A 517065-nucleotide genomic window follows, 5' to 3' on the forward strand; every position below is an offset into this window, starting at 1 on the left:
AGTAGTTATGTTAAAAAGTTAAGAGTTTGTATCTGTAAATTAACGTTTGTAGTTGGTAATAAATGTAGAAGGGAATGGGATGAACCTAACCAAATGACGCCCTCGGGCGAGAGCTTTAGACGGCGACGCTTCTGTGTGTGTTGCAGCGACGCCAGCGGCGGCGGCTGCGGCGCAGAGCGGGCACCGGCTGTCGGCGGCGGGGGTGGGCGCGGGCGCGGGGGCGGGCCCGCGACGGCTGTCGGACGCGGACTGGCTGCTGCTGGAGGCGCTGGACACGCGCCGCTCGCGGCCGCTGCACACGGGCCGCTTCCTCACCATGCACAAGCGCCGCCGCAAGCGCCTCACCACGCGCCAGCTGCAGCAGGACCCCGCGCTGCTCGACGACATCCACCACGGGCAGGTGCAGGTCAGTCGCGCGCCACAGCGGCCGGGAGCTCTAGTCGCCATTACCACTACACTGTTGCCAATGTACGGGGGTCACTCCAAAAGCAATGTACACTATTTTTTTTAAAATCCATCTTTTATTCTACATGTTTGAAAATTTTACAGTGTGTAGATACATCCTTTAGGAACAATATTTTCATTTCTCCACATAATTTCCATCCCTCTCAAACGCCTTACGCCATCTTGGAACCAGCGCCTGTCTACCCGCATGGTAAAATTCTGGACCAACCTGTTGGAGCCACTGTTTGTCAGCGTGTACAAGGGAGTCATCATCTTCAAACCTTGTTCCACGAAGAGAGTCTTTCAGTTTCCCAGAGAGATGGTAGTCACATGGAGCCAGGTCAGGACTGTAAGGCGGGTGTTTCAGTGTTGTCCATCCGAGTTTTGTGATCGCTTCCATGATTTTTTTGACTGACATGTGGCCGTGCATTGTCGTGCAACAGCAGAACATCCTGCTTTTGCCGATGTGGTCGAACACGACTCAGTCGAGCTCAGTTTCTTCAGCGTCGTCACATATGTATCAGAATTTATGGTGGTTCCACTTGGCATGATGTCCACAAACAAGAATCCTTCGGAATCGGAAAACACCGTAGCCACAACTTTTCCAGCAGAAGGTGTGGTTTTGGATTTTTTTTTCTTGGGTAAGTTTGCATGATGTCACTCCACTGATTGCCTCTTCGTCTCTGGTGAAAAATGATGGAGCCATGTTTCATCACCTGTCACAATTCTTCCAAGAAATTCATCTCCACCATTCTCATGTTGTTTTGTGGTCTTCAGTCCTGAGACTTGTTTGATGCAGCTCTTCATGCTACTCTATCCTGTGCAAGCTCCTTCATCTCCCAGTACCTACTGCAACCTACATCCTTCTGAATCTGCTTAGTGTATTCATCTCTTGGTCTCCCTCTACGATTTTTACCCTCCACGGTGCCCTCCAATGCTAAATTTGTGATCCCTTGATGCCTCAAAACATGTCCTACCAACCGATCCCTTCTTCTAGTCAAGTTGTGCCACAAACTTCTCTTCTCCCCAATTCTATTCAATACCTCCTCCTCGCATTCGGGAGGACGACGGTTCAATCCCGCGTCCGGCCATCCTGATTTAGGTTTTCCGTGATTTCCCTAAATCACTCCAGGCAAATGCCGGGATGGTTCCATTGAATGGGCACGGCCGACTTCCTTCTCCGTCCTTCCCTAATCTGATGAGACCGATGACCTCGCTGTTTGGTCTCTTCCCCCAAACCAACCAACCAACCAATACCTCCTCATTAGTTACGTGATCTACCCACCTTATCTTCAGCATTCTTCTGTAGCACCACATTTCGAAAGCTTCTATTCTCTTCTTGTCCAAACTAGTTATCGTCCATGTTTCACTTCCATACATGGCTACACTCCATACAAATACTTTCAGAAACGACTTCCTGGCGCTTAAATCTATACTCGATGTTAACAAATTTCTCTTCTTCAGAAACGCTTTCCTTCCCATTGCCAGTCTACATTTTATATCCTCTCTACTTCGACCATCATCAGTTATTTTGCTCCCTAAATAGCAAAACTCTTTTACTACTTTAAGTGTCTCATTTCCTAATCTAATTCCCTCAGCATCACCTGATTTAATTTAACTACATTCCATTATCCTTGTTTTGCTTTTGTTGATGTTCATCTTATACCCTCCTTTCAAGACACTATCCATTCCGTTCAACTGCTCTTCCAAGTCCTTTGCTGTCTCTGACAGAATTACAATGTCATCGGCGAACCTCAAAGTTTTTATTTCTTCTCCATGGATTTTAATACCTGCTCCGAATTTTTCTTTTGTTTCCTTTACTGCTTGCCCAATATACAGATTGAATAACATCGGGGAGAGGCTACAACCCTGTTTCACTCCTTTCCCAACCACTGCTTCCCTTTCATGCCCCTCGACTCTTATAACTGCCATCTGGCTTCTGTACAAATTGTAAATAGCCTTTCGCTCCCTGTATTTTACCCCTGCCACCTTCAGAATTTGTAAGAGAGTATTCCAGTTAACATTGTCAAAAGCTTTCTCTAAGTCTACAAATGCTAGAAACGTAGGTTTGCCTTTTCTTAATCTTTCTTCAAAGATAAGTCTTAAGGTTAGTATTGCCTCACGTGTTCCAACATTTGTACGGAATCCAAACTGATCTTCCCCGAGATCGGCTTCTACCAGTTTTTCCATTCGTCTGTAAAGAATTCGCGTTAGTATTTTGCAGCTGTGACTTATTAAACTGATAGTTCGATAATTTTCGCATCTGTCAACACCTGCTTTCTTTGGTATTGGAATTATTATATTCTTCTTGAAGTCTGAGGGTATTTCGCCTGTCTCATACATCTTCCTCACCAGATGGTAGAGTTTTGTCATGAATGGCTCTCCCAAGGCCATCAGTAGTTCTAATGGAATGTTGTCTACTCCCGGGGCCTTGTTTCGACTCAGGTCTTTCAGTGCTCTGTCAAACTCTTCACGCAGTATCTTATCTCCCATTTCATCTTCATCTACATCCTCTTCCATTTCCATAATATTGTCCTCAAGTACATCGCCCTTGTATAAACCCTCTATATACTCCTTCCACCTTTCTGCCTTCCCTTCTTTGCTTAGAACTGGGTTGCCATCTGAGCTCTTGATATTCATACAAGTGGTTCTCTTCTCTCCAAAGGTCTCTTTAATTTTCCTGTAGGCAGTATCTATCTTACCCCTAGTGAGACAAGCCTCTACATCCTTACATTTGTCCTCTAGCCATCCCTTCTTAGCCGTTTTGCACTTCCTGTCGATATCATTTTTGAGACGTTTGTATTCCTTTTTGCCTGCCTCATTTACTGCATTTTTATATTTTCTTCTTTCATCAATTAAATTCAATATTTCTTCTGTTACCCAAGGATTTCTATTAGCCCTCGTCTTTTTACCTACTTGATCGTCTGCTGCCTTCACTACTTCATCCCTCAGAGCTACCCATTCTTCTTCTACTGTATTTCTTTCCCCCATTCCTGTCAATTGTTTCCTTATGCTCTCCCTGAAACTCTCTACAACCTCTGGTTCTTTCAGTTTATCCAGGTCCCATCTCCTTAAATTCCCACCTTTTTGCAGTTTCTTCAGTTTCAATCTGCAGTTCATAACCAATAGATTGTGGTCAGAATCCACATCTGCCCCTGGAAATGTCTTACAATTTAAAACCTGGTTCCTAAATCTCTGTCTTACCATTATATAATCTATCTGATACCTTTTAGTATCTCCAGGATTCTTCCAGGTATACAACCTTCTTTTATGATTCTTGAACCAAGTGTTAGCTATGATTAAGTTATGCTCTGTGCAAAATTCTACAAGGCGGCTTCCTCTTTCATTTCCCTTTTTAAATTTTCTAACCTACCTGCCTGATTAAGGGATCTGACATTCCACGCTCCGATCCGTAGAACGCCAGTTTTCTTTCTCCTGATAACGACGTCCTCTTGAGTAGTCCCCGCCCGGAGATCCGAATGGGGGACTATTTTACCTCCGGAATATTTTACCCAAGAGGACGCCATCATCATTCAACCATACAGTAAAGCTGCATGCCCTCGGGAAAAATTACGGCTGTAGTTTCCCCTTGCTTTCAGCCGTTCGCAGTACCAGAACAGCAAGGCCGTTTGGGTTATTGTTATAAGGCCAGATCAGTCAATCATCCAGACTGTTGCCCCTTCAACTACTGAAAAGGCTGCTGCCCCTCTTCAGGAACCACATGTTTGTCTGGCCTCTCAACAGATACCCCTCCGTTGTGGTTGCACCTACGGTACGGCCATCTGTATCACTGAGGCACGCAAGCCTCCCCACCAACGGCAAGGTCCATGGTTCATGGGGGGACCATTTTCATACTGTTCCAAAAGTTCGCTGCATACCGTTTTTCTTGTTTTTTTGTGAGCCACTGTCAACATCCTGGGAATCCACCTGGCACAAACCTTTTTAACGCCAACACTTTCAGTATTCTGCAAACACTTCCTTCCCCTGTCCGAACGTAGCGTGACAATTTGTTCACTGTGATGCGTCTAATTTCGAAAACAAGCGGGAGGGATGTATCTAAACACTGTAAAACTTTCACACATGCAGAATGCAAGCTGTATGTTTACAAAAATAGTGTGCATTTCTTTTGGAGTGACTCTCGTATTGTGCGAGGCGACAGATGAGTCGGAAGACCATCAAAAATTTGGAAGGCACAAATGTAGTTTCGGCGGCTGAGGAAGGCCTAACGCGTGACAGATGAAAGTAATCGTCAATTTTTGATCATCACCTCGAAAAATATCAAGTTAGGACCATGAAACTTCGAAAAAATCGCCAACAGGGAATGGTTAGGTGGAGTGATCGGTTGTGGAAGTTTGCATTTTTACTGTTCAAAAATCTACTTTTTTTCCGAAGTAACAATCAGAACTTCGTCACTACTACTCCTAGTTACATACTATGGCCGAAGTGCATTTCATGTGCCCAAGAATTTTTAGCCAACAGCGCATCGGTATCGCACCTCACTGGGATGTCGCGTGTAGGCACTAGACCAATTAGATTAGAATGTAAATCTGAGCTACTGTGACACCACACGTCATGCAACACGTTAGTAATCCTTTGTTCCTCCTAGCTTAATAAGTCCCTATTGCAAGGAATCCACCAGCTCTACAACATTGACGTTTAGGGGTAACCTGGTAGTGTGACGAAGTGCGGTGTCATCTTGGCCGCAATGAGTGCTGTAGCTACAGCTGCATGTCCCCAAAATATCGGACAAAGCTGCCGAGCTTATTTTGTGTTGAGAAGTACACGCGCCGAGCTCCAGAGATTATCGTCGGGAAGCTACGAGGTGCAAGTCGTCTAATTCATAATTTACATTCGCTCTTTAGTGAGATGAAGCCACTTTTCCAGTTACGAGAAAGTTTTATGTTAGCTTCGTATTTCGTGAATCGAGTGCGGAAAATTGCGAGAAACGGTGAAAAAAAAGTGAAAACTTGCCGAACAAGCTAGGAAGAACATTTTTAACCTTTTGACGTCAGCATACGTTGCATTATTCATTCTGACGTCGCACATCACGTCACTCAATGCGCACTTTCGTTTACACATTTTAAAATTACTTCTCAGGTGAAGCGTAACCCAGTGTGATCAAAGGTGAAGTTTATCAGATAGTGTCAGAGATCTGAGTTTTAAAAGACTGAGATATGCAAGGAACATATTTAAAATAAGTCTTTCAAATTGCTAAAATAACTACGACTAGCGAAATCTGTCTGTTTACCATGCACTGAAGCGCCAAAGAAACTGGTATAGGCACGCGTATTCAAATACAAAGATATGTAAACAGGCAGAATACGGCGCTGCGGTCGGCAACGCCTGTATAACACAACTACTGTCTGGCGTAGTTGTTAGATGGGTTACTGCTGCAACAATGGCAGGTTATTAAAATTTAAGTGGGTTTAAACGTGGTGTTATAGTCGGCGCACTAGCGATGGGACTCAGCATCTCCGAGGTAACGATGAAGTGGGGATTTTCCCGTACAGCCATTTCACGAGTGGACCGTCAATATTAGGAATCGCTGCGGTCGGAAAAATGCTGTAAGAACAGGACCAACTACGACAGAATAGAATCGTTCATCGTGACGGAAGTGCAACCCTTCCGCAGACTGCTGCAGATTTCAATGCTGGGCCATCAACAAGTTTCGGCGTGCGAATCATGCAATGAAACATCTTCGATATGGGCCCTCGGAGCCGAAGACCCACTCGTGTATCCTCGACGACTGACTGTACGACACAGCTTTACGCTTCGTCTAGGCCCGTTGATTACGGGAAACATGTTGCCTGGTCTGACGAGTCTCGTTTCAATTTGTATCGAGTGGATGGAAGTGCAGAGGTACGGAGACAACCTCATGAACCCATAGACCCTGCATGTGAGCAGGGGACTGTTCAAGCTGGTGGAGCCTCTGTAATGGTATAGGTCGTGCGCAGCTGAGGGGATATGGGACCCCTGATAGTCTAGGTATGACTGGCAGGTGACACGTACGTAAGCATCCTCTCTGATCACCTGCATCCATTCACGTCCATTGTGCATTCCGACGGACTTGAACAGTTACAGCATGACAGAGGGACAACCCACACGTCCAGAATTGATACTGAGTGGCTCCAGGAAAACTCTTCAGAGTTTAAACAATTCCGCTGACCACCAAACTCCTCAGACGTGAACATTATTGAGCTTACCTGGGATGCGTTGTAACGAGCTGTTCAGATCTCCACCCTCTCGTACGCTTACGGATTTATGGTCAGCCGTGCAAGTGTCAGTTCCCTCCAGCACGTACTGACATTAATCGAGTCCATGCCAAGTCGTGTTGCGGCACTTCTGCGTGTTCGTGGGGGCACTACGCCATGCTAGGCAGGTGTGCCAGTTTCTTTGGCTCTTCAGTGTATATTCAGGCTTCTTGATTTTGTAGAGCTATATTTCCAGTTTTCCAACAGATTTAGGGTCTTACCATTGGCTTCCTCGTGTAGTATTACCAAATTGTTTTCTATTCTGTTGGTAATATGTTCGGTTTCTAGCGTATTCTGTGCAATAACTGATTTTTCAAAGTGGCAGAGTTTGAAAGCAGTGATGTGTTCTTGAAACTGGGTTTTGAAATTTTTGGCTGTTTTTCCTACATAGCAGGCTGGGTAACTGGTGCTTGATACTTTATACACTCCACTGCTATTGAATTTTTGGTTATCTGTTTTTATGCTGTGAACTAGTTGATGTCCAAACTTATTATTAGCGGAGAATGCAATTGTTACATTGTTTCTTTGTCAATAGGTTAGCTATTTTTTGTGATTTGGCGCCTAGGTGTGTCATACTTGCTAATATTTTCTCATCTTTCTTAGTGTGGAAATTTGTTGTCTTATTTTTGTGCATTTGTGTGATCATTACTTCTGTCTGTTTGGCCATTGTTTATGGCAATACTTTCTATTGTGTCCAATTCTGTCCTAAGGCTGTTCTCTTTTAAGTCAAGTGTGTGTGCTCTGTGTAGTAAGGACCTAAAGGCAGCATGTTTGTGTGCAGTTGGATGACATGACGAGTTGTCAGTTGTTAAGTCTCTCTCTCTGCTCTTCTGTGAATTTTATGTTTTTGTGGAAAGAATTGAATGCTGCAAGTTGCTTCCCAACCTGTTCTCCGTCAAAGACGCAATACAACATCCTCTGTGAGGCATGATTATAAGGTGTACCTTTGACTTACTCATGGCGATCAAGATAAAAGATGAGTCCCACGTACTGTACGTCGCAACTGCTGCATGACTGGACGAAAGGAGAGCGTAAGCTTTTACTTTTCGGAATCCCTGGCGAGAACCAGTGGATCACACAAATGACTCCTACTTTGTGCTCTGATGAGCTACCACATCCAGATTTTACACGATTTACTCCATTTGTAGATGCATAGCGACCAAAAACCGGAAACAGCTAAAGAAAATACGTTCGACGCGTATTACTCTAATCCCTCACAGTCCTCAACTTCTCACCAGTTTAATCAGCCTGAGCTGAACGACCTTGTACGTCATTTTGGTCTTTCTAAACTTGCAACTGAAGTTAGCCTCTAGATGACAAGAAAAAATGTGTACTGTGCTATAGTGTACAAATGTCACATTACCGAAAGCGGACAGAAGTCTTACTTTCATATTTTACAGAAGAAAATAAGTTTGTTCATTGCCATGATGTCCCAGGAACCTAGGAATTACGCTGTACAATCGAAATGAGTGGCGTTTATTTGTAGAGAACTCGAAACCCAATCTGAACTGTGTTGTACTACATAATGGAAATATCTGTGTGCACGTTCCAGTTGGTCATTCTGCGTATTTTCGACAGGAGTATGATGACATGAAGACTGTGATGATCCTAATAAATACCAGGAGCTCAAATGGACTATCTGGGTGGACCTCAAAATGGTTAATTTGCTGCTAAGCCAACAGAGAGGCTTTACAGTCTGCTTTCTGTACATGTGGGACAGCCAAGTGCGAGATGGGCACTGGAACCGGAAGGAAAGGCACATTCGTGAGACTGCAAGCCAATATGCCAAATGTTGTCAACAATCTGATTGTTAGTCGAGAAAAAATAATTTTCCGTCCATTCCATATCAATATGGGTGTCACACTGGGTTTGATTAAACAGATTGTTAAAGCGTTAGATAGAGACGGCGAATGCTTCCAATGCACATTCAGTGCTCTTCTTGCTTTGGCCTTTCAGAAGATCAACGCAAGTGTGTTTAATGAACCCCAAAGTCAAGCAGTTGTACGTGTTTAAGAATTTATCACAAGATGACCGTCATGGAAAGGGCTACATGCATGGCAGTTATGAAAAACTTTCGTGATATTAAAAACGACTGCTAGCTATGAAAGAATCATATGTGATATTTGGTCAATATTTATGTCCTAGGATGTAATATGAATGTCAAAATTCATTTCTTGTACAGTCATCTGGATAAATTCTCTGGCATCTTACGATATGTCAGTGATGAACAAGGTGAATGATACCATCGAGACCTCAAGACTAAACTTTGAAGGGAGATGGGACAGACATACGATAGGAGACTGCTGCTGGAGTGTTCAACGATATCGCCCTATGGTAGAAGAGCTTGAAACGAAAATTTTTAGCCTCTGTAGAACGCGTTAGTTGTAAGTTAAATATGAGTTTTTCTTCAAATGTAACCTTCATTATGGTGTGTGTTTCAGTTTGTACCACTGAATAAATTCAGACTGTGTTTCGATTTAATTTATATTACCCATTTAAGTTAAAGAGTGTAAATCAATTGTTTATCCACCTACATTATGATTTAATGATGAAAACATGAAATGGTAACATTTGGCGACTGCATAGAAACTGGAGCTTTCAGAAAAATGCCGGCCTTAGATCTGAAATCAGCTCCTTTAAATTAGGTAAGAACAACTGCTGGTACCCCAGGGCGTTGACGAGTTGACGAGTGATGTCAGTCAAATGGATGTCTATCTGAACACGAATATTGAAAATAGGAGGCTTCAGCAAAAAAAAAAAAAAAAAAAAATTGTACCCTGACGAGCTTAAAAGTATTGATATAGCATCACAGTATGTCACTCGTACTTCATGAAGTGCCGTGTGTGAAAGTGCACTTGATATAGTAGTTACCATTTTCCGTGCTGTTTCTATACACCTACCAACACGTACGCATGGCGCATCATTACTACTTTGACAATTTTATCTTGATACCTTGTAGATGAATTTTGATTCTGATACTGTGGCAAAAGTTTTTGGCATTCTTACCACTAAGCGGTTAAGTCTATCATAACAGCACTGATGGAATATGAAATGCGTTCACAGGTACCTCAGTTACTCCGCATGCGACAGTGCAAATGATGGAACAGTGTCAGTTCTGAATGAGTCAGTGTGTGGGAACGATCATTTTGACGTAAGGCATTTATTTTGGAGGCTGATAAAAGAAGCTGCGTCATAGAAGACAGTATTTAGATGCTTATTATTGGAGGGTGCCCTTCCAGCCCGTCGTTGGTATACTGGTTTCTTGGTTTTGGAACGAGAAGACTGTATCTTGACGACGATATGCGCCTTGCAGCAGCAGTGACGAGAAAACATTGCTCTTCCAGTTGTTTCCGAAGACCGCCGTGGTAAGCCTGTGTTGGACATAGAATCAACGTCTTTGGTGCATCGCCGGCAACGGTATCACAACTTCAAGAACAATGTCACGTCACTACAACACAGAGCGCAAATCTGACCATTCTCTTGAATGGTGAACTAAAAGAAAGATCACCACGTTCTTACACCATGACAAGACACCAACTCACGTAACTGCATGAATCGTACACCGTGCAACGAGAAAGCTACAAATTTTACGCGAACCACACAATTCACCTTACGTGCATCCTGTCAGTGCATCTCGTTACATAACAGCAAAGGAAATATTTGTCGGTGGCGTTTTCCTTTGCATGAAGAGGCTGTATCATTCTACACCAGTATGGTGAACGGCATTGCCCAGCAGGTGCTGACTAACGTACGTTACAGGTTATCGATCGATCTATCCAGTTACAATGTTTATTTTTGACGAGCAAACGAGCTCACGTACTTGTCACCGTAAAATAATTTCAACCGAAATTACTTATCCCAGACAAACCTCCATATATAATGCAGCATTCGTAAATTTAAAGAAAACTTTAGATTTTGTATACTGCAGTACACTCACTGAAATTAGGTACGTAGATGGAATAAAATACTAGGTGCGTAATGTTATTTGCAACCTGTAAAGAAACCAGACTGCAGTTACACGAGTCGAAGGGCATGAAAAGGGAAGCCATAGGTGGGAATGGGGTGAAACAGGGTTGCAACCTATCCCCAGTGTTGTTCAATCCGTACACTTAGCAAGCAGTAAAAGAAAGCAAGTAGAGATTTGGAAAGGGAAGAAGAAATTAAAAATTTAAGATTTGCTGATGACAGAAATGGCAGAGGACGTAATGGATAGTGCTTTAGAAGAAGTTCTGCGATGAACATCAACCAAAGTAAAACAGAAATAGTGAGTTGTAATTGAATAATTCAGGCAATGTTGAAGGAAATGCGACACTAAAAGTCGTAAATGAGTATTCCTGTAAGGGGCGATTAAAAAGTTTGCGCTTGAGGGCGTTGCTGCAGCGTATACGCAACGTAATATGAGTGTGTTGCGTGCATGTAAGCACCGATATGTAGGCAAGGGATTAGTGTGGCATTCTTCTCTTTCCGACGTGCGTGCGGTAAATGCTGAAACGTTAACTGTGGCGACGTTATTAACAAATGCGTCCAAACAGGACCAACGTGTTGTTACTCTCTTCTTGGCTGTTGAAGCACAAACACTGTTAGACATCCATCGGAGAATGAAGAATGTGTAGGGGGCAGCATGTGTGTCGAAAACCACCGTTGTGGAATGGTGCGCCATCTTCCGTGTTGGTCGGGATTCGACACAAGACGATCTTGGAGGTCAGACTCATCCATCACGGACAGCAGCAATCGGGCGGTTGATGAGGCGTTTAGGGCAGACCCATGCGATTATCACGTCTTCTGTTCCTTATAAAGGCCTTGGAGGTTCGACGATTCCTGTCGTACGAGGATGTGCAGAGGTTGTTGCAGACTTCTTCACGCCAGCAGGTCACGGTGTTTTACCAAACGAGTATCTTCAACGTGGTGCGGCGCTGGGATGATTGCTCCAGTGCTCACGGCGATATTGCCTGAAGCTTTGTGGTCGCCGCTTGCATGCGGGTAGCAAAAAACTGAAGATGGGTGAAGTATAGAGGGTAGAAAATCCAGACTGGCCATAGCAAGGACAGAACTTCCGAAAAAGAAGCATTTGTTAACAACCACTACGAATTTAAGTGTTAGGAAGTTTTTTTAGCGTATTTGTGTGAAGTTTAGCCTTGTACGGAACTCCAACGTGTACAATAAGCAGTTCAAAAAAGAAGAAAATTGAAGCTTTTGAGTGTGTTGCTTCTGGAGAATGCTGAAGATTAGATGGGTAGATTGCGTAACCAATGAGATCCCACTGAATCGAATTGGGGAGAAAATAAATTTGTTGAACGAAGTGACTAAAAGAAGGGATCAGTTGTAGGATACATTCTGCGCAATCAAGGCATTGTCAGTTTGGCATTTGAGGGAAGTATTGAGGCGGGGGGATTAAGTTGTTTAGAGAGATCAAGGGATGAATGCAGTAATCAGGTTCAAACGGATGTAAGCTGCAGTAGATATTCGAAGATGAAGTGACTTGCACAGGATAGAGTAACGTTGAGAGTTAGATCAAACCAGTATTCGGACTGAAGATGACGACGGCTACAGCAACAACATCCGGATCATCGTACTGCCATTCATAGGTGTTAGTATGGCACTGAGTCAACTGTTTATGAACTTGATTGTAGTAACCCTTGGCTTTACATATGTGAGAAAAGTACTAATTGCCTTTCTGGAATCCATGTTTGGTGGTGAGTAGTAGTCACCCTATTTGATAGCACTGATTACCTTTAAGCTATCAGTATGTTATAACATTCTACAACAGATAGATGTTGATCATCTCGAAGGGTACTTTTTCGAATCACTTTTGCTACCCTACTTGTAGAGGGTCTGATCTCTTCTTTCTGCCAACTACTGGGCGCACTTGTTGGAGGTACCTACGGTATGTTATGGTTAAAAGGGGGCCGAGCAGATCCGCAAATGCTGTGAATAATCCGATAGGAATTCCATAGGGACCTGAAGCAAATGCCGGGATGTTTTTTTTTTTTTTTTTTTTGGGAAGGGCACCGTCGTTTTCCTTCCCATCCCCTTCGTACTCCGAGATTGTGCTCCATCTCTAATGACCGCGCTGTCGACGGAACATTAAACACTAATCTTCCTATTTTCGTAGGGACCTGGAGCCTTTTTTAATTCGTTAGGTTTCAGCTGTTTTCAACGTCACTGACATTAGTATCTGTATCATTTACCTTTTCAGTGACAAGAGAGAAGCTAAGGCAGTACTCCTGGATTTGGCTTTGTTACGGAAATTTTATAACGGGTTTCACCATTTCTGCTTACATCAGTTTAAGTTTCTGTGTCATTCAAGAGTATCTGTATACCGACTTCCGTGACAATGGCAGCCTTTATGTTAGTGTCAGTCTGCCGTTGGATTTGTGATAGGTTTTGCAACGCTAGATTACAACTTGTTCTCTGAATTAGGTACAGTCCTCTCATCCCAGCGCAATATCCTTCAATCCAAGGTGTTATACTTTATTTAGTTTGATGTTGCCATTTTGCAAAGTTGCGTTAATTACATGGCAATCAGCATAATTTGTTGTAAAGGTGAATGTCTAGTATAGTTATTATGACGTGATACAATTATCAGCCAGAACATTATGACCACCGACCTAGTAGGCGGTAGTATCGTCACCTGGCGAGGAATGACTGCTAGTCGGACACACGCACGGTGCAGGTGGTCCATGCATGTGCCACTGTCAACACCACGACGTCGGCAACTACGACTTACAAGGGGAGGCCGCCAATTGTGAAATTCAGATTCGATTCATACTGCGCATAATAAAAGCTCATGGCCAGAGGTGTAATGTGGCAAAGCACCAAGATGCACTTCTCAGCCGTTGTCGAGAAAATCGACAGTTAAAATAAACCGTTGCGGTGAAATGCCCTCTACGGTTAATAATTTTATACAGCGTCGTGGCGCAGCGGTAAGCGCTCGGGTTTGTAATCGGAAGGTCCCCGGATCGAATCTCACGCCATGCAACATTTTTTTTATTATTAGTTTTTCGTAATTCAAATATATATATATATATATATATATATACTATTATTGAATTGCTTATGCATTTTGGTGAAGGCGGATCGCTCTCCAATTGTACCGCCTCCATTTTTCCGTTTGTTTAACAGGGTGTACGAAAGCTCTCACGTCCGCACTGATTTTCGACGATGTTATAAGTTGCGCTAGGGACCGCATCTACCTTCTTTCGAAGTTAGCAGGCAACTACGCTTTTATGCGGCGGCTCGTTTCGGCCCATTCAACATCTGTCCTTCAAGTTTAACGAGCGAGTAACGGAGCGTATATTTCATACCTGCCACAGCAAATTTGTGTTCGTGGGGTTTCTATTCTAATTCGAACGTTTGACTTACGCTATACGTATTCGTTTCGGAATATCGTTTCTACGTCTTCCGTTAACTATACTTGGTTAACATTATGAAGACAATTAATAACATTTGTGAAATACAACTTTGTTTGCGGAAAACATAATGCTGTTCGAAGTCGCCAGTTTTTCCACGACAAACGACCTTCAACAACTTATTATATGCATAATTGATGCAACTGATTGCCGGGAATTTTATATATATATATAATGTGTGTGTGTGTGTGTGTGTGTGTGTGTGTGTGTGTGTGTGTGTGTGTGTGTGTGTAGACAAATTTGAATAACAAAAAACAAATACTAAAAAAAAAAAAAAAATTGCATGGCGCGAGATTCGATCCGGCGACCTTCCGATTACAAACCCGAGCGCTTACCGCTGCGCCACGACGCTGTCGATAATTATTAACAGTAGAGGGCATTTCACCGCAACGGTTTATTTTAACTGTCGATTTTCTCGACAACGGCTGAGAAGTGCATCTTTGTGCTTTGCCACATTACACCTCTGGCCATGAGCTTTTATCATGCGCAGTATGAATTGAATCTGAATTTCACAATTGGCGGCCTCCCCTTGTTAGTGGGCACGTTACCATCGACACTGGACGCCAGTGCAGTGGCAGAGCGTTGCATGGGCTGATGAATCCCTCCATCATGCCGATGGGAGGACGCAAATCCGTCATCTCCCAGGGAAACGGCTCCTTGATACCCATACTATGGGGCAGAGACAAGCTGGCGGTGGCTCCATTATGCTCTGCAGAACATCCACGTGGGCGTCCATGGGTCCCTTAGAGGCACCACGATGACCAAGGAGTAACGTACACTGGTTGCGGACCACGTGCACTCCTTCAGTGACGATCATGTTTCCCGACGACAGTGGCATTTTTCAACAAAATAATGCACCATATCACAAGGTGAGGAAAGCGATGGAGTGGTTCGCGGAACACAGTGGCGAGTTCCAGTTGGTGTGCTGGCGCCCCAACTCGCCAGATCTGATGCCGATCGAACACATTTGAGAGATGATGGAGCGTGGCATCAAAACTCATCGCAGTCCTCCCCGGAATTTACAGGAATTAGGTGACTTGTGGTTGCAGATGTGGTGCCAACTCCCACCAGCGACCTGCCAACGCCTCACATGCGCGCGCACACACACACACACACACACACACACACACACACACACACACGAGAGAGAGAGAGAGAGAGAGAGAGAGAGAGAGAGAGAGAGAGAGAGGGGGGGGGGGGGGGGGGAGAGAGAGAAGTGTAAAAATTTTCCTTAAGTAGTAATGTACTGTAAATAGGACTCAGTATTTACAAATGTAAGTAAATATTTTCTTTAAAAATACCGCTATAATCAAGTAGTATTAGGCTACCAATAGCAGATAAATAGCAGCTGTCCAGTATAACTGAGGAGGCACCAGCTCTGTTCAAAGTGGTTACTTCCTATCTAGTTTGCTGGACTAAATTTAGGTAGCATAAGTCTTAATAGTATTAATCAGTATAGCAATACTTTCCTGTATATACAGTATAAAGATTGGGTTTCTGTGAATTGCGTGTGTTTTATTGATTTACATGTTGAAGATTCTCCTCCTTGATTGGATTAACAGATGAATGGGCGTATGTTTATTTTATGGGAAAACAAGGCTCACACGTCTATAGCAGTATATTTAAGAAAGAGTTAAATTTTACATCTATACTGTCTGATTTATATTTTTCCCCCGTTTCTTGATATAATGCGATATGATACTTTTCTTCTATGACTGCGTTGAACTATTCAGCATATTTTATTGTTGGCTTTTGACCATCAGAACCAAACAATTGTCTATTAGTTATCTATGGATTCTAATAGTTCCTGGTGTATAAAACTAAGACTAGCACCAAGTTGAAATGTTGTACATAAATTTTTCCCATAAAAATATCGATGTGCAATTTACAGTTAATCCAAGGATAGTGAAACTTCGATGGCAGTAGTATTGTAAATAGTGCAGCTCTTCTTTCTGTTCTGTACCTCTATTTGCAACTTTTGATCGTATTACAGTGTTCAGAATTCTGCCACGGCATTGTCTGGCAGAGGGGTCATCGAACCACCTTTAAGTTACTTCTCTACCGCTCCACTCTCGAACAGCGCGCGGGAAAGACGAAGACTTCATTCTTTCCATGCAAGCTTAGATTTCTCTTCTTTTATTATGACCATTTCTCTCATTGTAGGTTGGTACCAACAAAATATTTTCATACTCTGAGATTAAGTTGGTAATTGAAATTTCATGACAAGGACCTGCTGCAGCGAGAAACGCCTGTGTTTGAATGAATGCCACCCCAGTTAGTGTATCATATCCGTGGAACTCTTTCTCCTGTTTCGTTATAAAAAACAAGCTTCCCTTCTATTAGATTTTTCGATGTTCTCCGTCAATACTCTCCGATGCGGATCCCACACCGTACAGCAATATTCCAGAAGAGGGCGGACAGTCGTAATTTACGCAGTCTCTTTAGTGGCCCTGTTGCAGTTTCTTCTAAATGCTCGGCCGATAAATAACAGTCTTGATTTGCATTCCCCACAACATTATCTATGTGACAGTTCCAATTTAAGTTATTCGTAACTGTAATCTCTCAGTAATTTTCGCTCTGTAGCGGAGTGTGCGCTGATATGAAACTTCCTGGCAGATTAACACGTGTGCCGGACCAGACTGTGTGCCAGGAAGTGTTAACAGAAATTTAACTGATTCTGTTTAGTGCCCCTGTGGATGACTTCACGCTTTTTGTGATCCACAGTCAGTTGCCATTTCTTTCATCATACGTGTATCCTGTCTAAATCATTTTGCAATTCATTTTGATCATCTGATGACAGCATCGTCTGAAAACAATTTAAGAGGACTGTCTCGTAGATCGTTTGTGTCGATCAGGAGCAGCAAAGAGCCTGTAACACTTCCATGGGAAACACCAGTTACTATTTATGTTTTACTCAATGACTTCAGGCACACAATTTAATTTGAAGTCGCTTGTGAGGAACGGTGTCAAAAGCCTTAAGGAAAACTAAAAATATGGATTCTGTTTGACGTCCCTATCGATAGCACTCTCACTGCTTTTTTCCAAATTCGTGTTGACTATTTGTCAATAAATCGTTTTCTTCGAGGTAATTGATAATTTTCGAGCACAGTGTATGTTCCGAAATCCTAATGCAAATCGACGTTAGTGGCACGGTAACCCACTGAATTATTGAGTGGGTTACTCCCATTTCCTTTCGTGGATGTTGGTGTGACTTCTGCAACTTTCCAGTCTCTGGGTACAGGTCTTTCTACGAGCGAACAGTGGTATATGTGACAACTATAGAAGGATATATGATACGAATTACATTGTTTACACCACTCAACCGAAGTATGAGGAAATGAAACATTTATTCTCTGATGGTGTCAAGTCTGACTTGGCTTTGAATAGACCGGAAATAGATGGAGCGCGAGAGAGGATTACTCTTCCTTTCTCTCTAGTGTGATACAGCTCTGTTGAATACTACACAAAATATGAAAATATACGTCCTCAAGACGCAGTGGCATATAGAACTTTATGACTGGTGTCAAGAAAAGTTTCCGAAGCTCTTACTCCTGATAAAATAATATTGTATTCACGTTCAATATACGTGTCAACTGAATCCTGATTGTAGTTATTATTTGTCCTCAAGAGTGTGACGAGGTGATAGAATTTTGTATTTTTGGTGATAGATAATAAATAAGGAATAGAGGAAAAAATCTTTCAGTAGTGTGCAGGTAATGGCCCACTGCAACACAACCTCGTAACATACTGCTAAACGCACACTGCAGTGGACGGAGATACGAGTACTATAGCTGGCGTGGACAGAAAAAGAGCTATCCATAAAAAATTAATTTTATGAAGTACGGAATTGTATTATTTGAATGTGGATATTTTTTAAATAATTTTGTTGTCAGGTGACGTTGTATTTATTTTTCCAGATTGCGAGTTTCGAACATCTAAAACGGCCGTATTCATGCGTTGCCCTCCTGTGCAGCACACTGATATGAGGATGACCATTCCAGACTTCCAATAAGCAATCTAAAACAATGTAAACGTGATCATACCTGAAAGTAAAAGTTGTTAAATAGTGAACCAACTTTTGATGTGTTAGACTCCAAAGATTTTGGTTTAAATCTGTGGGAAGTTCAAATTTTTTTTTCCTCTTTCCGTTCTCTTATTTCCCCCCTAGCATATAAGGGCGTATCTCATAGTGTATATGAATAAATCCATGTTACCACTTGATTCAGGTCCCACTTTCAACATCAGGTCCCCGTATAACTGGATGAGCGAGCGAAAACTCAGGGTGTTTGAAGCCGGGGGGATTGGTTTGATTTTACTTCAGTAATCATTCCTTTAACAGGAATTCCCATTTCGGGAACTTATTCGGAGGGGACTGTTAGAGGCAACTGTGGCATTTGCATTACAGCCAAGTAACCTCCAAAAACCTTGACCAGAACAGCCTCGAGACACTGCGGATTTCCCTATATTTATGTCGTTGGGGTAGCTGCCCCCTCCATTTGGAGCGTTCATGATACAATTCATGTGATTGCTTGCCGTAGAGCCACTAAGGAGGGCCGAGCGGTCTAAGGCGCTGCATTCATGGACTGTGCGGTTGGTCCCGGCGAAGGTTCGAGTCCTCCCTCGGGCATGGGTGTGTGTGTTTGTCCTTAGGATAATTTAGGTTAAGTAGTGTGTAAGCTTAGGGACTGGTGACCATAGCAGTTAAGTCCCATAAGATTTCACACACATTTGAAGTAAGGAGGGATTCCACGCTGAACTTGTTATCATTCATCCCGTTCGACAAGATTGTTGTGAGACTTGTGTATATGGTTTCCTTCGCAATAATTTCCTATTAGCAATTTCCTCGTTACAGCAACTTGGTGTCCTCAAAATCGAATAAGTGTTTTTCATTTAGGCAATGCTCTGCCAATGCGGAGAACTCCGTGTGTCAGTAATGTGTTCCTCGCAGCGTTTCGAGAAGCAGCACTGCTTTCACCCGGTGTATTGGTGGGAACATTCATGGGATGGCATGTATCTCTCGGACATTAAGCTTCCATGGATGCTTCAAGGCCCCAATGATAGCTTTCATTTATGACAGTGGTCAGAAGACTGTTTTCGTGTTGCATTTACAAGTAGTCTTGCCACACAAGGAAGAATATAGTGTCTCTTTTCTGCTTCCTGGTTTCCTGCGTCTTTTATTTCCATGAATGTCCTTCTAATATGGGCTTCATTGTACTCATTTTTGGTCAAATATTCCTTTTCAAGCAAAGTGCAACAGAATGGATTTAGAAAACTCTGTCTGCCTCCACTGTCTTGACATTCGCAGAAAAGCGTCGGCTTACTTTATTGCACGCATTTATCAAAATCCACAAGTGTCATGGGGTAATTAAAACAAAGTAAAAAAGGATCATCTGTCACGTCCACAAATGTTGAGGAAGTATTCGAGTACCAGCCAAGCAATCTTAGAGATGGAGGACGAGGAGGAGATCAGTGTCTGACGTCCCGTCGACAACGAGGTCATTAGAGACGGAGAGCAAGCTCGGACTAGGGAAAGATGGGGAAGGGAATTAGCCGTGCCCTTTCAAAGGAACCATCCCGACATTTGAATGAAGCGATTAAGAGAAATCACGGAAAACCCAAATCTGGATGACCGAACGCGGGTTTGAACCGTCGTCCTCCCGAATGTGAGGCCAGTGTACAAACCACTGCGCCACATTGCTCGTTCTCTTAGAAATGCTGTAGTCGTCGTAATTACATAAGAGATTCTGTTGATTAATATTAAGTGGAAGGGCGACAGTTCAACAAAAATCACGTAGGCTGCTTTTAATTGCCGCAAGTTGCACGATTATCTGTTTGCCAGTTTCAGTCCTGTCAGTTTCGAACAATTGGCTAGCTCTGCGAATGATTCGCATGTTCAGATAGTGTTGTCTTCAAAGTTGTTGTCAGAGCCAGTAAAAAAAATCATCAATGTTTTGTGGAACCATTTGTGAAACAATAAGAAATAAAGTAGAGAAGTATTTGACGCACTTTTGAATGATACCCGAAATCGTACACTTTTTTTTTTCCTTGAGAGAACTGAGTAAGCATGGATAGTGATAATGACGACAGCACTTGTAAGGAAAACATTACTTCTTGTGCAAAAAACATTCCTTCTTGTGCAACAAACATTCCATTTCTTGATGTTTCCAGGATTCTGTATTGAAACGTTTCTGAGACTGAAAAATTGTTGGAACTTTCCTACCCGTTCAGGTACAGAAGAGAGATAGGTGAAAGACATATGTCAAAGTCACACAACAGTAGATTGCACGGTCTACATTGTCCACCAGACAAATATCGTCTTAAACTCTTTCATTATCGTCAGGATTTATTGCCTTATCGGGCTTTAAGGTCTACAGCAAAAAAAAAAGAACACCAAAAGAGACAACCACTACAGAAGGGGAAAACAGCATTTTATAAAAAATAAGAGAAAACATTATAAAAGCACAGTAAAAAGGTCAGCCAGCCGCAACAGAGGAGACACCTACTGCAGATGGTAGTCCACCGTTTGCGATCTGCAGCTTCATCTTCCACAGCTGTCGACTCTACTTCTTTAAAGATTGATAATACTCGATCCTTCCATCGCCTCCTTGGACATCCCCTTGGGCGTTTTCCTACAGGCGGGGAATGGAGGACTCGGTATGGGAGTGATCTATAGCTCGAAGAATGTGGTCAAACTACGGTAGCCTCTTGTGTCCTAATATTCCGTTAATGTGTAGTTTTCCAAACCTCTGGCGCAGATCTGCTTCATTTCTTCGTTCCCTCTTACCGTCTACGGTATGGTAGGCGCGTCTACTGATCTTTCGAAGTACCTTCCTCTTGAAGGCACATATTGTTTCTTCAGTGGTTGCTGATGACATCCAGGTTTCGCAGCAGTATAAAATTATAGAAGTACTGGCCTTAGTAGTGTTTTGCACATCTAATTCTGATTCTTCATTGCTATCATTCGTGAAGGGAATAAATTGTTGTGAGTAAATAACATGCGATTATCATTTATTATTCGTTGGCGCACCTCTTCGTCAGTTCACTTTTATTAGCATGGAAGCCAGGTATTGATTCTTGAACTCGTTCAAAGGTAAGCTCGTCAACAACAACAGAAGTAAGGAGAGCTTGGCGGCGTGATATAACGAGATATTTGGTTTTATCGTTATTCCCTACCAGCCAAATTTTAATCGCATTTTGGAGACATCGGGAAGTATCAGAGCATACTTGCTCCAGGGTATCAACAAAAATCACAAAATCGTCAGCAAATGCCATGACTGCTCCCACCATCTGCATTTCTCTGGTTCCACCAATGCCACGGCTTACTTACCCCACATACAAATTGAACAGTATTGGTGCCAGTGGATCTCCTCGTCCCAGCCCATATCGAATACTGAATGATGGCGATGGTTATTCACCGTATCGTACTCGACATGTTGATTGAGATTAGTCGGATGCACTTCGACGGGATGTGAAATTCCTCTAACGTTTTCCTTAAAATGAGGCGGTCAGAACTGTCGTACACTTACTTCAAATCAGTGAAGATAAGGTGTATTTCCCGATCGAACGCGTAAATTTTTTCTATCCCGATCGAACTCGTAAAACCTTTTTTTCAGCTGCCTGAAGGTGAATATGTGGTCAAGAGTCGACTGTCCACATACGAAGCCACATTGATAGGGGCCTAAAAGTCCTTGAGCCAATGGTTTCATGCGGAGCAGCAGCAGCATTTTAAGACTTTATAATCAATTTCAAGTAATGAAATCCTTCGGTAGTTGCATTCTTGTGTAGCATCACCGTTCTCGAAGAATTATTTCTGCTTTCCAAATGGTAGTCATATCCTTTAAAATTATAAAATGGTGCGTCTACTGTTTCTGTAATATGTTTTATTTCTTACTTTTAGACAAGTGATTTCACATCAAATTTCACACATTTTTTCTTTTTTTCCAAAAAATTTTAATTCAAGTTTTGTTCAGGAATTGTGAAACACAATATATTTAAATGTCGATCGATAATCCGATCGAGGTAGCTCAGGGGTTAGCACACTGGACTCGCATTCACGAGGACGACGGTGCAAACCAGCGTCCGGGCATCCTGATTTAGGTTTTCCGTGATTTCTATAAATCGCTTAAGGCTAATGCCGGGGTGGTTCCTTTGAAAGGCCGCGGTCGCTTTCCTTCTCATCGTTCCCTGACCCTGGTTTGTGCTGTCTTCTCTAATGACGGCGTTCTCGACGGGACGTTAAACACTAATCGTCTCCTCCTCGGTCGGTATTCTATTATTATTATTATTATTATTATTATTTGGAGTATATAGTTCAAGAGAAAGCAGAGAAGATTCAATTTATGCTGGTATTTCATATTTATTTTATTTTTGATACATGAAAGAAAGAAATCAAAAGTTTATAATGTGAGGAGAAGTGGAACGACCAACGGTTGCGACTTCGATTTCATTTGCCATAAGCATATTGTGACATGACTGCTGTCGCTTAATGCTGTAAACGGTACGCATGTTCGATAAAATAATATCGAAATCGCGCTTTCGCTATGATATGATCAGCTTCAAGCCCGATGCGTAAAGAGCAACAGCTGCAGCTGCAGTGCACGTGTTACAATCCTCAGGGTAAAGCGTCAAGTTTGTGTGACACGTGGAAGTTTGAAGATGTGAGTAGCTGTTTGTTTTTCTAGTGCTTCCGCGAAATGCGTTCCCCAATGCAGTGCCAGGTGCCTTTCTTGCTTTTTTTCATTTGTTGTGATGACGGTTTTCAAGGCAACGTTTTTCGAACATGCGTGTCATTCGCAGAGCTAGCCCGGATTGACAGATGATTGTGCTCGTTGAAGTAATTAAAAGCAACTTGGGTGATTGGTGGTCAAATGTCGAACTTTCACTTCAAATTCATCTATGGCAGCTCTTCTGTGCCTGCAACTACTTGGCAGCTACTAGAATATTTCCTCAACGATTTGTGGGAACTGACAGAAGGACCCTTTCCGCTTTGTTTGAATTGCTACATAATCCTTCTGTGTGTTGATAAATGTGTGGCACAACGCAAGAAGACGCTTTTTTGTGAATGAAATGTCAGTAAAAATGGATGCCACTTCTTTCACTTCCATTCTGTTGCAATTTTTTTGAAAAGGAATGAGATGACTGATCAGTGATTGATAGCACATTGCACATAATTGCGATTATCATCAATAGGGGCATTTTTAGGTGCCAGCAGCTTAGGAACCTGCACACGATACCAAACTATGTGGAAATATTTGGCGTCACAAACATGGAAAGACTTCGTCGGGAAAGTGTCAAAGCCTGTAAAGAATTTTCTCACTGCTGTTTCAAGTAATTCTGCTCTCCTGGACGACCACTTCGTTCTTCGTCCTTCTCTCGCGCTTCTCTGCTTCCGAAGTTGCTGGGAAGACCTCCCACCTTTCCAGGCGAATTTGGTTGTTGATCACTGTTGCCGATCTCAAGTGATGTTTGAGGCATCGTACGGTTGAGTCAGTGTAAGAAGATCCCTGGCAGCTAGTAGCTTTGTGGCCAGCATTTCAGCTGTGAAATGCTAACGGATGCGGCAGGAACAACAGTCAATTATAGAGCTGCTACAACAATGAGGCATTACAATAGAGACGTTTACATAATTTCTCGAAATGTCCTCCATTCAGTACCTGGTTGGAGGGGAGTTATTTTATCAGTTAACCATCACACCAATACTTTTCGACACCTGATTTACGTGGGTATCGGCAGCTGTTCGTGAAATATTTCTGTTTTCTCTCAGATCGTTAAGTTTTTCAAAATTGCCCCGATTTTTCCAATCAATTAAATTTGTTTTTGTAAAACTAAACCTCATGCCGGACTATTTAATTTCCATTTGTCCATTTCCTACTCTTCATTTGGCTAAGACTATTTGGAGAAGAATCGATAGCGCAAATTCCCCTCAGACCACGAATTGAGTTTTTATTAATTACCCTATTACTTTCAAGCAAATTAAATCCTTTTTCGCAAAAGTAGACCTCATGATGGTCAATTTGATACCTCATTTAGTCATTTCCCAATCTTCATTTGGCTATGACAACTCGGACAAAAACCTGTTATGTAATTTATAGGGAGTCATGTTCTAGTTACACTCAAACGTTTGGCCCTAAAGCAGAAAAGGTGTCGAGCACTGCACTAGGGACTGCATTTCGCGAGAGTAGGAGCAGAAGAGACAGCTACTCATGTCTTCAAGTTTGTACACATAAAACAAACTTAACCGTTACCCTGATGATGGTAACACGTGCACGGTAGCTGCAATTGCAGCTCTTTGCATGTTGTTGTTGTGGTCTCAAGTCCAGAAACTGATTTGATGCAGCTCTCCATGCTACTTTGTCCTGTGCAAGGTTCTTCATCTCCCAGTACCTACAGCAACCTAAATCCTTCTGTAACTGTTTAGTGCATTCATCTCTTGGTCTCCCTCTACGATTTTTACCCTCCACGCTGCCTTCCAGCTGCCTTGATGCCTCAGAATATGCCCTACCAGCCGATCCCTTCTTCTAGTCAAGTTGTGCCACAAATTTCTCTTCTCTCCAATTCTATTCAATACTTCCTCATTAGTTATGTGATCTACCCATCTAATCTTCAGCATTCTTCTATAGCACCACATTTCGAAAGCTTCTATTCTCTTCTTGTCTAAACTATTTATCGTCCATGTTTCACTTCCATACATGGCTACAGTCCATACAGATACTTTCAGAAACGACTTCCTGACACTTAAATCTATACTCGATGTTATTAAATTTCTCTTCTTCAGAAACGCTTTCCTTGCCGTTGCCAGTCTACATTTTATATCCTCTCAACTTCGACCATCAACAGTTATTTTGCTCCCCAAATAGCAAAACTCCTTTACTACTTTAAGCGTCTCATTTCCTAATCTAATTCTCGCAGCATCACCCTATTTAATTCGACTACATTCCATTATCCTAGTTTTGCTTTTGTTGATGCTCATCTTGTATCCTCCCTTCAAGACACTGTCCATTCCGTTCAGCTGCTCTTCCAAGTCCTTTACTGTCTCTGACAGAATTACAATGTCATCGGTGAACCTCAAAGTTATTATTTCTTCTCCATGGATTTTAATTCGAACTCCGAATTTTTCTTTTGTTTCCATTACTGCTTGCTCAATATACATATTGAATAACATCGGGGATGGGCTACAACTCTGTCTCACACCCTTCCCAACCACTACTTTCCTTTCATGTCCCTCAACTCTTATAACTGCCATCTGGTTTCTGTACAAATTGTAAATAGCCTTTCGCTCCCTGTATTTTACCCCTGCCACCTTAGAATTTGAAAGAGAGTATTCCAGTCAACATTGTCAAAAGCTTTCTCTAAGTCTACAAATGCTGGAACGTAGGTTTGCCTTTCCTTAATCTTTCTTCTAAGATAAGTCGTAGGGTCAGTATTGCCTCACTTGTTCCAACATTTCTACGCAATCCAAACTGATCTTCCCCCAGGTCAGCTTCTACCAGTTTTTCCATTCGTCTGTAAGAATTCGTGTTATTGTTTTGCAGCCGTGGCTTTTTAAACTGATAGTTCAGCAATTTTCACATCTGTCAACACCTGCTTTCTTTGGGAATGGAATTATATTCTTCTTGAAGTCTGAGGGTATTTCGCCTGTCTCATAGATCTTGCTCACCAGATGGTAGAGTTTTGTTAGGCCTGGCTCTCCCAAGGCTGTCAGTAGTTCTAATGGAATGTTGTCTACTCCTGGGGCCTTGTTTCGACTTAGGTCTTCCAGTGCTCTGTCAGACTCTTCACGCAGTATCATATCTCCCATTTCATCTTCATCTACCACCTCTTCCATTTCAATAATATTGTCCTCAAGTACATCGCCCTTGTATAGACCCTCTATATACTCCTCCTACCTTTCTGCTTTCCCTTCTTTGCTTAGAACTGGGTTTCCATCTGAGCTCTTGATATTCATGCAAGTGGTTCTCTTTTCTGCAAGCGTGTCTTTAATTTTCCTGTAGGCAGTATCTATCTTATCCCTAGTGATATGTGCCTCTACATCCTTGCGTTTACCTCTGGTCATCCCTGGTTAGCCATTTTGCACTTCCTGTCGCTCTCATTTTTGATACGTTTGTATTTCTTTTTGCCTGCTTTATTTACTACATTTTTATATTTTCTCCTTTCATCAGTTAAATTCAATATCTCTCTTGTTACCCAAGGATTTGTATTAGCCCTCGTCTTTTTACCTACTTGATCCTCTGCTACCTTCACTATTTCGTCTCTCAAAGCTACCCATTCTTCTTCTACTGTATTTCTTTCCCCCATTCTTGTCAATCGTTCCCTAATGTTCTCCCTGAAGCTCTCTATAACCTCTGGTTCTTTCAGTTTATCCAGTTCCCATCTCCTCAAATTCCCACCTTTTTGCAGTTTCTTCAGTTTTAATCTGCAGTCCATAACAAATAGATTGTGGTCAGAGTCTACATCTGTCCGTGGAAATGTCTTACAATTTAAAACCTGGTTTCTGAATCTCTGTCTTGCCATTATATAATCTATCTGATACCCTCTAGTACCTCCAGGCTTCTTCCATGTATACAACTTTCCTTCATGATCCTTGAACCAAGTGTTAGCTATGATTAAAATATGCTCTGGCTATTTGCTTAGCAGGCTCTAAGTTGATCATCTCATGGCGAAAGCATGATTTCGAAACCATTTTGATGAGCGCACATGCCATTTACAGAAGTTTGCGACAGCAGTCGGGTCAAGATATGCTTATGGCAAATGAGATGATCGGTGAAAATCAACATCGCAACAATTGGTCAAGCTGTTCGCTCATTTTCTAGTCTCGACAGAGAAAAAATATCGATCAACTGTTTCAACGGCAATGAAGTATCAGAGGAGGGTTTGAGATCGATCATCACTGCTTGGTCTGAAAACCTAGATGCGAGTAACGGATTGTAACCTGCCCCTCACTTATCGACCTTAATGACAGTGAAAAATTAAACCGCGTGTACCTAATGGAAATTTGGGAAAAACAATCGTCACCGAAGTTAATCTGTCGGTAAAGAGGGAGGAAAGGGTTACATCTAAATGAAAGGGAAAATGCAAATGAAACTGGTGGAAATTAATTTTGAAAAGGGGTAAAGTTAATAAAGAAAGTAAATGTGCGGCCGTTACGTTAATAATTCACTAGCGGTAATTAGATATTTGAGATTTGGGGGAAATTACGGTCGCCAGTCCTAAGGACAATTACTATAGTAACTGAAAAAGGAAGGTTATTACCCATATAATTAGCACTAGAAGCGTGGCAACTGAAGGTTGACACGTGTAGTGTGAAAACTGAAAGTTTGTCAGAAGTACACTCTGACTTAATTTAGCAAAAGAATTAATAAAACCGGAAAATCGAAAGTTAATTTAGTGACTAAAGTTAATAGTGAGCTTTCTTTCTGAACCACATCGAAATTCAGTAAGATACGGTTAGTCTTGGACTACCTCAACAATCATTTCAAAAGCTACTTGAATCTACGCAATTTAGAAATAAGAGATTTAACTTTGAACTTGAATTAAATGCTTCTGAACAATTAACAATAGTAAAATTTAGTACGTACCAAGCTGAGCTGCAGCCACAGGTAAGCTAAAATATGCAAACAAAACTCGCACTCTTCATTAGTGCTTGTGTAATCTAAATATTGTAGCCAGCTATGAATACCTTAACTGAACTTTGAAATTAAAGCAGTGAAACCGAATGATGCTGGCGTTTGAATTTCAACGACACTCGGGTTCAATCCGGAAAAGGAAGGGACCCTGCTTGGTAATGCAATTGGGACAATGAGCAACAAAGGTTCATGCTGCGTTGCTGTAATTTTGTGATTTGAATAGTTTGAAAAGCTGAGGTCCATACAGTTCTAAAACTTTACGTGCTTCCAGTCTTCCTTGTTGGTTGATTGAAGGTTTGAAGCCGTCGATCGAGGAGGTGGCGAGTCACTCATCGTCGGCCGTCGCTGTTGCAGAAGCTGGATGTTGGCGCGCCTTCTTCTCGACACGGTCACCAGGCGAAACAGGCTCTTGATGTGCGCCAGCTAATGCTTCCCGTCCGCGACACCGTGTCAGAAACTATCATAGCAAGTCGAGCGCAATTACATGCTGCCCAACCCCGAAAGCGCGGCAACTCGCGGGAGCGTCACGCAACACACCTGCTCCACTGCACTACCCCAGCCAGACTCTCGCTGCTCTCTGCTCTGCCCGCGCTCCGCGCGGCAGAGTTAACACTACCAAAGATCCTAAACACTTTTGTTCTCCACACGACCTATCGATGTAATCGTTCGATAGCATAGTTTTCCCTAGGCTAGACCCAGCGTATAAATACAAATAATATTCACAAAACAAATCAACATAAATGCATATATATATATATATATATATATATATATATATATATATATATATAAAAAAACAGTAAAACAATTACAGTATATAAAGACACAGAAATGTCATATCTTCAGGTAACAAAATAAGGAAAAAAAATTATAGTGGAGCAGATGGAAATAGGAGGATATGCATTTCCGGCGTTACAGGATGATATACAAATGTATTTGCGCTGGTGATATGTGTGTCATAATTAAAACCTGTTTAATGCTATGTGGGGACAGAAACTTGTTCACACACACGTTAAATGTTTCCTCTGTTGTAGACTTTCGTACGTGTGTTGAAGAAACCACCAGTGAGCATGAAGGTCGATCGCCTCACGATCTGAAGAAGCTACCAGATTTTGATTTCTCATGACATTTTAAATTGTGTATTTCTTTCTTTCATGTAAAATAAATATCAAATGACAGCATAAATTGAAACTTCTCTGCTCCTAGCGATAATAGAAGACCGGTTAACATTCATATGTATTGTTTTTCAGGCTTTCTGAATAGAACTTGAAAAGAATTTTTAAAAAAGGTCAAATGTTTTGTAAAGTCATTTACCTAAAAGTAAGAAATAAAACAGAGTAGACGTACCTTTGAATGATGCTAAAAATCATGTACAGCAAATGAGGTACCAATTGAGAATTTGAAGTTCAATGTTTAACTTATAATCTTAGAATTTTGAAGGGTATTAGAGGATATTTGTTTGGTGGGTTACGTGGACCATACAGTCTGGTGCTGTGTCGTCTGGGCATGTTTTTATCATGTATACCCGAAGGCGTAAAAAAGTTCCAACCGTTTTTCACTCTCAAAAATGTTTCAATGGAGAATCCTTCAAATATCAGGAAATAGAATGCGTGTGGCGCAACGAGTATCATTCAAAGGCGTGTCAAATGTTTCTGGGTTTTATTTCTTACTTTTAGACAAATTATTTCACAGAACATTTCACTGTGGTCTTTTTTTATGGAATACTTCCTTCAGATGGGGTAATTCGGCTAGGAGGCTTTATTTGTCATAATGTGACATGTGCTGTATGTACCAGTGTGATTAGAATTGTTTGTCCCTGTGCCGAACGATGGCAGCTCGCTGCATGTACACGCCCTGTGTGGGTCTTCCCCCTATAAACTGCGTAGCCCAGAGCACCATCAGCCTTCTTCCAATTTAAGACATCCAAAAAGTAATTGTGCTAGCTCCATTGTAAGTGTAATTGGTCACATACCGCGATGAACACACCGCTGTGAGCAACAGATCTTCTTGTCTGGGACAAATAAAGAAATCAGCAGTGTAAGAGCACTGCCCAAATGAAGAATACACATTTCTCTGTGATAACACCAAGTTGTTGTGCCAAGCAAACAGGGATTGGGAAAGATTTGTAAAGGAATCCACGGAAATAAGGATATCAGACAATCTCGTAAATAAGGCTGAAAGATCTTGACTATGTTTGACGGAAATTATACATTTGTGGTTATAGTCTAAGAGTGTACCCAGTAGAGGCCAACACGCAGGACAGATTAAGAATGCCCAAGTAAAGATACGAGGCATGGCCTTTGGCCTGCTCCGTATTTTCCGCCTGCCACGAAGGCCCCAGGCAGGTCGGGTGGTCAGCCACCCCCACTGGTATAATTATAGTGACATTCCCAATGTCCCAACGCATTTCCAGAGGATGAATAGTATGTATGGCACTCACCAAAACATCGCAGTATCTCAGCATTGTCACACACATGGAAGCAGAGAGTTTTTCACCTGTGGTACGCGCCAGGGAAATTTACATTCACGCGCATAATTACAGTAACTTTCTTCACAAATCCCCATGGTCAGTAGAATAACTTCTTTTTGGTAAGTTTTGCCTTTTCTTCAGTGGTTGCCCCTTGAATGTGGTGTTTGTCAGTAGTGCATCAATTGTCTGCTAAATAAATGTAGTGTGTTTGTTTGCAGTTGTTTGTTTTAGTCCCTGTTCTTTCTAGAATCATTTAAAATAACTAGTTAAATTTCATGTCCAGTGTTTGTTTTATTATATGTCTGTCCCAGTCCCATTCATCAATCGATCTTATTTATCTCTCACTTTTCGTTTCGACCCTGTTTCTTAGTAAACGTGATTGGTATTGATTTAGAATGTAAATAGTGTCTACTGTTGGTTTTTGAAAACACAGTGAAGATTTTAAAATTCCTCATCTTAATGCAATTTCATTTCAAAATTACTGTTAAATCTATGAATTAAATACATTTTCTCTTCTATGTACACGGTACTTCGTTGCTAAAGTAAAACTTAAATAAGGATGTAGGAGTAATACCTACCTACTGTCACTACGAACACCACCACCACCACCACCACCACCAACTTGTGGAGCAATCAAGTAAATATAGATTTTCTCCGTCTAAGTTGGTCCCTTCCTGCACCGCATTTTACTGTAGATTTTATTGACTGCTTCTTGAGTCATCTGACTGTACTGTTTGTTAATTAATTTTACATGTAGTGGTTAATTTATTTTTCCACTAACTTCATTCTCCTTCCATGCTCAAACTGTCTGCAACCTCTTTTCAGTATTTTATCACGCAACATACACATTTTGTTCTTCTTCATTGTAAGTAGGCTGTTTATGTTTTCTTATTGGCAACGTTACGTAGCTCTCTGTATGAAAATCACTGGCTGTGCTGTGTGCAGTCTGTGGCTAGTTTGCATTGTTGTCTGACTTTTGAAGATTTTGTTCCATTGTGTCTACCTTTTGAAGATTTTGTTCCATCGTGTCTGACTGTTGCTGTGTTTGTCTCTGGTGTTGCTCCATTGTGTCTAAGTTTTGAAGCTTTTGTCCCATTTGTTGCATTAATTGTAATAACAATGCACTGGTGTCTGAAACATGTTCCTCAGTGCTTTTCGCCAGTGAATTTGCACCGGCAACATTCACATTTTGACAAGCGGAAAATGTGTCTTGACTTATTTGAGAAAACGGTGAGAACCCAAAACCTGAGTCTACAGTATTTGCAATATTGTGTTCTGTCATTCCCGATTCCTGAGGCGAGCTGTTGCCGACTGATCGATCGATAATGCTTCCCTGTTCACTACCTGTTTCACTGTCTACACCATTATTTGACGCCCGCACCATTTCCCTATGCACAGTTACCAAATTACTACTTTGAATATTAGTTATTTCATTACATGGTGGCGCTAACACACTGCTTTCGTCTTCACTGTCATTTCTCAGTTTACTTTGGAGCCTAGTATTACGTTTTTCACACGCCATTATTGTCACAATATTTCACACGACAACACAGAAAAGCACAATTTGAAGAGCAAAAATAAGAGAACACATTAACATAGCACCGAAAATAATATCTAGTTAATTGCAGCTGCGAAATACTTGGTGCAAATCTACATGCGTGCCACACCTGTTTTACTGTACAACAATGAAAGACTGCAACTACAAAGGAAATTCTCTCTATAATTACGCGCTAGCAATAAACAATAGCTACACTAATTACACAAACTGCAAGAAAAAAATCAGAAGATTCCAGTGAGGTATCCTAGGCTAAGGGTCGACATATGAAACGTCCCCTTTTGAAAAATTATACAAGACTGTGCTTAAACTGACACACAATATTTTTAGCGCAACGCAATCTGACTTTCAATAATCCCTACAAAAGAATGGCCCTGACTAACATTAACCTATACCTTTCACAAATCACTTACCTCACAAAAATCTTCGTTACTCGAACTACTGCAACACAGCGAGCGCCACTACTGCCAGCTAAATAATAGATTGAAACTACTGAAGGCACTAACTACTGATAGGCATAGTTAGCAAATGAAAGATTTTAATAGAGAACAAACAATGTATTTACCTTAATAGTGTTGAAAAATCATAATATACATAGCAGTTCATGACATCCAGTCTTACAAATTTCAAAACTCCGCCATCTCCTTCCCCACATCCACCACTGCTGGCGGCTCACCTACAACTGCGCAACGCTACGCGCTGTTCACATCCATCTGCCCAACACTACAATGGCAGACAACAATGAAAACTAGCCACAGACTGCACACAGCACAGCCAGTGATTTTCATACGGAGCGCTACGTAACGTTGCCAATAAGAAAACATAAACAGCCTACTTACATTATGAACAGGTGCTCGATCGTGTTGAACGATGCAATCGCCATCCCTGAATTGCTCTTCAACAGTGGGAAGCAAGGAGGTGCTTAAAACATAATGTAGGCCTGTGCTTTGATAGTGCCACGCAAAACTACAAGGGGTGCAAACCCGCCCCCCCCCTTTTCATGAAAAACAAGACCACACCATAACACCACCGCCTCCCAATTTTATTGTTGGCAGTACACGCGCTGGCAGATGACGTTCACTGGGCTTTCGTCATACCCACACCCTGCCATCGGATCGCCACATTGTGTAACGTGATTCGTCGCTCCACACAACGTTTCCCCACTGTTCAATTGCCCGATGTTTACGCTCCTTACGCCAAGCGGGGGTCGTCTGGCATTTACCGGCGTGATGTGTGGCTTATAAGCAGCCACTCGACCATGAAATCCAAGTTTTCTCACCTCCCGCCTAACTGTCATAGTACTTGCAGTGGATCCTTATGCAGTTTGGAATTCCTGCATAGTGGTCTGGATAGATGTCTGCCTATTACACATTACGGCCCTCTTCAACTGTCGGCAATCTGTCAGTCAACAGACGGGGTCGGCGTATACGCTTTTGCACTGTATGTGTCCATTCAGGTTTCCACTTCACTATCACATCGGAGACAGAGGACCCATGGATGTTTAGGAGTGTGGAAATCACGCTAACAGACATATGACACAAGTGACACCCAAACATATGATCACGTTCGAAGTCCTCGAGTTCCGCGGAGCGCCGCATTCTGCTCTCTCACGATCTCTAATGACTACTGAGGTCGCTGATATGGAGTAGGTGGCAGCACAATGAACCTAATATGAAAGAGTATGTTTTTGGGGGTGTCTGGATAGTTTTGATCACACAGTGTATATCCTACACTCTGAAATCATCTGCATACCTTTTGCTCATGTTAGTGTTGCATTTTGAATGAAAGAGATAGCGACTACGACATGTTTCTATTCAGTGATAGAACGTAAGTTAACAACTGGAGCAACTGTGTACTTCAGTGCATACTATTCGTTACACAGAAATTTTATGCATATAGCCATACATACATTATAAAAAGGGTGTTTCTTTTTGAGTATATTTTGACGACAGTGCAGGACTGTTTATTTTATTCATAGCATGATTCTTGGCATATGGAAGTAGAACCAAGCAACGTTTGGTCATGTAGTCACATGAATTTAGAAATGATGAATTTTCACTTCTTAACATTTTGTGACTATTTCCAGTTTATCAAGGAAAGACAAGTCAGTAATGGAGTGATTATGATGAAACGTCCCCTTTTGAAAAATTATACAAGACTGTGCTTAAACTGACACACAATATTTTTAGCGCAACGCAATCTGACTTTCAATAATCCCTACAAAAGAATGGCCCTGACTAACATCAACCTATACCTTTCACAAATCACTTACCTCACAAAAATCTTCGTTACTCGAACTACTGCAACACAGCGAGCGCTACTACTGCCAGCTAAATAATAGATTGAAACTACTGAAGGCACTAAGTACTGATAGGCATAGTTAGCAAATGAAAGATTTTAATAGAGAACAAACAATGTATTTACCTTAATAGTGTTGAAAAATCATAATATACATAACAGTTCATGACATCCAGTCTTACAAATTTCACAACTCCGCCATCTCTCTCCCCACATCCACCACTGCTGGCGGCTCACCCACAACTGCGCAACGCTACGCGCTGTTCACATCCATCTGCCCAACACTACAATGGCAGACAACAATGCAAACTAGCCACAGACTGCACACAGCACAGCCAGTGATTTTCATACAGAGCGCTACGTAACGTTGCCAATAAGAAAACATAAACAGCCTACCTACAATAATGCACGGCTTGTGGTGGAGTGGTTACACGACAATAACATCCCTGTAGTGGACTGGCCTGCACATAGTCCTGTTCTAATCCTGTAGAACATCCTTGGGATGTTTTGGAACGCCGACTTCGTGCCAGACCTCACCGACCAACATCGATAACTGTCCTCTGTATAGCACTCCGTAAAGAATGGGCTGCCATTCCCGAAGAAACCTTCCAGCACCTGATTGAACGCATGCTTGCGAGAGTGGAAGCTGAATTTCAGAATTACCGATGGAGGGCGTCACTAACTTGTACGTCATTTTCAGCCAGTTGTCCGGATACCTTTGATCACATAGTGTAGATATAAGTAATATTTAACTGCATTTTACATAACATTCATGGAGGAGAGTACAAAGAGAGAATATCCTCTATCCAGAATTGATGAAAACGTTTATTGAGCTGAGTTGACAAAATAACTAATTTTTAGGAATATTGGGGCATAGTTTAAGTTAGATGGAACTGCATCTATGAATCTGCAACACCGTCAAGACGGCATGCCACAGATGGCAATTTAACAAGAAATGTAGTACAAGCTTGTTGGGTATGTAAAGGATTAGCATTTCAGAGCAGTAGTACCAAGGAAGTTGTTGTAATGCTATTTGAATTCTGTAAGTAAAGAAGGATAACTCAGTGTATTTCTAATTCGCACTGTCGCACCTTCTCTTGACCTAGTGCCAGAGTGAGGTGCACATGCATTAGGGCACCCAGTGACAGCAGTAGACACCTAGCGGTACCACGTCGTCTTTTCAGACGATTTCCAGTTTTGCGTTCAGCATCACAATGGTTGTATCCCTGTATGGAGGCTTTGAGGAGAACGAACATTGCCAGACAACATTCGCCATTGTTACACAGTTCCACCAACTAGCTTGATGGTTTGGGGTGCCACTGGGTACACAACACTATCATCTCTGTTTCGCTCAGCTCGTACTTGGACCAGCAGGTATTAAATTTCTAAAGTGTAAAATCCAGTTGTTGCACCTTATTTGTGAGGTCTCTGTAAGTTATCTTCCAGTAAAATAATGCAAGGCCCCATGTTTCCCTGACTGTGCAGAGCTACTTTGACACATAGGGTGTTCGAGGTTGTCATGCCCAGCACATTCTTCCTGAAAAGATCTAGTCATGAATTGCTGAAAGTCTGGCATGCCCTTAAGCAATTAAGATTAATGAACTATTGCATAGAGCTGAAGTAGCTTGGATCGACGTACTCATATGTCACGAAAGCTTGGTTTGTCTCATTGCTCAGCCAGATTAGAACTGTTGTTGTTACCAGGGTTGGCATCTCTGCGTATTAAATTTTTCACCCTATTACCTACCAATTGAGTCATGTATTCTCGCTCTCACACTATATACACACAATAAATGAAATTTCGTTGTTTGTTAGCCTCCCAAAATTTCACATGTATACTCATCAAGCAGGGGTACTTATGTTACCACTGTTATTTTTCCTCCTCCTCTGTTCCATTTGCGCCAGTCGCTGTGGCCGAGCGGTTCTAGGCGCTTCAGTCTGGAACCGCGCGACTGCTACGGTCTCAGGTTCGAATCCTGCCTCAGGCATGGATGTGTGTGATGTCCTTAGGCTAGTTAAGTTTAAGTAGTTCTAAGTTCTAGGGGACTGATGACCTCAGATGTTAAGTCCCATAGTGCTCAGAGCCATTTGAACCATTTGTTCCATTCGTGAATGGTGTGTAGGAAAAATGACTCTCGATTAAACCTCACCGCTGAATCAGCGCTAATTTCGTTGATTTTATCGTCAAGTTCGTTTCACAAGACATATGTGGGAGAAAGTATTATGTTACCCATCTGCTCCTGGAATTGAAACAGTAATCTGTGACACATGATGAATACCATGTAGCATCTGCCTCTGGAATTAGTTGAGAATCTCCGCAACACTCTCATTCTCACTAACCAACTCTGATATAAATCCCTCTGCAGGTCTGGGAGTTAGAATAGGCCCAAGGTATTCCTGCCTTCCATAAGAGGCGACTAAAAGGACTCTCACACGTTTCGCCCTTTACGTGATGATCCCAAGTCGGGTTTCACCTCCATCTTTCTACATTTTCCCAAAGAGCGAGACAATTGGGGAAGGGCGCCTTACATGGTGCATCGTGTCCATCGTGCATTGAGATCTTTAGCCCACTTTCTCGTCGTCGCATTGCAGTCCCGCTCATTCTCCACTTCTTGGGCGATGACCCCTTCCTGAGTACGTTTTCCACCATGCACTGTGAAGTGTCGCTTTCTGCGCCTACGATGGCCATGGACTTATTAGCACCTCATACCCAGCACAGTAGCCAGCCCATTGTGGTGGGGCCGCCATGTACCCTGTTGCTTGTAGCCCCCTGACAACACAGGGATCGCTCTGCTGATGCCTGCGCCGTGAACTCCCCACATATGCCATGGAGAAGATGCCCATCTCCCTAGGGCATCGGGACTCCCATTCTGCCAGGTGGCCCTTGCTGAGGCTGGGTGGAGCCCATGGGGAAGGCCCCTGGTCGGAGTGGGTGGCATCAGGGCGGTAGATACGCCATGAAGCTTAGTACGTCATCTCTTGCTGGTGGTCCGCCGCCAGCAATCTCTAAGCGGGTAAGTTCTAACTTCAATGCTAAGAAATATGACCCAAAATCGTTCCCCTCTTGGCCACGCCATAGGAGGAACGCGAGGCTAAGGGTGGCAGTGAAGCTTATTCGTTCCAGTACCTCATATGTACGAGAGTTGATGGGGAATACTTTATGTCCAAGAAGCCTCAGTTTTTTTTGTTCAGGATTTGGAGGGCAATTTTGGGGAGGTGGAGAGCTTGTCGAAAATGCGCTCTGGGTCAGTACTGATAAAAACAGCATCCTCTGCCCAGTCACGGGCATTACTCGATTGTGACAAGTTGGGGGATGTTTCTGTTACCATCACCCCCCATAAGAGCTTAAATATGGTCCAGGGTATTATATGCCACAGGGACCTTCTATTGCAATCTGACGATGTTCATTTCATCTGGCGCATCCAACGGGGTCCGAGGGATAAGCAGGTTGCCACCAGTGCCTTCATCTTGGCCTTCGAGGGTGACACATTGCCTGAGAAGGTCAAGGTGATGGTCTACCGCTGTGACGTCAAGCCATATATCCCTTCCCCAGTGCAGTGCTTTAAGTGCTGGGAATTCGGCCATATGTCTTCCCACTGTGCTTCCAGCGTCACATCTTGGGATTGTGGACGTCCATCACATCCCAATACTCCATGTGCCCCGCCTTCCATCTGTGTCACTTGCAGAAAGCATCATTCACCATGCTCGCCAGACTGCAGGATTTTACAGAAAGAGAGGAAAATCATGGAATATAAGACCATGGACCGACTGACCTACACTGAGGCTAAGGGGAAATTAGAGCGCACCACCTACTTTGGGAGCAACACCTCCACAACCATTGGGGATATCAGTCCCCACTTCCGAGCCAGAGAAGCATCAGGTTTCTTCGGCTCCTCTCGCTAGGAAGGGGTCCCTTGGGTCACTCCCTTCCCAGGTTTCTGCTAGTGGGAAAGATGACACCTGCCAGTGGCCGAAGAGACCAAAGGCAGCTGATCATAGGGCTTCATGCTCATCTTCAGTCCTGGAGACTGAATCAATGAAGTCCTCCCAGCCAGGGAAACCCAAGGAGCAGTGAGAGAAATCCAAAAAGAAGGTCCCCAAGACCAAGGGAATTGTATGGCACCCACACCACCACCACCTACAAGCTCTGCATCTGCAGATGAGGTGGAGATCCTGGCGTCCGCTGAGGACCTAGATCTTGCCAGACCCTCATACACAATGGATATAGACTGCTCTGGCAAAAAGTCGGTGGCAGCAGGTGACCCTGAGGCGTAAACTGCCTCATTTAGTATTCCATGCCTTCCCAGTCTCACGATGACGTAATCCTCCAGTGGAATTGTGGAGGTTTTTTCCACCGCCTAACTGAGCTACAGCAACTGTTAAGCTTTACACCTGCTTTCTGCATTGCCCTCCAGGGAACCTGGTTCCTGGCAGTGCGGACCCTTGCCCTTTGCGGCTGTATGGGATACTACAGGAAAAATAGTCCCTATAATCAGGTGTCAGGGGAAGTTTGCGTTTATGTCCTAAACTCAGTCTTTAGGAAACTGTGCCCCTTCAAACACCTCTTGAAGCTGTGCCTGTCAGAATAAGGCCGACGCAGGATATAACTGTCTGCAATGTATATCTTCCTCCAGATGGTGCAGTATCCCTGAATGTATTAACTCCACTTATTGATCAACTCCCTAAACCTTTCTTACTTTTGGGAGATTTTAATGCCTATAACCCCTTTTGGGGTGGCACCATGCTTAGTGGCCGAGGCAGAGATGTCGAAACTTTACTGCCTCAGTTCGACCTCTGCTCCTTAAATACTATAGCTGCCACACATTTAAGGGTGGCTCGGCCATTGATTTATCAGTCTGCAGCTGTCACCGTTGAATCTCCCCCACATGGTAACATCTGTGTGATGGTTGAGCAGGTGACTACAACAATCGTTTCTGTGGCAGAAAACTTAGGGTGCCCCCGGCGAAAGGCAGTCCCTTGGTGGTCGCCGGAAGTCGCTGAAGCAATTAAGGAGCGTTGGCGAGCTCTACAGCGGCATAAGCGGTACCCTTCCCTGGAGCACAACGGTTTCCAGTTTTCGGCCGCAAATTCGTGTGTTATGCACTTTTGTCGACGTCGTACCGTTGATCCAGAAACAGAACTTTACGTTACTGATAATTCACTCGCTGTAGTGGAGACATATTTCTTAGGACTGATTTTCGACTCCCAATTGACGTGGCTTCCTCACCTTCGTCAGCTTAAGCGGAAGTGCTGGCAGCATCTCAATGCCCTCCGCTGCCTGAGCAACATCAACTGGGGTGCAGATTGCTCTAAGCTGCTGCAGCTCTACAGAGCTCTTGTTCAGTCCCGCTTTGACTATGGGAGTCAGCTGTACGGTTCGGCGGCGCCCTCAGCGTTGCACTTACCCGACCCAGTGCAACACTGTAGCGTTCGCCTAGCGATAGGAGCTTTTAGGACGAGTCCAGTGACCAGCGTTCATGTGGAGGCCGGAGTCCCCCCATTGCAGGTTAGACGTGCACAACTGCTGGCGAGTTACGTTGCACACGTTCGTAGTTCTCCTGCGCATCCGAATCACCGTCTCCTTTCCCCACCCACGGCGGTTCATCTCCCGCATCAATGGCCCAGGTCAGGGCTTACAATTGCAGTTAGCGTCCAGTCTCTTCTTTCCGAACTGGAGTCCTTGCCTTTACCACCTATGCTTAAGGTCCATTCACGTACACCTCCATGGCGTGCACCTAGGCCGCGGCTACGCCTGGACCTTCCAAATGGCCCTAAGGACTCAGTTAATCACGCGGCTATCCGCTGCGACTTCCTCTCGATTCTTGACATGTACCGAGGCCATGAAGTGGTTTACACCGACGGCCTCATGGCTGATGCGCACGTCGGCTTCGCGTATGTCCATGGAGGACATACTGAACTGCATTCCTTGCCCCATGGCTGCAGTGTTTTCACTGCTGAGCTGGTGGCTATATATTGTGCTCTTGAGCACATCCGTTCATGCCCTGAGGAGTCGTTTCTTGTGTGTACTGACTCCTTGAGCAGCCTACAAGCTATCGACCAGTGCTACCCTCGTCATCCTTTGGTATGGACCATCCAGGAGTCCATCTATGCCCTGGAACGATCCAGTCGTTCAGTGGTGTTTGTCTGGCCCCAGGTCACGTCGTAATCCCAGACAACGAACTTGCCGACAGGCTGGCCAAACAGGCCGGGAAAACTCTTATGGAGATCGGCTTCTTTGCAACTGACCTGCGTTCAGTACTACGCCGCAAGTTTTTGGGGCTTTGGGAGACGAAATGACATAACCTCAGCACGCACAACAAACTGCGTGTCATTAAGGAGACTACGAATGTGTGGCAGTCCTCCATGCGGGCCTCTCGCAGGGGCTCTCTGCCGGCTCCGCATTGGCCACGCTTGGGTGACACACGGCTACCTCCTGCGCCGTGATGACCCACCTCAGTGTCGGTGCGACGCCCGGCTGACAGTGGCCCTTATCTTGGTGAGCTGTCCTCTGGCTGTCCTGCGACGGACTCTTCAGTTACTTGACTCGTTGCCATTAATTTTAAGTGACAACGCCTCATCGGCTAATTTAGTTTTACGTTTTATACGTGTCGGTGGGTTTGTTCATTCTTTATTAGTTTTAGCGCATGTCCTTTGTCCCTTTGTGTTTTCCACTCTAATTCTTTTAGGGTGGATGTTTTAATATGTCGCAGAGTGGCTGACTATTCCTTTTTATTCTCGTGGTCGGTCAGCCACGGTCATCTGCTCTCTTGTTTTTACCCGTTCTACCTGTTTCTTGCTTCTATGTGTGGTTTTCTTTTCCTGTTTTGTCCATGGTAGTGTTGGTTGTCCTCCTCACGTTCTTCTGGTTCTTCCTTCCTCCTGTTATTGTGTTGTACGTCTCCTTTCTTTTCTTCTTTCCCTTGTGTAATTATTTTACCTTTAAACCAACAAATCTGATATAAAATTCATCACTCTTCATTGGATCTCCTTTATCTCTTTTATTAATCAAGTCTGCCGATGATCCCGAAAATCGGTGCAATATTAATGAAATAGTTGAACAATTGTTTTTTTCTAGCAATTTCTTTGGTGAATGAATTACATTTGCACAAAACTCGTCCAGAGTATCCCATCACTGATTGTTCTTTTCCTACAATTTGTTTTATGTGATATTCCACTTTCCATTGCTCCATGTAGTTACATCTAGGTAGTCGATTCTTGCTAATTCTGTCATTAGACAATTGGACCATTAATTTCTTTTTTAACGTTTTTGGACTGTATACTCTTATTTTGATATCTGATGATTCCCACATTGAACAGTCAAACCTTTGTTGAATCGAACTCTCAGCTATTCAAACTTTTTTAAGGTCCCTTGAACTTTGAATTATTGGGAGTCGACAGAATTCCACAGTTGTTATTGTTTCGAATGATTTAGTGCCAATAGTGTAATCAAATAGTAATGAATATCTTCATCTGTTTATGGATAATGTGTTACATGGGTTTACATTCAGGTCAGGTGCGTGTTCCTATAGATTTTCCTGCATATTACTACAGCCTTCTGGAGTTCCAACTTTTCTCTAGTCAACTGCGGTATCTGCAAACATCCCCTTGGAGCTTCCAACATTATCCACAAGATCATTTACGTATATTATAAATAGTACCAGCCTCGAATACTCCCTTGGAAACTACCGCAATTACTTTTACATCAGTCAGTTGTATATCGTTACGAACAATCTGTTTTCCTGTGAACAGAGTAAAGCATTGACTAGCAAATTTGGGAACAGACGTCGAAATCTAGTGTTCAATAAACTGAAAGAAAAAGCTGTGTAAATAAAAAAGAAAGAAATAAAACTGTAAGTAAATAAATTATTACTTAGCATACATAGAAAACTGACGGAGACAAATTAAAAAACCGATAGATTCGTTATCTTCTTAGGTGAAATAGGAAATTGTTGAAGGAAACAAGACTTAACATGAGTTTTGCGTGGCAGGTAGAATGGGCATGCAAATCCAGGTGGGAGCAGGAATAAATAAATGAATTAATAGTTGGATGGATGGACAGGAATAGATGAACGCATTATGACGTAATCCACAGTGTCTCAATACTGGTCAGAGAGGATACAGTGACGGTGAGTATGTCTGTTTGTTACATTCTGACTGTTTCGATAAATTCATTCAACATGCACCAAATTTCTTTCTATCTCAAAATTCTTTATATGTAATATATTACCTTGTTTGTTTCAGTGTGTCCTGGATCGTGTGTCGCAATGGCCTTTCAACGCGTTCACGTTGGATACTGTCACTGGTGGTCAGTATTAGTCATGATTTCGAATACTTTTCTTACATCTATTGCTTATTATGTCTGTAATTTAGTTCATGTACAGATACTTGAGAAATCGAAATACCAGAATTGGCAGCTGACTAATTTTTTTCTGTTGTCAAATAATGCAAGTATACAAATCGTATAATGTTTTGAGAGAAAATTCTCATCCACTATTATGGAGTGACCTGTAAGTAATCATCAGGGATACTATTTGGAGCCCGCACCTCGTGGTCGTGCGGTAGCGTTCTGGCTTCCCGCGCCCGGGTTCCCGGGTTCGATTCCCGGCGGGGTCAGGGATTTTCTCTGCCTCGTGATGGCTGGGTGTTGTGTGATGTCCGTAGGTTCGTTTGGTTTAAGTAGTTCTAAGTTCTAGGGGAGTGATGACCATAGATGTTAAGTCCCATAGTGCTCAGAGCCATTTGAACCATTTACTATTTGGACTGAGGTCTCTCATGTGAAATGAACCAGATGTTCTTGATGAATTCTTATCAGGTGACTGGGTCAGCATCTTTTTTAGGGGGGGTTGCCAACTTACTCTACCTTCAGCACCATAAACCGTAATTTGATTTCTTCTTACACTCTGCTTGCAATTTCCTTGTTAGTGACTAGTACGCCCCCTCCCCTTCCAGTCTCCCTCCACACATGTGTAATTTTATACGGTTTAACACAGAGGAAAGTGGGTAGAAACGGCGTTGCGTGTGAAGACAAGGTAAATTGGCTGCTGTCCAAAAACAGCTGGAAGCTGCATTGGCCACTTTTGGCGGGCATAATACTGCTGCCCTAATCTGCAGTGACTTGAGGCATCATTGACAAAAATTGTGACAGCCTGGAACCCCGATGTTTCTCATCTTCCGATGCACATCATTTCACCGGTTTGCCCCACTCAAGGATGATTCGCTGGCAGTGGTGGGTTTGTGTATCTATAGCTGACAGTTGACTGTGGTTACTGGTGGTGCAGTTGTCCCTTTACACCTTAGCAACAGGTACGAGGTTCTGCCTAATGTCGATAACACATGTCAGCGAACACTGGATAACTCGTCTGTTGGGCCAGTGCTATGTTTTGCTGCCAAATCGAGACAAACACAGTGGGTGTGTATGTTGATCAGAAAGAACGCCTATGTGCATTTGTTAAGAGGCCTCATCCAGTATCTGGCGGAGGTTCGTGCCAGCAGCTATTGAACTTCGCCCGTGTAACTGGTTGCAGACTATAGCTGAAGTCGGCATGGCTTTTGGGTACGCAGTCGTAGTCCACTGGCTGAGAACCCACAGGCAAGAGTGCCCAGGTGGATAGCGTATGCACAGAATGCGTGTGATAGGGGAACTTTGTGAGTAGCCTACCCAACCTGCGCCTGCCCTGTGTGGGCGTCCAGCAGTGCCCGTACCGTATGGAACAACATACTTTAGATGGTTGGCTCAATTGGTGAAGACAGCTAGCATGGTAGAAGCATGTTGACTGTTTTTGCTGCTTCGTACCCAGAATTGATCACGATCCTCTCGATTGGAACTGATTAAAAGGTCTAAATCAGACATTTAGACAATTCTGTGTCAATCTCGGCTACAAACTTCTCGGTCTGGGTTGTCGAATGAACAATTGTAGGGCACATAAATATATGCTATTAGTAAACAGTCCAGACGACGAGGAGGGGGGGGGGGGGGGGGGGGGAGAAAATCCCCTGCGCCCAAACATCATAGGAGGCCAAAGTGTCTCAAGGGTTCGGATCCAGAGTGCTCAGTCGGCAAATATCGGAATACTATTGTAAAATAAACTTTGTACAATATAATAAATAAAAGAACATTGCCCCAGCACCAGTAAAGCCAGTCTAGGTCCTGCTTCAATTCTTCACTTTTATTATTCTTACAGTTCAATTGCCTACAATTCTATTTCGTGTTTAATCTTGAATGCACTATATTTTCTTTAAACAGCGTATGCTGAAACCACCTGGTGATGGAGTCAAAAATGTGCTTTCTTTAAATGTTGTTGGAAATATTGCCGAAACATGTCACCAAAAAACGTACACGGCAACAGCTGTGAGTCGTCGTTTTAATTTCGTAGGCCTGCCAACAACATTCAAAGATAAGGCACTTCTGATTCCATCACAAAGTGATTTTACATGAAATACACAGAAAATATGTTGCTTTGTAGAGCAAAATAAAATGTATGTATTTGATATACCTATTTGTATTTAGTTGTCCCGGAAGAATCGTAAAAATGAAGAAATGAAATGACGTGAAAGAGGTAAATTGACCATGCCGATACTCGGGAAGTAAAGAAGTAATGTTATTCTTTTGTTCGTCCCTAGAATGGTCAACTTGCATGGCACCTCTCATGTTACATGATGTGACATTATTTCTTGGTCGAAGAGGCTTGACGTTCAGAGATTCATCTCAGAAAATTGGAAATGCAAATAATGGAAATTTCCTCCGAATATTAGAGCTCTTGAATCACTATTATCCAGTTACTGCAAAACATATTAGCAAGGGCAGATACGGACAAGCTAGAAAGCGTTTAAAAGTGCATATCTTTAAGTGACACCCAGAAAGAATTTATTTCTAGCTCTACCTATGTCAGGTGTGCCACCATGATGCAGAGAGAAAATGAGAAATACTACACAGTTATTGTTGATGCAACTACTGATTCGATTATGTCGAAAAGACAATATTCACCGTGGTTTAAATTTTCTTCAATAAGGAAATTAATAAATCTGAAATAAAGGAATGGTCTTCGGAATTTGTTAAAAGCATTCACAAAACTGGAGTTGCTGTTGCACATTTAATTCAACCAATAGTTGCGAAACACTCGATTCCTATCAGTGAACGTTGCGGACAAGGTTGTAATCACGGAAGTAATATTAGAGGATCTTATAAAGGTGCTTACACACGTTTTCTTCAGTGGAATCCTCTTGCAAATTTTTCTCTGTATGCTTGTTGTAGTCTTACGTAAGTACATGCACCTGAGAGTTGTCATCTACGTCTACATTCATAATTTGCCAACCATTGCAAAGGGCACGGCAAAGGGTACGTCCCATTTTACCTGCTTTTGCTTTGCTACCATTAATTTTAGTTCCTGTCACATTCGCTAGGGACTGGGCGCTTAACTTAGGTGCCACTAACAGTCTGTACACACGACCAGAATTTCAGCATCTCTTTATCTGCAGTCCTATGCTTTCTTTTACGTATATTATTCAGTAGTCTCTATTTCTATAGAAGTTTCTTACTGTATACTGTGGAGGGTCCCTCCTGTTATGAACTGTTCTACTGCGTACAAATCTGTCCAGTGCATGGTCAATCATTATTTTAATCTTGAGCCAAAGTTCCTCTGCATGCTCCCGCCTTGCGCTGAAAGTTTCAAGTTCCTTATTGATTTATGACACTACTGATTTTTTAAATACAATTTAGTGAACCTCTGTATCTTTCTTCTTGATTTAGTTGCCCTTTGTGCTTTGATAATCAATGTTGCCACAGCCAAATCAGTATCACGTACACCAGTTTCGATGTGGACATCCTCAAAGAGGTCACGTCTGTTTGTTGCCATAAGATCCAATGTATTTCCATCATCAGTGGGGTTCCGAACTATCTGTTCTTCATAGATTTCAGAGAAGGCGTGAGTAATGTTTCACGGGACGTCCTGTGACCCACCACTAAGAAAACTGTACTTTTTCCAGTTGATCGTTGGATGATTAAAGTCTCCACTGATATTACACTATGGTCGAGGAACTTAGGTATAAACGAAATGCAGTTTCCTCCTAAAGTTTTCGGTTATATCAGGATATGAGCCTGGTGGACGATAGGTGGACCCAATTACCAATTTATGCCTACCCTTGTTACTGAGTCTTGCCCAAACTAAAATTCACCGAGATAGAAATTTGAGCTGCATGTGAGATACATGCAGCTCAAATTTCTGTCTCGGTGAATTTTAGTTTCTCGTCTACTGCAACAGATACACCGCCTCCATTTCCCAGTAGCCTATCCTTTCGCTATACAGTTAAATTTCCCCTAAAAATCTCACTACTATTAATTTCAGGTTCCAACCAGCTTTATATCCCTAGTATTATCTGAGCTTCACTGCTTTGCACGAGCGCTTCCAACTCTGGCATTTTCTTGCGAATGCTTTGGCAGTTAACCACTAGGATCTTAATATTCTCACCTGTAGGAGGCATTTATTTCGATCTAACACTGATACTTCTGGGTTTCCTACAGCTATCGTTGTTTGGATTGGATGGAGAGTCGCCTGATATATTAAAAAACCTTATGCGTACCCCATACACAGTCAGCTACCTGAGTAGCAGCCTCTGATTTGTAGTGTACATCTGACCCATTTGAGGGGATCCTACAGTTTTCAACACTATGCCGCAAGTCCAGGAAGTGGCACCGTAGCTTGTCACAGAACTTTCGAAGTCTCTGGTTCAGTTCTGGGGACAAAGCAGCAAATGGTGAGCTTCGTTGAGACTCTGTGCACAAGGCTGGTCTTCTCAACCTTCTCCTCCGGTCGCTGGAATGACCCAAGTATAACCTCAAAGACTAGACGACAGGCATCATTTATTTCAATGTGCGCCACAGTTTGCATTGCTGGCTGCCGGAATAGGCTCTTCAACACACTGAATGAGGCCCCCAGGCAAACACACTGAGTGTGCCTGGCGTCCATTCCTGTCCCTTGTTGTCATTTCACTAAGGGTTACAATATTCGGCGTACGTTTGAACTGCCGACAATTAATAGACCCCTGTCCTATTGCGTTTGTCTCATCTTGACATCTGACAAAACAAGCTTCCCGAAAACTGGTGAAGTGAGTTCCACTGGCTCGGCTTCACGGAAACACAGCACCTAGAACTTGTTGGTTAGGGGGATCGGTATACCACCCTGGTTCCAGTCCACGTTACAAGACCCATAGATCTACCATTAAAGCACTGCTCGCAGTCAAATGGACGACTATTGACAAATCCCGTACTTTCTGCAGAGGGGACAGAATCAGCAGGAAAGAATAGTACTTGAGGAGCCTTTAGTACTGGCAACACAGTTACATGAGCTCTTCCAACACACTGATTTGCAGTAGCTGCCAATCGTTTGGCAGTAGTTATGAACATGATCCCGTGTACGGGAATAGCACTCGCCGTGGCGCTGCATTGCTGCATTTTGTCTGGTGCAAAGTATTACAGAACAGTGAACAAATAACTATAAACTAAGCCTGCTGATTGTCTTTGATATCTGTCGAGCTAAAAAATTACTTATTCCATGTAAGAATTGCAGCAAATACACAAAATGAGATTTCTATTAGGGCAATAGAAGACCCTGTGGTAAAAATTACGAATTTCCTAAAACTTTTTGAGGTTAGATATAGTTACTAACAAATAACAAAATACGGTTAGTTTACGATAAACGTGGATAATATATGTTCCTCTTTACGGAAAGACTAGATGTAACACAATATGTTAAGAGTATCTGCTGCAGTTACTAAATCACAAACGCCGATTTACAACAGATTAAATTATGAACAGGAAAATAGTAACTTCTGAAAATTTTCGACAGTGCACGCTTATTTGCGTTGATACACAATGAAATTCGGGGTGATCTATTCTTTGGCAGTAACTTTGTATCAAAACGCTTACTTGCTACGAAATACCTTATTCAAAAATACTCGTACCAGTAACTTAGGGAAATATAGTTTTGCAAGTGTCCAACAATTCTCGAAAATGACCAGTTTCTTACGAAATTATACAATGAAATTAGAGAACGATTAGGGCTACTGTTACCAAAAGTTTGAAAAGAGTACAACTAAGTTTGAGCCTACAATTGACGATAACGGTAAGAGTTTATCGCGGCACTCGCGAATATTCTTAATTTCATAATATATCACACTACAAACGAGTATTGATAAAATTAGTGACAGATTACCAGTATGCAGAAGCGGCGTGAACAGTAAAATATGCGAACCTAGAACTTCAAATAGGCACACAAAACTTGCACACGCGGTCGCACATAAAGGAAAATTCCGAAGTTAGCCTTTAGATATAAATAAACGTTCGGATTGTACGGATTTCTTACTTAGCTGTTTCTGTTGACTTGCCGAAGAGGTACACTGCAGCGTGAGCTTATCTCAGTCAAAAACTAGAAAAATGTGCAGACATCAACAAAGCACGTCTTCTGCCTGTTGCAGCAGACATTCATGAAACAGATACTTTTTCGGAGTGATTCAACTGCTTCACAACCTTTTCAGTTGCATCCCATAACTGTAGGAAATTCTTAAACAGTGTATGGGAAGCCCTTCCCGTTGGACTGCTCGGGCTCACGATGCACGGCCAGTTGCAGCTCACATGGGTAACTGTTGATACTGTCAATAAGTTTAATTTGTTAACTGAAACACTTTCTGTGAAACTGGGTTGTTATGGATTATGTGACGTCTTTCAAGTGTTTAATCATGGCATCAATTTGGCTACAGCTGTTGTATCAATTAACTGCATAAGCAAATTATTACAAGCTCCTGATTTTCAGGTAGGACACTTAGAGAGCTTATCGAATGACTTAAAATACCAGCGAGAATGTTGGGACACCACCTCCTTCAAGCTAAAGTTGTTGCCAGTATAAGTAATATCTACCTAAATTTCGGGAGATGTGAACAGAAGAGGAAATTATTTCATAGTGAAACTAGAAATGAAATGACAGATATGAATTCAAGAAATGTGTGTGTGTGTGTGTGTGTGTGTGTGTGTGTGTCGCTATGCGCATCTTTTACACTCTTCCACTGACTGTGGCTGAAGCAGAAAGATCATTGAGCACTCAGGTGTTAAAAAATTGCCTCAGATAAGCTGTACATCAACGACGGCTTTCAGATTTGGGGCCCTGGACAAATGAATAAATTTGGTTAGGCAACTGCACTATGTGATCAAAAGTATCCAGACACCCCTAAAAACATACATTTTTCATATTAGGTGCATTGTGCTGCCATCTACAGCCAGGTACTCCATATCAGCGACCTCAGTAGTCAATAGACATCGTGAGAGAGCAGAATGGGGCGCTCCGCGGAACTCGAGGACTTCGAACGTGGTCAGATGTTTGGGTGTCACTTGTGTCATACGTCTGTAAGCGTGATTTCCACACTCCTAAACATCCCTAGGTTCACTGTTTCCAATGTGATAGTGAAGAGGAAACGTGAAGGGACACGTATGCGCAAAAGCGTACACGCCGACCTCGTCTGTTGACTGATTGCCGACAGTTGAAGAGGGTCGTAATGTGTAATAGTCAGACATCTATCCAAACCATTACACTGGAATCCCAAACTGCATCAGGATCCACTGCAAGTGGAGATAGGAAAACTTGGATTTCATGGTCGAGCAGATGCTCATAAGCCACACATCACGCTGGTAAATGCCAGACGATGCCTCGCATGGTGTAATGAGTATAAATATTGGCCGATTGAACAATGGAATAACGTTGTGTGCGGTGACGAATCACGTTACACAATTTGGCGATCCGATGGCAGGGTGTGGGTATTGCGAATGCCCAGTGAACGACATCTGCCAGCGCGTGTAGTGCCAACAATAAAATTCGGAGGCGGTGGTGTGATGGTGTGGTAGTGTTTTTCATGGATGGGGCTTGCACCCCTTGTTTTGCGCGGCACAATTCACAGCACAGGCCAACATTGATGTTTGAAGCACCTTCTTTCTTTCCACTGTTGAGGAATTCGGGGATGGCGATTGCATCTTTCAACACGATCGAGCACCTGTTCATAATGAACGGCCTATGGCAGAGTGGTTACACGACAGTAACATCCTTATAATGGACAGGACTGCACAGAGTCCTGAAGTGAATCCTATAGAACACCGACATCGATACCTCTCCTCAGTGCAGCACTCCGTGAAGAATGGTCTGCCATCCCCTAAGAAACCTTCCAGCACCTGATTGAACGTATATCTGCGAGAGTGGAAGCTGTCATCAGGGCTAAGGGTAGGCCAACACCATATTGAATTTCAGCATTACCGATGGAAGGCGCCACGAACTTGTAAGTCATTTTCAGCCAGGTGTCCGGATATTTTTGATCACTTAGTGTAGATTTTGATGCTTTGATGCTGTGATTGAAACATTTGCTGAGCGAAAGGTTTGTAAATCCCCACTGGCATTGTTACAGGCAAGCAGGTTACAAGAAGGTACCCGTTGCTCGATTCACTGCAGTTTACATGTAAGCGCGCTGATGTGTGTTTACTGACATGTGCGGGCATGCCAGGAAACGACAGGGGACAGAACATCCCATATCGCTTCGTTATTGGCACCAGACATTTCGTCAGTGTAGAGATCAGTGTACTTAGCCTTTTGTTTGAAAGTGAAGTGAAAGTAAATTTAACCAGTTTAAAAAATAAAATTAGATGGAGCGTACATACATTCACAATAATTCGTTACTGTGTAGCATCTGTAGGTCTCAGTCGATCTAACAACCAGTTCCCTAACTGTGGTGGTTTTAGGTTTCTGGTAACTGTCTTCCTCACTACTTTTGAAACAAATATTTATCATTTTTCTTTCAGTCTCCTACTCCTTGAGACGTCATGGCGTAACTATTCTTTCTCAGTACATTTAACCTTTTCACAGTCATTCATTATTCATCCGATTGTTGTATTAGTTCTTTCAAACCTGCAATAGGAAAATGGAGCAATGGTTTACGACTGTTTCTTGTTCTGCTGAATTCTATATTTGTTTATAAAAGAACATTATTGGATACACTTAGAGAGAAAGCGAGAAAGTTGGATTGTCAAGTTATAAGAAAAAACCAAGATCATAACTGACAGAGGGAGTCACTACCATCTATTGATGTACTGTCATAATATGAAGATGATGATCTTTTTGTCTATGTGGATTCTGTGGTTCAGAGAGAGTGTGGCTTCACACAGAGCCGGCTGTTGTGGCCAAGCGGTTCTAGGCGCTTCAGTCGGGAACCGCACTGCTACTACGGTCGCAGGTTCGAAGCCTGCCTCGGGCATGGATGTGTGTGATGTCCTTAGGTTAGTTAGGTTTAAGTAGTTCTAAGTCTAGAGGACTTACGACCTCAGAGTCCCATAGTGGTCAGAGCCATTTGAACCATTTGAGCTTCACACAGAAAATACGACATGGAATTGTTCTGGGTAGGGATGCATCATCGAAGCTGACAGTGATTTGTAAAGACCAAGCCGTAACCAGACATACTAAATTAAAAGTGCTAAAATCTCTGGTGCTTCCAATCTCTCTTTATGGCGCTAACACTGACGATATACATACGATAGTATGTAGTGGTGAGAGAGAGAGAGAGGGGGGGGGGGGGCGGCGGCGGCTAGATCTGGTGGTATGGTGTGTTTTTAATATTTTGAAAGACGAATGACGTCTTGTAAGAAGCCATAAAACTATTTCAGATCCGGCCTTGTTGAAACCTGTGTAATGCTAAGTTATATATATATATATATAATAAAAGTACCTGAATGTACAATTTTTTCCTTGAGGGGCAGGGCCGCGGCCTCCCTCCCTCCCTCAAGTATCTGTGCCCTTCCTGAAGCATGGACAAAAAGTGAAGGGGTCCGCAAAAGAATTGATGCTTTCGAGATATGAACATATAGGAGGTTGCTCAAAATATCAGGGATGGACGAACGGACCAACAAATCAGTACTTCAAGAACTCAGGGCGGAGAGCAGGTTGTCCAGTATATGATTATCCTAGGCAAGATCAAAGGGAAAAGATTGCAGGGAAGACCACCGAGATGATGGATAGACCAGATAAAGGAGAACACACTCCAAACATGAGGCCAGCTACTTTGCGATGCAGAAGACGGGGAAAAATGGAGACACAGACTGTTAAAGAGGATTGTGTGATGGGTCATCAACTTTCAACTATGAAAGACGGAGTGTTGATGTTGATGGAAATAAAAGTTGTGTCATAATTACTGCATCTAGTTTTCTGAAATAATAGAGGGCATGAAATTAAACATGTTCTTAATAAATCATAGTAACGTTTTGTTTTAAACTTGTACTGGGATGAAGGAAGCTGGATGGACTTCATTGCAAAGTGGCTGTGAAATTTAGAACACGCTCTTAGCAACGGCGCATCACCCAAGTATGCTGCAGACAGTTATAATTAAATCTAACGAAAATTGCAAATATATTTATAAAGATTATTTAAATTTGTAGGTACCGCAGTCTAGCAATCTAGTTTAATTCTGACTCGAAATTTGTGTGGGAATCAGAAATGTGAATGCAGAAAATGTGCTCGAAAAAAAAGTTATGTACTGGGGATAGGGAATTTAACTTTGTGTCAATTCTTTAGTTAGGAAGCCTGTCTTTCTGCACTTTCATATAGCCGGCCGCGGTGGTCTTGCGGTTCTAGGCGCTGCAGTCCGGAACCGCGGGACTGCTACGGTCGCAGGTTCGAATCCTGCCTCGGGCATGGATGTGTGTGATGTCCTTAGGTTAGTCAGGTTTAAGTAGTTCTAAGTTCTAGGGAACTAATGACCTCAGCAGTTGAGTCCCTTAGTGCTCAGAGCCATTTAAACCTACCAAAGAATTTTGGAATCTGCTCTCACCTACATGAACAGTATCCATGAAACAAACAGAAACGCGTTCTCACACCCTTATAAATGATAAAGGCATAAGCATCAACTTTGCTTTTCTGTAAGTGTAACTATGCTATTTTTTGCCGACAGAATAGCAGACACTGGTGAGACAAATACAGTGATATAACTATTGTTTAGATCTAATAAGAACTCACTCAGTAAAAGAGTATTGAATATAAGGATTTGTGTGCCTTTGCTGCGGCCGTTGAATAGTTGCTGCCTCTCTCCACGGTAACTTCCAAGCCGGGTTAAGATGCAATGTCATCCTTGTATGTTAGACTTTACAAAGTTTTAAACTTGTTTCGTACGAAATAAAGTGTTGCATTGTAGGAAAGTTGTTGTAAAAAAGGAAAAATGTTTTTAACGTTCAGTGTAGTATTCCTTGGTATTTTCATGAAGTATGTTTTGTGTGTTTGTTGAAGTTCGTTTTTTTTTCAGTTAAGTGCTAAATCCGTATCCTAAAGAAATATGGCTACAAACGGAGACTATAAAGTGATTATCGATAAACTTGAAGGGCCTGAAGATTGGGCAAAATGGAAATGGCATATCTCTATTGTACTCCGTTCATATGAACTGGAAGACATTATCAGTACGCGCGAGCACGCGGTGCTGCCTCGGGAACCAACAAGTGAACAGAAGGCAGCGTACGCAGAATGGCAAAAGAATGACGCGAAAGCGGCAAGTTTGATAGCGAGTGCGCTAAGCAAACCAGTAGCTGAACTTGTACTGACGTGCAGAAACGCTAAAGAAATACGGGACAAACTACATGCGAGATTTGAACGTAGCACGCAACGCTTGAACATGTTAATTGAAACATTCTTCCGTGTCAAACGTGGCGAAGCAGAAGATATTAGCTTACATGTTGCTAAGCTACAAAAGTTATTTGTAGATTTAAACGATGAATTAACGAAACATGAAGAGAATATGTTGTCTGAACGAATATTAAATGGTCGAATTTTATCTACGCTGGGAAAGGAATATGATAATTTTAAAGATCCCTGAGAGACAATACCGGCTGAAAACCAGAATTTGAACTTACTTATTGAAAAACTTTGTGCTATTGAACTGCGTTAACAAAGTGCAATGGATGTAACGCCACTGGTTGCGTATAACTGAAGAAAAAACAAGATGTCAAAAGAGCGAGTAAAACAAAAATTTCCGTGTAACAAATGTAAACAACTAGGACACTGGGCAACGGAGTGTCCACAGAGCCCTCGTGACTGCAATAACGAGCGGCAAGAAGAGAAGGTGAGTGAAAACGCTGTGTTTACTTCGTGTGCCATGGGTGCGTCTACTGTAAATTATATTGACGTAAATAAATGGTATTGTGATAGTGGTGCTACGAAGCATATCACGCGGAATAAGCAATACTTCGTCTTGTACAGCGAATTTGATGTTCCTGAAGTGGTTTCATTAGGAAGACAAGGTACTAACATGCATGCACGTGGTAAAGGCACAGTTTACATCGAAATAAGACGAAACGAATGGTATAGGGCAAGGTTGGAAAATGTTTTGTATGTGCCCGATGCAAGCGCTCATTTGTTCTCTGGCAGAACAGCTGCAGGTAACGGCTACAGTATAACGTTCTCTTATAAAAGTGCTATGACTAAAAAAAAAATCAGCGGCGACTTCGTCATGACAGGCTACGTGTAAAATGGTCTGTACGTGTTGAATATGCGTGTTGTCAGACCAGAAAACAGTGATCAAGTAAATATAGCTACATCTGAAACACTGCAAATGTACCATGAAAGATTCGGTCATCAAAATAAGCAACACATCAAGAACATTTTGAAGAAACTTAACGTCGGTGTAGAAGGTTATAATGATGAATTTTGGGACGGTTGCGTAGATGCATAGAGTACCATTCAAACAACGAACAAACCGCTCCACGATTACTGGTGAATGAATTCACGCAGATGTCAATGGACCAAGAGTACAGAGTCGTTTAAGGGTGCTCCATATTATGTATGTTAAGCGCAAACATGAAGTGTACGATATGCTTAAGCAGTTTTTAAATGAAGCACAAACCAGAGGACATGTTGTTAAACAATTTCGATGTGATGGAGGCAAGGAATTTAAAAACAACATGATTAAGAAATTACTCATGGATAAAGAAATAGAATTACTGATGTCTCCACCGTATACTCCTGAGCAAAACGGTGTGGCCGAACGTGAAAACAGAACAATTGTTGAAGCCGCACGTTCGACGCTAAACACAAGTAAGCTACCAAGAGGACTGTGAGCAGAAGCATGCAATACAGCAGTCTATATTTTAAATCGTACTGGAAGGTCTTCGGTTCCAGACAAATTTCCATATGAGCTGTGGTACAATCGATCAGTGGGAAAACTTGATCATCTCAGAATTTTTGGCACAGGTTGCTGTGTTCATATAAGCAAACAGTTCCGTTCAAAATTTGATGACAAGGCTGTTTGTGGACAACTCGTTGGGTATGTCAGTGACAAAGATGGCTTTAGGGTCTGGGTTTCTTCCAAAAGGAAAGTTGTCTTGGGTCATGATATAAAATTTAAACCAGAGATAGTGTGTAGATCCCACAGTGATCACATTACCTTAGACATTCCTCGGCAGTCTGCTTCTGGAGGAAGTCAAAGTGAAGAAAACTTTAACGGACTTTAATCTGGAGGAAGTCAGGAATCAGATGGCAATAACAAAAAATCAGCAGAATTCCTGAAAGCTAAAGCATCAGAATCTTCTAACGTGGATGAACTGGAGAACAGAAGACTACGAATAAAACCAGCCTGGATAGAACGTGGTTAGTTCTTGTTGTTTTCAAGACTTACTGCTAGCGAAAAAATAGATCCAAACTGTTTTTCTGGTGTATTACAGTCGAATGAGAAAGAAAATTGGATGCAAGGTATCAGTGAAGAACTAGAATCACTAAAGAGAAAGAATACTTGGGTGTAGTTGAACGTACGATGAACGCCAAAGTATTACAAAATCGTTGGGTTCTACGTCGAAAAGTTTCAGCTGATGGAAGCACCCGCTTCGAAGCCCGATTAATTGCTAAAGAATATATTCAGCAAGCAGGAATAGATTTTGAAGATACGTTTAGTCATGTTGCATGTTATGACACCGTTGGAGTTTTGCTAGCGGTAGCTGCTTCAAAAAAACTGGTGTTTTGATGTGAAGACGGCATTTTTGAGTGGAATACTTCAAGATGAAGTATACATGGAGCAACCAGAAGGCTTGGAAGATAGTAGGCATCGAGTGTGTCTCCTGAAATGGAGTCTCTATGTACTAAAACAAACACCACGCTGCTGGAACAAATGGTTTATGGGAGTTATGGAGAAAGGTTTTCGGGACAGTGCTGCAGATTCTTGTTTGTTTTATCGCAAATGCAATGAAAAAAGACTTTATGTAGCTATTTACGTTGATGACGGCCTAATTGTTGCAGTAATGAAGAAGAAATAACAGCATTTCTGAACATTTTACAATGTGAATTTGATATAACATTGGGGACTCTTAACAGTTTTCTTGGCAAAAAAATAAAACAAAATGAAAATTGAGCAATTATGATACGTCAAGAAAAGTGCACGAAAGAAATACTGGAAAGATTTCGAATGGTAGAATCTAACATGAATACAACTCTCATTGGATATAAAGAAAATGATCAGAAAGAAACAGAAGCAATTTCGCCCTCCGTTCCCTATAGCGAGGCAATTGAATGTCTTATGTATCTCTCAATAGCAACTCGTCCAGAGATGAGTTTTGCAGTCAATAAAGCTGCTCGAGCTATGAGAAAACCAACTGCTTCAGACTGGAACCGAGTTAAACGCATATTTCGGTATCTGAAAGGTACATTAAATTATGGCATTAGCTATGATAAAGAAGAAAATCTGAGAATTTACAGTGATGCTGATTTTGCTGGAGACAAACAGACAAGACGTTCAACAACTGGTATTGTGGCAAAGACCATGGAAGGCAATATCATGGGCAAGTCAGTTGCAGAAGGTAGTGGCTACATCTACAACTGAAGCAGAAATAATTTCAGCAAGTGAAGGAGCCAAAGAATTAATTTGGTTACGGCGTTTACTAAGTGACTTGGTTGAAATGCCGGAACAACCTCCAACACTTTATATTTATTTATTTTATTTATTTATTTATTGATTTATTTAACCTGGCAAGATTAGGGCCATCAGGCCCTCTCTTACATCTAACCAATTGACAATCCAGTGCATTAAAATTGGCAAAAAACTCTGAATATCATCTGTCAAAACATGTCGAAGTCCGACACTTGTATGTTCGTGAAAGATTTCTGAATGGTGAAATTTTAGTACAACATATAGATGGAAAAAACCAGTTAGCTAATCTGCTGGCAAAGCCGCTTGAGCGAGTTCGATTTAATTTGCTGCGTGCAGAGTTTGGTGTGAAGGAAGTCAAACAGTAACTCTTTGTTTTCATATGACTGTTTTATTTATCCTTTTGGAGGAAGGAAAAATGTTTTTAACGTTCAATATAGTATTCCTTGGTATTTTCATGAAGTACGTTTTATGTATGAAGTTCGTTTTTTTCAGTTAAGTGTCAAATCTGTATCCTAAGAAATTAGTTTTAAATGAAACTATTTTGTTCAGACTTCATAATTTGCAACAAAAGTCATTGAGTTAGCAAAAAGACGAGATAACCTACATTTTTAACTCGTATAGTCTTAAACAGACAGTAAGGTATCCATGAGAACATCTGATGTTCGCAAAGGAGTGCTTGTTGGAGGCAATTTTTAGAATTTGTAGGCTGAAATTAATTATTTAAAATGAAAATTTAACTTATGTACTCTGTTTTACGTAATTATGCTGCGTCATTTGCACCACATTAAGAATTGCGCTATAAAATAAAATAATTGAAACTGTGAACAGAAACAATGAAGACATTATTATTTGCTATATATTTCTGCGGTGAATTTTTTAAAAGAGGAAGTTCAAAATAAGAACCATTTGCATCAAGACACTTAACGTACAAGCAGCATATTTGATGAACTCACTGCTATTAACATATTTGTCGGGAGTGATCACTTTACACTCAGCAATAATTTTCTCTCAAGTCCTCGGTAGAAAAGTTGAAACATCAAAGGAGGAGGAAAACGCGTGGTCCATTATCTGTCACACATCGTTCAGAGTGAATTTACTGAAACATTTGAAGACTTGGTTCGTCGAACTATTTCAAAAAACATAAAACGTAATTAATACTTTCCTGTTATGGCTTACAGATTTCAGAATGTCGTCGCAGAGTTATGATAACTGGTTTTGTATTAATGGCATCTATCAGGGAGCTCAAGCACATAATATTCTAAAAGAAAATCCGTTGCAAATTTTTCTTCTTACAGTGGTCATTCATTAAATCTTTGTGGCTGCGGAGAGTTGCGTGGATAATCATTTGTTTCGAATTGTTTCGAAAACATTAATTTGTTTCATTCTAACGCCAAAGAACGAAAATTTTTAAAAGGAAGTATTGGATCGCCCGTTCATGGGCTGTCGGAAATTTGTGGTAAGGTCTTATGGGACCAAACTGCGGATGTCATCGGTCCCTAAGCTTGCGCACTACTTAATCTAATTTGCACTAAGGACAGCACACACACACACACACACACACACACACACACACACACACACACACACACACATGCCCGAGGGAGGACTCGAACTTCCGACGGGGTGAGTCGCACGGACCTTGACAAGGCGCCCCAAGACCGCGCGGCAGCTGTCGGAAACTATGGTATGCGCGAATTGATGGCATGCGACCATTTGTTACGGATTTGCCAGAATTGCAAAGGGCAGTTGAACTTCCTTTGAACATTAATTTTACTGCGTAGGTTTATTCCGAACTATAGGGCACTCAGAAGTATTGAAAATCATTTCGGTGTGGTACAAGGTATTAGCTGCGATAAAAATGTGTAATCAGTGGCCGCACGTGCATAATTTTGTCAATGTACTACAACATTACAAAATAAACAGAAAAAAATCACAAAAATATGTTTAAATAAAAAATGGTACTCACTCAGTGCCGAAAAATGAAGTCCATATGTCGCTATTTTCTGCTAGAAATGTATCTGTAACCTTGGAGTCTGAACACTCAGATCGGTTAGTATGATCTTGTCAATTCTTTTGCCTAACCACACCCTCAGATGTCACGACATACTCGGACAAAACGACCAAATATTTGGACAAAACGACCAAATACTTGTGACAAGGAAGAATACAGATGTTGTTCATCTCGAAATCTGTTACAGATGCGAAGAATGAAATAAAAATATTGGCTTACAACAACATGTAGACCTACTTCCCTTAGTTCTGTAACTCAGAATTCTCTATCACACGGCCACTCTGAAAAAACGCAACACAGCGGTTTTCGGTTACTTGATCTTGACAATCAATTTCCTCAAAGCATTTGTTTAAATCATGAATGGCTATTTCTGCAAAATATCGTCTCATAGCTAAGTTAAGGTTTTAGCAACAGACGAAAGCTATTCGAGATTGCAATATAGTACTCGAATCTCCATGTACCATTTTACGTATTATTCCAGAAATATGTGAACCAGTGTATAAATCATCTAATGAGGAATTTGTAAAGGTTAAGTTAGAGAACAAATAAATTCATTTATTTCACTTCTGTACACATTGAACCCACTTAGCTTTTCACATCATCATCTCCTTCCACATCCTTCCTTTTTATATTTAAGCTTCACATCATCCGCAGTGCAGTAACTTCGATTTCTGCAACTATTTCTTTGTAAGATTCCAACCACTTATTACGGATTTTGTTGTCGGCGTCCTTCGTGTTATGAAGAATTTCGTATTCTTGAAACTTTGCAGTGATAACTGTGGTGGTAGGCGCGCACCAAATAGTCATTTTTTAGCTTGAATGCACCAGAGCAAGCGAATTAAGATGTAAACAAAGGCCATCAGTCTAGCTTTCATCTAAGATCTTTGCTACGAGCTTACCTACTACCATGTCAAAGATTTGACCAAAGGTCTTTGGTAAGTATTTATCACGGGCCACGAACGCTACATTGCTGACGCCACACAGACGTGCTCAGTCCTGTATTTATCGTCCTCCGAGAGCACGTGTAGTCAAAAACAAACAGCTGTGTTTATTCTCTTAGTGGATCCTAGTGCAATTGAAACCATTTCTGCACTCGAAAGCGTTATTTCTAGTTATCGCGAAGAGAGCGCTAGAAAACAGGTTTTCATCCGTTGTTTGGTTACCAGCAAGCTTTGAAAGAGAGATGGCATATTTTTAGTCTTACTGTGTGCTGTAACACATTGACGCTTGATCACCGGCCCCCCCATTGTGCGTAACATTGTGCTTCAAGCACAGAAACCCACAGTAGAGGATGAGAATGCCAGTGTTAGGAGTTTAGTGGAAGAATTAAATAAATAGAGAAATAGTAGGTGTACTACTTATGCACAAAGTCGCAAGGTAGCAGGAAATATTTGAATATCACCTGACTTGAGTGTCACGCTTCGTAGCACAGAGAAACGGAAAGGCAAACGAAAACGCTTTGCAGATGGAACAGCAGAAGATTTAGATCGGAAACTAGAGAACAGTTTTATACTAAAAGCTTTCAATGTTGTTCTATGTTCAGTTCTAGGGAACGTAACTATGAGGTATGCTGTTACAGACAAAATGGTGGCCACATTTGGTTTCTAATGGAACTACATAGCCTAAATGATTCTGTGCTATCGGAGCACGTAGTAGAAAACATGCCATCCTGGTACAGCGTAGACGTTAAAAAGCAAGGTCTGAAAGAATTCACAGTTCAAAAAGATTCATGCAGCTAATTTTGGGTCTGACTCCTCCCTCTGCACCTTCTCAATGCTCTTCGTAAATGCAATTTTAGTAATAATTTTTCAGATATAACGGTAACCGTACTAATTTTCTGCACTTTGCCTGTTACTGTTGCCTAAACAAAGGGTCATTCAGCGTTCTTCTAAAGTTGGGAATTGTTTGGGAACTACAGCGGCTTCTTGGATTAGCTATTATCGCGGTAGAGTTAGTTAGCCTGCTTATTAGATTATAACGAGTTTGCATCTAAAAAAAGGTAGAAAGAAAATATAGTTTTGCAAAATATCAAATGTATGTAAACACTGCGCATTAGAAGAGTTTCATAGATAAAAGTATTGTTTGATTTTTGCATTAAAATTTTCTCACTTCACCCACAAAACTGAAGTTTAAAATAATACATTTGGAGAAGGATCTGAAGAACGCCAACACTTACCTAGTTCAAGAAAATTCAGTGGTTAGCACACTGGACTCGCATTCGGGAGGACGACGGTTCAATCCCGCGTCCGGCCATCCTGATTTAGGTTTTCCGTGATTTCCCTAAATCGCTCTAGGCAAATGCCGGGATGGTTCCTCTGAAAGGGCACGGCCGACTTCCTTCCCTGTCCTTACCTAATCCGATGAGACCGATGACCTCGCTGTTTGGTCTCTTTCCCCAAAAAACCAACCAACCAACCAAGAAAATTCTAGCACCGGTCCTACCCACCGTAATTCACTAGAAATGTTAGAAATTCGCTACACAAGCAAAGAGAGCTACATCACAGGCCTAATTGACAAACAAAAGCTGAATGAAACCAAACCAATGGCGAGGCCTGAGGAATTCGTAACTGTAGTCGCTTTTACAAAATGATTAAAAGTACCACTATTTTTGTAACAATAATAATAATAATAATAATAATAACAATAATAATAATAATAATAATAATAACAATAGTAATAATAAGGCCTCCGGTATGTTCTGCCAGTCGTAAAAGGCGACGAAAAGAACAAACCATTAATAGGGCTAACCCCCCTTTTAGTGTGATTAGTTGGTTCAGGACAGAACTAAAGAAGCCCCGGACAAGCAACGTCATGGTCGGGGACGACGCTTGAACCCTATGCCCGCCCACAATGGTAACGACACTACTAGCCAACTGGAAAATGATTCAAATCCAAATAGAGGTGTTTTGCAGGATATGCTTCCTGCAACCACCCTAGAAGGAAAACAAAGACAGAGGATGAGATGGTCAGATGAAGTTAATCGACACCTCATGTTCTGTTATTACCAAGCAACAAACCTAGGAACCAACACAACTGGATACAGATCACAAGTATACACAACATTTATTACCAGATACCCAGAATTAAAATTTTTAACAGAACAACGACTAGCTGATCAGATCCGTGTAATAATAAAAAATAACAGGATACCCCAGTCAGAATTAGAAAACATCAAACAACAAATACTGGAACAAAATAGTGTGCAATCAGAAGAAGAAGAAAATACAGTAATGGACTCAAACATCCCAGAACAAACAAACAAAGAACAACACGCATCAATTAAACAATCGGAGGAAAACAAAATCTTAAGACAGCCACCAGAACAAGCACAAATAGAACACGAAGTGACACACATGTTAAATACAGAAGAAAAATTTTAGCTGACATATATAGATTACAAAGACACAAATACAGACATTAGACCATTCTTGCATAGACCGCCAAATAACCCACAAGTCGAAACAACAATAAAAACTATCAACACCATCATACACAACAAAATAAATGAAAACACAACTATGGAAGAGTTACAACTACTGGTTTATATAGGAGCACTCACTACACTAAATATACACACTAGGCAGAGATCAGAACCAACCAACCAACACACAGAAGAAACCCACAAAACCAACATGGCAGCACAGGCTACAGATCAGAATAGAAAAACTGAGAAAAGACATCGGACAGCTAACACAATTTATAAGAAATGAAATGTCAGAAAAAAAACGAAAAAGGTTAGGTAAAATCTCACAACAAGTAGTGGTAGAGCAATTAGATGAAAAGAAGCAGAAATTAGAAGCATTGGCCAAACGACTTAGAAGATACAAAAAAAGTGAAAATAGAAGGAAACAAAACCAAACATTCAACACAAACCAAAAGAAATTTTACCAGACAATAGATAACACACACATTAAAATAGACAATCCACCATACATAACAGACATGGAACACTTCTGGAGCAAGATATGGTCAAACCCGGTACAACATAGCAGGCATGCACGGTGGATACAAGCAGAAACAGATACATACAAGATGATACCACAAATGCCTGAAGTGATAATTTTGCAACATGAAGTCACCCAAGCAATTAATTCTACGCACAATTGGAAAGCCCCTGGAAAAGATAAAATAGCAAATTTCTGGCTAAAGAAGTTCACCTCAACACATTCACATCTAACAAAATTATTTAACAGTTACATTGCAGACCCATACACATTCCCTGATACACTTACACATGGAATAACTTATCTGAAACCTAAATTTCAAGCAGACACAGCAAACCCAGCTAAATATCGCCCCATAACATGCCTACCAACAATATACAAAATATTAACTTCAGTCATTACACAGAAATTAATGACACATACAACACAGAACAAAATTGTAAATGAAGAACAAAAAGGCTGTCGCAAAGGAGCACGAGGATGTAAAGAGCAACTGATAATGGATGCAGAGGTGACATATCAAGCTAAAACTAAACAAAGGTCGCTACACTATGCATATATTGATTACCAAAAAGCTTTTGATAGTGTACCCCACTCATGGTTACTACAAATATTGGAAATATACAAAGTAGATCCTAAATTGATACAGTTCCGAAACATAGTAATGGAAAAATTGGAACACCACACTTAATATCCAAACAAATTCAAATAATATCACATCACAGCCAATACAGATTAAGCGTGGAATATACCAAGGAGACTCATTAAGTCCTTTCTGGTTCTGTCTTGCTCTGAACCCACTATCCAACATGCTAAATAATACAAATTATGGATACAATATTACTGGAACATATCCACACAAAATCACACATCTGCTATACATGGATGATCTAAATCTACTGGCAGCAACAAATCAACAACTCAACCAATTACTAAAGATAACAGAAGTATTCAGCAATGATATAAATATGGCTTTTGGAACAGACAAATGTAAGAAAAATAGCATAGTCAAGGGAAAACACACTATACAAGAAGATTACGTATTGGATAACCACAGCGACTGCATAGAAGCGATGGAAAAAACAGATGCCTATAAATATCTAGGATACAGACAAAAAAATAGGAATAGATAATACAAGTTTTAAAGAAGAACTAAAAGAAAGATATAGACAAAGACTAACAAAAATACTGAAAACAGAATTGACAGCAAGAAACAAGACAAAAGCTATAAATACTTATGCTATACCAATATTGACCTACTCATTTGGAGTAGTTAAATGGAGTAACACAGACCTAGAAGCACTCAATACACTTACACGATCACAACGCCACAAATATAGAATATATCACATACATTCAGCAACAGAAAGATTCACATTAAGCAGAAAGGAAGGAGGAAGGGGATTTATCGACATAAAAAACCTACATTATGGACAGGTAGACAATTTAAGAAAATTCTTTCTAGAACGAGCAGAAACTAGCGAAATACACAAAGCAATCACTCATATAAATACATCGGCTACACCACTGCAATTTCATAACCACTTCTACAACCCTTTAGATCACATAACATCAACAGATACAAAGAAAGTAAATTGGAAAAAGAAAACAGTACATGGCAAGCACCCGTATATTCTAACACAGCCACACATCGATCAAGGCGCATCCAACACATGGCTAAGAAAAGGCAATCTATACAGTGAGACGGAAGGATTCATGATTGCAATACAGGATCAAACAATAAACACCAGATATTACAGCAAGCATATTATTAAAGATCCCAATACCACAACAGATAAATGCAGACTTTACAAACAACAAATAGAAACAGTAGATCACATCACAAGCGGATGTACAATACTAGCAAATACAGAATACCCCAGAAGACATGACAATGTAGCAAAAATAATACATCAACAGCTTGCCTTACAACATAAACTTATAAAACAACATGTTCCCACATACAAGTATGCACCACAAAATGTACTGGAGAACGATATTTCAAATTATACTGGAACAGAACCATTATAACAGATAAAACAACACCATATAACAAACCTGACATCATACTCACCAATAAAAACAAGAAATTAACACAACTAATCGAAATATCCATACCCAATACAACAAATATACAAAAGAAAACAGGAGAAAAAATTGAAAAATACATCCAACTGGCTGAGGAAGTCAAGGACATGTGGCATCAGGATAAAGTTGACATTATACCAATTATACTATCAACTACAGGAGTCATACCACACAATATCCAAAAGTACATCAATGCAATACAGCTACATCCAAAATTATATATACAACTACAGAAATCTGTAATTATTGACACTTGTACAATTACCCGAAAGTTCCTAAATGCAATGTAACATATACCGTACAGTTAAAAGGAAGTCACGCTTGATCAAGGTCCGCGTCAACTTCCATTTTTAACCAGATATAACGTCTGAGACAAGAAAGAAATAATAATAATTACGTTATTGTTAATCTATCCGTTATTGCGTCACATTAGCCCAAGTATTACTTTAAATAATGTCGTATGCCGTCCGTTGAAGTACAGGGCCCTACCTCGTGAAGATTAGTCCTAGTGAGCGACACTCTGAAAATACCTGTTGTTGTATCTAAATGAATAAGGATGATATTAAAAGTTCCGATGCTCATAGTTTAATTTATATTTCTGGTCATTTCTGCGATTCTTCTTATCGAAAACTTCAGTCGCGGAGTCGCAGGATGGCACTTCTTGTTTCACGGACGTTAGTAATGGTTTTTCAGTCGACAACAAAGCAACGTGAGAAAGTCGCGTTTACGACTGTGTATTTCGAAGTTAAGTTTTGATTCTCACCAACGCAGAAAATGATCTTTCTGCTGAAGTAATAGTTGCAGGAATAGTTAAAATTAATTTCTTTTGTTCTGATGCGATGCTTCAGGTACTGGTCCACTGAGACCACAGGTGGTGAGATATTGACTTTGTCTAAATACTGGCTGGTTGCGGAATTCGTCTGAAGAATAGTTCACAGATAGTTCAATCCATGGCTAAGCCATGTCTCCGCAGTATCCTTTCTTTCAGGAGTGCTAGTCCTGCAAGGTTCGCAGGAGAGCTTCTGTAAAGTTTGGAAGGTAGGAGACGAGATACTGGCAGAAGTAAAGCTGAGTACCGGGCGTGAGTCGTGCTTCGGTAGCTCAGTTCGTAGAGCACTTGCCCGCGAAAGGCAAAGGTCCCGAGTTCGAGTCTCGGTCGGGCACACAGTTTTAATCTGCCAGGAAGTTTCATATCAGCGCACACTCCGCTGCAGAGTGAAAATTTCATTCTGAATCTAAATTGCCTAAGCGTCAGGTAAAAGCTTTCGGCACACGCTCGTGTTTGCCATCCCACGCACTAGGATCATCTTTCATAGACTTCAAAAGCTCTTCAAGCTCAGTTTTATAGATCGTCAATAGCTCAATTAATCTGCTGTTATATAACCATCACGTGTTGTATACTGAATGGAAACGTCGTTTGACCAATTCATCCAAAGACAGTTTCGAGAAAAATTGAGGCAAAACCAGAAATTGTCAGAAAAAATGTTTTTCACTTCCGTATATGTTCAACGGACTGTTTCAATACTAAATTCTGTTGAGCATAGCAGTGTACGAAGAGAGTTGAGAGGGGATTGGCCTCACAAATTTTTATACCCCTCTGTGGTGCGCAGCCGCGATGGCACAACCATCGTATGCGTAAGCTACAGGTTTTCTACACAATCAGATTCACTTATGTCGTTAAACAGATGCTCCGTTAAGCTAGCAGCACCTCCGTTATCACTGATATCAACAAATCCCAAAAATCTCACACACACCTCACCAGTGAACAACACATACCGCGAAACAACTGAAAGTCGAGACTGGCTTGAAACATCTGCCGTTCCATTTATAATAACTGTAACAAATGGCATTTCTTTCAGTCCTTCGACATTTGTGTACGAATGACTTCAGAAATGTAATCGATGAGGTAATTTTGAATGTCACTTGAGATACTTCGAAAAACAGTTGAAGTATGCAAGTTATTTGACAAACATTCATCTTTTTATGCTGTCATCAGTGTACTCTGTTTCATCGTGCCCCGTGAAAGGATGTTCTTGAGCAGCTATAAAATATGTGACATCAGTTAAACAGCTCACAATGTGTGTATTTTTCTTCACTTGTTCATTTCGTTACTGAACGTTTGATATGAAGGCATAGTTCAAACTAATATCTATCCTTGTGCGACCAAATTTAATCTGTGTCCATACAGATGTACGAATAATATGGTCCTTTTCGTGCCGTTTCCTCAAACACTTGACAGCCGTTGATGTCTTAAATGCTCCCGGGTTAACGGTGCGTTTTGTAAGTATGCCCGCAACAGAAATTGTGGAAAAAATGTGAACCAAGAATGTTTAAATGTAGAACAATGTCTTATATGTAAATGTAATCTGTTATTACACTAGTTACTATAGTTCAATTCTTTTATCTTGGCGGCTCGCGCATGCCCGCCCAGACGCGGGAGATTGCTGCGTTGCCAGTTGCACACGACGCACGCGCCAAAAGAAGCAGCGCCATAGTATAGCATAGTTCGCAAGCTTACGTTTAGGGGGGAGCGCGCAGTTCATGAAGTAAAGCCACCACGGCCGCATTAACCCTTTCGCTGCTACAAAGACGTGCTCCCAGCATTCCGCGCTGTGCGCGATTTTGTCACTGCACTGCTCGCTTGTGCAGACACATCGTGTTCCGACTGCTTTGACACTCTTATCAATCGATTCCACAAAAACTATTTGGCCCAAAAATTAGATTTTTACACATCTTCTTGACTGATACCTTTCCCCCATAAATGACTTAATTTTGTTTCGATGTTCAACGCAGTTATTATGCAGCATTAAATGTCGTAAACCACTGCACGAAATTTTGAAGAGTTTGCAGAGGTAAAAGTCCATAGCGTATACTTTCCGTATGGTCGATTTTAGTTGCCACAATGTTGAGAATGAAATGTGGACAAGATACCTAAATTTCATATAAAATTTACTGTATAACAATAGCTCATTTAAGTACCACATATGTGTCGTATGTAATATTGAGAAATATTCCGTCTTTCGCGACTGTAAGAAAAGTTTTATTTACACTGAGCAGGTTTGGCTTTATTTTAAAGCACTTCAATCAATCAAAAGGAAGTAGACAAAATACATTAAACAAAACTGTGGACTTACAAAAGCATTAGGACTTGAATATACCGTCTATCAGTGAAGTGCTCTGAGCTATGTCAAATATAATTTTTGTTTGTGGCACACACAAACAGCATTTATTTGCTAAAACACTGATCTGCCAACACAAACGTTGAATATTGTGTTACCGCAGCACAAAACTACGAAAGATGACTTGGCAATGGAGGAGACAAAATACTGTCCACTGAAGATGCTTCAAAAGAGAGAAACGCGTCTGGTCTAAATAAGTCCCTTATTACAGTTGCAGAAGAGGAATATATTTCAGTACCATTGGTAGAACTGCGTCTGTGGAACAAAAACAAGAAAGAGAACATGAGTACCATTGTGTATGTGCCATACCTTTCCTTGACTGAAGTGCTTTAAAATAAAGCCAAACGCGTCCGGTGTAAATAATACTTTTATTACAGTCGCGAAAGACGGAATATTTCTCAATATTACATACGACACCTATGTCGTACTTAAATTAAATGAGATATTGTTGTACAGTAAATTTTATATGAAATTTAGGTAGCTTGTCCAAATTTCATTCTCAACATTGTGGCAACTAAAATCGACCATACGGAAAGTATACGCAATGGACTTTTACCTCTGCAAACTCTTCAAAATTTCGTGCAGTGGTTTACGACATTTAATGCTGCATAATAACTGCGTTGAACATCGAAACAAAATTAAGTCATTTATGGGGGGAAGGTATCAGTCAAGAAGACGTGTAAAAATCAAATTTTTGGGCCAAATAGTTTTTGTGAAATCGAATGATAAGTGTGTCAAAGCAGTGGGAACACCATGTGTCTGCACAGGCGAGCAGTGCAGTGATGACAAAATCGCGCACAGCGCGGAATGGGGGAACACGTGTCTGCAGCAACGAAAGGGTTAATGAAGATACAAAGCACTAGAAATTTCAAAAAATTGCATCCAAACCAATATAATTCGTGAATTAAGGCACTTCGATATTGTTTTTAAATAATGGAAATATTAAGCACCGCACAAGATTTGAACTCGTAACCCTTCGCATAGCAGCTCAACACCTTATGCGTTGCACCAACGCTCCTCGTCCGACTAGATATCGCCATGAGGAGTATAACAGGTTACGCAAAATACTGTCAAACACTGTTCATATGACTATGAATTACTCACGCTTCGTCGAAGTACAATAGGAAATAAACAATTACCGCTGTTCCTTGTTGCGAAAAAGCGGTTCGTGAGAGTGATACAAACACCTTTCCTTGCTATCGCCTGAATTAGGAGTCTTATTGCTTGTTTGGTTTAATTAATTAATAGAATATGAAGTAATTGGTATAAAGAATGCTTTTTCCAAACTTTCTATAAAAGAATGTCTGCTATCAAGACATTGCTTTTGTTCTATTACTTTGTTTATGACTGAACGTTTCTAAAACTGAAGACACTCTTCCATGCTCTGCACTGCAGTCAAGATCTGGCAACGTCGTTCTCTGTTCATTGGCTGACTGTGTTTTGTGACGTCAGATGCGCAGAACGAACCTAAACTCGGCCGCCAACATAAATGATGCGCACTTTACCATGCCTCACCCCTGAGCCAGAATGAATGTAAGGAGAGTAGAGTGTGGAATGTTAAATGAATTCGAAAATAAAATTTCGTCAACCGATCTGGAGAACCATAACTTGGGCATCTGCACTGGGTGGCAATTGCAGGGGGGTGCCAAATCCATATTCTTCAAGAATGTTGTTGTTGTTGTTGTAGCTTTCAGTTGGAAGATTGATTGGATTCAGCTCTTCATACTAGTCCGTCCTGTGCAACTCTTCATCTATATGAGTAACTACTGCAACATATGTCCATTTGAACCTGCTTACTTTATTCGTCCCTCGCCTCCCTCTACAGTTTTTACCCTACAGTTTTCACCCTAAAATTTTTCCCTCCCCCCTCCTCCTCCACACACCCGGCACACATACACACACATGGACTTCCCTCCAACATCAAATTGACAATTCATTGATTGCTCAGAATGTCCTGTCAACCAACCCCTTATTTTAGTCAAGTTGTGACATAAATTTGTTTTCTCCCCTGTTCGATTCAGTACAACCTCATTAGGATGTGATTGACACATCTAATCTTCACAGTCTTCAGAACCACATCACTTAAAAAGCTTCTATTCTCTTCTTGTCTGAACTGCTTGTTGTCCACATTTCACTTCCATACAAGATTAAACTCCACATAAATATGTTCAAAAAGACTTTCTAACACTTAAGTTTATATTAGATGTTAACAAATACCTCTTTTTCATAAATGCTTTCCTTGCTATAGTGAGTCTGCATTTTATATCCCCTCTAAATTGTCCATCGTCAGTTATTTTTCTGCCTATATATTAATACTCATCTATGTTGTTGTCTCTTTTCCTACTCTAGTTCACTCAGCATTGCCTGATTTAATCAAATTGCGTTCCATTACTCTTGTTTGACTTCTGTTAATGTTTTGTAATACTTTTTTTCAAGATACTGTCCATTAAGTCCTTTGCTGTATATATCTTGGCATAGTTCATTTTCGTCTCCCTAAACTTTATTCCCTTTCCAAGTGTATTTTTGGTTTCCTTCACAGCTTGCTCAATGTACAGAATGAATAATCCTGGGGATTGGCTACAACTCTTGTTTCACTACTCCTGACTATGGCTTCCTTTTTATGTCCTTTGACTCATAACAGTACAAGTTGTAAAACACATTATGCACCTTGTATTTTATTGCTGATATGTCCAGAGTTTCAAATAGTGTATTTAGATCAGAACTATTAGAAGCTTTCTCTAAATGCTATAAATCTAGATTTGCCTTTCCTTGAGGTACTTTGTAACATAAGTAGTAGAGCCAGTATTGCCTCATATGTTCCTGTCTTTCTCCAGAACCGAAACTGATCTTCCCTGAGGCTAGCTTCTGCCAGTTTTCCCTTTCTTGTGTAAATAATTCATGTTAGTATTTTGCAACTGTGCCTAATTAAGCTGATGGTCTGGTAATAATCACCCCCTGTGAGCAACTTACTTTTTTGGAATTGGAATTATTTTCATGACTGGCTTTCCCAAGGATCTCAATAACTCTGCGGAATGTAGTCTACTCCAGGAGCCTTGTTTAGCCTCTAGTCTTTCAGGGATTTATCAAATTCTTCTCACAGTAATCTCCCATCTCCATCTACTTCTTCTTTCCCTTCTATGATATTGCCTCCATATTCATTTCTCTTTTATAGCTCTTCTATATATTCCTTCCACCTTCAGCTTTCCCTTCATTGTTTAGTATGGGCTTGCTGTCTGAACTCTCCCTCTTCAAAAAGGCATTTCTGCTTTCTCCAAAGGTCTCTTTAATTTTCTTGTATGCTTATGCAGCCATGCACTTCTCATCTGGCCACTGTTGCTGTTTAGTTTCCATCTGTCCTTTTTGTCTGTTTTATTTGCTATGTTTTTATAATTTATGCTTTTGCCAATTAAATTCTACTCATAGGCATTTTCTATTGCTTTTGTTTGCTGTCTTCACTATTTCATGTCTCAAATCTGCTCATTTGTCATCACTGTATTTTTTGCACCATACGTTTTATGCTCACACATTATGAAGTTTCCGGAGAATGAAAGTCTCCACTACAAAAGAATCAACATGGACTCTGTAAACAGAGATTTGCAAAACCCTGCTCAATTGGTTGTTCCATGAAATCCAGACCACTCTAGACAAATTTGCTGAGGTTGATGCAGTATTCTTTGTCTTATGGAATGCATTCAATACAGCTGCGTTTCTGGAGCCAGTTTGCAAATGCTGTGTTTGCCTAGAGGAGGCATGCCGTGCCTGTAGATTGTAGTGAAATGCAAGAAGACCTGTGGAGGATCAATGATGTGTTTGCCTAGAGGAGGCATGCCGTGCCTGTAGATTGTAGTGAAATGCAAGAAGACCTGTGGAGGATCAATGATTGGGGTCAGGGACTGGCAGTTGACCCTGAATGTAAATAAATGTAATATATTGTTTGTAGGCTAGGAGAAGAGAACCACTGCTTTTTGCTAATACTATCAGCATTACATCACTCGAAACTCTAATAACCATAAAATATGTAGAAGTGACTATCCAGAGTGATCTAAAGGGGACTGACTACAAAGAACTAATTGTAGGAAAAGTAGATGCCAGGCTGTAATTCATTGGAAGACTCTTCACTGAATGAAAATGCTTACAATACATTTGTAAGACCGATTCTTGCATAGGCTCATCAGCTAAGGCTTCAAAGATAAGCAAGAGTCAGGACATGGTATTTTGGCATAATTTCACCAGTGTTCAGCCACATGTGACATGCTGGTGGCAGTGGCAGCACTTTGCACGTTAGAAACCCGTTCTGGAATATGTTGCCCTAGTACCTGCAAAGTGTTCTCCTTATCAATATTCGGGCTGGATGGGGAGTCTGAATCACTGCCAGATAATAAATACATAGTTCAGAGAAGGTGGAATAGAGAGGGTGCAAGAGGGGGCAGGTTGCAGATGTTACAGTTGTAATGTTGTCATTGAAGTGTAGCCTAATGTGTTCATCAGATTGGTCTACCTCTGTTTAGTCAGCTCTGCTTGGAGTTACCTCACACTTAAAACTTACTCATTAGTTGGAAGAAAGCACAGGTTACAACCATCTACAAGAAGGATAGCAAATATGCACCTTAAAAACTACTGTCCAATTTAATTGATATCCATCTGTTCTAGAATGTTACAACATTCTCTGAACTCCAATATAATTAGGTGCTTAGAATAGAGTAACCCTTTCTATGACAAGTCCAGATTATGAAAACATTGGTCATTCGAAATGAAAATCATACTTTTCACAAATAATGTTGTGTAAACTATGCATCAGTGCTTTCACATACATGCATTACTTTTTGACATCTGATAAGCACTTAACTCAGTACTACACTAACATTTCTTAACAAAAGTATGATCATATGGATTATCAAACAAAATTTGTGACTAGATTGTGGATTTCCCGATAGAGAGGACGAGCATATTTTCTTGGATGCAGGGTCGTCAGAGATAGAAATAATGTCAGGTTGCCCCTGGGAAATACACTGAGACCCCTCGCAATTGATGTCATCTTTAATTACAAGGAAGACTATAGTAACCTCAACCTTTTTGTAGATGATGCCTTACCTGAGTGGGAGACTTTGAATTGTGATGTGCCACAAGGCCCTGTTTTAGGTTCAATGCCATTTCTTACTTAAATTAATGAGCACTCTCACTGTTCTGGTATAGAGGGTAAATTTACCCTTTTTGCATTTGAAACTGCAATTATCACTGATGAATTGTCAGGCAGTGATCTTGAACAAATTATGAACAAAGTTTTTACTGAAATTTTGAATTGGTTTTCTTCAAATGATCTCTCACTCAGTGCACATAAAACCACAAAGAAATCTTTGAAAAAAATTAACATAAAGTGTAGAGATCAACCAATACAGAACGTGGAGGATAAAAAATGCATATATAGACAGCAAATGCAATTGGTCTACTCACATTATTCATCATAGCTCAACAAAATTTGAACTACAGATTATTGCTTCTGTGGCTAAATTAGATACCAGTAAGGCTTTCAACTTAGATGACATTCATTCATTAATGTCCTAAGCTATTATAATCTAGGGGAACCACTGTTGTGGTGAATGTAGGATATAATTTTGTAGAAAGAACACAACACTTTAAGGAGCGATGATCTTCTTCCTTTAATATTTAAAAAGATGACATGTAGCAACAGAAACTTCATAGAGTAAAAGCATGAAAAAAAGAAACTCCTAGGAGCAAAGAATTTCACTAAGTCAAACTGTGGTATCTAGAACATCTTAAAAAGGTCAAAACACATTAGTTACAAAGTTCTACCTTGGTACACATTGCTTTAAATTTGTTTGATTGTAAAAGCTCTGTAAACATGTCACTAAGTTGATTCTTAGAACAGTCATATTCCACGTCGGTATCCCTATTCTGATAGAGTTCCCGCAGAAACTAATATCGTACTTCGATGTGATTATAATGTTTGTTGACCTTTGGATTTTTCACTAATTTAATGGTGCTTGTATTGTCAGTGAACAATATGGATGTGTTTCTTTTTCCACTGATCTTCAACAGCTGTTGGTTATGCCACACAAATTCCTTGGCTCCTTGAGTTGCAGCAGTGAACTCTGCTTCAGTGATGGATAGTGCAGCAGATTTATGCAATTGAGATGTCCATGATATAGCCATATCGCCAATCATTGAAACAAAACCTAGTGTTGCCACCAACAGGATAGGCATATAGTCCACTACCAGATGAAGTATGGAATAGACCAAAGTCTGAAGTACCACGAACATATCTGAAAATAAATTTTACAGTGTTCCAATCAGAAGAAGTGGGTTTAGTCATAGGCCGAGCAACTTTTGAAACAGTGTAAGTGATGTGTGGAGTAGCAGAAAGTGCCAGGTACATTAATGATCCCACAGCCAAACAGTAAGGAATGTTGCTGTCAACAGTATTGCTGTATTCATTGTCAAATTGTTCATTATCACAGGGAGTTTTTAATGATTTTGAATCAGCCATGTTAAAAGGATGTAGAATCTTCTCTGTTTATGCTTGCTGTGAAATAATCAAGCCAGACTCCCCTTGCACTATTTATGTGTCTAAATTAAGTCTAAAGATTCCACTGTTATTTTTTATTCTGCCTTTAACATATCTAAAAATGAGTTCACTGCATTTTGAGTTGTCCCTTCAATAAGTCCATCATCAACACAAATAGCAATCAGCAGTTTTTCTAGTTTGCTTTGTTGAATGTAAATGCAAGCATGTGCTATAGAATTAGTAAAGCCATTTTTTTTCATGAATGAGTGAAACTTATTATTCCAGCAACAAGGTGATTGCATAAATCCATACAATGATTTCTTGAGGTGACAAACACGACCTGACCCATCATTGAAACCTCCTGGTTGAGTCATGTATATTTTTGTATCCGAGTCACCATAAAAAAATGAAGATCTAATGTTGAATTGACCAAGTTTCAAATTTTAGTCTACTGCAGTTGCTATTACAGCAGAAGTAGCATCATAACAAGCAGCTGGGCTAAAAGCTTCACCATAATCAAGTCCGGCACATTTAAACGTATGACGTGCAACCAGTTGAGCGCAGTATTGATCAATCAGTCCATCAGGTCTATATTTAATACAAAGTATCAATTGATCATAGATAACTCGTTCTCTGTTAGGCAATTCTACCAAGTCCTAGATATCATTTTCTTCAAATGCCTTCATTTCATCTTTCATCGCATTAAATCTTTTATTGGAATTACTACTTTCCATATCTTTGTTGAAGTCTTTGGTGCAAGCTCTTTATGGATTTATTTCTGTCAGGTAAACTAATGCATTTGCTTGAGACTGGTGAGGATCGTATCCTAATTCGTAGTCACTAAACATCACTGGGGGCTTTATTTCACAAACTGGACGTCAATTTGGTAACTCATTCGAATATTCTTTGTAACTAGTGCCAATCTGATCAACAATAGATTCACTTTTGTCTCCTGTTTCTTCAGGTATGGAATTCAATTACAACTCAACCGAATTTCTAGTAGTGCATAGCTTTCCTGCTTGAAAATCAATGTTGTGTGATTCCATCACATGATGGTTTGATGGAATCCGTAGTTTGTAACCAACTATGTCATTCATGCAGCCAATGAAATGCTCAGTTATAGCTTTGTCATCAAACTTGGAATGAAATTCCTTTGGCATATAAACATTGCATTTTGATCCAAAAATGCGTAGATATCAGAAACTGTTAAACACTTTGCCATTTCACACTTTGAAAGTGTTTTACCTTCAACACTTGACTTCCCTGTATGATCGAGAAGAAAAATGGCTGTGTCACATGCATGAGCCCCAAGTGATATAGGTAACTTGCTGGATGTTAACACCCAGCACGCTAATTCAACTACATGTCAGTTTGCTTATTCAGCAACACCATTTTGCTCAGGAATGTCTGGACATGTAAGGTGAAACTTGATACCAGTCTCACAGCACTGCAGCTTCCATGTTACAATTAAACTCTCCTCCACCATCAGACTGAAATACTTTTACCATGGGACCAACAGCATCACACTCCTTCAAAAGTGTTTTCAAATTGTCAGCCACTTCAGATTTATTTCACATGACATATATCGAATGAAATGAGAATAATCATCTTTGAAATTTATGGAGTCAACAGACATTGGTCCATTAACGTCTGCTTCGATCAGCTCGTAGACAGTTTGTGGACGATCTCTGTGGTGGCTAAATCATTTGCAGTTGGATTTGCCAAGAACATATCCATCACAAAACGATGTGATATCAGGGCATTTACCCGATATACTGAAACAACAGAGCACATCTCGTACATGACATTTATCATGGTGACCGAGTCTCTCACGCCAACATTGTAGTTGTTATTCTGATGCTGCTTAGTCAGTCATTACTTGTGAATCCAAAGGACAAATTCACATGTTAATAATATATGTTGGATCAACTAGTCTTCCTATTATGACTATGTCAATATATTGCCATGTGATAACATCTTTGTTATTGTAAGTCACAGTAGATACATATTGTGCAGCTTGACAGACAGAGAAAAATTGATATCTGATACGAGGTACTTACCAGACATTGTCAAGCAAAACAGGTGTCCACCTTTCGTTTATGAAGATTTCACTATGAATACTGCCAGTCCATTGTGCAAAAATAACTTCTTAGTCAGCTGTCTGTATACACTGTGGAATCAGAAACTTTTCAAACATAGTGAAATGCAATTTATTTGACGAAATATGATGTGTTGTGCCGGAGTCTGAAATCCAAGAACCTGAGCTATCAGGATTAACATGATAAAACAAGCTAGTGGCTATAAATGTATTTGGTTTGCTACTAACTTATAAACTGAAACTCGAATTATTATTGTTCGTAGCCCTCGCTTTTATTACTTCTGTGCCCATGCACTTTCAGCAGTTTGTGATAATATGCCAGCTTTCTTGCAATACAGACATGTACAACATTCTTTCTTCTTTGACTTGCTCACCTGTGCTGCAGATTTCTTCTGTTTTTGATGTTGCTCCTCCGATTTTGATTTTACCTGAAAAGCACCAGTGCCTGTGTAGCCAGTGAATTCTCAGTTGAATGAAAATTCTCAATAAAAAGCTTTGTCTGCTAGGATTCAGGAACACTTTATTTATTTATTTCATTCGTGTTCTGTAGACCCATTAGCAATAAGTCATTTGGGTGTAGAATGTGTCATTTACATAGAATTGAGACATTTTTTTGTAATAATAGGTCATACAATGAATAATATATCATCATCATCATCATTTAAGACTGATTATGCCTTTCAGCATTCAGTCTGGAGTCCCCCTTATAAAATTCCTCCATGATCCCCTATTCAGTGCTAACATTGGTGCCTCTTCTGATGTTAAGCCTATTACTTCAAAATCATTCTTAACCGAATCCGGGTATCTTCTCCTTGGTCTACCCCGACTCCTCCTACCCTCTACTGCTGAACCCATTAGTCTCTTGGGTAACCTTGCTTCTCTCATGCGTGTAACATGACCCCATCATCTAAGCCTGTTCGCCCTGACTGCTACACCTATAGAGTTCATTCCCAGTTTTTCTTTGATTTCCTCATTGTGGACACCCTCCTGCCATTGTTCCCATCTACTAGTACTTGCAATCATCCTAGCTACTTTCATATCCGTAACCTCAACCTTATTGATAAGGTAACCAGAATCCACCCAGCTTTCGCTCCCATACAACAAAGTTGGTCGAAAGATTGAACGATGCACAGATAACTTAGTCTTGGTACTGACTTCCTTCTTGCAGAAGAGAGTAGATCGTAGCTGAGCGCTCACTGCATTAGCTTTGCTACACCTCGCTTCCAGTTCTTTCACTATGTTGCCACCCTGTGAGAATATGCATCCTAACAAGGGAACCTCCCCAACGCACCCCCCTCAGATTTAGTTATAAATTGACACAGTGGATAGGCCTTGAAAAACTAAACACAGATCAATCGAGAAAACAGGAAGAAGTTGTGTGGAACTATGAAAAAATAAGCAAAATATACAAACTGAGTAGGCCATGTGCAAGATAGACAACATCAAGGATAAACGGAGCTGAGGAGCGCCGTGGTCATGTGGTTAGAGTGAGCAGCTGCGGAACGAGAGGTCCTTGGTTCGAGTCTTCCCTTGAGTGAAAATTTTACTTTCTTTATTTTCGCAAAGTTACTATCTGTCCGTTCATTCATTGCCGCCTCTGTTCATTGTAATAAGTTTAGTGTCTGTGTTTTCTGGCCGCACCGCAAAACCGTGCGATTAGTAGACGAAAGGACGTGCCTCTCCAATAGGAACCGAAAACATTTGATCGCAAAGTCATAGGTCAACCGATTCCTCCACAGGAAAACGTCTGATATATTCTATACGACACTGGTGACGGCATGTGCATCACATGACAGGATATGTTGTCAACCCACTTAACTTGCACACCTGGCGAATGGGTAAAAAGATTCTTCTACCTTGCCCGATTTAGGTTTTCTTCTGGATGTGATAATCACTCCCAAAAAAGTGATGAAAACATAAGAGTTTGTCACATAAACTGCAACAAATGAATGCAACAGTTTCACAGTCGCACGGTTTTCCCTGTGCTCTGTCAAAATGTATGTTTTTTTACGTTTTCAAATGTTTCCGTGTGTAGACCGTCACATCCTGCATAAGTCGAAGCAAATCTGAACACGTCCTGGAATTTTGGAGAGTGAAGTTGATTATCTGTGAGTGCCTGAACTTTGATAATTCTCTGAAAATAAAAAATTAAACTTTTCACTCGAGGGAAGACTTGAACCAAGGACCTCTCGTTCCGCAGCTGCTCACGCTAACCACGGGACCACAGCGCTCGTAGTCTCACATTCTCCTTTATGTTGCCTAGCTTGCGCATGGACTACTCAGTTTGTATATTTTGCTTATTTTTTTCATAGTTCCACACGACTTCTTCCTGTTTTCTCGATTGATCTGTGTTCAGTTTTTCAAGGCCTATCCCTGTGCCAACTTATAACTAAATCTGAGGTTGGGGTGCGATATGGAGGTTCCCTTGTAAGTACTTGAAACCGTCCACCTGTTCTAACTTTGTTCCTCCTATTTGGCACTCAATCCGTTTATATCTCTTTCCCACTGACATTATTTTTCGTTTTGGAGATGCTAATCTTCGTACCATAGTCCTTACATTTCTGATCTAGCTCTGAAATATTACTTTGCAAACTTTCAATCGAATCTGCCATCACAACTAAGTCATCCACATATGCGAGACTGCTTATTTTGTGTTCACATATCTTAATCTCACCCAGCCAGTGTATTGTTTTCAACATATGATCCATAAATAATATGAACAATAGTGGAGACAGGTTGCAGCCTTTTCGTACCCCTGAAACTACTCTGAACCATGAACTCAATTTACCATCAACTCTAACTGCTGCTGACTATCTATGTAAAGACCTTTAACTGCTTGCAAAAGTTTGCCTCCTATTCCATAATCTCATAGAACAGACAACAACTTCCTCCTAGGAAACCGGTCATATGACTTTTCTAGATCTATAAAGCATAGATACAATTCCCTGTTCCACTCGTAACACTTCTCCATTATTTGCCGTAAGCTAAAGATCTGGTCCTTGACAACCTCTAAGAGGCCTAAACCCACACTGATTTTCATCCAATTTGTCCTCAACTCATACTCGCACTTTCCTTTCAACAATACCTGAAAAGATTTTACCCACAACGCTGATTAAAGAGATACCTCTGTAGTTGTTTCAATCTTTTCTGTTCCCATGTTTAAAAATTGGTGTGATTACTGCTTTCGTCCAGTCTGATGGAACCTGTCCCGACTTCCACGCCATTTCAATTATCCTGTGTAGCCATTTAAGACCTGACATTCCACTGTATTTGATGAGTTCCGACTTAATTTCATCCACCCCAGCTGCTTTATTGCACTGCAATCTATTGACAATTTTCTCCACTTCCTCAAATGTGAACCTATTTCCATCATCATTCCTATCCCATTGTACATCGAAATCTGAAAAATTACTGATCGTATTTTCACCTACACTGAGCAACTCTTCAAAATATTCCCCCCATCTGCCTAGGGCATCAACACGATTCACCAGCAGTTTTTCTGACCTGTCCAAAATACTTGTCATTTCCTTCTTACCTCCCTTTCGAAGACTGCTAATTACACTCCAGAATGGGTTTCCAGCAGCTTGACCCAAAGTCTCCAACCTGTTTCCAAAGTCTTCCCAAGATTTCTTCTTGGATGCTGCAATTATCTGTTTGGCTTTGTTTCTGTCTTCAACATAATTTTCTCCATCTACCTGAGTTCTAGTATGTAGCCATTTTTGATACGCCTTCGTTTTCCTTTTACAGGCTGCCTTGACTGTGTCATTCCACCAAGCTGTTTGCTTCATCCTACCTTTACACACTAATGTTCCAAGACGTTCTTTAGCCACTTCTAGTACTGTGTCCCTGTACCTTGTCCATTCCTTTTCCAATGACTGTAATTGACTACATTCAACTAACTGGTACCTTTCTGAGATTACTGTTATGTACTTGTGCCTGATTTCCTTATCATGAAGTTTCTCCACTCTTATCCTTCTACATATGGACCTGACCTCCTGCGCTTTCGGCCTCACAATACCAATTTCACTGCAGATTAAATAGTGATCAGTGTCGTCAAAGAATCCCCTGAATACACGTGTGTCTCTCACAGCCTTCCTGAATTCCTGATGTGTTATTATGTTGTCAATGACAGATCTGGTTTCCCTGCCTTCCCAGGTATACTGGTGAATGTTCTTATGGTTAAAAAAGGAGTTTGTGATTACTAAGCCCATACTGGCACAAAAATCCAAGAGTTGTTTCCCGTTCCTGTTGGCCTCCATATCCTCTCCAAATTTACCCATAACCTTTTCATACCCTTCTGTTCGATTTCCAATCCTGGAATTAAAATCACCCAAGAGCAGAACACTGTCCTTGTCCTTTACTCTAACAACTACATCACTGAGTGAGTGCATCATAAAAACTATCCATCTTATCTTGATCTGTCCCTTCACAATGCGAATATACTGACACAATCCTAATTTTCTTGCTAGGCACTGTCAAATCTATCCACATCAGTTGTTCGTTTACATACCTTATTGCAACTACGCTGGGTTCCATTTCTTTCCTGATGTAAAGCCCTACACCCCATTGTCCTATTCCTGCTTTGACTCCTGACAGGTAGTCCTTGTATTCTCCCACTTCCTCTTCTTTCTCACCCCTTACCCGAATGTCACTAACAGCTAAAACGTCCAACCCCATCTTACTTGCAGCCTCTGCCAGCTCTACCTTCTTCCCAGAGTAGCCCCCATTGATATTAATAGCTCCCCATCTCATTACCATTCGTTTGCCGAGTCGTATCTTAGGAGTCCCTGGTTTGTCAATTAGAGGTGGGACCCCGTCACCTCCAAAGGGCCGAGGCATTTTGCTCTGATTGTTGCCAGCATCATATTTAAAGTACCAGGGAAGCAGGTTGCTAGCCTTACTTGCCCTGGGTCCCATTGAGTTTTACCCCTAACTGTTGAGGGACTAACCGGTGGATTTGGTAGTCTTTGCTGTCTGAGCACAAAGGTGACCACGACTCAGAATATGTCTGAGATGCCCAGCCTTATTCCAAAGTAACTGGTATCCTGACTGTCAGGACCACTTACTTGGCCACTCATACATTGCCTGTGGTTCATGAACTAGGACAGGAACCCACACCATGAACCACTGAATAATATATTACACAGAATTACATATAATATATTACGTAGAAAAAAATGTTAACAAGAATTGTTTTTTGTAAAAAGTAACAGATTACATTGACCAGACTTACAATAGATCAAAATCAATTCACATATTCTCTTACATAAATTCATCCAGTGAGTAAATGGTTTTACTTAGAAGATACTGTTTAAGTTGATCTTTAAAAGTAGGTGGATCAGTAACTGACATTTTTATTGCCTGAAGGAGAGCATTAAATATTTTTATGCAAGAGTAGTGTACTCCTTTTTGCACCATACTTAGATTCTTTTGTTCAAGATGTACATCATTTTTTACCCTAGTGTCCTAGTTATGACACATGCTGTTCATTTAAAAAAGGGAATGGTTTTTACACAAGAAATACATGAGAGAGAAAATGTATTGAGATACTGTTGTGAGTATTCTCAGCTCTTGGAAGAGTTTCCCGCAGGAATGTCTGTAATTGACACCACACAGAATCCCAATGACCCTTTTGTAGGCAATGAGGATTTTGTTTGCCTTTGGCTGGTTTCCCCAGAATATAATTCCATAGGCCATCAGGACATGAAAATAACCAAAATAGGCAGCTTTCAAAGTATTTAAGTAGCTGAAGGAAGCAATCGGATGAATAGCGTAAATTGCTGAGCTATACCGTGTCAGCCTGTAAAACTGATATTCGAATCCTAATGTTTTGAAAATACAATGGTGGAGTATCGTAAGAGGAAAAGTTGCATTTGGATTCATTTTGTTCAGTTCTCTCCAGAAGTCATGGAAAATGTTCACACATAGTGATGTGTGTTTTGTTATACACATGATGTCATCTTTTGATGTTTCGAAGAAACACTTGAACAACGTATATAGCCACTGCAAATCAAGATTGTTCATATACTGACATAAGAGTGTCCCGAATGTCTTTTGCGTCAGTGTTCTTTCTTACATGAATAGCAGGTTCCTCTGCAGTTGCCGTTCCAATGATGCAAGCTACCTGAGCATTGTCCTGTTGCCAGTGCTGATTTGTGTCTGATGGTTCGTCTCCTTCCGGTAATGACGAACATTGACATGTACCATCTCTAGTCAAATAATGAGAATTTTTTTAACAGATTTGAATCTGTCATTTCTGTATTCCCCACTGATCTTTACGTGAAAACTTGTGAATGTTTGTAGGACTGCTGTCACCACTCAGCTAAAGCATTGCGTCTGCCATTCCACAAGTCTTGCAGTCTCATGAATATCCTAGTAAACAGAAAAATAGTCTAGTGAATGAATACTATAATTCTCACAACCTGAAGTGTTTAAACCCGGGCCCGTAAACTGTTGTGGTGAACTTAGGATATAATTTTATAGCAAGAACACAACACTTTTAGGAAGAATGATCTTTTTCCTTTAATATTTAAAAAGATGACACGTAGCAACAAAAACCTCAAAGAGTAAAAGCATTAAAAAAAAAATAAAAAGAAACTCTTAGGCACAAAGAATTTCACCTAACATTGATTTATTTACTTTAACGTCCTCCCTCTCTGAAAAAAAAAAAAAAAAAAAAAAAAAAATCACTACACACACACACACACACACACACACACACACACACACACACACACACACACACACACACACTTACAGGTACTTGTTTTGAAAGATGGGGATCCTATGAATTGAAGTACCTAAATTTGGTTAAAAAAGGAGTTTATTGCTCCAGTGTCAAGCTGTTTGATGCACTATAACCACATATCAAATGCATTCATAAACAATTTCTAAAAGTCAAACATATTCTGAAAGAGTACTTAATAGAGAAATCTTTTTATATGGTGATAAATTAATGAGAGAAGAGGGATGCCACTACTAAACTTCCAATTGTTTCACTAGTACTTTTAATACCTTTTCTTTTGGGCACTATGATTGAAATCCAAAAATTTGGTTTTTGGTATTTGTGTATTTATTAATTTATTGTGATATTTAACTTAACTTTGCTTCCTGAATATCTTACTGATCCTTCCTCAATGTAATACATTTAATTAGATGTATGTTATTAATTTGATATCTTATTCATTGTATCTTTTATTGTATTTATGTAAGTTACATCTGAACTAGGTACTATTTAATACAGTCCATATCCTTGTGATTGACTTGCTACATGGATCTGCTTACTAAACGTGAAATAAATAAAAATAAAATTAAATATGTGTGTATGTATGTGTTTGTGTGTTTTGTCTTAGTAAAGCATACACATTGTTTATTGCTATATGTTTCATTTTTCGCTGTTGTTTTAGGGAGGTCTCTTCCAGTCCTTTGTGTTCATCTATTCCATTGGTATGGGCTAATGGAACACTTTAACCTGGATGTTGTCAGGATCTGGAAGTTATTTAGTAAGTATTAAATTGTCAGTAGGATGTAAAAGGTAAAATAGCAGTTACCTAACTTCTAATGTCTGGCCTAACTTAAATAAAGTTTCTAGAAATGAGATTTTTTTCTCAAAGACAAGATGAAAACTTTTTCCTTGGTAGTTTTGAGAATGTCCTACACAGTGTCAAAAGAAAATCATTAAAATTGTAAATCATTTATGTCAACAGTGTATTTTGCTGGTAGGCTCAGTTTTATTTTTTAATAGCTCCTCAATTTTGGACAAGCAGTTTAGTAGCTTTACTTAACATGGTATTAAGGTCTCAGGCTTTTTGTCATTTACTTTGATTAATAACACGTTTTTTTGAAGGTGGGGGGGGAATCTTTACACAAGGATCTGCCTTTTCATGAACATCCCAGAAAACAGATATAAAAAATTCAGGTTAAAGCATTATTTTCATCACAAACACTGTCATTATCTTGAATACATGTTTTCTGATAAAACAAGTACATGGCAACTACTCTCGGTGCTTGTCCTTGTGAATTAGAGAAGAGTCTAAATTACAAAATTAGAAATTAGTACAGATAAATGGAAAACCAGCTAACCAGTTTTTCTCACTACTCTTTACCTTCTTTTGCGCGCGCGCACACACACACACACACACACACACACACACACACACACACACACACACACACACACACACACACATATATATATATATGGTTATAATAGAGGGAAACATTCCACGTAGGAAAAATATATCTAAAAACAAAGATGATGTGACTTACCAAATGAAAGTGCTGGCAGGTCGACAGACACACAAACAAACACAAACATACACACAAAATTCAAGCTTTCGCAACAAACTGTTGCCTCATCTGGAAAGAGGGAAGGAGAGGGAAAGACAAAAGGATGTGGGTTTTAAGGGAGAGGGTAAGGAGTCATTCCAATCCCGGGAGCAGAAAGACTTACCTTAGGGGGAAAAAAGGACGGGTATACACTCGCGCGCACACACACACATATCCATCCACACATATACAGACACAAGCAGACATATTTAAAGACAAAGGGTTTGGGCAGAGATGTCAGTCAAGGCAGAAGTGCAGAGGCAAAGATGTTGTTGAATGACAGGTGAGATATGAGTGGCGGCAACTTGAAATTAGCGGAGATTGAGGCCTGGTGGATAACGAGAAGAGAGGATATATTGAAGAGCAAGTTCCCATCTCCGGAGTTCGGATAGGTTGGTGTTAGTGGGAGGTATCCAGATAACCCGGACGGTGTAACACTGTGCCAAGATGTGCTGGCCGTGCACCAAGGCATGTTTAGCCACAGGGTGATCCTCATTACCAACAAACACTGTCTGCCTGTGTCCATTCATGCGAGTGGACAGTTTGTTGCTGGTCATTCCCACATAGAATGTATCACAGTGTAGGCAGGTCAGTTGGTAAATCACGTTGGTGCTTTCACATGTGGCTCTGCCTTTGATTGTGTACACCATCCGGGTTACAGGACTGGAGTAGGTGGTGGTGGGAGGGTGCATAGGACAGGTTTTACACCGGGGGTGATTACAAGGGTAGGAGCCAGAGGGTAGGGAAGGTGGTTTGGGGATTTCATAGGGATGGACTAAGAGGTTACGAAGGTTAGGTGGACGGCGGAAAGACACTCTTGGTGGAGTGGGGAGGATTTCATGAAGGATGGATCTCATTTCAGGGCAGGATTTGAGGAAGTCGTATCCCTGCTGGAGAGCCACATTCAGAGTCTGATCCAGTCCCGGAAAGTATCCTGTCACAAGTGGGGCACTTTTGTGTTTCTTCTGTGGGAGGTTCTGGGTTTGAGAGGATGAGGAAGTGGCTCTGGTTATTTGCTTCTGTGCCAGGTCGGGAGGGTAGTTGTGGGATGTGAAAGCTGTTGTCAGGTTGTTGATGTAATGCTTCAGGGATTCCGGACTGGAGCAGATTCGTTTGCCACGAAGACCTAGGCTGTAGGGAAGGGACCGTTTGATGTAGAATGGGTGGCAGCTGTCATAATGGAGGTACTGTTGCTTGTTGGTGGGTTTGATGTGGACGGACGTGTGAAGCTGGCCATTGGACAGGTGGAGGTCAACATCAAGGAAAGTGGCATGGGATTTGGAGTAGGACCAGGTGAATCTGATGGAACCAAAGGAGTTGAGGTTGGAGAGGAAATTCTGGAGTTCTTCTTCACTGTGAGTCCAGATCATGAAGATTTCATGAATGAATCTGTACCAAACTTTGCGTTGGCAGGCTTGGGTAACCAAGAAGGCTTCCTCTAAGCGACCCATGAATAGGTTGGCGTACGAGGGGGCCATCCTGGTACCCATGGCTGTTCCCTTTATTTGTTGGTATGTCTGGCCTTCAAAAGTGAAGAAGTTGTGAGTCAGGATGAAGCTGGCTAAGGTAATGAGGAAAGAGGTTTTAGGTAGGGTGGCAGGTGATCGGCGTGAAAGGAAGTGCTCCATCGCAGCGAGGCCCTGGACGTGCGGGATATTTGTGTATAAGGATGTGGCATCAATGGTTACGAGAATGGTTTCCGGGGGTAATGGATTGGGTAAGGATTCCAGGCGTTCGAGAAAGTGGTTGGTGTCTTTGATGAAGGATGGGAGACTGCATGTAATAGGTTGAAGGTGTTGATCTACGTAGGTAGAGATACATTCTGTGGGGGCTTGGTAACCAGCTACAATGGGGCGGCCGGGATGATTGGGTTTGTGAATTTTAGGAAGAAGGTAGAAGGTAGGGGTGCGGGGTGTGGGTGGGGTCAGGAGGTTGATGGAGTCAGGTGAAAGGTTTTGTAGAGGGCCTGGTTTTGAGGATTCCTTGAAGCTCCGCCTGGACATCAGGAATGGGATTACCTTGGCAAACTTTGTATGTGGTGTTGTCTGAAAGGTGACGCAGTCCCTCAGCCACGTACTCCCAACAATCAAGTACCACGGTCGTGGAACCCTTGTCCGCCGGAAGAATGACGATGGACCGGTCAGCCTTCAGATCACAGATAGCCTGGGCTATCCCCTACAAAACCTTTCACCTGACTCCATCAACCTCCTGACCCCACCGACACCCCGCACCCCTACCTTCTACCTTCTTCCTAAAATTCGCAAACCCAATCATCCCGGCCACCCCATTGTAGCTGGTTACCAAGCCCCCACAGAACATATCTCTGCCTACGTAGATCAACACCTTCAACGCATTACATGCAGTCTCCCATCCTTCATCAAAGACACCAACCACTTTCTCGAACGCCTGGAATCCTCACCCAATCCGTTACCCCCGGAAACCATTCTTGTAACCATTGATGCCACTTCCTTATACACAAATATCCCGCACGTCCAGGGCCTCACTGCGATGGAGCACTTCCTTTCACGCCGATCACCTGCCACCCTACCTAAAACCTCTTTCCTCATTACCTTAGCCAGCTTCATCCTGACCCACAACTTCTTCACTTTTGAAGGCCAGACATACCAACAAATAAAGGGAACAGCCATGGGTACCAGAATGGCCCCCTCATACGCCAACCTATTCATGGGTTGCTTAGAGGAAGCCTTCTTGGTTACCCAAGCCTGCCAACGCAAAGTTTGGTACAGATTCATTGATGACATTTTCATGATCTGGACTCGCAGTGAAGAAGAACTCCAGAATTTCCTCTCCAACCTCAAATCCTTTGGTTCCATCAGATTCACCTGGTCTTACTCCAAATCCTATGCCACTTTCCTTGATGTTGGCCTCCACCTGTCCAATGGCCAGCTTCACACGTCCGTCCACATCAAACCCACCAACAACCAACAGTACCTCCATTATGACAGCTGCCACCCATTCCACATCAAACGGTCCCTTCCCTACAGCCTAGGTCTTCATGGCAAACGAATCTGCTCCAGTCCGGAATCCCTGAAGCATTACATCAACAACCTGACAACAGCTTTCACATCCCACAACTACCCTCCCGACCTGGTACAGAAGCAAATAACCAGAGCCACTTCCTCATCCTCTCAAACCCAGAACCTCCCACAGAAGAAACACAAAAGTGCCCCACTTGTGACAGGATACTTTCTGGGACTGGATCAGACTCTGAATGTGGCTCTCCAGCAGGGATACGACTTCCTCAAATCCTGCCCTGAAATGAGATCCATCCTTCATGAAATCCTCCCCACTCCACCAAGAGTGTCTTTCCGCCGTCCACCTAACCTTCGTAACCTCTTAGTTCATCCCTATGAAATCCCCAAACCACCTTCCCTACCCTCTGGCTCCTACCTTTGTAACTGCCCCCAGTGTAAAACCTGTCCTATGCACCCTCCCACCACCAACTACTCCAGTCCTGTAACCCGGAAGGTGTACATGATCAAAGGCAGAGCCACGTGTGAAAGCACCCATGTGATTTACCAACTGACCTGCCTACACTGTGACGCATTCTATGTGGGAATGACCAGCAACAAACTGTCCACTCGCATGAATGGACACAGGCAGACAGTGTTCGTTGGTAATGAGGATCACCCTGTGGCTAAACATGCCTTGGTGCACGGCCAGCACATCTTGGCACAGTGTTACACCGTCCGGGTTATCTGGATACTTCCCACTAACACCAACCTATCCGAACTCCGGAGATGGGAACTTGCTCTTCAATATATCCTCTCTTCCCGTTATCCATCAGGCCTCAATCTCCACTAATTTCAAGTTGCCGCCACTCATACCTCACGTGTCATTCAACAACATCTTTGCCTCTGCACTTCCGCCTCGACTGACATCTCTGCCCAAACTCTTTGCCTCTGTATATGTCTGCTGGTGTCTGTATATGTGTGGATGGATATGTGTGTGTGTGCGAGTGTATACCTGTCCTTTTTTCCCCCTAAGGTAAGTCTTTCCACTCCCGGGATTGGAATGACTCCTTACCCTCTCCCTTAAAACCCACATCCTTTCGTCTTTCCCTCTCCTTCCCTCTTTCCTGACGAAGCAACCGTTGGTTGCGAAAGCTAGTATTTTGTGTGTATGTTTGTGTTTGTTTGTGTGTCTATCGACGTGCCAGCGCTTTCATTTGGTAAGTCACATCATCTTTGTTTTATATATATATATAAAATAAATCCTAAACCTATACCAATTTCCTTGCTGAGGAGGAAACGTAATAATTTCTAAAGCTAGATAATAGTTTATTTTCCCTATTTTTCTGTATCTCTATTGGTAACTTAGTTCTTGGTCTTTGGCTGAAGGTAAGTTAAAGCCAGCATAGCTTACACTGCTTTCCAGCAACAGTTGTTCAGGTGGTTTACCTTATATGCAATTTGGCCTTTTTAAATCAGAAACGTGGACAAACAAAATTTTTAAAATAAAGTACGGACTTTCTGCTTCATCTGCAACTTTGTAGCCATAGTTGAAACATTTTTCTGTGTTCTTGATAGTATTTGACTTTCCATTGTTTCTTTTTTTCTACACTCTTGTGTTAGAGTGGTTCAGGCAGATTTAGTTAATGGCGGAACACGAAAAATTAATGTTGAAATTGTCTGCATCTTCCATTTATTAATGTTGCCAGCACATACTCATTTTAACAAATTACATAAAAATTTAGTTCAGGCATCTCATTACTATTTTCAACCTCTACTATTCCATTAAGTCTCACTAAACACTCTATTATATGACCCCTGTCACTGAACATATCACAACAAGTTCCCCTTTAGAAACCCTGTACAAGTATGTGCCTGGCAATAATGGCACCAAAACAAATGAAAAGAATACAAAGGATCAATTGATAATTACTACCAGTTTTAACATTTTTAATAATCAAACTTTAAACATATTTTTAATTATGTTCTTATATGAAATTAGGTTTCCAGGATTTTTCTATTGAACAGTCAAGTACATAATTTAACCATCATGGAAAACATGGTCCCACATGTCCATACGTGTTAGAAAGTTTTGAATGAAAAATGTGAAAACCTATAATCAGAATGGATTGTTACAGAAATCATCCCAATATGATACACACATATTACAAGCACCCAAAATGATTTTTTCCCCACACAAATGGGCCTCATTTATGCATCCACTACTAAATGTTGAACCTTAACAGAACTGAATTAGATTGCAGAACCACGCTAATGTAATAAAAATATGAAAAATCTCACGTATTGAAAACTACAGATGAACTTTTTGTTGTCCCATGTCTCAAAAACTAAAATGAACTGTCAGATACCCTAAGTCATGGCTCTCTATACTAAACTTTCTTTGTTGTTGTTGTGGTCTTCAGTCCTGAGACTGGTTTGATGCAGCTCTCCATGCTACTCTATCCTGTGCAAGCTTCTTCATCTCCCAGTACCTACTGCAACCTACATCCTTCTGAATCTGCTTAGTGTATTCATCTCTTGGTCTCCCTCTACGATTTTTACCCTCCACGCTGCCCTCAAATACTAAATTGGTGATCCCTTGATGCCTCAGAACATTTCCTACCAACCGATCCCTTCTTCTGGTCAAGTTGTGCCACAAACTTCTCTTCTCCCCAATCCTATTCAATACCTCCTCATTAGTTATGTGATCTACCCATCTAATCTTCAGCATTCTTCTGTAGCACTACATTTCGAAAGCTTCTAGTCTCTTCTTGTCGAAACTATTTATCGTCCATGTTTCACTTCCATACGTGGCTACACTCCATACAAATACTTTCAGAAACACTTCCTGACACTTAGATCTATACTCGATGTTAACAAATTTCTCTTCTTCAGAAACGCTTTCCTTGCCATTGCCAGTCTACATTTTATATCCTCTCTACTTTGACCATCATCAGTTATTTTGCTCCCCAAATAGCAAAACTCTTTTACTACTTTAAGTGTCTCATTTCCTAATCTAATTCCCTCAGCATCACCTGACTTAATTCTACCACATTCCATTATCCTTGTTTTGCTTTTGTTGATGTTCATCTTACATACTCCTCTCAAGACACTGTCCATTCCATTCAACTGCTCTTCCAAGTCCTTTGCTGTCTCTGACAGACATACAATGTCATCGGCGAACCTCAAAGTTTTTATTTCTTCTCCATGGATTTTAATACCTACTCCGAATTTTTCTTTTGTTTCCTTTACTGCTTGCTCAATATACAGATTGAATAACATCGGGGAGAGGCTACAACCCTGTCTTACTCCCTTCCCAACCACTGCTTCCCTTTCATGCCCCTCGACTCTTATAATTGCCTTCTGGTTTCTGTGCAAATTGTAAATAGCCTTTCGCTCCCTGTATTTTACCCCTGCCACCTTTAGAATTTGAAAGAGAGTATTCCAGTCAACATTGTCAAAAGCTTTCTCTAAGTCTACAAATGCTGGAACGTAGGTTTGCCTTTCCTTAATCTTTCTTCTAAGATAAGTCGTAAGGTCAGTATTGCCTCACGTGTTCCAGTATTTCTACAAAATCCAAACTGATCTTCCCAGAGGTTGGCTTCTACTAGTTTTTCCATTCGTCTGTAAAGAATTCGTGTTAGTATTTTGCAGCTGTGACTTATTAAACTGATTGTTCGGTAATTTTCACATCTGTCAACACCTGCTTTCTTTGGGATTGGAATTATATTCTTCTTCTTGAAGTCTGAGGGTATTTCGCATGTTTCATACATCTTGCTCACCAGATGGTAGAGTTTTGTCAGGACTGGCTCTCCCAAGGCCATCAGTAGTTCTAATGGAATGTTGTCTACTCCCGGGGCCTTGTTTCGACTCGGGTCCTTCAGTGCTCTGTCAAACTCTTCACGCAGTATCATATCTCCCATTTCATCTTCATCTACATCCTCTTCCATTTCCATAATATTGTCCTCAAGTACATCGCCCTTGTATAGATCCTCTATATACTCCTTCCATCTTTCTGCTTTCCCTTCCTTGCTTAGAACTGGGTTTCCATCTGAGCTCTTGATGTTCATACAAGTGGTTCTCTCGTCTCCAAAGGTCTCTTTAATTTTCCTGTGGGCAGTATCTATCTTACCCCTAGTGAGATAAGCCTCTACATCCTTACATTTGTCCTCTAGCCATCCCTGCTTAGCCATTTTGCACTTCCTGTTGATCTCATTTTTGAGACGTTTGTATTCCTTTTTGCGTGCTTCATTTATTGCTTTTTTATATTTTCTCCTTTCATCAATTAAATTCAATATTTCTTCTGTTACCCAAGGATTTCTATTAGCCCTCGTCTTTTTACCTACTTGATCGTCTGCAGCCTACACTACTTCATCCCTCAGGGCTACCCATTCTTCTTCTACTGTATTCCTTTCCCCCATTCCTGTCAATTGTTTCCTTATGCTCTCCCTGAAACTCTCTACAACCTCTGGTTCTTTCAGTTTATCCAGGTCCCATCTCCTTAAATTCCCACCTTTTTGCAGTTTATTCAGTTTTAATCTACAGGTCATAACCAATAGATTGTGGTCAGAGTCCACATCTGCCCCTGGAAATGTCTTACAATTCAAAACCTGGTTCCTAAATCTCTGTCTTACTATTATGTAATCTATCTGATACCTTTTAGTATCTCCAGGATTCTTCCATGTATACAACCTTCTTTCATGACTCTTAAACCAAGTGTTAGCTATGATTAAGTTGTGCTCTGTGCAAAATTCTACCAGGCAGCTTCCTCTTTCATTTCTTAGCCCCAATCCATATCCACCTACTACGTTTCCTTCTCTCCCTTTTCCTACACTCGAATTCCAGTCACCCATGACTATTAAATTTTCGTCTCCCTTCACTGTCTGAATAATTTCTTTTATTTCATCATACATTTCTTCAATATCTTCTTCATCTGCAGAGCTAGTTGGCATATAAACTTGTACTACTGTAGTAGGTGTGGGCTTTGTATTTATCTTGGCCACAATAATGCGTTCACTATGCTGTTTGTAGTAGCTTACCCACATTCCTATTTTCCTATTCGTTATTAAACCTACTCCTGCATTACCCCTATTTGATTTTGTGTTTGTAACCCTGTAGTCACCTGACCAGAAGTCTTGTTCCTCCTGCCACCGAACTTCACTAATTCCCACTATATCTAACTTTAACCTATCCATTTCCCTTTTTAAATTTTCTAACCTACCTGCCCGATTAAGGGATCTGACATTCCACGCTCCGATCCGTAGAACGCCAGTTTTCTTTCTCCTGATAACGACATCCTCTTGAGTAGTCCCCGCCCGGAGATCCAAATGGGGTACTATTTTACGTCCGGAATATTTTACCCAAGAGGACGCCATCATCATTTAATCATACAGTAAAGCTGCATGCCCTTGGGAAAAATTATGGCCGTAGTTTCCCCTTGCTTTCAGCCGTTCGCAGTACCAGCACAGCAAGCCCGTTTTGGTACTGTTAACATGACACTATACATTCTGTCTACATGTAGTTTTACTGATTTCTCATGCGATCCCTCCTTTTTGTACAAGAGGCCACTTCACATATTCATGGAACTTGCACACACATATAAATGTGTTGTTGATTACAGACAAATAAATAAATTATGTTTTAAATGAAAGAGAAGTGGCTGATAAAAGAAATGATTGAACTGAGTAAATTTTGCAGGACATTCCTAAAAATTAAATAGAAATGTTCTAGATTCTTTACAGAACGGTAAATATATGATGCAGAAATTATTGTGTGAGCAAACCCACACTTCCTTGTTAGAAAAATATTGAATTTTGTGTCATGAGAAAACAAAAATATACATTAGATATGAAATTTTTATAATGAAATGAATGCTAACAAGCACTACCATAGAATTAACACAACTTGCTTGAATTACCAACTTGCAGTAAAAGAAAAGTGAAATACATAAGAAATGGCAGTAGAATTTTTTTTTTTTGATACTTTTATTCATATTGATAATTTAATAAAAATTACGAGTACACTGCTCCAGAACCAAAATCAAATCCTGATTCTTCATTATGTCTATTCATGAGATACAGCTTTTACCTGCAAGCTAATTTGTGACATCTGTCACCAAGTATGATAAAATAATGGACCTTTTACACTGAAGGAGCTGGCAAAATATTCATGTCAGAGGACTGCTTGATTTAAATTCAGAATATCAAGTTGTGATATCTTTTAAAATAACAAGATAGAGATGTCTAGAAAAATACTTTCTGTTTATTGTAAAATGAAAGAAAGAATGACAGCATTCCTTTCTTACTATGATAAGCATTACTTGTGTATTACCATCTTTTGCAGACTCTGTCATAATCTGGTACTATCATTTGTATAGCCTGTTCTGAAAGACAATGATCAGTGATTCAGTAGAAAAGCGTGATTGAGTGGACTATGTGAGCTGACAGTGTTCCTTTCATTCATTTGCATATAATATATTTCTGATTATGTCTGGAACATTCTGTGATAACAGGCCATTAAGAAGTTTGTTTTGTGGATTTCACCTTTTTTATTTGAATGAGATACCTCATCATCTAAACATACTGTCACTTACAAGTTTTAATGTTATATTATGGAAAATTGAATTATTACACATACTCCCCAGTCAGTAGATTTGCTATCAGAGAACTCTTTCTGGTAGCACTCTCAACATAACTGCCTTTTCAGCATTGCTGCTTTGTCATACAGCACATCTACCTGTTGCATGTGTATTACACTCTGGGAACAAGAGGTCAATGTTAGTTTGTTGTTTGAACTTGCCTGTTACCAATTATGTAGTTAGAGAGTGTGGACATATCTTTAAGTAAAATGAGACACTGTGTTCAGTAGGGGTTGGAGTTGAAAAATGAAATTGTGAAGTGCTATGGATTGGAGCATTTTTTCATATAATCTGAATGGTTTGTACTGTACATACTTACTTTTATTTGTTGCAGCACTGGTTGAAGCTGGCTATCATAGTACAAATCCTTACCACAATTCAATTCATGCAACAGATGTCACCCAAGCCATGCATTGTTTTCTGCAGGAGGAGAAGGTACAAAGAACTTCTGTATTATGTTTATATCTTAAGCTAAAATATATATCTCAGAACTGTTGAAAACTGTACTGTCCATTGCATTTAGCCACTTTGAAGATTTGACTTCAGTCTATGGGAAATGAGGTTGCAGTTTAAAGAGCTGTCATGCTACAATTTCTAATTAGTTACTTACAAAATTTCTATATATTCTCTCTCTCTCTCTCTCTCTCTCTCTCTCTCTCTCTCTCTCTCTCATGTGTCTTATAGCATGAAAGTTCTTTAAACCTCTTAAACCTCAACCTCGTTGCATATGTGCGCACTTCTTTGTTTCTTTAGTAAAATAATTAGTTATCATTTTCCTTAAAATGCTATCTGTCTTGATCTTTCAAACAAATGCAACTTTCCACAGAAAATGTCCCCAATGTGTACAAGAATCAAGTATGAATTAGGATACCATATATAGAAGTTTCTAAAATGAATAATTACTGATAAGAAATCATATTTACTATCGGAGACAGTGGCGGATGGAAGACAAGGAAGCTGAGACTGTGTTCAAAATGGTTCAAATGGCTCTGAGCACTATGGGACGTAACAGCTGTGGTCATCAGTCCCCTAGAACTTAGAACTACTTAAACCTAACTAACCGAAGGACATCACACACACCCATGCCCGAGGCAGGATTCGAACCTGCAACCGTAGCAGTCGCGCGGTTCCGGATTGCATGCCTAGAACCGCGAGACCACCGCGGCCGGCGAGACTGTGTTACTACAAATCTTACGTACCTCTCAAAGAAATGTAACCATTGAGATCTTTTTACTTGTTGATTGTGTAATTTCATGTTTCATTATTAATAATGGAGAAAAACCACTAGGTAATTTGAATATGTATCAAACCACTAATTTTATATATTGAGTTGTGGCCATCATTAGTTATTTTGTCTCTGAAACAACTCATTGGCCACATGTGTGGGTAGACAGAAGGGCGTATCACTAAACTCTTCACCACTACTGATGGAAATGGATTAGTTTTAACAGCATTGCAAGGGACATGAAGTAGAAAGAAATTATGTGGGGTAAAAAGAAGTTCTGGAATTTGCATCCTGATTGATACTGCAAATTCCAGAAAAAAATAAGTTTATAAAACTGTAAAAATTATTGGAGAGAGAATGGCTAACTTGCACTTACTTCCAGGAAATGAAACTCCTATTACTGTCAATAGAAACATGTAAAATAGAAAAAAGTACTTCAGGTTTCAGAACTATTTCATTTTTGTTCTTCGGCAAGCAAAGAGGGATTGGCCTGTGAATATTGGGAAGGAAGGGGAAGGGTGGGGAATGGGCAAAGTAGGTGGTGACTGATACTATAGATCGATAGAGTCATCCCTGTGAAGGACGAATTGCTGCAAGAATTGGCCAAGTACAAGTAGGATTCTCACTCTGCAGGCTCTGTGCAAACTTGATTATGTATGTAGATGTAGCATTGACTTATAAGCTTAAATTTTTTACACTACCAAGGTACTGTAGACATTAGTATGTGACAAAAATTTCAATTTAATATGTCTTCCCACTACTGAGAGAAAAAGGTTTCTTAAAAGTCAGACAGATGGACAGACAACAGAATGATCCTATAAGGGTCCCATTTTTGCCAAGTGAGGCATGGAACCTTAGAAATGAAGGAATTTTTGGAAGAAAAATGAATTAATCTTTTATCTAAGAGATGGAATAATTATGTAGATGATTATCACTTCATTACACTAACTTTTGGAAGATTGTTAAATGTGTTGTCTCGTAAGTTACTGAAATGGTGGTTGAGCTAGCTTATTTTATGGACTATAAGACATTGTGGGCTATAAGATACACTGTAATTTTCAATCAGGTTTTTAAAAAATAACATTTTTATCATTTTTATGTCCGCCCCCTATAGCTGAGTGGTCAGCGCGACTGACTGTTTATTTATTTATTTATTTATTTATTCCATTTGATCTGATGGTACACAGTGTGTTACAGATGTTGGAAAATATCAGATAATATTGTTAACACATATTAACATATAGTATCATAATGTATTATATGGCAAAGATTGGTTAAGTTTACTTCACTCCATTGTTCAATGTTTTCAGTTTAATATAACAGTAAGATTACTGTTCTAGGTATTCATTTATAGAGTAAAAACAGCGACACAACAAATATGACTTCATGGCTTTGCTAAATTTTATGTTGTCTTCGATGGACTTAATACTATTGGGAAGATTGTTGAACAGTTTGGAGGCCCATGTGGAAAGCTCCCTTTTTACACAGTTGAGTGTTTGTATGTAAAACATGCAGATTTGAGTTTTCCTGTCCTTCCTAAGGGCCCAGGTTTGATTCAAGGCTGGGTCGGAGATCTTCTCCTCTCAGGGAGTGGGTGTTGTGTTGTCCTAATCATCATCATTTCATCCCCATCAACGCGCAAGTCGCTGAAGTGGCGTCAAATCGAAAGCATTGCACCTGTCGAACAGTCTACCCAATGGGAGGCCCTAGTCACATGACATTTATTTTATTTATCATTTTTATTATTAGATTGTAAAGCCAGATGAAAAAAATTCGTAGTTTATAAAACCTAACTGACATTTAAAATCCGTAAAAATCACCATCTTCTAGTTTTGGCCAGTTTGCATTCAGTCCTCTAATTGCACATTTAGCTTTCCTCAGTTATTTATTTATTTTTTCATCTCTTCCATACCAGCCCACCAATCCCAAATGGTTTCTCCTGTTCATGGAGGGCCGAGATGCCACTCGGCTGCTGTGTCTCTATGTTGTTCTGTATATTCTATTACTCTCAATTTATAGCCCACATCATATGAATCCTTTTTACTTTTTTCCATTACGAAAATAGTTACTAACAAACATTTTCTATTGTTACTGATAGCACACATCATTTTAAAATTCAAGTTCACTGGTGCTGTAGACTGCAGTTATATATCACAGGCTAGAAGTCTAGGTTTGTGATGATGGGGCTGGAGAGCGACAGTGTTAGCAAGTTTGTGAATCCCTGTAACTCATATTCATCACATTGGTGCACTGGTACTGCCAGTGTTGCCAGATAGGGATAGGTTTCCCACAGCATCGAATGTATGCCCATTTTAAGACTGGCAGGAAGTTTAAATCACACATTCGACTTTTTATAATAATTTTTAGTATAAGGTGCACCTGAATTTTGCAGTTTGCTGTACAAGGCAGAAAATTTAAAAATAAAAGTGAATTACTAAATATAATGAGGGATTTAAAGTGATAAGAGTGACATCATTCTATTTGCGGTTTCAAATAAAACCACATTAATTTTTGCTTCATAAAACTAGGTTTCTTATGTTCCCACACATAAAGTGCCTCGCGAAGTGTAAAAGTAGATGGAGTTCTGAGAAACCTACAGGAAAACCCACATACAATGTTTGAGTATCTGAGCATTTGGCTTTGCCAGAGGTCATGCCTAGTAACTAAAAAGTATATGGAGGAAAAAATGAGAACGTAAATATAGTGGAGATATGTGCAAAGAAGAAAAAAATCAACATTCCTGCACATAATTGTGGGAAACAATACAAATATAATAAGACAGTATAACCTGAAAAACTGTGAACAAAGGGTTGTCAGAAGAGGAAAGAAAATAAAATTACTCTCAGAGAGACACTTTCTATTGCAGGTAATGAAAAGAAGGTGGAAAATGGGATATAGGGAAAATGAAGAAGCAACAGTGTAGACTGATGAGAGGTTGTTCCATAGCAGGATTGTTGTGGATGACCATTGGCATTTAAAATGATTGGGAGCATTAGCCCAAGAATACAAGGAGATTAGTCACAAATATTTTTTAAACTGAAGTTGACTGGACCATGGCTCTTCAAATACAATCTGAAAAGTTCTAATGTTTCACTAATGGAATAACAGTTTGTCCATTTTTTAGCAACAAGATCCTCAGGGTCATTACCACTGTTTTAAAATAATGGTTGTTAAGAGACAAATGGAATAGGCAGATGGACTTCAATGAAAGAGTTGTAGAATGTTCTCCAGTAATGGCCAGGCTTTGACACTGAAGATGAAGGCATGCTGTAATTGGCTAGTGCAATTTGTGACAGGATGAAGGTCTATAGTGACCATGCATACGGGTTCAGCTGGCCACATCTTCCATGGTACGGCAGGGCAGAGACAATGGGCACTGCCTTTCTTTGGCAGCTGCTGGGCATTGGTAGCAGTGATGCTCCTATGACATCCAGGAAGTGTCCATGTCCTTACCTCGATGCAAAGTGCACCTCAAATGATCTCTTTACACTCTCCAGAGTTGTCTCCCAGAGCATGGTCACCCATCCAGTTGGTCAGCTCATATACCTCTCCTAGCCAACAAACAGCTGCAAAATACTAACACGAATTCTTTACAGACGAATGGAAAAACTGGTAGAGGCCAACCTCGGGGAAGATCAGTTTGGATTCCGTAGAAACACTGGAACACGTGAGGCAATACTGACCTTACGACTTATCTTAGAAGAAAGATTAAGGAAAGGCAAACCTACGTTTCTAGCATTTGTAGACTTAGAGAAAGCTTTTGACAATGTTGACTGGAATACTCTCTTTCAAATTCTAAAGGTGGCAGGGGTAAAATACAGGGAGCGAAAGGCTATTTACAATTTGTACAGAAACCAGATGGCAGTTATAAGAGTCGAGGGACATGAAAGGGAAGCAGTGGTTGGGAAGGGAGTAAGACAGGGTTGTAGCCTCTCCCCGATGTTATTCAATCTGTATATTGAGCAAGCAGTAAAGGAAACAAAAGAAAAATTCGGAGTAGGTATTAAAATTCATGGAGAAGAAATAAAAACTTTGAGGTTCGCCGATGACATTGTAATTCTGTCAGAGACAGCAAAGGACTTGGAAGAGCAGTTGAATGGAATGGACAGTGTCTTGAAAGGAGGATATAAGATGAACATCAACAAAAGCAAAACAAGGATAATGGAATGTAGTCTAATTAAGTCGGGTGATGCTGAGGGAATTAGATTAGGAAATGAGGCACTTAAAGTAGTAAAGGAGTTTTGCTATTTGGGGAGCAAAATAACTGTTGATGGTCGAAGTAGAGAGGATATAAAATGTAGGCTGGCAATGGCAAGGAAAGCGTTTCTGAAGAAGAGAAATTTGTTAACATCCAGTATTGATTTAAGTGACAGGAAGTCATTTCTGAAAGTATTCGTATGGAGTGTAGCCATGTATGGAAGTGAAACATGGACGATAAATAGTTTGGACAAGAAGAGAATAGAAGCTTTCGAAATGTGGTGCTACAGAAGAATGCTGAAGATTAGATGGGTAGATCACGTAACTAATGAGGAAGTATTGAATAGGATTGGGGAGAAGAGAAGTTTGTGGCACAACTTGACCAGAAGAAGGGATCGGTTGGTAGGACATGTTCTGAGGCATCAAGGGATCACCAATTTAGTATTGGAGGGCAGCGTGGAGGGTAAAAATCGTAGAGGGAGACCAAGAGATGAATATACTAAGCAGATTCAGAAGGATGTAGGTTGCAGTAGGTACTGGGAGATGAAAAAGCTTGCACAGGATAGAGTAGCATGGAGAGCTGCATCAAACCAGTCTCAGGACTGAAGACCACAACAACAACAACAGCCAACAAATTATTGTACAACATCCTTTGTTAAATATTTTGTATTGGCCACAACTCTTACAGTTGGAAGACCACATACAGCTGCTAAAGGAGGTATTTATAATAAGCATCCCTCACATCGCAAACTACATGATGTCCCACATCCTGCAGACTGGTTTCTTTGTCATCTCTACCTTCGTCTGGAAAGGTCTTCTTATCTCCAGTCTGACTATGTGTGTTTGTGTCTGCACCGCTTCCACTCTTCTCAACAGTAAAAAGACGCAGGGTGTCATGATTTTTACACTCCTTCAGTGTTTGCATGTCCATGACTATAACTGAAGACGCAGGAATATGTGGCAATAATTGTTGTGTAAACCACCTTTTGAAAACTCTGTGCGTCATTTCACAGTTCTAATCTTCAGAATTCTTCACCTTTTACGCCTTAAAAGTCAGCTTACCCTGGGGAATAAAGCCAGTATCTGCTGATCTGACATGAAGCACTATAATTCTGCTACCCTTACCAACAGGAACTTTTGATCCACCACACCCATTGCTCATTTTCCAGCACATAGCCCTTGCGTGGTTCTGATTAACAGAAGTTTAATCTAAGTAATAAATTCAAGATGTGCCAGCTTTTCTGATCTCCTGTGTTGTTCTCAAAAATACAGTCCTCTTAGCTACAATATCACTTCATTCCATTAATGATATCCTACTGTCATTCGTTTTCCGATACCTGACCCCATGTCTTTCAGTATCCTCAACATGGTCCATTTGTTTCCGTTAAAATTTTCAGCTTCTTTCATACGTGAAACTAGTTTCTCTGCTGTTGGATACTCGCCTTCAGCATACATGCTGAACACTATGCGACGCAAAACGTTTTTCGCAGAATCATCTAGCTCACCCACTTCTTTTTTGCGGTTGTGTTGTTTCCCTGGTGATTTAGAAACAGCTGAGGTGGAGGCTTGCATAGACATCTTAGCTTCACTGGGTATTCTCTGAACAGTGCTCAAACCAACACAACAGGCTTCAGCTGTCTGCTCCTGGCATTTGGCAATGGCGCGACCCACGCCTTGTGCCGGCGTGGATTCAGCGGAAGATTCTCTCTTAAAGTATTGGTACACATGGAACACTATTCCTCTTGTCTGTTTGTGTAGCACTTGGTGTGATTGCATACCACCACTCATAATGAACACTATGAAGGCAGTCAGCACTCGGCATGGAACACTATGACTGAAATAAAAAGTTAGAACTTCCAAACACAGCACGACCCACACAGAACAAAGACAAGAATGTCACTGGCACGCGATTGCCTTTGAGTCACATGGTACACTGCTGCATGCTTCTGCGCATCCAACCCTCACCCACCTTCGTAGCTGCTCTCGACTCTAGTCTTGTATAAATTCTTCTGTGCTTTGTCCTGGCAGACGTAATAGGCAAACTGTTATGTTTCTTAGGGAATCATGCACAAAATAGAATGATATGTACACAGTAAGTTTCTGAGAAACATTGACAGTATCAAGGCATTTTTAAGAGGTGTACTGTCTCAAGTTATATGAGCCCTGTCTTCATTTTATGACATGTAATAGGCCTGCTCCACAAGACCTCTTTTGAACCAACCAAGAGAAACTCTTTAGGTTTGATGTCAATACGCAGTTAGGCATGAAGCTCAGTGCCATGTCAAGCTGCATTACATTACCTTGTAACTCTCTGTAGACTGAAGGTAATGGGTGATATTATTTTAGGAGACTGGCTGGCAGTTGGGAAAAAAGCCATTGCTGCATTAATGTTAGGGGTAGTCATTGATATAAAAGAAGGTTGTGGACTGTGAATATTCTGAAAATAGCCATGTTATGCAAGGGTTGATTAATGACAGTAATAATAACAATAATAATAATAATAATAATAATAATAATAATAAACTTAACCAGACATAACATCTGAGAAAGGAAAGAAATAATAATAATAAGAATTATGCAGCATAGAAAAGTGGTATTACTGATAATGGAGTTCATCCTTTGACTAACAAGTGTATCAATCTGCGCTTAAAAAGATTTTTGTCAAGGGTACTTCATGTTATTTAACGACCAGTTACGGTTGCTGATTTAATGTTTTCACATAAAATATTCATCAATTACAAAAACTAAAAATTCGTATCTATCAGAGATGTTTCAGCAGTAAACAGTGATTCAGTTTTTATGTCCACTCCAGATTAGTTAAAATTTAACAAGAGCTTCATTACAAAAGTCTTGTCCTTATCCATTGTAAGTATATTCATGATTAGATATTCTGTGATCAGGTCAAAGTTCTCTTTATTATTTTGCAATGCTACGAGGGTTGTTCAATAAGTAACGTGTTTTCTCAGAAGATATTTGTTGCTAAGTGTCAGAATTTGGTGACAATATACATCAACATGTCTTGTATCCTATTTTTCTACGTACTCTCCATCTAATTCTATGGCCGTATGTCAATGTTGTGGAAGAGCATGTATTCCCTGTTGGTAAATGTTCTTGTCCTTTAGGCATAGCCACATTTTCACTTCATGACTGACACTCTTGTCATCTTCAAAGTGTGTTCCACATAGATAATCTTTAAGCGGCCCAAAGAGATGGAAGTCTGAGGGTGCCAGGTCTGGACTGTAGGGTGGATGAGGCAATGGTGTCCAACCCAATTTGGCGATATGTTCCCGGGTTCTCAGACTTGTGTGTGGACATGTGTTATCATGTTGAAGCAAGACTTCTACTGGATTTTTGTACAATTGAACACATTGGAAATGGTTCTTGAGTTTATTCAGAGTCTTCATGTATGCCTCTGAATTGATGGTTGACCCTCTTGGCATTATATCCATGAGAACAACGCCATCACTTTCCCAGAGGACTGTCACCATGGCTTTTCTGGTAGAGGGAGTTGTCTTGAATTTCTTCTTTTGTGGTGAAAGAGGTTGTTGCGACTCCATGGACTGCCGTTTTGTTTCCGGTGTAAAGTGATGCACCCAGGTTTCATCCCCTGTAACAGTCTCTGACAGAAAGGCCTCTCCATCATTCTCAAAATGCTCTGACAGTTCAGATGAAATGGCCTTTCTTTGAATCTTGTGGTCCACTGTGAGCATTTGTGGAACCAATCGTGAGCCCTATTTAGATATCCAAGAGCCTCCATCATTGCAGATGCACTTCCAATTATGACCGACAACTGTAGAGCCAGTTGTCGAGTTGTGATGTGCTGGTCAGCTCAAGTAATGATGTTTGCATGTTTCAGCATGTCTGGAGTGTGGCTGTGACAGGACATCCTGAGCATTGCCGTTCAGGGAGCACTGTTTCTACATTTCCTGAGGCTGTAACTTTCTTTACCCATCTTTACCACTCCAAATTGAGCTGTTTCTGTGATGTCAATGGCAGCCTACATGAAGCATGGTAATTTTATAGTCCAACTGCTGCTATTCTTTGACCTGTGGTGTGGGATGACACAAAATGTTGTAGGGTGTCCATTACCTTTTTTTGGATGACAGGTGCAGATGTGAAGGGGTGCTTGATAAACAATATGGCAATACTCCATTGTGGTGGTTAGATGTTGTCAACTGGAACATTGACAATTAGTGTGGCTGGCCTGACATTCCCATTTCACTGTCTTACCTGAATGCCCCACAAATTCAGATATTGAGTGATTCGACCAGTCACCCAAATGAAGACGCACTGTGAGGCTGTTCTCAAACTCTGTCAGGTGCTGATAGTGCCATCTTAAGTGAGTATGCAGCATTTCCATGTCCTTCACAGTGATAAATCAGTATCTGACACTGTTCATACTCCTTATATACCCTACCAGGCCTGGTAACAACATGAAACATGAACAACTCTAATTCATTCTGGAAACTATTCTACTTGTCTGAGAGAATTGCAACTCTGATCATTGACGTACATGCTAATGCTGTGTTTATGTACAAAGTTACATTGTCACCTGACCATGTCTTCTGGGTGCTTCATTTTTTGTTGCACAGTGTATATAAATACCTACTGTATGGAGCAGTACATTAAATAAGTCAAGGCAACCACTCACCTATAGCAGATCGAAGTGTGTAGCATAGAAACACTTACCAAGAAACAGCTTTCATAGTAGCTTTAGAGCACAAGCACTTTTTCAAGCAACACACACACACACACACACACACACACACACACACACACACACATGCACACGCACACAGAGAGAGAGAGAGAGAGAGAGAGAGAGAGTGTGTGTGTGTGTGTGTGTGTGTGTGTGTGTGTGTGTGTGTGTGTGTGTCAGTCAGTCAGTCTCATGGCCATAGCGAAGCGAGACTGATTGGACTCTCACAATCCCTATAGTCTAAACCTCTCTTACCTGTTCCCACTGTCTCACATTACATTCACACTTCTCTCTTCTGTCCACACCATTACTTCACTTTCAGATTGTGCACTGCCCCCTCTCCCTTCTCACACCCCTCCCTTTCTCCTTCATCTTGACCTTTCTCTTGACCTTTCTCTCTTTACCCCCTTCCTCCTCCCCCCCCCCCCCCCCCACACCTCTCTTCCTCTTCCTACTCCCCCCTCTCTTGCTCTCCTCTTCTCCCTTCATCTCTTTTTGCTCTACCATCTTTACTCTTTTTGCCCTTTTCTATAGCCAGAGCATCATCTGTCTGAAGACCTGCCTCTTTCCTGCTACCCCATCCTTGCACCCTTCTCTGTCTCCTCCCCACCACCATCAGCTCAGGCAACTGCTTTCAGTAATCGGATATCAATAATCAGCGACCACAAGAGTCTGCATTTGTGTGCCTATGTGGTTTTGTGTGTATTGAGCTTTTGCTGGAGAAATAGCTATTGTCCGAAAGCTAGTGTCGATGCTGTTTTCTGTTATGTGTTTCTGTGCTCCACACATTGATCTGCTGCAGGTGAGTGGTTGCATTTCTCTTATTTTATTTAATATTTTGTTCCACATCCTAGAAGCATAAAACTTTCATTTATATTTTTCTCTTTCAGTTTTCTCTATAATGTTAGCACCATCACTCCAATGAACTTTCGGCCTATGAAAAACTGTTGATATTGCATGTACAGCATAAGCCAAATACAGTTTTAAACATTATCAGCCATTTATCAGTGAGCATGTCAGTTCAAAACTGGTAACAGCACCAGTGGCAGCTGGTGCTCACTGTCGTTGGTCAGTCATAGATAAAAAGTTAAACTTTATGACTGAATTGTTTTGAATTGTGTGTTATATAACCTTCATTTATGTTGTTCTGCATGAATAACACTAGAAAAGTAGTATATATGCTAATAATACAGTTACATATACAGACATAATCCATGAAATACTGTAGCTAATAATAAAGTACTCAAGATTTTTTTTTCCTTTTATGAGTACAGTATTGCAGTTAGTTAATGTGCAACTAACCGCTTGTTTGTAGCTTCTCTTCCATGCTTAATGACTTACAGGGTATTTTTAGCAAACAGTGTACTTTATTCATTTTAAAATCACTGGAATAATATTAAGTTTAAATCACTTAGCTCCAGAATATGGAAAATTCAAGCTGTGGTCAGAACTGTACCAAGGCCACGGCGAGATAGGCCCCTGCTGAGGACATAAGCATAGAGGGGACACAAAAACTACCTCATGAAAAAAAAAAAAACAAGAGATAGTGGGATGGTGTAAGAATTAACTGGGAAAGGCACATGAATTCTCTTGCCCCTTGTGTTCCTATCTTCTGCGTGAGAGTAGTAGTCTTTACTTCGGCACAAAACTGAAAATGCACACTGTTGTCACAGTGTCATTCCATCGAAGTGGCACATAATGAAATGACTACTGCAGAACATGACTCACTTGGATTATGTGTTAAGAGTGTGCTTCCTTCATATAGCTGCTGCCTTCTATCTTGTGTTCAACAATGGAGGTTTTGCTGCTGCTTCTCTATAGTATTTTAGGACCTCATAGGTTGGCCACCGGATCATGAAGTAAATAATATGCTGTTTAACCAGAGGCTTCATAATTTTGCCAGTTTCTGGTAATCGAGGACTGAAGTGAAACTGTTTTAGCGAGATTGCTTCAAAATATTTGACAGAATAAGAAGTGAAACGGGAACAAACATTTCTTTTAAAAACCATTTCATCTCACTTTAATTTCCTGTCAGAAAAGTGTTAAATGAGAGCTCTACATCTTATTTTGAGAAATATGTAGCGTATTTTGGTGCCATATATAACAGAAACATCGATACAACATAGCTAATTAACAAAATAGCTGTTGTCTGATTCCAGTAGGAAGAGGTGATCAAGAGCACTGACACAGATTCCAATTTGGATGTTTTTAATTATTATTATTATTATTATTATTATTGTTTTTATTTTTTGAAGTATGGGTTATCAGAAGCTTATCCAAACACTGAAATAGCTTTGAAGATATTCATGGCAATTTCAACACAATTTCAGCAAATGGAGGGTGATAAGTAGAGACCAGATTATATTATAATTAAAACCTTAAAATATGCAGGCAAATATGGGTGAAAAGTATTGAAATATGCAAGATCAAATAATATAAAGAACATGGTAGTTACTGCACCCATTATATCTCAGTCAAACCTGTGCGTATCAATTATGAGGAAGAGCACTGACCACATGAAAAATCAGTACATTTAGAATGCTGAATTCATTTTCTGAATACTTTGTGGTAGAGCTTAGGAAGGGGTCTTTCGGAGATTATTTTCTAAAAATTTGCAAAATGGGGACGCGTACCATGTTTCAAGAATTGCTCGTTCTTTGCTATTGTTGTCGGTAACAAGTGGACGTGATGCAGGTGGTCACAGTGAAACAGTCAATATGTACAGAACCAACTTTGAAAAACTCTGTAATATTTTATTTCAGAAAACAACATACAATCATGAACTTTTTTGAACAGCATTAACTTTAAATTAATACTATTCAACCAAAACATCATTTACAATTTATTTTACATTTCTCTACTATTGTACACATAAACTAACAAGTTCTGTTCCAAATGTTTGGTAGTAAGATTATGTCTTCGATCATTCGAAACATTTTAATAAGCAGAAAAGGACCATTCTACATCAACTGAGGTAACTGGGCAGTGTTTGAATTTGGATGCTACATTGGCACTTATTGTTTCTGGTAAAAGTTTACCTGTCCCATTAACAAAACTATCAATTTGGCACAAGGGTTTGAAGCCTGAGTTATTGTTTAAAATCTTTCCAAACTCTTCTCTAAGTTTTCTTGGGACTACCTCTGGCGATGAGGAGTTCATTAGAACAATTTTATTCATTATCTGCATAGTTTCATTCAATGCCAAATATTGTCTTTCAAGCTTTTTAGTACTTGCAGGTAGATGGGGAAAAATGAGTGCTAATCACAGCAATGTCTTTTTTAATACAGGAATCATTAAAAGTGTCCTTGTACTGCAAACTGCCGAAGCCTCTGCACTATCGAAGTCATTTAACGCCCCTCTAATGGCCTCAAAATGTTTATTGTAAAACAACACAGTTTCGAACCACGTACCCCAACGAGTTGCCATTGGTTTGGGAGGTAAAGGCACATTTGATAGTTTTTCTTTGTAGGTCTTGATGTGAGGAGCCTTTAGAAACACTGTCTTTGTGGGTGAAATCATTTTATTTACATTCATAAACGTGGAACATACTTCTACAGCAAGGCGATACAATCCATGAGCAAAGCATGTCACATGAATCAAATTGGGATAAAATACTCGGAGGGAGCAGCATCTGAAATAAACACAAACACCGTTTCATCTGCAGAAGATTCTGGAAATATTTTTCTAATACCCTCATTCACAAATCTGGTGATCATAGAATGATTTACTTTTTCGAGTTCTTTGCAGGCCGCTAAATAGGAAGAAGGAGGCTCTTCTTTCAAAGCACCAACAATTAAATCTGCAGTGTAACAGCCACGGGTGTCTGTAGCAACTGAAATCCAGATAGTGCTGTCCTTGAGTTCGTTGTGTATTTCTTCCAGAACATTTACATAAATTGTCGGTATGTAATTTTTTTGCAATGTTGATTCATCTGGTACATTTTGATTTAAGCAGTATTTGAGCAGGAAGCATTTGAGGATACGGTTTTTAAGTTTGTGTAGAGGAATATTGCCTGCAGCGAATGCTTCATGTAGATCCATGTTACGCTGCCTTTTTTGGTTACCTTTGGATAAATCCCTGCTACTGCAATTTGATTTTCTCAGAAGTTGTTGTCATGGTGCTTTCTTCTGCCTTCCTGTGATATGAAGGTTTGCCTTGACATGCTGGTTTATTTGAAACTTTTTCTGCATGAAACGTTTTTATTGCAAACTCAACAATATAAAACAATTCCATCATATGTAAATGTTCCAGGATGGTCAGCTATCCACAAAACGATGTTTCTTTTTTTGGGTGGCATCGTGCTCAATGCGTTACACACTACACATCGTAAACGCATTCAACTGTGTACAAGTAAATAGACAGCTAAACTGAAACAATAGACATGCAGCTAAAAACTTGTGTAGTTTAGTTTAATTGTTGCTGACGCCTGTGGCATGACAGTAGGGGATTAACGAGGGGTGCGGACGCAGGAGCATTGACTCTCTCTGCCTGTTCCTGTTCCTCTTCTGTAATGATTTTGCTAGGCAGTGGCCTCTTGGTTGGTGAAAGCACACAGTACTAGGTCGTGGTTAGTCTGTGAGACATCAAAACTAGATCAAGCTAGAGACTGCCCAGCAAAATTTTTAAAATATTGTAAGCACAGAGCGAAAATATGCATCATTACTAGTTTTTAGTTAAACTATGCGAGAACTGGTGAAAAGCAGCCAAAAATGCAAATGCATATGAAACATGCAAATGTACCTAATCTGGTCTCTAGTGATGGAAATGCCATGTGACTAGGGCCTTCCGTCGGTGAGACCGTTCGCCTGGTGCAACTCTTTCAAGTTGATGCCACTTCAGTGACTTGCGTGTCAATGGGGATGAAATGATGATGATAAGGGCAATGGAACACCCAGTCCCTGAGCAGAGAAAATCTCCGATCCAGCTGGGACTCGAACAAAGGCCATTAGGTATGACATTCTGTCGCGCTGACCACTCACCTACCAGGGCAGACATCTCTAGTGATAATTAACTACTTAAGGTCGAGTATAGGTGAAGCAGAAAGTCAAATTCCACTGTCTTGTCGACATAATGACACAACTGCTAAATTTGGCTTCAGTGACATCATTATTGAGTGTGCTGTGCTGCAGGCAAGGAAATGGAAAGTAATATTGTAACAGGAACACGATTCCTGGAAAGGAATGTTTTCTCAGCACTTAATTACAGCCCCAATACTTTCATTTTCTGTTAATGATTCATACACTGTTCAAAATTTAACTGGAACAAATGAAATCTGTCCTTATACATCATGATAAAATGAATACACAGTAACTGGCACAACAGTAAGACTTTCAGGTCTGTAGAAAGTTTGTACAATTCATAATTTATTTACTACACTGATGCATTTAATTTGTGGTGTGCAATATTTTTCATCATTATAGCTTATTTATATTTTTGCAATAATGCTTCATTTTTGTTAAATGCACCTTAAAAAATAGAACATTTCCCTAGGAAAAATTGCAGGGAGGTAATGTTTCATGGGGTAGGGGTTGAGTGAGGCAGCTGAAGCATTTCTGTCAGAGTGTGCAGAATCACATTGATGTGGCTCTACAGCCCCAAGCTGGTTGGCCCCAAATGTTGTGTATATATGGGGACAGGGAGAGGAGAGAGACAGAGTGTTCATGGGAGTGTGGGAAAATGGGGCTGTGTATGAGATGGTCCATCCAGTGGGTCCACCTGAGGTGCCCATAAGTGTCTGTCTGCAGGGAGCAGTGGAAGCTAGGTCTAATTACATATGGTGTCTGTCACTCATATGACACCAAAATTATATGATACTCAAACTGTCTTACACAGTACTGAAAAAATATACAGATTATAATTATATTACAAAATTTCTGGTGGGGCCGGCCCTAAGAACTAGCCGTCCATGAAAAGCGATATCTACATTTAATATAACAATAGCTGGTTGTTGTTTTCACTTTTTTGTACGGATTAACCTGTTATAGAAAAATGTTTAGGAACACCCAACCCCTCCCTGTCTGCTCCATTACACACCCACCAGTTATTCACCCTAATGCCCTTCGTTAATACTTTGACAGAAATATTGTCTAGTTCAGCTATTTTTATAGAACTACGCTGCTCTTATTAAGCAACATATGCCTATTGAAGATTAGTCTTTTCTGCTGAATTCAATTTACTATTGACGTACAACATTTTTACACAGGCTTCAGAAGGTCATACAACATTTTTATAACACAGACTTCAGAAGGTTTCTACAACAAGCACTCACTCATTCACTCACAGCAGTCACTTGTGATGATCTTTCCAGGGAATACATAATGCTTTCACTTTTCATTTACCTTGCAGTTATTTGCAGCATCACTGTAGTAGTATTTGTACTCAAAATGAGTAGCATTCTGCTCAGAAATTCAACTGGGGCTTTAAGGATAATGTGGCATGAAGGGCATGCCACCTACAAATTTGTACGTCATAAGGGTAGCTCATAAGAGAATGTGCTTTATTTTTCTAAAACTCTGAGGAATGTAATCAGGCAGTCATATTCTACATAACTGATATTTTAACAGCATGGTCTCCCACTATCTCAAGACAAACTATGACTGAAGCTGACTGTGAGATCTATATTAACAGCAGCATAACTGTGAATTATTATTCTGAAGATACCAGTGTAGAAGTTAAACTCACAGTTGACTACAATTGTGTTTGTTGTTTTAACTATGGTTGCTGGCTGAGATTATACAAAGTCTACACCCAGCTTTAATTTTAATAAAGTGAACAAAGGGCCTTATACATAATTAAAGAGAAACCTTTGTTTTTTTGTAGAGCACATGTTGCATTGATGTATATTGGGTGCCTCTTTCTAAATATTGTCCCAATATTTCTCAGTAAAGGTAAACACCCAAGTGGTTGAATAAACTGTTGTGTGATGAGTGAAACTGGATTAGCAGACTAAGAGTAGATGGATGAGGATGAGCAGCAACAATCCAGCACTTAATTCCAGCTGCTAAAGAGTGTGGGTGTGTGCACGCACGTTCACAAGCACACGTGTGTGAGTCAGAGAGAGAGAGAGAGAGAGAGAGAGAGAGAGAGAGAGAGAGAGAGAGAGAACATCTCTACATAGTGTTATAATGCTAGCTGAGACATTATCTTTAGGGCAATGACCAAAAGTGCCTGAACATTCTGATGGAATTGCTGATTCTTTGCCAGAGCACTGCCTGAAGTGTCGATTCTAGTATCTCCCATCAGTTGTGTTACTTCCTCCTGATGAGCACAGTGAGGCCACATGCTGCAGAATGCTGTCTGGAACTTAAAAACAGCATTAGCATTGTAATATGACAAGTGATTCTGAAAATTTAGGGGAGAAGAGTATTGTTTAATGTCTGGAGTTCCAGATGGTGGGGACCCTATGGTGACATTCCATTGTGACTGAGGTTCATTGTCCTTTAAATTTGAGAAGAATGGCTGAATGGGGAGTCAGATTTAGATTTTAGAGTGTACAGGATAGCTCCTGTCATATGTAAGGTTTTCTGGTGTCTGCTGTGTATGGAATGAGCTCCACTTACTCACGTAAGTTGAATTGCAGCAGTATTATTTGATTATGATGCTGGATAATCATACCTAATGGTGTCTGGACATCCACTGTATGGGGCTCATGCATCACGATGATGGTTCCTGCAAATGGACTCATGATATTAACTTAAGTATCTGGTACATATTTTAAATTGTATTCATGTATCATCCTACATTTTAAATTAGAGAGTCTGAGTGCTTTGTTTTTAAGTGGTGTTAGCCATGAGGTGAAGTTCTATCTAGCTGCTACCTGGTAGTTGGTGAAAAATTTGCATTCCTGTGCTAGGTGCTCAATGTTGTCATTGATACTGGACCACTAACAATAGTGAGTAGTCAGCTACTCTGTCCCTATTATACCTCATTTGACTCACATAAGTTGACTGAAATAATACCTAACTGTACCAACAGATGGTGTTACTGGTAAAATACAGGGTGACGACTGGATCAGTTGCCTGTCACATTAAAGCCAAAACCTACCCAAAATGCATGAATGCAAGGACTGTCTGCAACACTAAGGCATGGCTGCTTCAGTCATTCTGTGATATCTTGTACCCTGTCAGAGCTGGGTGAGCCTAATGAAACACAATGTACTGAAGACTGTATCAGTATAAAAGTCACTTAATGTATACATGGTGGCAGAACCTCCTCTTCATTCTGGGAGAAAGTTCATTAATTTATGGACAGCATTTCTGAAATGAATAGTCAGATCTTTCTGACTGCCTATGGGAGGGGAGTACTCTGATGCCACCGGCCGGTGTGGCCGAGCGGTTCTAGGCGCTTCAGTCTAGAACGGCGCGACTGCTACGGTCGCATGTTCGAATCCTGGCTCGGGCATGGATGTGTGTGATGTCCTTAGGTTAGTTAGGTTTAAGTAGTTCTAAGTTCTAGAGGACTGATGACCTCAGATGTTAAGTGCCATAGTGCTTAGAGCCATTTGAACTCTGGTGCCATTTTGTGATAGTTCTTTGGTAACCACGATGGCTTCCCTGGTGTGGAAAGAACAAAGCTAGGAGCCGACACGAATCCCACCTATGTACTGTTTTGCATGTGGTACAATAAATGAAATGGGTGTCATTTTGATGGAGTTGGTGGAGGAACAAATACAGCTGCAACAAGCAGAATAAACTTAATGCAATAGATAATCTTAAGTGATTTTTTTAGTCTGGTGATGAGACACAATTGGATGGCTGCTTATGATGTCCCAGATAAGTACTAGCTGAAAAAATAGGTTAAGAAACACCACTTTGACTGGCTTCGTGAGAGATGTATGAAACAGTTGTTCAGTGTCTGCCATTTGGTCTTCTTTTATGACCCTATAGTGGTTATGTTGTCTAAATAGTTCAACAACATCGAATGTGGTACATTATTTGTTACAGGAACCTGTGAAACATTGATAAAGAACTGAAAATTCCTAGGAGATGCCACAGGCATTGATACAGGACTGGATAGCTGTATACTGTTGGGAAGCTTCACCCAATTGCTATTAAGATGGAAGCTACAGAGTGGCTTCTGCCTGATCTGTATTCAAAAGACATTGTCCTCAAGAAAATTTAGTCAGAAGCTTTTAAGATGAGTGAAATCGATACTTTGTGTTGGGCATTAATTAGCTTTAAAGTGCCCATAAGTCTGAGTTATTCCATCCTGCTTTTTAATCAGAACACGGAGGTTCTCCGTTGACTAGAATTTATCTGTGTTGATACATGTAGATTCTAGAGATGATGAAACTGTAAATTTATGGGGTCCCTTGACACAAAACAGAATGAGCATTCCACTGGTGGAATTTGGCTCTACACCTGACTTCAACACAGTTTAAGCCTGAAAACATTTCAGACAGCTCAGGCTATATGTAAAGCTGTTGGAGATGAACTGTGTTGACTATGGCATGATATGTCTATATTTGCCATAGAATACCTAAATTTTTTTATGTATAATCAAGCATGAAAGGGGAATTGCTTGTTCTGTAGTTGTTACTATGTAGCGTTGTGACTTACATTTTATATTGTTTGAGATGTGTTGTTTATGATACAAACACTGTAATTCACATGCTACAATTAAAAATAGCTCTACATTCAAAATTACAGTTATGACAATTGGAAATAACATTAATAGTCAGAGGAGAAAACATCCTTAGAAAATATTATGTGAACCAAACACAAGAAAAGATAATTACGAATATGGTTTGCTAAGACATTGTTCACCATTTGCCAAATGTCAGTCTTTACTTTTGTGTTATGCTTTTATATATACCTTTAATTTAGTAAATTTCAAGAAAGTTTATGCTTAAAATGAAGATGGACAACCAAGCAGGAAAAAGCAGCAACTTCACATATTGTTTTATTTTAGTTCAGTAGATGAACAAATGTGGTTGATATGGCTCAAAATATTTGTAGATTGGTGGTGAGAGTGCCACTGGTAGACAGCAGGACAAGAAAATGGTTCTGCCATTTCTAAGAGGGGTGTTTTTTTTTTTTTTTTTTTTTTTTTTTTTTTTTTTTTTTTTTTTCCCCCGAGTCCATTTCACTTGAGAAAATGCCACTGTGCCGACATTTGAGTATTAAACCATTATATGTTCAGAAATATAATGTATGGTTACCGCAGGGCAGAAATGAAAATCTAAAAACATCAGCAGGAGGATTTGTGTGTATCTTCATGCTCATTATCAGTTAAGCAGAACTGCCATTCATGATAATTGATTGTGCCTTACATGAAAAATAATGAAAAAGGAACGCCAAAACCTTAACAAAAAGAAACTTTTATCCAAAAAAATTAATTTATTCCACATATGACAATGAATTCACTTGATATGATACAGATACACTTTTGAGGAATGTAAGCATGAATTACGGACAACTTAGATGTATTGTGCTATATATATTGTGACCACAATTACAGAAAAAAATATTGGGAGAGGCAACATCAAATGCTGCTTTAAGTAATGCATACCCATGTTAACTCATCGCTAAAATGACCAAAGCAGCTTCCCAAAAGCTACTTTGGTTGATGAGTTGACACCCCTCAAGCATGTACTCTGATTCCCACCTTGTATGTTGTCTCTCCAGGTCACTCATCAAGCTGTGCTATACATTTACCCCTTTCCATTTGGACTCTCACATAACTGTTGAGATAATATACAGAGATGTCAACATTGCAATGCTAATATAAATCAACTCTCTTCTCTGAGTTAGCTTGTTTTTTTCAGGTGATAGATAGTAGGCAAATGTAATGGAATATTTGAGTTCACTTTGCTTTCCTGAGCAGCATTATTATGACAATGTGTGTAAGAGGGATTTTGGGAACTTCAGAATTTTATTTATTTATTTATTTATTTTTATTTATAGTTTTGTTCTGATATTCACAATTTTTTACTTAAAGGAAACATGTTGTTGGAAGACTGTTACATTAGTGTGGTTCTTGTCAATGCAAAGAATTTTTGGCATTCTGTTTCAAATATTACACTAATTTGTTACATATACAGAGAAAAGTCAAACAAAAAATCACCTCCTATTAGGATAAGATCATTGTTGTTTTAATATTATATTTTTAACTGTTGTGTAGATCCGGATGCATCTCACCCCTCTGGAGATCATGTCTTCATTGATAGCAGCAGTGACACATGACCTTGACCACCCAGGCGTCAACCAGCCTTTCCTGATTGCAACTTCCAATCACCTGGCTGCCCTCTATGAGGTCCGTATTACATTGCGAGGGACGTCGTAGCTCTGCATGGTGTGTTGCATTCTGTCCTCATACTGTTACCTAGTTTCACCATTTGTTCCAATAAGGTAGTTCAGTTGGACACATACTTTTATTTCAGAATAAGTTTTAAGTTGCTTAAAGATATTGTTAAATTAATTACCTTAAGCAGATGCTAAATAATTCAGAAAATGTACCTACCACTCCATTGTTATTACAGCACTAGTATTTCATTGCATGGCACATACACTTGCAACATGGATAAGCCTATCATTACTGTGACCTCATTTTTTAAAGAGTGTACCTGAAATTGCTTTCATTACAAATATAAAAAAGATATTTTGAAATCTGAGAAAGAAGGCCTTAGCATTTTTAATAAATGATGATATCTGACAGCAGATGCTTCTTATAACTATGCTCTTCAATGATAATCTGTAACATTAAGCTTTTATGCAGTTGAAGTTTGGCAATATTGTGTTGAAGTTAATATTCATTATATTTTATTTGACAATTGTATCTGTTTCAGCATGCTCAATCTTTCTCACCTCTCTCTGTAATTAAGGTAGAGATCTCTTGTTAACTAACAATAATTTAAAGCCTCTTAGTTACATGATTTTCATTTGTTAGTATACTGTTTATAACTAGCTTTGAAGTTTCATTCCATTTCCTCAAATGCACAGTAGATTAATACTTGATTCATCAAAATACTGAAATCTGTAGTTTTATCTTTCTCTTATTCATTTCACATTTTAATTTGCATGTGTTTATTGAGAATTTTCATTTCAAATTAGACCAATTATTGTTTATCCAAATCTTTTAAGATCTTTTGAGATTGCTGTAATGTAACAATTAAAGACTGAATTAAATCTAATTTTTAAAATATGTTAACAATAGTGTCATATAATAGTGCTGTTAGCTTTAAATCTGACACAGATGACCATCATTTATATTCATTGCATCGTATGTGTAGCAGTCAATCATAAGTGCAAAGGGATAGGCAAGGAAAGCTGTAGAAGTCTTCATATGATCTGTACCCCAACATAAAATAATGTACTTGTGTATATTTATTCATTATAATTCCTATTTTGACAAAGGCTTCAGCATGATACTAAAGAGAGATATAAATTGAGTTACCAGTTTTGCAGATCTCTCTGTTGCTACAATCTTTATTATTTTTTTATTTTCTTTTATATCTGGACTGGCAATAACCTTCCTTTTCATTTCTTTTCCTTTCATTTTTAAGAGCTTATTGCATTTATATTACATTGTTGAACTAAAAGATTAGCTGGCTTGCAAGGAATTATGATGTAAAAGTAGTTCTTAGTTGTTATGAGCTGAAATGTTTACCTCAATGAATATGAATATCCTAAATCCAGGAAGAAATGCTCAACAGATTTCTATTTGCAGACTTATTTAGTGACTAACTGATTTAATTTTGAAGGCTGTTTCTATGGACTATGATTAATAAGAACATCTATAGTCTGCATATATTGGTGCAAAGTTTTGGTTTTTCATTTTCACTCACAGTAGAATTGCATTAAGAAGTAAAAATTGCAGGCACTATGCTGCGTAAATGTGAACAGGGAGCTTCCTGTGTGTTGTCTCTGAAAAAAAAGAAAAATGACAAAGAAGCATATCTATTAGAAGTAGGAAATACTTACTTTGTTGCAGGGTCTGTGGTATTGTGATGTACTTTGCATTGCCCTTCAGACATGTGTGCATGTCGGAAGGAACAGGTGCTGCACCAGTCGACAGCTGTATGACATATGAGAACCATATTTGCTTTGCAAATTTTGCTAATATTTAGCTACACTATCCATTAGTGACAATGTAAATTTGTGCATGAGTATCTGTAGAGTATAGGATGTAGACGAAAATGGTGACATATAGAAGTTTGGGTCCACAAGGGGAGTGGCCGAGATAGACAAGGCAACCATTCACATAAAGTGGAAGATCTGGTTTCAACTACTGACCCATGAAGAAATTTTCATTGTCACCAATGCATAGTGAGGCCAAAGTTCAGCAATGTTTGCAAATGTGAATGTGATTTTCTTATTTCATACAGTTGTTGATCACTGCAGTGCAGGCATGTCTGAAGGACATTGTAAAGTACATTAGAACAACATAGACACTCCACTATAGTATTTCACGCCTAATAACTGGGCTTTGATTTTAATTATATACATCACTTCTTATATGGAACCCACAGTATCTGTGCAAGTATAGGATGTAGTCAAAAGTGGCGACATAAGGAAGTTAGAGTCCATCTGGGGAGCTACTTTTTAGGTTAGTAAACCCTCTCGACTCCAGGAGGTGCAACTCCCATCACAACTGACATAAAGCAGAAAATAATACTCCTTAGCTTTCAGCACTGCACCTTACTTCTTGAGACTGTGTGGGGAAGGTTGAAAAAGGGTTTAGGTAGTAATAGATCACTCGCCCTAGGCTGAGAGGGGCACATCTGTTGTGAGGTGGAAGGAAATCAGAGGTGAAGGAAAAACTGTCAGAGAGGTTAAGGTTTCAGAAATAGTAGAACAATAAGCACTGTGACAGCTTCAGATTAGATACTGTGTAATGTAAGAAGTAAAGAGGAATTAAAAGAGGAAGAGAGAGAGAAATGTGGTGTGTGTGTGTGTGTGTGTGTGTGTGTGTGTGTGTGTGTGTGTGTGTAAATTCCAAAAGCCCCTATAAATTAACCTAATCCAGGAGGGTGGCGGGATGAGAAGATACAAGGTGTTCCACTCAAACCTCCCTGATTTCAGAGACCCAGGAAAAAAAAAAAAAAAAAACACAGTAGATATGACAATGAAAAATGCAGCGCATTGTAGAGCATCTCAAAGAATTTATTTATTTATCGTCAGTACACATCTACATGTGAACCATTTGTGGCACAAAGAATATCGGGTCTATATTCAATTTCTTGCGAAGTTCTTTGTAACATTTCCTCTGTTATTGTTGCAATCGCATTAGTGATATGAAGTCGCAATGTAGGAATATCCTCTACTTTGGTCGCATACACACAGTCGTTCAGGAATCCCCACATGAAGAAATCAAGTGGCATAATGTCAGGTGAACGTGGTGGTCAGGAAATGGGTCCACTACATCTGATCGAACAATTGGGAAATTTCCTATCCAGAAACTTGTGAACAGCTGTTGACCAATCCGGCAGAGCTCCATCTTGTTGAAAAATGATGTTCGGTTGCAAATCTTGTATTTGAGGGTACAGAAACTGCTCCAACATGTCCAGATACACTGACCCATTCACTGTTTGTTTCGCAAAGAAGAATGATCCAACAATCCTGTCACGCATTAGCACACACCAGACGTTTAATTTAGGGCTATCTTGAACATGTTAAATAACAATATGCAGATTTTGTGAACCCCAAATCCAAACATTATGCCTATTAATTCTTCCTGATAGATGAAAGATTGCCTCATCTGAGAATAAACATCTTTCCAGGAAGCTGGCATCCATATCAATTGCTGCCGCATATCTGCAGCAAATTGTTGTTGGCGTGGTTTGTCGTTTGGCATCAGATGTTGCAGAATTTGCACTTTGTAAGCATACACATGAAGACGATGGTGAACTACACAATGCAATGCTGATCGAGGTACATCTAATTGCCTAGATGCTTCACAAATTGACTGAACTGGGCTTCTGAGAAATGTTTGTCTGATGTCCTCCACTGTCTCTTCTGAAATTCCGTAACGTGCACCACCAGAATGTTTCAGAACACTTCCTGTTGCCAGAAACTTCCTATACCATTCCTTAATTGTTTTTACATCAAGTGGATCTCATTCATACACATGACAATAATTTCTTTGATAGCAATTGGCGATTTTGTTTTGACAAACCACACTACTGCTTGCACGCCCTACTGTGGAGTTGCCATTTTCACTTCGTGCGACCATGTTGGACACTGGCAATGATACTTGGCACTTCTGATGTGGGAATATAGATTCTTTGAGATGTTCTACAATGTGGTGCATTTTTCATTGTCGTATCTACCTTTTTTTATTCCCAGCTGTGTGGCTGGATTGAAGAGTTTTTAGCAAACAGAACACAGCCTGTTGTTCTGAATGGAGAGACGTCTACAGACGTTAAAGTAACCTCTGGCATGCCACAGGGGAGTGTTATGGCACCACTGCTTTTCACATTATATATAGATGACCTAGTAGATTGTGTCGGAAGTTCCATGCGGCTTTCCGCGGATGATGCTGTAGTATACAGAGAAGTTGCAGCATTAGAAAATTGTAGCAAAATGCAGGAAGATCTGCAGCGAATAGGAACTTGTTGCAGGGAGTGGCAACTGACCCTTAACATAGACAAATGTAATGTATTGCGTATACATAGGAAGAAGGATCCTTTATTGTATGATCATATGATAGCAGAACAAACACTGGTAGCAGTTACTTCTGTAAAATATCTGGGAGTATGCATGCGGAACGATTTGAAGTGGAATGATCATATAAAATTAATTGTTGGTAAGGCGGGTACCAGGTTGAGATTCATTGGGAGAGTACTTAGAAAATGTAGTCCATCAACAAAGGAGGTGGCTTACAAAACACTCGTTCGACCTATACTTGAGTATTGCTCATCAGTGTGGGATCCGTACCAGATTGCCAGATTGGGTTGACGGAGGAGATAGAGAAGATTCAAAGAAGAGTGGCGTGTTTCGTCACAGGGTTATTTGGTAAGCGTGATAGCATTATGGAGATGTTTTGCAAACTCTGCAAGAGAGGCCTCTGCATCGCGGTGTAGCTTGCTGTCCAGGTTTCGAGAGGGTGCGTTTCTGGAGGAGGTATTGAATATATTGCTTCCCCCTACTTATACCTCCCAAGGAGATCACAAATGTAAAATTAGAGAGATTTGAGCACGCATGGAGGCTTTCCGGCAGTCGTTCTTTCCGCGAACCATACGCGACTGGCACAGGAAAGTGAGGTAATGACAGTGGCACATAAAGTGTCCTCCGCCACACACTGTTGGGTGGTTTGTGGAGTATAAATGTAGATGTAGATGTAGATGTAGGAGATACTGTAGCTTACTGGTTGTTGCTGGATTGAGGTTTCAGTGAGAGCCTTGATGAGAGGTGTACATCAACATCCATAAATACAGCTTTTGATGGAGACTAGGTGAATATGTTTTGGAAAATGGAGTTACATTGTTGCAGGAAATTGAGGAGATGGTCTTCATTGCACGTATAGACCACAAATATATCATTGATGAATCTGTATCAAGCCAGGAACAACAACTTCTGGGTGTTGAGGAATCCCTCTTCCATGGTACCCTTGAGAAGTTTGGCATGGGATGGTGCCATCAGTCTGATTGGACGTTGAGTCATGAGGAATGTAGCAGTAAAGCCATATCCACAGAGAAAATTATACTGGAATGGTCTGCCATCAGATGAGGTATGGTTTGGAGCTCAACACAATTTTTTCAGAAAAGAATTGGGTGCTGATGATAGGTGTCAGGGCTCCCTGGAGTACCTGGAGGAATAATTGTTCAGGGAGAGAGGGGAAGCTGATACTTTCAGATTGAAGTCAGTATCCTACAAACTACAATTTTTATTACTTCACAGTTTGTTGGTCTGGAAGCTGTAGCTGCAGGGTACGACCAGCTTCCAGCCGTACCCCACTATCCGGCCTGCGCTCTAGCAGAAACGTCCCCTGGAAAATTACCAGAAAGGTATGCATCCACCCCCTGCTGCCATGAACCAGTTGAAGAAGGCAGTGATAGCTGTGGTGTGGGTGGGTCCATCTCCATGGGTAGGGCGAGAGGAGGCGAAGGCTCTGGACTCTGTCACCATCCCATCATCCTCCAGTGTCGTACTGACACCTTCTGGTGATTACTGTGGCCGCGCTGTCCTCTGGACCCATGAATCTGCTGGAAGAGAGACTGAAAGATCATCATGTACGTGACAGAGATGAAGTAGATTTTGATGGCAGCACTGCAAACCATGTGGACCTGAAACAAGATACAGGCAAGCGCCTAGTCGACGGATGATCTCACCTCGCACCCACTGTCTGCTGCCACTAAAAACCGTATAAAAGACAATATCATGTGGCATGAAGCGATATTGTGGCCTTCTTGCGGTGCCAGATGTTGAGGGGGGGGGGGGGGGGGTGGAGCAGATGGAGCAGTGTATGATGGCGGCGGAGGGAAGTTTGGCAGTCTGCTGCTTGAATGCTCTGACAAAACATTATGCATCGCTGTTTGGCTGTGGATGGAACAGTGCACTAGTTAGATACTGTATACCGTTGCGTTCACAGAATGTTTGAAATTCATGTGATGTGAACTGAGGTCCATTGTCTGCCACTGTTAATTTAGGTAAACCTTCTAGGCAAAAAATCAAAGGCAACACCTGAATTGTGCTACATGTTGTCAAGTTCATGGGCACAGCAAAAGGAAACTTGCTATATGAGTCAATCACAATTAACCAGCGAGTGTTCCAAAAGGGTCCCGCAAAGGCTATGTGCACATGTTGCTATGGCGATTGCAACTTGGGCCAAGCAGAGAACTTTGGTGGTGGAGCAGACTTATTTTCTGCACATGCATGACACTGTGAAGTCACCTGTTCTATGTGGGCATCCAAGCCCTGCCAAGTACAGTGTCAACATGCTAATTGTTTTGTACAAACCATTCCCCAATGTCCTTGGTGAAGTAACTGCAGCATTTCTTTTTGCAAAACTTTAGGGATGAATACACGTGATTGCCCAGAGTCACTTCGAACGAGAATCACACCTTTCTGTACAGCAAGGCTATGCCAATGTGCAAAGTATCAGCACACCACAGAATTCTTTATGTTATTCAAGGAGTGAGGTCAAGATATGTGAATATAATTGAGCAAAATGTTCAAATTAGGATCAGCTTCCTTGGCCTGTGCAATTTTCTTATAGTCCAGCAGAAAAGACTGAAGCAATTCAGAATCCTGACCATCGATGTGATAGCAAGATGCAGCAGAAGCATCGAAGTCTGTGTGAGGTCCAATCGGAAGATGTGAAAGCGTGTCCGCCTTACCACGTTGAGCTATTGGACGATACACATTCTCGTACTGATATTGAGACAACAACAAAGCCCATCTTTGCAATTTTTGGGTAGTTCATACAGGGACCAGTTTTGTCAGATGAAACAAAGGTTGCAAAGGCTAGTGAATAGTTACCAAGTAGAATTTTCTGCCATACAAATTGTGGTGGAATTTTGTGACACCATACACAATAGCCAATTCCTCTTTTTCAATTTGTGAATAGTCACACTGAGCTTTGGATAAAACTTTTGATGCAAAAGCAATAGGTCTGTCTTTATCACCAATTCTGTACAAAACCAGTGCACTGATTCCATAAGAGGAAGCATCAACTTGCAATAAACTGGTTTTTCAGGATCAAAGTGATCTAAGCATTGATCACTGAGCAGTGCATCTTCAGTTTTTGAAAAGCTAGTTGGCACTCATCTGCCCAAACAAAGGGGACATTCTTGCAATGCAATGGAGCCATGATTTGTGCAGCATTCGGTGTGTACCGAATATAATAGTTCATTTTCCCTAAAACTGACTGCAGTTCTGTAATATTGTGAGGAACTGGCAAGTCTCATATGGCTAACAGATGTGACTGCAGAGGATGTACACCTTGACTGTTTATGACATGACCAAGATACTGCAATTCTGGTTAAAAAAAAAAAAAAAAAATCACACTTGTCCAGTATACGCTTTAGTCCTGCATCAGATAGCAAATGAAACAAAGCACGTAAATTTGCAATATGTTGTTCAGGTGTACGACCTGCTACTACAGTATTGTCCAAATAGTTTGAACAGTTTGGCACCTGTCCAGTCAGCTGTTCCAAATACCGTTGAAAAATGGCAGGTGCAGAAGCACTGCCAAAAGGCAAACACAAATATTTAAACAAGTCCAAGTGAGTATTCACTACACACACTTTTTGAGATTCTTCATTGTGCGGTATACCAAGATAAGCATCACGCAAATCAGGTTTTGAAAAATAGCATCCAGTGCCTAATTTGTCCATGAGATTTCCTGGGTGTGGTAGTGGATAAGTATCAATGACTGTTTATGGGTTGACTGTAGACTTAAAGTCAACACAGAGGCAAATGTGACCTGAAGATTTGGGAAGCAAAACCAGTGGACTTACCCTTCACTAGCTGATACGGGCATAACAACTCCGCTATCTTGCAATTCTTTTTCAGCCATGAGTTTGTCCCGTAATGCAATGGGAACAGTTTTGGCCCAGAAAAATTTCAGCTGAGCATTTTCTTTCAGCATAATATGTGCAACAAAATCGTTAGCTTTGCCTAAATCTTCAGAAAAGAGTTCCAAGAAGTCTTTTAGCAAGCTAGCTACACTGTCTTTTGCATTGAATGCTGACATTGACAGCACATTGTTGTGAATGTTAAAGCCACACAAGTCAAAAGAATGTTCTCACACTCATGTGATTGTAGCACTGTAAATGTCACTGTTCACGTATGCGAGCGATACATAGCAGGCAAAGTACATGTTCCGAGAAAGGGAATGTCTTGTCCATTATAAGCTGTCAGTTGCGTGCTAGTTACAGACAGCATGGGGAGCCTAACAGTTCATATGTGTGACGATTGGGCAATGTCATGGAGGCACCCGTGTCCAACTGAAATTTCCCACATTTCCCACAAATAAGTAAATGAACAAAAAGTTTGTTTGACTGACACATCACAGATGAATCTGCGTACTTGCTAGTTGCAGACTTTGAATATACTGAATGGGCCTTGTGACAAGAGTTTTGTGAGTAGGCTGAATGCCTATGTTTGTTCCATTGCAAACATACACATTGCACATGTCCTTCCCTACCACAAGCTTAACGCTGAGCTTGTCGGGAGGGGCAGTCTTGGCATTTGTGCCGTGTATAACACCGAGGGGCAAGACTTAATTTTGTTCGCCTGGGTAGTCACCTGTCTACATGGTGTGAACGGTTGTTTACCCAGTGCGGCTAGTGCACACCGCTGTTGCGGAATGGGGTGACTCAAACCGACAAATAGCTGAATGCTTAAATGTATGAGCTGACAAGGCACCGGAATCATACTGTTCTAATATTTGCACTACCTGCTGAAATGATGGATCAGACTGTTCCTCAAAATTTGTTCTCTGATTTTGACATCAGGCCCATTATACACGATCATGTCATGCAACATAATATCTGAATATAAAGCACCACAAGCACATTTAAATTTGCATTTTTTTGTCATACCCTGCAAATCTGTTACCCACTCACAATATTTGTTCTGACCGTTTTTTGCAATAAAAGAACTGATACCTAGCTGCTACCACATTCACTTGTTGGCCACAATAGTTTGTTAGGGAGCTGATAATCTGGTTGTAATTAAGTTCACTCAGAGTCACACTCAGAAAAGGTTTGTGTTTTATTATAAACCAAGAAAAATATGTTAATCATTAACTACACATAGGTCTGAAAAACAACATTCTCCATTATGTCCTTCCCTCACAAAGACACCATAATAATAACTGAACTGACACAGCTTTTAACATTCTTACTTTTTAATTTTCCATAAACATATCTTTTATTCAGTAAAGCACTAGATGTTTTGGCATTGCTAATGCTGGCTGACTATAATATTATTTTCTCAGTCTAATTAATTTATGTAAAAAAATTAAATTTCTTTTATCCTCATTGTAAAACCATAATACAGTTTTATCAATTCTCACTTCTCACAAAATATTCTCATCTTACAGTTCATCACTAAACACCATCATTAAAAATAAATTCACCTTACAGAAACATTCATTTTCTCATTAACATGTTACAGATACCAAATGCAGCATTATGACATTCAACTTACTATATACCACAAAGAAAATAATTTTCAGAACTGAATAAATGCTCAGGAGGAATTGATTGAGCCTTTAACTTTAAGGTTACTCTAAACATTGGCCAATAACACTGTAAAAAATTAAACTAATTACTTCTCATGAAAGAACATAATAAAATATAAATCATGACTTATTTATAACCTGTAGAAAAGTAACACAGTACATGCAAAAATAGTAAGTTACCACATGTAAATTGTTTGCACATAAATGTTTGAAAAAACAGTAACCGCATAGTTATTTTATTTACATGTGGTAGAAAATATTTTGTGTGTGTGTGTGTGTGTGTGTGTGTGTGTGTGTTTCCCTGGTGTCCCCCCCCCCCCCCCCCCTTTCCGACTCTGACCAAAATCTACCTAAAAATCCTTCCTCAAACTCACATAGGTTGTGCCATCATTAGTGTATTGATTTGAGCTTAATGCTTCACCTTCCAGAATCTTGTTAACAAACTTGATTTTCATAGTCATATTAGATACAAGATTCTCTCTTCAGTGATGCAGAAAGTCTACAGGATGTGAAGTATCTTAACCTGAGAAGTTTTTCACTGGAATGTTGCAAAACATGGTACCAACATTGTTCAAAAGATTTCAGTTAACTACATCATTTGATGATTTTTCAACTTTTTTGCACAAAACAGAAACACTACTTTCTAGGGTGTCAGTTTTGGTGTTACTTAATTTTACATTTTCTGTGAGTTTCCTGTCTGCTGTTTTCACATGTTCAATAAAACTACTTTCAATAAGGAGTAGTTTGGTGTCAACATTAGTTTCTGAAGTTGAAATTCAACTATTTACAATTTTGTCAACAGTTCGTATTTCCTCATGCGCTTCTTCAAAAGCAATTTTGTTTCTGACTTCAGTAATCTCATGTTTGACATTTTTAACTTCATTATTAAATTTAAGTTCGGTGTCTTTCATTTTGAACTCCACAGATTCTACTCCACTGTGTAACCTCTCAATTTTTTGATTGATATCATTTAACTCAGCAGTGTTTTTACTGATGCAATCAAATAGCACTCCTATTGAATGACCAATTTCTGTGAACTGAATCTTATTATTATTGCTCATTTTCGTAACAATGACAGCATGGTACTTACTCTGTGAGATCAAAAGTATCCGAGTACCTGGCTGAAAATGACTTAAAAGTTCACGGCGCCCTTAACTTAAAAGTTCAATGCTGGAATTCAGTATGATGTTGACCCACACTTAGCCTTGATGACAGCTTCAACTCACTCAGGCATACATTCAATGATTTGCTGAAGGTTTCTTTGGTACGCTGAGGAGAGGTATCGATATCGGTTGACGAGGCCTGGCATGAAGTTTGGGTTCCAGAACATCCCAAAGATGTTCTGTAGGGTTCAGGCCAGGACTCTGTGCAGGCTAGTCAATTACAGTGATGTTATTGTCATGTAATGACTCCACCACAGGCTGTGCATTATGAACAGGTGCTCGATGGTGTTGAAAGATCCAGTTGCCATCCCAGAATTGCTCTTCAACAGTGGAAAGTAAGAAGGTGCTTAAAATATCAATGTAGGCCTGAGCTGTGATAGTGCCACACAAAACAACAAGGGGTGTAAGCCCCCTCCATGAAATACACGACCACACGATAACACCACCGGCTCTGAATTTCACTGTTGGCACTACATACGCTGGAAGATGATGTTCACTGGGCATTCGTCGTACCCACACCTTGCCATCGGATCGCCACATTGTGTACCGTGATTTGTCACTCCACACAACATTTTTCACAGTTCAATTGTCCAATGTTTATGCTCCTTACACCAAGCGAGGCGTCATTTGGCATTTACTGTCATGATGTGTGGCTTGTAAGGAGCCCCTCAACCAGGAAATCAAAGTTTTCTTTCCTCCTGCCTAACTGTCATAGTACTTGCAGTGGATCCTGATGCTGTGTGAAATTGCTGTGTGATGATCTGGGTAGATGTCTGCCTATTATACGAGGGCTGTTTTTTTTTTTTTTTTTTTTTTTTTCAACCTCCGATTGGCTGTAAATAAAAGAAAAATGTACAGAAAATAATTTTATTACCAAAAGTTCAGTAAAGTCTTAGCTTACTTTTCTACATAATCGCCAAAACGATTGAGGCACTTGTCATACTGTGACACAAGCTTTTTGATGCCTTCCTCGAAGAATGTTGCCGCCAGTGAGGACAGGTAAGTCTTGACGGCATCCTGAAGTTCTTCGTTAGTTGCAAAGCGTTGCCCACCTAACCATGACTTCAGTTCTCGGAGCAGGTGATACCCAGTTGGTGCTAGGTCCGGGCTGTACGGTGGATGTTCAAAAACTTCCCATTTAAATATTTTGAGGAGGTCTTTTGTGATATTGGTACTGTGTGGTCGGGCATTGTCATGGATCAAAACAACGCCAGACAAAAGCATTCCTCTGCGTTTGTTTTGAATGGTTGTGCGGAGACGACATAAAGTTTCACAATAAACTTCCTTGGTTATCGTCGTAGCTTGCTCCATAAAGTCCACCAGCAGCACTCCTTTATGGTCCCAAAAAACAGTGGCCATTGTTTTTCTTTTCGTCAGTGAATGTTTAAACTTTTTTGGATTGCTTGGGGAAGCTGTGTGCATCCACTGCTTTGATTGTTCCTTTGTTTCAGGATTGTCATAGAGGACCCACGTTTCATCGCCAGTAACAATCGACTTCAAAAAGCATTTCCCTCATTGGCATAACGTGTGAGAAACGATAATGCTGACTCCATCCTTTATGTTTTGTGGTCGGTACTCAACAATTTTGGGATCCAACATGCACACAATTTCCGATAGCCTAGGTCTTGAGTCACAATTGTGTACAAAGCAGACCTGGAAATGTCTGGAAATTCATCAGACAGTTCGCTAATTGTAAACCTTCGTTTGCATCTCACTGCCTTATCAACACGCTCAATGAAGCCTACAGTGGCGACAGACTTGCGACCTAGTCCACCTTCATCATGGACATGTGTTCGTCCTCCTTTAAATTTTCGACACCTTTCCTGAACACTACCATCACTCATAACGTTGTTACCATACATGTTGCTCATTCTGCAATGGATTTCCGCAGCACTACATCCTTCTGCTTGCAGAAAACGGATTACACTTCGTAACTCACGTTTGGTGGGATCATCAAGCATAACACCCCTCGTACATTATTACCTCCTTCAACTGTCAGCGGTCTCTGTCAGTCAACAGACGAAGTCAGCCTGTACGCTTTTGTGCTGTACATGTCCCTTCACGTTTCCACTTCACTGTCGCATTGGAAACAGTGGACCTATGGATGTTCAGGAGTGTGGAAACCTCATGTACTGACATATGACATAAGTGACACCCAATCACCTGGCCATGTTGGAAGTCCATGAGTTCCGCGAAGTGCCCCGTTGTGCTCTCTCACAATGTCTAGTGAGTACTGAGGTGGCAGTAGGTGGCAGCACAATGCACCTAATATGAAAAATGTATGTTTTTAGGGGTGTCCACAGTGTATGTCATTATAATCATCTCATTTTAATTAGTTTGTCTTGTTTTACCAGTTTGTCACTGCACTACATAAGTCTCCCATGTCTGAGACCTGAGTTTCTCCTGGCATATACAACTTTCAAATAACTTCCGGGAATTCAGCCAGGTAACACTTTCAGCGACCGCCGATATTTCGGCGGGAGAACACCCCGCCATTTTCAAGGCAAACTGCAACGCCGCCTGTCCGTTGCAGTTTGCCTTGAAAATGGCGGGTTGTTCTCCCGCCGAAATATCGGCGGTCGCTGAAAGTGTTACCTGGCTGAATTCCCGGAAGTTATTTGAAAGTTGTATACTCCAGGAGAAACTCAGGTCTCACATTGTTTACCTCTATGGGGAGGAAATGTATCGGTGTTTACGTAAGTTGGATAAACTTCGTAGCTGTCGAGTTAGACTGCAATGTGCTTTGTTGTTTTTATTGAGGTGTCGTGATGAAGATCATGTCCCAACATTTGCTAAGGTTATGCACCATATTAATTCTCCTGCCGCCAATCGTATTAAGCAACGTGCTGGCTTGACTCTTGTTCGCGAAAGGATTCATTTTACTCGTCGACGTTTGGATTCTGTATCCAAAGAATTGTATCGTTTTCATTTAATGGTTGCATCTGAAGTGCGTGATTTCACTTGGGATTGGTTGGATGGTGCCTCATGGACCCAAGCTGACTGGGAGTACAATTCCGTTACTGCCCGGCATTTGGCAAAGTTTGAACGTTTTCATCGCGCGGAGTCGGATGTTATATCTCGACGTTCTGTGATAAATCTCACAGAGAAATCTTTTGACGACGCAACCTTATCCGTGCTAGGGAAGGGTTTAAATTTTGCACCCACTCCGAAGAATTTGCCGGTAGTTGATTTTATTAGTTCAATTGAACAGGCAGTTTGCAAACTACCTCCTGACGCTGCAGAGGAAGTTAGGAGGGAGCCATGCCGTGTTTTGACTAGGGCTCGTCCACCCAAGAGTAATGTAACAGCAGCAGAGAGGGCTGCTTTACGCTCTCTCAAAGTTGATCCCAGTATTGTTATTTTACCTGCTGACAAGGGCAATGCCACCGTTGTTTTAAATAAACATGATTATGTACAAAAGATGCAACGTTTGCTATCTGATTCAATGTATCGCAGAATCGATGCTGACCCCACGAAAAGTGTTGAGAGAAAGACCAACAGCCTCCTGAAGAAAAGTGGTTTGTCGCAGGACACAATCAAGAGGCTTAACACCTATAGTGATGTTCCCCCTAGGTTATATGGCCTTCCAAAGGTTCATAAGGAAGGGGTTCCTTTCCGTCATATAGTGAGTAACATCGGCGCTCTGACATATTGTGTATCCAAGCATCTTGCTTCTCTGTTGAGTCCACAAGTAGGACGGTGTGAACATCATATCAGGAACTCAGCTGATTTTTTACGTCGTTTGGAGGGACTGAGGCTGAATGACTCTGATATTTTAGTGAGTTTCGATGTGGTCTCTCTCTTCACTCGTGTTCCTCTGTCTGATTCGTTGCGGTTAATTGAAGCCAAGTTTGGTGCTGATTTAACTAATCTCTTTAGGCATGTGTTGACATCGACTTACTTTTTATTTAATGACCAGTATTACGAGCAGACAGATGGAGTTGCGATGGGTAGTCCGTTGTCTCCTGTGATCGCAAATTTGTTTATGGAAGACTTCGAGGAACGTGCATTGGAGTCGGCGCCTTTAAAACCCGCCTGTTTGTTCAGATACGTTGACGATACCTTCGTTGTTTGGCGTCACAGTAGGGAGAATTTGAATGTCTTTCTAGAACATCTGAACTCGATCCACCCGAATATTCGTTTTACGATGGAGGTGGAAGAGGATAGTTGCCTTCCCTTTCTCGACATGTTGGTTAGGAGGAAGGATGATGGATCATTGGGACATGCAGTCTACAGGAAACGTACTCACACCGACTTGTACTTGCAAGCTAATAGTTGTCACCATTCGGCTCAGCGTGGAGGGGTACTTCGTACCTTGGTACACAGGGCACATGTTTCTGACGCTGAGAATTTGCCAGCTGAGCTGTCCCATCTTGAAGTTACATTTCGTCAAAATGGTTATAGTGATAGACAGATTGAACGTGCGTTGCGCTGTCGACCAACTGTACATCGGGTGATTGATGATAATTCTGAGTCAACACGTAAGTCTACTGCCTTTTTGCCTTACGTAGGAAACACGTCCAATAAGATCAGTCGTATTTTACGGAAATACAATGTGAAATGTGTTTTCCAACCTCCATCTAAAATTAGAGCACTTTTGAGTTCCGTTAAGGATGATCTTGGACTGCGTAAGGCGGGTGTATATCGTATTCCTTGTAGCTGCGGCATGGCATATATTGGTCAAACTATCAGGACCGTGGAGGACAGATGTACTGAGCATAAACGGCACACACGATTACAGCAGCCAAATAGATCTGCTATTGCCGAACATTGCTTGGATACTGGTCACCCCATGTTATATAATAACACCGAGATATTGGCATGCACGTCCAGCTATTGGGACAGTGTTATTCGGGAGGCAGTTGAGATTAAATTAGCGAGCAACCTCGTTAACAGGGATGGAGGTTTCTGTTTAAACTCTGTTTGGAATCCGGCTCTCTCCCTTGTCAAAAAACAGAGGAACAGAGTCAATGCTGCCTCACCTGCGAATTCATAGTCTCACTATCGATAGCTCTGACTTTGGTCATCTTTGGTGGCACTAGTGTTCAGTGTGTGTGTGTGTGTGTGTTATCTTTCCTGCTTCTCTCCGAGAACCGAGGTATTAAATTTGCATGTACGCCGCCTGTCCGTTGCAGTTTGCCTTGAAAATGGCGGGGTGTTCTCCCGCCAAAATATCAGCGGTCGCTGAAAGTGTTACCTGGCTGAATTCCTGGAAGTTGTTTGAAACTCCCATGTCTGTATTATTCTGTATTGTTCCAGATTCTTCAGTGACTGTCATTCACCAAAAAAGAAAAAAGAAATAAAATATTTCCGGTACTTAACTTTCGTGTCGGATGTCGATGTTGTTGTGGTTCACCTCACTTTTTGTTTTTTCCATCCTTTTCTTCTTCTTGTTCGCAAACTCCTTTTTTGCTGTTATTATTGCTGTTTTGTAGCTGTGGTTTGTGTCTGGCTGATCGTTCACATAAAATTTCCACAGTATCTTTTAATCTTAAAATAAAAAAGAAGTCCAACACAGTATTCACATTTTTTTTTTTTTTTCAGAAAGTCCCAGACAATGTCACCATATTCTGCCGACCCCCATGCTCTTGTTGCCCAAAGTTGTTTTATTAATGCTAGGAGTAAATTAGTAATTTGGGTGGCCGATCACATTTTCACTGCACTTGACGTGCTGAGAAAGTGACACTCTGCAGCGAGTGACAGGGACAGTCGAATTTAAATAATCAGTTCTGTTAATAACAAAATTACTCATCTTTTTCATTGCTCTTCTGTGTTATGTATAGAGGCTCATTGTGTATTTCTTTTCTGTGGTTCATCTTTCTATAATCGTGGAGAGGTTGATTCAGTTGATGTTTCAATAATAATATGAATGCTGGTGGACTTTCTGCAGAAATATACTTGTACTTTGTCATTTCACATTACACTACAAATCAATACAACACCCATAACTTGCTCTCCATCCTCACTCTTCAAACTTGTACAACCAACTGCACGCACACGCGCGCTCTCTCTCTCTCTCTCTCTCTCTCTCTCTCTCTCTCTCTCTCTCTCACACACACACACACACACACACACACACACACACACACACACAAAACTTCCAACAACTTGCAGCAAAGAAATTACAATCATATGTTGATCTGTTTGTGTAAAACAATCTTTGGAGCATACATTTCATAAATAAAATACAATTAATTGTCTTTTTAGAGAGTCCATAATTATCATTGTAGTGACATTAACTATTTATAGATGTTGACATGTAAACATTTTCGCGTGGCTATTTAGTAGTGGATTTTTGGCTTTTATGTCTCAAGTGCAGTATTGTTCCCTTCATATGACCCGAGATCGGTCAGTACATTTATCGCTATAATCAGTTTTATTACAATGGATAGGTATAGAAGTTACTTCAGGAGTGCTCCAGGGAACCTCTTTGGAAGTAATACTGCTGTCCAAACCTTACCTGCTGGACATACAGATCTGGCAACTTACTTTTCACATTATGTATTAATGACCAAACAGATGGTATTAATAGTAATCTCAAACTTTTTGCAGATACGCAGTTACCAATAATGATTATCTGAGAAAAATTACACAAATATGCAGTCACATCTTGAGAAAGTTTGAGTCATGTAAATATTGGCAACTTGCTTTAAACATTCAGTTATGTGAAATTCTGCACTTAACAAAATACAGAAAAAAAATAGTGTGTCAAGATTAATGAGGTGTAGTTGGAAGTCAGTCAACTCATACAAATACGTGAGTGCAACAGTTTGTGGGTAGATGGCAGAATTTAAGTGGAGTCAATCTACAAAGGGCCCCATCTTAGAACAATGTTCAAGTGAGGGGGACCCATACCAAATAGGAGTAACAGGAATATTGAATGTATGCAAAGAAGGCCAACAAGAATTGTCATATCTTTGTTTGACTCATGAGAAAGTGCCATGAAATTACTGAAAAAGTATAAATTTGCTGTAGCTTGTAGCAAGTTGCCAACCACCTCACAAAAGCTTGTTTACAAAATTTCAAGAATCGGTGTTAAGGGAAGTAGCTACAATTGTATTACAACTTCTTATATCTCTCTTCCTTAAAGATAATGGACATAATAGTAAACTAACTACAGTGTGTACAGAGGCATTTAAACAGTCATGCCTCTTGCTTCCACTTGTGAATGGAGTGAAAAGCAGCTCTAATCTGTAGTACAGTAGGAAGTACTCTCTGCCACACAATTCACAATGGTTTTCGAGTATGGATGTATTTATAAATCTTGATTTCTTGAAACTCGTACACACTGCAATAGTTAAATACAAAAAGAAAGGAAGACAGGATTGCCTTCATATCAGATGAGGCAATTACAGAAAGAAATCAAGCTTGCATGGATAAAGGTGGGATATGACATCAACTGTGATGTTTTTACAGGAAACATTTAGCAATTTTCCATAAGCAGCATATGAAACAGTACTTTCCCTTTAGCTTTAGATTCAGTTCCAAACCGACAGAGAAGCTGTCACATTGGTTCAGTGCTGTCCCAGCCATCAGTCCTCAGGGAGAAGCTATTACAATGTTAAATCGACATGTTGATTTTAGATGTTTTGTGGTTGCATCAGTCATGACCCAGAATGACCATCCAGCAGTTGGTAAATGCTTTTCACCCGCATTAAAGTACTTTTTGTGCCATTCATTCCACTTTTATGTTGGTCTTGAAAAACTTTTGATAGTACAACTTGATTCTAATATTTTACTGTTCACATCACTTTTGGATAATCTTTCACTGGTCGTGTCAATACTCGTCAGTACTTGTGTGTGTGTGTGTGTGTGTGTGTGTGTGTGTGTGTGTTTGCCACATTCTTCTTACCTTAGTACAACAGTGGAAAATCGAGCATGGAGTTACAGATGGGTGCAACAAAAAGACTGTCAGGAAATGAACTTCCAACCAACGAGGCCTTCATCAGAGATAGGGCATAGACTTATAATCACATCCTTCAATCAGCCAGCAGGCTCATCTCGAGATGCAACTGAAAACTTATGGAAAATCTAAATTCCCTAGTTCATAAATCCCATCATACTTTTATTCTTGGAGCAGACTTTAATCGTCCAACAAACGATGGAGAAAATAACAGTTTTGCAGATGGTGAGCTGGACAAGATGTCCTCCTAAAAATTATAAAATGGATTCTCTGAGAACTGCCTGACTGATGATGGAAGTTGTTGTGGCCTCCAGTCTGGGTTGATGCAGCTCTCCTTGCCACTTTATCCTGTGATGGAAGTGTATTGGATCTAATAGTGATAAACAGAACACAAAGGCAACAAAAACAAGTAGAAGGATGTCTATTTTCACCAAATGAGATAAAGGTGCAGTAGGGCCATATCCCAGTAAGGAACTTGAAACATTTAGCTGTGGAGAGAAGCATGTGGAACTATGGTTGTCAACCTGGGGATAGTTAGCAACTTGCGGATAATTACTCCGTGAGGGGTAAAATGAAATTCTCTGAGGGGTAAAAAGTAAATGCTTTATTTTTATCCATTGTTTTTCAGTGTTTTGTCCACGACTGTTTTACTTTTGTAAAATGAAGAACAAACTGCCTTCAGTCACAAGTTGCGTTTATTTACTGCACTATGCATTTCAAGCCCTGGAGGCTCATCTTCAGATGCTTTTTAGTGATTTACATCAGGTTTTTCAGTTGTTTGCAGTTAAACATTGTATTGATTTCTGCCTCTGTTGTGCGGTTGGTATACACAATACACATCTTTAATTTTACAGTACATACTGGGATATATACATTGTCACACACTTTTTCGCACATTGTAGTAGCAGAATGTAAACATGCCAAAGATTCTCCAGTAGCTGAACGTAAACATGCCAAAGATTCTCTACTACAAAGTGTGAAAAAGTGTGTGACAATGTATATATCCCAGTATGTACTGCAAAATTAAAGATGTGTATTGTGTATACCAACCACACAACAGAAGCAGACATCATACAATGTTAAACTGCAAACAACTAAAAAACCTGATGTAAATCACTAAAAAGCACCTGAAGATGAGCCTCCAGGGCTCAAAATGCATAGTGAAGTAAATAAACGCAACTTGTGACTGAAGGCGGTTTGTTCTTCATTTTATAAAAAAGTAAATGATTTAATACTGTTTCAGTCACAAAACTAAATGATTTTCAAAAGATCATTACTATTATTACTATTTTGTAAGACTCTGATACTGATTATGTGAGTTATCAATAATTACTTTTTCCAATTAGTAACATTAATGCAGTAGAGGTTATAGGTTCCTCCCATAGTCCACCCACTACATATATATGTTGTGCTTTGTCCCGTACATCACTCAAGATAAAAGTGAGACACGTATATAAAACAACTGCTAACTATCTCAAGAGAACGCCTTCTCAAAGTTGTAGATAGCACCTGCATTAGTTGAGAAATTGCTTCGTTACTCGCTTTGAAACAGATAAATGAATTAATTGACAGTGCAACACAGCAGTAACTACATAAGGGCTACTATAATGCTGTACACAGTTTTATTATTATTATAAGAGTGATTAGAAACAAAGCATTAACAACCTGAAGTCATCAAATTTCCATAAGTTCTTAAGTAAGGAGTGCACCAATGAAGTAATTTACAAACAGTAAATGTAACTTGGTTGATTTTAAGTGGGGTTGTAGTGTTCAGGTCAAGCAAAAACACGCACATTCTAAAACACACACACACACACACACACACACACACACACACACACACACACACACACACACTAAATATCATTCACTTTCCATCATTTAAAAAATAAGTTCATTCTACGGTTTAGTTAGGTGCTAAAGTTGGTGATAATGGGAAGGGGGGGGGGGTCAAGTCCATGGTGGAAGGGGCACTCCATGGAATACAGTCACTGTAAAGATGCTTCTAAATAAACAGAGTCAACAGCATAATAGGGGTAAAACAAAGCATAGGGCTAGAGATAGGGATATGATGAATGGAATATGGTTGGCTGTCATGAGGGCAATGCATGAAGCCTTTGACTATGATGGCAGAGTGTAATTGAATGATCTCTCACAAAACCCAAAGTAATTGTGGTCATATGTAAAGGTTGGCAGTGTACAAAGTTAGTGTGCAGACACTCATGGGTGAGGCAGGAAGTGAAATTGAGGGTGGCAAAGCAAAAGCAGAATTGCTGAAAATGGTTTTCAAATGTTCCTCTACAAATGAAAATCCGGGGGCATTGCCCCAAATTAATTCTCGCATCATTGCAAAGATGAGCACTATATCAGGGCATGCTCGAAAGTAATGCCTGAAAATTGTTTACACGAAAACTCTTACTGATTTTTAACTAAAACAAACATTATTAACATCCTATATCTTCATTCCTCATGTCTACATATATGCAGCCCTCTGCCACTAGAGGGCTCCGAATTATAGCATGTAACATGGCAGTGTCTAACGCGATTGTGTCAGTGCTCGAGAAACAGTATGCTGTATCTCGGTTTTGAATTTGAAGCTCTCATCCCCACATGGTGCACCCTCTCCTTCAGCATGACAATGCCGGACCACAGATGAGTTCTGTGACATCTGCAGCAATCCGACACCTTGGGTTCACTGTCATTAATCATTCTCCATACTGTACTGACTTTTCCTCATCCAATTTTAATCCGTTTCCAAAACTTATAGAACACACTCTGATTGTGATGGTGCAGTGTAAGCAGAGGAGAGGTTGTGGCTCCATGAGAAAAGTCACACCACATACAGTGATGTTATCAGCAAGACTGGTTTCTCACTGGAAGATACGTGTTCATTGCCAGGGTGACTTTGATGAGAAATAAATGTGTAGATGTGAGGAATAAAGATGTAGGATGTTAATAACATTAATTCTATAAAAAAAGTTTTAAGAGTTTTAACATTAAAAATTTGGAGGCATTTCTTTTCAGAACGTACTCGTAGATATCAATGTCAGTATTGACAACACTGATTGTTGAGAAACAGCTGAAATCATTAAAATTGGATGAAGCTCTAGGGTCCAAAGGAAATCCAATCATATTCTTTACTGAATTTTCAGCAGCTGGGTTAGGCCTTCTTTTAACTGTAATCTACCACAGATCCCTTGAATAAAAGAAAACACAGGTCACAACCATCTACAAGAAGGGCAGTAGAAGTGACCCACAAAACTACCATCCAATATTATTAACATTCATTTGTGGTAGAATCCAGATCATATTCTGAGCTCAAAATGTATGAGGTATCTTGGACGGAATGATCTCCTCCATGCTAACCAACATGGTTCCTAGGTACACTGACTATGTGAAACCCAATTTGTACTTTCCTCACATGACATATTGAAAGCCATGAATCAAGGCAGTCAGATACATGCAGTATTTCTCAATTTCAAAAAAGCATTTGACTTAATACCCCATGTCACTAGTACACTTATTGCAAGTACAATCGAATGGGATGCTAAATAAAATTTGTGAGTGGATTGAAGACATTTTTGGTAAGGAGGATGCAGCATGGTGTCTTGGATGGAGAGTCATTGACAGATGTAGAAGAAACTTTGGGTGCACCCTGAGGAAGTTTGTTGGGATTCTTTTTGATCATGTAGTGTGTTAATGTCACTGCAGACAATACTGACAACAGTGTCAGACTTTTCATAGATGAGGCAGTTATCTATAATGAAGTACTCTCTGAAAAAAGCTGCAAAAATATTCCGTCAGATCTTGATAAGAACCAAAGTAATGCAAAGATTGTCCTCTTGCTTTAAATGTTCAGATATATATGATTAATTATGCACTTACCAAAATGAACAAACATAGTATTGTATGACTACAGTAATAATGAGTCTCAGTTGGAATCATATCCCATACAAATACGTGGGTGTAGCACTTTGTACAGATATGAAATGGGAACAATTACGTAGTCTCAGTCGTAGCTAAAACAGGTGACAGACTTCGATATATTAGTACAATACTAAGAAAAAAGCAATTGGTCTACAGAGGAAATCACTTGTGTGACACATCCTAGAATATTGCTTGAGTGTGAAGGATCCATAGCAAATAGTACCAATGGAGGTATTGAACATATACAGAGAAGTTCAAGACAGTCATAGGCTTGTCTGACCCATGGGAGAGCCTCACAGACATGCTGAAGAAACTGAGCTGGCAGACACTTGAAGGTAGATGCAAACTATCCCAAGAAAGTGTAGTTATGAAGTTTCAAGAAGTGGATTAAAATGATCACTCTCAGTATCTGCTGCAACCACCTACATGCAGATCCAGATTGTGAGGACAAGATTAAATTAATTACAGAGCACACAAAGACATTTAAACAGTCAAACTTCCCACACCCCATATGTGAATGGAATGAGAAGAAGCCATAATAACAGATACTACGAGAAGCACTCTATGTTATTCATTTCCCAGTGGTTGGCAGAGTATCAGTGTAGATCTGAATGTTTGACGTCTAGAATAATTCAGACATTAAAAAAAGTGTGTTGAAAGTATTGATAATTAGATAATTTAGAGCCCACAGCACTAATAAGGAATCTTTGTTGATCTGTGTGTGATGTGGAACATTTTAATTTAGTAAAAAAATAAGGACCTGAATCTTATGTACAGAACAGTATTAAAATCATAATTACTACTTCATAGATGTTTCTATCTTGTTTCGCATATGAGTAACTAAATTTGTACGTATTATGGAAGGCAATGAAATTCCTGAGAGCTGTAGTGCATGGAGTGTAGCTTAATGATTAGCTTCGCTGGCTGGCATGCTGGGGGTCATCAGTTCAAACCTGACCACTAACAACTATTTGTTACTTAATATGTATCATTGTTGGAAAGCACTTGAAATAAATTATATTTTTAATATTTGTATAGTTTAGAATATTCGATGTCTGTGTTAATACAAGCATTCTAGAATATGCAATGGGTCATCTCTGTTCTAGCTGTATGCTGGTGTGAGTAATATATGAGCTATCAGTTTTAAGTGTTGTGCTTCACTGATGATTGTGCCTTTGGATTTGAGCTCTGTTCTGTTTTCAACATTAGACTGTTTACTGGACATGCTGGGCACTTGAAAATGTGTCACCATGGCTCCAATTAGGCAATGCAAAAGCCATTGCTTACGTGGACAGGTAATCTATCAGTGTTTTCCAGAGATCCTGATCAGGACCCAGCAAAATAGCTGAAAGGATTTGACAGAGTTGCCAGATATAACTTTTGGGATAGTATGTTGTGTATGGTAAATGTGTACTATTACATGGCTGGCACAGCACACCAATCATTCATGAACAGTGAAGATACACTCCGTAGCTGGGACAGATTCTAGACTGAAATGAATAAAATGTTTTGCAACAATCAGCAGCAAATATGCTGAGAAGAGATACAGCAGTTTATGGCAGCCAGAAACATCAGACAGAATACACAAGACAGTAACCATGCAGGTCAAGGTCATTCTTCAATAGGTAATAGAGTGTGTTGTAGAAGATGTATACTGATCTTCAGTACCAATCTCCACTGCTAGTTGAATGCATTATGAAAACAGACTCTGTCAGCTCGAACTTACACCGCGACCATCAAACAAAAATACAGCATCCAGTCAGTGTAGGTACAATCAATTCCTCTGCCAAGTACAATGATCTTAAGATTTGGAGGACAGAGGATAATATGCTGGTGTGCTTCCACAGTGGACAGCCAACATACGTTGTACACTATGTGGAGACATAATGTGAGTTTCAAATTTTAGAGATTATGGGCAACAGAAGAGATTGTGAATCATATTAAACGAGGGGTTTGTAGTGGCGTAGCAAGACAGCCACGCCACTCGGAAGTAGCCGAAAGGCACGCGCTGAACTCACGCAGGCTGGCGTGAGGTCTGAAACAGGATACGTAATGAATGCTATAAAGAAAAGTACGTAGCTGCTGGAATACTTAACTTTAATCCACAATTGGTGAACATTGGTCTTGTTACTGTACATGCTTCATTAGATACATAGCAAAGGATAAATGGCGCCTTGCTAGGTCGTAGCAATTGACTAAGCTGAAGGCTATGCTAACTATCGTCTCGGCAATTGAGAGCGTAATTCTCAGTGAAACATGGCTAGCAACGTCGACTGTACAACTGGGGCGAGTGCTAGTAAGTCTCGCTAGACCTGCCGTGTGGCGGCGCTTGGTCTGCAATCACTGATAGTGGCGACACGCGGGTCCGACGTATACTAATGGACCGCGGCCGATTTAAAAGCTACCACCTAGCAAGTGTGGTGTCTGACGGTGACACCACATTCCTCCCCCGCAAATCGGCGGACGGTTGTGGTATAAGGCTTCCGCCCGCCGTGGAGAGGACCCCATGTTGGCGTATGCGACGAGGTGGGGAGCATAACAACAGGTGATGCTGTACCACCCCCACCCGGCCATTCGGTCCGAGGGGAGCTAGGAAACGCCTGAAAACCTAGTCCAGGGTGCACGCCAACATGCGGGTTATGCACCCTAAGATAGTCAGGAGGGGCCGAAAGGTCGACCTCCATCGAGTCAGAGCACCCGACGGGCAAAGATGACATCTGGTCCGGAGCGGGCAAGAGTTCCATGTCGGAGGACAGCTCGTCACGGGAAGCGATCGGCGGCGCGTGACCCAGGGAGGCGCTTGGCGGCTGCAGCGACGCGTCCACTGCGGGCGGCGCCGGCGGGAGAACAGGCGGCGGTGGCGCGTTGCCAAGGGGCAAAATGGAAGGCAGCGTGGGTAACACCTGGGGATGAGGCGAGCCAGTAGATGCGTCCCCAGGGCGCTGACCGGACGGCACCGTCGCTGAAAGCAGACGGGGAGCGGCAGAACCCGTGCGACGACAGAGACTGATTGAGATGCCGACGCACCTCACCAGAGGCCCCCAAAACCAGATACATAGCGCGGCCGAGGCAGCGAAGAATGCGCCCTGCGAGCCAATGCCGTGAACCGCGATAGTTGCGATACTATACAACGTCACCTGGAGCAAAAGTAGGTGTCTGCCGCTGCACAGGAACCTGATGCGGCAGATGCAGCAAAGACATCAAGGATCGATGAGGACGACCGTGCAACAACTCAGCCAGCGAGCGACCATCTCGGGGCTGAGAGCGATACGAGGACAAGAAGAGCAATAACGCGTCCTCCCGAGAATGCGACTCTTTCAACTACAAACTTCTGTGACTTGAAAGTCCGGACCAATCATTCAGCGGCACCGTTTGACTGAGGCGAAAACGGCGCGGATGTCAGATGTTGAATACCATTGGCTTTGCAGAATGACTGAAATTCTGCGGACATGAATTGTGGGCCATTGTCGGAAACAATAGTCTGTGGAAGACCTTCAATGCAAAAGATAGCGGATAACGCTGGGATGGTGGCAGATGACGTCGTGGAAGACATCCGGACAACAAAAGAAAAATTACTGAATGAATTGACTAGAACCAACCATCGAGCATTCCAGAATGGACCAGCAAAATCGATGTGCAAGCGTTGCCAAGGGGAAGTGGCTTTCGGCCATGCAAAAAATTTCCGCGGTGGTGCGGATTGTTGTTCGGCACACGCCATGCAAGAAGAGCACATATTCGTAATCGCAACATCGATTCCGAACCAAGTACAGTGCTGACGAGCAAGCTGTTTCGTTCGGACTATACCCCAATGTCCTTGGTGGAGCAGCTTTAAGACAGAGGACTATAACGAACGTGGGACCACGACCCTGGACTGATCATTAACAGAACACAACAACAAAACACCCGTCGTACAAAAAGTCTCTCCTTGTGAGCAAAAAATCGGCGAACCAACGGATCCTCGACCCGTGACTTTGACAAGGGCCATTGCGTAGCAACAAAACGCAAAACGGTAGCAAGGACAGGGTCAGCAGCTGTGGCTGTAGCCAAACGATGAAAATCGATCGGAAACGATTCGACCACGTCATCGGTTTCCGAATCAATGAACATGCAAGCAAGTTTGGAAGAATCGAATGCTCTATCCTCAGCAACAGGCAAACGGGACAACGCATCGGCGTTTCCGTGCTTAGCAGTGGACCGATACAAGATATCGTAGCGGTACTGCGAGAGGAAAATAGACCAGCGAATTAATTTCTGCGCTGTACGTGGAGGTACAGGCTTGTTTGGACAAAAAAGCGATGTCAAAGGTTTGTGGTCTGTGAAGATGGTAAAGTGACGACCATACAAGAAATCGTGAAACTTTGTAACACCAAAGACGAGAGCCAAAGCTTCTTTCTCGATCTGTGAATAATTTCTTTGCACAGACGAGAGCAATTTGGACGCAAAGGCAATAGGGCGATCATGCGAACCATCTTTGTGTGCAAGCACAGCACCGATCCCGAAATCCGATGCATCTACCATCAACAAAAGGGGTTTCCGGGGATCGAATGGCGTAAGGCAAGTATTAGAAAGCAATGCCGATTTCAACTGGCGAAAGGTGCATTCGCATTCCGTCGACCAGACGAACGGAACACCTTTACGGCATAAGCGATGAAGCGGAGCTGAAATGGAAGAGGCATGTGGGATATGGTTATGATAATAGTTAATTTTTCCCAGCACACTCTGTAGCTGCTTCAAATTCTGCGGTGTCTTGTATGGCACGGAGGTGCTCTGGACTCGGATGTATGCCTTGGGCATTGATTACGTCCCAAATATGGTAAGTCACGAGCAAAAAACACACATTTGTCCTTCCGCAAGCGAAGACCATTTTGTCGCAGGACCTGAAATAATGTTCGGAGGTCGGCTAAATGTTCTTCTTCCATCTTTCCGGAGATAAAATATCGTCCAGATAGTTTGCTGCAGTAGGGACCAACCGCACAAACAGTTTGCAGATATTGCTGAAACAATGCAGGGGCGGATGCACACCCGAATGGCAGTCTTTTGAAGCGATACAAACCAAGATGCGTGTTAACCTCCAATACGCGCTGGGAGTCTTCGTCCACTGGTGGTTGCAAGTACGCATCTGCTAGGTCCAACTTAGAAAAATATTTACCCGGGCACAGTTTGTCAAAAAGATCTTCCGGGCGGGGTAAGGGAAAAGTTGCAATCACTAGTTGTGGATTCACTGTTGCCTTGAAGTCCACACAAAGTCTCAATTTTCCGGAAGGTTTTGGCAAAATTAGTAAGGGTGAAGCCCAGAGAGAAGCCTTGCGATTCCAAATCGTGTAATGTTCTTGCGACCTCATCACGCAATGTGTGGGGAACATTGTGCGCTCTGAAAAATTTTGGTTGTGCGTTTACTTTCAGTTCCAAATGTGCTTCATAGTTCTTAGCGCAACCAAGGCCCGGTGCAAAAATGTCTGCAAATTCTTCACATAGACGAGAAACACTGGCTGAAGGCACAGTCTGGTTCACTGATAGGACCTGATTTACGATAGACAAGTTAAACAACTGAAATAAATCTAAACCAAACAAGTTCACTGCAGCAGAAGAACGAAGTACGTAAAATGACACAAGTTTTGTTTGTCCCTTGTATGTTGCAAGAAGGCTGCACTGTCCTAGCACTGGGATAAGCTGTCTGAATATTTAGTTAGCTTAACATTTGCGGCACGCAACGGAGGTTTGCCCAGTTGTTTGTACGTGTCTTTAGTGATTAGTGAAACTGCAGCTCCGGTATCGAGCTGGAACGGGATCACGTTGCCATTAATGTCCAAATCTACAAAAAGTTTATTGTCCTGCTGACAAGAGCGACTGTCTCGTGCAACGTGAACTGACACTGACACAGAATCACTTGCGACCTGACGGGATTTCCGTCGACGTCAATGCACACTTTTTGTGGGACGAACACAGTCACTGTTAGAAGGAGTGGCACTGGGCGAAGAGGAATTAACTACATGAATGTCCATGGGCGAAGGTTCACGAGCCTGAGTATTCGTGGTTCGATTCCGGCGCGAAGCAAAGGGCCTGGAATGGTTTTTAGTGTCCGTTCTGAACTTTTTCTGGCAAACACTCTGAACATGTCCTTTTTTATTACAGAAAAAGCAAATAGCTTGGCATAATGGGCAATTATCACGCGAATGTCTAGTAGCACACCGCAGGCAGGACTTTAGCACTGCATTTGCGTGCTGGCGCGGGACACGTGGCTACGCGGACGTGCGCAAGGGCTGTTTACAGTTCCGTGCAGCTCGCCCGGTGGGCCGGTTAACGTGACACACAGTTGGCGAAGTTTCAAACGATTCCTGAGCAAAGTCAAGTGTGTCTTGCCTATCCAATATGTCTATCACTTGTTGAAGGGAGGGATTGACTAGTTTCAAAATTTGCTCCTGTATCCGAACATCAGAAACATTCTGTGCAATTGCATCACGCACCATAGTATCGGAATAAGGGAGTCCACATTCACACTCAAAAGCACAATCCCTTGTAAGGCGTTGCAAAGTTGCAACCCACTCCCGATTAGTTTGACCGGCCGTACGTTTTGTACGAAAGAACATATACCGTTTTGCAGCTACATTAACTGATTCCTTGAAATAGGCATCTAAAGCAGACAAAATTTCTTCATGGGACAGAGTTGCTACATCGCGTCGGGGAAATAATTTCACTATCACACGGTACGTTTGCACCCCTACACACGCCAATAAATGAGGCTGCCGCTTGTTACCTTGAATTCTGTAGGCGGCGAGATGAAATCCAAATTGGCGTGACCACTCCATCCAGCTTTCCATTGCCGCATCATACGGTGGAAAAGGTGGTGTGGCTGGCGTGTTGGCTGCAGTAGCGGTGGCTGGCGCATCGTTCTGCATTGCACGTTGATCCTGGATGAGCTGTCCAAGGGCATCCAATAACACCTGCGTCTGCTGATTCTGCAAGCGATAAAATTCGGACAGTACATCTGGAGATTGTGGCGAAGCCATGACACAAGTAAATTAGTGCAATACGAACGCAAAATCCTCTTTTAAGCATCGTCGCCAACTGTAGTGGCGTAGCATGACAGCCACGCCATTCGGAAGTAGCTGAAAGGCACGCGTTAAGCTCACGCAGGCTGGCGTGAGGTCTGAAACAGGATACGTAATGAATGCTATAAAGAAAAGTACGTAGCTGCTGGAATACTTAACTTTAATCCACAATTGGTGAACATTGGTCTTGTTACTATACATGCTTCATTAGATACATAGCAAAGGACAAATGGCGCCTTGCTAGGTCGTAGCAATTGACTAAGCTGAAGGCTATGCTAACTATCGTCTCGGCAATTGAGAGCGTAATTCTCAGTGAAACATGGCTAGCAACGTCGACTGTACAACTGGGGCGAGTGCTAGTAAGTCTCTCTAGACCTGCCGTGTGGCGGCGCTCGGTCTGCAATCACTGATAGTGGCGACACGCGGGTCCGACGTATACTAATGGACCGCGGCCGATTTAAAAGCTACCACCTAGCAAGTGTGGTGTCTGGCGGTGACACCACAGGGTTATTAATTGGTTTACTGAAAATTCATTCTCGTTAAATTTTGTGAAAACACACTACATTTATTTTTGTACAGCTAGTACTCTTACCAACATCTGATGCAGCACATGAAAAGGAATTAGTTGGTAGGAAGGAATACTCCAAATTTTTGTGTGAATGTAATTGATGATAACTTAACTGGAAGCAGCATATTACTGAGCTTCTCAGACAATTAAGCTCAACTGCTTTTCCTATTCCTAAAAAATAAATGAATCAACCTCCTGAAATATTTTGTATATTTCCACTCATTAATGTTTTAAGGATAATTTTTTGGGGTGGTGGTCATTCATGGTCATCATGCAGGTGGCTCTTCAAGGAGTTAGGCATTTTAACTGTCCCATTGGAAGAAATACATTTGCCAAAGAAAATTGCCATAAATAATCCATCACAAAAGGAAGACTAAATTCCATTATACAAAGGCAGTTGTGCTGAAAGTTGCAAATGAATACCTCCAGCTGACAAGAACATGTATTGCAACAATAAATATCAACGACAGAACATAGCCTTTCAGACTTGTCTTTTCAACAGAATGTAGTCATGATGTTATTCTCACAAGCAGTCATAGATTGTGGAAGATCAGGACTCTGAACTGAAAAAGCTAGTACAAGTGCACATAACAACGATTGGTCTCAGTGCTTGTTTGTCACTGAAGAATTTGTTATCCTGTCATCGTCTACAAGTTAGGATAAGATGCTCACTTAAATTATGAAACATTTGTTGACTGCAAAAAGCTGCTCAGGGTCACAAAAGAAAGTTACATGCTGACGACAATGGTAAGCATTGTAGGTGGCCAAGGAGAACATAGGATCACTTACTGTCATGAGCAGCCACAATTCATTCCTAAAGTTCTGTGCATAGAGACGGCCAAACGAGTCCAGGAATGGTAGATCAGTGTCACCGACAAAGAATTGTGCTGTACTATCACTACAGACAACGTACAGGAGCAAGCTACTGTCAAACTGCCATTAGGGTCTAGCCTAACTAAGAAACACTATTGGGGAGTAACAGCCATTTATACATTTACATCTACATCTGCATCTGCATCTACATCTACATCTACATCTACGCTCTGCAAACCACTGTGAGCTGCATGACAGAGGGTACATCTCATTGTACCAGTTGTTAGAGTTTCTTCAGGTTCAGTTCACATATGGAGTGAGGGAAGAATGATTGTTTGAACGCCACTGTGCATGCAGTAATTATTCTAATCTTATCCTCATAATTCCTATGTGAGAGACATGTAGTGTATTGTAGTATATTCCTGCAGTAATCATTTCAAGCCAGTTCTTACAACTTTGTTAATAGACTTTCTCATGATAGTTTGCATTTATCTTCAGGAATCTACCAGTTCAGTTCCTTCTGCACTTCTGATACACTCTCCCTTGGATTAAACAAACCTGTGACCATTCATGCTGCCCTTCTCTGTGTACATTCAATATCCCCCATTAGTCCTACCTGGTACCAGTCCCAGACACTTGAGCAATATTCTAGAAATGGTCACACGAGTGATCTGTAACCAATCTCCTTTGTAGAAGCTTGAACGTGGTAGGGGAACTAGAAAATCTGAAAAGGGAAATGCAAAGGCTCAATCTAGATATAGTAGGGGTCAGTGAAGTGAAGTGGAAGGAAGACAAGGATTTCTGGTCAGATGAGTATCGGGTAATATCAACAGCAGCAGAAAATGGTATAACAGGTGTAGGATTCGTTATGAATAGGAAGGTAGGGCAGAGGGTGTGTTACTGTGAACAGTTCAGTGACCGGGTTGTTCTAATCAGAATCGACAGCAGACCAACACCGACAACGATAGTTCAGGTATAAATGCCGATGTCGCAAGCTGAAGATGAACAGATAGAGAAAGTGTATGAGGATATTGAAAGGGTAATGCAGTATGTAAAGTGGGACGAAAATCTAATAGTCATGGGCGGCTGGAATGCAGCTGTAGGGGAAGGAGTAGAGAAAAGGTTACAGGAGAATATGGGCTTGGGACAAGGAATGAAAGAGCAGAAAGACTAACTGAGTTCTGTAACAAGTTTCAACTAGTAATAGCGAATACCTTGTTCAAGAATCACAAGAGGAGGAGGTATACTTGGAAAAGGCCGGGAGATACGGGAAGATTTCAATTAGATTACATCATGGTCAGACAGAGATTCCGAAATCAGGCACTGGATTGTAAGGCGTACCCAGGAGCAGATACAGACTCACATCACAATATAGTAGTGATGAAGAGTAGGCTGAAGTTCAAGACATTAGTCAGGAAGAATCAATACGCAAAAAAGTGGGATACGGAAGTACTAAGGAATGACGAGATACGTTTGGAGTTCTCTAACGCTATAGATACAGCAATAAGGAATAGCACAGTAGGCAGTACAGTTGAAGAGGAATGAACATCTCTAAAAAGGGCCATCACAGAAGTTGGGAAGGAAAACATAGGTACAAAGAAGGTAGCTGCGAAGAAACCATGGGTAACAGACGAAATACTTCAGTTGATTGATGAAAGGAGGAAGTACAAACATGTTCCGGGAAAATCAGGAATACAGAAATACAAGTCGCTGAGGAATGAAATAAATAGGAAGTGCAGGGAAGCTAAGATGAAATGGCTGCAGGAAAAATGTGAAGACATTGAAAAATATATGATTGTCGGAAGGACAGACTCGGCATACAGGAAAGTCAAAACAACCTTTGGTGACATTAAAAGCAACGGTGGTAGCATTAAGAGTGCAACGGGAATTCCACTGTTAAATGCAGAGGAGAGAGCAGATAGGTGGAAAGAATACATTGAAAGCCTCTATGAGGGTGAAGATTTGTCTGATGTGATAGAAGACAAAACAGGAGTAGATTTAGAAGCGATAGGGGATCCAGTATTAGAAATGGAATTTAAAAGAGCTTTGGAGGACTTATGGTCAAATAAGGCAGAAGGGATAGATAACATTCCATAAGAATTTCTAAAATCATTGGGGGAAGTGGCAACAAAATGACTATTCACGTTGGTGTGTAGAATATATGAGTCTGGCGATATACCATCTGACTTTCGGAAAAGCATCATCCACACAATTCCGAAGACGGCAAGAGCTGACAAGTGCGAGAATTATCGCACAATCAGCTTAACAGCTCATGCATTGAAGCTGCTTACAAGAATAATATACAGAAGAATGGAAAAGAAAATTGAGAATGCACTAGGTGACGATCAATTTGGCTTTAGGAAAAGTAAAGGGACGAGTGAGGCAATTCTGACGTTACGGATAATAATGGAAGCAAGGCTAAAGAAAAATCAAGACACTTTCATAGGATTTGTTGTTCTGGAAAAAGCGTTCGTCAATATAAAATGGTGCAAGCTGTTCGAGATTCTGAAAAAAGTAGGGGTAAGCTATAGGGAGAGACGGGTCATATACAATATGTACAACAACCAAGAGGGAATAATAAGAGTGGTCGATCAAGAACGAAGTGCTCGTATTAAGAAGGGTGTAAGACAAGGCTGTAGCCTTTCGCCCCTACTCTTCAATCTGTACATCGAGGAAGCAATGATGGAAATAAAAAAAAGGTTCAGGAGTGGAATTAAAATATAAGGTGAAAGGATGTCAATGATACGATTCGCTGATGACATTGATATCCTGAGTGAAAGTGAAGAAGAATTAAATGATCTGCTGAACGGAATGAACAGTCTAATGAGTACACAGTATGGTTTGAGAGTAAATCGGAGAAAGACGAAGGTAATGAGAAGTAGTAGAAATGAGACCAGTGAGAAACTTAACATCAGGATTGATGGTCACAAAGTTAAGGAATTCTGCTACCTAGGCAGTAAAATAACCAATGACGGACGGAGCAAGGAGGACATCAAAAGCAGACTCGCTATGGCAAAAAAAGGCATTTATGGCCAAGAGAAGTCTACTAATATCAAATACCGGCCTTAATTTGAGGAAGAAATTTCCGAGGATGTACGTCTGGAGTACAGCATTGTATGGTAGTGAAACATGGACTGTAGGAAAACCGGAACAGAAGAGAATCGAAGCATTTGAGATGAGGTGCTATAGACGAATGTTGAAAATTAGGTGGACTGATAAGGTAAGGAATGAGGAGGTTCTACGCAGAATCGGAGAGGAAAGGAATATGTGGAAAACACTGATAAGGAGAAGGGACAGGATGATAGGACATATGCTAAGACATGAGGGAATGACTTCCATGGTACTAGAGGGAGCTGTAGAGGGCAAAAACTGTAGAGGAAGACAGATTGGAATACGTCAAGCAAATAATTGAGGACGTAGGTTGCAAGTGCTACTCTGAGATGAAGAGTTTAGCACAGGAAAGGAATTCGTGGAGGGCTGCATCAAACCAGTCAGTAGACTGAAAGAAGAAGAAGAAAAAAAAAAAAAGACTGATTGCACTTCTGCAGTATTCTACCATAAACCAAAGTCCACAACCTGCTTTACCCATGACTGAATGTATGTTATCATTCCATTTTGGGTGACTCACTGATGATATTACTTTTTTTTGTTTTGTGAAGTGCACAGTTGTACATATCTGAACGTTCAAAGAAAGTTGCCAAACTTTGCACCACTTTGAAATCTTATCAAGATCTGACTGAATATTTATGCAGCTTCTCTCAGACATTTCATCATAGATAACTACATCATCTGCAAAAAGCCTGATGTTTGTTAGTCTGCGAGGTATTAACGTGCAACATGAACAGCAAGGGTCCCAACACACTTCCCTGGGGCATACCCGAAGTTACTTCTACATGTGACAATGAGTCTCCAGCCAAGATAACATATTGTATCATAGCATGTTGCATCCTCTCTATCAAAATGTCCTCAACCCAGTCACAAATTTCTCTTAAAACCCCATATGATTGTGCTTGTGACAATAAGCATAGGTGTGGTACTGAGTCAAATGCTTTTCAGAAATCAAGAAATACTGCATCTACCTGATTGCCTTGATCCAAAGCTGTCAGTATTCTGTGTCAATTTTTGGATGCTTCCAGATAGTGTCAATTTTTGGATGCTTCCAGATACAGAATGGAGAAAAGACCCAGCAAGTGGCAGATGGAAAAACACTGTATCAGCACTGGGGATTATCCACCAATTAGCCCGTATGTAGTGTGTCACTCACTGAATGACAGATTAATCAGGAGGAAATGGAGAAGATGCTTCAAGATGATGTCACTGAACCTTCAGAGAGTGCTTGGTCCTCTTCTGTGGTCTTCGTGAAGAAGAAAAATGGCATATGTGTTTGCACTGACTACTGATGACTGAACAAAATCATGAAGAAAGATGTCTATCCATCACTGCTTATTGATGACACCTTAGACCACTTGAGAGAGCAAAGTATATCTGAACTATGGACAAGCAGTCAGGCTACTAACAAATTAAATTTGATGAGGATGACTGGGAAAATACTGACTTGATGACTTGTATGAGTTATGTAGTTTAGACTGAGAAATACTTGAGCTACCTTGAAAGTCCGATGGGCAGCCAACTTTGACACCTTGAATGAATGGACAACATGCCTCTACCATCTGGATAACTCTGTCCCCCCCCCCCCCCCCCCCCCCCCCAATGACATTTGTAGAACATCTAAGCCTGTGACTGAATCTGAGAAGTGCTAAAAGTGCCTCTTCACCACTCAAGAAATAAAAATCTGGGGACATCTAGTGAACAGTGATGGAGTCTCCCCCAATCTAAAGGAAAATAAGAGTAATTTTAGATTTTCCACCATCTCAGCATATTCGTGATGTGAGAAGTTTTCTTGGGATGTGCTCGATCTGCCAGTGATTCATGAAAGTCTTGTGCACCAAGGCACATCCCTTGCAAGAGCTACCACAGGGAAACTGCACATTTTCATGGAATGTGGGGCAAGACAGATCTTTCCTAGTCGTGGTCGTTGCATTGTATGATGAGAATGCCAAGACAACTCCACACTGATGCTAGCAGTTTTGGAGATAGGGGCAGTGCTAGTACAAATTCAGGAATGTGCTGAAAAGGTGAGAGCTTATGCTTCCACAGTACTCTAAAACTTCGAGGAAAACTATCCTATAACTAAGAAAGAGTGCCTTGCTGTTGTTTGGGCTATCAAGAAGATCAGGCCATATTTATTTGTCAAAATCATACACTATTGTGGTGGAGTACCATTCTGTATGCTGATTGACTCACCTGAAGGATCCAGTGGGTCACCTGGCAAGATGGGTTCTGAGGTTTCAGGAATATGATGCCACAGTGATACATAAAAGTGGGCACAACCAAAAACATGTCAATTGTCTTTCAAGGAATAGAGCATTGTATAAGAAAAACTATGATCCTGTGAGCGGAAATGGTTACTCCATGATCCTAGTTTACCTTTTGCCAGCAACCTAAAGTATTTCCATGGTCTGACATCTGGTTCATGGGATTCATGGAGTCTCCAGACAGAATAAAGACACAGGTATCATTGGCCAGGTCTCTGCCAATTTTTTATTCACTTTGTGAGCCACTGTAAGGAACCCCAGTGACAGAAGTGTATACCACAGTTGCTTCTGTGGTCATCAGAGTGAAGAGGATGTAATAACCAAGCCTGAAACTGAGGACCCGCCAACACAGTCAAGCAGAGGAAATTTTGACGAGAACTGTATCAGGGTGGTGTGGTCTGCCACAGTGAGAACTTCTGAAACATCAGGTCACTGTTTTCTCCAGGAGAGGGAGCAACAGCCCTCAACTGTGCTAAATGCAGTGTGGTGGAATGTTTAGTGATGCTGGTTGCATGGTGAGGGCACCAGTTCAATCCTGACCACTAGCAGTTAATATGTTATTTAGTATTTATCATATCTGGTATTTCCTTGAAATATCTTACATTTGTATATTCTTAAATATCAATGTTTGTATAAATACCAGCAGTTTGGAATATTCAGTGTGTGTATAAATAGCTGCACCCTCCTCCCAGGAGATCAGTCTTGGTCTGGATGTTGGTGTCAGTAGTGAATGTGCTTTCAGTTCTAAATGTTGTGCTTCATTGATGACCTTGCCTTTGGATTTGGATTTGATTGTAATTTTGACATGGCATTGTTTTCTGCTATATTGATATTTCAAATCACAGTAATGTAGGACTTTATTTGAAATGTTTGCTTCCCACTTATGCAGTTTTCTTGACATTATCTTGCTGTGGTTTATTTCTTCAAGTTAACCCATATTAAAATGAAGCAAATGATAGCTTACTGATAACTAGTATATACCCACCCCAATTCTTTGAAAAATGTAGCTTCCAAGCTTCTGAACCATGCATCATACAGTTATATAATATTCTTCTGGTACATTCAGTGGTCTATGTGGATACTATCTGCAAATTGTATTGGGAATAGAATTAGTAGTAAGGAAGTGAGGATTTAAAACGTCACGCCAATGTTGCAGTTTTACTCCATGAACAGTGAAGATGTAATTAAGCGGTAGACTTCTTCTCTTTCACCATTTTGTTGGTGTTATCAGCAGGAAACATTACAAAAAGTTTGAAATTACGTGAAAAATGTGTTGGAAGGTGCCAAGTCCTCTCATTCTTAAATATTGCATAAATATGGTCCAGGTAATGTGTGTTCTGATAAATATGGTCCAGGTAATTTGTGTGGTAGGCTGTCTCAATGTACACAGTTTTTAACTGCAATGCGTTAATTATTGTGTTAAACCTTTAACATAAATTACCATAAGCTCTTGATGAGTAGTCATCTTGGTTATTAATAAACTGCCTCAGCTTTATTTAGTCCTTTACTACTGGATCACTACTGTTTTGGTGGCACTAAAAGCCACATCTTCAGTTTAATGTATAACTAAAACATTAGAGCACAAAAGCTCAGAACTTTGTACCCAACATTCATTGTCTGTCAGAACATAACATGACTAAAAGGCAGCATGTCATAGAATAAAACAACTGGATTCCAGTATAGTGGGATGGGTCCCGCATCTCCGATCTATGTGGAAATCATGAACAGGGGTCGTGGCAGCCATGTTCTGGTATACAACATTATATATTCACCTGAAGATCTGGCATTTAGTGCCACGAGACTGATAGTGCTCCAATAATAAGGGACTAAATACAGCTGAAGCGGTTTATTAGTAAGATGTCTACTCATAGCTGTGGTTGCTCTACCTATAGGATTTTCTTGATGAGTAGGATAGCATTTAAAAATTTTAAATTTGGTCAATAACTGTATGAGATACTGAAAATATATTTTTTTTTTTTTCCTCTGGAAGACTTTAGAGATGAAACCTGCCTCTGGGAACATGCCCTGGCTTAGCCATGTACCAATAAAATGGGTACCTGGATTTTTGTCATTGCAATTAATGCATGACAATTTTAACTCTTTTAACTTAAGCATTCACTTATAGGACTTCCAAAAATAGAACTGAACTGAAATAAAATTGAAGAAGGTGACTTTAAGACAAAAGCTCCTTGAAACTTGTTAATTTACTTTAAATTTTTGAAGATTTGAGATTTTCAATGTAAAGAAATCTTCGGATATGAAGTTTTTTATTGCCTCAAACATATGAATGTACACTAGCTTACTAGTTTTGACAGGACTAAGCTGCCATTTCAAATATACAGAGAACAGGTTACGAAATCATGCTGTGTGGTAAACCACATGTATGTATTAATGCCATTGTATCAGACTCATAATAACAAAGAGAGCAGAACATTAGAAAATATAGCTGTGTCTTCATGGAAAGACAGAGGCATATAAATATGGTGCATCAGGAAGTGCAACCAAACATCTGGGATGGCTGCTAGCTACATATGGTATGGAACTAGTCATCCAGTGTACATACACACAGTCAAGGCAATAAAAAATTTTGTATCAAAAGACTTCTTTATATTGAATCAGTTGTTTGCTCTCCAACCAACAATATCAGGAATTTATAATTTGAGTTTTCTTTTTGTTTTTTGCAATTACGGTGGACTTTGTGATGTATTTTAATTTTGTGATCTTCAGAATTTGGTAATTTTTTTTCGTCTCAGTAAACCTAGCATTGGAGAACATGAGAGACTGCCTGTAAAATATTGAGAACATCCAAATTATGAAAGCACTTACTTACCAAAACAGGAAAACAACTTGGCAATGAGTCCATTAGTACTTTATATGGAATAAACCCCTGTCTCTTTCTTTTGTGATATAATAGCAATACTGTAATGTTTCAGAACACTTCTGTTCTGGAAAACCACCATTGGCGCTCTGCAATTGGGTGTCTATTGGAAAGCAATGTTGCTGAACAACTTGGTGACGCAAGACCTGAGCTTGAGAGGCAGATCAGCTCACTTATTCTTGCCACTGATATCACTAGACAGCAAGAGTTCCTAACACGTTTCAAGGTATGAGACAATCAACCTACTTATAATGTCAGCAGTGCCCATGAAACACTAATGTTAACTCTAGATTTGTTTTCAGCAATCACAATAGTAATTTTGGCTTTTGTTGATACAAGTGTTCGTATGTCTATTGAAGCCAAGGGACTTACAGCAGCAATTGAAATGGAATACTGCTAGGGACAGCAAAATTTTTTAAAATGAAAAATAACTCAAAATCTACAGTGTATCGCTACATAATGCCAACCTGCCCAGTCATGTTTCAGCTGCCCCAGACAACATTTTCCACAGGATTATCACTACATTAGAACTGATCTTCTTGTGTAAGTGAAAAACAAAAGCTAAAGGTAAATAGAGAGAGAGAGAGAGAGAGAGAGAGAGATAGATAGATAGATAGATAGATAGATAGAGTTTTCTGCAGAGATTGTACCAGATTAACAGAAATATGCAGTTATGTTGTTTGCACTGATTTTTCTTCCAATTTGTAATGTTGTCACAAGTAAACAGCACATTTTGTTTTTCCATGAATGCAGAGCAGTACTGGAAATTGAGAGAGAGTGCTTCAGTAATACATTTCCTATACCACTAACCCTAATTTTTTGGGTACTTTTTGCAATTTTTCTCTCTCTTTAATGCTCTAACCTCATTGTTTTGTGGTTGCTACCACTATTTAACTAACATTTCGTAAGTTCCATTGAAAAGGAAGGCAAATGTCTCCAACCTCTCCCTTCTCAAAAAATAGCCTACCTGCCATTTCCAGCCACAATTATCTCCTCTCCAGTCTCGCAAACAGTTGCTTCAATCTGCTCCAATAACTACTTTCAATTAACAGGACATAAAGATAATTAGTGTGTGTGTGTGTGTGTGTGTGTGTGTGTGTGTGTGTGTGTGTGTGTGTGTGCGCGCGTGCGTGCGTGCGTGCACACATCAAATTGTTGAGTGTAACTATGTACCTTCCACCATTCTACACAGTGTAACAGCCCTACAATTTTAGCTTTCTTAACATCTTTTTCTCTGTAATCACCACTTGGACACCATGCTCCTCCCTCTTTGGGTTCTAAATGCAAGGTGCCTATGAGCTACTGGAAGGTTGGATGATGCCTTCTGACAACATTGCCTCAAATTCTGCTTTAGCAATGGTGAGGTATCATGAAGCCAATCTTCTTGGCCAGCAAGACTCAGGCAGTCCATCTGTGGTTTTTATGTGGTGGACAGTATCATGTAAAACTTGCTGTGATGCACATGGAGGTCTCATTAATATTGGGAATTTATGCAGCAATGGGCTGTACTTCTCGTCCACAACCTGTATGATGTTGATGACACATGTTCTGGCATCACATCGATACAAAGTGGCTAGAAGCCCAGTATTATTATTCCCTAGATGGGCATTTGCTACATCGGGCAGTAGCTAGAAGTGAGCTAGGAAATCAGCACCAATAATTGCTTGCTGATCATCGCAATTGCTGAATTATTTGTGGCAGACAAGCTAAACACAGCAGGCAATCAACAACAGCACAGTCACACTTTGTGCAGGATAGTAATGTCAGATCCTGTGTCTGTTACATAATCCTGGCCTGATACCCTGTTAGTACTGAGTAGGCACCAGGACATAGTTGGGGAGTTGGTGGTGCCTACGACCGACGACTGTTTGCATACACGTAGACGCAGGGGCTAGTGCACTTTTTAGCCTGCTCTCTGAATCTTCTGTGGAAGCAAAAAGTTGCTAGACCAGTGTCTAAAACAGACTGAGCCAAGAAACAGCTCCTAGATTGTCAATGTGTCAGTCTGTGTTCTCACTGCCTCAACTTTGGTGGACAGATCATCGTAAGCTGTGCATGAGATGGGAAGGATCTTGGATGCACCACTACCAGCCATTACCACAGCACTAACTTGTTGGTTCAGAGCAATGACTTCTTTGGATGCTGACATCCAGTTCCACAACAGCATCCAGAAACATCTCTGTCTGCAATGTGACATTTGTCCTTACCTGTGGTGGCATATGGTTGCTCCATACATTGTGCAGGAGACTAATTAGTTACTTTCATGTTCCATGGATCATTTTGTATGATAGATCGTAATGATCCGTGTCAGGCACTGTTCCGATTTCCACCTTGCTGTGGAGGCGATGCAGGTACTGGGATGGTTTTCTGTCACCTATGTCTGATAGGGCCTTCCTGTGACACTGCAACTCATCTCGGTTTTTAATGTTTTGGAGGCATTCTCTGCCAGAGGAGCCGTGATTATATCCTTAACTTTGGAAGCATAGCATTGATCGAACTGGTTCGCTTCAATGCAAATTTAGTTATATTTACTGTAATTCCGGCATAGCAAAAGCTGACCTCAACCTGGGAAAACAAGAGTGCCGGATTATGTGAACAAAATGGTGTGAAGCAAGTGGCCAGTCACGATACTGTAGTTGGTTCCATCCTGTAATCAGTATTATTGTGAACCAGTCTTCTCGGCACTGATCACATAGGGCTTATCACTGCTGGAATATTAGATAGTGCAGTACTACCTGTACATATTAAGTGCTCAATCACATAGGCTTGAACAGTTTTGTTAACACAAAATCAGTTGCTAAAACCAACAAGTCAGTATACAGCATGGAACAGAAAACAGCACGTGAAGTGGTGGACACAAACTTGGTGGAAGACACCATTCATTTGTCACTGCACAGTAACTCAGCTTGTGCCACAGCTGCACCTCTGGTTGGCGCGAATGGAGATAATGCCCATGTCCACAGAAGTTGACATGTGTGCCTAACAATACATTCCAAATTTTTTATAGAGCCCAATTTTTCTTGTTTGTATGATCTGTTAGCTGAAACCAAAGTTTAACTGAGCCCACAACTTTCATTGACAATACTGTATCTTAAAATGAGTGATGTAACTGATAAACACTGCTTGTCAATTTATTCTCTTAATTCAGATTCACTTCTTCATGCTAACACAAAAATTATTTCATAATTAAAGGAACCCACACACTGGGAAACATTGTGTTTTTGAGTTTTACTTCACTGATGACAATTTGAGGTCAACAACCATACCACAGTGGTAACACTGGTTCCTGTCAGATCACCAGAGTTAAGCACTGTCAGGCTTGGATGGGTGACCATCCAGATCTGCTGAAAACTGTTGGCAAGTGCACTCAGCCCTTGTGAGGCCAATTGAGGAGCTACTTAAGTTAGAAGCAGTGGTTCTGGTAATGAAAACTGTGGCTGAGAGAGTGGTATGCTGACCTCATGCTCCTCCATATCCTCATCCAGTGATGCCTGTCAGCTGTGGGCGACATGGCGGTCGATCGGTACTGTTGGTCCTTCGGAGGCCTGTTCGGATTGGGGGGGGGGGGGGGGGGGGGAGAGAGAGAGAGAGAGAGAGAGAGAGAGAGAGAGAGAGAGAGAGAGAGAGAGAGATGATTACAGCTATTACATTTATTTCAGTCTTATACAAGTGCTTTCATACAACCAAAGTGAAATAAAGTATTTGCATATTGGGCAATAATGACAATTATTATGTAGCTTTACAGTGCTGCTACTGTATTTCGGTTACGAAGACATTTATGTGTGTTGGCATGAATTTTTAGACAATGTTCACCTACTAATAAACTTAAGTTCATAACATCAGTATCACATTATATTTTTGCTTCTGAAACAAAATTGTCAAGATATTTTCATTTCCAGGTAAATTACCTCCATACAGAAGGAAGTATAGATGATTTAATGCATCTTGTCAGTCAAATATTACAGAAAATTGGATGTGAATAACTAATTGTCAGTATGATAAGTGCCCTTCATATTTAAAATATTTTGTCAGTTCTGTGTATTGCTTTATGTTGCACATTACATTTAAGCAAGTTTCTGCAAGTATTGGGAATATTAAAGTTGCATACAATTTATAGACAATATTACTGAGCGATTTAGGTATTATTTGATGCTGTTTATGTTACAAACTTAAATTATATTTATTTTTCTTTTCATTTTACTCTTCACTTACAGCGTTACCTGGATCAGAACCTGCTGGATATGCGTAGACCGGAAGATCGACACTTCATTCTCCAAATAGCACTTAAATGTGCTGATATATCTAATCCTTGCCGACCTTGGGATGTTAGCCGGAAATGGAGTCAAAAGGTACCAGCTTATGAATATGATTCTTTGACAAAAAAGGACAGAGGAAAATGGAGCCAAGACATGGATTATCAAAGAAAATGATTAGTGTTATTCAAATATCTCTGTAAATTTTCCTTGTTCATAGTCTTTATTACTAACTGACTGCCCTGGAACCCAGTATCAGTTGAAGGTTGCCTATGTATGGGCTTCCAGGGAGAAAAATTTGGTTTTCAATATTTTCTGTGATTAGTGACTAAATCTAACAATTTAAAAGGCTGTCATAGGCTAATCATTACTAGGTATAATCTTAGGTCAAAAGTTTCACACAATAAGAAAAGAATGATGGATTTATACTGTGTTCGTCTTGAGGCAGCTTAACTGATTGTGCACAAATACCAAGACTTTATTCATCCTGCATTTTAGAATGAGAATACTTGGTGAATTCCACAAAACTTTACAGATAATTTCAAACTTTTGCAAAATTTCTTCTCACTGACCCCACCCAAGATGATAAAAGGGAAAAAGTTTATCACTTACTACACATATGCTGTTCATGCAATAAAACTTCGTCAGACCTGCTGACTATTCAGAGAACAGTTTGCAGACAGATCCACATATACAACTGATTGTATCTGTACGGCATGTAGTTCAGGAGCTTCAATTTCGTAAGACATTTAGAAACCTGAAAGACTAGCTTCTGCTGAAAATAACATGCACTGAAACTTCAACATTAATCATGACATTAATTTATTACTACTATACTACTAACTCATGCAAACAGCCTGCTGCAGTGGTAATACCAGTTCCCATCAAATCACTGAAGTTAGGTGCTGTCGGGGTGGGCTAGCACTTGGCTGTGTGACCATCTGGTCTGTCGAGTGCTGTTGACAAGCAGGGTGCACTCGGCCCTTGTGAGGTAAATTGAGTAGCTACTTGATTGAGAAGTAGTGTCTATGGTCTCATAAACTGACATATGGCTAGGAGAGTGGTGTGCTGACCACATGCCCCTCTGTATCCGCATCCAGTGATGACTGTGGCTGAGGATGACATGGTGGCCGGTTGGTACTATTGGGCCTGTGTGGCCTGTTCGGGTGGTGTTCAGTTTCTTAAAAATACTACTTTGTAGACAATGTCTACATTCATCATTGTGTACCTGCAAACTTACATCAATTACATCATTATACGACAAACAGCTCAGGAGAAATAATGTCAAGAAATTGAGGTGCATGAAAAACTTGCTTTTGCTTAAAATGGAGCACAAATTACTCATACTATATTCATCCACAGTTTCATAATGAAAGCACTTACTATTTTCCAACGAATTTCAAATCTTTTCTAAACTTTTTCTTACTTACTGCCTTAACAAGATATATTTAACACATTAAATCCTTTGTAAAGTAATTAGATGTTTGATGTTGTTGTACACATGGGAGGTTTGTTTCTTTAAAGAATTGGGAATTTACTTATATGATGATAACCAACAATTTGTTGTCAAGTTTTTTTTTCACCATCTGTTTTCCTCAACTTTGTATTACCTTTCACTGTTAAAGTTGCCCTCACCATTCTTATTACTGCCCCTGCCATTTAGCATACTTAAATGCTACATTGCCCAGTATTAGTTCTGCCGTTTCTTCTGTTGTTTCCTCCTCCTCCGCCTCTTGGCTCCATCCCCAACTGTATCCATTAATTCGTTACAAAGTAAACATCCTGTTTACAAATCAAAATTGTGCATTGTATTTAAGAAGTAATTTAATTATGTTCATCCCAATAATTCAGGAGTATGAAAAATTTCGATAATTAAAAAAGAGTCATACATTACTTCTTGCATAAGAAAAGGAATGGGAGCCTTATATAACTTTCACTCCTTTTTCCTATATGTTACGCAATTGGTGTAGTTGGCTCTTGCTTTTATCAGAAGTTTGTGGTACATGTGGACAAAAAAAAACTTCATTATTTGTTGTTTATTTGCATACTTTAGAAGGATTAGAAGTACAGTTAAGAAGAAAATGGTTTGTAAACTACAGCAAGGGAGTAAAAAGTCAAAATTCATTGTAGAAAATTATGTATAAAACTGCTGAATCAGAAGATGAAGTCAGGGTTTTATCCATGGTCAAGAATAAATGTGAGCCTACTCACAATCAGCAATCATTCCTCAAGAGAAAAGCCAAACTCCTACAAAATCACTCATTAACGTCAGGAACTTTACACTCTTAGAAGGTCTTGGAACAATTTTGAGTTCATAGTGGGATTCAAAGTAGCAGGAATATTGTTAGTTTCATTGTGGAAGCCGGAAGAAAAAATTAAGAACAGTGAAATATCATATTCGCTTGATTATAAGCTACACATTTTCCAAAAAATTCAACAATGAAAAATTAGGGTGTAGCATATTCACATGACCTACAAATGCTTGTATATTCTTATATTGTGTAAACTTCAACTTCAGTGCTCATTCCGTAGTTCAAACTAGAGCAAGAATGTCATTAGCCTCTAAGGTACATCATTCCCTCAGAATTATTAAAATTCTTGAGAGAACTATCCATGACAAAACTGTTCTGCCTTATATATATATATTAGAAATATGAAAGAGATGAGACAACGTCAAACTGAATAGAAGAATGTAATAATCGCAATATTAAAAAAAAAGCAAGTGCTATGGGCATTATGATTACCAAACTATGAGTTTAATAAGTCAAGATTGCAGAATGTTAACTTGAACTATGAGCAGAATAGTAGAAAATTGATAGAAGATGACCTGGAGACTACTAACTGGAACTCTGGAGAAGTGTATTAAAACGAAAGGCAGTCCTGACCCTATGACTTGCCTTAGAAGAGACATTGAGGAAAGACAAACCTACATGTATAACATTTTAAGATTTAGAGTTTTTTTGGACACACTTTGAAATTGCAGTTACCCAGGATAAAATACTGGAGACAAAAGGTTGTCTACCATTTGCACTGAAAATAACTATTTTTACACAAGTTCAAGGACATGAAAGAGAGGCAGTAGTTGAGAAGGAAGTGAGACAGGGTTGTAGTTTATTCTCAATTTTATACCAAACATGAGAAATTTGGGAAAGTAAATTCAGGGAGGAAAAACAAACTTTGAGGCTTGCAATCATGTTAAATGGTTCTGTTGGAGATAGCAAAGGTCTTGGAAGAATAGTTGATAGGAATGGACAATATCATGAATAAAGGTTTCTGGATAAACAACAACAGAAGTAACAAAGCATACCAAAATGTAACTAAATTAAGTTGTATGATGCCAAGGGAATTAGGCTTGTAAATGAGACACTAAAAGTAGTAGATGAGTTTTGATAGTTGGTGATCAAAATAAAATGCTGGTCACAATAAAGCTCCTATAAAATGCAAACCATTTCTGAAACAGTGAAATTTTGTTAATATTGAGTATAAATTTAAGTGTTAGGATGTATTTTCTGGCAGCATTTTTCTGGAGTATGATGTATGGAAGTGAAATGTGCATGATAAATGGTATAGACAAGAAGGGAATATGAGTTTTTGAAATGTGATGTTACGGAACAACGCTGAAGACAGGATTTGATAAATAATGAAATGAAACTTAATGGGTCACCCTCTGGGGCTTCAAGTCAGTTTGGTAGCAAAGGGAAATGGCAGAGAGATGGGTAAAGAATGTATGGGATTGCATACAGTAATCAGGTTAAATGAATTAAGCTGCAGTAAATATGCACAGGTGAAGATGCTTGCACAAGATAGAGAAGCAGGGAGACTACATCAAACCAGTCTTAGGATTGACAACAATAACATCAATAGCAATGAAAAAGAGGTGATAGATCAAAACAGCAGCTGAGTAACCTTAGAGGAGCCACAGTGGTTGTGTATAATTTTCAAAGTACTTGATTATCAATAGGAGTATATTAGCACTAGTTCAAATGGATTGTTAGTTATGTTACAGAATTAGCCTGCAGTCACTGCTTCTGCCCTTTAATATGCATTCAGACTTGTTCCACAGCCCTGAACTCCTTGTCCTTGTGATAGGATTAATGGAACATGTGTGTATGAGTATATAAATGAGTAGCATTGTGGGACAACACAGTTTAGATCCAATGAATAGTTTTAGTCTGTAGTGTACCAATGAGGCTACATTTGGTGGTAAAATTTATGATGTAATGTATTATATTATTTAATAAGCTCTGAATTCTTACATTCATGGTGCAACATGTCTAATTTTATCAAGGATTTTGTTTTTGCTGTGATAGAATTTTTTCAATGCAAAAATTATATCAGTTCAATGAACAAAAGACAGAAAAAAGATCTGTATGTGGTGAGCATGCAGTTTTTTGATGCAGAGAAGTGTGTATACACTGTTGCATGCTTTTTTTTAATTGGTTTGAACAAGAACTGAAAGGGTTCAGTGATAAACCACATATTTTCAAGCCAAAGTTCAAGGGTCCTTCCAGTTTCTGTATTCATATTTATGACACTTTTAGTTTGCACCATGGTTATTTTAACCCACTAATGAATGGAATGTAGAAAATGTTTTACCCTTAATTTCACTTTTACATTGTTTTCCTAAGTTATTTCATGTCATTGCATGGTGATTAGTACCAATAAATGACAACTGTCACCTTCTCTGTTTCATTTGTGGTTACTAGTAATTTAATATTAATATTTTATACCTTCACTTCATTATCACTAGGAGTGCTTAATATAAAGACATGGTTTATGGTCATGTGAAAGTCTGTTTAGACCAAGCCCATTTTTTCTGGTAAGAGTATACAGCTGGGATGCCTAAAAGTTGTGAACTAACTCATTCCCATACTTGGTAAACTTTGTCAGCCAGGCAATAAAACACAGCCTTCTATACCCCAAAACATGTTCCACCACTGCAGTGTACACCACCAAAGTACACTACAACAAGTGATTGTTGGAAAACCCCAAATTTGCTAAACAAATTCTCAGCCTAGAGAAATATGAAGAGCATCTAAGCACCTTAACAACAATTATGCAATGTGTCCATTACATGGGTCTTTACCTGAACCAAAGAAATAGTCTCTTTATTTTCAAAAGAATGAAAATGTTGTGGCACATAGCTAATGGAGATTGGCATAGGCACCTTCTTACATATAAATTACCATCCTCAAGTCTTTGCAGACCTATAGGTCTTTATTAATTAACTTTAGCAGTCTTCAAGAAAATGTAATGTTGGCTAGGTAGCAAAAAGGTATCATTCCTTTGAGGTATCAGAAAATGTTGAGTATCTTATATTTAATGGTCGTTCGAATCTTACATGGGCCAAATGGTATAAATTTGAATTTCCAGAACCCATTATGTGTTTTGTAGGCAGACTTTTCCTACTGAACATTATCTACCTTGATATGCCAGTAGTTAGTTTGCTTACACACAGAGGAGAAATCTTTTCAAGCAATCCAAGGTTTCCTTATTTATTAGCATTGAGGAGATGCTAGATTTGGAAATTCTGTTCACTCACAAGTGATGCAGAAACTGTGTGCATCTTCACCTTTTTTCATGACGACTGTCACAGTTGAGTGGTGGCACCTCACAGCCTCTTCCTGAATTATTGCTTACTCAGCTGAGGATACTGTATGTGTGTGCTATCTAATGGGTTGATGATCCATTGTGTTGATAGAATGCCTCACATTGGCTTGTTTCATCTGCAGTATCTCTGGTTTGGATTTGAAAGTTTCCAGAAATCAACACAGAATGATCAACACTCAGCAGACATGTAGCCTAGGTGTGTGTGTGTGTGTGTGTGTGTGTGTGTGGGGGGGGGGGGGGGGGGGGGGACACTACCAGTGCCTCCAGTAAGATTTAGATTGTTTGTTGTCTTCAGTCCTGAGACTGGTTTGATGCAGCTCTCCATGCTACTCTATCCTGTGCAAGCTTCATCATCTCCCAGTACCTACTGCAACCTACATCCTTCTGTATCTGTTTAGTGTATTCATCTCTTGGTCTCCCTCCTATTCAATACTTCCTCATTAGTTATGTGATCTACCCACCTGATCTTCAGCATTCTTCTATAGCACCACATTTCGAAAGCTTCTATTCTCTTCTTGTCCAAACTATTTATCGTCCATGTTTCACTTCCATACGTGGCTACACTCCATACAAATACTCTCAGAAACGACTTCCTGACACTTAAATCAATACTTAATATTAACAAATTTCTCTTCTTCAGAAACGCTTTCCTTGCCATTGCCAGTCTACATTTTATATCCTCTCTACTTTGACCATCATCAGTTATTTTGCTCCCCAAATAGCAAAACTCCTTTACTACTTTAAGTGTCTCATTTCCTAATCTAATTCCCTCAGCATCACCCGACTTAATTCGACTACATTCCATTATCCTCGTTTTGCTTTTGTTGATGTTCATCTTATACCCTCCTTTCAAGACACTGTCCATTCCGTTCAACTCCTCTTCCAAGTCCTTTGCTGTCTCTGACAGAATTACAATGTCATCGGCGAACCTCAAAGTTTTTATTTCTTCTCCATGGATTTTAATACCTATTCCAAATTTTTCTTTTGTTTCCTTTACTGCTTGCTCAATATACAGATTGAACAACATTGTGGAGAGGCTACAACCCTGTCTCACTCCCTTCCCAACCACTGCTTCCCTTTGATGTCCCTCGACTCTTATAACTGCCATCTGGTTTCTGTACAAATTGTAAATAGCTTTTTGCTCCCTGTATTTTACCCCTGCCACCTTCAGAATTTGAAAGAGAGTATTCCAGTCAACATTGTCAAAAGCTTTCTCTAAGTCTACAAATGCTAGGAACGTAGGTTTGTCTTTCCTTAATCTAGCTTCTAAGATAAGTCGTAGGGTCAGTATTGCCTCACGTGTTCCAATATTTCTATGGAATCCAAACTGATCTTCCCCGAGGTCGGCTTCTACTAGTTTTTCCATTCGTCTGTAAAGAATTCGTGTTAGTATTTTGCAGCTGTGACTTATTAAACTGATTGTTCGGTAATTTTCACATCTGTCAACACCTGCTTTCTTTGGGATTGGAATTATATTCTTCTTCTTGAAGTCTGAGGGTATTTCGCCTGTCTCGTACATCTTGCTCACCAGATGATAGAGTTTTGTCAGGACTGGCTCTCCCAAGGCTGTCAGTAGTTCCAATGGAATGTTGTCTACTCCCGGAGCTTTTTTGCGACTCGGGTCTTTCAGTGCTCTGTCAAATTCTTCACGCGGTATGATATCTCCCATTCCATCTTCACCTGCATCCTCTTCCATTTCCATAATATTGTCCTCAAGAACATCGCCCTTGTATAGACCCTCTATATACTCCTTCCAGCTTTCTGCTTTCCCTTCTTTGCTTAGAACTGGGTTTCCATCTGAGCTCTTGATGTTCATACAAGTGGTTCTCTTTTCTCCAAAGGTCTCTTTAATTTTCCTGTAGGCAGTACCTATCTTACCGCTAGTGAGATAAGCCTCTACATCCTTACATTTGTCCTCTAGCCATCCCTGCTTAGCCATTTTGCACTTCCTGTCGATCTCATTTTTGAGACGTTTGTATTCCTTTTTGCCTGCTTCATTTACTGCATTTTTATATTTTCTCCTTTCATCAATTAAATTCTATATTTCTTCTGTTACCCAAGGATTTCTACTAGCCCTCGTCTTTTTACCTACTTGCTCCTCTGCTGCCTTCACCACTTCATCCCTCAAAGCTACCCATTGTTCTTCTACTGTATTTCTTTCCCCCATTCCTGTCAATTGTTCTCTTATGCTCTCCTTGAAACTCTGTACACCCTCTGGTTCTTTCAGTTTATCTAGGTCCCATCTCCTTAAATTCCCACCTTTTTGCAGTTTCTTCATTTTTAATCTACAGTTCATAACCAATAGATTGTGGTCAGAGTCCACATCTGCCCCTGGAAATGTCTTACAATTTAAAACCTGGTTCCTAAATCTCTGTCTTACCATTATATAATCTATCTGATACCTTTTAGTATCTCCAGGGTTCTTCAATGTATACAACCTTCTTTCATGATTCTTAAACCAAGTGTTAGCTATGATTATGTTGTGCTCTGTGCAAAATTCTACCAGGCGGCTTCCTCTTTTGTTTCTTACCCCCAATCCATATTCACCTACTACGTTTCCTTCTCTCCCTTTTCCTACTGACGAATTCCAGTCACCCATAACTATTAAATTTTCATCTCCCTTCACTATCTGAATCATTTCTTTTATTTCATCATACATTTCTTCAATTTCTTCATCATCTGCAGACCTCGTTGGCATATAAACTTGTACTACTGGGGTATGCGTGGGCTTCGTATCTATCTTGGCCACAATAATGCGTTCACTATGCTGTTTGTAGTAGCTTACCCACATTCCTATTTTCCTATTCATTATTTAACCTACTCCTCAATTACCCTTATTTGATTTTGTGTTTATAACCCTGTAGTCGCCTGACCAGAAGTTTTGTTCCTCCTGCCACCGATCTTCACTAATTCCCACTATATCCAACTTTAACCTATCCATTTCCCTTTTTAAATTTTCTAACCTACCTGCCTGATTAAGGGATCTGACATTCCACGCTCCGATCCGTAGAATGCCAGTCTTCTTTCTCCTGATAATGACGTCCTCTCGAGTAGTCCCCGCCCGGAGATCGGAATGGGGGACTATTTTACCTCCGGAATGTTTTACCCAAGAGGACGCCATCATCATTTAACCATACAGTAAAGCTGCATGCCCTTGGGAAAAATTACGGCAGTAGTTTCCCCTTGCTTTCAGCCGTTCGCAGTACCAGCACAGCAAGGCCGTTTTGGTTAGTGTTACAAGGCCAGATCAGTCAATCATCCAGACTGTTGCCCCTGCAACCACTGAAAAGGCTGCTGCCCCTCTTCAGGAACCACACGTTTGTCTGGCCTCTCAACAGATGCCCCTCCGTTGTGGTTGCACCTACGGTACGGCTATCTATATCGCTGAGGCACGCAAGCCTCTCCACCAACGGCAAGGTCCATGGTTCATGGGGGTAGGATAAGATTTAGATATACCTAGTATTATAACTTTCACCTCATTGAGGTGCTGCTACTTCTATTCTTCTACTCATTTTCATCCACCATGCTATATCTGCCTCATAAATAGAGGTCTGCATGGATAAGAAAAGTGCAATCCGCACCACATCCGCAAGGTCCTAATCCGCAACCGCATCCACATCCGCAGCAATTAATCCACAAGTTCCTTATCCGCATCCACATATATTTAAGTTTTGAATGAGTAATTAATAGTAATAGACAGTAGTACTTAGAATTATGGTATGTAATGACATAGTTATTGTTAGGGTGCCATTTCTGTGACAACTTAACTACTTTTGACTTCTTAAATCACAAGAAATGCTGCATACGTACTCTAAAGTAGACCATTCCAAACAGGAAAGTATTGGCGCTCCGGAGCGCACACAGTAGCGGCTCGGATGTCGTGAGATTGGAAACGCTATTTAAAAAAATAAAACTCAATGTAATAGAATTAAATGATGAAAATACGTGTATAGAAACAATTATATTTCGCTGCTCTTGTGCCAAGGCAGCTGAAAATGATGATGGTTTAAAACTGTTACTAGCACATTGCATCATTTACCGACAGTTTTTTTGTACTCACTGCTTGGATGTGTCAAATTTTGAAGCCATTCATGTCAGCTGATGATTATATTGTAGCTTACGCGTTCAGTCCTCATCACTTCCAGGTGAAAATATTTACAGTGTTAGGCCTTCACTGCAAAACACTGGCGCACCTGTGAAAAAGTTAAACTGCCAGCAATAATTGACGTTTTGTGGAAGAAATAATTCGTCTTCCGAAGAGTGACAGCAAAATCAGTGGTTATAGAAATTAGGAGTGGTTGGATGAGGTAGCAGTTCCTTAGCAGTCACTGCACCGAACTTTGCCCCCAAATCAATAAGAAACTGTGCCCTCTAGAGAAACCCAGATCCACACGCAACTTCGAATGGTAAAGTGTCTTTGGTGACAAGATTGATAAGTTTTTCTGTCGCAGCTGTCTTCAAAATTGGCGGAACTTCAGGAACTTTCACGTCTCTCTTGGTATTTAAATAAGTAAGTATGCTACTTTGTCGAGCCTCATACGATTGTTTTAGCAAATTTGAAGTTCCACTTTTGTGTCCAGTGTAGGAATATACTTTTTTACATGCAAAATAAGCCACTATATCTTTTATCTTTTCATTGCCATCAAATACGTATGCGAATTTTTTCTAAATTGGCGATTTCAATTTGTTTTCAAAATGGTTCAAATGGCTCTGAGCACTATGGGACTTAACTTCTGAGGTCATCAGTCCCCTAGAACTTGGAACTACTTAAACCTAACTAAACTAAGGACATCACACACATCCATGCCTGAGGCAGGATTCGAACCTGCGACCGTAGTGGTCGCATGGTTCCAGACTGTAGCGCTTAGAACCGCTCGGCCACCCCGGCCGGCCAATTTTTTTTTCTTCACTAATGTAAAATCACATTTTTTCACCTTACACGATATTGTATCCATCAATATGGTGTTCATTTGATGAAAGAACTCTCACTGATATTTGCTATGAATCTCGTTGTCACTCAGTCACTACAAAGCGCTAACTGAAGTCGGCGGAAAATTGCAACAGGCACCTGTCTGGTAGACAGTGGCCAGGTTTGCCACCTAGAGAGCACTTCACAGGCCACACAAAAGACACAGGCCACACAAAAGACACAGTCGTGGAAATGGATTAGGCGCAGGGCTCTTGGGTACAGCTACGTCGGTCGTAGCCAGGGGCTAAGGACAACAGATATCCGCTCTACCCAGGCCCTGCAAGATTCCAAGAATGTCAACAGACTTGAGGTTTTGAACTAACATTGCAACATATGTACTGGGCAGATGTCTTGCTCATTATCCGCAGATGACCCGCGGATATCCGCGCCGGTCACGATTTTATCCGCCAAGTAACAAATACCGCGGATATCTGCAGATATCCGCATCTGCGCAGACCTCTACTCATAAATAATACTGTTCATGTGCTTTCCTCCATTTCCCATTTCCTTTGGCTCATCACTCCACCTTTGAGTCTTACCCCTCTCCTACTCTATCTTTCTCTCTTCCCCCCCCCCCCCCCTTCCCCCCCTCGACCAGAGGGAATAATTATGTATTTGAGCACCCTGAGAGTTAACCTTAAAAATGGCTATGAATCTCTAAGCTAATTTTTTATCTTCTTTTCTAGATTTTGTGTGTCCTTACCAGTGCATTGTAGATAGTTGTTCCCATTTCCACATTACAAAACAGTGATCAATGTATCTTTTGGTCTAAAAATATTACATGTAATTTTTATGTGCATGCGTTAGTATTAGTTATATGAAACGAAGTGTTTATCCTGTGGTACGTTTGTTTAAATATTCTGTAGTTTAAAAAAAAAAAGCAATTCTCATCTATAAAAGTATTTGAAATTTTTCTTTTGCTTCTAGGGAGGGTTACTTAGTATAAACAGATTATATGTATAACAGAAAATATGTATAACAACAAGGTATAAAATTTACAGAGAACTGATAACTGTTGGTATTATACACACAGTGTAACTCTACACTTTATGTGTTGGATTCTGAGAGTAATGGAACAGGCAAAATACCTTACACTCGCTCCCAGTGTCCCCTCGTTGAGTTCACGACTTAGAATGCAAGTGTAATATAGATATTTTATCTTTCTCACTCACTTTCTCTAAATGCATGCTGGCAAATGCTCTGTACTATATTCACAGGTTTGTGAGGAGTTCTTCCGTCAAGGTGATTATGAACGACAGCTGAACTTGCCAGTAACATCATTGTGTGATCGGCAGACGACTTCTGTGCCAAAGATCCAAGCGGGCTTCTTCCGGTTTGTGGTTTCGCCACTAGTAGAAGAGTGGCATCGTTTCCTAGGAACACCTCTTTCTCGTCGAATGATGTCTCATCTGCGCACCAATCAAGCACGTTGGGAAGCATTAGTCCAGCAGGAACTAGCAGAGGAAACTCGCACAGAAATTTCAGATGCTGAGCCTGAACCTGAGCTTGATGAGGAAGATGAAGTCATACAGGCAGAAGAGGTATGTTCATTGTGCAGCAAAAATATTCTGTTTAGAAACCGCATTTCCATTCTGAACACTTCACAGGCACGGTATAAAATTTGTACTTTGTTTCCAGTTTATTTTTGTTAAAACTTTTAAAGTATACCTAGTGAAATTAAGGGTTCGCTCTTCACGGGACATACTGATTGTGTGACCACTAGGTTGTAAAATGGATTTTCAGTGCATAAGATGTACTATACTTGTACCTTGTTTGCATGTGATTTTACTGTTGTCATTTTAGGATTTGAACAGTATATGAGAATAATGTTCTGTTTGTACGTACAGAGGTGTTCTCACTGGTTTGCAAGTACTGCTGCATCCATGTCAGTGCTCCTGTTGCTTGTGTAGTGTAATGTATGTATTCTGTCTCTGAATTTTTTAGTTTCCTTTTTTCAACAAATGCAACATCAAGAATAGAGTTTTATGAGATCATGGAAAATAGAGGGTGGAAAATGATAAGCGATAAGAGACAGCAGCAAGTGGGCACATCTAATGGTTATTGTGAAACATTGTAAAAATGCTGCACTGTATTAAGAAAAGTTATTAAAAAGTCCAGAAGTATGTTCATTGTGTCTGATTTTTATCACATATTGTAATAAAATTAAAACAATTTGGAATATTAAGGGAAAGGGGGCAACTGAGAGTACATAAACACTGTATTTCTGTCAAATTCAATGAAAAGTTTGTTAACAAATAGTCAGAAGTAGAAAGCATTTTTAATAATCATTTTTAATTGTTGTAGAGAAAATAAGATCCAACTAATCATTAGAAAATGCAAGGCAGTGTATGGAAGAGGCAATACCGATACAATTTGATAAAATTGAAATTCAACCCACCTCTCCTACTGAAATTAGGAAAATAATAAATTTGCTCAAAAATAAAAGCTTACATGGAACTGATACTCCCAACAGAGTACTGAAAGCGGATAAATAGGATTCTCAGCCACATACGTAGTAGCTCACTGAGACAGGTTATTTTTCAGATAGACTGAAATATGCTATTGTTAAACCATTGCATAAAAAAGGGGGTAGGTCTGCTGCTAGCAGCTACCACCCAATCTCACTTCTGACAACTTTGTCCAAAATTCTTGGGAAAAAAATGTATTCAAGAGTAGCATCACATATTTGTAAAAATGAAGTACTAACAAAATGTCAGTTTGGTTTTCAGAAAGACTTTTCAACAGAAAATGCTATGTATACTTTCACTGATCAAATATTATATGCTTTGAATAACTGAACATTGTCCGTTGGAATATTTTGTGATCCTCTATGGTTTTTTAATGTGCAAATCATGAAATTCTTCTAGATATGCTGAAGTATTGTGGTATGAGTGGGACAGTGCACAAATTGTTTAATTCATATTTAACTGGGAGAATGCAGGAGGTTGAAATTAACAGTACAGGTAGTCTGCAAGAATCAGCAGTCTTCTACCTGGGGAGGTATCAAGAATGGTATCCCACAGTCTTGGATCTTTTATTGTTCTTAAAATACGCTATGTGATCAAAAGTATCCAGACACCCACAAAAACATACATTTTTGATATTAGGTGCATTCTGCTGCCACCTACTGCCAGGTACTCCATATCAGTGACCTCAGTTATCGTCAGACATCATGAGAGAGTAGAGTAAGATGCTCCGCAGAACTCATGGCCTTTGAACATTGTCAGATGATTGGGTGTCACTTGCGTCATACAAGGTGTGTTCCATAAGTAATCCAACCAAATTCATAAAAAATCATTTATTGAATATATTCGTACAAATAATCAAAAATTTTCAAAATAGCACCCTCTTTCGTCGATACACTTCTGGTCAGTGGGAGCCAGGTCAGGAGTGTAGGGAGGCTGCGGAACCAATGGGGTCTTGGTCTTGGCCAGAAAGTCGTTGACAATGAAGGTGCTGTGACTCGGCACGTTGTCGTGGTGAACTTTCCATGTGTCCTTGATGTCGCTTCGGCAGTGTGAGACCCTCCTTTTCAGTCTTTTGAGCACTTTCCAGTAAAACGCTGAGTTCACCGTAGTCCCGGAAGGTACGAATTTGTGGTGGACAATGCCTCTGATGTCAAAGAAGACAATGAGCATGGTTTTGATCCTGGACTTGCTCATGCGTGTCTTCTTGGGCTTGGGCAACGATGGGGTGTGCCACTCTGAACTCTGCCTTTTTGTCTCAGGGTCACACTCAAAAATCCACGACTCATCACCAATGGTAACTAAGTTAAAAAATGAGGATAATTTTCACACGTTTCCAACAATTCTTGGCACCGAAGCACTCGCATGTGCTTGTGTTCATCAGTCAACACTTTTGGGACTAGTTTGGCACACACCTTTCTCATGTTCAAATCTTCAGTCACAATGCGGAAAATGGTTGTTTTTGACATGTTTAGTGTTTGTGCTATCAATTGAAGGCTCAGCCATCTGTCAGAGTTCAAACAATCGTGCACACGCGTCACATTTTCGTCGACTTGTGCGGTTGATGGCTGTTCACTGTGAGGTTCATCGGTGATCTCCTCTCGGCCCTCCATGAATGACTTGTGCCATTGGAAAACTTGTGATTTTGACAAGCAATCAGTCCCAAAGGCACGTTGAAGTAATAGAAATGTTTCGGTGGTGGACTTCACAAGTTTAACGCAAAATTTTATAGTGTACCATTGCTCTACAGAATGATCCATTGTGCCGTGTTAAATAAACTCAAAACAGGATTGACCGAAACACACATCCTGACTGGCAGCTCACAGCCAAATGAGACAAAGAGCATTTTGAAGCTAACACCCCCCCCCCTCCCCCCCCTCCACTTAGCCCAGCCGGTTACGACACGCTGTGGTGTACTGTTGCATCAGAAAAAAATTGGTCGCATTACTTATGGAACGCACTATTTATGTCTGTATGTGACGTTTCCACACTCCTAAACATCCCTTGGACCACTGTTTCCAACGTGATAGTGAAGTGGAAACGTGAAGGGACACATACAGCACAAAAGCATACAGGCCAACCTTGTCTGTTGACTGACGGAGAACACTGACATTCAAGAGGGTCATAATGTGTAATAGGCAGACACCTATCCAGACCATCACACAGGAATTCCAAACTGCATCAGGATCCACCACAAGTACTATGACAGTTAGGCGGGAAGTGAGAAAACTTGGATAACATGGTCGGGCAGCTGCTCATAAGCCACACACAATGCCGGTAAGTGTCAAATGACGCTTCGCTTGGTGTAAGGAGCATAAACATTGGACGACTGAACAGTGGAAAAATGTTGTGTGAAGTGATGAATCATGGTAAACAATGTGGCAATCCGACGACAGGGTGTAGGTATGGCGAATGCCCGGGGAAGGTCATCTGCCAATGTGTGTAGTGCAAACAGTAAAATTTGGAGGTGGTGCTGTTATGATGTGGTCGTGTTTTTCATGAAGAGGGCTTGCACCCCTTGTTGTGTTGCATCGCACTATCACAGCACAGGGCTACAGTGACATTTTAAGTACCTTGTAGCTTCCCACTGTTGAAGAGAAATTCAGGGATGACGATTGCATCTTTCAACACGATCGAGCAAATGTTCGTAATGCAAGGCCTGTGGCGGAGTGGTTACACAATAATAATATCCCTGAAATGGACTGGCCTGCACAGAGTCCTGACATGAATGTGATAGAGCACCTTTGGGATGTTTTGGAATGCCAACTTCATGCCAGGCTTCACTGACTGACATCGATACCTCTCCTCAGTGCAGCACTCCATGAAGAATGAGCTGTCATTCCCCAAGAAACCTTCCAGCAACTGACTGAACATATGACTGCAAGAGTGCAAGCTGTCATCAAGGCTAAGGGTGGGCAAACATCATATTGAAGTCCAGCATTACCAGTGGAGGGCGCCATGAACTTTTAAGTCATTTTCAGCCAGGTGTCTGGATACTTCTGATCACGTGGTGTATATTAATGACTTGCCACTCTATATTCATGAAGATGCAAAGCTTCTTCTTTTTGATGATGATACAAGCATAGTAGTCACACCCAACAAACAAGAATCAGCTGAAGAAATTGTAAATAATGTCTTTTAGAAAATTATTAAGTGGTGCTATGAAAATTGACTCTTCTAAATTTTGGGAAAACACAGTACATACAGTTCTGTACAGTAAATGGCATAACACCATTGATAAATATGGATTTTGAATAAAAGTCTGTTGCTAAGGCAGAATATTCAAAATTTCTGGATGTGTGCATTGATGACAGATTTAATTGGAAAAAACACATTGATGATGTGCTGAAATGGTTAGGTTTAGCCACTTATGCTATTAGGATTATTGCAAATTTTGATGATAAACAGATAATTAAATTAGCCTACTGTGCCTATTTTCATTCACTGTTTTCATATGGCTTGATATTTTGGGGCAAATCATCATTAAGAGAAAAAGTATTCATTGCACAAAAGCAAGTAATCAGAATAATAGCTGCGGTCCACCCAAGTTCACCTTGCAGACATTTATTTAAGGATCATGGGATATTTACAGTACACTCGCAATACATATATTCACTTATGAAATTTGTTATTAATAATACATCACAATTCAAAAGTAATAGTGAAGTGCATAGCTACACTTCTAGAAGAAAGGATGTCTTCACTATTCTGGGTTAAATCTAACTTTGGCACAGAAAAGATTGAATCATGCTGTCACAAAAGTCTTTGGCCATTTGCCTAACAGTATTAAAAGTCTGAAAGACAGCCAACCAACATTTAAAAATAAATTAAAAGAATTTATGGATGACAACTCCAACTTAATAGATGAAGTTTTAGATGCGAAGTTGTACGTGGGTGGGGGGGGGGGGGGGGGGGTGTAAAAAAAAATATTTAACTGGCACGTTCCATATCATTATGAAATCTTGTATTCGTGATCTGTGTAACAAGTATTGATGTAATGTAATTGTAACTTGTTTGTGAAACTTGTGTCTTTCATTACATGTCCTCCGTCTCCCCTCAGATATATTAAAAATTAAAATTATTTCATTCATTATGAGAAAATGAGATGGTGTGGCATTGGGGGATGATAACCATAGGAATTCTAGTATCATAAATTCTTATGTGAAGTAATATAGGGAACAGCTTGACAGATACCAGGATTAGTGACCACAGGGTTGTTGTAGTGAGACTGAATTCTATAGAATGTACATCCACTGAAAATAAATGCAAAATAAATCTATTTAAAAAAAGGAGATAAAGATTTGCTTGCTGTTTCTAACAGTCTCCATCCCTTCCAATCTGACTATATAAGCGTAGACCAGATGTGGTTTGGATTCAAATAAATAGTATCAATGGCAGTTGAGAGATATATACCAAATAAATTAATAGAAGATGGTACTGATCCTCCATGATACTCAAAACAAGTGAGAACACTGCTGCAGCAGCAACAAAAAAACCATGCCAAATTTAAGAGAACACAAAACACCCTAGATCAGCAAAGTTTTACAGAAGCTCAAAATTTAGCATGAACTTCAATGTTAGATGCTTTTAATAGTTTTCACAATGAAGCGCTGTCTCAAAATCTGGCAGAAAACCCAAAGAGAATCCAATTGTATTTTAAGTAAACCAGCAGCAATATACAATCAGTACTTTCACTGTGTGATAACGATGTGATGTTACTGCTGACAGTGCCCTTAAGGCAAAATTCCTAAACACGGTTTTCCAAAACTCCTTTACTGAAGAAGATGAAGGAAATATTCCAGAATCTGAATCAGGTACAACTGGCAACATGAGTAACCGAGAAGTAGATATCCTTGGTGTAGTGAAGCAGCTTAAATCACTTAATAAAAGCAATGCATTTAGTTCAGATTGTATACCAGTCAAGTTCCTTTCAAAGTATGCAGATACAATAGCTCCATATTTAGCAATCAAACACAACTGCTCAGTTGTCAAAAGATCCATACCTTAGGCCTGGAAAGTTGTCCAAGTCACACCAATACTAAAAAAAGGAAATAGGAGTAATCCGCTGAATTACAGACCCACTAACATCAGTTTGCAGCAAGACTGGAACATACACTGTGTTTGAACATAATGAATTACTTCAAAGAAAACAATTTATTGACAGACAGTCCACACAGATTCAGAAGATGACATTCTTGTGGAACACAACTAGATCTTTATTCTCACGAAGTAATGAGTGTTATCGACAGGGGATGTCAAAAATTGCTTCCATGTTTACTAAATTTCCAGAAGTCTCTTTAGACACCATTCCTCACAAACAACTTTCAATCAAATTGTGTGCCTATGGAGTATCATCTCAGTTGTGAGATTGGATTTGTGAATTCTTGTCAGAAAGGTCACAGTTGATAGTAATTGAAGGAAAGTCATTAAGTAAAACGTAAATAATACATGGCATTGTAGGCCCTCTGCTGTTCTTGATCCACATAAATGATTTAGGAGACAGTCTGAGCAGCCCTCTTAGATTGTTTGCAGGTGGTGCTATCATTTACTGTATTTTAATGTCATAAGATAATCAAACCCAGTTGCAAAATGATTTAGACAAGACGAGATATCTGTACAATGTTAAAAGTGGAAATTGACTCTAAATATTGAAAAATGTGAAGTCATGCACATAATAACTAAATTTGGGATACGCAGTAACTCATTCAAATTTAAAGGTTGTGAATTCAACAAAATACTTAGAGATTACAGTTATTAATAACTTAAATTGGAATGATCATGTTGACAGTGTCATGGAGAAAGCAAACCAAAGATTGTTTTTTATTGGCTGAGCATTTAGAAAATGCAACAGGGCTAGTAAAGAGACTACTTACACTATTCATGTCTGCACTTTTCTGGAGTATTGGTGTGCGGTGTGGGATCTGCATTAGTTAGGAATGTCAAAGAACATGAAGAAAGTCCAAGGAAGGGGAACTTGTTTTGTATTGTCATGAAATAGGGGAGAGAGTGACACAGATATTATATGTGAATTGGGGTGGCAATCATTGAAACAAAGGTGTTTTTCATTGCAACAGCTCATCTTGTGAAATTTCGATCATCTTTTTCTCCTGAGAATGTGAAAAATTTTTTTGGTGCCCATTTATATAGGGAGAAATGATCATCACAATAAAATAAGAGAAAGCGGAGCTCACATGGAAAGATTGAAGTGTTCATTTTTCCTGTATACGTTTGAGAGTGGAATGGTAGAGAGGTGGCTTAAAGGTTGTTGAATGAACCCTCTGCCAGTGGCTTAATTGTGACTTTCAGAGTAATCATCTAGATGTAATTTATACCTCATCAACTGAATGATGATTACTACTTCAGCTGCTTACTACTTCTTGGGCCGTGTTCAGAGCAGCACTGATAAAGGTTATTAGATCCTGTTGCAAAGAGGTCACCAACAGCTTGGTCACAGTGTGTCCATCTCCTTTGTCAGCTTTTAGTGAGGTCAAGGAGGTTCAGTTAGAATCTGTTCTATGTATGGGTGGATTAGATTTTAACTTCCTAGGGTGAAATGGATACCGTGATAACTCAGTGCTTGAAATGAATATAAAAAAATGAAAGTGAATGAGCTACATCTGTCTCAAAAAGAACGTGGTGAGTAGTTTGCAATCTGTCCTAAGTTACTGGAATTACCAGACAAGTTTTACAAGTTTATGAGACGAAAGGAGAAACTTTCTGTTAAATAGTCGAGGTGATACCTGGTGACCCTGGAAAGCAAGATTACGAACACTCTGCCTTGCAGAATTTATTTGAATTTGTGCAGAAATACATCAGTTAACCTTCAATGACTGTCATTCAGCGTACTTGTGGAAGATAAAGTTTAGGATAAGGTATCATGAACACCTAAAGCACTGAAAAGTGGAAACACACAACCACATTTGCAAACCACTTCTGGCATAAAAACAGCAGTAAGTGGTAACAATAATTTGTAGGCAGATAATGCCCACCTACCACAACTCAAAAAAGATCCATTACAGTAACGTTAAGCATAAGATATGCCACCCTATCTTGAGAATATAATTTACGTCTAAAATTTCCGATAAAGAGTTCATCTGGTTGTGGTTTTTAGCAAACCTATTATTTCAATTGATAGATTCTGAACTATATGCCAATTATGATATTTTTCATCCTTAGGATGCACAAATTCCTCCTTTGACTAATGTACCAGTTTCTCACTGTCCACATTTCATGTTGTGTCAGCCGGTATAACTGCAGAAAACAAATTGATTTGAATTTCACCAATTGTTGTCTAAGGTATTTACATTCGGGTGACAAGATCGTTTACTTTATGAATGTCCATGTAGTGTTTTATAGTGGTTTACTGATTTGAAAAGATCAGCCATTTTTGGCTGATGTCAGACATTGTTGGAATTCACTGATTTCAGAGCCACTGTGACTGCAACCTTAGACTTCTTACTTTAGTAGCTTTGATGTCTTACCATAGATACCATACTTTGCATAGTTGCATAACTGCCTGACAGTTGTGTACCCTAACCTACATTTCTGTCTAAGAGACTGCAGTCATAAAACCTTTTGGAACTCCATTCTAGTAGTCAGTATTACACTTTTGGCAGTAGCTGCACTATCTCTGCCTCAAAATGTGCTTGGGTGATCTTCAATATGCGACACAAATATTTAGGATCACTGCCTTACACATTTCATATTTACACTCGGATAAATAATTTTGCCTGTAACTTCTTACTTTTAACAGGTGATATGTAATTTGAAAAGATAGTAACATGGTGCAATATTTAGTGACTGGTTCCAGATGTACTTTTGTTTAAATGTAAAATTATACACCTTAGTAAATGCATGCTCATTGTAGTCCTTCATTACAAAATTCAAAGATCCATAATTGGAGCCACATCTGTCATACCTGGGAACAACAATACACAAGGACGCAACAGAGAACAGTAACAGGTTCATTCCTATGTTACCTAAGTAGTAGACTCTGTTTCATCATTTAGCTACTAGTAAATGGCTGTTTTTCGTAAGCATTCTCATTTTTACTCTCACAGCTTACACAGGAGTTAGGAACTGAATGTGTTTTATAAGTGTTAGGGGGGAGAAGCGTACCCAAAGAACAACAGCTGGAAAAATCTCTACTGGTAGCCGTTCAAAGAAAGGCATCAGTTATCTCACAAGAATCAGTTTAAACCTTTAAATATCTTACTTTTGCTGAGAAACTAGATGTACTGTGGAATCTCACTTAATGAGCACCTCACATAACATGCAGTTTACATAATGAGCGAAACAAATCATACAAAAATGACTCACTTAACAAGCAATGTTTCGCATAACAACTGGTGATGGTTTATTGTGACGTCACCAGCCATTTGCTTGTGGTGGGGGAAACTTTCAACAATATTAACACTTTTCATTGTCGGCAGCGGCATATGACCAATGTTTTTAGTACATACTACAGTCTAGTTTTTTTGCTCATTCTGCTGCAATCTTAGTCTAGCTTGTGATCACATGTTTTTCTAAATTTGTGTTCACATAGTGTTTTTTTGTATGCAAATTTTAATAACCTTCATAGAAATGTCTCCAAAGGTAAAGCACCAAGAAGACGACCATAAGAGAAAAAAAATGACCTTAAAAAGTGAAACGTAAAATCACTGAAAAACGCGAATGTGGTGTGAGCATTGCTGATTTAGCATGCACATACAATCAGTCTACATCAACTGTTTGCACTATCCTCAAGAACAAGGACAACATTAAGGAGACAGATGCTTCAAAGGGAGTGACAAGAATACCTAAACAACGGTTTCGTACTCTGGACGATGTGGCAAGGTTGCTTCTTACATGAATAAATGAAAAGCAGTTGCAAGGGGACACTGTTAACAAGAATATCATTTGTGAAAAGGCAAGAATGATTTTTGCAGACCTTATTTAGAAGATGCCAGGATCAATAGTGACTGAAGAAGTGTTGAAGGGAAGCCGTGGGTGGTTTGAGAAGTTTAGGAGAAGAACCGGCATCCACAGTGGTGTGAGGCATGGTGAAGCAGCCAGCTCCATCACAAAGGTAGCGGAGAACTTAATCAGCAATTTCAAGATGATCATAGATTCTGAGGGTTACCTGCCACAACAAGTTTTTAATTGTGATGAGACAGGCGTATGCTGGAAAAAAATGCCAAAGCATACCTTTATAACAGCAAAGGAGAATGCATTGCCCAGTCGCAAGCTAATGGAAGACCATCTCACCCTGCTATTCTGTGCCAAACTGCTGCTTGTTTACCATTCAGAAATGCCATGCGCCTTCAAGAAGTCTAAAGTCTAGAAAAGCAGGTTAAATGTAATGTGGAGGTGCAGCAAGAAGGCTTGGGTGACAAGTGTGCGGGTTTTTTTTGTGGTTGGCTCAATGAAATGTTTGCTTCTTCAGTGAAAAAATATTTGCTTGAGATGATTCTGTCACACCATGTCATGCACAGTGCTGCTGCCCATTCTCCAGCCCTACAGGACCACCTCCTCGATGAATTTCAGTTCCTCGAGATCCAATTTCTGCCTCCCAAAACCACTCCATTATTCCAACCTGTGGACCAACAGATATTTCTAACTTTATGAAGCTCTACACTAAAGCACACTCTGAGCATTGCTTTGAGTTGACTGAAGCAACCAATCTCACTCTCAGAGGGTTTTGGAAATATCAATTCAATATAATTGCCTGCGTCAAGATGATAGAAAGGCATGGGAATGGGTTACCAAGGGAACTCTCACTTCTGCTTAGAAGAAGTTTTGGCTGGAGTGCTTTGTTGAATGTGACTCTGAGGCATTTGAGTAAGTACCTGTGGAGCCTGTAGCCAACAAGATAGTGTCATTGGCCAAGAGCGTGGGGCTAGAAGTGGATAACAATTATATCACTGAGCTTTTGGAAGATCACAGCCAAGAAATGACCACCAAAGAACTTACAGAGTTGCAGTGTGCTTCGCAGCAGGAAGTTGTGGAGAGAAGTTCTTCAGAGGTGGAGGAGGAGGAGGAGGAGGAGGAAGCAGTAACAGTAACAGCAAAGCAGCAATCTTCTGGCACAATAAGAGAAATGCTGGAAGCATGGGAATCAGTTGCCTCATACATTGAAAATCATCACCCTAATAAATCAGTGACTAAGCATGCTACTAATTTATTTGACAATAACACTGTGTCACGGTTTCGCCAAGTGTTGAAGCATTGGCAGAAACAATAGCTTCCCAGTAAAAAAGAATTACTTACATATAATGAATAATAAAGTCCACAGTACTGTGTGAATAATTTTCTTTGAGTAAATGACGTGAATAAGATAAAACTTTCAATACTTTTTCTGCATGGAACGCATTATCATATTTTACAATAATTTATATGGGATTAATTGTTTCGCTTAATGAGTGTGCTTTGCACTGCGAGTAAGATTCTGGAATGAATAACACGTGCTATGTGAGGTTCCACTGTACAAAAATATGCAACGTGCTTGTTGCAAGAGGTACCAAACCTGCCTCTTGTGGATACATTAGCATATATATCCACTCCTAGCGTAACATGGACTGCTTTGCTTATGTAGGCTGTATTATAGTATGCACAGATTTTTGTTTTTGTTTGTCCTTAGATAAATTTTTATTTTGTTCAGAAATTGCAACATATGCTAAAGGTTTCACATTAATTAGAGCCACAGAATCGCTGTCTTTTCCAAATGTCCTTCTGACAAAAAAGTGATTCTTGCAGCGGAAGTCAAAGGTTTTTGTTACTCTTGCGTTTCATGTTCCTGAGGTGATATTTCCATAGAAACTTTCATTCCCTAACATATATTTCTACAAGTCTAGCAAGAAGTGAAATAGAAATTTTTGTAGATACAGCTTTAAAATTTTTTTAATATAACAAAATATTTTCCTAACAATTTTCATCACCTGTTGCATCCCCTTAGGAGTTGTATTTCCAAAAATAGGAAAACATATTTTTTAATTTCTAACTGAAAAGTCAAATACCAATTTTCATGGGTGGAACTTTGAAAATGCTTTAGTAGTTCCATAATAATGATTTACTTCCAATAAGACTTCCACCCATTATTTCACACCCATAATGGTTAAATTTCCAAAAATGCTGAAACACATATTCCTTTATTTTTGACCGACAAACCAAATTCCAATTTCTGTAGGTCTACCTTAAAAAATGCCTTAATAGTGACATTTTCAAAAATCCTTTTAGCCCATATATAACCCCCTTGGGGTGTAATTTCAAGTTATCCATTCTTAAACGATGCTTATACTATAAGGTCAACACCCTCTCCAAATTTCAAGCTTATAGCCTTGGCAATATGGGCTGGGTGATGACAAGTCAGTCAGTCTGTCGGGCACAGCAGTCAAGGTACTGAATCCATAATGGTGAGGAGTAAAACTGTTAACAGTCTGACAAGGCATTGCTTTTGGTGATGGATGGTGTTGTTTTCGTGTGACCTTGATAATCTGCTCATTCAACCTGTTATGGAGGGAGCTGTGATTTAATGTCCAATTTGAACCAGAATGCAATTTGAGTATTTTTAATGCTTAGAAAATTGTGAGAAGCAAAGTGCATACAATGTCATGCAGAAGAAAACTGATTCTAACAGATATTTTGTACATAAAACAAAACTAACCTCCATACTTTTAAAGTTTCTTAAAGGTGAAACAGACCTTAAAAGCAGTGACGATCATGTGTAAGCAAGCAACAGGTGGCTTATTGTAAATTAGAGAAATAAGAGTTAATACAAGAGACCTACTGACAGCCTTTCTTTCTTCCTTTTATTCATACACCGTGTTTCGTAGATCTGATCTTTAGGGAAAATCCTTGGGGATGTGAAACATGTCAGGTTATACATTAGCAATTGACATACATCTTGTAGAAATAATATGTACCTTTTGTTAACGATAAACTATCTCTTTGCTGCTTAATACTATTTGCACATTTTCCAAAATGTCTATCTGTTGCACTCGTCCCAACATTTTACATATTGTTAGGAACAGTTTTTAACATTTTCTGGGGTTATGCTGTGCATTGTGTCCAGAGGGGACATGGCTTTGGTTTAGTCTGGTGGGCGCCAAATATTATATTCTTTTGTGAAAAAATATCTGACAGTCAAAGCTGTGTGACAAGTAACATTACTACAGAGGAGGAATCAAATGTGTGATCATAATAACTAAAGCAATTTTTCTGTATTCCTTAACACAGACCATGTATCACTTGATGATAACAGTAACATCTAGCCTTGGTACTGTGGAGAATAAATACATGGTGCACTAACTCTCTGATGTAGAAAAATGGGGCTATTGTTTCCGTGTTTCTTCCCATCAATTTTATTTCTTTCAATCATTGTAATGAAGAATCTTCCACTGGCTTGATTGTTGTGCTTAGTTTCCAGATGAGCTTTAAGACTGTGTTAGAAGATTTTTTTGTCATGTCATAAACTACAAAGTCACTAAAAATGTTTAACAGTATTTTTTAAACAAACAATTGTTCAGTAGAAGCACATATTTGGGGAACCTGTAATTATCACCCGTACTACTACAGGAAAGAAATTCTGATTACTGTAGTGTTCCCCATCAGAAGCAGTAGTACTTTCCATTCCAAGTACTATACACAACTCAAAGATAAGAAAATACCAATCCACAGAGCAAATGAAAGAATCCGGCAAGGTACTTGCAAGGGGTAGTCATAATATATCAATTATCATCTAAAAAAAAAGTTAGGTTATTAATTTTTGTTCGTTTGCAGGAACATGTTTGCAACCCCAATATACACTGAAATTCCAAAACCACTGTACCGCAGTACCACAGCACACATCTAGAAGAACCAAAATCAAATGGCAAACCCATCTAGACTTCATCGGCTGACTGTGCCATTTTGTTTTGGCTGCTGTAGATGCATGTAGTGGTACTGTGGCATGGGGATTTTAGTGTTACTAGGTCTGCAGACATGTACCTTCAAACAGTTTTCCTGTAACCAAATACACATTTACTATAAATTCTGCAAATTGTTTAGCTTTGTTCTTTGTACTAAAAATAAACATTTGCAGTTTGTTTGATATACAGAAGAAATGAGCCTGAATGGCCAGTCTAGCAAGAAATGAGCCTGAATGGCCAGTCTAGCAAAGAAAAACATCCACAAAGAAAATTGCTCTAAAATTTATGTATGAGCCCATAAAATACTGTAGCTTCTGTAAATAAACTGCAAATAAACTAAAGGATATCTTCACATATCATTAAAAATGAAAGAAACTGTTATTCACTTAAAACATGGAAGATGTCAGAGCTCTGCCATTGAATGACATGCTCAGATTTAGGGCTACTGGTACTCCAGTAGAGAAGAAATTAATTGATTGCTGCTGCTATGGTTAGAAAACCTAGTTAAAATGCTCTTACAATTTTGTATGAGTTTATAAAGTGACAAACTTTGACAGGTTATAAAGAATGTTAGTTGTGTATGTGGGCTACAGTAATGATCATCGTGTTGTGGGCCTAACCACTGAGCCTGATACTTGTTTCTACTGTTAGAGTGCTTACACTTTCGCATTTTGTTACTTGCACTCATTTGATAATTCTTCACGATTTACTGAATTGTAAGTAATTGACATAATACGAACTGCTTATGTCCATTTGGTTGGTTGCACTGGAAACACTTTCAGAACACTTTCCAAAATAATTCTGGCTTTATTCTTATGAAACACGTTTTTCTTTCCATTGTTGTCCTTTCCTTAGACTCGTGCATTTGCTGGTTTCCAAGGAGTGTCTAACCTCAGAATTTTTGTCTAACTTTTAGTTTGTGCTTTGTAGCGTTCCGTATCCACGCTCTGAAGCCTACCACTATGTTGTTGTGTCCTAGGGCATACTGCCGCCCCACTGATGCAACAATGGTTGCTTTCTGTCTACACATGGTATGAAGAATTCTGATTTCAATGTGTATCAGAACTGAAATATCTCCTGATCTCCATGTAGCTTTCAACAAACACTCTTAGATAAGTGACCTCAACCATACATCTTCTGTTCCAACCTCTTTCCCCTGTTACCTAATTCTTATGCTTACAGAAACAAGTACATCAGCTATGGGCATGGTTAGTAATTGCACACATCACGGCTATACCTTACGCTGATACTGGTTTCAATGTGGACATCCTCTAAGAGGTCAGGTCTGTTCGTTCCCCCCAGGGGGTTCACTACTCTTTTGTGGATACGTGCGTAGCAAGCACGGGACCCCGAGCTAATGTGGCCCTCCTTCCTCTCCGGGCTGCATACCCTCCCTTTCCGCATCCTTCCCCGTCCCCCATCTTCGCCCCCCCCCCCCCCCCCCCCCACCTCTGGCTCTTTCCTTCCCTTTCTCCCCCTCTGGGAGTATGGTTTGTGCCTACGTCCGGAGACGGCCGCTCGAAACTGTTACAAATTCCTTGCTTTCTACACTTGCAAGTCTTCGTCCTTCCTCTGTCCTTCTCTTTTCCTTCCCTCTTCTCTTTGCCCTTTTCTCCGCTGCGGCGTTTGAGACCCCTCTTCTTTCCTTTCCCTTTCTCTTTTTTCCTTCCTGGGCGTGTCTGAAGGCCGACCCACGCACTTCCATCCGTTGCCGGTGACGGGGTAACGCGTAATTCCCCGCCCCGGGTAGACAGGTAGGACACGTACATTCCCCCTGGTAACTGCCAGGCCCAGGGAGGGGTGATTACCCGAGCTGATACCTTCCGAAAGTGCCGATTGGTCCCTCCGTCCGTTTGTCGGGAGGTGTGACCTGAGGTGTGAACAATCACCTAAGGCGGGAGTGCCCTCAGAGAGGGCCCCCACAAGGGAGGAGCGCGCCATCGGAGACGCCGGTAATCATGGGGGATTCTTCCGCAATGGTTTCCTCACCTTCCACTATGTCTGCTCACAAGCGTAAGTTCACTGAGTCTCAGCCACAGACAGTTCTTCCATCGTTGCCACAGTTCCTTGTTGTTTCTCGGTCTGACGAAGGTCACGTCTTCTCCACGGTCAACCCTTTCATTATTCAGAAAGGTGTCGACGCAATTGCAGGTCCTGTAAAGTCTTGTTCCAGATTACGGAATGGCACCCTGTTGTTAGAAACAGTCAGTGCCCTCCAGGCACAAAAATTGCTGCGTACCTCACTACTACACACCTTCCCTGTCCGGGTGGAACCGCACTGTACTTTAAATTCCTCGTGTGGAGTCATTTATACACGCTCCCTCGATGGATTGTCAGACGAAGAAATTCAGCACTACCTGTCTGACCAGGGCGTAACGGCTGTTCATAGGGTTATGAAAAGGGTTGACATGAACATCATTCCAACCCGCACTGTCTTCTTGACATTTGACAAAGTTCAACTCCCATCGAAAATCAAAGCAGGCTATGAGATAATTTCTGTTCTCCCTTATGTCCCAAACCCTACGCGTTGCTATCGGTGTAAGCGGTTCAATCACACCAGCCAGTCCTGTTCCAATCCGGCCAAATGTGTTACGTGTGGCAAGGATGCCCATGAGGGTGCTTGTCCACCTCCATCCCCTCGCTGCATCAACTGTATGGGTGACCACGCTGCTTCCTCTCGAGATTGCTCCATTTTTAAGGACGAAAAGCTCATCCAGGAAATAAGAGTGAAGGAAAAGGTGTCGACCTTTGCTGCTCGAAAATTATTCGCCAGTCGACAGCCCACTGTGCCTCAGACAGGAAAATACAGCACTGTCCTTGCTTCTCCTCGGCCAACCAAGGAGGCGGCCACGCAGACTTGCGACCTCACCTTTAGTGCCACGGTCGTCAGATCGGCCAGCGCAAAGATCGCCCGTTCAACCTCACCACTTTCGCCTGCCCACTCTATGGCTCACCCTTCGTCAGGTTCTGCTAAATCTCGAGCCCAAAAGTCAGACATCAAGACTTCAAAAAAAGAGCATACTCGTGAAGAGTTTTTACGTACCGCAACTTCCCAACCATCGGTTCCTCCTTCATCTAAACATCATACTTCCAAGAAGGCTACAAAGAAACCCAGTCCCTCTCCTTCTCCGCCAAGGCATGTCCCATCTACAGCACCACCTGGCGGAAATCGCCCTCGGCCGTCTTCTGTGTTGCCGAGGCGCACTGCTGGTGGCCGATCAACCGGCCGATTGCTGGTGGCAGGAGCTGCTCCTGACCAACCCATGGATCAGGATCTTCTGCCCTCGGCTGAATGCCATTCCGTGCTGTCGGTCGCAAGCTCTGAGCAGTCGTTGAGTTGACAGCACCCTTGGTCACATTCCTCCATTTTCTGTTCACCCTATGTCCATTATCCACTGGAATATCCGCGGTATTTGAGCCAATCGGGATGAATTGTCGATCCTCTTACGATCCTACTCGCCAGTCATCTTCTGTCTTCAGGAAGCAAAGCTGCGTCCCCATGACCGCTTTGTTCTCCCTCATTTTCAGTCCGTCCAATATGATCTCCCCTCTGTTGAAGGCACTCCAGCACATGGAGGACTCATGATTCTTCTCCATGAAACTCTCCATTATTACCCAATCCATTTAAACACTTCCTTCCAAGCTGTCGCCGTCCGTCTTTCCCTTTCTGGATACACGTTCTCTCTTTGCACTGTATACATTCCATCGTCCACACCAATGGCACGAGTTGATCTCCTTCATCTTCTCGGTCAGCTTCCACCCCCCTATTTGCTGGTTGGGGACTTCAATGCCCACCACCCACTTTGGGGATCTCCACATCCTTGTCCATGTGGCTCACTATTGCTAGACGTCTTCCACCAAGTGGATCTAGTTTGCCTCAACACTGGGGTCCCTACATTTTTGTCTGCCTCCACGACAAATTTCTCTCATTTGGACCTTGCGGTCGGTACCGTTCCGCTAGCTCGGCGCTTCGAATGGTTCGCCCTTTATGATACACACTCGAGTGACCACTTTCCATGTGTCCTTAGACTGCAGCCTCAACTGCCTTACATGCACCCGTGACGCTGGAAGTTTGCCCAAGCTGATTGGACACTTTTTTTGTCTCTAGCGACATTCGATGACCGTCACTTTCCCAGCGTCGACGATGACATCACACATATTACCGATGTTATTCTTACAGCTGCAGAACATTCAATACCACGCACCTCCGAATTGCCCCGGCGCCCCCCAGTTCCTTGGTGGAACGAGGCATGCCGTGACGCAATACGTGAGCGGCGATGTGCTCTCCACGTTTTCCGCCACCATCCTACTTTGGCCAACTGTATCCTCTATAAGCAATTCTGTGTGCGATGCCGTCGTGTCATCCGCGATAGCAAGAAGGCAAGCTGGAATTTCTTTATTAGCTCATTTAACACCTTCACTCCCTCCTCGGAAGTTTGGAGTCGGCTTCGACGGTTCTCAGGCGCGCCTAGTTTCTCCTCGGTCTCTGGGCTCACTGTCGCGCATGATACATTAGTGGACCCCGTCGCAATTTCTAACTCGTTGGGTCAGCACTTTGCTGAGATTTCGAGCTCTTCAAATTACCCGCCAGCGTTTCTCCCGAAGAAACGTGCAGCAGAAGTGCGACCTCTTACTTTCTCCTCTCAAAATCGCGAAAGCTACAATACTGTTTTCTCCATGCAGGAACTCCAACATGCACTCTCTTCTTCTCGCTCCTCTGCCCCAGGACCGGATGGTATCCACGTCCAAATGTTGCTGCATTTATCAACCCATAGTCTGTGTTACCTCCTTTGCCTTTATAATCGAATTTGGACCGACAGTACTTTTCCCAGACGATGGCGGGAAGCTATCGTCGTTCCTGTTCCAAAACCTGGAAAGAACAAACATCTCCCCTCTAGCTATCGCCCCATTTCTCTCACGAGTAGTGTCTGTAAGGTTTTGGAGCGTATGGTGAATTACCGTTTAGCGTGGTGGCTGGATTCACGCAGTCTTTTAACACCTGCCCAATGCGGATTCCGAAAGCATCGTTCTGCAGTTGACCATCTTGTTGCTCTCTCCACTTATATCATGTACAATTTTCTCCGGAAACGCCAAACAGTAGCAATATTTTATGATCTGGAGAGAGCATACGATACCTGTTGGAGGACAGGCATCCTCCGCACACTGTTCTCTTGGGGCTTTCGAGGTCGGCTACCCCTTTTTCTTCGCGAATTTATGGCAGAGCGCACATTTAGGGTGCGGGTGAACACTACTCTCTCCCGTACTTTCTCCCAAGAAAACGGGGTACCCAAGGGCTCCGTGCTGAGTATTGTACTGTTTGCCATTGCCATAAATCCAATTATGGATTGTCTCCTTCCTGATGTCTCGGGCTCCCTCTTTGTGGACGATTTTGCGATCTACTACAGCTCTCAACGGACCAGCCTTCTTGAACGACGTCTTCAAGGATGTCTCGATCGCCTCCACTCTTGGAGCATCGAAACCGGCTTCCGTTTTTCTCCCAGTAAGACCGTTTGTGTTAATTTTTGGCAACGTAAGGCGTTTCTTCCGCCCTCCTTACATCTAGGTCCTGTCAACCTTCCATTTTCAGACGTCGCTAAATTCTTGGGTCTTATGTTTGACAGAAAACTGTGCTGGTCCTCCCATGTTTCCTATCTTTCGGCTCGCTGTCTGCGATCCCTCAACACCCTCCGTGTCCTGCATGGTACCTCCTGGGGAGCGGACCAAGTGGTCCTTCTCCGCCTCTATCGCGCCTTAGTACGCTTGAAATTGGACTATGGAAGCATAGTCTACTCCTCTGCTCGGCCGTCTATTCTTCGGCGTCTCGACTCTATCCACCACCGTGGATTACGTTTAGTGTCTGGAGCTTTTTACACTAGCCCTGTGGAAAGCCTTTATGCTGAGACTGCTGAACCTCCGCTGTCCAATCAGTGAGCAGTCTTTCTGAGTCGTTATGCTAGCCATCTGTCTTCCATGCCTGCTAATCCAGCCCATGACCTTTTTTTCGACGCCTCCTTTGATGTAGGGTATGCAGGCCGCCCCTCCTCCCTACTACCACCGGGAGTCCGCTTCCGTCAACTGCTCCATTCTCTTTCCTTCCGCTTTCCTAAAACCTTCTTGACAACTTGGGGTACAGCACCGCCTTGGCTCCGTCCCCGGATTTGCCTGCTCCGTGACCTTTGTCGATTTCCCAAGGATGGTACCCCTTCACTTGTTTATCGTTGGGCATTTGCTGCTCTATGTGCACAAATGACGGACGCCACATTTATTTACACCGACGGCTCGAAAACATCGTTAGGTGTAGGGAGTGCCTATATTGTTGGCGACACCCCAAATTGATTTCGGATTCCCGACCAGTGTTCGGTTTATACTGCGGAGCTTTACGCTGTTCTCCAGGCTGTCCACTACATCCGCCGCCATCAGCGGATACAGTACGTTATCTGCTCAGATTCTCTCAGCTCTCTCCTCAGTCTCCAAGCTCTTTATCCTGTGCACCCTTTGGTCCACGGGATTCAGGACTGTCTGCACTTGCTCCACCTGGGGGGCGTCTCGGTGGCATTCCTCTGGCTCCCGGGACATGTTGGTATCTGTGGAAATGAGGCGGCCGATATTGCAGCCAAGGCTGCAGTCTCTCTTCTTCGGTCAGCTATTCAATCGATTCCCTTCGCCAATCTACGGAGCGTTTTATGTCGTCGTGTTGTTCATTTATGGCACGCGCATTGGTCGACACTTCCCCATAATAAATTGTGGGATGTGAAAGCTCTTCCTTGTGCTTGGACCTCTTCCTCCCGAACGCGTCGTCGGGAGGAGGTAATTTTAACTCGACTCCGGATAGGGCACTGTCTTTTTAGCCATCGACATCTTTTAAGCAGCGATCCTCCCCCACTATGTCCCCACTGCTCTCAGCTGTGGATGGTAAGACACCTTTTAATTGAGTGCCCCTATTTTAATCCGTTACGTTCCCGTCTACAGCTATCGCCTGATATATCGTCAATTTTAGCAGATGACACGTGCTCAGCCGACCGCGTTCTCCAGTTTATTAGTGCCAGTGAAATGACGTCAGTCATTTGAACCTTTTTTGTGGGGACAACCAACCCCTTTCAGTAGTGGATTTTTAAGCCTTCCTTCTGCTTTTAGTTTCTCCAATTTTATGACTTTCGTTCCCATTGCTGCTGGTTTTCAATTTCGGTTTTTCACTGTTTCCTAAGTCACGGACCGGGCGCTAATGACCATAGCAGTTTTCCACCCTAAAACCAAAACAAAAAAAAAAAAGTCTGTTCGTTGCGGTTAGATTAAATATTTCCATCATGTGTGGGCTTCTGAACAGTCCTTTGAAGGTATTCTCAGAGAACACATGTACTATTGTTTTGCACAGTGGATTGTCAGGCCCACTGCTAACAACACTGTAATTATTCCAATTCATTGTTGGGTGATAGTCTCCTCCAATAATAATGCCAGTATGATGAGGAATTTTTAGTAATAAATTTAGGTTTTTCTCTGAAGTTTTTGGTTACATATGTAGGTGAGTCTCACTGGTCTGTAGAAGGATGTGATTATAGGTTTATGCCCGCTCTTGATACTGAATCATGTCCAGACAATCTCGCATGCAGTTTCAATTTCTTGAGTTTCTTGTCTACTCCATCTGCCATTTACCTATCATTGGATGTCTGTTTAAATTATTCCCAAGTATCTCACTGCTATGAATTTTGGATTTTAACCAGCCTTCTGTACCTAGTATAATCTGAGCTCCACAAAGCACTTCAAAATACAGTAGTACTTTGTCGTAAATACTTTGGCTCTTAATCACTAGAATATTTATACTCTCATCTATAAGAGCCATTTCTTTGCATCTTATACTGATACTTCCACGTCCCCTAGAGCTATCATTATATGCACTGGATGGAGAGTCATCTAATCTAAAAAGACTCTGTGTGAACTCCACACAGTCAGCTACCTGGTTAGCACTCTCTGATGTCTTGTGCACACCTGACCCATTTAGGAGGACCCTACAGTTCTCAACCCTATGGCACAACTCCGGGAGATCACAGCACCTCACTTGTCACAGTACCATCAAGGTCTCTGGTTCAGTCCTTCCACTTGAGTCAAACATAAAAAAAACATCCTACAAAAGCTTTTGAGCATATGTGTCAACCAAGTATGATGGGAAGTATTTCACACAACCAAAGACAATTGTACATTTTTAATGTGATTCGACCGCCTGAACAATTAGCACACCAAAAGTGAAAGGAAGTTGTGTCAGGTAAGACTTCTTGTTTGAAATGCTTATTGATGAAAATGTTTTGTCCCAGCAGTTTTGTCCCTGCATAACTGATGCAGGAAGTAATACTACCATATGCTGTTGCTAGTTTCCAGATTGAAAATGGTAAGGAGAGACTTTCACATAGATGCCTAGCCCAGTTCTTAACACTTTTATCACAGTACCCATACATAACCAGTCGCACACACCCTGGCATCCCTACCCCAGTCAACCAAGTGTCTACAAGCTGCCTGAAGGTAATCTTGTTTGTAACTCAAGCTGTTTCAGCAAATAATGTGAAGGTAGATCATTGGCCTAATGCTAAGGGGCTGCACTATGGTTGTCTCCATCTATTGGTGATAGAGAGAAGTACAAGGGGAGAGCTGTTTGCACTTCATTCACAAGTGTTTACGAGAGTAGAAATAGAGTTACCAATCTGACAGGGAGATTTTGGTTATTTATATGGAGATCCAGGATCAGAAATAGAAGCTACTGAGAGAGAGGATTTGTCCTTCCCAGACAAAAGAACAAGCAGTGAATCACTCACATATGTGTTGCAGTTGTCTGTTAAATGTGTAACTCGTTCTTGCGTTTTGTACTGTGAGCGATGTTAACATCTTTATTTCCACATGTGATTTCTGAGTGCTGATCTAAGCAGGCAGACAGTGATACAGACTGATCACTGTCTTTATTACCTTGTTGTGTGGACATCTCTAAGGAATCTGAGTGAGATTAGTTGAATCTCGACAATTGGTGACAACTAGAAATATTCCAGGAAGAAGTTGACGTAGGCTCCCAGTTTTCAGACATCACTGAAGAGTTCAGTTATTTTACTCTTTCCTTTGGTGGCTACATGAGGTACCACATCACAAGTGAAAGGAATCGATATGCCGGTAACATTACTGCAGCAAAGAAACAAAGAAAATCTAAAAATAAACTCTGTTGTAAATGATCTATAGTAAATTCGTGCAAAATTTACTGATATTTTTCTATATTATTTTATATTATGTGAGTCCTCAAATTGCCAAAAATTAGTCATTACTGGTCAACAGACTTGTTTTTGCAGGCAGGATTTGTGAGCAAATAACTGAATCATGATTGATTTTGTACTGTATTGTACAAGGGTGGTTTGAAAAGTTAGCGGAATCACCAAGAGAGGTCAGCACAAGTGCAACAAGTTGTTCACATGACATTCATTGGACTGTTACCTGTAAACACATGCCACATTAGTGCTCTTGGATGAGAGGTGTGGTGGTAATGTGGCTCTGTTGTTGTTCCCACATAGTGATTTATGAAAATGGTAGAAGTCAATATTCGAGCAGTGATTAAGTACTTCGTAAAGAAAGAATGAAAGCTAAGTACATTCATGCAGATTTCCAGAATACACTGGGGGCTCTGCTCCATTATATTCAACTGTTGCCAAGTGGACAAATGAATTTAAATTTGGTCAGGAGAGCTTAGATGATGATCCTTGCAGTGGTCGGCCAAGATGTGCCAGTACTTCAGAAATCATTGCAAAAGTGCACAAAATGATCATGGAGGATTGCCAATTGAAAGTGTGTGAAATTGCTCACGTTTGCAGATGTCACCTGAAAGGGCATATCACATTTTAACTGAAGAATTAGAAATGAAAAAATTATCTGCAAGATGGGTGCTGCGACTCTTGCTGGATTAACGTGCGCCCACACACGTGCCATCACCATGGTGAAATTACATGAACTAAGGTATGAATTGTTGCCACAGCCACCTTATTCACTTGATATGGCTCCGTCATACTTCCATCTCTTCCCAAAACTGAAAATTTTTCTTGGTGGACAAAGATTCACTTCAAACAAAGAATTGATAGCCGGAGTTGACAACTATTTTGCAGGCCTGGATGGGGTCAAGGGACTGGAACATCATTGGACCAAGTGTATTAATCTACAAGGAGAATACATTGAATAATAAAAAAAAAATTCAGTGATGTAAGTACTTTCTTTTCTATTCCGTTATGAGAACTTTTCAAACCACCCTCGTACATCAGCCTTGCATCCCATGTGCTTCCACGATTACCATATCAAAATTAATTACATTAGAACCACATAAAATACTCTCAGTTACACGTGACTTTTAAGTGATCTTTACTATTTTCATGAAAGCAAACAGAAAGACATTTGTACCATTCACGAGAGAGAGTGTAAAATTTTTGTTTTGCAGTTTTCATAGTTTCTTGTCCTAATTATATCGTGTAGTTGAACTGTGTACTCTAAAATAAACTAATATTACTGTAACATATTTAGTTTTCCCCTTTAAAAAAGGAATTCAGAATTATGCCAGTATACGGGCTAATACTGAGTATAGTTAGAGGCGGTGTTTTGGCATTATGTACACTATGTGATCAAAAGTATCCAGACACCTGGCTGAAAATGGCTTACAAGTTTGTGGCACCCTCCATTGGTAATGCTGGAATTCAATATGGTGTTGGCCCACCCTTAGCCTTGATGAAAGCTTCCACTCTAGCAGGCATACATTCAATCAGCTGCTGGAAGGTCTTGGGGGATGGTGGCACATTCTTCATGGAATGCTGCACTGAGGAGAGTTGGTGAGGCTGGTACAAAGTCGGTTTTCCCAAACATCCCAAGGGTGTTTTTTTAGGATTCAGGTTAGAAACCTGTGCAGGCCAGTCCATTACAGGGATGTTACTGTTGTGTAACCATTCCGCCACAGGCTGTGCATTATGGACAGGTGCTTGATCGTGTTGAAAGATGCAGTCATCATCCTCAAATTGCTCTTCAACAGTGGGAAGCAAGAAGGTGCTTAAAACATCAATTTAGGCCTGTGCTGTGATAGTGCTATGCAAAACAACAAGGGGTGCAAGCCCACTCCGTGAAAAACATGACCACATCATAACAGTACCGCCTCCGAATTTTACTGTTGGCACTACACACACTGGCAGATGATGTTCGCCGGGCATTCACCATACCCACACCCTGCCATCGGATCGCGACATTGTGTACCATGATTCGTCACTCTACACAACGTTTTTCCACTCTCCAGTCGTCCAATGTTTATGCTCCTTACACCAAGTGAGGCATGATTTGGCATTTACCGGCATGATGTGTGGCTTATGAGCAGCCGCCTGACCGTGAAATCCAAGTTTCTTCACCTCCTGCCTAAATGTCATAGTACTTGCTGTGGATCCTGATGCAGTTTGGAATTCTTGCATAGTGGTCTGGATAGATGTCTGTCTATTACACATTACGACCCTCTTCAACTGTCACAATCTCTGTCAATCAACAGATGAGGTCGGCCTGTACACTTTTGTGCTGTACGTGTCCCTTCATATTTCCACTTCACTATCACATTGGAAACAGTGGACCTAGGGATGTTGAGGAGTGTGTAAATCTCGCATACAGATGTATGACACAAGTGATACCCAACCACCTGACCAAGTACTAAGTCCGTGAGTTCCGCAGAGCACCCCATTCTGCTCTCTCACGATGTCTAATTACTACTGAGGTCGCTGATATGGAGTACCTGGTGGTAGGTGGCAGTACAATGTACCTAATATGAAAAACGTATGTTTTTTGGGGGTGTCCGGATACACATATAATGTACATATTAACTTAATACATGGTATCTGTTGTAGGCTTTATACTGTAAATTTCTTTCACATGTGTATACTAAGTTCTATTGATAGACTCTGAATGTGATAATATTGCCATCCAGTTGATAAAGATCCCAACCATTGTATGTATCTTGCATTCATAAGATACAATGTGGTGTGAAGAAGATATACAGGGCGGAGAAAAATTGTGTCATGAAATTTTAACCCTGGATAGCTGATGCCAGTAGGAACCAAAATTACTAGTGTTCTGTTGGTTGACAATACACCTTTTTTAAACTGTGGGAACTTAGTGCCACGTGCTCCGAGTGGATGTGGGATTGCCCTGTTGCTGTTCGTCGGTTGACGGGCAGTGCTATGGTTGTCGGTTCACACATACAAACATCCCTCGCATTGTCACTACCCCAACATGATACACACAAGTGTCGAATAGGTTTTGCTGTTTGTCTCCACGTCACGTCAGAGGCATTCCCAGATAAGCTTTGCTTCAGAGCACACACATGTTGGTCGGTTGGTTGGTTGGTTGGTTTTTGGGGTTCAAGGAACCAGACTGCAAGGGTCATCAGTCTCTCACACACAGATCACCTGTACTTTATTCATACAGTAAGTATGGCGGCACAGTATTTGTTTAAAGAACAATGAGATTTGGTTTTTATTTATGGACTAGCCGACTGTAATGTGCATGAAGCTGATGGTTGTATGAGGAGTGGTACCCAACAAGATGCCACCCCCACCCACAAACATTTAACAACAATTCACCTGCGATGTGGCAAAACAGGATCATTAGCGGGTTATGAAAGTGATGCTGGGAGACCTTGAACATGATGGGATGCTGCATTTGAAGAGACTATTCTCAAGTGCTTTGAGGAAGCACCTACGACAAGTACTTGAGCAGTTGGATGACGTGGGGTCACTCATTGGTTAATCTGGGGGGATTTGAGGGCTGACAGCCAGCATCCATTTAGTTTCCACCCTATCGAAGACGTAAAACCTGTGGTGGACTATGAACACAGGCTAGGGTTTCGCCAGTGGTTTCTGTGACGTGTTGCATGAGAGCCCAACTTCCCCGCCGTCGTGTTGTTTACCGACGAGTGCACCTTCCATCGGGATTGCCTTTACAATACTCGAAACGTTCATTACTGCGCAAGGGGAAATACTCATGTCACTTATGTCCATGGACACCAGGAATGATTTTTGCTCTACATTTTGGCAGGCATTGTGGGTGACAATCTGATTGGGCCAGCCGTCTACCTCCTCCACTTACCAGGCAATTTACCTTGACTTTTTGCAAGAAACTCGACGCGGCATGCTGGGAGATGTTCCCCTGGACATCTGGCTATGCATGTGGTTGCAGCATGATGGGGCACCTGCACATAACAGTCGTGCTGTGCGCATATATTTAAATGAACTTTTTGATGGCCGGGTAATTGGCAGAGGCCCTTCTCGGACACGGCACCTGTGATCACCAGACCTCACACCACTGGACTTTTTCCTGTGGGGATTCTTCAAGGTTCCAGTTCACCCAAGTGGACATGAACCACCTAGAAATGAAGAGGAATTAATGGGTCACATTCAACATGCCACAAATCATGTCAGGGCAATGCCAGGAATCTTTGAAAGAGTTCGACAAAACACCATTTGACATTACCAAGCTTGTGGCATGTCAGAGGGTTGCCAGTTTGAGCACCTGCTATAAGTAAACAATGTCCTAGCTACAAAAAAGGCCCTTTTCAGTACTGACACAATTTGTACGGTTTTGTTCCCGTTATTCCTTATCATGAAACTACAATGGATGTGTCGGGACCCTGGCTGATTCACCCCCAGGGTGGAAGGCTAGCATCCTATCACTGAGCATGTCGGCCGCCTTGGATACATCGCAATCGCCTGCAGGCAAAGCATTCATAGTCATGCGTTGTCCAGAGCATCCAGCAACAGTGCAGTCCCATGGCCAATTGGAGCTCATGGTGTACCAAGTTTCCGTAGTTTAAAAATTGCGTGTTGTCGATCTACACAACATTTGTAAGTTTGGCTCCTAATGGCTTCAGCTATCTAGGGTTAAAATTTCGTGACACACTTTTTCTCTACCCTGTATATACTAGGTCCTTTTACACTGATTGCCATATACCAGTTATAATTATAGCATCATTAGGTGAGTGTTACTTCAAGTCCATAATTTAGCAACCTAAGTTATGGACATACATGTGATGCAAGAAATAGCTTGGAAAAGAGATGGCGAAAGTAAAAAAACTGTATTCTACACTACTGTCATTTTATAATAATACCACACAAGTCCAGGTATTTATGGCACCTGTTTAAAATGTTCTAATTTCATGCCTCTTTTAAAGCAAGAGGCATTCCAATGTACAAACTCTGTGAAGTTTTTAAAGTGTGACATGGTGGTGAGAATATCTTACTTACCTTGCTCAGCTGTCACATTTCTGCTGCAGAGATGATTTGGCAGACATATACATCGCAGTATTTCATTGTCACATAGCAGAACCATTTTGCTTATTGTATTTTTATTGTCTTTCCAGGAGGATGGAGCGGAACTCCTTCCACTGCCTGCAGTCATACCTGCAGCTGCTGACATGCAACTGTATGCAGCACCTGCTCGTCGGCGTCACTCTGTGCCACTCAGTGCTCCTCAGCCACCACCAGTATCACGGACCGTTATCCGGCGGGAAAGCCTCCCTCCCCCTCCTCCACCACGTAGCCCTCGAAGGAGAGGCTCCCCCCTACCACCTCCATCAGTTTCACCTCTTTCACCTGCTGTCAGCCCGCAACTGCTGGATGAGCCATCACTATCACCACCACTTTCATCTAGCAGTAGTAGTGGTGCAGGAGCAAATCAGCCACCCCCAGCAGACCACAGTGCTGAGAACTTGCTACCAGAACCGAGCATTGCTAGTATTACAACCAGCACTGAGGCTAGCCGACTGTCGTCTGTCCTTCGAGGTTCTGTGCCATCTTCCTCAGGAATGAGAGGTGCAACTGCTACGTTAACACGTCAGCAGACCTTTCCCCCTCTGCAACCTTATGTGAGGGCACGCTACTCATCTGCAGCATCAGCATCGGCAGCAGCAGAACTGTCAGAGGCCGCGTCAGACTCCTCTGATCCACCAGCATCACCGCCACGACGTGCATCTCTCGCAGCACCACTTCGAGAACGCTCACATCAGCCACAACAGCACTGCAAACGTGAACAATCTGACTGTCCTAGTGTTGGTTCATTTTCTGGCTATAGTCACACAGATGGCAGTGCTCCAGCAAAGCTGCCAAAACTGAGTCCACCTCCACAGTCTCAGTCACCAACTGAGCCTGCATCTGACTCAAAAGGTGGCCTGTGGGAAAAGGAAAACGTTGATCCTGATGAAATATGTCGGTCTGCAGCTCTGCGAAGGAATGGTGCACAGGTATCTATTGGCCAAATTTTCACTTTTTCCGCTTTCTGATTTCTGACTCGCACCAATTTAAGTGACTCCTACACTCCTATACTTGTAAATATTCTTCAGTAGTATTGTTACTAGATCTGAAATTTCTTCTGTCTTTACAGCATATTCCACTAGCACTGCATTAAGCTATTTCTCCATTATATTCAATTAGCTTCTGCTCCTCACGTGCATGAAACTGTATACAAAAATTAATATACAGGATTTGTAGCTGATTTTTAAATTGTATAGACATGGAGGTTAAGTTCACACAAGATACTTGTTATTTATGGAATGGTACAGATCTTGACTACCAAGTAAACGTGGCTGCATGTTAATGTTGTTCATATGTTTTATTATTAAATTTTTTTTTTTTGCATGGGCTGGATTTCAGGGCATATCATTCACTCATTCACACAGGAATGTTGTGTGTGTGTGTGTGTGTGTGTGTGTGTGTGTGTGTGTGTGTGTGTGTGTTTGCGTGTGTGTGTGTGTGTGTGTGTGTGAGAGAGAGAGAGAGAGAGAGAGAGAGAGAGAGAGAAAGAGAGAGAGACAGCAAAGACCTGTAACACGTCCAGGTGTAAAAGATTCTTCTTATTGACTAGAGAATTTGTAAACCATGGCAATATGGCTCAACATCACTTATAGTAGTGTATATTGAGAATGACAAATTCAAAGTTCATAAAAACTTATGTCCAGCAGAAACAGGACCAGATTAGCAAATTATGACCTTCTTGGCCTATCTAATGCATTGTATTGAGTCATCTTATTTACATAAGCAGCTTATGCATTTAACATTGGATAAGTCAGCATTGTACTACAGAAAGGATGAAATAATTATTGCTAAATATTGTGCCTACCACAACATGTCCAAAATAAGGAAGGTATTTATGAAGAGGAAACATAAAAATATTAGAAGTGACACTATATGCAAAAACAATACTGATAATTCATAAACACCCTATTATTGAGAAGGAAGAATGTAATTGTAATAACAATGTGACAGTAATGAGTGGTCAAAGATAACAGGAGTGTTCATCCTATGCCACTGTGAATCCATTTATTCACCACATGAAATGTTTCATTAAAGACAACTTTCATCAACAGTTATGGTTAGGTGAATGATTACACCATTCCCACAAATGTATGACCAACATTTGTAACATAGCAAAGAAATGCATGGGAAAGCTTATAATTAGTATGCAAGCAGGTTACATTTTATGCATTTTTTGTCCATAACAAAAAGATGCAATGTACTCAAAAAACAGTCATCTTAGCCCATACTGTTATTGCCAGGGGATAGCAAGTGTGTGAAATATTTTAAAAATAGTAAAATTTTGTGCTTAAAAAAACTATATTCATATATTTAAGTTTCCTCCTTCCCCCCTAAGTGCACCTAACTCGGTTTCAACTTTCTTGTCTTTTATTGTAATGTAGATATTCATTCCAACAATTTGGAATATCTGGGTAAGTGCAAAGGAAAGAGTATGAAAAGCAAGAAAAGAGGTCTAAAATTTTTTGGGATAGCAGCTTACAGGATTGAATTATTCAATGGACTGGATTGTTTTTTGCTGAAAATAATTGTTCAAGAGACTTGCCCTATGTGATTGTGCATCTGAAAAGGTATAGACATCTATGGGTCTACCTAACAATATACCATCTCAAACACAAATGGTATCCTATCAGAAGAGAGTCTTTCTATTTATGTTTAATGGATGAGAACTGGTTCCATAACTTACTTTAAGGGTGTTGCCTTTTTGAAAGTGAAGACAGATACATCTATGAAGAGAAAAATGCTCCATTAATTATAAGCCTAGCTTAGATGTTGGTATTCCCTCACAGGTACACAATTCAAATGGTGAAGCACATACACGTAATTGTTTCACAGCTGAATGGAGCATTCTGTGTGAAATACGTAATGATGTCATCTATCAGTGACCTCTGTAAAGGCAAATCATGGCTCAAACAGGCTCATGATCCTATTCTTTTTTAGTGCATAACAATAAATCTTGGCTATTGCCAAGCATTGTAGCCCTTTGAAAAGTTTGTGATTCCAATCTATTGCCAGATCCTTTCAGCAGCACAAGGATGGAACATTTGATCACCTGGTGATGCCTGTCTAAAACTGTGGAAAAACTGAACTGACAAGGGGGTCTTCATGTAGTTTATCTGGTTCTGCAATGTTGTTTGACTAATTGTGGTATGTCAGCTGCCTTATGTCACACTTTTTAAAATCAGGTCAAATTCTACTCTCAAACACACATTTGTCTTCTGTGCTAGTGTAATGCAAATGCATGTTGTTGGTGAACATGTGATGATTTTGTGCAATACTGCTGTGGTAACAACTTATGTGTCTTTCATGTCAGTTGCATGTGCTTGTGGTTTACGATTTTCTCTCATTTATGGAAACCATTATGCAATAGGAATAGAGTAGTATATTTTCCTTTTCCATTATGGTGGAGGGAGAAGTCATTTTCAAGAGAGTGTTTGCTATAGAGATGTCTCTTAAAATTATGTGTCAGGAAATCACGTATTCAGTATATCGCATGTACGTATATACGTATTCTAAAGACTAATGCCTTGTCGATGCAACCACTCTCTTCTCTCACTGACAGTTTGTTTCGGCTCGATGTAATTGTCAAACCAGTCCTTCCATTTCATTCTTGTCATTTTCCACCATATACCCTTCTCAGTAGCCTTTCCAATTTATCTAGAGTCCAACTTTCATTTCCATAGAACAGTGTACTCCATACAAACAGCTTTCTAAAGGATTTTTCTTAGTCATAAATGGCTGTTTTTGTGAATGCAGTCCTTCTCTTCACTTCCATTAAGCATCTGTGACTATACTATGGAGGTAACAAAATTGTTTCACAGGGTCAGTTCTGATGTCCGAAATTTTTATGTTGGTTTTAATGTCCCCCATATTTTTCTGCTCTACCGTTAGTTTTGTTTTGTGTTTGTTGACTTTTAATTTCCATTCTTTGAGAGAGTCTGATAGGACTTGCAGCAATTGATTCATTTATTTTTTGGAGTGTGCAACTATTATAATGTCATCAGCAAATCTAATGAAATGTATCCTTTCACCAGTGGTTTTTATTCTCTTTATCTTCTCCTTCTCTTGTCATTCATCTTAGGCTATTTTGGAATACCTTTTCACTTAGGCTATGGGAACTGATTAAAAAAAGTGTGATTGTTATCATATATGTAACTATTTAAATACAGTAACTATTTAAGTACATTTATTTTCCGATTAATGTATCACCTATCAAGTAAGTTTTTAATGTAACATTGACATCCACTGAAAGGGTACTAGAAGGAACACTTATTTTTACTATAATGTACAGAGCCTAGTGTTTTCTTATGAGGAGTAAAGCACAGAGCTTCAAAAACCTTTGAGAACACATTCGAAGAAAATGAATTCTGAGAGACAGCAGAGGTACCAATAAAATAGAAGCCGGGATCTTAAATTTTCCATTTAGAAGTTTGTTCATACTGGAAGATAGTATATTACCACTGCTTCTCTCCTCCACAAAGTTATAATGGGTAACGTTGTTGACAGGAAGAAACTTAAATCTTCCTTCTTCCATACCCCAAATAACCATGCTTGTGTAGTTTCAATAAAGCTCACAATCTGTAGCATTGCTCCTACATGTGACTTTGGAGCTCTGATTTTGATTTCAGTGGAAGGGCTGCACCAGAGACTTAAGATTGTAGTTGCAACTACTTCAATTTGCACCACAGGACTGTGAACAATGGGATTTTCCTAGACAGACCACCAGACACACCAGAGACAGCATACTAGTGTAGCTGCCTTTGTGTGGAATGCATAAAGGATTTTTTAAAAGAAGTAACTCTATGCCAAGTTCAATCAGGATGCTCTAGGATACTTACAACAGACCTCAAGAAATGCCCCTATAGATCAGACTGTCAAGATACCAGTGATAAATTGTAGAAGCTTTCTCAAAAAGTGCCCAGATTTCAAGCACCATTGAAAATATGTGGAGTCACATAATGCTTAACATAGAAAGTTAGGAAAAATTGGAAAATATTATCAGTGAGATGTTTGGGGGAAACATAAGTATTTACCAAAAATACAGACTCCATGGGATGGGAGGTGACATAGTTGTAGCAGTAAATAAAAATCTTAAATTAATTGAGGTAGAAATAGTATCTGCTTCTGCAACAGTTTTGCCGTATTACTTAACAATCACAAATAGTATAACAGTTGTAGTTGGATGCTTCTGTCAGCCACTAGACTCAGCTCAAAAGGTAATAGACAACTGCAGAGAGAACCTCCATTCCTGGTATGTGTGTTTCCAAGTCCTGCTATAATGAAGGAGATTTTAATCATCAGTGATTGTGAAAATTATAACATCATAAGTTGCTGATTGGAAAGGGGAGAGGGGGGGGGGGGGGGAGAGAGAGAGAGAGAGAGAGAGAGAGAGAGAGAGAGAGAGAGAGAGAGAGAGAGAGAGAGAGAGAGAAACGAACTTTGTGCAAACATGTTTTCTCCAAAAATTACCTGCGACAGGTAAATTGGAACACACTCAGCTACCACATGGGCAGTGCATGAAGCTATCGATAACTACTATAGCAAAATATTACCACAGGACCTATCTCAAAATCACAGGAAATGTTGGTTATGTGTTAAGACTGTCAGTGGCTCAAAAATCAATATCCAAAAATGTGCAGATGAGACAGGAGCTACGACAGGAAACAAAAGCTGAAGTACTGAATTTTGTCTTCAAATGTTCCTTCACAAAGGAAATTAGAGTCAATGTTTGCATCATTTAGTGATCATGCTCCTCCTAAGGTACAGTAATCAGGTAACACTGATTAAAAGCAGTTGAAAGTACTAAAAATCAGTAAGACACCCCACGATATAATACAGGCCCTGAAGGTTCATTGAGTAAGTTTGGACAAAATGGCTGATAATGACTATAATCATGTAATACGTCTATCTCTATCGAAAAGCAAGGGCAGAGTGGGTCTTTAACAGTTTCCTTTTTTTAGTAAGAAATTGTGAAGCAGTTAAAACTTGACAGCGATAATAATAATAAATGCAAAGCACTCTTACTGTAACCATTTGCATCAGTTGCACATAACGTAATATTCATTTGAGACATTACACAGCTCACATGGATGAATAAAAGTGATAATTTTTTCTGCTTTTGACATGTGAATGAGGTGAGGTAGGAAGAAACTTTGATATATATATAAAAAAAACAACAAAGATGATGTGACTTACCATACGAAAGCGCTGGCAGGTCAATATAAACACAAACAGACACATACATACACACAAAATTCAAGCTTTCGCAACAAACTGTTGCCTCATCAGGAAAGAGGGAAGGAGAGGGAAAGACGAAAGGAAGTGGGTTTTAAGAGAGAGGGTAAGGAGTCATTCCAATCCCGGGAGCGGAAAGACTTACCTCAGGGGGAAAAAAGGACGGGTGTACACTCGCACACACACACATATCCATCCACACATATACAGACACAAGCAGACATATTTAAAGACAAAGAGTTTGGGCAGAGATGTCAGACGAGGCGGAAGTGCAGAGGCAAAGATGTTGTTGAATGACAGGTGAGGTATGAGTGGCGGCAACTTGAAATTAGCGGAGATTGAGGCCTGGTGGATAACGGGAAGAGAGGATATATTGAAGAGCAAGTTCCCATCTCCGGAGTTCGGATAGGTTGGTGTTAGTAGGAAGTATCCAGATAACCCGGACGGTGTAACACTGTGCCAAGATGTGCTGGCCGTGCACCAAGGCATGTTTAGCCACAGGGTGATCCTCATTACCAACGAACACTGTCTGCCTGTGTCCATTCATGTGAATGGACAGTTTGTTGCTGGTCATTCCCACATAGAATGCGTCACAGTGTAGGCAGGTCAGTTGGTAAATCACATGGGTGCTTTCACACGTGGCTCTGCCTTTGATCGTGTACACCTTCCGGGTTACAGGACTGGAGTAGGTGGTGGTGGGAGGGTGCATTGGACAGGATTTACACCGGGAGCGGTTACAAGGGTAGGAGCCAGAGGGTAAGGAAGGTGGTTTGGGGATTTCATAGGGATGAACTAAGAGGTTACGAAGGTTAGGTGCATGGCGGAAAGACACTCTTGGTGGAGTGGGGAGGATTTCATGAAGGATGGATCTCATTTCAGGGCAGGATTTGAGGAAGTCGTATCCCTGCTGGAGAGCCACATTCAGAGTCTGGTCCAGTCCCGGAAAGTATCCTGTCACAAGTGGGGCACTTTTGTGGATCTTCTGTGGGAGGTTCTGGGTTTGAGGGGATGAGGAAGTGGCTCTGGTTATTTGCTTCTGTACCAGGTTGGGAGGGTAGTTGCAGGATGTGAAAGATGTTATCAGGTTGTTGGTGTAATAGTTCAGGGATTCTGGACTGGAGCAGATTCGTTTGCCATGAAGACCTAGGCTGTAGGGAAGGGACCGCTTGATGTGGAATGGGTGGCAGCTGTCATAATGGAGGTACTGTTGCTTGTTGGTGGGTTTGATGTGGACGGACGTGTGAAGCTGGCCATTGGACAGATGGAGGTCAATGTCAAGGAAAGTGGCATGGGATTTGGAGTAGGACCAGGTGAATCTGATGGAACCAAAGGAGTTGAGGTTGGAGAGGAAATTCTGGAGTTCTTCTTCACTGTGAGTCCAGATCATGAAGATGTCATCAATAAATCTGTACCAAACTTTGGGTTGGCAGGCCTGGGTAACCAAGAAGGCTTCCTCTAAGCGACCCATGAATAGGTTGGCGTACGAGGGGGTCATCCTGGTACCCATGGCTATTCCCTTTAATTGTTGGTATGTCTGGCCTTCAAAAGTGAAGAAGTTGTGGGTCAGGATGAAGCTGGCTAAGGTAACGAGGAAAGAGGTTTTAGGTAGGGTGGCAGGTGATCGGCGTGAAAGGAAGTGCTCCATCGCAGCGAGGCCCTGGACGTGCGGAATATTTGTGTATAAGGAAGTGGCATCAATGGTTACAAGGATGGTTTCCGGGGGTAATCGATTGGGTAAGGATTCCAATTACAATTACAGAAATTACAGAACTATCAGTTTAATAAGTCACAGCTGCAAAATACTAACGCGAATTCTTTACAGACGAATGGAAAAACTAGCAGAAGCGGACCTCGGGGAGAATCAGTTTGGATTCCGTGGAAATGTTGGAACACGTGAGTCAATACTAACCTTACGACTTATCTTAGAAGAAAGATTAAGAAAAGGCAAACCTACGTTTATAGCATTTGTAGACTTAGAGAAAGCTTTTGACAACATTAACTGGAATACTCTCTTTCAAATTCTGAAGGTGGCAGGGGTAAAATACAGGGAGCGAAATGCTATTTACAATTTGTACAGAAACCAGATGGCAGTTATAAGAGTCGAGGGGCATGAAAGGGAAGCAGTGGTTGGGAAAGGAGTGAGACAGGGTTGTAGCCTCTCCCCGATGTTATTCAATCTGTATATTGAGCAAGCAGTAAAGGAAACAAAAGAAAAATTCGGAGTAGGTATTAAAATTCATGGAGAAGAAGTAAAAACTTTGAGGTTTGCCGATGACATTGTAATTCTGTCAGAGACAGCAAAGGACTTGGAAGAGCAGTTGAACGGAATGGACAGTGTCTTGAAAGGAGGATATAAGATGAACATCAACAAAAGCAAAACGATGATAATGGAATGTAGTCAAATTAAATCGGGTGATGCTGAGGGGATTGGATTAGGAAATGAGACACTTAAAGTAGTAAAGGAGTTTTGCTATTTAGGGAGTAAAATAACTGATGATGGTCGAAGTAGAGAGGATATAAAATGTAGACTGGCAATGGCAAGGAAATCGTTTCTGAGGAAGAGAAATTTGTTAACATCGAGTATAGATTTAAGTGTCAGGAAGTCATTTCTGAAAGTATTTGTATGGAGTGTAGCCATGTATGGAAGTGAAACATGGACGATATCCAGTTTGGACAAGAAGAGAATAGAAGCTTTCGAAATGTGGTGCTGCAGAAGAATGCTGAAGATAAGGTGGGTAGATCACGTAACTAATGAGGAGGTATTGAATAGGATTGGGGAGAAGAGAAGTTGGTAGATCACGTAACTAATGAGGAGGTATTGAATAGGATTGGGGAGAAGAGAAGTTTGTGGCACAACTTGACTAGAAGAAGGGATCGGTTGGTAGGACATGTTTTGAGGCATCAAGGGATCACAAATTTAGCATTGGAGGGCAGCGTGGAGGGTAAAAATCGTAGAGGGAGACCAAGAGATCAATACACTAAGCAGATTCAGAAGGATGTAGGTTGCAGTAGGTACTGGGAGATGAAGAAGCTTGCACAGGATAGAGTAGCATGGAGAGCTGCATCAAACCAGTCTCAGGACTGAAGACCACAACAACAACAACAACAACAACAACAACACAAGGATTCCAGGCGTTAGAGAAAGTGGTTGGTGTCTTTGATGAAGGATGGGAGACTGCATGTAATGGGTTGAAGGTGTTGATCTACGTAGGCAGAGATACGTTCTGTGGGGGCTTGGTAACCAGCTACAATGGGGCGGCCGGGATGATTGGATTTGTGAATTTTAGGAAGAAGGTAGAAGGTAGGGGTGCGGGGTGTCGGTGGGGTCAGGAGGTTGATGGAGTCAGGTGAAAGGTTTTGTAGGGGGCCTAAGGTTCTGAGGATTCCTTGAAGCTCCGCCTGGGCATCAGGAATGTGATTACCTTGGCAAACTTTGTATGTGGTGTTGTCTGAAAGCTGACGCAGTCCCTCAGCCACATACTCCCGATGATCAAGTACCACGGTCGTGGAACCCTTCTCCGCCGGAAGAATGACGATGGATCGGTCAGCCTTCAGATCACGGATAGCTTGGGCTTCAGCAGTGGTGATGTTGGGAGTAGGATTAAGGTTTTTTAAGAAGGATTGAGAAGCAAGGCTGTAAGTCAGAAATTCCTGGAAGGTTTGGAGATGGTGATTTTGAGGAAGAGGAGGTGGGTCCCGCTGTGACGGAGGACGGAACTGTTCCAGGCAGGGTTCAATTTGGATAGTGTCTTGGGGAGTTGGATCATTAGGAGTAGGATTAGGATCATTTTTCTTCGTGGCAAAGTGATATTTCCAGCAGAGAGTACGAGTGTAGGACAGTAAATCTTTGACGAGGGCTGTTTGGTTGAATCTGGGAGTGGGGCTGAAGGTGAGGCCTTTGGATAGGACAGAGGTTTCGGGTTGGGAGAGAGGTTTGGAGGAAAGGTTAACTACTGAATTGGGGTGTTGTGGTTCCAGATTGCGTTGATTGGAACTTTGTGGTTTTGGAAGGATTGGAGCTGGAAGTGGGAGATTGAGTAGATGGGAGAGGCTGGGTTTGTGTGCGATGGGAGGAGGTTGAGGTTTGCTGGAAAGGTTGTGATGGGTGAGTGAGTTGCCTTTCCGGAGGTGGGAAACCAGGAGATTGGATAATTTTTGAGGTGGAGGGTGGCATGCTGTTCTAATTTGCTGTTGGCCTGTAGGAGGATGCTTTGAACAGCCGGTGTGGATGCGAGAGAGGAAAGATTGAGGACTTTTATTAAGGATAGGAGTTGACGGGTGTGTTCATTGGCTGAGTTGATGTGTAGGTGAAGGATTAGATGGGTGAGGGCAATGGATTTTAAGTGCAAGATTGCATTTATTGCTTTCCAAAACTTTTATTTAGCGTCAATTGTTTCCCTAGGTGAATAATTGACGAACAGTCTCAGTGTTAAAAATCCATGCATGATCGTAAAATGGAAACTTTCTATTGTTGCGCTGAGTGGGAAGTTATTGTAACCGTAATTGTCAATGTGCTCAGTAGCTAACAGAATTGAGACAATTTCTGTACAAGTTTGTTGAGTTTCTCGAGCAAGGTTATAAAATAATGATGGTTTTTGTGAAACTGTGTACTGTGTGGGGTGATTTCGGACAATGCCAAGAACGTATAAGAGCAGGAGAGGTGCTAAAGTATGGTGTAATTATGACCTGGAACTTTTAGATAAAGCTGTTTGTGATATTCAGAGTGGTAAATTATTGTACAGAAAAGTGTGTGATTTGTGTGGTATACCTAAATGAACCCTACAAAATAAAGAGCAGGAAGCATATCCGAAAAAAATGGGAGGACAGCCAGTGCTAAATAAAGAAGAAGAAATGTTGAGAGCAAGGCATCTTGAGGGCTGCACGTTGGGGATTTCCCTTCACTAAATTGGATATTACACTACCTTGATAAATCTGGCCGAAATGAGAAGAAATTTCATAATAATTTGCGAGGAGAAGAATGGGTGCATTTATTCCTCAAACAACAGTCAGAAGATCTTTCCGTTTGCTTAAGCGAAAATATTAAACGAGCTCTTGCAGAAGTGAACAAAGAGACTGTTAAGATGTTTTCCCCCAATATCAAGGCAAAGCTGGAAAATCTCCCACGTATCATTCCATATCACTTATTTGTAACAAAGGGCTACCTTAAAATGTGTAAAATGTCACCAAAATCAAATAAAAATCATGTAGAATTTGAAAAAAAAAGGGCAGTAACTGTCCAAATTTGCCCTCGATATACTGTAACTTCGGACAGAGATTTAAAAAAACATATGTGTCCGAAGTCACCCCAATCCATGGGGTGACTTTGGACACTTTATTTAACTGCCTCAGATAAATATATCTTCACGTACACTTTCTGGTTCTGGGATATTTTATTCGTTACACATATACCCCACCACTTCCATAACAATCAATTTAATCTAACAATATATACGAAAGTTACAATCAAAATATGACAAAACAGTCCGAAATCACCCCGTTTGATGGTACCTCAAAAAACAGCTATGATGATTTCAATTCATCATGGATTATTTTAATGACAACTTGCAAATTTCAGATGTAGTTGATTACCCATGTGGCATACAGTTTGATGGAGCAGTGCTGAATAATTATTGTGTCAAGATACAATAATGTCCTATTTAAAGTTGAGTTACAGATTCGCTGTCATGAAATATGTGCTAGTTAACCATATAAAAACAAAAAAAATTCTCTGCAGATATTTGTGATTTAGGAGTAATTTCAGGTTGAAATATTAACAATATTAGGAAAAGACAGATCGCTTCTTACCTTAAAGACGACACATTATGTTGCAGGCAGGTACAATGAAAATACACTTACACATTAGTTTTCAGCTAAAGCATTTGTCAGAAAAGGAAGCACAAATACATTCATCACACAAGCAAGAATACCTCATGCAAACATGACTGCCATCTCTGGCATCGCGGACCAGAATGCAGTTGTCACATAGAATGGAAGCACCGATCTGGAATGGTTGGGGAAGGGGGAGGGATAGCAGGGTACTTTGGGGGGTGGGGGGGGGGGGGGCGGGGGGGGAAGAGAAGAGTCCTGTCTGGTGGAATGTTCGGAGACTATCAACCCCCCCTCTCCCTGCCACAACCTCCCTTCTGCACAGCCTCCTGATGCTGTGCCTGTTAGCTAGTCCCTGCGTGCTCTGCCAGACAGAGCTCCTCTCTCCCCCCACCCATTCTCTGATATCCCTTTCCCTGCCCCCTCCAGATTTCTGCTTCTATTCTGTGTGGTAGCCGCATTCCAGTCCCAAGCTGCCAGAGGTGGCGGTCATATGTGCATGAGTTATGCTTCCTTGTGTGAGTGAATGTGTGTGTGCTTCCTTTTCTGATGAAGGCTTTAGTGTGCATGCACAAGTATGAGGATTTCTTCTGAGAGCTAGCCAGTTGACAACTCAACAATTCTACTTATCTGTGAGTGGTCTCCTTTACTCCAAAATCACTTACATTCTGCCAGAACTTTCTTTTGTTATATTTAAAAAGATATTTATTCAATTCCAAAAGAGAGAGACTGAATTGACAGTATGTACATGCCTTCAGCGTGCACATGTCTTATGTATAGTAGAAAACTAGATCGGACACAGATTAAGAGGAAACCAGCTTTTCCCAGGAGGGAAGGAGGTAAACATGAATGAATGAAAATACATACATAGAGAGAGAGAGAGAGAGAGAGAGAGAGAGAGAGAGAGAGAGAGAGAGAGAGGGGGGGGGGGCAGGGGGGCGGGGTACAGGGGAGGAGTAGAAGTTCAAAGATGTGCCATCAGTACGCATTGTGCTGAAGATAGGTGACTGGAGTTACAGAGTGTGAAGTACAGGTAAAAAATAATAAAACAAGTGGAGAGAGATAAGACAAATAACCTGCAATAAATACAGGTAGTAAAAACAGGGATCTGAAGTGAGGAAGAAATATGTAAATAAATAATAAATAAAATATTTCTAACATGCTCCAGTTGGGGGATGGAGGTGAGTTAGAGGGGGTAATAGTTGAGAGGAAATGTTGTAGAGCAAGCTCCTATATCTTGAGTTAAACCATTGATGGGTGGATCCAAATAGCCCATGTGCTTAAGCAGACACTCAGGTCTCATGTTTTAGAGCATGCTCAGCAAATCGATGCAGAATACTTCTGAGGTAAATATGTGACCTGATTACATTCTGCTAGTTTTATGGTAGTAGAAAGCCAAGCAGTAAATGTCACCTGTTAAATCACTTGGGAGATTTTTCTTGTGTTTCTACATTTAAATTGTAAGTGTTTCCATTTGTAGGTTTAGAAAAGGTATGAGGCTCCACGGGTAGTTTGCAAGAGGAGGAATCTTCCACTAAGGATAGCTGTCTGTGAATGTCGTAGGGTTCAACAAGGATCTTGCAAAGTTTAGGAGGAGAATGGGATGTGTTTGGAGAGAGGAGGAAAATCCCTCAGTAAATTATTTCTCCAAATTTGTAACTTTTACAAGTCAAACATTTAAATGAGATCATACCTCCCTGATGGCCTCCCGACACCACCCACTGCTATCTTCTGTTGTTCTCCCAGTCTTTGCATCCCTGTCAAACTCTGTGGCAGCCCAGGCCACCTTTCCTAGCTGAAGATTACTACATCTGCTCGTGCTGCCACCGACCACAATCTTTCCTAGTACTACCATCAACAAAATCTACAGCATTAGTGGGAGTATAACATGCAAATCTGCTTATGTGATTTACAAGCTGATGTGTGTTGACTGCATATCTTTCTACACATAAATGTCTTCTCACAAAATGGGAAGAATGAATGGACATGAACTGACTGACAGTAAAATCTGTTACTCAGTTGTTGAGCATACTCTTTGATTTCACACAAGACTTGGGCCATTTGAATTCTCCCACTAAATATCTGTTGACCTCAAATCCAGAAGTGACAATTTGCTCTTCTGTATATCCTCTCATTGAAATATCCTTCCCAATTAATAACTTCCTCCCTATTACTTTTACTTCAGTAATTATTTGTTTTTATCCTCTCCATTTGTAATTTTCTTTTCTTCATTTCTCTCTACTACTTTCTCTTTCATATTTTTTTTATTGTGTTGGAGCAGAAGCTATCCCTTCCCTGACCCCTCCAGATTGCTGCTTCCATTCTGTGTGGTAGCCGCTACCAAAGCAGAACTCACAACCCTTTCTCTTAGCTTTACTTCTGCCCCTTTACTTCGTCTCCTACCGTCCCGACTTCACAGAAGCTCTTCTGTGAAACTTTCAAGTCTATTGATTTTAATCTTCTTGTCTCTGGCCTCTTTTACTTTGTCTTTGCCTGCTTTCCTGTTCAGACCAAACGAGTCTCTCATAACCTGGGTTCTGATTGACCTGCCCCACCTATCATATCATCCCCCCCCCCCCCCCCCCCCCCCCCCACCCTCGCCAAAACAATTTTCACTTGGAGAATGAAATTTTCATGGAATGTACACTGATGTGAAACTTACTGGCAGGCTGAAACTGTTGCAGGACTCAAACTCAGGAACTTTGCCTTTCACCAGCAAGTGCCCTGTCAAATGAGCCACCAAAGCACAACTCACAACCCTTTCTCATAGCTTTACTTCTGCCCCTTTACTTCGTCTCCTACCTTCCCGACTTCACAGAAGCTCTTCTGTGAAACTTGCAAGACTAGCATTTCTGGTATTAACCACAACCTAGGGGATGTTTCCAGAAAGAAATTTTCACCCTGCAGTGAAATGTACACTGATGCGAAACTTCCAGAGTTTGAGTGCCAGTCCTGCACACAGTTCTAATCTGCCAGGAAGCTTCAGTTTCCACTTTTAAGATATAAAGGAGCAGCCTAGCTTTTCAAAGCTGTGACTATTCAGCTGTACAGGAAGTTGTGCAGTCTGAAGGTAGTGTTGTTTGTGTCATCTGTTTTCTGGGAATTTAATGCACTTTGGTTATAATGTGTACGTTTCAAAATGTTATTACATGATATGGTTTGAATCAAGCAAATTACATAGTTTAATATGACTTTTTGATAACAACATTCTTAATTAAATAATTTTTATGCACTGGTTACCTGATTTGATGCTACTATGAATTTCATGCAGTTGGGTCAGTTTATGTTTGTTGTCAGTTAAACTGAAATATTCCAAACAACTTCAGATGTACTTCAGGTCAGCTAAAGCACATTTCCAATTCAGTTTTTCACAGTTACGATAATTAACATTCTGTTTGGTACATAGACAAAAGTATGTATACACTATTGGTAAATAATAATCTTGATTACATTTGAAAAACATCTTGGCAAGTGGTTATCCACAGCATTCGCCCCCCCCCCCCCCCCCCCGCCCCCCCCCCTGCCCTTTTCTCTCCTGGGGCTAAGCACTGGTACACAGTACCAGCACCTTTTATCTTAAGTTCTACAAACTGTCCAATTTATTTAAAGTGGAATGTACAGAGTGACAATTATTCAACTATATGAAATAAAATTGCCATAACTTCTGATTGGTTTGCGTTTGGACATTGAAACTGTATGGTTGGCCGTGGAGCATGACGGGAATTTGCAAGTGCATGTGTGGTTTGGCTTAGTGACGAAGCCCACTTTCGATTGGATGGATTCATCAGTAGACAAAATTGGTGCATTTGGGAGATTGCGAATCCGTATTTCGCAATTGAGAAGTCTCCTCCCCCCCCCCCCCCCCCCCCCCCCCCCCCCCCTCCCTCCCGAATGGGAGACTGTTTGGTGTGCAATGTTCAGTCATGGAATAATCAGTGTGACATTCCTTGATGGTATGGTGACTACCGAATGGTATGTGAAGGTTTTGGAAGATGATTTTATCCCCATTATCCAAAGTGACTCCGATTTTGACAAGATGTGGTTCATGCAAGACGTAGCTTGACCCTATTGAAGCAGGAGAGTGTTTGATGTCCTGGAGGAGCACTTTGGGGACTGCATTCTGGCTCTGGGGTACCCACAGGCCGCTACCATGGGCCTTGATTGGCTACCATGTTCTCTGGATCTGAACACATGTGACTCCTGTTTGTGGAGCTGTATTAAAGACAAGGTGTACAACAATAACTCCAAAATCATTGCTGAGCTGAAAACAGCCATCCAGTAGGACAATGACAGCATCGATGTTCTGACACTTCAGCAGGTCATGCAGAATTTCGCTATTCGTCTGCTCCTCATCATTGCCAATGATGGCAGCTACATCTAACATGTTGTAACCTAAATCCGAATATCTGTAGTGACGTTTACATGTTGAATAAAGTTTGTGCACACACACCATGGTTTGTAACTAATTTACATTTTTTCATATAGTTCAGTAATTGTCACCCTGTATTATAAATACCCTGAAAGATGGCACTATCTTTGTAAATTAAATTTCCACTTTTATTTCTTATAAGATAACACCACACATTTTTGTTTCATATGTTGGTATTGGAAACAGAAGTTCTGCTCAGTTCACTTGTGTATCAGTATTTCGTCTACATCTACATCCATACTCTGCAAGCCACCTTACAGTGTGTGGCGGAAGGTACCCTGAGTACCTCTATGGGTTCTCCCTTCTATTCCAGTCCCATATTGTTTGTGGAAAGGAGGATTGTCAGTATGCTTCTGTGTGGGCTCTAATCTCTCTGATTTTATCCTCATGGTCTCTTTGCGAGATATACGTAGGAGGGAGCAATATACTGCTTGACTCATCGGTGAAGGTATGTTCTCGAAACTTTAATAAAAGCCCATACCGAGCTACTGAGCGTCTCTCCTGCAGTGTCTTCCAATGGAGTTTATCTATCATCTCTGTAACGCTTTCGCGATTACTAAATGATCCTGTAATGAAGCGCGCTGCTCTCTGTTGGATCTTCTCTCTCTCTTCTATCAACCCTATCTGGTACGGATCCCACACTGCTGAGCAGTATTCAAGCAGTGGGCGAACAAGCGTACTGTAACCTACTTCCTTTGTTTTCAGAATGCATTTCCTTAGGACTCTTCCAATGAATCTCAGTCTGGCATCTGCTTTACCGACGATCAACTTTATATGATCATTCCATTTTAAATCACTCCTAATGCGTACTCCCAGATAATTTATGGAATTAACTGCTTCCAGTTGCTGACCTGCTATTTTGTAGCTAAATGATAAGGGATCTATCTTTCTATGTATTCGCAGCACACTGCACTTGTCTACATTGAGATTGAATTGACATTCCCTGCACCATGCGTCAATTCGCTGCAGATCCTCCTGCATTTCAGTACAATTTTCCATTGTTACAACCTCTCGATACACCACAGCATCATCTGCAAAAAGCCTCAGTGAACTTCCGATGTCATCCACAAGGTCATTTATGTATATTGTGAATAACAATGGTCCTATGACACTCCCCTGCGGCACACCTGAAATCACTCTTACTTCAGAAGACTTCTCTCCATTGAGAATGACATGCTGTGTTCTGTTATCTAGGAACTCTTCAATCCAATCACACAATTGGTCTGATAGTCCATATGCTCTTACTTTGTTCATCAAACGACTGTGGGGAACTGTATCGAAAGCCTTGCGGAAGTCAAGAAACACGGCATCTACCTGTGAACCCCATGTCTATGGCCCTCTGAGTCTCGTGGATGAATAGCGCGAGCTGGGTTTCACACGACCGTCTTTCTTGAAACCCATGCTGATTCCTACAGAGTAGATTTCTAGTCTCCAGAAAAGTCATTATACTCTAACATAGTACGTATTACAAAATTCTACAACTGGTCGACGTTAGAGATATAGGTCTATAGTTCTGCACATCTGTTCGACATCCCTTCTTGAAAACAGGGATGACCTGTGCCCTTTTCCAATCCTTTGGAACGCTACGCTCTTCTAGAGACCTACGGTACACCGCTGCAAGAATGGGGGCAACTTCCTTCGCGTACTCTGTGTAAAATTGTTCTGGTATCCCATCAGGTCCAGCGGCCTTTTCTCTTTTGAGCGATTTTAATTGTTTCTCTATCCCTCTGTCGTCTGTTTCGATATCTACCATTTTGTCATATGTGCGACAATCTAGAGAAGGAACTACAGTGCAGTCTTCCTCTGTGAAACAGCTTTGGAAAAAGACATTCAGTATTTTGGCCTTTAATCTGTCATCATCTGTTTCAGTACCATTTTGGTCACCGAGTGTCTGGACATTTTGTTTTGATCCACCTACCGCTTTGACATAAGACCAAAATTTCTTAGGATTTTCTGCCAAGTCAGTACATAGAACTTTACTTTCGAATTCATTGAACGCCTCTCGCATAGCCCTCCTCACACTAAATTTCGCTTCGCGTGATTTTTGTTTGTCTGCAAGGCTTTGGCTATGTTTATGTTTGCTGTGAAGTTCCCTTTGCTGCCGCAGCAGTTTTCTAACTCGGTTGTTGTACCACGGTGGCTGCTTTCCATCTCTTACGGTCTTGCTTGGCACATACTCATCTAATGCATGTTGTACTATGGTTTTGAACTTTGTCCACTGATCCTCTACACTATATGTACTTGAGACAAAACTTTTGTGTTGAGCCATCAGGTACTCTGTAATCTGCTTTTTGTCACTTTTGCTAAACAGAAAAATCTTCCTACCTTTTTTAATATTTCTATTTACGGCTGAAATCATCGATGCAGTAACCACTTTATGATTGCTGATTCCCTGTTCTGCGTTAACTGTTTGAAATAGTTCGTGTCTGTTTGTCACCAGAAGGTCTAATATGTTATCGTCACGAGTCGGTTCTCTGTTTAACTGCTCAAGGTAGTTTTCAGATAAAGCACTTAAAAAAATTTCATTGGATTCTTTGTCCCTGCCACCCGTTATAAACGTGTGAGTCTCCCAGTCTATATCTGGCAAATTAAAATCTCCACCCAAAACTATAACATGGTGGGGAAATCTACTCGAAATATTTTCCATATTATCCTTCAGGTGTTCAGCCACAACAGCTGCTGAGCCAGGGGGCCTATAGAGACATCCAATTACCATGTCTGAGCCTGATTTAGCAGCCACTTTAACCCAAATTATTTCACATTTCGGATCTCCGTCAATTTCCTTTGATACTATTGCACTTCTTATCACTATAAACAGGCCTCCTCCTTCACTGTCCAGTCTGTCTCTGCGGTATACATTCCAATCTGAGTTTAGGATTTCATTACTGTTTACGTCTGGTTTCAGCCAACTTTCTGTCCCTGCTACTATATGGGCGTTGTGACCATTTATTAATGAGAGCAGTTCTGGGACCTTTCTATAGACGCTCCTGCAGTTGGCTATTAGCACATTAATATTGTTATTCTCTGTTGCATTTTGCCTACTCCTACCTTGCCACGTCTCATGAGGCTTCTTGTCGTGCCTAGGGAGGGAATTCTCTAACCCCCATGTGCACTCCACACATACTCCGCTGCCCTTGTAGCCGCTTCACGATGTAGTACATGCCTGACCTATTCAGGGGGACCCTACGTTTCTCCACCCAATAGCAGAGGTCGAGAAATTTGCACCCCAGATCTCCGCAGAATCGTCTGAGCCTCTGGTTTAAGCCTTCCACTCGGCTCCAAACCAGAGGACCGTCATCGGTTCTGGGAACGATACTACAAATAGTTAGCTCTGATTCCACCCCGCGAGTGAGGCTTTCCCGCCTTCACCAATTCCGCCAACCGCCTGTACGAACTGAGGATGACCTCTGAACCCAGACGGCAGGAGTCATTGGTGCTGACATGAGCAACAATTTGCAGTCGGGTGCACCCAGTGCTCTCTATCGCCGCCGGCAGGGCCTCCTCCACATCTCGGATGAGACCTCCCGGCAAGCAGACAGTGTGAACACTGGCCTTCTTCCCCGCCCTTTCCGCTATTTCCCTAAGGGGCTCCATCACCCGCCTAACGTTGGAGCTCCCAGTCACTAATAAGCCCCTCCCCCCCGTGTGCCTGCTCGGCCCTTTCTGAAGGAGCGGCCACATGTCCACTCACAGGCAGAGCGGGCGATGCCACACAGCCAGCCTGCACATTTACCCTCTGCCTTGTGCGCCGTGAACGCCGCTGAACCCCGCCACTCCCCTTGGGGAGAGGGTGGCCCAACCGCGCCCGGTATCCGCGAAGATGTCTCGACAGCAGGGACAGTGGGTGAAGCATGTAACACCTGGGGTGTACCATGCGACGCACCAGACTCCCCACTGCCGCTACACTCCGAGGCAGCAGCCTGAAGACGGCTGACCGCGGCCATCATCACTTTCAGCTGTTTGCGAACAGTGGCCAGCTCCTCCTGCGTCTGTACACACCAGTCACACATCCTATCCATCCTAAGAAATCAATTTACTGTAGAGAGTTAATCAACTTTTAACTAGACTGCTAATTCACTAATGGCAGCTGATTGGTGACTAAACTGTGGTTGCTAGCCACTTCTTGTACAAAACAATTAAAATAGCACTACCTGTCTCTGGACTGTATTGAAAACAAACACTAGCACTACTGGAACTATGGTTGACTAAAGGGACTCTCTCTGACTGTATTCAAAACAAACACGAAATCTATGGAACACTATTACTAGCACTCGACAATTAAAGCTTCCTAAAAGCAAAAACACACGGAAGAATAACTGACAAGTAAGAAAAATACGGTTAATACTTAAATTAAGGTATCTCGCTGCACAGCAGACGTGAAGTCGATGGCAGTTACGACGACATTTCTTGTTGTTTTGTGTTTCCATTGTGATAAGCAGATGCTTAGGAGCTGTTCATATCAGCTTCGACTCAGTCTAGCATAAATTAGTGCAATCGTTCTTCAAAATAAGTAGTTTCTTTACACCAATTAGTAAGGCTGAAGAAGTACAGAATGGTGAATCTGCACACAAGCTAAATTCTGATTTTGACTAGCCTGAATGTTGGACACTATTGTAGAAAAATGACTTTTGCAAGAGAAACGAGTGTCTGTATGTCAAGAATAAAATTTGTATTGTAAATTGTACTGTGAAGTCGGAAGTCTAACCCTCAATACACAGATAAGAATGAAAATTTCAGTGGCCTGGCAAATTGAAAAATCATTCATTCTAGAGAGTCCTGGAAACAACAGTTAATGTCAGTGAGAAAAAAGTATGTTCACAAGGAAAGAGTGGGGCACAAAGCATCTGAAGGAAGAAATGAAACATTGTGTTTCTTAAATACTTTGTCTCATAATAAAGAAGTAATAGAAAATTTTTTCAAACCATATTTGAAGTTGTGAAGAAAACATTATTGTTTAACAACTCCTAAGATGAAATAAATTTACAGGAACTTAATGGCATAGACATGGGATACATTCTCCATTCTACAAATGCATCCATTAACTTTGTGAGCCACATTACAAATTAAATCAGAAAACCATTTATACACAAATACAGTGCCAGCCAAGAACGTGACACACAAAGGTTTTAGATTCCAAGTATTGGCCAGAAAATTCTTGGAAGCATGATATTTGGTGAATCCAAAATAAGGAAATGAGCTAAAAAAGAAGAAGAAGGGGTGGGGGTTGGGGGGAGGGTAGGGGGGGGGGAGAGAGAGAGAGAGAGAGAGAGAGAGAGAGAGAGAGAGAGCACTGATTAGCCAATAAATGTATACTTACAAGCCAATTGAGTTGTTAGCCATTACTTGCCTTTAAGAGGCAAAATTCCAGTACTGCCAATACACTTTTAAGAGTGGAAAAAACTAATCCTGGCTTTAACAACTGTCGGTCTGTTCCTCGCTAAGGAAAGAGGGCTACATCAGGATGAATAATTCAGATTGCAGGTCGAGAGGGACATAGCTATTTCTGTCCATGTCTGATGCAAAAGCATAAATTGTGAACATAGCAATAGTTTATTGTAAGCTGCACTCTAAATATATACCAATAGAGAAGCTCAGACTGTTCAGAAATAAAGCAAGGCCATTGTAATCACAGCAATATGATGACAGGCTGAGTACTTCATATAGCCTGTCACAATAGATTGATGACTGCGCAGCTGCCCTAGCTCCATCTGAGGCGCACAGCCTTTATGACACACTGGTTCTGTCCCTTGTTGCCAGAGGTGGCAGTTGTAATAGTGAGGAGTAGCATCTCCGAGTAATTATCGATACTTACTGCAGGTGGAGATACTAAACCATCTCCGTTAACACAATTTTGTAGCAACTTTAAACTTTTTATTTGTAAACATACTTACTTTTATTTTAGAAAGGGTATCATTTTCCAGGTGGAATGTTACTAATATTTTAATAACAGTCCAAGTGGAAAGTATTGTCCTTTCTAAAATATTACAGGACTTTATGTGAGGGAAATTACAAATTATATGTTAATGTTTTCCTGGAGTTTCTAAAATTATGTCCAGCCCACCTCTTAATGACCTATTGTTGATTTATAAATTTGTTCTCTGCTTCAGCTGCATGTATGTCAATCATTACTTGTAATTGTGAATGACCAATTTCACCTGTCATTCATTACCAACATCAAAATAAATATGATAATATTGTTCCACGCATGAGGAATTATCTTTCTTAGCAGTTTGCAAATTGCTTTTGCATTATTTTATCCTCCAGTTTTAATAGTTTCTATTGTAGCAACATTATCTCCCAGAGACTTTCGTTTCTTCATATCTGAAATGCTTTGTCCTTTGGTTTAATTTCCAAAAGTCATAATTACATAATTTCCCTGTCTTTTTGTCTCTTGAACTATACAAACACACAAAAAAAATCTTGACATTCCTGAACAATTTTTGGCTGCTGTTAGTTCCTACACCTTATTAACTAATACAATGTAGGAAAATTTCAGAGTTGCATAAGTTCAGTAGCTTACACTGCCTGTTGGAAAACTGAACAAATGTCTAGCATAAAACATTCCTACATTTACTTTTTTCTCAAATGCAGATCACAGCGTATTACATCTTAAAGTGGGAAGATAATTACATTTGTGAACCATAGAATGTGTCAACTTCTAATAGATCAGTTAACCAATAAACTACTTCCCCCATTTCTCAGTGTTTCTCATCACAGTCCACAGTTGCGTAAAGAGTAGGAAATACTTTCCTCAAATGTGGTATTTTTCAAACTGACTAAATGAGGAAAAGTACTGTTCATGCTCTCAGTTCACTGATGTTTCCCTTCAGATGTTGAAATGAAATGGTGTATGTAATTTGTAGGGATATACAGTGGAGGAGAATCTTCGTAAGTTTATTGTCTAGGAGTTTTATTTTTGAATCAGTAATTCACAGATGCTGCTATTGGAGCACAAAAAGGGTGAATATGCTCCTTTTTAAAAGACTCTGTCTCAAATGTGGGGTACAAGCTGCCTCAACACCTTCAAAATTTTTCCCAAAAATTTTTGTGTGCTAACATATTCATGCTGTTTTTAATATACAACTTATCTCTCACTCCTGTTAAGCTCCCCTCACCGTAACTCACTCACACCCACTACACCATCACTGCAAGTTGCTCTCACCCATCCACTCCCACTTACCCATTTAAAACTCATTCAGCCCATCTCGTCGTCATTATCTCTTTGTGTCTTTCTACCTGTTACTGTCTGCTGTCTCACAGCCACAGTCTCCTTTGTTTTGTCTTATTACTACTGTATCCTCCCACTGTCAATTTCTCCCTCTTAATGTTTTGTCACTGTCAGCTATGTTCCATGTTCCACTGCCACTGTGTCCCTCACATTGACAGAGTGGGGTAGTGCAGTGGTTAGAACACTGCAACTCGCATTCAGGAGGACAATGGTTCAAACCTGCATCCAGCCATCCTGATTAAGATTTTCTGTGATTTCCCTAAATCACTTAAGGCAAATGCCAGGATGGTTCCTTAAAAGTGCACGGCCACTTTCCTTCTCCAGCCTTTCCTAATCTGAGCTTGTGCTATGTCTCTAATGATATCATTGTTGATGGTACGCTGAACACTAATATCTCCCCCCCCCCCCCCCCCTCTCTCTCTCTCTCTCTCTCTCTCTCTCTCTCTCTCTCTCTCTCTCTCTCTCTCTCTCTCTCTCTCTCTCCGCCCCCCTCCCTCCCACCCTCCCTCCCTCCTTCCCTCCCTCCCCTCTCCCTCACACTGATGTTGTACCCTTTGCTCTTTCTAGACCATAACTACTGTCTAATATTGTCCAGTATTTATTACTTTTCCGTCTCTTTCCCAGTCCCACTGTCTGTTTTTCTCTTGGCATAAAAAAATGTGAATGTTTGCTTGTCAAAACTTTTGGGAAATATTTTAAGGGCATTCAGGAAGGTAGAATGAGGCAGCTTATCCCACTTCTCAGACAGAGACAAACAGGAGCATATTCGCTTTTGTCTGCTCTGATAGGAGCATTTTTCCATTGGCTTTCCTTACTACAAAAGGACACGCCACTCGTATGACAAGAACTTTATGGGTCAGTAAAATTTTGATAGTTTGCTTTTGTAAAATTGAAATAACACAAACCAATTTTACACCTCAGACCAGATTTTACTTGCACAAAAATTGTGCATATACCTCAGTACTAAAACATTGTCAGCATTGTAGGCTTTACTAGATGAAGCTTATTGTCTGTCACTTACAACCACTCATCCTCCCACTGGCGCAAGACTATGGAGCTCAACAGTGAGGTTACAGCATGCAGGGCATGGCAAACTGAAACACTTGAGGATCATGACATGCCCCCTTGGCTACAAGAGCTGCCCCTTTGTTCCCCACAATTCCCATGTGCTCTGGTACCCAGCAGAAAAATACTTCCTTTCCCAGTCATTGTAGTTGGAGGAGGGAATCCTGTATAGTCTGGACTACTTCATCTACTGGGTACAAATGTTTCAGAGAGTAAAGGGCACTCAGAGAATAGGAACAGACAAGAAATTTAGCACTGGAGGAAGGTCTTATTTGCTCCAGTGCCCACAAGATCGCATATAATTCTTCGTCACAGACAGTAAAGTCTTCAGGCAAAGGCAATCGGACCTTGAGGAGACAATCTGGCAAAACTACAGAGTAACCAACAGAGTCCTCCCATTTCGACCCGTCCATAAGAACAGCTACATAGTTGTGGTGCTAAGATAAAATTTCAGAACATACCTGTACTAAAAAAAGATCAGGAGTGCAATCTCTCTTGTACTCAATCAAATCTAAAATTACTCTGGGCCTCTCCAGTAACCAGGGCAGCAGATGTTTACCCTGGATTTGGGGTCGTACATACTCAGTACTGAGTGTCACTAACACATGTTGCACGCAAATCCCAAACAGCATTATGGCTCATGGACAATTGGAGCAAAGACATTCCAGAGTCAGACGAGCAACAGTTTGGTGTGCAGGTGAGTTCAGAGCTGCAAGGAACTTAAATGCCTGATGCACCACGAGTAGCTGCTGCTGGTTGATAAGTGGCTGTTCCCTTCCTCAGCACAGAGGCTGGGTATCGGACTGGTCCTATAAGCACCCATGACCAACCAAATACCTTTATGGTGGACAGCATCAATGATCCTCAAATAAGACGACCTCATCAACCCATACATCATGCACCCACAATCCAGCCGTGAATGCAAAAAAGCCCTGTAAAACTGGAAGAGATGTGCCATGTCCACTCCCCAAGACCTGTGGCTAACGTGCTTTATGGTGTTCAATGCCTTGAGAGATCTGGCTTTCAGGTCTCTCAGTGTTGCAACCACAATTTTGAGTCCAAAATGAGGCACAGAAACCTCACTGTGTCTCTAAAATGTAGGCTGGTGTCCCTCATATGCAAGTCAGTTAAATTAAAAATATGATGAGAATGATTAAAACACACACACACACACACACACAGAATTATCTACAGAAAACTGAAAACCTGTCTTTGCAGCTTGCTCTTCTAACCTCCATACTGTAACTTGCAACTTACGAGTTGCTGTTGCAACACTGTGGGAGGAACAGAAAACTGCAAAATCATCCACGGATGTGCATTTTGCTGGACTCCTTACTGTAGAGATGATACTGTTTATGGATGGCAGTAGCAGAGAGGATAACGCTTCAACCACAGTCCCCCCGAGGAACACGTTCTCCCTGCTCAAACGGGTCTGACAACACATCACCAACTTGAGTCTTAAAAAACTGCTGACATAGGAAAGACCATAAGGTGATGGGGAGGTGGCCATGAAAACCCCATTGATGCAATTCCACGAGAATACAGTGTCTACAAGTGGTGTCATATGTCTTACTGATATTAAAGAAGATGCCAATACACTGATGTTTACACAGGAAAGACTGCTGCAGAGCTGCCTCTAGCAGGGTCAGCTTGTCACAGTCTACGAAAACCTCCAGAATCCACACTAAGAGTGGCTAAGGAGTTGTCTAGTTTCTAACAGCCAGATCAGATAACAGTTAACCATTCACTCAAGGGTCTTTTCTACACAGCTCATTAAGGTGATACTTTTTATAACTACTGGAAGATGTGCAACCCTTTCTTGGTTTGAGGAGAGGTATCAAAATTGCCTCCCTCAACAACTGGGGGAAGTTGCCTGTCTGGCATATGAGACTAAAACATTTGAGGTGGGCGTCCGATGATGCTGCTAGCAAATGTCTAAGCAAGCAGTACCGGATTTGGTTGCAACTGGATGCAGTGTCATGAATCTCAGAAAGGGCTGATTTGAGCTCCCACAGGGAGAAAGGGGAGTTGTAGGCTTCAGACCTGTTGGGTCTGAAATCCAACTTCCCTCTCTCTATAGTCACATGGTAGTAACAAAATGCTGGATCCTGGTTTGCAATGGCAGTAGTTTTTGCAATGTGCTCAGCCAGGTGTTGTTTGGAGACACTCCCGTTTCAGTACTGCTGCTACCAGTAAATGAATGGGTTTATGGAAATCCTCCAGATGGCTTCCCATACTTTTTCAGAGGAAGTGGAATGGTTGATGGAGTTCGCATACACTTGCTGTCATCTTTTGTTATGCTCCTTAAGGATGCCTCAAGTCTTGGCCCTTGTGACTCGGAAGGTCCTGAGGTTGTCTGCTGCTGATCAGCTTTTAAAAAGTTAAAAAGTTGAAGAGCTGCACTCTTGCTGTGGATTGCTAAATGAACTCATCAATCCCCCAAGGTACAGGCCACATCCTAAGATGATGTGAAGACTGTGGTATGGATAAGTCAGTGTCATGATCAATAGCATAAGTTATGTGGTGTACCCATTCCTGGTTGCTGTCATAGTGTTCAAAAACAGCCAACTGGCTGGATACAGTAGGTGGATCCATAGTGGGAAGCGGTCTCTGGAATGAAGGTCATTAGTTGCTTCCCACTGTGCTGAGTCTGCAAAAGCTGGAGAGCAGAAAGAGAGGTTGATGGCTGAGGATGACCCAGTGTTGTTGTTGTAGTGGTCTTCAGTCCAAAGACTGATTTGATGCAGCTCTCCATGCCACCCTATCCTGTGCATGCCTCTTCATCTCTGAGTACCTATTGCAACCTACAACCTTCTGAATCTGCTTAGTGTATTCATCTCTTGGTCTCCCTTTATGAATTTTATTCTCCATGCTTCCCTTGAATACTAAATTCAGGATCCCTTGATGCCAGAACATGTCCTACCAGATGATCCCTTCTTCTAGTCAAGTTGTGCCACAAATTCTTCTTCTCCCCAGTTCTATTCAGTACCTTCAGTAATTATGTGACTTACCAATCTAATCTTCAGAATTCTTCTGTAGCACCACATTTTGAAAACTTCAATTTTCTTCTTGTCTACACTGTTTATTGTCCATGCTTCACTTCCATACATGGCTACACTCCATACAAATACTTTTAGAAAAGACTTCCTGACACTTAAATCTATATTTGATGTTAACAAATTTCTCTTCTTCAAAAATGCTTTCCTTGCCATCTCCAGCCTACATTTTATAGCCTCTCTACTTCAACCATAATCAGTTATTTTGCTGCTCAAATAGCAAAACTCACCTACTACTTTAAGTGTCTCATTCCCTAATCTAATTCCCTCAGCTTCACCAGATTTAATTAGACTACATTCCATTATCCTCATTTTGTTTTTGATGATATTAATCTTATATCCTCCTTTCAAGACACTGTCCATTCCATTCATCTGTTCTTCCAAGTCCTTTGCTGTCTCTGACAGAATTACAGTCTCATCGGTAAACCTCAAGGTTTTTATTTCTTCTCCCTGGATTGTAATTCCTACTTCAAATTTTTCTTTTGTTTCCTTTACTGTTTGCTTAATATACAGATTGAATAATATTGGGGATAGGCTACGGCACTGTCTCACTCCCTTCTCAACCACTGCTTCCCTTTCGTGCCCTCGATTCTTATAACTGCCATCCGGTTTCTGTACAAATTGTGAATAGCCTTTTGATCCCTGTATTTTACCCCTGTCACTTTCAGAATTTGAGAGAGTGTTCCAGTCAACATTGTCAAAAGCTTTCTCAAAGTTTACGAATGTTATAAATGTAGATTTTCCTTTCCTTAACCTACGTTCTGAGATAAGTCGTAGGGTCAGTACTGCCCTGCCTGTCCCTACATTTTTCCAGAATCCAAACTGATCTTCCCTGAGGTCATCTTCTGCCACTTTTTCCATCCTTCTGTAAAGAATTTGTGATAGTATTTTGCAACTGTGACTTATTAAACTGCTAGTTCGGTAATTTTCACACCTCTCAGTGCCTGCTTCCTTTGGAATTGGAATAATTATATTCTTCTTGAAGTGTGAGGGTATTTTGCCTGTCTCATTGTACATCTTGCTCACCGGATGGAAGAGTTTTGGTATGGCTGCTGGCTCTCCCAAGGCTATCAGTAGTTATAACGGAATGTTGTCTACTCCTGGGGCCTTGTTTTGACTTAGGTCTTTCAGTGCTATGTTGAATTCTTCATGCAGTATCATGTCTTCCTTCTCATCTTCATTATGTTCTCTTCTGTTTCCATAATACTGCCCTCAAGTACATCGCTCTTGTACAGACACTCTATGTACTCCTTCCACTTTTCTAATTTCCTTATTTGCGTAGGAATGGTTTTCCATCCGAGCTCTTGATATCCACACAGGTGGTTCACTTTTCTCAAAAGTTCTCTTTAATTTTCCAGTAGGAGGCATATAACTTGCCCCTAGTTATAGATGCTCTGTATCCTTACATTTGTCCTCTAGCCATTCCTGCTTAGCCATTTTGCACTTCCTTTCGATCTCATTTTTTATACGTTTGTATTCCTTTTTGCCTGTTTCATTTACTGCATTTTTGTATTTTCTCATTTCATGAATATCTCTTCTGTTACCCAAAGATTTCTGATAGCCTTAGTCTTTTTGCCTACTTTATCCTCCGCTGTCTTCACTATTTCATCTCTCGAAGCTACGCATTCTTCTTCTACTGTATTCCTTTCCCCTGTTCTTGTCAATTGTTCCCTGATGCTCCCTCTGAAGCTGTCAACAATTCCTGGTTCTTTCAGTTTATCCAGGTCCCATATCCTTAAATTCCTACCTTTGCTCAGTTTCTTCAGTTTTAATCTATAGTTCATAACCAATAAATTGTGGTCGGAGCCCACATCAGCTGCTGGAAATGCCTTACAATTTAAAACCTGGTTCCTAAATATCTGTCTTATGATTATATAATCAATCTGAAACCTTCCAGTGTGTGCAGGTCACTTCCCTGTATCCATCCTTCTTTCATGATTCATAAACCAAGTGTTAGCAATGATTAAGTTATGCTGAGTGCAAAATTCTGTCGTGTGCCTTCCTGTTTCATTCCTTACCCCCAGTTCATATTCACCTACTACTTTCCCTTCTCCTGCTATTGAATTCCAGTCCCCCATGACTATTAAATTTTCATCTCCCTTAACTATCTGATTAATTTCTTTTATCTCATCATACATTTCTTCAATCTCTTCATCATCTGCGGAGCTAGTTGCCACAATCTCTTCATCACCTGCAGAGCTAGTTGGCATATAAACTTTTACTATTGTGGTAGGTGTGGACTTTGTGTCTATCTTAGCTACAATAATGTGTTCACTATGCTTATCCGTGTTCCTATTTTTTATTCATTACTAAACCTAATCTTGCGTTACCACTATTTGATTTTGTATTTATAACTCTGTATTCGCCTGACCAGAAGTCCTGTTTATCCTGCCACTGAACTGCACTAATTCTCAATATATCTAACTTTAACATATCCATTTCCGTTTTTAAATTTTCTAACGTACTTGCCCATAAAGGAATCTGACATTCCATGCTGCTCCGGTTCATAGAATGCCAGTTTTGTTTCTCCTGATAACAACATCCTCCTGAGTAGTCCTCGCCCGTAGATCTGAATGGGGGACTATTTTACCTCTGGAATATTTTACCCAAGAGGATGCCATTATCATGTAACCATACAGTAAACCTGCATGCTTCTTGCTTTCAGCTGTTTGCAGTACCAGCAGATCAAGGCCATCATGGTTGATGTTACAAGATCAGTTCAGTCAGTCATCTAGACTGTTGCCCTGCGACTACTGAAAAAGCTGCTGCCCCTCTTCAGGAACCACACGTTTCTCTGGCCTCTCAACAAATACCCATCCATTGGGGTTGCACCTATGGTACAGCTATCTGTATCACTGAGGCATGCAAGTATCTCCACCAATGGCAGAGTCCATGGTTCATGGAAGCGGGGGGGGGGTTATTACCCCATTAGGAGCTGAGAAATGCATGCATGGACTGGCTGTGTTGGGGATGCAGAGCTCCTGAGACATCATGAGGTTCTCAAACACTTGACCCCTTGGGCAAGTATATTTTGAGTCCCATAATACATTATGGGCACTGAAATCACCCAGTAGGAGAAACAGATGGGGATGTTGCTGAATAAGGCCTGCAAGAGCCTCAGAGTCTATGGCATCTTGTGGAGGTAATTACAGGGAGCTGATCTTGATCTTTTGACCCCCATGGCAGCAATGTCTACTGCTGGTAGGTCAGTAACCAAGGAGAAAGCAGAAGAGTGGTTTGTGTTACTGACAAACACAGCAATGCCTCCCTTGGCTCTGTCATCAGTTAGATCATCCTTCTGGTTTATAACATAGCTTGGTAGCTTTGAAATGTGTTTCCTGTAAACACAAGCAAAGGCAACGTGCCTGTGCCAGGAGTTTCAGTTCCTCCACATGGGTCTGGAACCCTTTCACATTCCACTGTAGTATGGGAGCCATCTATCATGTGGGTTGTACTTTCACCCTGTCTTTCCACTGGCTTGGTGAGCCCACAGCATGTGGAATTTCAGGCATGGACCAAGATGGTTGCCCTGGGCAAACTTTGCAGGCCATTGGATCTTAAGCAAAAGCAGCAGAGTCCTCAAGTATAATGACATTGACAGTATTGGATGATTTACCACCTGTTTTCACCTGTGGTGGAAGCTCCCCATTTGCTTTTTTTATGCTGGGAAGGCTTTGGAGGAGCTATTACAGCAGTGTTGGGGACAGTGCCAGATTTTTTAGTTGGAGGTACTGGAAGGTCTGCAGTGGTGGCAACTGCCTCTTTATCTGACTTTTGAGGGAGGGATATGGGCTGCGAAACAACTGCACTGCGACATGTGCACTGACAAATGCAGGTACTAGTGCTGACACTAGGGACCTCCATGCTTCTACAAGTATGTCGAAATACGCTTTTTAAGGGCCAAAGAAAAGATTTAGTGAATGTGGGAGGCTGCATGGCCTTATAGATCTTCTTGGCCTCTCCATATTGGATGCATTTCAGTGTCTTAATCTGCTGCATCTTCCATTCTTTGGCGAAGGGTGATCCCCAGAGCAATTTACACATGTTGGAGAGGGGAGCAGCCAACTTCGTCATGGATGGCCTTGCCATGTTTGCCACAAGTGGCTTCAGCCTTACATCCTAAGGTGGTGTGCCCAAAGTGCTAGCATTTAAAACAGCACATTGGGTTAGGACATTTGGCTGTATGCCTAGACGAAGCAAATTTGCCTTGACATGCTCTGGGAGTTTTGTGCTGTTGAAGGTATGAATGAAGGAGTCAGGTTTTCTGTGACCCCGTCCACCATTTTCAATATATTTTGCACATCAACGATCCCTTCCTGAGTCCAGTTATCCTTCAATTCCTCCTTGGGAATGTCGACAAGATCTCTATAGATCACAGTAGCTTTGTTATAGTTCAAGATGATGTGCAGTTCAGTGTGTATGGCATATTCCCCAAGGCATTTAGCTTTCCAGAAGTTAGTGACTTGTTGGGGACTAACAGTTTCAACTGACAATGTTCCAATATGCAATTGCTTGACAGATTTCATTGTACCTGTATTGTCCTCTAAACCTTTCTGAATTGAAAAAGGTGAAACCTTCTCAAAGCTGCCCTCTTTTCACTTCAGTCAAAACCACATTCTTACGAGCATCAAGTGTCCTGTTACTATTTATGGAAGAACTCTGTATAAGGCCTGAATCAGGACAACTGGCTATTCGAGCCAGCCCTCTTGTTAGACTGGATGTTAGTACCTACCAGTGGCCCGTCCTTTCCTTTGGGAGGAGGAAAAGAAAATTCCAGAGGATAAATTTTGTTCTCATGAGCAGTTAAGGACAGAGCATGCCTGAGAAAGCCTTATACAACTGAGGTGCGACAGGTTCCCCAGAGGTTGCCTGCTAATGACTCTTCCACCTCAAAAGCCATGCATCTCATCAGTGCACAGCACACCTTGAGACTGAGTTTCTTTTTTTTAATAGACGTTTATTCCCTCCACGCAGTCCAGCCAAGATCCCCCTTCCCTTAGACACACAATGTTCCACCACCATGCTGCACAGTGGTTGTTGAAGCAAGCCCAGAGCTTACATTGACAGAGAACTGGTGGCACTTACCAGTCCCCAGTCTAATGCAAAAAGAACCAACCAATTTGCTGGAGGAGTTGTGTAATATTCAAATTTTGACTCTGTATTGTAGGATAGTTACAGTAAGACCATCATTCTGTTGGGTATACACATGGTTCCTAGCTAAAGGGCCATCCAAAACACTTGAACACTTCTTTCAATCACCAACAGAATTTGAAGCATGAGCTCCAGAGAAATCCCATTTTTATGTGCAGCGTTTTGGAACATATAGGTAGTGCATGCTGTTGCACGCATGATGATGAACTTGCTGTCAGAAACTTTGTTATTTATCTGTATATTGTCATGGTTGATACAGTACATGTCTAAACAGTAGTTTATTTTATCCTAAATGCAGAAAAATATATTGAGTTACCAACTTAAGTGTTTGAAATGCGATGTAGCCAGACCATCCAGCTGTAGTATTAAAAGAAATTTGCCATTCCCAACACTATGACATATCACCAGAAAGAGAAACTATTAGATGCTAAATCAGATGGGTAGATCTAATTTGATTTCACATATCCACAGATAGATATCTGTGTGTGTGTGTGTGTGTGTGTGTGTGTGTGTGTGTGGGTGGGCGCGCGCGCGCACGTAATTATCAATATGGTCCTGGTTGACAAAAATGCATGCCTTATTAATGAAAAACACTCGAGTAGCTGTTTTGAACTTTATTGAGCCCATAAAAATAGGCATGTCAAGATTTAAAAAACAATGCAATTCAATACATCGGAATTGTTACCACACATTACCTTTAATAGGATTTATGTCTTGACATATTTGAAAATTCCAAATTGCATGTTTTATTAATGAAAGGCTGCAAATAGTTTTTAAGTTTAGTAAAAGCAATAAAAAGTTTGATTAAATGGGGCATCGATGTTAGTATCCTCTAGCGTGCAAAAGTTGAACCACAGGGTAATTCTCAAGGCATTAATGTAGCTTGGATATGTCATAGACTGCTTGCAGAGCATGTTCACAAACACTAGATACAGCTACGAATTTACAGAGTAACTTGAAAGAAGGTATCAATAATGAGGCAGCAGGTGTCCAACAAACTGGTGCTTCTAAGTGTGCGTTGCCCATTCAGCATCTTTTACTTGAAATTTTCCAGGTGGGCATGGATTTCTAAATCATCATATTTGTCCATAAAATATCGCTTCATGATTATGTGAAGGCTTACTAGATTGTTTTTGATACTTGTGACACTCTTGTATGAGGTGAGCATGCAAAGGTGGATTTACTTCCTGTGTGTTTTTATTTTTAATCTGTGTTTTAAAATTTCTTCCCATTTGCAGTAAATTTTGTCTATGACACTGTTTTGGTGTAAGTGTTGCATTATGCTGAGGTCCTGTAGTAAAAGACATAAAAGTGAAGGCTGAGATTTATATCTGCTATGTTTTTTTTTTTAAAAAAGAAAAAAGATTTCTGAGTTTGTATGAGACCTGATGATAGAAAGGAAATGATAAAAGTTGTTTTTTATGTGGCATCTCAGTTTGTGTCAGATGATTGCTTTTGGACTTCATGAAATTACAGACTTCATCAATGGTCATAGTGTGATAACTGTTATTCCAGGCTCTATTTCACAATCTGCTAAACTCCTTTTCTACTTTATTACCGTTTAGTGGTAGTTTAAAAAGCCTGTGTCAACATAGACATGCATTTGTAATTTATCATAAACCTACATGTATTTACAACATTATTGTTGTTGCATAATGTCATCCTGCTCAATATAAAAATCTGTTCTTTCATTTAGCAATAAAAAGTCTTTTGTCTGTAGCATGATGTAAGCATTAAATTCTATCTCTACTTATATTGTACATAAATAAGTCTTGTTTTTTATCTTCTTTTATACACAGTATTTATATAATATCGTATTTATGGCAGTTTTCAGAACCAGGGACACAGTAAAGTTCTAAACAACAGTTGGAACAATTTTCATTAATTAAATGAACAGTTATGGAAACATCACACCCTCCAAACATGGAGAAACTAATGCTGATGAATTTTAGGCAATGGTTTGAGGTTAGTGTGTGGGGATTGTCATTTCAGGGGTGACTGGAGTGAGACACTAGAAGGGTTTCCCAATGAGGTTCTCCCATGGATATGTAGGTCATCTTCTTCTTTTTCTTGTGCTTTTGTCCCACATTGGCACAGGGTCATTGTGGTTATTAATGAAATAGGCATAGTTACTATAAGGGGACCTGGATGCTCTTTTTGTCACCACTATGTTGCCCCCAGAAATAAGTATATGCACCCCAAATTTCTGCATGTACTTTTATGTGGGTGAAAGTGAGTGAAAGTTTTCTAATGTTTGTAAATTGTGTAACTGATAGGGAACTTTGGTGCCTATCTGGTATTCACCCTGCCAAACAGATTCAGTCTGGGGCTGGTGTATCTTCTCATCCTGGAAGTGGTGCATTAATGTGTACGGCTATCTGGGCTGGTCATGAATATGTGGGTCATATGTACAAGAATGGAAGACGACAGAAGAAAGGCCTTTTGGGATGAGACTAATGCTGTGGAAATTAATTGGAGCAGTTGAGGGAGGAAAAATAAAGTGAAGTATGTGGAAAGGGGCAAAAATGGAGTAATTTGCATAGTTCAATTACCAATAAGCTGAAGGATAGATGTAATCTGTTACATCTTGTGTCAAATTTTAGAGAACTAAAAAGAAAGTTTACAAACTTTCCAAACAATGGAAGCTCCACGTTGAAATATCAACAACTGTGAGAGGATAAATTGCTACTCACCGTAAGGATGACATGTTGAGTTGCAGACAGGCACAACGGAAAGATGGTTACGCATTAAGCTTTCAGCCAAAGCCTTCATCAGAAAAGCAAAACACACATGCATTCATACAAGCAAGCACACAATACACACATAACTACTATCTCTGGTTGCTTAGGCCAGGCTAAGATTGAAATGCATTGAAAGGGGGCAAGAATCTGTAGTGGAGTGGGGAAGGGGCAGGATCAGGGAAAAGGAAACAGTGCTGCCTGTCAGAGCTTGCAGGGACTAGAGGTGGTAGACAAGGCTACATGGTGCAGCATAGGGAGGTGGTGTGACTAGGAGGGAAGGGAGAAAAGGGGAGCAGAAAGGAGAGGAATGGAGAAGGGGAAAAGATTGACAGATGTATTCACAAAGAACAGTCTCAATGAGGGTGGGGATGTGTGTTGGGAGGAGGTGATAGAGCACAGGGGATAGAAACTGTGGGACGGAGGGCGTGGGGATGGTAGCGTACAGTGGGTTGAGGCTGGGATGATTTTGAGTGTGGAGAACATGATGTAAAGATAACTCCAGTCTGTGAAGTTCAGGAAAGTTGGTTGTGAAGGGGAGGATTTAGATGGCATAAGTTGTGAGGCAACTATTGAAATCGGGCATCTTACATTCAGCTGCATGTTGTGCAAAGGGGTCATCCACTTTGCTCTTGCCCACACTTTCGCAGTGGCCATTCATCCTGGCGGGTAGCTGGTTGGTTGTCATACTCATATAAGAAGCTGAACAATGATTAGCGCTGGGCTGGTACACAAATGGCAGCTTTCAGAGGTGGCCAGGCCACTGATGGGATGGGATAATCCTGTGACAGGACTGGAATAGGGAGTGCTGGGTGGGTAGATTGGGCAGGTCTTGCAGCTGGGTTTTCCACAGGGATATGATCCCTTTGGCTTAGGGATGACTAGAATGTTGTTGAGTTTAGTGGGTGATGGAACACTACTTTAGGAAGGGTTGGAAGGATCTTCAGAGTGATGTCTCAAACATGAGGGCTAGGTGGTAGCCAATCAAAGCGCTGACTAAGGATGTGATTCAGTTTTTCCTGTTTGAGGTGGTGTTAGGTGACGAGGGGGCACTTCTTTGTATCTGGTTCTTGGGGATGGTGGAAGAATTTGGGGTGTATGGGGATGTGGCATAGGAAATCTGTTTGTGGGCTAAGTCTGGGGGATAATACCTGTCTGTTAAGACCTTTCTGAAACCTTGAGCATACAGGGAAAGCGAGTTGCTGTCACTGCAGGTATGCCATCCACAGATCGATAGGCTGTGTGAGAGGGGTTTTTTGGATGGAAGGGATGGCGGCTGTTGAAATGCGGGTGCTGTTGGTGTTTGGTGGATTTAATGTGACAGAGATGTAGATGTAGGCCTTAGACAGGAGGAGGTCAACATGCAGGAAGGTGGCACGCTGTGTTGAGAAGGACCAATTGAAGTGGGTGGGAGAGAAGATTTTGAGGTTGTGAAGGAAGGAGGATAGTGTGTCCCGGCCCTGAATCCAGATCATGAAAATACTATCAGTGAACCTGAACCAGGTCAGGGGTTTGAGTTTTTTGGAGGCTAGGAAGGTTTCCTGTAGCTGGTCCATAAACAAGTTGGTGTAGGAAGGTGCCTTGTGAGGGTGCCCGTGGCTGTGCTGGGGATTTGTTTGTATACCTCCCCTTCAAAGAAGTAGTAGTTTTGCATTAGGATAAAATAGTTGTTCATTAGGACAAAGGTGATAAGGTGTATGAGAAATGAAGCGATGGGTTTAGAGGATGTTGGGAGAGGTGGTGTTCGATAGCAACAGGACCATGAGCATAATTGATGTTGGTGCCTAGGAAAGTAACATCAACAGCAACATGTAGGGATCCAACAGGTAAAGGGGTGGCGATGGTGGAGACTCTATGAAGGAAATGGAGACTAGATTTTTGGAAACTGGTTGGAGGTGTGGTCTGTGAGGTCCAGAATTCTTTCAGTGGGGGCACAGTAAACAGCTACAATGTTGCCTCCAGAATTGCTGGGTTTGTGGATTTTGGGAAGCATGTAGGAAGTGGGTTTGTGTGTTGGGGGGATATGGGGTGAGGAGGGAAATGTATTGAGGGAAGAGGTTCTGAGAAGTGTGTAAGACCTGAAGCAAGGATTGGAGGTTATGTCGGACTTCTGGGATGGTGTCATTATGACAGAGTTCATAGGTGAAGGCATCAGACAGTTGGTGGAGGCCTTCTACCAAGTCGTCTCTGCAGTTTGCCATGACAGTGGTGGAACCATTGTGTGCAGGTAGGATGATTAGGTCAGGATCTGATTTGCAGTTGTGTGCTGCAGTCCTCTTTTCTGCTGAAAGGTTCTTAAGAAGGAACCTGGGGAAGGATGGTGAGGCCAAGTAGGGAGTAAGGAATTCCTGGAAGGTGACCAGGTAATGGTTAGGTGAAAAGGGAGGGTGTGAGGATCACAGTTGGATGGTGGTATGGATTGGGAGAGGAGGGGTTCAGTGTTAGAATCAGGTGGGCATTTGCTGGGGGATTGGTGGCAAAGAAGTGATTCAATTGCAGGACTGGGAGACGGAGAGTAGGTCTTTGACAAGTCCAACATGGTTAAATTTGGCTGTAGGGCTGAAGGTGAAGCCATTTGATAAGATGGAAGATTTTGTGGGGGTAAGGATTGGTGGAAAGGGTAACAACAGTGTTTCCAGGTGTTTCATCTCTGGTTGTAATGGAGAGCTGGAGGGGTGTGTTGGATGGTGTAGCAAGTTGAGAAGATCACACAGGCAGTGTCTGGGTAGTATGATGGATTGACCAGAAGGAACACTGTGGGTAGGATAGGGCAGTAGGATTCAGCAGGCTGGATGACTTATGGAGGTGGTGTCTCATGTGCTTTTCCAGATCTGGATTGCAATGGATGCAATTTCAGAGATGCGATGGATATAGCGGGGATTGTACAGTAGCAGTATCTTGTGGAGGGAGCAGAGGTGGTTCTGGGACATATGTGCCATGGAGATGTGGTTTTATAGTGCCAGGGTTTTGAGGGCAGGGACTGATAGAATTTGAAAAGGTGGTCATCATTGTGAAAGGAAGTGTGGGATCCAGAGGAAAGAAATTTTATGGTTAGGCCTTTGGGGGCTGAGGGGATTCCATAATTTCGGCAGCATTTAAGAAACGGGATGTGGGACTGAGCTGTAGCCAGGGAAAGGTACATTTGCAAACTGGTGCAGAAAGATGGAGCAGAGGTGGATTGTGTCAGACAGAGCATTGGGGAATGTATAATGACGTGGGATGTGGGTAAATGAAGGTGTTAGGTGGTTGTGCAGTGGAGAAGGCTAACAGAAAAAGATGTGTAGAATACATAATACACACACACACACACACACACACACACACACACACACACAGAAATAAGCACAAATATGTAACAAATACCTGAAAATATGTAAAAATATGACCAAACAAATGTGTAAAAACATTCAAAAACGTAGCAAAAAGGACAGAGCAAGTGAGGTACGGGAATGTGTGTGTGTTGTGATAAGGGGGGGGGGGGGGGGGGCGCAAGAGAGAGAGAGAGAGAGAGAGAGAGAGAGAGAGGGAGGGGGAGCAGATTTGTTAGGTTGAGGTTCACAATACCGTGTGGCACAGTTAAGTGCAGAAAATAGATGCAAAAATACGCAAGGGTGGGGGAGGAAGTGTGAACACTAGAAATAATGAAAGCTGTCAGTGGGAATAATTTAGAGCACGAGAAACTGCACCAATAATCCACGCAGTTACTTAGTGGCTATGTGACTGCACGGATTGTTGGTGCAGCTTCCCATGCCCTAAATTCTTCCCGTGAATAATTATTTCTAGTGATCACATTTCCTCCATTATCCTCATGTATTTCTGAGTCCATTTTTGACACAATTGTTCCATGCCATATTATGGACCTTGACATAACCAATCCCCCCCTCCCCGTCCCTTATCCCGTCACGACCGCATTCTCTCCATCCTTTCTGCAACACTTTTGATCATCTTTAAATATTCGTTTGTGCATTGGTGCACATTTTTGTGTGCCTGAACATATTTTTATGAGTCTTTTTCTGTTAACCCCACAATCACATAACACCTTGATCTGCCCATTTCCCAGGTCAGTTCCCATTCCCAATTCCATCCCTGCCACAGTGCACCGGTGTTCCACCTTTCAGCAGCAGTTCAAAATGTATCCCTTTACCTGGCCAAAACCCAGTCCCATGTCCTGTTCCTCAAATGCAGCCTAAACTGTGGAATCCTCCCCAGTAGCCTAATCATAAAAATTCATTTATCTGGATCCTACACCTTCTTTCACATTGATGAATTACCTTTTCAGATTGCATCAGACCCTGTCCCTCACAAACGTAGTACTATAAAAACACATCTCCATGGCACATACATTCTAGAACCACTTCTGCTCCCTCTGCAAGATACTGCTATCATGTGGTCCTTACTACATCTATCACATCTCTGAAACTGAATCACTTGCACTCCAGCACCTGGAAGAGTACTCAAGACACCACCTTCTTAAATTAACCAGACTGCTGACATCCTACTGCCATCTTGGAGGGCCCCTATTCTAACCAAAGTGTTACTCCTCATCAAAGCCTTATAGCAGACAGACCCTGCCTAGCTGACCTTTTCAACTTGACACATCCCCCAACACTCGCTGCCAGTGTCCACTAAATCCAGAACAAAATGATCCCAGAACACTGTTGTTCACCTTTTCACTAAAATCCTCAGTCCCACAGAATTTTCAGTCCTTCCAAAGGCCTTACCTTCACCGCTACACCCATATTTAATGATGCTGGACTTGTCAAAAACGCACTCTGCTTGTGCTGATCCCTGCAATGAAAACATTTCTTTGCCACCAATCCCTCCACTCAGAGCTAGCCTGATCCCAACATTGAACCCTGCCTTTTCCAGTTCATACCACCACCCCACCGTGACCCATGCCCCCTTCTTCCACATAACCACAACTTGGTCACCGTACAGTTATTTTTCACTTCCAACTTGGAACAGCCCTGACCTAATCATTCTACCTGTCCAGTCTCTGCTTATAGTTTTCCCAGAACCCCTTCCCTAAATCCATTTTCCTTCTCACTCCTATCACACCTCACACACACTCACCTTTTCCATGCTCCCCAAAATATACAAACCCAACAATCCTGGAGGCCCCGTCATAGCTGCAACTGCTTATTGTGCTACCACTGAAAGAATTTCTGAACCTGTTGACCAGTACCACCAGTTTACTGCCCCATGTCAGCTATGCCAACCGCTTCCTTTGCTGACTTACCACCCTCCCCAACCATTTACCTCCAGGATCCCCACTTGTCACTGTTGATGCCACTTCTATATGCACCAGCATCCATCATGCTCATGGTCTTACCACTATAAAGCACTACCTCATCCAATGTCCTTAAGACAGGTGAGTTTAGAACTCACCACCTCATTGTTCATACATCTTATTAAAATTATGCTAAGACACAACTAGTTCTCCTCTGAAAGGAAGGTATACAAACAAATCCCCAGCACAGCCATGAGCACCTACATGGCACCTTTCTATGCCAACCTGTTCTGAGCCATCTGGAGGAAAACTTCCTAGCCTTCAAAAACCTCAAACCCCTGATCTGATTGAGGTTCACTGATAATACCTTCATGATTTGGACTCAGAGCCAGGACACCTTGTCCTCATTCTTTCACTACCTCAACATGTTTTCTCCCAACCACATCAGTCGGTCTTTCTCATGACAGTGTTCCACATTCATGGGCATTGACATTCTCCTCTCTGAGTCCTGCATCCACACATATGCCCACATTAAAGCCAGAAACCACTATCAGTACCTGCATTTTGACAATTGCCATCCCTTCCGTTCCAAAGCATTTTTACCATACAGCCTACCCACCTGGGGATGGTGTACGTACTGTGGTGTCTGCTCTCTCGCCCTCTATGCTGAATGTCTCACAAATGTCTTCACAGAGAGGCACTATCCTCCAAACCTAGTCCGCAAACAAATTTCTCGAGCCATATCCCCACACACTCCCAATCCTCCCACCAGCCCCAAGAACCAGCTACAATGGAGCACCCCCTGGTCACACACCATCACCCTGGATGGTAAAAACTGAACCACATCCTACAAGCATGCCCTGAAATGAGGGTCAACCTAACTGAGATGCCTCTTTGCCCTCCTAAACAGGTGTTCTGTCACCCACCCAGGCTCTACAACATCCTAGTTCATCCCTATGCTACTCTCCATCCCAACCCCTTGACATCCTACAAGCATGCCCTGAAATGAGGGTCAACCTAACCAAGATGCTTCTTTGCCCTCCTAAACAGGTGTTCAGTCACCGACCCAGGCTCCACAACATCCTAGTTCATCCCTATACCACTCCCGATCCCCACCCCTTGACACAGAGATCATATCAGTCTGGAAGACCCAGGTGCAAGACCTGCCCAATCCATTCACCCAGCAGTTCCTATCCCTATCCTATCACAGGCTTACCCTGTCCCATCAGAAATATGAGAGACTGTATGTTTAGTCGTATTATATATGTAATACAATGCAATATTCAGTGATGGTGTAGTGAAGTATTTTATTGCTGTGTGTTTTTCAAATAAATGTTTGTCACAGTGATATTGACATATGGAACATGTATTTGGGAAATGAAGAAACAAGAAGAACTGCTGAAGAAAATTATCATTTACATTTGGTAGAGACTGTGAAATAATTGCATTCTCTCTCTCTCTCTCTCTCTCTCTCTCTCTGTGTGTGTGTGTGTGTGTGTGTGTGTGTGTGTGTGTGTGTGTGTGTAACTACTTAATACTAATTAATGAATTATTCCATATGTCACAGGCTCTTGCCCGGAGGCGTGGATCTGCTCCTGTAGCATTACTATTGGGACGTGCAGAAGATCCACAGTCTGCAGGATTAGCACTCAGGGGAGGAGGAGAGAGATTCCTCCGGCGGGGCTCTGTGCCCGTTGATGTCAACATCAACAGACAAAGTAGGAGATGCTCACATTTTAGTAAATTCTTTACAAAGAATGTGCACTCTGAGAGAGTTGAGTTTCGTGTGTGAAGTGGCTCTGTGCTCCCTGCCACCTTTTTTTGTTTAAGGAGGGTAAGAAAAGGACATAATTTCTTGATAGTATGTGGAAATTTTGTTCTTTTAAGTTCCTATCAATTCTATATTGTATTAAGTGATGTGTCCAACTTTATATCTTTTTAAAGCATATTTAATCCCCACATTTCTTGAAATATATGTACTACAATATAGAATATCTGAATTCAGTCTTATGAAATCTTATACCATATAAACAGATTAAAAGAAATTACATGTTTTATGACTCTACCAGTGTTTAGAAGTGTGTATTTCATTTTGCCATGGTTAGGTCTCCTCATCTCTTTAATTAAGCAGTCTCTAAGAAAGATGTTACTGTCTTGGTAGCCATTTAATGTACTTGATGCAACAAGTCATGCAGAATAAAATTATTGTAATTTCCAGTTACTAAATAAATAAGGTAGTTGAAACAGGCTGGTGACACACACAAACCAAGTTATTCACCAGTTGTAATGTATAACATCCCTGTAGTAAATCTATTTTACATGGCATATATTTGTGGAAGAACAGGGTGTTAAATATCTTTAGACAAACAAATATTATTTACTTGCTTATGGCTCCAAAATTTTTCACTCTCTGTGTACCATTAAGTATCTGTTCAGGTACACTTTATAGACAATTCATATGATAGTACATTGTAAACTGTAAAAAGGTCAATAGTATATTAAGGTGGCAGGGGGCATTTTTATTATGCTACAGCTCTTAAATGTGAAACTATCAGAAAATTTATATATATGTATGTCTCATCTAGAGCCAAGAATGTGTCATGTTGTCTAGTAAGAAATATGTTCTGTAAATTAATTTTTAATTAATGGTTCCATCAGGAAGGTAGATATAGGAAGCAAACATAACCGTATAAGTAACAGCAACCAATATCATTAGATTTCCTCCCCTTCTTATGTACGGACCATGGCTGCACAGTGAAACACTTCAGCTGGGACCAAAAATATAGTTTGTCATATGAAGAAGAAACAGTTGCTTCACAGCTGAATGTGAGAAATATTATGAACTCTTTTGGTTTTGAATGTATTTGGGAGTTATGTGACTGATGGGGGAAAATGTATGCAGTATTTAGTCATTTCTTTCAGAAGTCTGTTTTATATTTTACAATCATGAAAGAGGCAAAGGAATATTAAAAGAAAGAGCTCAGTTTCTTCTGTTGTAAATCATAAGGAGGCAGTTTGTAACCAACAGAAATAGCTTCTGATGTTTTGCTATAAAAGTTAAGTCTAAAAAGCAACCTAGGAAAGAAAAAAATATAGAAAGAAATTTGCACAGTAGATGCATGATCCTGGTGGAAAGAATAATAATCAGGGAAACATTGGCCATATTAACTTAGATTGAAATGGAAAGAGTTTTATCACAAAGCCTTTCCGCAGTTGTTCTCCGAAGATGGATATTAATTTCAGTATAGCAACAGTAAATATGTAAAATTCCTCTGGATTAAGATTTCTGTTAGTATCTGGGAACAAGGCTGCTGTCTATGTAAACATATATGTTCTGTGCTATTTTTACTAACTTGGTTTGTTTAAGAATGAGTAGCTCTCATGATTTGATCAGACAATATCTTTAAATAACAGTTTTCATCTGCTTTCTTTTCTTAATATATTTACCTGCTGTGCAATAGCATTTTTGTAGTTTGGACTGCTTTGTTCTTACTCTGTGTGTGTGTGTGTGTGTGTGTGTGTGTGTGTGTGTCAGTGTCAGTCAGTGCTTGCGTCCACACACACAATATTTTGCTCAAGGTCATACCAGTATGAAAGTAGTTCATTAGATTTCACTTATAATGCAAAAGTTTATCTTACAATATGTAACATTTACATATCACTATTTAAAAGTTTAAGTATTTCATCCAAATAATCAGATGTCGACAGCATTCAGTTGTAAGGTTATTTGTAAGAGCTTGTAGTTGCTGAAAATGGATGGCCTTAAATGTACAAATTATGGTTAAGTTATTGTCCTTAGTGAAATTCAAAATTTTTTGCTTACTGCATTTTATGAGAATAAAAGTGGAATAATAATGTGCATAAAATGAATTCCATTTTTCTCAGTTTTTTTCAATAAATCACTAGTAAAATTAATAAACAACTCGGTGAATTATGTTATATCAGCAGTGTGCAACTGTATGTAAAGCTATTGTATTAATATAAATTAGAAGACATGTAACATACATGAAAAGGTTCATTAAAATAAACATATTTGAAAATTTGTAATTGCAACAGATCGTTATTTGTATGACTCAAACATCACAGAGTTTTTACAAAGAGAAAGACTATTGTGGGGCACAAATCACAAACTTTAAAATGTTAATTTTTAAAGCATGTTTATCTGTGTGAATTCTGCAAGAGTTTTTAGTAGAAAATTTCATTTCTTACTTAAGGGTACTGCTCATAAGTAGCATATATAGTGCAAATTGAGTATTGTTAATATAATGTATGTTGCCAGGAATTCACTGTAAATACTGTGCAGTACTGCTCCAGAACAGCCTTCACCTTGTATATTATTTTTAAGTTTGCATCCAGTTTATGCATTTTATTTTCCATTTGTAATATGCTCATCATATGGCATTTAGTTAGGGAGGGTCACTAATACCCTTGCTTTTTGCTAACACAGGTGTTTTGAGACCACTGGGCTTTAAAGAGAACTGTGCGCCCCCCCACTGCATGCCGAGGCGATCTTCGCTTCCGTATGACTTAGTTCGTCACACCAACACAACCACCACCACCACTACCATCACCACCACCACCTTGCCTGCCCCCTTAACCATACCCACAGGTAAAGTAACTGGCATCGCTGTTGCTGCAGCTGCTGTTGTTCACTGTGTGCTTGATTTTAGAAGAAATGATCTTATTTGCAGTGGGTCACTGTTACTGTTCATTTATGGCTTGCCAAATCCGTATTCTGGTTTCTGCATGTGCTTGAAATTGTTTTCTGCTTGCAGAAAGTGTGTAAGAAATTACATTGTTATTTGATTGTATAGCATGCTGTGGTTTGTTCCTGCAAAGTGCTCATACTTGAAGCTTGTAAGATAAACACAATATACAGTGAATGAGGAATGATAAATATGTTTTTACTGGTGCCTTTACACTTTTACTGAAAGCTGATTTGGAAACAGACCCCAATTTTATGTTACGTGTTTGAGGATACTTCTTGATATTTGAGCATGTCTTGGGTCTCATATGGTAGATTTAATGTTATTGGAGCTACCTTACTACACAATGAAATTCAAGGGTATATTGTAGGAAGGACAAAATAAAAAAATAAGTGTAACCGGAAGCAGGTACATGAATGGAGACAATGTTAAAACTAGATGTAACAAGTGTGCATATGTATCTCTATTAATTTCAGTTGTGCCATTCCATTCATATAATTTTGTCTGCTTTGTATTGGGCAGATAGAATTCAGTATGTAAATAAAGAAAATGTGGGCTTCTGTATCATAAACTAATAATTGTCATGCATGAAATTTAGTCTGCTACGGAAATTGAATACTGTAGATGAGCCTTCTTCCTATCTCATCTAAATCTTTCTATCTTAAATTTATTAATGTGTAACAATATGCATTGAGATGGAATTCGGGAAAAATGAAATGAGGAATGTGATAGCAAAAGAGAAAGTATATGGGTTCTTAAGGAACTGATGACTTCCATGTTGAATATGCAATCTGAGTAAATTACATTAAAACTGTGAAAAGGTGGGGCTTGATGAATGTGATTATGGATTTTAAATGCATTGTGTTAGGGACCTTATATAGAATCTGCAACATTTATGTTGTTAATTGGTAGAACATTTATTCAGGTAAATAATTAAAAGAGTGGCAGTTTACTCAAAGAAGAAACACATAATTTAATAAGAGAGACATTTTAAAGATGCTGCTCAGGTTACAAATATTAAAAAATAATGGCATTTTGACAGTGTTGCTGATTACTTTTCACTTATCTTTTAGTGATGCACATCATAGGGCAAGAATTCTCCATCCTGTCTTTGGAGACAGAGAAGATAGAACCTTTACTCACAAACATTCCTTATTCTTATATTTTTCCACCTCCTCCTCTCTCCACAGTACCAGTTCTGTCCATTACATATTGTTTCATCATATGCATATTTACAAATACTCCTTCAGCAAATTTTGAACAGTGAGTTGAGTAAGTCACACCCATACTGTGTGAAGGAAGCACTAAGTGGTGGGTAGGTATTTACAAGTTCAACATCATAGCTCAGATTTCATGCTTAGTTTCTTCCTCATGAAAAATAGGCGTGTAGGACCCTCTCACTCGCCCCCCCCCTCCCCCCCACCCCTCCCCATACTGTGTGTGTGTAGGTATATGTGTGTGTGTGGGGGGGGGGTATATTTTCGAGTACTGTGGTCCAATAGAGCTTAGAAATTAATGGAGTGGATACTCGACAACTATTGATATCAGACAACTGCAAACTTTATAATACTCTGCCAGCGAGTTTTATGGAACATTCCAACAATAAATAAAAAATTATGGTTACTGGTTCCTCATCTTTTACCTGTTTTTATATACAAATGTGCATACTGTTTGCAGGGTGATATTCAGTGCCAGTAATCTTCTTCCTGTGATGAGTGACACAGTCTGACACAGTACTGATCGTGTATGTAGGATATGTAGTAGGAGTGGGTCATAATAGCTTTGCCTATATGGTCTCTGCCACAACTGTGCACATACTTCCTGTTAAATGAAATGGAAATCCTTCGCATATTTTCTTTACTACTCAATTGAGTGTATTCAATCAGCTACATACTGGTTTGCTTTGTTACTGTAAACTATTTTACAGACAAGATCGAATCATCATCTCTGTAGCTGGAATCTATTGTGCCCTATTCATTACATCAAACAAATGTTTTTGTGTGCTGTTGTGTAGTTATTAGCAGTTTTCATGTGATATTTTCCTATACAGAATGTCATTTTTACAATTGACTTCTGAGAGTTGTCTCTTTTGTGTAAATATCAGTTATGTAACCCATGCTCAAGAGTGATCAGGATAGTTTGGTTTAGTATATGTTTATTGCTTCAAAGTGATAATTTATGAAAATGTATTGCATTCATCTACCAGTCAAATATGTTTAATTATAGTTTATATCCCATATAAAAGTAAAACTTCCATATTATTAGTTAGCAATGAAAAAATCATGATTAATTTTTGGGAAGTGATTACACAAATATTCTTGCAATATCTTCACTCCGATAATTTCATGCTTGCAGCAAGTGAAGCATAATGACAAGAGTAAAGTCTCTAAAGCCACAAAATTTAAACATGGAAGTTTTTTACTCTCCAGGGAAGTCATTACATTAAAGCTAGTATTATGTTGTAAAATTTGCTTTCATATTGTGGAAGTGTTCACCTGCAGTCTCTCTTCCTAATGTTCCGGACATCCAGAGTTGCAAACTCATGATAAATAGTAGTGAAAGAATGTGTCCATTCTTTGAAATTGGTATAAAACATTGAGGTAATTCTATTGGATCCCAGTGGTTTTACTTTTTAATGAATCTGGCAGATGGTTCTTTGTGGAATGCACATTGAGTCACCATTAGACTTCCTTCTATTGAAGTGCTAAGCTACTGCAAATAATGGCAAGTAAAAATTACCTCTCTACCTCTCCTTCTGTATACAGTGTGAAAGGTATACTAATAAATCTACATCCTTCTTATTGTACAAAAAAAGCTATCTTAACAGACCTACAATAATACATTAGAGCTGCATGTAATAATCTTGAATAATTTGTCACTATTTAGTGATAACCTTCCTCAGCAGTACTACTATGACACAAAGATCTGAGCTAACTGTAAGGAAAACAGCAAAGAAGATTATTAGAATAAAGATGCAAAATTAAGGAAATGACTACAAATTGTTTGATCCCAAAATTTGGAATATTCATACAGTGCTTACTTTGTTCTGCACGTTTATATGTAATTCAATTTCTGTTGAGTTACTGCTCCGAATAGTTACTCTTTATCTGTATTGCTTATTCATACTCCCCATAACTTTAAATTCCTTTCACTTCCGTTTGGTACTGGAACCAGAACGACTTATTTTATTTAGAAGCAGTATTTCATCTAATTTCGGAATAATTTATGCCTTCACAAATTTTTTATATCCATCCCAGTTACAGTTTGTGAGTAATAACAATTATCAGTACCTTTTCTATAGTTTCCATGCTCATGTACATCCTTCACAAGTATATGTATTTAAGTTGCTTGTTATGAGAGACATTTTCAGACTAAGTTGCAACTAGAAGATGTACAGAACATGTCCGTATAAATCTTCTTTCTTTTTACTTCTTCCATTTTTTTAATACTGCAAGTGTTTACTCCAACCACTGTACTGAAAAAGTACTATCACATCTTATCAAATGATTATTAAATATTTCTTGCTTCATTGTTCTTAAAAATGGCTATATGATAAAGAGAATACTTTGTTTTACCTCATATTTGCCATGCTGTATTCCTCTCTAACATCTTTTGTAAATGTAGATGATTCTCCTGTCCATTAAACTGATGTTATATCACTACTCAACAGCAAATGTAGGAAGCACTGCAGTGTAGGAAGTCACATGGAAAAGAACGGCCACCTGTCGCACTTAAGTGTCCTGTTGTTCTTCGTAGAGGCAAGAAAAACACACACACACACACACACACACACACACACACACACACACACACACACACACAGAGAGAGAGAGAGAGAGAGAGAGAGAGAGAGAGAGAGAGAGAGAGAGAGAGAACAGCACTGAGTCTTAGCTGAGAGTCTTAGCTGATATCTGCAGTCAGTGGGTCTTTCTAAAATTGCATTTTTTAGTCTCCCAGTGTTGATTTAAACATAAATAAATAAGAAATATTTGGGTAATACCTACTATTCTCTACTTCAGGATTGGTACATTGACGCCACTGTAAAAATTCTTTAGAACACCCTTATTGTATGTTAATTAGCAGTAGTCATGCTTCTTCACAAAAAGCCTTCATAATCATGCATGTTTATTACTACTTTAAAAATGTTTGTAGCATGCTGGGAAAAGGAATGAATTGACACAGATAAACATGACACCAGCTTTAAATATTGTATGTAATGAAGTCAGTCAAGTATGGGGCTGAAGTTGCTCGTCAGCAACACAAATATTTGCATATTTCATATTTACAATTTTGTAACCACAATATCCTAAGAGGTGAAGGCAGTCCATCACTATTTTTCTTAAGAAAGTTATAGTGAAATATTGTGCAGTCCATCAGTCAGCCAGAATGAGAATTTTTAGTTCAAATTAGACACAAAGACAAGAGGATACTCACAAAGAGGGACAAGGTTGGGAATAGGGAGGAGAAGATGGAGGAGAATATGAGTGAAATATAGGTGTGAAGTGAGTGATAGATGCTGTGAAGCATTTGGTTCCTAGTTAGTGAACACACCTTATAATTAAAAAAAGTACCAATTTCCTAGATTTCAGAATAAATAGTAACTTTGGATCAAAGAGACAAAAAGAATATTGATGACATATTTGTAAATACAGTGTCAATTTGTACAGATATATCATGGCTGAATATTTAATTTCTATGCAAATATTGAAATCACAAGTTGAAATGTATGTGTGGAAGTAAAATATGAGATACAAGCCATATTGTGGCATAAATCAAACATGAAACTTGGATTCTTCTAACCAACTACTCTGTATCCCCAAAAATTATGTGTGGGTGAATTAGATGTACTTATTTCATGAACCAATATTTTGCAGAAAATTATCATTGTGAATTTTGAATAATTTATTTTTGTGTGAAAAAGAGTCAAAGTTTTTATCCATTCTTGTTAGTAATTGTGTTAGTAATTATAGTTTCATCACATACTGAGTTGCTCCAGATTTTTTTTTTTTTTTTTTTCGTTTTACAGATGATTAAAATGTATGACTCTAAACAAAAACTGAGAGTAATTGTGTTATATCATGGTGCATGTCATTAATCTGTATTCATGTTGGCTGTGAAGTAACACTGGTAACACTGTATTGTGAATAAAACAAATTGTCTTTTCTTACTCAGTGTTATCACTTCCATGACTAAATGTGACAATTTAGAGCTGAATCTTGCTATGGTATCATTATAACAATCTGCATGCAAAACTCTGGCTGTCAAGAACAGAGATTAAATAGTGTGTGTGTGTGTGTGTGTGTGTGTGTGTGTGTGTGTGTGTGTGTGGGAGGTGGGGGAGGGGGGGGGGGAGGGGGTTAGTACCACTTATCGAATAGAAGAGGCACTAATCAGCAGCCCTGAATGAAGAAAAGGACATTCTCTCTCTATACTGGCACTGCAGCAGTATTGGGTATGAGTGCTATCTTTTGATGGGGTGAGTTCAAGAGATAATAGAAGATCCATAGTGAGGAGATCACATGAGTGTGTTAGGAAAGATTGTCTTGCTATGGAATGTAGAAGGTATAAACATGCAGTTTTAAAGCAAGAAGGCAGGGGACAAAATAAGGCACCATTACAAGTAAGACTGAGAAATGATGAAGGGGGAGGTGGAGGACCTGGAGATTTTATATGTACACAGGAAGCAAGGAAAAGGTGAGTGACAGTGGAGCACAAAAAAATATGTGGATAGGAGACTAAAGGGAAATAGAGGTAATGTATTTGTCGCAGTACAGATGAAACTCAGATCTACAAAAACAGAAAATGAAGCTGCTTGTGAGATTGTTTGACAGGGCTCAGTATCAAGGGTGGGCACAAACTTTTATTTGGATCTCTCTATTGATCGCCAGACTCACCCCCAATGAAACAGAAAACTTAAAAAGAAAACCACAGTTTTGCTACTGTGTAAATTCCTCAATCAAAAAGTCATCATTGGGAGAGACTTAAATCATTCAACAGTAAATAAGGATAATCACAGTTATGTAAGTCTTCACTGCAAAATAATGCTAAATGCTTTCTCTGAAAATTACCTAGAGCAAATAGTTTGAAAGCTGATTTATGATGGAATCCTAGATTCTAATGGCGACCAAAAGATCTTATTTCTTTGATGATGTCCATATTAAAACTGGCATCAGTGACAATGAGGGTGATGTAGCGACGATGAATACTCAAGTATGAGAGCTGTTTAAAAATATCTGACTTTTATTTATAAAAACAGTCTTTATTAAGACACTAGTCACCTTCAGAGTAGTCCCCTTCAGCTTCTATACACTTTTCCCAGCACTGCTGGAAGCACCACTGGAAAGCCTCTTTTCATATGGTGCACAGCTGCTCTGTTGAATTCTGCATAATGTCTTCCCTGTTCTGTAATCAGGTCCCTTTCATAGTCTTTTTCTGTTTAGGCAAGCAGGCACTAGATCAGAGGAATAGGGAGGCTGACAAACCACAGCTCTTTGTGTCTGGACAAAGAACTCTTTAATTAACTCAGAACAATGAGTGTGTGCATTATTGTGGTGAAGGTTCCAACTGCTCTCTGCAGACAAGTCTGGATGTTTGCATCCCAAGGCTTTATGAAGGTAACGAGAACCTCTTTGTACTGCTCCTTATTGATACTTGCACTTTCTGTTGTGTACTTGTGATGAATCACACCATTGGAATTAATAGAGACTGTCAGCATGACTTTTACATTGCCACAGACCTGCTTTACATTTTTTGAGTCTCCGGTATGATAAAAGTTTTCATTATGATGACTGGAACTTTGTTTTTAAGTTGTACCCATAAACCCAGGAGTCATCATCAGTGATCATAGAAAGTTGGGATTATTGTTAACAGTATCCAGCACATCCTGCGTGATCTCTAAATGAAGTTGCTGCTGCTCACTTGTTAGCAACTCAGCACAGATTTTGCTGGGATCCTCCTGAGACCCAAATATTCTGTTGATGTGGAATGAATGAATTCTGTACTAGTTTCAGCTTCATCTGGAAATTCTCCAATTGTGATTTATCTATCTTGTATCACCAGTGTTCTTACTTGATCAATGCCACTGTTATATGTGAATGTTTAGGCCTACCTAAATGTGCTTCGTTCTTCACTGATGAGTAGTCATCTTTGAGGCAGTTGTACTATCCCTTTATCTTTGTGGTAGCCACTGCTTCATTCCCAAACATTTGTCAAATCTTGATGATTGTTTCAATTTGAGAATGGCCAAGCTTACAAGAAAATTTGATGCAATTAGATTGCTCCACTTTTTCTGTCGTTTCTGCACACAAAACAATCTGACAGCTGCCACTTACATGCGTTCATTTGTCAGTGGCTAGCCAGTGACTGATTGTTTCCACAGTCATGAAAAAATCAGGCATGTGCACTACAAATGTCCACAAACACAGATAGTGCTTGCACCCTGATACCATTGTTGGTTTCAACAATAAAAAAATAAGGTTGGATACTTTTTGAACAGACCTCATGCAAGGGGCAGCCAAAACAAGCATGAAGATTTACATGTTCAATAAGCTAGATAAAGAGGCAGTTGTGTCATACATGAAAGAGGCACTTTAAGTATTTACCACTGGGCAGGAGCATGGGGGAAAACTTGGCTCAGATTTAGAAGAAAAGTTAACCATACACTTGATAGATATGTGCCTAATAAAACAGTGCACTCTGTGAGGGACCCTCCATGGTGTATGTACATTGTAAAAAATCTTCTAACAAAACTGTAACTTCTGCATAATTGATATAAAACTCAGCTTAGAGCTATAGAGAGATGGTGAATGAAATGCATTTGGTTGTCATGTAAGTAATGTGTGTGGAGCTTAAAATGACTTTCCATAGCATAATCTTGTGGAATGATCTCTCATAAAACCCAAAGAAATACTTGTCACATGTAAAACTGTCAGTGGTACCAAAGTAAGTATCCAGACACACGTGGATGACACAGGAACTGAAACTGTGGGTAGTAAAGCAAAGGCAGAAAAAATGTGAACTTCATTTTCAAAGTTCCTTTCCTGAGAAAGTTATTGAAGTGCTGCACTAATTTACTTCTTGCACCCCTGCAAAAGTGAGTGGCTTAACATCAGTGCCAGTTGTGTTGCGAAAAATCTAAAATCACTGGTACTATAACTGGGCTCCAGGCCTCAATAGTGTTGCTGTCATGCTCTTTATGGAATTTGCAGCCAAGCTAGCTTCAATTTTAAGCATAATATACCATTAATCCCTTGAACAAAACACAGGTTGCATCCCTCTACAGATAGTAGAAAAAAACTATCCAAAAAAACTATCCTAAAAAACTATTGTCCAGTTTCATTAATGCTCATCTGTTCTAAAATCCCACAGCATGATCTGAGCTGACACATAATGAAGTATCTTAAATGGAATGACCTCCTGTATTCCCATCATCATTGGTCCACAAACTCTGATCACGCAAAACCCACCTTGGGCTTTTCTCATGTGGCATCCTGAAAGCCATGGTTGAAAGCAACAAAGTGGATACAGTATTTCTTCACTTCTGAAAAACATTTGACTTGGTTCTCCCACCTATCCTTATTATCAAAATTACAACTGTATAGGGTATCAAACAAAATTTGTGACTGGATTGAGGATTTCTTGTTAGGGTGAACACAGGACGTTATCTTGGATCAAGAGTCACTGACAGAAGTAGAAGTTAACTTCAAGCTAGTGACATGGGGCGGTAGTCAATGCTGGATGCCATTGAAGATGCAGAAGTCTGTGAACTCCCACAACATGGATTGCTGATGGGAACCTTGTTGTTAATGTTGTTTATGAATGACATGGCAGACAATATCAACTATTAATTCAGTCTTTTTGCAGAAGGTGCAGCTACCACTGTCTAAAAAAAGAGCTGCACAAACATTCTATTAGACTTTGACAGAGATTAAAAGTGGTGCAAGTATTGTATTTTATCCACACAATGCATTACAAACTGTGAACTGCCACTCTTACCACAAACGTAATTGTATGAGTCAACAGTGGCTTGACAATAAAGCCTGGGAGCTGAACCACAGAAGAGGGAACCAAAATCGATGTGAGTCAATCCACCAGCGAAATGAGAGTCTGAATGCTTCTTAAGAAATAAGCACTGAAGAATGCAATCATTGAGTACGACTGGCACTAGCATTCAGAAACAGACCACAGTGTGAAGTAAAGACCAGGTCCGAGGTAGTTGAAATCAATGTAAGAACTGCTGGGCCAGATCTATTGTTGCTGATTCATGGGCTCTGTCCATGCTACACTTTGCACACACATTCTGTGATGGTGTTCTGTCCTGTTCTGCGATGATGTCGGTGCCAGTTCATCTGTATCCATCTCAATGTCTACTGACAGAGATACTAAATCCTCCTCTTCTGAAAAGACCCCGTATGGCTGAAAATGGTCTGGCTTATGTGTGAGATTCCCTGACAGTGGATCGGCCACAGGAGGAGACAATGCTGATGCAGCTAGCTGTGCTGGAGGGGCACATGATTGTTGAGACTGGGGTGATGGTTGGCCATTGGTGTCAGCAGGCGCAAAGACTCTACCAGTGCTTAATGTGAGGAGGAGGCCGATGGGAGAGATTCTGTTGGTTCCTTGTAAGTGGTCATGGGAGCTATCCCTGCCAGTTCCCGATCTGCAGTCAAAGGCAGGATGGTGGAAGGTGCGGAGGCAGTGGCCTTGATGGCACATGGAGCAGCAATTAGGGGCCCTCACCAGACTGACACTGAGGCCAACCCTGTCGCTCAGCCGGGGTCCTGCAGGTTGTGGGCACAGTTGGTTACAATGGTGTGTCAGCTGCTCCTCACCAATGTCCTACACAAACAGATCTTGACTTTTGTGGCCCACCTCTACATGCGGCATTCACCCTTGCCATTGGCAGAAAGACAGGGCTCAAACAGTGGGCCCGTGAGGAAAACAAGTGGCCCATGACAGTCTGGGGAATGTGAGTCGACATGAAACAAATCTAACAGATCCTATGGCTGTGCAGATGAAAACTGCTGAACTGCACCTGTTAACCAGTGTCACATAGTACATGGCATGGAAACTAGAAAGTGCATCACTGTGGGGTGAAACAGGTACATACTTTTTCATATGAGTTTTAAAAGTTCACACGAATTACTCCACCTCTGAGGTAGAAGCAAGATGGAATGGGTTTGTAGTCAATGCTGAATACCATTGCAGATGCAAAAAACTGTGAACTCCCACAACATGAGTTGCTGTTTACTATCTGAGACAAGGGTCCAAGGAGAGCCCTCGATAGAAAAAATGACCGACAATGAATGAATAGTGGCTGTCAGTGTCGTATGGTACAGATTGACAACATACGGAAAATTCGACAATGCGTAAACAACCACATACTACCCAAAAAGAGGCCTGAAGTCAATGTGTACAGTGAGTAAGGGTGCTCCAGAACTGACCAAAGGAAAAACTGACACAGTTGAGTAGCCTGATTCTGTGCACAGGCCACTCAAGGGTTTCAATATTGCAATCGATTGCCAGCCGGTAGATGTGATGCCACACTAAAGCCTTCATGCAAGACATACCCCAGTTCTACACATGTAGCAACTGGTGTATGAGAGGAAGCAATGCTGGAGGGATGATGCATCCCAAATAGACCACTTGAAACAGTTATCCAGGCATTGACAGCCATTGCCTTCCATGACATCGAAGGAAAATCCAGCAATGTCTGCTACAAAGCATCATTCAAAACACCAACTGGAGCCTTTTGTCAATTGAACTGTAGATTGGGACTGGCTAACAGCTGTGACAGCATGTCTGCATTTGCTTGTTGAGCAGCAGATTGGTAATGACTGTCATAATTTTAATTACTGAGAAAGTGGATCCACCTCTGCAATTTAGCAAAAGTGACAAAAAGCAGATTAGGGTACAATATGCGTTAGATGAGTATGTGCCAAGCAAGATCGTAAGAGATGGAAAAGAGCCACCGTGGTACAACAACCGAGTTAGAAAACTGCTGCAGAAGCAAAGGGAACTTCACAGCAAACATAAACATAGCCAAAGCCTTGCAGACAAACAAAAATTACGCGAAGTGAAATTTAGTGTGAGGAGGGCTATGCGAGAGGCGTTCAATGAATTCGAAAGTAAAGTTCTATGTACTGACTTGGCAGAAAATCCTAAGAAATTTTTGTCTTATGTCAAAGCGGTAGGTGGATCAAAACAAAATGTCCAGACACTCGGTGACCAAAATGGTACTGAAACAGAGGGTGACAGACTAAAGGTCTTTTTCAAAAGCTGTTTCACAGAGGAAGTTCCTTCTCTAGATTGTCGCACATTTGAGAAAATGGTAGATATCGAAAGAGACGACAGAGGGATAGAGAAACAATTAAAATCGCTCAAAAGAGGAAAGGCCGCTGGACCTGATGGGATATCAGTTCGATTTTACACAGAGTACGCGAAGGAATTTGCCCCCCCCCCCCTTCTTGCAGCCGTGTACCGTAGGTCTCTAGAAGAGCGTAGTGTTCCAAAGGATTGGAAAAGGGCACAGGTCATCCCTGTTTTCAAGAAGGGACGTCAAACAGATGTGCAGAACTATAGACCTATATCTCTAACGTCGATCAGTTGCAGAATTTTGGAACACGTACTATGTTAGAGTATAATGACTTTTCTGGAGACTAGAAATCTACTCTGTAGGAATCAGCATGGGTTTCAAAAAAGACGGTCGTGTGAAACCCAGCTCGTGCTACTCGTCCACGAGACTCAGAGGGCCATACACATGTGTTCACAGGTAGATGCCATGTTTCTTGCATTCCGGAAGGTGCTCGATACAGTTCCCCACAGTCGTTTAATGAACAAAGTAAGGGCATATGGACTATCAGACCAATTGTGTGATTGGATTGAAGAGTTCCTAGATAACAGAACACAGCATGTCATTCTCAATGGAGAGAAGTCTTCTGAAGTAAGAGTGATTTCAGGTGTGCTGCAGGGGAGTGTCATAGGACCATTGTTATTCGCAATATACATAAATGACCTTGTGGATGACATCGGAAGTTCACTGAGGCTTTTTGCAGATGATGCTGTGGTGTATCAAGAGGTTGTAACAATGGAAAATTGTACTGAAATGCAGGAGGATCTGCAGCGAATTGACGCATGGTGCAGGGAATGGCAATTCAATCCCAATGTAGACAAGTGTAAAGTGCTGTGAATACATAGAAAGATAGATCCCTTATCATTTAGCTACAAAATAACAGGTCAGCAACTGGAAGCAGTTAATTCCATAAATTATCTGGGAGTACGCATTAGGAGTGATTTAAAATGGAATGATCATATAAAGTTGATCGTCGGTAAAGCAGATGCCAGACTGAGATTCATTGGAAGTATCCTAAGGAAATGCAATCTGATAACAAAGGAAGTAGGTTACAGTATGCTTGTTCGCCCACTGCTTTAATACTGCTCAGCAGTGTGGGATCCGTACCAGATAGGGTTGATAGAAGAGAGAGAGAAGATCGAACAGAGAGCAGCGCGCTTCGTTACAGGATCATTTAGTAATCGCGAAAGCGTTACGGAGATGATGGATAAACTCCAGTGGAAGACTCTGCAGGAGAGACACTCAGTTGCTCGGTATGGGCTTTTGTTAAAGTTTCGAGAACATACCTTCACCAAAGAGTCAAGCAGTAAATTGCTGCCTTCTACGTATATCTCGCGAAGAGACCATGAGGATAAAATCAGAGAGATTAGAGCCCACACACAAGCATACCGACAATCCTTCTTTCCATGAACAATACGAGACTGGAATAGAAGGGAGAACCGATAGAGGTACTCAGGGTACCCTCCGCCACACACCGTCAGGTGGCTTGCGGAGTATGGATGTAGATGTAGATGTAGAATTGGTGGGCAGTCAAATCCAGTAGCTGAGAGTGAGGGCCAAATAAGTAAACCAGGGGCTTGCAGTTGTTGCTGAGTTAGAACTTTGCTCCAAACGAGAAAACCTGTAATTTTTCAGTTCTGAAAATGATAGCCAGCACCTTCTTTTCCACCTGCAGCGAGTTATGTTGTGCCACAGAAAGCTTCTGCTATATGTAATGGGTGGGCTGCTGCATTCTATCTGCATTCCAATGGGACTGAACCACAACAGTACTGTACTGGGACGTATTAGTGGTCAGGGTTAACAGTCTACCCGGGTAAAGGACGCTAAACAGGGAGGAGCACAAACATTGTTTGAGCAACTGAAAGAGATTTTGATAGTCTGCAGACCACACAAACCTCATGACCTGTAGGTGAAATCAGTTAAGAGGAAATGTGCATGGCTTGGGTAATGAACTTAGCATAATAAGAAATCTTGCCCATGAAAGACTAGCTCCTTCAGGTTCTTGGTTCCAGCAGGCTGATGATGGCTTTTATGTGCTTGTCCCAAAAAACTGCATTTTTTCCATTTTATAGTGAGGGCTATTCTCGAGAAGGCATTGGAAGCAGATGTGATAAATGCTCCTCTCCTAATAGCTCAGCATCGAGATGCCACTGAGGTAGTTTACCCAACAGGGAATGTCCTGATTCAGTTGCTCCAAATATTGTTGACAAATTCGTGATGCGGATGAAATTCCAAAAGAGAAGTGGTTAAACCAGTGAAGTCCAAAGGAGTGTGGTGAGCACCAAGAAATTCCAAGAAGCTGCATCCAATATTGGCCCCTGGACAACTTTGATAACTCCTCTGGATGCGGTTTCGTGACCTGTTTCACTTGCATCTGTTTAAAACTGTTGCAAAGGTGCTGGGCACCGCCTGGTTTCTGAATCACTAACAAAGGGTTGGCCCACTAAATCAATGAAATAAGGAGAAATTATGCTGAGGTTCCACCAATGCTGCAACTGTGCCTCGACTTGACCTTGTCATGCATGATGAAGAGAATGGGGCAGGGGTGATAAAATTTACATATAACTGACAGCTTAAGGAATAAGTGTGCCTCAAAATTTTCTGCCCAACCCAAGATATTCCAAACAGCTGGTTGAAGGACTGCAGTATGGACTTCAAATCTTGGAAGAGGACGAACTGAGACATTCATTATATTTTGTCAACTATCTGGAAGCCAAAAACAGACAGATCTGTAAATATTTTGAGCCAATGGTGAGTTGACCACTAACAGTGGAAACTACTGTTCCTCATTTTTATACTGTGTAGAGATGGAGAATTGCCCCCTGAAAGGAATACGCTGCTTATCATAAGACACAACTTCATGTTGTTACCATTACAATGCAGGGTAGTCCATGAGCCTGTACATATCTTAAGTTATTAGGCTGACCGTCACTCCTGTGTCTACTTGAAACTCAAGTGCTCATCCATTTACAACTCAGCAAAATATGCTACGGTGCCACTTGTGGCATATCGGAGAGAATGCCTGTGTTCAGGGAAAACACTGGGACCTCTGACAACCGTCCACTGGCTCGCCAACCATAACAAAGTGTTGCCAAATGGCCTATTTTGTGGCACAACCCACATATGGCCTCCATGTGAGGGCAGACCTGTCAAACATGCACCAAATGACAATTGGGGCAGGACTTCCAGGTTGCTCATTGAGTGGAAACAGATGTGGTAGAAGTGTGACAGAGAGAACTCAAAAAAGTCATAAGTGGTATTACGATGTTTCAATTGATGCTTGCCATCCGAGTCCATTGTGGGTGAAGACAGGCAGCACTGTGATATCACTGCATTCGAATCATCAACCATATCGTACATGATGCCTCAGCAGAAGGCAAGCCCACATGGCACACATGAAGCACCAGATGCTGTTTACCATGGCCATCTAACTTTGCCACCTGCCCATTGTTGAAAAGTGCAACCCTTGACACTGCCTAATTCATGTGGTTGCGTAATCTTAGTTACTTCAGCTAGAGAAGGGGTGGACAAGACCAAGGCTCTATTTGGACCTCTGGGTTGGGTTTTAACTGGATGATGACATCGCTAATTAGTAAGCTGACATATGAGGTAGCACATTGGAGACACACAAACGAACACTTGCATGAGAGATCTTGCAATTGGAGATCCATAGAGCATACAACTACCAGGGGTGCTTATGGTGCTGTTTAAGCTGTTGCTGTGCCACCAACACATGTATTTCATGATGAGAACGCTGCATCGGTAGCTGACAAAGCTTGTCAAGGTTAAATTTCTAAGGGTCGGTAGAAGGCTTCAAATTCTGCTTGTCTTCATTCTGTCCTACACTGCTGGACAATAACAAGGCAGCCTTATCAACTTGATTGACAATCCACCTTACCTGGCAATACAGTAACACCTGGCACAGATAATTTTCCCACCTTTCCGCAGTCTTGTCAAAGCTGTTGGTGGAGAAAGCTTCTCTGCCAGTTTCCATCCTGCTATTAGTGTGGTGTAAGCATGGAGCAACTCTACATCTACAGCTCTACATCTATGTGATTACTCTGCAATTCACAATTAAGTGCCTGGCAGAAGGTTCACTGGACCATCTTCAAGCTATTTTTCTGGTTTTGTGATAAATCCAATTGAAATTATTTGTGACTGTAATCCCTAAGTATTTAGTTGAATTCACAGTCCTTAGATTTGCATAACCTACCGTGTAACTGAAATTTAGAGGATTCCTTTAGGTACTCATGTGCATAACTTCACAGATTTCATAGTTTAGAGTCAATTGCCACTTTTTGCACCACACACACAGTCCACTTTGATCATTTGATGACTTTACGAGACAGTAAATGACAGCATCATCTGCAAACAACCTAAGTGGGCTGCTCAGGTTGCCTCCTAAATTATTTATGTAGTTCAGGAACAGCAGAGGGCCTGTAACACATCCTTGGGGATCGCAAGGTATTGCCTTCATTTTATTTGATGACTCAGTTACTACAAACTATGACCTTTCTGACAGAAAATCACAAATGAAATTACACAACTGAGAAATACTACGTAGGCACATAATTCAATTAGAAGTCTGAGGAACAGTGTCATAAGACTTCTGGAAATCCAAAAACATGGAATTAATTTGGCATCCTGTGTTGACAACACTCATTTCGTGAGAATAAAGAGCTAGTTGTGTTTAACAAGAATGATATTTTCTGAACCCATGTTACCTGTTTATCAATAAATAATTTTCTTCAAGTTAATATGTAATGTTTGAGCACAGTATATGTTCCATAATCCTACTGCAAATAAATGTTAGTGATATGGGTCTATTGTTCAACAGATTACTCCTGTTTTCTTCCTTGGGTATATGTGTGATTTGTGCAACTTACTAGTCTTCAGGTATGGATCTCTTGACAAGCAAGCAGTTGTACATGATTGCTAAGCATGGAGCTTGTGTATCAATATTATCTGAAAGGAACCTAAGTGGAGGTCTTATATTTATTAAGTGGTTTAAGCTGCTTTGCTACACTGGGGCTCCTTATAAGTTACTCACATTGGCATTTGCCTTTGACTGAAATTCTGGATTATTTACTTCACCTTCTTTATAAGTGGTATCTGTATCTGCTCCTGCTGCAGCTTTTGTTGCTGATTCTGGGGGCACAATTGCTCCTGCCTGCAGGGCAAAAATGCCGGTTCCATGATAGCTACAATTTAAAACTATGAAAAACAGAAAAGTGTCACAAGAACATCCTGTATGTTACATTTTTATGCACACAAGGCATCACAACGCCATAATTTGGCACTGATGACACAAGTGTAACTAAACAAACCAACATTGGCTTGACAACAAAGCCTGCAATCTAAATGCTGGAAGAGGGAGCAAAACTCGACTTGCAAATCAATCTGCTAGGGAGGAGAGAGACTGAATGCGACATAGAGAGAAACACAGATAAACACTAATGCAGCTAACATGAATGGTGACAGTAGTGCACAGAAACAGAGAATGACATGAGGCGAAGGCCTGACCCCAAAATAGTTGAAATCGATAGAAGATCTGACAGGCCAGTTGTATTGCTGCTGATAGGTACACACCTGAGTCAGTGGCTCTGCCCATGCCAGGCTGCATGTGCATCTTCTGTTACAGTGAACTGTACCATTCCACTTCAATATACACACCAGTTCATCTGCATTCATGTCAGTGCCTGCTGGCAGGAGTATTAAAGATTGGGAACTTGTGGTATGTGTTTAGAAATGTAAAATTACACACTTTACAAACTGAAAAAAAGTCATGATGATTTTAACACAGTACCAGTTGGAGTCATTTAACTCATACCAGGGTATAACGTATTGTAGGGATGTGGAGTGAAATGACCACATAGGTGCAGCTGTACGTAAAGCAGGTGGCAAACATCCGTTCATTGGCAAAATACTGGGAAAACACAGTTTTCAAAGGAGACTGTTCACAAATCCTGGCTAGGGATACTGCTCCATTGTGCAGGACCCATAAGAAAAATGAGTACAGAGAACATTGTCCATCATAGCCACAATCAAGTCCAAGTCCAAAGCAGGATCATCAGAGAAGTAGAACAAATATTATTGGAAGCATGTTTATTACTGGCAGCAGTGTAGAGACAGAGCAGAAACATACAGACAGAATAGACCCACTTCCTGGACAGAGAACGCTGCTATTTATAAAATCAAATGCTCCCAAATACGCAAACATTACAGACATAAGAAATATTGAAAACTTTCTAGAAACGATAACTACTAAATAACAAATACTTGATGGTAATGGGATTTGAAATGGCAACCGGTAGCAGGCCAGCCACCGACACTAACCACTACTCAGCAGGTGTGCAGCAATGCTAGCAGCAATATTGAACATATATAAAGAAGGTTGGCACTAATGGTCGCACATTTGTTTGATTCGTGGAAGAGCATCTGGAAATGTTGAAAAACTTGAAGTGGTAGACCCTTGAAGATAGATGCCATTTATCCTGTTAATGCCAACTTACAAAGTTTCAGGAGCTAGTCTTGAGAGGACTAAAGATATTCTTGAGTCCACCCTGATACATCACTCCCTTAACGATTGTGAAGACAATATTAGACTAATGACATCACACACAGAAGAATTTAAGTAGTCATTCTCCTCATATTCTATTTTGCCTATGAAAACTTTTCCACTATGAAAGTTTCGTGCTAAGTACCCTCTGCTATGACTTAAGTCATCTGCATAGCATTTATATAGATGTAAAGATATGGGATGCCTGTAGAGCTGGCAAAAGAGTGTGAAGATGAAATGAGGAGCACAAAGATAGAAAGGTGGCTACAGGAGAGCAGCTAGAATGTGGAACACAGACTAGCAGCGTTCAAGTGCGCATGCATGGGCACGTGCACCCGTGCGCCCACACACACACACACACACACACACACACACACACACACACAGTACTATGGCTGTCATCTTGTGCTGGTGAAAACTGAAAATATTGCATAGTTGTTTGGTTTAGTTGATATAGAGGCCATTCACCAACACTGGTGGCTAGGTTTGTGGTCATACCCATGTGTGTGCTGATTTTAGTCATAATGATAGAAAACAGGGCTGCCATTATGAGGAGGGAGGAGAAAATGATTATGTAGGTTGGATGGGTATCAGGATATCAATATGGTAGTAGTGTAAACCATGGTTGGAGACTAATCGTTCTGTTGTGGCACAAGTAGAAATCACTGAAGCCTTTAGAGAGTTTGGGAAAGGTGAGGATAGGAGGATTGTGTCAGTCTGTGAAGACTTTGGCAAGGACTTCAGCTCAGTGGCAGAGGGACTGCTTGACACTGCAGGTGGGGTTCCATCAATGGGCATGCTTCACGTAAGGGGTATTTTCCATTGTGTAATAGAAGGCAGTTCTCCAAATGGAAATATTATTGGTGACTGGTGGGTTCGAAGCCACTGTAGATTCTTGTGGAGCTATAGGAAAAGTGGAGGTTAACACCCAGGAAGATGGCTTGTTAAGCCAAGAGCTAGGCAATATGACTGGGAGAGAAAATGTTGAAATTCTGGATGAATTAGGGGTAATGGGTCCAGATCATAAGGAACTCAGACCGAGGTGAGAAGATTATGTTACTGGATTGTTAGGATTAGTTCCTCTAGGTAGTGTTCTTTGGGTTCCCTTTACAACTCAGTGGATCTGTTTATCAGTGATACTTCAAAAGAGAAACAGCTGCTGGTGAGAATGTAGTGTGTCATGGGTTGCTACGAAGAAGTTCATGGGTTTTGGATCACTTAGATAGTGGGAGATGTTGGTAAGACTGCGGGCCTTGGGGAACTCGTGTTGAGAGAAGTGAAGTCGATAGTCCCAAGCAGAACAGCATGTTCTGAAGGGACTGGGCTGTGGAGAACTGGAGCAGGATTTATGTCTTCACATGTAGGGTGGGGATGGGAGAGTTTGACTGTGAGGATACAAAAATGGAAGCTCACAGCATAATTTTTATGTAATATTGCTTGATAATGCCAAAGGAGAAAAATGAACTGATCACCAATGAAATAAAGTGTTTATTTTAAATGAATAACAACTTCACATAGAAAAACGATTCCATTCGAGAACAAATTTGTTTTTTTTTTAGATGCATGTGAATATGCAGGAGCACACAAGTTATAACTTTCCTGTTATAGAATGTTGAATTAATAATATTTTAACTGGATACTGCATGCAAGACACAAACCTTTCAATAATACGGGGTTATCAGGTAAGAGCTTGTTGTGTCACAGACGGTGTTGTATTGGTATTCATGAGAGACTGCGCAGGGATGTCGAACGAGTCAAGATATATACTACTACAGAGATGCATCTTTGATAAATTGTTCCCATGCACCAATTAAAATATAAATAACAATAGCATATTATTTTATTTGTCATTGCTGCTTCCAAAACTCTGCTTGTAAATGGAGAGGAATGTGATCACTGTGAGGGAAAGATACAGGTTAAGGGGGAATAAGATGATTTATTTCAGTGCTAGTACCAAAATTAAGATTGATAATTCACAAAATGGATGTAGTGGGACATGGGGGTGGGGGGGAGGTTAGAGAGAGACAGACAGAGAGAGAGAGAGAGAGAGAGAGAGAGAGAGAGAGCGGAGAGCGAGCCGGGGGGGGGGGGGGGGGGCTGGAAAAGATTTAGGAAAGGGGTATTTCAAGAACAGGCATATGTGGGGGGGGCAATTCTCCCCTGTGCAGTTCAGAGAATCTGTAGGTGACGCAACATCAAAATGGCATAGGAACTGAAGCAACTGTTGACGTGTGTTGCGGTGTACTGCAGGGTTAGTTACCAGATGGTTTGTCGTTATATGTATTAGCTATTCTGCAGTTGATAGCTGTTTAGTTGCCATATCAATGTAAAACAACAATGCACAGCAATTATGGTGTAACTGATTTATAAAATGGCTCTACCTTTGGCTGAGCAGCAAGAGCTAAGGTAAGTCCAACGAGAGGGATACAAATGCCAAGCAGGATTTCCAGAAGAGTATATTAGCTAAGGTGAAGGTGAGCTATCTGAACTGACATGAGATAGAATGAGCAAAGGCTCATGGTGGTCAAGTTGGAGAAAAAATGTAGTAGAACAGGGAACAAAAATGAGATAATAACAATAATGAAAATGGTTTACAAAGAAATGATAATAGATAGGGAAGAAATTGTAATAGTTAATAGGGCAATACAGATTTCCTGTGTTGGATATTAACTGTAAATTATTTTATTGGTGAATGTACGAACAGCAATGACTTCAACAGTTGCTAAAGTATCTATGTTATTTGACCCCCTTCTACAGTACTGTCTGTCTGTCTCTCTCTCTCTCTCTCTCTCTCTCTCTCTCTCTCTCTCTCTCTCTCTCTCTCTCTCTCTCTCTCTCTCTAGCAAATCCTACATTGTTGCATTACCCATGGCTCACTCTCCCTTTTTTTCTGTCATCCCCCCCCACTTCTGTGTATATGACTGTCATGTTCCATGTTCCACCCTTTTTAGTTTTGTGTTTTTCTTTGTTTTCATTTATGTCTTAATTTCACTAAGACCAATGAGAACAACCTCTTCTGCTGGGAGAAAAAACTGTAAAGCCAGTGAGATTTTCTATACTGTTAAGTGTACTTATGTGCCATTCATCAGTCAGCTGCAGGTGAGTGATTACATCTTATTTTCATTTATTGTCAACTTAAGAGTGGTATAGCTGATGTTACAAAGATTTCAGAGTTTGGATGTTGATTCATTGACAAGTCCTATGTCACTTTGATGATGTACTACAAGGATGCTAATAAATTGAAGTGAATTGATTATGATATCAAGGTTAATGAAACACTTTTTAGCAGTTAGTTCATGGCACATACATTTGTAAGAGAATTTTCATAAATATTACGTAACAGAACCTTGCAGTAGTTCCATTAATCACTTGACAGGTAATAATGGGCAGTGAATCAGGTTGGTGTCAGAGGCTATTGATACAATGTAGATTACCAGTGGGACTGGAGCAGTTCAAGCTCCCTCAAACACACTGGTTCATTACTCCCAGTAATTCTTACAATGTGAAACACTTTATATGTGAAGTCACATGATTCTGATGAATCCATAATAGAAATTCTCTCATGCACTTATTTACATATTCTGTGTGTCTCTTCTTCCTTTTTCTTTGCTTGCCTTTACTTCAGCTTTCCTCTGTTCTGTATGTTCCTTCTTCTTCCTTTTCCTTTATTTCTCTTCTCAATCCTTTCCTCCTGCAGCCAATTTTTTTTCCTTGATCATTTTGTGTTTCTTTGTCCCCCCTCTTTTCCTCCCTATGCGCCATCCACTGCTTGAAGACCTCTTCACATTTTTGACAGTTGTCTCTAACTTCTGCAGTTCTGATAAAACATACATCTGCTTATTTCATTAAGTTTTCTATAAAAAAAATCAACCTTCTCACTTTTGCTCCATGAACTTGTGAAAAGATAGTAAGAAAATTTTGCACGTACCATGACATGACATGGCTTGCTTGTTAACTGTGCTACATGTCAGATATGTTTGGAATACTTTATTTTCATCCATAAACTTCACATTTCTTTTAAAAGATTGTGACATACATCTTGCAGCTCCAATAGCGCATGGATATGCTGCTCTGCCATATGTTTGCTGTCAGAACTGATACGTACAATTACAGTGACACAATGTGCATTTCTTGCTCTGTACAACGGAGTTGTTTCATTAGTATTTTTCTTCTTCATTGTTGCCAACAGAGTCACAATGCACTTGTTTAGCTCACTCTCAGATTAAAAATACAGTTTTCTTCTATTTTTCAATTTTTCCTTAAAATTTTTACACTTTTTTATTTATGTATGTAAATGACACATCTCCTAATGTCTTCTTGAATTTTGTTTTTGATCTTGTAAAAGCTGGTGTTGCTGAAGCTTCCTTCACTGTTTCCTCATAGGTGCTTGTAAATTGCTTGTGACCTAGGTGGATTTCCTTCTGCTCCTACCATGACTCATTTGTTATTCAACTATCAAATAGTAATACCTTTCCCTCTTTCTCATTCTGCTGTCAGCTGCTGAACCTTGTTCTGGATTCAATCTCGAATTATACTTGTACTTCCACTTGCAGTTATGACGTAATTCCTTCTTTCTGTTTATCTGCAGTCATTTTTTAAACCACACAGTGTGCAAGAAATCCATAATGGCATTAATCAAGTGTATTCAGTTTCTTGCCCCCTTCTGAGCGTTTACAACAGCTACATTAAGGTTGTGGTGGGTCAACATATTCCACTAGTTGCTGATTCTACTATGCACTTTCTATGTTAACCATTGTATCATTCATCCACAATGCTCACAGTTAATGAATTTTCACTAATATTCCTTTTCAAGTTAATTATACCCATGTTACTATTTCCACTCAAATAGCTCTTTTATGTAGTCCCCTCTTTCTGAACAACAAAATTCAGTTGTTCCCATAAGACTTTAAATGCATATGTTGTGAGCACTGCTACCACTCGCTATTCCTCACTGGTTCATAACTCTCTGTATCTCAAGATGCCATTTGTGATCACTGGTGATGTTGTCAGGTGTTGGTGTTTCTGCCGTATCGGTAGTTTTCAGGTATGTGGTCCCTGTGATACTTGGAGGTCCTAGAAGAATTTTAGTGTCAATTGTGACTTTCAGGTTAGTGAACATACAGAGTTCCAACATTTTACTGTATTGACAAAAAGGATATTTGCAGCTGTGGCCAACTAGTCTCATAGCAGGATATCATGGACTCATTTGTTAAAATGTTAAAAAGTGTTAACTGCCTCCCTCTGCACATGCATGTTGCAGTGGAAGTCACATGCTGCTCCATTCTGTATCACACCACCTCTTTCCAGTAGGTCCTCAAAGCTTCTACACAATCAAAAACTTACAAACAGATGCAATCAAACCAACAAAATGTTCTGATTAGTGCTATTGGTAAACCCCAGAACAAATCCAGAAACAGAGGCACAAAAAAATTAGTTATTGTTTTTCTAGATTGTACATCTACGTCCAACTGTGTGAAAACTGTTTTGAAGTGCATGGTAGAGGGTGTGTGCCACTGTACCATTTAAGTGGGCTTTCTCCTGTTCCATTCACTTATGGCACATGGGAAGAATGGTTGTTTAAATGCCTCTTTGTGTGCTGTAATCAATCTAATCTTGTCCTCATAATCCCCACGGAAGCGATGCATAGTGGGTTGTTGTATATTCCTAGAGTCATCATTTAAAGCAGACTCTTCAAGCTTCATTAGTAGACTATCTCGGGATAGACACAAATGCATTATCACATGTAGCTGTGACTGTGCACTATTTATGCCAGACTGGATTCGAACAGAGGTCTTCTACTTAGTAGGCAGATGCTCCAACCACTGAGCCATCCAGACACAGTGCTCATTGCAGCTACATGGACTACCTAGTATGCCTCCCATCAGATCAAAATTCTCAACTTATCTGCACACTACTGATGCAGCGCCCCTGTCCGTTATTCCATTATTTGTGACATTTCGCTGATTCATGTAAGAGTTCCAATGTGGTGTGCATCTGCACTGAAAGGATCATTGACCAGTCTTGCCTTAGAGAGAGAGAGAGAGAGAGAGAGAGAGAGAGAGAGAGAGAGAGAGTGTGTGTGTGTGTGTGTGTGTGTGTGTGTGTGAGTGTGAGTGTGAGTGTAGGATGGCTAATGATCTCTTCAGTGTGCATTGTGCATGCAACACTGGGCATGAACTCTTATGGGAATCATCAAAATGCTGCAAGTAATGTGTGCATGACTCTGTCAAACTGTCTGCCTAGTAATCAGGAGACTTGGCTTATGGGAATTGTCAAAATGCTGCAAGTAAAGTGTCTGGATGACTCTGTGGTCAAAGTGTCTGCCCAGTAAGCAGGAGACCTGGGCTTGAATCCCAGTCAGGCACATATTTTCAACTTTCTTCTTTGATGCAAATCAATACCCACTAGCAGCTACATGTTGTAATTCATTTGTTCTTGATTGTTAATGGCTGCAGGATGAAAATGGTGTGTGTTCTTTTGGACATGTCCGAAAGAACAGACACATAAATGTGATGTCTGTTCAAAAAATTCCAGAACTCTGTCCACAAAATTTTTCTATGCTTATCTTTTACTTATTGTACGTGGTATCCTTCAAAATACTTTCCTCCAAAATTGAAAAACCCACTCCAACACCATTTCACTACCAGAAGCAGTCTTGGTATGCCTCTAGATGGATCGCGCGAAGTGCCATCTGTGATTTTTCTTTTATCTTGTCTGTCATTGCAAATCTTCATCCTTTCTGGATTTTCAACTTTGGAAAAAAAAGGGTCAGCAGGGATCAGGTCTAAAGAGTATGGAGGATGAAGCAGCCCACTGATTTCGATTTTGGTGCAACAGTCACACACCAACTGAGTAAATGTGTGGGTGCATTAACAGTGCACGAACCATGAAATGTCTTGCCACATTTCAGGCCATTTCCTTCTCACATTTTCTTGCAGGCATCACAACACATCCTGATAGTAACATAGATTAACAGTTTGTCCCTGTGGCACAAATTCATGCTGAACTAATCCTTCAAAATCAAAGAAAACTGTCGGTATTGCTTTGACATTTGATCTGACCTGACCTGATGTGACAAGATGTTTTTGGCCTTGGAGAACCTTTCCTAAACCGTTGTGAAGATTGTTCCTTGGTCTCAACATCATCAATGGTAGGCTCACGTCTCGTCACCAGTTACTATACCCATAAGGAACAGTTCATTCTCATTTGCGCAATCCAAAAGTTCTTCACAAATTGTGAACCAAAGATCTTTCTGGTCTTGATGTGTGAACTGTGGGACAAATCTGGCAGCAACATGATGCATTCCAAGATGCTGTGTCAGGATTTCATGACATGATAAAACTGAAATGTTACATTCTTCTGCAATCTGTCAGAGTGTCAGTCTTTGATTGGCACATACAGTTTCATTGACATTTCTGACATGAGAATCATTGGTAGATGCCGAAGGGCGTCCTGAAGGGGAGTTATCTTTAACTTCCATCGGCCATTTTTAAATTGTGTGAAACTTTGATAATTCTGCATATGGCCTAAGCACTCAGAACCGTAGGCTTCCTGTATCATTTGGTGTGTCTCTGTAAAGGTTTTCTCAAGTCTCATGCAAAAATTTAATGCAAATGTGTTGTTCCCCTTAACTCTGCCATCTCAAAATTAGCGAACTGTGCAACACAATGTTCTGCTCAATGCAACACTGAACAATAACTAACAGATATACAACAATGAAACTTCTGACAGTTACACATCAATCACATGTGTGTCAGGGATGCCAGCCGCATTTCGCTTCTACACACCATTGGTGCGAAATTACAAATGTTCCAGAATTTTTTGAACAGACCTCATATTTCTTGAAATAGTTTTTGTCTATCTTCAAGGGCCCCAGTTCAGTTCTTTTAACATCTCTCTGACATTCTACTTCAGGTCAAACATACCTGTGAGCATTCATGCTGCCCTTCTCTGTGTACGTGTCACATCCCCTACTAGTCCTATTTGGTATGGGTTCCATACACTTGAACAGTATTCTAGAATGGGTCACATAAGTGATTTGTAAGCTATCTTCTTTATAGATTGACTGCATTTCACTAGTATTCTATCAATAAACTAGAGGCTGCTACCAGCTTAACCCACAATTGAGCCTATGTGAACATTCCTTTTGTGTCCCATAACAAGAAACCCCTTGAGTGCAAGGTCACAACTTCAGTCTTCAGCAAGGCTCATTTGAATCTGCTGTCTTAATAATTATGACATGAAAAATATTAGCTGCTAGTGACTCACCATGTGCATTGGGAGGGCTACAGGAAATAAGAGTCTGGGTTGCAGATATCGACCTTCTGTGGTATGTATGCATTACACTTCACGAAATATACATCACTAACATTCAAGAAATGTTCAAAACAAACCATTAACTTTCACCATGAACACCAAATGAAAAATGGCATGTCACAGCCATCACAAAGGTTCACTACATTAAGATTGCGAACTCTTTGGGTGTTGAAAACCATACGGGACGCTCAGCTACGTATCCACTCTTAAAGAATGCGTACAGAATCATATTGGTGTAACAGGGTGATGAGAATTGATGGAATGTGATGGCATGCAGCTGAATGTGAAGCAGTCTGTCGTGTATCTTATCGTGAAACTGACTGTTCTTCGAGGCGTAGCTGCAGATTGTGTGATGACACGTTTTATAGGCATGGGAAAAACATACATCCAGAAGCTGAATTTGTCCAGTGCTTCCAGGTGGAATGAAGTGTGATGTTATGCACTCAACTATTAGTGCTAAAGGGAGATCCTTGTATAAATCTAGAGAAAATTTATGAATACAAAAGAACTCTCTCTGTTACCAGCATTGCAAACTGCGAGAGAACCTTAGTCAGGAATCGTGGAAATGTATTACAAGCCCAAGAAGTAAATAATAAATGGGATGCCTTCCTAGATACATTATCTTTTCATCTAAATAAGACTGTATCTAAAAGAAAGGTAAATATAAATAAGAATAAGGCAGGCACTATGGTCAAGACCTGTAGAATTTGATTTACTAGAGAACTGGAAAAAAAAATTGGAAGAAATGTTTATGATACAAAGAGAGATAAAAGACAAGGAGCACGGGGGTATATACAAACAATATAAGTTCCAGTTTTGTAAGCAAGTCGAAAGGCTGAAGGCTGAAAAGATTAACTTAAAAATATAAAACTCGGATTGTATCTCAAAACACCTGCTTGTCTTTAGCAAATGAAATGAGAGACAAAACAAAACTAAAAAATAACATCAGCATACAGATATATAACAACAATATAGTCACCAATCCTCACAATATTAGTAACATTTTTAATGAATATTTCATAGGTATTGTAGAAACTGACGTTTGCACTGCAGATAAAGTACATGGTAACATTTTTAATGAATATTTCATAGGTATTGTAGAAACTGACGTTTGCACTGCAGATAAAGTACATGTTGGAAATCATGTCAGATCAAGTCTGAACCTGATCAACTTCTTGAAGTTAAACTCAAGAATATTTTACAGTGCATCAGAGAATGTAAAAACAAGAATCTGCTGCCTGGGATGAAATTTCTCCATTGTTACTTAACCAATACCAACATAATCTAGCATATCCTCTGTTGCACCTAATAAATACTGTTTTAAAAGGAGGAGTGTTCCCTTATATATTAAAATTAGCAAATAAAGCTGACTATCTATTCTATTTATATGTTTGGAACAGTAATACTAGCTGTAGATGATAAGAATTATATACATCGAAATTCAGAAATTCATGAACATAACACTAGACAAGAACAAAATTATCGTATGGTAAACAGGAGACTGAATAAAGCTGCAAACTGTCCATACATTAAAGGAGCTAAATTTTTAATGCACTACCTAGGGAATGGAAACTGTTAACTGGTGAAAAATTAAAAAAACAATGAATTCATGACTACTATAGCCTAAGTTAGAATCTAAAAATCTAATTTATTATTATTTAAAATAATTTAGACTTCATACTTTAGCATCTATTATAAAACAAATTTAGATTGTATACTGTCGTATGTATTGTACTACCAACTGCTGTGCAAGTAATTACATTTTTCACACAAATAAATTACAAAATTTTTCAGGAGGAATAGTTTGCTTTGAATGAGTATGACTTTTTTATGCAGATCAGGAATCAAGCAAAAGCAAGTCATTTTGACCAGCTATTTGCCAAACATGTTGCTCATACTGTTGTTGTAGTTCTCTTATGCCCTTTTTCCTATTCTTGCTCTCTGTGATGTAAATTTTCCCTGCAGCCGTTGCAAGAACCCACCAACAAAAAGAATTGTAGGGGCAGAGCACATCTGACTTTTAACAGAACATTAAGTAATTTCGCCACCAATTTACAATCCAGGTTAACAGTCAGCATAGATTAGATTAGATTAGATTTACTTTCATTCCAATTGATCCGTAGTGAGGAGGTCCTCCAGGATGTGGAACATGTCAGAAAAACAACAATACATGACAAATATTTAAACTAAAACAAATAAGCTAATGTACCATTCCACAGGTCCCAAGTGGAATGATCGTCATTTTTTAATGAACACTAAGAGTCATTTTACAAATACTATTGCACTGAATTTAAAATAAAAAAGTTTTATATTTATTTATAAGGTAAGAAACATGTAATACAACTACTGTAATACTTATTTACAATGAACACATTACTGCACTGAAATGGTGCAGAAGTTAGATTATACTTACACACACACACACACACACACACACACACAAATTTTCAGTGAACACATTACTGCACTGAAATTGTGCAGAAGTTATGTTGTACTTATATACAAATCAGTTGGTTTTCCTCAGAAATTCATCAATGGAGTAGAAGGAGTTGGCCATCAATAAATCCTTTAGGCTACTCTTAAACTGAATTTCATTGGTTGTTAAGCTTTTTATGGCTGCTGGCAAGTTATTGAAAATGTGTGTTCCTGAATAATGCACACCTTTTTGTACAAGACTAAGTGACTTTAAATCCTTGTGAAGATTATTCTTATTTCTAGTATTGATTCCATGAATTGAGCTGTTGGTTTGAAAAAGTGATATATTTTTAATGACAAATTTCATTAAGGAATAAATATATTGGGAAGCTGTAGTTAGTATCCCTTGTTCCCTAAACAGGCTTCTGCAGGATGTTCTTGAGTTCACACCACATATAATTCTTACTGCACGTTTTTGTGCCCGGAAAACTTTAGCTTGGCTTGATGAATTACCCCAGAAAATAATCCCATAATGTATGTGAATGCGTTAAGGCATTGATGCAACTCCTTTGTTACCTCTAATTCCAGGGTTTATTTCACATACATTTCCTCTTCAAATCTCGATTGGTCAGGATTGGAAACAAACTCCTTACTGAACGATGGGATAAGTTTGTTTATCTCATCTACAAATTTTTGGACCTATTCCACAATTTGCTGTGCATCGTCAAATTCACGATTTATCTTAAATTTCATTATCTTTCATTTTCCAGTTTTGTAGCAGTATCTGAAGATGGGCAACCATCCACTGCTTCCCTAGAAATCATGGAAATTTATGTCAGATGCAATTTGATGTGCATAACATAATAGGTCACTGTCGTGCCCATCCTGTAAATTGTATCGAGCATCCTTGAAATGCTGAAACACCAGTTTTCGTAAGAAGCATGCCTTTTCCTCTCTTGAACATCCATAGTTTCTCTTATACACTATGCAGTCAAATTTCTGCAGACTTATTTGAAATTACTATGCTGTGGATGATTTTCCGTGTATGTAATTATGTTTAGTACCCACTCCTTGGATGACGAATGTCCTTTACTATGTTTCACTGGAGATGGGATTTGTGGCTACCAGTCCAACAATGATGATGAACTACATGGCTCAACATCTGTTCCAGTATCACTTTCACTTATTAAGCACATATCATCATCATTGTACTACTCATGTACATTGTCTGCACATTCAAGCATAAATGATACCACACTTTCCACTGACTCATCTTGTGGAAATGCCAATATTTCATCTGCCACTTTTTTCCCACTGTGCAAAATTCTTTGGGTTCCTTTCTGACAAAATGTCAACTTTGGCAACTGTTGTAGATGTAATACAATGTTTGCCTCTGTTTATGATTGCCATTGCTCTGTTTTGTATCAACACCACTAGCAATGTAGCAGTGTTGTGAGTTACCTGTCAACTAAGGAGTTCACATACCCTGTGTAGCCTCGTGCTGTGCTCACCGTTGCACACATCCGATTCTGCCCCTTGTTGCCATTAGCACCCAATTTTGTGGTTGGACGGTAGACAGTACATGGGACGTTCAGCGCCATAAACGTCATTGCCTTTTGTGACCTTGCACTCAAGGGGTTCCTTGTAAGTGCTACAGTCAGGTATTTGTATGAGTTTGCAGATTCCAACTGTGACTCATTGATATTATATTCACAGGATACTATGTTTTTCATTTTGTGACATGCACAGTTTTACATTTCTGAACATATACAGTGATTTATTTGTTCTTCTTGGCTTTTGGATTAATCAAAACATTTTCCCCTTTCCATCATTGTGCTGAATCATTTTCCTAGGTGAGCTGACAAGAAAACAATGAACATGATTTTTAAGAAAATCTGTAACCTCAATTTTGGGGCTGTTTGGGTGATATGGTAAACCCAAAGACATATGATTTCCTGTACTTATAATTATGATTGTGATAAAAAAACTGCAAGAATAAATATGACTGGTGGACGTGTTTCATGGTGATGGTAAGTTCATATCCTACAGCAGTGTCTTGGTGACTGTATACTTGATCATTGATATTTCTGGTAACCACAGAGATCTTAAAACGAGTTCTATTACTGAGTGCAGATATGGCATTTGTAAAGGCTCTGCATCCCTATTTGTAGTTAATAAGACTGTTTTTGTTTCTGATCTGTACTGTTTAGAATACAATAAGCTGTGCAATCAAGACAGTACTCATGAATAAATGAATGTAATATTCATTTATCATTATTGCTTTACATGAAACAAGTTGTTGAAGTAACTTGAAATAAAACAGACTTGCAAGGTGATTAATTATTAACTGAAATGTCATTTGCTGCTATCGAAAACATAATAAGATAATCAATAATTTCTTCCATGTAAAGAGGTACAGTGCTAGCTAGTAATTTAGACTTCTAACATTGCCAGAACTTGGTATGTTGGAAAAAATACTGGCTGGAAAGCATTGGAAGGTGAGGTGATAAATATTTAGTATTTAATGCAGTGTGTGAAATTTGTAGCACTTTCTTCTGTGTCAGTCTTCTCTTTAGTGGTACTATGCCTGTCTTATTACTTCGAAAAATTTCAGTGTTATTTGTCAGAGAATAAGACAAACTACTTTCCTTCTCTTGTTGAATACCATAATGAGAAGTATGAGTAGTGAAGTTCTTTTCATTTCCTTAGTTTTTTTTATAAGTGTATAATACTATTAATAATATTTGGGATATAGTTTGAGTGAGATAGCATTGAGGAAATTTAGTAATTTACAATAAAAATTACTGAAACCGCATTGTATAAACTATGAATGATGGATGATGAGAAACAATTTGACAACAGTTAATTTACATAAGAGTAAGATCTTCTACAAAATGCCATATTAATAATTGTTTCCAAAATACGTCTGATAAAGTACATAATGTGGCAACACTGCAAGATGGGGAGCAAAGTGCAGGGGATAAAAAGAGATAGTACAGTAAATCTCACATTGTAAAATGAGACATCCATGTCTGACATTAATAATGGTAATGAATTGATTAGAAGTAGTGTATCACCAGACCTTAAGGCATATAGGAATGGGAAATGGTAGCATTACAGAAACGGGTAAAGCTCAGGAAAAGTAAATGGAAATGAAATTCACAAAATTGTTGACAGGTTGTCTGCAAATGAAGATACTTCTAAAAGTGAAAAATGCTACAATTGTCATTTCTTAAAGGAAAGGACACAAATATGGCGATACGAAACTAATACGTATAGCCTTACCAATATTTTCTCAGGGAGCAACATTGTGATATACCTTCACAGCTACCAGCTGACCACAAACATCAATGGTTACATTCAGTGATATGATGTTATGTCTTATTTATAGAGTCACTGGAACTGGAGGAATTATCTGTAGCAGCTGCAAGGTGCATACCTGCCTGCACATGTTCAATGGGTAGTTAACTGTGATGCATGACACTATGATTTTTCATTACATAGTGGTTCTGGGAAGTATTGCTGAGATGTGTGCCAGGTTTTACATATTCACCACTGTTGTTCATTTTTTCAACTCAAATTATTTCTAGTGGTACTTTTTTCTTTTCATTCATGCAACAAAAACAGTTTCCCCTAAATTTTCTTAATAACTTAAAAACCACTGATAATATCTTTTTAAAATTTGTGTATCTGTTTCTCTACTTGAAGGTTACTGCTTTGAAATGTGTGTTGTGGTCAAAAGACAGTTGTCCTTAAAAAAAGCTGAAGGTAATCCTTCTGGCCTTCAGTTTGAAGGCACAAATGCAATTACTGTCTCCACAATTGTGTACTGATGCAGCATATTCATATGCAACACATCTCTACTCAACATCCTTACTTTATAAACTGCTGTGAAGTGCATGGTAGAGAGTACTTTGCATTGCACCACTTACTAGGGTTATTTCCCATTCCATTCACACACAGAGCAAAGGAAGAATGACTGCTTAAATGCCTCTGTGTGTGTTATAATTAGTCTGTCTTGTATTCATGGTCCCTAAGGGAGTGATATGTAGGAGACAGTACTGTATTCCTAGATGCTTCACTTAATAAAGGTTCTTCAGATTTTGTAAGTAGGTGGGACAGTTGACATCTATCCTCAAGAGTTTGTCAGTTATGGTATTTCAGCATTTTGGGGACTCTCTCATGGTTCAGATGAACCAGTCACAATTTGTGCTTCCCTCCTTTGTATAAATTAGTTGTATTTGGCATGAACACTTTCCTAGAATGGCTTGCAAGAGTATTTTGTTAGCAGCAATGTTTTGTAGGCTGATTGCTTTTTTCCAATATCATAATAGTGCATTGAAGTGAATCACCTTCTTCATGAATGGGTGAGCCTATGTGTTCATTCTATTTCATGTCCCCATAAATACACTCCTGGAAATGGAAAAAAGAACACATTGACACCGGTGTGTCAGACCCACCATACTTGCTCCGGACACTGCGAGAGGGCTGTACAAGCAATGATCACACGCACGGCACAGCGGACACACCAGGAACTGCGGTGTTGGCCGTCGAATGGCGCTAGCTGCGCAGCATTTGTGCACCGCCGCCGTCAGTGTCAGCCAGTTTGCCGTGGCATACGGAGCTCCATCGCAGTCTTTGACACTGGTAGCATGCCGTGACAGTGTGGACGTGAACCGTATGTCCAGTTGACGGACTTTGAGCGAGGGCATATAGTGGGCATGCGGGAGGCCGGGTGGACGTACCGCCGAATTGCTCAACACGTGGGGCGTGAGGTCTCCACAGTACATCGATGTTGTCGCCAGTGGTCGGCGGAAGGTGCACGTGCCCGTGGACCTGGGACCGGACCGCAGCGACGCACGGATGCACGCCAAGACCGTAGGATCCTGCGCAGTGCCGTAGGGGACCGCACCGCCACTTCCCAGCAAATTAGGGACACTGTTGCTCCTGGGGTATCAGCGAGGACCATTCGCAACCGTCTCCATGAAGCTGGGCTACGGTCCCGCACACCGTTAGGCCGTCTTCCGCTCACGCCCCAACATCGTGCAGCCCGCCTCCAGTAGTGTCGCGACAGGCGTGAATGGAGGGACGAATGGAGACGTGTCGTCTTCAGCGATGAGAGTCGCTTCTGCCTTGGTGCCAATGATGGTCGTATGCGTGTTTGGCGCCGTGCAGGTGAGCGCCACAATCAGGACTGCATACGACCGAGGCACACAGGGCCAACACCCGGCATCATGGTGTGGGGAGCGATCTCCTACACTGGCCGTACACCACTGGTGATCGTCGAGGGGACACTGAATAGTGCACGGTACATCCAAACCGTCATCGAACCCATCGTTCTACCATTCCTAGACCGGCAAGGGAACTTGCTGTTCCAACAGGACAATGCACGTCCGCATGTATCCCGTGCCACCCAACGTGCTCTAGAAGATGTAAGTCAACTACCCTGGCCGGCAAGATCTCCGGATCTGTCCCCCATTGAGCATGTTTGGGACTGGATGAAGCGTCGTCTCACGCGGTCTGCACGTCCAGCACGAACGCTGGTCCAACTGAGGCGCCGGGTGGAAATGGCATGGCAAGCCGTTCCACAGGACTACATCCAGCTTCTCTACGATCGTCTCCATGGGAGAATAGCAGCCTGCATTGCTGCGAAAGGTGGATATACACTGTACTAGTGCCGACATTATGCATGCTCTGTTGCCTGTGTCTATGTGCCTGTGGTTCTGTCAGTGTGATCATGTGATGTATCTGACCCCAGGAATGTGTCAATAAAGTTTCCCCTTCCTGGGACAATGAATTCACGGTGTTCTTATTTCAATCTCCAGGAGTGTAGTTACATCCAGATAGTGAATTATTCAACTGATTCCAATTTTTACTCTCAGGTACTGTCATTGAATACTAAGTTGGTGCATTTTTTGAAGTGAACATTTTTAATTTCACCACATTTAAAACATGTTGGCATCCTTTGCATCACTCTGAAATTATGTTAAAATATGACTGAACACATATGTAGCTTTTTTCAGATAGTAAGAATGCTATGAAAAGGGTAGTTGCTACTCGCCGTATAGTGGAGATGCATGTCGCAGGTAAATACAATGAAAAGATGATCAGAAAGTAAGCTTTTGGCCAACATGGTCTTTGTCAGAAGTGGACAAAACACACACACACACACACACACACACACACACACACACGTGTCTCGCCTCAGCAGCCAGAGGCTTTGTTGTACCTATCTGCAACTCACCATCTCCACTATATGGTGAGTAGCAACTATCCTTTTCATAATGTTGTTACATTCCATCCTGGATTTTCCACTGTTTGATTTTTTCAGATAGTACTTGACTATAAGTATAATATTACTTTACTATAAGCATACTAAACAAAAAATAGTAACTTCCAGGTGAAATCATGCTAATAGTACCTAACGCCAGTTTAGCCTTAATAGTGGCCTTAACTGAGGAACTAAGAGAGTGTACAAGTTTCTTCATATACCCTGCTGAAGCCACTAATTGTTGATTAATCTTATAGAGCTACCAAACTGCAGCATTGTTGATTCCCACACTTTGCTCATCTTTCAAATAGTTCCTGGTATTTTGTATGGGATTGAGACTGGGTGATTAGCAGGCTAGTTGAGCTGCAACAGGATAGTATTCATGAACCCAGGAATATATGCATGTTGTCCTTTGAATTTTGCTGTACTCATCATCTGGGAAGATGGGAGTGTTCGCAGCACACTTGTCATGAAGATGTGCGAGAAAAGGGAATGTCCCAAACACCGAGAATGGTGATATATCATGGTTCTTGTTCCTGGTAATGACTGGGCCCAAGTCACAGTAGGAAAAGCACACCAAATAATCATGGAACCACTTTGGGTCAGAACAATATCCTTTACAAACTATGGGTTAAACACCTCTTTTGGTCATCAGAGCACTTGACACCTTGCATCATTTGAAAAGAGGCAGGGTTGTTTGGCCCTTTGAAGAAGTACAGTTTCATATACTGCAGTAAGCAATGGCCGTTTGGCAGCTACCTTATACCAAACATCCACCGACTGTGGTTACCCTAACAGTTTTTGCTTGATAATAGGACCTGCATGCACAGATTGCTGCAATTCTTTTTGACTTTGAAACCAACTGTCACCGACGAGGTGTAACACTCTTCTCCAGTTCCTGTTGGTTAGGATCTTTTTATGCCCACTTCTCGTCTGTTTGTGTTACATGGTTGCAATTGGTACATCATTCCTAGTAGACATGCAGGAAGTCCATTGATACATCAACAAACCTCACAACTTCATTCACCCTACTATCTGAACTCGTCCAAACACCATAGCTCCATTTTGCCATTTTATCATGTTTCCACCTTTATCCATCTCACTGCAGTGAATCTATACATCTGACTGTCATGTATACACCAGTTCATTGTTGTGTATTATGTCGGTGATAGAGGCTCACCTGGTACTAGTACTGCCTGCCTGATACTAGTTCTACATCACCTACGGCACTTCAAAACAATGAATGTGTTCTTTTAAAGCAATGATTAACACTTTAATATCTGCATCAATGACACCTGAAGTTAATTCTACATCAGTCAGTGGGCGATGCGCTGCTGTGATTTTTGCATTTTAGCCAGCTTTCTGTAGGCCTACATAGTATTAAGGTAAGCGTTTCCTGGAGTGCACTCTGCATGACTAGCATTATTTGAAAGGAGTGCTTTCACTGACTAGGGTCAAAAGCACTGCAAGAAAGCAAGTGCACCACATTGTCTCACTTTATGGTTTGAAGGCATTCTACAGCTACAGTAATGTGAGAGTGAAGAAATGAATAACAGTGATGAAAGTTGTTTGCATGTTACTTTGTAAGATGAAGAGAAGATGACATCAAACATTTTGAGTCCACTATGTCCGCAGCAGAAGATATGTCCATGGAGAGCTTTGTACTCTTTTTTTCCAGATTTTATAGAAGGTGACATTTGTGACTGGTAGTTTTGACCAACATCCAAGTATTACAGAGATGCCTTGGGAATTCAAATGGGTGACCATGGAGGGATGTTCTTTTAGAGGAACACTTTTGAGAAAACTCAGAACTGACATTTGAGGTTGACTGCGGAACAATTATACTGCTGCAGGCACACAGTTTGCATCAGTACCACAAAGATACGAGAAATTAGGGCTCATACACAAGCAGACAGACAGTCATTTTTCCCTTCACTCTGTTTGCAAGTGGAAAAGGAAAGGATATGACTAGAAGTGGTACAGGTTACCCTCCATCATGCACTGTATTGTGGCTTGCTGAGTATGTATGTAGATGCAGATGTAGACACAGGTTGCTTTTTATTTATTTTTTAATGAGAAAATGTCTCTTTGACTTACTGCTGCTTACTCTTACAAGACACAAAAAAAGGGTCATTCAGAAAGGCTGTTGGACCAACTGCCTTAGATGGAAAGACATATTTAAAAGTTCAGTTGAACTTATTTTCAGCATAAATGATTCATTGCAATAATTTTTCACTTAAATGCGTACGGCCCTGTTTTTGATACAGGTAGTGCTATTTTCTTGTCTGAAGTCTTGTTACTGTTTCTTCCAGCTGTCACTTCCACTAAAACAGATTCTGAAGAGTCTTACCAATATTCATTTCTGTTGCAGTTACTATGTTAAGCACCATTCAACATTAAAATGTGTTTTTTTTTATTATTTTTCGCAAGAATGAAAAATGTTCTGTCTTTCATGGTACCTTCAACTAAATGTCTGCACCCCTTGTAAATGCCAACATTTGATGTCATATACTGTCCAGTGCACAAAGTGCAGTGAGCCGCATCACATGCATCAGCCACATGCACCAAATGTGTGACCTCTTGACAGTGCTAACAGTATTTTCAGTGTGTGACAGAACAGAAGGGTAAAAGCTGGAAGGAACACACTGATCAGCCAGAACTGTATGAGCACGTACCTAGTAGCAGGTATGTCCACCTTTAGCCAGATAACACTGACGACACATTGTGGCGTGGAAGCAGTAAGGCCTTGGTAGGTTGCTGGAGGGACTTGACACCACATCTCCACAAAAAGTCACCCAATTCCTTTAAATTCCAGGGAGGTGGTGATGAGCTCTGATGCTGCGTTCAATTACATCCCAGATATGTTTGATCGGGTTTGGATCTGGAAAATAGTGGGGCCAGCACATCAAATGTAACTCACCACTGTGTTCCTTGAAACACTCCATCACACTCCTGGCCTTGTGCCATGGCACATTATCTCTTTGAAATACGCCACTGCTGTTAGGAAACATGATCGCCATGACATCATGAATGGCTGTATGTGGTTTCTAACCAGTGCACAATACTCTTTGACTGTCATGAAGCCTTGCCTGAGCTCCACTGGCCCCCATGGATGCCCACATGATGTTCTCCAGGGCATAATGGAGCTGCCAGCAGCTTCCCTCTGTGCCACCTTACCTGGTGTCGGGGAGCTGTTCCTGTGGAAGACAACAGATTTGCGCCCTCCCATTGGCATGATGAAGAAGCTATTGGGATCCACTCCACCTTGTATGCAAGATATATGAGATAGGCAGAATATCTTTAGGCTTCAAGAAGAATGTAATAATTTGAGTTCCAAGAAAGGCAGGTGCTGACAAGTGTGAATATCACTAACGCATGTGACATTTTCTAAACTCGGGGGAAATAAATAATTAAGTTCTGAGCCCTCATATAATTATGACACAAATCCATATTATAGATATCATCAACAGTTGATGATGAATTAATCAAACTTGCTGTAGTACATTCCAGGTCTGTGGTGCAAGGTTTCATTTGTGCTGCCCCTGTGATCTATGTACCAAGCAATAACTCGAAACACATCTCCATATAATTACATTTATTATGTAAACACAGTTTATGCACAGAGTTATAATGTCAGTAGACACTGGCTATGTTTTTGCATGTTTACCATCTAAATCTTGGCAGGCTTTTACTAAACTACAGGTACTTTTCACCACAATGGCCTACCTCGTCATCAGCTTCTGCTGAACTACCTACGGTGTTTCTTGAGAACCTTTATATAGGTCACAATAATTAAGTATAAATATGTACTTCATAGTAGAATTAACCTGCCTGATGGCTGGCACTATTTTATGTTAGTTTTCACATAAAAAATTGTTCTGTGTACATTAATCATGATGTGTATTAATGCAATAGCAGCAATTTTTAGTCAGCTATTCCTCTCACAAATCCTTCTGCCATTTTAACAAAATAAAATGAAGGTATTCTCTATGAAAACTAAAACACTTGTAAAATGATAGGTAAAATGTTTAATCAAAAGCTAATTTTTGCTCTGATTCCAAAACCAGTCTTAGATTTTGTCAGTTTATAATATTTCCAAAGTTGCAGAGAATTTAATAATCCAAAAGAGGATGGACAAGCATAGTATAGGCAGTCTCTTTAGTAGATTTGTTATATTTTCTAAGTGTTCTGCCAATAAAATGCAGTCTTTGGTCTGCCTTCCCCACAACATTTTCTGTGTGCTCTTTCCAATTTAAATTGTTTGTAATTGAGATTTGTAGATATTTGGGTGAATTTACAGCTGTTTGATTAGTGATTTACGGTGTAACCAAAGTTTAACAGCTTCCTTTTAGCACTCATGTGGATGACCTCACACTTTTCATTATTTAGTGTCAATTGCCAATTTGTACACCATTTAGATACCTTTTATAAACCATTTTGCAATTTGTTTTGATCTTGTAGTGAGTATACTAGACAACAAATGACAGCATCATCTGGAAACAACTTAAAACAGCTGCTCAGATTGTCTACTAAATCGTGTGTGTGTGTATGGCCTACCTTGGAGAATGCCAGAAATCACCTCTGTTTTACTCAATGACTTTCCATCAATTACTATGAACCGTGACCTCTCTGACAGGAAATCATTCATTCATTCATTTATTTATTTATTTATTTAATTTGCTCATTTCACGTAATTTTTACATGCATGTGCCTTTTTTAACAAAGAATATAAAGGATAAAAGTGTAATTTTAACAATTAGAGTTATCATGTTACATTATTTCTTAGTACATTATAAATATATATAAAACAATAAAAATTAATTTCTTATTACATCATAAATGTATACAAAGTATATAAAAAATAAAAATTAATTTTTTCAGGTAGAATTTTCTTTTTACATTATTTCTTATTACATCTGCTTTCTTATTACATGATAATTCAGATTAAAGGGGCATTTTTTAATAAGCCACTGCTTGACACACTTTTTAATAGTATGGCCTGTCACTGTTTTGATTTCATCTGGTAATGAATTGTGGAAGACAGCTCCGTGGAAATAAGGACTTTTTGCTGTTAGCAGCAGTCGAACGTTTTCTGTATCCAGAAAGGCCCATACAGGACCTGCAACATGCAGTCGTGCATTATCCTGCTGGAATGTAGGGTTTCGCAGGGATCGAATGAAGGGTAGAGCCACGGGTCGTAACACATCTGAAATGTAATGTCCACTGTTCAAAGTGCCGTCAATGCGAACAAGAGGTGACCGAGACTTGTAACCAATGGCACCCAATACCATCACACCGCGTGATACACCAGTATGGCGATGACGAATACATGCTTCCAATGTGCGTTCACCCGATGTCGCCAAACACGGATGCGACCATCGTGATGCTGTAAACAGAACCTGGATTCATCCGAAAAAATAATGTTTTGCCATTCGTGCACCCAGGTTCGTCGTTGTGTAATAGGCACACATCTATCAACACTATTACACAGGAATTCCAAAGTGCATCAGGATTCACTGCAAGTACTATGACAGTTAGGTGGGAGGTGAGAAAACTTGGATTTCGTGGTCGAGTAGCTGCTCATAAGCCACACATCATGTCAGTAAATGCCAAATGATGCCTTGCTTGGTGTAAGGAGCATAAACATTGGATGACTGAACAGTGGAAAAACATTGTGTGGAGTGACAAATCATGGTACACAATCTGGTGGTCCAATTGCAGGGTGTAGGTATGGTGAATGCCCGGTGAACGTCATCTGCCAGCGTGTGTAGTGCCAACAGTAAAATTCAGAGGAGGTGGTGTTACGGTGTAGTCATTTTTTTCTTGAGGGTGCTTGCACCCCTTGTCGTTTTGCATGGCACTATCACAGCACAGACCTACATTGATGTTTCAAGCACCTCCTTGCTTCTCACTGTTGAAGAGCAATTCAGGGATGGCAATTGCATCTTTCAAGAAGATCGAGTACCTGTTCATAATGCGTGGCCTGTGGTGGAGTGGTTACATGACAATAACATCCCTGTAATAGACTGGCCTGCACAGAGTCCTGAACTGAATCCTACAGAACACCTTTGCAATGTTTTGGAATGCTGACTTCGGCCAGGCCTCACCGCCTGACATCAATACCTCTCCTCAGCACAGGGCTCTGTGAAGAATGGCCTGCCATTCACCAAGAAACCTTCCAGTAACAACTGAATGTTTGCCTGTGAGAGTGGAAGCTGTCATCAAGGCTAAGGGTGGCCCAACGCCATATTGAATTCCAGCATTACCGATGGAGGGTGCCACAAACTTGTAAGTCATTTTCAGCCAGGTGTTCAGATACTTTTGATCACATAGTATATCTTGTATTTATGAAGGTGTGCTGAAAAGTAATGCGTCCAAATTTTTATTCTGTTCTCAATATCAGCTGAGGTATTACATGTCATGTGTGTTACTTGGTGCGTTTATTGACAATATGCAACCCTATGCCATGAGAGGGTTGCGAGTTGTGACATGTAACATGATGGTGTATAAGGTAACTATGTTTGTGCTTGAGAGACAGCTTGAAGTAATAAGAGTTTCTAACCACAGAAGACATACCTCCAATTGAAATCAACACTAGAGTGAAAGCTGTGGATGGTGATAATTTTATCAGCATCAGCAATGGTTGTTCATCCTTGTAACGACTGAAACATGGTGCTAATCTCATCGTGTGTGACAGGGTTCAGAGTGGATAACTGCATGCCTCAACTGACAACACACATTGGAATCAGGCTGATAAACTCTTTCGAGAAATTGGTGATTAGTACAGACGCAGCTCTCAGCCAAGTGTGGCATATCCCAAGAATGTGTGCAGGCCATCATTGCAGAACAGCAGTACAGAAAACTGCACAGTGGGTGCTCTGAATGCTCGCCCCTGACTTGAAACAGAGAACACTGGATGTCTGTCAACAATTTCTTTTGCATTTTGAGTATGTGGGTGATGAGTTCCTTAACAACATTGTGATAGGTGATGAAAACTGGATTCATCATTTCAATCCTGAAAGATCAGTGTGTCAGTGAGGGTCCACCACAAAGGAACACCAATGTCAAAAATGTTAAAGACAATGTGATAAGCAAGCAAGGTCATGCTCAGAGTGTTGTGGGATGTTCAAACTTGCATATGGAATTTATGCCTAAAGACATCACCATAAACTCTGCAAAGTACTACAAGACCCTCAGAAACCACTCTCTCCTTGAGCATGACAGTGCCAGACCACACAAAAGTGCTGCAATATCTTCAACCGTCCTATGCATTGGGTTCGCTCTCATTGATCTTCCTCCATACAGTCCAGACTTGGCCCTATCCAAATTCCAAAGAATGCATTCGAGGACTTCACTTCGACAGTGATGAACCAGTGTAAGCAGAGGTGATGTTGTGACTCCCTCAACAAAGTCACATTCTACAGTGATGGTATAAACAAACTCGTGTCTGGTTGGGAGAAATGTGTTTGTCACCAGAGTGACTATGTTCAGACACAAATATGTAGACATGAAGAAAGAATGTTAATTATGTTTGTTTAATTTTAAAAACTGTAGGAGTTTCCACATAAAGAGTGTGGAGGTGTTACTTTCCAGCATACCTACTACTTAATAAATTTCTCAATTAAATCTGGTCTGTATAATTCTTTATCTCTTTTGTTTATCAAATTTTTAAAAATACTGCTTCCAGATGAGGTATACCTGTGAGCTCATAACAATCTTTATATTTATGAAAAAATTTGCTAGCCTCCTCCTTCAAATTAAAACTAGAATGATAAGCTTTTGCTGATGCCAACTCTCCCACCTCATTCCTTTTATGACTTTATTGCCTTTGTACTGTGCTCTGTTGCTGTATGGGCTGCATTTTTAATTAGTTGTTTCTGTGCACATGTCTGAACATTATTACTATTCCAGAGTACACCATCGGGACATTCAAGTAATTTTAATATCATTATAACTGCTCTCTGATAACTCTCTTGTTCACTACTTCCATTGGGAAATATCGGTATATAAATGTGGTAATTCATTTAATATGAGTTGAAATTCTAGTACCATTTGGGCCCAGGTGGCACATGTGTCTAAGAAATATGTATGACAAAGTTTTCAGATGTCCTTCATTACTTTCCTTAAGGGTTAGATTGAGGGTAGTATTTAGAAATAATTACATGTCATATTTCTTCCTAAAAAGGTTAGACTGAGGTTGGTATTTAGAAATGGTAATATGCTATTCTTCTTCCCATGCTAAAAATTACTTAAAATTATTATTTATACATTTTGTGCCATTATCAGTAAGTAACCATCTCTGTTTTCCAACATTTACAAAAGATCTCTTAAACAATTAACTTCTGTGGCCATATATCCTATATTAATAGGATATAATTTGTCATGTTTTGACCAATATTCAATGGCCACAAACATGTAAGTTACACCACCTTTTGGTGGAGGAGGAGGAGATGGAGATTAGTGTTTCGTCGACAATGAAGTCATCAGAAATGGAGCACAAGCTTGGATTAGTGAAGGATAAAGAAGGAAAGAGGTCATGCCCTTTCAAAGGAATCATCAATTAATTTGCCTTAAGTGATTTAAAGAAATCGTGGAAAACCTAAATCAGGATGGTTCGACATGCATTTGAACTGTTGTCCTTCCAAATGCAAGTCAAGTGTGCTAACCACTGTGTTATCCTACTCGTCTTTTGGTAAAGGTGTGAATAAATCAGTGGTTGTTAAGTCATTGAAAACACTTGGTATTACTGGATACATTTGCAGTACTAAAATCTTCATTTACCATTTGACAGAAATCACATGTTATTAAAGTCACACTTACGTTCATGTTTACATTCTTAAGAAGTAAAATTTCACTGTTTGTTTACTCCGCTTGGTATGTTCCAAAATGCCCATAACCGTTATGTAAAAGCCAAATCAGATCTTCTTCCATTGTTCAAGGAATGCCCTACTTCCAGTGATTTGAAGTCCTATTCACCCTCCAAAGCAAAGTATCATAACTTGTTCTTATCCTTCTTTGACAAGGTTCCTTGGGCCCAGGATTTGACCTTATCACTGAATTGTTTGTAACACTTTAATTCTTCTTTAGTCTATGTAGCTAGTAATTGTACCTCATTATTAGTAAAACTAACAGACATAAAGTTAACTCTAAAAATTATTCCAGAACCTTCCATTCTGCTCTAATTATTTATTCCTAAAGGCAATCAAGAAAGTGGATCAGGCACTATATTCAATGAACCTTTAATATAATTTATTTCCAATTTAAATTCTTGTAACAATATAACCCACTGCATCGATAAATCATGTAATATTCTACTTATAAATCATGTAATATTCTACTTTCCATTTAGAAAGTTACAAAGTGATGGTGTGTGTGTGTGTGTGTGTGTGTGTGTGTGTGTATGTGAACCCACTAGTAGATCTGGAACTTCTGTAAACTCTAAACAATAGATTATAGCATATTTTCTGTGGCAGAAAAATTTAGCTCATGCTTGCTGTGTAAGGCTGAGACTCTTCATGTTGTGGTATTTGCAAGTATCTGTCTGTCAGATCCACAGAGCCAAAGAATTCGTGCCTCACATTCAAATTTCGATAACAATTCTTCTGTCCTGGTGGACTGGTTCCATTCAGTGTCATTATGTTTATTTGTAGTTCGAGCATCTAAAAATAACCAAACAGCTCCTGCAGGTTTTTTCACTACCAATAATGGATTATTACACATACTTTAGCTGTGTCCTGTAAAACCATTACTGATCAACTTCTGTATCTGTACCTTTACTGCAAATAAAAGATGTATGATATGGATTACAAAACAAAGATTTTTTTTCTCTTTTCTAATAAACTTACGAACACATGTGCGCGCACACACACGCACACACTTCTGAATAATACTGAGTTTATCACAGACAACTTCTTTATGTATTAGTAAAATATCTTGTAATTGAGTCTTTTGTTATTTCATTAATATTTTTGATTCCTGTGATCTTTATTTTATATTTTCTAATAGTTCTTCTTCTGCTGTTTGGTTCTGTTCTTGCACTACAATGATATCAGCTGTAGCACTAAATGAACACAAACACCAGTTGTTGTCCTCTCTTAAAAGTTATGGAATTATTTTCAGAAGCTACTCTGTAGGTATTATCCGTTCGTTTAATAATCTGTTCTTTTTAAAATCTACGAGCGACACTTTATTATCAAGTAGCCACTCAAAAAATAGAAGTACTATCGAATTTAAGATTAGGTGCTACTGACAAATTTTGATAGTAAGTAAAGTTATTGGTTCTGATTGGTAACATCATTTCTTCCTTTGCCTTATTTTAATCCTTTGTTCTTCATTCAACACGTCGAGTCCTCTTAAGGAAGTCAGAAGTTCATTTACACTTGATCACAAACAACACCATTCTTCTTTTCTTGCATGGTCGGATAAACTACGAGCCAACAGTTTTAGTAAATGATTCTTGGATCTTGGCAGGTGTTATTCAAGATACTTCCTGTAGCTACCCCGAACGTTATTGTAACACCTAAGGTCTATTAACTCCAGTATAAACTTTTCTTGAATACTCAGTGACCAACAGTGAAAATCACTCAAAGAAGAGAACTCCTCTGAATAGCCTCTTCCTCACTTAGCAGTGCACCATTCTAAGTAACTGTGAACAAAACTGATCTTTTTAGAATCATCCCAATGCTTGGGCAGAGACTCAAAAAACACCTTAAAGAGTGAATATAATGAAAGTCTGCTTCAGGTTTTAAGTTAAGAACTGGGATGGGTAAGTTTGTCCCACTTCCCAAATGCAGTTTCTCTATTAATTCATGTGGTAGCCCACAGTTGTCATGAAGTCTCTTTTTATTAACATTGACTTTTGTTTTAGATAATTTGTCCACGATCTTTATTAACTCCTCTTATTTATTTTATTTATTTATTTAGCATCCGTGTCATTGTACAAACTTACATTCAGTCTGCCTCAGTTAATGAATGACATGTACTGACTTATAATTCAATATTTTCTTGTACTTATTGTTAAATTAAATTGCTAAAGCTCCAAGGTTGAAAGGGTAGAATCTGACATTGCAGTTACATCTGAATCCTTACTCTGCTGCAATACATTTAATGTTACTGTAGCCTCTGGGATTTGTTTGTGTACCTCTGTAAATTTCTGTTCAGTAAAATCTTTCTCTTTTAAGTCGTTATTCATGTTTCTGTATGTTCATTAACTTATTCCTCACAAAGTTACATTTTTTAATAATCTCTGAATCTAAGTCCCCTGTGAAACTTGAAACTGGCTATTAACCTTATTATTCACTTTTAATTTTTGTTGTTGTGATTCTGCTGTATGCTCATCTAGTTTTTGGTTAGTTACCTATAATTCCTCCTTTAGGTCATCATCTAGAGTATTTAACTGTTATACTAGGTACTGCCATTTAATTTAGTATTAAATTCAATTTTAACTCATTTAGTGAGATTTTGTACATGAATTGGTATAAGGGGCATTCAAAAATAAATGAGCTGGAGGTTGTATAATGGAAACCATTGAAGGGATGGCCATTGCCTGTGGAGGAAGGTATGGCCCCAAACTCCATGCTTGAGGGTCAATGGTGCACACTCCTGTAAGAGCAGAGTGAGCATGTGCAAACACTGCACTCAGTGGTGCTGAAAACGGAGAAATGGAAGCGTCAAAAGAAGTCCAGGAGTTAGTGCATTCACCTATAGCAAGGAGTGTAGGGAATGAAAATTTGTCAAAGAATGGCTCAAGTTTACAGAGAATACTGCACATCTGTTGGAATTCTGATGCACAATCCAACCTCTGGGGCAATGGCTGCCACTGTAACTCATTGTTCTTCATGGGGTGGGGGGGGGGGGGGGGGCAGGGGCAGGCATTCACCTGCTAGACAATGGTATCAGTAATGCAGTGTGGCATTCCAGATCGTGGATCATCAGCCAACGACATCCATCCTCTGAACTGCTTGTGCCCCTCCTTGATCCTTGCAGTGCTCACATAGTGCCCTCCATACAGTTGTGCCATTCTTTGATGAATTTATGTTCCTCATACTCCTTCCACTCTAAGGAAATGTAGTGCATCATTTTGCTTTTATTTTTAAGCATCCATTTCTCTGTTTTCAGCACTACTGAGTGTAGTGGATGGTCTGTACAAATGTGCTGATTCTGTCATCATGTGAGTGGCCATCGATCTCCTTCTAGTGGTATTTAGGGCATCAGCATTCTTATGCCTGCCTATGTAGGCAATGACATTAGGATCTTTTCAGTAGTTTTCTTTTTACAGGCTTTGGCTCATTTCTTTTTGAATGCCCCTTAAAAGCTCAAACTGTTCTTAACTATTAAACTAATAAATGGTTTCAACTATATGTACCATTGTTTGTTGGCCAGGTAAACTTACGGTTAAACATCACTCCGCTGGGGTGATACATTACACCACAAGTCTCATAACAAAAAACATAATAAGAAAACATAATAAGGAAAACAACATTCACAGTACATCTGTAGAATGAATAACTCTCATTTGCTTTACACTGCTGTGTCCTTTATGTAGTCGTTGATGAATTGTAGGTGTTTGCTGCGGCTCTTGTCTCATTATCTTGACTACTGTCTTCAGCATAATAAATCTCTCTCTGTGTGAGATGCCCCAAAAAGGAAGACAATATGTAAATACTGAGTATGTAAGAGCAAATTGAGCATATTGTAATATTTGGTGTCTTAGACACTCATGACATTAAATGCATAACATAGACTACTTAGTGTAGTTAAACAAAGAGATTTGAATACAGCATATTGGTGTCCTCAGCGGTCACTACTGCTAGACACTTCTGAATGTTTTGGGACAGAGTATTGACCAAGAAAAGAAACAGAAGAGGAGCAAGAGTGGAACCCTGAGGAACATCTTGTCTAATACTTGCTCCTATGAATGTTTACTTCCAGCATTTATTGAGTTAATTGCAGCCCTTTGTACTCTTGAGAGATGTGATCTATAGGAATTGTTGCATTATCCCTTCACTCAATACTCTAACAATTTTGCCATAAGTAATTAAGTAGTAAGTAGTTTAAAAGCCTTTTGAAGATCAAGGAATACTCCTGTTGTATACTTCCTGTCTCTGAGTGCAGTATAAACTTTACTTGGGAATGAGTGTAGAGTCCCATTTATTGACCTCCCACTTCAAAAGCCAAACTGCTGAGGACTCAATAAACAGTTGCATTCCAAGAACATAAAAACACTGTTATATACTGCTTTCTCAAAAGCTTGGACATACTTGATAGGCTCAAAATATAGGTCTCAAGGTATCAGCAAGACTCCTTTTACCTTTTCTAAAGAGATGAACCACTTCTGCCGCCTTGATAATTACAGGGAATTGTCCAAACGGCAAGGAACAGTTTATTATATCTGACAGCAGGTAAGACACATGATAGTAGATTTTCTTGAGAAGATGATGGGATATATGATCAAAACCACAGTGTGAATTTAGCTTCTGCTTTATAATACTGGAGAGTACACCTGGTGTGACTGGATCAAGAGAGAATGGTTTGGGGAATAGCTCGCAGTATGAACAGAGATAGGGCACAGGCACACTAATTTGAGAAGAAACTTTGTTACCAATTTTTGTGAAGTGGTTACTAAGTATTTCAAATATTTCTTTAGGGTCAGAGATAACACTATTCTAATTCTTAATGTATGTCATTGAGTGACCTTTGCTTTTCTTACAGTGTCTCCTTTATAACTACCCACATGGCTTGGGCTTCATTCCTTGAGTTGATTATATATCACTGATTGTACAGTTTCTTGGCATCACAAATAACCTCATTGATAATTTTTAACAGTCTGAAATAGTCACGTAATAACTTATTGTCCATATTCTGCTGTATTCAAGAAACAATTTTTCTCTCATTGGTGTTGAGCAGCTGTAAACCTGATCAGAACTGCTGCACTATGACAGAAGTGTAGAGTACCCATTTGTTCCCATACCTTACGGTCAACATCACAGTTACTATAAAAAATCCCTCCCATCAGCTGTATGAAGCAAATGTGTAAAATTATTTGATACAAATTTTTTTTTACTTGCTGACACTAATTTGTACACAGGCAGGTATGTTTCTGTTTGCTTACATGTTTGGAACAGCCATATTAATTACTAAACAGTTATAATTAGATATACCATGTTTAATGTGTGCAATAATGATATGTTAGTGTTAATAAAAAGGCTATAAATACCAAAGGACCCTCGGGACTATTTTAAGATGTCTGTGTTAAGGTCACCGCATCACAGATTATTAGGTCCTTGAATTGAATCCAGTCTGAAGTGAATATTGTTATTCCATAATCAGGTGATTGATAGAAGTGTAGAACTGAAAGGTTCATGAGCCTAATCTCTGCTGCTGCACATTCAGAGAGTTTTTTGTAGTTCAGTCTTTCAGTTTTAAGTACGGGATTATACTGCACATTGTCTCTTGTAAATATTTAGACAGCCACCTCCCTTTCTGTCAGATCTGCAGAAATGATTAACAAAGTGGTAGTGTGGAAGGGAAAAATAAGCAACTTCATCACCTTTAAGCCAATGCTCAGTTACATAAATTAAATCTACTGTTTATGAGTGGTTTTCTAAGAATATTTGTAGGTCTAAACTTTTATTTCTTATACTCTGTAGATGTTGGAAAAAAAAACTAAAATGGGTGCATTGCTTTTAGTCAGTGTTTCTCCTGCCTGCAATCACTTTTATAGTGGGGAGTGGGTGGCCTGCAAATTTTTAATCTTTGGAAGAGGGATTGGCTTGTGCTTAATTTGGGTACTTGTTGAGGCAGGATGCCAAAAACACTTAAGGCTTGTGGGTTTTTCCACTTCTAGTGCATCTTCTAATACCTTCTACTGACCGTGGAACATCTACTGGTGTTGACAGAACTGCCTCTGTTTGTCGAGTTGCAGCCTCTATTGCTGGTGATGTTTTAGGTGTTGATTCTGGTACTGCTTCTGTTTCTGATGCTCAAAATATGTTGTGAAACCATTGATTGGATGGTGTATTATGTGGTTCTGTGTGCTATGAGGTAAAGGGTAGATTGGTAGACACTACCATGTATTTATAAGATAAGATTTCCTGTTGGTTATTGCTGGGTACGGATACAAAATGTTATACAAGAGGTTTGGCTGGAGTGAGACAGTCAGTGAAAATTCAACACCGACGAAAAATCTTGGTACCATTGTTTCGGTGTGGGTGACGGCTGATACAGTGTGGAGAATACGGTGTGTGGCCTCAAAGAACATTGTTCCCAAGCAATTTGGATTAAATAACTTGCCTTTTCTTATGATCTTTTAAACTTTATCAGATGGATCATAGTGGGCTGTCACATGTTATTTTTATGAAGTGCCTGTTGAAGTTTCTTGATAGAAAAGAATTTCTTCTACAGCTTGCACGTTTTTCCACCCTAATTTCCTAGTGACATTTTGCTGTTGTCACCTGCAGCCTGTTGATTGGTAGTGAGCATTGCTACAGAGGGAAAGGGTGGCCAGTTCAGTATTCTGAGTACCAAGAAATGAAGAATAGAAATAAAGGAGTGGGAGGACAGTTGGGAAGTAATCACTGTTCCAGTGGTCAATCTTTGTTCCTCAGAAATATAGAGATGAGAGCTTGGCCACACAGTGCAAGATCTACATTGGAGGTGTACCATGAGCTGTGAAGAAGTAGGTTGGATTTACTCTGTTGATAAGGCAGAAATCTAGATCAATGATCAATTTCTAAATGTCTTGTCCACTGTCATGAGACTGTGCAGCCTCACACAGTGTTACGAATACTGAAATAAAGGAAAGATTTGTTTTATCTTTGAGGGTGAAGTTACTGTTTAATGGAAGGTGATGTAGCAGTACAGTTATTTTTCTGACCATGAATTGCAGACTGCAACAGTTTCCATAATAACAGATAAGTTGTGATAAATACTAACAACTCCTGTATGTGTCATTCTGCAGACCCTTGCAAATGCTCTGTTGGCATTCACATTGTTTTTGGAGCATGGAATGGAGCTTCCAAATGAAGGATGATGATCTTATGCTGTGAGGATGAGAGAAAATAAAATTAATTTGTAGTTTTCCCAAGTGAATTTTCTTTTTGTTACTGATAAGAATTCATTGCAGAAGTATTTGTTGGTGAGAGATCGTACTGATCTTAGTGGTGCAGTATTTTTAAGACCCATATTCCAATTCTGCTTAAGAAGAGAGCTTTTGTTGGTAAAAAAAGGGGGCTTTATGATTTATTTATTAATGTTTTGTCTTTGGCATGTGCCATAGCCAAGCTCTGTTCTCAGCAGATCTGATAATCATCACTCTGACAATATGAAAGTTATGTTGTAGGGTGATTTCTATCATTAGACATTTTGCCTTCTTCAGAGAGGTAGCTCCAGGCACAGATACAAAGATATATTATTTCTTTAATGATTTAAATAAATATTGTTTATGACTGGTGAATTTAAGCTAAATGTGATATTTTTATTTTTATTTCACCTGGAGGCTGACTGGTTCTGTACAGGAATCTCAGCAAGATTTTTTTTTAAAATTTATGTTCTTGGAAAACTGTAGTATTTTCATGGATTCTCTTCTGCAGGTGTAATGGCTGAATACTGGGTTTGCAGAAGTCAATGTGATCAGCATAATTTTTGTGAGAGACCATTTTCTTAGTGGACGCAGCAAACAATTTTGAGCAGACAAATAGTTCCATGGCTTTGGTTTTTTGGCTATTGCATGTGAGATTTGTTTAGTTTGTGGTCACCCCCCTTTTTCTATTTTACATAAACAGGGCATATTTTGCTCCTATCTGAAATAAGGAAGATATTAACTCTACAGAGTAGAAGTTCATATGAGGTGGATAGCATCTCCAGTAAGGCACTGAAACGTTGTGGCCCTATGATGTGTAAGGTTCTTAGTCAGTTACATAATGACTATGTAATACAAAGAGGGACATGACATCTGCAAGGGGAGAAATTATGGTGGGAGACCTGTAGGATCCACTACTATTCTTGCTTCATATTAATGATCTACCATTTCATTTACATCAGATCGCAGAATTAGTCCTATTTACAGATGACACAAACATTGTTGTGAAGTCAAAGGCACATCAAGGATAATGACTGGTTTTGCACAAATGGACTAGTGTTAAACTTTCAAAAAAACACAGCTCATCAATTTACGCGCAGTGAAAAAAATATCCCACCTATTATTAACTTATTGTAACAGCAAGAAATAATAATCAAGGTAGAAAATTTCCAAGTTCTTAGCTGTGCTTACTGATGAAAATCTGAACTGGAAAAACTGTCTAGTAAATCAGGAAGAAAAATTTCAGGTTTGGCTAATTCTGCCAAAACAGCAAATGTAGACTTTTGGACGGTAGAAACCAGTATGTTAACTTGTTTTCATTCACTGATGTCTTACGGGGTAATATACTGAGGTAACTTCTTAATTATGCAAAAAGTATTTCTCGCACAACAGAAAGTAATAACTGTTATGTGTAGGATTCAAACACATACATCTTGTAGGTGAGTTTGTAAGAAACTGGGAATACCAAATGCAGCTGCATAATACGTTTATCCACTTGTGAAATTTTTTATCATAAATCTATCTGAGCTTGAGAATAACAGATATTCGCAAGTACAATACTAGAAGGAAAAGTAATCTTCATTACCCTTAAATGAGTCTAACTTCCGCAAAGAAAGGTATCAATTATGCAGCTGTAAAATACTCTGAAAATGTTTTCATAGAAATGAAATGTCTGGCAGAGAGGAGAAATATATTCAGATTTTGATTAAACATCTTTCATTTTAACAATTCATTCTATATCACACTCTGCAAACTACTTTGAACTGCTTGGCAGAATGTACTTCCTACTGTACCAATTATTAGAGCTTTTTCTCACTCCCTTCACATATGATGGGAAAAATGATTGCGTAAAGGCCTCTGTACACACTGTAATTAGTCTAATCTTATCTTCGCAATCCCTATGGGATTGATACGTAGGGGGTCGTACTATATTTGTAGATTCAGCATTTGGGAATCGCAGCCACCAGATAGAGTACACAGTGCACAGTGTTGTTTATTCGGTGGAAAGAAAGCAGACTTGTTTGTTCTTAGTTATATCTATGTTTCTTCGTTTAAAAAAAAATCTTTTCTCCTTGTATGGAACTGATTCAGCCTTTTGCGAACAAAGTTATAGCTTCCCTGAAACAATATTTGTCAAAATTAGTAACATGGATACTGAGGAGCACTGTACAGTGGTGACCCTGCAAACAAGCAGAAACAAGCATGTGAAAATACAAAGTTGATAGATATTGTTGGGTCCAAGAATGATTCAGACATGTACACAAGAACAGTTAGTGGGCACTCAAGGTGAGCTACAAAGACCAATCAGGGAGTTGCAATTAGCATAGTAGAGCAAAATAGTCCAGTGATGAATCCACAGATGGCACTTAGCGGCAGAGATGTAACTACAAGCACGCCACAGATGAAAGTATGAACGCCACAATTCCTGCCAGAAAAAACTGGAATGTTGGTACACAATGCTTGAACTAGAATTTGAGCAAAATGAAATAACTGATGAACATATGAGGTTTGCAGTGGCTGTAAATGCATAGGCACCAAAGCTGCTACTATAGCTGCAAACATAATACTTCAGCCTAGAATAGAATGGCAGTAAACATTTTTAAAGAAGTTAATGATCAACAGAATGTGTAAACCACTTGAACGATCCATACAACAGGTGTTGAAGAATGAACAGATGGGTGACAGGACTACTTCCGCATTTTGGTGACACCTACGGGGCACCGTTGGAGAGAAAGACTTACCAGACATGATCCACCAGCACATTTGGCTGGCACAGATGCCTGGTGCAGTCAATGCACACCTAGTGAAAAGAAAGATAACAACAGGACTAACAGAAACAGCCATCAGGAGAAGATGTGTTGGTACCATCAGTAGTTCAGCAATAAGGAATGAGATGTACAAGACTGTGTGCATACTCAAACAGCACTGGCAGCCAGCAGTAGGCACAGCAGGCTGCAAGAACCAACAGAAGCACCTTCGGCAGGGAGGCGAGTATGACGAGGGACCCAAGATTGCGAGTAATTTGTCAATGTTATCCACTGCTTCACAGGAGTTAAATATTTGAGATCTTGTCATTCAGCAATTATCAGACTACCACCACAACCTTACAGGTGCAGCTCACCAATAATGACGTATGGCACCTATGAAATGGAGGTGGATTTAGGATTTAAACAATTGCCATTGGAGCTTTTGCTAGCAGAGGTGTCAGAGACAATATTAGATGCCAACTTCCTGTGTAATGTGGGAATTGAATAAATGTCATTGCTAAACAGATTAAAAGATACGATGAAGTTGTCATACGTACACTTCGATGAGATATATGTTGCACCACAGGCTGCATATACAAAGAGATGGCAGAGGGCAAAAACGGCAACAAAGGGCACTACAGCCAGTGGTGTCACATTACGCAATGGACCACATTAGAACCACATCCGGTCAGCCAGTATCACAATTACCAAGAACGTTAGCCCCAGACTGCTTTATGGCAGCAAAGGCTGAATTCGAGGATTTGTTAAAAGCAGATGTGCTACATAGTTCTGAAAGGCCATGGGCATATCCATTACACTTAGTAAAAAAGAAGGATGGTGCTTGGAGACCTTGTGGTCACCATTGGGAGTTAAATGCCCGCACAGTACCAGATGCTTACCCGGTACCCAAACTTAAGGATTTTACTAACTTCCTTGCAGGATTGACAGTCTTTAGTGTGACTGACTGTAAGAAGGCATGCCATCCAGTACCAGCTGCAGAGGCAGATATACCAGAGACGCAGTCACAACACATTTTGAATTGTTCGAGTATGTCTGAATGCCTTTCAGCCTATCAACAAGGAGAAATGCACCTTCCGACAGCAGCAGGTGACATTTTTGCGTCACAGTGTCAGAAGATGGAATAACCCCATTATGGACAAAATAGCCATTATTGAAGAAAGACATTGACCATCCAATTTCCAAGAACTTAGAAGATTTATGGGGGCAGTAAATTTCTACCATTGACACCTGTCAAATGCAACTGAGGTTCAGGAACCACTGACAGTGGCACTGGCAGGAAAAAACAAACTAGCAAGTGGCCCCTGAAGTGGTACTTCTGTGTGCAAAAGGCATTTTACCAAGTGAAAGAAGATCTGAAGAAAGCGGTTCTCTTGACACACTCAGTACTGCATGCATCATTGGCTATAGTGGCCGATGCAAGTCAGCAGCTCTCCATCAATTTGCAGAAAACCACTGGCAGCCTTGGGTTTCTTTTCATGCAAACTCACAGTAGTTCAGGTCAAATGGAGTGCACATGACAGAGAACTTCTGGCAATGTGCGGAACTGTACAGTATTTTCATTCCTACATTGAAGCCAGAGCATTCACTATTTATTCACCACAAACCTATTACATTCACATTCAGCAAATGTAATGACGACTGCTCTCCACAACATGCTCAATGACTAGAAATCATTGGCCAGTTCATGACAGATTTGCATCATATTTAGGGTGAGGAAAATTTCATACCAAGTTTCTGATCAATGATCAGTACCACCTCACAGACAACTGATTATGAACATTTGGCAGCTGCACAGGCCATGGATCCCCCAGCTACAAGAGTGCTGGCAGGACATCACTATTGGACTGAAATTTTAGCAAGTGAGGCAGGCGGGGGTGAAGGTTAGCATTTGGTGTGACAGCAAGACAGACCTCGACCTTTTGTTCCTGAAAAGCTGTGATGAGCAACCTTCAGTACAATATACAACTGGCGCACCCCAGTGTGAACAGTACTATAAACAACTGGCGCACCCCAGTGTGAACAGTACTATAAAATTGCTGATGGACCATTTTGTGTGGCCAAGCATTAAGAAAGATTGCCATAGATGGGCAGAAATGCGCATTGCATGCGAAAAATGCGAGGTCGGATGGCTTATGCACAAACCAATAGGAGTGTTTCCACCATTCCAACATCTACAGAGCAGTTCACACACATTCACCTAGACACCATAGGACTACTGTTATCCTCAGAAGGGTACTGTTATTTGTTTACTGCTGTAGACCCATTCATGCAGTGGGTGGAAGCAGTGCCATATGCTGACATATCGATGAAGACATTGGCATACGTGTTTTTGACAACTTGGATTGCTCATTTCGGTTGCCCCCTTTGTGTGACCTCAGACCAGGGCCACCGATATGAATTGACCTTATTTTTAGAGCTGGCAAAGTCATGTGAATTCCAGCATCACCTCGTGACAGCCTACATTTCTGAAAGTAATAGCGTGGTTGAGCGTTGGCATAGGACCTTGAAAGCTGCATTGGTGTGCGATGCCGAGAGCTGGACTTCGGCCATACCAGTGGTGGTGTTGGGGTTACAGACCACTTGCAAACCAGATTTAGGCACTTACACAGTAGAGTTGGTTTACGGGGAAGCAGCATTTTTTTCTGCGCCATTGGAAGCAATGGTGAGAGACATGCCCTTTATTCTACAGCAAGTGCGAGAAGACATTTCCAAACAATGTCTGGCACCTGGTTCTCACCATGGAGAGGGCATCCAGTTTGTACACAATGACCTGGGGCACTGTTCCCATCTGTGGTTACAGACAGATGCAATACGACCACCCTTGCAACTACCTTACTCTGTGCGATAAAAGGGATTGGTAACAGACAGCCACATGAAGAAGATAGAGTTCCATGGAAAGCAGCAACCTGTCTCCATAGACTGAGTGAAACTTGTACACATGCTGGTTCCTGAGGGAGAGGCAGGACAGCAACAACAGATAGAGATGGCCCCTGTACTGCTGGTATGCAAGAAGAAGAGACAACGTGGGTAGAGAGGCCACTAACCTCAACGAATCCAGCAGCCTTGGAGGAGGAGCTACAGATGTGTATGAGATATTATGAAGCTGGCGAACACTTAGGATACAAGTATCCCTGTGTCCTCGGAGCTCGAATCTATGGTGGGGATGCTGTGTGGAAATCGAAATCACCAGATTGAGCACACAGTGCACATTGATGTTTATTCCATGAAAGAAAACAGACGGTTGTTTATTCTTTGTTATATTTGCTTCTTTGCTTAAAAAAACTTTGCTCCTTGTGTGGAATTGATCCAGTCTTTCATGATTAAAGTTATAGCATTCTTGAAAAAGGATTTGTTGAAATTAATTACATGGACACTGATGAGCACTATAATAACTTAGAGTTGCTTTTAGAAACATTCTAAGTAGGCTTCCACGGGACAGTTTGAGTCTATGTTCAGGAATCTGCCAGATTGGTTCTTTCAGCAACAGCATCTCCCATGTGTCAAATAAACCTGTGACTATTTGTGCTGCCATTCTTTGTATTTATTCAATGTCCCCCATTAATACTATTTTGTATGGGTCTCATACACTGGAAAAATATTCTAGGATGGGTTGCACGAGTGTTCCATATGCAGTCTGTTTTGTAGACTGCATTTGAGCTTCAATTCGCTATCTTCTTTGTCTATGACTGAACTTATGACATCATTCCATTCATATACCTACACTTTGTTAAACACAGGTATTTGCATGAATTGATGGATTCCATTTATAAATCTTTGCTAATGCAGTCGTAGCATACTACATTAACATGTTTTATGTAGTACAAAATTGTAAAGTTCTGAAAATTTAAAGAATGATGGCATCTTGGCGCAACTGTGAAATCTTAACAAGATTTGACCAAATTTTTGTGCAGCTTTCTTAAGACAGGACTTTATTGTAGATAACTGCATCATCTGCAAAAAGTCTGAGGTCATTTTTAATATTGTGTGTGAGGACATTAATATAAAACATGAACAGTAAGGGTCCCAATGTGGTTGTCTTGATCACCTCTACATCTGTCTGTTATTCACCACCCAAGACAACATGCAGTATCATCCCTACCAAGAAATACTCCATCCAGTCACTCACTTGATACCCATATGAATGTACTTTCAGCAATAAGTACGTGTTTAACACTAAGTTAGGTTCCTTTCAGAAGTTGAGAAACACTGCATCTACCTGACTGCCATGATCCATGGCTTTCAGGATGTCATGTAGAAAAGTGTGAGTTTGGTTTCACATGGTCAAAGTGTTTGACATACATGTGTGTTGGCATGAGGAGGTCATTCTGTTTAAGATACCTCATTACATTTGAGCTCAGAATATATTCTAAGATTTTACAACAGATAGTGTCAGAGATACTGGTCTGCAGTTTTGTGCACCACTTCATCTAGCCTGTGCTTTCTTCCAACAAGTGGACACAGTTCTTTGTTTGAGACATCTCTGGTATATTATGATTAAAAAAAGGGATAACTAACTGCAAATTTGGTGTAGAATGTGATAGAGCCTTGTTAAATTTTAATGATCGCAGCTGTTTTTCAATGTCACTGACACAAATATCGATTTCAACTCTCTTTGCAGTGGTGTGAGAATTGGTGTGAGAATTAAATTGAAGCAATACTTCTGGGTTTTCCTTTGTATAGGAATATTTGTTAACCGAGTTAAACATCTCTGCTTTTGCTTTGCTATTCTCAGTTTCTGTTCCTGTATTGTCCGTAAGTGTTTGGACACTAACAGCCTGTACATACAACCAGAATTTCTTCATGTTTTGTGACCCTTTGATTATATTGTACTATGGTAGTTGCCGAAGACTTCACACACTGCCCTCTTGACAGCTAAATGTGTTTCATTCAGCATCTATCTCCAGCCATTTCTTTTTTTCTCCGTTTCTTTTGACTGTGTACCATGGAGGGTCCCTTACATCATGATCTGTTCAACTAGGTATGTATGTGTCAAATGCATGGCCAAATATTCTTTTGAACTTCAGTCCAATTTCCTCTACATGCTCCTTCCCCAAACTAAAAGTTTCAGGTTCCTCATCAAGATATGACACTACTGCCTCTTTATCTAGTTGAATAAACTTATAAATCTTTCTAATGGTTTTAGTTGCCCTTTGTACTTTCATAACCATTGTTGTTACTGTTGCTTCATGGACACTGATACCAGTTTGTGTGTGGACATTCTCAAATAGGTCAGGTCTGTTTGTTGCCATTAGACCCAATACATTTCCACCATGAGTGGCATTCTGAACCACCTGTTCTAAGTAATTTTCAGAGAAGGAAATCAGTAATGTTGCACAGTATGTCTTGTCATGGCCACCACTAACAGAACTATAGTTACCCCAAATTCTTGTTGGATGATAAAGTCTGCTCAGTGATATAGTATGATTGGGGAACTTATGTACTAGCAAAGTGAGGTTCTCTCTGAAGTTTTCCGTTATATCGGGGGGTGAATCTGGTGGTAGTAGGGAGATCCTGTTGTAATATTATGGCCACCTGTGATACTGGATCTTGACCAATCAGTCTTGCATGCGCAGATTCAGCTTGTGTCTTGGTGGATCCGTTTCTTGTCTACTGTGACAAATACACCACCTCCTTTACCCATTAGACCATCCTTTTGAGATATTTTAAATTTTTACCCAAAAATCTCACTACTGCCACTTTTAACCAGCCTTCTGTATGTGGTATTATGTGAGCTTCACTGCTTCTTTGGAGCACTTCTAACTCTGGCACTTTGTTATGAATGCTTAGGCAGATAATCATGAGGATTTTAACTCACATCTGTGGAGGGCATTTCTTGGGATCTTACAGTGGCACTTCTGAGTCTGCTACAGATATCATCATGTGGCCTGGATGGAAAGTTGTCTGCTGTAAAATATAGTTGTGTGAACATACCCCCCCCCCCCCCCCCTCCCTCCCTGTCAGTCAGATACCTGTGTAGCACGCACATATCATATTAGCATCTGTTTGAACTTGAAAATATTTTAGTAACTACATTCATATAAAATAACATTAACTCACTTAGTCTGTTTGGACAAAAGTCTTCAGAGTAAACCTATGCCATGTTGAAATGATTCCTGTGTCAAAACTGGTTTAACATCCAAATCATGTTTCCATGTGAACATAACTTATTTTATCACGACTGCTACATTCAAGGAATCTTGCTTTTGATTTGAACCCCACAGTCTCATGTTTGAGAGTTTTTTATTTGAATAATTTAGTAATTAATTATTAAAGCTTTCTTGGGAAGGCCTTTCATGAAACACAACCTCCACCAGAAAAGCACTGGAAAGGGATGATTGGCAAACCTCAAAGGTGGCAGTGCATTAGGTGGATTTGGGTTCACTCGACCTCAAATTTCTGTGATAAAGTGCAGAAGGGATTAGACTCTCTTTGGATAAAGCCAGATAGGAGGTATCCTTCCCTGAGGAAGTTAGATCAATAAAAGAGCAATGTGGATCACATGGTTCACTAACGTTATATAATCAAAATATGAAGAGAATTTGAGGCAAAGAAGATAAATTGATAACAGAACTGTATCTCACAAGAAGACCTTGCAACTAGATCTCTTTGACTTTCTTTGTATTTAAAAGATTTAAGGGTCCGTGCCCAGATATCAGTTTCCTGATGCAGTATGATGTACTTCTCAAAAAACATAATCTAAGGATTTTTAGCTCTATTAATTTCAGAAATTTTTTAAGATATTTATAGACCTCTGAACAGCTGTGTGATGGTGTCCTAATCTTGTAATCATAAATTTTCCAGGTCATTCATCACTAGACTTTATTTGGATTCTTTATGTATTGTTAAACTGAAATGTGAATTGACAAATATTCAATCATTATTTTTAAATAAAATCTTTTATTTTGAATTGCTTGTCTCATGAGAACGTAAAGTGTCTTAGTTTAAATGCCACAATTCTCTCTCTCTCTCTCTCTCTCTCTCTCTCTCTCTCACACACACACACACACACACACACACACACACACACACACCATGATCCTTTCAATTAACTAAAAACTAAAATCCTGTGCACGCAGATACAGAGCGATCTGTTTGGGGTTTTAAAGATTTCTGAGAGCTGTTAAATAAAAAAAAATTCAGAGTTGATGATTTTTGTTGTTAGATATGCATCAGATCCCAAGAAGGAAACTGAACAGAGTCAGCCTGTAAGGTTTGTTGTTAGAGCATTATTTATATATCAAAGATGTGCTAAGGCTTCCTTAGGAGGGGTATGTCTTATCTGATTGCTGTGCAAGGAGTTCATTGCAGATGCAAGAAGTGGGCATTTATGCTAAATGTAGTGTTAAACTCGAAGGAGATGAATACAATAAACAGATTCAGAAGGATGTAAGTTGCAGTAGGTACTGGGAGATGAAGAAGCTTGCACAGGATAGAGTAGCATGGAGAGCTGCATCAAATCAGTCTCTGGACTGAAGACCACAACAACAACAACAACAACATATCAAAACATTGTATGGACCAAATAATTGAATCTTGTGCAGGACTTGTCAAATTTTCAAAGGAGAAACTTTTAATCACAGTGGTTTATAGGTCCCTTAGTTCAGGTTAAAGAGTTTCTCTCCCCAGATTTTATGCTGTATTAGGCTCATTCATTAACCCACTGGCTTATACAGCCAGCTCACAGCCAGCTGCAAGTTAATTCTGTTATTACATTGCTGGTCACGACCAGGCCAAGCAGCTGTATCTTCTTCTTGTTGTTTCTTCTTTTCTGTCAGTAGATAGCATGACATGTTATATACCACTGGAAAACTGAGAAATCGATCTAGTTAGTGATGTATAACACACTTGATTTCTTTCAGTATTTTGTGAGTTATAAGAGACTTTTCTGAGTTTCTCACCAGCTGTGTAGCAGTAAGCATGCTGTACCTAAAAAAATTTCCCTCAGATGAGGAAACAAAAATATTGATTAAAAGTGACAGTGATGTTTCTGAAATCAATATTTCTGATAGTTCTGATATTGAAGATAGTGACAACCACGAGGAAAATGAAACAGGTAGTGACAGTGATGTTGCAGCAAAGGTGTGAGTGTTGATAAAAAAACAGAAGGTAGAAAAATGGTAGTGGTAAATAAATCAGGATAAACGTTCCATAATTTCATTTTTTGGTCCAAGTGGCATCAGTCATGAGATTCATAGACTACTGCCTCAACAAGTAACCCCCTTACAGTACAGAAAAATGGTTCATTTGTCTTTCTGGGAGGATGTAGCAGTAGAACCAAATAAATATGCAACATATTGTTAGTCCTACTTCAAAATCAAACAGTCCTTGGTGTCCTAATGCAACTGATGAAATCCAAGCATATTTTGCTGGATGTATTCTGGCACAGCTGAAGGAGCCAACACGTCAGTCATACGGGCCCATGAAAAATCTATTCATACTCATTTCTTTCCTGATGTCATGCCACGTAAAAGATTCTTACATATTTCTTCATTTTGTAAATAATGAAAATGCTGGGCCTGAAAACTGTCTAAGCAAGTTGCAACCTGTTACTGATCATCTTACACAAAATTTCCAAAGTGTTTATTATCCTGAAGAAGATACTGCAGCTGATGAAATCCTCGTTAAATACAGAGGTACAGAGGTACCTCAAAAAATGGCACATTTCAGAATAAAGTTCTTCAAAATTGTGATGCAGATAGAGGCTATTGTTCAGGATTTGTTACTTATACAGGGCAGGGGGGGGGGGGGGGGGGGAAGAGAAACAAGAAAATTCAGATTATTGAAACTTTGAAACTGTTGTTGGGGACCTCATGCAACTGTATTTGGAAACGGTCCTATAGTAAATGTTGATAACTGGTACACTTTCTGATAATTGTTTCTACGGCTAACTGAAAGTGGCAAAAATGCTGTAGGGACAGTTATATCCACAAGGCAAAATATGCAAGATCAGTTCCAAAAATCTAAACTAACAAAAAGACAGACATGTGTATTATTTTCTCTTGAGCTCATGGCTCTGAATTGGATGGATAAAAAAGAAGTAAATATTCTAACCACTACCCGCACAGATGTCAGTATGACAGCAGCAGGAAAAAATGCTAGGAAAACCAAAACACCACTCCAGAAACTCCAGCAATTATGCAGTACAGCAATTTAATGAATGCAGTTGACAGAGAGGACCACAGTTGTCATCTTTTCCTTTCATGAGAATATTTTGCCAAAGAATATAGGAAATTTTTCTTTAACATGATGCACATTGGGATTTTCAATTCATAAGTCCTAATGAACAAAATGACTGGAAAAACATCTTGATTCAATCAGTTTAGGATTCAGCTGGCTGAGGACATAATAGAGTGGGTCACTCTACCAGACTACCGTGCACTTGGATGACTCCAATCTGGAATTTCCCTCATTACGCTGCAAGGTCTCCCCCCCCCCCCCCACCCTTCACACACACACACACACACACATACACACACACACACACACAAAAATCATCCTCCAGAAATTGTGTAGTGTATAAAGAAAGGAGGAAGAAAAGTGACACATGGTATGAGTGTGAGAAATGTCAATTGGTATTCCACATGCCTGAATGTTTTCAGGAATAGCACACATACAAAAACTTCTAAAACAATATTATCTTCACTCCCCATCACTTCAATAAATAGTAAGGTAAGATTTGTAAAGAATTCCTATCAAAAACATTACATACTTTTGAGAAAAGTGTGTAAGACAAAACATGTTAATTTTTGTAAATTTAAATGGTAAATGTAGGGTTGATTATCGGGAAAAAGTTTAGTAACTCAGTGGGTTAAGAAAAACCTAAAGTTAATTTTGTGTGACGATTTCAATGTAAACTTTCAAACTGTTTTTTCAAATATATATATATATATATATATATATATATATATATATATATATATATATATATAGCACTCAACACGTCATGTGAATAAAGAGCTACTTGTGTTTCATAAGAACAATGTTTTGTAAACCCATGTTGACTTTGTGTCAATAGACAGTTTTCTTTGAGGTAATTCATAATGTCCAAACACAATATATGTTTTAAAATCCTGGTGCATAATGATATTAACGATATGGGCCTGTAATTCAGCTTTCAGCAAAAGCCTTCTTCTGCCTTGACGCGAGTAAAGTTTTGGGTGGAAGCTAAACTTGTAACAGTCTTTTCATTGTGCCTGTCTGTGACTGAGTATGTCATTTTTACCCTGATGAGTAGCAATCTGTCTTTTTTTTTCCTTTTATTGTTGATATTCCAACCTGGAGTTTCCCTTGTTTGAAGAATATTTCCAGGCAGACAAAACCAATGCTTAACAACAGAGAATAGGAAACTTCCAGAACAAAATTAAAACTGTATGGTCAACTGAACAAGAGAGGTCAAGGCAGATGTGGATGCATGACATACTACACTTTTTCTTTTGTAAGAATGAAACTGCTAGTGGTTCAGCAGAGTTGTACAAAATCTACAACAGTTGGCAAGTAAAATTAAAATTTTGTTAATCCAGGTAAATATACATAACTCTTCAAAGACCATTATATCACATGTAGTTACAGGGAATTAGCAAAAATGAAGTGGAACCAGTTATTAAATCACTAAAGAGCAAATACTCCCAAGCATATGATGAAATATCAAGTAGGTCAGTGCACTAAATATTTGATCTATATCAATCACTGGTGCACAATGTGTCTTTCAGGTGTGGTTAGTTTGCTGACATTGAAATACTAGTTAGTGATATGACATTATAAAAAGAGAGTAAGAGAGAATGTAGACAGTAACCAGCTAGTTAAAAAAAAGAGAAAGCAATGTGTAAGACAGCACTGGCACATCCCAGTAAACATAATTTGCTATCAGACTAGCGGTTTGGTTGCAAGAAAAGGAACATTCCAATAAATAAATAAATTTGTTCTTTTGTGCGTAGGCACTAGTAGAGATAAACAATAGATTGAGTACAGTCAGTATTTTCTTTAATTTAACAAAGCATTTGATTGTGTGGACCATGCAATACTTTTGCAACATTATGGGATTAGGGAAAATGCTCAACAATGGCTCATTTCATATCTGCAAACTAAGGAGCTGAAGGTTGTCCCCAGTGTCAACAAAAAGGGAAGAGGCTCGTGTCTGACTGTGGTCATGTAACATGGAACACGGGGGAGGGCTGCCACCGGCGCTCTCTCTCTCTCTCTCTCTCTCTCTCTCTCTCTCTCCCTCTGTCTCTGCAGATGACAAAAGTGTTATTCTGGAAGGTGTAATGAAAATAACGTAGCTAATATGCTATGCCATAACATCAGCATAGGGCTTTCAGACTACAGATTAACACTTCGCTGGTACAAAACACAGCACATACTGTTTCTGAGATGGAGTGCTTAGAAAAGAGAAATTTCATTGCCCCAAGATCTTTGTGCAGAAACTAAATGCTGCAATCTTCATTAAAAAAAGTAATTTGCACTGTCACTGACATCTGAACATGAAATATTGTTTGCTCTGCAAACTTTCCCTCTATTACCTCCTGTGGTATCGTGTTGTGAGGCAACTCTGTGGACTCACCAAGAATATTTCTTAGCCAAGAAGATGTTGATAAGGTAAATCTGCAGTACCAGTTCTAGACTTCAAACACAACTAAAAGGATTAGTAATAAGCCCCAAGGCTTAAAATCTAAGGTGAATGGTTTCCTTATTGCACATTCCTTGTATTCTGTACAAGAATGGTCACATAAACTGCTAATATTTCTCTGTAATGTGTTACATTTCTTTTTGTGATTTCTTAATTCATTAGTGTCTTTTCTTTATGAATTTTCTCATCAACATTCTGTACACTATGAATTTATTAATTCCACTACTAAGTAGCTTTGGTTCATATGATGTCATGGTACCTGATTAAAAAAATGAACTCATGGCCCCCTTTCCCCTCTCACTCTGCCAGTTATGCAGTCTTCCTTCCTCTTTTCTTTTCTTCTGATGTCCATGTGTCATTCCATGAACCACTTTGTACAGCTTGGTTTACATGATACATGTTATAAAAATGTGTGTGTGTGTGTGTGTGTGTGTGTGTGTGTGTGTGTGTGTGTGTGTGTGTGGTGTGTGCATGCATGCATGTGTGTTTATCCACTTGTTCTCTTAAACCATTGGATTGATTTCAACCAAACTTGGTACACATACCCCTTACTGTCCGGCAACAATTGCTGTAGGGACAAGAACTATGTACCTATCATAGTTCAAGAGATATGAGAAACAATGAGATGCCTAAGAAACTGACGCATCATGCATGATGTTTAAATGTGCTGCTATTTGTATTAACAGTAAATTTCACAGGCTGTATCCACATATGCCGCTAAATGCACCTACATAAGTATATCATGGTACCACCCATAGTTTAGGAGATGTGACATCATACACACTGAGATGTGTAAAAGTCTGCCACATCAGGAATGATGTTTAAATTTATTACTTCTTTGATACCCACTCTATTCACAACATACTTAGCTGGCTGCATCCATAAATGCTTCTGAATGTACCTACACAAGTTTATCATTGTACAACATACAGATCAACAGATATGATGTCATAGATACTGATATACATAAAAAAAATTTCGCATCATACATGCAGTTTTAATACATGTATTCTTCACTACTAAGACACTCATACAGTGGAGTCAGCCTAATCTGTGACAAATGTTTTTTATTCCAGTCTTTGATCACAATATCAATTCCTTTGACAATCAAAGACTGGAATAAAAAGCATTTGACAGTATTGGATCACTGTTCATATTCATGATTATGTTGCAGCTGGTAATCCATGACATCTGGCAGCACCTTTGACAGCTTTCAGCTGTGAAGTGCAAATGGCTGTAGGCAAAGACGATAGCTGTCTATAGTGCTAATGAAGAGATGTTGTCATAGAGATGTTTACAAAAGAGCAAATGTGAATCAGCTGCACCCAGCATATAGAAACTGTCTTGGATCATGTTTCTTAATCTGTATATTGTGCTTACTCATTATTACATTACGCATACATCTTTATATGACTGTATGGGCAATTTCACAAATATTTGGAAATGAAATTGTTCATTACTTCACTGCAAACACAGTTCAATTTTTGTTTTTGTTTCTAATAGAAACTTGTAAAACAAATACCCAGGCAATACTGGATTTGTCAGCTAGTGTTATATAAAACACAGTTCAGTTTTTGTTTTTGTTTCTAATAGAAACTTACAAAATGAATACCTAGGCAATGCCAAATTTGTCAGCTATTGTTATATAAAGTATACTGAAAGTGTCAATCACACATTGCTTTACAATGCACATATACTAATGCATATCTTCAATTATTTACAGAAAATATACTGAGATCCAATGGAACAGATGTACCAGATACAGCAGGAACAGGACGGTGGCGTACAAGGAAGAAAATGCTGCGACGGCGAAGTTCAGGCGGGCCAGAGATGTTTGGTACATCTGCACCAAACACAGGACAACGGAGAGGATCACTTCCAGGGGTGCTGTCAGGTGAGATAAACAGCTATCATTTATGGACTTTTTGAACAGAAATACAAAGTTGTATAATTATTTTAGTTCATAATTTCTTCTCTGTTTTTCTTTTACTTCCCCTTACTCTGCAGTTTTGCAGTTCATTTTCTTCTTAGTTTTCTGGCAGTGTTCATTCTGTCTGTTCTGTGGATGTTACTAAATCTTATTGTGTTTTTTCCTCACAAATCATGAAGATAAGTTGTAAAGGTGAAAGCTAAGTTGTTGAGAGGAGGAGGAAAAGGTCACTTGAAAATGTTGAGAAAAACACTGTTCTTTGTAGACATTAACTATTTACATTTATAACTGTGCTTACAAAATTACTCTGCAAATAGTTGTAGGGTACTTAGTGAGGGTACACCATATCATATAAAGAATATAAGAAAAAGGCTCTTTATGTGTGTGTCTTTGTATGTAACTAAAACCCTCTTATATCTACAACAGCCAATTGCAAACACTACCAGCACATGTCCAAATCACTAAAACCTCTTCATTTACATTCTAATGTTAATTCCAAAGAATTAAGTAGAACTCAAAAATAGCTCACACAAATATTGTATCACTGCTGCAATGTACTGTTCTTGTATTACTTTTGTTGGAATTTTCAAACAGCTATTGTTTATAGTTATTTGTTGGCAGTCCTAATATATGGTTAGTGTGGTATGTGATGTAGAGAGAAAGAAAACCAGCACATAAGAAATTAGTGTTACAGTTCATGATATGGTAATGGATAATGGAAGATTCCAAAATAAATGTGTGTGAGGTGGTATTGAAAACATATCAAGTGGAAGGGGGTAGTTACAAATGAACATCAGAAAGCCCTATTTGTATTGTGTGCCACTGAACTTTCACGCAGACTGCTAACATGAATTTATTAACACAAACTTCAGTTCCAGAAAAAAATAAAAGTCATGTATACAAGGCTTAAGAAAGCTCACCAATGACAAAAAAGATTTTTTGGTGGGTAGAATGTAATGAATACTGATTTAAAGTGTTCCTAGGTTGTAATCCTGTTACATTATCCTGGAAAGGAAGAGCATTAACTGGCCCCTACCAGAATTCACTATTAAATCATTTGAAAATAAGAAACCATGAAGATTATCTAGCACACTAGGAAGGACCCTTTATGAGAACAATGCTTCAGACAACAAAGTTGCAGTCATCTGTTCCCTGCCTTGAAAACTTGGTTTGTTGGTAAAAAAATGAAATGTGAGAGCTACTATCACATTATTGGACCATTCTTGTAACCATTGACAAGCTTACAACATAGGAGGGAAAGTAAACAGACCAATCAAATTACCTTCATATGCTGATTTTCGTTTAATAGCGTATAGCATTTTTCCAAAATTCCCTCAATGAATCCAAGTTTTCTATTTACTCTTCAACAGCTGCTTCCCCTTTGTGAACATTGATCACAAATATTTAATTGGTATGAAAGTGTGCACAGCACAGAGCATTATCACTAGTGCTGTATCTATGCTATGGGATTTAGCATCACTAGTTATCAATGTTGTGCTATTGGACTTTTGTTTGTGTAACATTTCTTGTACAGGCACATTAACAGTTGCTGTAAACAAGATTCTCTTTACATACAGCTAATTATGAACTGCTCCACAGTTATCTAATGATAGTACTTTCACGTATACAACAATGTCCTTAGTGACTAATCTTGAATATTTTACTCACTACGCAGATATAATAGAAACTACAACCAAGAGGGGTCGCACAGTGACGGAACTCATCTTTGACCAAAAAACCGTGAATAGGAGACAGGCTTCATGGGGTACATCAACATCTACGAGGGGCCTTCGAAAAGTTCTGTTATACAATTATTATGGCAGGCCAAGTAACTTTTACTGAAAGCTGCATTTTCCTTTAAAATGACACAGATACATGACACACTTTTCAACATAGTCACCAAGTCTCTGTAAACAACAATCGATATGTTCTTCCTGTTGCACCTGACAAAAATACAATCTTCAGTACACTGTTGAGTTCTTCACTCTTGCTCCGAGAGCAGACTGGGTGGAAACTAGAACACGTAAAATATTAGTTCACTTTGTTACAGGATACCTACATCTACATCTATATCTACATATGTATCCTGCAAGCCACCATGTCGTGCGTGGGAGAGGATACCCTGTACCACTGCTAGTCACTTCCTTTTTTGTACCAATCGTAAATAGATTGAGGGAAAAACAACTGCCTATATGCCTTGGTATGAGCCTTATTTCTGTAATCTTATCATCATGCTGCTTATGTGAAAAGTAAATTTTCATCAACAGAATAGTTGTATATAGTCAGCCCCAAATGCCGGTTTTCTAAATATCCTCAATAGTGCTTCTCGAAAAGAGCATTGTCTTCCCTCCAGTGATTTCCATTTGAGTTCCTGAAGCATGTCCATAATACTTACTTGCATATTATTTGAACCTACCAGTAATAAATCTAGCAGCCAGCCTCTGAATTGCTTCAGTGTCTTCCTGTAATCCGACCTGATGTGGTTCCCAAACATTTGAACAGTACTCAACAGTGGATCACACTAGTGTCCTACATGCAGTCTCCTTTACATATGAGCCACACTTAACTAAAATTTGCCCAGTACTTTACTAAAACTCTCCCAATAAACCAAAGTCGACCACTTGCCTTCCCTACCACAGTCCTTACATGCTCACCCCATTTCATATTGCTTTGTAACGTATTGCCTAGATATTTAACGGACATGACTGTGTCAAGCATCACACTACTACACTGTACTCAAATAGATAGATATGAAGATTTACTTGCCATTGTGTAATCCTTTCCATAGGAATGAGCTGAGTATTTACAGTTTACAGTTGTCTCTGAATATTAAAGTATCACTGGATACAGACAATTAACGAGATTATTATCTTGAAGCACACAGACATAATGTTCACAGTTGATGTTCAGCTTAAGACATAACACACAGTGGTGCCCTATCTAAGACAGTGCTGCTGTCTTAATTATTGATCATAAACTACATGAGCCTTGCTCTGCTCAAAAGTGTATCACCCTCTGTGCAGTGGTGCTGTGGAACTGGGAGAGAGGGCGTGGCTGCTTTAGCGCCTCCCATTCATCATTTCAGAATTCAGCAAGACATATTTCACTTCTGTGGTATCAAAACACGAGGTTCAACAACATTTGGATGATGTAACATTTCACACTCTCAGACCTCTGCACCATTGTTGGCGGAGGACTGAATGCAGATCAGATGAGGAGGCAGGGAGGGTGCCTCCCTGCCCACACCCGAGTATCCACCTTGAGAGTGATAGGGAACACTGGCCAAAAACGTCAGTCATAGGGTGCACGCCAGCATCCAGAGACGCAGATGCTGTTGTCTGGTGCATGACAAAGGAAGCTTTCGGAGCAGTGTGATAACCTTCCAGGGGTAAATGAACATCAGTTTTGGCAACTGGACAGGCGCTGGCATCAGTGGCAGTGGTAGAATCTCGATCTCAGTGGGCACCACAGTGGAGGGTGCTGGCCGCGAGCCTCAGAGAGATGGAAGCGACAGCTGATGTAGACCCTAACTACATGCTAGGTCTGTGGACAAACATTTTGTGGCAGAATCACTGATATACTCAGAAGTGCACCACACCTAGTTTAGGTCATGCTGCTGCAGCACAGCGGAACCTTCGATGACGTAAGAAGACTGTTCGATTGCTTTGGTAACGACTCCACATTCCCAACACTGTTTCTTTCCCTGAATACTTTGTAGAAGACTTCAACTTGCAGCCAAAACTTTGGTTGACCTGGCAGAATGAATTATTTCTTTGGTGGCCTCAGGAGCTCGGGAGAGTATGGTGTTCCATGACCATTTGACAATTATATTGGCAAGTTGCTGTCACGTGGCAAAGAGCAGTAAGAGGACAGAAAATTTTTCAGTGTGTGCACCCATATGTGGGAGGAATGTAGATTCTCCATGTAATTTTTGAACATTCAAATGAACTGCTCAACTTGACTGTTAGACTGCAGGTGAAAAGCTGCAGTGGTCACATGGTATAAGCTATTGGCGGCACAAAACAGTTGGATGTGAACTATAGTCCACTGTCCAAGACAGTGCCCTCTGGAAGACCTTCAGGACAAAAAATAGAAGATAAAGCTGATATAGTACTTGCAGTAGGGTGGGTGACATGGGGATAACAAAAGGAAACTTACTTTAAGTGTCTACCTCCACCAACAATTACGTGTTCCAGAGTGGACCCACAAAATCAATATGAATGCATTGTCACAGTCGGGATGGATGTGGCCACTGAGAAAAGCATTGCAGTAAGCTGATTGATGTTCTGCACAAACTTTGCAATGAGATGTCACTTTCTTCATCTGGAAGCTCATTTCCAGCAGCCCATGATGTCTAGCAGGTTGCTTTGTGTGAACTACATCAAAATGACCTTTCTGCAACAAAGACAAAGCTTCGTGCTGTAGGGAGTGAGGAATCACAATACACATATCACCATTCTCCATATGCAACAGCAGAACACCTGATCATGTGGATAACTCATGACAAAATGAAAAGTAGTAATATGCCATGGGGTGGGGAATGTCTTTTAATCTGTGTGGCCACCTGTGGCACACATTTTGCTAAACATCCTGCAGAGCTGCATCAGAAGCAGTTGCTGTGGCAACAAGATGAAAATTGATTGAGGAATTTAAAATCCTGAGAAGCAATCTGAAAACATTAATCCTCAGATGAATCAAACACTGTGTTGGTACTGGCCGATAACCAAGACAAGAAGTCAGCATTTGAATGTTTGGCAGTTAACAACAATTAATACTGATAATTAGACAATATCTGAGCTCAAGGTTGCAATTTTTGCACCATCTGAGTCCGGACATGCTTGAAAAAGGCTGTCAAGGGCCAGAGATCTGTCAGCAAACAGCACATCTGACCATACAAACATTGGTGGAACTTCATAAGACCCCAGGTAATGGCAAGTGCCTCTTTTTCAAGCTGAATGTAGTTACACAGTGCATTGTTCACAGTTTTCAAGGCAGAAGCAAAAGGTGTACCAGAAGAACCAGTTTCTTGGGAGAGCACTGCTTTGGTCCCATAAGAAGGTGCATTCACATCTAACATGACAGGCTGAGCTGGGTCAAAATGAATCAAATAATGATGGCTTAACAAAGTGTCCTTGCATCCTTTGATTGCTGAAATAAATTCTGGCACTCTTTGGACCAAACACAAGGAATGTTTTCCCAGCACAGCCAGTTGAGCAGTGCACCAATTTGTGCAGCATTAGGAATAAATTTGATATAATAGGTGAGCTTCCCCATGACGGTTTACGCAGCCAAGTGCAATGTAGTAGCATTAATACCCAGTGCATTAATTATGTGACCTAAGTAGTCCAGTTCTCCTTGTAAGAAGGACCACTTTTCTTTGTTGGACTTTAGGCCAGCCAGAAAAAGAACTTTAAACAAACAGTCTAAGTGTGTTACACGATCAGCAAGTGTACAACTTGTGACTACAATTGTCTAACTAGTTAATTGTTATACAACCCACTATGTTGTCCTCATTGGTCAATGCTCATCAGAGACATGGATATTATCAGGAGTGCCCCAGGGAAGTGCAATAGGACTGCTGTTATTTTCTATGTACATAAATGATTTGGTGGACATGGTGGGCAGTAATCTGCACTTGTTTGCTGATGGTGTTGTGGTGTATGGTAAGGTTTTGAAGTTGAGCAACTTTAGGGTGATACAAGAACACTTAGACAAAATTCCTAATTTGTGTGATGAATGGTAGCAAGCTGAAAATGTAGAAAAATCTAAGTTAATGCAGATGAGTGGGAAAAATAGACCGATAATGTTTGGATACAGCATTAGCAGTGTCACGCTTGACACAGTCACATTAAAATATCTGGGCATAAGTTACAAAACAATATGAAAAGGAATGGGCATGTGAGGATTGTGTTAGGGAAGGTTAATAGTCGACTTTGATTTATTGGGAGAATTCTAGGAAAGTGTGGTTCATCTGTAAAGGACATAACATACAGGACCCCAGTGTTTCCTATTGTTGAGTACGAATTGATTGTTTGGGATCCATAATATGTTGAATTTAAGGAATGCATCAAAGCTATTCAGAGGTGGGCTGTTGGATTTGTTTCTGGTAGGTAACATGCTTTAGGAACTCAAATGGGAATCCCTGGAGGGAAGGCGATATTATTTTCAAGGAACACTGTTAAGAAAATTTATAGAAGTTGAAGCTAACTGCAGGATGATTCTACTGTCTCCAACATAAATTGTGAGTGAGGACCATGAAGATAAGGTAAGATAAATTAGGGCTCATACAGAGGCATAACTTTATTTGCAACTGCAACAGGAAAGGAAATGAGTAGTAGTGGTACAGGCTCCCCTCCACCATGCGTTTTATGGTAGATTGTGGAGTATCTACATAGATGTAGATGTAAAACTGTTCCAGCAACAACTGAAAAACTGCAGGAGCTGGAACACTTCCAAATTGCAGTCTCTGAAACGGGAACAAACATAGGTGAGAGTTCAGCACAAAGTATTGCTTGGACTGCTCATCCAGTGGTAAATGTAAATATGCCTCACACAAACCATCTTTGAAAAATATTTGCCCTGTCCCAGTCTGTCCATCAGTTTCTCTGAACTTGGAAGAGGAAAAGTACCCATGAAAATTGTTGGTTTACAGTTGCTTTAAAGAAGGCACACAGACATAAACCACCTGAACGCTTTGTTATAATGCCATTGTCTTTCCATCTGTGCAGTTTTTGAGCAACTTGTTTAGATGTTACACGGGAGAGAGACAGACCCTGTGTGAAAAAATCAGCTGTGCATTGCCTTTCACTGTAATGTGCATTTAAAAGTCACTGCCCCCACATAAACATGGTTCAAACAATTCCTTGTACTTACTACACAAATCAGAAACATTAGAGTGAGGCACTGAAACACTGATTTGTAAAACACTGTCTTGTCTGCACAGGTTGAACAAATCTAATAAGTCTAACACAAAAATGTTTCCACTCTTTTGAGAATTAAGCTTTTGTTGTTGTGGTCTTCAGTCCTGAGACTGGTTTGATGCAGCTCTCCATGCTACTCTATCCTGTGCAAGCTTCGTCATTTCCCAGTGCCTACTGCAACCTACATCCTTCTGAATCTGCTTGGTGTATTCATCTCTTGGTCTCCCTCTATGATTTTTACCCTCCGCGCTGTCCTCCAATACTAAATTGGTGATCCCTTGATGCCTCAGAACATGTCCTACCAACCGATCCCTTCTTCTAGTCGAGTTGTGCCACAAACTTCTCTTCTCCCCAATCCTACTCAACACCTCCTCATTAGTTATGTGATCTACCCATCTAATCTTCAGCATTCTTCTGTAGCACCACATTTCGAAAGCTTCTATTCTCTTCTTGTCTAAACTATTTATCGTCCGTATTTCACTTCCATACATAGCTACACTCCATACAAATACTTTCAGAAACGACTTCCTGACACTTAAATCTATACTCGATGTTAACAAATTTCTCTTCTTCAGAAACGCTTTCCTTCCCATTGCCAGTCTCCTTTTTATATCCTTTCTACTTCGACCATCATCAGTTATTTTGCTCCCGAAATAGCAAAACCCCTTTACTACTTTAAGTGTCTCATTTCCTAATCTAATTCCCTCAGCATCACCTGACTTAATTTGACTACATTCCATTATCCTCGTTTTGCTTTTGTTGAAGTTCATCTTATACCCTCCTTTCAAGACACTGTCCATTCCGTTCAACTGCTCTTCCAAGTCCTTTGCTGTGTCTGACAGAATTACAATGTCATCGGCGAACCTCAAAGTTTTATTTCTTCTCCATGGATTTTAATACCTACTCCGAATTTTTCTGTTGTTTACTTTACTGCTTGCTCAATATACAGGTTGAATAAAATCGGGGAGAGGCTACAACCCTGTCTCACTCCCTTCCCAACCACTGCTTCCCTTTCATGCCCCTCAACTCTTATAACTGCCATTTGGTTTCTATACAAATTGTAAATAGCCTTTCGGTCCCTGTATTTTACCCCTGCCACCTTCAGAATTTGAAAGAGAGTATTCCAGTCAACATTGTCAAAAGCTTTCTCTAAGTCTACAAATGCTAGAAACATAGGTTTGCCTTTCCTTAATCTAGCTTCTAAGAGACGTCGTAGGGTCAGTATTGCCTCACGTGTTCCAATATTTCTCCGGGATCCAAACTGATCTTCGCCAAGGTCAGCTTCTACTAGTTTTTCCATTCATCTGTAAAGAATTCGCATTAGTATTTTGCAGATTCGCATTAGTATTTTGCAGCCGTGACTTATTAAACTGATAGTTCGGTAGTTTTCACACCTGTCAACACCTGTTTTCTTTGGGATTGGAATTATTATATTCTTCTTGACGTCTGAGGGTATTTCGCCTGTCTCATACACCTTGATCACCAGATGGTAGAGTTTTGTCAGGACTGGCTCTCCCAAGGCCGTCAATAGTTCTAATGGAATGTTGTCTACTCCCGGAGCCTTGTTTCGACTCAGGTCTTTCAGTGCTCTGTGAAACTCTTCACGCAGTATCATATCTCCCATTTCATCTTCATCTACATCCTCTTTCATTTCCATAATATTGTCCTCGGGTACATCGGCCTTGTATAGACCCTCTATATACTCCTTCCACCTTTCTGCTTTCCCTTCTTCACTTATAACTGGGTTTCCATCTGAGCTCTCGATATTCCTACAAGTGGTTCTCTTTTCTCCAAAGGTCTCTTTAATTTTCCTGCAGTATCTATCTTACCCCTAGTGAGATAGGCCTCTACATCCTTACATTTGTCCTCTAGCCATCCCTGCTTAGCCATTTTGCACTTCCTGTCGATCTCATTTTTGAGACGTTTGTATTCCTTTTTGCCTGCTCCATTTACTGCATTTTTATATTTTCTCCTTTCATCAATTAAATTCAATATTTCTTCTGTTACCCAAGGATTTCTATTAGGCCTCATCTTTTTACCTATTTGATCCTCTGCTGCCTTCACTATTTCATCCCTCAAAGCTACCCATTCTTCTTCTACTGTATTTCTATAATCCATTCCTGTCAGTTGTTCCCTTATACTCGCCCTGAAACTCTGTACAACCTCTGGTTCTTTCAGTTTATCCAGGTCCCATCTCCTTGAATTCCCATCTTTTTGCAGTTTCTTCAGTTTTAATCTACAGTTCATAACCAATAGATTGTGGTCAGAGTCCACATCTGCCCCTGGAAATTTCTTACAATTTAAAACCTGGTTCCTAAATCTCTGTGTTATCATTATATAATCTATCTGAAATCTGTCAGTATCTCCAGGCTTCTTCCATGTATACAACCTTCTTTTATGATTCTTGAACCAAGTGTCAGCTATGATTAAGTTGTGCTCTGTGCAAAATTCTACCAGGTGACTTCCTCTTTCATTCCTTAGCCCCAATCCATATTCACCTACTACGTTTCCTTCTCTCCCTTTTCCTACTACCGAATTCCAGTCACCCATGACTATTAAATTTTCGTCTCTCTTCACTATCTGAATAATTTCTTTTATTTCATCATACATTTCTTCAATTACTTCGTCATCTGCAGCGCTAGTTGGCATATAAACTTGTACTACTGTAGTAGGTGTGGGCTTCATGACTATCTTGGCCACAATAATGCGTTCACTATGCTGTTTGTAGTAGCTTACCTGCATTCTTATTTTTTTATTCATTATTAATCCTACTCCTACATTACCCCTATTTGACTTTGTATTTATAACCCTGTATTCGCCCGACCAAAAGTCTTGTTCCTCCTGCCACCGAACTTCACTAATTTCCACTATATCTAACTTTAACCTATCCATTTCCCTTTTTAAATTTTCTAACCTACCTGCCCGATTAAGGGATCTGACATTCCACACTCCGATCCGTAGAACGCCAGTTTTCTTTCTCCTGATAACAACGTCCTCTTGAGTAGTCCCCGCCCAGAGATCCGAATGGGGGACCACTTTACCTCCGGAATATTTTACCCAAGAGGATGCCATCATCATTAACCATACAGTAAAGCTGCATGCCCTCGGGAAAAATTACGGCTGTAGTTTCCCCTTGATTTCAACCGTTCGCAGTACCAGCACAGCAAGGCCTTTTTGGTTAGTGTTACAAGGCCAGATCAGTCAATCATCCAGACCGTTGCCCCTGCAACTACTAAAAAGGCTGCTGCCCGTCTTCAGGAACCACGTGTTTGTCTGGCCTCTCAACAGATACCCCTCCATTGTGGTTGCACCTAAGGTACGGCTATCTGTATCGCTGAGGCACTGCAAGCCTCCCCACCAACGGCAAGGTCCATGGTTCATGGGGGAGGGGGGGGGGGGGGGGGAGAATTAAGTATATGAAACAAAACACAGATTGTCACTCGACAAGAAGTTGCAGGCTAACTACACATACTAAGGACTAGAATTCCTTGTCCATTATAGGCAGACAAAACAGCTGCTGTAATGGTGGGCTACTGAGTCTGTCATATGTCAGTTTATTAATCATGGAAACAGAAGCATCAGTGTCCAGCTGTAATTTAATTGTCTTTTGTTCCACTTATAAGTGAACAAAAAGTTTTTTCACATGCCTACTTATGGTATTGTAAGATTTCTGCGATGTGGAGAGTGTGAGGTTTGGCTGGTGCTGCTGTGAATGTCTTCAGTGAAACCTTTTGCATGTGTTGATAACATAGCTGCAGCCATGCGTTTACCTAGCGGCAGTTGGTTGCTGAGCCTAAAGTGCCACGTAAACACACTGTCTGAATGTGACTGCCTTCCACTGTGGTAGCATGTTGCATCACAATGAGGACAAGCTTTCCAGGTGTAATTCAAAAAGCATTGCGGACAAGACTTCCTGAGAGAATTTCGCAACACACATGATGTACCACGAGACTGAAGGTTTTTACTTATATGCTCACTGTTTGTATGGGCCCTGTGTTTAATCACTTTAAAGCTGTCATATACTTTAGAATTAATGTCTTGTGCACATTGAGCAATGAAACACATCGAGCCTCGAAATCAGTCTCTGTTGAGTCCACAATTGTTTGAGATTCCCAAACTGTTTGTAAATCGGGATCAGATAGTTTTAGAAATGCAGAGCAAATGTGCGCATTTGAGACATTCTGTATGACTGAGTCATGTAACATGAAATATCTATAACTGATACCACAAGAACACTTAAAGTTACAATGTCTTGGTTAGCCTTGAGTTGGGCAATGTGTAGTTTTTATTGCTTGAGACAAAAAAATTTAAACCTTGCTGCTGCAACATAGACCTGATTATCAAAATGTTTTTCGTGCAACTCAGCAAGATCATCGCACTTGACTGATTTGGGACTAGTATCTGGACATAACTTTACACACAGGCTGTAAACACTGGGTCCCATTATTGAGAAAAAATAAGCACTGCACTGCATACCTGTCTATTGTAAGTAGCCAAACAGGCTTACAATTGCACTCGATATTCTGACCGTTCTTCTTCCTGACAATGGTATGGATGAAATTTAGATGTGGCAACCCATGGCAGAGCTGCTTGGCAGTTGACTAGTGATGTCATTTGTACACTGAGCAGCAGGTGTTCAAACCTGCAGCACCTGGAACTGAACAATTTTGATTAGAGACATTTCCTGTGGCAGCTCAGACATGATGAAATACTAGGTAAGATACATAAATTCTAAAACAGAAAGCTGGCAACACTAGGCAGTCAGGTATGTGCACACAAAAACCATGCAGCAGGCGAGCAAGTCATTAAATCTCATCGATAATAAATTGTACGTGACAAAAATATGATCATCAGTACAATGATGTGTTATTTACTTGCTCCAAGAGGACAATGAGTGGATACTAGAACATGTAAAACATTACTTCACTTTATTACAAGAGAGATATGTAGATTAACTTCTACTTTGTATAATACATTTCCACAGGGATGTTCTGACTATTTACAACTGTCTCTGAATATTAAAGTGTCTCTGGATACAGGCAATTAACAAGAATCTTCACTTGAAGTATATCAACATAATGTTCACAGTTAAAGGTCAGCACAAGATGTAATATTCACTGATGTCCTATCTAAGATGATTCTGTTGTCTTATTCACTGATAACAAACTGTGTGAACCTTCCTCTGCTTGGCTGTATATCACCATCCATGTGGTGGCACTGCAGAGCTGGGAGGGACGGTGTGGCTTTGACAGCACCTCCTATTCGTTGTTGCAGAATGCAGCAAGACATTGTTAACTTTTGTGGTATCAATGTGAAGTGCTGACTATGTTATGGCACTGCAATCTTTGGATGTTGCCACACTGCCTGTTGTTCAGTTCAGTTCAGTTCAGTCAAAGAGCCATTCACAAAGTTCTGTGTGAACGTCCTCATAGTTGAAAAATCTCTTCCTCCCCAGATGTCCATAAAATTTGCTGAAAAGATGAAAATCATGCTGTGCAAGATCTGGACTTGTTGATCAGCATGTCCTATATCTTGTGGCCATGTTCAAATTGTTCACATCGTTTCACTATGGCTAGATGCAACATTGCATTTGGTCCATATACTGTTACAATTTCATAGTGAATGTGTGCAGTTTAAGACACTTACCTCACAAGAATTGCACTGTCACACATACTTCAAATTTGAAGTACGTGTTCAGTTGCCACATCATTTCAGTCACCCACTATGATACACCTGTTGTTCATGCCACAAAGGAACTGTGTCTGCTGGAAACACAGAACGTATACTCCTCGTCGGACGTGCAATGTCATACTGATAAGTGGACTCAAACTGACAAGTTCTTCGTAAATTTGACTGGATTTAGCAACCACTGAAATAATATCACCATGTACCCTCTCAACTCATGAAGTTTCATTTCAGTTGCTCCTCCCCTGCTGCATGCTTTACTTTTGTTTTGTTGGGCAGTGTATGATTGTTAGTACAAAGCAAAATATATAATTGGAAAATAAAATAAGAAGTGGAATAGTGTATGTCCAAGGATGGATATATACATAGTTTTTTATTCACTATGCTACACTCACAAGGCTTTCCTTTTTTTCTGTAGCCTTAACGCCAATGAAAACTATTTGATACTGGTGAAAAATGAATTAAATACTGCTGCCCTTCTCACCGAGTTATAATGCATCAGCACTCTGTGTCTGAGATTTGTTCTGTTTGACCTGTTCTGCACTGTCATAGTTAATGATGTGTTATTCACTTCATCCCTTGTAGTAGAAATATGTACTGAAATTTTTTTTTTCAGCTCAACTGCATCTACTTCAGAAGACATTGATAGTGACGCTTTTTGCAAATAGATGTTTGGAGAATGTCTGTGTCCCAGCTTCTTATAATAAAATTTATTGTTCATTTTATTCACTCTACATATTCTACAACAGTATTTTTGTAGTGCTTTCTCAACATTTCATACAAGCTAGGAAACTGGAAGTTACGTATTAAAGATTATGATTCAGTTTACGTATTCATCCAGTTATTTCCTCATATATCAAAGTAATGCATCAAATACAGAATAAATTTTAAATTCTATTTCACATCCTATCACATAAGTTGTGGTTTGAGTGATACATGAAAGTTGTCAGCATTTTTATTGACAAAAGTCTTATTGGCTATCCCTTTGTCAATTTGAAGTGAATCATTTAAAATTTTTGTGTACCTCTAAAACTGAGTGGTTTATTTATATGTCTGTGACTGTAAAATAGCAATTGCACTACTTTTAACTTTATATTTATTTGCAAACTTAAACAAAATGATTTATTCCCGGCCTCTTTTTGCCAGGGGACAGCAGCTGTGCAGAAGTTGGTCTCTCCTAGATTGTGAGAATATGATACCAACTCAGGTTGAAGTGAGCCTTCAGTCTACTTCTGGACCCAACATCAGGAATTATTTTTATTACAGGTACAAAATAGCTAGAAAAGTGTACACAGCTTCCATCCTCATTGAGAGTGATAGTGCTGAAAAAAGTGTAATAAATATTTCTATAATAAATGATTTTTAATGATGTATTTGATGAAATGGAAAGACTTTGCAACTACACATGTGTGAGTATGCCTTCCTGGCCAGAGTAATATCTTTTTATAAATTTAAATCAGAGTATGAGTGGTGATATAAGTAACTGAATGATAAAGATGAACAGATATATAATTTTGTGACAGCTTTTCATACTTCCCTTAAATTAGCATTTCAAGAATTTTTGTGTAATGTTGGATATATATATATATATCTCTTATATAAAGTTTATTTTATATATCACAAACAAATACAGGCATTGTGTTTTAAGAACACAACTGTACGCTTATACATCACCGGAGTTTATACAGAGGGATCAAGCAAGTTAGAAGAAATATTATTTGAAACAACGCAGGTAGAGACAGAGTTATTGTGTAGTTGAAAAGTCACAACATATAAATATGTTATTTATTTATTTATTTCTGTTCATTATTCTGGATCATATAGAGCATTTTTTGATCAGTTGAAAGTCATTATTGTAAGCATGATGTACATTTTTCTGACGGTCATAGCCACGAGTGCCCCCTGTGGACTCACTGTTGGTGTCAGCGTATAGTCAGGGGAGGAGCGCAGACAGGGTTTTGTACTCAATCAACTGTATACGCTTACTCTTCTCACAGTATCACATAGTTTTAAAGAGACTAAAGAAACATCTGATGACAACAATAATAAATTGTCAATTTAAAAAGAAAGTTCATACTCAATGTATATAAAATGAGCCTTTCACTGTGTCTACATCTTTCTGTATTTCAACAGTTGAAACATTCCATATAAAATGAACTTCAAACAAGACCACAGATGAAAGGGGCTCTGGTGTATAGATATTAAATGTTGTGTCTGTTTTGAGATGTGAAGGCTGTATAGATGTAGTGGATTTGATTTTGAAGATGATGTTTAATGATTTTGTGTTGTATAATTTTCAAATGATGCATCTCTGGTACTTTATCCATAATCAGGTAACTACCTGAACAGTGACATGATGTTGTGATCAAAGAACTGTTCAGCTGTAACTAAGCAAAGATCTGCTGCTTTACACGAATGAGTATTTGAAACAAAATATTCACAGGGTTTACAAGACATGTAAATTTACAAGGCATGTAAATATAGTATTGTGTAACAATGGATGCAAGTATTAAATTTCAGTGATGTATGTAATTAAATTTTAATTGTAAAGTACAATTTTATATAGTAGGCAATCTCTTTTATGTACCATGTCCTATATGACTCTTTAATTTTCAGTCTGCATGTGTTCTATAACACTGAATGATCTTTAGTGTGAGGTATGCATTTCACAGTGTTACAATGACATATAATGTGATGTTTATCTAAAATATGCAGAGTTTTTGTAAGAAATATTACAGTACTGCCTTTCAGTATAGTACATGGATCAGCCATAAATTTTCGATGTCTAAAAATGATACTCTGCTACTAATGAAGTGAACATTCATTTGATGTAACAATAAGAATATCAGATACAAATTAAAATTAGTTGTGATGTCTTAAACCTCTGACTGTACTCTATATGTTTTTTTTTTCCAAGTCATAGTGACTGTGGAATGTGATGTATGTGTGCACATCACATTTTTGTCTTCACATACAGTTTTAAATATGCTTATTTACAAACTGTGGGAAAATGTGCAATAAGTCCATGTAACATTTCTCATCTATTATATATCAAGTGTCGAAGTAGTAGAGGGGTAAATTGTTACATTCAGTGAAGGTGTTACAAGTTTAGCAAGTAAAACTACACATATGTATTTAAGAATTATGTTTGAAACCATTGGCAACATGTTTTGTCTTGTATTACCTATTATGACTGATGAAACTGAACTAGCCATGCCTCGTATAATAAATGGATGAAATTAATGGACACCCTACTTACAGAAGTTTTCATTTGGCTCAGAAATGATGATTAAAAAGCAAATGGTGTGTCAGATACCAAAAGAAACATAAAAATATTGTGTGTTACCCCATGCTACATTGACAATCTGACTTTGTTTTACACAAATAAGAAAAAAAGAGTGGCTTATTTTGATAACATTGTCCCAGAACTGTGTTTATTTTAAATGAACTATTCATGTATTGATAGCCTTAATATTGTGTTGTGGCAAACTGAGCAATGAAAGGTGTGCAGCATTGTTACTAGTAATTTATGATAGTCCTACTTGTTTGCTTTTTGTTTCATTGGAACCTTTAGATATGTGTGATTCTGTAAAATATGAGATGTACATATGTATCATGATCGATGTATTTCATTTGTGAGTCCATTCCATGTTTCACAATGTTTGTATTGTCTTTTTTGTATTTGTGAAAGATGATGAATGTTATTCTCCTTCTATTGTATGATACTATATCCTCTTCTATTGTACATGTGAACTGAACTTTTAAAAATGTGTCTCAATTTTTGTAAATATCCATTTTAAATATTTATCTACCAGAACTCTGAAGGTGCTATGAAACTATGTCTCTGTTTTACAGTTATGCCCCTCTTTGCCGTGGGCTCTCTACCTACTGACCTCCAGCAATACTGCATGTTTATATTCCAAGTATGAATGTTGTGTGCACCTTAATGTTTGTTCCTCTGTATTTCTTAATCTGTCACAAGAACAATCAGTTTCAAAACAAAAAATAGATGTTTTAAAGTAGGAATGAAATGAAGGATCACAGCTGACTGCATTAAAGTATTATATTTCAAGTTCATCTCTTAATATGTCAAATATTTAGCGTGATGGCATTTTTTTAACTTGTGGAAGATTGTAACCATCTGTAGAATGGAATATCTGTTGGTGTGTGTGTGTGTGTGTGTGTGTGTGTGTGTGTGTGTGTGTGTGTGAGAGAGAGAGAGAGAGAGAGAGAGAGAGAGAGAGAGAGAGAGAGAGAGAGCAGATCACAGCTGAACATTTGAAACAAAATTGACATTGTACAACGTTTTATTGCTTTTGTTTGTGTAATTATTGTGTTAGAAATGTAAATTGTACATTTTTTTAAGAATAATTGTTCCAAGTTTTTAAGACACTCTTCTGTCTGTGGAATAACTTAATTGATTTTGTGTTGAATTAGCTTTGTTGGAGTTGTATGAAAACCATATCAGCCTCTATATTTTAAAAGTATAGAAGGTCATGTTGAATGGAAACGTTTGTGTGGGACAGTTAATAACAAGAATTTTTGTGGATGTTGTAACCTGTTTCTTCATAACTGTATTGCAACAAAAAATAATGGTCATATAAGATGTACTGTGTAACTTAATTATTCTTCGACAGAGAAGTGGTTGTAGAACTATTTTCTCTGTACATGACTGATATTCTGTGCAGCTGTTAGTGAATAAATAATTGGAAATCCTTTAAATTATTTTCAGCCTTTTTCCTTTTGTGATGTGCTCATCCTTTTACAGATGAATTTGTAATTTTATAGAATGAGCAAACATTATGGGTCACAAAAGATGGTAACGCAACAAAAGATAGAGACTGGGTCATTTGTAACCTTAGTTCCATTTCTAATGAACAAATTGGAACACATATCAGTCAACTGTAGTGACTTCACCTGTTGATAAAGTGAGATAATTATTAAGATATTTGAGACAATGTTTACATACAGCTACATTTTGGGCTTTGCTCCTGTAGCGTGCAGGGAAAATATAAGCATTATGGATAAGATTTGGCTTGATAAGAAAGGTAAAAATATTTTGCAGAATTTAGCCCAGCAGTGTGATAAACATCTACAATGATTTCTCAGAAACTTATTGTTGTTGTTGTTTATTATTGTATCTAAGATGAACCAACAATATTTGGTTTCTAAATATTTTGATTATTCAGTTGCCAATGTCAAAATGCTAACATCAATAAACTGATAGGTAAATGCACTCTGTGTCCCACTTCAAATGTCCATTAGTCATCCTAATTTAGTTTTTATATGGTTCACCTAAATTGTTTTTGGAAAATGCTGAGATGTAAGACCATGGCTGAATTTGCTCCCACATCCTGGTCTACCAGAGATAACACCCTACCTTTAATAAGTTCCAGGTAAACAAATCACTAAAGACTCAATGATTCATCTGTTCATATTTTTCAAGTGAAACCATAATTTGACTTCTCTGACCGAAAGATACTATGAGGGGAATTCAATAAGAAATGCAACGCATTTCTTTTGTAGCCAATTTTGGTTGAAAAAGTGCAGAATTTGTTGTTGGATATTCTCACTTCAGCCTCTATAGTTTCATGAAGTTTTGACAGGTGCTGGTGCTACATATAGCCTTCAAAATGGCATCTGTAATGGAACTACATTCCAAACAGAGAGTCAGTGAGTTTCTTTTTGCAGAAAACCAGAGGATCATAGATATTTGCAATCACTTGCAGAATGTCAACAGAGACCTGGCAGTGAACAAAAGCATGGTGAGTCATTGGGTGAAGTATCTGTCATCAAGCAACAAAGTCGAGCGGACCTGTCTGATCTCCCGCTTGCCAGCCGGCTGTACACAACTGTGACTCCTGCAGTGTTGGAATGTGCAAGACACTATCATTTGAGGTTGTCACAAAAATTGCAAATGAACTGCTCCTTCTTCATGACAATGTAAGACTTCACACTAGTCTGTCCATCCTACAGAATGCTCCTAAAACTTCATAGGACTGTTCCTCCGCACCTACCCTACAGTCTAGGTCTCGCACTTTCTGATGCCATCTGTTTGGTGCAACAAAGGATGAAATCCATGGGAACCATTATGTGGTTGATAGTGAGGTTATTGATGCAGCAATACATTAACTCTTATGTTGACCAGTACAGTGGTACCATGTGTGCAATACAGACCCTCCCAGTAAGGTGTCATAAGCCCATTACATTGAACAGAGGGTTTTTAAGGCAAAAAATTGGGGAATAATATTGTGTATTGGAATCCTGAATAAAACCTGCTTTTAGAAATAAAAATTATGTTGCATTACTTACAGAATGCCCATCATATTAATGTTGGAGGAGTTTCAGAATGGTACGTGAAAATGTATGTTTTGTGTTGAAGAGAATTTTGTTCCATATACATTTGCATTTCCTTAAGTGGAACTCAAAGTATCTGAATTTATGATTCCTTTAGTAGATATTTTGTGTCATCAGTTCATATAAGATCTGGGGTGAATGTAAACGTGGTGATGCACGTGAGTAACAAATTGGTCAACTCTGTAAAATTCAAAACAGTCAGGTAGTGTAATGGTTAACAAAATTTATAAAATTTGCTATATATTGTGATGCTAAGTGTATTTCAAGATACATAATGTCTATTGTTGTTGGAATTGGTAAGATGGACACAAATAAAAAAGTGGCTGATTTAATGTATGTTCACATTATTATATTTGCACAATGTGGGAAACTGGAACTCAGAACTATGCTCCTGCCAAAAGAGAGCAAGAAAAGGTACTATACACTTTAAATGCCAGACCGTACATAATCTTAACTGTGTGAATACAGACCCGAAGCAGAAAATTTGGTTCTTTTCAAAATGTGACAGCAAGTAAATGTGCCTAAATCTTACTGAAAATAGCTCTACTTCTGAAATTTTCAGTGTCAATGCGGGATATCACACTACCGAACTACTGAAGCAAGATTTGTACGATGAGTCATTAACAGTCAATAAATGTAATAACCCAAGAAATGTAAGGAAAATTAAAATAATAAACCAAAACTGCAGTATACACTTGGAAAAAGAAGAGTCTGGTATGGTATGTGTCTTTGCAATAACCTGTTGTATTATCGAAGTGACGAAATGGATTCCTCAGTGAAGAATATTCTACATTATGTATGAGTGTGGAAACAAGATGCGTGGAGGCTTAAACTGAACATCTGCCCTGTGCTTTGGAGATAATGTTGCACATAAGTTCTCATCAGAAAACATTTCTGAGGTTCCAGTGTTTCCATTTGATGATACTGTTTCATCATGATTATCACTGAAGATACTCAAAATTACAGTTTACTGTAGGTCATACACCCCAGTTTTGTTGACTTAAATCTCGGTGTTCCTGGAAAACGGAAGCAAATTTTTTATTACTGCCAACTGCCATGGACTTGGCACATAAGCAGTTTATTGTGTCTGAAGCCACCGAATTTGTCAAGCCAAGTGTATTGTTTGTGGAACTTCGTAAACACACAAAGTTGGCACATGTCACTAAGTTATCTTCATACAATTACACTGCAATGGTTAGAGGTTCATATGATATCTAAAAAAATGAAACACAAAAAGCCTGTAGCAGGAGTGTTATTCCACCAGACATCCGACATCACTGTGACCTACCACAGTGGTCCTGCAAGTGTCAAGGAAATCAGTGAAATGAAATTAATTGTACAGGAAAATACCTAAACATTCTGAATGAAAAATCTTTCTCACAGATGACATGTGATTCAGGTATGCATCTGAATGGCCTGGGTACACAACTAAAAGCAAACAAAGTCCTCAGTGTAACAGTACACAATCACCAAGAGTTAAATTCACAAACAATAACGTTAAACTGGTATCAAAAATTCAATTATAAATCTTCCTCAGGCTGTGTGTTAAGACTGATGTATCCAGGGTTTTATGTCCAAGTCTTGCTCTGCTAAGACCAGACCAAATAAACTCAGTTTAGATCAGGCTTTCACGCAGTCATAATTAAAGCAAAATTAGAGATTACGATTATATGTATGTCACTGAAAATAAAGCTATTCAGGATAATCCTTGCAGAAATTATGTCAAGTGGGAAAAATCTAAGTTGGTTTCACTAGAACTGCATAATGGGGCCATGACCTTAATCCACCTGGATACAAACCCACAGAACTGGAAATATTCTTATAAAGGTATGATGTAAAATACTTTACGTGAATGAACACTGGCTTGTGGAAGATGAATCTAGCTTAAAAACCCCAGCTGGCTACACAACCTCAATTGTTACTCTAGATCTCACAATCAGATGATTAAGGGTGGTGGTGTAACAGTACTATTAATGATGTCCCTTAAAGCCAAAGTGATAGATATTAAACATTCAGCTACTAAAGAAAAATCTGAAGTACAACCTTCAAAGTTTTCATGCAGTACATGGAAAATCTGTTATTTTTGTTACTTAAATATAAGATGAATAGAAACTTTGGTGATATTAATTTAGATGTGTTAGCGAAAAATTCTAAAACCAGACACTTTCCAGATATTGTAAGGTCACACAACTTTTATTGTGTATATGATGACCCAGCCAGGTAAAATGCCTGTCTACATTATGTCCTTTGAAATACATGTAAATATGATACTCATCTGTGTGTCATTAAGCCACTGCTATCTGACAATTGTACATTCTCCTGGGGTCTGCAAGTGTGAAGAGTAAAGCCAGGGTAGTGAGGCTACTGGATGCTATGCACACAAAAAATCTCACATATAATCTGCAGTTCTATTGCCGACAGATATCAGTCTTCTTGTGAAGCATATAAAAACTCCAGAATGAGATTTTCACTCTGCAGCGGAGTGTGCGCTGATATGAAACTTCCTGGCAGATTAAAACTGTGTGCTCGACCGAGACTCGAACTCGGGACCTTTGCCTTTCGCGGGCAAGTGCTCTACCAACTGAGCTACCGAAGCACGACTCACGCCCGGTACTCACAGCTTTACTTCTGCCAGTACCTCGTCTCCTACCTTCCAAACTTTACAGAAGCTCTCCTGCGAACCTGGAGAACTAGCACTCCTGAAAGAAAGGATATGTGGAGACATGGCTTAGCCATGCCAGCGAAAGGCAAAGGTCCCGAGTTCGAGTCTCGGTCGGGCACACAGTTTTAATTTGCCAGGAAGTTTCATATAAAACTTCTTATATACTATACTACTGGCATTTAATAAATATTGTCCTAATGTGAGCACCGAGAGGCCAAAGAGATGCAAATAAAAACAAAAAAGGATGCATAACTAAGTGGTACACTTCATATTTATATAAACTAAAAATACTGCTAAAATCATACTACGAGGGCAGTTCAATAAGTAATGCAACACATTTTTTTTCTGAAACAGGGGTTGTTTTATTCAGCATTGAAATACACCAGGTTATTCCCCAATCTTTTAGCTACACAACACTATTTTTCAACGTAAACTCCATTCAATGCTACGGCCTTACGCCACCTTGAAATGAGGGCCTGTATGCCTGCACGGTACCATTCCACTGGTCGATGTCGGAGCCAATGTCGTACTGCATCAATAACTTCTTCATCATCCGCGTAGTGCCTCCCACGGATTGCGTCCTTCATTGGGCCAAACATATGGAAATCAGACGGTGCGAGATCGGGGCTGTAGGGTGCATGAGGAAGAACAGTCCACTGAAGTTTTGTGAGCTCCTCTCGGGTGCGAAGACTTGTGTGAGGTCTTGCGTTGTCATGAAGAAGGAGAAGTTCGATCAGATTTTTGTGCCTACGAACACGCTGAAGTTGTTTCTTCAATTTCTGAAGAGTAGCACAATACACTTCAGAGTTGATCGTTTGACCATGGGGAAGTACATCGATTAGAATAACCCCTTCAGCGTCCCAGAAGACTGTAACCATGACTTTACTGGCTGAGGGTATGGCTTTAAACTTTTTATTGGTAGGGGAGTGGGTGTGGCACCACTCCATTGATTGCCATTTTGTTTCAGGTTCGAAGTGATGAACCCATGTTTCATCGCCTGTAACAATCTTTGACAAGAAATTGTCACCCTCAGCCACATGACGAGCAAGCAGTTCCGCACAGATGGTTCTCCTTTGCTCTTTATGGTGTTCGGTTAGACAACAAGGGACCCAGCGGGAACAAACCTTTGAATATCCCAACTGGTGAACAATTGTGACAGCACTACCAACAGAGATGTCAAGTTGAGCACTGAGTTGTTTGATGGTGATCCGTCGATCATCTCAAACGAGTGTGTTCGCACGCTCCGCCATTGCAGGAGTCACAGCTGTGCACGGCCGGCCCGCATGCGGGAGATCAGACAGTCTTGCTTGACCTTGCGGCGATGATGACACACGCTTTGCCCAACGACTCACCGTGCTTTTGTCCACTTCCAGATCACCGTAGACATTCTGCAAGCGCCTATGAATATCTGAGATGCCCTGGTTTTCCACCAAAAGAAACTCGATCACTGCCCGTTGTTTGCAATGCACATCCATTACAGACGCCATTTTAACAGCTCCGTACAGCGCTGCCACCTGTCGGAAGTCAATGAAACTATACGAGACGAAGCGGGAATGTTTGAAAATATTCCACAAGAAATTTCCGGTTTTTTCAACCAAAATTGGCCAAGAAAAAAAATGTGTTGCATTACTTATTGAACTGCCCTCGTATGATACGTTATGTAACAACAGTAAATACAAAGAAGTCTGTCTGAAGCCGAATCCCTCAGGGGCTGACCATTCGTTTTCTGATTACAGTGTTGGCGACCCCAGGTTTCCTGGCCTGGGATCTGGTAAATGCCACCAGTCTTCAGTCACTATAAGACCTGGGCATGTTTCAGCGACAACTGTATTATGCAACAGTGGGTGGAACATTGTGTACCACAGGAAATGACGATCTTGGCTTGACCAGCTGGATTGTGAGGATGGTGAAAACCTCTATTCAAATGGCTCTGAGCACTATGGGACTTAACATCTATGGTCATCAGTCCCCTAGAACTTAGAACTACTTAAACCTAACTAACCTAAGGACAGCACACAACACCCAGCCATCACGAGGCAGAGAAAATCCCTGACCCCGCCGGGAATCGAACCCGGGAACCCGGGCGTGGGAAGCGAGAACGCTACCGCACGACCACGAGATGCGGGCAAAAACCTCTATAAAACACCCCTCAATCTCAAGGTGTGCTGCGCACCAATGAGATACGTGGCTTCCGAACTGGAACACTTGTTAGCAGGCAACACTTGGGGAAACAGCCACACCTCAGATGTGTTAGGCTTCCCTAGGCACACAGGGCACTGTCTGCGTGGACCCTATTTCCCTAGTTGCTCTGGGACTGAGATGGAATCCTCAAAATTTTCTCCTTGACCTCCTATCAGAATGGGTGATCTGCTGGTAGGTAACAACACCCAATCAAACAAGAGAGCTCATGTCACCTGTCCTCCACTCAGCAATTTTTCAGAGTTCTACTGTACTCATAAATAGTAACAGAATGTACGCTACTAGCAAGAATGTGTTTTTAATAGTTAAATGAGAAGAGGTCAGCTTTGAGAAAGTTTCACCTTTTTACATCAAAAAAGGTTTAGATGGCATTGCTGGAATTTTAAAATCTGTCAAGCGATTGTAGATGGGACACTGTTGGTTGAAACTTGTAGTTTCGAACAGGCACAGAATCTTCGGATAGCTAAATGCCTTGGGGGAATATGCTATTGAAATGGGGCTACACAACACATTGAACTACAGCAAAGGTGTTGTGTCATGTAGAGGTCTTGTAGATCTTATCAAAGAAGAACTGAAAGATGAATGGGCTCCAGAAGATTTGATTTGTTTTATTATTGGTCCTGTAGATCATACAATTTGTACAGCAAAGCACATCATGATATAGGACAAGTCAATTTGAAAAATTATGTTAAGATGGTATATGATGAAAGATGACAGTAGTGGTGCATAACTCACATAGCAGAATACATATAGGATATATAGACAAATTATAAAAAAGGTCGTGTGTGATGTGAGATGACGGTGGTGCATACTGCACATAGCAGAATACATATAAGAGATACAGACAGAATATGAGTAACAAACAATAATTAAATTATCTCACTAAGTAGAAATATCTACAACTGAATATACAGCTTATTACAAGTAATTAAAATATTGTGGTACAAAGTCCACATAGCAGAATACATATATGAGATACAGGCAGAAGATAGATAAGATACAATAATTAAATTATCTTACTAAGTAGAAACATCTACAACTGAATAAACAGCTTATTGCAAGTAATTAAAACTTTGTTTCAAGAAATTCATGTACGGAATAGAAACAGTGATTTAGTAGCAATTCCTTTAATTTAATTCTTATTATTTTTGGGTTTTTGCTTGTTTTTATGTCTGTTGGGAGGTGGTTGTATATTTTAATGCCCATACATTTAACCCCATTCGCATATAATTTTGTGTTGTGGGCTATAATTTGTAACTGTGTTTTGTTTCTGGTGTCGTGTGTGGCGGTCTGCATTTCTGTCGAGGGCATCCAAGTGCTGTACTGTAAAACAAGCTAGTTCCAATATATATATAGAGGCATGGCAGTGGCAGGATTTTTAGCTGTTGAAGTAATGGTTTACAGTGTTCACTTCTTTTTTTACATTTCATTATTCTTACTACTTGTTTTTGTAAATGGAGAATTGTGAGAGAATTAGAGCTCTTTCCCCAGAAGATTAGGCCATAGCTCAAGACAGACTCAAACAGGGCATGGTACACCAGCTTCAAGGTATCTACACTGGCTGTGTCTTTTAATGATTATAATAGATAGCAGGTTTTACTAAGCTTTTGTGACAATGCCTCAATGTGTGGTTTCCAATTTAGTTTGTTACTGATGGTAAGTCCAAGAAATTTGGTGTCCTGCCTGTTCGTAATGTCATCTTTACCGATAACTATAACTGCATTGAAGGGGGTTAGATTTTGTCGAGTATGGAAGTTCGTACATACAGTTTTTTGAGTATTTATGAATAGTCTATTTGTTTCAAACCACGATTGTAAATGACAAGTAGTTTCATTAACTGCATCTTGCAATGTGTCACCTCTACTGGTTATCAGGATATTTGTGTCGTCCGCATACAGAAAGGAGCTGGCACTTGGTATGTGTTCCTGAGGGACGCCATTTGTTGTATGTAGTATATCTGACCTGCAGTGCCTGAATGTCTCTGATTTTCATATTTCTACATATTGCTTTCTTTGACTAAGGTAGCTATGGAACCAATTGTGGGCTACACCTCTAATCCCATTCTTATGGAGTTTCAAAAGCAGCAGCTTGTGGTTGACCATGTCAAAGGCCTTGGACTGATCAAGAAATATACCGACAGCAGTTGTTTATGGTCAATGAAACTTGAGCACTTTTCTAGAAATGCATACAGAGCGTGTGTGGTGGACCTATTTTTCCGAAATCTGTATTGGGAAGATGTGATTATGTTGTTGGAATTTAAACATGTCTCTAATCTAGTTAACATATAGTATTCAAATATTTTTGAGAAGGCAGATAGTATAGTAATTGGCCTATAGTTTGGCATGTCCGTTTTCTCTCCCTTCTTGTAGAGAGGTATAATTTTAGCAAGTTTTAGCTGGTTTGGAAATTTTCCCTCTAGAAATGAGGTATTTATGATATTTCACAGGGGTCCACTGATGTAATTTGAACACTTATGTAGTAAGAAGCAGGGTATCAGATCATGCCCTGCAGAATAAATCTTTTTGACTCTCTATTTTTTTTTTTTTTTTTTTTTTTTTTTTTTTTTTTATAATATCTTCAATTTCATACGGTGTTGTAGGAGATAGGAAAAAGGAGTTCAGAGGAGTATTATTTTTGAGACAAGAGTGTGCAGTGTTTGGGAGAGTTAGTCAGAAGATTTGTGGGAGGACAGTGAACAGTATTTGAAGAGTTGGTTAGGAGATTTGTGGAAATTTCTGAAAAATAGTTGTTGAATTTATTGGCAATTTCATGTGTATTTTCAGTCTTTTGTCCTTCTATATTTAGTGTGATTTTATCCTCTATCCTTAACTTTCTACCAGTCTGTTCATTTACTTTACTCCAGATGGTCTTACATTTGTTGGAAGAGCACCTAATTGTTTTATCATTATGAGTTTTTTTAGCCCATTTGATAACTCTCCTGTATGTGTTTTTGTAATTTTTATAGTATACCTTGAACTCTTTGGATTTGTCATTGCCCAGTTTGCTAAGTCTGTGCAGCAGCCTCATCTTTATCATGCACATGCAAAATATTGTGCACAGGGTAATGGGAATCTGGTAGAAATTGTACTCCTTTATCCTTACTTTCAATAGCAGAAAACTCCCAGAGTGTATCAAGGTAGGTTTCCTTCGCTTAAATGAGCAGCCCTATGTCCACAACTCAATGTGCTGTTTTAAATGTCAGTGCTTTGGGCGCAACCTTCTGGGATGGAGGGGAAAAGCCAATTATGGCAAATGTGGCAAGGGTGCACATGAATACAACATGTGCTCATCTGCTCCAAACTGTGTAAATTGCTCTGGGGACAATCCTGTCTGGAGAGAGATTGCAGCAAGTATATTGAAGGAAGGATACCAATTTCAGCAGCTGATGCCTCTGCACAAACAGAGGTTGCTAGTGTCAGCACAAATACCTGTGTTTGCCAGTGCACTTACAAAGTTGCAGTTATTTCAAAACACATAGGCCCCCTATAATATTAGAAAAATCCATATTTGATGACATTGTAGTGTCCCCAGCAACTCCAAAGGCAGAGTCCAATAAACAGTCTGGCATTGCCCCTACTGTTTCTGTAGAAGTTTCTATCAAGCCTTCCCAACCAAAAGTATTGTCCTTGTGCGAGTAGGACAGGCACTCTGAGGTTTCTGTGCAATTTTAATTATGTATATAGACTGTTCAGCTATCCCAAGGATTGAGAATTTTGACACTTTTGCCTGTTATCATGACTGATTTCCTTACCAGGAAATGCAGGAATTTTGATAATGTGTTAAGTTTGAAGTTGCACAACAAATGACATGAAATATTTTTTGTGTGTGATATAACTACAAAGTAATTTCTTTTTATTTTTTCCTTTACTTGTACTTTGAAACCTTGCTTCTTCCTAAATTTCATGATTCTAGGCCAAGAGAAGTACTCTATAGGTAGAGGTCTGCGCAGATGCGGATATCCGCAGATATATCTGCGGTATTTGTTACTTGGCGGATAAAATCGCGACCGGAGCGGATATCTGTGGGTCATCTGCGGATAATGAGCAAGGCATCTGCCCAGTAGTATGTAGCAATGTTAGTTCTAAACTTCAAGTCTGTTGACATTCTTGGAATCTTGCAGGGCCCGGGTAGAGCGGATGTCTGTTGTCCTCAGCCCCTGACTACGACTGACATAGCTGTACCCAAAAGACCTGCGCCTAATCCATTTCCGCGACCGTGTCTTTTTGTGGCCTGTGAAGTGCTCCCTGGGTGGCAAACCTGCCCACTGTCTACCAGACAGGTGCCCGTTGTAATTTTCTGCTGCCTTCAGTTAGCGCTTTGTAGTGACCAAGTGACAACGTGCATCGTAGCAAGTATCAGTGAGAGTTCTTTCTTCAAATGAACACCTTATTGATGCATACAATTTCGTGTAAGGTGAAAAAAGGTGATTTTAGATTAGTGAAGGAAAACAAATTGAAATCGCCAATTTGGAAAAAATTCGGATACATATTTGATGGCAACGAAAAGATAAAAGATATAGGGGCTTGTTTTGGATGTAAAAAAGTATATTCCTACACTGGACACAAAAGTGGAACTTCAAATTTGCTAAAACATTCGTGTGAGGCTGGACAAAGTAGCATAATTACTTATTTAAATACCAAGAGAGACGTGAAAGTTCCTGAAGTTCTGCCAAATTTGAAGACAGCCACGACAGAAAAGCGTATCAATCTTGTCAGCAAAGACATTTTACCATTCGAAGTTGCGTGTGGATCTGGGTTTCTTGAGACAGCACAGTTTCTTATTGATGTGGGGGCCAAGTACGGTGCAGTGAGTGCTAAGGAAGTGCTACCTCATCCAACCACCATATCCAGAAATTTGAAGGAAACGGCCGATCGTCTGCGTGAAACTGTCTCCGCAGAAGTGAAGAATATATTCAGAGATATAGGTGGAGCACTAACTGTCGATTTATGGACTGATTCATACTGTAAAATAAACTACACTCCTGGAAATTGAAATAAGAACACCGTGAATTCATTGTCCCAGGAAGGGGAAACTTTATTGACACATTCCTGGGGTCAGATAGATCACATGATCACACTGACAGAACCACAGGCACATAGACACAGGCAACAGAGCATGCACAATGTCGGCACTAGTACAGTGTATATCCACCTTTCGCAGCAATGCAGGCTGCTATTCTCCCATGGAGACGATCGTAGAGATGCTGGATGTAGTCCTGTGGAACGGCTTGCCATGCCATTTCCACCTGGCGCCTCAGTTGGACCAGCGTTCGTGCTGGACGTGCAGACCGCGTGAGACGACGCTTCATCCAGTCCCAAACATGCTCAATGGGGGACAGATCCGGAGATCTTGCTGGCCAGGGTAGTTGACTTACACCTTCTAGAGCACGTTGGGTGGCACGGGATACATGCGGACGTGCATTGTCCTGTTGGAACAGCAAGTTCCCTTGCCGGTCTAGGAATGGTAGAACGATGGGTTCGATGACGGTTTGGATGTACCGTGCACTATTCAGTGTCCCCTCGACGATCACCAGTGGTGTACGGCCAGTGTAGGAGATCGCTCCCCACACCATGATGCCGGGTGTTGGCCCTGTGTGCCTCGGTCGTATGCAGTCCTGATTGTGGCGCTCACCTGCACGGCGCCAAACACGCATACGACCAACATTGGCACCAAGGCAGAAGCGACTCTCATCGCTGAAGACGACACGTCTCCATTCGTCCCTCCATTCACGCCTGTCGCGACACCACTGGAGGCGGGCTGCACGATGTTGGGGCGTGAGCGGAAGACGGCCTAACGGTGTGCGGGACCGTAGCCCAGCTTCATGGAGAGCGTTGCAAATGGTCCTCGCCGATACCCCAGGAGCAACAGTGTCCCTAATTTGCTGGTAAGTGGCGGTGCGGTCCCCTACGGCACTGCGTAGGATCCTACGGTCTTGGCGTGCATCCGTGCGTCGCTGCGGTCCGGTCCCAGGTCCACGGGCACGTGCACCTTCCGCCGACCACTGGCGACAACATCGATGTACTGTGGAGACCTCACGCCCCACGTGTTGAGCAATTCGGCGGTACGTCCACCCGGCCTCCCGCATGCCCACTATACGCCCTCGCTCAAAGTCCGTCAACTGCACATACGGTTCACGTCCACGCTGTCGCGGCATGCTACCAGTGTTAAAGACTGCGATGGAGCTCCGTATGCCACGGCAAACTGGCTGACACTGATGGCGGCGGTGCACAAATGCTGCGCAGCTAGCGCCATTCGACGGCTAACACCGCGGTTCCTGGTGTGTCCGCTGTGCCGTGCGTGTGATCATTGCTTGTACAGCCCTCTCGCAGTGTCCGGAGCAAGTATGGTGGGTCTGACACACTGGTGTCAATGTGTTCTTTTTTCCATTTCCAGGAGTGTATATGAGAGTGACTGCACATTATGTTAATTATGAAGAAGTGAAACTTGAGGATCGAGTGTTGTGCATCAGAAACTTTGAGAGAGAGATTAAAAAAACAGGGGAAAACATTAAACTTGAATTAATTAAGATACTACGGTCATTCGATTTATTCAGTGCTGTGAATAACATCGTGTTCGTTACGGATAGAGGTCCAAATATTGTGGCAGCACTTCGCCAATACAAGAGGCTCTCGTGCTCAGCACACATTCTTAATACTGTGCTGGAGCACACGACTCGAGGGGACGCGAATGATGAGAAGAGTGACGTGCAGTGACTAATAAATTCCTGTCAAGCTGTCACAACTTTCTTTAAAAGATCTGGTCTTCAGAATCGCCTTCAGAAGTCATTGAAAGGAGATACAGACACACGATGGAACAGTAAATTGGATATGTTTGAGTCTATTAATTCACAGTGGTTTGAAGTTCTGTCAATTTTGTCAGAGAAAAATCGAGATAATTTGATTGATTCTATAGACAAGAGGATGTTGGAAGATATAATAACCTTTCTGATACCATTTAAAATAGCTTCTTGTGATCTCGAAGCCTCCAAAAACCCTATGCTTTATTTATGTGTGTTGTGGAAGTTAAAACTCCTTCTTCCTTGAAAAAAATGATGGCGACAGCGCATTTCTGATAGATTTAAAGAGTACAGCCAAATCTATTTTAAACAGCAAATGGGACATAACAATAACCCATAAACTTGCAACGTTTTTGAATCCAAAATATAAAAACCTAAAATTTCTTAGCAGTGCCGAAAAAGATGAAGTTGTAAAGGAAGCGAAAAATTATGTTGCGAGAAATTGTCCACAGTTAACAGATAAGGAGTAAACAACATCTGGAATTCCTGCAAAAAACAGAAGTCTGACGTACTTTTTAATGAATTTGAAGATTCCTCAGAAGATGAATCGATGAGAGATCTTGACTTTGCGTCAGATGAAATTCTCAGACATACGAATGATAAAGTCCAATTTTTGGAAGGCATCGACCTGATAGCTTGGTGGCATGAATGTGAAAACGTCTATCCGCATGTTTCCAAGCTCGCATACTTTGTGCACTGCATTTCAGCGTCCCACGTGCCATCTGAGAGAAGCTTCTCTACTGCGGGACAAATAATGCAGGACCGACACACGTCTTTGAAGCCACAGACGATTGATGACATGTTCCTGCATAGTAATCTTCCAAAGTAAATGGGTACTTATACAGCTTCTCTTACTTCACTGTATTTTTTGGGCTTACCTGAATTAGTTACAATTTTTTTTTCATCTGATTCTTTCTTTTACAGAATTTGAATCAGAAGCAAGCAGAAGATGAAAATATTTAATCTGAAGCCTGTGAGTTTTTATTGTAATATTTATAGTAAAAATTTCCTCGACATATTGTTAGTATTTTTACTATTCCCAACAAGAACATTTAAGTAGCATTAGGTAAAAGAAGGAAATATTTAACAAGCAATTTGTTTTGTTGTAATTTTCATATTAAAGAGCTCAATTTTAAGTTTTCACTCTTCGCAACAAGAACATTCAACAGCTAACACGTCAATATTATTAAACTAGGTAATGATGATCTCATAAGGGCCTACCTAAATTTTTGCGTGCACTACAGTAACATTTGCAGCCGCCAAGCATTGTCGTTCTTTGTGATCAGCGAAACAGCCCGGCCGGAACGGTGGTACGGCGGGCCTTGTAATTAATTGCAAGTGGGACTTCAAACTACGGCTCACGACCACCAACAGGCTGTGACTGGGATAGCCTGTGAAAGATTATTCTGATCACATTGAAAACTTACAAAATATTCAAATCATCCAAAATAATAATGTGTCTTTTAATTTACCAGTCAATTAGTAAAGATAATGGCTGAAATTTGCAACAAAATTGAACATTTTAACTGTAACTCGGTATTGCTTAACAGGGAACAGTGCCTAACATTTGAAGTTATGAGACAGTGGTTTTTATATAGACATTTTGAAATCGTTTGCAGTTCCACTAGACTCTGAAAAAATTATTTTTTAACATTGAAAGTATTAACTGCGAAATCTACTGCAAATTTTGTCTTAGTAATTTAGACCAATGTTGAGGATGTTTTAAGGTGTGAAAAACTTTGTGTAGTTGAGAATGAAACAGACATTTCATTTATTGCTAGGTCTTAATTCGATAAATCAGCCAAAAGGTGATGTTCGAGATTTCAATCGTATTTTTAGCTAAAGCTAAGTGGACTCCTAATTTCTATATCCACTGATTTTGTTGTCACTCTTCAGACTACGAGTTATTTCTTCCATACAACATCAATTATTGCTGGCAGTTTAACTTTTTCACAGGTGCGCCAGCGTTTTGCAGTGTAGGCCTAATACTGTAAATATTTTCACCTGGAAATGATGAGTACTGGACGCGTAAGCTATAATATAATCATCATCTGACATGAATGGCTTCAAAATTTGACGCATCCAAGCAGTGAGTACAAAAAAACTGTCGATAAATGATGCAATGTGCTAGTTTAAAACCATCATCATTTTCAGCTGCCTTGCCAAGAGAGCAGCGAAATATAATTGTTTCTATGCACGTATTTTCATCATTTAATACTATTACATTGAATTTTATTTTTTTAAATAGCGTTTCCAATCTCACAAGACTCGAGCCGCTACTTTGTGTGCTCCGAAGCGCCAGTGCTTTCCTGTTTGGAATGGTCTGCTTTAGAGTAGGTATAGAGCATTTCCTGTGATTTAAGAAGTCAAAAGTAGTTAAGTTGTCGCAGAAATGGCACCCTTACAATAACTATGTCATTACATACTATAATTCTAAGTACTACTGTCTATTACTATTAATTATTCATTCAAAACTTAAATATATGTGGATGCAGAACTTGCGGATGTGGATTAATTGCTGCGGATGCGGTTGCGGATTAGGACCTTGCGGATGCGGTGTGGATGTGGATTGCACTTTTCTTATCCATGCAGACCTCTATCTATAGGTTTTGTTGAGTGAGTTTATGAGAGATGGGCAGTCCGCTCCTAAACTGATTCAAAGAGCCAGATCTTTCAAAAGAATGAATGATGGATTATTTGGAAAAAAAAAATGAATGGTAGCTCATCTGATTTAAAAATGTGCCTCTGGTGGCTGTAATGAGTGGGAGGAAAATTTTATTCTAGGCTGCTGCAGAGGTGCTCCACCCCACATCCTTCAGAAAACATTTCCCAAGTTGCAAAAAATGTATACACCATGTGCACAATGGATTTTCGTACCTTACTAGTACTTAAAGCTTTTCTCTTCCAAGAAAACAGAAAATAAAGCAAGCTCCATTTTTTTCCAATTTATTGGTTGGTGGGCAGTACCCATTCAGCCATTTCATTAGTAATACTAATTATGATGATATAAAAGTAAACACAACACTTTACCCAGTCTCCGAGTGGGGGGGTGGGGGGTGGGGGGGTGTTCCCCTCACTTCACATTCTGCTGGATTGACCACACAGCTACCAGGGCAATCAGGACAGAAGTGCTTCAGTACAGCACATTAAGCAGAACACACTTCCAGAATCATGTTTCTGCTCCTGAGTTCAAAAGAATATCTCAAATTTCAGAAGTTCAATAAACATTTACATACTTTTGGGTGAGTTGTTACTTCTTATCCTTTGACATAGCACTGCACTTGGAATGTGTTGCCAGCTATCATAAAAGCTGCAGTCTTCAGCCACCATGCGGTCAGAGCATATCACAAAGTAATCCAGGAAACACTCCTCTCCCAACAGCTCAGGCTCCCCACCACTATCACCAATTGGACCCAAGGCTGTCTCACTATCTCACTGCTCCCCACCACTCTCAGGAACCAGACTGCAAGATAGTTCTTTAGCTCACTACTCCCCACCACTCTTTCGATTTGGACTGCAAGCTAGCTCATTGCTCCTCAACAAGGCAACTACCTCTCACAGATGAGATCTCTCAGAGCAGACCACATGGTGACTTGTGGTGTCACTCCATTCTCTGTGCTCTTGGCACAATGATACTGTGTGCAACTCACTTCCTTGACTGAGCACCTCTCCATCCGAGTTCAGGCCTTTATTCTTTGTATCCTTATTTGATTTGTTCTAGTTATTGTCTTCTTGTGTTGTTACCCTTCTGTTCTTGTTAGGTGTACTATTGTGTCTTCTTCCATGTCTGTTGCATTTATAGTTACTGTTGTTGGTGTGTTGGTAGCCTTTATGAAGGTTTTAATTACTGTGGGTGGATAGAATACTGTGTAACACACAATTATTTTAACATATATGACTGTCCATGTATAAAGGTTATCTCAGGAGAAATATTAGAGATATGATAGGAATGATCATCTGAAGCAAAAAATTAAATATATACATATGCCCTACTTGAAATGGTTTCTGAGATGGAATATATTTAAAGTTAATTTACTCGAATAACATGAGATCTGCAGCCTCTAGAGTGTAAAATTAAACTACATTACATTTCCTTTAAAGAGATCCTAACCATTTTTTCTCAGGGATTTATAGGTTGCATGAAGAGAGCAAGGGAATACAGAAACTCATGCATGCGTTGAGATGTACGCAAGCCAGTTTGCATTAGTTTCTCAACTTGATGGGCCATGTGTCCTACATCAAATTATTCGTCCCGTCTTTGTCTAAACCACTATGGTACATTGTAAACAACTACAATGTACTGAACAATTAAATAAGTAACAGTGTAAATTAAATATGTTCTGTCAATAAAATTCTTCTGGGTTTGGGATAGCATTGTCAACTATAAAATTCTGACATTTTGGCAACTATAGCAAGACGCCTTCCTCAGGTTTTATGGCTAACTGAGGAAGGCGTCTTACAATAGTTGTCAAAATGTTGAAATTTTATAGTTGACAATGGGGTCCCAAATCCAGAAGAATTTTATTGACTGTGAGAAAGGCCGCAGAAGCCTACATTTACATTTAAAAGTTCTGTCTTGCAAACCATTCAGAATAGTGCTTATGTCCAAATGAAGTTTTTTGCTTCAAATGATCATTTCTGTCATATCCCTGAATATTGACCATTCACCCTGGGACAATCTGTATATTATGTTTAATTTTTTATTCATTTAACGTGAACAGATTGATGCCCTCAGACCAGAGTTTTATATGTAATTACAAAACTTATTAAAATCACAGTTACTTAAAATATCATAATATTTTCAATATGATATCTCTTCTTCTCTCTGCATATATTAGGCATTTGCTTGTTATGCCATCTTGGTTAAAATAGTTGATTTTCCTCAGTCTTCCTAAGTATCTTCTGTTCACTGGGTAATAATTGTCACTAATTTTGGCAGTCTGTCATCTCCCATTCTTGTGACATATTCCTTCCAGTTGTTTCTGTGTCTTTAATCTACTCATTTATGTTTTTCACTCTCAGCTTTTTTCTGATGTCTACATTCACTCTCCAGTAAGACAGAATGTACCCAGCTACTCCTTTTAGCAAGCAGATCTCTAGTGCTTGTATTCTGATGGGAACGAGTGTTTCTGCTGTGTTGTCCAGGCAATGGCTTCAAGGTGTAGGGAGTAGTAGTTATTATGAGCACTAGGGGGTCAACAATAAGCTTGATCATTTGGACTGTGACGCCATACTGTACAGTAAATGCTGAGTGGAAGGGTTTTTCAAAGTGTTGTCTGCTTAAGAAAGAATTTTTCACTACTACTATCATTTATCTCAGCAAAATAATCAGTAAGTCTGTGTTTTTTCACAGTTTGATGAAGATTATCACTTGAAGTCAAGTATTGGTTTATTTGCTTGGTTGGGACAAAGGGATCAGCTGCAGCTTCTACTTTGCCTACTCTTCCCTAGATCACAGAAGCTTTTCCATAGAGCATCTGGTCGTAATGTTTTAGATTAATGTATTGGCAGTTTTAGTTATCATTTCTCTCAATCTGATTGACTCTGTTTGCTTTCTGGTTGTAATCAATTTTATTTTCAAGGATAGGAGGTCATTTGTAGCCTGATGTGCAGTGTCTCCGAGATTCATGAACTGTTTTCACTCTGCCGTTAGCCAAGGTGCAGGTTTTCTCTTCAGATTTCTAGTCTTTTAAGGGAGTATTTTTATTGTGTAATAGAGTTAGTTTAGTAGTAACGACATGGAGTTGGTTTTTCATCTCCAGGAAGGTATGGAAATTCTCTCCCAAATTATCTTTTGTGCCTCTACTGCAATTTCAGGCACACTAATACATTTAAAGTCACTGTATGTTGGCACAGTTTATTCCTTGCATATTATAGAAAGTAAGTCATGAATATTATGTTGTAAGCTGATATTCCAGCTATAGATTTCTTTGCTTATAGATTTTGTAGCAAATACATGAATGGTGCCAAATTATAGTCTGCATTATGGGTAGGTGCAAGCTGAAATACTGTTACATTTGAAGATAGAACTACACACTTGAAATTCACAGTGAAGGGGCAGAATATATTATGTTAGTGTTCCCAGCATTATTTGTATGCTCCTAAGTTGAATCGGATTTTGAAATGTCTGTTTTGAAACAGGCTATCCCACCTACTTTTGGAGGTCTGTAGAAGACACACATCAGGCAAATTTTCGTAAGTGATTTGATATTTACCACATATGTTTGACTTGTTTGTCTTCATTACTAATGGGTGTGAGTAACACAGTTGGCAATACATTAAGGCATTTGTAAGGCACTGCCCCATCTTCTCATCTGTTGCTTCCATGGTGTCTTAGGACAATGGAGTCTGTGTTTAGGGAACTGGAGAGCATGCTTGGCTTCAGCCAGGTGTCCGCATTCATTAGAAGAAAGACATGGATGTCAATAATCTGAAACATATGGCAGAGTTCATCGAAATGAGTTGAAAATGATGGCCAAGTATGTTTTACAGTAATAATACAGACACACTGGTAGAACTAGTGGATGCATAAGTAGATGAGATCATAGCTTTTAACGTGCAGGCTTCAGAGTTCACTTCCTTTATCTGCACCATTACCCTGCCATCTCTTGTTCATATGCTATGTATCCCGAATTCAGATATCATATTATTCAAAATTTTTATCTTTCACCAGTGAAATCCTCGCATATTATGAGGCTTTCCTTCACAAGTTTCTTAATCACTATAACTGTTTCAGACCTTTCTGTATATGATGCAAACTTCATGATTGTTGGTCTAGGTTTGTGAAATAGTAATTTTACTAGGGATTACTCCTCTTTATATGTTCTTCCAAAATAAGACCAAATTAGATAAAAATACAGGTTTAGTGACCTGAATTAAAAATGCAATGTACCTTCCTTTTACTTATTTTTGTGAGTGAATAGTGAGTGCTGATTCATGAAAAGGATTCATTGAGTGACCAGTTCTGATCCAATCTTTGATAAGTTTTGCCCACCTCTAGAGAGCTTCTGCTCTATCCGACCTTAGGCTTGCATTTACAATTTTATTATTCTCTTTAATGTCTTTTGTTACATTATTTGGCTTAAATTATACCTTACTTCTACTCTTACAACTTGGAATTAAGCTAAATTTATAGTTTATAATTTACATTTATTTAGGGTGTTCTTTTTCCATTTTTAATTACAATCAACTAAAACCAGGATTACAGTTAATTTACTAGCTACAGCCAGTTAATGGTTTTTTGATTTCACAATATTTTTATGTTTTAACAGCTTTGAAAATTACAATTCATGATACATGAAATGAAGTATTTGTTTTTAGGTTGCTGTTGTTGGTAACTTAAAAGGCAGTTAGAAAGGAAATTTTTTTCACATTTTTGGATTTTTATCTCATTATAAAATTTGCAATTTTTCTAGTAAAATGATAGACTGATGTGGGAAGTATTTTATTTTATTTTTATTTTTTTTAAATATAATCTACACCAGTTGAAAATATATAAATTTCTATGTGCATTACTTCAAGATCTCATAAAATCAGTTCTAGTTTTTTTATATAGAAGGCTATGGATTTCTGTGTTATAAAATTACGTGTTTGTATTGGTGGTACTCTCAAAAACAGTATCATATTGTATCATAGTACAAACACGTGTTGTATGTTGAAGTGCTAACATTTTTCTGAGGAAAAGTGATGAATAGATAGGTAAGTCTCTCAAAAAGTAAAGTATGATGCCAAAATGAAATGTTTTTAAGAAACGTGGGTTTTGTGGTACACAGTTTTCCCAAAACAAAAGGTATGTAAATGGTAGGTTAGGTTATATTCTGATAGATTTACACATCCTAACAAGGGTGTTAGGTGAATGTGTGTGCTGTAAAATATGTGGAGGGCCAGTTAGTTTACATGAAGACAGTAATGTATCAAATGGACCAGCCACAAAACTTAGTAATTGTGCCAGTTGTAAATATACTTACTCGTTTTGGAATTCTGATAAGTGTGAAGATAATTATTTTGAAGTAAATGTTAGGTGGTTTTATGGATTAAGAGCTATTGGCAAAGGACACACTGAAGCAGAAACAATGCGTGCTGTGATGAATATGCCACACCCACCTTGCAAAATCGATAACTATACAGGGTTTATTAGAGCTTCTATGGAATCTGTTGCATGTGAATCAATGAAGGGTGCTGCAAACGAATTCGTTGAAACAAATGAAGGTATGACTGACATACCAGTAACTTTTGATGGCACTTAGCAGAGGAGCGGCTACGGTTCTAAGAATTCTGTTGCTACGGTGACCAGTGTGGATACTGGAGAGGTAATTGATTTCCAGATTTTAACCAAACATTGTTATAAGTGCAAATCAGGGAACAAAGAAGGGCATATCTGTGACAGAAATTATGAAGGAACAAGTGGTGGTATGGAGGCCTCTGCAGCTATTGAAATTTTCAGTTGATCTGTGAACAAAAGGGGAGTGTGTTACACTAAGTTCTTAGGTGATAGAGTCTCAAAAGCATATAACAGTGTAGTAGCTGCTCAGTCTTATGGTGATAAGATTATCACAAAACTGGAATGTGTTGGTCATGTCCAGAAGAGGATGGGCAGCAGGTTGAGGAAGTTGAGACAAAGTTTGAGAGACAAGAAACTTTCTGATGGTAAAACCATAAGAGGCAGGTTGACAGACAAAATGATTGATGAACCACAGCAGTATTATGGAATGGTCAATAGAAATAACACTGAGGATTTGTTGAAAATGAAGCAGGAAGTAAGGGCTACCTTCTTCCACAGACTGTCAACTGATGAAAAACCAGTACACTACCTTTGCCCTCCTGGACCCGATTCATGGTACAATTACCGCAATGTCCAGTACTCAAACAGTTCATCAGCCATGAACATTCCATCCCAGCAGCAGACATGGATTTCATAACACCTATTTACAGAGACCTGGCATATCCTGAATTATTGAAGATGTGTCTGCATGGTCAGTCTCAAAATCCCAGTGAGTTGTTCAATAATCTTATATGGACTCGCTTACCACAAAATGTTTTTGTTGGAATGAAGACATTGAAGTGGGGGGTCAGTGATGCTGTTATGCTTTTAATGATGGCAACATTGGTAGAGTGAAAATGCTACAACATATGGGAATTAATCCTGGAGTAAACTGCATCAGAGAACTTAAACAGATGGAAAAGGTTTGCATTGATATATCAGAGTATGCAGCACAGTTGGCAAATAAGGAGTGCAGAAAGAAGAAAAAACTTGGAATAAGATCAAGGGGATGATATACAGTCTAGTGCGGGCTGCTTCTGAGTGACTAAAAATAAAAAATTAAGCATATATCAAGTGAGTTACAGTCTTTTGAAACTTTAGAAGCCATTCCTGAAAATGTACATTTTTTGTTGCATTTTTCCCTAAATCTCAGAAACCACTTTGAGTAGAGTATTCAAATTTTCAGTATGTAATAACATACATATCCTGAGTCTACTGAACTAAAAGAAGAACATAATGTTATGTATAATTAAAATTATTTAGGACAACGTACAAAAAAAAGTACACAAAATTTTAACTGTGTAATTAAAAAATTGTATTTCCAAAAGCAGGGACTGAAATGCAATTATTGTTGTTCAGTAGACTCAGAACATACAGTTTAATGTCCTATAAAAGTTTCATGTCAATGACTTAAGTGAAATACAGGGAAGCCAAGTCACTAAATTTAACATTGCCAGGATAGGGCATTCCAACTCCCCTTAACTACTGTTTTGGATTTTGGCAGTGATGTGTGATGTGTGTTTTGCTATATCTGGGTGTCTACAGATTTTCAGAGAATCAAATTCATGAACTTTTTATGACTTTTTCATCACCTCTTTAGTTATATTTATGACCTCTCAAAAATATGTGTGGCACAATGACAAAACACTTTTTTTAAAAAACTGAAATGTGGTTGAAACAGAAGCTGAACATAATAATTCTTATATGACTTTAATATAATGGAAGGAAACATTCCACATGGGAAAAATTATATATAAAAACAAAGATGAGGTGACTTACCGAACAAAGGCGCTGGCAGGTCGATAGACACACAAACAAACACAAACATACACACAAAATTCAAGCTTCGCAACAAACTGTTGCCTCATCAGGAAAGAGGGAAGGAGAGGGGAAGACGAAAGGAAGTGGGTTTTAAGGGAGAGGGTAAGGAGTCATTCCAATCCCGGGAGCGGAAAGACTTGTGTCTGTATGTGTGGATGGGTATGTGCGTGTGTGCGAGTGTATACCTGTCCTTTTTTCCCCCTAAGGTAAGTCTTTCCGCTCCCGGGATTGGAATGACTCCTTACCCTCTCCCTTAAAACCCACTTCCTTTCGTCTTCCCCTCTCCTTCCCTCTTTCCTGATGAGGCAACAGTTTGTTGCGAAAGCTTGAATTTTGTGCTTATATGACTTTAACTGTATGTCTGCATGAAAAATGTAACTATGTATGACTTGTAGTATACCATTCATTAAATGCAATAAAAACATTAAACTCCCACATACGATGGGATATAACTATTCTCAGATATATTTATCATCACATCAATTAAAATGAAAATTGCTTTAACACAGTAATGGAGTGAAACCATACAATTTTCCTTAAGATCAAACAATGGAAAATCCACGATAGAATGTAACTATATTATGAAAAGGAAAGTTGCCACTTACCATACAGTGGAGATTGTGACGCCCATTTGTGATTCGTTACGTCACATACAAAGGAAATTATTACATATATATTTTATATATTTTTATTTTTAATTTATCAGCACGATTCTTTCTCTCAGGGATATTGTCTCTTCTTATCACTTTTATTTACGTGCATAAGTAAATATGAAACGGGTTCTTGAAGGGCCTCAGTTATTCATGTACCAACTGCGGTGTGCACAGGTGTGACTGATTGTTCGGAGGCGGAGGCTGAGGTGGAGACGGTGGCATCGGGATGACATTGATCTGATTAACAGGCACATGACCTGACAGTATGTTTTGATGTGCCTGCCAGTTTGCTGGCCCTGCCTGTTGCCACTGCTCATTGTTAGTTCTCATATTTTTATTGCCGAAGTTGGAGTTTCCTCCCCCTTCACCTCGTCTCTTTTGATTGTAGTTTTCTCCACCTCTTTTTGGTGAAGACGGGTTTGACTGGCCATGCTGGTACATATTGTATCCAGTGCTGTGCTAGTGACCATCCACAGTGGGCACACTATTCATACTGTTTCCTTTCTTAGTTAAGTTTTCCCATTGCGAATATGTGTCACTCTTTGAATATCCATTCTTACGAGGGCTATTATTGGATTGGTTTTTTCCTTTACCGTTTGCTTGTCCGTGGTTTATACTCCCCTGATCTCCCTGCCTGGCATCTTCGTGTATTAAATCAAGGGTGTCTATGGCTGCCATAAACAACTCCAAATCCATGCCAGGGACGTGTACGAGTTTCTCTCTTATCGTTATAGGCAGTTTACCCTTCAAAATTCTTAGAACGTCCCTGGCAGGCATGGGTTCGTCCCAGTATCTTGTTTTGTTCAGGTATCTTTCAAAATATTTTCTCAAGTTACCTGAACAGGGATTGAATGGTTCCGGGCTATACACTTGTTTCCGGAGACGCTCCTGAACAGACTTGGACCAGTATCTGGCAAAAAATTTGCTTTTGAATTCAGACAACAATGGACACTGCTCCGTGATTTCCATTGCCCACAGTGCTGCGTTGCCTGTGATGAAAGAGATCACAAATTGAACCTTTTGGTGCTCAGTCCATGATGCTGGGAGTACATTCCGGAAACTTTTTATAAATATTACCGGATAGACATTTTATTTTTCTCATCATTAAACTTCTGGAACTGCCTGTGTTTTAATAGTGGCTCCTCATGCTTTACTTGCACTACAGTTGGTAGCGCTACCTCTCCGTTCGCGGTGACAACGCCTGAACAATGGACTGGCTAGTACGGTTGCACTTTCTCGCAGTCACCTTTTTCCACTCGGCATACATTTATCGGCACATTACCATACTGTATGTTGTTATTGAGTGGCGCGGGGGTTGATGACTGCTCGGCCCACTCTAAGCGAGCTACCACCTGTGTGACACAGTCATCGATCTTTTGATCTAAATTGTTTGACATATGTTCGACTGTTTCCAGGATATTTTTCACTTCATTTTGTAAGATGCACTGTGCCTTGCCTAACTGATCTACGCGTTCGTCTATTTGCATTACCTTTTGCGGAATATCTTTGTTTTGTTCAACCAATTCAGCCACTTGCTGTTTTACTACAGCGATTTCTTGTGACAAATATGACACTAGCACCTTGTCATGTTGTTCAAACATTTCATTCATTTTTTCCAGGAACTGAGCATCACGCTCCTGTTCCCTGCATTTGCATTCAAGGCGTTCCTGTTGTTCCTTTTCCTCATGTTTGAGACGTTCTTCCGCTAAAATGTCCTTAACGTGGTTAATTAATGCCTGCTCCCGTTGCTTGTCTCTCATGTCTAATTGTGCCATCAGTACCGTTAGAAAATCGGTCGTTGGTACAGGTACTTGTACAACATTCACTGTCGACACAGTAGCATCCTCCTTCCCTGTGCCAGTAGTCGAGTGTATTTCTTTGCTCAATTGAGCTTGATCCTGATCAGTGCCTAATATTTTGTCCGTTTCAGGTTGCTCAGTTTCCGGTTTTGGAAGTTGAGAACCTGTCATTGTGGGTGGGTTCCTCACTGGAAACTCTTGTACATTTTCGTCTGTGTCATAGCCTGACAGATATTCCCCCTCAAACTGTTTGTCCTTGCGTGTCTTCACCATTTCGACCATTTCGGCTAGTATTAATCCTGATTGGTAAGACATGAGTACACACAAAATCTATTTCCCCCCCCAAAATGACACACACACAGAATGTACTAACTACACAAAGCACATACAAAACACTGAAATCAAGTAAAGCAAAGAAGCTACCTACTACTATTACTACTGAAACTAACAGTTACACTTTTGTACTCGTTATATTTCCGTTGCACTGTGAAAAATTTTACTTCTGCAAAAATATTACTTTGGCAATCAGCTACACTAGCATTTATTTGATTCAGACAGCTGATTGTGTGACCTCAAATCCAAAACACTAATCACTGTCTCAGAATTCTAACACTGATTTTTGTTCAGTAGTAGTAAATGTTCTGTTTCACTATCCACTGATGTTAAAACAAATTGCATAAACACTTTAGACAAATTTTAACTCAAGAAGATAAACACAGTGCATGGCCCCTGGATCCTTTCTTCCTTTAGTTTCCAGCCCAGTAGCACATGCATACACACCCTTACCTTTATTAGTTGTTGTTGCTTGGTGTTGTCTTTATCTCAGTCGAGACAATGGTATGCATCTAATCAGCTTCATGTCCATTTATCTTCACTGGTTGGATCTCATACAAGTTTTGTATTTTTGGTACATGGAAATAGATTACATATATGGCATTAATTTCACATACATATAATTACATACATAAAAAATTTTCTTTTAAATATAGTTTTCTGGACAGACAACCATATCTCATTAAGTTTCTGTGTACTTAATATTGGTACATAAAATTTCGGGCCCTCACGTTGTTGGGTGCCACTTGTGACATCCGTTGTCATTCGTTACGTCACATACAAAGGAAATTATTACATATATTTTTTATATGTTTTTATTTTTAATTTATCAGCACGGTTATTTCTCTCAGGGATATTGTCTCTTCTTATCACTTTTACGTGCGTAAGTAAATATGAAATGGGTTCTTGAAGGGCGTCAGTTATTCATGTACCAACTTTAGATGTTGAACGTGATGACTAAAATATAGTTGTCATTAACTGAATTTAATGTAATTTTGTTAATTTCTATTTGTTGATTGCAAAGCAAGGCTTGAGAGAATTTCAATTGTTGCCGTGGAGCGGCCAAGATAAAACTTACTGAAATCATGGAATCTGTATAATTTAAAAACATGAACTTTAACATAAATTAATTATCTTTTGCAATTTTAAAAGGTTCGTACAATGAAATCTCTCGCATATACATTTACTGTTAACACTTTGATAAATAAATTAATACATCGGCGCATAATGACCGACCAGAGGCTCTATCAGAAGATGAGCTTCTTGCAGTACAAAATCTGAAAAAATGCTCATTAAAAATAGTTAGCCACTGCGAGCATTTGAGGTGACAACTATTACAAAGAAATTCATTATCTAATAATAATAACAAGTTTATTTAAGCAGAAATACGAATAACTTACATAAAATATGTGTAGCCACTCAATGGCTGCCTTCCGAATAGCGAAACAAAATACGTCCTTCCTCCTTGTCCGTACAATCACATCTCTTTTGATCCTTTTTTATTTTCATAGACATTAAATAAAGATGCTATCGCTGCATATCAGTTGTTTCAAGAACATTAACTATATCTTTTACACCAATTATATTCATAAAATACGTAAACTACAATTTACAACTGCTAAAAAGTCAATATTTATGTGGTGTACCATCACAAGATGCTGAGTCGCAGACAGGCACAAGAAGAAGACTGTCACAACATAAGCTTTTGGTCATCACGGCCTTAGTCAAAAAAAGACAACAGACACACACATAAATGCAACGTGTGTGTGTGTGTGTGTGTGTGTGTGCGTGTGTGTGTGTGTGTGTGTGTGTGTGTGTGTGTTTGTTGTCTATTTTTGACAAAGGCTGTGATGGCCAAAAGCTTATATTGAGACAGCCTTTTTGTTATTTGTATCTGCAACTCAGCATCTCCACCATATGGATCTTTTTCTGTGAAGTTTAATATCTGAGATATATTTTGTACCTTCAAAAATGTAAAATTATCTTAAGGAAAAATATGAAAAGGAAAGTTGCTACTCACCATATGGCGGTGATGCTGAGTTACAGATACAAACAACAAAAAGGCTGTCTCAATATAATATTCCTAACTCTTTCAGAGTCCTGTGCCACTGCTTGACCAGTCTCTTGCTCTGTGGGTGGTATGCCATAGTACAGAATCTATCCACCCCACAGAGTACGCAGAGTTTGTTAAACAGTAGGGATTCAAACTGCCTTCCCTGGCCAGTGCTGATGGATGTAGGGCAGCCGAATTGAGCTATCCAGGAGGATACAAATGTGAGTGCTACAGAATCTGCTGTGATTTCCTGCAGGGGTATTTCCTCCACCCAACGTGGAGGCTGGTGGGCAGTACCCATAGCCATCTCATTAGTAATACTAATTATGATGATATAAAATTAAACACAACACTTTACCCAGTCTCCGAGTTGGGGGGGGGGGGGGGGGGGGGGGGAAATGAACCCCACTGGGAATTGAACCTGGGTCCCCTCACTTCACATTCTGCTGCATTGACCACACCAGGGCAAACATGACAGAAGTGCTTCAGTACAGCACATTAATCAGAAAACACTTCCAGAGTCATGTTTCTGCTCCTGGGTTCAGAAGAATATCTCAAATTTCAGAAGTTCAATAAACATTTACATACTTTTGAGTGAGTTGTTACTTCTTATCCTTTGACATAGCACTGCACTTGGAATGTGTTGCCAGCTATCATAAAAGCTGCGGTCTTCAGCCACCATGCGGTCGGAGCATATCGCAAAGTAATCCAGGAAACACTCCTCTCCCAACAGCTCAGGCTCCCCACCTCTATCACCAATTGGACCCAAGGCTGTCTCACTATCTCACTGCTCCCCACCACTCTCAGGAACCAGACTGCAAGATAGTTCTTTAGCTCACTACTCCCCACCACTCTTACGGATTGGACTGCAAGCTAGCTCATTTTGATTTGTTCTAGTTATTGTCTTCTTGTGTTGTTGCTCTTCTGTTCTTGTTGTGTGAATGTTCTTGTTAGGTGTACTATTGTGTCTTCTTCCATGTCTGTTGCATTTATAGTTGCTGTTGTTGGTGTGTTGGTAGCCTTTATGAAGGTTATAATTACTGTGGGTGGATAGAATACTGTGTAGCACACAATTAAAAAAACATACATGATAGTCCATGTATAAAGGTTGTCTCATGAGAAATGGTCAATATTTAGAGATATGACAGGAATGATCATCTGAAGCAAAAAATTAAATATGTACATATGCCCTACTCGAAATGGTTTCTGAGGTGGAGTATATTTAAAGTTACTTTATTCGAATAACACAAAATCTGCAGCCTCTAGCAAAAAGTTGTTGCAGTGTAAAATTATACTACATTACATTTCCTTTAAAGAGATCCTAACCATTTTTTCTCAGGGATTTACAGGTTGCATGAAGAGAGCAGCTCCACAATTGCTTCGTTGTTGATGAACTCTGTGGGGAGAAGCAGGGTCTCACCATACAGGACCTCTGCAAGTGAAGCCTGGAGGTCTGTCTTGTAAGCTGTGCATATTCCTAACATAACATAGGGAAGGGCGTCAGACCACTCACTGCCGTGGCACATGAGGGCCACTTTCTGAGTCCTGTGCCACTGCTCGACCAGTCTGTTGCTCTGTGGTTGCATGAAGAGAGCAGGTCAACAATTGCTTCGTTGTTGATGAACTCTGGGGGGAGAAGCAGGGTCTCGCCATACAGGACCTCTGCAAGTAAAGCCTGGAGGTCTGTCTTGTAAGCCGTGCATATTCCTAACATAACACAGGGAAAGGTGTCAGACCACTCACGGCCGTGGCACATGAGGGCCTCTTTCAGAGTCCTGTGCCACTGCTCGACCAGTCTCTTGCTCTGTGGGCGGTAAGCCGTAGTGCAGAATCTATCCACCCTAAAGAGTACGCTGAGTTTGTTAAACAGCAGGAATTCAAACTGCCTTCCTGGCCGGTGCTGATGGATGTAGGGCAGCTGAATCAAGCTATCCAGGATGATACACATGTGCATGCTATGGAATCTGCTGTGATGTCCTGCAGGGGTATTGCCTCCACCCAATGTGTAATGCGGTCAATGACAGACAGGCTATACCTGAAATCATCAGACATGGGTAATGGTCCATCGAGGTCCAGATGAATATGTCGGAAGTGGCCTTTTGGAAAGTTGTATTTACCTAGTTGGGGTTGTGTGTGCCTGCCCACTCTGCTGCGCTGGCACTGTAAACATGCACAAGCCCAAGTACGGCAACCTCTCTTCACACCCAGCCACACAAAGCATTCTGTAACAAGGAGCATGTAGCCTTCGCACCTGGATGTGAAAGGTTATGTAATGTTGTGAATACTTGGTAACACAGCACAGGGGGAACAATAGGCCATGCGGTACCCACAGATGTTTCACACCACAGTAGCCTGACTGAGCCCGGTAGGTTGTGGGAAACAATCTGGACAGACGTATCTGGGTCCTGTCAGACGTTGTGCAATTGGGTATCATTGTCCTGTAAGTGGGCCAATTCATCAAAATTAATGGGGGATGAAATTGCAGTGATATGTGATAAGTAGTCAGCCACCACATATTCTGAACCTCGGATGTAACGGATGTCTGTTGTGTATTTTTAAATTAAGTCCATCTACCAAAACCTACATGGGGGAATGTCAACAGCAGAGTTATGGATAGCCTCCATAAGGGGGCGATGGCCTGTGAAAATTGTTATGTTCCTTCCTTCAATGTCTGTGCAGAAATATTTTACAGCTTCATAAACCGCAAGTAATTATCTGTCAAATGCTGACCATTTACGCTGACCCGTTGATAGTTCTTTGGGGAGGGGAAAAAAAATAAAAAGTGGATTGATTGTGTTGTGTCACCGATGTGCTGTGGAAGGACTGCACTGAATGCAAAATCACTTGCATCTGCAGTAATAGAGATGCAGGCATCTGGCAAACAGTGGACGAGAGTGATGCCATGTGCTAATGCTGACTTGATGATGATGATGATGATGATGATGATGATGATGATGATGAGGTCCCATACTCTGAGGAGCCTAGGGAACTATGTGGGAGACCCACACCGCCGTACTAGGCAAGGCCCTAGTGGAGGTGGTTTGCCATTGCCTTCCTCCAACCGTAATGAGGATGATTGGTGATGATGAAGACAACACAACAACACCCAGTCATCTCGAGGCAGGAAAAATCCCTGACCCTGCTGGGAATCAAACCCAGGACCCTGTGCACAGGAAGCGAGACTGCTACCGCAAGACCACGAGCTGCGGACAATGCTGACTTAAGGTCTTCAAAAGCTCTCACCACGTTGTCAGACAACTGAACTCGGCGATTGCCCAAGGTTTGTTCCCCAGCCAATGCATCAAAGGGGGTTGAATTGCTGCCTCCGTCGGCAGGTTACGACGGTAGAAATTGATGGTTACTAAAAACTGGCATAATTCATGACACGACACTGGGAGAGGTAGATTGCAAATGCAGTCAACCCACTCCTGAAGGGAGCATATACCTTCTGAGGAGACAGTGTACCCCAGAAAAGTGACAGCAGTGCAGTGGAGTTGTGACTTGTCGCTATTGATCTCGACTCTGTTATGTGTCAATAAGTCCTGTATCATGGCCAGGTGGAGTTGATGTTCTCTGTTGGAGGAGGAAAAAATGAGTATGTCATCAAGGTATATGTAACAATATGTGCAGTTAAACAGAAGTGAGTCTATAAAACGTTACCAAGTTTGGGCCGCGTTTCTGAGTCCATTAGGCATGTAACAACATTTGTAGAGGCCAAAATGTGTGATCAACATTGTCTTTGGTATGTCACTCTGTTCCATAGGTATCTGTAAATATGCCTTGCAGCAGTCCAAGACACTGAAGATGCATGCTCCACTAAGTACTTGCGCCAAGTCTTGCATATGAGGTATCAGATAATTGTCTAATACAGTCTGCATGTTGAGGCAGTGATAGTAACCACAGACGCACACTGTGCCATCCTTTTTGGGAACTAAATGTATGGGTGAAGGCCAGTTGCTGCTCAATGGATGAACAATACCTGCCCATAGAAGTTCCTCCACTACAGCCTTAGCAAGGCGTAGTTTAGGTGGCGGGAGTCAGAGCGCTTTATGATGCACTGGTGGCCCGTCTGTTGTGACAATTTTGTGTGTTGTGCCATTTGTGATAGCATTCAGCTGGGCTGGCAAACTCGCTCAGGGGCCATCGCAAATGGGAATCAGTTGCATGCAAGAGTCTCTAACCTAATGTGCCGAGGAAGCTGTCCACGTCGGCAGTGACAAAGTTCCACGAGGTGCGTCTCCGGTGTCAGGGGGTGGGGGCAGTGACAGGCGTTGTATGAGGTATCATGCCTTGACAAGGGCTTGCATAACCGACGATATGACGCGGTTCAGTTTGGCATTGTGAGCGCGGAGATCCTCAACTACAGAGCGCTCGGACTGAAGCTGGGGAATGGAAGTTGTGAGGCTGTCCACTAGTGAAGAGTAATCGATGAGAGCCATGTTGAAATCATTGGGAAGCTGAGGGGAAGGGGGAGGGGGGGCTGAGGAGGTGACTGAACACACAATATGAGTGGACAAGGCGTGGTGCAATAATGCGGCTGACTGGAGGTCTGGAGACAGCCAGAATTGAAAAAGGAAAGCAATGACTAATACTGGGTCGCCACATAGAAGGACCAAGTGAACTGTTTGCCAGGCATGAGTTCAATAGGGAACTCTGCCAAACTGTCGACACAAAGTGGTGATTTATTTGCTGCTCGAAGGAACAGTTTGGCTGGTGCCATGTCCGTAACGGTAAATCTGGGAGGTATGAGACTAACGTCTGCTCTGGTATGGACGAGAAAATCCAAGGTGTACAGACATCCTCGAGAGGTGGGGGATCTGACAGAATGCAACATCTGTGGGCACCCTTGCATGCGTCCGTGAGCCATGGCGCCTACTGCGGCTTACATGCAGCATTTGAGAATGCGCAGGGTGGGCAGCAGTTGCAAGCAGTGTCCCTGTAAGTGGAGTGGAACCAGCATATACGTGAGTCAGCTGTACTCGTCCTGCCAGCAGAAGCGTCAGGTGAGGGGAAGGCGGGGTGGGCAGGTACCAACCTGTTTGGAGTGGGGAGAGGCTCCTCACGATTCCCAATCTTGGCCACTAGATGGCTGCTGTTCCATGTGCTGTCTGTGATATGCATGCGCCCAGCCTCTACCGCCCAACGTTGGAAGTGTACTCACGGGACTACCAACCTCGGCAGTATTAGGCACTGTGCTGTGTGGAGGGAGGTGGCGGTGTCGAATAATGGCATATGCCTGGTCTGCTAGCCATTGTTTATCATTGAGTGGTGCTGTGGTGTGTGGGAGCAAATGTAACTGTAGTTCTTGTGGCAGTTTCACCAACCACAATGCCCAGAGCACTAAGTTCGGCAAGATCTCGGTACTGACCTGCACACGCAAGCATCGTCACAGCTGTGAGGGGGTTCTGTCACCTAAAGTCTCGTCATAAATAATGCTGTGAATCGTATTTCCTGGTGGATGAGAAAGGCGTTCAATGAGTAGTGCATGGGCAGAGGCATATTTGTTGCTCTTGGGTGGGTTCAGCAACAAGTCATTGATGAGATCAGGGTAGTCATGCAGGTGGTTAACTAAACAAGCAAAACGAGTGCTGTCATCTGCAGTACCATGTATTTCCATCATGCTGTCCACCACAGTAAACCAAGTCACTGGATTGTCCATTTGTAATGGCGGCATCTTCAGAAAACGATTGGGGATCAGTGCTCATGGTGCTGTAGGAAAGGCATGAATTGTACAGGGATTCTGCATGGTTTTTACTGATGCAAAATGTGCCTCAGTGACAGGCAATGTGTTGCATTGGACATCTGTTGGCTGTGCAGGTGAGATGTGATATCCAGTTCTTGTTGGCAGGAAATCTGTACAGCCACATGACGAGCATGGCACAGCAGGGGTGTGAGGATCAATGGCCGATGCGGACAATATCTTGAGCAGAGGCGCATAATCGTGATTGAGTGCTGAGTGATAGGGCGGAATCATGGCAGGTGCATCGCCTGAGGCATGCGTGGGGCAGCAGGACGGGTAGGCATATACATGGCTTGGAGCAGTTGACGCAAGTCTCCCTTTGACCAGCACCGACGGTGACACATTAAACGGTGGAACGCTTTCAGGAGGGGGCGGCCATGCATGTGTACTACAAAACTGGATAGCTGTGTGGTCCATGTTGTGCAGTAGAAATGCAGGCGAGGGATTTCCGGGATGTTGTGCTGGAGGAGGTGTCTGCACCGATGTGTACAGTGCCTGGTGTGGTGTGCTGGCGGAGGTTAGGGTTGTCTGGCCAGTTGAAGCAAGCACCAAAGATATGAACAATCTCAGTGTATTAGTAGCACATGGGGTAAAGCATTGCGCTTCACAGTCAAATGTCCATTCTGCAGTCCCAGCATCCTGCACTGCTGGAAAAACTAGAGGTTGCAACACTGTCTATTGGTGGGAAACCGGTGGTACACAGCGAGCGAATGCAATGTATTTTCGCAACTCGAGGTCACCAATGTGGGTTTTCTGACTATAGTGACTAATCGCAAACAGAAAACTCCAACAAATTACAATCAGGCAATTTTATTAAGGTCGTGTAATTACACAAAACATAAGAAAAACACTACAGAAATTCACAACACACACATTGCAACCAAAGTCCACAAGACCTCAACAAAGAACAAGAAGTCCCCAAAGACTGTTTACTCTGCACTTCCTAGGTAGCAGTTACTCATGGTCAATGGTTGCCAAACTTATTTTGCCATTTCAATAATCATTCTTTTTTTTTTTTTATTTTTTAAATTTTTATTTTATTTTTTTTATTTCTTGAACTGTTCTCCTTTTAAGTTTGGCCACTACATTTTCATCAGTGAACTGTGAATTTACTTTCAAAATCTTTTCTTAAAGAATTTATTTTATTTACTAGCGATTCATCAAGAACATTGCCAGGGAGTAACTGATGAAAATGAAATTACCTTTAACAAATGGAAATTTTATTCATTAAACCCTTTTCAAAACAAATTTAAAATTTATAACCAGAAAAGCACCCTCGAAATATCAAGATACAATTTTATTTAGAGGCAGAAAGAACAATATTGACAGTATGAGCCTTCGGGCTGAGAAGCTGGCCACTCCCTTTTAACATGGCCGTAGGCACGACCACTCACAACAACCTCTGAAAGATTACACTGCTGCAATCTGCAACTCACCAAATTACTTTAAACTAAAAATTTTAACAACTCACACAAACACATTAACTATGCACCCCATAAGAGGGATGGTAATGATACAAACAATCACACTAAGAAATTATTTGCCACCGAAAGTGCAATTTTGTTTTTAAAAGGACTCATATGGTGGAAGGGTGGCAACTTTATAAAAATGACTATTTGAATAAAACCCATGAAATTCAGACTTACATAAAATGTACAACATGGTCTACATTACACATATACTGCCTCACAAGATGACAGGCAAGATAAAAACATATTTCAGGAATTCGGCCTTTACACCTTAATTTTATTATGAGCAGTTTTCAAAGCTCCATTCACTACATGTAGTGAGGCAGTGCCATGGTGAAACATTTGTAGTTGATTATCTTCTTCATAAATAAGAAATGCAACATCTTCAAGTTCACAATTGGCCCAGCCTTTGAAATTTGAACTATATTCTTAGGTGACAAGTTCAGAAAACTTAACTGTAAATCAGATGTGGCAGAATTATAGGTATTAAATATCTTTTAGATGTAGACTGGTTTTGATCTTGTTCATCTCATTTCAGAAACAAACTACCAAATCCATGCATCCCTTCTGGATAACTCTTTTTAAACACTCATCTTATGGTGTGTGAAAGAATCCAACTTCCTTACTTTGATAGCTAGGAGATTCTAGAAATGAGGGCCAAGTCCTTAAATAATTATACATGACAACTTATCCTTGTGTATCTGTATTGTTTTGCCAACCAAGCCATCAGGAAACATAATTTGGAATATGTCTGTTGTGCTTCCAAAACTTCTTGCTGAAGAATGAGTCATGACTTTATTCATAGCCCATACAATTTAAGATTTTACTATCACATCAATAACTAAAAAATGTTTGAATGAGTTTGTTTCGGAACTCTCTTCAACTGAAGCTCTGGAAGCTGCAGCAGGCCCAAGTGATAGTAATTCATTACTGCTATTCAAATTCTGTTCAGAAGAAACTTGTGACTGTGCTGGCACTATTTTTACTACAGCAAAACACAATTTGTTTTGTTGCCTTGAAACTAATGAATGAACCAATGCTGAATGTCTGTTTCCTCTTTCACGTGTTTTTACACATGAAATACCATTGGCACCGGTGCCGAAGTCACATTTACACAAACTGCTCAGAGATGCCAATTTACAGTCTGTGAGTCATACTAATATGACATGGGAAATGTTTTGGCTAGCAAGAAACAGATTTTTCTCTGATCGTCCTTAACATCCTTAAAATGAAAATTACATCCTGTACATGTGCTGGCGGATAACTCGTTACTGTGAGACTGTGGGATTAATCTGTGTCATCATGTGGTCAATGTTGTCACAATAGTTAAGTTTTAGCATCTACGTCTGCTTCTTCATTCTCATTTAGATCTGGCTCTGGTTATGGTCTCTCTGGTAGATGGATTGGGGCGTGGATATTTCCTACTAGTGTTTGGGTTTATTGTGTCATGAGATCGGGGTGTATGTTGAGGGTATTTTGTGTAATGGTTTAGGGAGTAAGGACGGGGGAAGGGGGAGGGGGTACATTTATTTAAATCTGGGTTTGTTATTTATTCTGGGATTAGTTGTTAATATGTTTTTCATATCTTGTGAGTGGATGATAATGTGCTTGCCATAGATTGCTCTCAGTTTTACAAGGCATGTTTGGAATTGGGCATTCCTGCTAATTAACAGACAATGTCTGAGGGTGTTCTAAAAGTCAAGTTTGAGAACACTTCAGATAAGTCATCATTCAATAGAGTATGGTCTGAATATGGTTGTGTGAAGTAGTCTGGCTAGTTCTAATGTTTTTGATGCTGATTTAAAGTGGGAAGTCAACGTACAAACTTCCCACTTCTTTTATATGAGATGACTTACTTGAGATTTGCAGCCGATCTTTGCTGGGTAGCTGGCTGCTGGAAAACTCTCTTGACTTCTTCTCTGTAGAATGATGCTAGCTACAGGAATATTTAAGCCTCTCTCTTTACTTGTGAAATAAGTAGATACACAAACTTTACTTTTTGTCAACCAACGGTATATTTGAACTCCATACAGAATAAAATTCTCACTTTCCACATACATATATGACTTCCCGTGAGTCACTCGCTCCATCCAATGTCAGAAACAAATTTAATTTCGTTTATAAAAGAGTTGGCTTAATAACCATGACTATACTTCACATGGATCATAAAATAGGTCTTGCCTCTAACAAGGCTGGATTAAGAGTCCCCAAGATTACTTTTTCAACTGTTCTTCTTTCACATAACAATAGTCAATGACACTATAGGCACAGAGCTGCATATAGATTCCATGGTTCTTCCATACACACACACTAACACATCTATGGATTGCCTAACAGGTACTTGGTACCGTTCGACCGTCATGTCCATTTTCTTCTCGTGACTAACTTTAAACCTGCTCACATAAACATGTGATGTGCAGTGAGTAGGATTCTACCATCCCACACTCATATCTAGAATATTGTGTTTTCAAATGGTAGAAGGCTGAGTGGTTCTAGAATTTATACAGAAATTCTCGAATCTCTACATATCCCCCCTTGAGATTGAACACACAATTTTTTATACATAATCATTATGCAACTAATATCACACATAATAACATTTTATGATTCAACAGTACACATTTCCTTTCTTTCGATAACTATGAACAATGTTTCACTTACTGTTTCACTATTCATTCTTATTTAACTTTGACATTAAAACATGAGCATTCACTCGAGGCTTTAGTCAGCTTTCTTAACAATTAGGAATCATGAGGACTCTATTTTCTTTTCAATCAAAAACTTCAGGTGTTTATGACACACGAACAATCTATTTTCTATTTTCATCCTTTGTACTACCTTTTCCTTAGTAGGTACTATTTTCACTTCTTCTTTTTTTTTTTTAACTCTGGGCGAACTGGAAGTGTTCTTTTGGACACTCATTTATTTACACGAAACTTAATAATGCTGGTCTTCCTAAGAATTCACACTTTCCAGATAATCCCTACAAAATTTGTGACAATTCTGGTAGGTACGCCCCTTATAAAACATCCCTATTTTTTAGGCCAGAGGTCATCCTATCTCCATGTAGTAGGTATGCCTGCCCTTTATACTTAGTGAATGTCCCCCCCCCCCCCCCCCCCCCCTTATCTTTCTGAGTAGGTCTCACGGTTCATTACCCTAGTATACATTTCTATGCATAGCATAATTAAGTATTTTCTGATAAAGATATAAATCTATCTTAAGCTTCACATTTATTCTTTGTACATCAATTACTCCCTAGTGTCCTCCCCTACTTATCAACTTTTATACTTTCAATAGATACAATGTCAACATATACTATTCTCGTCCTACTATCCTTCAATTCAACAGAGTTTTTAGTGCACTGACATTGCTCACACCTTTTTCTTAATTATCCATTGTTCATCACTATTTTATAGTTGGTCATTATGTATGAACACCTCTCCTTATGTATATTTGATGTAGAACCATCATAACCCCCCATATATGTGCGCATAATACCCTATGTACACACCGTCATAACTTCCCATGTATGTGCACATAATTCCCTACGTACACACCTTATCCTCTACAACACTTGGCGATTCTCACATGGTGACAGGCTTTGTCTTATATAATTTAATGTTTGCGTAGAAGTGTACATTTGTGTGTATGTGGATGTATGTTTGCGTAGTCTGATCCTTCGCCCTTCTTATCGAAAGATAATATGTAGGTTAATAGTAACCAAGGAAATAAGTAAGAATTTCAGCAATAGAAGTTTATGAATGTGGAAAGAGAGAAAAGATAGACAGGCCTCAAGATGAGAAGTAAGAAAGGAACAAATAGATGTGGTTGCTAGGATCAAAGAAGAGAAAGAAGATAGCCCCAAAGACAGGAAACCTTTCCCACCCTGCTTCCCCATGGTCCTTACCTCTCAGGTACTTGAGTGAGATGCCAGAGGAGGTTTGTGTTAAATTGTCTCCTACAGAACAGACATGTCTCACCTTCACCCTTTGAGGTCCCCGAAGGAAATCATATAAAATTATGGAAACAGCAAATGAAGAAGACTCAGGCCCACTTGTTTGTGAGGGTTGTTTGAAAGGTGTGATGAGTGTTTTGTGTTAGTCATGATTTATCTGTTCTTGTAAACAATGCTTTTGTAACACCCACATGATAAATTTTTGGCTACAGTGCGACGAGAGGAAATTATGCCTCTAGCAGTTACAAACATTGTCTATTCGACATATCAAAAAATAGTGAATTAATTATTTATATAATCTTCTATGATGTAACTGCACATATTGATGTGTATCACACAAAGACAATGATAATTGTAAATTCCTTTTATGATCTGCGTTTGTCTTCCTTTGTTTTTACCTTTTGTTGGTTGGTTTTTGTAGGTTCAGCATGCAAGACGCATATCAAACTGAGGTCTGTTAAGAATTTATAATTATTTGTTAATTATTACTTGAAAATAGAGTTCATTATTATTATAAACATGAGTGAATAATTATTTGTAACTGTAATTCCTCTCTCAGTAAGTGTTATCTGTGTTAATTGTTTCTTTCTGCTGCAAGGAGCGCAGCCATTGATGATAGTGATTTGTATCGCATTTTTGTCTGTGTTTTCCTTAGAAACAAATCAAATGTTTGCTTGATGAAGTCTAAATAGTGCACAATACGAAAGTAGAGTTTGTGTAAAGTTCAATAAGCGTTTAAAATACTTATTTGCTCTAACAATAGAAAGTCTCTATCAATTGTCTGCCGCCATCTTCACAATTATCACAGTGGCAAATTCAAATTACGCAACTCTGTAGCCATAAATGCTGAACGTAATACAAATGTGTAAAAAAAAAGGTGCACTGGTGGTCCCAAACTCATTTTAATGAAAATAATTCGAGTCAGATTGGTTCTTTAAAAACAGTGCTCATAGCACGATCGTTATAACAAACTTTTCTAGCTGATGTATGGAGCCGAAATTAATTACGCACGAGTTGCGAAGAATATTGTTTCAGGTAACATACGTCAGTGTTGTGCGCAGCTGATATTCGGTGGTTTTAATGATCATTTTGCTGAAGATAACTGCTTCCATGTTAATCAATAGTTGTATAGAATCTGTTGTATGAACTGCGATTTAGTGACACTTACACAACTTACAGACAACACTTTAACACAACGTTAACTTGGAGTTCTTTAGCAACTTGACCAAATCTTTAGCTGGGAGAAAAATTATGTAGTAATTACTCAGTGTAATAAAATAAGATTATCATTTTCATTTACAAATTAGTTAAATACCAAACCACTGAATAACACAGCGAACGCCACACTTTTAGCTACATTACCCAATAATTAATACAAACCCTCCCATCTATATCACATCTCATAAAAGGTATAAAATACTCTATACAAAATAGAAAAATTGTACACTTCAGTATAACAATTGTTCAACACCGAAAACAACTCAAGATCTGACAGTCGTCACTCCGCCTATTAACTCAGAATAGTTTAAGATTTTAAAGGAATTCGGTGGAGGAAACTATTTGCAAAAACACCGAAAACAACTCAGGATCCGATGGTCGTCACTCCACCCGTGCACTCAGAATGTTAACGTCCCTGGGGGATAGATGACTCCGCCCTGGTCCCATGGATCTGATATTAACTTTTCTTGTGCATTGGCAGACCAGTAATTTTCTTTAAATTTATTTTGAAAGTCTTCCCAAGAGGAAAAATTCTCAATATTTACTGTGCCCCATTTTGAGGCTTCCCTTGCTAGGTACGCCACCGCAAATTCAATCTTCTTGGAATCTTCCCAATTTTTTGGCCAAGATTGGTTAAATCATTTTAAGAAATGGGTCGGATGTACCTCTCCGTCCAGCTTAAACTTAGAGAATTGTCTAGATAACCCTGAATTAGCTCCCCACTGAAAATCAGTCACAGCTTCACTAGTTAATACAACTTGAGGTGAAGATACCCTTTTTTCTACTTTATCTTGGATAAGCTTACTCTCTTTACACAGGTTTGTGATTGAATAATCACTACGAATTCATTATTCTTATCTACACTCTCATTCACAGTATTCAATCCCTGCTTTACAGCATTAAACTTAACATTGCACACATTTTCAAAAGATCCTAACTTTCAATTAATTTCAGATTCCACATTATTACATTTGTCCTCAATGTTAAATTCTAACCTTTTTGATAAATCTTGGAAATTGTCATTCTGTTTCTGACCAAGGTCAATAAACATTTGATTTACAGGAATGGTCAAGGAATTAGTCAATTCATTCTTTAAATCTATTTTTAAATTCCCTACTCTACTATTTAAGGTGTAAAATTCAGTCTTAAGAGGACCCAAGCCTTCGCACAGATTACTAAATTCTTTGATTTGTGAGTCGACTTTGGCATTTAGCAAACCTAGATTTGTCGCCTAACTATTTAGAGTTTCACTCTGGGCATTTAGAGTTTCCCTCTGAGCATTCAAAACTTCACTCTGGGTATTTAATTGTGAATCAAACGATTTTAACTTAAGACTCTGAGCATTTAAAGCTTCACTCTGGGTACTTAATTGAGAATTTACCAAGCCTAATTCTTTCCTTAGAGTCTCATTCTGAACATTTGATTGCAGACTCTGAGCTTTAATTAAATTAATCAACTCAGCCCAGTGTGGCACTTCTTTATTAACTTTCATAGCCATAGCTTGTTCTTGAGTTTCCGCAACTTTTGTTGTGTATTATCCATGCTTTTGTATGCTTTAGCCCTAGTAAGCATTTAAAACTAACTTTAAATACTATAATTACACAAAGATTGAATGTCCTGATGATATGAAAATTGTCTGAACACAGACAGACAGAATGGGACACAACATAACAGAGTCAACTACAGAGATGGCAGAAAATTCTGGACAAAATTTAAACACTGAGAGCACAAAGGCAAATAACTAACAGCATACTAACAGTCAATAATGTCACAAAAACCACTGACCACAAGCAGTGCTACAGGATGCTCACTCATTTCCAGAAAAAGACAGATTTGACCAAAACTCCTGGCTGACATTTGAGGCAGAGCTTCCAGGTAAGTAGTTAATTCCATAATAATTGTCAATTAAGTTAATATTACACTGTAAGGAAGTTAGAGTCTATTTAATATTATCTATTGAAGGTTTCATTTGTTCCAAAGAAAATCTCAAAAAAATAATAAATAAATAAAGCATAATCTAAGGGTTTGTTTCTGCAGACCACATACTGATTGCTTAAGTATTAAGTGAAGAAATTAGATTGTTTCCATTACACATGTATGTCTTCTTGAGGAATTAAAGGTTTTAAGAGTGATCTTTTATTTCCCTTCAAAACGCAGAAATTACATATCGCTCATATGTGATCTTAGGACTAATTTTTCGAGTATACAGGTTTTCATTTTTAATGTTAGTTTAAGTGCATTACATTACTATATTAATAGTATACACATATATTAGTGTTCCACGTAACTTTAGTGACTCTTGTGATCTGTAGCTATTACAATATTGCCTAGATAAATTTTGTAAAAATTTTGTAAACAACTATGAGCAAAAAAGGTATGAGCTGCCATAGAAAAGTTAGTTCTGGGGTTCTGTGCAGCTGTTGTGATAGATGGTTACATGGGGGGGAATATAGTGGCATGGGAACTGGGGGAGTAAATGGGTTTCTTCCATGGTATCGCAGAGCATGTTCAAGAGATAGGAAAATAGCTGAACAGGAAGGGAAGATTAGAGACCTCAAGGCTGAACTGGATAGTGATAGGGAGGAACTGTTAAGTAATGGGGGGAGAAGGGTGAAGGGAGGTGGGAAGTGGTAGCAAGGAACAGGGGTCACTGAAAGAGAACAGTATCTGACAGTTTCAACATTGGCACAAACAATAGATTTGCCTTGCTACCTCAATTAACTAAGATGCTCAAGTAGATGCAAGTGTAGTCAGCACTCAACAGACTGTCACTAAGAAACCAACTGTTTCAAAAAAGTAGGAAGTAGGAGGAAAGTTCTGTTGTTAGGTAGTAGCCATGAAAAAAGTGTGGGCCCGATCTTACAGGAATAATTAGGTGACAGGTACCAGGTCACAAGTATTTTCAAGCCCAGTTCATGTCTTAGCCAGGTGATAGAGGATGTACAATCATTGTGCAAGGGTTTTACAAAGCAGAATCATGTTGTGGCAGTTGGTGGAGTGGGGAACAGTATTTATAGGGATCAGGGCTACATACTATGTGTGACCTGGTAAAAATAGCATCTGCAACGAACCATACAAGTGTTGGCCTGGATCCTGCTTGCATGCAGTATGATCAGCTCCAATTGAACAGCTCTGTCAGGAGGGTCAATATGGAGCTAGATCAGCTGCTTAGGGCAGCTACTTTGTCAAGTGTAGGTTTGCTTCTTGTTGATGGTATTGGTAGGTGGGACTTCACAAAACATGGCCTGCATCTCAGTAGGAAAGGGATGGGTAAATTGTCTGGGATGATAGCAAAATCATTAATGAGGGACACTCACACTCATAGGAGTACATCTTTTTCAGGCTTAGATCAGTGTCCAGTCATCCAACATTGATTGAAATTAAACTTAATGGGAAGCTCAAACAAGCAGGTACTAGAGATCTTAAAATATCACAAGATTCTATGACAGTACAGTGAAAAATAATGGAGGAGGAGGTGATTAGTGTTTAACATCCCGTCGACAATGAGGTCATTAGAGGTTGGAGCATAACCTTGGGTTAGGGAAGGAAATCGGCCATACCCATTCAAAAGAACCATACCAACATTTGCCTGAAGCGATTTAGGGAAATCACGCAAAACGCAAATCAGGATGGTCAGATGCGGGTTTGAACCATTGTCCTCCCAGATGCATATCCAGTGTGCCAACCACTGCGCCACCTTGCTCAGTGAAAAATAATGTTAGTATGCCACACAATTCTCATAAAAGCACAGTAAAAAATAATGTTAATGTATTGCATCAGAAATCAGGAAACTACAAAACAAAGTAGATGAGCTTCTTGTTTGGTTAGAAGATTTAGAAACCGATGGTGGAATAGATGTACTATGCCTGTCTGAACATCATATAGTCACAGACATGGTAAATGTTGGCGGATATAAGCTTTCAACACATAGGCTCAAATCTGTCATAGTATGAAAAATTTGGAATCTAAAACAAATTGTGTAGAGCAACCTACAGAAGCATGTGTGTGTGCTTAAACTAATTAATGTACTTTTATAATTGTAGCTGTGTATTGATCCCCATTGCGAAATTTTCAGCTATTTTCAAAAAACTTTGATTCTTTTTTGTGCTATCTGACAGACAAAGGAAAGCAAATTATTGTTTGTATGGATTTCATTGTTGATTTTCTGAAAGACTCCAATAGAAAGCTTGACCTCGAAGTGTTACTTGATTCTTTCAATTTGACATAAGTTACTGATTTTCCTACTCGGGTGGTACAGGAAAGCAGCACACTGATGATAATGTTTTCACAGATCAAGATAAATTTAATCAAATAAAAACTTTTCCTGTTAAGAATGGTCTGTCTGATCATGATGCACAGCTTGTTACAGTATATGACATAGCTGCATACAGTAATGCAAAACAGTCCTCCAAAATAGTGCGTTCAGTTAACATTTAATGACTGAAAATTTTGGGGAAAGCTTGCAACAGTTAGACTGGGAAGAGATGTGCAGGGAACCTGGTGCTAATTTAAAATTTAACCTATTTCATGATACCCTTGTTAGTATATTTGAAAACAGTTTCCCTAGAAAATAGGGAAATATAATTGTAATAAACCATCTAAGAACCCATGACTTACTAATGGGATAAAAAATCTTGTAAACAGAAAAGGGAAATGTAACTTATAGCAAGGAGGAGTAATGATCCAGAAACAGTGAAACATTATAAAAACTACTGCAGTGTACTAAGAAAAGTTTTTAAAAAGTCCAGAAGTATGCACTTTATGTCTGAGATTAGCACCTCTGATAATAAAATTAAAGCAATTTGGAATATTATTAAAAGGAAGCAGGTCCACTGAGAGCACAGGAAGACTGTATTTCTATCAAACTAAGAGAAAAGTTTGTTAACAAAAAGTCAGAAGTAGAAAAATTTTTTAATAATCATTTTTTAAGTATTGTAGAAAAAATAGGATTCAGCTATTCATTAGAAAATGCAAGACAGTGTATGGAAGAGGCAAGACCTATGCAGTCTGATAAAACTGAAATTCAACCCACCTTTCCTGCTGAAATTAGAAAAATAATAAATTCACTCAAAAGTAAAAGCTCACATGGAATTGATGGCATTTCCAATGTTCCTGACAGATAAGTAGGACTTTCAGGCACATATGCAGTAGCTCACTGAAACAGGGCATTTTTCCAGAAAGACTGGAAAATGCTATTGTTAAACCAGCACATAAAAAAGAGGATAGGTCTGGTGCTAACAACTACTGCCTAATCTTACTTCTGACAGTTTTATCCAAAATTCATGAAAAAGTAATGTATTCAAGAGTAGGATCATATATTTGTAAAAATGAAGTACTAATAAAATGTCAATTTGGTTTTTAGACAGGCATTTTCAAAAGAAAATGCTATATATGTTTACACTGATCAAATATTAAATGCTTTGAATAGCAAACATCACCCGCTGGGATGTTTTATGAACTCTCAAGGATTTTTTTAAAAAAAATGTGTGAATCATGAAATTCTTGTAGATACGCAGATATTTATTTAAGGAACTCAAGATATTCACAGTACCTTTGCAATACATATATTCACTTATGAAATTTATTATTAATTACCCATCCCAGTTTAAAAATGATAGTGAAGTATGTAACTACAACACTAGATGAATGACAACTCCTTCTACTCAATAGATGAATTTTGAGATATAAGGTAGTAAAAAAAAAAAAAAAAAAGTAAAATAAAAAAAAATTTCAGGTTAACCCCGCCATACAGGCCTATCCCACCACTGCTGTCCACCCTGTGTGTTGCATAACAAGTTTATTGCTTGAAATCTGGACTGGTGTTTTTGTCAGTCCAAGTTTCTGCACATCCTGTGATGTCAATGTTGCGAGTATTGTCATCAGTAGAGTCTTTTTAGTTTATGCCTGGGTGGTGCCTGGAGTTCCGCCTGGCGATCGCTTCAGACCGGCTGTTCAGTCTTCTGTCCATGCCCGCAAGTTGCACTGCCATGCTGCTCCAAGTGTTCGCTTTTCTATCTGCATTCACTGCAGCTGTCTCCCTTGGTGATGTCAACCTCTCAGTGTTCTGTAGTTATTCCGCACTTGCAAGACATAATCACTGCAACTCATGCTGCTGCTGGAGCTCCATATTATGTCAATTCCTGCTGCAACAGCCTCCAGTGGTGGAGACCGGCTTCTGGTGCTCCATATTCGATCTGCTTCCATGAGGCGTGATAGCTGAGCTCTGAGGATATGGATGTTGTTCCATATTTCATCCCCACCTGCTGTGACTGTCTCCCATGATGGTGGCTGCCACCTTGTGCTCTGTTTGTTGTTTGATTTACATATGCAGTTACCCAAGGTTCATCACTGCATTTGGGAACTTTTACCTGGTGTTTCCATACTAGTTCAAATGCTGGAATTCACACAGTGCTGCTTTTTGGTATCCTTCTTATCAAGTGATTAGGTTTTCCACCATCTTGATTTCAACTGATTCATAGATCAGATTAGATTCATTTTTCATGCCATAGATTCAAAATTGAAATGATTACCATGGGTGTGGAACAAGTCAGAAAGTATAACACAAAAAACATTTGAATATAACACACACTACCCTGATCATCTGTCAGGAGCTTGTCAAAATAGATGAATACCTTACAGTAAACTGGAACTGAGAATGTTTGCAGAATTAATACACTGACAAAATGAAACATAGTTATGCACTTTTTATAAATTTATCATATACAAAATACCTAATCTTGACTGTTGTGACCTAGTGCTGTCAAGACTGAAATCTAACAGACATTTTTACTTAAGCTGGCCTAACAGTCCCTGTTAAAATATTCATTTATAGAGTAGATGGAATTGCCTATCAAACAGTCTTTAAACTCTGTTAAAACTGTCCTTTACCTGAAACCAAATTTTTAATGGTTGCTGCCAATTTATTGAAAATGTGTGTTCCTGAATATTGGACCCCTTTTTGGACCAAGGTAAGTAATTTTAGATATTTACGTAGATTGTTCTTATTCCCAGTATCGATACTATGTATTGAGCTGTTGGCTGGAATTAGAGCTATATTACTTTCAACAAATTTCATTAAGGAATAAATACACTGTGAGTCAATGGTTAGAATACAAAGTTCCTTGAACAGGTTCCTACATGATGTTCTTGAATTAAACCACAAATAAGTCTTATTATATGCTAAAAACCTTAGCTCGGTTTGATGAGTGATCCCTAGAATATGATCCCATACGACATAATAGAATGAAAGTAAGTAAAGTATACAAGGTTTTTTATATTTATGCCTACTACATCTGGCAACATTCGAACTGCAAATACAGACTTGTTTAGGGACGTCAGCAGTTCTGTAATAAGCTTTCCCAACTGAATTTATTATCGAGTTGTATCCCAGAAATTTAACACTGTTAACATCTTCAATCTGCATATCTTCATATGTTTTACGCATGCTGAAAGAAAATCTCTTATAGATTCTGAACTGCAGTTAGTGGGTCTTTTCAAAGTTTAATGAGAATGAATTAGCTTTAAACCATTCATTAATGTCAGTGAAAATTTGGTTAGCAGCAGTTTTGAAATACGTAATTAACATGCAACTTATTGCGATGTTTGTATCAACTGCAAATAAAACAAAATTAGCATCTGCCACCATAGCAGATGAGAGGTCATTAATGGATACAAGAAAAAGTGATGGACCCAAGATGAAACCTTGAAGAACACCACATGTAATTAATTCCCAATTAGGTGGAGACTGACTGCTTACTGCACAGATATTTCACAACAACACTCTCTGTTTCCTGTTAGATGGATAAGACTCAAACCAGTTTGCAGCACTGCTGGTGACACCATAATATCGTAATTTACTTAAGAGAGTGCTATGATTTAAAGAGTCAAAAGTTTTTGACAGGTCACAGAAAATGCCAGTAACCTCTAATTTGTTATCTAATGAATTAAGTACATTTTCACTGTATGTGTAAATAGCTTTCTCTTTATTTGAACCCATAAGAAACCCAAACTGTGACTTGGACAATATATCATCTGCAGTCAGATGCTGAAGGTGACTGTTGAACACAACCTTTTCAAATAGTTTTGAAAAAACTGGCAAAAGTGAAACTCATTGATAGTTTGATGGTATCTTTTTATCCCCCTTCTTGTAAAGAGGCTCAACTTCAGCATATTTTAGACAGTCTGGAAATGTTCTATTGATAAGAGATAGTGTACACAAATAACTTAAGATAGAACTCAACTCACATGAGTACTTTGCTTAACTTCATTGATATGTTACCATAACCACTAGAATACTTAGATTTGGAGGATTTCATGGTGGATGCTATTTCTTTGGGAGCCATAAGTGTCACTTCCATTTTACTGAAATTATTTGTAAAGACTGGCCTCAGATACTCTAGTGCCTGTTTACTGAACCTGATAACCCCAAGGTACCTGTTAGAGAAACAAAGTGTTTGTTTAGGAGGTTTGCAACACTACAGCACTTGTCAGCAATGTCTCATTTATTTTTAGAGCTATCTATTCCTCTTCCTTTATAGCCCCATCTGTCTCTGTTTATTTTATTTTTATTAACACATCAAGTTCCATAGGACCAAATTCAGGAGCAAATTTCCAAGGTCATGGAACAAATCAGTACATGAAATTACAACATAAAAATAATAACAGATAAAAATAAAATGTTATGATCCTGAAAAAAGTCAAGCCGTAAGTTCAAGTAAATGCAATTAACAACACAAGAACCAGTTTAATTTTTCAAGGACCTTCTTGACAAAATAGAAGGAATGACCCATGAGGAAACTCCTTAGTTTCGGTTGGAAAGCATGGGGATTACTGCTAAGGTTTTTGAATTCTTGTGGTAGCTTACTGAAAATGGGTGCAGCAGTGTGCTGCACACCTTCTGCACAAGAGTTAAGGAACTCTGACCCTAAATGCAGGTTTGATATCTGCCGAGTATTAACTGAGTGAAAGCTGCTTATTCTTGGGAATAAGCCAATATTGTTAACAATAAATAACAGTAAGGAATATATATATTGAGTGGCCAAAGTCAGAATACCCAGACTCGTGAAGAGGGGTCGACAAGAGGTTCATGAACTTACACCACTTATTGCCCCAACTGCCCATTTCTGAGCTAAAAATATCCTTATAGAATGGGAAGAGTTACCCCAAAATATAATACCATGCAACATAAGCGAATGAAAATAAGCAAAGTAGGCTAATTTTCTTCACTACCTCCCAAATAGTTTTTATTTTGTTGCATGATGCAATTATCTTTTTCTCATAATAGAGGTGCTTAGATTTCTTGATTATTTGCTTCGATGTCTTGCAGTATTCTTTGTAATGCATTAAAATGCTAATGCCAGCTCTATTCCTAGATATTAGATATACTCTCCTTCATGTCCCACATAATACCTTTATTCCTTGGGTAATCCATTGTTTATTTTTAGACTTTTGCTTGATTTGAGTTATCTTTAGGGGAAAACAATTTTCAAAAGAGGAAGTAACTTTATTAATGAAAGCTTTGCATTTTCCACCTGAGTCAGAAGTACTGTAAACATCTATCCAGTTCATGTCTTTGAGCAATCTCCAAAAATTCTCAATTTTTGACTGATTTATTACCTTCCTGTGCTCTGATTTAATAGATTTTTTACCCTGACAAGTTACAAAATTTAACACAAGATGCTGCATGTCATGATCAGGTAGCCCATTTGCCGTTGGTTTTGTGATATAATTTTTTTCCCTTGATTTGTCTACAAAGGTATTATCAATAGCAGTTTCAGAGCATTTACATACCCTATTTGCAAAGTTCACAGGAGGAATCAAATTGAATGATGTTGCTACTGGCTGCAATAATTGTTCACTGACAGAGCTTTTCAATAAATCCACATTAAAATCACCAGCAACCACTATTTCCTTGTTTTTTTACTGTGAGACAGAACAACAGAGCTTTCAGATTTTTTTGAAGAGCTTGAACTTTCCTGATGGTGCTCTGTATATACTTATTATTATAAAGGACTTATTGTGAAGTACCACTTCTGTTCCACAAGCTTCTAAGTGCTGCTCTGAGCAAAATTTATTAATATCAGTAGCCTTGTAGTCAAAACAGTTTCTGACTCCTCCTTTTTCCATTTTTTCTCTACAGAAGTATGAAGCTATCCTGGTTCCTGTAACATTTAACATATCTATACCAGTGATCACAAGATGTTCATAGAGGGAAATAAAATTAACTGGTTTGCTCAACTCTAATTCTTAACACAAATTAGCCACTCATTAAGCTTACCCCTTAGTCCTCAGATATTCTGAGGCAATAAAATGTCATTGATGGCATTATCACTGACTCCAGGGCTTTCAGCCAGGCTCCTGGTTTTATCACAGTGCAGGGCATGTTTGCACTCCAGGCTGTGTTCTGCTATTACTGATTTTGTGACCTGCCCTAGCCTAGTATGTCTTGGGCAATACTTGTATCTTCCATTTACTGTTCTAGTGGTTTGACTGATAAAAGACATACCACATTCACAAGGTATGTGGTAACTACCAGGTATTCTTAACCAAAGATCATCCTTGACCATTACAAGATGAGCCCTGATTTTGAAACTTCCTGGCAGATTAAAACTTTGTGACCGACTGAGACTCAAACTTGGAACCTTTGCCCTTTGCTGGCAAGTACTCTGCCAACTGAGCTATCCAAGCATGACTCACAACCTGTCATCACAGCTTTAATTCTAGGAGTACCTCATCTCCTACCTTCCAGACTTCACAGAAGCTCTCCTGCAAACTTTGCAAGACTAGCACTCCTGGAAGAAAGGATATTGTGGAGATATGACTTAGTCACAGCCTGGGGGATTGTTTCAAGAATGAATTTTCACTCTGCAGCGTACTGTGCACTGATATAAAAGTTCCTGGCAGATTAAAACTGTGTGGCAGACTGAGACTCAAACTCAGGATCTTTGCCTTTTGCAGGCAAGTGCTCTCCCAACTGAGCAGCCCGAACATGACTCGTGACCTGTCCTCACAGGTTTACTTCTCCCAGTGCCTCATCTCCTACCTTCAAAACTTCAGAGAAGCTCTCCTTTAAATCTTGCAAGACTAGCACTCCTCAAATAAAGGATACTGTGGAGCTATGGCATAGCCACAGTCTGGGGGATTGTTACAAGAATAAATTTTCACTCTGCAGTACAGGGTGTGCTGATATGAAACTTCCTGACAAATTAAAACTGTGTATCAGACCATGTGCTTCTGTTTAGTTTGGATGATGTGAGATGAGTAACTGGCAGAAGTAAAGATGTGAGTTGGGGTCGTGAGTCATGTTTTGTTAGTCCAGTTGGTAGTGCACTTGCCCACAAAAAGCAAAGGTCCCGAGTTTGAGCCTTGGTCCAGCATACACTTTTAATCTGCCAAGAAGTATCATATCAGTGCACATTCTGCTGCAGAGTGAAAATTTATTCTAGAAGTCCTGATTTTGTTTGGCAGATGGAACGCACTTTTGAGTTCACGTTTCTTCAGCATTCCATTGATCTTGGCAGAGACAGGACCTGCTTACAGTAGAAAAGCTACCTCCTTGGTCTCTTCTGCTTGCCACTCTTCTAGTGTATCAGGTCATCTGTCAGTGAACACTTGTTGATGTTCTAATTATGTTGTCAAGCTGCCAGAGTCAGAAAGTGTCTTCGCTCAGTGTACAAGTGTTGCACCCCAGTTTTCTGTGCTGGGTGATGGCAACTGTTAGGTTGTAGATACAGATTGGTGTGTGTTGGATTTTGAGACACACAGTTGCCAGAGGTGCCATCTTCCTTCCTCTTTACCAAGACTTCCATGAATGCAACTTGACCATCTTTCTTTAGCCCCATGGTGAACTCTATGTTGAGATGTAATGAATTCAGATGGTCCAAGAACTCATCCACTGTGTTTCCTGGCCAAGGGACAAGCTGACAAACATGTCAACCACATATCTAAAGAAACATGTCAGCTGGTAGGTTGCAGTTGCAAAGGCCTCGTTCTCAATCTTCTCCATAAACAGACTGGACATGGGGTACTCATTGGCACTCCTTCAGTATGCTCATGGGATTGCCTTCCATATAGGAATTAAGTTGATGTTCAAATCTGCTTGAAAAGATCTACCAAAGTTCTGTCAAACCTCCCACCAATCAAATCAACTGTGTCGTGGAGTGTTACTTTTGTGAACAGGGACACCACATCGAAATTGACTATGAACTGGTCAGAAGAAAGCAAGTTTATGAAGAGGAAATGGAAAAATTGAAGTAACAAGGGGAAAAAATTGTGATTAGTCTAGTTCAAATACTCTCTTAAAACAAAATATTCCAATATAATAACAATATCACCCCCCCACAGTCTGCATGTTTGGGCTAATCTCAGGAACTACTGTAGGGATTTTGATATGGTTTTCACTATAGACAGATCAATGAGGAAGATTTGTGTAAATAATTTATAAATATTTTGTGCACACTGGTCGAAGTATGATGAATTAAAGTCCCTCGCCACTACAAAAACAATGTAATTGGCATACCTTCGAGTCTGATAGAGGGTGCTTAGTACCAATGTTACATGGTAGAGGATGCTATGTGCTAGTTTTATTGTGGTGGAGGATACTTTGTGCTTTGTACTGATGTTAAGTAGCAAAGGGTGCTTCTTACCAACTTCCATGACAGAGAATATTTTGTACTTGCCTGATAGAGAGAGGTTCGCCCTTTTGCATGGTGACGAGTGCTCTGTACCGATTGTGTGTGGCAGAGGATACTTGGTACGAGGTGTGTGTCATAGGGTGCTTTGCATTGATGTTGTGTGGCAGAGGGTGCATCATTCCAAAGCTGCATGGCAGAGGGTGCTTTGTACCAGCATTGCACAGTAGAAGGCAATTGTAGCATTGTAATGGTCCAGGAGGTGCTTCATATGATGCTGTGTGGCAAACAGTACCTCTTACAAACTTTACATGGTAGAGGATGTCAAATTAAAGACCTTTCAGCCATCAAATTTCAAACCCTATTTTATTTGACAACCGGTTTCAGCATTTTACTACGCCCTCTTCAGTCCCCTGACTGATGAGTAGAAAGAATCTACCTAGGTTGTAACCAAAAAAGGGGCCGGCAATACTGGTATTAGTAGATATTTGCTACAGTGATTATTTCAACCATCACCTGCCGACTGTTTGATCACAACTGAGACAGATTCTTCCTACATATCAGTAAGGGGCCTGAAGGTGGCATAGTAAAATGCTGATTGACATCCTCTATTGAACAGCTGATTCCTGCAACCACCTCTATAAAGATGGGCATACAGAGACTTTACATGGTAGAGTGTGCCTTGTACCACATGATGAGGGAGAGTTATATTGTATAGAGTGCTTCATATCAATGTTTTCAGTGTTTCATGGCAGAGGGTACAGTCTACCCATGTTGCATGGCAGAGGTCCTTCGTAGTGACGTTCTGATGGGAAATGAAGGAAAATGTTACACAGGAAATGTAGCTTGCACAGGACTGGCACTGGAGTTGGGTGGCTGACAAGTGACTGTAGCTCATGTCAGACTTTGTTGCTGTTGGGCGGATTGTACTGCACTGTCACTGCAGCTGGATGGCAGGCAAGAGGCTGCAACGGATGATGAACTTGTGCTGCAGTCAGGTGAACCAGGTGGCATGGTAGTTGGTACAGAACTAGTGCTATAGACAGGTGGCTGGGGCAGCATGGTAGCTCACAGCTACTTTCATTGTCACATGATTTCATTACAAATATAGAACGGTCAACATTTGTGCATCCTGAGAAGGTTTCTGGTGTAATCTGCTTAAATGTAACTCTATGCAGTGGCCCTTTGTAAAATTATTGGTACACCAGATAAGTCATGTTGTCGTGGTCTTCAGTCCTGAGAGACTGGTTTGATGCAGCTCTCCATGCTACTCTATCCTGTACAAGCTTCTTCATCTCCCAGTACGTACTGCAGCCTACATCCTTCTGGATCTGCTTGGTGTATTCATCTCTTGGTCTTCCTCTACGATTTTTACCCTCCACACTGCCCTCCAATGCTAAATTGGTGATCCCTTGATGCCTCAGAACATGTCCTACCAACCGATCCCTTCTTCTAGTCAAGTTGTGCCACAAACTCCTCTTCTCCCCAATCCTATTCAACACTTCATCATTAGTTATGTGATCTACCCATCTAATCTTCAGCATTCTTCTGTAGCACCACATTTCGAAAGCTTCTATTCTCTTCTTGTCCAAACTATTTATCGTCCATGTTTCACTTCCATACATGGCTACACTCCATACAAATACTTTCAGAAACGACTTCCTGACACTTAAATCTATACTCGATGTTAACAAATTTCTCTTCTTCAGAAACACTTTCCCTGCCATTGCCAGTCCACATTTTATACCCTCTTTACTTTGACCATCATCAGTTATTTTGCTCCCCAAATAGCAAAACTCCTTTACTACTTTAAGTGTCTCATTTCCTAATCTAATTCCCTCAGCATCACCTGACTTAATTCGACTAAATTCCATTATCCTCATTTTGTTTTTGTTGATGTTCATCTTATATCCTCCTTTCAAGACACTGTCCATTCCGTTCAACTGCTCTTCCAAGTCCTTTGGTGTCTCTGACAGAATTACAATGTCATCAGCGAACCTCAAAGTTTTTATTTCTTCTCCATGGATTTTAATACCTACTCCAAATTTTTCTTTTGTTTCCTTTACTGCTTGCTCAATATACAGATTGAATAACATCAGGGAGAGGCTAAAACCCTGTCTCACTCCCTTCCCAACCACTGCTTTCCTTTCATTTCCCTCGACTCTTATAACTGCCATCTGGTTTCTGTACAAATTGTAAATAGCCTTTCGCTCCCTGTATTTTACCCCTGCCACCTTCAGAATTTGAAAGAGAGTATTCCTGTCAACATTGTCAAAAGCTTTCTCTAAGTCTACAAATGCTAGAAATGTAGATTTGCCTTTTCTTAATCTAGCTTCTAAAATAAGTCGTAGGGTCAGTATTGCCTCACATGTTCCCATATTTCTACGGAATACAAACTGATCTTTTCTGAGGTTACCTTCTACCAGTTTTTCCATTCGTCCGTAAAGAATTCGCATTAGTATTTGGCAGCCATGACTTATTAAACTGATAGTTCGGTAATTTTCACATCTGTCAGCACCTGCTTTTTTTGGGATTGGAATTATTATATTCTTCTTGAAGTCTGAGGGTATTTCGCCTGTCTCATACATTTTGCTCACCAGATGGGAGAGTTTTGTCAGGACTGGCTCTCCCAAGGCTGTCAGTAGTTCTAATGGAATGTTATCTACTCCCGGGGCCTTGTTTCGACTTAGGTCTTTCAGTGCTCTATCAAACTCTTCACGCAGTATCATATCTCCCATTTCATCTTCATCTACATCCTCTTCCATTTCTATAATGTTGCCCTCAAGTACATCGCCCTTGTATAGACCCTCTACATACTCCTTCCACCTTTCTGCTTTCCCTTCTTGGCTAGGAACTGGGTTTCCAACTGAGCTCTTGATATTCATACAAGTGGTTCTCCTTTCTCCAAATGATCTCTTTAATTTTCCTGTATGCAGTATCTATCTTACCGCTAGTGAGATAAGCCTCTACATCCTTATATTTGTCCTCTAGCCATGCCTGCTTAGCCATTTTGCACTTCTTGTCGATCTCATTTTTGAGGCGTTTGTATTCCTTTCCGCCTGCTTCATTTACTGCATTTTTATATTTTCTCCTTTTGTCAATTAAATTCAATATTTCTTCTGTCACCCAAGGATTTCTACTAGTCCTCATCGTTTTACCTACTTGATCCTCTATTGCCTTCACTACTTCATCCCTCAAAGCTACCCATTCTTCTTCTACTGTATTTCTTTCCCCCATTCTTGTCAATTGTTCCCTCATGCTCTCTCTGAAACTCTGTACAACCTCTGGTTTAGTCAGTTTATCCAGGTGCCATCTCCTTAAATTCCCACCTTTTTGCAGTTTCTTCAGTTTTAATCTACAGTTCATAACCAATAGATTGTGGTCAGAGTCCACATCTGCCCCCGGAAATGTCTTACAACTTAAAACCTGGTTCCTAAATCTCTGTCTTACCATAATATAATCTATCTGAAACCTATCAGTATCTCCAGGCTTCTTCCATGTATACAACCTTCTTTTATGATTCTTGAACGAAGTGTTAGCTATGATTAAGTTGTGCTCTGTGCAAAATTCCACCAGACGGCTTCCTCTTTCATTTCTTACCCCCGATCCATATTCACCTACTACGTTTCCTTCTCTTCCTTTTCCTACTATCGAATTCTACTCACCTATGACTATTTAATTTTCATCTCCCTTCACTATCTGAATAATTTCTTTTATCTCTTCATACATTTCATCAACCTCTTTGTCATCTGCAGACCTAGCTGGCATATAGACTTGTACTACTGTTATAGGTGTGGGTTTCGTGTCTATCTTGGCCACGACAATGCGTTCACTGTGCTGTTTGTAGTAGCTTACCTGCATTCCTATTGTTTTATTCATTATTAAACTTACTCCACCATTACCCCTATTTGATTTTGTATTTATAACCCTGTATTCATCTGACCAAAAGTCTTGTTCCTCCTGCCACCAAACTTCACTAATTCCCGCTATATCCAACTTTAACCTATCCATTTCCCTCTTTAAATTTTCTAATCTACCTGCCTGATTAAGGGATCCGATATTCTATGCTCTCGATCCGTAGAATGCCAGTTTTCTTTCTCCTGATGATGACGTCCTCTTGAGTAGTCCCCACCCGGAGATCCGAATGGTGGACTATTTTACCTCCGGAATATTTTACCCAAGAGGATGCCATCACCATTTATCCACACAGTAAAGCTGCATACCCTCAGGAAAAATTATGTCCATAGTTTCCCCTTGCTTTCAGCTGTTCGCAGTACCAGCACAGCAAGGCTGTTTTGCTTAGTGTTACAAGGCCAGATCAGTCAGTCATCTAGACTGTTGCCCCTGCAACTACTGAAAAGGCTGCTGCCCCTCTTCATGAACTATATGTTTGTCTGGCATCTCAACAGATACCCCTCTGTTGTGGTTGCACCTACGGTATGGCTATCTGTATCGCTGAGGCACGCAAGCCTCCCCACCAACGGCAAGGTCTATGGTTCATGGGGAGAGATAAGTCATATGGCTGCAGATATGGCATTATTACACCAGTGACTTTAGATATTACTAGTGGCCCAGCTCAGCTATGCACGGCTAGCACTAAATATCTGCAGCCATAGCACTAAAGATAAGTCATATGGCTGCAGATATTTAGTGCTATCTGTGCATAGCTGAGCCGAGTCACTAGTAATATCTAAAGTCATTGGTGTAATAATGAAACAAACAGCTCAATGAATACATTCAGAAGAATCACATCTTTAATCAGTTCTGATATGTACTTCATAATGGCCAGTCTACAGTTAAAGCAGTGATTGATAACAATATTATCTGTCTGACAGGGACTTGAACAAAAGCAACACACACAGTTGATCTAACAAAGACCTCTGACACAATATCACATAGTATTCTTGTAAATAAACTTATTTGCTAGTGGAATAACAGACAGGGGACTGCTGGCAGCAGTAGAGTTACCCAACATCTTATGTAATAGATAAGGTGTAACTTGAAAGATATGGCATACTTGGGCATGCACTGCAATGTGTAAAATCATACATTAGAAACAGAGAGTAGTATGTAACAACAGAATCTGGATATATATCTGAACTCAGGGATATACAGTATGATGTACCTCAAGGATATGTACTTGACATGCTTCTCTTCAACCTATTTGTAAACAATATTGAAACCAGTGAGAATGATCAAAAACTACTTTTGTGAATGACGTGACATTATTGAATGTAGAAGAAAATCTGGAAACAATGGTGCAAAGTGCATTTATGCCACCAAATAACACAGTACAATGGCTCACACAGAATGAGTTAACTATAAATCTAAAAAAAGGCAATATTCATTGAATTCGTGAATAGAGAAAAGGAAAATCATCCAGACGTTTTCATATATGAAACTAGATTGGAAGAAATTATATCTGCAGAATTTTTAGGAATTATTAGTTGACAATAAACTCCATGGAGACAACATATAGACATTGTCTGCTGCAAATTAAGCGCTGTATTTTTTATTATGAAATAGCTTGCTCATTATGGTAATAAACAACTCCTATGTACAGTTCACCATGCACTCTTTGAACCATAATTACAGTATGGAATAACTGTTTGAAGAAGTTCCAACAGCAGTAACACAAAAAGAATTTTTTTATAGCAAAAAAGGCCATTAGCGGCATTCTGATTAAAAAACAGATGGATTCATGAAGAACTACCTTCCATGATCTAAAAATATTGATTACTTTTCCCCCATTTACACACACAAAACAATAATTTCATCAACCAAAGGAAATACATTACCAGAAAAATACGCATTATGTTCATTCATATAAAACAGGAAATAAAGGCCAGAAGAGAAGCATGTATGACAGACTAAAAGATGCTGAAAAAGCTCCTCAACATTCAAATGTACAGTTGATAAAGCATCTTCCCAAGAGTCTATAGGACAGTATGAGTGGAAAGATATTCAAGAAACTTCTAAAGAACTTCTTGATGGAGAAAGAATTTTATGGTGTAGAGGAATATATATGTGAAGAATGAAGAATGGTGTTATTACTTGCATTATAATCAGTTGAAAATACTGTAATATGGTGTATTTAAATAACCCATAGTACTAGTGTAATTACATAATGTACTCAAATGGGACCAAATGAAAAACAATCAATCCATCAATCAAGCTACTGACAAAAATATGTCAGCAACTTGTGCACTCATTTAGTTGTGGAGTAATTAGTATTCTTAACTAAAACATTGTTACTGAAATATAATCCCATATTTTGGCAAACTACTGAAATTCAATAAAATTTACTGTTGCATCAGAAAATTCACATTCAGGTGAACCTTCCTTAGAAATATAAATTTTTAATTGTAACTTCTAAAACCGCAGCAAACAATACCTAACTTTAGTTCTAATTGTTGTAATATTATAAAACAAAATATTTCAAAAGCCCATTTAGTCAGTCTGCAGTGAGTTTGAAAATAGCATCTTCTGTGTCCACCAGTAATGGAAGTGTACTGCAGATAAGCTAGCACAAATTACAAGTCTTAAATGTGCAGAGTTTTATCTAAATTGCTCACCCAGGAGAACATTCTGTAATTTAATGACTGTTTTAAGTGGTTAACCAAACAGTGGATGTGTAATTAGTATCATGGGGTGTGCCAAAGTTCAATACTCCTTACTTTGACAATTGGGCCACACTGTGAACTGTGTTAATTACAAACAATACTTACTGTGCACTTCTTTTCCTAAATGATTTGCCTATCTTGCCTATTAGATTTCAAGGACAGTGATTTAAGAACTATATCCACTGACTTTGTTAATGATTTACCTGCCATACATTAATTATGGCGAATCAGTACATCTATATTAGGTTACTGCAGTCAAACAATTGTATTATAGGACATCACTTGAGTGTAGTAGATGGCTAACCATTTATCTATGTGTAAATTATGGTAGATGAGACATGGTCTGGCTATAAACTGTTGGTTATTCAACAGGAAAGTCCAATTAAAGTGTATGAACTGCAAAACTACTGTAGACAACATAATTTCAAATAGTTTGCTTCTCACAATCACTTTTCAACCAGGTTTGATGGAGGTATACTAGCACAGGTAAATACAGTTACACTAAAACTGTAAAGTTTTAAGTGGTGGATATGACACTGAAGATGCATGACCATCCATCACTTGTACACACTGAATCAGCATCATTATGACATGAGAAAGCAACGACAGATTTATGACACAGTATGCCTACTGTATCTCATTTAGTCATTTTTGAAGGAGAGTCAGTAGGCACTCCATTAATTTTATGTCCAATCCTATTCACACTCCAGTTTACATTCAGTAGCCACAGACATTATATCACAGAGCAAATATTTGTTTAACATATGCATCTCCTGCTTTACTAGCTGGGCTATTTGATGTATGGTAGATATTAAAGGAGCCATGAGATACATACTTTACTTTATACTGGCCTTGTCTGGCACATCTTGCTCCCTTAATCACCTCAACACAATTATCTGGGGAATAGAGCACACTTCCTCTTTTTATGTGCTGTTGTGAATGCACATTGTCCCATTCCATTTTAGTGTGTTCTTTAAATAATGCTATGCTGAAATGTTTCAATATATTTGAGAGAAATACATTTCAGTTCTGAGCACAACATCGATCACTATAAAACATTTTAGTTTTACTTTTGTCATAATCATTTATCTCTCCATCTCAAAAATCTGCAATGAAAGTTGTGTCTAAAAAATCTGTATGAAGATTAACACAATCACTTCCGAATGCTCTGTACAATTTACTAATTGATAGACAATGTGGCACCAAATAAATCTTGGAAGTATATGCCTGAGGATAATGGGACGGCAGCTTGGAACTATAATCTAAAGATGTACAACTATTTTCCTCCAGTGCATGACTTTCTGTTCCCTTCCTCTCTTGAAATGATTAACCTCTACTCTTTTTGACCAAACTGACCATTCATCAATTGGTAAAGTTGAAAGGAATATTTCTTTACACACCAGTAACAACCACATCATCTTGTACTTTTAAGTTGTGCTGAAGACTACATTTTCACCTTGTTTCTCCAACTTTTTTTATTTTAAACTTCTTTCCTGCGAATAAGGGCAGCAATGTACATTTTCTGTTGTTCGCAATTCATATTTGACTGGAGTGTGTAAAATATTTGACTATGGTCTTCTTCAGATGTTGAAGAAAATATTCTCTTGTTCGTTGATTTGGAAACAATTTTGATGAGCATTGTGGACTTATTTTCCTGAGTCCTCTTGTCTTTTTTTTATTTTTTTTTTTTAATATTTGCTCTCATTTTTAGGGTTCTGTACCTCAGTAGTAAAAATGGAACCCTTATAGAAACACTTTGTTGCCAGTTGATCTGTCTTTCTCCAATGGAGAAGAGCCCTTTTTGTCAGGAATGGGTAGATGTATCAAGATAAAATTTATGTCACACACTGAGGTTTATCGTCCCTTAGTAGTATAATAAATATTAGCTTCTAATCCAATATAGTCGAAAGATATGGCCATTTACGTCACATATTTTGGTACTCATGAAACTTGCCCATCAAATCTAAGGGTACTTCCCAGTGTCCTATGTTGTTGTTGTTGTTGTTGTTGTGGTCTTCAGTCCTGAGACTGGTTTGATGCAGCTCTCCATGCTACTCTATCCTGCGCAAGCTTCTTCATCTCACAGTACTTACTGCAACCTACATCCTTCTGAATCTGCTTAGTGTATTCATCTCTTGGTCTCCCTCTATGATTTTTACCCTCCACACTGCCCTCCAATGCTAAATTTGTGATCCCTTGATGCCTCAGAACATGTCCTACTAACTGGTCCCATCTTTTTGTCAAGGTGTCACAAACTCCTCTTCTCCCCAATTCTATTCAACACTTCATCATTAGTTATGTGATCTACCCATCTAATCTTCAGCATTCTTCTGTAGCACCACATTTCGAAAGCTTCTATTCTCTTCTTGTCCAAACTATTTATCGTCCATGTTTCACTTCCATACATGGCTACACTCCGTACAAACACTTTCAGAAACGACTTCCTGACACTTAAACCTATACTCGATGTTAACAAATTTCTCTTCTTCAGAAACACTTTCCTTGCCATTGCCAGTCTACATTTTATATCTTCTCTACTTCGATCATCATCAGTTATTTTGCTCCCCAAATAGTAAAACTCCTATACTACTTTAAGTGTCTCATTTCCTAATGTAATTCCCTCAGCATCACCTGACTTAATTCGACTAAATTCCATTATCCTCATTTTGTTTTTGTTGATGTTCATCTTATATCCTCCTTTCAAGACACTGTCCATTCCGTTCAACTGCTCTTCCAAGTCCTTTGCTGTCTCTGATAGAATTACAATGTCATCAGCGAACCTCAAAGTTTTTATTTCTTCTCCATGGATTTTAATACCTACTCCAAATTTTTCTTTTGTTTCCTTTACTGCTTGATCAATATACAGATTGAATAACATCGGAGAGAGGCTAAAACCCTGTCTCACTCCCTTCCCAACCACAGCTTTCCTTTCTTGCCCCTCAACTCTTATAACTGCCATCTGGTTTCTGTACAAAATGTAAATAACCTTTCGCTCCCTGTATTTTACGCCTGCCACCTTTAGAATCTGAAAGAGAGTATTCAAGTCACCATAGTCAAAAGCTTTCTCTAAGTCTACAAATGCTAGGAATGTAGGTTTGCCTTTCCTTAATTTTTCTTCTAAGATAAGTTGTAACGTTAATATTGCCTCACATGTTCCAATATTTCTACAGAATCCGAACTGACCTTCCCAGAGGTCGGCTTCTACCAGTTTTTCCATTCGTCTGTAAAGAATTCGCGTTAGTATTTTGCTTACGTGACTTATTAAACTGATTGTTCGGTAATTTTCACATCTGTCAGCACCTGCTGTTTTTGGGATTGGAATTATTATATTCTTCTTGAAGTCTGAGGGTATTTTGCCTGTCTCATACATCTTGCTCACCAGATGGTAGAGTTATGTCAGGACTGGCTCTCCCAAGGCCATCAGTAGTTCTAATGGAATGTTGTCTACACCCGGGGCCTTGTTTCGACTCAGTCCTAGGACCATGGTTGGCAAGAAGCAAAGTTTCATATTACAAGTAAAGGAAGAGTACCTGAAAATTGCTAAACTGTAATTATACAACATAAAAAAAATTTGCCTGTTAGAAACTTAGATTGCATTTTTTTATCTGTCAGCAATCTCAGGAGCTACTATAGGAATTTTGATCTGTTCTTCAGTAATAAGTAGAGTGATTCATGAGGAAGGTTTGTGTGTGTAATTTCAAATAGTTCTTCCTAACTGTTAGAGTTATGATGAAATGAAGACATCCCCCCCCCCCCCCCAAATTTGAAAACCAAACTTTTACCATTGAGCTATGAGAGGTATAAGGCCACCTCACTACCGTGCTGGCAGTCTATGCCTACAATACTTATGGCATCTGCAGTGTTGGCTGGAATAGATTGCACTTCCATTGTATGGGTGAGATCCTGATGTCCCAAAATACTCATTGAAGTGTTCCACAGAACAATTCAACATTTGCATAACAACAGTAGCCCTATGGCTAGCTGCACTGTTTTCTTCTCTGGAGACTTCCATTAAATCTTACCAGTAATCACAATGGGGATGACAGCGCATGAAGTCAATACAGCTGCAACTGCCAGTTGGCATAACATAATAAAACACCAAATTAACACAATAAATGAAGAATCAGAATAAAAAAATGTGAAATTCTCACAAAAAATTTAAACTTAAAACATTCTCAAAAGTCATGGACTTCCCAGTACTGATTTGAAGCTAGTATCAATATTGATAACAGGCAAAAGTTGTCCTGGTTCTTGATTCCTAGTATGGATGAACTGTCTATATATTTAAATAAAACTGTATGGAACTCTCTGTCCATAATATCTATTTACCCTCATCCAGAATTTGTTTCTTACCAAAAGTACTTTTATGTTCTTTATCTTTCAATCCATAAAATTTTGCCTAATTTCTTTTCTGTAGAGATGGATCTCTTTATCTTTCTTAGCAAGCTTTCTTGTTACTTCATTACCTTGCGTCAGAGGCATAATTACAGAAACCTGTACCTGTATGTTAGAAGTATTGACCCTGGCTGTTGAGACACTTGTCCCACTGTGACACAAGGTGGTGAATAGCTGTCTCATAAAATTCCTGGGGCTGCAATGTTAACCAGTTCTGCACATACAGCTGGACGTCATTGTCCGAGGTGAATCGTTTGCCCCTCAGAGCCTTTTTAAAGGGACCAAAAGTGGCGTAATCACAGGGAGAGCGGTCCAGACTGTATGGAGGGTGACTGAGAACTTCCCATTTAAATTTCTGCAGGAGTGATGCAACTGTGTTCACCGTATTAGGTTTTGCATTGTCATGGAGCAGAATAACCCCACAGGTGAGACTGCCTGGTTGTTTTGATTTGATTACTTGGCAAAGCGTGATCATGGTGTGCGAATAATGCTGCACATTCACTGTTGTCCCATGCTGCAGGAAGTGAATCAGAAGGTCTTCTTGGTCAAAGAAGAACGTCACCATAAAGGCTCTGAAGGGCAAATGATTCACCTTGGACGACAATGTCCAGCTGTACGTGCGGAACTGGTTAACATTGCAGCCCCGGGAATTTTAAAAGACAGCCATTCACCACCTTGTGTCACAGTGGGATAATTGTCTCAACATGTAGGTACTGGTTTCTGTAATTACGCTTTCGGCTCATTTCTTTTTGAACACCTCATATAGATACTGCCTACAGGAAAATTAAAGAGACCTATGGAGGAAAGAGAACCACTTGTATGAATATCAAGAGCTCAGATGGAAAACTAGTTCTAAGCAAAGAAGGGAATGCAGAAAGTTTGTAGGAGTATATAGAGGGTCTATACAAGGGTGATGTACTCGAAGGCAATATTATGGAAGTGGATGTAGATGAAGATGAAATGGGAGATGTAGTGGTTACTAAAAAAGAGAAGAAAAATAAGAGAGAGGAAAAGAGGTTGAAAATGTGGAAGAAATCGTGAATAAAAAAAGGGGTTTTAAAATCGTAAATGACCGTGAAAAAAAAGGGAAAGAAAGAAAGAAATGCAGATCGGACTTTGTATTACAGAAAAGCTATCGGACTTCGTGATTCGGAAAAGCTATTGTTGGGGTGGTCCTTGTGGCGTTTTTGAGCAAAAGTTAAACCAATTTCCACTACAAAAAGTATTGAAAAAGAACAGAGAATAACAAAATGTAACTGACAGGGGGAAGTGATGTAGATAAGAGTTCATCCTTTACCAGGTAAACTTGTCTTCTTTCATGCGGCGTCCAGGTCTTCAACAATCTCCTACTTCATTTCTGCGCGAAAAGTCTGCTCCGAAATCTTCATCAGATCACGTCTGCCTTCAGCTTCGGCTATCAAGAGACCATTAAGAAACGAATAGGAAAAAAAAATACACTCCTGGAAATGGAAAAAAGAACACATTGACACCGGTGTGTCAGACCCACCATACTTGCTCCGGACACTGCGAGAGGGCTGTACAAGCAATGATCACACACACGGCACAGCGGACACACCAGGAACCGCGGTGTTGGCCGTCGAATGGCGCTAGCTGCGCAGCATTTGTGCACCGCCGCCGTCAGTGTCAGCCAGTTTGCCGTGGCATACGGAGCTCCATCGCAGTTTTTAACACTGGTAGCATGCCGCGACAGTGTGGATGTGAACCGTATGTGCAGTTGACGGACTTTGAGCGAGGGCGTATAGTGGGCATGCGGGAGGCATGGGTGGATGTACCGCCGAATTGCTCAACACGTGGGGCATGAAGTCTCCACAGTACATCGATGTTGTCGCCAGTGGTCGGCGGAAGGTGCACGTGCCCGTCGACCTGGGACCGGACCGCAGCGACGCACGGATGCACGCCAAGACCGTAGGATCCTACGCAGTGCCGTAGGGGACCGCACCGCCACTTCCCAGCAAATTAGGGACACTGTTGCTCCTGGGGTATCGGCGAGGACCATTCGCAACCGTCTCCATGAAGCTGGGCTACGGTCCCGCACACCGTTAGGCCGTCTTCGGCTCACGCCCCAACATCGTGCAGCCCGCCTCCAGTGGTGTCGCGACAGGCGTGAATGGAGGGACGAATGGAGACGTGTCGTCTTCAGTGATGAGAGTCGCTTCTGCCTTGGTGCCAATGATGGTCGTATGCGTGTTTGGCGCCGTGCAGGTGAGCGCCACAATAAGGACTGCATACGACCGAGGCACACAGGGCCAACACCCGGCATCATGGTGTGGGGAGCGATCTCCTACACTGGCCTTACACCACTGGTGATCGTCGAGGGGACACTGAATAGTGCACGGTACATCCAAACCGTCATCGAACCCATCGTTCTACCATTCCTAGACCGGCAAGGGAACTTGCTGTTCCAACAGGGCAATGCATGTCCGCATGTATCCCGTGCCACCCAACGTGCTCTAGAAGGTGTAAGTCAACTACCCTGGCCAGCAAGATCTCCGGATCTGTCCCCCATTGAGCATGTTTGGGACTGGATGAAGCGTCGTCTCACGCGGTCTGCACGTCCAGCACGAACGCTGGTCCAACTGAGGCGCCAGGTGGAAATGGCATGGCAAGCCATTCCACAGGACTACATCCAGCATCTCTACGATCGTCTCCATGGAAGAATAGCAGCCTGCATTGCTGCGAAAGGTGGATATACACTGTACTAGTGCCGACATTGTGCATGCTCTGTTGCCTGTGTCTATGTGCCTGTGGTTCTGTCAGTGTGATCATGTGATGTATCTGACCCCAGGAATGTGTCAATAAAGTTTCCCCTTCCTGGGACAATGAATTCACGGTGTTCTTATTTCAATTTCCAGGAGTGTATGTTGTTTTAGTGCACAAAGGGTTTCAAATGTCTGTGGGGATGCAGCCCCCTCGGCTTGTGAGATAACGGGTATTCTAGGGAGTAACAACCTTGGTGAGGTATGCTTGCTATTCTGAAAGGACCTGAATATAATAGCTGCCATTTTCTGTTCAGTTGTTTTAATTTTGTAGACTTGGGATGTGAACGCAAAAGAACAAGGTCATCAACCTGATAGGTTTGTTAATTCCTGTTTTGCTGTCATTTTGTCATCGTACCTGAGGAAACAAACCGTCTCAGCCGTTGCGCTCTTGCAACACCTCATGACCGAAGCACGAGCGCTTAGCTCGGTCGTCGACTGTTTTCCGTCGTCTGCTGTGTTTGGCCGGGTTCATTGACCAGCTCCACTATGTTTACATTCTGGCCGGTTGGCACCCACGCGTCAGCTGATGGCGCGCCGCAATTGTTATTGCTACTTCGTGGCGGGGAGTGCATATCTGTACTGGGGAACGGCGGTGGATTCCGTGGAGGGTTATGATTTGTCATGCGTGAATGTTGTGTGTTCCACATATTATGTCGGTGATTGTTTGGATTGTTATTGTTTTGATGGTAATTATGTCTGTTATATGGCATGTTCCTGTCAAAGTAGCCCGGGTGGTACCGATTATTCTCATGTCTCCCATTGCGGTTGTTGTTGTACTGTCTGTGATTTTCATTTTGCATGTAGTTACCATTTTGATATGGGTGATAATTATTGTTGTTATTATTATTATTATTATTATTATTCCACGAATTTCTGCGGTTGTTCCTACCGTCATACACATTTCCATTTGAATATGTTTCGCGCGCAGGCATCGTATTGTGTCGCGGCGCGGACGGATGGTTCCACCAACCACCGTCACTGCGGTTCCTTTGGGGTGGGTGCTGGTTTTGGTTACTAATATGAGTAAAATTTGAATGGCGTGAATCGCCTCTGTAAACTTCGTCCATTTGATCTAAGAAGTTTAAAAAACTCTTAATGTCACTCTCCGGTACTCCTCTTAATCTGTCTCGGTATGGAAAGGGTAAGTGGCTCTTTAAAGTGTCAATTATCGCTGGCAAGTCGGCTGGTTTGGATCAGTACAGTGTCTTGTCTAGGTACCTCTCAAAGTATTGTCTTAATGTCTCTTTTTTAGGGTCATAGGTCTCGGGGTTGCACACTTCTCTCCTTAGACTCTGTTGCTCATTCTCGGACCAGATTCGTCCAAGAAGGCTTGTTCAAACTGTTCAAACGTAAGGCACCGCCGTTCTATAGCGGCACCCCACTTAGCTGCTCGTCCTCTCATGAGATTGGTGACGTATCTGATTTTATCGACTTCTGACCAACTACATGGAAAAACACCGTCAAATGATCTAATAAACACAATAGGGTGGACTTTGTGCTTGTCCTCACTGGAAAATGTCTGGAAATGCCCATGTCTTACAAACGCGTCATCGGCCATGCCGGTTGGCATAACTGTATTGACGTAGTTTGTGTCACTTGCTACTCTAGGTGTCGTATCGTAATATTGCTCATTTGGTGGAAAAGAAGGCGGTACATTGTAATTTTGATTGGAAATAGGTGATTCCGCAATAGGTGTTCTGTCTGTGCCGTTAGCCATGGTTTTAGCTGATTTGTCGTTCCCTGACGATGCGTTTGCGCCAATCACCAAACACGGCACAACATTGTCTCGTAATTTTGTCACCTCGTCTTCTGTGTGTTTTGTCTCGTCTTTAACATGTGTCTTTGTTTTTGAAAGTATGTCCTGTGTAATTGTTTCAAGTTTTTTGTCCGGATAGTCGTCACACAATTTACATTCATGTACAATTCTCTCGGCCATGCTGGTGTCGTTGTTTAGTGGCGCGAGGTCCGTTCGGTCTTCTAATTTTTCAATCTTTTCTTCGAGGTGGGTTTGTTCAAGAACTACCATTGTGAGTTGTTGGGTAATATTTCCCACTTCTTCAGTCAGCTTTTCTTGGGTGGAGCTAGCTGAAGTGTGGGCCTGAGCTAACTCTTCCACACGGGTGTTCACTTCCTGCTGCACATTAACTATTTGTGTTAACTGATTCTCACATCGGGTGATATTGTTTTTTGTTTCATGTGTGAATGTAACCAAAGTTTCTTCCTGTTTAGTGACTCGATCGGACAATGTCTCAAATCGCTGGCTGAGCTGTTGAGTGGTGTTATTTAATTCTGTCATCTGTTTTGTCGTCCGTTCAAAATTTTCGGTCATAGTATGGTTTAATACGTCAATTTTCTGACTAACGTCTCGTTTCATGTCTGCAAATAACTCTAATAGTCGGTCCAGTTTGTCAGTTTCCTGTGTCCGATTTGTGTCACATTGCTGAATTTGTCTCATATTCAGTTCTGACAAACAATGGCGCTGATGGTCTAGTCTCGCGTCCATTCATTTCGTCATTTAAAGTCGCCATCTGTGTATTATCACAAATGTTGCGAGTTTGAGGCAAAATCATTGCATTGATCTGTGAACTCGTCCATGGAGGGAAACACGGACTTTCTTGTTGGTTGCACGATGAATCTAGTTCACTTAACTCATCTGCCGAAACTATCTCTACCTTACCACGTTCCATTGTAATAGGATGTATAATTGTAAGTCAAAAGGGAATAATATGAGTCTGATTAATAAAGATTTGACTCAAATTTAGGTTGAAATATTTTCTCGTCAATGTAAATGATTGCTCTATTGCAAACAATGGTTGAGAAAGATGCAGCAGGGCAGACAAAATTTTTTGTAACAAATGACTGTTTGGCGGTCAAATTCACGATCTTCATATGCAGCTACAACAATACTATAATTACCACAAACTACAATAGAGAGAGAGATAATTTTGGAAACATCTAGAAGAAAACTACAGGATGTGTGGAAAGGGAAAAATGGATTCTGCAGTTGGCTATTGAATGCTTGAATGAAACATAATTGTGTGACTCACCATTAAATTTTCTGTCCTGCAGCGGCTGGTCAATCACTTCTGCGTAAATCATATTCGTCAAAATATGAATTTTCTTAATACATCTCCATCGGATAATCACCAAAAGGTCCCAAAATAAGTTTTGCATCAATATATGCCCATGTAAAGAAAAGCAGATTGAATTAGTTACAAAAATTCTTTACAATATTGTTGCATGATCATTTGCTTAGGTACAATAAAGTTGGCGTTTTAGTTACCCTTTAAAGTTCAGGATTTTTGGATATTCTCTGTTGGGAAAAAATACAAATTAAAGTTTCAAATTTGCTCAAAAACGACACATCCGAAAATTGCGTCCTGTCACGGGAGCCAGTTGTAGTGGTTAATAAAAAAAGAGAAGAAAAGAGGTTGAAAATGTGGAAGAAATCGTGAATAAAAAAAGGGGTTTTAAAATCGTAAATGACCGTGAAAAAAAAGGGAAAGAAAGAAAGAAATGCAGATCGGACTTCGTATTACAGAAAAGCTATCGGACTTCGTGATTTGGAAAAGCTATTGTTGGGGTGGTCCTTGTGGCGTTTTTGAGCAAAAGTTAAACCAATTTCCACTACAAAAAGTATTGAAAAAGAACAGAGAATAACAAAATGTAACTGACAGGGGGAAGTGACGTAGATAAGAGTTCATCCTTTACCAGGTAAACTTGTCTTCTTTCATGCGGCGTCCAGGTTTTCAAAAATCTCCTACTTCATTTCTGCATGAAAAGTCTGCTCCAAAATCTTGCAATCGTCCAGGAATCACTAATTTATACCAATTAAAATCATCTTGATACTGTGTGCAATTTAATATACTTTGCTACTTCCATCCTCTGAATTTCTTAACAACTTTCACAATATGTCTACACATTAAAATCAGATCAAGACTAGCTAATAAGTTTTTTTTTTACGTCTTCATCAGATCACGTCTGCCTTCAGCTTAGGCTATCAAGAGACCATTAAGAAACAAATAGAAAAAAAAAGAGTTACAATTTTAGTAGTTTCTCTGCCGTCGAGTGCTCATACCGCTGCGACGGGATATTTTTTATCTGAGGGAACGAGTGTAGCGCGGCGAAATTCAAAGTCCCGCTACAGAGATATGATATGGCTTGAAGAATCTGACAGAGCACTGAAAGACCTATGCTGAAACAAGGCCACGGCAGTAGGCAACATTCCATTAGAACCACTGATAGCCTTGGGAGAGCCAGCTCTGATAAAACTCTACCATCTGGTGAGCAAGATGTACGAGACAGGTGAAATACCTCAGACTTCAACAGAATATAATAATTTCAATCCCAAAGAAAGCAAATGTTTGCAGGTGTGAAAATTACCAAACTATCAGTTTAATAAGTCACTGATGCAAGTACTAACATGAATTCTTTACAGATGAATGGAAAAACTGGTAGAAGCCAACCTTGGGGAAGATCAGTTTGGATTCCACAGAAATGTTGGAACATGTGAGGCAATACTGACGCTACGATTTATCTTAGAAGATAGATTAAGGGAAGGCAAACCTACATTTCTAGCATTTGTAGACTTAGAGAAAGCTTTTGACAATGTTGTCTGGAATACTCTCTTTGAAATTCTGAAGGTGCCAGGGGTCAAGTGCACGGAGCGAAAGGCTATTTACAATTAGAGTCGAAGGACATGAAATGGAAGCAGTGGTTGAGAAAGGAATGAGACAGGGTTGCAGCCTATCTCTGATGTTATTAAATCTGAATATTGAGCAAGCATTAAGGGAAACAAAAGCAATTTTGGAGTAGGAATTAAAATTCATGGAGAAGAAATAAAAAATTTGAGGTTTGCAGATGACATTGTAATTCTGTCAGACAGCAAAGGACCTGGAAGAGCAGTTGAATGGAATGGACAGTGTCTTGAAAGGATGATATAAGATGGACATCAACAAAAGCAAAATGAGGATAATGGAATGTAGTCGAATTAAATCAGGTGATGCTGAGGGAATTAGATTAGGCAATGAGCCACTTAAAGTAGTAGATGAGTTTTGCTATTTGGGGAGCAAACTAACTGAGATATAAAATGCAGAATGGTAGTGGCAAGGACAGTGTTTCTGAAGAAGAGAAATTTGTTAACATCGAGTTTAGATTTAAGTGTCAGGAACTCTTTTCTGAAAGTATTTGTATGGAGTGTAGTCATGTATGGAGGTGAAACATGGATGATAAATAGTTTAGACAAGAAGAGAATAGAAGCTTTCAAAATGTGGTGCCATAGAAGAATGCTGAAGATTATATGGGTAGATCACATAACTAATGAGGAGGTACTGAATAGGATTGGGGAGAAGAGGAGTTTGTGGCACAACTTGACTAGAAGATGGGATCGGTTGGTAGGACATGTTCTGAGGCATCAAGGGATCACCAATTTAGTATTGGAGGGCAGTGTGGAGGGTAAAACTCGTAGAGGAAGACCAAGAGATGAATACACTAAGCAGATCCAGAAGGATGTAGGCTGCAGTACGCACTGGGAGATGAAGAAGCTTGCACAGGATAGAGTAGCATGGAGAGCTGCATCAAACCAGTCTCTCAGGACTGAAGACCACAACAACAACAACACATGCTTCCAGGCCACTCTGTGTAACTACTGTAGGTCTCTAGCATATTACTATCTACATAGAGAAGAGCTATAAAATTAAACTTTGGAATACTATCAGTGAGATGGAGAGAGATTAATGCAATTCAGATTCAAGCTGTCTTTACTTCTGTTGTTGAATTTTCATTAATGGGTGTCCATAAACTAAGTAAACATTTTGCGGAAAATGTACATGTCAATTATTTCTGTTAGAGGTACTGTGAAGAGAGATCACAATGTTAACAACTGCCAAAAGAATGACAATTCTGGAACATTGTTTACGTGATGAAACCTATGCTCGGGCCCAGAGGCTGTTTGAGAGAAAGTATCAGGAGAATGCCCCCACAAGACTTACCATTCAAAAGCTCGTCAACAAATTCTGGTGTACAGGATGTGTAGCTGATGAGAGACATGCTGGGCAACCACCGGTCAGCCGACAATCTGTACAGAGTGTGAGGGAAGCTGTCAAAAGAAGTCCAATGGCATCTACCTGCCAGTTGAGTCGTTAACTATCCATGCCGAAATCCACAGTATGGAAAGTGCTTCACTACACCCTTAAAAAGAAGCTGTATCAAATCTAGATGCTTCACCAGCTAGAGGATGAAGAACATGCGGCACGAGCAGCCATGTGTCATGATCTGTTGGAGGCTGTAGCCAAGGAAGACCTGATGAATCGTGTTATGTTCAGCGATGAGGCGACATTTCATGTCTGCAGCGTCATCAACAAACAATTGCCGGATCTGAGTAGGGGAGCAAACCCATGAATGCACTGAGTGGCAAAGCGACTCTCCCAAAGTCAATGTGTGGCTTGGTCTCATGAAAGGTAGGATCTATGGGCCATTTATGTTTGCTGAAAAGACAATTACCGGAGCAACCTGCCTGGACATGCTGCAGTTGTTCTTGGAGCCACAGCTGCAACAGGATTGTATCGTTGCCTCTGTCATGTATCAACAAGATGGGGCACCACCCCAGTATGCAAACATTGTCCGGGACTATCTGAACGAGACCTTTCCTAACAGGTGGATGGGAAGAGCTGCAGGTCACGTGGGCTGCTCACTCCCCTGGACTTTTTTGCATGGGGTTTCATCAAGAGCCGAGTTTGTGCTACCAGGGTGCCACATTTGAGTGAACTGAAGCGGTGAATATGAGAGGCACGCTTGCTAGTAACCCCTCAAATGTTACAGCACTTGTTCCATGCAGCCACAAGGCGATGGGAACAGTGTGTTGCCAATAAAGGTGGACATGTTGAACAGTATTACCTACTCTCTCTCTAAATGTAATGTTTATTTTGTTGTAGCACATCAGGAAAATGAAATGGATACTTACTCTATGGGCACCCCGTATATTAAGTCTATACTTGATTATTTTCTTACTGGAAATACCTTACTTCATTATTTGCGTACTTACCATTTTTGAGTACATCTACGTCTACATGGATACTCTGCAAATCACACTTAAGTGCTTGGCAGAAGGACTGGCTCAAAGAACCCTCTGCAAATCAAACTTAAGTGCTTGGCAGAGGGTTCTTCGAGCCACTTTTGTAGACAAATACATCATGAACTGCTTGGAGCAGTATATGAAAGCATGTACGATGGAAGTAGAATATCATAATAAATGCTTTCTGATAATAATAACAACAAGAATTATGATAGATTACTAGTCACCTCATAGAAGAAGCACTGAGTGACAGACAGGCACATTTAAAAGTCCTCTTGGCCAATTTAACAGCAGGTAAACAACAATGAAATAATGGGAAATAAAGGTGGTGTATTGTCACAGCAGAGAAAAATCTCAAATCCACCAAAACAGAAATTAAAGCTTGCTTTGGTAAGACTCAGTATCAGAGATAGGCCAAAACTTGTATTGGAATCTTTTTATCGACTACCAAACACAGCCCTAGACATAACAGAAAACTTAAGAGAGAACTTCAGTTTGCTAATACATAAGTTCTCCAATCATAATGCATCACTGTAGGAGGTTTTATCATCCAACAATCAACTAAGATGATTATAGTTTTGTAAGTGGTGTGCATGACAAGGCATCATGTAAAACAATAATAAATGCCTTCTTTGAAAACTACCTAGAACAAATAGTTTGGGATACTACTCATGACACAAATACATTTTACTTAATGGCAGCAAGCAGACCTGACCTGCTTGATGACATCTGTATTGAAACAGCTAACAGTGATCAAAAGCCAGTTGTAGCAATGATTATTACTCATGTACGAAGGGCAGCTAAAACAAAGAGGCAAGATCTACATGTTCAGTACAGTAGATACAGAAGCTGTTAAGTTCCATCTCAAAGAGGCACTCCAAACATTTGCCTCTGGGCAGGATGATAGATTACTGTGTCTCAGGTTTAGAAGAATAGCTGACCATGCACTGGATTGATACGTAACTACTAGAACAGTGCATGAGGTGAAGAACACTCCATGGTATACATACATATTAAAGAATCTTCAATGAAACAATTACTTCTGCTTAACAGGTGTAAAACAAATGATAGAGTCATAGACAGAGAGAGGTTGAATGAAACCCATTTGGTTGTCATGAGATCAGTTGATGTACCCTTTAACAACTACCACAGCAGAATGTTATCAAAACTGTTCTCAAAAAACTGGAATAAATTTTAATCTTATGTAAATCTATCTGTGGTACCAAAGCTAGTGCCCAAACACTTGTGAGTAATACAGGAACTGAAATTAACAGTAGTAAAGCAAAAGCAAAAAACATCTGAGACCAATTTTCAAATGTTCCTTTTCTGAGGAAGATAAACAAGCACTGTCCCAGTTAATTTTTGCACCAGTGCAAAGATGAGTGATATAATATTAGTGTCAGTGGGGTTGAGAAAAGAGCTAAAATTTCTAAAATCAAACAAGGCTCCAAAGCCCTATGATATCCTTGTCAGATTCTATACATAATTTTCAGCTGAGTTAGCATCTATTTTAATCATAACACATCATGGATCACTTGGGCATAAAACTATGGCCAGTAGTCACAAAAAGCACTAGTCACATGCATCTACAAGAACAGTAACAAAAGTGATCTGCAAAACTATCATCCAGTTTCATTGATGTCCATGTGTAGTAGAATCCTAGTACATATTCTCAGCTTTCACATAATGAAATATGTTAGAACTTCAAGTTTAACACATATATTTAGGAACGACACAACAACACATATAAGTCACAGAGTAAGTTGACATGTGTACACGTTAGCGTTCGAATAAGCACTGAGTCTCAGTCTAGCGGCCGCTGCTCGGCTGGCCGCTTAGGTGGCGCAGCTGCTGCATGGCTGGTAGACAGCACCGCATGTAGAGGACATGCGTAATTGCGCGGCGGCACTTTGAATGATCAGCGAGTACAACACTTTTCCCCCCTTTGAAATTGTTGCACTGGTCTTGATGGAGGTGTCCTGGAGATGGCTAATGTCCATAGGCGTTGTTTGACTCGCCATAAAGTCTTGAGGAGGAGGCTTCCCGTACGGGCGGAAGTGTCCCCGATGATAATGGGTCGAGATGACAGGAGACGTAGGGGTCGAATCTGCTGGGGCCCCATGCACCAATCTGCCCGTTGCGGCAAGTCCAGTTGATATGACAGGAGACGTGGGTGATGTGTCAGCGTCTGTTGGAGGAGGAGGCGAGTAGATGTACTCTGACAGAGGATGGTCCTCCGGTTCCTGCATGGGCACGTCTCCTGGTGGCGTCCGTTCTGGTGCTGGCATCGCGATGACGGTGAGAGGGCTGCGTTGTGAGTATTGAGAGATGCCAAGATCCCGAGCATCAGGTAGAGCCAAAGGTGGTGTGGCGGCATTCGGAACAGGCGTTGCTGGCACCCGAGGCCAAAGCTGGTCCGAATGACGCACTGAAACACCCGTGTCCGTCTGGATTTCATACAGGCGTCTGCCACGGTGTCTTAGGATGTGGCCCGGGCTCCATTTTGGCCGCCTGCCATATCCCCGTACCCAGACGAGGTTGTCGGTGGTGAACCGGGCCAGTGAAAGCACCCGCAGCCGTGAGGTGGGAGGCCACAGAAGATGAAGTAGCGTGCGGGGCTGTCGGCCACGTAAGAGCTCAGCCGGGCTGTGATCGCCCATGGGGGTGAAACGGTAAGACGCCAGGAACCGGAGAAGCGCATCATCAGCAGCAGAAGAAGTAAGAAGATTCTGCATCTGAGTCTTAAATGTGCGGACCAGTCGTTCAGCCTCACCGTTGGATTGTGGATGGAATGGCGGGGCCGTGACACGCGTAACGCCGTGACGAGCACAAAAATCCGCAAAGTCGGAAGAGGCAAATTGTGGACCATTATCAGTAACAAGAGTAGAGGGGAAGCCTTCCAAAGAAAAAATGCGGTGAGAGCACTGGTGGTTGCCACAGTGGTAGGTGACGTGCAATGGACAATGAAAGGAAAGTTAGAGTAGGTGTCAATTACGAGGAGCCAATAAGTACCTAAAAAGGGTCCCGCAAAATCAGCATGAATGCGCTTCCAGGGCTTCTCAGGCGAAGGCCACGGTGACAAAGATGACTTCGGGGCAGCGGCCTGTGACGCACAAGGGCCGCAGGCTGCGACCATGTGTGCTATTTCAGAGTCGATGCCAGGCCAGTACACATGACGGCGCACCAGAGATTTTGTGCGAGACACGCCCCAGTGCTCCTGGTGAAGGAGGCGCAAGACCGAAGCATGCAAAGACGCAGGGACCACAACACGCGGCGAAGCATTGTCAGTGGAGAGGAGGATAACAGCATCCCCAGCCGCGAGGCAGTAGCGCAAAGTGTAGTAGTTCCGCAACGGATCAGAAGTCTTAGCGGACGGGCGATCTGGCCAACCCTTCTGAATACAGCGTAAAACCCGGGAGAGGGTAGGGTCAGAACCCGTAGCAGCCGCCAGCCTGTCCCCAGTGATGGGGAACCCGTCCACAACCCGCTGCTCGGCAACATCCAGGCGGAAACACAAAAGTTCGTCCCTATCGAATGCCTGATCAGGACCCATGGGAAGGCGAGACAAAGCATCAGCATTCGCATGTTGAGCCGTTGGCCGGAAATGAATCTCATAATTGAAACGGGACAAGTAAAGAGCCCAACGCTGGGGGCGGTGTGCAGCCTTGTCGGGAAGTGACGTTGATGGATGAAACAAGGAAACAAGTGGTTTGTGATTCGTAACAAGATGAAATTTTGAGCCATAGAGAAAAACACCAAACTTATGAAGAGCATAAATGATGGCCAAAGCTTCTTTCTCAATTTGAGAATACTTTTGTTGGGCATCTGTGAGCGTTTTGGATGCATAAGCAATGGGATGTTCCAAACCGTCAGAAAAACGGTGCGCAAGGACTGCCCCAACCCCGTATTGAGAGGCGTCTGTGGCAAGAACAAGATGTTGGCCAGGTCGATAAGTAGCCAGGCACGGGGCCTGTTTCAGCATAGTCTTTAATTTCTGGAAAGCCGCGTCACATGATGCAGACAAGTGAAAAGGCACGTTTTTATGCAACAGGCGATGCTACGGCTGAGCCACCGACGCCGCAGATGGTAAAAACTTGTGATAGTATGCTATTTTCCCCAAGAAGGCCTGCAGTTCCTTAACAGATGTAGGGCGAGGAAGGGCATCAATCGCAGCGACAGTTTGTTGAAGCAGATGAATACCATCCCGAGAGAGTTGAAACCCCAAGTACATGATAGAGGCCTGAAAAAATTGTGATTTCTGAAGATTACACTTAAGACCGGCAGTCTGTAAGAAATTAAAAAGTGTGCGGAGATTTTGAATATGTTCTTCAGTGGTGGAGCCAGTGACAACAATATCGTCCATGTAATTGATACACCCAGGGACAGGGAGCAATAATTGTTCCAAGAATCGCTGAAAGAGAGCAGGGGCGCTAGCAACCCCGAATGGCAAGCGTTGGTATTGATAGAGGCCGAAAGGCATGTTAAGGACCAGAAACTGCCGGGAAGCAGCGTTGAGAGGAAGTTGATGATAAGCTTCTGACAGGTCAATTTTAGAAAAATACTGTCCTCCAGCGAGTTTAGTGAACAGTTCTTCAGGACAGGGCATAAGGCAAGTGTCGATGAGGCATTGAGCATTTACTGTGGCTTTGAAATCGCCACAGAGACGAATATCACCATTGGGCTTAGCAACTACAACGACAGGAGAGGACCACTCACTGGAAGTGACAGGAAGCAAGACCCCTGAAGTAGTGAGACGATCCAACTCCCGTTTTATCCGATCACGAAGGGCCACAGGAATGGGCCAAGCCCGAAAAAACTTAGGCCGAGCAGTGGGTTTGAGCGTGATATGAGCTTCAAAGTCGTTTGCATGGCCTAACCCAGGAGAAAAAAGGGACGAAAATGTCGTCGACAAGGAATCCAGTTGAGCATAAGGAATAGCGTCAGAGACAATATTGACAGAGTCATCTATGGAGAACCCAAAAACGCGAAAGGCATCGAAACCAAAAAGATTTTCTGTGTTGCTCTGGTCAACCACAAATATGGGAACAGTGCGAACGACGGATTTGTAAGATACCTCAGCATTAAACTGTCCCAAGAGAGAAATCTTCTGTTTATTGTACGTCCGTAATTGCCGAGTGACAGGGGACAGGAGTGGAGAACCCAGCTGAAGATACGTCTGAGAATTAGTTATAGTGGCAGCAGAACCGGTATCCACTTGCATGCGAACATCTCGACAAAGGATTTGGACAGTGAGGAATAATTTCCCTGAAAGGGAAGAAGTGCAATTGACAGACAACACAGAATCAGAATCAGCGTCATGTTCATGAACATCATGTATGCGGTCGGATTTACAAACGGAAGACACATGACCTTTCTTTTTGCAATTGTGACACACAGCCCAACGTTGGGGACAATCCTCGCATGAATGTTTCGTAAAACACCGCGGATATGAAGGAAGTTGCCGGGGATTTTGCTGCAGTTTCTTAGTGGGTTGTTTACGGTTAGGCCGAGGCTGCGCGTGGGAGCGCACTGCGGCCACGTCGGCTGGCGGGGACGCACCGCACGCGTCGTCAACAGCGCACAGAGGTTGTATTTCCCCAACATCACCCCACGCTTCTATTTGCACCCCAGCAGCGCGAGAAATTTCAAAAGACTGCGCAATGGAGAGAACTTCATCTAGAGTCGGATTCGCCAACTGAAGGGCACGTTGCCGAACTTCTTTGTCGGGCGCCGACCGGATAATAGCATCCCATACCATGGAATCGGCATAGGATTCTTTGTGAACGTCAGTAACAAATTGACACTTTCGACTGAGGCCATGAAGTTCAGCAGCCCAAGCGCGATAGGATTGATTTGGTTGTTTTTGACAACGATAAAAGGCAACACGAGAGGCTACCACATGCGTCTGCTTTTGAAAATAGACAAACAGAAGTGAGCACATTTCAGCAAAGGACAAAGACGCAGGATCCTTCAAAGGAGCCAATTGCGACAACAACTGATACGTTTGAGGTGAAATCCAGGGAAGGAGCAGAGACTTACATGGTTGTTCGTCCGTGACATGAAATGCCAAGAAGTGCTGTCGAAGACGTTTTTCATAATCAGACCAGTCTTCCGCCATCTCGTCGTAAGGAGGAAAAGGAGGTACAGCCAATGAGGAGAAACGCCCCGCATTTGACGCCGCAACGAAATCGCGAATCGCCGCTGTTAGAAGCGTTTGCTGTTCAAGGAGGTTTTGCAAGAGTTGCTCGACAGTAGCCATGGAACCCTGTGAGTCAACGGTGAAAAGGAAACATCCTATCCTCGTCGCCAATTGTTAGAACTTCAAGTTTGACACAAATATTTATGAACGACACAACAACACATATAAGTCACAGAGTAAGTTGACATGTGTACACGTTAGCGTTCGAATAAGCACTGAGTCTCAGTCTAGCGGCCGCTGCTCGGCTGGCCGCTTAGGTGGCGCAGCTGCTGCATGGCTGGCAGACAGCGCCGCACGTAGAGGAAGTGCGTAATTGCGCGGCGGCACTTTGAATGATCGGCAAGTCACAACAAAATATTTGTAACAGAATGGCCTCTTCCATGACATCTACAGAAAATATTGAACTTGCAACACCCAACTTCACTGTTTTCATATGACATCCAAAAGCCATGGATCAAGACAATCAGGTATGGATATTATTTCTTGACTCCAAAAAGCACTTTACCAGTTACCATATCAGTGTCAGTACTGAAAGTACCATCATATGGGATACCAAACAAAATTTGTGAGTAGGTTGAGGATGAAATTACAATGAAATGAATACCCCTAGCTGCATACAGGCATTGACATAAGTCAATGGGGACAGTTGAAAATGTATGCCCCGACCGGGACTCAAATTCAGGATCTCTTGCTTACATGGCAGACCCTCTACCCATCTGAGCCACCGAGGACACAGAGGATAGTGCAACTGCAGGGACTTATCTCTGACAAGCCTACCATGAGACCCACATTCCCAACTTACTGTGACCGAGCGAGGTGGCGCAGCGGTTAGACACTGGACTCGCATTCGGGAGGACGACGGTTCAATCCCGCGTCCGGCCATCCTGATTTAGGTTTTCCGTGATTTCCCTAAATCGCTCCAGGCAAATGCCGGGACGGTTCCTCTCAAAGGGCACGGCCGACTTCCTTCCCCGTCCTTTCCTAATCCGATGAGACCGATGACCTCGCTGTCTGGTCTCCTTCTCCAAAACAACCAACCAACCCAACTCACTGTCCCGCACTACATTCATAGTGCCGCTGCCCATTATACTCATTACTCGGGGCTTTTTGTCGATTCCTGTAAGTGTTCAGGCACTGTTTCTGCATCCACACAGAAGAAGATGGTCAAACGGTTGGTGAGCCTTAACTATATATTTATATGAAGATGGTATCTGTTCTTTCGGACATGTCTGGATTGAGGATTTCTTGGAAGGGAGGAAACGTTATCTTGGATGAAGCAGCAGTTAGTTATTTGCATATTTTGTGATCATAATTATAACTTATTGGTATCATTATAATTATAGTGCATCTTGTGAATATGGCAATATACTGGATGCTTATGTGATTTAAGTTTCCAGAATTAAATTTTCACTAAGCAGCAGAGTGTGCACTGATGTGAAACTTCCTGGCAGATTAAAACTGTGTGGCAGACCGAGACTTGAACTTGGGACCTTTGCCTTTCTTCGGCAAGTGCTCTACCATCTCAGCAACCCAGTCATGACTCACGACATGTCCTCACTGCTATAATTCCACCAGTACATCATTTCCTACCTTCCAAACTTCACAGAAGCTCTCCTGCATACATTGCAGAACTAGCACTCCTGGAAGAAAGGATACTGCAGAGACATGGTTTATCCACAGCCCCTTGAGATGTTTCCAGAATGAAATTTTCACTCTGCAGTGGAGTGTGTACTGATATGGAACTTCCTGGAAGATTAAAACTGTGTGCTGGACCGAGACTCAAACTCGAGAACGTTGCATTTCGCGGTGTAGCCATCACTGCCAAATTTAGATGTTAGCGTGCAGTGGAGGGATGTTGGACATTGATGGATACTGTCAGGATGTGATGTACTAAAACATGGCCATGGTCTTCAAGTGTTTTATTATTCCTAGCTACAGTGCCACGTTCCTCTCTGTCTATGTCACAGGGTCTGGTGATATCGAGGACACCACTTTGCTGTCTGCAAAACAGCTTGGTGCGGAAGGGTAACCTCGGTGACCCATACAACATATTGCAGCATGCCAGCCGTGTACAGCTGCGGTGTTTTGTTGACATCAAGATGCACTGGCAGCTGACTCAGTGGCCTTCACCTCAGGATGCCTCCGGCATGTGTTGGGAGCCAATAGGACTGCCCGCGGTAGCGAGCCCTCGAGTGGCCCGCCGCTGGCTAGCTACGGACCCCGCGTTGACCTAAGAGGGTCAAATCAGCTACCTGCCATGGACTGGAACACTGGCACCCCATCTGCTGCTGCGTGTAGCCAGTGGTATGACACACCCCACCGTCCAGGAGAGCTGCCACACTTGAATCCCCTCATTAGAAAACTGGCACCTATTTATACGCAGCTGTGTGCCTCTGTTTTGCTAATGCGCTGCTCGCAGTCACATACTCATAACACCTAGGATGCACCAGGGGGCCCCTTCTGTCTGTAACTTGCGCCATGCAAACTGCAGCGTTTATTCTTTTCAGCGGTTCGAGAGCCCTGTTGCCTCCATTCTACTTCACAACCACTGGTCAGCATAACTTACAGTCAACAGGCCCATGCCAGGCTGTAACTTGTGTGCTCAGAAATATTGCACTGAATCTAACTTTCCTATCTTAAACGGTGGTGCCACTACATTATTCCCCCCTTCGGAAAGACCTGGTCCCCGGGTCGACCTCTAACTAGTCTTAAACTTGTTTGGGTCGGCATGTACTTATGATATATTTACTACTACTATTAGAAAAGTTAGATGTGGTCTAGTCCTCTTAAAAGATGTGAGATGAGACAAAACGTAAAAATTTCTAACTGGATGACCAATCCACTTAATGCTCGATCAACCCCTTACCTATCCCTCTTATGCCCTTGGTATCCAATCTACTGGGATTTGGTCTACTGTCAGTTTCCTCTTGGAACTGGCTCTCCACCTGATCAGAATGAAAACAACACACAACAAAGTTAAGGCTGTGATGGCACTTGGCACAGAGGTGTGCTTTTCTCTGTATTGAGTGACATGATGCACAAGCTCTTTGGCTGATATGTGCCCCTCTCGCTCTGAAATGTACTGGTTTATGGATCTCAACAGACCTGACTCCAGAGTTTGATTTAATAAGGTCAGATTCTGCATTGGCAAAAACTCTAAAGTTGCTTCTGGCCAGTACATCTGTGGCTGTGTAACATTCAATTGCGTGACTCATGAAATTGTTGGGCCTATTATGTTACACTTAGTTCCATTGATTAAAATTCCGCTCCCATTTTCAGTGCCCTGAGGACAGGGATCACCATCACCCTTCCTCCCTCTTCAAAAAGGCTGCTGTCCCTAGCAGGCTCACAGTATTCGAAAACACATACAACATATGAAAAGACAATGCCTAATAGATATACACAAACCCAATGAAACATAACAAGAAAACAAAAAAACTACAAATACTCTACTAGTTTCTGGATCGCAAAGCATACTGTACACCAAGCTGTACTCTATCTTCTTGGTTTTCTCTATGCTGAACACCTCTCTTCACTCTCTCTTTCTTCCTCTTCCCTTCCTGTGACATGCTTGCAATGACATCGGGACAACCCTTAAATGGCCACAACTGCCCAATGTGAAATGTCGTTGTTCTAGTTGTCTGCTGAGGCTTAACATTAATGGGGAAGGTGGTTTCAACTACTTGGTATGGCCCTTTACCCCTCATGATGATCTTCTTCATTTTCCCTTTTGGCATATAGGGGCTGGATAGCATTATGCATTTCCCTACTCTATCTGTGGTAAGCTTCCTTTCGGCTTCACTGTGTCTTCCTGGCTTTCCAAAGCCTATGTATTCGCCTTTTGTACCCTTTTCCAAACATCCCAAATTGTTCTCGCGAATTGACGTACAGATTCACTGGTCCTTCCTTTCTGTAGCGTCACTAAATCAAATGGTGACGGCATTTTTCATCCATATACTACCTCATACGGAAACAAACCGGTATTGGTATGGACTTTTGCATTGTATGCACATACAATCTGCTTCAAATACTCATCCCACAGACGGTGATGGGAATCCACATACAAACTCAGCATCTTCCTGACTATTCTGTGTACCCGTTCTGTCCTTCCATTCACCTGGGGATGTAACGCGCTTGTCCTCAACTTCTTTACGTTCAACAATTTACACAGTTCCTTCATTAAATCCAACATGAAGTTGGTGCCTTGGTCAGTAATTATTGTCTCTGGTACACCAAACTTCAAAATCCAGTTATTTACTAATGCTTGCACAACCATAGTTTTGGCATAGCCACCATCTCCACATACCTCAAAAAATGGTCTATTGTTGTCAGAAAGAATCTGTTCCCCGATGGTGTTCGACTCAAAGGTCCTAAGACATCAATTGCCAACATAGAAAATGAATGTGTCGCTTCCGGCAACCACAGCTGTATCTGTTTGACTCAAATCTGCTCTCTGCGCACATGGTATACAATTCTTGACATACTGATCCACATCTACTTTCCTACCTCTCCACCAATACCTATCCGCCACTGTCCTATTCATCGTTCTACTCCCACGATGACCAGATAACATATGATCACGTGCTTCTTTTAAAAGCTCATCCCTCAGCTTCGCTGGCACTACTACCCTTCGCCCTAACTTCGTTTCCCTGCACAGAAAGACTGTCGTACATATTAAATTGTGGCTGTGTCCGATACAATTTACAATCATTGTCAACATCCTGTAATTCTTGCCATACTGTTAGGTCACAACCTATGACTTCTACTTTTGCCACCTTTCTACTTAGTGCATCTGCATTACTGTGCTTCTTCCCAGGCTTGTGCACCACCTCATAGTCGAATTCACTAAGCCTCACAGCCCACCTAGTGAGTCTAGTGGATGGATCCTTCAATGCCAACAACCACTTCAATGCAGCATGATCTGTCACTACCTGAAATCTTCTCCCATATAAATAACATTTAAAATATGTGAGCCCATAGATTACGCTAAGCATCTCCCTCTCAGTTGCTGAGTAATTCCTCTCTGCTGAATTCAATTGCCTAGACACATAGGCTACAGGACATTCTTTTTCATCAGTTTCCTGACTAAGAAAACACCCTAATGCTTGATTCAATGCATCACATGCTAGAATAAATTCCTTTTCAAACTCTGGAAACACAAGAACCGGACTTGATGTTAACACTTCTTTCAGTTTGTCAAATGTTTTCTGTCACTCTTCTGTACACTCAAATTTCACACCCTTCCGTAACAATCGTGTCAATGGCTGTCCTAAATCTGCAAAACCTTTCACTAACTTTTGATAGAAATTGCAAATTCCGATGAATGATTGCACTTCCTTAAATGTTTTTGGCTCCCAAAAATCCCTTACAGCCTGTACCAAACTCGGATCTGTTCACACTCCGTCCTTACTGATGATATGACCTAAATATTTCACTTCTTACAATGCAAAATGACACTTCTCCAGGCTCAACATCAAACGAGCTGCTCTTAACCTCATAAAGACTTCCCTTAACTGCTGTCTAAGCTGCTCCATACTACTTGAAAACACTATGTCATCCAAACAGACAAGATACTGTCGTGGTTTCAAAACCCTCAACACACTGTCTAGCAATCTCTGAAACATTGCCGGAGCATTTTTCAAACCGAATGGCATTCTGATGTATTGGTAATGGCCTCCCAGAGTAGAGAAGCAGTTTTTGGCTGATCCTCTGGCGCCACCTCTAACTGATGATAATCACTTGTCAAATCCACCGTAGTACTGGTACTGTTCTAAGTGATCCAAAGTCTCTGACATGTTTGGAATGGGGAATACATCTATTAATGTCTTCTTATTTAGGTATCGGTAGTCACAACAGAACCTGTATTTCTTAGTTCCCTCCATAGATTTTTTAGGCACAACGATGACAAGGCCCACTCCCCAGCAACTATTACTATGCCGTATAATACCATCTACAAGCTGCTGATCAATGAAATTCTCCACAATCGGCTGCAAATACCTCGGTATTCTGCATGGTTTATGGTAAACAGGTGCTTTGTTCTCTGTTGGTATCCTATGTTGAACTAATGGAGTTGCTGGTAATGGCCCTGGAGGAAAAAACCAATCCTTAAATTCCCACAATTCTTCCATATCCTCTTTTTCTCCTCCTTTCAAATGCTTAACTTTGTTATGCAATGCAGTTCTATCGGCAGTTAGTGGTTGATCGCCACGCCTACCTCTTGAGCACCAGTATTTGTCATCTGGTACATCCAAATTCACTACTAAAACTCCTTTTCCCAAATTCGTGTCTACAGTACTAAAATTATCCACATTCACGGGGACTAATTGCCTGTCATTTCCCTCTTGTATGCATACAATACTACATTTCACAAAACAACCTAATGGATCCAAAACTTCATTATCCTCCAATGGTTCAATAACACATACCATAACCACAGGCAGATTTGACTCTTCACTCACCCAAAGCGACTTCCCGGTGCCACTAGACACACACTCATGCGAATTAAGCCTTAATGCTAATGTATACGGTTCAGTTGGTTTGCTCATTACATTGAACGCCCCCTGTGACAGTGCTGCATCGACAAGAGTTTCCTCTAGCTGAAATAACCTTCTATCAAATTCCACAGTTCGTTGTCCAAGGTCAATTTTGGCATGATGTTGATGCAATAAATATACTCATAGGATCAGGTTGTAGCCCTCACTTACCCATGGTACTACCTCTATGCATGCATCAAATTGGACTTTCCCTATGTGAAAGTCAACTGTCACTGACCCCAAAAGTGTGACCTCCTTATCCCCCACTCCACTCAACCTATAATGTGGTGGGTCTAACTTCCTTCATCCCATTAAACTCTTAGTAGCCACTGACACTTGCGCCCCTGTGTCCAACAAAATCTTAAATGTTTTAGTTCCTATGGATCCTACCACTGAACATTCCACCTCTGCATATGTATTTTTAGCATTGAAATTAAACGGGAGCTCCCTTAAGAGGGTCCTGGGACCCCTCTGCCATTTAGTGATTGACACCTCTACTAACTCCACTTCTCCATCCTCCACACTGCTGATTTACACCCCTTCCTCTGTTCCTAGGTAACTGGGTGCATTGCCTCTGCACATGTCCCATACGACCATACTTATCACATTTTATACCCACTGTAAACACTGGTCGTCTATCATATACCCCCGTGGCCATGTCTTATTTTCTCACGTTGAATTGCCATATGAATGGCTGAATACAAATCTTTCGGAGTCCCTTCATGCACTTTCCGTGACATATGCGCTGGTGCCGGCCGGAGTGGCTGAGTAGTTCCAGGCGCTACAGTCTGGAACCACGCGACCACTACAGTCGCAGGTTCAAATCCTGCCTCGGGCATGGGTGCGTGTGATGTCCTTAGGTTAGTTAGGTTTAAGTTGGTCTAAGTTCTAGGGGACCGATGACCTCAGAAGTTAAGCTGCATAGTGCTCAGAGCCATTTGAACCATTACGGGCTGGTAACCCCCTCAAAAATACATCAAATGCCCTTTGCTCAGCCTCCTGTGCAGAACACCATTCACCTCATTGCTCTGACTCCACTTGTAAGTATATTCGTTAATTTCTCTTATCCTGTGTGCAAATTTCTCTGTCGTCTTCCCCTGCCTCTTCATCATTGTACTCAACCTCTCCCTGAAGTACCGTGTGCTATTCTGTTTCTTGTACCTCTATAAAAGCCCCTCCTTCAACTGCTTAAACTGTTCCGCCTTCCTTAAGGCCTCAGAATGCCTTATATATATGTTTTCATTTCACCCGTTAATCTAATCTTGGCTACATGTAACAACTGTTCATCAGACCAACCATTCATCTCAGCTGAAGTTTCCAAGTCCTCCACAAACGAATGCACATCCTCAGATGGCTCGCCAAAAAATGGAATAATCAAACTTGCGGCAGCTGGATCAACCTCCCGCTGTGTCACCCTAGGCAAAAATGACTGATCCGATGAGGTTTCCCACTCACTTCTAGCTGTTAATTCACTTCCCAACTGCGTATTGTCCTCTGTCAATTGTGCTATCTTTTCCAACAAAATTCGTACCACTTGTGGTTCCAACACACCTTGCACCCCTGACTCTCCCATTGTGTTGCTTTCGTTCCCAGTTAGTCACGAAACAAAACATTTAAGTACAAGAATAACCTGACTTCCTACAGCTCCATATCATCATACTCAGTATCATCATAAACTAATACAAAAGTAATCAAATACCTCAAAAAACAACATCTTATCACCCCAAACACACTAACACTTATTCTGAAAAAAAAAGGGGGGGGGGGTAATATGCCTATGCAAAACATCTAAAATGGCCAACCAGAAGCCATACTCAAAACACAAACAAAAAAAAGAAAATGTCCAATACTCAATAAGAAAAATTGGTCAACACTCCAACACTCACCACATTTTGTGTACTGTAATGCAGGCAGTGGCCTCGAACGTCGTACTGTACAGATGATGCCCGCTATTCTGACACCAAATGTAGAGGTATGTTGGATGAGGACAGAAACTGTCAGGATGCACCATATTAAAAATCCGCCACGATCTTCAAGCGTTTTATTATTCCCAGCCACAGTGCCACGTTCCTCTCTGTCTGTGTCACAGGGTCCCGTGATATCGAGGACGCCACTTCGCTGTCAGCAAAACAGCTTGGTGCAGAAGGGCTACCTCGGCGACCCATGCAACATACTGCAGCATGCCAGCTGTGTACAGCCACAATGTTTTGATGACGTCAGGATGCACTGGCAGCCAACTCAGCGGCCTTCACCTTGGGATGCCTTCGACATGTGTTGGGAGCCAACAGGACTGCCTGCGATAGCGAGCCATTGAGTGGCCCACCGCTGGCTGGCTACGAACCTTGTGTTGGCCTCAGAGGGTCGAACCAGTGACCTGCCGTGGACTGGAATGCTCGCCCCATCTGCTGCTGCCTGTAGCTGGTGGTGTGACACGTCCTGCTGGCCAGGAGAGCTGCCACACTTGAATCCCCTCGTTAAAAAACCGGCACCTATTTATACGTGGCTGTGTGCCTCTGTTTTGCTAACGCACCACTCTGAGTCATGTACTCATAACACCTAGGTTGCACCAGTGGGCGCCAGTGTGGAACGCCTGTAACTCGCACCATGCAAACCGCGGCATTTACTCTTTTCAGCGGGTCCTCGGCCCTGTGGCCTCCATTCAACTTCCCAACCACTGGCCAGCATAACTTACTGTCAACAGGCCTGCACCTGGCTGTAACATGTGCCTTCAGAAATATTGCACTGAATCTAGCTTTCTTATGTTAAACGGTGGTGGTACTACAACGGGAAAGTGCTTCACCATCTGAGCTATCCAAGCAGGAGAGCTTCTGTGAAGTTTGGGAGGTAGAAGAAGAGGTACTGACAGAATTAAAGCTGTGGGGACAGGTCATGAGTCATGGTTGGGTAGCTCAGATGGTAGAACACTTGCCCGCAAAAGGCAAATGTCCCGAGTTTGAGTCTTGGTCCGCTACACAGTTTTAATCTGCCAGGAAGTTTCATATCCATGCACACTCCACTGCAGAGTGAAAATTTCATTCTGGAAACATCTTCCAGGCTGTGGCTAAGCCATTCTCCACAATACCCCTTCTTCCTAGAGTAATAGTTCTGCAAGACGTGTAGGAGAATTTCTGTGAAGTTTGGACGGTAGGAGAAGAGTACTGGTAGATTTAAAGAAGGTTGTGAGTCATGGTTGGGTAGCTCAGATGGTAGAGCCCTCGCCCGCAAAAGGCAAAGGTCCTGAGTTTGAGTCTCAGTCCAGCACACAGTTTTAATCTGCCACGGAGTTTCACGAATTAAGTTTTTTCTATTTACATAAGGAACATTGTGAAAAGTTACTAACCTCCAATGGAAGACAAAAACGAGTTTCCTGGGGATGCAAAGGATATAAAGATATATCTAATGTGACACAAGTAGAGGAAGCAATAAAGACTATGGAAGCAGGTGCCTGGACTAGATGACATAAGGGTGGAGATGGTGAGAACTGCTGGCATTGTGGGACTGCCGTGGCTCTATTGGTTCATGAAAAAATATGGAAAGAAAAGGGACATCTGAAGACCATAAATATTTTTAAGAGGGGTTTGTGATGTAGTGATATGCATTCATTTCAGGAAGTGGTAAGATTAATCTCATAGGCTATGATGCCCTGACAAACATGTCCTTACTAGGTGGAATGTTCAGTCTGTTGTATCTGCACTTTCTTACTGCTTGCAGGCCTAGTCACATGTGTACACTTTACAGACCATCTAAATTATACACCAACCTGTGAATTAATTAAGTTATAGCATCTGACACAAGTATCATCATGTGCTAATGCAGATTAAGTGTTTGCCTAGTGTTGGCAGTAAAATGTCACATGATGTAACCAAGTGAAGTGCAGTTTTCAAAGCAGTTCCATCACCAGCTGTCAGAGGTGTAATGTTTACTATGTGTCTCATTCTAGTTCTATGTATTTCTTTTATTCCTTGTTTTTGTGAATTTATCATTTCATATTTGCTCCTTGTTTATTAATTGTTACTGTGTTACTATGGATTAACTAGTTACCTTTTAGAAGCAATTCTATTTTCTGCACAGGAATAATGCATTTAAGTATGGTATCTGCTTCTATTGGTTTGCAAGGGTGTCAGTAGACTCTGTACCCACAATAAAGCTCTTACAGTTCCAGACAAGTGTTTGATTGCTAATTTTGGTTATGAGCATGCCCAAGTAAAGACCAGTCAGCCAAAGTCAATTCGATTCTCCACAGCTCATTTGTATTGAGTTTACTGGATGTGTAAGAACTAACAGTGTCAGGATTAGTGGTCCTCTGGCTTCCATTTTACCCCCCCCCCTCCCCCCCTCCACCAGCAACACAGTTCTGCGGTTAAGACAAGTGGAAGCTAGTTTACGCAATGCTGGAATCACAGAAGCACAATAAAGCTCACTCTTGTACTGAGCCAATTGGATCACCACTTCACAGCTGAGATGCAAGATATTTTCACTGCACCCCTGGAGGTGAATTTCTACGAGAAGCTCAAGGCAGAACTAAGTCAGAGAGTCACTGCCCCACAGGAGGACACAGCATATCAGGTTCTTACATAAGAGGATATTGGAGATCATAAGCAATTGTAATACCTTTGTATGCTCTGTGGAGCACTAGATTACCACCAAAGCTAAACGTAATAATGGCGTCTCAAATGGACATGCCACTGGATGCTATGATGGAACTTGCAGACCAAATACAGGAAGCCATCAGCCTGACTCACATTAGCACAGTCACAGCACAGTGCGGCAGTACCATGGCCTCCGCAACTGTTGTGCACACTGATTACAACTCCATCATTCATGGCAAAGGTGGAAATCTTATGCACACATGTCAGCATGATGTTGTCACAAGGCAGCACTGGAAACAACAGAGAATGCTACCACAGACATCTGAGGAGCTGTACACTAGCAATGCTACATCTTCTCAAGATGAGAACCCTATGTGTGGGTATCACCGACGATTTGGCAATCAGGCATGAAAATGTACAGTCCCATACTTTCAGCCAAATGCTTGCAGAGGTCAGCCTTAGGTGCAGCCGACTGCCCATCACTATCTTGTTGCCTGTTTATTAGTGGCAGTAGTTTTGTCCTGAAATTCTTGGTGAACACTGGTTCGGACCTGACTGTCCTACCATGGTCTCCAAAGCATCACTGCAGACCTTCAGCACCCCTCTGCCCATCACAGGCCAACACTTTCACTATTGTGACCTAGGGCACCCAGAGCATGGACTTGAACTTGGGATTAAACCATCCATTTGTATGGGATTTTACTGTTTCAGACATCACAGAAGCTATAATTGGTGCAGATCTCTTGGCACATTACAACTGCTTTCCAGATGTGGAGAATCCTTGATTGTTCAACAGCATTACCTGGTTAACTGCCCTGAGTTTTATCACAGCACAGCAATCCACAGTGTGAGGCAGATACAGACACAAGATTAGGCTTCTGTACTAAGTCAGTTTCTGAATTTGACCAGACCACCAGTCCGTCTAAGCAAATACCACACACTACAGTGCACCATTTCAAAACAGCAGATAGACCAGCAGAGTCATGCAGACCTACACTACTGGCCACTAAAATTGCTACACCAAGAATAAATGTAGATGATAAACGGGTATTCATTGGACAAATATATTATTCTAGAACTGACATGTGATTACATTTTCACAACCACCTCCAGCTGTAATAATGGCCTTGATATGCCTGGGCATTGAATCAAACAGAGCTTGGATGGCGTGTACAGGTACAGCTGCCCATGCAGCTTCAACACGATACCACAGTTCATCAAGAGTAGTGACTGGCGTATTGTGACGAGCCAGTTGCTCGGCCACCATTGACCAGACGTTTTCAATTGGTAAGAGATCTGGAGAATGTGCTGGCCTGGGTAGCAGTCGAACATTTTATGTATTCAGAAAGGCCCGTACAGGACCTGCAACATGCTGGCATGCATTATCTTGCTGAAATCTAGGGTTTGGAGGGATCAAATGAAGGGTAGAGCCACGGGTCATAACACATCTGAAATGTAACGTCTACTGTTCAAAGTGCCATCAATGCGAACAAGAGGTGATCGAGACATGTAACCAATGCCACTCCATACCATCATGCCGGGTGATACGCCAGTATGGCAATGACGAATACACGCTTCCAATGTGCGTTCACCATGATGTTGCCAAACACGGACGCAACCATCATGATGCTGTAAACAGAACCTGGATTCATCCTAAAAATTATGTTTTGCCATTCGTGCACCCAGGTTCGGCATTGAGTACACCATCGCAGGCACTCCTGTCTGTGATGCAGCGCCAAGGGTAACCACAGCCATGGTCTCCGAGCTGAGAGTCCATGCTACTGCAAACATCATTGAACCGTTTGTGCAGATGGTTGCTGTCTTGCAAACGTCCCCATCTGTTGACACAGGGATCGAGATGTGGCTGCATGATCCATTACAGCCATGCGGATAAGATGCCTGTCTTCTCGACTGTTAGTGATACGAGGCCATTGGGATCCAGCACAGAATTCCGTATTACCCTCCTGAACCCACCGATTTCATATTTTGCTAACAGTTATTGGATCTCGACCAACACGAGTAGCAATGTCGCGATACGATAAACCGCAATCGCAATAGGCTATAATCCAACCTTTATTAAAGTCGGAAACGTGATGGTACACATTTCTCCTTCTTACACGAGGCATCACAACAATGTTTCACCAGGCAATGCCAGTCAACTGCTGTTTGTATATGAGAAATCACTTGGAAACTTTCCTCATGTCAGCACATTGTAGGTGTCGCCACTGGCGCCAACCTTGTGTGAATGCTCTGAAAAGCTAATCATTTGAATATCACAGCATCTTCTTCCCATCGGTTAAATTTCACGTCTGTAGAATGTCGTCTTCGTGGTGTAGCAATTTTAATGGCCAGTAGTGTAGATGTTTGGAATAGGACCACCTTGCTATAGCTGAAGCTGAGCTTGACACTATGCTATTGGTGGGCAGACCATCAAGCATTCCATGGTCCTCCACCTTACACCTGGTACCTAAGAAATGTGGAGTCTGATGCCTCTGCAGAGACTATCATGTGCTTAATGTGAGAACACTGCCTGACCATTATCCTGTGACACTGTTATGGGGCCACAATTATGCATTACATGGTGCAATGATATTCACTGTATTGGACAGTGTGGAAGTCTATACATAGATACAACTGGTGAAAGAAGACATTTTGAAAACTGCAATTAGAACAATATTCAAGCTATTGGAAAGCACGTATATGACATCTGGATTACAGAATTCAGTGCAGATATGGCGAAGGTTCATTGACTCTGTCCTTCAAGGCCTTCCATTCTTTTTTGCATACCTGAGAGAGATGCTCCTGTTTTTTAGCCATCCTGGAACAACATTGAGTTGTGTTGAACACTGCTAAGTGCATTTTTTGGCAACATCAGGCTACCTTCTTAGGACATCAAATTTCATCTGTGGGCTCTTTACCTTTAACTGAAAAGATTGAAGCAATTCTGCAGCTACCTAGGCCAGTCACAATCACAATCAAGGAATTGTGATGGTTCCTAGGCATACTGAACTTTCATCATTATCTCCTAGCTCATGCAGCAGAATTGAAGGAACCATTGACTGCAATGCTGGCGGGACCTAAAGTGAATGATGGTTCCCCTGTGTTGTGGACTGAGACCATGTGCTCTGCATCCAAGACCGCAAAACAGAGCATGGCTGATGCAGTCCTCCTGGCACATCCCAAGCTTGACACACTCCTTGCATTAGTAGTGGACACAAGCCAGATGGCTATCAGCATGGAGCTGCAACAATGGTACATTTCTGTCACAAACTGTTCAGACCTCAGAGAAAGTGGAGCACCTACACCACAAGCTCCTGGCCATATATGAGGTTGCTAAATATTTTCAATGCAGATTGAGGCATGAGTATCTACAGTCTATCTGTTGACCTACGCATTCATGCAGAAGAGCATCAACTGCTCTCTTCTCCAATATAATCATCTCAAATTTATACCACAACACTGACATCAACCACACGGAGGCTGACTGTCTTTCATATGTCAGCAGCATGATGAGCCCTACTGACCTTTCCACACTCACCAAAGCACAAAAAGATGATGAAGAGCTCCAAATGTTCATCAATGATGCTACGTCAGCATTCTGATTGCAATTTGTCTCATTGTGGGAGAAGATGTTAGGGTTTACTGAAACATCTCCCAAGGAAGACCGTGACCATTTCTTCCATCTGCATTCAATGACAAACTTTCAAAAACATCTACAACATATGGCATCCAAAAGTCCACCCCACCTTTCGTCTTGTGTCTCAATGTTTTGTTTGACTGGCCATGGAGAAAGACTATCAAGGATAGGCAAAAAACATGCCTACAATGCCAGTGATGTAAGGTGTCTCACCTCGTACATGCTCCGACTGGTGATTTTCTGAATACATCCAGATGTTTCATGGATGTTCACCTTGATGTAGTGGGGCCACTTCCACCATTAAGTGGTCAACATCATTTATTGACCTGATAGATTGGTTTGCCCACTGGTCAGAGCAGTTCCCACCAATAAAATAACTGCTGAAACATTGGCCTCCACATTTATGTCAGCATGGTTAATGACATTTTGTTGCCCTCTGCATTCATTACTGACCAGAGCTGGCAATTTGAATTGCACTCGTTCAGGCAGCTCTAATGTTTTGATGACTTAAAGTGTGAGTGTGGGTCTGGGTTTTACTAATTTACTTCGCCCAAACCACTTTACACTCCTTTATGAGATGACTAATTTGGGGTTTGCAGCCACCCTTCTCTACTGGATAGTCAGCTGCTGGAAACTCTCTTAACTTCTTCTCCATCAAATAACGCTAGGTACAGGTACTTTCAAGCCTCTTTCTACTGCTGACTTAAGTAGCCATACAAACTTTACATTTCATCAATCAACGATGTATTTGATGTTCAAGCACAATAAAAATTACCACTTTCAACACAATATGAAACTTCAGTAAGTCTCTTGTACAGTCATTTGTTAAAAACAAATTGATTTATATTTGAAAGAAAGTCTTCTGAGACACCATGACTTTTAGAAAAGGAGACTGAAAAACCATCTTGCCTCTCACAAGGCTGAGTCATTAGTCTACAAGAGTACTTTTTCAACTGTTCTTGTTTCACATAACAATACTCAATGACACAATAAGCAGAGAGCTGCATATAGATTCTGTGGTTCTTTCTTACCAACTCACTAACACATCTATGTATTGTCCGACAGGTACTTGTTGGTGCCATTCGACTGCCACATCTACTTTCTTCCTGTGATTGATTTTAAGCCTGCACACACAAACATGTGATGCAAGTAGATAGGATTTTACCATCCCACACTCATATCTAGAATATCATGTGTTCAAGACAGTAGAAGGCTGAGTGGTTCTAGAATTTACACAGAAATTCTCAAATCACTACATATGCCCCCCCCCCCCCCCGCCCCCCCTCAGATGAACACATGATATTTTATACATAACCATTATTCAAATAATATCACTCATAATAACATTTCATATCTTAACCGTATACATTTCTTACATATGTTTATATACATATATATCCTTTGAGTAACAATTCTCTGTCCTCTCTTGCATAATCTTTCACTTCTACCTTTTCCCTAGTATGTACTATTTTCATTAGTTGTAGCTTGGAGGAACTCTGGGTGAAACGAAAGTGTTCTTTTGCCACTCATTTACTTCCATGAAACATAATAATGCTAGTCGTTCATAGAATTTACATTTTTCAGAATAATTCCTATAAAATTTGTAACTTTTGTCACAATACTGTCCCCTTCTCCTAGGATCAGCACCCATTCCTTGCTTGTGGGCTGACCTTATGAGAGCACTTCTCTTTCCATACTGGTAGGTACGCCCCTTACAAAACATGTCTACTTTTTGGGCCACAGATCATCCTATCTCCAAGTAGGTACATCTGCCCTTTCTGAGTAGGCCTCACAGTTCATTACCTTAACATACATTTCTATGTATACCATAAGTATCTTCTGGTAAAGATATAAATCTATCTTAAACTTTGCATTCATTCTTTAATATATCATTCACTCCCTAGAGTCCTTCTCTACTTATCAACTACTATAATTTCAATAGATATTACATTTATATTTACTACTTACTTACCACTATCCTTCAATTCATCAGAGTTTTTATTGCACTCATGTTTCTCACGCCTTTTTCTAATTTATCCATTACTCATTGCTATTTTATAGTTGTTCTTTATGTATGGGCACATCTCCTCATGTATATTCAGTGTAGAACAATCATAACTCCCCATATATGTGTGCATGGTTCCCTATGTACGCACCTTTTCCCCTACAGCATCTGGCAGTTCTCACATCATGATAGGCTTTGCCTTATATAATTTAATGTTTGCGTAGAAGTGTACATTTGACCATATGTGGATGTGTGTTCATGTAGTCTGAGTCTTGGGCGTTCTTATCTGAAGATAAGATGTAGGTTATTAGTAACCATGGAAATAAGGAAGGACTTCAGCGATAGAAGTTTATGAATATGGAAAGAGGGAAAAGATAGACAGGTCCTCGAGATGAGAAGTAAGAAAGGAAAAAATAGATGTGGTTGCTAGGATCGAAGAAGAGAAAGAAGATAGCCTCAAAGACAGGAAACCCTTCCCATCCCCCTTCCCTAGGATCCCTAACTCTCAGGTACTTGAATGAGACACCAGAGGAGGTTTGGTGATAAATCGTCTCCTACAGAACAGACTTGTCCCACCTTCACCATTTGGAGTCCCCGAAGGAAGTCCTAGCACCCTATGGAAACGACAAATGAAGAAGAATCAGGCACATTTGTTTGTGAGGGTTGTTTCGAAGGTGTGATGTGTGTCTTGTGTTAGTCATGATTTTTCTGTTCTTGTAAATCAATATTTTAGCTACAATACCCACCACTTTCAAAATTTATACAAACTTTCCCATCTATATCACAACTCATAAAAGGTATAAAATACTCTATGCAAAATAGAAAATCTATACACTACGGCATAACAATTGTTTGGCTAGTCACATCTTATTATATTTTCCATAAATATAATTCTCTAAGTAGTTTATTTCATATAGATATCACTTTTTTTATTCTTTTAAGTTGTTCTCTATTTTATGGTCATATCCAGTTTTCTAAGCAATAAGATTTTAGGATACTTTTAGCTGTTAAAGGAATTTGGTCCAGGAAACTATTTGGAAAAAACACTGAAAACAACTTGGGATCTGACGGTAGTCACTCTGCCCGTTAACTCAGAATGTTAATGTCCATGGGGGATAAATGATTCCGCCTGGGTCCCATGGATCTGATGTTAACTTTCCTTGTGCTCTGGAAGGCCAATAATTTTCTTTAAATTTACTTTGAAAGTCTTCCCAAGAGGAAACATTCTCAGTGTTTACCCTGCCCCCTTTTGAGGCTTCCCATAAAAGGTACCACACCACTTCAATCTTCTTGGAGTCTTCCCAATTTTTTGGCAAAGCATGGTTAAATTTGTTAAGAAATGGGTCAGATGTGCCTCTCCGTCCAGCTTAAACTTAGGGAATTGTCTAGATACCCTGAATTAGCTCCCCACTGAAAATCAGTCACAGCTTCACTAGTTAATACAACTTTAGGTGAAGATACCTTTTTTCTACTTTAGCTTGGATAAGCTTAATCTCTTTCCATAGGTCGTCTACACCCTTCCTGGTATCATCAAATTCAGAAGAAGGAATAGCCGATACATTTCCGGATTTTATTCTCTCGGTAAATTTTCAATCTATAATTTCTCCAAATAGTTCCTCCAAACTAATTACATTTATAATATCAGAGTTAGCTGTTTCCTCTTCAAAATTTCTTTCTACATTATCTACCCGTGTACTGACACCTGTAATTTGTGATTGAATGACTGGTATTAACTCATTCTGCTTATCTACACTCTCTTGCAAAGTATACAACTCATGCCTTACATCATTATTCTTTTTCAAAGAATCCTAACTTTTCAATAAGTTCCGATTCTACACTACTACATTTGTTCTCAATGTTAAGTTCTAGCCTTCTTGACAGATCCTGAAAGGTATCATTCTGTTTCTGTCTAAGGTTGGTAAACATATGATTTATATGAGTAGTCAAAGAGTTTGTCAACTCATTTTTGAGATCTACTTTTAAATTCTCTACTTTAGTACTTATAGTGCCACACTCAGTCTTCAAAGGATCCACACCTTTGCGCAGATTACTAAATTCCTTGCTTTGAGAGTTGACCTTGGCACTTAACAAACCCAAATTTGTCATTTGAATATTTGGAGTTTCCCTCCAAGCTTCACGCTGGGTATTTAATTGAGAATTTAATAAGCCTACTTTTTTACTTAGAGTTGCTCTTTGAACTTTGATTAAATTTACCAACTCAGCCCAGTCAGGCACTTCTTTGCTAATTTTCATGGCCAAAGCTGGGTCTTGACTTTCCCCAACCTGTTGTATATTTTCCATACTCTTGTACACTTTAGCTCTCGTAAGCATTTAAAACTAACTTTAAATATGATAACTACACAAATAAAGTTCACCCAACAGTATCTTGTACCACTTCGTACTAAAGTAATGAAGTTTTGTTTCACGCTCACCTGGCATGGAATTCTCATAGTGTAGGTGAGCGGATGTGGAGGCAGGTAAGCCGGAGAACAGTAGCTGGTGCTAGCCGCATCAGATGTATGTTGGTTTCCGCATCTGCATCCCTGTGAGCTGTGTGAGAGGTATATACTCCCCGTACTGGATCTTCTCGGTTGAGCATTCTATGTGTATTTCTTCTTAGAAAAATACGTCAAAATCTTTGCTGCTTTATCATTGTGAATTTTTCATGTCTTCATCATTTTTCATTCAAATTCTGCTCCATCAGATACCTGAACATACTCTAATGTCAAGTTTTGTGGGTATGCCCACGACAAGACTACCAGTTACCACCCCATTAACAATGGGACGATTGAGTGCTGGCATCGCTCCCTGAAGGTGGTGCTCATGTGTCACTTGGACATCGGCTCTTCCTATTGTCCTCCTTGATTTGTGAACCACATATAAACTGACACTGATTCTTCAGTTACAGAGCTAGTCTATGGAGAGACATTGTGTCTTGCAGGTGAATTCATTGATGCCATTGCCCTGCATATATCCACACAAGGCCACCTGGAATTCTTACATCATCTTCAGAAACATCTTGCTCAGATATGGCCTTTGGAAGCTTCCCATTGAGGTACACTACCTTGACATGGATCAACAGCTGCTCCCATGTCATGGTCCATATTGATTGCATGAAACCACCATTGCTACTGTATGTTACAAAGAGTTATACAGACATAGGACATCTTGGTGAACGGTAAGACAATGACCATTTCCCTTGATAGAATCAACCTGCATGTGTATTCCAGGACGCTGTAATGGAACTGACAAATAGACATCATTTTGTTATATTATACACTAAAGTCGTGTTAAAAAAAAAGCTTTTGCTTAAGAGAATACTAAGTTAGGTGTTGCGATCAATAATCGATATTGGAATTGTGTGTTCTTTGTAACTTATGGCCGTGATCTTTGGTCTACAACGGGTTTTCAGTCACTTGAGTGTTGGCCATGGTTGAGTGTAGTTGTGTATCTAGTTTTGACAATAAAAGTGTGTTTTTGATACAAAGAAACCGTGGAATACTCCCGTCATGATTTCGATAGTCCAGTGATAATTAAAAAACCCTCATCTTTTCTTGGACCCAGAGCAGCAAAGGAATCATCGCCTAGTCAACGAGAAGCCACATGGACAACGCAGACTCAGCAGCATCAACAAAGGAGACATCATGGCCAGCTCTACTAAAGTACTATACAGCCATTAGCCACACCGTAACGGTGTTCTTATGGAGATAACTTTTCCTGCACAGTAGAGTGGATATATAAACAAACAAATACCATTCAAACAGTCCTTGTAGGCCCAACAGTACTGACCAGCAGCCATGTCATCCTCAGCCCTTAGGCATCACCAGATGCGGATAAGGGGGAGCAGGCGTTGAGCACACTGCTTTCCTGGCCATTGTCAGGTTTCATGACCAATGCCTCTATTTCTCAGTGAAGTAGCTCCTCAATTGGCCTCACGAGGGTTGAGTGCATCCCACTTGCCAACAGCACCCAGCAGACCTGAGCAGTGGCCCATCCAAGTGCTAGCCAAGCCCGAATGAACTTCGGTGATGTGACAGGAACTGGTGTTACCACTGTGCCAAGGCCATTGGCAATTATGGAAATAAGAGTAAACAATGTTTTCAGAAATTTTTAAAACTTCAATCTGATTGGCTAAAAAATTCCATGTGACATTCTATGCTGCCTTAATTCCAAGATTTACTGAATTCTGATGAACTGTATAAAATTCAACAAGCATATGTAACTGAGAATCATTGTTGAACTTTCAGAGCGTATATTAACTGGTATAAGTTACAGTTCTTTAAACAGCTGCTTACAAGTTCAGTAAGTACTTAACCTGGCTACTGAGAAAATGTGCTATGTGCAAGAACATAATAGTACAAACTGGGAACGAATACCTTTTTTTAATTTTTTATTTTATTTTATTTTTTGCATCAAGAGCTGTGTGTTAGGACAGATTTGGTAGCAGCTTATATATTATTCAAATGAGAATATATGACAAAAATTTATTCAAGACCTTGCTTCATTCAGCTGCTTCCAGTAGATATATAACAAAAGAAACTCTCTTTGCAGCAGAAAACATAACGTTTTATACCCCGGCTGAAACACACAGTGCAGCCTGTCTTTTAAATAGCTTTTACATGTTGAATTATATTATACCTTCTCGACTGCGGTTCTAAGGAAACTCACAGAGATAAATGAATAAATTCCTATAGACAAACAAAATATGTATTGTCACAAGTTGTACAAAATTGTGTCAAAATTACAGAGGAGACATTTGATGTTGGTTGTTGGTTGGTTGACTGATTTGGGGAAAGTGACCACCCAGCGAGATCATCCATCCCACCAGATAAGGGAAGGATGGGGAAGGAAGGCGGTCATGTCCTTCCAAAGGTACCATCCTGGCATTTGCCTGAAGCAGTTTAGGAAAATCAGAGAAAACCTAAATCGGCATGGCTGGACATGAAACGCCATCCTCCCGAATGTGAGTCCAGTGTGCTATGAGTGTGGTACGAGTATCTGCATTCATTTTCCCCTAAAGAATTATTTGATTCATGTTTGTTCTGAGTATTATTATTTGAGTTCTCAGTCAATGAATATATGTTTTGCAACCCTTGCTGCATTGCAGTAGTTGATAGTCTCCGTCACTACTTAGTAATTTACTAGTGTTTATCAGTACACACAGCTTTGGTTCACATGTCAGAGCCACCCTTCCTTCTGTTTCCTTGTGTACAGTTCATTTCCATACAACAGGACGATTGTGGGGGACTTGCACCCCAAGAGAGGATATTCACTGCATGTCAAGGCAAATTTGATTAAGTACAGGCTAATACCAGTAGTGTCTTGCATAAATAATGGTAACCCTTGTATCAGATCTTATTGATAGGCAATCTTTTGATCAATTTTATATAATATATGGTAAATTTTATATACTTCATGACATTGTACTTTTTAAGTGGTGACTGCATTCAGTAATGCTGACTGAGCCTAATTTAAATTTCATATGTTAAATCGGGATAATCAACTAGTTCATCGCACTGTTTCACAAAAGTGGGGAGTAATTTATTAAATGCTGTGTGCGTTTTATAATTTGTATATTCTTCACAGCTCTGACTATTGGCATTGTTTGTTCAAGTTATTCTTGTTCAGCATTGTTGGTTTGCCAATTTTGATGGGCTCTTTATCTGTTTTGTGGGTAGTTCGTTTGAAAGGGGTAAATTTGAGGCATGTTTAAGTTGATGAGAATGAGGAGTAATGACAAGACATGAGAAGGCTCTCAGATGAAACAGTTTAATGAAATTGAAGTTAATCCGGGAAACAAAGGCATTGCAGTAATATGAGATTCAGTTGCATTAGATATGAAGCCAGTTGTTCCAAGCATGGGTGAAACAGTGCAGTGGAAGGTAGATTGGGTGATGGAATGTACCATGACAATATTGAGGACTTTGATATGGTCTTACCACATCCAGTGGATGCAGTGGTCATAGTTAGGGAGCGTAATGAGGAAGGTTGCGAGATGACATTGCTATTACCCCATGAAAGAGACACACAACTTCACCAACTCTGTCTTCATCTGATGTAGCATTTGAAGGTAACCTTTTATTGGATATCTCCAAAATATTTCAAGGAACACAGAATTTGATGAAATTATTTGTGGCCAGTGACAAGGCAATGCAAGATTTGGTAAAATCATTACAAGAACAAGTTGAAGATGGTAATTAAAGATTAGACACAAAGATAAAAGCCAGGAATTCTGCAATGGGAACTGAAGGAAGCCACAGGCTGCACTGTCAAATTTATGTGCACAGTTTCATAAAATAAAACTGTAGAGCAAGTTCCCATTCTTAAGAACCAAATGGATAAACTGATGCATAAGCAAGACTCAACTGAATGTCAGGAAAAAGGAATGGGAAACCAAGTAGTGATGTTGGAAGACAAGATTCTTCAAATCTCCAAATAAATTGAGCACCAGTTGTGAGAAGCCACTGAGCAATCAAAAATTTCTAATCATGCTTTGGTCAGGGAAGAAATCAAGACCATTCATTGTGAGCCTGGGGAAATGAATGCTGTTCTGATAGGCAAAGCATAAGAAGTGCATGCACTTCAGGCATTTAAGTAATGGCAATAGGCTTTTAACAAACAGAAGGCCATGACTGTGCAATTAGCATAAGATATAGGAGCAGAACAGATGCAAGCCCAACGGGCTCAGTATTTTGGTGATCAGACATATTGCCATTGTCAGGTGTGCTGATGCTGTGACTTGTCTGGCCACCAAAATATTGTGCCCATAGGATATTATGAAATGGCAGTACACCTGTGGACTGTTCAGTCAACAAATATTCTGAAAGAAACTGAAGAATCACAATTTGATCATTGTTTCCTGCTGTTGTGGTTGTTGACACATGAGCTTGAATTTATTTGTGATCTGTTGGAAGGAGAAACCACCACGAGAATGTGGCCTATTGCACAGCAATGTTCTACATAAGAAGAGTTTTGCCACACCTTCCTGAGGAATTACTGGTTGAAGGCAGTCCAAGAATGGGTAAAGATTGAAACTATTATGGGGAATGATTTCAGGAGATCTGGACCATAAAGTGTGATGAAGTTCCTATAAATGATGTTAAGAAGAACCACTTTCTGAATGTGCCATACAGCTCTGCTGAAATTATCTGCTTCTGTTACCAAAAATTAGCACCACATTTCCAACATATTCTTGCAGGCAGGATTGCTGATGATACTGAGGGATTTAAGAACTCCTACAAGAAGTGGAATTCATGCAGTGGGATGACTGTAGCTGGCAACATCTGTATGACGATAGGCACAGTTCAGCAGATCTGCAGAGATTGCATAATGATAGAAGGAATGAGCAGGTACACATGCATGGAGGTGGCCCTACTAGAGACTCAAGCCCTGTCGTCACAGCTTTCAGGAGTGCTAGTTCTGCAAGGTTCACAGGAGAGCTTCAGTAAAGTTTGGAATGTAGGAGACGAGGTACTGGCAGAAGTAAAGCTCTGAGCACAGGGCGTGAGTCGTGCTTGGGTAGCTCAGATGGTAGAGCACTTGCTCGTGGAAGGCAAAGGTCCCGAGTTCGAGTCTCGGTCTGGCACACAGTTTTAATCTACCAGGACGTTTCATATCAGCGCACACTCCGCTGCAGAGAGAAAATCTCATTCTGGAAACATCCCCCAGGCTGTGGCTAAGCCATGTTTCCGCAATATCCTCTCTTTCAGGAGTGCTAATACTGCAAGGTTCACAGAAGAGCTTCTGTAATGTTTGGATTGTAGGAGATGAAGTACTGGCAGAAGTAAAGCTGTGAGGATGGGGTGTGAGTCTTGTTTGGGTAGCTCAGATGGTAGAGCACTTGCCTGCGAAAGGCAAAGGTCCTGAGTTCGAGTCTCGGTCCGGCACACAGTTTTAATCTGCCAGGATGTTTCAGATCAGTGCACACTCCGCTGCAGAGTGAAAATCTCATTCCAGTAGTGCATTAGTTATTAACTTGTTTCATTTGAAGAGCCAGGCACCATTCTTTTTTACCCTCGTAACCATCAGTCAGGCTTCTACTGCCTTCTGGTACTCAAATGGAAAGGGCAAGTTATGTATTTAGCTTCTCCTGTGTTTTCTTAGTAGTATATTTTTTAAATTTCATGCATGTTTTTTCTCTATTTTAGAGGTTTCTTCTTGCATTTTTGTAACTGTAAAGTGATGTTAGGCAGTCTGTGCTGCAGGTTCATTTTTGCTGAACAGCCATCTTCACAACTCATAAGGCAACTGCCTCCATTGGCGATACATCAGGAGGTTGGCAAGTCCCATATCTAGGTTTCTGTCTGTGCCGTTACAGTCAATCCTTAAGTTAGTAATACTGGAATGCATAGGATGTGTGCTTGCTGTATGCAGATTCAGGAAGAGTAGGCTGCAGTATGTGAGCAGCTGAATGAGCTTTCAGCTGCACTTAGCTGTCTTCAGGCTGCTGCTTCGGGAAGTTGTGGTGGCAGAGAATCTAGCACATTGCATGAAACACCTCAAATGTCACTTGCTTTGCTCACAGACTGTGCGGGTGAGTCATCTCCCTCTGTACCAGACATGGTAGATCTACCCTCACAGGTAGATGAATGGCAGGTCGTAACATGTTCATGTTGCTTGAGGCAGAGACCCAAGGTGAAGATTGGCCATCTGGCCTCACCCATTCACTTTGCACCCTGTGAATGGACATGCGGCCACTCCTGTACAATGAGTAGTGTGGAAATACCGAGATCATGCAATATGAGTTGGAGGCAATTTTAACCTACTGAGTATAGACTAGGGCATCTATGGATTCACTGTGGGGGGTACAGAAGAATAGTCTTGCAACATTCTTTTGAACACATTTTCTGAAAACTGTCTTGAACAGTTAGTTTAACAGCCCACACACAACTGGAAATATTTTGTACCTCATAGCTGCAAAAGAGAAACAACTGACAGCATCAATGTAGACAGGGATTAGTGATCGTGATGTCATCATACTGACTTTGATTACTAAAATTAATAAATCAGTCAAGAGGCTCAGAGAGTATTTCTGCTAGAAAGAGCAAATATACAGTTGTTAGCATCCCACTTAGGTAATGAATCCTTGAACACATATTCAGCTGGAATATAATAAATTTCCTTGAGAGGGAAATGTTTCTGAACACAAATCAGCTCAGTTTTAGAAAGCATTGCACATGTGAAACTCAGCTTGGTCTTGTCTCACATGAAATCCTGTGAACCATAGATGAAGGGAAACAGCCAAATTCCAGCTTTCTAGATTTCTGTAAAGTGCTTGACATGGTGCCACAGTACTGACTGTTAATGAATTTACAAGCACATGGAGTAGGTTCACAGGTATGTCAATGGGTCAAAGAGATCATAAGTAACAGAACCCAGTATAAGAGTGACAGGATTGCTGTTATATACATAAATGATCTGCTCCCCCCCTCCCCCCCCCCTCCCCCCCCCCCCCCCACCTCAATGAACCATCAATCTTGCCATTGATGGGGAAGCTTGTGTGCCTCAGAGTAACAAATAGACGTATCACAAGTGCAACCACAATGGAGGGGTATTTGTTGAGAGGCAAGACAGATGTGTGGTTCCTGAAAGCCTTTTCAGGGCCAACAGTCTGGATGATTGACTGATCTGGCCTTGCAACATCAACCAAAATGGCGTTGCTGTGATAGGGCTGAAAGCAAGGGGAAACTACAGCTGCAATTTTTTCCGAGGGTGTGCAGCTCTACTGCATGGTTAAATGATGATGGCATCCTCTTAGGTAAAATATTTTGGAGGTGAAATAGTCCCCCATTCAGATATCTGGCTGGGGACTACTCAGGGTGATGTCATTATCAGGAGAATCAAAAAAAGGATAGCTTACAGTTAGATATAGTGGGAATTAGTGAAGTTCAGGGGTAGGAGGAACAGAGCCTCTGGTGAGGTGAGTAGAGGGTTACAAATACAAAATCAAACAGGAATAATGCAGGAGTAGGTTTAATAATGAATAAGAAAATAGGAATGCAGGTAAGCTACTATGAACAGCATAGCGAGTGTATTATTGTAGCCAAAACAGACATGAAGCCCACAACCACCACAGTAGTACAAGTTTAAGTGCCAACTAGCTCCACAGATGATCATGAGATTGAAGAAGTCTGTGATGAGATGAAAAGAAATTATTTAGATAGTTAAGGGAAAAGAAAATTTAGTAGTCATGGGGGACTGGAATTTGATAGCAGGAAAAGGAAGAGAAGCAAAAATAGTAGGTGACTATGGACTGGGGGAAAGGAATGCAAGAGGAAGCCACCTAGTAGAATTCTGCACAGAGCATAATTTAATCATCACTAATACTTGAAACTTCTTGGCAGATTAAATCTGTGTGCCGGACCGAGACTCGAACTTCGGACCTTTGCCTTTTGCGGGCAAATGCTCTACCAACTGAGCTACCCAAGCATGACTCACGCCCTGTCCTCACAGCTTTACTTCTGCCAGTACCTCGTCTCCTACCTTCCAAACTTTACAGAAGCTCTCCTGCGAACCTCGCAGAACTAGCACTCCTGAAAGAAAGGGTATTGCAGAGACATGGCTTAGCAAGAGCCAGGGGGATGTTTGCAGAATGAGATTTTCACTCTGCAGCGGAGTGTGCTCTGATATGAAACTTCCTGGCAGATTAAAACTGTGTGCCTGACCGAGACTCGAACTCAGGACCTTTGCCTTTCACGGGCAAGTTTCATATCAGCGCACACTCTGCTGCAGAGTGAAAAATCTCATTCTGGAAACATCCCCCAGGCTGTGGCTAAGCCATGTCTCCGCAATATCCTTTCTTTCAGGAGTACTAGTTCTGCAAGGTTTGCAGGAGAGCTTCTGTAAAGTTTGGAAGGTAGGAAACGAGGTACTGGCAGAAGTAAAGCTGTGAGGACGGGGCTTGAATCGTGCTTGGGTAGCTCAGTTGGTAGAGCACTTGCCCGTGAAAGGCAAAGGTCCCGAGTTCGAGTCTCGGTCCGGCACACAGTTTTAATCTGCCAGGAAGTTTCATATCAGCGCACATTCTGCTGCAGAGTAAAGATCTCATTCTGATCTCTAATACTTGGTTTAAGAATCCATGAAAGATGGTTGTGAATGTGGAAAGGAACTGAAGACACCAGAACATTTCGCATTGGTTATATAATGGTAAGACAGAGATTTTGGAACCAGATTTTAAACTGTAAGACGTTTCTGCAGGCAGATTTCGACTCAGACTACAATTTATAGGTTATGAATTGAAAATTAAAACTGAAGAAATTGCAAAAATGTAGGAAATTAAGGAGATGGGACCTGGATAAACTGAAAGAAACAGAGGTTGTTGAGAATTCCAGAGAGAGCATTGTGGAATGATTGACAAGAACAGAGGAAAGGAATAGAGGAGGCAAAGAATGGGTAGCTTTGAGAGATGAAATAGTGAAGGCAGTAGAGGATCAAACAAGTGAGAAGATGAGGTCTAGTAGAAATCCTTGGATAACACAGAAGATATTGAATATAACTGATGAAAAGAGGAAATATAAAAATGCAGTAAATGAAGCAGGTGAAAGGGACTACAAACATCTAAAAAAAATTAGACTAACGGGAAGTGCAAAATGGCTAAGCAGGAATGGCTAGAAGGCAAATGTAAGGATGTAGAAGTATATATCATTAGGAGAAAGATAGATACTGCCTACAGGAAAATTGAAGAGGCCCTCTGAGGAAAGAGAAGCAGCTGTATGAATATCAATAGCTAAGATAGAAAACTAGTCTTAAGCAAAGAAGGCAAAGCTGAAAGGTGTAGGGAGTATATAGAGGGTGTATACAAGAGAGATGCACTTGAAGGCAATATTTAGAAATGGACAGGACATAGCTAAAGATGAGATTGTAGATATGATACTGCAGGAAAATCTGACAGAGCACTGAAAGAGTTGAGTCAAAACAAGGCCCTGGGAGTAGACAGCATTCTGTCAGAGCTACTGATAGCCTTGGGAGAGCAAGCCATGACAAAACTCTTCCATATGGTGTGCAAGATGTTTGAGGTAGGCAAAATTCCCTCACATCAAGAAGTATACAATAATTCAGACTCCAAATAAGGTAGCTCCTAACAAATGTGAATTGACAAGTGCGAATTAACTTTTAGTTTAGTAAGTCATAATTGCAAAATACTAACATGAATTCTTTTCAGGAGAACAGAAAAACTGGTAGAAGCCAACCTCAGGGAAGACCAATTTGGATTCCATAAAAATGTAGGAACATGTGAGACAATACTGACACTACAACTTCTCTTAGAAGAGAGGTTAAGGAAAGGCAAAACAATGTTTATAGCATTTGTAGACTTAGAGAAAGCTTTTGACAATGTTGACTGGAATACTCTTTGAAAGTATGAGGGTATCAGGAGTAAAATACCGGGAGCAAAAGCCTATTTACAATTTTTACAGAAACCAGATGCTGTTGCAAGAGTCAGGTGCATGAGAGGGAGTCAGTGGTTGAGAATGGAATGAGACAGGGCTACAGTCTATCCCCTATGTTATTCAATTGACACACTGGGCAAGCAATAAAGGAAAAAAAAGAAAAACTGGAGTAGGAATGAAAGTTCAGGGAGAAGAAATAAAAACTTTGAGGTTTGCTGATGTCAGTGTAATAATGTCAGAGACAGTAAAGGACTTGGAAGAAGATTTGAACAGAATGGACACTGTCTTGAGAGGAGGATGTAAGATGAACTTTAACAAAAGTGGAACAAGGATAATAGAATGTAGTCATATTAAATCAGGTGATGCTGAGGGAATTAGTTTAGGAAATGAGACACTTAAAGTAGTAGATGAGTTTTGCTATTTGGCTAGCAAAATAACTGATGATGGCCAAAGTAGACCTCTCTATATAAATATATAATATAAAATGTAGTCTGGCAATGGCAAGAAAAGCGTTTCTGGAAAAGGGAAATTTGTTAATGTCAAATATAAACTTAAGTGTCAGGAAGTCTTCCCTGAATGTATTTGTGTCGAGTGTAGCTATTTGTGGAAATGAAACATGAATAATAAACAGTTTAGGCAAGAAGAGAATTAGATGGGAAGACTGTGTAACTAATGAGGAAGTACTGAATAGAATTGGGCAGCAAAGAAATTTGTGGCACAACTCGACTAGAAGAAGGGATTGGTTGGTAGGACACATTCTGAGATGACAAGGGATCACCGGTTTAGTACTGGAGGGAAGTGTGGTATTAAGAATTGTAGAGACAGGCCAAGACATAAATACAGTAAGTGGATTCAGAAGGATGTAATGTATTGCGAATACATAGAAAGAATGATCCTTTATTGTATGATTATATGATAGTGGAATAAACACTGGTAGCAGTTACATCTGTAAAATCTGGGAGTATGCGTGCGGAACAATTTGAAGTGGAATGATCATATAAAATTAATTGTTGGTAAGGTGGGTACCAGGTTGAGATTCATTGGGAGAGTCCTTAGAAAATGTAGTCCATCAACAAAGGAGGTGGCTTACAAAACACTCGTTCAACCTATACTTGAGTATTGCTCATCAGTGTGGGATCCGTACCAGATCGGGTTGACGGAGGAGGTAGAGAAGATCCAAAGAAGAGCGGCGCGTTTTGTCACAGGGTTATTTGGTAACCGTGATAGCGTTACGGAGATGTTTAGCAAACTCAAGTGGCAGACTCTGCAAGAGAGGCGCTCTGCATCACGGTGTAGCTTGCTCGCCAGGTTTCGAGAGAGTGCGTTACTGGATGAGGTATCGAATATATTGCTTCCCCCTACTTATACCTCCCGAGGAGATCACGAATGTAAAATTAGAGAGATTCGAGCGCGCACAGAGGCTTTCAGACAGTCGTTCTTCCCGCGAACCATTGATTGAAGTCAAGATGGCGCCAACTGAAAAGTGCAGTGACACAACGCTCGGAAATAGGCAAAAGTTAAATGGTGCATCGTGTAAAAAGTGTCAGAAACGGGTTGTTAAAGGAATTCTGTGTGTAAGTGCAACTTTTGGATGCCTGAAAGGTGTGCAAAAATTTGCTTGAAATTTATTAGCGACGATATTCACTGGTCATGCCTAGACTGTTTGCATGACGAAAACACGAAACTAGCTTCCACAGTTAGCTCACAGGAAGAAATTATTAAAGTGCTGCGTAGCGACATTGACACCTTAAAAGCACAATTATCAGTGCAAAAGCAAGAAAATAGTGATCTGAAGCGCGGGAAAAAATGTTTTTGCAAAATAGTTGAGGCGATAGATGAAAATATCAAAAACAGGCGGAACGATACATCCGTTCACTTAAACGACGATTCTGCTGCACCTACGAAAGAAACCCATGCGAAAGTGTCAAAAACCGAAAACAAATATAAGTGGACAAGTGTAACATACAGTAAAAATAATTCGAAGCACCTGAGTAACGAAAAACAAAACGAAACAAATGACTTCCTTGTTATTGGCGATTCTCTGCTCAAAAATGTGGTAGTGCCAAAATGCAAAGTAGACGTTCGCGCAGGAATCAAGACTCACCAGTTGAACAAACACTTCAGCAACATACATAGGTCGCAGAATGGTCCAGCAGAGGCTTCTCGGAAGAATTATGAAGGAGTTTTCATTCACGTAGGTACAAATTCTCTTAGAAGCAACACTGAAGAGGAAACTGTAAGTGAAACAAAAAACTTAATTCGATCAGCCAGTAATCTCTACAAAACATCTAGAATTGTGAGTGAGTGGTATTGTATACAGACGATCCGTCAGTGATCAATACATAGACAGAATAAACCGTGATGTAGACGAAATCTGTAACAACTTAGGATCTGTGTTTGTAAATCCGAACAAGTTCTTAAACAATAAATGCTTGGGTAAAGACGGTCTTCATTTAAATAGGCTAGGATCCAGAATTCTCAGTAAAATGTTCGCTGATACATGTAAAATTCTGAATAATAAGGGAAACTTGTAAGTAATGATGGGGATGGGAAACAGTGCTTGCTAACAAAAACGGCGAGACCGAAACAGTACACAAGGAAGAGTAGGCCTATGCCTGAACCCATAAATAAAAAAGAGTGTCCATGTATAATGCACTTGAATATAAACGGTCTCAGTGCCGACTTTTCAAACAAAAATCATAAACTAGACGACTTGCAAATTATTCTTTCGTAATTTAAAAATATTAAAGTTATCTGCCTCAATGAACATTGGCTTACATGTGGTAATATTAAAAATCTTAATAAAATAGAAAATTTCGAATTAGCTAAAAGTTTTTGTAGACGAGAGAAATCACATGGAGGTTCTTGCATACTTACTCATCCTGACATGAAATATGAAGTAAGGAACGATTTTAATCATTTGAATGAAGAATGTATGTTTGAAAGCTGTTGCATCGAGTTAAGGGACCTAAATGTCTTAGTAGTTTCTATTTACAGAGTACCAGACAAAACTACAATTGAAGCTTTCCTGCTCAAATTTAAGTGCCTTCTTGAAAATCTTAATAAAGAAAAAAGAAAAAATATTATAATAGCTGCTGATTTCAATATTAATATCATAGCTGACAGCAATGATGTGGCCAAATTCAATGACTTAATAAAAAACTTTGGCTTCAAAGCAAACTTCATGCAACCCACTAAAATAATGCACAGTCAGCAACCTGTATTGATAATATTTTAACAAATTATGTGTTTGAAGATGTTAATAAATTTTGCTTAGATTTAGGAATCTCTGACCACTCCGCATTATTCATTGAACTACCAAAACTCTATAAAGAAATTTCATGTAACAAAAGCTACATGAAAAGGAACTTCAATGAAAAAAAACCTCACTATATTTAGCAATAAGTTAAGAGAGGTTGAATGGCCTTATGACAGCTGTATCTCAAGTAGTACTAACTTTAACAAATTTCGTTGTAGCTTTCTTGAAGTATTTAATGAAACTTTTCCACTTAAAGCCAAATGTAACAAAACGACTAGGAAGATTAAATGGATAACTCAGGGTATAAAAATTTCTAGTGCCAGAAAGAGGCAACTACATAATGAACTGAAATATAACAAAAACAGACATTTTGCTGTGTATGTGAAACATTATAAACCCATATTCAAAAAAGTTGTAAAGGCAGCAAAACAAATGGCAAACAATAAGTTTATTTTACAACATAATAGTAAGAAAAACGCAGTGTGGTCTGTTGTCAAATCAGAGTTAGGTGTTAAAATCAGTAGTAATGAAATAACTAAGATTAAAGTAGATGATAATGTTGTTGTAAACCCAGCTCAAATATCAGAGTGTTTAAATGAATTCTTCATAAATGTAGCAAAGTCAGAAGTTGATGTAGCAGAATATCATAGTAAAGTAAATCCCTTTGGACTTGACCAAGAAGCTGAGTATCTCACAGATTTAAAAAAAGAGTCACAATAAAGGATGTGAAAAATGTTATATTGTCATTAAAAAATAAAATTTCTGCTGGGTGGGATGGGGCGCCAAGTAAAGTGATTAAAGCAGTATCTGACATAATAGCACCCCCGCTAGCTAAAATAATCAACCAATCTTTTGAACAGGGGTGCTTTCCTGATGTGTTAAAATATGCTGAAGTGAGACCTCTGTTCAAGAAAGGGTCTAGGGAAGATATGGGAAACTATCGCCCTATTTCTATTCTCCCAATTCTGTCAAAAGTGTTAGAGAAAGTAGCTGCAAATCAGATCAAAAATTTTATCATAAAAAATGATGTTATTGTAAGTAACCAATTAGGGTTCCAACAAGGAAAAAACACACTGGATGCAGTAAATAACTTTATTGAGAAGATATGCAAATCATTGGATCAGAGGAGTAAAGTCGCAGGTATCTTCTGCGATCTTTCAAAAGCATTTGACTCGGTGAACCATGACTTGCTTATCTACAAATTAAACAAATATGGGATTAAGGACAAAGCTCTGAAATGGCTCACATCATACTTGCACAACAGAAAGCGAAGGGTAAGTGTCACATCAAATGCAGTGAATTATTATTCTAAATGGAGTACAGTATCACAAGGTGTGCCTCAAGGCTCCATTTTGGGGCCAATCCTGTTCGTATTCTATGTAAATGACCTGCCCATAAATATAAATTCCCCGTCAGTTCCGTTTGCAGATGACACTTCTGTTTTAATTGAAGATGATGTAGAAAAAATCCAGAGCTCCATTGTGAGCACAATGGGTACTCTAGAAAACTGGTTCCAGTGAAATGGCTTGAAACTGAACATTGTAAAAACCAATATGGTACATTACAAAACCAAACATTTGAAATGTGTGCATCATAAAATACATCATCACAACCATCCTATGGAAGAAGTTAACACAGTCAAATTCCTAGGACTAAATGTGGACAACAACTTAAACTGCAGTACAAATATTGAGTTCCTATCAATTAAACTAAGCAGCTTTGCATTTGCATTGCAAATACTAGCAAACTCTACTGACATGAGTACATGAAAAATAGCATATCATAGTTATTTTGTATCTGTCATTAGGTATGGTATCATTTTTTGGGGAAATTCAAGTAGTGTATCTTGAATACTGAAACTGCAAAAGAAAATTATAAGATGCATGTGTAGTGCACAACAAACAGAATCTTGTCGCCCGTTATTTCGGAACCTGCAAATCCTAACAGTTCCCTCCATATAAATTTATGAAATTATAATCTTTGTACACAGCAGACAAAAATTATTTGAGGAATATCATTTTAACCACACGTACAACACAAGAAATAAAAATAATTTTATGTTACCCACACACCATTTGAAATTATGTGCACAAACTCCACAGTATATGGGGATGAGAATATATAACAAGCTAATGGGCAAAAATATATTTAATATGAAGCCAGAGAGTCTAAAAATAAGGCTACAGCAGATTCTGTGGGATAAATGCTACTATTCAGTAGAAGAATTCATAAAGGATGACATGATAATTTGAGCAAGGGGTAATTAATTGTTAGTCTTTTATTGTATGTGTAACAAAATTTTATTGTATGTGTAACAAAATTGTATTATTATTATGATACCATTTGTTGAAATCAGTTGTTGTAATTAATTGTTAGTTTTTTATTGTATGTGTATTTTTATATTGTATTATTGTTATGGTACCATTTGTTAAAATCAGGTGTTGTATGTATATGGTAAAACTTTACCAAAATTTTGACCTGTCTCCTGTACCTAAATCAAATGATTTAGATTATGTACGTTGTGAGACTAACAAACCACAATTCACAATTCACTGGAACGGAAAAGGGAGGTAATGACAGTGGCACGTAAAGTGCCCTTCGTCACAGACAGTTGGGTGGCTTGCGGAGTATAAATGTAAATGTAGATGTAGATGTAGAGGTAGGCTGCAGTAGTTACTCAGAGATGAAGATGCTTGCACAAGATGGAGTAGGCTGGAGAGCTGGAACTGCATCAAAGTAGTCTTTGGGCTGAAGACCACAACAACAACAAATGATCTGGCAAACAGGGTAAGCAGTAATCTGCGGCTGTTTGTTGATGATGCTGTGGCGTATAGGATGGTGTTGTCATTAACTGGCTGCAGGAGGATACAGTATGTCCTAGACAAAATTTCTAGGTAGTGTGATGAATGGCAACTATCTCTAAATTCAAGTTAATATAGATTAGTAGAGAAAACAAACCAATAATGTTTGAATAGTGTATTACTAGTGTGCTGCTTGACACAGTCACATTGGTAAAGTATCTAGACACAATGTTGTAAAGCAATATGAAATGCAGTGAGCATGTAAGGCCTGTAGTAGGGAAGGGGAAGGGAACAAATCACGCATATTAGAGAGAGGTTTGAGAGCTCAGATGAAATCACTGGAGGGAAGGCAATGTTCTTTTTGAGAAGCTCTCCTGAGAAAATTTAGATAAATAGTATATGGGGCTGACATCAGAAAAATTCTACTGCCACCAATGTAGATTTGGAATAAGGATCATGAAGATAAAATTAGGGCTCACACGGAGGCATACAGACGTCATTTCACCCTCGTTCTGTTTGAGAGTGGAGCAGAAAAGGAAATGGCTCGTTGGGTTAAATGGTACCCTACACCACACACCTTATGGTGGCTTGCAAAGTATGTATAGATGTAGATGTAGATGTAAATGCAAATGAATATTCTTTTTGGGACAATCACACCCAGAAAATGCCAAGGCAGGAAATAGGGAAACAGACCTATAGTACTCCTGTCTCAGTTTTCAGGATGACAGTGTTCCAATAGGAATATCCAATGGTCAGCATCACATTACAGCAGATGGAACTTAATGAGATGACTGTCTTTGAGAAGATTAGAGGGACAGAAGTCCAGGACCAAATTCTGGAAGGTTTTTCTGGACAAAGGTGCTCTTATTTGTTTCTGAGGGGAAGGGGAACAGCAGATTGGTTTAGGGGGGTGGTGCTTAAGATATATCGGTGGAGGAGGTGAAGCTCTTGGTCGAGACAACAACTGATCTCTTCAAGGCAGGAAAGGTCTCTCAAGAAACTGAGATTGCACTTAGGGTTCTTGCAGGTTACCATCGAGGTACCAAAGATATCAAAAGTGACCATGGCAGCAAGATGGAAACTGCAAGTCTTGCAGATAAACCTGCAACTCAGTAAAGGGGCAACTGCCAACCTGAATCATCTCCTGAGATGACAGGATGGATGTTGCCCTGATACGAGTGCCATATCTATATAAAGGGGGCATTTCAGGCCTGAGAGGAATTGAAGGTAAACTGATTTATGCTAGAACTCTAAGGAATTCCTGAACATGGACAAAATATTGGAAGGCCCATACTAAATATTTTGTGATTAAGCAAGTAAAACTATCATCCTAGAAGGTATTCTCTGAGGAAGTGGAAGGTACAGCTTTTCATGCCACACTTCACAAAATCCTCACAAGAACACCCACTCATCCAAGTGCTACTCTAAGGAAGGAGGATGGTGAATATACAAGGGCAGTGAATAAGATGCTGGATGTACTGCTCAAGACTCACTTCCCTCAGCGCATTCTGACAGACAACACAGACCAAGATTCAATCCCTGAGAGGCACTGGTTTATAAGTAATTGAAGGGAGAACTGGGAACCTGCCACAGAATGTGCTGATTTCAAAAAACTCCAGGGGCCAGTGGGAAAATTTCAAACTTTCAAGTCATCTGGCCCAGGTGGAATCTGTCCATCTCTACTGCAACAAGCAGGAGCATGTTTAATTAGACCCCTATGCAGGCTGTTTATGGTTAACCTAACAACAGAAATCACTCCTAATGCTTGCAGGACAGTGAGGTTTGTTTTCATTCTGAAGGCAGAGAGAACTGATTATACCAAGGCCTAGGATATGAGACTGATCACTCAGTCCTCCTTCCTTTGAAAGACATTAGAATAACTGGTTATTGTGCACATTAGGAAAATGAGGCTTACTAAGGATCCTCTACATGTAAACCATCATATGTATCAACCAGACACTTCATGTGAAACAGCACTCCACTAACTTTTTGGAAAAGTGGAAAAAGCACTACACTTTCAGGAAACTGCTCTCTGCATCTTCCTGGATGTTGAGGTGGCTTTTAGGAATACTACCTTTGAGTCCATGGAGTTTTGTCCCCACAACTGTAGTGAATGAACCATTGAAGAGCTAAATACTAGAGACTACTTTTTCTCAGGATGTGCAGATGTCTTACATCATAGTAATACTTGGCAGGTTTGCTAGCACCATTAGAACAGTGCAGACTGAACACTGTGTGAAACAGATGCAGGAAACAAGACATAAAGGTCAGCCCAAGTCAACTGTTCCAGAACCATTTTTGATGGAGCATATCCGGCAGATGTACTGTAATATTAAGCTTCTCAGTGACAATCTACTTGTAGAGGGGGAAATGAAATATCTAGGGGTAACCCTGGATGTGAAACCATAATGGACACCTTACATAAGGAATATATGTTTCAAGGCAGAAGGTACTCTTATGAGTACTAGAAGATCCTGTGGAAAAAAATGGGGTTTAAATCCCAAAAATGTATACTGGACATACATCTCTGTAATAACATTTATGATGCTTTATGACGCTAGGGTATGGTGAAACAAAGCAGAACAGGAGGTACCTGACAAGGAGCTTGGCAAGATGCAAAGACTGGTCTTCTTAGCTTTAATACTCAGAATTAGCAGCACACCCACTGCTGGGATGGAGACCACGTTGGACATGCCCGTGTTACACCTGTAGGTTAAAATGGAGGCAGTGGTAAAGGCATACAGGCTAAAAGCTGGAAATAACTGGATACCTTTAGGGTATCCCAAATTCCACACCAATACAGGGAATGCTCTAAATCCAGGAATGGTCAGGGAAATGATGGCTGTCTATTATAACTTCCAGCCGCTTCTATAAACCTTTCAATGTAACACCTGGAAGTAGGGAGCACTGGAAAAACATGAAACTGTGCAGGAGACATGGTCTGCTTTATGAGGAGTCAAAAACAGATGAAGGTGCAGGCACCAACGTATGTGGGATCCAGCCTAGACCAGAGAGTGCACCCTATCTAAAGAAGCTGATCACAGCATTCCAGGCAGAAATATCCACTATCAGAATATGTGTGGAAGAGAATTTGCAGAGGCACTACAAAGATCATAGCATCTAATTTTTTCGGAGAGCCAAGCAGATCTGAAATCTGTCAGCCTCTGCATTAAGATTCATTGGAGAATGTTAAAAAGTCATTGTGAAACTGAGGAAAAGCAATAAGATAGACCAGCTGTGGGTCCCTGGTCACTCCAGTGACAATGAACAAGCTGACAGACTGGCCAGGGCAGGTGCAACAAGTCCATTTATTGGACCAAAATCTGTCCTAACCATCACTAAGGTAACGGTCAGACCAAAACTATGAAACTGGATCAGAAGAAAGCAAGTAGAATATTGGATCAAAAACAAAAGCATGACAAGCTAAAGATGCCAAACAAATATTTTAAGGTAAACTATGTAATCATGGGCTTGAACAGTAGAAACTCACAGATGGGCTAATGTCAGGCCAAGTTAACATTAAGAAACACCTACATACAGTGGGTATAGAGAAAGAAGCTCCTAGGTGTAGGCTGTGTGATGAGGGTGATGAAACAGCACCACCACTAATCTTCCAGTGCAAAATGTTGGAGATCACAAGACACAGGTTATTGAAGTCATCAAGTCCTGAAGACACTGTGTCTAATAAGGCACTAGTAAAGGACCTCCTACTACTCTTTAAGGGAAATGGTTGGCTTTACAAGCACCACAGGGAGTGGAACTGTCAGGCTTTCTTTTATTTCACCATACATACTTTCAATCTCTTCATCACCTACAGAGCTAGTCTGCATATAAACTTGAACTACTCTGGTAGGTGTTGGCTTTGGGTCTATGTTGGCTATAATAATGTGTTCACTATGGTGTACACAGTAGCTTATTCACATTCACATTTTCTTATTCATTATTACACCTACCTCGGCATATCCCCTATCAGATTTTGTGTTGATAACGCTGCATTGACTTGGCAAATGCCCTGTTTTTCTTGCCAACACAATCCACTAATTCGTAATATATATAATTTCAACCTATCCATTTCCTACTTTGAATTCTCTATTGGCCTACTATTTAAGGAGATCTAACAGTCTTGTGTTTCCTGATGACATCCTCCTGAGTAACCCCTTCAAGGATCAGAATGGTGGACTTTGTACCTCAGGAATATTTTACAATAATCATTTTCCCCCCACACCACACATGAATGGAACAGGAAAATGCCTAAAACTGGTACAGTTAGACATACCCTCTGCCATGCACTTCACAGTGGTTTGCAGAGTACAGATGTAGATCCTTAAGCCACACAGTAGAGCTGCATGCTCTCAGGGCAAGAAAGATAACTATTATAGTTATCCCTTGGTTTCAGACATTTGCAGTAGCAGCTCAGCAACGTCACATTGCCTAATGTTACAAGGTGAGATTTATGGTGGCCCACACATTACTGTACATCCACCACCACTACTGTAGTGCATGTCAGTGCCTGTGCCCGTCTGAGTAACACGCCGTTTGGCTGCTCCACACCTGAACCAGTTGCTGCCAACCTCGGACCAGGGCCTCTATCACCTGTACTCAATAGGAGGTGGCCCCTCGCAGACAAATGCTTCTTACATAACTGTGTACTATCTCTGGATGGCAGTCTTGCATATCATGTTTGATAGCATATGAACGATTGTGCCCCACGACTGTGATGTAATCCGGGATAGAAAGAAGGTCAGCATCAGTCATAATGTAATGTGTCTTTTTATTGCAGATGTAGATTTTAAATGACAGGTACAGCTATCATCAGTAAATTATAAACTGTCATGTAGACTCAACCTAATTATAACAACACTTATTTCAATCTGACTTAGAAATGTACAATCTACTTAGGTTTTTACATGCCTACGTTAGATTTGAATACGTGTTGTTATAATTAGTTTGTGTCTACAGGACTACTTATGATGCACAGACGACAGCTATGACAGCTGTATTGTCAATTGAAATCTAGATATGCAATAAGAAAGACAGATGACATTACAACTGATGCTGATTTTCTTTCTGTCCTCTTTTGTGTAAGGTCTCTAAACTGTATTGTATTTGTGCATCATGCCATGACTTAATAAATTGTTGGTTTCTTTACAACCACGTCTTTTAGTGTGTTCAGAGTTAGAAACTACTGGTAATGAGCAGAACTTCTGTGCACTCATCTTCCTGACTATTTTTTCATGTAACTTATCTATGGATGCGGGACTTCAATTGCTTCTCCAGCAGCATGAACTTACTATGGCCATCTTAGAAAACTCATGGCTATATCGACGGTTCAGTTTCAACCATCTCAGGTGCACCCGCTACTGTTTCCGTCATAGGAAGACTGGGAAGCTTATGAAAAATGGCTCTGCCAGCACTTTGTTGCATTACGGGTGATGGATAAAGCCACTTCTAAGGTTTTGTTTTTATCAGAGAAACCCCCCTCCCTTCCATGTACCAGTTGTTGTGTCAGTTAGCCCCTCTGCAAGAGCCACCCTTGCTCTCTTTTGATGAAATGTGTACCATGTCAACTTTACCATGTCAACTTCTTACCACTGCAAGCCCACCCATGTCATTGCCACTCACACAGAATTTTACCAGTGCCACAGTCAGCCACTTCAGTCCTATCAGGCTTGGCCAGCAGAGCTGCAGGGTTTGAGCTGTAAATGTAAATTTATTGGTAAAACCTCCAAAGAATCCTTTGTGGACTCTGCAATTAGAGATGAGATGTGGTCATCTGCCTAGCTCCCAGTAAGGAAGTTCATCAGAGAACACTTCACTGTAAGGATCCGTCATTGGAAGAAGTTTTAAACATTACTGAGTCCCATGAAGTCTCAAACACTGTGGCCAATAAAACTGAAGCATGGAGTGACATTGCTATCGGTGATAGTGAACCATATCACTGCATGGCAACAAGCTCACTGAGTGATGAGGAAGTTAATGCCATTCAAACCAGGGAACTTAACCGCAGCAGACGTACCCATCAGCAACAACAACAAGGACACTGTGCGGCACTTTCATCATTCCGCTCTTGCTTTGTGCAACACGAGAGCTGCATGCCCTAGATGGTGGGCATCATGCCACGAGTGTCACAAGCAAGACCACATTGCATTGGTTTGTCATTCTCAGCCTTCTTCTGATCAAACGGATATTACCATTCATTCTATTTCATCTTTATCTGCAGGTCAGAAACCTGTTTATTGAAGTGTGCATGCTGAAGAAACTTATCACTGTGTGTGGACACTGGAGCAGCTGTTATGTGAATTAAAAAGTATTAAAGAAAGTTAACGGGATAGAAGTTTATTCGTACATTCACGACGATGATACCCGTCTGTTCATATCTGCGCAATGCACCGAGAATCCTGCAAGAGAATCGAAGCAAACAACAATAATTAGTGTGAGCAGAAGGGGGGCAATCCAGAACCAATACTGACATACCAAGCTCTATGCACAACAGCAGTAACAAGAAAAACATAAATTTAACTGCTGAATAAATGTATTGAATATTGAAGGTCTGTTTGTATTAGTACCAGTTAAAGTTCGCTCAGGATATCTATACATTCCAATTTTATCAGTCATTCTTTCAAAATTTCCCTTTTAACAATTTAAGAAGCGAATCTTAATCAGTTTTCCAATATATATTATATTTTGTATCCTCCCCCCCTTGCCTCTATTCAATGGCGACCCTTCAAAGGAAGGCACAGAGGGGAATATGAACACACCTTTCAGTTGTTGAGATCAAAATTTTTTTTGAGATAAATGATCCATTTTATCATTACAAAGAACTAATGAAACCTTTGTTGCATTTGTTACATGTCCGTGTGATTGAAACTATTAACAACTTGAAGGAGCAAATTAAAATTAAATTCTGCCTACAAACGAGATGCACCGGGAATGCGGATTTCAGCAGTTAAGGTTGGAAGCTGCTATGCTGTATGCTTATATGGTTGCACTTGGTACCATCTCTCTCACAGTAAATAATCCCCTTTTCCTTCCAATTAATATCCTTTACGGAAAGTGCATTTCTATAGAAAAGACGAAAATTTGTGTAAAGTCAACATTTAATTGAGAAGTAGCGATACAAAGAAAATTTCATGTTTAAAATTTATTTCTTTTCATAATTCTGTTGAACCCTGTTCATATTGGAGTCAAAGGAAATGGCCATTGTTGAAAATTCATTGCAAAATGCAATATGCGAAGATGGTGGAAATCTGAGCTTGGCAACAGTTGAAAGTAACGTGTCAACTTGTGAACTGGCCAAAGGCTACCAAAACAACCAGGTTGGAATCCCATTATTAAAAAATGATGACACTGGTAATATAACTAGTCAGGATGCCACTTTTATGACGCTCAATGAGAGGTCTCACATTTTTTCAAATAATGAAACTGAAACGTGCGACAGTGAAAATTCCTTTGATTATTTGCTCACGACATCGCGAATGCAAGCACAGGAAACAGTCCACAAAAGCAATGCAAATACTCGTGAGATGCACACTTTGATACAGCTCATGCAACTAAAAATGCAATAGTTTGCACAGCAAAATCAGGTATTTAACGATTTCAAGAATAGTATTAGTCAACAGTCCAGTGCAGTGAGCAAAACTACACACACTGAATTATCTGACGAATTATCCAGTAAGTTCACAGAGCTCAGTAAAAAACAGCTAAAACAAGAAATAATTACCGACCTGTCCTGCAATATAAATACGTTAACGGAAAAGGAAACATCCGTAGACTATAAACAGGAACAACTTGCAGGTGAGTTACAGAATCTTCGTGAAGCATATTCTCAAATTCAAGAGAAGCAAGTGGATGCGTCGGTAAAAAATGTGACGAATGCAGTCAGCGAGCTGCAAGACGTATGCAAAAACGTACCTACAGAAATAGGTTTAGAGTCAGAACTTGCCAAGAAACAGAGAGATAAGTTAAGTGCAGATGCAAAAGAAATAAATGAAGAAGTTGAAGCTGGGATGCTGGATAAGGGCAGCACCCTTGCTGTAAAGGTAGTGTCAGAATGCAAAATTTATGTAGATACTGTAGAAGAAGCTCTAAAAGAGAAGGAAAGTCAACTACTAGCTAAAATAGACTCGGGTTTAAAGGAAGCAGAGGGAAGGTTACAAGGCAATATTACTAAAACTACTGACATTCCAAGACAACATATGACAGAAAACAAACCTATGCTCTTAGAGAAGTTAGATACCTTCACTGGTTACCCACAACATGGGGCTACCCCGCTGAAGGAAAATAGCGAAGGTTGCACAATGCCACAACACTTGCCGGCAGTTGCACCTGTCAAGCAACCACAATTGCCATGCTCTACCCCACAGGCAAACATAAACATGCCTGCCACTGACAGTGCGGCATGTTTGCCAACATTACTTGCAGATAAGGGATTACTTAAGTATTGACAATTTCCGATATTTATTTCTGAAGGGAAAAGAACATACCCTGTGGTCTTTATCAGAGCATTTCGAAATGTTTTACCACGTAACTGGACTGAAGCCCAAAAAATCAGATTTGTTGTTGGATACACACAGGGTGACGTTTTGCTATGGGTTACAGACATGGTGAAACGTTCCCACTATTATGAACAATTTGAGAGAGCATTTCTGGATGAGGCCATACAAGAGGGCTCAGACGTGAAGTATTAAACCCAGCTCCGCTCAATAGCAAGAATGGAAGCTTAAGGGGCTATTTTTTAAAAAAAAATATTTGAATGAAACCAGATACTGGATGAACCCAGTATCCCAAATAGATGCGCATACAAAAACTGCGACAGCGTCTCCACAAATACATTGACACAAGTGGTGATTACGTCAAAAAATAGCTAAATGTTCATACCGTAAACCGATGTAAACCATTGTAGAAATAAACAGGTCTATGTACTTATAAAAAATAGGAGACCTTACTTTTGGGATTACCCTCGTAGGTACCATATAAACATAAGATGGTTCAACTGGCTCTGAGCGCTATGAGACTTAGCATCTGAAGTCATCAGTCCCCTAGAACGACTTAAACCTAACTAACCTAAAGACATCACACACATCCATGCCCGAGGCAGGATTTGAACCTGCGACCGTAGCAGTAGCGCGGTTCCGAACTGAAGCGCCTAGAACCGCTCGGCCACAACGACCGGCTATAAACATAAGAAAGGGGTCGCACCACAAGTAAATATTGTTGTAAGTTTATGATATGTATGAATGTGATAGTGTGAAAATATGTGTAGATGAATACAGTTGCAGAACATCGCATACCACGATACTAACCTAAGATGGAGCACTACTAAATAATCAAGGGGTCGAAATCTAACTACTGTGAGCATCGACTACTCATGAAAGTGTCAAACACCTGATTTACATTGATATTTTTATGCACGTTTGCTACCTATAAAAACGATATTTTACTCTCATTGTACATGACATATAGTATTGATGTTACAACTCTGTATACCTCAGCATATGAAATGGTTGCTCTTTATACGATGAACATAACAAGTAAATATTGAGGTGCACTTTAAACATTGAATAAGTATTCAATACGAGTGGTATCGTCAAGTTTGTGTTATGTTTATAAACAACAAACTATTTTGCTCTTTGGTTCACAATTAAGTCTAGTAACGAGATGTGACTGAGCACATAAATGCCTTTCTGTGAAATTTCCTCAACCCTGTAGTGTGTAGATCCTTCCTGGAGAATGCTAGAGAGGTGAGGCCACGTGTAGTTATGTAAGCAGCGCGTAGAATCTGTTGTAGCGACTATTGTTTACTTCTTTAATTCTTTGAACTTGATAAAGTCACTGTAAATTGAAATTAAATGTGCCAATTTCTGCCATAAAGGAAAAATGAATCTACTATTGTATGAATGTTATGTAAGGAATGTAAAAGCAAACGAGAGTAAAAGGTGTACTCACATAACTGGAATTGAAGAATGCAACGAAATTATAATTTAACAGAATGTACTACAACAAAATGACAATCAGAATACAATGTATATAAGAAGCAAAAATGGCATGTCAGCAAATGAATAGGATAAGTTTATTTTTGTGGTTGTATTTTTACTTTTCGTGTCATGTGTATAGTATGTGGAAAAGACACTACAGAAATTTTGTGTAATGCAATGGTATGAAAGACGCTCAAAAACAAAGCGCAAGAACATACGGAACCTGTCTGCAAAGTGTTAAGTGTGCACGTGAGATATGTGAGTGTACGCTTGATGAACTAAAAAATGACAATACTTCCTGTAACATGAATTTCCTGAGCTCGACAACGCCATAAAAACATGAATTTTCTGTGCTCGACAACGTCATAAAAACACGAACTTTCTGTGATTGACAATGCCATAGAAGCGACAAGAAACTTACCCTGTCGGCGGACGGCGGATGTATGGCTGGTATCCCCAATGAAAAAGTGCGAGCGATGGGGTGACATACGTTCCTCGGGCCGCTGATTTGCAAACCAGTTGTCACCACATGGAAGATATCACGAAGGATCACGCCGCTGAACACGGGCTTCATGAATTTGTGCAGTGAAGACTATGTGGACGCACGACCAGGGCACTCTGTATTAAACACGTGAAAGTGAGCAGGAATGGTAACGGACGTCGAGCTGCGCAAGGTAAATACTGGGCAGATACTGACTGACAATAATGAGACTATGTGCTAACAGCAAGCACTTTGTTATGAAGGAAAAGTTATACATGTGTGTGTTAAGGGAGCTGACATGCTTATATGTATTGGTAACCATATAGGATAACTCCAATAGCCAAAAAATAAAGGCTGTGCCCGTACCAGCCAGGGTTATCAACCTGTAAAAAAGAGAAATAAGCTCAGACACTGCGCACCTCCGTATGGTGTCAGTGCAGAGTGGTGGGCAATTTTAATGTAACATAACATATTATTATTATTATTAGTATTTCTTTCTTTTCATATAAGTAAACCCACCCTACATCTTCATGGATACTCTGCAAATCACATTTAAGTGCCTGGCAGAGGGTTCATTGAACCACCTTCACAATTCTCTATTACTCCAATCTCGTATAACGCGATGAAATAACAAACACCTACATCTCTCCGTACGATCTCTGATTTCCCTTATTTTATCATGGTGATCGCTTCTCCTTATGTAGTTCGGTCTCAACAAAATATTTTCGCATTCGGAGGAGAAAGTTGGTGATTTGAATTTCGTGAGAAGATTCCGTCGCAACGAAAAACCCCTTTCTTTTAATGGTGTGCAGCCCAAATCCTGTATCATTTCAGTGACACCCTCTCCCATATTTCGCGATAATACAAAACGTGCTGTCCTTCTTTGAACTTTTTCGATGTAGTCCATCAGTCCTATCTGGTAAGGATCCCACACTGCGCAGCAGTAATCTAAAAGAGGACGGACAAGTGTAGTGTAGGCAGTCTTCTTAGAAGGTCTGTTACATTTTCTAAGTGTCCTGTCAATAAAACGCAGTCTTTGGTTAGCCTTCCCCACATTTTCTATGTGTTCCTTCCAATTTAAATTGTTTGTAATTGTAATACCTAGGTATTTAGTAGAATTTACGGCTTTTAGAATAGATTGATTTATCGTGTAACTGAAGTTTAACGAATTCCTTTTAGCATTCATGTGGATGACCTCGCAATTTTTGTTATTTAGGGTCAATTGCCAATTTTCGCACCATTCACATATATTTTCTAAATCGTTTTGCAATTTGTTTTGATCTTCTGTTGACTTTATTAATCGATAAACGACAGTGTCATCTGCAAACCACTTACGACGGCTGCTCAGATTGTCTCCGAAACCGTTTATATAGATAAGGAAAAGCAAAGAGCCTATAACACTCCTTTGGGGAAAGCCAGAAATCACTTCTGTTGTACTCGATGAGTTTCCTCCAATAACTACGAGCTGTGACCTCTCTGACAGGAAATCAAAAATCCAGTTACATAACTGAGACGATATTCTATAAGCACGCAATTTCTCTACAAGCTGCTTGTATGGTACAGTGTCAAAAGCCTTCCAGAAATCCAAAAATACGGAATCGATCTGAAATCCCTTGTCAATAGCACTCAGCACTTCATGTGAATAAGAAGCTAGTTGTATTTCACAGGAACGATGTTTTTTAAACCCATGTTGACTGTGTTTCAATAGACAGTTTTCTTCGAGGTAATTCATAATGTTTGAACACAATACATGTTCCAAAATCCCGCTGCATATCGACGTTAACGATATGGGCCTGTAATTTAGTCTGCTTATACTAGTGCCAGTTCAAGTTCACTCAGGATATGTGTACCTTCCAATTTTTTTCAATCATTCTTTCAAAATTTCCCTTTTAATTATTTAAGAAGCAAATTTTTAATCAGTTTTCCGATATATATTACATTTTATATCCCCGCCCCGCCCCCCCCCCCCCCCCAATCACCCCACCTCTGATCAGCTCCTGTCAAATGCTCTTTCTTGTAAGCTACAACAGACAACATGTTCCCGTTCCTAGTCAATTTACTGTCACCATGGTTTCCAAATCTGCAGTCCATCCTATTACATATTTGCTTGTTAATAATCCTCATACTGAAAATTTATTTAAGTTGGACAGAATCATTGCAGTTCAGTTTTCAGTTAGTAACATGGAGCACTTTGTATCAGATCAGTTTCCTTAACAAGACCCAGATTCATTGCGTGAATTTTTTGGTTTGCTTCCAAGGCACTGGGGTGTGCGAACAACACAGCATGTATCACACTTAAACCATCAACTCGGCCACGTTTTTTGCTGCATGACCCATGTCTACATTCTTACACGAACAAGTGAAGTCTGAAACTTCCTGGCAGATTAAAATTGTGTGCCAGACCGAGACTCGAACTGAGGACCTTGTCCGCGAAAGGCAAAGGTACCAAGTTCGAGTCTCGGTCCGGCACACAGTTTTAATCTGCCAGGAAGTTCCATATCAGTGCACACTCCACTGCAGAGTGAAAATCTCATTCTGGAAGTTAAGTCTGAAGTGCATCAGCTGGCATCACTAGGTATCATTCAACCGATTTCTAGGCACCATTTGACTAGTTTCAACAAGTGAGTGGGCTGCACCATTAGTGACTGCAAAGAAACTGTCAGGTCATGTTCGACTTTGTGGAAACCTGAAAGTTTTCATAAATGCATAGTCAATCATTGGCACATACCCTCTGCCTTGAGTTGATGAATTACTTGCAAAATTGGCCATGGGCCAATTCTTTTCCAAAACTGACTTAGCTGAGGCGTATCTGCAGGTTCAATTAGATGTCGCATTGAAATAATTGTTTGTAAAGAACAAGCCTTTTGGTCTCTATCAGTATCAGCATTCAGTGTTTGGTATAGCTAGTGCCCCCACTACATTTCAATGCTTTTTGGAACAACTTATGGCAGGTTCTTCCTAGCTGTCTTGGTGATAGAGTAGGAACACTCACTAGACAATAGAACACTTACATAACCTCTTTTCTCTCTTTACTGTCTTGCACATCACAAGCCTTAAGTATGATCTTACTAAGTAACAGTTTTTTTCAGTCCTCTGTTGTCTATCTCAGTCATGAAATTTCCAGGTACGAACGGCATGTTGCCGCTGTTATGACTTTGCCTCATCCAGCCATTTAGCAGGAACGGTAAAATAATATACTATCACATTTTATCCTGGGTGCAGCAACTCTGGCTCACCCTGTGCATCAGCTGCTTCATAAAAATGTTCCTCTCAAGTAGTTGCTGGCCTATGGATATGCATTTGTGAACCTTGAAAACAAATCACACTCCATGCATTGGCTTGTGGCCCTGCAAACAGGTAAACATTTGGCCTTGGCCACAAACGAGTCACAATAGGGCTTATGGGAGTTATGGATTATTTTCATGTGAATAACTCTGAGCAACCTATCACTTTTGTGACAAAACACTCAACGCTGCTCAGCAATACTAATCACAAACGGAAAAAGAGGCCCTTGCAATCGTTTGTCTTTAAAAAATTTCATGTGTTCTTATACGATACAAAATGCCACTTAGTCACAGATTATAAACCTTTAGTTTCCTTGTTTCATCCCTCAGCTGATTTACCTGACGAAATCATTCATTGCCTTCAACACTGGGACTTACTTCTGTCAAGACATAACTACAAAGAGTCATTTCTGCCCTATGTCGCAGCATGAAAATATGGATGCATTGTCTTGGCTATCTGTGGGGCCTGATCCATTGTTTGATCAAGAAGAACTGTTGTGTTTCAAATTTGACACAGAAGTATGACAGACTGTTGATGAATTACCAGCTCCACAATTGCACCCGCAGTTGCTGTGAACTCATTGCTTAAACAAATTATGTGCTTGATCTGACACAGATGGCCTGACCATCCACTGAGCTGGGAATCAGACCCATTGCAGAATTTTCATATTTTCCATCATCCTTTTTCTCTGTTACCTGGTGTAATCTTGTTGATAGATGGGGTACCCATCTTGTGCATAGAGAGCTGTTACATTAAAGTCATAGGGGAGCCTCCCATACTAAACAATTGGCGTATCAGCACATCTTCTGGCCTGGTGCTGATCATGAAGTGAAGCACCTAGTTATACCCTGCTGCAAGTGTTCATCTACATCTACATCTATACTCCGCGAGCCACCTTACGGTGTGTGGCGGAGGGTACTTATTGTACCACTATCTGATCCCCCCTTCCCTGTTCCATTCACGAATTGTGCGTGGGAAGAACGACTGCTTGTAAGTCTCCGTATTTGCTCTAATTTCTCGGATCTTTTCGTTGTGATCATTACGCGAGATATATGTGGGCGGTAGTAATATGTTGCCCATCTCTTCCCGGAATGTGCTCTCTCGTAATTTCGATAATAAACCTCTCCGTATTGCGTAACGCCTTTCTTGAAGTGTCCGCCACTGGAGCTTGTTCAGCATCTCCGTAACGCTCTCGCGCTGACTAAATGTCCCCATGACGAATCGCGCTGCTTTTCGCTGGATCATGTCTATCTCTTCTATTAATCCAACCTGGTAAGGGTCCCATACTGATGAGCAATACTCAAGAATCGGACGAACAAGCGTTTTGTAAGCTACTTCTTTCGTCGATGAGTCACATTTTCTTAGAATTCTTCCTATGAATCTCAACCTGGCGCCTGCTTTTCCCACTATTTGTTTTATGTGATCATTCCACTTCAGATCGCTCCGGATAGTAACTCCCAAGTATTTTACGGTCGTTACCGCTTCCAATGATTTACCACCTATGGCATAATCGTACTGGAATGGATTTCTGCCCCTATGTATGCGCATTATATTACATTTATCTACGTTTAGGGAAAGCTGCCAGCTGTCGCACCATGCATTAATCCTCTGCAGGTCCTCCTGGAGTACGTACGAGTCTTCTGATGTTGCTACTTTCTTGTAGACAACCGTGTCATCTGCAAATAGCCTCATGGAGCTACCGGTGTTGTCAACTAAGTCATTTATGTATATTGTAAACAATAAAGGTCCTATCACGCTTCCCTGCGGTACTCCCGAAATTACCTCTACATCTGCAGATTTTGAACCGTTAAGAATGACATGTTGTGTTCTTTCTTCTAGGAAATCCTGAATCCAATCACAAACCTGGTCCGATATTCCGTAAGCTCGTATTTTTTTCACTAAACGTAAGTGCGGAACCGTATCAAATGCCTTCCTGAAGTCCAGGAATACGGCATCAATCTGCTCGCCAGTGTCTACGGCACTGTGAATTTCTTGGGCAAATAGGGCGAGCTGAGTTTCACATGATCTCTGTTTGCGGAATCCATGTTGGTTATGATGGAGGAGATTTGTATTATCTAAGAACGTCATAATACGAGAACACAAAACATGTTCCATTATTCTACAACAGATTGACGTAAGTGAAATAGGCCTATAATTATTCGCATCTGATTTATGACCCTTCTTGAAAATGGGAACGACCTGCGCTTTCTTCCAGTCGCTAGGTACTTTACGTTCTTCCAGCGATCTACGATAAATTGCTGATAGAAAGGGGGCAAGTTCTTTAGCATAATCACTGTAGAATCTTAAGGGTATCTCGTCTGGTCCGGATGCTTTTCCGCTACTAAGTGATAGCAGTTGTTTTTCAATTCCGATATCGTTTATTTCAATATTTTCCATTTTGGCGTCCGTGCGACGGCTGAAGTCAGGGACCGTGTTACGATTTTCCGCGGTGAAACAGTTTCGGAACACTGAATTCAGTATTTCTGCCTTTCTTCGGTCGTCCTCTGTTTCGGTGCCATCGTGGTCAACGAGTGACTGAATAGGGGATTTAGATCCGCTTACCGATTTTACATATGACCAAAACTTTTTAGGGTTCTTGTTTAGATTGTTTGCCAATGTTTTATGTTCGAATTCGTTGAATGCTTCTCTCATTGCTCTCTTTACGCTCTTTTTCGCTTCGTTCAGCTTTTCCTTATCAGCTATGATTCGACTACTCTTAAACCTATGATGAAGCTTTCTTTGTTTCCGTAGTACCTTTCGTACATGATTGTTATACCACGGTGGATCTTTCCCCTCGCTTTGGACCTTAGTCGGTACGAACTTATCTAAGGCGTACTGGACGATGTTTCTGAATTTTTTCCAATTTTGTTCCACATCCTCTTCCTCAGAAATGAACGTTTGATGGTGGTCACTCAGATATTCTGCGATTTGTGCCCTATCACTCTTGTTAAGCAAATATATTTTCCTTCCTTTCTTGGCATTTCTTATTACACTTGTAGTCATTGATGCAACCACTGACTTATGATCACTGACACCCTCTTCTACATTCACGGAGTCGAAAAGTTCCGGTCTATTTGTTGCTATGAGGTCTAAAACCTTAGCTTCACGAGTTGGTTCTCTAACTATCTGCTCGAAGTAATTCTCGGACAAGGCAGTCAGGATAATGTCACAAGAGTCTCTGTCCCTGGCTCCAGTTCTGATTGTGTGACTATCCCATTCTATACCTGGTAGATTGAAGTCTCCCCCTATTACAATAGTATGATCACGAAACTTCTTCACGACGTTCTGCAGGTTCTCTCTGAGGCGCTCAACTACTACGGTTGCTGATGCAGTTGGTCTATAGAAGCATCCGACTATCATATCTGACCCACCTTTGATACTTAACCCAGATTATTTCACATTCGCATTCGCTAATAACTTCACTGGATATTATTGAATTCTTTACTGCTATAAATACTCCTCCACCATTGGCGTTTATCCTATCCTTGCGGTATATATTCCATTCTGTGTCTAGGATTTCGTTACTGTTCACTTCCGGTTTTAACCAACTTTCCGTTCCTAATACTATATGCGCACTATTTCCTTCAATAAGAGATACTAATTCAGGAACCTTGCCCTGGATACTCCTGCAGTTTACCAATATTACGTTAACTTTTCCTGTTTTTGGTCTCTGAGGACGGACGTTCTTTATCAACGATGATAATGTCCTCTCTTGTAAGCCGTCAGGTATTTTATCGTTTCGCCCAAGGGGGGGTCCCTCTAACCTAAAAAACCCCAGTGTGCACGCCACAAGTACTCTGCTACCCTAGTAGCTGCTTCCGGTGTGTAGTGCACGCCTGACCTGTCTAGGGGGGCCCTACAGTTCTCCACCCAATAACGGAGGTCGATGAATTTGCAACCATTATAGTCGCAGAGTCGTCTGAGCCTCTGGTTTAGACCCTCCACACGGCTCCAAACCAGAGGACCGCGATCGACTCTGGGCACTATGCTGCAGATATTAAGCTCAGCTTGCACTCCGCGTGCAATGCTGGTTGTCTTCACCAAATCAGCCAGCAGCCGGAAGGAACCAAGGATGGCCTCAGAACCCAAGCGGCAGGCGTCATTCGTTCCGACATGTGCTACTATCTGCAGCCGGTCACACCCAGTGTGTTCAATAGCTGCCGGAAGGGCCTCCTCCACATTACGGTCGAGACCCCCCGGCAAGCACACCGAGTGCACACTGGCATTCTTCCCCGACCTACCCGCTATTTTCCTGAGGGGCTCCATAACCCGCCTAACGTTGGAGCTCCCTATAACTAATAGGCCCACCCTCTGTGACTGTCGGGACCTTGCCGGAGAATCGGCCACTGGCCCAACAGACGAGGCATCCTGTGGTGGCTCGGAAACGATGTCATCACCACTAGGAAGCACCCCGTACCTGTTGGAAAGGGGTAAGGCAGCTGCCACGCTGCCAGATCCCACCTTCGCCTTTCGGCCACCCATGCGCGAGCCCACCACTGTCCGCCATTCACCCTGGAGTGATGGCTGACCGGTAAGATGCTCACTGCCAGAAGACGCAGCGACATCAGGGGTTCCATGTGATTCCAAGGCCACCGAAGTAGGCATAGGTCTCACCACAGTTGCCCCAACGCCACTACGAGCCGACGCCTGCGCCTCGAGCTCGATTAGCCTAACAGACAAAGCCTCCACCTGCCCCCGAAGAGTGGCCAATTCTCCTTGCGTCCACTCACAACAACCACAGTCCCTACACATGACTATGTTTACCCTACTCTATACGGTGACAAATTCCCAAGATAATCTTCAAATCAACAGGCACTCTTTCTTCCCCTAGGCCAGCACCCACACTACCATGGGAATGAATTCATATTGACTTTGCTTGACCTTTTTTAGATGCTTTTTGGTTACTGGTTGCTGATGCCTTTTCCAAGTTTCCTTATGTTATTCGCTGTCAGTTTACAGCAGCAGACACATCTGTCAAGGCTCCATGATACCTTTTTTTGTCAAAGGTCTAATTTGTACAGTGGTCCTCAATTTTTGGCTCAGTTGCTGTTGCTGCTGCAATGGCATCTGCCAGGTCACAGCGAAGCCCTTTCACCCACAATCAAGATGTGAAGCAGAACATTTTGCGTAAACTTTCAAAATGCAAATGCTCAAATATGTCATGGAATTTGCAGTGGAGGTGGCCCTTACATTCTTTCTTAGCTCTTAGAAGATGACTCCAATTAGGGACAAGAGCACAGCTGAACCCTTGCCTAACTGGTAGCTGCAGGCACTGCTCCATCTCCTACTGCCAGACAGACAACCTACAGCTGCACTGATGTTGTCATAGTTTGTGCTCCACACTCCATTCCAGGCCTTTGGCTTTGGGTGACCCCTGCATGGGATTCCAGGTGTCATCCACAGCCAGCTTGGGTGGTGTGTTTCGGTGGTGCATACTGACAAGTAACTTGTGATGTGCCACTACAATCAGCTGCACCCTTGCTTGGGCACAGGTGCCTCCCTGTGGACCACTATGCAGACACCTTTTCCAGCATCTTGCAGTTCGTTGTGGGCAACATGCAGCCTGGACCATGCTCACCCACCATCCTGATGTGCTCTCTGGTTGCTCTGCCAGTGGACCAGCCCCATACAGAACACACAGCTTGGCCTCTTACCCCTGCGGTGCCTTCCCTCACAGGAGGGGTTGCCGGTGCATGATGAAGGCACATCCACTGACACAGGTGCTGCCTTCACTGATGCTGGCACCTGCCATCCACCTGCCAGTGCTACCTACATTACCTCTGAACACTGTGGCGCCTTATCTCATAGCACCTACAGCAGTGTCGAACATTGACATGATGTACCAGTGTCATCCGTCTGCTCTCCTGGATAGGGCAGAAGGCATATGTGTCCATTCTTGTGCCCCTTCTGACCCTACTTCCTAGTTCATGCAGAATGGGAACTGTTCATACCCAGAACAACTGCTTTACACAATGTGGATGTGTCAACCATCAGTGTGCCAAGGAGGAACCAGCATCTGGTAGCTCTTGCCTCCAAGGAAGGGGAGGTGTAGTAACCCACCCATGCAATACTGTGCCTCCACTATCACTACCACGGCGCATGTCTATATGCATGCACATTTGAGTAGTGCAATGTTCGGCTGATATGAGCCCCCACCAGTAGCTGCTGACCTCGGTCTGGCACCTCTATTGCGTCTTATATAACCATGTACTTGCTCTGGCTGGCAGTCTAATGTATGTTATCTAACTGTAGTGTAGTTGTGCTGCCATGCCATGACTTAATAAACTGTTGGTTTCTTGCAACCATGTCTTTTATTGTGTTCCCAGTTAGAACAAGATCAGTCAATAATCCAGGCTGTTGCCCACTGTAACTATTGGAGAGGCTGCTGCCAATCATCAGGAAAGACATGAAAAACCAACCCCATCTTGCAAAGTCTGTGGTTCATGGGGTTTCTTGCATATAATCTATAGCGTTATCCCTTGAACTGCCCATGACAATCCTCTAACTACTTCAAACAAGTGATTATGAAATGTTGAATACCTTACTACTTTTTTTTTATTTATTACTTTTATTGGGTGTTTTCTTTAATAATAAGGTCTTCATATTCCTTAACATATTTCCTGGTTTCTCTTTCAACTACTGCCCATTTAGATCTAATTTTATTATCTGAATAATTGCTTTAAGACAGTGAGTTGAGATTGTTTGAGTTATAATCACATTTCTTAAAGCAACACAGTATTTTCTGTTATATGTAATTAATTCTATTTTTCTGTTTGCGCTAGTTATTTCATTTTTTTTAGACATTCATTGTCAGATTTTGCCACATTGGTGTCACTTTTTCCACATTCAGTGCCAATTTCACCCCCCCCCCCCAATTTGGTATCACTTTCTGACACATTTAGTGTCATTTCTTGGTACATTTAGTGTCATTTCTTAACTTGTTCAGCATCTTTTTTTTTTTTTTTTTTTTTGCAAAATTGTTATTTTTTTGGCAAACTCGACGTTAATTTTGCTAGGGTTGATGTAATTTCTCTTTCCAAATTTGGTATTGTTTATGTTGTCACATTTGGTGTTTTTTACCAAATTCCTTTTTTTTTCTTTTTGCTGATTTCGGTGCCATTTTCATCACATTGAAGTTCATTGTGCAGGAAATGAAATGTCAGTTTAAGACTGTAAATGAATGATGAATGTCAGCCTTGATTAGAAGTCAAAATGCAGTTTTAAACATACAGTAATTGCCAGTTATGAATATAAGTAAATGCTGTCCTCAGATTTATGACGTTTTTATACTACAGATTTCATGATATCTCGTAATAATCATTGATTTCATGTTATTTTGCTAAAATCTGTTAATTTCATATAATTTTTTACATTATGGTTTTTGCAAAGTTTACATGTTCCTACTCATCATTTATCGAGACTTCTTTTAAAGCAGACTGTCTAAAAGAACTACTTCACTTGAAAAATGCTAACCTCTCAAGGTTGTAATCACACAATTTCTACAAATGGTGAAGCATCCACTGCTCCCCTCTATTTTCAACTATCGGCTCATCTAGTTAATGTATCTACATGTCCCAATGGCAGCATCAATTTGAGTTCTACCTGAAGTCAACAGCAACACACACAGTTCTTGGTTAGCTCCCATGATGTCTTCGTTCATCTGGTATTGATTCTTGCTGCTGCAGACTCTCAACAAAGTACGCACTTGTGAGTAATGCAGCTTCACCTAGGTCACAAAGTCACTCCTGATACTCTATTCTCCTTTCTTTCCCCAGCTGTTGTCCTGCCCCTACTATTGATACCTTGTCCTCAAAGGAACAAATCTTATTCTCCTGTTCTGCACCTTCCCATCTTTTATGCATAAAATAAATACAGGGTATCCATGAGAGAGCTATGTTAGGAAACCCTTATTCTGTCCACACTGCATTTTTCCCAGTGAAATCACAATTCACTGTCCCCACAACCCAATACTATTTATTAACTAAGATAGAAGTAACTTCAGGCATTGCCTGGAAGTGTTTTGGAACCCTTTTTGTGCACATTATATATTAATGACTTGGCAGACAATATTAGTAGTACCTTCAAACTTTTTGCAGATGACACAGTACCTTAAATGGAGTACTGTCTGAAAAAAGCTGCAGATATATTTTGTCAGATCTTGATATGATTGCAAAGTGGTGCAAAGACTGGCAAGTTGCTTTAAATGCCCAGAAATGTAAAATGTGGAAATAAGAGAGGATACTGAATGTACACAAAGAATCACGGCATGTATGGTCAATAAAAATACTGAAAAATATTAATTTGCAGACAATTCAAGATAGACGCAAATTATCTCATGACAGCCTAATCAAAAAATTTCAAGAACAAATACTAAGTGAAGAATCTTCAGACATTCTTCCAATCACTACACATTGTTCCTGTAGGGATTGTGAAATAGGGATAGACCCATAAAAGCGCTTAGAGAAGGATTTAAAATGGCATTCTTCTCACACTCCACATGCAGCTGGAACAGAAAGAAAGCCTGTTTGTTGTTGTGGTCTTCAGTCATCCAGAGACTGGTTTGATGCAGCTCTCCATGCTACTCTATCCTGTGCAAGCTTCTTCATCTCCCAATACCTACTGCAACCTACATCCTTCTGAATCTGTTTAGTGTATTCATCCCTTGGTCTCCCTCTATGATTTTTATCCTCCACACTGCCCTCCAGTACTAAATTGGTGATCCGTTGATGACACAGAATATGCCCTACCAACCGATCCCTTCTTCTAGTCAAGTTGTGCCACAAATTTCTCTTCTCTCCAATTCTATTCAATACCTCCTCATGTGATCTACCCATCTAATCTTCAGCATTCTTCTGTAGCATCACATTTCGAAAGCTTCTATTCTCTTTTTGCCTAAACTATCTATCGTCCACATTTCACTTCCATACATGACTGCACTCCAAACAAATACTTTCAGAAACGACTTCCTGACACTTAAATCTATACTCGATGTTAACAAATTTCTCTTCTTCAGAAACGCTTTCCTTGCCATTGCCAGTCTACATTTTATATCCTCTCTACTTCGACCATCATCAGTAATTTTGCTCCCCAAATAGAAAAACTCATTTACTACTTTAAGCCTCTCATTTCCTATACATGGTAATAAGCTAAGAGCCCTCTGCCACAAAGCTCATAGTGGTTTGCACAGTATGTATGTATATGAGAAATTTAGACTCAATAGGATAAGCAACATGAAAGAGAATGTTGCTGCCACCCATCACCATTTCTTGATGATCCCTTTTGTTAGCAGAGGACTCTGAAACAGCCACTACACAAGTTAACACCTTGAAGATAAATAGCATTGAAACTTGTCTGCAGATATAATTAAGGAAGACTTGAAACCTATCTTTACAAATAATGGTACAATAGACAAAGTCTGCAAGTTCAAACCACTTAGTGCTAAAATCTGATTAAATGGACTAGACAAAAGTGCAAACTATGAAAGAGCCAGGAAAATGAGGATGACATTTCATAGATTGTGGGACACCTAGAACAAGGAAGCAATCATAATTAATGACAAGTTAAGACATTAACAGACAATGATTCAATTGAATGTTTAATGCTTGGCAAAAAAGGAAGGACACTGAAGAGGTTGAAAAGAAGGCACAAAAATTTTTGGGAAAAGCTGTTTCGAAAAAGGTGGTTACACTTGTTTTTGGATCAAAACAAGATCTTTTAAGGACATATGGTGAAATATTAGACTCGGCATGAAAGTGGAGGATGAAATTCTTCAAACATATCTCAACATGGGGTGACAATAGACATACTAGGATACTCTTTGTTTATGTTATTTATTTACCAGGCTCTGTGGGATCACAGGAGCCAAAATTACTTGGTTATGCAAAGAGTCAGTACATGGTTTGCAGAATGTTGAATAGAAAATTTATAAACAAAAGAATCAAAGGAGTTAGTAAAATATGGAAAAAAAATTTGGAGGGAATTTACAAAAAACTAGCATATTACAGAGAAAAATTCTCAATTGCTGCAAGAAACTCCTGTACAGAACAGAAGGAGTGTGCCACACAGAACCTTTCAACTTAGGTGTCAATACTTTGTCTGCATCTACATGTAAACTCTGCATATCACTGTGAAATGCCTGGCAGAGGGTAAGTCCCATTGTACCAGTTATTAGGGTTTTTTCCCAATCCATTTACAGGTGGAGAATGGGAAGAATGATTGCTTGAATACCTCTGCATATGCAGTAATTATTCTAATCTTATCTTCATGATCCCTTTGTGAGCAATATGTAGGGAATATATTTCTAGAGTAATTGTTTAAAGCTGGTTCCTGAAATTTTGTTAATAGATTTTTTGGGACAGTTTACGCTGATATTCCAGTTCACTTCCTTCAGTATCTCTGTGACACTCTCCCATGGATTAAATAAACCTGCGACCATTCATACTGCCCTTCTCTGTATACATTCCATATTCCCTACATAATGAACCTTCTTCCTCTAACATTACCATACATACTATTGATTCTTGCATAGGTTAAAATTATCTTAGCTGTTTCACTAAAAGAACTCATATGATTTTGTTTATGATGTATTATATTTCAGACTAAAATATATAAAAAAAGGAATTAATGTGTTGCAATCAATATGTACTAACAGTTAAAATCACTCTTCTTTTAAGAATAATTGAAGTTTCAAAATTTCTGGCATACTTAAAATTCATATTATTAATTGTGCAATCAAATGCTAATTATTAAATTTGTTTCTAGATTTATTTATGAAATAATGATATAATTTGATAAAGATTCTTCTGTTGTTGAGAAAGTTTGTAAACTATTTTGCTTTGTAAACTCTGGAAATTGTGAGTACTGCAGAATGTAAGTACTGGTGGGCATGCCTCAGCTGGAAATGTATGTATTTTGCTAATCTTGTCTCTAATAATGTAATTTGTGGTGTGGAAAAAATGCAGATTGTGAAGTCAGTGTGGTATAGAAGAATGGCATAAAATAAAAAGATATTTACAGCAACAGGCATATCTTCATCAGTTATTTAGTGCAACAAGAACCCATAACATTAGACCAAATTTCCAGCAGCAAGAATGTACTCCTAGACCAACAAGGTTTTGAGCCAGCAACAACAATGAGATAATCAATATAAGTAAAAAAGTTATTCTTTTGTAATCTTACTACTCTTGAAGTTTTCAGAATTTGTGCAAAAAAAATGAGACTGTAATGGTGATGTGTGGGAGGGTAAGGTAACACCTATTAGTCCTGTCTGGTACAGGTTCCACACACTTAAGCAGTATTCTAGAACTGGTTGCATGAGTGATTTTTAAGTGATCTCCTTTGTAGACTGATTGCACTTCTCCAGTATTCTACCAATAAACCACCTGCTTTACCCATGACTGAACCTATGTGATCTTTCCATTTCATATACGAGGGCTATCCACAAAGTACGTTACGTTTTGGAATTAAAAATAAATAAAGTATTGACATTTTTTTTGTTATATACAGATGAAAGCCACACTTAAATACTACTTTTCTACATAGTTGCCATTTAAATTAAGGTACTTATCGTAGCGATGGACGATCTTGGAAATTCCTTCGTCGTAAAATTCGGCCGCCTGCGCCTTCAACCACGTGGTTACCTCTTCTTTTGGGACAGAATAGGTGTGATTTTTGTGGATTTCCTGGAAAGAGGCACTACAATAAACTCTCAAAGGTATTGCCAAACTCTGCACAACCTCAGAAGAGCAATACAAAACAAGCGCAGGGGAGAGTTGGGCTCAAAGATCTTGCTGATTCACGACAACGCCCGGGCCCACACGGCAAATGCCACTCGTGAAGTTCTCGAATCTTTTAAGTGGGAGTTGTTTCCTCATCCGCCGTACAGTCCCGACCTGGCACCGAGCGACTTCCCCTTATTCCCAGCGATGCAGAAGTGGTTGGCTATGCAGCGTTTTGATGACGACGCACAGCTTCAAGAAGTGGTAACCCCGTGGTTGAAGGCGCAGGCGGCCGAATTTTACGATGAAGGAATTTCCAAGCTCGTCCATCGTGCCTTAATTTAAATGGCAGCTATGTAGAAAAGTAGTATTTAAGTGTGGCTTTCATCTGTATATAATAAAAAAAAATTCCAATACTTTATTTATTTTTAATTCCAAAATGTAATGTATTTTGTGGATAGCCCTCGTACATACGAAGTGTTACATCCAGATATTTGTATGAGTTGGCCGATGACTCATTGATATTATAGTCATAGGATGCTATGTTTTTTTTTCATTTTGTGAAGTGCACAATAAACATGGGTCTGGTACTTAGTCAAATGGTTTATGAAGATCAAGAAATACAGCACCAACTTGATTGCCTTGGTCCAAAGCTTTCAGTATGTCATGTGGTAAAAGTGTAAGTTGCGTTCCATTTGATTTATGTTTTCGACATACATGCTGGTTGGCATTGAGGAGGCCATTATGTTCAAGATACCTCATTATGTTTGAGCTCAGAGTATGTTCTGTGGATCACTTCTACTACTCTTTTTGTAGACTGGTGTAACCTGTGCCTTTTTCCAAAAACTGGGCATCGTTTCTTCTTCAAGGGATATACAACACGCAATAGTTAGAAGACAGGCTAAATGAACCGTAAATTCAGTACAGAATCTGATAAAAATTTCATCAGCCCGTGGAGCTTTGTTCAGTTTTAATGGTTTCAGCTGTTTCTCAACACTTCTGACACTAGTACTTATTTCAGTCATCTTTCCAATGGGTAAAGGATTAAATTGGGGCAATTCTCCTAATTTTCCCTCTGTAAAGGAACATTTGAAAATGGAGTTAAAATTTTCAGGTTTTTCTATGCTACCCTCAATTTCAGTTCCTGTCTCATTCACTAGGGACTGGACACTAACTTTGGTGTCACTAATAGCCTTTACACAAGACCAGAATTTCTTTGGATTCTGTGAAAGGTCACTTTAAATATTCTGCTATGGTAGTAATTGCTCTGTTGACAGCCAAATGTGTTTCATTCAGCATCTCTCTAGGTAGTCATTGAAGGCATCATGCATTGCTCTTTTGACAGCTAAATGAGTTTCATTCAACATCTCTCTATCTATAGTTCTATGCTTCATTTTACACCTATTATGCAGTAAACTCTGTTTGCTTAGAAATTTCTTTACAGTCATTGTATCCCATGAAGGGTCTCTCCCATTATGCACTGTTCTATTGAGAACATCTCTACCCGGTGCACAGTCAACTATCCTTTCAGGTTTGAGCCAGAGTGCCTCTACATACTCTGTCCTGTACTGAAAGCTGCAGGTTCCTCACTGAGATATGACACTACTGATTTTTTTTAAAAATTTAGTTAACTGAACATATATATGTAATTATTTCATCTGAACATATATATCTTACTGCTTGTTTTAGTTTTCCTTTGCACTTTGGTAATCATTTTTGCCACAACTTGAGCTTCATCACTCAGTTTTTTCAGTTCTACTGGAAGCCTATTGGAAAGGAGACATGAATACTGCACACATTACTGTACAATGCCTAAGGTAGTGGTCCAAATGAGTATCACTTTCCTGTCTAGCATTCACTAAATGAATACTACATTTTCTTCTGAGCGAGTCAATATTCTCAACAACAAATTGTGTGATGGAATATATGTATGCTGGCCACTGTGGCTGAGCGGTTCTAGGTGCTTCAGTCCGGAATCGTGCTGCTGCTATGGTCACAGGTTCGAATCCTGCCTAGGGCAGGGATGTGTGTGATTTCTTTAGGTTAGTTAGGTTTAAGTAGTTCTAAGTCTAGGGGACTGATGACCTTAGATGTTAAGTCCCACATTGCTTAGAGCCATTTTGAAAATATGTGTAGGGATGGCAGAGTTAGAATTCTCAGACACCTAAACAATTTCCTAAATGAAGTTCATGAACTGACACTGTATCTAAATCCGACTGCCCTTTTCTGGGCTAAGAATATTTGTGGTGAATTCACGAAGTTAGTATTTGGACACCTATTAGTGGCTATTAATATGGGATGTATCTACCCTCTACATTTATGACAGCTTGACCTCTGCTGGGGACCTTTCAATGAGGTGACCAAATGTCTTTGGAGGAAAGACAGCATATTCTACCTCAAGAGCCAAAACCAGAGAACGTAGTGATACTGGCCACTGGTGTCTGGATTAAAGTCAGTGCTGTGACTCGTCCCTAAGGTATTCCATTGGGCTCAAGTCAGTCCTCTGGGCAGACCAGTCCATTTCAGGAATGATGCTGTCCACAAATCACTGCTTTAGAGATGCTGCCTTATGACAATGTGCATTGTCATTCTGATACAATCATCCACTCTCAACCGTTCCCCTACTGCACACACTACATGGTACTGTATAATGTGTTCATATCCTTCCACATTTAGAGTTTTGTACATGCTGTAAGGGGACCACACACTAATTAAAAATAACACTTATACCGTAGCACAATCTCTTTTGTATTTCGCTGTTGGCACTAAACATGATGGCAGATAATGTTCTCCATGTATTCACCAAAACCAAACCCTCCCATCGGATTGCTACAAGGTATAGTGTGACACATCACTCCAAATCACTCATTTCCAGTCATCTAATGTCCAGTGTTATTTCTCTTTACCTCATCTCCAGTGTCGCTTTCTACCAACTACAGAAATATTGGCTTATAAGGAGCTGCTCAACCATTATATCCCACTCTTTTTAACTCCCTAAGCACAGTGATTGTTCTAGCTGGACTGCTGGCAGCACTTTTCAACTTACAAGTGATTCCTTCCCCTGATTTTGTGCAATTTTTTTACAACCTGCCTCTGCAATGCTCGACAGCCCATGTCCATCATATATGATGTCTGCTTGGTCTTGGTTTAGCTATGGTTGTTCTTTCATTTTTCCACTTTACAATCGCATCACCAACAGTTGAGTTTGGCGGCTTTAGAAGGGTTCAAATGTCCCTGATGGATTTATTACTTAGGTAACATCCAGTGCCTAGTCCAAGTGCTAAGTTCTCCTGTTACGAATTCTCTACAGGCCACACAATACACCTTACCTCCTTTTATATTGTTGAACCCACCCACCGTGAAATCCAGTGGTTAATTGCATAGGGGTGTCTGGATGATATTTATTAAAAGGTGTATGCACCAGAAATTTCATCTTATCCATGTGAGTCTTTACTCTTCAATAGTCTAATAAATGTTTCAGTTTCATCTGTTTCCTGTAGCATTACATAGTGTAACTATCCCAGAACATTTGCTTTCGAGAGGTCTACACGTTTATCTGTAGCAAATAGCTTGCTGTTGCCAAGAAGTGATTGTTAAAGATCTTATACATCTCTAGTGGGTCACTACCAGTTTCTTTCTCACACAACAGAGGTGTAATATGTTGAGTATCCACAGTAGGCTCTAATACCTCTTTCACAACTAACCATATAGTTTTAACAAGCTTTCACATTGTCACTAATTGAATAGTAATCCAGAAACTGTTGAATAGATTTCTTTATTTCTATGTTCACAAACTTGTTAGGTCCTCAGACTATTTTATTTATTTATTTTTTATTTATTTGGTCCTGTTGATTACATATTATACAGCCAGTGTACAGACATTGGTTTATTTTACAAGAACAATTACTTGCATGCAGTATTAAAGCCTGCATTATTCCAAAAACAGTTTTAGTGAATGTTTAAAATAGTAGAATAAGTGACAGTTCGTATTTTTATGCTACTGTCATATATAAGGAAGTAAATTTTCTTCATGTTCATGATTTGAATGAATACAAGTTTTAACTGCATTCCTTAAGAATAGGTTTAAGTGAATGCTCAAGAGAGTGGGATACATGGGAGTTCACATTTTCTCCTAATGAAACAGATAAATTTACATTTTATCACCACAATTTCAGTTAAACCACAAGTAACAGCATCACACTTTATCTTTAAGGGAGTGCTTTTCTTAGGCAGTTTCCCCCACTCTTGTACATCATAACTCTAAGTATTCATTCATTTTATAGAAAGTTTGTTCGATGAGGAATAATTTTAGTTTCCTTTTGAAAACCTGTACATTATTTATTTCCTTTTTTTTATTAATGGGGAACTTATTGAAGACCTTTATACCTGACTCAGTAACTCTCCTATGTACTTTAGTGAGAGCTGCAGAACCTTGACGAAAATTTTTCACCTGTCTTGTGTCATGGTTGTGGATGTCACAATTTTTCTGAAACAGTTCCCTATTGTTGGCTACAAATAACATCAGTGAGTATATATACTGATCTGTGATGGTAAGTATCCTGAGAGATTTGAAGAGACCTCTGCAAGATGTCCCATTAGGGACCCCACATATTAGCCTCACTACTCGTTTTTGTATTCTGAAGACTTTTTCAGCACCTGCAGCATTTCCCCAGAAAATTATGCCATAGGAGAGAACAGAATGGAAATGTGCAAAATATGAAAACAACATTATTTCTCTGTCTACTAACTGATGGAGAGCTCTTAGCGAAAAGCACAATGAGCTAAGTTTCTTGACCAGCTGATCAATTTGTTCTTTCCATCTTAGCTGACTGTCTATCTGGATACCTAGGAATTTTGTATGTGTGGTTTCATTAATTTTGTGATTGTTAACATGTATTTCAGGAGCTTTATTTTTTGTCAGGAACTGTATCATATTGGTTTTTGAAATATTTAAGGTTAGGCTATTCGCAGTGAACCATTTGTGTACTTGAGTAGAGACTGTCATGGCTGTATCCTGCATTGTGGAGTTGGGTCCTTTTATGAGGATACTTGTATCGTCGGCAAACATTACTATTTTTGCTCTGTTGTTAATTGTGATTGGTAGATCATTAATGTAGATCAGGAAAATTAATGACCCAACAATTGAGCCTTATGGGACTCCATACTTTATATTTCCCCAGTCTGATGTTAATTCTGTTCCTGTCCCCCCTTTGCTTCCTGTTCTGTAAGTATGATTCTAATCAAGTCAGAGGTTTGTGTTTAATGCCATAATGTGGAAGCTTTTTAAAGAGTGTGTTGTTATCTACACAATCAAATTCCTTGGCAAAGTCACAAAATATCCCCATTGGGTACCTTTTGTAATTTAGTTCACCTAAACTTTCATCTGTTAGGTTAAATATAGCTCTGTCGGTGGAGGAGCCCTTACGAAAGCCGAACTGTGTAGGAGCCAGTAAGCCATTTTGTGTAGTGTGACTATAAATCCTATCATACACTATTCTCTCAAATACCTTTGAGAATACTGGCGGCAGGGAGATGGGCCGATAGTTGGATGTTTCATCCCTTGCTCCACTTTTGTGGATTGGCATCACTACTGCATGTTTTAATCTATCAGGGAACACACCAGTTTCCATAGATTGGTTACACAAATAGCACAATATATAACTGAAAAGTCTGCACGTGATTTTAAAATCCTACTTGCTATGCCATTGTATCCACAGGAATCTGAGTTTTTGAGTAATTTTATGGTTTTTTACAATTTCTTTAGGGGTTGTACTTCTGAAATGAAGTGCTACTTCAGATGTTATTTGCATGTGGTTAAGTAGTTCAATAGCTTCTGTGTGAGCCTGTTTATTATGGTTCACTGTTTTTTCATCTACAGAGAGAAAAAAATTGTTGAAATCTGAGGCTGCAACTTTGTGTTTATTATTGTCAGGTTTTATGTTCCTGTTTGTCTCACTTTTTATGATGTGCCATACGGTTTTTATTTTATAGTTTGAATTGCTAATTCTTTGTGCTAGCGCAACTGTTTGGCCTTCTTTATTACACTTGTTAGAATTTTACATTATTTCTTGTAATGTAACTTTACTACTGGGTCTGTACTAATCCTCTGTTGTACATTCAGATTTCTCTTTTTGTTACATGATATTTTTACGCCAGTAGTTAGCCACCCTTTCCTTTTACTACAGGTTGGTTTGATTTTAATCTGTCTTTGGTGGAAGGAAGCTTCAAAATGTTTAAGGAATAAGTTCAGGAATGAGTTGAACTTCTCATTCACTGTGTCAGCCTGGTAAACTTCCTCCCATTGTTCATGGCATAAACTATTTCTGAACAAGCAAGAAGATTCAGCATTTATTGATCTAACATGTTTAACTTGGTTACAATGGTCATGTGTTGTTTTTCTGCTGGCAAGTTTTAGGGTTGTCATTTGACCGTCGTGATCAGACAGACCACTTGTTACTGCCCATGTCATTACTTCATTGTAATTTGTAGGATCGAGGAACAGATTATCAATCAGGGTCTTGCTGTGCCCATATACTATTGTTGGGAATGAGATCATGGGGAGCAGATTGAAGGTTAACAGTAGTGATTCTAATAGTTTCTGGTTGTTATTTTTTGTAAGTTTATGTTTAACAGTAGTGATTCTAAAAGTTTCTGGTTGTTATTTTTTGTGAGTAAGTTTATGTTAAAGTCACCACATATGATGACATTACTATTGTTTCTATAAAGTTTAGTAAGAACTGTTTCTAGCTGAGAGAGAAATTTTTGAATGTCTCCCATAGGTGACCTGTAAACTGTTACTATCATCAGGAACTGTGTTTCAAGCTCTAATTTGACTGCACAACTTTCAAAGTGCTGTTCAATACAGTATTTAGATACGTCTGTAACTTGTGACCTAATAGTATTGTGTGTGTAAATTGCCACTCCGCCTTGTCTTAAGTTGCTCTGACAGTAGGAAGAATCAATTTTATAACTATTTAAGTGTAGCTGATAAATTTCTGTGGCTTCCAAGTGATGTACAGTTAAGCAGAGCACATCAGGAATAATTCCGTCTGTGTCAGCTGTTTCTTGCAGTGAAAGCAGCAGCTCTTCTTTTTTATTCAAAAGACTTCTTATATTCTGATGAAATATTTTTAAACAATATAGCTTATCAATTGCATTTTTAACTGGTTCCTTAATGTTAGTTTTCACACAAGTTAAATTATCAAAAGGTACAACATTTACACTGTGCTCTCTTCTGTTCTTTAGCCTAAAAAAGATCTTATTGGAGTGTCGACTATTACTGGAATGTGTTGCTGTGGAAAAAAATCACTATTTTTCTTTTCTGTGGTTGGCGATGAAACAAATTTTGTCATTACTGTTGAATTTGTAGTAAAACTGTTGCCTGTGCTTCTTTCAATTAGTTTTTGTGCTAGGAACCTTTTCCCAAGACTGTTCGAATGAAGCCCATGTGAGGTATGGAATCTTCGACCAACACCACTTACATCTAGAACATTTACATTTTTAAACTGTTTACATACGTTTGAGAGCTGTTCATTTGCAAGTTTGATCTCTCTGTTCACACAGGACGACTGATGTAAGTCGTACCTCTGTGGAATGTTTACATATATTACATTTGTGTGTCCTAGATAACACAAGCACTTCTCTTTTCTCGGCAGGCTACTGATGTTTCATTACGGTACACGTCATTAGAGCCGCCGAGTAGTACAATGAAATCCTTGGATGACAACTTACCGATTTCTTCTGAATATATATACGTACATATTTGAGAGAGAGATGCTCCAGGCTTGACAAATCCTGTTTCCTTCACAGTTTCATTTATACGAGAAGCAATCTCTCGACCGTGACTATCGGCAAGAATCACAAGCTTCCTCGGAATACCATAATGCGATTTATGTTGACAGATGGTTTTCGGGACAGGAACAGCAGCATCACACGGAACTTTAAGATCTCTCCTTGTTGAAGTTCAGAAGCGGTAGTGCTTCCAGGAAGAGTTACTGCAGCATTCGATGATTGAGAATGTCCTGTACGAGCTTCAAGAGCATCATCGTTACTGTCCACATCGAGCACTTCAAATCTGTTTGTTAGCGGGATATTTGCGGCCCTGCTTAGTATATCGGTAGGCCTACACGTATTACACTTCCACGTTTTTGTACACTTCTCATTTCCTTTCAATGAGCTGTCCACCTTTGCGCATCGAAAGTGGAATTTTGTTTCGCATTTTACACATGCTATACCACTTTTAGCGGTTTTCCCGCATTTTGTAGTTGGTATCATATTTGTTACCGCTGGTTCTAATATCATTATCAATTACAAGATCACTGTTTGTTTTATACTCACATTGGTTGTTATTGGTATATTTGCATTTCAGGGCGTGTACCTCTTTTAACAGCATAGCAATAATTTCGACTTTGCAGTCGCTCTTCTGTAGTGCTTTGTCTAGGCCATATTCATTACACCTTCTGCAACACCATAGTTTTCGTCTTGGATCTGCCTTTACACACGCGAAATGGTATACAGTTTTACAGTTTATGCACGTTATGCCCTTCACGGCGAGCGATTTGCAGTAGCAAAGTCTTTGTATTTGCTCTCGCGATTCGTCAGACGAGGTACTAGCTCCACGTGCGATTTCAGTTTCGCAATTTCGGGCCACCCCATCTCTTCCTTCCGAAACTTTTTAATAACAAAACACGCGATACACATATCATCACGATATACATCAAATTTTTTACATGTTAAGCACTTTTTAACGTTTATGTTCAGTTTATTCTGGTAATTAACCAGTGGTGTACATGTTCTGCTTTTAACCCGCCCATGCTTGCCTGGTGGCCAGGCGGGCAGGCCGCCGCGCGTTGTCAACAGAACGGGCAGGCTGCTTCACTCCCAGCCAAGCCAAGCAGAACCCAACCCGGGCAGGCTGTGGGAAACTTGCTTGCCTGCCCATATTACTGCTGAGCTGCGCTACGCTGCCGTTTAGTCTGCGCGCGTCATTGTCGTATTATGAACGTTAATTAAAAGTTTTTATTTTACCTGAGCACCAAAAGACAAACCCCAACGTTATATATATATATATATATGTATATATATATATATATATATATATATATATATATATATATATATATATATATATATATATATATATATTAATTTCAGGTCAAAAAATATTGGGTTTTATCTGTACATTCTTCCTTTACGAGTATATTTCGGGCTTATTATCTATATAAATAAAAATGAATTGCCAAATGTGTTGATAAGCGTAAAACTCGAGAACAGCTGGAACAATTCGGCTTTTTTTTTTTTTTTTTTTTTTTGCTGTGTTCGTAATTCTCAGGACAAGGTTTTTATGAAATAAAATTTTGGAAAATCGACCGAAAAATCGGAAAATTTGAGAAAACCTGAAAGTGCGTTTTCATTGTGTCCGTGTGTTTGTATTGGATACAATCTTCACGAAATTTTGCACACTGTACCTTGAAACCAAGAGGAAGGTCACAGTCTATATAAAATTTCGTCGGGTGCATGGCAGGGGTTACTTTACCTAACGGAATTCGACAAATTGTACGTTTTAATTCCTATCTTGATGAAATTTGTCACACTTGATATTCAAAGCAGGATGAAGGGCGCTGTCTGCTTAAAATTCTGAATGGTGCATGGGAGAGGGTACTTTACTTACACACTTCTACACCAACGTACAGTTTTATTCGAATCTCGAAGAAATTTTGCACGCTTGACCATCAAGAGGAACATCACTGTCTACATAATATTTCGGACAGTGCATGGAATAGAGCACCTTACAAAAGATTTTGACATCCTTTGCGGCCTCATAAACACACGAAAACGTTTCCCATGCGGCACTTGAGCTCTGTTTCGTTCAAATGGTTCAAATGGCTCTGAGCACTATGCGACTTAACTTCTGAGGTCATCAGTCGCCTAGAACTTAGAACTAATTAAACCTAACTAACCTAAGGACATCACACACATCCATGCCCGAGGCAGGATTCGAGCCTGCGACCGTAGCGGACGCTCGGTTCCGGTCTGTAGCGCCTAGAACCCCACGGCCACTCCAGCCGGCTCTCTGTTTCGTTACCAACATGTCTTCGCCAGTTGTCAATTTTTTTCAATCTCACTGAAGTTCGACCTATTCATTGTGCTGCCCCCACCGTTGCGATAAATGAACTGCGGGATAACTACCTGGCTACTCTAGTCACGGTAGCTTGACAGCGCAATCTGTTGTCAGACGCAGCAAGCTGAACGGGTCCCGAGAAGCTTGGCAGGCCTGCGGGAACGCAAGTAGCCCGGGCTTGCGGGAGCCCAAGTCGGCCGCATTACCCACTATGCCTCAGTACACGCGCACTCTTGTGTTTACGTTGCGGCAGGCTGACCTGCATGAATGGTTGTAGAGGAGCTAGGGGCAAGCAGGCTGCAAGGGAAATTTGTACACCTCTATAATTAACACAACCACAATTTACACTCGGCGCCATCTTGCCTATTGGTTTCGTTCAACAAAACATGAAAAAATACAAATACAACATGTGGACTGTCTACAACTTAAAGCAATAAAGTAGGTCACAGTGGAAAGTATTACTGACATACATGTGAAATGACGTACTTTAAATATGACGAGGCATTCCTGTTTTAAAAACATGTCCTAAAATGTTCAAATGTGTGTGAAATCTTATGGGACTCAACTGCTAAGGTCATCAGTCCCTAAGCTTACACATTACTTAACCTAAATTATCCTAAGGACAAACACACACACCCATGCCCGAGGGAGGACTCGAACCGCCGCCGTGACCAGCCGCACAGTCCATGACTGCAGCGCCCCAGACCGCTCGGCTAATCCCTCGCGGCCTAAAATGGAGCACCGTCAAAAGATAACCACAAAATCAGCTCGGCATCACTGCACATGAATAAAATATGGTATACACTACAGTCGTTTTGTTAACAGCACTACTGCAAAACAAACTGCCATAAAGCAGCCACAGGATATTTGTGTCACAAGCTTGCCAGATGCTGCTACTGCAGGCATACACATAATCTTCGATCATGAGATAATATGATATGTAATGACTTATACATCTGGTAAACCTTGTACAGGCTTTACCAATTGTATTCTTCGTTTTATTCCATATCTTACAATTATATGAATGAAGAATATGTGCACACCTTCGGTAGTGACACCTGACATGCTTGTGACACAAATATTTTATGGCTACTGTACGACAGTTTGTCTTGAACAGGAGTGCTGTTAACAAAATGACTCTAGTACAGCCATATTTTATTTATGTGCGACACTACTGAGCTAATTTTTAGATTTGTTTTGATGATGCCTCTACAGCTCCATTATACCAGGTGGTTATAATTAAGCTTTCCCTATTTAACATGCTATAATATGGAAACTAATTACTGCATGAATACCAAACTTAGTAGCATTTAGGAAGAGAAATAATGTAGATTCAATGATTCAATGCAATTGAAACACTTTTAAAGTGCTGCTATGGTACATCACACCATTACGTACCGGTACCATTACTACTACAAAAGGGGCTTAGTATGACGCCCATCAGTGTTCAGAAGAGAATGCGCAGGATTGCATTCCGCACAGCAGAACAAAGCATCTTCATAGGTATACTGGCTATCTCTCTTGATATGCTTTGCTTCAGATTAGGAAGTGTGTTCCTCTGGTAAACCCCAATCTCCAGGTAGCACCACAATCAGAACTCACAGAAGTCCAAGCATTTGGAAATGATCAGCTGATGATTTAATCGTTTCCACTTCACAAGCGATGTGAAGTAGGGCCCCATCTTACATGAAAACTGTTGCGTTCAATGCGTCTTTCTTCTGTAGGGCGGGTATGACATGCCGGCGAAGTCAAGATGGCGAAGACGTTGTGTGTACAAGTGAGTAGTGTTCTTGAAAAAACGAATATAATGTTGATAAAAAAAACAGTGTGTGTAAATTATAGGGACGAAATTATGAAGCTAAATGAGCGTATTTCTAGCCTTTAGAAAATCATCAGTGTATTGGGTAGTGAGATGTCTAAACTTCGAAAAGAAATAAGTGAGCCATTAGCCAAACGAAAGTCCATTTCTCACGGTTTTTCGTAAAAAGCTAATTTAATTTACAGTAATAATCATGCTTATAGACTATTACAGAGCACTGAATATATAGCTCTTAAAAGACTGAAATTATGTTTAAATAAACCCTGAACTACCATTAAAAGAAAAAAAACATAAAATATTTATGTCGTACAGTAACAGCACTTTGAATAATAAGTGAAATAGGTAATTTAAGCTTACTTTGAATAGGGCTCAGGGTTCATTAAATACAAACAATATCTCAAAGTTAATGTTTTGATAAAGATGATAAAGTTAATACAGAATGCCTAATACTTACAGTCAAAAAGTATGTAAATAGCGGGTTTTAATTGGGTTATACCCTAAAAATATTCACGTATTTGAAAATAACTAATGTAGTACTGTAGTAATACAGTAATTTAACATTACGTACGTATTTAATTCTCTATTTTATAAAGATTTTTAATATTGCTCTAAATGCCATTATTAGGGCTACAGTGTCTGTAGAAAGGTGCAAATGTCGACCATCTAACTGGATTACTGAATATGAAGTCGTTAATGACTGGTCGGATATCCAACTCACCCAAAACGTCTTGGTGGGCATGAAGAACAGCCAAGTTGTTCAATCGCTTCTGTCGCATTGTTGATCGGAGATATGACTTCAGACGTCTAAGGGCGCTAAATGACCGTTCTTCTGTTGCTGTCGTGATTGGAACTACTTCGAGAAGCTTAATGCATTTCACTACTTCACATAACATTTATCCAACTGCAGGCTATTGTGTAATGTACTTTCTTACATCACGCATGTTTTTTAAGACCAGTTCTTTTTTAATAGCGATATCAGCTAACATATTCAAGTGTAAGCGCAGTCTCTCAGTGTCTAGGTCATCTTTGAAAAGCTCAGTTCATTTTTCCAAATTTTTTTCACCTCTGTTTACTAAAAGCAAGCGCTCTTGTTCAACTGCAATGACCTGTGTGAGTCCAGTTGAAGCAAACCGCTCAGTAATGCAAGACTGCACTATTTCACGAACTTCAATGTAAACAATTTTGTAGTAATCCTTTGGGGTTTTGAAAGTGTGCGGTGAGCTGGCTTTATTGTTTTCATACTTCTTTGATATACTTCGATTCCGAGGAAGCAAAGGATCGTCAACTTGTGAATATTTTTCTTTTAAACACAATTCACAAAAGTATTCAAAACTATCACGCCTTCCATTCAATATACAAATCAAGCCCTCATTTATTTTTTCCAGATCAGCAACACTTAGATGAGGGCATTGAATTTTTTCATTGACATCCTCTACTGGGTTCATTGCATGGCAATAAAGACGTAAAAAGAAATAAATCTCGAACTGTAACATTGATTCAAGGTAGCCAGCACGTTTGTAACCTCTGTTTTGTCTTCTGCAGAAAATGTTTCAAAAAACTCTATGAGTTCTTCAAAGTTTTTCAATTTTCTCAAGATACCAGAAGCTCGCATAGTCCATCGAGTCGAGCAAAGGGGTCGTAGACCAGCTTGGTCGTTGGCTCTCTCAAAGCGTATGGTTCTGAAAAGTCCCATCCTTTTGTCGGCGTTTATTAAGTGCTTGGCTAAAGCCACAATATCCCTCACAGACGTAAGATGACGGAGACTGTTTACAACTGCCAAGTCTAAACTGTGAGCAGTGCAGTGCACGTAACGTGGTTTTGGTTGTATATCCAATACAAGTAACTTTTTTAGCCTTAGACCTTACCTCTCATATTCGAGACAGCATCATAGCACTGTCCTCTTAAATTATCCATTGACAGATCAAGACGAGCAAAAACGTCTTTTAAAATACTAAACAGAATTAATGATTCAGTGTTGGGTGTCTCGTATAAGCCAATAAAGTCTTTGTTGATGATTAAGGAATCATCGGCAGTACGAATACAAAATGACTCTTGTTCGTGAATCAAAGAATCACTTGTTTCGTCAACCATAATAGAAAAATGACCAACCAATACCTTTCTCAACAGAGAATTTCCTAGTAGGTCAATGATCTCATTCTGAATATTGTGGGACGTCCACTTATACCCCGAACGACCTAACAAATCTTTTAACTCAGGTATGTCATTTTTTCGGAGTTCCAACAATTGAAAAACAATTTGAGTTTACCTCTTCGTGCCCTCTATTTGCAAGTCCTTGTCGGCATAGAAATTGCACAGTAGTAGAAATTGTCTTAAGAGCTAAAGGGATTTTCTTAATATCACTATCTGACTGTTCATTCAGTTGGGAGGCCACACTTCGGTTAGTGACAGCATTTAGTTTCATAACACCTTCTTTAAGCGTAAATGTATTTTTATGAAGATGGAATTTTTCCAAAGCCTTTTTCCAGTTAGAAAACTCTACGTAAGTAAATGTATAATTTTTTTTTAAAGAAGATTGTAATAGATTTTTAGCGTCTGCCTCTTTGCAGGTTTTGCAAAAAACTTTTTCGGTCGATGCTTCATATTCTACTTATGTATAGTAGAACTACCAAGACTTCTGAAATGATCTTCCCTTGCCGGATTGTCCAGGTTTCGGCTGTGAACGGTTCTAGCCTGAAGACGACGAAAGATTTGACGACACAATAATTGTTGGAGATTGACTTGCAGTATCATCAACTTCCAAGCGCGCCTTTTGGTAACAAATTAATCCATTGCAAACATAATTCACAATACGCTAAGAGACTAAAGTAAACGAACAAAATATAGTCATATAAAATAGTTCACCAGACACCAAAGTCGGAACACTAAACACGTCTGCAGCATGCACCGAACGAACCTATCCACACTGCATGACTGCGACAGCAAGATGGGCTTTATATAGCCGCGGCGTCATAATGTCTCGAAGCGTCAAGGCGACGCGATGCGGAGGGTTCCAGGCGCTTCTGCTCAGTCCTTTTATTGTCGCTGCGGCCGCAGCACTGGCCCGCCGGCGCCAGACTTTACCTGAAGGTTCGCGCACCGAGACAAATTCTTAATGTGCCCGCAGCACCGTAACTTTGTCATGATTCACACCAATCGGTTTCAGTTAACCTGCTGACTACCGTAATAATTACTTGTTTTCACTCATTACTGAATGTATTTTAAAAGGTACTTACCGTCAAACAAGGAAAATAAAAAATTCCAACATAATTTTGTGATTTTACAAAGCATAATATAACTAATAATTTTCTTAAATTATTGGAGGGGTGTGGTTCCCCCCCCCCCCCCCCCCAAAGAGAATTTTTGAGGGGGCTCGGACCCCCTCAGGCCCCATGGAGTCGGAACCTGTGCTCGTTGTGTCAACAAAGAAACTCGAAAAACTAACATTGAAATAAACAAATGTATTCTTTATTTGGAAAATGTAGCGTCCTTGATGTAGCCAAATTGGACAGATGCCAGCATACCAAACACGGAATGTATCTAAATTACAAAGGAAAAAACTTTATTGTGCCGTCCAGTGTGGCCGAGCGGTTCTAGGCGCTTCACTCTGGAACCGCGCGACCGCTAGGTTGCAGGTTCGAATCCTGCCTTGGGCACGGATGTCTGTGGTGTCCTTAGGTTAGTTAGGTTTAAGTAGTTCTAAGTTCTAGGAAACTGATGATCTCAGGTGTTAAGTCCCATAGTGCTCAGAACCATTTGAACAACTTTGTATGTAAAATGATAAATGACATCATTGCGAACAGAGAGAGAGAGCAACAGCAAAATTCCATGTACCGGTATGGGACCAGTCTCAGCAGCAGAAGAAGCAGCATCATTAAAAGCAGCAGAATCATCAGTGGCAGGACCAACAGCTGAAACATCAACACATGCAGCAGAAACTGTTGCTCGTTCTAGACGCAACAGAAAGCAAACACAGCGTTTTTTATGGTGAGTAACATGAGAGAAAAGGGTTTCAAGTTGCGTGAAACATCTCTCTCGTGTGTTCAATATGAGTCGTGTACACCTCAAGCAACACTATCAACTAGTGTACTGGAAAAAGCCACTTGCAGCAAACACCATGCAAATGCAGGGGTGAGCAAAAATCAGACTTCGTCTTTATTCCACCAAAATATATGTAGTCTCAAGAAAAAAATAGACTAGTTGCTAACAAATTTAAAAGGCGGGTGTGAAAGTGAGCCTGATATACTGTGTTTCTCAGAACATCATGTTATGAGTGGAATCCACAAGCTACAAATTGAGAACTTTAGTTTAGCTGCACATTACTGTAGATCTATTATGAGAAAAGGGAAGGCGCAATATTTATAAAAAACAATGTATTGTATAAATATCTAGATTTAAGCAAATACTGTGATGAACAGCAGTTTGAGGTGTGTGGCATCTAGGTAACAGCAGACAGTGCAGCTGTTATCGTACTGGCTATTTACAGGGCACCTGCTGGAAATCTCTATGTACACACATCAAAAAAGTCTTGCATCACCTCGGTTCCGAGAGTTCTGGAACCTATACAGAAAATTGGAATAGAGATCAACATTAACATCATTTCCGTCCTTTTTATTGTTCATGAAGCCACACATTGCATGTTATACCACCTTACAGCGTGACCTTCAGAAGTGGTGGTCCAGATTGCTGTACACACCGGTACCTCTAATACCCAGTAGCGCGTCCTCTTGCACTGATGCATGCCTGTATTCGTTGTGGCATATATCCATAAGTTCATCAAAGCACTCTTGGTCCAGATTGTCCCACTCCTCAATGGCGATTCGGCGTAGGTCCCTCAGAGTGGTTGGTGGGTCACTTCATCCATAAACAGCCCTTTTCAATCCCAGGCATGTCGTTAGGGTTCATATCTGTAGAACATGCTGGATACTATAATCGAGCGATGTCGTTATCCTGAAGGAAGTCATTCACAAGATGTGCACGATGGGGGCGCGAATTGTCGTCCATGAAGACGAATGCCTCGCCAATATGCTGCCGATATGGTTGCAGTATCGGTTCAAGGATGGCATTCACGTATTGTACAGCTGTTACGGCGCCTTCCATGACCACCAGCAGCATACGTCGGCCCCACATAATGCCATCTCAAAACAGCAGGGAATCCCCACCTTGCTGCACTCGCTGGACAGTGTGTCTAACTCTAAGGCATTCAGCCTGGCCGGGTTGGCTCCAAACACGTCTCCGACGATTGTCTGGTTGAAGGCATGTGCGACACTCATCAGTGATGAGAACTCGATGCCAGTCCTGAGCGGTCCATTCGGCATGTTGTTGGGACCATCTGTACCACGCTGCATGGTGTTGTGGTTGCAAAGATGGACCTCACCATGGACGTTGGGAGTGAAGTTGCGCATCATGCAGCCTATTGCGCACAGTTTGAGTCGTAACACAACGTCCTGTGGCTGCACGAAAAGTATTATTCAACATGTTGGCATTACTGTCAGGGTTCCCCCGAGCTAAACCCTAGGTAGCGGTCATCCACTGCAAGTAGTAGCCCTTGGGCAGCCTGAGTGAGGTATGTTATCTACAGTTCCTGTCTCTCTGTATCTCCTCCATGTCCGAAAAACATCATTTTGGTTCACTCTGTGATGCCTGGACACTTCACTTGTTGAGAGCCTTTCCTGGCACAAAGTAACAATGCGGACATGATCGAACTGCAGTATTGATCGTCTAGGCATGGTTGAACTACAGACAACACGATCCATGTACCTCCTTCCTGGTGGAACGACTGGAACTGATCAGCTGTCAACAGGAAACAGAAAGTTGTTGTGGATAGTCAAAATGCAGTCCCATTATCTTCAGGATGGGGTACCATCACATGTGTTGTGCCCCAAGGCTCAGTTCTGGACCCCCTACTTTTTATTATCTTTATAAATGATCTGCATCTCTGTACAAAATGTTGTAGATTCACCATTTTCACTGATGACACTACACTACTTCTTGATAATTCAGTAAATAAACTTGTGGAAACAGCAAATGAGGTTTTAAGTGAAGCAATGAACTGGTTTAACATTATTGGCCTTTCTTTAAATCACACTGAAATAAACTACAATCAGTTCCCCACAATATTCAAAGATAAAGAAATAGTAGTAACAATAGCTGAGCAGGTGATAACCATGGTGGATACCTCAAAATACCTAGGCTTGCATACTGACAGCAACAGAACTGGTCAAACCACATCGTGGATCTATGCAAAAGATTGAGTTCAGCAACCTATGCATTACACATTGTTTCTTGTCATACTACTACAGAAACCATGAAGTCAGCACGTTATGGTTATTTTCACACCATTATGACATGTGGAATTATATTTTGGGGAAATCAGTCACTGTCTAAAAAAGTACTGTGTGCACAAAAAAAGAGCCAGAAGGATCATGTGTGGAGTCAGTCCTAGAGCCACATGTAGGAATCTTTTTAAGAAACTTGGAATCCTTACATCCACTGTGCAATATCTATTCTCTTTGATGCACTTCATAAGGAAAGAAAAAAATCCATTTTTAACCTGCACAGTGGATATCATAGTCATGAGACAAGAAGAAAACATGATATTCACCATGAACAGGCAAATATAAGTAAGGTTACAGAAATGAGTCCGTTTCACTGGCTGTCAGATTTTTTAACATTCTCTCTTCAAGAATTAAGTGTTTGGTAGATAAGCTTTTTTTTTTTTTCTTTTTTTTTTTTTTTTTCTTTTTTTTTTTTTTTTAACTTTAAGGCAGCTCCTATTACAAGGATCATTTTATGCAATAGAAGAGTTCCTGAACTACAGTGTTTATCATTTCTTGTATTGTTAACTGCAAACATTTGCCTAAATCTATATTTGTAGTCCTGACTATTCTTTATTGTGAACACATATTTTGTAGTATTTATTTTCTGTAACAGTTATTATTTTGTAATATTTATTTATATCTCAAAATTGGCTGTTTATTGTAACATGAAATCATTTTGTTTTGTTTTTATGTGCTACCATAAATTTCAGACATGTTCCATATCCTGTGACATTGTCACAATATGGATCACCAGAATAAGAAATAAATATTAAATAAATAAGCAAATAACGCTGGCCAGTCACACTGCATGTCTTTGGTCCTTGAGTGCCAACTTGGTTAAAAAAAAAAAAGAAAGGGCCACTGATGAATGTATGCGTGAAGCCACACCGTACGGTGACACTTTCACCATACAGAGGAACTTCATGCACAGTAACAGGAGGTGAAGATCCCCATATTTGGGAATACTGGGCGTTCACCTCACCTGTCAGAGATAAATAAGTTTCGTCTGTCCATAGGATGATCCAGGGCCAACCCTTGTCAACTTCAGTTCTTGCACGAAAGTAGAGAGAGAAGTCAACATGTTGTGTGTCCTGTGGTGCATGCTGCTGTACGATAGGGATCTTGTATGGATACCATTTATGAATGGTTCGAAGCAACATCCGTACAGAGGACCATGTGATGTTCAACTGTCATGACACAGCATACACACTGCCTGACAATCGAGAATTGCAGTGTTGTCTGCCATAGCAACAGCAATTTCATCAACCCCCTGTGGTGCAAACAGCTGTTGGCCTCTTCCTGGAGGACGTCCAGTTCTCCAGTTGATTCGAACTTCTTCATCACGCTCCACAGAGCAGGTGGAGAAAGAGGACCCTTCCATAATCCTTTCAGCCAGCAATATTCTTGAAGTGCAGCTGCAACATTACTGTTGTTTTGATAAGAGAGCTTCACCAATAATACCCTGCTCCTTTTGTCCAAGCTCATGTTCACACATCAACAAGTGCACTGCAACTGATCAGGTATTGAGATTATGAATGACAGTGACTGTTCACAGCATCTGGTGTCCGCAGTTGGAACTGGGCAATGGTAATGTGACACATGGAAATCATGCACTCCATGCTCTGGACATTATTGCTACCATGTTTGGTTCTCGTACAATAATTAATTCCCATGTTATAATGTATTAAATAAGGAAAGTTTAATTAAAGCCACCCAGTATTAAGAAATGTTTTTAAAGCAGATATGCCTCATCTTATTTAAAGTGCATAGTTTTCACATGTATGTCAGTAATACTTTTCATAATGGCCTGTTTTATTCTTGCAAACTGTAGACAATCCACTTATTGCATTTGTATTTACCATGTTTTGCCATAGATCTGAAGATGGTAATTGCTGGCCAAAACCAGCTGCCTGCAGACCTAACAAGTTGGTGATCACAGACAGAAGTAAAGAAAATTATACTATATAGTTTTAATTTAGTTCTGAGAGTTTTCTGTTCTCTTGCTTTGCATTGTTCTAACATATCTGATGACATTCTTCAGCACTTTGTAGTATTTTCTGTAGTGAAATTCTGTTACTTGGCTCTCAGCATCCTTCATAGTATGATACAGCTCATATTTCCTCAAACAATTGTCTAATATCATTAGTTATCTAAATTGATTGCTTATCAGTATTGCATCTGTGACGGCAAATTTTTTTAGTGGTGAAGAGCTGTCAAAGAGAGTTATAAAATATTTGAAGAGATGTGTATTACATTGCTCATCCAAATTGCCTGAACTGTAGACTATTGTATCTGCCAACTTCAGGTATTGAAGCAAGTGATTTGTAGAAATGTGTTACATTTGACATTCAAGTTGCCTGTACTTACCAACTCAGCTCTTTGAGACTGGCTTTAAATCTCTGCATTGAAAGTAGATTCACATCTCTAAATCTTTTTTTTAATTACTCTGGGAAATGCCTCTGCCTTCATTCTTTTCAGTGCATCATAATCTGACAGGCTATTACTAATTATTCTCAGACTAGACCCATCAACTTTAGAACAATCTGTGAAGGTATTGTCTACAGTTCTGCCACTGTCTGACACTCTAGTTGGAAAGTACACTGTCTGCATCAGGTTGTAGGATTCAAGTGAGTCTATTACTGTTAATTTTTCTCAAGAATCAGCAAGAGTTTATATTCAGATCACCAAACAAAATCAACTTCATGTCTTTTTCAAGAACTGAGCATTGCACAGCATCTTCTTGAAATGCAGCTTTTATGAAATGGAGTTTACTAACACAAGAGGGATCTGCAAGAAATGAACATTACAGAACAGGACATACAAGGCAGAAACACTTAGGAAGATGATACCTGTGTTTCAAGCATTGTAGGAGCCATAAGCAGCACCCAGGAAGAAACAGCACTGGACAGAGGACAAGAAAGAAGAAGAAAGCACGAGAAAGAAGCAAGCAGTATTAGTGCCAAAGAATACTGAAATCATCTTAGGAGTTACTCAAAATATCAACATTAGGCCCAAGTCAGTTCAATACAAGAAGGTAGTATTTTCTAATAATTAACATGAACAGTTATTCCTAAACAATACCTTACATTATTATTATTTACAAAGGCAGTAAAACAATAACTGCTGTCTGCTTCACGTCTGCTGTGCAGGGAGCTACGTTAATTTAAGTATTAACTGTATTTTTCTTGCTTGTCACTTCTTCTTCCGTGTGTTTTTGCTTTTAGGAAGCATTAATTGTCGAGTGCTAGTAATAGTGTTCCATAAATTTCGTGTTTGTTTTGAATACAGTCAGAGAGAGTCCCTTTAGTCAACCATAGTGCCAGCAGTGCTAGTGTTTGTTTTCAATACAGTCCAGAGACAGGTAGCGCTATTTTCATTGTTTTCTGCAAGAAGTGTCTAGCAACCACAGTTTAGTCAACTATCAGCCGCCTTTAGCGGTCTAGTTAAAAGTTGATTAACTCTCTACAGTAAATTGATTTCTTAGGATGGATAGGATGTGTGACTGCTGTGTACGGAGGCAGGAAAAGCTGGCCACTGTTCGTGAACAGCTGAACGTGTTGATGGCCGCGGTCAGCCGTCTTCAGGCTGCTGCCTCGGAGTGTAGCGGCAGTGGGGAGTCTGGTGCGTCGCATGGTACACCCCAGGTGTTGCATGCTTCACCCACTGTCCCTGCTGTCAAGACATCTTCGCGGGTACCAATGTGGAAGCTGGCCGTGTGGCATCGCCCACTCTGCCTGTGTGTGGACATGTGCCCGCTCCTTCAGCAAGGGCCGAGCAGGCACACGGGGGGGAGGGGTTTATTAGTTATTGGGAGCTCCAACGTTAGGCGGGTGATGGAGCCCCTTAGGGAAATAGCGGAAAGGGCGGGGAAGAAGGCCAGTGTTCACTCTGTCTGCTTGCCAGGGGGTCTCATCCGAGATATGGAGACCCTACCGGCGGCGATAGAGAGCACTGGGTGCACCCGAGTGCAAATTGTTGCTCATGTCGGCACCAATGACTCCTGCCGTCTGGGTTCAGAGGTCATCCTCAGTTCGTACAGGCGGTTGGCGGAATTGGTGAAGGCGGAAAGCCTCGCTCGTGGGGTGTAATCTGAGCTAACTATTTGTAGTATCGTTCCCAGAACCGATCGTGGTCCTCTGATTTGGAGCCGAGCAGAAGGCTTAAACCAGAGGCTCAGACGATTCTGCGGAGATCTGGGTTGCAAATTTCTCGACCTCCGCTATCGGGTGGAGAAATGTAGGGTCCCCCTGAATAGGTCAGGCGTGCACTACACGCAGGAAGCGGCTACAAGGGTAGCAGAGTACGTGTGGAGTGCACATGTGGGTCTTTTAGGTTAGAGAATTCCCTCCCCAGACCCGACAAGACGCCTCTTGAGACGCAGCAAGGTAGGAGTAGGCAAAATGCAACAGAGAATAACAATATTAATGTGCTAATAGTAAACTGCAGGAGCGTCTATAGAAAGGTCGCAGAACTGCTCTCATCAATAAACGGTCACAATGCCCATATAGTACTAGGGACAGAAAGTTGGTTGTAAACAGACGTAAACAGTAATGAAATCCTAAACTCAGATTGGAATGTATACCGCAGAGACAGGCTGGACAGTGAAGGGGAAGGCATGTTTATACCGATAAGAAGTGCAATAGTATCGAAGGAAATTGACGGAGATCCGAAATGTGAAATAATTTGGGTGAAGGTCACGGTTAAAGCAGGCTCAGACATGGTAATTGGATGTCTCTATAGGCCCCCTGGCTCAGCAGCTGTTGTGGCTGAGCACCTGAAGGATAATTTGGAAAATATTTCGAGTAGATTTCCCCACCATGTTATAGTTCTGAATGGAGATTTTAATTTGCCGGATATAGACTGGGAGACTCAAACGTTCATAACGGGTGACAGGGACAAAGAATCCAGTGAAATTTTTTAAAGTGCCTTATCTGAAAACTACCTTGAGCAGTTAAACAGAGAACCGACTCGTGGCGATAACGTATTAGACCTTCTGGTGACAAACAGACCCGAACTATTTGAAACAGTTAACGCAGAACAGAGAATCAGCGATCATAAAGCGGTTACTGTATCGATGATTTCAGCCGTAAATAGAAATGTTAAAAACGGTATGAAGATTTTTCTGTTTAGCAAAAGTGACAAAAAGCAGATTACAGAGTACCTGATGGCTCAACACAAAAGTTTTGTCTCAAGTACAGATAGCGTTGAGGATCAGTGGACAAAGTTCAAAACCATCGTACAATATGCGTTAGATGAATATGTGCCAAGCAAGATCGTAAGAGATGGAAAAGAGCCACCGTGGTACAACAACCGAGTTAGAAAACTGCTGCGGAAGCAAAGAGAACTTCACAGCAAACATAAACATAGTCAAAGCCTTGCAGACAAACAAAAATTACGCGAAGCGAAATGTAGTGTGAGGAGGGCTATGCGAGAGGCGTTCAATGAATTCGAAAGTAAAGTTCTATGTACTGACTTGGCAGAAAATCCTAAGAAATTTTGGTCTTATGTCAAAGCAGTAGGTGGATCAAATCGAAATGTCCATACACTCTGTGACCAATATGGTACTGAAACAGAGGATGACAGACTAAAGGCCGAAATACTAAATGTCTTTTTCCAAAGCTGTTTCACAGAGGAAGACTGCACTGTAGTTCCTTCTCTAGATTGTCGCACAGATGACAAAATGGTAGATATCGAAAGAGACGACAGAGGGATAGAGAAACAATTAAAATCGCTCAAAAGAGGAAAGGCCGCTGGAGCTGATGGGATACCAGTTCGATTTTACACAGAGTACGCGAAGGAACTTGCCTCCCTTCTTGCAGCGGTGTACCGTAGGTCTCTAGAAGAGCGTAGCGTTCCAAAGGATTGTAAAAGGGCACAGGTCATCTCCGTTTTCAAGAAGGGACGTCGAACAGATGTGCAGAACTATAGACCTATATCTCTAACGTCGATCAGTTTGAGAATTTTGGAACACGTATTATGTCGAGTATAATGACTTTACTGGAGACTAGAAATCTACTCTGTAGGAATCAGCATGGGTTTCGAAAAAGACGGTCGTGTGAAACCTAGCTCGCGCTATTCGTCCACGAGACTCAGAGGGCCATAGATACGGGTTCACGGGTAGATGCCGTGTTTCTTGACTTCCGCAAGGCGTTCCATACAGTTCCCCACAGTCGTTTAATGAACAAAGTAAGAGCATATGGACTATCAGACCAATTGTGTGATTTGATTGAAGAGTTCCTAGATAACAGAACGCAGCAGGTCATTCTCAATGAAGAGAAGTCTTCCGAAGTAAGAGTGATTTCAGGTGTGCCGCAGGGGAGTGTCGTACGACCGTTGCTATTCACAATATACATAAATGACCTTGTGGATGACATCGGAAGTTCACTGAGGCTTTTTGCGGATGATGCTGTGGTATATCGAGAAGTTGTAACATTGGAAAATTGTACTTAAATGCTGGAGGATCTGCAGCGAATTGACGCATGGTGCAGGGAATGGCAATTGAATCTCAATGTAGACAAGTGTAATGTGCTGCGAATACATAGAAAGATAGATCCCGTATCATTTAGCTACAATATAGCAGGTCAGCAACTGGAAGCAGTTAATTCCATAAATTATCTGGGAGTACGCATTAGGAGTGATTTAAAATGGAATGATCATATAAAGTTGATCGTTGGTAAAGCAGATGCCAGACTGAGACTCACTGGAAGAATCCTAAGGAAATGCAATCCGAAAACAAAGGAAGTAGGTTACGGTCCGCTTGTTCGCCCACTGCTTGAATACTGCTCAGAAGTTTGGAATCCATACCAGATAGGGTTGATAGAAGAGAGAGAGAAGATCCAACGGAGAGCAGCGTGCTTCGTTACAGGATCGTTTAGTAATCGCTAAAGCGTTACAGGGATGATAGATAAACTCCAGTGGAAGAATCTGCAGGAGAGACGCTCAGTAGCTCGGTACGGGCTTTTGTTGAAGTTTCGAGAATATACCTTCACCAAAGAGTCAAGCAGTGTATTGCTCCCTCCTACGTATATCTCGTGAAGAGACCATGAGGATAAAATCAGAGAGATTAGAGCCCACACAGAAGCATACCGACAGTCCTTATTTCCACGAACAATATGAGACTGGAATAGAAGGGGAACCGTTAGAGGTACCGAAGGTACCCTCCGCCACACACCGTCAGGTGGCTTGCGGAGTATGGATGTAGATGTAGATGTAGGTGTAGAACCTAAAGGTTTAAGTTAATTAACAAATCAAAATTTCTTAAAGAAACATATGCATAGTTTCAGCTTTCTCATTACATGATTTTGTAACCAAGGTACCTTGAGTTTAAATACCCAGAAAATTATTTTGTAAAGGTGAATGAACACATGCAGATTACTGTTATGTTTTTGCGTACATGTCAATAAGTAGATATTTTGAATGAGGCAATGTGTTTTTTCCCACAAATGTACAAATGTGGTGTTTTTATTTTCCTTTTTTCTGTTATAGATTGAGGTTATGCCCTAATCAACATAGTTGCTTCATCAGTAAACCTTGTACTATCTTGTGCAGGTCTTTCATCAAAATGAGGAAGATGAGTGGGTGTGGACAAGTACCATACACAGAGGGAGACTATGTTTGTGAATGTTTATTGATGTCTGGAGGTTAAAGTATTGTGTGCCAAAAAAAAGATCTCTGATTCAGAAGACTAGTCATAATCAACAACTGTGGCTGCTTTACAAACACCACACTTTCTTAAGGAAAATGCAAAAGAATAAACAGTATATGGAAGATAGATAACTCAGCAAGTGAAGAATGCACAACTTAGACCATTATTAAATTAGAACTGAACATAACAAATAGAATTTACATGACTCTGTCTCGATTGCAGCAGTAGTAATACTAAGGTGTATCAAGCATCAGAAAAATCTTCAAATTATTCATAAAAGTAGCAGAAAAACAACTAACTGAATGAAAATGCACTAGACTTACTCAAGGACTTATCAAATGCGACAGTAATGGATATGCATTTCAATAGCACAATCACTAAAGTGACTGGTGAAAAGCATTAATTGTTTTGACTATGAAGGAGTTCACTGCCATCTACTGAAATCTGTGGATGGCTTGCTAGTACTATGTACATCTACATCTGCACACATATTCCACAAGCCAATGTACAGTAGTTGGAAGGATGTAATTGTTCCCCATTACTAGTCATTTCCTATTTGTTCTACTCATCACAAATGAAGCAAGAGAAAAATGATCTCATGTATGTCACTGTATGGTCCTTAATGTTCCAATTTTGTCCTTTGGCTCTTTATACAAAATAAACATTGGAAGTAGTAGATTTGTCCTGTAGTCTGTTGCAAATGGCAGTCTCTTTATAAACTTCCTCAACAACTTCGCTCCATCACTGCCCATCTAAGCCCATGGAACATGTACTTCAATTCCATGACACTCTCTGACTGATTGAAACAATCAGTAATAAAACTAGAAACATGGATTTGAATTGCTTTCATGCCTCCCTTTAATTTGATTGATGGGAATCATCAACACTTGGAAATTACTCAAGTATAGGTTGCAAAAGTTGTGAGAATTCCCCCAGATTTCCCACTGAAATTGATTATTTCTTTATTTACTGTTAGTTAAGTCAAGGTCCCATCACTCTATCCATCAAAACCTTGTTTTGATACATGTAAAGGTCGCAGTAGCATATCAACAAGAACTCTAATCAGTTTCCATAACCAGTTTGGTTCTTTACTCTGTATGATTAGATTCAATTAAGCTTCCATTTGTGTTTGCTGCTGGTGGCACTCCCTATCACTTGACCTTGCTGCCATGTTCCCTCTACCACACCAAATGATACCAGCCAAAAACTGCTTTTGCTCGCTTTCTATTGGTTGCAATAATAGTATGGTTATTAAATTTCACATTAGTCTCTACCTCCAGCAAGAATCATGATTCCCACACCCGTGTATCCCCTGAAAAATATTACGACACCTGAAGATGCACTTAAAGGGACAGCTTTCTCTCAATTGTCGTTTCTCTGAGATTCATAAAAGTATCCAAACAATTTTCCCACTGAGGTCCACAAGCTGCACAGCTGACTAAACTTCCCTTTCCCAGCAGCAGCATGTCACACCACATTGCTATGTAATATTCTCTGTATGGTAAAGTCACACCTGTCATTCATCCCAAGCTCTGTGCAGAATATAAAGAACAACAACATTAAAAGACAGTTCTTGCCTTGCTGATCGAAGCTGAGCACACACTTGTACAGTAAGTGTGGAATTTACTGCTAAAATTACTATTGAAAGCAATTCTGAGGTGAGCAATTATGGCTCCAGCAACAAGTCAAATGAGAGACATAACTTTTCAACTGAATGATTATGCCTACAGTTGTAAGTATTTACAGTATACACTTACTTGAAGTCCCCAGGATGCCGTTCTCCAGACAATGATATCATGACTTGCCCTACCTGATCTTATGCTGTGCCCCACTCACAATTCAACAGAAACAGTAGCAATACTTAGAGCCTGTAATGTTTAAGGCATCGGTGAAAGAAAAGTCAGTAGATCAAAAACACAATTTTGAATATGATATTCCCATGAATCTTCTACAGCAGTTCTGAGCCAGCATTACATTCTCAATGGCTGCTATTAGATGGCGACCCACAAAGCCTATGCATTTACAGGTGTTTGCCCCATTGTAATAACGTCACACTGATTTGCTCCAGCTCTACAGATGTTATTATGGAGAGTTTTGTGAAGCTTGGACGTTTTGGAACTGTTTTTGTTGGAAATATATTTTCATGTGAAAATTTGGCCTTCATGTATCCACGTGGCAATGTTGCAGTATTCAACCACTGAGCATTTCTTGGCGAGCAGTTTCTTTTCTTGAGAAATCCACAAGAAGGACCAAATGTAATAACTCATGTTAGTGAAATTAATGACTGTGAGAATGTTGTTTAAATTCGGGTCGGGTTTGTACAGATTTCTGGCTGCTGTGTGTGTGAAATGAGTATACGAATTGTGAATGTGAAGAAAATAGTCAATAGTTTAAATGTGGACTGAATAGTACAGTTTCTTTGGCTAGATGGACAAAATTAACCTTTTTGTGTGGAAATTTGGACATTGTTTTCCAGAAGCCAATCCATTTTCTTACTGCCCAATAAATTTGTTAATGACAGTTTTTCTCCAGAACTTTATGACATTACTAGAGTTGTGTGGCATCAGTAATTGTAGATATTAGATGGTGTTTTTTTTTATCAATGCTGCTTTTACATCATCTTGTAAGTATCTACTTTGTTGAGTGGATGGACATTGAGCAGACGCCGTTCTGACGTAGGTGAATTGTAATTTGCCGCCTGCACACAGCAAAAGCAAACCCCATTTTGCCACACCCTCCCCCTCCCTTCCCCAGCCTCCTCCTTACCCCACCCAGTCACCACTCCCATTAGTGTGTGTGTGTGTGTGTGTGTGTGTGTGTGTGTGTGTCTGTCATTTAGTTTTGAAGGCCTTACTTTCTGAAAGCTTTATTTGTGACAGTCATTTTGTTGTGCCTATCTGTGACTCAGCATCTCTGCTATACAGTAAGTAGCAACTCTCCTTTTCATAATATTGTTACATTCCACCTTGGATTTTCCATTGTTTGAAATATAGGAATTAGTTCTTTGATCTCGCTCAAGAATATGATCTGACATGAAATGTTAGGAATCCCTCCTTGATCCATGATTAAAAATTTCACACTGGGTAAGGGTAGTGGTTATATAGCTCACCAATCAGTGGTTTGACCACCACAACAGCAGTAAACTACTGGATATTACAATTACCACAAGTCTACTCTGGATGGTACTTTTCAGTTTATTGTTGGATTCTAATCAGCATAAAATCTGGTATTATTTCATTATGACCAACGTCAATACCAATTATTCCCTGTGCCTCTAGTCTTTACATAAATTGGAGTAGTGGCTGTTCTTTCCATATGGCCTGTATCTGATCTTATTTCTTGACCCTCACACTATACTATTTCAATTTCACCACACTCTGACTCCTTTCATAGACTTGGATAAATGAAAAAAATCCACGTTTGGGTGTGGCATTCTTGCTTGGTCGTTGATAGATGTCAAAAAATTTTTAGATATCTCTGAATCATAATCATTAGAAAACTTAAAAAATTACTCTATGAATCTATTGTAACCATTACAGAGTCTTCTGTGCATGGTCTCCACTAAATGTCTATTGCACTTTCTCCAGATGCTCCCAGTAAACCACAAGGTCACTATTCTTCTCTATAACTAACTTCATGTGCACCTTCCATTTTATGTCATTTTGCAACATTGCATCTAGATATTTAAGCAACATGACTGAGTCAAGCATTAATACTGTATTTGAACATTACAGGAATGTTATCCTATCCATCTTCATTAACTTTTCCCATGCACAGCTGTATCATCATAAAACAGTCTGAGGCAACCCATTCAATACCATACCAAGACTTTGTACAAATTGAGATAATTACAGAGCAATCTAAGGCCTTTCTGTCTACACAAGATTTCAGAGTCTTGGTCTTCTTTTTTACCAAACCTTACAGGAAAGGAAACAGACACATTGTATGACTGACACATTAAATCAACTTACTGAGAAAAAATTATAGAGAAAAGTAGTAAAAGCACTGCTTGATAAAGACCACACTGAGTTCAGTAAATGTTCAAGTGATGCAGATGTCAGATCTGTCTGGTGCTCACTACAATATTTTTTATGAACTTGAACACAATGCCATTCACATTGTGATGATGTTAAAGAGAGATAGGCAGCAGAAATGAACACAATAGGATAAATTGGATATGGAAATAAACTCAATTGTAATATATTTATGATGACAAAGACATGATGATTACTTCTGAAACACATATAATGAAGTTAAGTTGGGAAATTATAGTAATGTTAGTAATGTTCTTGCTTATGGCCCCTTAATATATATTGTTATTTCCTATAACATTTACTCTATTAGCAAACACAAATGTAGCTACACTTGTTAACTTTTGGCAAAGCTACACAAGAAAAGATATATCTCTGGCATTTTCTGTGTAACTGCATAAGCCATTAAAACTTAGTATAATGGAGTTGGCAAGAGAAGATACATGACAGTTCCAGTGGGATCAATGCAGATACTTCATGTGCTTACCTAAATGTAATTTTGTATATATCTTGATGGCGTCATCTCAGTGACCCACAGTACAATGTAGGTGTTTATTGTTTTCTCTGTTATAGTGTGCATATTGTTTAAAGATTTGCACGTGTGTATCCTGTGGATTCTGTAGAATAGTGAATAGTGTTTTATTCGTCTCATAACATACAATTTCTTATCATATGATTAGTGTACAGGAGACACGTCTAAAAATGGATAATACAACTTAGGCCTAATCGATACAAAGAATTTTAACATTAATATAAACTTTTATTTTTCTTTCCTCCCTTTTGTGAAGGACAGCTACATTTACACACAAGACTATATGTAAATTTATCCTGCTCAAATGTTCAGTTCATCCTTCATGAACTCCTCAACAGTGTAGTAGCAGCGTTTGACAAGTATATCATATAGCTTTGTTTTCAGTGTCTCTAGCTTCATACTCAGAACATTCTTTCCTTTTAGCTTGTTATGGATTTTCATTGCCATATACTGAGGAGACTGCGCATATAGGTTTAACCGATGAGTGGGAAGCATAAAATTGTCTTTGTTTCTTGTGTTATATGAGTGACTGAAACAGTTTTTCTCGAATAACTCTAAATTGCTATGTAGAAAGATGATAATATCATAGATGTATAAGGAGGGAATTGTTAATAACTGTTGTTTTTCAAATAGTGGGCGACATGATGTCCTTGGATGGGCGGTACACATGTTCCTTATTATTCTTTTCTGTAGCTTTAGTATGTGCAATATATTACTTGAATTTCCCCAAAAAATAATACCGTACCTTACAACTGATTGAAAGCAGCTGTGGTATGCAATTTTCCTTGTATTCATGTCTGTTGCACCAGCTAATATTTGCATAACAAATGCATAGCTACATAATTTGTTTAACAGGTAGTCAACATGTTTATTCCAATTTAAATTTTTATCTAGGTTTAACCCTAAAAACTTTACAGAATCTACTTCTTCTATATCCTGATTTTTATGAGTTATTTTAATTTCTTGGGGCTTTGACTGTTTTGTTCTGAACTGGACTATGTGGGTTTTGGGGATGTTCAATCTTAATCCATTCAGTTGGAACCATGTTTCTAGTTTGTTCATTGTGTTTATTATGAAGAGAGGGATGTTTTCTGGCCCCTGGTTTTCAATTAATACAGATGTGTCATCTACAAATAAAATCGATGGAACATTTATATTGTTCGGTAAATCATTAACATGGAACAAGAACAAAATAGGTCCTAGAATTGAGCCTTGAGGGACACCTTGGGCTACTGTTTTCCATTTTGAATAGTAATTTGCTGGATTTGATGAGACAATTACTCTTTGTTTCCTATTTGATAAGTATGAAGTAAGCCAATTTAGAACATTACCCTTGATCCCATGCTTGTCAAGCTTATAGATAAGCAGTGCATGATTTACAGAGTCAAAGGCTTTTGTGAGATCACAAAAGATTCCTGCAACTTTATTATGGTTGTCTAATGATGTGCTGATCTTGTCGATAAACTTGTTAATTGCATCAGTAGTACTTTTGCCACACTGGAAACCAAAGTGGTTTTACGTAATAATATCATATTTCTCGATAAAATTTCGAATCTGCATAGCAGCAGCATTTTCAAAGACTTTTGAAAGGACTGGAAGGAGGGAGATGGGACAATAATTCCCCATATCCTCTCTTGACCCTTTTTTGAGCGACGGTTTTACTTCCGCATACTTCAGCACCTCTGGGAAGCTTCCTTGTTCAAAGGATTGGTTTATTATTTTAGATAGTGGGTATCCTATTATTTCACACACAAATTTAAGGACTTTTGCTGGTATTCCATCCCAACCTACAGAATTTTAGTTTTTTAGTTTTAATATAATTTTTTCTACATCTATTGTTGAAACTGTTTTGAATTTTGTGAGGCATTCAGAATTATGATTTAGTCCAAAGGGACATACATTGTTCCCATAATCTGCAACATTAACATCTGGTTTCACTACATTAATGAAGAACTTATTGAAGCATTCTGAAATTTGAGCCGGATTTACAATGATCTCATCTTCAAGCTTAATTGTACTAATTCCATGTCTAGAGGCTTTGATACCTAATTCGTATTTTACAACTGACCACACTGCCTTTGATTTATTCTCGTGTTTTAAGATTAATTTATTATTTGTCATTTGCTTTGCTGCTTTGACAACTTTCTTAAATGTACTTTTGTATCGTTAGCATATTCAATAAATTCAATTTTTTTATTATGTCTTAGTTCCTTATGTAGCTGCCTTTTCTTAGCACTGGAGATTTTTATGCCTTTAGTGATCCATTTTAATTTTGTCATTTTATTAAAATAAGTTTTTTGCGGAAACATTTCATTGTAAACACTTAGAAAATTCCTTAGAAATGCTTCAAAATTTTTATCAAAGTGCCATTCTGTCTCCTTGAGCTTATCATGGAATAGAGTCAGAGTTTCTTGGTTGAAGATCCTTTTTACATAAGCTTTTTTGCATGGGACTTCTCTACCTGCTCTGCGTAGCTCAATGAATAATGCTAAATGATCAGAAATTCCTAGATCTAGACAAAATTTATATCCATTTTCAAATACGTAATTCGTTAAAATATTGTCAATGCATGTGGCTGATTGAGCATTTTCTCTTGTAGATTCAGAAAAATTTAATTTGAAGCCATATTTTTTATTAAGTCTGTAAATTTTGATACCTCACATGTTTCATTCAACACATTGATATTGAAATCAGCAGCAACCACAATTTTTATCCTCTGTTCTTTACTGAGGTATTCTAACAAACTCTGAAATTTACGTAGGAAATGCTCAGTTGTCACCTTCCCTGGGATTCTATAAATTGATATTATAACAACATTTAAGTCCTTTAACTCAACACAGCAACTTTCAAAAATACACTCTTCATTAAAACAATTGAAATCACATCTTACATGGTAATCTAAATCAGAATGAATGAGTATGCATGAACCTCTTTGTGACTTATTTATCCTACAAAAGCTGGTAGCTACCTTCAAGTTTTCAATTTTATTTAAGATTTTTATGGTATCACTACTAAGCCAGTGTTCATTTAAACAAATTACTTTAACACTTAGAAATTCAGATAAAAAAACTTGTAGCTCATCCAACTTAGAGCTTCTGTCATATGAGTATTCAGCACTGAAACCATTTATATTACAATGCATTATATAGTTACTACTAAGATCATCATTTTTATTTTTTAAAGACCTAATATTTAATAATGAGCCATTCTCACAAAAGGGTAGGTCTAGATTCTTCTGTAGCATCCCATCACCTTGCTCACTTGGCTTGTATATTTCTTTGTCACTTTGATGTTGTGTACTTACATCCATAGTTAGATTCTTGATGGCACTGGATCTGGATGGTGCTGAAGTGATTTCCCTGGCGCCAGCCATAAAAAATCACTGTTCCTCTCTGGAGCTTTCCTTGTTCTGGAAGACACACGTACAGCAGCTTGTTTGTCTTCCAGTATTTTTGGAGCTTGCAAAATTTGTGCTTCATTTCTTTTTGGCTTGAACCATTTCGTAATTTGAGTTTGTTTCCCAGCTTGAATGTTACTTTCTGGCCTATTGGTTTTAAACCATTTCGTGATTTGACACTGATTGATGGCTATATTGTTCGCTGCATGAAAAGAACGCTTTGTTACTTGCGATTGATTTCCACTTGTCCTGGGTACTTAATTGCACCGCGAAATACGAGTAAAATTTTTTTCCATAAGTATCTCCTTTCTTAATGCATTCAAATGAAGACCGTGAACTTCGCTCCAAACTGTTTATGTCAATAACGTCTGTATTTACAAAGTGAGAGCATATTTCACTGAAACTCTTGTTTGCGGCATGAATTTCACTGTTTACACACGACCACCTCGGTACATCGTGACGATGCGGGATATTTACAACGAGTACATTCGTGTGAGATAAAGCATTGAGGCATTTTCTCAATTCTGTTCTAGCCTTGAGCGACTCATTTCTATATACGTCATTTGATCCTCCCAGCAATACAACGAAGTCATCCTTACACAATCTAGTTACTTCACGTAATTTTGTAAGGTTTTTCAGTTCACTTAATGGAGCCCCAGGCTTCACGAAACCGTCTGCCCTGTAATTGTATTTTTCCATTAGCAATGCGGCAATTCCACGGCCGTGGCTATCGCCTAACACGCATATTTTTCCGTATTTTACAATGTTAGCAGTCGGAAGTTCACCGTGCAGCGGTTTGTTTACGTTTTGTGGTTTACTTCGAAACTTTTCGACTTCGGCTGGCGTGTTCATTGAATCTTCAGTAGTGAATACTCCCACAAGGTCGTTATACGTTCTAGTTTGACAGTTTTTATGCATTAAAGTTTCACTGTTTATACACATTGAAGTTTCACTGCTGCTTTGAGGTTGTACTTTCTGAGTGCAGTTTTTATGCATTAAAGTTTCACTGTTGATACATACTGAAGTTTCACTGCTATTTTGGGATTGTACTTTCCGAGTGCAGTTTTTTCCCGTCATTGTTTGCCACTTGTGTGCAGAGGTCGAGTCTTCTTGCTTCTTCAGCGACTCACGTTTTTCTGCATGAAGTTTCTGTATGTTCAGCTTTAAAGAACCGATTATCATTTGTAAACTGGATATTCGTTCGTTTAGCTTCGAGATCTCGCCCTTACAATTTACACAGGCATTATTTTTACTACCGAAATTTACTTTTTTTCGCGGGGATACACGAATTACTTTTACACTCGCCGCCATCTTGTGATGTTTATTGAGACAATGGCTTCTTGTAGCTCAGGAAAGACGAAGTCTGGAAAAAACACTACACTCAAAGATCACACACGAAAACTAATATTCAAGTAACATGCTCATTTTGAAAGGGAAAGCAATAATGGCAGTCCTTTGATCCCAGTCAGTAAGTATCTCTACTGTGACACTGAAGAGAGTGACAAAGGAGAAGGAGAGTGGAGTTTCAGCTGGAAGTTCTGTTCTTGTGACAACTGGAAAGACAAGGTAATGACTGAACCATGACATGGAGGGGAAAAGCCATCCTTTCAGGAGGTGCCAACAGTGAATCCATCAGAAATAATGTGAACTGATGAAACATATACAGAATGTCTATAGATTTCCAGAAGATCAAATTTGTGACCTTTTCATGTCTTTTTCATTACCTCTTTAGTTACATTCATGACCTCTCAAAAATGTGTGTGGTACAGTGACAAAAACACTTTTTCTATGAACCTGAAAGCTGGTTGAATGAAAGCTGAATGTAATAATCCTTGTATCACTTAAGCTGTATGTCAGCATGAATAATGTAACTATGTATGACTTGCAATATACCATACCATTCATCAAATGCTATAAAAATATTAAACTCTCACGTAGGATGGCGTGTGACTATATATGTAATAGGGGAAACATTCCACATGGGAATCGACTGACATCTTTGCCCAACCTCTTTGCATTTACATATGTCTGCCTGTGTCTGTCTATGTGCGGATGGATATATGTGTGTGTGCGCGAGTGTATACCTGTCCTTTTTTCCCCCCTAAGGTAAGTCTTTCCACTCCCAGGATTGGAATGACTCCTTACATCCTATCGCATTTCCCTCTCCTTCCCTCTTTCCTGATGAAGCAACCTTGGGTTGTGAAAGCTTGAAATTTGTGTGTGTATTTCCGTGTTTTTCATTGTGTCTATCAACATACCATACCATCGCTTTTTCGTTTGGTGAGTTAACAGCATCTTTGTAATTAAAATACAAACTGTTTTAACATAGTAATGTAGTGAAAACATACAATTTTATTTAAGATTATATAGCAATTTTGAATGTTCATTCTTTATGTAAAATGTTAAATTTCACAATTACAGATTCAATGTTTAACTTTCTTATCTAAAACTTGATATTTCAACATCTAGAACTTCAGTTTCTTCTTTTGCTTTTTCAGTAATCATTTTTGTTTTTGTTTTTGTGCTCTTTTATTTCTTGAGCTATTCTTATTTTACGATTGGCCACTTCATTTTCATCAGATTTCTTCTTTTTTAACACTTCTACTCCTTCTGATGCAGCATTCTTCACAGCTAGTGTCACTGTTTTTGTGATGTGCACATTCAGTTATTTCTCACTGTTAAGTAAACCACCTAAGGATTGTATTGCACTGTAGACAATTCTTTCTGCAACAATTGTATCTTCCTCTAAGTTAAAAAAAAAAACTATATCATGAAAAGGAAAGTTGCTACTCACCATATAGCGCAGATGCTGAGTCATAGACAGGCACAACAAAAAGACTGTCACAAATAAAGCTTTTGGCCAGTAAGGCCTTCGTCAAAAATAGATCACACACACACACACACACACACACACACACACACACACACACACGCACATATTCACGCAAAGGCAACTCACACACATGACTGCAGTCTCAGGCAACTGAAGCCAAACTGCGAGCAGCAGCAACAGTGCATGATGGGAGTGGTGACTGGGCGGGGTAAGGAAGAGGGTATGGTGGGGAGGTGGAGACATAGTAGAGTAGGGATGGCGAACAGTGAAGTGCTGCAGCTTAGAAGGAGGGCAGGCAAGAGCTGGGTAGCAGGTGGTGGTAGCAGAAAACGAGAGAAGTAAAAAGAGTGGGTGTGGTGGTGGAATGAAGGCTGTGTAGTTCTGGAATGAGGACAGGAAGAGGGCTGGATGGGTAAGGACAATGACCAACGCAGGTTGAGGCCAGGAGGGTTACGGGAACACAGGATATATTGCAGGGAAAGTTCCCACCTGCACAATTCAGAAAACCTGGTTTTTGTGAGAAGGATCCATATGGCACAGGTTGTGAAGCAGTCATTGAAATGACAGATGTCATGTTTGACAGTATGCTCAGCAACAAGGTGGCCCACTTGTTCCTTGGCCACAGTTTGTCGTTGGCCTTTCGTGCGGGCAGACAGCACAGTGGTTGCAGCTTAGCTCATAGATCACCACATGACGTCCCACGTATCTGTCTGGCATCTGCTTTTCCTACAATTTGTTTTATGTAGTCATGTATCACAAAAGCTACAAATTTTCATGATAATCGAGTATAAATACGAAAACCACTGAATACAGCATGGCTGCTCCGTTGCGTCCTGTTCTCTTCTGTTTGCTCCCATGTAAATTCTTATTTTCGTTTAAAGTATCTCGCTGATATAGACCTTGGCCTTTATTCCTTTTAAGGTAACATCTGCAATTTGTTGTATGTGGGTGACTCTAAACTTGTAACAGTGAGAAGTTCGCCATTAAGAAGAAGTAAGAAAATAAAGATTCTCTTACACCAGTATCGGTTACTTTTAATTGTGTGAAAGACCAGGAATCGAAAACCGTTGTTGGTGAAGTACAGTCACAATCCAAAAAGTTTCGAGAATGTATTAACAAAAAACAGAGAAACATTAATATAGTGGTTCTAATACTACAGGTATTCCAAATAGTCTCCTTTCCCACTCCCATCCCCGTCACCTTGAGTACAACGTACTTATCGTTCCTTCTTGGTTCTTATACGTTTTGTGCCCTTATTTCCCTACAGCTTAGACCCACTTTTTGGGATTTTCGAACATTTTGTCCTATTTTACATTGTCGAACGCGTTTTCTAGGTCGTAAAATCTTATGAGGGCATATTGATTTTTACCTGTCTTGCTTCATTTATCAACCGCGACGACAAAGCTGCCTCTATGGCGTTAACTTTCCTAAAGCCATAGTGATCGTCACCTAAGATATCTTTAGTTTTGTTTTCCACTCTTCTGTATGTTACGTTCTCAGCAACTTGGCTCGATTAGCTGTTAATCTGATTATGCAATAATTTTCGCACTCACCTACACTTGTTATCTTCGGAATTGTGGGAATGACACTTTTTCAAAAGTTCGATGGTATGTCTTCAGTATCATAGATTGTACCCACCAGCTTGAGACATCATTCGATTGCAATTTCCCAAGTAATTTTAGAAATTCCGAAAGAATGTTATCTATGCCTTCTGTTTTATTTGATCATAAATCTTTCAAAGCTCTATTAAACTCTGAGTGAAATGTTAAACTCCCCATGTCTTCCAGTTCGATTTCCATTTTTTCTCTAATCCTGTCAGCGGACAGTTTCTCTCCCTCATAGAAACTTCCGGTGTATTCTTTCCACGTACCTGCTCACTCCTCTGTGTCTAACAGCGGAATTCCTCCTTCAATATACATTACTGGACATTAAAATTGCTACACGAAGAAGAAATGCAAATGATAAACGGGTATGCATTGGACAAATATATTATACTAGAACTGACATGTGATTACATTTTCACGCAATTTGGATGCATAGATCCTGAGAAATCAATACTCAGAACAACCACCTCTGGCCGTAATAACGGCCTTGATGCGCCTGGGCATTGAGTCAAACAGAGCTTGGATGGCGTGTACAGGTACAGCTGCCCATGCAGCTTTAGCACGATACCACAGTTCATCAAGAGTAGTGACTGGCGTATTGTGACGAGCCAGTTGCTCAGCCACCATTGACCAGACGTTTTCAGTTGGTGAGAGATCTGGAGAATGTGCAGGTCAGGGCAGCAGTCGAACATTTTCTGTATCCAGAAAGGCCCGTACAGGACCTGCAACATGCGGTCGTGCATTATCCTGCTGAAATGTAGGGTTTCGAAGGGATCGAATGAAGGGTAGAGCCACGGGTCGTGACACATCTGAAATGTAACGTCCACTGTTCAATGTGTCTTCAATGCGAACAAGAGGTGACCGAGACGTGTAACCAATGGCACCCCATCGCATTACGCCGGGTGATACGCCAGTATGGCGGTGACGAATACACGCCTCCAATGTGCGTTCACCGCGATGTCGCCAAACACGGATCCGACCATCATGATGCTGTAAACAGAACCTGGATTCATCCGAAAAAATGACGTTTTGCCATTCGTGCACCCAGGTTCGTCGTTGAGTACAGCATCGCAGGCGCTCCTGTCTGTGATGCAGCGTCAAGGGTAACCACGGTCATGGTCTCCAAGCTGATAGTCCATGCTGCTGCAAACGTCGTCGAACTGTTCGTGCAGATGGTTGTTGTCTTGCAAACGTCCCCATCTGTTGACTCAGGGATCGAGACGTGGCTGCACGATCCGTTACATCTATGCGGATGAGATGCCTGTCATCTCGACTGTAGTGATACGAGGCCGTTGGGATCTAGCACGTCGTTCCGTATTACCCTTCTGAATCCACCGATTCCATATTCTGCTAACAGTCATTGTATCTCGACCAACGCGAGCAGCAATCGCGATAGGCTGCAATCCGACCTTTATCAAAGTCGGAAACGTGATGGTACGCATTTCTCCTCCTTACACGATGCATCACAAGTACGTATCACCAGGCAACGCCGGTCAACTGCTGTTTGTGTATGAGAAATCGGTTGGAAACTTTCCACATGTCAGCACGTTGTAGCTGTCGCCACCGGCGCCAGCCTTGTGTGAATGCTCTGCAAAGCTAATAATTTGCATATCACAGCATCTTCTTCCTGCAGGTTAAATTTCGCGTCAGTAGCACGTCATCTTCGTGGTGTAGCACTTTTAATGGTCAGTAGTGTAATATTGACACTATAGCTTTTAATTTAATCGAAGATTGCTTTAACTTTTATGTATGCTGAATTAGTTGTTCCGAAAATCATTTCTTTCCAGATTTCTTCACATTTTTCCTGTAGTCATTTCGTCTTAGCCTCCCTGCACGTCCTACGGCAGTAGGAACTCTCGCTGTGTCCCGTCAGGCATTATCTTGGTGAAATGTAAGCCCAGGAGGGTTTGCCGTCAAGGGCAACAAAACAGAGCGTACAATATCGTCGACGTACCGATGTGCTGCTAGGCTGCCATGGGTGACAATAAAGGAGTCCTGCTATGAAAAGATACGGCACCCCAAACCATCTCTCCTGGCTGTCGGGCGGTATGGTGAGCGACAGCCAGGTTGCTGTTCCACCGCTGTCTGGGGCGTCTCCAGACATGTCGTCGCTGGTCAACGGAACATGACTCATCACTTAAGTCAATTCTACTCCAGTCAATGAGATTCCAGGTCGAAGACCTGTCTGGAGATGCCCCGGAGAACGATGGGATACCAATCTGACTCGCCCACCACAAGGCCCGACAGTCGGGAGTGACGGGGTAGGGTGCCATTTCATTTCGTAGCAGGGCTCTTAGGTTATCATCTGCGACACCCTTACATCACCGCGGTACGTCGACGATATTCTATGCCCTGTTTTGTTGCCCTTCTTGGCAACCGATTCTGGGCTTACATTTCAGCAAGATAATGTTCGCCCGCAGAGGACGATAGTTTCTACTGCTTGTCTTCGTGCTCGCCAAATCCTTCCCTGACCAGCAAGGTCGCCGGATCTCTCTCCAATTGAGAACGTTTGGAGCATTACGGGCAGGGACCTCCAACCAACTCGTGGTTTTGCCAATATAACGAACCAATTGGACAGAATTTGTCATGGTATGTCTCAGGAGAATGTTTAACAACCATGTCAATCAGTACCAAGCCGAATGAGTGCTTGCATAAGCAACAGAGATGGACCAACGCGTTATTGACTTCCTCAACTTGTGAAGCTGTTTCTCTTGAATAAATCATCCAATTTTTCCGAAATTGTAATTATATGACTGTATATGTGCGTCACATCTACTGATATCCGCCACATTCGGATAATTCCTTCGTGCCTCGTTTTTTTTTTTTTCTTGTGCTAGGGTGTAGAGGGTTCTTCGCAGTTACCTTCCTTTTACCGACATTTGCCTGTGCAACTTCTGCGTCTGCCATTTTGAGAGATGTCTTGTCCTGTTAAATTCAGATGCCTATTGTAGTATTCATTATCTCAGTATCTACAGCGTATGATAAATTTCAAACGCTTATCATCATTCCTCAGTGCTCCAATATCCCACTGCGTCCCACGTTGTTACATTCAGATGATTCTCTTAAACTTCACCCTGTTCTTCAGCGTTACTAAACTGTGGTCTGAGTCTATATCCTCTCCCGTATCTGCCTTACAGTCCAATACCTTATTGCCGGCCGAAGTGGCCGTGCGGTTAAAGGCGCTGCAGTCTGGAACCGCAAGACCGCTACGGTCGCAGGTTCGAATCCTGCCTCGGGCGTGGATGTTTGTGATGTCCTTAGGTTAGTTAGGTTTAACTAGTTCTAAGTTCTAGGGGACTAATGACCTCAGCAGTTGAGTCCCATAGTGCTCAGAGCCATTTCATTTCAATACCTTATTGCAGAATCTCGGACTTACCACGATGTAATCTAGCTGGCATCTTGCCGTGTCTCGAGGCGTTCTCCAAGTATCCTTCCTCCTCTTCAGATTTTTGAACAATGTACTCGCTGTAGTAACTGAAATTTATTACAGAACTCAGTCTTTCTCGTCTCCCATTCCTGCAACAGAGCCCATGTTCTCCCATAACTCTTTCTTCTATTCCTTTCCCTACTACAGCGTCCTTTATGATTACTAGATTATCATCTCCCTTTACATACTGAGTTGCCTTTTCAGTGCTCTCATATACTCCCTTTATGCCTTTACCTTCTGCTTGTGACGTCGATATGTATACTAGAATTATTATTGTTGACGTTAGTTTTCTGTCGATTCTGATGAGTTTAATCCTGTCACTAAATCGTTGAAAGTAGCTCACTTTCTGATCTATGTTCTCACTCATAACGAATCCTACTCCTGTTATACGATTTTATGATGCTATTGATATCTATATAGATTATCAAAAGAATGTACATATATACTGGGTGATCAAAAAGTCAGTATAAATTTGGAAAGTAATAAAACACGAAATAATCTAGACAGAGAGGTAAAAATTGACACACATGCTTGGAATGACATGGGGTTTTATTAGAACAAAAAAGAAAAAAAAAGAAAAAAAGAAAACAAAGGTCACGAAATGTCCGACAGATGGCGCTGGACAGCAAAACTGCTACCGTGACGGGTGAGAGGTACGCCGATATGTTACAGAATCGTATCATCCACAGCCTGGCTGATAAACACCTGCTGGAACGTGCGATGTTTATGAAGGATGGTGCTCCACCCCACATTGCTAGACGCGTGAAAGATCTCTTGCGCGCTTCGTTTGGTGATGATCGTGTGTTCAGCCGCCACTTTCGTCACGCTTGGCCTCCCAGGTCCCCAGACCTCAGTTCGTGCGATTGTTGGCTTTGGGGTTACCTGAAGCCGCAAGTGTATCGTGATTGACCGAAATCTCTAGGGATGCTGAAAGACAACATCCGACGCCAATGCCTCACCAATACTCCGGACATGCTTTACAGTGCTGTTCACAACATTATTCCTCGACTAAAGCTATTGTTGAGGAATGATGGTGGACATATTGAGCATTTCCTGTAAAGAACATCAACTTTGCTTTGTCTTACTTTGTTATGCTAATTATTGCTATTCTGATCAGATGAAGCGCCATCTGTCGGACATTTTTTGAACTTTTGTATTTTTTTGGTTCTAATAAAACCCCATGTCATTCCAAGCATGTGTGTCAATTTGTACATCACTATCTACATTATTCCGTGATTTATACAGTTTTCAAATTTATACTGACTTTTTGATCACTCGGTATATATATATACGTTCCGTATCTCCTTCTCAATCACATTATCGATTTCACTCTAAATGGGGACATATATCACTTATTGTCACTAAACAAGCACTGTAGGGGTAAGAGTCACCTGCCTCTCATTGTGGTGGGTATGAGGGTGAAAATGGGATAACATGGGGGATGGACAGATAGAGGGGGAAGGAGGGGGTGGACAGATAAAGGGGGGGAGAAGGAGAAGTAGAAGGACAGAGAAAGGGTGAGGAGAAGACGGACAGGGATTGGGGGGGGGGAGGAGATGGACGGTGAGATGTGAGAAGAAGAAGGGCATAGAGAGGGGAAGAAGAGATAAGTAGAGTAAGAGGGAAGAGAAAATGAAATGAAATGATTGTGTGGTATTTTTGGCTGGGAGGCCCTGTACGGGGAAGTTCGGTTGCCGGAAGCAAGTCTTGTTTCAGGTCACGCCACACTGGACTACTTGTGCGTCGGTGATGACGAGATGATGATGAGGGCAACACAACACCCAGTTCACGAGTGGAGAAAATTCTGAACCCAGCTGGGAATCGAACCCGGGCCCACTGCAAGGTAGGCAAGCACGCCACCACTCAGCTAAACAGGCAGACGGGGAGGAACAGTTGGACAGAGAGGGAGGAGTAGGAAGAGAGGGACAGACAGAGAGGAGGAAGGAGGAGATAGACAGAGAGAAGGTGGAGGGGATGGAGGAGGTGTAGAAGGTGTAGAAGGTAGGTGGAAGATGCGTAGTGGGCAGATGAAAGGGAAGAGGGCGTGAGAAGGCAGGTGGAAGGCAGTCAGTGTGTGATGAAGCATCTGGAAGAAGGAAGAGAGAAATAGGAGGAGGAATGTAGGTTAAGAGCAAGATTTAAAATTTTCCTGGGTATCTGGATGAAACGATTTCAACAAAATTTGGGATATACGTAATTTGTGTAAAGATAGTGTGGGTACTTTTAGGGCCAGGCAAGGGTATGAGCACGGGGCAACATGTAAAAATATTCGAAAGCAGTTTGTTGGTATTTCTTTCCTATACTTAGCTGACTTGGGATACTCCAAAAGCACTAAGTGAAATTTCCCTCTTATCTGTTAGTTCCTACATGTTTCGATGATGCTGATTCCGCACCTGTTGTTCAGTTAATGACAAGCCGCTCCAGTTGCTTAATTAGGACTATATTAAGTCCACATGAAGGGTTTCGGTCTTTATATTAGGCCACTGTCAAGCGTATCTGAATGGCCAAATGTTAATACATAAAATAATGGGCTTACAGGTATAGATATTTTTTTATCATAGGAAATGAGCGACAGTGCTTATATATGTACAGTAAAAGTGCATAAAGAATATTCGACTTACATTATGCTGTAGAGAAGCAGCCTCAGATGATAAGAACAGTGGACGTTCCTACTCTGCAGCGTAAAGTAAGTAGTGAGTTCTCTCTGCACTTGTACTGTACATATAAAGCATTGACTCCCATCTCCTATGGCAAAAAATATCTGTATACCCATCATATTACGTTAGGCAGTTTCAGATAACTTGATAACGGCATAGTATAAAGGGCGAAACCGTTCGTGCGGATTTAAAGAGAATCTAATTAAGCATCTGGAGCGTCTTTTCATTAATCCTATCTGCATTGAACAGTGTGTCAACCATGTATAGAGAATGAGCACTATAGCGAGCCAATATTTTGTCAACACGTTTCGGAACGAAAGATCATGGTAGGAGGCGGAATACCACAGATAAACGAATAACATTGCTATGGGTGGAACCTGTGTAGTACGCATTTCTACCGCTACGCGTGTGTAGCACAATTCATTGCCAGTTTAGTGCCGCCTGTGTTGTCGACCTGGCTTGTTCTGTTCAACTGCAGTAATAGTTTTTGACAGCGCTGTTTTTTTTCTTGTTTCGCTTCTTATGATGGCAAGTCTAAGTGAACAACTTGCAGCTGTGACATTTTGCTGCCGAAACTGTTTTAATGTTGAAAACAGCTTACCAAGAAGAAGCTGTGGGAAAAACTAAAGTGTTCTGGTGGTTTGCTCGATTTTGAAGTGGCGGCATGTCGATTGATGACAAACCTCGGTCTGGACGTCCATCAACTTCCCGAATCGAGGAAATCATTGAAAAATTCGAGAGTTTGTGCACACAGACAGTCAACAGACAATTGATCAACTATCAGAGATCAGTGGATTACCTTGGAGCTCGAGCAGCGAATTTGAACGGGAGCTTTGGGAGTGAAAAGGGCAGCTGCCAAGTTTGTTCACCGGCTACTGACTGACAATCAAAAGGAATGTCGAGTTGAAACATGTTCTGCTTTGAAACAACAGCTTGAAACTGATCCGGATTTTCTATCAAAGGTCATGGTCCTATGGTTTCGACCTGGAAACAAAGCAGCAGTCAAACCAATGGAATATGTCATCGTCACCACTGCCAAACATCAAAACAATGCTAATTTACCTTTCTGATGCCAAAGGAGTGGTTCGTTCAGAGTTTGTTTCCCCAGGTCATATAGTCAATCAAACCTTTTATTTGGAGGTTTTAAGAGGATTAAAAAAGATCTGAGGCAGACAGGAGACTGGTTCTTCCACTATGACAACGCACCTTCATACACATCGTCTCTGT

General features: G+C 40.4%; 1 protein-coding gene and 1 non-coding gene across 6 annotated transcripts; both read left to right on the forward strand.

Moving 5' to 3' along the window:
- Positions 1-233: 233 nt before the first annotated feature.
- LOC124612260 (cAMP-specific 3',5'-cyclic phosphodiesterase 4A-like) lies at positions 234-330004 on the forward strand. Of its 5 annotated transcripts, none has more exons than XM_047140347.1 (13): positions 234-406; positions 42291-42354; positions 84216-84311; positions 95081-95181; positions 115989-116120; positions 155728-155898; positions 159887-160021; positions 171722-172045; positions 200246-201124; positions 242717-242867; positions 245597-245758; positions 312962-313132; positions 326920-330004. In XM_047140347.1, the coding sequence occupies exons 1-13, from the start codon at positions 317-319 to the stop codon at positions 326952-326954; spliced, it is 2511 nt and encodes an 836-aa protein (XP_046996303.1). In that variant the 5' UTR covers positions 234-316; the 3' UTR covers positions 326955-330004. The 5 variants fall into 5 exon arrangements, with proteins under 5 accessions (XP_046996303.1, XP_046996304.1, XP_046996305.1 ...); XM_047140348.1 differs by having other exon boundaries at positions 326927-330004; XM_047140349.1 differs by having other exon boundaries at positions 326930-330004.
- Positions 330005-438461: 108457 nt separating this feature from the next.
- On the forward strand, positions 438462-438536 carry Trnas-uga. The gene has a single exon. It is a non-coding gene; the product is annotated as a tRNA-Ser (tRNA).
- The last annotated feature ends 78529 nt before the right edge of the window (positions 438537-517065 follow it).

Source organism: Schistocerca americana, chromosome 4 (genome assembly GCF_021461395.2).
Source record: "Schistocerca americana isolate TAMUIC-IGC-003095 chromosome 4, iqSchAmer2.1, whole genome shotgun sequence".
In the NCBI taxonomy this organism is placed as follows: domain Eukaryota; kingdom Metazoa; phylum Arthropoda; class Insecta; order Orthoptera; family Acrididae; genus Schistocerca; species Schistocerca americana.

Coding starts and splice junctions, on each gene's coding strand:
- LOC124612260 (XM_047140347.1), top strand. CDS start 317: ATGCACAAGCGCCGCCGCAAGCGCCTCACCACGCGCCAGCTGCAGCAG. Junction 201,125..242,716: donor TGCGAAGGAATGGTGCACAG/GTATCTATTGGC, acceptor CATATGTCACAG/GCTCTTGCCCGGAGGCGTGG. Junction 313,133..326,919: donor ACTTCCAGGGGTGCTGTCAG/GTGAGATAAACA, acceptor TCTTTTTGCCAG/GGGACAGCAGCTGTGCAGAA.